The sequence below is a fragment of the Halictus rubicundus genome, chromosome 5 (genome assembly GCF_050948215.1).
Source record: "Halictus rubicundus isolate RS-2024b chromosome 5, iyHalRubi1_principal, whole genome shotgun sequence".
Lineage (NCBI taxonomy): Eukaryota > Metazoa > Arthropoda > Insecta > Hymenoptera > Halictidae > Halictus > Halictus rubicundus.
The window spans coordinates 5,978,776-6,519,236 of NC_135153.1; the positions used below are offsets into that span (position 1 = coordinate 5,978,776).

At 40.1% G+C, this 540,461-nt stretch overlaps 26 protein-coding genes and 3 long non-coding RNA genes across 81 annotated transcripts; 18 read left to right on the forward strand and 11 right to left on the reverse strand.

The window, feature by feature from the left end:
• Nucleotides 1-9,645: 9,645 nt before the first annotated feature.
• On the forward strand, nucleotides 9,646-10,941 carry LOC143354680 (uncharacterized). The gene is made up of 3 exons (XM_076788943.1): nucleotides 9,646-9,693; nucleotides 9,761-9,887; nucleotides 10,627-10,941. The coding sequence occupies exons 1-3, from the start codon at nucleotides 9,646-9,648 to the stop codon at nucleotides 10,851-10,853; spliced, it is 402 nt and encodes a 133-aa protein (XP_076645058.1). The 3' UTR covers nucleotides 10,854-10,941.
• LOC143354681 (neutral phospholipase A2 3-like) lies at nucleotides 10,903-11,948 on the forward strand (the record flags this gene model as incomplete). The annotated part of the gene is made up of 3 exons (XM_076788944.1): nucleotides 10,903-11,087; nucleotides 11,591-11,700; nucleotides 11,775-11,948. Coding segments are annotated over 3 exons (462 nt in total), but the record flags the coding sequence as incomplete, so codon positions are not given.
• Nucleotides 11,352-14,773, reverse strand: LOC143354026 (CDK5 regulatory subunit-associated protein 3). 3 transcript variants are annotated; one of them, XR_013082263.1, is made up of 10 exons: nucleotides 14,667-14,773; nucleotides 14,421-14,595; nucleotides 14,087-14,325; nucleotides 13,753-14,023; nucleotides 13,435-13,562; nucleotides 12,953-13,219; nucleotides 12,662-12,873; nucleotides 12,327-12,498; nucleotides 12,093-12,252; nucleotides 11,352-11,961 (listed from the first exon to the last, which is right to left on the reverse strand). XR_013082263.1 is itself a non-coding variant. In XM_076787699.1 (9 exons), exons 1-9 carry the CDS (start codon nucleotides 14,670-14,672, stop codon nucleotides 12,181-12,183), a joined length of 1,542 nt encoding a protein of 513 aa, XP_076643814.1. In that variant the 5' UTR covers nucleotides 14,673-14,773; the 3' UTR covers nucleotides 12,085-12,180. The 3 variants fall into 3 exon arrangements, 1 of the variants encoding a protein (XP_076643814.1); XR_013082262.1 differs by having other exon boundaries at nucleotides 11,352-11,980; XM_076787699.1 differs by lacking the exon at nucleotides 11,352-11,961 and having other exon boundaries at nucleotides 12,085-12,252.
• Nucleotides 14,774-15,375: 602 nt separating this feature from the next.
• LOC143354027 (transmembrane emp24 domain-containing protein 7) lies at nucleotides 15,376-16,933 on the reverse strand. Its single transcript, XM_076787701.1, has 3 exons — nucleotides 16,608-16,933; nucleotides 16,131-16,376; nucleotides 15,376-16,057 (listed from the first exon to the last, which is right to left on the reverse strand). The coding sequence occupies exons 1-3, from the start codon at nucleotides 16,761-16,763 to the stop codon at nucleotides 15,842-15,844; spliced, it is 618 nt and encodes a 205-aa protein (XP_076643816.1). The 5' UTR covers nucleotides 16,764-16,933; the 3' UTR covers nucleotides 15,376-15,841.
• Nucleotides 16,934-19,583: 2,650 nt separating this feature from the next.
• LOC143354028 (uncharacterized) lies at nucleotides 19,584-85,117 on the forward strand. Of its 7 annotated transcripts, none has more exons than XM_076787707.1 (12): nucleotides 19,584-19,721; nucleotides 40,519-40,754; nucleotides 48,595-48,679; nucleotides 49,187-49,310; nucleotides 73,834-74,268; nucleotides 76,150-76,341; nucleotides 77,029-79,658; nucleotides 79,875-79,966; nucleotides 80,045-80,318; nucleotides 80,417-80,657; nucleotides 80,727-84,255; nucleotides 84,334-85,117. In XM_076787707.1, exons 2-12 carry the CDS (start codon nucleotides 40,589-40,591, stop codon nucleotides 85,068-85,070), a joined length of 8,505 nt encoding a protein of 2,834 aa, XP_076643822.1. In that variant the 5' UTR covers nucleotides 19,584-19,721; nucleotides 40,519-40,588; the 3' UTR covers nucleotides 85,071-85,117. The 7 variants fall into 7 exon arrangements, with proteins under 7 accessions (XP_076643822.1, XP_076643821.1, XP_076643817.1 ...); XM_076787706.1 differs by having other exon boundaries at nucleotides 80,045-80,164; nucleotides 80,243-80,318; nucleotides 80,727-85,117; XM_076787702.1 differs by having other exon boundaries at nucleotides 80,727-85,117.
• Nucleotides 47,092-48,575, reverse strand: LOC143354044 (uncharacterized). Its single transcript, XR_013082267.1, has 3 exons — nucleotides 48,117-48,575; nucleotides 47,904-48,043; nucleotides 47,092-47,769 (listed from the first exon to the last, which is right to left on the reverse strand). It is a non-coding gene; the product is annotated as an uncharacterized LOC143354044 (long non-coding RNA).
• Nucleotides 85,118-86,813: 1,696 nt separating the features above from the next.
• Nucleotides 86,814-88,817, reverse strand: LOC143354042 (WD repeat-containing protein SL1-17). The gene is made up of 8 exons (XM_076787735.1): nucleotides 88,365-88,817; nucleotides 88,156-88,265; nucleotides 87,909-88,084; nucleotides 87,587-87,825; nucleotides 87,424-87,517; nucleotides 87,262-87,355; nucleotides 87,013-87,184; nucleotides 86,814-86,941 (listed from the first exon to the last, which is right to left on the reverse strand). The coding sequence occupies exons 1-8, from the start codon at nucleotides 88,365-88,367 to the stop codon at nucleotides 86,840-86,842; spliced, it is 990 nt and encodes a 329-aa protein (XP_076643850.1). The 5' UTR covers nucleotides 88,368-88,817; the 3' UTR covers nucleotides 86,814-86,839.
• A 151-nt stretch (nucleotides 88,818-88,968) lies between these two features.
• Nucleotides 88,969-90,805, forward strand: LOC143354034 (uncharacterized). The gene is made up of 2 exons (XM_076787721.1): nucleotides 88,969-90,276; nucleotides 90,430-90,805. The coding sequence occupies exons 1-2, from the start codon at nucleotides 89,233-89,235 to the stop codon at nucleotides 90,712-90,714; spliced, it is 1,329 nt and encodes a 442-aa protein (XP_076643836.1). The 5' UTR covers nucleotides 88,969-89,232; the 3' UTR covers nucleotides 90,715-90,805.
• Nucleotides 90,806-90,846: 41 nt separating this feature from the next.
• On the reverse strand, nucleotides 90,847-98,422 carry LOC143354032 (coiled-coil domain-containing protein 22 homolog). Of its 3 annotated transcripts, XM_076787719.1 has the most exons (9): nucleotides 93,864-94,067; nucleotides 93,582-93,694; nucleotides 93,340-93,511; nucleotides 92,958-93,258; nucleotides 92,635-92,879; nucleotides 92,122-92,538; nucleotides 91,610-92,050; nucleotides 91,344-91,514; nucleotides 90,847-91,264 (listed from the first exon to the last, which is right to left on the reverse strand). In XM_076787719.1, the coding sequence occupies exons 3-8, from the start codon at nucleotides 93,391-93,393 to the stop codon at nucleotides 91,395-91,397; spliced, it is 1,578 nt and encodes a 525-aa protein (XP_076643834.1). In that variant the 5' UTR covers nucleotides 93,394-93,511; nucleotides 93,582-93,694; nucleotides 93,864-94,067; the 3' UTR covers nucleotides 90,847-91,264; nucleotides 91,344-91,394. The 3 variants fall into 3 exon arrangements, with proteins under 3 accessions (XP_076643834.1, XP_076643831.1, XP_076643832.1); XM_076787716.1 differs by lacking the exons at nucleotides 93,582-93,694; nucleotides 93,864-94,067 and adding an exon at nucleotides 98,041-98,422; XM_076787717.1 differs by lacking the exon at nucleotides 93,582-93,694 and having other exon boundaries at nucleotides 93,864-94,074.
• Nucleotides 94,398-129,501, forward strand: Pns (DENN domain containing pinstripe). Of its 5 annotated transcripts, none has more exons than XR_013082264.1 (21): nucleotides 94,398-94,823; nucleotides 116,568-116,677; nucleotides 118,317-118,537; nucleotides 120,138-120,332; nucleotides 121,189-121,660; nucleotides 122,363-122,499; nucleotides 122,573-122,760; nucleotides 122,871-123,046; nucleotides 123,240-123,451; nucleotides 123,520-123,726; nucleotides 124,045-124,219; nucleotides 124,292-124,556; nucleotides 125,187-125,294; nucleotides 125,832-126,093; nucleotides 126,280-126,547; nucleotides 126,901-127,213; nucleotides 127,515-127,691; nucleotides 127,781-127,994; nucleotides 128,185-128,404; nucleotides 128,478-128,683; nucleotides 128,768-129,501. XR_013082264.1 is itself a non-coding variant. In XM_076787710.1 (20 exons), exons 1-19 carry the CDS (start codon nucleotides 94,706-94,708, stop codon nucleotides 128,372-128,374), a joined length of 4,008 nt encoding a protein of 1,335 aa, XP_076643825.1. In that variant the 5' UTR covers nucleotides 94,398-94,705; the 3' UTR covers nucleotides 128,375-128,404; nucleotides 128,478-129,501. The 5 variants fall into 5 exon arrangements, 3 of the variants coding, with proteins under 3 accessions (XP_076643825.1, XP_076643826.1, XP_076643827.1); XR_013082265.1 differs by having other exon boundaries at nucleotides 128,818-129,501; XM_076787710.1 differs by having other exon boundaries at nucleotides 128,478-129,501.
• A 2,876-nt stretch (nucleotides 129,502-132,377) lies between these two features.
• On the reverse strand, nucleotides 132,378-173,726 carry Pur-alpha (Purine-rich binding protein-alpha). 8 transcript variants are annotated; one of them, XM_076787745.1, is made up of 8 exons: nucleotides 173,199-173,726; nucleotides 170,862-170,912; nucleotides 155,893-156,011; nucleotides 155,667-155,769; nucleotides 155,087-155,220; nucleotides 153,994-154,221; nucleotides 152,510-152,689; nucleotides 140,826-142,652 (listed from the first exon to the last, which is right to left on the reverse strand). In XM_076787745.1, the coding sequence occupies exons 1-8, from the start codon at nucleotides 173,233-173,235 to the stop codon at nucleotides 142,344-142,346; spliced, it is 1,161 nt and encodes a 386-aa protein (XP_076643860.1). In that variant the 5' UTR covers nucleotides 173,236-173,726; the 3' UTR covers nucleotides 140,826-142,343. The 8 variants fall into 8 exon arrangements, with proteins under 8 accessions (XP_076643862.1, XP_076643864.1, XP_076643863.1 ...); XM_076787746.1 differs by lacking the exon at nucleotides 173,199-173,726 and adding an exon at nucleotides 171,250-171,268; XM_076787747.1 differs by lacking the exons at nucleotides 140,826-142,652; nucleotides 170,862-170,912; nucleotides 173,199-173,726 and adding exons at nucleotides 132,378-132,513; nucleotides 158,935-159,084.
• L(3)07882 (Nucleolar protein 14 homolog l(3)07882) lies at nucleotides 132,535-136,663 on the forward strand. 3 transcript variants are annotated; one of them, XM_076787739.1, is made up of 6 exons: nucleotides 132,535-132,984; nucleotides 133,141-135,015; nucleotides 135,084-135,213; nucleotides 135,297-135,461; nucleotides 135,533-136,041; nucleotides 136,119-136,663. In XM_076787739.1, exons 2-6 carry the CDS (start codon nucleotides 133,187-133,189, stop codon nucleotides 136,363-136,365), a joined length of 2,880 nt encoding a protein of 959 aa, XP_076643854.1. In that variant the 5' UTR covers nucleotides 132,535-132,984; nucleotides 133,141-133,186; the 3' UTR covers nucleotides 136,366-136,663. The 3 variants fall into 3 exon arrangements, with proteins under 3 accessions (XP_076643854.1, XP_076643853.1, XP_076643855.1); XM_076787738.1 differs by having other exon boundaries at nucleotides 132,535-132,960; XM_076787740.1 differs by having other exon boundaries at nucleotides 132,535-132,755.
• Nucleotides 136,657-138,867, reverse strand: LOC143354049 (uncharacterized). Its single transcript, XM_076787751.1, has 3 exons — nucleotides 138,179-138,867; nucleotides 137,922-138,114; nucleotides 136,657-137,791 (listed from the first exon to the last, which is right to left on the reverse strand). Exons 1-3 carry the CDS (start codon nucleotides 138,581-138,583, stop codon nucleotides 136,665-136,667), a joined length of 1,725 nt encoding a protein of 574 aa, XP_076643866.1. The 5' UTR covers nucleotides 138,584-138,867; the 3' UTR covers nucleotides 136,657-136,664.
• LOC143354048 (uncharacterized) lies at nucleotides 139,305-140,949 on the forward strand. Its single transcript, XM_076787750.1, has 3 exons — nucleotides 139,305-139,426; nucleotides 139,541-139,779; nucleotides 139,851-140,949. The coding sequence occupies exons 2-3, from the start codon at nucleotides 139,561-139,563 to the stop codon at nucleotides 140,691-140,693; spliced, it is 1,062 nt and encodes a 353-aa protein (XP_076643865.1). The 5' UTR covers nucleotides 139,305-139,426; nucleotides 139,541-139,560; the 3' UTR covers nucleotides 140,694-140,949.
• An 817-nt stretch (nucleotides 173,727-174,543) lies between the features above and the next one.
• Nucleotides 174,544-244,375, reverse strand: LOC143354050 (uncharacterized). Of its 3 annotated transcripts, none has more exons than XM_076787755.1 (6): nucleotides 244,037-244,375; nucleotides 187,791-188,168; nucleotides 186,467-186,768; nucleotides 185,100-185,505; nucleotides 181,387-181,499; nucleotides 174,544-179,774 (listed from the first exon to the last, which is right to left on the reverse strand). In XM_076787755.1, the coding sequence occupies exons 1-6, from the start codon at nucleotides 244,089-244,091 to the stop codon at nucleotides 177,354-177,356; spliced, it is 3,675 nt and encodes a 1,224-aa protein (XP_076643870.1). In that variant the 5' UTR covers nucleotides 244,092-244,375; the 3' UTR covers nucleotides 174,544-177,353. The 3 variants fall into 3 exon arrangements, with proteins under 3 accessions (XP_076643870.1, XP_076643869.1, XP_076643868.1); XM_076787754.1 differs by lacking the exon at nucleotides 244,037-244,375 and adding an exon at nucleotides 193,324-193,464 and having other exon boundaries at nucleotides 187,797-188,168; XM_076787753.1 differs by lacking the exon at nucleotides 244,037-244,375 and adding an exon at nucleotides 193,324-193,464.
• Nucleotides 244,376-244,494: 119 nt separating this feature from the next.
• On the forward strand, nucleotides 244,495-249,682 carry LOC143354051 (aladin). Its single transcript, XM_076787756.1, has 5 exons — nucleotides 244,495-245,508; nucleotides 245,582-245,699; nucleotides 245,771-246,240; nucleotides 246,306-246,627; nucleotides 246,701-249,682. The coding sequence occupies exons 1-5, from the start codon at nucleotides 245,150-245,152 to the stop codon at nucleotides 247,010-247,012; spliced, it is 1,581 nt and encodes a 526-aa protein (XP_076643871.1). The 5' UTR covers nucleotides 244,495-245,149; the 3' UTR covers nucleotides 247,013-249,682.
• A 1,304-nt stretch (nucleotides 249,683-250,986) lies between these two features.
• On the forward strand, nucleotides 250,987-258,992 carry LOC143354056 (uncharacterized). The gene is made up of 6 exons (XM_076787775.1): nucleotides 250,987-251,792; nucleotides 252,681-253,576; nucleotides 254,527-254,870; nucleotides 255,048-255,209; nucleotides 255,504-255,927; nucleotides 258,651-258,992. The coding sequence occupies exons 2-6, from the start codon at nucleotides 252,703-252,705 to the stop codon at nucleotides 258,755-258,757; spliced, it is 1,911 nt and encodes a 636-aa protein (XP_076643890.1). The 5' UTR covers nucleotides 250,987-251,792; nucleotides 252,681-252,702; the 3' UTR covers nucleotides 258,758-258,992.
• Nucleotides 258,993-259,267: 275 nt separating this feature from the next.
• LOC143354682 (uncharacterized) lies at nucleotides 259,268-267,586 on the reverse strand. The gene is made up of 13 exons (XM_076788945.1): nucleotides 267,380-267,586; nucleotides 267,184-267,318; nucleotides 266,624-267,082; nucleotides 265,913-266,052; nucleotides 265,832-265,849; nucleotides 265,471-265,665; nucleotides 264,984-265,110; nucleotides 264,806-264,810; nucleotides 263,990-264,181; nucleotides 261,474-261,638; nucleotides 260,745-260,942; nucleotides 260,184-260,339; nucleotides 259,268-260,101 (listed from the first exon to the last, which is right to left on the reverse strand). The coding sequence occupies exons 1-13, from the start codon at nucleotides 267,483-267,485 to the stop codon at nucleotides 259,997-259,999; spliced, it is 2,001 nt and encodes a 666-aa protein (XP_076645060.1). The 5' UTR covers nucleotides 267,486-267,586; the 3' UTR covers nucleotides 259,268-259,996.
• A 1,882-nt stretch (nucleotides 267,587-269,468) lies between these two features.
• Nucleotides 269,469-282,051, forward strand: LOC143354052 (osmotic avoidance abnormal protein 3). 2 transcript variants are annotated; one of them, XM_076787757.1, is made up of 7 exons: nucleotides 269,469-269,625; nucleotides 272,302-272,373; nucleotides 278,220-278,980; nucleotides 279,065-279,763; nucleotides 279,845-280,347; nucleotides 280,497-280,972; nucleotides 281,635-282,051. In XM_076787757.1, the coding sequence occupies exons 2-6, from the start codon at nucleotides 272,302-272,304 to the stop codon at nucleotides 280,895-280,897; spliced, it is 2,436 nt and encodes an 811-aa protein (XP_076643872.1). In that variant the 5' UTR covers nucleotides 269,469-269,625; the 3' UTR covers nucleotides 280,898-280,972; nucleotides 281,635-282,051. The 2 variants fall into 2 exon arrangements, with proteins under 2 accessions (XP_076643872.1, XP_076643873.1); XM_076787758.1 differs by lacking the exons at nucleotides 269,469-269,625; nucleotides 272,302-272,373 and having other exon boundaries at nucleotides 278,366-278,503; nucleotides 278,566-278,980.
• Nucleotides 282,052-299,966: 17,915 nt separating this feature from the next.
• Nucleotides 299,967-301,377, forward strand: LOC143354064 (uncharacterized). Its single transcript, XM_076787795.1, has 2 exons — nucleotides 299,967-300,170; nucleotides 300,918-301,377. Exons 1-2 carry the CDS (start codon nucleotides 300,154-300,156, stop codon nucleotides 301,375-301,377), a joined length of 477 nt encoding a protein of 158 aa, XP_076643910.1. The 5' UTR covers nucleotides 299,967-300,153.
• Abcd (ATP binding cassette subfamily D) lies at nucleotides 301,278-307,030 on the forward strand. The gene is made up of 8 exons (XM_076787759.1): nucleotides 301,278-302,184; nucleotides 303,121-303,359; nucleotides 303,524-303,901; nucleotides 303,970-304,064; nucleotides 304,856-305,039; nucleotides 305,107-305,204; nucleotides 305,268-305,930; nucleotides 306,010-307,030. Exons 1-8 carry the CDS (start codon nucleotides 301,595-301,597, stop codon nucleotides 306,055-306,057), a joined length of 2,295 nt encoding a protein of 764 aa, XP_076643874.1. The 5' UTR covers nucleotides 301,278-301,594; the 3' UTR covers nucleotides 306,058-307,030.
• Nucleotides 307,031-307,474: 444 nt separating this feature from the next.
• On the reverse strand, nucleotides 307,475-373,277 carry Ctbp (C-terminal binding protein). 9 transcript variants are annotated; one of them, XM_076787782.1, is made up of 9 exons: nucleotides 344,376-344,486; nucleotides 342,303-342,444; nucleotides 341,291-341,734; nucleotides 340,893-341,180; nucleotides 340,617-340,805; nucleotides 340,435-340,524; nucleotides 339,928-340,084; nucleotides 338,951-339,128; nucleotides 337,090-337,911 (listed from the first exon to the last, which is right to left on the reverse strand). In XM_076787782.1, the coding sequence occupies exons 3-9, from the start codon at nucleotides 341,486-341,488 to the stop codon at nucleotides 337,578-337,580; spliced, it is 1,434 nt and encodes a 477-aa protein (XP_076643897.1). In that variant the 5' UTR covers nucleotides 341,489-341,734; nucleotides 342,303-342,444; nucleotides 344,376-344,486; the 3' UTR covers nucleotides 337,090-337,577. The 9 variants fall into 9 exon arrangements, with proteins under 9 accessions (XP_076643903.1, XP_076643897.1, XP_076643900.1 ...); XM_076787788.1 differs by lacking the exons at nucleotides 337,090-337,911; nucleotides 342,303-342,444; nucleotides 344,376-344,486 and adding exons at nucleotides 307,475-307,889; nucleotides 372,876-373,277; XM_076787785.1 differs by lacking the exons at nucleotides 342,303-342,444; nucleotides 344,376-344,486 and adding an exon at nucleotides 372,876-373,277 and having other exon boundaries at nucleotides 337,090-337,908.
• LOC143354059 (uncharacterized) lies at nucleotides 321,892-335,183 on the forward strand. Its single transcript, XM_076787790.1, has 6 exons — nucleotides 321,892-322,072; nucleotides 322,734-323,064; nucleotides 325,879-326,151; nucleotides 327,039-327,374; nucleotides 328,965-329,132; nucleotides 331,110-335,183. The coding sequence occupies exons 1-6, from the start codon at nucleotides 322,009-322,011 to the stop codon at nucleotides 331,273-331,275; spliced, it is 1,338 nt and encodes a 445-aa protein (XP_076643905.1). The 5' UTR covers nucleotides 321,892-322,008; the 3' UTR covers nucleotides 331,276-335,183.
• On the forward strand, nucleotides 369,919-371,860 carry LOC143354629 (uncharacterized). 3 transcript variants are annotated; one of them, XR_013082350.1, is made up of 2 exons: nucleotides 369,919-371,291; nucleotides 371,373-371,860. It is a non-coding gene; the product is annotated as an uncharacterized LOC143354629 (long non-coding RNA). The 3 variants fall into 3 exon arrangements; XR_013082352.1 differs by having other exon boundaries at nucleotides 369,919-370,922; nucleotides 371,037-371,860; XR_013082351.1 differs by having other exon boundaries at nucleotides 369,919-370,911; nucleotides 371,037-371,860.
• An 856-nt stretch (nucleotides 373,278-374,133) lies between the features above and the next one.
• On the forward strand, nucleotides 374,134-376,240 carry Kaz (E3 ubiquitin-protein transferase Katazuke). 2 transcript variants are annotated; one of them, XM_076787793.1, is made up of 5 exons: nucleotides 374,134-374,504; nucleotides 374,685-375,087; nucleotides 375,148-375,460; nucleotides 375,699-375,999; nucleotides 376,080-376,240. In XM_076787793.1, exons 1-5 carry the CDS (start codon nucleotides 374,466-374,468, stop codon nucleotides 376,179-376,181), a joined length of 1,158 nt encoding a protein of 385 aa, XP_076643908.1. In that variant the 5' UTR covers nucleotides 374,134-374,465; the 3' UTR covers nucleotides 376,182-376,240. The 2 variants fall into 2 exon arrangements, with proteins under 2 accessions (XP_076643908.1, XP_076643907.1); XM_076787792.1 differs by having other exon boundaries at nucleotides 374,140-374,504; nucleotides 375,690-375,999.
• Nucleotides 376,241-378,719: 2,479 nt separating this feature from the next.
• On the reverse strand, nucleotides 378,720-387,206 carry LOC143354057 (NADPH-dependent diflavin oxidoreductase 1). Of its 3 annotated transcripts, XM_076787779.1 has the most exons (13): nucleotides 387,071-387,206; nucleotides 386,354-386,576; nucleotides 384,778-386,241; nucleotides 384,599-384,678; nucleotides 381,003-381,123; nucleotides 380,823-380,904; nucleotides 380,607-380,746; nucleotides 380,314-380,459; nucleotides 380,089-380,174; nucleotides 379,856-380,002; nucleotides 379,480-379,788; nucleotides 379,185-379,387; nucleotides 378,720-379,099 (listed from the first exon to the last, which is right to left on the reverse strand). In XM_076787779.1, the coding sequence occupies exons 2-13, from the start codon at nucleotides 386,440-386,442 to the stop codon at nucleotides 378,973-378,975; spliced, it is 2,994 nt and encodes a 997-aa protein (XP_076643894.1). In that variant the 5' UTR covers nucleotides 386,443-386,576; nucleotides 387,071-387,206; the 3' UTR covers nucleotides 378,720-378,972. The 3 variants fall into 3 exon arrangements, with proteins under 3 accessions (XP_076643894.1, XP_076643892.1, XP_076643893.1); XM_076787777.1 differs by lacking the exons at nucleotides 384,599-384,678; nucleotides 384,778-386,241; nucleotides 386,354-386,576; nucleotides 387,071-387,206 and adding exons at nucleotides 381,432-381,479; nucleotides 383,126-383,668; XM_076787778.1 differs by lacking the exons at nucleotides 384,599-384,678; nucleotides 384,778-386,241; nucleotides 386,354-386,576; nucleotides 387,071-387,206 and adding an exon at nucleotides 383,126-383,665.
• Nucleotides 383,622-384,320, forward strand: LOC143354066 (uncharacterized). Its single transcript, XR_013082269.1, has 2 exons — nucleotides 383,622-383,720; nucleotides 383,799-384,320. It is a non-coding gene; the product is annotated as an uncharacterized LOC143354066 (long non-coding RNA).
• Trbd (ubiquitin thioesterase trabid) lies at nucleotides 386,587-395,779 on the forward strand. 14 transcript variants are annotated; one of them, XM_076787768.1, is made up of 10 exons: nucleotides 386,617-386,943; nucleotides 388,603-388,661; nucleotides 388,936-389,133; nucleotides 389,763-390,821; nucleotides 390,896-391,177; nucleotides 391,611-391,812; nucleotides 391,929-392,206; nucleotides 392,293-392,522; nucleotides 392,777-393,212; nucleotides 393,628-395,779. In XM_076787768.1, the coding sequence occupies exons 4-10, from the start codon at nucleotides 390,097-390,099 to the stop codon at nucleotides 393,704-393,706; spliced, it is 2,232 nt and encodes a 743-aa protein (XP_076643883.1). In that variant the 5' UTR covers nucleotides 386,617-386,943; nucleotides 388,603-388,661; nucleotides 388,936-389,133; nucleotides 389,763-390,096; the 3' UTR covers nucleotides 393,707-395,779. The 14 variants fall into 14 exon arrangements, with proteins under 14 accessions (XP_076643884.1, XP_076643883.1, XP_076643879.1 ...); XM_076787764.1 differs by lacking the exon at nucleotides 386,617-386,943 and adding an exon at nucleotides 387,078-387,188 and having other exon boundaries at nucleotides 388,875-389,133; XM_076787767.1 differs by lacking the exon at nucleotides 386,617-386,943 and adding an exon at nucleotides 387,078-387,188.
• Nucleotides 395,780-406,466: 10,687 nt separating this feature from the next.
• On the forward strand, nucleotides 406,467-510,213 carry LOC143354060 (octopamine receptor beta-1R). The gene is made up of 4 exons (XM_076787791.1): nucleotides 406,467-407,748; nucleotides 422,305-423,590; nucleotides 493,071-493,292; nucleotides 509,792-510,213. The coding sequence occupies exons 2-4, from the start codon at nucleotides 422,842-422,844 to the stop codon at nucleotides 510,096-510,098; spliced, it is 1,278 nt and encodes a 425-aa protein (XP_076643906.1). The 5' UTR covers nucleotides 406,467-407,748; nucleotides 422,305-422,841; the 3' UTR covers nucleotides 510,099-510,213.
• The last annotated feature ends 30,248 nt before the right edge of the window (nucleotides 510,214-540,461 follow it).

Here is a 540,461-nt window from a genome sequence, read left to right on the forward strand (position 1 = left end):
AACGAATTTTAAGAAGACTTCACAGTATTTATAAGTTCGTATTAGTTCTCGAGCAATTATTGTGTTAGCATCACTTTGTGATTTGTTAGACTTAGTTCTTTTTTTTTTGCTCACAATAATTGCTCGACTTAAGTTCATGCGTTAGTTATTAAGCTTGTTTGTTAGTATTGTATATATGTCGAGTAATTATTGCCCTAACTTGACTTTGCTCGACTCGATTGTCAACTCCGACACAGTTTCGTGCTGTGTCGGACCTTGCTTGCAAGTGTTGAACCGGTCCAGTTGCGATATTCGGCGTGGATGCATAGAGAATTGATGGTCAGGGAGCAGTACTCGCCAGGTAGAACCCTTCCTTCGTAAAATGTCTGCCTAAGTCATGTCAACGCTGGCGTGGCTCGCGCCGGGAGCAGGGGATCCTTCGTCCGTAAGTCTCTTTGTCGCCTTGTTGCGCCAGCGTTGCTCGTGGCGGGTAGTTGGGGAAGGTAGTTCTACCGTACGGTGGAGGCGTCCCTGGCCGTCGTTCTCTGTGAGGAAGCGTCGGATACCGTACTGGTCGGCAGATAGCTTGCAAGCATTGTACGCGTCGCGTCACCCTCGATCCAGAGCCTTCTGCTCTGGTTCGGTTTTGTTTCTCTCTTTGAAAGAATCAGAGCCTTCTGCCTGATTCGTTTTTCATGTCCCGTGAATCGGAGACTTCTTCTCCGACTCGCACCTTTTTCTCCGCAATAATTACTCGACATACGCTGCGAAATTTAGTTTGTAAGACTCGAAAGCGTCGTTGTAAGAAAGGGAGTCAGAAGGAAGCGTATTGAATTCCTTCTGGCTTCCTTTCGGGTCTCTTGTGCAGCAACCTCCTCGTGGTGAGACCCGGGCAATCGATAATATTCTCTATTTGTTAGATCTTCTATTATCTTACAAATAATGAATAAAATCGAGCTAATAGCTGCTCATTTGTAATTTGCGATAACATTGTGAAATAAAATTTAAGACGTACTGATAATAAAAACTTGTGTATTTAATTGAATTGTGTCTGAATTTATTTTAAACTTGCATGGGATAGGCCAAGGGTCCTTCCTGCCTTCCTTCTCGCTTTCCTTGTTTACCCTTGGCCCACCTACGCCTTCTTGGCAGCTCCTTTTAATTATTAACCGAAACACACACTTCTTGTTTCGGAATACTTTTTTATTCAATATACATCGTACATTTTTTCTGGATTTCTAATTGAAATTTGCTTCTGAACTTTTTAAAAGTTCCGTTTCTTAAAATTGCTATGACTCTAGCCTTTATGTCGTTGCGTCCCAATTTCGTTTGATTTATATTCGATTGGAATTGTTCATCTTTCCAATTGAAATTTATTTCTGAACTTTCAAAAGTTCTTATTCTAAAATTTATATATCTGGTTTTAAATTGGTATTCCTCCGAACGGAGGTCCCTCAGGGACTCACTGCTGTGGGTGAGTACGGGTATTGGCGAACCCGGGGCGACCCGAAGCGCCACCTCAGTAGATTGAAGTTCTGACTTCATCTACTCTTAGTTTGTTCTCGGTTAGGCCGTACTTGTGTACGGGGTTAGTTTGGCTCTCGTGAGCCGTTAGATTTGCACTCTTGTGCATGTTAGGTAGGCCGTACTCGTGTACGGGGTTAATTTGGCTCTCGTGAGCCGGTTAGATTTGCACTCTTGTGCATGTTAGGTAGGCCGTACTCGTGTACGGGGTTAGCTTGGCTCTCGTGAGCTGGTGTTAGGTTGGCTCTCGTGAGCTGGTTAGATTCGCACTCTTGTGCATATTAGGTAGGCCGTACTCGTGTACGGGGTTAGTTTGGCTCTCGTGAGCCGGTCAAATTCGCACTCTTGTGCATATTAGGTAGGCCGTACTCGTGTACGGGGTTAGCTTGGCTCTCGTGAGCTGGTGTTAGGTTGGCTCTCGTGAGCTGGTGTTAGGTTGGCTCTCGTGAGCTGGTTAGATTCGCACTCTTGTGCATATTAGGTAGGCCGTACTCGTGTACGGGGTTAGCTTGGCTCTCGTGAGCTGGTGTTAGGTTGGCTCTCGTGAGCCGGTTAGATTCGCACTCTTGTGCGTGGTAGGTAGGCCGTACTCGTGTACGGGGTCATCGTTTCTTCATTGATTACTTCGGTGTTCCTTTATTTTGTGTCTAATTATTATTAGACTGTTTCAGTTAAATCACAACAGTTCAGCAAGATCATCGTCGCACGAAGACAACTAATAGTAAGAAGACATCTCATTATGTATAAGTTCGTATTAGTTCTCGAGCAATTATTGTGTTAGAATCACTTTGTGATTTGTTAGACTTAGTTCTTTTTTTTGCTCACAATAATTGCTCGACTTAAGTTCATGCGTTAGTTATTAAGCTTGTTTGTTAGTATTGTATATATGTCGAGTAATTATTGCCCTAACTTGACTTTGCTCGACTCGATTGTCAACTCCGACACAGTTTCCTGCTGTGTCGGACCTTGCTTGCAAGTGTTGAACCGGTCCAGTTGCGATATTCGGCGTGGATGCATAGAGAATTGATGGTCAGGGAGCAGTACTCGCCAGGTAGAACCCTTCCTTCGTAAAATGTCTGCCTAAGTCATGTCAACGCTGGCGTGGCTCGCGCCGGGAGCAGGGGATCCTTCGTCCGTAAGTCTCTTTGTCGCCTTGTTGCGCCAGCGTTGCTCGTGGCGGGTAGTTGGGGAAGGTAGTTCTACCGTACGGTGGAGGCGTCCCTGGCCGTCGTTCTCTGTGAGGAAGCGTCGGATACCGTACTGGTCGGCAGATAGCTTGCAAGCATTGTACGCGTCGCGTCACCCTCGATCCAGAGCCTTCTGCTCTGGTTCGGTTTTGTTTCTCTCTTTGAAAGAATCAGAGCCTTCTGCCTGATTCGTTTCTCATCTCCCGTGAATCGGAGACTTCTTCTCCGACTCGCACCTTTTTCTCCGCAATAATTACTCGACATACGCTGCGAAATTTAGTTTGTAAGACTCGAAAGCGTCGTTGTAAGAAAGGGAGTCAGAAGGAAGCGTATTGAATTCCTTCTGGCTTCCTTTCGGGTCTCTTGTGCAGCAACCTCCTCGTGGTGAGACCCGGGCAATCGGTATTATTCTCTATTCGTAAGAACTTTTAGTATCTTACAAATAGAGAATAATATCGAGCTAATAGCTGCTTATTTATAATTTCCGATAATAGAAATTAAAACTTACTAATTATAAAAACTTGTGTATTCAATTGAATTGTGTCAGAATTTACTTTAGGCTAGCTCGGGATGAGCCAAGGTGGGCCTTCAATGCTTTTCTTGTTTTCCCCTATTCCACCTTCAGCTTCTTGGTAAGCTCCTTTGAATTACTAACCGAAAAACACAGTTTTTCATCGTCATCTTTTTTCCTGGATTTCTAATTGAAATTTGATTCGGAACTTTTCAAAAGTTCCTTTTCTTAAAATTGATATTTTTTGCCTAAAATTGGTATTCCTTCGATCGGGGGTCCTTCCATTTATTATAGGTATATGGTCTAAGCTTCTCGTGGATCTAGTTGCAACATTTGTCGTTCGTCAGCGTAGAGGGCGTAAGAAATCTAGTTGTTGTTAACGATGTCGGTATTTCAGATCGTGAGACACGAAACCCCATATGGCGATTGGTCTACTCCTATACCTCGTCTGTGCTCTAGGTGCCCCGCTGACGTGAGACAAAAAATTACATTGGGTGATTGGTCTACTCCTGTACCTCGTCTGTGCTCCTGTCCTTTCTGACTCGAAGTGCCTATGAAGACGTTTGAGACATTTTTGTTTAGATGGCGTGACGGGAGTCTTCAACTACAGTAACTTACTTTTTCCAACGTCGGTATCTCGGTGGTCAGAGAGGAACAAGAGATGTTAATCCGGTATCTTCCTCTCCGGTATCAGACGCATCTCCAACACTGATCTGCAAAGATACTTGCATTTTGAGTATTTCTTTTCATTAAATACTACAAAATGGAAATGAACAATAAATATCATTGTCGGACATATCCCTCGCCCTTCATTAAAGTCTCCAGCTCATTATGACTCTGTGTTAGACCCAAGCATAAACTTTACTGCGCACGGAACAATGTGCATCTCCCGATAAAAAGATCCCACGGATTTCCTGTGGATCATTGTTCATGCTCGGGAAATTTCGCGCTCAATAATGCGCGCACATCTTGTTTCCGCAAGAAAGTCGGATCGAACATAAAACGCGCCACTTAGAAACACCGTGACGTTATCAAGAATTTACAGACTCGAACGATTTTCAAAAATGTAGAATGTAGAATGACAAAATATTAGAAGTAGAATAAAAGAAGTAGAATGACGAAGTAGAATGTTTGTCTTTCACGCGGTTAGCTCTCCAGCTACCGATTCATGTGCTTCTAACTTGTTTTGTTTTTGTTTCACTTATTTATTTGTCAATAATAATTTCAAGAGGGTTCATCTGATTCAGCAACGTTTAATCAGCATCGTTTCAGGTCCACTGTGGCTTTCTCCCAATGTCTCTTTTTTTCATAAAAAAAGAGGAAACGGTTTAATGCTTTTCTGGGGTCTTGAATGAATTGTTTCTTTGAAAGTCCTGCGTCAATTAACCGTAATCTTTCAATTGCTCCATAAAGAGATGGAATGGAGGGAAATTGTTCTCGGACTACCAGAGGATACCGCGATTTCCAGCGATTTTCCACGACCGCAGATGGTTTGCAAATCCGACGGTTTTCTGCGGCGCTTTCCCACGAAATTACCGCCGATCTTGGGTTTCGTGTCGGCTAACCCTTCTTTCCGTTGTTTCCCGTTTAACGCACGCCCGGGCAACCGGCCGTTTTACCTGACTGGAAACATTTTCTACGAACGGCCATAACAGCCGAGGTGAAAAGAACCTCTCCTCGGCAGATCGGGGGAACAAGAAAGCGTTAAAAAAGAATGAAAGTTAATGCGACGGCGGTCTTTGTGGCGGCCCGACATTGAAAGTAAATGCACAAAAATTGCATAATTTCGTTCGGAACGTGTAATCGATCGGTCGTAACCATCTTCCGCAGGAACTCGATCGATAGATCTTCGTCTTGATTCTTTCGGGCATGCTGGTTTCGTCCAGCTTTCGAATTACGAACGCGTATCTGAAAAGTGAAGGAAAGTTTTTAGTAGAATTTTTCAATTAAAAATCTAAATTTTAGTTTCAAAGACGCTGATCGCAATGTCTTCGTCCATCAGATCAATCGTTATTTTGTTTGAAGGATTTCGGTTACACTGAATTAAGAAATCATTTGAAGTTCCGTAGAAAATAATGCTATTCTCAAGCTAAAAGTAGTTCATTTCGTACAGAATTCCAAAATGAGATGTGCCTAAGCCTGGGCGCTACTGGCGAAAGTGCGCAATCGATTTCACGATAACGTTGCTCTGGAATCTTACGTCCTATTACGCTCGCCTTGAAATCAGGGTAAAACGAGCTAAGCCTTGATACGCCTCGCGAAATTACGTTGCGATACACTCCGCTTCACAGACGGTCTACTTCTGAGAGCGGCCACTAATGTCCGATTTACATATCTAAACAGACTGAAAATCCTCTTTCCAGGAAAGTGTTCGCGATCCGACGAAATTTTTCGCGACCATTATTATTATTTTTGACATTCGAATTTTTTTTACAGCACCACCCAGAATTGTCCCAATTAATAAAAAGAAATCTGCGCCAAGTTACAGTTCGATCAGATAAAACGTGCCCCCTTTGGCCCTTAAACATTAAAATAATTAATTCATAAAATCGTTTCGAATATCCTCGAAATTGTTCATTGTATGGAAAAATATGTTCAACAAAATCTGTAGATCTGGACAGACTGCGTCTTTTACGTTCTATTACTTTCTTTCGTTAAACAAACGGTTTTCGAAAAAATTGAGAAAAATGTCGGAACAATTGGTAAGGAAATTCGCCATTGCTGGAGTAGCAGCTAATTTCCTTAATTATTTTTCCCTTCGAATTAAAATTGCTCTTTTTAATGTTCTGCTAAACCTTTTTGGAAATAGTCACTGAGAATGAAAAATATTCATTAAGTATTCTAAAAATATGAAAAATATGGCCAATTCAGAGTTTAGTTGTATAGATACGATCATCTGACTGTTTCAATTTTTATTGATTCTTTGTACAATCTCGAATAGCCTACGGGCACACACAGCCGCCGTGAGAAAGTATCCTCAGAGGAATGCAAATCTCAAGGGGAGACGGGACCGATTAGTTAACAACGCGATCTATCCATTTAAAATTGCACAATCCGGCGGATTCGTTGTTTGTCGAAGAACAAAGTGCAAACCACTTTTGTTGTAACGACAAAGGCGTGTCGTGTTTAGACATTGTCTAATTTCCAGGAGGAATTGCGTGCTGTAAATTGCCGGTCTTCCCCGATGAAAAATATCCCGTCGAGAAATCGCAGTCCGTTTGCAGTTAAACAACACGAGAAAGCGGGTTGTTTTGGGATTCGACGAAAAATAAGACCTTCTTTGACTTCCTGGCGGCCATCTTGGAATCTCTCGCGCACTAGATAATCATGTAAAATATAAAACTGTACTAAACCTTCCTATGTACCAGGCCTCCCTACTTTAAAAAAATTATATTTCCATAATTATGTAGTCATCAGAGCTGGTTATGTCCACCGGAAGTACTTTTGAGACATGAATTTCAGTTCTTCAATATTTAAAGTGAAAATTTCGTATTTTTGCAAAGCGTAATACTAATAGGAATTTTTTTTTCAAAAAGAGTTTTGGTGCTGTACTACTTAATTGATAGTTGAGCTCAATGCTACAATTCCAGAACGTTTTTAGCACCAAGAATTCCGCGCTGGACAAACAAATCGAAACTCAACGTAATTGGCCCGGCAACCTTTTTCCCTCGGTTCTTCTTGCCCGGTTTGCGAATCTATTGTTGCGGAATAACGTTCGAGGAAACATTGGGCAATCCGGTTCAATATCGATCGTCACGGTCCGGCAAATAATTGCAGATCGTTCCGCGGGTCCATCGATTCCGGGAGACGACTGTCGCAACTCCAGGGAAAAGATATTTAACGCGGGCCGAAGCCATTTTCCGCGTTCATTCGGCGACAGGCCATTGTTCGGTTTGGTGTGAACATCAATTGTGCACAGCCGCGCGAACGTTGACTTGGGGAAAGTGAATCCTTCGTTACAGGCCGGCTACTCCCTTATCTCCGTGACGATTCAAGGTCGGATTGCACTTCCGGTTTACCGGTTTTTGCACGGAACGATTTCACGGTAATTATTGCACCCAGTTACTCGCGCCAATTTGAAATTGACAGACTGACAAATGGGGAAAAAGTATTTAGACACGATAGACGCTGTATCTGATGTGATATTTAGCTAAAACCTCTTTACCACTTCGCGCTAGTGTATAACTTTTTGCGAGATGATCGGGCTGAAGTAAATAATGGTAACAGGATAATAAACTGCGGCTGAATTGCGCATTTATGGCAAAGCTGAGTAGGTGAAATTAAAAACAGAGATACTGTGAACTTCAAAATCGTAATTTACAATTTCAAGAAAATTCCAAATATGTTAAAAGTGAAATTACTGGCATCGCCAAAAAATGAGAAAATGGCGACGCAGATAAGCGGGTGCAACATAATTCTTTTACACTCGATTTCACTGTGTAAAGTGAAATGTGTATATAACTGCGTCCTCAAAAAAGTGATTTAGTTAGTTTTTATTAAGTAATACTACAGTGAAAACGCTCTTATATCGATTTTTTTGAAATGGCATCGATCAAACTCGCCGATTATTAATTCGATTGGCTTTAATGAAATTTTATATCGCATTGTTAACAAATGAAAGCAGAAGTCGATGGTGCGTGAACACTTCTTTTCCATTTGATTGATCATTATCTCGAAATCGGTTCGATTAATTAAGAGTCCTGCGTACGAGGCGATAGTATTGCGTTGAACGTTTAACGTGCACATGGCAAATACCGCTAGATGCAACCCGTCAGAACCATTCACTATTTTCCCGTTGCAAGTTGCAACGGACAGTCGGTCAGTCGGTGAATTTGTTCCTGATACACGACCCGTGGGACATGTTCCGTATCTGGGAACCTAAACAGGAATTATGCCAACAACGTTGCTGCAACTTCAGCCTAAGTCGCGCACAGCTTCGAACAGGATTTATTGTATATTCGAACAATCATCGGATAATTGAACCGTTAACACTGAACATTTATTTTTTTTTTAATGAAATACCCAGATTTAAAAATTGAAAATATTGACAATATTTTAGGCAACGTTATCACATTGAAAATTATATATTTTCCACACAGTGGTTTCAATAATTTTAGCACCCGCTGTAAACAATAGCAAATTGATTATGGCGCCACAAGCATTATTATAAGATTTTAGTTTTCGAAAAAAACATTGAACTTGTTATAATGTTCTTATGAGTTTTTCCTATGAGTTTATGAAAATATTTTCAATTATAATTTCTGCAATTTTTTGAATTGAAATTTTCAAAAGCATTAATTTACAGTTTAATTGTCCTCATATCGGACTCACAATCTTCCAGAACGAATTCAAGAGAAATTTTAACACGGTCACTTACGTTGTCCTTTGCCCCTTGAGTTTTATCTGAGATACGCTTGGACTACTTCAAATTGAGATAGTATCTGTGGCCGAATTAATTCCGGAGCAATTAAAAACTCGCGTATTCTCCCATGCAGCGTTTCTTTCGCGTACCAGGAAATTAGTACCTATTGTAATTAGCTTCTGGCTATAGTATTATATTAGGTTGTATTGGATTTTTTATAACTTCTCCCTAAATAATTGACGTTGAAATAAAATATATTTAAAATTGACATTAAATGTCTAAATAAAAAATGAAGATACGACCGAAAAGATCAACTGCGTGTACCTCAAAATGGTGTATAATAAACCGTATTTCCTGATCAAAACACTTCATAACGTTTCGTGTGCTGCAGCCTAATAAATTACCATTCTAGGCAACAACGCGGTGGCTTTAACAAAACTCGATCGCTGTAGTTTACGTACATACGAAAAAAAACGGTACTTTTGGCCCCACCCTATCGAACCCGATCCCCCATAAGCCAAAAGAGGTCGAAGGACCCGGATAGCCGGACCATGAAGATAGAGCATCAGCAACGTAGTCACGGTGTTTGAAGAGGTAGAATAAGGTGAACACGCCGCCGGTCCTCTTTTCTTCAAGATGATCGTTGAAAGTGTAACAGTAGGTTTCTCGTAGCGAGGCTGCCCGGACGCCAGGGGATCAGTCGCGGTAGCATTCCTCTTCGAGTGGTTCAAACTCGATAAGACTCCGGGTCACCTGGGTTCAACAGAGCAAGGAATTAGAGGTCGTGAAACCTGCAGGCACACGGTGGAAGGAGTAAAATAATAAAGGGAACCATTCAGCCAGCCACGCTCGATAGGACATGTCAGTGCTCGGTCCTCCGGCTCTGGAGAACAAGAGAGACCCTGCGCAACGAAGCTAGTGACACCCATCATCCAAGACACCCGTCATCAACCCAGGCCCATCATCGTCGGTGATGACCTGAACGATCGGGTGTAAAGAACATTTGAGAGTGTTGGAAAGAAAGGTGTTCAAATATTACGAAGTGTCTTTTCCTGCGTTGGATCGATTATGTGCACCGAACGATGAGCTTTCCTGCGAAACGCGTCGATCCTGTGAAACCAGGATTGTCGGTTAGTATTATGTGGGGCGAATTGGGAATGGCTCGTAGCTGATATGAGGACGCGTGAATCAATGAAGCGTAAGAGGATCAACGTCGCGCTGATTCTTCATGGACCAGGGACATCGCAGCCGATGGTTCAGTGGAGGTTCCTCTTCATCTTGTCGTTTGTGATACTTGTGTCATCGCCTTGTAGTGATAGTCGTGGTACGTAATATTACAAATTGTACAGAACCGTTTAACACTAAACCTATCATGCTCATACGACCGGTTTTATATTTCGCAATGATTAAAATTACGAAAATTCATTTTGGAAAATAATGGAACAGGTAAATTTCCTTGTCCAGGCATCTAGGGTAAGGGGCCCGATTATTGTGGGGTGCCTATATTAATTATGCTTATTTTGGCTGAACTTCACTTTCTGGGACCAAAAATTTTTAACTTTTTTTTTATACAGTCCTGTAGATCTTGACGAGAAAATGCCAACAATCGAAGTTTTAATGCGAGGAATTCACTGGTTCAAAAGTGATTATGGAAAAAAATGTTTCGCTCCTTGAAAATTTTTTTGTCACCTTTTGTTTCACAATTTCATCGGTTTCGTCGCTCGATAGTTTGCACGAGGAAAATTCTGTCTTTCAAATGGTCGATCGTGAAAGATCAGGATCGTTCGATCATCAGACCTTTCCAGTGTCATAACTGCACCGAGTGGCACACTGGAAACGGAAGTGTGGCTCACTTTGCAAGATCACGGTGCAACCAGCGTGAAGCGAAAGAATCCACGGGCGAGAAAACTCGGAAAAACGTGAGCTTTCGTGTACACGCGATCTCCTAAAAATGCATAACTTGAAATGCATAGATGCCGACGATGAAAATGATTATATATTTTATGAGAATTCATTCGGTAGTTGCATGCGAAATTTATGTTGGTGTAACTTTGAATGCGCAGCCAGGAACCCGTCGAGCATCCAAAAGATTGCGAAAACGCTTAAATCAAACAAAGACGAGATCTCCGCTAATTACATTGACGATGGATGGCAAGGAGGAAATCTTCTCGGTAGTCAGGATCAAGAGTCATGGGGCTCGGTATCCATGCAAAAGAAAAATATTCATACGCAGGAGCTTCCTTTTGTGAACATTACCCACAATGGTACGGAGGATTATCAATTAGTGTGAGTCTACCTTTTAGTTTTAATGTGAAACACTTTTTCAACTCGATTTAATAGGAAATATTGGTTCTTTTAGGGTACATAATGAAGAGACTTTGTCGCACAAAAGGATTAAGAGGGGAGTGATACATCTTTATAATATGCTAGTTTGTGCTACCGGCTGCAATCCTTTATCTTACAAAGGATATGGGTGTTATTGCGGTTTTCTGGGTTCGGGATACGTCATAGATGGAATAGATAGGTGATTTTTTTCATTTAAATCTTACAGCTCTTGTGCACCGTTCAGAAAAATGGATCTGTGCAGTCTAAAGATCATTGATCCCTTCGCAATATGCTGCACTTTTTCGTTTTAATTAAATAGGAACGCAAAGCTGTCTTCTGATGCGAATCTTACTCGCTTTCATAATTGTAAGTACGTTTACACGCTTGTAAATAATTCATTTTCACATGCAATACGTTCCTGAGATATTCAAGGAAGTTTCAACTATAAGACTCGCATGAAAAGTCTCGGAGTAGAAACATTTATATTTTGAGATTTAAATTAGAACACAGTTCACGTTCTATTTTAGCATAAATCTGCTTCTTAATTCGCGTGCAGTGTACACGAACTGTTGATGATAATTAGACAGCGTATCAGCAAGAAACATTTCAACTAAAAGAGCCATGCGCGAGGGTTGAAGATAATTCGGTAAATAATCGATAAGTTTATGAATCTATTTGCAACTGAAAATCGGTTTTCCCTAGGTGTTGCAAAATGCATGACTGGTGCTACGACGCAACGGATTGCCCGATGTTTTCGGAGTACTTTGTACCATATTATTGGAGGTGTTATCACGGCTACAAGCCGGTGTGCGGTTCGTCTCGTCAAATTGATTTAGCTTGCGAACTGTTTTCGATTTCGTATTTATTCGGCTGGTTCGTTTTACAGCTGTCGAACACGGGAACTGGGGCGGATCTGGGTCATGTGCTCAACGGTTATGCGAATGCGATCGTTCGTTCGCCGAATGTCTGAAACGTTACCCCTGCCCAACGACCAAAGCTGTGTGCACTTCGTCACCTTGGAGATTGGTGCAGAATCTTTTCATGACTATGTGATTGCCAACGGAATACCGAACCTTAGAAAGAACAGAAACACTGAAAATTAATTTATCAATTGCGTTAATATACCAAAGATAATACGATTCTTTTGTAATACTTCGTAAGTGAAGGATTTATTTATAATGAAGTATATATAAAAATAATATACCGTTAGAATTTATTTTTAAGTATAAAAATTTGTGTAATAAACTATACACAAGAATTATTAACAACGTTCGCTTTACAATATTTATTATTTACAAGTTGCTAATGCCCCCGGTTAAATGTACTACTCTGTTTTTGTACTTCTTCGAAATCTCTTGTTCTATCTGTAAATAAATGGAGAAAAAATTACTGAGAAAATATTTACGGGACAACTTTATAAATAAATATTTACAAATACCTGTGTTTGTAACTCCTTTGTCCTTTGTATAATACACTGTAAAAGGGGTTGAAGGGACTCTACTTCTTTCGCAGCATCTTTCTTCTTTTGTTTCATAGCGTTTTGCGAAGCTATCATCTTATCCACTAAACTTAATTTCTGTTTCAAGGTCGTTGCTAAAACGTCCATGTACCTGCCCACAAGGATGATATGTTAGCGTCGTTTGAGTATTATATAAAAATATTAGTGTCCCTTTCATTTACGAAATTATAGATTGAAGAATGAATGTTTGGTTTTTTGAGAAATGCTAAAATTTGACAATCCTCCTTTATCCCGTAGAACCTTCGTGTATTTACCTCGCAGAATGTTTAATGTTATGTAGGTGTTGAACCTTCGTATCCAACATTTGGGATAGAACAACTTGTACATTGTCCAACATATTCTGAGTGTTTTCCAAATTGGAATATTGCAGAACAGAAGATGAGTCATGGACCTGACTGAAGCTTAGGAAATTTACTGTATCATCGACTTTTAATTCGTACAGTCGTAATTTGAGGAACGCTTCCAGCTGCATAGAAGGAAACAGTTCAGACAAAATTTTGAATTCTAGCAATATCAATCGAATTGGAAGAAGAAGAGGTGTATACCTCAAATAATTGGTTCATAAAATCACTTCTGGTCGACGTATTGTCAAGAACTGTGTACGCTTCGGTACCACTGGCTACTCCACCTTCGTGACCAGCTGCTTCAACAACTATACCAGACTCTTCCAAGGAAACATTGAAATCTATATCCTCGTGTGCAACTTCTTCCACATTCCCTTCACCCCAATCGATTTCACCTCCACCTTCCAAATTAACATCGTCGCCCAAATCCACATCTCCGTTTAAGTCGATGTCCCCAAAATCAATTTCCTATCATTTCAAAAATGGTAAAACAGATCTGTTAAAATACACTTCCAAAGACCTTCGAGGGTGAACCTGCAGAAGACTGCGGATTTTATGCATTTACGATAAAAGTGAATAGTTGGAATTTGAAACAGTAAAAACAGTAAAAAAAATCATCGAGATTGGAGTGTAGCCGTGTTGGTTGCTGTTCTGCAGGTTCACCACTTCAGGGATCTACATACAGCATGTTCTGTGTCTTCAGTTTTCTTATTTTCCAAATCTTCGTCAGTTTTTACGTTTAAAGGTGGTTCACTAATTGATAGTGGGGGTTCTCCGTAAATCCATTCGTACGTAGTAGTATTCCCCTTCTCTATTAAATGTATGCATACGATATAATATGATATATTTCTAATAGACTACGGATGTTAATGTAACTGCATATTTTATAGAAAGTAGGAAAACGAATCAATTTTGCTTATTGCTTGCACACTATGACATAAAATTCGCATTAACATCAGCAGTTTAATTATTACATTCTTTCTAAATAACTTTCAGCATACCAATCACATATTTCAGCATGGGGACGCAACCACCATCATGCAATCTACCTAGAGTATAATTAACAAAACCTGAGTAGAACTCTATAGCCTTTTGTAATGATTTGGATTTTTTGGCAATGTTCTCATAAATTTCTGGCAGTTCTTTCACTTTCTCTGCTAGCTCTTGTTTAATATGCTGACCAGATATGCCTAATTGTTTGCAAAGTAAATTGAACTCTGACCGAGCTGTATTCTCTGACTTTTTGTACTCCGCTTCCTTCTTGTCAAAGTCCTAAACACATACTGCTTTTAACACAATGAAAATACATTTAATACATTCAATATATTTACTTACAATCTGAGTTTGTTCTAATTTTTGAATTTGTTTCTTTGTGCTAGGTACTTCGTAATTCACATTTCTAATAAGAATTTGCGCCACTTCTGCCAAATACACATTGTCCTTCTCATACGCCTTCACTATCTCTTGCCAGTCTTTCATTCTTTGCGAACCATACCTTCCGAAAACATTTTTTGTGTCCGCCTCGGTCTCCTTTAATATTTCTACTATTTTCAAACAGTGGAAGTAATTTATATCTGAAAAAAATGTAAACGAATACGAAGGTAATATGGGACGTCGGGATTCTAATGACATGCAAATTGATCAATCAAACGTTAAAAAAGTAACTCACATGTTCCTGACAATAATTTAACGATATCATCATGTTCAGGCATATCTTGAATCGCATTGTTAATTTTTCCTCTGATAACCAAAACCTTCGTGTGCCAGTCCTTATTACAATGTCGCCTGCTGATTAACCATTCTAATAATTTTCCAGTGTTGATGTCGATGGAAAAGTTTTGCTCCTAATTGATTCGGTGTTGAAAATAATTCTTATTAGAACGTATCGTAATCAATTTAAAAATTCGATATTTACCTCCATGATTCGAAATGTTTCCGGACAATTAATTAAATTTTCTCTTGTAGGTTATGTTATAACAGCTGTTGCTTCGAGGTTATATTATTATAACGTTACGAAGTGATTACAACGACCAGGATACGACACCGGCTGTCTTCGTGACACGTGCATTACGTATTTCCGGGAAGACGGGATTTAAATCTGCCATCGAACGTCATAAAATTGAACAGATATATGTGCCACGTATTCGAATTTTGATCAATGCACTTTAGCAGCAATTGCATCGGTAAGATGCACGCACAGACCTCCCAGAAATTTGAGATTTGTTATACTATATTTTAAAGATACGGAAACAAGGCGCGGTTCCCCGATGGATCAATAAGTACAATGCTCTCATATGGAAAAAAGTTTGCAATTTATTTCGTTAGTATATTTCCGTGTACAAATTTTTCATATGCGCTGAAGTACAATTTACTGATTGAAAAAACTACGATAATAGTTGTAACAGTACATCCACGAATGTACTTTTTATTTAACAATTAAACTGTTAAATACATATATAAAATATTCCTTATTTGTGAAAAACACTTATACAATTTCCAATGCTTCAAACGGAGAAATGTTTGTATCAAATAGGTTGGTCGACTTCAGCTAATTAATTTAGGAACATATTGATCGTAGAATGATTGAAAACAAGGAAAATGAATGGTCATGCAGGTAAACACAGTTATTCGCGCAGATACTTTAATTTATTATATTACAGTTTCACAGTAAGAAAAAATGTGTTTTCCCGCGACAATGTCCTTTACACTGCCAGTAGCAAAGTATAATTACAACTTGAGAATTTTGTGTAAGAGATGTAACAGTTCCCATTCTAAAACGGTCTATCCTTCCTATAACTTAATATTCAAATGATACACACATGAACGCGCATACACAACATTTTCATACACGAGGAAACAGAATTTATCTTCTTAGAATGTTCCGCCTGTTTGATACAGAGTTGTTCCGTGACGTACGATGGAAAGTCTACGTGTCAGAAACAACCGGCCAATGTTAACATGGCACCGTGACTGGTAGTTAGAGCTCGTGGTACGTTATTTATGACGCAATTATCACGTCGCTCAGACGGAGACGGTATTTTATTGTGAGCAAAGAAAATACTGTCATTTGCAAGTACACTATTGAATGCGCTAGGGCTTTCTCTCCGTGAAGAAAGTCTTTAAAATATAGACCTGCAACACGCATATAGTTACAATGGTAATTGTTTCTACGATGGACCATTTTAGCACATGGTCGTTCAGATCCTCCGCGTTTTTACGTCCCTGCGCTTCTCTCAGTCGATGATGCGTTTGATAGTCTAGAATGTTGTTTAAATGTTTATGTACTTCTTCCACGGAAGACTCCATCTAAACAAAACCATTTATTTTATCAATTGTTTTAATCATAGACATTCAATTTCGAGAATAACTTTTCTATTACCTGTGTCATGACTGTTACATGTTCTCCAAGACCAACTAGAGGCATCTGATTGCCCACACGGAAGTCCATGTAAACAAGCTTATGTGAAAATGTTGAGAACTCGTTACTAAAACAAGCCTTGTAAGGTCCTGTCATAGCAGCTGAAAATTGATGCGAATCGAACTGCGTCTTAATCTGCTTGTAGATGATTTCTTTATTCGGTGCTTCTAAGGTTACGTCTACATCATACTGTCCCCCTGTCACAACCTGTAAAACAATATTCGTACGAAATTATAAGCTAGATCATAAAACACACAAACCGTGTAACACACATTTCAGTGTCAACGGAACCACTAACAACTCGTGTCAGGTTCATAGTCAAAGTGCGAACGTGGCCAATACTATTGCGTTGCGATGAATGAAACTGGTTATACGGATTGTCTCGTAGCTGCGCGTTACTAAGAAAAGTATTTCGTTCGATCGTGTGCAAGAACGTACCTGAAATTCCAGCATTGCCGTCTCATTCTTCACGATTTCTTGATAGAAACACTGTTTCTCATTATCGGGAAGTTCGAAGGTTAACTCAACACCACCAGTGCGTAATATCGTGCCACACAACGAAACTAACAGCAAGCAGGTCGACCAATAGTCCATTTTGTTAATATTTTTGTTTTGCCGTTTGTGTACTATTCTACATACATTAAAGCTTAAATTGGTTTGCGAACCGCGATATTTTATTCGTCGATCAAGGCCCCGGCCAAAATTTTATCCAAACAAGCTATTTTAACGTGGCCGGATATTACTTGCGCAAAAACGACTGGTGCGACGTACGAACGGAACTGGCTACGCTGACGTCCGATTTTTAAATGTCTAGCAAACGCGTTTTATTTTTTATTGAATTTTTATTAGCTAACTTGGTCTCGTGTCATAAAACAGCAAGGAAATGATTTGAGTATATTCTATCGAGTATGTTACCACATTTGTTTCAAGGCTAACGCAATCCGAAGAAATTATACGGTACATTTGCTCATTACACTTACAAAATCAATATTACCATAATTAAAATGAACTTTGCATTTCGTGACAGAAAAAATCCAAATAATTAAAATAAACATCTGAAACTCAGCTTATAATTAACGCATGCTCATGGAGATATCGAAAGTTTTATGCGAACATTCTGAAAGAATTGTTTCATCCAGTATCGAAAACATATATTTTTTTTATATACATAGTGATACTGCAAGGATCAATAAGTCGCATGCGATTCCGGTATAGATATATATATATATATATATATATATATATATATATATATGTCCATAGATAAGCTTGCAAGTTTTGTCACGTTTTTGATTGTGTATTATTAAGTACATGTGTACGAGTTCGTGGAATATTTAATAGTTTCCTGTACGTGTTTCCTTTAGATTGCACGAACAAGAAAACCGGAAGTTTGTTAGAAGACTATCGGTTATTTAATGCTTGGCGTGCAATGAATGAACTAATTCGACTGGTAAGATGCACTTTCATTAATTTTTCAAATGATCAATCTTTAGAAAGATGTGCTCGGCAAAAAATAATGTTCACAATTTGAACGAACGAATAATATCTATATTGACAACTACAAATTTTGTAGAATTACAAGCGAATGCCTTAATTGAACGCGTTGTTTGTGTTCAATGAACGTTGTCAATACAAAATAATAGGGGTCATCTGTTTTTTCTAAAATTTTTGTTATATAGATTGTGGTGTATCTATACAGAAAAGTATACTACCTGACATTACGTTTCAGGCTATGAAAGCTGGTGTGTGTATATGCACATCGCAGTGTTTGCGTGAGGCGCCCTAAGGTCCCGCCCACTATTCTAATAGAGTCTCCTCGTCTGTCATGTTACTTATTCATGGAAGTGTGTTGTAGAACAAGTCGTGTGTATCGAGGGGCGAAGGGGGTAACCGAAAGAGAGGGAAACCAGTATAAAGGTCCTTTTCATAGTAAAAGAACACGGAGTGCGATAGGGCGTGCAAAAAATTATACACAGTCCCGAAAATCATTCACTAAGGACACGAGTGATATACGAGAAACAGCATAACTTTTTCTTAATGTATACAATAAATTCGTATTCGTAATACGAAAAATTTATATATATTCTTCAATTATATTATTATTATTTTATTATTGTTATCTTACTTATTCTATAATTATTATATATGTATATATAAATTTTTCGTAAAAAATTCAAGTTTTCAATGGAAAAATGAATCCTGAATGGACCCTGAATGAACCCTCTAAAGGTTAAGTAAAACATTTCTTATGATTATGGTTCGGTTGAGATAAAGGAAATAAAGTTACTATCGCATAAAGAACTAATGCAATTGCAATGCAGTATATGTATATACAGTCGGGTAACCACATATACCTTACGCCCGCCATCTGTATATATCTTATCACATAATCTTGGCTCTTTGCTGGCGCAGCAATAACCTCCGCGAATTTTTTGATAACCCCGCATAGCGTGCTTGAACGAACCTTAACGGTATCGAGAAATCATTCTAAATTTAGCGTTGCTATGTATATCAAGAACGAAATCGATACAGGCTGGTTTGATCGAAACCGAACTGCGCCCCTGCCGTTTTCCCGCGCAAAATTTTTGTGATATTTACGTCACGAAAACAAACTATATACTCTGCTAGCGATTGTAACTAGTTTCTCGCACCCTTGCAGAAATAATATAGTTATTGTAAAATGCGTGAAAGAAGTATTATGTAGTATATAAGGAAATGTAAACCGGAAGTCATCCGAAGCCCTAAGGCATTAAGTCAAATAGATAACAAAATAAAATTTCAGAAAATTAAAACGGTACAAATTCGTGGATCTCGCGGACCGTGCACTGAAGGGAAGACATTCGGAAAGTTAGTCAAGATTACAAAGAGATTCACACGTAAAATCGTGCAAAACTGCTCGATTGGTCGAACGTGACGAGAACGTTCCGAGTGAAAGTAAAAGTCGGGACCGAAAGAGCATCTCGGGTGCGTTTTAATTATCACATTTTTTCCACGCTTGGCGCACGTGTGAATTAAACAAACAAAAAGGAAAAGAGACGTCCGTGAACGGAGAAGTATCGATCCCATCCTACGGGCGTGAAATTTAAGAACGTCTTTTCCCACTGCACGTGCAGAACCAAGTTTCGGCGGGTCGGTGTGCGTCGGTTCTGCAGGTGTGTGCGTGCACGGTACACGTGTCCATGTGTACACGAGGAGTCAGGTTCGAAATACGAACAACACGAGAGGTTTCTACACCACGATTAACTCCACGGGAGTGGGGAGGAGGAGCACACGACCGCGTCAAGCTGCTGGGTACCGTGCACCATGAGTTTTCGAACGACAACGGTAGGAGGCACATCTCTTTCTCTCTGTCTTGAACCGGTGTTATTTTTACCCAGGAAATTTCCCTTTCGCGTACATCAAGAAAATTCATGCTGGGAATTGTGTGTTCTGTCCAGTGGGGCCCATAAGTCGTGCGAAAGGAGAAACGCGTTCTTACGGATCGGGACCGAAGATGATCCAGTGTAACGTAGGTCGGTGACTCGAAAAATCCTCGTGGCGGATGTTCGTAAGGTAAGCGTGCGATTTATAGTCGCATGAAAATTTTATTTGTACATCCGCCTTGTTTTCGAAACTTCCTGTAAATGAGCAGTGTATTTTAGCGTTTCGTTGTACGCGGAAAGAATACGCTCGGTTAGAAACGTTAGTAATTCCTCGTTTGAATTTCGTGACCCAAACAGTGTTTTGTACTTTGGTGTTTATAGTAGACGCACGTTTATGAGCGTCGTCTTATAAGAAAAGCATGAAAAAGTCTATTTGTAAGCTGTAGAATTAACCCCCTTTCACTATAATATCAGACTCGTGACTAAGACTTCAAATGGTATCTGCTGAATATGTATTAAATTGAAATGAAATTCTATTTTATTGAAGTCAATATTTAGTTAAGAATACGTAGGCATACAATAAATATAAATTTTCGGTTTTAGAAATTTCAAGTATTGTAATCGTAAAGTAAATCGCAGTGCAAGGAAATTTGATGTAGATCATGACCATGAATAATGAGAGTAGAAAGACACTGTTACGGTTTGTAGTATCGGACCTACATAAATCGATAGATCGATGGGAAAACGTACGTGTGACGTAAAACGTGATGGTGTGTAAAAACCATCAGGGTACAAATACTTCTTCGTAGTGTTTTCGAACAGTAAATTTCGAACTTAACTAAGCATAACAAATTCAGGAACAATTAATCTGACAAAATGGACGAATACTTTTTTTAAATCACAGTACATAGGGCAAAGCGTAGGTTGAATAGCTGTCAGATAAGCATACAACAATGAAAGGACGAGCGGTAGTAAAATGGGAATATAGTTCGAATGTTTGGCGGATGACAGATCGAGCTGTTTAGGATAATTAGCGAAACGTGACAGTTATTAATCGAATTTATCCAGTATAGAGCCTCGACTGGGTTAGATCGAACGCGATATTTTAATTATTACTGTAACGTGTAATTATCACGTAGTTACTCGCAATTCTCAAAACGTTAGCATCATAAAAGAGAGATTAGTAGTTCTTAATTGTACGTCTGGATCTAATTAACGGTTGGACTAGTGTAGGAGTGTTTCTAAAGAATTTTAATTTTATGCACTCGATGTTCTCGTTTATCGTAAAAATAGGACTGCGAATCTTTATGCAAAATAAAAATGTTCAAGTAAAGTAAAAATTTCTTTCTTGCTTTACTAAGTTTGGTACGTTGAAAATTGATGTCTCTAAATTCTATCTACTCATTCTTGTCATAAATACATAAAATTCACAGTCTGATCATAAATAATTTTCTTCAAAAGTTTCTACGAAATTTTCGGAACGCTGGAAGTATAACAAAAAGGTAGGGGAGGGGGGTTACCTGTCGGTTGTTTTGAAAATGGAGCAATAAACGGAGAATTCATAATAACAATAACCGTAGAAAAAGTGGTCTTGTGATGAGCTACCTGTTCAGAGTACAATAACCTTTAATTGACTGCAGTGGTAACGTAAGTTTTCAAAATGGTCAGTTACAAATTATTCGATTATATTTTATTTCCCTGATTATTTGAAATTGTAAAGGGCATTTACCTCGAATACTATTTAGATATAAGGTAAAAGATCCAATTACTGTTTTTATATTAATTATGGTTAAACTTCACGTTCTGGGACCAAAAATTTCAAGATTTGTTTATATAATCCTGTAAATCTTGACGAGAAAATGCCAAAAATCGAAGTTTTAATGCGAGGAATTGACTGGTTCAAAAGTTATACATGTTTAAAGATGAGCGGTTTTAAAGTTTTATTTTAGTCAGAAAAAGTGAAGTTCAGCCTTAACTATACTTATTTTTAAAGTATAATGAATATGAAAAAAGAGATGTATAACTGATTTTAATGAAAAAATTCAATATCTCTTTTTCAATATTCATTGTGCTTTAAAAATGAGTATAATTGATATAGGCGCAGTAATTGGGTGTCCCACCCTATATAATATAATTTAGAACCGTTAGTGGTAAATAATACATTGTGTACGCAAAATAATGATCAATTTGTAGATGTTGAATCGAATGAATCCTTACGATTATGATTAATAATCGGTATGATTAATAATTATTACGTGTAATAATTTGGTGCATTCTAGTAAAATATTGTCGACAGGAATTATTGGGTGGTAGTTTATTGTGTTTCGTTGATCGTGATTGTTTTAACAAGTGTCCGTAATTAGTTTGCTGGTATAGTTTGCTGCCCACTCGCCTCGTTTTCGGTTTCCCTCGAAATTTTCACGATCAACGAAGGAAAGCGGCGTTAGGTTATATGTATACGAGCGGAGGGTTGCCGTAACGAAAGTTAAAAATAGTCGAATATAGCAAACAAACGAAACAAGGTTGACGGACGCGATGCTGAAATACCTGGCTATATTAATAAATTTCCCCGTTGATCCTCTTGCACTCTAGTAAAAATAACGGTGACATAATATCCCCGTGCTCGATACAAAATAAATGTTAATATTAATTTCATCTCTCTCGTGCAACGTGTCAAATGTTTGATAGCAATTTCAAATTGGTGTTGGAGGTCACAGAAAGACAATCGCAATTGAATGGTTCGGGAAGTTCGAACGTACGACAATCACCTTATACAATGGAAATATCAACACTCGAATCAATGAAAAAAAAAGAGTTGTTCGCAAGCGAAATTCGCTTGGTCCTCTTTATATAATTCCCCACGGATCATACCCAAGACAACATTGCCAATACAGTAGGACGATAACAATGATAACCAATCGTGATAACGATAAACACATAAATACGGTCGCTAATTCTGTAGCAACATAAACCACTATTATCTGAATGATAATAATAATAAAGAATTCCGACGGCATGGACATCAGTTGCAGAAAATTTAACGAAAAATAATGACAGGAATAGATATGAAGTGGTATCATCGCGATAACACGAATAGTACAATAACAACTTCGATTTACCTAAAGATCATCCCCCTTCAAATTTCTGAATTTTGTGTTCAGAGTAATCTCCCCGCACACGTAACTATCTAAAATGGTGAATACGTTGGATTTCGAATCTTTGAAGTGTCATCTATTGTATACGAATATTTTGTCGAAGCATAAAACTAAAGAACTTCAATTTTCGTCACGAAAAAAACAGGTTTCCAAGCCAATGTGCACCACGCGACACGGGGGCGGTTGCAGCGAAATAAATTCCTCGCGAGGATCATAAAGGGTGCAGTACAGTTTCCGAGGACCCGGCCCGGCCCGGCCCGGCCCGGTTATATTCTCGGGAAACGATTTTGGCGTGAGAATGCCATAAAACGGCGCGCTGCCGACTGTCTAGACTCGAGTTCCACATAAATAGTGCAATACGCGGCTTCGATCGATCTTACTGTCCGGCCGATAAACCGTAGTTTTCACCGCGGCGACATCCGCCGAGCGGACAGGTCAACGGCCTGCGACGGATAATTGAGAAACGCTCGGTTAATAATTAGCAGGCGATCTGCCAATGCCGGATTGGAAGAAACGTGGCATTTGTAACGCACCGCTGATGCTGCCAGCTTTTATTCTAGGCAGACCAATTTAGCGAGGCGCACACGATACACGTGCGCTGCGCAACACCATGTAGAACCGTGAGCCCGAGATTTTTTTCTAGCCGGTTTCTAATTACCGGGATTATGCACTCGCAGCGATAGAACAACGTCGAATATAACGATTCACTTTTGAACAGAACGCCGCACAATGGACAAGAATTGGTCCTCGAAAGTCTGTACAGTGATTTCTCTATATATGTCGCCAAGGCCTGGATGATAAACGTCGCGGTATTATCCCCACCATCGTGGTGTACACCCCGTGACGGCCCTCGAACGCCGAGGAGTGTAAACATAACACGGCTCGTATGTATGTCGTGTTGTTGACATATATCGAGAATTCACTGTATTTGCATAACGATCTGCAATCTGATCGGCGTATTGTAAAAGTAAAACCATGAATGGCCTCTTGAATTCGTTTGAAGAGAGAAAGTAGTAATGGTTATTAATCTTTTCTGGAATCTAATTGGCGATGTTAGGAGAGGAAAAGTTTTGTCGTGTCCCGGGAGTTTTTTTTTAACATAGAACGAACACTATAGTACTACAGTTTCAACGAACTTCGCGTGCGCTTGTAGATCAACTCGGACTATGCTAATAATTTTTCAAAAGTTTCGAGAAAATTACACGTATTCGTAAAAATAAATTTTTACGCGAGATTCTTTTACGTGTTGTCGAAGTACTTTCATGTACCATCATAATGACAAGTATAGTAACGTCGACTACGTGCAGCAACATCGAGCAAGAACGTGTTCAGAATTTCGCTCGTGGATACGTTGTTAACGTTGAGCAACAAGCGACGGATCACGCGAAAAGAAGTTGTTCGCCCGAATAAAATGTCGTTTTTACGCGCGCGCGTCAATAAAAATATACTATTCCATATAAGGTGAAGCGGATGACCTTGAAACCTCGGGCCGAACGAAGAAGAAACCACGAGTAAATTCTTGACCGTGTATCGTTAACCCGTTCGTATCGGGTGTGCGCTTTCCTTGTAAATTTTTATTGCGCCATTAAAAACAATGCCGAGACGTTTAATCCCAGGTGAGTCACCCCTTTAGACTTTCTTTCCGCGTGATACCTTGTTAATCAACGGTGGCGGGAAAGAAAGGAAACCGTTCGAAGAACAGAAGAAGAGATGTATCCCCGGTGTTCGGTAATTGCTCTCGAAACCCCGGCCGCGCGAAATTAAGTAATTATTAGAACAATAGTCGGTAACTACCGCCGGCCGTGGTCTTTGGTAATTAGACGAGCGTACCGGATTGCATTGGAGCGCGGATTAATGAAGACAAACGGATTCACGGCGAAGGCCGTTGTACCGATCTAAGCAAAAACTGTGAAAGCGACACGGGCACAATTAGGCGAACAACCGGAAATCTAACGCATTATCTTCCCGCGGGGGAGAACTTTCTCCTGCCTCGTGCACGCGCGAAATCCTCGAGTTCCAATGCGAGCGAGAAAATTGTAATGAAATCGCTGATACACGCCGCATGGTGGTCGAATTTTTATTTACATAAACACATGCGGGCTACTGCGGACGATTTCAACGTAGGGATATTTTAAAAAATCATTATTGGTGCATTTGATCTTTTAGAGTTACTCACTATGGACTGTAGTTTCCCAAAAATGTACGTTCTTGAAATAGGCGATTCCCGAGGTTATTTCAAGTAACTTTTTCCTTTACGAAAATGTTCCCCGTGGCTTCGTTAAGGAATTATTAACGAAAAACCCGGACCAATCAGGGCGCGACAACAGCGGGCCGATTCCGGCTCGGCCAATGCCAACGTCGCGCTCAGCGGAACCTGCCCCCGAGGCGGTGTCCGTTCGCTGTAGCCGCGCTCCGATTGGTCCGCGTTTTCCGTTAATAACTCCTCAACGAAGCCACGGAGAATATTTTCGAAAAGGAAAAAGTTACTTCAAATGACTTCAGGAATCACCCGTTTCAAGAATCCACATTTTTGGGGCACCCTATGGCCTCTGTCTCTCAGAATAGATCAGGACAATTTTCATTTTGCACAAAGATCGGCAGTTTAATTATTATAATGGAGGACACTTGATTCGCCTGATCGAGTAACATTTGGATCGGATTTTATAATGATCGCTGAAAATGACTTTGGCATTACGTTGGATCCGAACGATCTCACCGAGCACGGCGTTTCGTTTTGTCCGAGTGCGTGGCAGCTTCCTGCTTCCGTGGCACTTGCACTTTTAACAGTCCTCCCCTGTCCCATACTTTAACTCTTTTTCCCAGACACGCCTAACTCGCGCGCCTCGAATAACTAGTTAAATGATGCGTTGCGTGCTGAAGTTGTTGTACAGGGTGATTCGCGCGACCGGGACACGTCAGGGAACTTTCCTGGTCGATGTGCACAGAAAACGTGTTCGGGAGGAAAGGTGAACGATTCTTCTACGTCAGTACTATTATTTTATTTTTATTATTATTTATTACCGCCTTGCCTAGGCGGGGACACGCCCCACGTTGTTCTTATACAATTTTATGTGCCACGAAACGAATAAAATGACGCATACAGTGAATTCTCGATATATGTCAACAACACGGTCATGCCATCGACATATATCGTCCAGGAGACATAACCGAGCCGTGTTACGTTTACACTCCTCGACGCCCGAGGCCTCTCGAGGTATAGCCCGCGGTAGTGGGGGATAATTCCGCGACGTTTATCGTCTAGACCTTGGCGACGTATATAGAGAAATCACTGTAATAAGTATGAAAAATTGGGGGGGAGTGTAAAGTTCAGCCCAAATGAATTTTGCAAATGGGAACGTAAGTCCCACAAATTTTGCAGGTAGATGTATTCTGAAACGCGGCTCAACAAGAAAGTCCGATTTATTTTCGACTATTTAGTTTACAGGCGAGATCGTTCCTTTGTTGGTTGCGCTGCGCAGCAATTAGCGAGGAACATGAACATCTCGTTACCGAGTTAGCCGAAGCAAAGAGGATGTTCTCGATCGGACGATGCGTTTTCTGTTTCGGAGAACGTTCCTGCACGGGATAACGAGATTCCGAAGGAAACGTCCAGTCCCATCTAATCCTGCGTGGACGGCTCATTTCCGTCGAACTTTTGCGCACTCGTCGAGATATCCCGCGTCGTTCTCGTAATTTCCCTCTTGGGGAAGAAACGAGGGGAAAGAGAGAGAGAGAGAGAGAGAGAGAGAGAGAGAGAGAGAGAGAGAGAGCCATGAGTGCGCACTTCATGTGCGTGCGTTCTCCTGTGTATACAGGAAATAGAAATCCAATACGTTCACGGCAGTCTAGACCGAGAGCAACAGCCCAGTGTTTCACCTTGCCCTGGGAATTAAAAGACGCTCGCCTCATTTTTATTAGATAGCAGACAAAGTTCGAATTCCAGGCTCGAGACGTCAGAAAATTTTTTAAACAATTTTTATTCAACGTAGAAATCACCGAATGTTTATAGATTTTTTTAGTAACGGTCTACGAAGCTTGTACGATTCGTTAGTATCGAGATACAACGATGTCTCGATATTTTGTGAACGTTTCTGGACCGAAATGTTGCTTGTAACGTGCACGGGCTCGTGTGAGGCAATACTAATTCTCCGGCAAAACTGCCGTGTTTTTAATCATTTTTTAATGAAACTTTTACCAACGTATTCGTGACAATCCTCTGATTAAAACGATACCAAACACGACGCATTTTGGATCATATTTACTTGTTTAATTCGCGATAATGTGGAACCTCGATTATCCGAACTAATCAATACAGAATTCTCCACTGGAGATACGAACCTGAAATTTCTTACTTTGCGCATCTACAAAAAAGAGCATATTATTCCTGTTCTATTTTTATGAAATGTTCTGTATCAAGAAATGAACATATTGTTTATTATAAAACTTATTATATAATTATTCGCATCAGCTTAACTGAAGAAATAAATTGTCTGACATATCGTTGGCCTGTAGTTTTCAATAAGGCACTGTTAACATTATATATGACAGCCCAGTTATTACTTAACCCGTTAATTCGCATAATTAGCGACGTGTTTAATGAGGATAGTATTGATCATCGTCGCGTCTCCGTAAGGAAAGTTGATCGAGATGCCTTTGATCATTTTAATATGCTCGTCCGCGATCGAGAGAGTCAGCCGCGCGATCATCTGGGTCACGTATTGGTTTCACACCTTTCGTGTGATACGGCCAACATAATTAATTGTTTATCAACGTCGGACCCATGGAGCTGTGTCTGCAAGAGGTTGTCTTGTCCGTTTCGGCTCGCTCGAAGCCGTAATTAAGCCTCGAACGATAACGAACCGCGCTTGAATCCTCCAATTTGCAAATTGCGCGCTCTCTTCACTTTCAATGGCCGGTTAAGTACAGTGTTTTCTCGATATATGTCAACAACGCGGGTCTTGCTAGCGACATATATCGTCCAGGAGATACTATTCTTTGATCCACGCTGAACGTCGTATACCCCTCACGGGGTACACCCCGCGGTAGTGGGGATAGTTCTGCGACTTTTATCAGCCAGGTATTTGCGACATATATCGAGAAAAGACTTCAGCCCCATAACTGCATGCAGATGGACTACATATAGACAAACACAATCGAGCACACGTCAAACCGTCCAATTTTTCCAAAAAATTGACCTAAAATTTAGTTTTAAAGATTGACCTACATTCATCGGGACGCGAAGACATATTTTTTTTGGCAAAGAACAATTCGGCAAAATTGATCGGTGGCGCACGAAGATCGACGAGACGACCCACTAAACTGGAAGGCGAAGAATTCCCCAAAGTTGTTCGAGTATGTAGGTGGTATGCGCCATAGTAATCGCATTCGGCACGTGTTCGCGAACGCGACAAGGTCTCGTAAACGTGCGCAGCTTTTCTTCATGACTAACCAGATACAGGTCAGACAACGAGCTTTGTACTTTTATGGTATTACTTGAAAACCGGTAGACATTCCCGCCAAGGCATCTTCTGTTTTTGCACCGAGCCTTGTGACTATAATTAACTGCAGGAGAATCCGTCGGTGTTTATGGTTTTTGCCGTCGCGATTATGCATTCCGTTCGTATTTATGAAAATCGATCTACGCGTGATTCAATTAATCCGATTTCTTTCTCTGGAAGATGCATTCGATTAATGCATTCGTCAATTTTCTTGTATCGATCTTCTTCGGCCTTGATGTTGACCTCAGCGTTACCTTCTCTCGTTATCCTTGCTGGTTTTGCAATTTCTGCAATTTTAGGCTGACAGTTTGGGAATGCAACCTTGTCACCAACTGCTAGGAAATTATATTCCCGACTCGGTCATTTTCGCTTTTGGATTTGTCCATTTTCGAAACACAAAGCTGGCTTTCAATTCTCAAATATTTTTGTCAAGTCGAAAATGGTATATTAAGTCTAACGAATATGAGTAGCCAGATAGAAATTACATTCTTCTTTCAGTGATTTTAATAAGATGGAAAGAATACATTAATATTGTTAAACTCGGCTGTTAAATTCGCTTTCTAGGACCAAAAATGTTTAACTTTTTCAAATATAATCCTGTAAATCTTGACGAGAAAATGCCAAAAATCGAAGTTTCAGTGCGAGCAATTCACTGGTTCAAAAGTTATGCGTGTGTAGAGATGAGCGATTAAATTCTTTTGATATTTTCAGTTTTCAAATGCATGAAATCTGCAGTCAAAATTCAAGAAAAATGTAAACGATAGAAAAGGGCGGGTAAAATTGAATTACAAGATTTTCGTAATTTAACTGTGATCTTTTTCTTGCAAAATTTTCGTCGAATCTAATTTACTAGAGCAAAAATGATTTTTTTTTAAGAATGGCAGGAAAATTCACCGAGTTCCGCAGACGGTATTCAGCTCTCCGAGATTTCTCGAGTATAATTGGTTATCCTAATGTTTGCTCATCTCGGAGTATCACCGTGTCTCCTTCTCGCAGGCTCGGCAAGGGGAGCAATTATGGGGTAGGAGATAATTATCCGCAGCTTATGACAACCTTCCGGAACAGCGTACGCTCGTGTACCTCTGTTACATGCGACGATATTCGCTGGTTGAAACGAGGAATGTGGGTAGCGATGGCCATTTTGCACACTCCCTCGCAAGTTTCCGAGCAATTTATCCGTGTAAAGATTTTATCGCGTCCAGATCCTAATCTAGGCGAGTTTATGCGAAAACGCCTCGGAAGTGGCAGTTAACTTAACGTTTACGCGAGATACAATGTGCATCAACTGGTAGCATTTTTACGTGTTTAGAACAGAATAGAATGTATTGGGTTGTCCGGAAAGTTCGTGCCGTTTTTCTGTAGGTGGCATTAGGATAGGTCTGAATACGTCAGAATGATTGAATACAAATGGTATGTGCACACAGTCTAAAAAAGGCGAACTTTCAAGCATCTTTAGAAAAAAGTTTGATTAGCATACATTAATTTTTGATAGTTTTATACACTCTTAAATATGGAAGGAGACAGAGTGAATTATAGGCATGGAGCTTGGTTGGGATGTGCTACCCCATTCACCCTATTAACCAGACATTACACACTCAGATTTTCATCTCTTTAGGTCAATGCAAAATTCCCATAATGACAAAAACTTTAACTCTTTGGTCGACATAAAAAATCATATTTAAAAGTTTTTCGCCGGAAAACGCAAGTTGCGCGAAAGATGGAGAAAGATTATGGACAAAATGGTACTTATAATAATTCAATAAATGTATATCGAAATTCGAATGTATTGCGTTTGAGTTTTCCTTAAAAATCGGCACGAACTTTCCGGGCAACTCGATAAATGCTTACACAACGAACAACGTTTTTCAATTGTTTCCATTAAGGTGGTCTCCAGTTATTGTTGCACATTGCAGTTGTATCCGTTCTTTTAGATCCTCCACACAATAAATAGGCCCGATATAGGCCCTTCTCCAATGAAGATATTTTTTCAAAAGTCCTCGATAATTAATAATTTGTTTGCCATTCTACCCCAATACTTTTTCACGTGGAATAACGAGAAGAATCTATCTATGTACAAAAAAGTATGCATTCCCATTAAAAACTGTTGGAATTTATTTCATAAATGTAGAACAAAATCAATCTATTATTTCTTTAAAAGGTAGTTGTCCCCGGCATGGGACCCTCGATCTTCAGTTGTTAATATTGGACTGTTGCTCCTCTGTTTCGATCTCTTGTGTTTCATTCGTAACGTTTCTTTCGTTGGATAAAGACGTGTCTCACAAAGTGCTTCTAGAGTTACTATTCTGTTATAAATCTTATTTCGTATTTTATAATAGTGTGGTTTTCTTTAATACCCATACTCCCAATAAAAACAATAACGCAATTATCGATTGCACACTAGGGAAATGAAATTGTTAACAAACACTGATAGCCAACTGTAGTAAGACAAGTTTAGACTGGTGTTTACACAGTTCTTCTCCTATTTGAAAGTTAGTTGACACGCGTAAGTCAAGATGAAACCACTTAGTGCAGATAAAAGAAACAGTATCATTTCATTGTGCGATAAAGGTTTTTCACTACGGCGAATTGTAGTAAAATCTGGTGTAAGTCATACGATGGTGGCAAGAATAAAGAAAACCTATGGAAATGTGTCAACTTCTTAAAGAAACGGTAGACCGCAATTTGTTTCTGACAGAGCTGCACGTGAATTGCCCATCGTCTTCGGTCTGAAAGTCATAAAACTCCAAAAATCTCGACTCAAGACATTGGAATAAATGCAAGTGAATGGATCATTCGCCGCTCCTTAAAGAGAATCGTGTTAAAAGCGAAAGAAAAGAAACGCAAACCAGCTCTTTCAGACAAAAATATTAAACTACGAAAAAAATTTGCTCATACATACAAAGAGTGGACAACAGAAGATTGGAAAAGAGTTATATGGTCTGGCGAAACACTAATTAATAGATTTGAATCTGATGGAAGGTCTCGGTACTGGACTCCATCCGAAAATAGTAATCAAGCAAGTAGCACAAAACAAACTATGAAGTTCGGTGGTGGCTCAATTATGTGATGGGGTTGTTTTACTCATAAGGGTGTTGGTCCCTTAGTTCGGATAGAAGGTATCACGTGGAAAGAGCATTATTTAAATATTTTGCAAAATAATTTACCTTCTGTAGCTAATTCTTTTGAATTTGCTGAAAATGAAGTAGTATTTCAACAAGACGAGGACCCTAAGCATACTGCAAAGATAGTAAAATCCTGGCGAGGGAATCAAAAGTTTTCTGTGATGACGTGGCCAGCACAAAGTCCAGATATGAACCCAATCGAAAATTTGTGGTCAATGGTGAAAAGAAGGCAAGCAAAATATGACAATCCACCTTCAGGTGTTCATGAATTGTGGAAAAGGACAGAACAAGAATGGTACAACGTTGAGCCGGAAATTATTAAAAATTTAATAGATAGTATACCACGCCAGACTATAAGCAATACAAAAAAGTAAACGAAAATGGACAAAATATTAATTTAAAGCTTTATTTCGACGAGCACAATTAAAGTGCAAAACTGTAAAAATTGTTTTCGATGAATATTCCGTATATTGTTAATATTAACGAAAATAAACTGCTGTGTTTTGTTTATCCTATTCACTTTGCAATTATTAGTACCTAATCTTTCTCATTCGATTGAAAAATAGGTTGTATTATCACGTTTTATGTAAAACTAGGGAAGTGTGTTTACACTTTTGCTCGTCACTGTATGTAAGAAATATGTTTGTTGGTCGGCGAAAATTCCGGTTTTCTCGGCGTGGAAGCTTTCTCACCCTGCTTTCGATTGCGATGGGAGTCCCTCCTCGCCCTGTACAGCCAGAAACGACACGAGGGGTAGTTTCTCCGGCACGATTAACTTCTATAGCGAGGAGTGGGGGTTCGGCAGCGTCGTGGTGGCGGCGTCGAGCGTGCACCATGAGTTTTCGAACGGCAGCGGATGGAGAAGGTTCTCCTTGTGTCTGGCCTTTCACTGTCGCGTTAATAACCGTCGCCTTTGTTGTCAAAAAACCCTCTACCCCGATCGCGAGCCAAAAGTGTGTAGTTTTTGTTGCCGGTACGTGGACTGTCCCCCAAAAAGAATTTGGAATACTCTTCAGGGAACGGTGAAAGAAATCATCGGTGAGTGAAATCATTCGAGCAGGTGTCTTGATCATAGCGATTCTCTCTTTCTTTCTCTCTCTCTCACTCGATTCGTTGCCATTCTCTTCTGAATGAGTTTTTTTTTTTTCTTCAATGGAACGAGAAAGTTTTCCGTTGATTCTAATGATTCCTTGCTGCGCGAGATTCGATGCGGTGCACGGCGAGATTCGTTCTCGCGGATCGAGAAGTATGTAAGTAAGTTGCATGTGTAGGAGAGACTCGTTTATGTTCGTTTTGCGAGATATAGCGCCACGGAATCGTGCGAGCCTTTCGTAACACCGCTTTGTTGTTAATCGCTCGCTATGTGTATGGTCGAATCGATAGAGGAGTATTATTGTTTAATCTTCCGGAGAACGTGACGAAAGTGTAAGCTGCTGAGAGACGAAATTTGTTCAGCGTTTTGTGCGGGGAATTTTTAGAAATTATGTAGAACAGATTGTGAATTTATTGTGATTTTTTCTTGTTGAGATTCTTGCCTTTTTTCCCTTGAACTTTAGAAATGGTATAGAACAGATTATTAATTTATCGTGATTTTTTGCTTTTTTCCTAGGAATTTTTAGAAATTATGTACCACAAATTATGAATTTATTGTGATTTTTTCTGGTTGAGATATTTGCTTTTTCTGGGAATCTTTAGAAATTATATAGAACAAATCATGAATTTATTGTGATTTTTGCTGGTTGAGATATTTGCTTTTTTCTGGGAATCTTTAGAAATTATATAGAACAGATGATTAAAAATGATTAGATTAAATGCATACAGTGGGGATATTTAGAAAAATTAAAAATATTAAAAAAATAATAAATTCTATATCTTCAAAAAGAAATGAATGTTTATATAGATCTTGCAAATATGCAGACAATATTTATTTTCCATAAAGATCCATGAAGTAATTGTTATACTTTCGTTGTTCACGAATGGCAAAGTCATCGTAAAATTGGAAAAATATCGCAGAAAGGTTAAACAATCGGGATAGGACTTCGCAGACCATTGTTTCAACCGCCATCGAATATCCACCTCACAATACCGTTTTACCTGCCCCACAATCTTGTAAATCATTAACAGCACGGGAACAAGGGGGGGGGGGAGGGGCTTGCAGACATTTACGAGGCGACGAACGAAAATGAACTCGTGGGATCGTCACCGCCGAACTTACCTGCAACTTTGCGATATTTGGAACGAGGTTGACAAAACAGTGCCATTACGAACTTTTCATAATTGTTTGGCACTATTTCTCAACCCTTTAGTCATCGAGGATAAGGGCGTCACTGACGAAAATACGATTTGACACGGATCTCGTCAGTCCATAGAAAAATTCACAATTTCAACAATTTTTTTAACAATCTTACCAATCCCGTTCATTCAGTGATATCAATTTAACATTTGAATTGAATTTTTAATATTTTCATTGAATTTATAAAAAGCCACTTTCACGAGAAACGGTTGAATAAATTTCTTGGTTATATAAAACGAGAATCACACGAGATCTAAATAAATTTAATCTCATCTTTGCGAGACAACAAATTACTTTAAAGGCTCGGTAGGTTTAGCGTTAAAGCCGCACAGATGCATAAGTTGTCGCGAGCAAAATGATGCGGCAATCTGTCGCACAGTTTTGTCGGAAGAAAAATTGCGAGGCTTTGTACTACTGGAAACGTGTTAATCAAAATTAGCTTAGCGCATCTAAGTCGTTCCGGGGCTTATTTACACGGTGGCGTTTGAGGGAACAAATGCAGGGGACACGGTTATTTGTGACGGAGTTGTCGACCGCATTAATAAATTCCACGTAATACGGCAAAGGGGACAACCGCTGTCGCGGCTATATTTTTGGAACACGGTTTTGGCATTAAGCGTCTGTAAAATGGAGTCTTCGACGGTGTAGTCCCTCTCCGGTCGCACACATTGCATAGATGACCTGGTCAGGCTTAGTGTTCGAGGAACTTCAGTGATTTTAGGGGCGTGATGCGTTGTCAGGCGGCCAAGCCGCTCGGTGAAATATGTATTTTGTCATCGGACAACCTGTTAACATCAATTCCGGGCCGACTTCGCCCAGGTAAATATTTATCATCCTGACTCTCGGCTTCCATCCCCTAAATCCCATTATTTCTGATCCTGCTTTAAATAATCAATGATGCGCCGGCTCAAAAATAATTAAGAGGCTCTAAGCGGCTGTAAAGAGCAATGGGATATTCAATATTCACGTAATTAACAGGTTCACTACCGAATATCAACCCTAAAAATCCAGAGAAGTCAAAATAATTTAATTAATTAGCGTTTACTCGAGATACTATTCTCCTCGTTGACCGAGGTCTCTCACGGGGTATACCCCCGTGGTAGTGGGGATAATACCGCGACATTTATCAGCCATGCCTCGGCGACATATATAGAGAATTTACTGTACATCGAAATTAGAAATCCTAACAAAATTTATTTTATTCTACCGTGTTGCTGTACAGATTAATTTCTAAACGTTGATCAGAGTTACCAATTGTTAATGTCTCACATATGCAACGAAATGAGTGTTAACCCTTTGCACTCGGCGCTATTTTCATTCTAAAACTAAATTTTTCATCCGTCTTAGAACGTTTTCATTTTATTCATAGGAAACTGATCCGATTACCACATATAATATTTAAATGTTTAGTAATCTGTTAAATACAAATTTTGTAATGTGACAAATATTGTGTAATATTTTATGTAATTTCTTCGAAATAATGCCACAACAATTTTTAGTGGTGCTTCAGAGTCACCACTCGAGTGCAAAGGGTTAGAAATTAATTGGAAATTGCAACAATATTTATTTCTACAACTAACCTTTTTTTTAAATTTTCGCTTTATGGAAAATGTAGGTCAATTAAATTTAGAATCGCAGTTAGAATAATACAGGGAGGATACAGTTTGTTCCATAAGGTTCTAAGTAATGCTCCAGGCTACCATAACAGAAGCATGGGATTCCTTTTGTAAGAAGCAAACGATAATTTTTCATTTATGGTAGACTGCATTTGCGTGTATTTTCTTATGAAATCCAGTATTGTAAAGAGATACGTTCCTGCTATCGTTGCGACAATGTATAATAAAAGTGATTAGCAATTGCACGTGATTATGTAAGGTTTGCATAATCCCATTACAAACACTGAAATGGTTTCCCGGTAAGAATCTGATTATTGCACTTGCCTATCGAGGCGTCTTCAACCGCGTTATCAAGGCACGGAGATACTGATTGATATTATCGAAGCATCCGTTGATAAAACAAACAATCTGTCAGATAATTAATTAATTAGCTATGCCAGATTATTTAGGATATTCATAATTAGACTGCGGATATTATGCATTTACGTGATTAGATAAAACACAAGACGGAAGAAACATTGGCAAAAATATAAGGTTATAAATACAATTAAACAAATTAAATTAAAACTATAAGGTATTGTTGTTTACTGTTTAAGATGATTGAAAAAGAAAGTACATTTCTACTTAGACTCGGATAATTTTTATTTTTACATAAAGATCTGCAGTTAGAATTAATACTGTGTATTTGTGTTGAGGTCTACAGTTCGTGTAACATATTTCGGTGTAAAAATGTGAAGAGGTGTGAGAAATATGAGGGATTATGTTACACCGGAGCAGCCTTTTCGGACGAGATACTTTATGGTCTAGTTTCTCGAGTCGTCACCATGGAAAGGGGTCGAAATCCTCTCCGGGGTTTTTTTTTCGAGTGAGAGACGCATTCAGCCAAAGTTTCTACCTGTTTCTTGTTGCGATCTAGACTGGTTCCAGTCATGGACCACGAAGCGAGACAGACGCGCTCTGGCAGACCCGCTACGCCTCCATTCCGCGATATTATTTTCTATGAAGTGTGCCTCTCCGCGTACAAAAGTTCGCCTAGGACTCGCAATTTCCACATTAAACGCGAACTACTTGTTTGTTACGGTTAGGTTTAATAACAGGAGAGCTTGCTCCTTAAATTACAATAGCCCCGGCATGTCATCCTCGTAATTACCGGAGTACGGATCTTTTTACATGGCGGCACTATCTCCTGGCAGCTGATGCCAGTGTCCCCCATGAGGTACAAAATGCAACGAACATGCATACAGCAGCAAACTGAATTTTAGGTCATTTACGCGTTTTTTCCATCATGTTGTATTTGGTTGTCCCCAAAAGTTTCTTCCGCAATGCGTTAAATAACCCTATCTAAACCAGTCTAAACGTGTCTTACTACAGTTGGCTATCAGCGTTTGTTAACAATTTCATTTCCCTAGCATTTGTGTACTATCAACCGTTCCCGATGAAACGTGCAAAACTGTAAACATTGCTTCAAATCCTTATTTGTGTAAAATATATATGTTCTTAATATTATCTAACATAAACTGTTACGTTTTGTTTATCACATTCACCATATAATTATTATTACCTAAGCTTTATCATTCAATTGAAAAATAGGTTGTATTATCACGTTCTATGTGAAACTAGCAAAGTGTGTTTACACTTTTGCTCGTCACTGTATGAAATGCCATAACGGTAACTTGTTCAAGTGTTTCTTCCTTTAATAATTTTAATACATTGAATGAAATTTAAATTTTAACCTCACTCATTTTCGTTACAAAAATCTACAATCTTCTCTGTTCATGGGACCTTATTTTTGAAAAAAGTGCAATGGTGCGTGTGCAATCGATAATTGAATTATTGTTTTTAATGGAAATGCATACTTTTTTGTACATAGACAGATTCCTCTCGTTATTCCACGTGAAAAAGTATTGGGGTAGAATGGCAAACAAATTATTGTGTGGAGGATCTAAAAGAACGGATACAACTGCAATGTGCAACAATAACTAGAGACCACCTTAATGGAAACAATTGAAAAACGTTGTTCGTTGTATAAGCATTTATTGGGTTGTCCGGAAAGTTCTTGCTGATTGTTAAGGGAAACTCAAACGCAGTACATTTAAATTTCGATATCCATTTATTGAATTATTATAAGTGCCATTTTGTCCATAATCTTTCTCCATCTTTCGCGCAACTTGCGTTTTTCGGCGAAAATCTTTTAAATATGATTTTTTACGTCGACCAAAGAGTTAAAGTTTTTGTCATTATGGGAATTTTGTATTGACCTAAAGAGATGAAAACCTGAGGGTGTAATGTGTGTTTAATAGGGTAGCACATCCCAAACAAACTCCAACAGCTTTTCGAAGAAAAAGGCATCAAATGCACTTTGTTTCCTTCCATATTTAAGAGCGTGTAATACTAACAAATATTAATGTATCCTAATCAAATTTTTTTCTAAAAAGGCCTGAAATATCACCTTTTAGACTATGTACACATACCATTTGTTTGAAAAACGGCACGAACTTTCCGGACAACCCAATACATAGCAATTGTTTTTATGAAAAACTAGGTTGCATCGCGTTGTCGAAAATAAAATGAATTTTGGGACACCCTAATATATGGATCGCTTTAGATATTTGAACGCGCACGGATAATGGAGGATCCAGATATCATCGGTTCGGATAATCGAGGTTCCAACGAATCGCGGATTTAACGAGCAAATACGATCCAAACTGTGCCGTGTTTGGTCTCGTTTTAATCGGAAAAATGTCACGGATATAAAAGTTTTGTAACGGAATAATTATAAACGTTCGTATCGGAGGTCAATTTTTCATTAATATTGCTCTCACATAGAGACTACCGAACTAATTTAGACCAGAATCCCGTTCTTCTGTGCGACGATGGCGACTGGGGGGGGGGGGCTGCGTGAGGATAGGTGGACGGAAATGGAAAATCGTGGGAGTAGATAGGAAAATGTTGGCCAAAAAAGATGGCGAGCGATGTGTATCGACTACGGTTACCATGCCTCGGAGCACGCACAAACAAACCGGTCGACGGTGGAGAGTGCAACTTTAGGGTTCCCTCTTCTGGTTCGCGTGCACGCTTTTCACGTGGTGTGCAAGTGCCGGCGGGGGTTGGAAAGAGCGGGGGGGGGGGGTGGGTGGTAGAAAGGGGAGGTTGCTGCATTTCCTCCCCCGTCGACAAAGGCTCTTTTAAGCACGAACGAGTGCTGCACTTAGCCGCACAGAAGCGTGCACACCCGCTGGAACAGAAAAGTCTTGCGATTCCAGCGACACCGTTGATTCGGAGTTTCTTGGCCGGTGAGAGGGTGTCGCCGCCCACACTGTCACCGGGTTTTTTTACTTTCGAGTGGTTTATTGTTCGAATTCGAAACGAGAGCCGCCGATTGTTCGCGACACCTCCGCGCAACGCGCGTGCGCTGGAACGCAAAAATACGCGCTCGACTGCTCTGACAACGTTTTACAGTGAATTCCCGATATTTGTCAACAACACGGGTCTTGCCAGCGTCGTGTATCGTCCAGGAGACATACTTCGTGGCCCCCCAAGGAGTATGCCTCGCGGCAGTGGGGATAATTCCGCGACGTTTATCATCCAGGCTTTGGCGACATATATAGAGAAATCACTGTATTCGGTTGCTTCCGACAAATTTTTTCCCTCAATTTTCGTTAAAAATTTTCTTGGCAATTATTCCTTAAAAAAAAAATCCCCGAGAACACAGTGTATTTTTAGACAGTCGAGGTAAAACCGACGCGATGCAACGCGACGCCAGCAAAAACGGAAAAAATGTTGGTGCATCGATATTGATTTTTCACCGGTAACAAAGTGGACAATATTTGCTTTTTCCTTTTGTTGCGTCGGCGAGAAGAGGATTTGATATTTTTCTTTGCACCGTTTACATTCGATGGTATTTACCGTTTGAAATTTTCGAAGTCGCCGTGGTGTGACCCGGTCCAAGAGAATTGCTGCTTTAAAATTGATTACTTTTTTACGACATTTGGAATCACTTCTGCGGAAATTGAGGCTCCAGATTGGATGAACAGTATTATGCTCTTGCTGGTAGTCCAATAGGCTACGTTGATGCGTCCGGAGAGAGGTCACAAAGCGTTTTTTAATTTAAAATTCATTACCGCATAATGAGGAAGAATTGTAGATGAGCTGTTGGCATAGGTCGATGATGTTTTCATTAGATTATTATACTTGGAAGGCTTCCCGCCCAAGAAATTAAGTTTACCTTTCAGCTTTCTTGCAGAATAATGTGGAACCTGAAAGCTTCATAAAAAGATTCACAATCTAATTAATACAGTATTTTAGAGGCCATCAGCGTTCTGATTGTATAAAAATGTTAACCCCTTTATCCGTTCAACGGACGATAATATTGGCACAGCATCGTTTACAAAATATTCGAAGAAAAGCTGCAATATTTTATTGTGTCTATTAAATCCATGGTTTTTGATACATACATTGGTGCAGAATTGTTTACCGATTTACTAGGTGTAAAAATTAATACGCGGCCTTCAAAATTGACAAAAGTTGTAGCTTTAAATCCAAATCTTGCATCCTTCGCATTAAAGATTCATTAATTATTTGTAAGGTGGAGTAAATGCACAAAATATGATGGACAAGGTTTTTAACAATCTACTGTGCGTGCCTCGTAAGAAGTCCCGTGAAAGGAACGCGGAGCTAATTGGTCAAAGGGGCACGCCTCTGGCTGTTCTATTGGCTAAAGCGGTCACATACTATACATAGCGTGTGACGTCAAAGCGTAAGCATTGGACTATTGTAGCGTCAGCGGTGGGGATATAGGCGAAGCGAGCGAGTGCCCTCTTTGCCCTTTAATCTTTAATCTTTTGTAAATAGTCAGTTCATAAAAAAAAAACTACAACGAATTTGATAACTACAAGAAATAAAAACCACTTGTACCCAATGATTTTACAATCGATTGATATAATTTTTTCGATTTCAATTGCGAAGAGAAAATCGCAAAAATCGTAATTTTAACCTTTTGCACTCGAGTGGTGACTCCGAAGCGCCACTAAAAATTGTTGTGGCACTATTTCAAAGAAATTACAAAAAATATTACAAAATATTTGTTACATTACAAAATTTGTATTTAATAGATTACTAAACGTTTAAATATTATATGTGGAAATCGGATCAGTTTCGTATGAATAAAATGAAAGTATTTTAAGACGGAAGAAAAATTTTGTTTTGGAATTAAAATAGCGCCGAGTGCAAAGGGTTAATTGTACAATGTTTTCAATGGATCGCAGTGGTATGACGAAGGTTTGTTTTCCCATTCTTTGTTGCAGAATTCGAATCGGATGGCTGTTCATGTAAAAGCTGGGCCCAAGGGCGCGGTGAAGGCGACAGAGCACAGCAATGACGCTTCCGGTATCGAACTATCAGGAACTTCTTATTCAAGTTCGCGAGCTGACCCATGAAACGATTCGTCTGCAAAGACAACTGTCCTCGGACTTGTTCGACAATGTCGACCCGCCGGACGTGAATCATAATTTCTGCCTTGGCCAGAAGAACTATGAGAAAGGTGAGCGCGATCGATCGTCGAACCCGGTGAATGAATGAAACGAACGCTTCGGCGCTGCACGTCTGTTGAAATTAGTATTCGCAAATCATTGTTTAACGCTAGGTTCACGGAGCACCGACTATTTTACGTTGCTTTATAAAAATTTTTTGTAATTCTCAGGGTGAGGCACCTACAGTCAGTCCCATAAGTATTCGTACGCTCTTAAAAATCGGATAACTTTATCAATATTGGATTATACTACTTGATTTTTTTTGGAGAAGTTACAACAATTGGATCACTACATAACGCGAGAAAAATGTTTGATTAAAATTGCAATTGGTCGAAATTACAGAGAAAGTACTAAAAGTTGGATTTTGCAACTTTTTTATGCGGGCTTATATTAAAAATTTAAAAAGTACGTTTTGTAGATCTGTATCGATTATACATATGGCACAAAAATTCAAGTAGTATAGTCCAATATTGACAAAGTTATGCGATTTTTAAGAGCGTACAAATACTTATGGGACTGAGTGTAAATTGATCACCTCGAGTAACTTATAAATTATGCGTTGTAGAAAAAAATTATTTCCACAATTATTACGTGGTGTCAGATGGAGGCATGATGTGGTGTGCATGACTTCTTTGCAAGTTGAGGCGTTTAGGAGATTTATAGGTCAACTTTGGTTTTTTAAAGAGAACCGTATTTTTTATTCTCCATAAAAAAGTATTAACCCATCCATGTTGAAAATTTGTTACTTTAGCAGATATTTGAATTTGAATATTGAAGTGCCAATATTTTGATCAATATTTACACAATATTTTTATTTTTTTTTTTATTTAACAGTATTTTCGTAATTTTGACGAATGGAAGAGGCGATACTTTTGCTCCTATTAATATACATTGCATATTTTTGTGGTGTATACACGTGATAGGAATGTACGCGCTTCTTTACTGTCCCGTGAACGCGACATTACCGCAAGTGCATTGAACTTGAGATAAACCTTAACGCTATACCGCTAGCCTGTCAGTGGAACACGTAAAGTAGGGAAAAAATTCATTCCTGGTGAAATTCACTTAGCGACTTAAACGTACAAACCATGCAGCAATCGCATAGCTCGCATGATTCGTTCGAACGTAGTAATCCTTATATCGATACCCAAAATTTTATACGACGTTCAAGGTCATCCTAGAAATTCAAAATCGATAAATATGATACTGTAATGGGGAAAGAATTTTTGAACTCGTTTTCTCCGTGGAAAGTAGCATTGTGAATGTAGATATTAAAAAATTATCATACAACGTACATATAAATGCTTATATAACGAACAACATTTTTCAATTGTTTCCATTAAGTTGGTCTCCAGTTATTGTTCCACATTGCAGTTGTATCCGTTCTTTTAGACCCTCCACACAATAAATAGGCCTGATTAGGCCCGATTAGACCCGATATGGGCCCGATATAGGCCCGACATAGGCCCGACATAGGCCCTTCTCCAATGACGATATTTTTTAAAAAAGTTCTCGATAACTAATGATTTGTTTGCCATTCTACCCCAATACTTTTTCACGTGGAATAAAGAGAGGAATCTATCTATAAAAAAAAATGTGCATACCTATTAAAAAGAATAGTGCAATTATTGGTTGCACACGCACCATTGCACTTTTTAAAAAAATAAGGTCCTACGTATGTAGTGCTGTTAGAACTAATCATTTATTCTCTTTTATATTTTTCTGTAACTGTACTTGCAACAAAGTTGGAACAATTTCCGAAACCACCCTGTGTTGCCCAATTAGGGGTTCAACGCGTCAACTGACAGTGATTTCTCTATATATGTCGCCAAGTCCTGGATGACAAACGTCGCGGAATTATTCCAAATGCGGCGGGGTATACCCCGCGAGGGGACGCCGAGGACTGTAAACATAACACGGCTCGGTTTCCTGGACGATACATGACGCTGGCAAGACCCGTGTTGATGACATATATCGAGAATTCACTTATCACCCATTCAAGCAGAAATTCTTGCATTTCTTGTTGAAATTTTCAGTTCTTTACCTTCAAGGTCATCCGAAGGTCATGGTATACTGGGTCGAGTGAATTCGTCGTGATACAGGCTACAATACTGTTAAGTCAAAAATACAAAGCGCCATTTAAAAAAAATGAAGGTGACCTTGACAATACTAAAAAAAAATTTTTCCGAACTTCTTTTCATTGCAATGTATAGCCAATCGAAAACTGATCAACTTTTGTTTACAATATTTGTTTGTCAGATTATTGCAAGTACTTGAAAAATCGTGAAAAGTGTTATGTGGGACACCCTGTATATCTCTTGGACGATATATGTCGCTGGCAAGACCCGTATTGTTGACATATCTCGAGAATTCACTGTACCTCTAGAATATACATCTCTTGGACGATATATGTCGCTGGCGAGGCCCGTGTTGTTGACATATCTCGAGAATTCACTGTACCTCTAGAATATACATCTCTTGGACGATATATGTCGCTGGCGAGGCCCGTGTTGTTGACATATATCGAGAATTCACTGTACCTCTAGTATATACATCTCTTGGACGATATATGTCGCTGGCGAGACCCGTGTTGTTGACATATATCGAGAATTCACTGTACCTCTAGAATATACATCTCTTGGACGATATATGTCGCTGGCGAGACCCGTGTTGTTGACTTATATCGAGAATTCACTGTACCTCTAGAATATACATCTCTTGGACGATATATGTCGCTGGCGAGGCCCGTGTTGTTGACATATATCGAGAATTCACTGTACCTCTAGTATATACATCTCTTGGACGATATATGTCGCTGGCGAGACCCGTGTTGTTGACTTATATCGAGAATTCACTGCATTCTGTGGCGCGTCAACGGAAACGGGGAAAAAACCTCGTCGAAATTTCCCGTACGTTGTCGCGCTTGATCTCATGGAGAAGTTCCGTCGCGAAGCCGGCGCGGCGTGTGCGCGCAAGATCCGCAGTCTTGTCGCAAAGCTTGTATTTCATTGCGGGCTCCTAAATCTCCCAGCGTCCGCAGCGAGCCGACGACATCGTTCCCAGTTGGGGTTAGGTGGCAAAAAACAAAGGAATCCGGGACACAACGGGCGCAAAGAGATTCGCGACGGACACGCAAAAGAAACTCCCGTTCCAGGTGTCGTCTAGCTTTTACTTTTGCCTGGTGACGGATCCGACGAGAGCGGGTTTTTCTCGTTCCCGGAGACCGCGCGAGTGCGCTTTCGGTGCCCGTCGTCGTGTGGCATCGGTCCAACTGCCTTGCATCTACCAGACACCACTTGCCAGACATAGCACACGCTTCTCCCATCCGTCTAACGCTGATAATACCGGTGAACTATGCCAGAGAAATGGGAAACGATCGCCTCTCGTCAAACGCACGCGGAAATGGTCTCCCGACACGGGAAGCCCCTTTGGCTTCGAGACCGATTCAAACCAGCCGCCAATTTCAATGGAAATTTTCATCCTTTCTCTATTCGGATTTATTTTGCGTTTCAGCAACGCATTGTAACGTTCCAATGATAACTGGGACCGATATATGAATTAATGTTGGAAAGTAATGTGAAACAGTGAAAAAACTTTGTTCATAATTAATTGTTTTCCAATGAATCGTTTACCATCACATTCGCGAGACTTTCCCGATTAATACGATACCAAACACGGCAGAATTCGGAACGCATTTGCGCGTTTAATCCACGATTCTTCGGAACCTCGATTATCCGAACTACTCTAGCGGAACACGGACATTACGTTAGAACAGTGCTCCGCAACCGCTGTGCCGCGAGGTGATCTTGGGTCTGGATCTTTCTTGGTTGGATCTTTCTCGAGAATAATTATAGAGCTATTTTATTGCGTTTTTTATCTAATAAAAACATATACGTAATATAATATTGTAATTTATGTGTTTGCAAGCTTTTATTTGTCGGGTGCTGCGGAATTGTCGAAAAACGTTGGTCTGCCGTGGAAGATGAAAGGTTTCGGAGCACTGCGCTAGAAGACCCGTTTAACCACTTGAGGGCTCGGGATAGTCACGTGACTTTTTAATTAATAATTTCCATTCACTGCCTTCAGACACAGACTTAAGATCCGTCTTGGTCTTGATCCGACGGGTCTTAAGTCTGCGACTAAACTTGTCACATTTTTTGCTCCGTATTATCGATATTATGAATTCTGACGCCAGAAACGTGCTTCAAGTTTTTCGCTTTACTTCGCAGAGAATCAAGACAAAATATAGCTCAATTTGTAGCTGGAGATATTTTCTAGTGCCCGCTGCTCTCGATTTCATCCAGAAAACTCATCCAATGGCATAACAATGCTTGGATTCCACGGCATGCACATCGTCAATTCTTGGCCTACTTCTAACGCTTATATTACCAAATATCTGCATAATCTCGGCAGCTCCTGACCAGTGCGCACTAGACTGAACCTTCCTCTTTCGAATGAGCCCTTTACCAGCGACAAAATATTCTTATATAAGGACGAAAACTTGAGGCACGTGAAACCATTTTTTGACGGTAATGTAGTCACTCTACCTTATCGCGAATCTACGAAGACTGGGCCCTTAATTACTGTACGCCACTATAGTGGTTTCCGTTGAAATCATCAGTTTGAACTGCACGAACCACTATAGTGGTTTCCGTGGAAATCATCAGTTTGAACTGCACGAACCACTATAGTGGCTTTTGTGCCGTTTGCGGCCAGGCGCGCCGTACCTGGGAGGCGAAGTTGCGGACGAGCGCGCCGTATTGGGAGAGAGAGTCGCGGACGAGCGGGCCGTACTTGAGTTAAATTCTTCGTAGCCGCAAAAACGTAGATCAGCTGCCCTAATCGCGACCAGCCCCGACCGCCAGTCGCGCAGCAATCCCGGCACTGTGGCAACTGAACGCTACACTTTTCCAGTTTACATAACGATGTTCAGTGCGGTTGCATAATTGTGTTCGCCGGTTGGTTCGCGAAACAGTTGCGTGTCACGATGCCGCCGCCGCCGTCAAAGCATCGAAATTAGAGAAGAAAGATATCCGGGAGCCGGTGTGTGCTGCGCGTCGTGTGCCTGGTCGCGGACGATTTTTCGGGGGTATATTTAGGCGACCATAATCGGCGGTAGGAAGGAAGCGTTCGGGCGTCGCGATAAATCTTGTCCGAGAGGATGAGCGGTCGACAGAGCGGATTCGCGGTCGTATGCGAGGCTTGTTAACGGAGGTTATCGCGTTTTCCTGGGAAACACGAGAGATGTGAAAAAAGGAGGAGTGTGTATCGCGTGCGACACGCACTTGGACATGATCGTATCTTCTCTGATGGATTACATAAGTGAGCGTGACGAATTTCTTCGAGAATCCATTTTTAATCAAACGTTTACTCCCCCCCCCCCCAATCGCGAACGATTCACAGCGGTGGACAAAATTAGTGGAACAAAAGGAGGAACAAATTTTTTAAAACTGGACGGTCATTGTCTAGCAAACTAGTCGGTCTAATACCTAAAAAACATTCAAGTCATTTGAATCAATCTTAAAAAACTTCTGTGATTTTTAAGAGTGTCCACTTAATATCGTCCCCGACTGTGTATCGAGAATTCGCTGTATTTTATTAGTTTTGATTGAACGTCTGTGCCCGATGCGTTCCGATAAGAAAGGGATCAATTGCCCAACACGTTTACTCTGACGAGACAGCGATGAAGACGGATATCGCGAAAGCTGATCGATCGTAATTGTTCTATTTAAAGATCACCCTGTGCATCGTTTCGTCTGGCGTGTAAGTCCATTCAATTACAGGAACGTGCGAATGCACTGCATATTTATGCGCTTTCGTCATCGATGCCGCGCGCGAAGATCCTAACGAGTATTAACATACAATGCGGCCCGGTAAAGGCTGCGATCAACGCATATTAAAGCAGGAAATCGGTCGTCGATCTATAAAACGAACGTTTAACTCGTACACATACCGCGTGCCCGTAAAAACTGGGATGATTGGTGTTGACTCCGTTAGAAAATTTTCGTGGAACATTCGTTTCAAACATTTCGAAGATTGTTACCCACTTCCTACTTTATATTTTTGAAAATAATACATAGTTGTGCGTGTTAATACCTTGACCGTTAATCTCCAAAATTCTTGCAATCAGCCTTAAGCTATGTCCACACTGAAGCAACATGTTGCCTCTTCTTTTCTTCGATTAATTTATTAATTTATTACCGAATAAAAGAAGAAGGCAACCAGGTTGCTCGCATGAATATAAAACCGTGAGGACGTTGGAAGAATTTAAGAGCACTATACTATTTTCAACTTATTGAAATTATTAAAAGAAGAAGTCCAGTTTTGTGTAATTTCTATGCCACAGAATGACCTCGAAAATTTTTATTTTGCGTAAATATCCGCAGAATAATAATCACCAATTTCTACACCTGGCTTGAATAACTAGATCACTAATTGTATTTATGATTGAGACACAGTATAAGCAATAATATAAAATCTTCTACTACATTTTTTAATAATTTTAAGTAGCGAAAGGTTCAAATTTTTGCTCGCATGAAGTTTTCCTCCACGGTTTCATTTTGCAGTGTCTCCATTTTTCGAGGACAGCCCACGCATTTCATGTTAGGCTCTTTTATCATAAACGCACGTCCACGTCTGATCCCATCATGCGCCTGCAGTGGCCTGCACCCTGTTTTTCGGTTCTCATCACTCGCGTCACTGCGCTTTTCTGCTCATCATCTTTCGACGGTTTATCTCTCTTTTTTCTCCCTCCCCCTCTCTCTTCCGCTTCCCCCACTCCAATTTGATTATTTTTGTGAAGCGTGCTGATAGGCGAAAAGGGAAGATGCAACGCTGGTCCGTGAAGTGCACTTTCGAGAGCCTCGAGGGGCCCCGGAAATGCTCGGCGCGTTGCAAAATACTGAACGATGAGAGGGAAAAACGCATTTTATTTTTTTTATTTGATTACGCTCTCGAGAGGACTGCGAAACGGACGAGCGATTTTTTCGGGGGGAAATTTCGCCGGACATCTGGAGGACCGTGTACCTGAAAATAAAAAAAAAATGAATCACAGAGTAATGTTTTCCCCCTGCAGTTTCCGAAAGTGCTCTCGTGAACGTGAAAGTCTCCTAGTCGAAGCAATTGTAATTTCATTTTGTGTGATTTTAGAATGACCTTACCTTGAATAATTTCTACAACGAGAGCCTCGTGGAGTTTCATTGTGCTCGTTAAATGGTTATTGTTAGAATGAAGTGGGGAGTGCATTTTGTAAATGCATCGATGCACTTTTTAAAACAACTGTGTTGTAGAGTTGCAATTTCTGCAAAAAAATGTTTTTAACGTTCAAAGTCAAAGTAATTATGATTTTGTTATAAATTAAACGCATTTTAAACCTTCGGTGATTTTATCTTGAATATTTACGAGGACCTCGTTCATTGTGTTCGTTAAAGAGTTCAGTACTGTTGGGATGTGAGCGAACGCATTTTGTAAATGCATCGATGCACTCTCGGAAACAACTGTGTTACAGAACGTTCAAACTAGTTTAGCATAAAATTTTCCTGGTAGGCTCCTTGTGCAGCTTTACGCGGAACGGTGCTGTAGCCTGACCCAATTATTGGAATTACCTTATATAATCGTCGCGTATAATTAGACCAGCTAATAGTAATCGAATTAGCTCCAGTGTTGCCGTGCAAACAGAACATTCGGCCCCTTGCTTCGTCTAATTGGTAGCCGAGCAAAACAATAAAGCGGACAGAAAGCACATTTTCTGAAAAATTGATTTTGTGCATTAAAGCAAGTGCACAAATAACTAGTAGACGCCTCTGCGCAATTTGTTGGGTTCTAATCAGAAATGAAATGATTGTGTTCCAGGGAAACACCTAACAGACACCGTGACAAGGCAACACGACAAAACCAAGAACAACGAGCCAGCGCAAAACCCCCTGGCCGAATACAAGTAAGTGCTGCATTAAACGCCGCCTTTGAAGAAATTCCCGCCCGTTTCCTCAACGTTCCATTCGCCACACCATAAGAGTGTCTCCTAACGCGAGCAATTATTGCCGGCACGACGTTCTGCTCCGTTTCATAGCGCTGCACGCCGAGATTCGTTAACGAGACTCATTCGGGACACGTAACGATTGCCTTCGTATTCGCGGAAACTTCAGGAAAAAATGAGCTTTGCAATTTTTCCTCCTCTCCCCCCAAGACTTTGGTACCCATTATACAGTGATTTCTCTGTATATGTCGCCAAGGACTCGATGATAAATGTCGCGGAATTATCCCCACTGCCGCGGGGCATACCCCGTGAGGGATCAAGACTAATAACACGGTAACATGTCTCCTGGACGATACACGTCGCTGGCAAGACCAGTGTTGTTGACATATACCGAGAATTCACTGTATTTACGGAACAGGTGCTCGGGAAAGTTCGAAAGTCGATTCAAAAAAATGGTTTTTGTTGCAGCAATTATCGATTTCAACCACGCTTCTGTCAGAACCTGGACACCAGCGAGGGCATATGCGCTGGAGAGTTGACCAGCCGTCTTTTAACTTGGAGAAACCGAAGTCACAGGCCGGTGGTTCTACAGGTGAGCTCGTCTCTCGATTTCCTCTTAATTCGGATCTGCATCGAAAGCGCACTGTCGCTGGGGGATCTTTAACCAATTATAATATTCCAATTACTGCAAGCCCAGTACGGTAAGGTCTTGATCTAAGCCGAGCGGAGCTACACGATGTTAGTCAGTTCGCGTATCCCCTCCATTGGGGGCAAATACCTCGCGAGGGGTTAAGAAACTCGAGGAGTGTAAACATAACACGGCTCGGATATGTCTCCTGGACGATACATGACGCTGGCAGGACCCGCGTTGTTGACATATATCGAGAATTCACTGAATCTCTAGAATATATATCTCCTGGACGATATATGTCGCTGGCAAGGCTTGTGTTGTTGGCATATATTGAGAATTCACTGTATATTTTTGCTCACTGGACTGCGGATCTTCATGCAAAATAATAATTGCATCAATTATAACAAGCCAAGTAGAAATCTTCTTTATCGACTTGAATAATTTAGAAATAATACATCCATATTTTGAAATTCTTTTGTTTCTCATTAATGTCACTATTTTAGCAAATTATTGCTCGCGAATAACAGAGTACTGCCAGCCTTTCGCCGTTCGTTTCCTAAATATCCAAGCTGCTTGTCAACTTGCGTATTAATGCACTTACGCTATAAGCAACGCACATGCCGTGCGGTGCATTAATGACCATGATACGCTGAAGTGGCGAACAAGGTAATACGCAGCATCCGCGTGCTGAAATATCCCGACTGGAATCTGAGACTTGTTCATACTTTCTGCTGATCAGAAGCAGAAATAACGTCTGTTGTCGATTGCAAAATTTATACAATCAATTAAAAACCGCTCCTCGTTATCGTAAACTTAATCAAAGTTAAACCGAAGAGAAGTTAACCCTCCGTATGCTATGCCGGGGTCATTCGTGACCCGTAATTTTATTCCGATATAAGGCGACGCTTTTTGTTTCGAAAAAAGAAAATCACTGTCTCCTCCTCTTCTTCTTCATCCGAAATAAGACGAAAGCAGGTCCCGAATCGTCGCCTTATATCGAAAGAAAAGTGCAGTGAAATGTCGGTGTGGGTCAGAAATGACTCCGGCATAGGCCTAGAACTCCCTGGAGTTCTAAAATTAAACTGCATGCATGAAAAATAAAAATGTTCTGCATGAATTGCAAAAACAAAAAACAAATAGAAATTTCCTCCTCTTTCCAATAATTTTAACACTAGGTTTACCGGGACCCGTTAAAATGACGGGTTCTAATATTTCTAATTTAAAATTATTAAGATCCTAAGGATGCATACATGAGAAATTATTTAGCAAATTTATTTCTTTGAGTACATATTATTTTAAAAATATTGCTAAAAATGTGGGTAGCGCGCTCTTGTTATTTTTATAAAGTAACGCAAAATAGTCACTTTTAGCGCTGCGTAAACCTAATGTTAATGACTTGTTCTTCTTGTATTCTTTCAGTTTTTCCACCATTTCAAATTGCATTTGATATTTTTTTTTTTAATGCAGAAAAATCCGCGGTCCAATCGCATATAGAAGCGGTTAGTAAATGATCCTCACTGATCAACCGGTTTATTTGCAAATCGCACGGTTCTTTGCCAATTAAGCGATCTATTTGCGCAGCTTCGGGGGTGCGTTCACGATCAAGGTCACCCCGTATCAATGAAGACCCGCGCGTACAGCGCAGTGCGTGCACTATTCGCCTGCACGCACTTCCGTGTATTTATTTCTCTTTTTTTCGCATGCCTCCCCTACGGCCGGGGAAACGGGGGCGAGTGTACGGCGAAATCGCGAGAAGGGGGTTGGCATTTAATTCGTGAGCATGCGCCACAACCATAGGGGAGTTATTGCAGAGGGGTTGCCACTCTTTGAGGTGGATGTTATTGATCAGAGCTTCTTCTGCCCTTCGAAATGGCTCAAGTGTATCACGCCATGGGGGCATCGAGCTCTTTGACTCCATGTTTGGCATTTTTCTTCCGTCGCTGAGCTTTTAATCTGCGCGCAAATAAAGAATAAATAATATCCTCCAAGCCCGCGAAAAGGCTCGACAAATTAACCCTGCACAGTGAATGGTACCCCCACAGTAATTGGGTCCCATACCCTACCAAAATTCGTAAAATATTGTCACCATTTTGTGTTCCAATTATTCATTTTTGTCACAAACGCACAAAGTCCGCAGTCCAATTGTTGTAAGTGATTTGTTGGCCGAGTACGAGTGAATTGTAAACGTAGGCTTTCTTGTACAATTATTTGCGTGCGAGGGTGAATGACACGTGTGCTTGCAAGCTGAACAAAGTGGAACTTTTGCGAAACTCTGGGCAAAAGTGTACGCTCCTTATTTATTTGTTAAATCCATGAATCGTCAAAGCTATTGTTGGCGGTTTATGGTTTGTCTGAAATGGTCTCTTGGAAAGGGCGTTTGCATAAGCAGCTGGGATTATGCTTGCTTGTACGATGACTTTATGCAATTATAGGGTACTTGAAGATGGGAAATGGAATACAGATGAACAACTCTGCAAAGGTTAATAATCTTTCCATGTTGATTCGATCGTAGGCAGTTTATCGTGGGGATACATGATACGTGGAACTGGGTTGTTTAATATTTGTCTAAAAATGTTGGTCTTTAACTTTTTTTATAGAACAGTATTTTTAATAATACAGAAATATTGTGTTCAACGCTTTCTAACAATTTTTATTTCATCAAATGAATTATTTTTGAGTTTATGGAATTTTTGAGGTTGCCAGAAATCGAAGCAATGAAATTTAAAGATACAAATTAAGAGTTCTGTTCAGATTAGAAGGAATTGAAATAGTTGAAAGATCGATCAATATGATAAATGTCAACTGCTCATTTTTTGTCTTATTAAATATATGTCACTGCAACGAAAAAGGAGTATTTCGTTTCGTTATTTTGATTAATTTTGCGACAAGTTTACTGCTGTTTCGGACACCCCGTTTCTACCATAAACGTCAAAGATATTTAGGAGGGTTCCCTCTTACGTGCCCCACCCAGTGTATCGATTTTTCATGCAACACGTAATTCAGGAACAATTTAGACTAACGGAGGTGTTTCGTGCACCCTGTGTATAGAAGTGACTCTGTGAGTACACTCTGTATTTGCACGAAAATTAATCATTCCAAAAATGATTCGCTCTAACGACTTTAAACTACGGATTTAATGATTTTCTAACAAAAATGAGTAGAAGCAACACAGAACAATAAAAACACCGCTGAATTTAATTTTTAATTCTGAATCCTTTACTGATATAAACAATAACACTTCGTAACAATGGTTAAAAATTAAAATTAAGAGTCAAATCTGAACTGCAGATCTTTATGCAAAGTAAGAACATCCTGACTCGCAGCAAACTGGAGTGAAATAGGTATTGGTTAAACTTCACCTCCAGGGACCAAAATTTTCTAACTTTTTTCTAATATAATCCTGCAGATCTTGACAAGTAAATGCCAGAAATCGAAGTTTTAGTGCGAGGAATTCACCGATTCAAAAGTTATGCGTGTTTAACCCTTAACGGACCAATGCCGCCATATAAGCGGCATGGCACTTTTACTTACTGGGTCCAATGCCGCGTATATGGCGGCAAAAATAAAAAAAGAATATAAATATTTTCCTTTCTACACTTCTGGCTATAAAGTTTCTCTTCGTATGAAAAATAGCTTGGTCCTGGTGGGAAGTAAACTTGAAATACTTCCGGTTCCGTTAACGGTTAAAGTTGAGTTTTTCTTCTAGTAAAATCTTACAAAATAATTCCCTCTCCCAAATGTGGGTAAAAAAGGCAACAGATACGTATTTCACTTCTTCGCGTTGCAAGTCAGGTAGGAAATGTTTGTTTCGCGCGAAAATCCACAGTCTAGACACAATGAATTATCGCGAAAGGAGTTCGTATTGCGCGTAAACACTTTTACGCGACCGCGGTGTTTATCACAGAGGAAAAACGGCTATCCGGGATAAGGAAGCGCTGGAAAGCCGCTGCCTTGATAAAAGGCAGATCTCGAGGAGGAAGACGAGAGAGAGAGAGAGAGAGAGAGAGAGAGAGAGAGAGAGAGAGAGCACACACCAGGAAAAGTGGTCAGAAAACGAAACGCGGTGATAAGGGACCGATATTGAATAAAGAGAGTCCGACTGCGCTTCGCTGCCGGGTGCCGGCCAGTTCGTAGTCTCCAGTCGACACGTAAAGGCCGGCAATCCGTTAGTTAATCAAGAAACTTCCGAGGAAAACTGGTCTTCCAACGAGTGGAAAAGAAAAAAGATGGTCTGATTGGATACGAGCGAGATAAGGAGGGTCAACGATCGCGAGATAAAAGAAATTTGAGAGAGGGAGAGAGAGAGAGAATCAATGGGAAAAAATTAGAAAGTGCCAGAAAAAGAAGATCGGAAGGCTCTTTTTTGTCGGGGAAAGGATACGATCGAATGATGTAGGCTGTTGTGTAAGAAACAGAATTTTTATCATTTAGTGCTCCCGTTCAATTCTTTTCCGATGGATATTAAGGGCCAGTGACTTTTCAATTAATAATTTCCATTCACAGACTTAAGATCCGTCTTGGTCTTGAACCGACGAGTCTTAAGTCTGCGACTGAACTTGTCACATTTTTTGCTCCGTATTATCGATATTATGAATTCTGACGCCAGAAACGTGCTTCAAGTTTTTCGCTTTACTTCGCAGAGAATCAAGACAAAATATAGCTCAATTTGTAGCTGGAGATATTTTCTAGTGCGCGCTGCTCTCAATTTCATCCAGAAAACTCGTCCAATGCCATAAAAATGCTTGGATTCCGCGGCATGCAAGTCGTCAATTTTTGACCTACTTCTAACGCTTATATTACCAAATATCTGCATAATCTCGGCAGCTCCTGACCAGCGCGTTCTAGATTGAACCTTCCTCTTTCGAATGAGCCCTTTGCCAGCGACAAAATATTCTTATATAGGGACGAAAACTTGAGGCACGTGAAACCATTTTTTGACGGTAATGTAGTCACTCTACCTTATCGCGAATCTACGAAGACCTTAAATCGTAAATTTTATGTGTTCATAGTGAACTCAGCTTTCAAAAAAAAAAAAAGAAAGAACAAAGATGCTGACATATCTTTGACATTATTATTTCAATTTGTATTTTCCTCCTGGACAGCGAACCAGTTTTATAGTTGCAGAAATTGATGCTTAATAATAATAATTGAAATTTCTGGGTTTATTTAGCAATTTTTTAAATATATTTTCGAAGGTACTGCTTCTAAACCCATTAGTCTGTTGTTTCTAATGTAACTCGTTTGATTTTACCGCTGGAAATTGTGTGACGATTTTTACACTGTGGGTCAAAATAGACCCGAGCATCGCTGACGGATGTCTTGCATAAAAATAATAGATTTCTGCTCGGAAAGTTGAAGATTATAAATAAAAATAAATCGATATTATATTTTCGGGAGCCAGAAGGGAAAATATAAGAACAATTCGCATAAGCTAATTTTTAAACGTAATGGTTGCATAAGGCTCGACGGAAGGAAACGTGTTGGAAGGAAATTCTAGCTTTCTAAAGAAGAATCGAGTGATCGAATGTAACATTGTTATTATTTCTTTTTTTTTTTGCGAAACGATTCATAATTATACGGTGCGTTAACATGTTTTCAAGGTATCGTTGACATATCGCTTGTAGTGTATCGCCCGGTGCATAGCTCGTTAACCACTAATTACTCTGAGTAGCGTCCATAGAGGGGACAATTCGAGGCGAATAATGGGGTAGGGAGGCGCGGTTTCATGCGAGAGAGGAGAAAAGCGAGCGTAATGTCGAATGACGTAAGAGTAATTCCGCACGAAAGATCAAGGTAAATCAATAATACGTTACGGTGCAACGCGGAAACCATGAAATTGCATCACGAACGAAAAGTGAAACAAAAACGGCTCGCCGTGCGCGCGAAGATTTTATTAATTCCGCGTTCAACGGAAAGAAAACACCTGGCGAAATCAGCGCGCGGATTTCGTTTTCGAACGGCACCGGAGACTATTCCGTCGGATTTTGTCGTAAAACGACGAGAGGGAGAGAGAGAGAGAGAGAGAGAGAGAGTTTATTATTGTTTTCCGATCAAAGGTCACCACTCATCCCTTTAAAACGAATACGACAAACAAAAAATAGCGCTCACACCGATCTCCATGGGATGACAACGAGTAATCCCGAACTCGACAGCGCAAGAGACTCCATTCGTTGAAAAACTGAAATATTGAAAACCTATACGCTCACCCAGGAAAAACAACAATGCGAGGATCGTCGATAACAAACCAAACCGAACGGGGAGTTCGGGAAATAAAACCGCAAATTCCGCGGCGAGGGACGATCGTTCCAGATGAACAAAACGTTAAACGCACCCTCTACAAAAAAATAATTCGCTCAATTATGCGCACGCGTGATCAAACGAACCGACCCGACGGAACGAATCGAAACAAATGCATCGAGAAATTCGCAGTGCAACAAAGGAATGAATTCATCTGCCCGGGGGAAAAAAATGAAAAATTTGTCGTCGAAGGGCCCACACAATACGCCTGGGAGGGAGTTGTTTTTTGGATGAAACTTTCATGAACGCGTTGGTGACGTTTCCCCGATTAAAATGAGTCCAAACACGGCGTCATTCGGAGCTTGTCTACTTGTTTAATACGTGGTTTAATGGAACCTCGATTATCCGAACCGATACAAATTTTGAATAAACTCCATTTACAGTTCGTTGTGGTACAAATTAGCAACGATTTAACAAAGCCAATTGCACCGTTGTGCAAGAAACTCTTTGTTTCCACGGTTCGGATAAGCGAGGTTCTACAAAATCGTGGATTAAACGAGTAAATATGATTGAAACTGCGTCGTGTTTGGTATCGTTCTATTCGGAAAAGCGTCGCGCATATAATTGTACAGGTTTCATAAAATAATAATCCGAAACAGAAGAGTTGTATCAATAAATCAGCATTGTTAAACTGCCGCTCTGGCGTAGATGCTCTGTTTTCTTGCTATTCTTTGACGCCAGCAGCAAGAGATTAAGGGTAGCGTCTAGGGTACCCTATTAGTGAACCTATTAAATCAACAATAAAAATTAACTAAAAAAATTGACTATTTTTTAAAAATTTAAATACTTTTTATTTTAGTTACAGTATTATGAAATGTGAACAATGTTATCTCAAACAAAATGCTCTAATGAGAAGAAGGAGTTCGAGAATCAATTGTAAATTTCGTACACAAATTAAAATCAAATCAATTACAAGTTAACGAGTTAACATAATGGCTCGGCGACTGGGACAAGTGGCCTAATGCAAATGACACTTCCATTTACTTGTTTAATACGTGATTTAATGGAACCTCGATTATCCGAACCGATGTTACTTGTGAATAAACTCCCTTTACAGTTCGTTGTAGCACAAATTAGCAACGATTTAACAAAGCCGATTGCACATTTTAAATTCTTTTTAATTTAGCTACAGTATTATGAAATGTGAACAATGTTATCTCGAACAAAATGCTCTAACGAGAAGGAGGAGTTCGAGAATCAATTGTAAATTTCGTACACAAATTAAAATCAGATAAATCATGAGTTAACGAGTTAGCATAATGGCCCGGCGACTGGGACAAGTGGCCTAATGTAAATGACACTTCGGACCCGATTTTTTCGTCGAAAAACAACGATCGGACGTGCCCGGTGGCGGACGAGTGGCGCCGATCCAGCGAAAGGGGCAGATCAAACACGGGAGACTTTCCACGGCGACCGAGAAAGACAGTGATCTAGAAAAAGAGGGGAACAATGTAGCTGAAAGAGAGAGCGAGCTGGATAGAACCAGCAGGAATCACTATCGAGGATGGCGGGGAGGGGGTGTGGAGGCAAAGGAGAGGCCTAATAGCGAGAGAGGGAGAGAGAGAGAGAGAGAGAGAGAGAGAGAAGTGGTCATGGTCTCTTGGATGAAAGGAGAGAGGTTGGATAGAGACCGTCGTGGGGGAACGAGAGAGGAGAGCGCACAAAGGAGGAAGTCGGAGAGAGAAGGAGAGAGACATTGAGTGAGTCAGTGATGGCGTACAGCAGCCAGGCCGAGCCCAGCTGTTCTTCGATCCCCTAACCTACGCCAGTTTATTTCAGCTACGAACACTACGTGGTCCCGTAGCGCGTCGTGCTCTCTCCGGGAGGCTCGTTATCAACCCGTTATCAGTCTCCAACCGCCGTGGTTTTTCGTGTTTTCCACCGGCTCGATCGTCCTCTGTACACCGGTGTAGCGAAACAGAGAAAAAGGAGGGAAAAAAGCACCGAACAGCTCCGCGAGAGAACAGCGGTCCGATTGTGCGAATTTTCGTGGTATCCACAGAGGGAGAACCTCCGTGGTGTTTCGACGTTTGAGATCGCTATGCTGCCTCGGAGTGCCGGTCCTCGGGGACTTTGAAGTCACCCTTTGCTCACTTGAGCCGCCAGCCGACCGAGAAAATAACGAATCGAACACGCCTGTGCCAGAGGATTGTTACGCGGGTTACCATACCGGAGAGAGCGTGTGACGATCTAGCGACGATCGAGGGTGGTTTAATGATCCGCGGGAGGGGAGAGAACCGCGGGTCTCGATGGGGGTTGAGGGGAGCGGGTTCGGTGCTCGGCTGTGTCGCGAATGATGGTTCCGAACCATGGTTCAACGTGTGAACGAGTTTTCGAGTGGACACCGTGAGTCATTCGATAGATCTCTTCTTTTTGTGTCGAATATTCGCTGGATCTCAGAAACTGTGCAGGATTTCGGTGGTCCAACATGTTCTTAAAACTGCTCTCGATATTTCGGTTTCATTATGTCTTTCAGTGAAACAATCAGTGGGGATCGATGAGAGAAAAGTGAACATTCGGAATCGAAGCTCGAAAAATATGACGTTAACTTGAAACGAGCAAGCTGATAATTTATTTTTTAAAAGAACCGAGTCACGGTGGAACGCGTTCGACGACGAAGGAAATTTGATCGAGTATCGTCGCTTGGTAAAGAGGGACCCAGCGCGAAGAAGAAAGATTTCCCTTCCTTATCACTCGCCGCAAAAGGTGCGTCCGGTCGATTTGCGAAACGAATGGAAAAACGTGGGCCGCCAACGAGCAACAGAGCGTACAGCTATAAATGGCACTCGCAGGCGCCGAGACATTGACGTCTGGTGTCGCAAGGAAAACTCAATTCGACCTCGAGGTCGGAGAAGAATCGACAGATTCCAACCACGGAACGACGATTACTGACGCGATCGTTCGGGGAAGCGATCTTTCGTAGAACACTATCCGCTCTGGTGATTAATTCGCCAAACATTGACTACCGCCAACGATTCTTGTAAAATCTCAACAAATACATAAAAATCCTCTTCGGGACAGGGGAGATCAAAGAGAAACAGCTACGAATTAAGGTTCTCAAAAAAGTGACTTTGCTTTTGATCTATCAAAATTGCACACCTCCAATGGTATTTCCGAATTAAGTTTCTCACAAAATTGACAAATTCGCGTCATTCAAAATCACAAAAAATCTTACGAAAACAGGAGAGACGCGCCTGAAAATTCCCCTGAGGACTGAAAAACCCCTGAATTAACACTAGGTTTACGGTTTTAATATTTTCAATTTAAAATTATTAAGATAATAAGGACGCATACATGAGAAATTATTTAACAAATTCATTTCTTTGGGTATATATTATTTTTAAAATATTGCTCAATTGACAAAATAGTCACTTGTAGTGTCCCGCAAACCTAGTGTAAAGATTCTCAAGCATTGTCAATCTGGGAGGTCCGTCACCCTCAAAATTACAAACCCACAGAAATCTGACCGAACACGGACCAGAAAAAACTTGTGAAAATACCTCCTCGGGATTAAAAATTTGAGAAAGGCCTCGCGAAAGAGAGTGCCCAAAAATTGAAGAGAATCACGCCGCAAGAAACACCCGTAAAAGAGAAAGTCCTGGAGTCAGCTGGTCGGGGGTAAAAGAGCCGGCGTGCAGATTAAAAAGCTGTCGCAAGGTAGACAATACGCGTGCGAAGAAGAAACGAAGAGAGTCGGCGAACTCCCCGAGGAGCCTCGTTCGCGCATCGCCGAGTCCTCGTAGGTAGCTCGCAAGGAGGACCGACTTGGGGAAAAGCCTGAAAGCAGGGAGGGAGAGAGAAAGGAAGAGGGTGAGAGACAGCTATAGAACGATAGAGATAGAGGGAGGAAGAGAGGGAGATCGCGGCAGAGCAGGGAAGGCAGAAATGCCAGAGGGACATTTTGAAAATCTTTGGTTCGACGCATGCGTGGGGACGCACTCGACGCCTGATGGAGCTGAAGCGATGAAGCTGCCCCTCGGTGGATGAGGAAGGGTCGAAACCCGGAGAAGAGTGGCTGTGTCTGATGGTGCGCCGACGTGGCTCGTGCCAGGACACCGGGCGTCGCGACGCGTGAATACCGAACCGATCGTGCATCGAGTTATTCCCACCGGACAGAATCGTTTTGTCCGAGCGGTGAGGATCGATTTCGGGCTCTTCGATTTCCCGAGGAACAATGCCAGGAGAGAAACAGCCTCTGCAGACAGCTTCCGGTGGCAGGCAGGACGCCTCTCCGTCGAAGACCAGCGACCCAGAGAGAACTCCTCGTGGCAGTTCCATGATTCCTTTGCCGAGAGCCGTGCAACATAACCCGAAGACTGTGAAGACCGAGAAGAACCGTCTCAGGCTTATCATGGAGAGCAGGGGGTTCACCGACGTTCTCGAGAAGGAGAGGAAGATCAGCGCCGAGGACAGGGCCGAGGACTATCGTTTAGGCTGCGGGGAACCGGCCACGAGACGATGCAATGTGTCCTGTGAGGAGTTTAAAAGTTCTGCCAGAAAGGTGATTGTTTCTTTGATCGTTTCGAGGGGAGACGGGTGTCTTCGATGGACATGGTTTATTCGCTGTGTCCTGCGACGTGTCCTGTGACATGTCCTGCTACGTATCTGATGACATGCCTGCTACGTGCCTCGTGACATGTCCTGTTACGTATCTTTGCCCTGTTCTGCTATGTATTTTGTGACACGCCCTGCTACATATCTGTGGACATGTCCTGCCACGTATCTGATGACATGTCCTGCTACGTATTTTGTGACATGACCTGCTGCGTATCTGGTGACATGGCCTGCTACGTATCTGGTGACATGGCCTGCTACGTATCTGGTGACATGTGCTGCTATGTATCTTTGCAATGTCCTAGTACGTATCTTTGCAATGTCCTGCTACGTATCTTTGCTATGTCCTGCTACGTATTTTGTGACATGCCCTGTTACGTGTCTGGTGACATGTCCTGCTATGTATCTTTGCAAAGTCCTAGTACGTATCTTTGCAATGTCCTGCTACGTATTTTGTGACATGCCCTGCTACGTATCTGGTGACATGGCCTGCTATCTATCTGGTGACATGTTCTGCTACGTATCTTAACAATGCCCTGCTACGTATCTGTTGACATGTCCTGCTACGTATTTTGTGACATGCCCTGACACGTATTTTGTAACATGGCCTGTTATGTATCTTTGCAATGTCCCTTACGTATCTTTGCAATGTCCTGCTACGTATCTGTTGACATGTCCTGCTGCGTATCTGATGACATGTCCTGCTACGTATCTGATGACATGTCCTGCTAGGTATCTGATGACATGTCCTGCTACGTATCTGGTGACATGTTCTGCGCAGTGTCCTAGAATACGTTCTGTCCAGTCACGTGACCGACAACGTGTCCTGCTGCAAGTATAGGTGTCTCTTGGTACAAAGTTGGTCTGTTGGCTCCTCGTAAGAGGTGCCACGCAGCTCTTCCAGCCACTCTTGCCTTGCTGGCCGGAGTTCTGATCGATCATCGATGAAAATAGAGTCTCCACCACCCTCCACAGGGGTGAGACCACGTCGACTCGAGTCGATGCTACGCAGACAAGTTTAATTGGTGGATCGACATCGCCGCGAGCCTCGTGTAGTGTTTGTTTCTTGACGGAGCCAGGCCTCGAGACGACCGGTACTGTCGGGGGGCTCGTTTTCTCGTGATATTTTTACGTTGACAGCGAATCAGAACCCTTTTACACGTCCTGGGACTTCTTTGCATTGGTGCGACTGGTTTGTTATTTTATTTTGGACTGAGCTCTCTCCGTTCCCTCGAATTTTAATGCCGTTGAACTGGAACGACGTGCGAATTGGAACTTAACAGGATGCAACGTCGTTTTAGTTGGACGAGAAATTAGTTTGCATATGAATTGAATGGAATTAGTTTAAGTTCATCTTTCTGTTCTTTCTTTTTTTATATTTTTTAATTATTTATGATTTTTAAGATTTGAAGATTAACATTAGTCGGTCGTTGGTAATTTACGGTGGAGTGGCTAATTTTAGTCACGAGGTCAGGTTTTAAGGGCAAATGGTCCTCGGTATGTAACTGGTATTTATTCATATGAGAAAAAATAAAATATCAGTTTTACTGTGTTTATGAAATGAACGGGTGAAATCTGAAACGGCAGAAAGATTAAAAGAATTTGATATTGTAATTTGGGCCACCAGTGTGCCAAGCCGTCCTCTATTTCATCGTCCTTCAATCTCGGACGATAAAATTTCAATTCGTCCCCTAAATTAGATCTTCTTTCATCATCCCGTGTGTCGCAAGACGACCAATTTCCCCGAGGAAAATTTGTGCAGCCTTCATTTGCCTTTGTGGCGCTGGGCATTGTATTTTCGGTTGTCTCCGAGAGAGTCGAGTAGTCGAGTTTCTTTCTCTTTCCTCAGGATTGCCTTTGTTCCCGTCGAATAATAGACCACGTGAAAGTCCACTCGACGCATGCGATTTCGTAAAAAAAAAAAAATACAGGGGCCTCCGTCCTTGATTTCTTCAATTCCCCTGCATCGTCTCTAATTCAGTTCGTTTGAACGGAGTACCTCGTCTATAGGCCGGCGTTCCTCTCGAAAAATATTCTCAACAAGTTCTCCTTCCTGCTGCAGATGAATTAGTCCTCTCCCTCGACTCGCACTTCGCACGTGCGCCTTTTTAAAAAGCAATTTACAATCGATCCGTAGAACCGGCGAACGTGAATCGCAAAGAGGAAACTCGAGCGAAATTGAAATTAATAATACACGCGTTAATTGATCGAGCGCAAATTACCTCGGCGAACCGTTCCTTCTCTTGCCTCTCGTGAACAGGTTTCGTTCCCTTTTGTTCTCGTCTTTTTGTTCTTTTTATTTTGTTGTCCTTAGATTGCGAATCTCTGTGCACAATTTTCTCCGGATTTTTTGCACACTGTTAGCTTTCGCTCCATTGACTGCATAGAAAATTTTGAAAAAAATCTGATATATTGCTGCGAATGAGTTGTATGTTCGGGATTTTTTCCGGATTTTTTTGTTCAGAATTTCTGACGAAATCAGTCAAATAAAATCAATTCTACTTTTACCAAGCAACACAATTGCAGATAAAAATTACACTGTTAGCTTTCACTCCATTTTTCCGCTGCGGTTGCGTAGAAAATTTTGAAAAAAATCTGACATATTGCAGCCAGTGAGTTGTATGTTAAAGATTTTTTTCAGATTTTTTAGTTGAGAATTTCTGTTAAAATTAATCAAATAAGTTAAGCTAAAAGACAATTGTGGCAAAAATAGCTCCGTTAGCTTTTGCTCTATTTTCCCACTGCGGTTGCGTAGAAAGTTTTGAAAAAAATCTGACGCATAAGTAGCCTCGAGATGTACGTTCAGTATTTTTTTCAGATTTTTGCACTGAGAATTGCAGCTAGAAAAATTATGTTTCCTGAGAAGTTCTTGAGAGAAGTTTCTGAGAAGTTTCTGAGAAGTCTCGGACGAAACGACTTCTCCGGCACGCAATTCGCGCGTGCGTCTTTTGAAAAGGCGATTAAGAATCGTCCCATCGGATACCTGCGTTTGATAATGAGTCATTCATCGGACACACCTTCTCGCGAACGTCGACCGGAAGATCGCACTCGTCTTTTTCGCACCACTGATTAGCGTGCTCTGTTTTCTAGCCGGCATTTCGGCGTCAAATCTTCGCGTACTCGCGGAAGATTTGATCTGGTTACTTCTCTGATTCACAAATGAACACGGGTGACCTGGTTTTCATTATTTGCTTCCTCAAAACGGCAGTTTTACGAGCGTCAAGCCGATACACTTGCTGCACCGCAGAAGTTATCCAACAGTATTAGCGACGCGTTTAGAGCGCTAAAAATAAGCTGCCGTTTGCGATTCTTTTTGAGAAACTACGAAGCGATTCTTTCGGAAACTTTCAGGACAGCTTATCGCATTCTCTAGGAGCATATGATCATTTTTTCGGTGGAAGATGCGAGGTAGGAATTAACTTATGCAGAAATCTGCGAAAAGAAATTAATTTTTCAACGTTCTAACACGTTACTGTTTCAACAACAGTCTTTACAGTTGCAATTGGTCTGCAAAAGAAAAAAAATGTATGCAAAATTTGAATTTGGAACTTGGAATTTTTATGCAAAAGCAAAATTTTCTGCACTGATTTCGAGAAATAGGAGTCATATAGAAAATTGATTCTTCTTTTAGTAATTTTAATAACAATGGAACTAATACATCGATATTCTTGAATTTTTTTAATCTTAATTTGTACTGTTTTATAGCACGCCGACTGAGTTTTGTCACAACTCATAAACAACGCAAAATATAGTCACAGAAAAGTTTTGAGTTTCCCTATGAATAGTTTTCACTGACGACGTGTACGTAATTAATTTGATTCTTTTCATACAAAATATGAAATTGTGACGCTAGCGAATGTGGCAAAAATGTGTTATATAATTTAATATTTCGTGTCTCGCTATTTTCACGAATGATAAACAACGACCCGGGGAGTGTTTCAGTTGTGCAATTCCGACCATAAATTTTCTAGTGGCGTGTAAAATTGAACGTGGACCGAGAGGGATCGGAATAGAAGCTCTTCATTAAGAAACCGTCCGCTGAAACGGTTGAACACGCTGCTGTGTCGCGTAGGCTCTTGATTGCTTCTCACGATGCCACCAGTTTCGTCACAATGCGCTCGCTTTTGTCGCTTTATTTCTTACAATTGGGTCGAAATAGGCCAAAGGAGAACATTCGTCGGATATACAATTCCGTCTTGACGACGTCGCGCTCGAGATCACTTCGACGAACTCGTCGAACCATTGATTCCTTTGTGAATCTCACATTTACTTTCCAATTTTCCCTGTGATTTTCCCCTTTTGGTGGACATTAAGGGCCCGGTCTTCGTAGATTCGCGATAACGTAGAGTGACTACATTACCGTCAAAAAATGGTTTTACGTGCCTCAAGTTTTCGTCCTTATATAAGAATATTTTGTCGCTGGTAAAGGGCTCATTCGAAAGAGGAAGGTTCAGTCTAGTGCGCACTGGTCAGAAGCTGCCGAGAATATGCAGATATTTGGTAATATATTTTTATGGCATTGGACGAGTTTTCTGGATGAAATCGAGAGCAGCGCGCACTAGAAAATATCTCCAGCTACAAATTGAGCTATATTTTGTCTTGATTCTCTGCGAAATAAAGCGTAAAACTTGAAGCACGTTTCTGGCGTCAGAATTCATAATATCGATAATACAGAACAAAAAATTTGAAGTATGTGTCTGAAGTCTGTGAATGGAAATTATCAATTAAAAAGTCACGTGACTATCCCTTAAACCATTTCAGATGGAGGTAGAATGGTCATTCAACGACACAATTGAATCTAGACCTAACCAAAATTCGTCGGTAAGGTAGAAATCCATACTAATATGATAAAAAAATTTTCGAATCGGCAAAAATCCTTTCGGGAAACATGTTTTTAACGGAAAATGAGGCTACGTGCAAAATTTGAGATCAATTCGATTTGACCGGTTTTCGAAAGTTGCACGTTCTTGTTATTCTTATAAAGTAATGCAAAATAGTCCGTAAGCCTAGTGTTCAAGTTACTGTTAAAAATCCGACGCTCCGTATGCGTCCCACGTAAATTTGATTAAACGCGTCACGCTCGTCGTCGCTCGCAGTCCGCGAAAAATTAGCATAATCGTCCGCAGTGCACTCGCAACGCGACCAATAATTTCGCGGGCTCGTTGGCAGCAGCGCGGTCGCGCCGTTTCCACTCGATGCCATCGAAATCGGGCTGTATCTTTATTTTTGACACGACCGAGCAAGGAAGCGTATTTCAGTCACGCGCCGCACGTATGCCGGCCAGAACACCGCACGTTCGTACCCGTCGAACGTTCCCCGGCTCCCGACCAGGCGAATCTTCTCCTATTATCGGAGCCATCCAGACAGAAAAAATCGAGGGTTTCCCGGGAAAAAGCTGTCCCCGACAATTGTGCCGCGAAAGATAACGGCCGCAGTTTCGTAATCTCGGAACTTGCACGGGGATCGGAACCACCGCGACGAGATAGCCGCGCGAGTTAATAGAATGTGATAAACGCGATTACGACACCGCAGCATCAGACGTTACGATTTCTTGGAGATCTCGAGATAAAGATATTTACCCAGCGCAAACATTTTTCGTAATCTTCGAATTTTTCCCTGAATGCGCGATCACTGCAGCTCGAATAGATGACTCGGCGCGATAACGCGATGAGACTGCGGATCTGTATGCAAATTCCAACTTTCACGGATTGTTTGGTGAACGTAAAGAATTTTTACTTTTTTTATTTTTTTTAAATTTTATTTTATAAAAATGTGAAAGGCCCGAGGCAGTAATTATCACCGTGAATGCGGATTTTTATGCAAAATAAAAATTGTCTGTGTTATTTTACAGCTATAGGAGCTACGTGGACAATAATTTCTTTTCTTAATAATTATAAAGATAATGCAACAAAATATTCAAATTCTTTAACACGAGGTTTAAGGAGCACTAAAAGTGACAATCTTGCATGACTTTATGAAAATAACAAGAACGTGCTACCCATATTTTTAGAAATACTGTGAATTCTCGATATATGTCAACAACACTGGTCCTGCCACCGTCATGTATCGTCCAGAAGACATACCCGTGTCACGTTTACACTCTTCGGCATCCGCGGCCTCTCGGTAGTGGGGATAATTCCGCGACGTTTATCATCCAGGCCTTGGCGACATATATAGAGAAATCGCTGTACTTTTAAAATAATATATACCCAAAGAAATAAATTTGGTAAATAATTTCTCACGTATGCATCCTTAGAATCTTAACAATTTTAAATTAAAGATATCAGATCCCGTCAGTTCTATTATTTTTCATTTGATCTTTTTATTATAAATGCATAAATTCCGCAGTGTTACTCTCAATTTCTAATTTTCGTTTTATAAAATGTTCGTCTCGTCAACGATGATTTCACCCAATTTTTTTGAGATCACCTGCCTCATGTATCACGGACAGCACATGAAAATTTTCTTTCGCGAACGTCTTCGTCCCCAGCTAGTTGAAACGATGCTCCACGATGTTCGAAGCGCAAAGACAGCAAATGTAAATTTCGATCGTAACGAGCCCGTCGTTAAGGCGTCACAACCGACGATTCAATTAGCATTTTCGCGTTCGCCGAGCATTTCCCGTTGCTCCTTAACACAATTCCCTTATCTTGATTCCCTATTCATACAGATGGACGTTCCCGGGCTATACGGAGGAGATACACTTGAAATCCGGATTTACGGCTGTGTACACGCGGCTTACGTGCGTGTTTTTACCGATGCGTCGGAGTCGTAAGAACAGCTGTCTATCCGCGATAAACGGTTTACCTGATCGCTCATTCCTCCCCGTCACAGACATGCTTCGTGACGAAACAACCTCTCTTCTCTGTAGCTAGGCGAGCACGTTTCCATAGAGCCGCCGCGCTGGCGGTTATCTTTCCAATGGCGGCGCTAGATCGCCGCGGATAACGAGCTGGAGAAAGGAAACGAAGCTCTCCGGTGAAAGCTAAATAAATAATGCCCGCCGCTGCTCGCCCGGCTATCATTTGCTTTTAACTCGGACGATTTCCTAAACAAGGCCCCCGATTCGCGATCCTGACGCTGAACCGTGACATTGAAAGCACATTTTTTTTTCACACGATTTTCAAGTAACCCCTTAAAACGGTATAGCTTTCTTAAAATCGGGCCGTACGACCCGACTTTTTTCTCAGTCATTAGGAGCATTGGTTTACTAAACGACGTGCAAAAAAGATTTTGAGAACATTGCAATTGGTAGGAATTACGTGAGAAAATAGAAAGGGCACTGTGTAGAACTTTTTTCGTTGAGCTGATCATGAAAATTTAAAATATGCATTTTGTAGATTTATGTTAGTCATATACACGTTGAGCAGGAAAAGACGAATTCAACGAGTACAATGACCGTACCGTTGCGATCATTCGATCTCGAGATATTCGTGTCTGAAAGAATTAAATGTCTTTCCTTTCAGACACGAATATCTCGAGATCGAATGATCGAAACGGTACGGTTATTGTAGTCGTTGGACTCGATTTTTCACGTTATTGAAGAATATCCAAGAGAAAATGTTTGATTTGAAAAACTATATGGATGACCTTGAAATTTCCTTTAAAAAAAAATGTATATTTAACTTAGCTCGGTCATTTTTTATCATAATCTGATCCATTTTGTGCCAGAATTCGACAAAAATGTATTCATATTTTTAGCGATTTTTATGATAATTATATGTCCACAATCATTTGCTAATAATTTGCAAAAGGGCGAAGAAGAAATCAAATTGCAAATGCAGGGATTTGTGTCACATTCAAACGATTTGAAATCCCTCGACAAGACTTTCGTGGGCCGCTCAAAAACACCGAGCTCAGCGGAGAAATTTAAATAAATAATAAAAGGGCAATAAGAGACCGAGTGGAAACCATCCGAGCGTAGGGTGAATCACGAGCCAGTTAAGGATGATTCAGTCTGCCGGTAGTGAATTAGCGCGTCGCTTAATATGCAACTACGAATTGAATAATACACTGCGTAACTAGAGATTACGCTCGATCATGAATTACGGCGTTCCCGTTTCGTTCATTTCACCGATACATTTATTGCGAAACGAATTTCTCGGTTCGGGACGATCCTGTTATGGAAATCTTTTACGAGAAACTTGTATTTGCTCGGCCACGGTTTGGCGCATTTTAAATTTCCCGCCTCGCAGAAGCGCGCCGAACGAAACGGAGGACGAATTTCAAATAGGACACTGTGTCGCCAGATCGAGACTTGTTTTCCCCCACTCTAATTTCCCTTTCCACCGCGGTATTCCCCACGCTTCCGTCGCGGCCCGGTCACGTGACGCGTTCCTATGACGCGTGGTACTGGCGGAGAGAGGGTAACTCTTTCCCCTCAATCCGTGCTCCCCTCCCCTCACCTGGCGACACTGGTAAAACATTGTTCAACACCCTTAAACGCAGTATCCATGAAATATTAGAAATGACTGACGTGTCTATTGCCTTTTAAACTCGATGTATTTCTTTATTGTTCATTTACGTTATCCGAGCGATAATCCAAAGTGGGATGAAAATTCACGAAGAGGTTTCCAAGTTGTAGTCTTCCATGCATTTTCATAAAAATGACGTCATAACCAAGCTCCTGTGAGAAGAGCATTCAGCGTAATTCAACGCATAATCTCGCGTCTTGTTACTCGTACAAATATATATGCGGAATAATGCAGCTCGTTAATAGCCGGCTGCGAATGTTTATGCAAATTCCTATTCCCGTAACTAGACTGCGAATGTTTATGCAAACATCTATTCCTCTACATAAATTCGAAGAAAGGGAAGCTAAAGCCGGTTTCTCATCAACGCTCGTTACCGTTAACTCATTTTTTGTTCGATTTTGTGCCCCATATTTCCTAAGAATTTTAATCAATTATGAATGTGTAAAGCTCCATGATATCGAATGGAATTATACAATTTTTCTTGTACGTCCTTGTAGAGCACAAAAAGACGAATCCAACGACTATAATGACCATACAGTTATGTTCGTTTAATCTCGAGATATTTCAAATCGTGGAAAATCAAAATAAGTTCCGTAGAGAACAAATAAAATCAATACAATGAATTCTCGATTTTTTGTCAACAACACGGGTCTTGTCAGCGTCGTGTATCGTCCAGGAGACATACCCGAGCCGTGTTATGATCACTATGTACCCCGCGGTAGTGGGGATAATTCCGCGACATTTATCATCCAGGTCTTCGTGACATATATAGAGAAATCACTGTAACTTGTAGAAAAATTTGTCAAGAATTTGTCAGAAAACGAAAAATGATAAACACAGTTGCCAGCTGTAACAGGGCAATTTAGATGATAGAAATTTCATTAGAATTCGCTTAGGGTTATCCGTCGAATCTCGGCGATAGTATCTCTCTTTCTCTCTCGGTCGTAAAACGAGCGCTGCAGATGTTCCACTTATTCGATCAACCTTGGCCACGATTTTCGAACGCAGCCGCCTCGTTGCGAATTCAAATACATTCCAAGAAATTATTCCGAAAGCAACGCGGCGACGGTGACTGACTTGCATAGTCCTCGGCGTTTCGCGTTGTTCCCGCGTTGTTCGCGGATAGAGCAAGACCAGAGAAAACCGGGTGAAAGTGCCCCGGAGATAAGCAGCAACAATGCCTGCTCCGGTGATCCGCGGTTCCTTTAATTATGCATTCGAACAGAAAACGGAGTTTTCAACCGGGCCGCGTCTCGTTATAATGCCAGACCCCGGCATACACGAGTTTTCTCTTTTTCTGTTCGCCGCGATTCATGGTTATTCACTTAACAATACGATTAACACGTTTCTCGCGACTGCCCGACGTTTACCAGGTCTCGAGTGCTTGCCTCGGATCAGATATAACAGAGAATTGAATTGCAATGAATCATTTGAAATTCCATCTGGTGGGATTATATCATATTTGGTATCATTTTCATTAGAAAAACGCCACGAATGTGTTGGCGAAAGTTCCGTAAAAAAATAATGAAAAATAAAGAAGTTTTGTTATTCGATTAGTGGTGGTCTCACACCGATACACCCGCTCCGTATTATGTTTACACTCCTCGGCGACCAAGGCCACTCGTTGTTCTCTTCTACGTTCGGCAGTCTGTTAAAGAATAGTATCTCCTAGTCAATATATGTCTCTGGTGATACCTATGTTTTGGACATACATCGGGTAGACATGCATATTTACACTCTTCTGCGGCCGAGGCCTCTCGAGCTTCTTGGCTCCTCACGGGGTATACCCCGCGGTAGTGGGGATACTTCCGCGACGTTTATCATCCAGGCCTTGGCGACATATATAGAGAAACCACTGTACATAGTGTAGACATGTATGTTTACACTCCTTGGCAACCTTGGTGGTCCTTTTCCACTTTCGGCAGTGTATCAAAGAATAGTATCTTCTAGCCGATATATGTCCCTGGTCAGACCCGAGTTTTGGACATACATCGGGTAGACACTGTACTTGACACGGAATAGGCACAAACCAAGTAAACAAACGTACACGCGGTGTTCTGTACCGAACGAGATTCTCGTCGAAAACGCACTCTATAAAAAAATCTATAACTCGTGTAGTTTTGATTATTTTTGTTTCCAAAAAATCGCACGTGTACTTCAGATACCGAAAAATATGTGTCCAAAATCCCAATGCCAAAGGTTCAGTAGTTTTTCTGAAAAAAAACTCGTGCGAAAATAGATCCCACTTTGAGATGAAACGAAAGTGACGAACAACTTAAAAAAAAAAAAAAAAAAATCCCAATCAAATTGCGAACGATTTAAAGTCCAACATTTCATAGTACACGACCCAATTAGACAGGATTGAAGAAGCGGTTAGGTCTACGTCGCGGTAGAATTACCATTGGACTGTTCGCATGCGAATTCCGCAGTGAGCCGTGTCCGCAGGAATGTCTAGGACTTCGTCGCGAATCGATTCGAGTCTCGCAGGACCGGCGAGGACCGGGCAGGTTCCGCAAGGACGACCTTTCGTTTCGCGGCAGGTTAATTGGTTCTTGCACGCAGCGTGCGGCGCACAGTTTCGTCTTGTCCCGTGTCGCGCGGCGCCTAACTCTCGTTAGTATACCAGTATTAAAATCGCGATCGTGTTGTAACGCCGAAACCGGGAAGCGCGTTCGGCGAACAACGTCCGTGAACCTGTGATGGAGAAAGTGCAGAAAACCGATGGACTTCCACCGGGTTTTAGAACGAGCCGGTTCGAACGTTCTTCCTTTCTCCGGGCGATGTTTGCTTTGCTCTGCCGAAAAAGAGCCGCCGAGGCCTCCGCAAACGACAAAGTCACAAAAATGAGCGAACCGCTCTTCGATACTGCAATGGTACAGTCTCCAGGAACACTGAAAAAATTCTTCTGATTCTGTAACGACGTAAAAACATTGTAAACGTTCTTTTTATCCCTTTATTATTAGAGGGACCCATAAGTAATCAATTATTTTGGAATCTAAAACAAACTTTGTAGTAAATTCAAGTTTTTATTTCTTAATTTATTATATAATCTCCATCATTATCAAGGACAGTTTGCCATCTTTCCTGCAAATTTTCAATCCCCCTCTCATAGAAGTCCTGGGTTCGTGAAGCAAAATATGACTCGAGATGCCTCCTTACATCTTCTACAGAAGTGAATGTTTTATTTCTTAAATAATGCTTCAGATATCTGAAAAGATGATAGACAGAGGGAGCAATATCCGGTGAGTACGGGGGTGCGGTAAAACTTCCCATTGCAATTCTTGATTTTTTCCTCAGTGAGTTTCGCTGTATGGGACCGGGCATTGTCAATTTGCAGTATTACATCTTTTCTGTGGACTAAAGATGCCCTCTTTTTCAATAGTTTTGAATACAGCCGTTGTAATTGCTCTGACAATACAACTCAGCAGTAACTGTTTCTCCAGGTTTCAACAAGTCAAAGTGAATTATGCCACGGCAGTCCCACCAAATGCACAGTAACACCTTTCTAAATGATAACCTAGGTTTAGGGGTTAATATTGTGGTTTGATTTGCAGAAAGCCATTGCTTGGAACTCTTTATGTTATCATAAAGAATCCATTTTTCATCTCCGGTAACGATTCTGCTAAGAAATGGATCTCTACGAAATCTGGATAGCAACGAAGTGCAAATTGATCGACGAATATTCTTGTTGGTTTCAGATAATTGATGCGGTACCCATATTCCTTGCCTATATGCCTTTCCCATTTCGTGTAGGTGCTTTTGTATAGTTGACCATGTGAACCTAAGGCTTCTCGATAATTCTTGTATACTTAATTTTGGATCAGGTTCCACTAGAAATTTTAGGGTGTCATTATCAAATTCAACTGGTCGTCCACTTCGAGGCCTGTCAGAGAGATCATAATCGCCAGCAGCAAACCTTCTGAACCAACGTTGACACTTGTTGACCTTCAACACATCTCCATAAACATCGCAAATTTTCTTTGTTGTTACCGTTGCGTTCAATCCCGCATGAAAATGAAAAAGTATGCAATGACGAGTATGATCCTCGGAAGGTACGGACGCCGCCATTTTATTACAGGGTTGTAAAAAAAGTGATACTTTTTAGAATATTTTTAACACAGGCTGCTTTACCGAAAACTGTAAAAGAATACGTGTTTCCTCTTCAACGATCGGTACAGAACTAAAGGCAAAACAAATTCTTTGCAAATAATTGATTACTTATTGGTACCTCTAATATTTTCACTATACAGTGACTGGAAATTTTCGGTCCCCCATACAGGCGTCTGTTTCAAAATTCCGTCATTTTTAATTGAATAAAAATTTTCTTTTTGAATTCGCGCATTAATTGAATATTTTTAACATTCTTCAATTGTGTACATTGCTTCTCTGAATATTCAAGGCGGAAATTATAAAGCGTTACAGCCGAATATCTCCAAAAATATTAATTATACCCAAAAATGTTTCCGGTGAAAATTGTTCAGTACCGAGGGGGACATCATGTGGTGAGACTTTTATTTTTTCCCAAATAAAACGATCACACCTTTTCTGCATTTCCCTGGAAGTTTGACCTTGAATGACCTTGAGTCATAGGTCATTGAACTCATCTGAAAACGCACTGTTTGATGGTGGATAAAAAAACATATCATTCCATTTAAAAGAAGATAGTTGACCTTCACCTCAGCTTGGAGTGTCCACCGTGAAAAATAAAAGTCCCACCGCATGATGGTTCCCCTCGGTACTGAACAACTGTCATCTGAAACATTTTTGCGCGTAATCAATATTTTTGGAGATATTCGTCTGTAACGCTTTCTAATTTCAATATTATACAGTATACCTAGAGAAGGGTAGAGGAACATCGAGGGGAAATCGATTTTTTATTTCGATAACCACGACGCACTCAATAGAAAAAAAATTTGATTGCACTTAGGCTGCTTAGGTTACTTATATGTGTCCAAAATCATCGTATATACTCTGAATATACTTAACCGCAACTGTTGTTTATGACAGTTAACATGAAGTTGTACACTGCAACAAAAAATAATTGACAAATGGACTTAGGCCACTTTCAAAATAAACGGTTCAAATGTTAAACGAAATATGCATTTTCCGGATTTTCACCCCGTGAAACGCGCTTTAACCACCGATTCCCTTTGTTGCAGGAGGACCCGGAGCCCTATCACAAGAGAGCAGAAAGATTGCTCTCGGAAGAGTGTTGTCGCGTTCCCCACGGGCCGGTAGGCGTCGGCGTGGAAGGTGTCGGCTCCTGGAGGGGCCAACGGCGCCCCCACGGCGTCGAGATACCTACGCCCCTGGTCGGCGTCGCGGCGCACGAGCTGGAGTCGTCGTTGGACGGCGCAGCGTTCAACCCCGTCGTCGTCGCATCGGCGGCGACATCCGCGAGATGCTCTGCGTCGAAGAACGCTCTGCGTACGGCAACATCGTCCTCCCCCGCGTCGTCATCCACCGTCAATGCCGTCAACTCCAGGCCAAGGTTCTACCTAGGCACTGCGATCGCTGAGACGAGCAAGGAGGATGCCATGGAGCCGGAAGTCAAGGAAGAGGACGAGCGAAGGTCGTCCACGCCGAGCCCCGAGGTAAATCGTCATCCCCGAAAAAAACAAATCCCGCTCTTCGTCGTCCTCTTCGTCGTCATCCCTTAATTAATTCAACCTCGCTTCGGCTTGCCTGGCAAAATTGATCGTTGTGCGCTAGCACTGGGCGATAGCTATAACACATCCCCCCGAGTGTCCGTGCTTCCGCCAGAAAGACCTGTAATCGACAAATAGAACAGGCTTTCTACCCCCCTAAAGATATCAGACCTGGTCTACGGTGGTCTAGCTACACCCTCGGTGGTTTCTCAGTGATTCTGCCCCCGGATCCTCGAAGTGTCAACATAGAGGCATCCGTTCGGGGCTCCTTGCGCAACCAAGTACAATCTCGTGAAATCTGTGCGTCGTGATGCAACCCTCTCAACGTGAATTTCACACTCTGCGAGAAGCACCCCTCCGAGTCCCCGCGAGCATTTTCGTGACGAATCAGATCCTCGGGATCGATCAGCGACTGGATCCGATCCGGAGACTCGATGTTTACGGAAACGTCGAACCGTTCTTCTCGATTAGGGGCTTCAGGTTCTCGAAATAACGGCATCGTTATGTAACCGACCGCTATAAAACGCGCATTAATTTGGTCGTTTAGTCGATGCGGAATGGCTCGCGGTAGATCGACCCGCAATCAGTCGATGCTTCTTCCGAGTTCTCTTTTTCGCCCGGACGTGTTCTAGCTGAAGAACGGTTGGATACCGCTGGTATATTGCCTCGTGCTTGTGGGCACACGAGCCCCCGCTATATACACATCTCTCCGCCAACGTAGCCAGCGTATTGATTTTACTGAGAGAGAGAGAGAGTGAGAGAGAGCGAGAGCGAGAGCGGATTTCTGTCTCTCTCTCTCTCTCTCCGTTGTACAGGTTTACGCACACGTACCGTGCATTCCCTCTCTCGCTCTCCGTCTGTCTTCGTATCTCTGCCTTTCTCTTTCGCCGCCCTCTAACTCGGCCCTGCCACCGAAAACCATTCCGCAAAGAATTTATTGTACACTTCCCTTCGGCAGGATCGGCCCTCGCGAGGGCGTTTTTCTTCCTCGCGGTTGGAACAGCATTTATTTTCGGTCGAGGGTACTGGATGTAACCTTGGCTTGATTCTCTCTCTCTCTCTCACTCTCTCTCTCTTCATCCGCGTCCTCGGGAAATCTGAATTGGCTTTTTATTATCGGAGAATCTGAATCGAGAGGATCCCCGCCATTGTTTGGACCGACTGTCACCAACCGAATTCTCCTTTTGTTGCACCGCAAGCAACTTTTATCACTTTTCTTTTTAATATTTTTTGTGTGTTTCTATCGAGCGATCTAGCTGATTTCATATTGGATTGTCCCGAGGGTTTCGGGGACGTGATGACTTCCGGATGATTTCAACATTTTCGACATTCCCTGTGTCTAGTAAATCTTCAGGTCTGAACGTTTGCCAGCGTTATCACTATACCGCAGAGTGTGTGTGTTTGTGATAAAAATGATTAGACGAGATTTAAAACAGTGGAAGGATTCTGACAGGTTGAGAATGTCGACAGATTACTTTTCGTTTATTTAAATCATTAAAGGAATAAAGAAATTCTCGTCTGGCTTCTGTTACTTTGACACGGGGAATTTTTATTTTGCGTATAGATCCGCTATTTATAACGTGAAATCGATTGTGAATAGGTGAAAACGTTTAGGGCATCTAGAAATACTGTTACATTATCTCCAAGTCATTAAAAATTATTAAACTGGGGAACGTCTATGTAGGTCCTGAATTCTGCATAAAAATTTACCAAAATCGCGAAGAAAGTTGAAAATTGTGGACCTAATTTGTTGATCAAGGGATGTGGTTTATATTGGGGTGATTTGAGGATGGATGTTGAATGGTTCGTTGGACGTTTTTGTTGAAGATTTACACGAGGAGGAGTAAACACTACAATGAGGGCGGTAGCAGTGAAGAAGACAGCAAGCCCGACACGTCCCTGCAAGGTCACAGGGTGCCGTCTTCTTATAGAGGAACTTGGCCAATCAGAAGAGACTTGTGGGCCAGTCAGCAGATGGGCTTCTCCACTCAGCAGAACGCGTCGACCACTGTACATAACGTGAGTCTTCTCATTTTGCAAATAACAAAGTACAATGAATTCTCGATATATGTCGCCAAGGCCAGGATGATAATCGTCGCGGAACTATCCCCACTATCGCGGAGTATACCCCGTGAGAGTAACGTATCACGGCTCGAGTTTGTCTCCTGGACGATACAAGACGCTGGCAAGACCTGTGTTGTTGACATATATCGAGAATTCACTGTAGTAGACACCTGACAACGATTAAAACGTCTTTGGCATTTGTAATTTCCTGGAAGAAAAAGAAAATTGTATTCCTACATTTTCACTAATGGTTAAATATTAACAACAGAGAAATAGATTTTTATCTCAGTTTATCAGAAATGAATAACGCACATATTTAAGTGATTTTTTAGTGATTTTTTAGTATCCACCACAAAATTATGCTTCAATCCTCGTGTCAATATTCTAAATTTTCATTGTAAAATATAAATTGTACAAAACCGGAATTAAATAGAAATTTCATTCTTGGCGTAATGATTTTAATCAGCTAAAATTGATATTTATAAATTCTTTTAATCTGTCCACGGCCTTAAATTAAACTCGCTCATTTTTATCATAAATGCATAAAATCCGCAGCTTAATGATGACATGCATGAAACAATTCCCAAATGGAAGACAGATAACCTCTAGCAGGATCTACAAGAGAGCTTCCTCTTCTTACAGCCTTTCGAGGAGCGTTTCGATAACGTTCAGCTTGTTCCTCAGGATGTAGCCAGCGTGATGAGCTTCTCATCGAATTCCGGCGGTACCCTGGGTTGTTCCTCGGAGGTCCAGGGCGATCGAAGGCTGGGGGCAAAGGTGGACGTGGTGTACAACCTGCTGGGGATGCTTGGCAGCACGGAGGGTGGCGAGGACATGAGCACCACTCTGCTCTCGATGAGCAACTCGACGGACAACTGTCTGATCATGAGGCAGTCGGGGTGTCTTCCGCTGCTGGTGCAGCTGATACACGCCCCGAGACAGGACCTGGAGACCAGGGGGAGAGCCTCGAGGGCTCTGCACAACATAGTTCACGCGAAGAGCGACGAGAGGGCTGGTCGTCGCGAGGCCAGGGTGCTCCGCTTCCTGGAGCAGCTGCGAGACTATTGCCAGGCTCTGCGATCATCTTTGGAGACGGGGCAGGTTCCCGACGACCTGGAGAGACACCCAGGACCGACCATAGCGGCGCTGATGAAGCTGTCCTTCGACGAGGCTCATCGCCACGCTATGTGCCAGCTGGGAGGACTTCACGCGGTAGCTGAGCTGATCGAGATGGATCACATGGCTCACGGCAGCGAGTGCGACGACCAGAACTGCATCACCCTGCGCAGGTACGCCGGCATGGCGTTGACGAACCTGACGTTCGGCGATGGGAACAACAAGGCGTTGCTCTGCTCCTTCCGCGAGTTCATGAAGGCGTTGGTCTCGCAGCTGCGGAGTCCCAGCGACGACCTGAGACAGGTGACCGCCAGCGTCTTAAGGAACCTATCGTGGCGAGCGGACACCAGTAGCAAACAGACCTTGAGGGAAGTGGGAGCGGTGACTGGCCTGATGAAGGCCGCGATGGAGGGCAGGAAGGAGTCGACGCTGAAGTCGATACTCTCCGCGCTGTGGAACCTCTCCGCGCACTGTAGTACAAATAAAATCGACATCTGCGCCGTGTATGGCGCCCTAGCCTTCCTGGTAGACATGCTGAGTTACAAGGCGCCGTCGAAGACCCTGGCGATAGTGGAGAACGCGGGTGGTATACTGAGGAACGTCTCCAGCCACATCGCTGTCAGGGAGGACTACCGAGCCATCGTCAGGGAAAGAGGATGTCTGCAGGTCCTGCTGCAGCAGCTACGATCACCCAGTCTGACCGTAGTCAGCAACGCCTGTGGAGCACTTTGGAACCTCTCGGCTAGGTGTCCGCAAGATCAGAGGCTGCTGTGGGACCTGGGCGCTGTGCCCATGCTCCGCAGTCTCATCCATTCCAAGCACAAAATGATCTCGATGGGTTCCAGCGCGGCATTGAAGAACTTACTGAGCGCCCGACCAGGCTGCAACAATCTTGTTCACCTGGACTCGACTGCTCGTGGCCTGGGCCTTCCAACGTTGCCCACGCTGGTCGCTAGAAGACAGAGAGCTCTGGAGCAGGAGATAGACCAGAACCTGGCCGAGACCTGCGACAACATCGAGCCGAGCACGTCTCCCACGAACAAGGACGACAAGTACCTCTTCAAGATGGACCACAGCTTCTTAGGGATCAACGCACGAGCGTTGCGCAACTATCATCTGCACAATCAACCGGGCACGTCCAGCGGGAAGTGCAACGGGGTCGCCAGGAGCGAAAGCAGGGACTCCATGCGCTCCATAACCAGCACCCACTCGGACACCATGTTCGAGCGGGTGAACCGCCATGTGCTGAACGGACTGTCCCCCACGGACATTCAAATTAAACAACAGTCATCTTCGCTTCATTCAGCGGTCGGCTTCGACACCGGCATAACCAGCGACAACCACGTGAAGACCTCATCCGAGAAGAAGTACACTTTGAGATACAAGAACGCGATCCCCGATCGATTGAAGTCCTCGGATGGCTATAATGATCTAGGCGACCTCAGGTGCACCAACTCCACCATCTCCTGGTCCTCCGCGCCTGATCAGGAGTCCGCCTGTTCGCAGAACTTGCTGCACTCCTCGGTCGAAGACAACCTGCCTCAGAGCGTGTCCTCGAAAGCTGGCAGTCAATCGAGCGTCTCCGAGGACACCGAGCTGATCGTCTGCCAGAAAACCGAGTACATCAGCAAGCCTGCGATCGACACGCCAGCCACCTTGTCGTTCAACAGCAACAACTCGCCCGGCAAAGACAATATCGGCAATATGTACGATAAAACGGTACTGCACCAGCATAATCCTCTGAACACCATACAGAAAGCCATCTCGCCGACTGTCAGCCATTGTACGGAGGGAAACTTGTTCAGCGACTACGCCGAGACCGATCTGGATCAACCAACAGACTATAGCTTGCGGTACGCCGAGCGTAGTCTGGACGAGGATAAACAGCATTCGCATTATTTCGCGAGCAGCGAACAAGAACTCATTCACGACGACACCTTGAAGACTTACTGCACCGAGGGAACGCCGCATGGCTCGTCGCTGAACTCTTCTAGAGCTGCTTCCGCGTCCGATCTGCAGGAGGATAATAGACTGAGGTGCACCATGAAGAAGATACAGGAGCAAAGGAAGCTGCTCGACAAACAGGAATTTAACTTGCAAGCGAACGCTAAGAACGGTGCTGAAGAGGGACGTTCTTCCGTCAAGGTCCCATCAAGGTTTGTATACTTGGATTTTAAATACTGTATCGACACGTTAACCCCTTGTCCTATAATTTATTTCACCGCTACTTTATTTCACTGAAGAGAATAACAACCTTGTTTAGTAGATTCGAAATTTTCGTCACGGGTCCGACTCGCTATTATAGTACAAAATATTATAGTATAAAAATTAATTCAGAAATGTAATCTCCTTTTCTGTGTTCCCTTTTCAAGGTTAAGAGCACCGCACACGGAAACGTCGCCAGACAACTTGCATTCCGACGAAAGTAATAACATGGCGTCCAGTTCGGGAAACGTGAAATCAGGTAACATAATGTTTGTATAAATTATAATGAAGTTCTACGTTGCATACTTATGATTGCTTGTGTGTGTTCGTTTCACAGACGTGGAAAAAAAGTACGAAACAGAGAACGAAATGTTCGGAAAAAACGGTAAAAGTTTCCCCACGAACGGAGTTAATTCATATGGGGCCAGTGCATTGAAAGCGTCTAACGATTCAGGATGTAAGGAATTTGAACTAAAAGGCGATACGCGTAACATGCCTTGTACATTAAATATAAACACCTCTTCCGAATGTTTAGATCAAGTCAGTGATGGGGATGAGGATGATGAAGATCTGCTTACAGCTTGCATTAATATTGGAATGCAAAATAATAGGTGAATTTTCAAAGAACCGACCGAAACCGGTTACTAATGGCGTGTGGTATAATAAACAGACTGTGTTTTTAACCGTCTTCTTCTGTTTTGTATTCCAGGCACAGACACTCCTTCATAGGAAACAATTTTGAAAAGCTTCCTCGGAGTGAAAGTAATCTAGCAAGGTATCAGACAAGCGTGGCGTTAGACCAAGTAGAATGCAACGTATTGACTGATTCCGCCATGAATAGTCTAGACACGAATCGAATAGAGTGCGAAGAGAGCAATGATACGATTAATCTGCCAAGCATGAATATTATCTGCAATTATAGCGAGAATACAGCAAACTTAGCTCGGAAGGTAAGATCATCTACAATCCCGTAACATCGTGTAATCTCTCGAAACTGAAAATACCGATTTCTTTTCCAGACGGTAGAAATTGTTTCAAATTCAAATATTTTACAAAATCAGCTCGAATACATAACTGAGAACGTCGAGCAGCACATTACTGGTGTGGGTGAAGATACTCTCTGCAAGTTCTCGCTGCCTTCAAACTTGAGGAACAGTCCTATTTTGCACGATACGGTAGTCTTCAATTCAGAGCCGAATCAGCAGCAGTATCTGTCTAGCATCGACATCGAGTCGAACGAGGACATGTCGTCCTTGGTTCACAATGATATTCTCGAAGACGAGAGGCTGGCGGAGGACAATGAGAACGACAAAACAGTGGAGACCTCGAAGGAGAAGATCGCGGAGAGCTCGATGCAGCAGTCGTACACGAAGGTAACAGACTCGGAGAGCAGCGAGTCCATTGATTCCGTCGAGCAGTCTGAACACGCCCTTCTGGAATTATGTATTCAGCCTGGGCTGACGAAACTTATCGACAAGACAAACAAAGCTGCGCTGAAATCGAAGGTCATGGATCGATTCGAAGAGAAAGAGGTTGACTATTCGAGCGGAAACAGTCGCATGGACGACACATGCGAGGTGGACGGTGTTCAGAAGGACGACGCTAGTGAGAAGCATAAACTGTCGCAGAGAAGCAACGACACGCCGAAACACGGGAAGAAGGAAGACATATACCGGCGGCAGAGAGACCCTGATGCCATGATCGCCTCGCTAGACCGGCTAACAGCCACGTTGGTGCAGCAGACAGAAGCGATTCGAGAACGCGACTCCGGTACCATGAAGCAGAGCATACTGAGCGACACTTGGAACGAGGATTCGCCCAACGAGGTTTCGTTCCCCAGCATCAGCATCAGCGCGCCGATTATCGCTTCGTTTAAAAGCGACGCCGCGGAAGACCCAGGCACCATCACCTCCGAGTACGCTACAGCCAGCAGCGAAAGCGGGCACATGACGAACTCGAAGATCATTCAAAGAGAAGCGATCAAACTGGCCGAGGCTGTGGACGCGGAGATGAACAAGCAGAACGATATGGACACGACAAGCATGACGTCCATGGACCTGGAGGCAATCAAGCCTCCGTCCTTGATGGGGAGCATGTTGTCTTTGATAGCGAGCTACGCTGGCTCGGGCGACTGCAGCGAGGCGTTGGTCAACAGAGACAGATGCAACTCCACTTCGCTTCCACCGATTCAGGTGAGGAACGCGTCCTTGACGGACTCGAGATGCTGCCGCAAGAAGTCCCTGCCACTCGGTGTGGTGGCTAAAAGAGCGTTAAATCAGAATCAAACGTACACCAGCAGCTTGGAGAACTTGTTGAACGAGTGCAGCGGCTCGCACTTGGAGAGCGTGAAGCCGCCGTCGATGATGGACGAACTGCCTGACGTAGGCGACATGGAGAACAGTATGCTCAGCGTGGCGAGCATCACGTCGGAGGTGGCGGACCCCAAGGAACAAGACCCGCAGAGTTTAACCAGCAGCGACGCTGTCTTCGACTTACTGAAGCCCGTGGCTAATGTCCTCTCGATGACGTGCATGCGATACGCGGAGAACATGCAGAGCAGCGCGAACAACAGCTTGAGCGAGTACCTGGAGAACATCAATCCACCGTCGTTGTTCAACGAGGTCTGCGAGATGGACGAGTCGACGGTGGAGCATGTCACCGAGACTGTCTGCAGCGACACGCTGTGCATCGACGCGGAATTACGCACGGAGGAAGCCCCGCATCCTATGGTTGTCGAGAAGATCGACGAGGTTGGCAACGATACCGACGAGGCGGTTACCCCGATCTCATCGGAGTACTGTGTCTCCAGCTCGGCCGAGTCGACGCCGAAGAAACGGCTGCACCGGAACCTCACGCCGAAGCAGAAGCGAAATTTGGCTAAGGAGAGGTACAAGACGTACACCATAGCCGCGGAGATGAGCAAGAAGGAGGCTGAAGCGGACAAGAAGGATAACGAGAACCGGGAGAACAAGATCCCGCGTGGCAAGTGCTCGCCGTTTTCCAAGCTAACGCCCAAGCAACGCAGGCAGGAGGACAGAGCCAGGTTTCGAACGCAGGTATTGGAGAATCCTTTCCCCGAGGTGAACCAGGAGCAACAAGAAACTGACAACAGCTGCGAGACGGAGAGCCCCGTGTCGTCGGAGCCGATGTCCCCTGTGAAATCTGCTATCCCCAAACCGGCGAAGTTGTCGGCTTGCAAGACGCTGATCAAGAAACGCATGGAGCAGAAGAAGAACAGAGAGAGGTACCGCACGAGAACGTTGAACGACTCGGAATGCATATTCAAGGATGCCGAAGGGAACGCCGTTGGAAACGGGACAGAGGAGAACTCGTCAGCCGTAACGCACACTATCCAGTCTGACGAGATTCAGAGTATGCTGGAGCAGAACGCCACCATCGTGTTGAACACGTTGAACGAGTCGAACAAGGTGAACCAGAACGTGGAGGAGCCGTTGCTGGACTGCGAGACCATCAGCTTGGTGTCGAACGAGTCGGAGTCTGAACGAAACTTGCGCATGCGATTTGTCAATGGCGTTTCCAAGAAACTGATAGGCGCTTGCAGCCAACAAATGGAGGAAGCGAACGAGGTCGAGGAGAACAAAGACAACGCCGAGATCGAGTGTAGGTCGCAGGAGGACGTCAGGTACGACACCGTGGAGAGTGACAGCGAGAATGAGTCGAACAATACCGAGGAGCAACCTCGAGAGACGAAAAGACCGCGGATAATCAAACCAGGCATGGTGAGAGATCCCAGCAATGATTCGAACACGACAGACAAGTCGGAGCCAGAGAGTCCAAAGGCCATCCGTGGCAGGAGGAAGGCTCTCTACTCGAATCCCATAACGAGGAAACCAACCCCTCAATCGTCTCCGTTGAAGCAAGTGAATCCTGTCAGCGGTATACCCATAGGCCGCAGCAACACGTCGCCTATCGTCAGAGCAACCAGAGCTACCACCCTTCGGCAGAACAACAACAGTTCGAACAATTTAACGAAAGAATCTCCAAAAGCTACCTTTCAGAAGACACCTCCATTAACGGACGCGGAGAAACGAGCAAAGAATGTCTCGTCAGCCGCGAAGAGGGCCTCGGTTCCTCAGAAGGGATCGTCACTGACCTTCACCAAGTCCGTGAAAAGACACAGCACGCCTCCAACGTGCTCCACGAATTTCCAGCAAGATGGTAAGACAGAGGTGGCTGTGAAACCCCTGGAGCGGCAGGGTACGTTTACCAAAGACGAGCCGGAAGTGGAGAACGCGCCTCTGGTGGTCTCTTCGTCCTCCTCCCCTATTAAAACAAAAATCGCGAAACCGATCAAGGGCGCCACCTCGAAGGTGCACCCGACGATAATGGTGAAGCCGAAAATCGCACCAAAGACCCTCCAAGCCCACCAAACGAAAGCCGCCAAGGTAAACGTCTCGGAGAAGATACAGTCGCCCCCTAAAGCGTTGCCGCTGTTAGTCGCACCGAAACGTTTGCCCACGGGAAAAGTAACGTCGGCCCCGAAAGCCCCGACCGGTGTACAGAGCAACAACGCGCAGGCGGAAAACGGTAAGGTTTTTCGCAAAGTAGGTCCCCTCGGTCAAAGATCCAATAGTAATTCCAGTATCGTGTCGAACTCGTCAACAGGGATGCAGACTAGAAAGCTAGCGAAGGAGGCGACTAGCAAGATCGCTAGTCTATGGAAAAAGGTCGAGGAGAGCAAGAACAAGCAACGGCTAGAGAAACCCGACACCAGACAATGGCTACAGCCGGGCAGTTGTGCCAATGTTGTGGACGCGCCCTCGCCCGTGGGTAACAATCCGCCGGCTTTTAGGCTATTCCGTAGCTCCACGTTCGAGGGTGTGCCCCAGGATAACGATAATCCCGAGTCCGCCTTGTACAAGAAATCGAAGAGACCTCTGGTAGTGGGCGTTCAACCCGGCAAAGTGAAATACAGGAACTCTTGTGATTTGAGCGGTATGAACGCGAACGACGCACCCTGCAAAATACCCGTGAAGGCCGGCGACACTTCTACGTATAGAAAGGACGGTGTCCAAGTAGCCGAAGGTTCGGTGATTTTACGGAAGCCACAGAACAATGAGTCTTCCCCGATGGAGGTAGACCCCACCAAACGAATATCACGCCTCGGTTCCTTCATAAGAGTGGACTCTGCGACCGCAGACGGTTCCGCACAAACGTACGTGAATGGCAACGGTGTACGCACGCCCGCGTCCGCCATTGTACCGCCCTTTAATTACAATCCGAAACAAGACATTCCTTCCCAGACAACCAAAGTTACACCGAACGATAGTGAAAGCAAATTCGGGGCGACGGATTGTCACAGCGACATCGTCACGGCTTCGACGAGAGTAACGACAGTATAGGAGACACGGTGCCCCGTTCTATTTAAAGAGTAACAACCCTTTTACGGTAGTATCGCTTTTTCGTTTTTCAGGCTAGTCATTGTACATTTGCTTCATGGTGTGCCGCGGCTACCGATGCCCGCACACGCTGTACGCATTGCAAGTACACAATAAGTAAGTTTAAAACTATTTTCATTTTACCTCATTGTTCCGACGGACACTGAAAACAAAACAAAAAATCTCCATCATGTTTCACTGGTTTTTACACTGATCGAATTACATAAGAATATGGTCATCGGACATGTTTGTTTGTTGCATCGTCTGGTGCAACGTTTTTTATGAGGTACGAATAAAGTGTGAAATAGCAGCTGGAAATTCTGAGATCATTCCTATTCACTTTGCGTGTTGTATATACATTAATATTGATGAAATTCCACGATTAGGGGGAAAAAAAGTTTGAAAATCTGTAGTATGTAGCAGTGATTATCCTTGATTATTTATTCAATTTTGTATATATATATTAAACGTGAATGAACAAACAAACAAACGAAAAAAAAAAATGAAGAAAAGAACAAAATAAAACTGTAGAAAGTTTAGTGATATGTATTACGACCCATGGATGTATGACGGCAAGAGATAAAGGGATTGCTGTGCATCTTCGTAATAGGTAAATTCGCAAGGAATGAGATCTGTATTTTGTTTCCATCGTAACTGATTTGTATTCTTTCGACGGATACAAAATCTGATTACTTTTTAAAGACTGATAGGAACACGACGAGGATTCGGACAGAAGCTTGGACACACCTTCAACACGACAGAATGTTATTGAGGAGAAGGTAGTAACATTTGTATCGATGTAGCGGTCTAAGTAACGCTAAAACCGACATTATATAAAAGAGACAAAATTTTGTAAACTTTTACTTTAAGTTTCTAGTCTACTTAAAAATTAACAAGTGAAGTAGCTTCTATTTTGGTCATAATGTACTACGTAAAAATCGAGATTTGCATGTAAGACCTGTCTACAGGATTCGACTGTTACCCTTTCTAAAATTCATATAGGTACGACTAGAAGTGTGTACGGATCAATTACGTATTTACCGATCTGAAAAATTGCGAAACTTTGGCATGGCGTTCACCATCTTTTAATTGACAATATATATTTTTCCTTCTCGATTTTCTTGAGGCAAAATTTTTCTGTATATCTGAGCAATTCAAGAGTATACATTTTTGTTTAGTTTTCTTCTATATCGCGTCATCTTTCCTTCTGCATGCGTCGAACAAGATTCGAGGGTTTCATCAGAAGGAAGATGTTTGACACAATATAGAATAGCTTTTACTATGGATTAATTTCAGAGATTTGTTATGCGTGATTCTTACCCTGTTCCAGTTCGAGTTAATTAGATTTAACCCTCCCAACTTGGAACCATACCAGGGTAGCTTTATGTTCTCCTTTTTCGCAAAGATTTGGTCTGTACACTGGATTCTGTTTTCTCCTACGGTTCATTTGTAATAATCATTGTCTTTTACTTAGATCTTAAGCGTAATTCATCTTTTGTTACATTGTACTTTAGATTTGGCAGACATCTTAATGATTTGTATATTAATAATTGCAGTACAATAAAATTTATAGCTACTAATATCTACTTTGATGTTTCTGTCACGGGGAGAATGATACAGCTCTGTGTCGCTAAAGCACATGTGTCAAAGAAGAGTAATACTAAGTAAATTGTAAAATACTTCAAGGAAAAACAATAAATATAAACATTTATTAATCTATCTTTATAAAACATTTATTTATCGTATTTCGGGCATTCATATAAATTAATGGACTTGTCGTCCGATACAGATACAAGCACATCATTCCTTTGAGGACTGTACTTGACGGCCCACACCTGAAATAACCAAATGAATTAAGTTAATAATAAGATAATAAATGAATTGATATTACATATAGTACCAATACCTGATCATTATGTTCACTGAAAGTATGTAGACATTGCCGTTGTGCTAATTCCCAGATTTTAACTGTATGATCAGAGCTACTAGATGCAAATTGTTTTCCACCTGGAGCAAAGGCAACACCGAGCACCCATGAAGCATGACCTGACATAGTTCCAGCTAAATTAGCATCTTTCCTGTACGAAAGGATAATTTCATTTGTCAATAGTAAATTTAATATGAACTTTATTTCGTTGCGAACAAAATTACTCACACATCATACAGCTTCATATGCCCGTCAGCCGATGCAGTAAGAAGCAGCTGAGAGTCTGGTGAAAAACACAGAGATCTGATAGGCATGGCATGACCTGAAATACATAAGTTTAAGTAATATCTTCAATGAACAAAAATTATCAAAAGAAATTTTTATATATACCTTCCAGTGTACGTAAAACTTTCCCATAAGTAACATCGAATATATTAATGATTCCATCTATAGCACCACTGGCAATGTATTTACCATCGGGACTCTGAAACAGGTAAAAGAGTAAAACAAACAATTGTTTAAAACCGAGTCAATTTAGCATAGATTAACATACATAGGCAACGCTCAATGTGAATTTTCCACCTCTGGTATCCAAAGTTTGTTCCCGTTTACCACTTTCTGTTCCATACAAATGTATTTTGCCAGAGTGACTGCCAGAAACGATGAACTTATCATCCGGAGAAAACACTACTGTCCAAATATCTACAGGACCCACATCGATACTTGATATTTTCTCTCCGGTTTCCAAATCCCACAACTTCAGGCTTGAGTCAAGCGAGCTTGATGCACATTCTACAAGTATTAATAACAATAATGAAACGTAAGTGATTCCATTTTAAAGTAATAATGTTTAATGATTTCAACTAACTACTTACTCGTGCCATCTGAACTTACTGCGACAGATAATACACCGAGGGAATGACCAGTTAGCTTATGTTTCTGTTTCAATTGTACAGACTTTTCTCTATACTCCCAAACTTTAACAGTATCATCGACAGACCCAGTTACTATGTATTCCACGATTTCCTCTTCATTAGATCGCATCGAATCACTATAACACCGTATAGAAAAATCAGATATTGAGGAGTACGAATAGCATATACATTATTGAAGGTTATGTACCGCGAATCTTCGTTGTCTGGTTGAGTTTCCTTTTTCTTCTTCGGGCAACCCCAAGCACAGGTCCAGATACTGTCTTCGTGAGCATTCTCTGTTTTACTAAGCAACGAGTACTAAAACAATTTCAAACTGTGCTTTGATACCGTCGCGAACAGTGGATAACCTAATCTCTACACATCTCGGTAATTAGCAAACTTATTTAGATTTCTCACCATTTTAAAAAGCGTCTATGATTTCCTAAACACTAGTTTCCTAACACTATAATCTTAATTAGGGATACGTTCACAAAAATAAATTTGTTTCAGCATTAAAAATCTTACATGGCGGTACAAACTGTACATACATGTATGTATGTAAATACAAACTTTTGTTTGCAACACCGGGCATTTCCCCTGATTTCCCCTTACCGTGCTGTGCTATAGGCGGAACACAAAGATCAGAAAAAAGACGAGAATTTCATTAGTTTATGACAAAAAGTTTTTTGCAGAATGATAAATTGTTTACGGGTCTCTCCGGCCACTGTTTCGATAAACAAATTTTCGGTGAACGAAGCGTAATTCAATATTCCATAAAATTAAAAAGCGCGAAAAGCGACTAGAAATGCCATCTTGTAAATTCGATGAAGTAAAATATTTAAAAAATGGAGATTTCTTAGCAATTAATGGTTCGAAATTAACAAATCATTCATTTTTTACGCCTGCTTATAAATCTGAGCGTTATTATAGAATACTAGAGGAATTATAGCGCTATTAGTATTTTTTTTTACATTATTGTGTATTTAGGTGGGAACACTGAATGTTATGTACATCAGGAAAGACTGGAGTGGGGTGCATAACAATTGTGTTTATAATTTGTACACTGTTGAACATATCATCACTTTATTGATGAATTGTTGAAAAATATACATAATATTTTGTGATTTCAGTAAAAACTACAATAAGCTGATATTGTACTGTAATATTAAACACACAGAGAGTGTATTTTAAATACACGTCGGTGTTAACCTAGTAGAAATAAAACGGCACTTCCATCCGCAAAGGTTATTTTCAAAAGTTATGTGTCACTGAATATACGGTAAAAATGTTGAGATCCCTAAAATACGGAAGGAAGAGTTACCGTGTGTTTCAAGAGACGGTGGTGTCAAAAAGATCATTTTTGTCTGAAGCATACCGGTGTACGGAAGCATGGCAAGCACGGCTTCAGACTCCATTATTGCAGAAGATTAAACCCAATGATTTTTTCATAGAGATAGATCACAAACAGACTACCACTGGTAAAGTCAGTGCGATCGACGTTGATATATTAGCAAATTCAGTACGGGATCAGTATCAGTTGGAAGAAGTATTGACCACAGTTTACAATTTGAGGTTATCTGAAGAAACATCAAATACATTGGACTCGACGCACCACGCTATCATTAGATATTTACTGGATAATGATTTTACGGAAGAGCTTATGACTGTCTTGCATGACAGACTTAATTACGGAATTTTCCCTGATTACATATGTTATAATATTCTTATGGATACGTATATAAAGAGGAAAGATTATGCTAGTGCTGCAAAAATTGCAGTGCTGCCTATGTTACAAGAAGACGATACCAACCCTATAACTAATGCATTATCCGTTTATTCTTGTCATAAATATTTAGAAAAACCAGACGACTGGGTAAAACCACAGCCACCGGAAGATACTGGTGAAGAGATTAAAATACGTGTACGTTTCATTAGAAATGATTACTTTGATGATCATTTTGATCTTACAGATCCACGTGATCTGGTTGGAAAAACTTTAGCTTTTTATGGTAAACTTATGAATAATACATTAGGAAGAACATGTCAGTTAAGGGGCTTAATATTATACAAAAAGTATGAAGAAATATCAAATATAATAGAACAGTGGCTGGAAGATGTCAAAGATGATATTGTATATGAAGAAGTTTTCGATTTGATAGAAAAGGATAATAAAAGCATAGCTGAGGAAGAAATAAAGAATGTAATGTCACAAGTGGACAGATTGAAAGCTCAGAAACTTTGTAAAAACAGTTTAATTGAAGCAATAGAAAATGATGTGAAATCTGCTGTTGATAAACAGGCGGATGTAGATATAGCTGAACAATTAAAGGTATGTATACCAACTTGAAAATGTTGGGATAACGTTGCCGAAAATCCTTCTTGCAATTATCATTTTAGTCGAATAAGAATATTCTCGAGATCCCGGTTCTCGCACACCTCTAATATAAACCAATAAATTAGTGTTTACTTTTTGATGTTACAGACATACATTGATTGGGGAGAGAAAAGGAAACTAATGTTGGAGAAACAAATAGAATCAAAGAAACGAAGCGATAGACTAGAAAATGTACAGAAAATAAAGAAATCTTTGCTTGAACAGGAAAGGGTATTGACATTCTTTAATGAAGAAGATAAGATTGACTTGAAAATAGATAGTTTGGAAACACAGGAAATAAAGGAAATGGAAGCTCTTCTTCGTAAACACAAAACTGAACGTAAACTAAGAAAATTGAAGGAAGAAGAAGTGTACAGACCACCCACACTTTGAAACTAAATCAATTAAGAGTCAGATGTTACTATAATTGATGGATAATAGTTTGTAGTTAAAACATTATTTAATAAATCGCGTTTAAACAAAATTTGTTTTTGAAAGGATAAACGTGGTAAGAGACAATAAAAATATATTACATATTATTTATCTTCCGTACTTTGTACATATTCACTTAGAACAGTTCTTTTCCTTTGTTAAATGTGTTTTACATAAGTTTATAGGAGGGTTTCTTCTCTCAAAGCCGCTTAACCTTAGGAATATGAAAGATAATTGTATAATTAAATTTTATGCTAAAAAATTATTAGGCTCTGTAACAAATAACGTTCCCTTTGAGCGTTAGTATCGAATCAGTGTATGTTCATATACTTGGCCCAATTTTAAGCACATTTAAAATTACATAACTTCAGACCAAGGTACACATTCAGCAATTAAGTCTCAACAGACTTGAAAAGACTGCATTATAGGCAGCTAGTGTATTCCAGAGACTTTACAGTACTAGAAAATTTGGTCTTCGTTTCCCAAATTGCATTTGTTTGCAAGGAATGTTCTGAAAACATAATTATATGACTTCATAGATTTTTTATGAAAGTTTGTTGATTTCTTTTTTAAATTCGTCGTATCCTTACCCGATCGTAATCATCACGACATGTACTATAGTACCATAAATTATATAACAATCACGATGATTTACTTTGCAATTGTACAGTTAATGCTGCTGTTTCTTGTTTCATTTGTTTCAGATCAGCAGTTATTCTCTCCAAGTTTGCTCCAACATTTTTCGTAGATTCAGAATCAATCTACGAAAAATAATGTATTTTATTTGGAACGATATGTGCGAATATTTTAGATTTTTAATGTTTAATATACACATATGCAACGAGTTATTATTTACCTGTTCTTCTAAGTCTCTAATTTCTCGTACAGTGGCGCCCGTTTCTTCGACTAAATTTACAAGTTCACTGCAATCAGAATGAAGCGTGGCCAACAATTTGTAAGCTTTCCTCGATGCTTCGTTTGTTCTTGCATCTCGAAATATTAATTCATCGACAACCGTGAACGATCTCTCTACTCTGCCCGTAAGCGTGTTAATCTCTTTCTGGATCTCCCGAGTGTCAGCTAGAACTTTGTTGATGTCGTCCTTCTGTTTCCTAACGTTATTAATTATTTCTAAAATTCGTTGAGTATACGCAGATCTATTCACTTCTTTCTGAAGTTTTTGAACTTCAGCGACCAATTGTGAGTATTGTTGATCTTTGTTGCAGCATTCTTCCCGAAGTTCTCTTTCCTTCTCTTTCAACAATTTAATTTCGTCAAGTTTTTTTTGGCTTGCACTCTGTATGTACAGAATTTGAATTTTAGGTATAGAATTCAATTTTCACGCTTGGCTATTCAGATAATACTTACAGCTTTCGTCGAGTGTTTCTCTCTTTCTTGTCTATACTTTTGAATCAACGGTACTCTGTGCTTTTCCCATTGATTGCCTAGACTAAGTAATTTGTTTGTAGTGGCTTCGATCGTCGCTTCCAATTTTTTAATATTCTCGTCACTGTCTTGCAGCAGATCGTAAATTCGAACTTTGATCTTTTTCTGTTCCTCGTTTATCGTTAACTCTTTCTCCTCGTTCTGATGATTGATTGTTACTTGTGTTAAGCTAGTATTCAATTTTTTAATTTCATCTTGCAACTCTTCCACATTGCTTCTAAGACTTTCGCACTCTACTTTGATTTTCTCGACTTCTAACTCCTGTTTTTTCACTTTGCTTGCAGTTTCTGGTTTTGATAATGTAGGTTTTGAACTGCTCACCTCCTTTGCTTGAGATTGCTAGAGATAAAATAAAAATCTGAATGGTGAAGTAAGATATTGTACTTGAAAGTAATGCGTGCTTACAGTTATCGATATTATTTAAAAAAAGCTTACTTTAGCCATTTGTGGCGTATCCTTCATCGAAATCCTACTGAGAACAGTAACTTCGCTTGGTGCACTAGCATCTGTAACTTTTTCAGCGTGTACTTTATTTAACCAATTTATTCGATCAAGAATATCCGTGGGTTGAGTAAGATGTGCTCTTGCGTTGTAGGATATCAAAGAAGGTAAAAAGGATTGTTGATTTTGCACTTGCTTAGGCACAGGTTGCAGATAGTGTATGCAATAGTCTTGATACTCTGCGACATTGAAATTTTTATCTATGTTGGTCAAGCATTCAAATTGTAGCATTAAATCACGTGAACATTACTTGTTACCTTCATCACTGTTTGTTGTTGGTACCTCTAAATTTACAGATACATAAGGGACACTTGCTCTGCCTTTATTTCTAAATCCCTTTGTGTGACAATAATGTGGCAACCATGGAGCTGAAAGGCCTTGTGATATTGCTGCCGCAATAGACTTCTCTAATAATGCAACATTGCTAATCGGTTCGTTTATAGTCTTATCATGTTCTTTTGGTAATTTATCAATGAGAAACATAAAAACTCTTCGCAGATCAGCTTCTGAACTATATAGAAACGTCTGGTAACCAATATCACCTTTGTATCCTAAGTCCTGAATTCATGAACTGATATTAATGAAAACTAAAAATATTGTTGCTCGAGTAATATTGATTATTATTCTTTCAAATCTTACTGAACACGCTTGAGCAAGTGTGGCACCCAATCGAAAACGGGCTGCCATATTCATAGGTAAAACTGTGGACACTCCAAGACCTGGCCTTATTATATCTATGCATCTTACTGTCGCTTCTATCACTAACTCTGTAGTGAAACCACCCAGGTTTGTTATACTGTCTTCTATGTTACTGAAATATAATTTTATTTTAATTATTAGGATACTAAAAGTTATTGGAAGTACACAAATGTAATACATACATTTTCTAAAATTTAGTCGTCGGTTATTAATTGTTATTCTTTCGTAAACATTATCAAAGTTAGCCGGTAAAATATAGACGAATTTAGCAGCATTCTACTGTTTCTGGTTCTTTCTATAAAGTATAGAGATTTCGAAGACAAAACAAGAAAACGCTAATCAAAGCTATCACGTTCTGCTCAAATAAACATTACCGCCCACTTTTGACCGTAACAAAACGAGGCCGACATCGAGTGTCAAACAAGATGAACCACTGTCTTGAAAATATGTAGAACGCTACTCACCAGTGTATTTGACGCAACGAATGAATAATTATATTGTCAACCTCCTCCATCATCCGTAAAAATGTGAAAATACTAAAATCTCCTACAGCGTGATCGTATTTTAACAAATTCGTGTCAAGTCACAGTAGCCTAACCTGTCCATGAGTGAACAAATATTTGTGCACTATGCAATTATGCAGATGGCGTAACAGACAGACCCTCCCAGTATTGCCAATGTCTTACACTGTGTTTCATCGTGAATCGACTTTGTGCAATAATTTTTAGCAAATATGGCCCCAAATATATATCGATATTCATTAGTAAAAATTCTTTCACGGATAAAACGTATTCTTTAAATTCGTATTATAGACTCATTTAAAAAAGGACTTTTATTATTCTCTTCGTGATTCTGATCAAAGCAATTTTTCTAAAGAATTGTTTATACTTGATTTATAAATGATATATTGATTGACTGATATATTGATCCTTCTAACTTCACAAAAAATTCAAATTGTTTAATCTAGAAGAACGTAATCTATTTCAAAGGGTATTTGATCAATTACGCCGAGGAGGTGTGAAAGGGTAGCGGCGCCGAGTTTGAATTTTCGCGCCGGCGGCGCCGACGGCTCGCGCGCATCGCCTCGCGGCCAAGTTCACGGTATAAAGTAAAGATCAATTATTCGCGGCGAGAGGCCCGCACTCCGCAGAGTCGTGCGTTGCGTTCGGTACGCGTCAACATCAGCTGTTGTTTCGCTCTCCCGTGAAATGACAGTTTCGTGGAGGTTCACGATGTGGAAATCGTTTTCGTGAGGGTGTTTCGTGTACCGTGCGGGTGAGCCAGATCCGATTCGCTTTCGTGAAAGATGAACGGGAGCCTGGGAATAATGCGCGGACCCGAGCAACATCCACAGAGGTTCGCGGATTATTTTGTCATATGCGGACTGGACAAAGATTCAGGCCTGGAGCCAGACAAATATTTCGGTGAGTCTATTCCGAATATTTCCAATATCCATTCTCTATGTCCCGTATTGCCAGGATGAATCTCGGCCCCGAGTGTTCAACCTTCGAACGAGTTCAATCTATGTATACCACGAGCGTTCGACAATCTTTTTTGTAGACAGCGTAGTGGTGGTGATGTTGCAATTTTCGGAATCGCCTATGCCTCGCAACGACGCGCTGATAACTGTTCTATGTGACCCGATCGGTGTTTACATCGATTAAATGTGATGTCGCGTTTGTCAGCGGATTTTAGGGACTCTTCTGAAGAGCGCACGTTTTATTCGACGTCGAGTACACTCCCGTACAACGCGACCAAAAAAATCGTATTAAAAATGCTGCGTACATGCATCTTTTGCTGTAGCGAGTGCACGGTGTTTTTAAACGACACGCACTCACCGTGTATTTTTCCTGCCACTTAGGACACATGTATACGGGCCTGTTAAAACAGTTTTTTTTTCGACCGCGTTGTACGGGAGTCCACTCCGTGTCCCTTTTGTCGCTCGTGGGACGTGATTTTCGTTTAATTTACACGCGATGAACACGTGAATTGTAATCGATGACAGTGCTGCTAGAAAATACGGTTCGATTGACAAACTCGTTGACAGCCTCGTCCGCACGCCTCATCGTCAGCCTCTTCCTGATACGCGGGATAATAATATTGAATATCGAACATCTGCGCGTCCCACGTTTGTAACACAGAACTGCTTACGCCAATGCATCGGGCTGGAAGCTCGACTCGCCCGTGCGTTTTCATACGTTAATTACTTACTGTCAACAAGCAATAACACAATGTTTTCGTTTACCAGAGGGGGATCGGTTGGTAACTGATTGGTTGATTAGTGTGCGTATTTTTAATTGCATAGTTTTTTTTTAATGTCAGTTCAATCGATATAGTCATTCGCTTATTTTTAATCCCCTTTTACTAAGTACCAACATCACAACAAAATGCTGCGGGCGCGGATGTTGTCCGATCTAACACGGCGTTATCCGACTATTTCACGTAATTGGGTAAGGGACCCAATTACTGTCAGGGTACCAATTTTTAATATTCATTATGCTTTAAAAATAAGTATAATTAATGTAGGCACAGTAATTGGTAGCCCCACAGTAATTGGGTCCTTACTCTATTTATTGTTTGTGATATGTATGTGGTACTCTTAAAATACTCAGATGTGGAGTGATGATATTTTATGAATGATAGTAGGAATGTCACGTAATTTTTAATCTTATCTATTTTGATACGCCTTAATTGTATTATTCGACCGAGAAATATTTAAAAAATTTGTGGAAAAATTCACTAGTTTTAATTTTTTTTTTTTTTTTTTTAGGAACAAAATTAGAAAAGGTCATAATCTAACAACAAGCACAAATTGTTAATAAATTTAGAGTTATCATAAGATGACACATTGATCGCTTGGAAATTCAGTATATATATTATTTGTCTTATCCCCCCCCCCCCCCCCCCACACACAGATTTTTATATAAATGGTGTCATTCATTGGCAAAGTTACTTTTCAATTGTGTAGATAAACATATTCGCAGCAACGTTTGTTTGTGTGGTATTGAATCTCGGTAAATATATTGTGCGCAATCTTTTTATCGGAAATGACTAATAGCACGCAATACAATAACGATCGATCAGTTTGCTATTGTATGCAGACAGTCACCTTTTTCACTCTGTGACATACATTCGATTATTTTGTGGTTGGCAACACTTGTCGCGTACGGGTCCCTTACACACATTTTTATTGTGTTAAGAATTCAGCGAACAACAGATAAATACAGACAACTCCTGTATCATGCAATTAACACAGTCAATTTTTATTTTGCATAAATATCCGCAGTCTACTAATCCTTCTAACTTTCAGAAGAAAATCAAACTCGTTCGGTCCACTTTCAAAGAATGTAGCAATGCTTATGCGACTCACGGTAAGTGCTGTAATGGGGTCACTTGCCATATTACAGTGTCATTAATATTTTAATGAATATTCGATTGGTGGGTGGGCGATGGTTGCCGTAGTAAAATATGGTTGCTTGTAAAACTGTGAACCTACTCGAAAAGTTTGAACAATGGGGGCGCAGGATGTCTTCCCAAAGAAGCCCTGTTCTTCTCCCGTTCGGTCCATTTTTCCGGGAACGGAGCTCGGATGGATCGTTTTACTGTCTTCGCCGGCTGTGCTCCTGGGAAAATTCCGCGGGCAAAAAGATACACGTGTCGCCTGATGGTTATGCTCGTTTGGTTAAACGGCCACTAGTAGTGGGAAAACTCCTACCGCTTGTTTATGTAATATTCGCGAGCTTCCTGCGACACTTGTTTCGAATTAACGTTGCGCCGCCATCTTGGCTTTCCGTCACGTATCGTTTATCCTTGCATCGAAAGTCTTTCATTTTCTGGCAACTGCCAGAACCAGCAAGTGATCTCTCTGTAAATAAACTAAAGCGGGACTTCGTTTGTTTGAAATGTTAACTGGATCGTTCGGATAATAGGAGTTCATTAATAACTGGATTTATAGTAACTTATTGGAATACATAAACCGTGGAGATTCTCAGACTTTTTATAAAATTAAAATTTTATGTAAAAGTACCATTTCCTATAAAAGTACCATTTCATACAAAAGTACCATTTTATATAAAAGTACCATTTGATACAAAAGTACCATTTTATATAAAAGTACCATTTTTTTATAAAAGTACCATTTTATACAAAAGTACCATTTCATGTAACAGTACTATTTCATACAAAAGTACCATTTTATGTAAAAGTACCATTTCATACAAAAGTACCATTTTATATAAAAGAAGAAGAGGGCGAGAAAAAGTTGTTCGATATTGCTTCAGTGTGGACGTAGCGTTGGACTCTAATAAAAGTTGCATTTGTTGCTCGAGAAAGCGAACATACTGTTACTCTTCGAATAGCGTGTGCGCGCAATTGTGTAAAAATGTTCCGGCAAATTATTTTGCAACTAACGGTATAAATTTCCAAAATTCGCATCGATGCCCAGGGAACGGTTCGGATAATTCATTGCGCGCGGCTGTTGACGCAGTTTCCCGAGCACGTGTGCTGTACTCAACGACCGTAGAATTTGTAGCGAAACAAGTGTGTCGTAACTCAATACCAGCGTATGTACTTTCATCGGCCACGATCGCCAGTTTTCAGGATTGAGTTACTCCGGGCACATCCTAGTGTAAGGACACTTACCCGATGGAAACGATACCGGCGGCGTGCTCAAGCGCCTGTGACATTACGAGTCCCTGCTTCCTTTTCCGGAACATAATATTCTTCGTTTAATCCGCAAAAGTAGCACACATTCCACATTCTTCGTTTCACAGTTTGTTCAGTTAATTTTTCGATGGATTTTTAAGCGGACCGTTCACGGCCCGAGTAATTCTACGTACTGCATTAATTATTGTGCCCCTGCCCCGGTCAGTATAAATTCTTGCGGTACACCCCGTACATTCCGCGCAGCGAACAAAGACTAATTGTGAACAATGGCAACAAGAAGGAGATAATTCCCTGCTTTCGTTGAATTGCGACCTTCGACCTCGTTCTCCCTCCATGTTTAGCCGTGTCGCGTAAACTGAATGCTATCGGCGGAGGCAAACTGCAAAGTGCATTTACGTATCCCCACTCGGAGCATTTGTTTTGTAAACCGGCTGCCATGCTCTAATTGGTATTTAAATCGGATTAACTGATTCAATAGTTAACCATAAACGTGCCTGATTTATCAATTCATACGCGTTCGCTGTAACATTATAATACAAGAAAAATCCCCAGAAGAAAATACGAGATTTATAATGTCGACATACAACAAAGCATTCCACCAAGAAAAATGTTCCCTAACATTTAACAAAAATACTCTAAAAATCATGGTCTTTCTCTACCCATCAATTCGCTTTGTCCATCGACAGGGATTGCCACAAAGGTAATTGATTGATGGATCGATCGGCTGGATAAACGCTCGATTAGGGCTCGTTCCCATGTAACCCAGCGTAAGGGAACTTCGTTTCCGAAAGTTCTGCCGATTAATTTCGTGTCTATGTTTCCGTCCTTCTCTCCTTCCGGGGGAGGGGAAGGTTTCACGGTTGCATTGCTGCATCTGTTGCAGCTGCTCTCACGGCACGAAGAAGTGTATCTTTAGAATCCTCCCTGGTTTCTTTGTCGCGGCCCCCGTCTATTCGGAGAGGGCCGCAGTTTTCAGAAAAACTGCGGGAAACTGCGACAGCCAGTACCGGGCAATCCGTCCGCATTGTGCTCCTTCTTTTCTCTTTTCGCTCGTGCTCCTTACACGCTTGATCCTGCGAGAAGGAAATCTATTCAACGAAACGAAATCATTTTCGACGGCTACAGCTGGTCCGTGTGGGTCCGGGAAATTCTTAGAACTTGACGGTGAACCAGAGAACATCGAGGCTTTCGACGAAAAAATTAGGATCGTTCATAGTTTTCAACGTCCTTCGTGTTTTCAGTCAAATCGAGCACAAAAAGTGACCCGCATTGTAAGAATGGCAAGGTTGAATTTATTTCGATGTTCCGCCATTTTTATCATACGTGCATCGAGAAATTTATTATTTCCTATGAAACGAGTCTTTAGAATTTGAACAATTTTAGCCCTCCCACGGCGGTGGCCGGGTCTATTTTGCCCCGGAGTATCGAGATAATTTGCGTATTCAATTTTTCGGCAATTGCACTGAACGAATAGCTATTGCATTAGGGTATGAAAATATATTTGAACAAATTAATGATTAAAGTTGTAAACATCGTCGATAATACAGTTCTGACAAAGGTCCGTAAAATGTGTTTGCTTCTCCAATAATTTTAGTCAGTCGAAAAAATATGACAATATTTCGAGGCTATAATTGAAAATAATTAATCGAGGTGACCCATTATATATCGTCGGTAAATGAGCTACTTCTTTTAGGAAAGTTATATGGAAGAAGCTGGGTGTACGAACACTTTTCTGGGCTGCTGTAAAAGAAAATGACAAATTCATCGGATTTCCATTTGCGCGAACAATTTCGCACGGGCCGGCCGTCTAAAATTGATCGAACTCGACGGACTTCGCCAATCGTACGTGTCTTCTGGCACACCGGGCTCGTACACTTTCCACACAAGAGCTTCCGCAATTTCAGGCTCGCCCATTCGTCAATATAATCTGTCGGTACAGTTGGACAACTGGATCGATTGAGTCCCGCGCGAACTTGAGCTATTAAGGGGGGAACGCGATGTAAATTGCCCAAAATGGACGAACACATTTCGGGAATTTACTGTCACTGGTGGATTGAACCGATCCTTTTCAAATTTCAGGGCTACTTTATTACGGTCTCGAAGTAACTAAAAATATTTTTTTTAGTCAAAACGCGTTATGCATATAAATAATTTTTGTGACTTGTTTGCAGCCCCTCAGCAAGAAAGGTGATTCGCGCAATGTAGTAACTTTCGGGAATTTATTGTGACTAGTGGATTGAACCGATATTTTTCAAATTTTAATGCTGTTTTACTACAGTATTAAAGTAACTAAAAATACTTTTTTCGATTAAACGAGCTACGCCAGTAAAAGTTATACTGGCTTATTTGTAGCCCATCGTCGAGAAAGGTGTCTCGGGCAGTGCAATCTAGTACCCTTTGGGAATTTATGGTAGCTAGTGGATCGAACCGATCTTTTTCAACTTTTAATGCTATTTTACTACAGTAACTAAAAATATTTTTTTTTTTCTAGTAAAAAGAGCTACGCCAATAAAAGTTATAATGGTTTATTTGTAGTCCATCTTTCAGGAAAGTGTCTCGAGCAGTGCAATCTAGTACCCTTTGGGAATTTATGGTAGCTAGTGGATCGAACCGATCTTTTTCAACTTTTATTGCTATTTTACTACAGTATTAAAGTAACTAAAAATATTTTTCCCTAGCCAAAAGAGCTGATCCCCTGAACCCGAGGAGAGACCATACCGAACCAGGTTTTCATAATTGAGTCCTGGCATCCATGTGTTTTCGGCAATTCTGCTCGATTAGGCTACCTCGGCACTGTTTCCCGAAAGTTTCTCGAAATTGGCACGAAGAGTCTCGGTCGATTCCAGGGGCTCGGGAGTTCGTCGAAGTTCGCCTAGCCTGAGTAATTTGGTTTCAAGGTTCGGTACCTCCGGACAGATCACTCGCCCTCGGTTGATAAACGGTAGTGACGTGTTATGCGATCTGCAACGTTGTTATTGCTATTGTGTGGCGCTTTCGAAAGCGAGTTGTGTTGCAGCGGTCTGTGATTTTCCGGTAAAAAGATTTTCCCTGTGGAAAATACTTCCAACCAGAAAAACATATAGTTCGTAGCAAAATAACTAGACCGCGGGTTTTTATGCAAAATAAAAATTGTCTGCACTCTTTGCAAAACATTCGGTCAGAAATACTTTTCAAAACATTGTACAATAATTTTATTGCGCGATTAAAGTTCGTTTTACCAGGTCGTCGTGAAAATAATAGCGATTTTGTCTTGTGTCAGCGTAAAATAGATTGTACATGCGTAAATATTTGCATTTAGACATTGTTGCAAGAAACAAATTCTTGATTGCACGTTGCACAAAACCGTGAAAAACATTTCTAGATGCTTCCTACATTTGAAAATGTTGGGAAAATTGTTACAATTTTGCATCCATGTCCGCGGTCAATAAAATCTCGCTCGATCTCGCGTTTTTCCATTTTTGCATCAACAGTGTCCGCAGTACGAAACGATGGAAGCAAAAACGATTCGCCCAGATCAATAGAGTGAACTGTGCGCTATTGGAGCAACACGTTCGACCAACAATTTATCTGAAAATCGTCGGGGAACGGTAAAAGCAAACTAGAGCTGCAATTATTTTTGCCACAAAATTTTAAAAAACGCAAGATGTGCTTTTTTCGTCGCACAATGTATTCGGTGGCATGACAATTTTTCAATTAATTCCACCAATTTTACAGAAACGACCCACCGTTCTCTGACCTGCGTATATCGAAATCGTGGTTTTATGGCTGGATTTCTGGGGGGGGGGGGGGGGGTATCGATTCCGCGGAAATCGGAGCAAAAAAACGTGGAAAAAAATACCCGATAGAAGAATCGTCGACGTTGATGCACATAATTCCGTACTTTCTCTTCCATTTCTTGTTTCGTTCGTTGCCGGCGGCCTTATCCTGCATGGAAACGAACGAAATAATTACCGTCGAGTATGCAATTAAACTTTCCAACGGTAATAACGGCCGAGGAAAAACGGGAAGAAAAAGAGTTTTAGGCGACTCGATCGGGCCCGATTTCTTTCGTTCGAGATCGTTCTAATTAGAAAACCGGGCAGGAAATGTAGTACGCTTTTGCCGATTCGCGAAAAAATTGTATAAGCGACCCCCCCACCCCCCGCTGGGCGTGTAAGAAAAATTGTGTGTTGAACACTACTCAAAAGATGTACATAATTCCCGGCGGAGATTTATGGTTAATTGTAGAAACACGCAGCTTGTAATCGTTGAAAAGATATCAATCATTCTTAATTTGTGCTGCACGCAGCGTGCACTGATAAGTCGGTGATCCATCAAAAATTAATGTTGTACGCATCTTCAATGTATAATTTTCCATTCGTATTAGTTTAATATTCTGTAGACGCAACATGTCCCCAAAAATGTTACGCTTTCTTGAGAGAAAGAGGTTCCGGAGGTGATTCGAAGTAACTTTTTCCTTTGCGGAAATGTTTTCCGCGGCATAGTTAAGAAGTTATTGCGGAAAAACGCGAGCCAATCAGAGCGCGGCTACGGCGGACGGATTCCGGCTCGGCCAATGCCAACGCTACGCTCGGCGGGACCTATCGCCGAGCCGGAGGTCCGCTGTAGCCGCGCTCTGATTGGCCCGCGTTTCCCGCGAATAACTTCTCAACTGTGCCGCGGAGAACATTTTCGAAAAGGAAGAAGTTACTCTAAATGACCTTGGGAATCGCCCATTGCGAGAAAATTTTTGGACATCCTGTATAGTTGTAACAATGGTCGGTCGTCTGATGGTTAATTGATAAAATATGGAACTATGAAGATATTGGACAAATTTATACAAATAAAATTTATTTTAAGATGGAACGTACATAAATTTTCGGACTAACCTAATAAAACGTATCTCAATCGTTCAATAATATTATTGTACAGTAGGCAACCTTTTTGAAAACATTTCGGACCGATCATCTAATTAAAAATATTAAAAATGTGTATAAACACGAGATGAATGGATCATACTGTACTTCGACGCCGTTAGATCATCAAATATTCATAACTCAATTACGCTCCGGTGCCTAATAAATGGATCCTTGCATTCCCTGACAAGATTATTAATTTCTCGGACAAGTTAATTATAAAATGTTATGCAAATTAGCCCATCTCGGACTTCTGAGCGAATTAGAATTCGATTTGCTCCGGTGTTACGCGCGTCGTCGGAGCAGAACTCGAACAGGAGGTGGAATAACAGGTGAGAAATTTGAGATGCATTAAAATGCAACAGGCCCCGATGCACTTTAATACCGCTCCCGGGGATCTCGAATGGAAACTGCTCGCGAACTTTCCAAAAATCGTTCGTTTACATGGATCGTTCACCAAAGTATCCGTTTTCTACTCGGCCGTTCGCGCTTTTTCTTTTTCTGCTGTTTTCTTTCGCGTTGAACGATGCGGCTCGACACGCTATTGTTCGTGTCTTCGTCGTTGACCATTCTGCGCCCTTTGCACTTTGAATCTTTTATCAATTTTGTTCCTCATCATTTTATTCAAAATGTACTTTAAATGCACCGTAAATATTAATTAGTACTAATCGAAGAATTCGATCAAAATCTGAATCCAGATTCAGAAATTGTTTCTATTCTTATTTTTATCCTGCGATATTCGTAAACTAACAGTATTAGAAACCAAACTAAAATTCAAAATTATCCAGATTTCCGTAACAATTGACTTAACGTAACATCATAAGTTTACATCGATTTATTCTTCACGATTAATTACGTTGAGATTCTTCAGGTCGTTATGCATTGCCGAGCCTGCGTTAGTGTAATGTTTGATAGCATCGATTTTGATTTTCTTGGCTTTCGAAATTCACCAGCGAAAGTTTTCTTCTCTCTGTTCGAATCGATCCACTTTTCCAGCACAAAGAAAGAGCTCGGTGATGCAACTTCCTTTCTTCAAACGGATCATCCTATCGGGGTCATCTGAAGGTCATCGCGCCACGCATGGTCGAATTCGTTTATCTACAAACACGATAACAAAAGCGTGTATGCGTAGACAAAAGCAGAAGCGTAAAAATCACAGAGAACATGGATTTTGAAGAAATTAGTTTTTTCTTTTCTAAATGTCTACTGTGCCAGAGTGAATTAAAATAAAATGTAGGTTACATGTAGAATTGGATGTGATTGATGGAATAAGGATCTTTGTGCAAAATAAATTTTAATTAATCTAATTTTAATTAATTTAATTTTAATTAATTTTCAACTGATAATTTTCGTCATATATTACACAAAATCTGCCAGCTATAGATCGCTGCTTTGTATTTGGCACACATGCGAACGCCATAAGTGTACGATATATTCGCAGCCCGCTGTTATTATAGGCCCTATAGTATAGGGGGTAAGTAATCGAGGTATTAGTGTCCAATATTTTCGGTGTAATTTGATAATGGATGGAAATTGGCCCACCATGCATAGAGCGCGCTGGGTCTACATTGATCGAACAAATATGCTGGAAAACTTCGTTATCCCTGCGAGATCCTGATCCAGGCGCAATAGGGGGCGTTGGGGGATTTTCTTACGGGGTGTTTTCGCTTTGAGGGTGTGGACAAAATCGAATTCCTCTGCTTCATTGTCTGAATCAACCTACACAATTTGTGATTCTCATATTCTTCAAATCCTCAAACTCATTTTTGTATACTACTCTTTCACCTACTAAGTAGACTGCGGGTCGTTAAGAGTAGAATTATTAAAAATTAATTTGTCAAGAAATATTTGTGAAATGCAATGCTGGACGTTCGATGAAATTTCCAGAATATGTAAAATTGATACAATTCCGATTATTTGAAATTTTCATACGATGTCAATTGTTTTAGCCTCTCAAAAAAAAATCCTAGTAGTACGGTCCAATATTACAAAAGTTTTTGTCTTTTTAAGAGTGTCCGAATATGAATAAAAGTCATTTGGAAATAAATTCAATGCTACACTGCGGGAAAAGAACAAAATGGGATGATTCGAGGTTGCTTTCCCCAATGTTTCTTTCTGCCTCCTTGTGAATACGGATGACGTCACCGTGCACGGGGTCATTTATGCGCGAAGGGGGTCCCCGTCACTTAAATGCCCGCTTAAAGGGCGGAAGTGTGGTTACAGAACGAAATCGTGCGGTGCTCGTGTGACCAGCACGAGCAATGATCGCCTTATGCTATACACGAAATGTTTCTATACTTAGTCTGTCGTGGTATAGTCTGCTCCAAGGAAAATACAGCTTGTTTAAAAAGTAATCTGCCGGGCACGAAAATGTACCTTCCATAAACAATTAAATACTAGATGCACTATATTGCACTAATGCTTGATGCACTTGATCAGTTATCGTTCGAGCCCATTTAATACAAAAGTGGTGTAAGTCAATATTTATCTGTTTGGTTTAACACGAAATCTAAAAAAAAATCATTGTAATATCATTGAATAGAATAATTGTAATATAATTTTAGCGGTGGCTTGCATAAAAGCAGAGTCGCCAGATCAAGACTTGTTCCCCCACTCTAATTTCCCCTCCTTCGCGCTATGCCCCCACGCTACCGCCATGGCCTGGTCACGTGACGCGCTCCGTCTCTGTCGCGCATGCTCCGGTACTGGCAGAGAGAGGGTAACTTTTTCCCCTCGATTCGTGCTCCCTCCCCTCATCTGGCGACGCTGTGCATAAAACAAACGTAACATCCTCCTATATTATTTATAGAACCTTTATTTAATACCTCGTTATCCAACTTTTTGGACTTATACCATTTTCGTTTTTGACCTATGTACAAAGTGCAAATTCAAAATGATATTATAATGAAATAAGTATCTACAGCGCGTTCAAATAAGTGCGCCGATAGAACGATAGCAAAAAGATAAAAACATTAAGCACGCATATTAATGGTTGAAATTCAAAATATTTTTGTTAAAAATCGTCTGGGCCGTTGGACAAAATCATCGATTTTGCTCGGAAAAATTCACTGAATTGGAAACTGAATTTTCCATAAAAATAGCCGTAATAAAAAAAAATTAAAAATTTACCATTTGTTACTCGGTGCTTGGACACTGCAATGGAATTGACTAATAAATTTTCGAAGTTGTACGTAACTACCGGCATCGTGTGTTTAGAACGCGTGTCCCTATGGTTGGAAATAGTGATTCTATTTTAACACATTCCGAATAGTAAATGAGCATCGGCGTGTCTATTCTTAAAAACGCGTGGTATAATATTGTTATGTCTGTGCCTCGTTATAGACACTGAGTCATGCCACGGTTGTTATCAATATGCGACTGCCGGTATGGATCCTTGAGTGGTCTTATTTTAAATATCATCGACCCCAATCAATAATAGATCAAATCCATACAGGAATACTTGCGCGAATAACAATTGTAAATACGAACTAGGATAAGGGACTCAATTACCGTGCCTATATTAATTATACCTAAAGCATAATGAATATTAAAAAAGAGATACATAACAGACTAACTGATTTTAATGAAAAAAATGTAATGCCTCTTTTTTAAAAATTAATACAGGTACAGTAGTTGGTACCCCCTCAGTAATTGGGTCCTTCACCCTACGTTCAATCGAGTTATATGACGCGGAGAAAAACAGCCCCGATACTTAATTTTATTCGCGAACTTAACAATTTTATATGCGTAGTACGCTCAATTTAATTATACGGTACAGAGGCGAACAGTACCTTTCAAATACTTCATAATTTTATTCTTTCATGCATGAACTATGTTCCATTTAATTTTACGATTCAGAGGAAAAACGGGGCTTGTTGAATGGCTCATAAAATACTATGTACAAACTGAGTGTATTCTATTCCATTTCAGAACACGGACAAAGACTGTGCCTTTTAGATACTTAATAAAATACTAACTTTATGCAGAATGTAATTGAATTTTTCCGCAGAGAAAAAGCGTTGCTTTAAAAAAAAAAATAAGTAATATGAAACGTGATACGGTTAGTGTCAAAACAAATTTACACGACTCGACGGATTCTAATGATAAAAATTGCCCGGTCAATTTTAATGAATCCGAAGTTGAAAAAGACGCCACGTGGCGCCGATGCGTCTAAAAATGGCGTCGCCGCGCAAAGGAGGATAATAGAGAAAATGGCTACAGTATTGGCCGAATTTGCGCTGGAAAGGTTAACCGGAGGTTTAAGATTAATTCGATTCATCGCTGTTCAATGACCCAATTCGATGATCGCGGCAGGGTGGCGTGGCGGGGGGGGGGGGGGGGGTGGCGGGGGGATGAATCCACAAAACTCGGCGTTCGACAAGGGGTGACCCTGAAATCGAGACGCCCGCTTGTGAAATAGCCCTCGAACGAGAATCGAATCATCGGTTCGTGCTCGCGGTGCTTTTCGCCTCTAAAAATAACGTACTCTCCTCGCGCGGTAATGCAACCCTTTCGAGCCAGCCGTTTTTTTTTTCTTTTTCGACGAAAGAGGGGCTGCGAAACAGGCCTTTGCGACAATTAGAGAATTTTCGCTGGCGCGCCATCGCCGGCAATTAACGCGATTTTACACGAACGCTAATGACATTCCGGGAAAAAACTGCGCTCGTTCCATTCGCCCGCGAAAAGTTAGGCGAAAATTCCCTGGAAAGCATTGATCGCGTTAAAACTCTGCCGAATTTTTGCTTCCCCCCTCATCAAATCATAAGTGACAGAACAGATTTTAAAACAATTTTTACTACAATTTTGAATTTTATGGATGTAGCATTTTGATCGCTGGACTGTGGATTTTTTATGCATTTACAATAAAAATTAATAGGTACTGTTTAAGATGGAAAGGATTATTTTATATGTGTGCAAAATTTGCAAAAGATTGACCAATTATTGAGATAGGAGCCACGAGAAGTGATACGCTGCTGGGATGGTACAATAATTTAAATGATAGTAAAGATCTCTGCAGAGACATTACTATAGTCCATGCACGTGTACAACATTTTGAAGCACTTGCTTTACAATAACCTAACTCTGAATGGGAAAAAAATTGAAATGGTTAGAGAATTATTTTATTTAATTGTGTGATTAATGGGGAGAATTGTTATTTTGCAAAATAAACATTTAGTTGCAACAGATTTGAAATACAAATTTATTTTCTTAATATGTTTAATGGGTTGAAAATAATATAATAGTATTTGGAAATTCGTCTAATGTTTTTATTATTTTAAATTATAACTCATTTCTTTCATAAATGCATAATTTCTTGATCACGCACTGTATAATAAATCCACGAAAGAAATTATTTGCGAACGGGAATTAGGTGGTTGTTTCTCTCGGGGCAAGAGTATAGATTTTCCTCGAGTTGCTGAAAGTTGGTTTGTTGGATTTCGCCGGTCACTATGATAACGACGCGCAAGGTTCGCATGAGTCATCGCGGATCCGAATGCCTCGGACCTATTGCATTCAGACAGTGAGTGGCCCTTTGCGTTCGTGAAAAATACTCGTTACACGGTGTCTCACGCGTGCAACATGTCCCCGAATCAATACTTTCCGCACTATACGGGTCTATCTACCGTTTAATGCTTCTTTTTCGTTACCCTCCACGAGCCTAATCTCCTCCGAGCGCCTTTTATCCCTCGTTTATCCGCCCTGCGCACGACATATTTCCACTGTACTGTCCACCGGCTCTCCATAAACTATTCTGCAAAATAAACAACACTTCCACCTTATAGAAAAATCTGGAAAAAATTAGGAACATTGCTTTCGACCACAGCTCACTGCTGAATCTATATCAAACTGCTGCACCAAATCTTCTGTGAGAAATAATTTTTTCGGGGATTTTCAATTTTTTTTTAAACATGTTTGCCCAATCCGAACAATCCCCCCAAAATAGACGTTAATAACCATAAGGGGACACAACTATCAAAATTATATAAGCGTGGTCATCCGATAACCGATATAAAATCGTAAATTTTAAGTTTCTGGGATTTTTAAAAAATCGGGTTTGCGGTCGAAAATTCGGAAAAAATGTTCATAAATCTTTCCGTATCTTTTTGTCAAGCAGATCGGTAGAAATAGAGCATAAACCCCCGTGCTCACCCTCTAACCAGCTTTGTGGTTGGGGTAGTTGTTGAGTTACAGTGCGAAATTAACCCCTGACTGATTTGTACAATAATTCAGATAATCGAGGTATTTTATTCGACTATGAAAATGTGAGTTTGTTGTAACAACGCGGTTTAGTTGTAACATTTAGATTGTTTCGCTGGAGGCGGACTGGGATTATGTAACAAGCGATACTTACTTAAGTGTTACATTTCATGCCCGTTTGAGGACACCGGTAGCACCCATCGTTTAACGAAGAAATCACCATACAATTTTCTCCGGTCGCTTAAGCGCGGTGACGACAGACGAGCATAACGTGCAACGCGCATAGAAAGTTCGCGTCCGAGGCTTTCTCCGTCGGCTGAAACTTTATTAACCACAATCTAAGCAATAATGTGGCACCTCTTCAGCGACCTCGATATTCCTCCAGAACTGCCATAACTTTCGGGGCTCGCGCCAAATTGCAGTTATTAGTTACTAGCGGACTTTTGCATTCGTAACTAAAGTGGGTAGAAAAAATACATGAATTTATAAATTTTGCATTATTTTCGATCCCTTAAAATCATTAACCCATTTGCATCATAAGGAAATACGAAAAAAAGGCCTTTATCACCAAACTTTTTTTTTTATTATATTTAAGTATAAAAATGACTACAAGTAAAAGAACTTCATATTTCAGTATTATAAGAAAAAATCAGAATTACTAATTTCTATTTTTTAGCTAACGGATAACGATAGTGACCAACAAAGTTGAGCGTATGAATACGGCTCCGGTGATAGTGACCAGGAAAATTGAGCGTATATACACGCTAATGATGCAAATGGGTTAAACGAATTTAATTTTTTTTTTGTTGTTCACCAAGATGCACAGTCTACTTAATTAAGAATGTGCGGATCTTTTTAATTCATACCTAAAATGTGTAGGAATTTAGAAATGTTCTTGTATTGCTATTACCGCCGCCGGATGCAAGGACTCTCCCATCAGGGGGTGAGTTGTCCTGGAGGGGTGAAAAAATGATGGAGAAGTGGAGGAAGAGGACGACGCTCGTCACGTAACATCGCCGACGGTCGATCCAGCCTAAAGGAAATAAAGGTTTTTACGGCGTTGCAACCGCGGCGATAACTGTCATGGCCGATGCAGCAACCCCTTGGTAATTTCGGCAGGGAACGATGCCAAAACTGTTCAGACGGACGTGCAATATTTCGGCTGGGAGCAGAACGCGATCAGAAGACGCATCTCCTTGGGAAAAAGCCGCCTCGACGGGAGAATTATGCAGATGCCTCGAGAGATTTCGCGGAAAATTCTTCGACGTGATTTGTTAACCTACTTCGCCTTTTTCTTCAACCTTCGAAATTCATTTTTCAACTCGTACTTCCCGATTTCGCCCAGCTTTGAGGCCCGCTGGACGTATGCGCCCAAGGAAATATTTCTCCATATGTTAGGGGTGCTCATAAGTAATCAATTATTTGCAAAGAATTTGTTTTGCCTTTAGTTCTGTACCGATCGTTGAAGAGGAAACACGTATTCTTTTACAGTTTTCGGTAAAGCAGCCTGTGTTCAAAATATTCTAAGAAGTATAACATTTTTTTACAACCCTGTAATAAAATGGCGGCGTCCGTACCTTCCGAGGATCATATTCGTCATTGCATACTTTTCCATTTTCATGCGGGATTTAATGCAACGGCAACAACAAAGAAAATTTGCGATGTTCATGGAGATGTATTGAAGGTCAACAAGTGTCAACGTTGGTTCAGAAGGTTTGCTGTTGGTGATTATGATCTCTCTGACAGGCCTCGAAGTGGACGACCAGTTGAATTTGATAATGACACCCTAAAATCTCTAGTGGAAGCTGATCCAAAATTAAGTGTACAAGAATTATCGAGAAGCCTTGGGTCCACATGGTCAACTATACAAAGGTACCTACACGAAATGGGAAAGGCATATAGGCAAGGAATATGGGTACCGCATCAATTATCTGAGACCAACAAGAATATTCGTCGATCAATTTGCACTTGATTGCTATCCAGATTTCGTAGAGATCCATTTCTTAGCAGCATCGTTACCGGAGATGAAAAATGGATTCTTTATGATAACATAAAGCGTTCGAAGCAATGGGTTTCTGCAAATTAAACCGCAATATCAACCCCTAAACCTAGCTTATCACTTAGAAAGGTATTACTGTGCATTTAGTAGGACTATCGTGGCATAATTCACTTTGAGTTGTTGAAACCTGGAGAAACAGTTACTGCTGAGTTGTATTGTCAGCAATTACAACGGCTGTATTCAGAACTGTTGCAAAAGAGGGCATCTTTAGTCCAGAGAAAAGGTGTAATACTGCAAATTGACAATGCCCGGCCCCATACAGCGGAACTCACTCAGGAAAAAATCAAAGAATTGCAATGGGAAGTTTTACCGCACCCCCTGTACTCAACGATACTTCTCCCTCTGACTATCATCTTTTCAGATCTCTGAAGCATTATTTAAGAAATAAAACATTCACTTCTGTAGAAGATGTAAGGAGGCATCTTGAGTCATATTTTGCTACACGAACCCTGGATTTCTGTAAGAGTGGGATTGAAAATTTCCAGGAAAGATGGCAAACTGTCCTTGATAATGATGAAGATTATATAATAAATTAAGGAATAAAAGCTTGAATTTACTACAAAGTTTCTTTTAGATTTGAAAATAGTTGATTACTTATGGGCCCCCTTAATATGTCGCATATAATATGTATACCTCGTGAGGGGCCACGAGGCTTGAGAGACCTCGGACGCCGAGAAGTGTATAAGACATAGTATCTCCTGAACGATATATGTCACTGGCAAGACCCGTGTTGTTGACATACATCGAGAATTCACTGTAAGTCTAAGAATAATATTAACTTTGTTTATCGAAGGGGACGAACGTGCTAACATTTCGCGACGAGTAGAAAGGAATTGGAGGGCTAATTGACACTATTTCGGTGGCTGTCGGCGATCGCCAAATTGCATGGCCCATTGGATTATCGTCGTTACTTCGTTCATGGAATTTCGAAGCGGAGATTAGTCCCGTGGAACGCTTGATGGTGGCAATTAAAGTCACCGAGTGGACTTAATCTTCCGCTGGGTTCCTTCGATCAATGCTGCGAATATCACCGACGCGGCTGATAACTTCTGGCTCGCGTGCGATATTGCTAATTCACGAGCACGAATGACTCGCCTGATTAGAGATTGGCCAATTTGCGCGGTGACGAGATACGAGAATCTAGAAAAAATCAAGAAATATTCATTTTTACGGGGATTTTCAATTTTTTTAAACATGTTCGCCCAATCCGAAAAATCCAAAAAAATACACGCTAATAACCATAATAAGACTCAACTACCACAATAATATAATCGCGGTCATCCGATAACTCCGATATAAAATTTCAAGTTACTGCAATTTTTGAAAAATCGAACTTACGGTGAAAAGTTCGGAAAAAATTCACGGTTGTCTGTGCCGTTAGATGGAACGTCCACTTTTTTCGTAATTTTTTGTTCAACAGAGTCGGAGCATTCGTTAAACATTATTCCGTTAATGTCATATTTTCGATTCGAAACGAATTCTGCTTCGCCGCTTTCCAGCGCGATATTATTTCCCGTTTGAAATATATAAATGTAAAAGCGGGGAGAATCGGCGGCGATAGAAAACGCGGTGCGTACGATGACGAGGCGAATGGCAGCATCGTGAGTAATGATGTTTGAGGAAGAGTCGCGGGATTGGCAAAACGGAGTAAAAGGCCGGGGCACACTTTTAAAATCCGGGGTGCCTACTTTCTGCAACCACTAGAAGTCACTCGGGCTGCAGAGCACTCGTACTACATCGGCTCTCCCGTGTTTTTTCTCCTCCATTTTTCTTGACCCCTGTCACCCTCCCTCCCGCCGCCCCAAGATAGAGAAGATCACTCGACGTGAAAATTTCTCGAATGAAAAAAGATACCTCCGTTAATCTCGCCCGGTTGTTTGCAAAAGGCCCGGCGATGGGCGGGTCAAGTATGACCAAGGACTATCTTGTCTCTCTCGCGATGGCAAATATTGATGCGTTTCGTTATGGCGACGCCATAACAGGGGATATTGTCGAAGCGTTCCGCGCGTTCGTTGTTTCGCTTTCAACCATGTTGTTCCGCATGGAAATTCAAGAGGCCCTCGCTTTGTCGGTTTTCCCGTCGCGTTTAATTTGCGAACGGTACACAATCTCTCCGAACCTTAAACGATTGCACCTGAAGTCTCGAGGACCTGACTACAGTAAAGTCTCGATCTAAGCCGAACGGAGCCACACGATCTTAGTTCGCCTATCCTTTCCACGGGGGGGGGGGGGCATACCGCGCGAGGGATATGCAAAGAGTGGACAGAAAATAAATTGGATTTTTTTGAAGCTTTTACTGCTATTGTTTTCACACGACATGCGAAACAAGCATTTTCCCTGTGTACGATAGCTTTTCCATTATGTATTTTTTTTTTGTCGACGGGCCGTATATAAACCACGCGAAACGAGGAACCAGTGTATTTGTTTTTAAAGGACGCTTTGCGAACGAAAGTACGAAACAGCCTCGAATAACGCACTGCTCGAATTGCGTGAAAAAATCCGGCGGAAAGCGTGGAGAATCGTAGAACTAGATCCATAGAATTTTGTGATACAGCAGTCTGGAATAACACGGTTTTTGCAATAATCCGTTTATTCGGATCAAAGAACGAGTCGGTGATCGATGTAACCTTTATGTCGATCTCGATGGGTAACATTGTAGAACAGCCAAAAGTACACAAGAAATAACATCTTTTTGAAAGAAAAATAATATAATTTAAATAAAGAATTTCACCTGAAACATCAAATAATTGTGACATCCGCGCGATTCGTTCTTGGAAATTCCGAAAGTTGATATTTAAACTTAAATTGCGGCGAAAGCATCTCGAAGTATCTCATGAAATTTTGCACAAAGCTAGATCCATGTTGTAACTTGCCAAAACGATTAGTTCCAGATCGAAGCTATTCAAAGGATTTTTTGTATTCCTCCACAAATAAAAAATAAGCGTAACGCAAAGGGGCTTCAGGTTAGTCCATACTACTTAATGTTAAACAACTTTTTTTTTTAAATTTTTTTGCCAGTTAATAGTTGAAGTCATTTGCAATAACCCATATGATTTGCAGACCCCCAAGTATTCAATTATAGGCGGAGTAAATACATAACTATCGCACTGAAAATTGATGAATTCCCAGGAGCGAAGAAATGGTTATTCACCATGCGTATATCTCCGTAAAAAAAATTTTTTTTCAAAAATCTGGCTTTGACACATCATGCGCGCACTATTAGGCTATACAAAAATAACTTTTTTTTGTTATAAAAATCGAAAATTTATAAAATGGAATTTTTGCCGCCTTGGCACCACTGTGCGTCGTTGTGTCTTTCCGTATAAATATTCCGGTCGCAATGAAATTTTCAAAGTCCGTGTCGTGTAGCATTTCCCGGCGTGTTCGATCATGAACGATTAACCCTGCACAAGGGTGCTCTTGTGTTCGCCGTGGACGAGGCAGCTGGAACATCGCCAAGACTTCAACAGTCTCATTCAGGTCGAGCTGCCTGGGGGATATGTACCACGTTCAATAACAAGTTGCCGACGTTGCCGTGGAGAGATTCTAATTTTTCCTAGCCGGGAAAGGCCAGAAGACGACGGACACCATCCCCTCGGCCGTTCCGCGTGTGTGCCGGTACACCAGCCTACCGCTTCGAGGCTCCAAGACGCACACGAGGATGCACTTAGGCCAGCCTCGCGCCGAGAACAATGCGGCCCACTGTGTTGCGAACACACGCGGCCCTGATGTAACTTCTTCCGAAACTACGGTTTTCTCCTTCTGACTAGCTCTGAAGTTGAAACTCCTGCACTCCGCTACGACGCGAGAAATCCTACGACATTTTAATTAGCCCTCCGCGGAGCTGGATCCAAGAGACAATCCTCGTTCTTGATGAGCTCTTCTATGGCCTTGCGTCACTGTTTACCGTGGACTACGCTAGCTCTAGATCTTAAAAATACACGTCGATTGTGGATAGCAGAAATTAATCATTTTCTCTTTAACTATTGTGGGACTTTGGGGGGGGGGGGGGGGCATAAATAGTCTTGAAATTCAAGAGGCGTCTTTTTTGGTTGAATTCTTATTTTTTTCAATTTTCTAATAATTCAGAAAAGTAAGACAGTGGGGGCTCTTTACAGAATGCAATATTTTTTCCCTTAAGGATAATTAAGTTTGAATATTTGTAAAAATTCAATAAATGGAGGTGAAAAAATTGTACGCTACTAACTTTTGGTACGCCAGATTGAGAATTGTGTCCCCACTCTAACATCCCCTTCCGCCGCGACCCGATCACGTGACGCGTTTCTCCGTCCTGCGTGAGTCACAATGTCACGTGACTAATCCGGTACCGGCAGAGAGGGGGCAACTTTTTCCCCTCGATTCGCGCTCCCTCCCCTCATCTGGCGACACTGTGACAGACAGTATCGTACAACGTGGCCATTTTGTAATTTTAAATATGAAAGTCAAGTTGTTGCTTAACAATTACGAGAGGAAAACATTTCTAGTTTTATTATTAATTTTAATGGTTTTTTTTTTATAAATTATCTAGTGTCACCGTACACCCCCCCCCCCCCCCAGTTTGGTATTCGGTAATAGCTACAACTGTCCGGAGAAAACTGTGCTCGAGAAATGGAAAATACGCGCGGCCGCGTATGCGAGGACGACTGCCTCAGATTCGACTTGAGTGCTCCCGTTAGTTGGGTAACGGAAAATGAATTATGAAATCATGAGAACTGTATATTTCATGAAAATTCGTTCGTGAAACTCCCGGAGTGCAATTTTAAATCGAACACATTTGCTCGGATCACGCATCCTTAAGCAGCTTGAAACATTTATGAGGCCTATCTTATTCGATCGTGAAAGAAATCACAGCGACCAATGGGAAAGACAAAGATTTACGTCAGAGGGACATACATACACATGCTTGAATATTTGATCGGAAAGTCATGGTCATGTTGCCCGTTGTTAACAATAAACTCGTCTGTTTAATAGTTAACAGTAAACTTATTTATTAGCAATAAGCCCATTGTTAACAGAAAACTCATTTTTATTTGGGTGCTTTATGCAAAATAAAAATTGTCTACATTAATTTCAAGCTAGAAGAGTTACGGAAACGTTTATTTCTTTTCTTAATTAACAAGCTGAAGATAATACGACAGTATATTTGAATTCTTTATACATATTTTTACTGTTTTGCATTCGATTAATTCATGCTTATCATACGCGTATAAAATCCTCAGTTATGACCGAAACGAGCCAGCAGAGAGTAAAAATGAATTTTAATCGCAGAACTTAATATCCGGAATTTAATCACAGCTAAATCTACTTCGGTTACCTCGAATTCTAACGAAGCGTCACTGTTTCTGTTTCAGGAGACTCATTGCAATGCACACCTCTGGACCGGGCGTACAAGAGTAAAGTGCTGGGACATCATCCGGACTCTGTACCATGGAACCATTTCGACGAACACGCTGTTTGCATGGTATTTTCTCATTTAAACCAATTTCCCATTCTTACTATTAAAAATCTCGATGCCATAAAATTACACTAAAAAATCAGCTAGATATTACTGAACATATTCGAGCAGAAAATGAAAATTTCAATTACCCTTTAGGGGTAGCTTTCCCTCTGAGAAATGATTTCTTTGCATTTTCTGGTATTTAATCCAATTTTCCATTCTTACTATTAAAAATCTCGATGTCATAAAATTACACTAAAAAATCAGCTAGACATTACACAACATATTCGAGCAGAAAATGAAAATTTCAATTACCCTTTAGGGGTAGCTTTCCCTCTGAGAAATGATTTCTTTGCATTTTTTGGTATCTAATCCAATTTTCAATTCTTACTATTAAAAATCTCGATGCCATAAAATTACACTAAAAAATCAGCTAGGAATTACTGAACATATTGGAGCAGAAAATGAAAAATTCTCAATTACCCTTTCGAGGTAGCTTTCCCTCTGAAAAATGATTTCTTTGCATTTTTTGGTATTTAACCCTTTGCACTCGGCGCTATTTGAATTCTAAAACAAAATTTTTCTTCCGCCTTAGAATATTAACATTTTACTCATACGAAACTGATTCGATTTCAATATATAATATTTAAATGTTTAGTAATCTATTAAATAAAAATTTTGTAATGCAACAAATATTTTGTGATATTTTTTCTAATTTCTTCGAAATAGTGCCACAACAATTTTTAGTGGCGCATCAGAATCGCCACTCGAGTGCAAAGGGTTAATCCAATTTTCCATTCTTACTATTAAAAATCTCGATGCCATAAAATTACACTAAAAAATCAGCTAGGTATTACTGAACATATTCGAGCAGAAAATGAAAAATTCAATTACCCTTTAGGGGTAGCTTTCCCTCTGAGAAATGATTTCTTTGCACTTTCTGGTATTTAATCGTTAAAGTTTTGGTAGAAATTTTCGATAAAATTTTTGAATAATCTTATTAACAATTAGCCAAGAAAATGCAAAAAGAAGAGAAATCAATTTTTTCAATGTTCTAGACTAGAAGACCCCGTTGAGGGGTAACCACAAACGTTCCTCTCGCACGAGGTAACGATTGAGGCCAAAGAAGTTGTAATAATTGCAGCGACGAGGATAACGCGAGAGCGGGGTTAATAAAGGTCCGAGGCTCTTCCCTTTGACAGTGGCCCGTTTGAATCACCGGTCAAAGGTCTGAAGTGAATCGATCGGTTCTGGAAAAAGCGATAGGCCAAGTCTTTCGGTATAATTCTCGCGAAGTGAGTCGGGCAAAGCGGGAGATTCTCCGCGATTCTGTGCGATCCTCGGGGGCGATTGTGCGGCATCGTCGCGGTCGCACCCCGTGCAACTAGGTCTTGGTGCTTTCTAGCTCTCTCCCCGTCGCCGCGCCGCGTCGAGGAAATAAAAGTAGACGCACAGAGGAATAGTAGGACGGTTGCGACGAACGGTTGCACAGTGGCGAAACGAGAGTTGTCCCAGTTGTGTGCCGCTGCAAGAAAAAAAAAAAAAAAAAAGAAAAACCGCGCGAACGCGCCCGGGAAATGAAAAGGCGCGTTCCGCGGAACGTATCCCGCCGGTGTGTGTATATATGTGTCATACATATCTCATCGGATATTCAATCTTTCAGCTTTGCCTGCCGAGCGGCCTCAGGTTCCGTACCCAGAAACACTCGGTGGAGCCTATGTTCCACTCGTTCGTGCTCACCAAGGAAGATGGCCACCGTACCTACGGGTTCAGCCTTGTTTTCTACGAGGAGTGCCGGAACCGGAAAATATGCGCCGCTATGCAAACCCTGCAGGCGATGCACATCACAGAACTCAGTAGCGGCCAAAACGGTACACCGCCAACGTGAGTTTCCCGAATCGACGTTTGCTCCCCTAAGTCCTCGTCGATGATCGTCCGCCGCTCTTCCATGCTCGCGGAAATCGAAGGAACTCTGTCCAAAATTCAAGATTCTACCGCTCCTGAAGAAAATTATTCGATCGAACATATCGAGCTTACACTAGTTTTCGGAAAAATATTTCACGCGTATTTCTTTTCCATGTCGAAAGGGCGAAACAGGGTGCTTCACCTAACTCGAGCATCTAAAATAAAACATTAGTTAGTTCAGAGGGTCAAATATTATGATAGCTAAAAAGATTTGTTCAAGGTTATATTTTTTGAGATTTCAAGGTCATCGAAGTTATTTTAAATGAAATGATATATTTTTATTATCGCTATATGGTAGCCAAGGTCAAGGCGAATCCAACGACTTGTAATATTATGACCTTCAATGTGACCTTGAGTTTGTTATCATCAACGATTTCGCACCATAAATTTACACTCTATGGAGACTGGTGTACAACTTGTCGAAGGCATTTCGGGTTTTCAGTGCACCAATAATGCATATTATGTGTATTCAGTTGTCCACGGTTAGCAAACAGTAGCTTGGTCGGTAAAGAGAACGTCATAAAAGAAATGTTCATTTCTTTGTATTTGCTGCAATGCCCATGTACAAAAAGCAACACGATTCTCAAAGTCGTTGCCATGAAACTCCTGATGTAAGGAAATATGGTATGGATGAAATTTATGACGTTGCAATATTCGGCAAACACTTGCTTCGGAAATGCCTAAAGAACGTCCAATTTTTCGACGACTTGTAGTAGGATCAGTATTGACTGCTGCCAAGACAAAAGTTTCGGCATCTTCTCCAGTAGCAGGCTTTGATCGTTTTCTTTTCAGTGATTTAATACTCCCCGTTTTATAAAACACTTGAACTATACGATGAAAACTTTGTCGAGAAGAATAATTTCTCTCAGGGTATCTTTCTCCGTACAGTTGAGATGCTTGTACTGAGTTACTTTTAGCCTCGCCATAAACTAAAATCATTTCTGTCTTTTCTGCATCACTGTACACCATCGTTTCAGAGAAGTAACGTTATCTTTCACAATCGGATAATAAATCCGATGAATTTCTTAAACGTACTGATTAGAGTCACCAAAGGAGAAGAATTTGTATCAGTGTTTACAATTTATTGTAAGCGTGTTTACAGTCATTAGTCAAGGTTCAAGAACATTTCTTGAAACCCTAGGGGGATCATGTCATCGTTATTTCACTATTTACATCAAGTGCCCTTTTCAAGTGCACTTTTATGAATTTTTCATACTCAAGGTCACGTGAAGGTCATAATATTACAGGTCGTTGGATTCGTCTTGACCTCGGCTGTCATATAACGATAATAAAAATATATCATTCCATTTAAAAAAACTTCGATGACCTAGAAATCTCAAAAAATATAACCTTGAACAAATTTGTTTTCCTGTGACATTTTTTTATCATAAAAAGCAAGCGAGATATTATAGATGCTCGAGTTAGGTGAAACACCCTGTATACGAATCAATCTTGTAAATAAAAATATAACTCCTAGAATTGCCGTGGAGATCTTGTTATAAAATTTTCCGTTTTGCAGGGTAAGGAAAGGACAAGACGGACACAACACGCGTTCGTTGCCGCGGCACTTCAAGCTATCGGCGCACTCGCCGAGCGCTGCGTTAGGCTACTATGACTCTACCAAAGACAAGTTGCTAGTGACTAAATCGATATCCTTGCTATGCCAGCAGCCTTACCTTCACGCGGCGAAAACGTTCCTCACTAATCTCTACAAGTAAGTAAGCTCCCTGGATCCTCATCATAACTCCGCGACGCCATCGTCGTGGTCGTCGGGTTTCAGAAAATAAAGGATCCTCTCCGAGAGGGTTTTGTCCTCCGGCTGGATTTTAAGATTAATCGGAGGGGCTAACTCGCCGTATTAAATTTCCTCTTTTCCTTTTTTTAAAGTCTCGGAGCCTCTCGGTTTATCTTCCACTACTTACCATGCCTCATAGTCACCTTAATATTTTCCAGCAAGAAAATTCAGATGGCCCTATGAAATTATTTTCCGCTCAGCCAGAATTTATTAACGTTTTACCTCGAGCATCGTGCTCTAATCATTTCACTCGGGATTGTTATGCAGAAGAAAATCATTAAGCTTCCTTTAGGTATAGCTTGCCCATTGAGAAACCTATAAATAGGCTCCTTGTAGGCAAAGTGTTAACAAGCTGAACCTTGGAGCCAAGCAAAATCTCTGCTGAGAAATAGTGTTTTCAACAAACTAGAAATAACTCTGCAAATTCAATTGCAAGTGATTCTTTGAAAATTCTTTTTTTAATACCGGTGCCGTACTGAAATTTTTATGCTAATATTTTCAAAGTATTTCAAACATCAGTTTGCGGTTATTTCGAGTTTTGCTTGGAAGCAAATTTTAATGAAATCAAAAATTATTTGAAAAATAATGTATTCGATTTAAAGACCAAATGAAAATTTTTCTGTTATTTATAAAATAGAGTAAAAAAAATGATGTGTCTAAATACTTTTGCTGTGTCCTTCAAAAGTTTCATCAAGGTCGCTTCGAGGTCTGAGTTTAGCTACCGTTCCAAAAAATTGAGAAAGCTGTTCTAACGCGACAACTGTACTCATTTCAGATGTGTTCCTAGACACCCAGGGCCCGGTCTTAGCTTAGAGTCCTACGTGTACAATCTCCTCTACAACGTGCCGGTACCATTGCCGGGGAAGTCGCTCAAGTTCTTCGTCCCGAACGACGAGCCGGCGAAACCGCCGTTGGAGCTGGTGATACATCAACCGACACCGCTGCAGGAGTTACCGATGCTAGATTACCCTTTGAAAGACGTTTTCACGTGGCTCGGCGCGGATTGCGTGATCCAGTTGTTCACCTGTGTCCTGTTGGAGAACCAAGTGTTGCTTAGGAGCTCGGATTTCCACAAACTGATGGTGGTGTCCGAGTGCATCACCGCGCTACTCTTCCCGTTTTCGTGGCAGCACGTCTACGTGCCCATATTGCCCGCCAGTTTGCATCATTTCTTGGACGCGCCGGTGCCGTTCATAATGGGCCTGCACGTTCAGAACGAGGGCGGTGTGCTGAAAATTGCCAGCGAAGTGAGTGCTTAGGCTTTCCAACCAATTCGTTTAATACCTCTAGCCCTGTGGACGTGGGAGTTTCGACACGCCAATTAGAATTCATCCCGTTCTACTCTTTATCGCGCTGTCCATGTCGCAGTGACTGGCGGTAATGTTCGGACACTGTTTAAAAGAGGCTAACTCTTTTAACACTCCAGCCGCGGGCAACTCACATTTCACTTATTTTATAATACAATATATTCTATCACCCCCTCCACGGTTGCACCATCAATACCGGGACACCCTGTATATGACACCGACACATGCCTACCAAACACAGTTTTCTAATTTTCAACACAGACCAGGATAAAAAAGTCGTGAACAACAATTTTTGAAATTTTCTTCAGGATTCCAACTAGTTGCAATTGTTTCAAATTTTTGTTCGCGTCAGCTAGTATATGTACTTCTTCTAACTTTTCAAAACGGTCAAAGTCGTTTGGTTCAATCTCAGAAACCTAATTGCATTCCCAAGGCAATTGTGACACATCTATGCCTTGCGAGAACAGTTTTCAAACTGTTCGGAAATTAAAAATGTAAGAGGAATAGAAATTACAAACCAAATTTACTTTTGACATTGTTGTGAACATTGCAATATATTAATTGTAAGATATTTGGCGGTTCTAGGCTCCCAAGGGCGTCCTATTTTTGAGATTGCTTTACACTCTTGTTTTCCGGTTGCAGGCAAACCTTTGTTATGTAGATATAGATAAACAGAGTACCCAATTTCCGGAGGAATTACCTGTGTTTCCTCACAAGATACAATTTATTGCCGAGATTAGAGCTCTCCTAAACAAGTACAAAGTACCATACTCAGGAAAGTAAGTCAAACGACGATTATTCCCCTCATAGAAAACCTATTTGATCGAGGTAAAATATCGAATTTACTTCTAGGACTGACAACATGGTCATCAATCATTACAATGGCGACATCATGACTAGTAGTTTGACGCTTCCTGGTTCTGGATTTCATCTTCCGCGTAGGAAACACTCGTTGCATGATGTCCTCGATTGGGATCGACCCGAATCAACACCGCCGTCTGATACTTTGCAGAGAATAGTCGATATCGTTAAACGAACAGGTAAACATATACAGTGGAAAGCAACTTTTACTATTTTCTTTGTAATTGACTGCAGCTAATTTGCAGCTGAATTAAACAATTGTATATATTTGTTTTCATTGTTCACATAGGAGTGAATGTGGACGACATTGAGTCAATAGAAGACAACGTGAAGGAGAGGGTACTAACGCCGCAGGAGGAGTATCAGGAGACGCTTATGTTTAATAATGCCATTAGGGAGATTTTTCTGAATCGTTTTGTACAGATTTTTTCTAGTTATGAACACTTTGTTATCCAACCAAGCCAGGTATGGACCAGAATTTTACACAGTGTCCTGTTTAAATCAGTCTGTCAAGCCTTCTTAACGTAATCACATTTTTTCGAATGTATTGAATGCATCATTCAACAGAGGGATTGATTTAAACAGGACACCCAGTATACTTAATTCGTCCACTGCAATTACATTGTAAGAGTAAAACGAACATACTTTCGGAACGCAGGACAAAGACGAATGGTTGAATAATAGGGACAGTATGCACGTTTTTGATAAGGCCACATTTTTATCTGACCAGCCCACGCAGCATTTACCATTCCTGTCTAGATTCCTAGAGACGCAAATGTTCGCGTCTCTGGTAGACAGTAAAGTTATGTCAACGTGGAGCGAACTTGACTTTAACATACGAGTTTTCGATCAAAGAATATCTAATCTGAGGTCGGTGTAATACAATCTCTTGAAAACAATGTAGAATAGTTTCTCCAACGTAATTGCGGTTATTGCAGGAAGAAAGTTGGCGAAGCCATAGTGAGATCAACGCGCTATGAGCCCTGCACAAGCATAGAAGAGTCGCAGAAGGTGTTGGAGCAGAGATTGACGAATGTGGACTTCGAAACAAATCCGCCCACTGAGATTCTTCCTCACAGAGCAGCGTATTTTCGAAGTTTCCCCTTGTTAGACTGCGTTGCGTTGAATAAAGAACCGGCTCAAAGGTATACGTCACACGCAAAAGTACTCTGACATACTATCGAAAACAACATACTAACATTTACTATCTTCTTTCCTGCTGCATGCGTAGCATACTTCGGTAAGAATTTGTCTAACATTGTGCACGTACACTTTGTGTTATAATACAAAATCGATTTTTTGACCCCGCTAGATGTAGCCCTTTAAGTCGACAATATTGTAGATTCAGTTACAAGAACCACCCTTCCCTTTTTCAGTTGTTCTCAAGACATTTTCTAAAGCCCGTTTGTGTTGCCTATTAATCTTTATTTTTAATTTTACTAATTTTCCCCTCGTTATAACAGCAGTCGGAGGGGACAGACTCAATGGAAGTATAAAATGAAATCCATGGAAGCAAACGGGAAACCACCTGCACCGCAAGAGACTCAGTCACCAAGGCCGCAAACTAAATTCTCAGCAGACATAAGTCCAGCGTTGATAGCGCAAGCGAATTGGACATTCGTTGAAAAATTGCTCAAGGTATCTAGAAAGCAAATCATTATGCTCTCAAATTTCGTAGAATGTTAAAGACCATTTTATGTCTTGCTGAAGGATTGTAAATCGAAGACAAAGAGGATGTTAGTTGAGAAAATTGGTTCCGAAGCTGTCGCATTGGGCCACGGAGGAGAGTCTTTGTCCGATGTAGAAGAGAATACTCTGGTTGCTAGTCTTTGCGATCTCTTGGAACGAGTTTGGAGCCATGGATTGCAAAATAAGCAAGGGAAAAGTGCTCTCTGGTCGCATCTCACCATGTACCAAGAACTGGAAGAGTGTAACGACACGACTAAAACCATAGATCCTAATTTCCTCTCTCCTGGTGAGTTGATATGTACCTGTGGACCCTTGTAAATGCTATACATATACATATATATATATGTATATATAAATATATACATAATTGTGCTTCATCTTCGAAATCACGAGACCTAATACATTTTATCACATTTGGTAATTCAGCGCTAGCGTGGTGCGTGCTACGGAAACGACTCGATTGTACGTGCCTTATTTTATTTCAAATAAAGTGTTAAAGTAGAGATTAGTTTCTCATACGTAGATACTCTGCACTGTATTTGTTGTAAGTGACCCAATATTGATAAACAATTTATCACTCTATATATACATGTTTTCCGCTGAGACTGCACAACATTGGCTGAAATACTTTTATACAGAGATTTATTTATTTGATTATGAAAGGTTTCGCTCAAGTCCGATGTAATTAGTATTGTTTCTTTAATTCTTATATTTTATTTTCGCTGAATAATTTGCCTTCTCTCTTGTATTATTTCGTTCTCTGTTTACAGTGATGCAAATATAACATATTTTGCAATTTAGAAATTGATCTGATTTCTAAAATGAAGCTTCGATACATTTATCACTGCATTAAACACAGAACAACGTTTCTTTTTCAGTTAATTTTTATTTGTTTCATTTCCTGTGTTGTAAATAGCCAAGAAACCTTCGAATAAATTTTTCGGATTACCGGACCGTTTAATTTCATCGTTTAAGAGCAAAAATATTTTTGAGATTGCTTCTTGTGTCAAGGAGAACTTCAATGGTAAGCCCCAGAGTGTCGGCTTGCCACAAAAGGCGTTGCTCAGTTAGCCTGACATTTAACAATACTTTTGCAATGCCTTTGATATCGTGATTGTCAGTAAGCTGCATGGACGCATTATTTTTATCGATTTTCTGAGAAATATGACACATTTTATTATTAATTCTAGTACTACTGTTTCTCATCATTTTTACTGTAAACCGTGTTAGTAGAAACAGCGTAAGAATTTATATGAACAACACTGTCCAACATATATCAATAAGGCATTTAACAAAATTTGCATACCAAAAATCTATAAAAATCACCTATTGTATGTCGAAACACAGAAAAGAAATAAAAATTTGTGGGACAGTGTAATCAGCATGCGATTCGTTGGAACAGATGGAAATGAAAAATTCGTTGTTGTTGTCCAAAGCATGAAACATCGTTTGCATGGATTGACAGAAATATTATTCAGGCGATGTGAAAAGGAGTAATTATTTTCCACGTCATCGGTCAACCTTTATCTAATTTAACTTCTTTATTGTTAAACGATAACAGATTTATCGAATCTGGCTTTGGAAACGGACGTTTCGCCAACGCGAGGGACGGACAAACACAAATCCCCTGGGGACAGAAAGATCGGTTCGGAGTACCTAAGACCTTTACCCGACTCGTTGCTCTTTGATATCAGAAATGTCCAAGCGATGACAGACATCAAGACACACATTGGATATGCTAGAGCATGGGTTCGATTAGCATTGGAGAAGAAACTGCTCTCTCGTCATTTGAAGACGTTATTATCCAACATTACATTGTTAAGGTAAATATTCCAAAATTAACACAAAAACATGTATCCTTACATTGTTTACAGAAAATAAGTCATAAAATCCATTATAGGTATCTGTTATATACTAACCAATTTTAAAACTTGGTAGATTTAGTGTTAAGAATCACTAATTTATTTAAAATGCAACAGTACAAACATTTCGCGTTTTTCCTTTCCTAGGAACCAATATAAGCGTTCAGCGTTCCTGCGTTGCGAAGAGGAAAAGGAACAATTCTTGTATCATCTCCTAACGTTGAATGCGGTCGACTATTTCTGCTTCACCAACAACTATCCAACCACCAAATTGCCATATAGGGTTGTTATATTTCCTAGTCGTAAAGCGAGTGCAGCTACCACATCTGCAAATAGCTGGATCGCAATCTCGGGCAGTCTTTGTGAAACGAATCCGGTTCCTATACCCAAGGGGGCTCTAGAATTTGTATTTCACGTATGCATCCGCTTCTTCTCAGATGTATCAAGTCGTTCTACAAGCAAAGTGTATTTTCCTTTCGTAATGCTTCCACTATTTGTGACGAATGAAGATGGTCTTCGATGTCTTGAACTTCTTCGACATCTCATACTGTGGTCTTACTGTCGATCCTAATGTAATAGTTATTCATTTAATTTAATTGCTAAAAACCGAGTAATTAAATGACGATGTCAAAGTTGGTCAAAATAGACCCAGACTGCGCCGTCTGAAGGTTAAAGAATATGAAAGGAACTGCATATTGCCCATAAGATGATCTGATGTTTACGCTAGCATATTCAGCAAAGTATGTTCATTGGTCCGACATGTTTCAGCATAAAAATTTGGGCGTACTATCAACGCTACGCATAGGCCACGATAACACCGGTCTCTCCCCTAAATGGATGGTAGAACATGTTGTGGTGAGGAACGAGGTCACAGGACATACGTTCAAATTTCCTTGCGGTAGGTGGCTTGGCAGAGGCATCGACGACGGCTCTACCGAGAGATTATTGGTAGGGGCTTTGGTACCGCACAGTATCGACAGCGAGGAATTAGTTGAATCATGTTCAACACCGCCGAGATGTAGGTCACCTAGTATTCCCAGGCGTCCGATATTATCTCAAGTTGAGTTGCAGCATATGTTAGGTAAGCGATTACCAACATCTATTTCCAATCCATAAATGTCTCTCCGTAGACCACAGATCATTGTACAAAACATTCTCTGTATCAATTGCAAGAAACAAAAGATATTTCTTTTCTTAACTCTGACACGCTCCTCAGAAATAGTTGCACAGATGATCCCAGGACAATATTTCATCCTCTTTTGCTTTACACGTTAAATCTACGATGGGGGATTAATAATTTAAAAATAAAATTTAAAGCAATGGCACAGTCTACCTATCAGTCCCTGTTGCATTGTAATTGCAGAATGTTTTCCTCTTTGTAGGAGAAGCTGTGAACGCAATCGTTAAATTCCACTTTAGAAGAGAGTGCCAAGATGGCTCCCTGACAGCCTTGCTCTGCGGCGAAGGCGGTCTTGTCCCATCGTTAGAACAGATATTTTTATTCGGTTTTAAAAACCAGAGGATATTCGGTAGAAACTTTTACGTTTGGGACTACCTTTGTAAGTCGTGCTTCTGTGGACATAGACTAAAACAGAATGCTGAAGTCTACTTACGTAAGTGATCTATGTTAACGTAATCTGTTTTTTAGTGCGCATAAAGGAGAACTTTGAGATTTCATTGTTGGAGGAGATGGACGAATATTCGCAACGGTTGAATAGAGATAGGCGAGGAGCACGCGTAGAGAGTAATCAGAGGTTTACAACGTTGAGATGCTACTGTCACCTCATCGATCAGATTAACATGTTTAGTCAGACCCTGGGCAAAGACGGGAAGTTTCAACTGTTTATCTGTTTGGCAGCGAGGTAAATTGCAATCTTGCTCAGGCTATAATATTAACATTTATGGTGATGCATATATCGTGAGCAAAATAATACATTTTAATGGGGTGGGGCGTGCGTGACCCAGGTGGTTTGAACGGAAAGTAATCGAAAATTTGTCCGGCACGGAACGTGTTAAATGGAGGAATGGAAGTTAATGAATATCAATTTGTAGGGAGCAACTTCTTCATGCGATGCTGCGGCCAATGAGCGAAGCACGTTCTACCGCGGACATGTACGAGGAGAACTCATTTCTGCGAAATCGTACGTTATTAAATTTTCTCATTCATATTCTCGAGCCACTGTGCGAGTTCCATATTGTCCTTGAGAAGAGTCTGACTCATGGGATTTCTAGTATATGTTAACTTGCAAGAGGACATTCCGCTTGATTAGGGGTAAGGTATATCTTCAAAGAACGAGCAGCGGCGCGAACGATTGAATCTTTCTAAACAATTTCATTTCTTGCAGGATGTGTTTCTTCGAAGCAGCACAATTTTACAAATTCTAAATAATAAAAAACGATGGAAGAATGAGAGTTATATTGAAGAAATGGGGAAGTTTCTAAACCTATTATTAAGGAACTAAAGAGGAATTTAATAACACAAATGAAGACTGTTGCAGAACTGTAAAATAGTCGTTTTTAGATGACAAATCATTTGACGAGAAGTTAATATGTGAGTGACAATGAAAATGAATAGATAATGAATCATAGATCTTGCTCTGTTTCCGAAAAATGATGACATTAATATATATATTAGGACAAGAGTCCACAGCAAAGATGAATTTAATTCGGCCCATCTTGCCGTAGGTATTCATATGAAGCAAATAGAGTTGAAACTGATGAATCGTGTACCAAAGATGTGATCCTATTAGTTATTAATATTAGTATTACTGATATCGTCATTATCATTAAGTCTTTAGATTTTTTTTACAGTCGTTTAGTAAGCAGACATTTAAGAGAAGCGCAAACAACGTATACCGCAATTGTCGTAAAAGTTGAACGAGAAAAAGAAACTATGGTTTGTACGCGTTCTATATCGTTGATTATTTTACTTGAACGATTTAGACAAAAATATAGGATCTTCTTCCAAAAGATATAGACTAGAGAAGAGCATTAAGTCACTCTCGAGCCCTGTTTCATGCATTACGATAACGTTCCCGAATTTCTATACGTTGTTTACTCACATGTATGAACAAATGCTTACAATGTTGCGTGATATACTCCTTTTTACGAATCTGTATATAAATATTCTGGAGATTTTTATTTTTGTTAGTCGGAAACTATTTAATCGTGTCTTTTTAAGTTGTAAGTGTATAACTAGAATCAGAGAATAGCAAACCGGTTCTCGTAGCCTCCCTTCGATTCAGTCATTCCCTGCATTTAATACTTTTTCTTCTTCGCGATATTGGATCACCGACCGGTGTTTTATAGTTCATAAAGAAAAAGAAAAACCCAAGAAACCAAAAACGATGTGATGCATCGCGAGAAACATTCGAATGCGTTTTACAAAAATGGACCAAATAACGTTAATCGTTTATTACAACTTCTGAAGCGCGGTCGTTCGTTTTTAACGTGCAGGGTACATGGCACTGGTCCCAAATGTCCTTCAAAGTTTTAAGGTACTTGATTGTCGCTGGAACCCGATGGTTCCACCGATATTTCTGCCGGAATAGTTATCAGAGTACAATTTTACCGTTGACATTTCACGTTCAATAACCCATCTCGTAGGTAGCAATCATTCTGTCGTCGTATTATTAACTCTTGTATTATTGCTCGCCTCTTGTACGACCCGGTGCGATGGGAATTTCGAGTTTTAAGATCTGGTCTCTGACTAACATCTCATTTTTCATATTTCATGAAATATTAAATATAGATCGCGAAAGAAATTCATTGCCTTCCAAATTTATTTTCTGCAAAAAATGATATTAATTACCTGCACGTTATTGCACGTATATTTCAATATCCATTCGCACAGGGCCAATGTATATATTCATTGTACTCATGTTGCTAACAAATACTCCTCCGCGAGTCGCATAATTTGTGAACGTAACAGTTAAGTCCTAATTTCTGTTAACACATTGCTTGTCGAGTAGAAGTGTTTTCCAGTTTCTTCTTTCGATATGGATAGCGTACCACGCGTATAAGTTATAGTACTTGTAGAAACGGTGCACGTATATGCTCCCTTATGCTAAAGTACATTTCACTGACTTCTGCAGGCGTATTTTACTTTCTGAGCCAACTTAAATTCTCTCTGACAACTCATAAATGGAAAGCAATGTGTTGACATGTGAAGAAAATGATAACGAGAAGAGGAAAAGGAGCGTAGATTCGTTTGGTTTACTATAAACTGTTTTGTAAGCGTTCGATTTACATTAAAAATGCAGTTGTTGAAGAATTACACTGCTACGTATCAGGTAGCAAAAGTAATAATACTCATGTAATGATCTGGTCGAGTTCCTTTTCCTGACTTTTAGGAGTAGAGGATAAAATCTGGTTTTCTTTCGTCGGAATTAATGTACGTTTAATCGTTGTAATGGCAATCGTCTTTTCGACTGAAAGAAAACAACGCGGAAAATGTTATGTTATTTGATCGTAAAACGTGTACTGTGATCGTTTTTAACTGGAGAGTCACGCATTGCATTTGTCATGTCAATGTTGTCACGTTTTCCATTTCTTTTATTGTTTTCTTATGCAACGGGACGAAGTAACTGTTATTATTTCTCTTTATACTTCCACAACAACAAAATCACTTTATTTGTGGATGAATAAATATTAGAGGCTATAAATTATAGTCGTTGTCTCGAATTGATATTTAAGAGCAATTAACAAACAAAATTAACATAGGAGATTGAAAGGAAAGCGTAACAGTTGAATCATGTCAACATCTCTGTACGACATCCACGTGCACTGGTTTATAATACTCAATTGGAAATAAGTTTATTTATAGATTCCGAGTTTCCAAAATCTAACTATTTGATCATCATCTATGTTCGATCGTTCCTCATTAAAAAAGAAACCGTTACTCTACGTAATTTGTATATAAGTGAGAAATTACAAAGCTTGATGTACCGTATAGAATCTTTTACAAAACGACCGTCATATAACAGAATTGTATATATACAAATGGCAAAACAAAATACAACATTGTACAGTAGAATAAAAGTTTAAAAACAGAATTGAAATGAGTCTTTATACCCCATTATCTCTTCAAAAGTTTCTTCAAAATTTATTTAAAAAGAAAGAGAGAGAAGAAAATGTGAGAGTTGTGAGAAAATGTCTTTAACTATACTAATATTATTCCCTTGAATAACTTTCACGAGTTAGAAGAAGAAGAAGAAGACTTAGAAGTTAGAAGAAGAAGTGGAATATTTAAATTACTGGATGGTAACATGTGCGATAACACAATCATTTTATGTGTCAATCATGATAATATGATAACACAATCATATTATGAATAAATAAAGACAATGTAATGAAAAGATATATTTAATTATTGAACCCTCAATTTTTCCCGAACGTCCTACTTGTCGTTGATTGTAAACTCGATTTTTCAAAAAATTTTGACAGTCTGACTTGTCGTTGACTTATACTACTGAATTTCGTGCCGCCTCCTTCGATATCATGTTCTAATACAAAGTTCGATTTTTCGGAATTTTCGGATTTCTAATAGGAGAACATGATAAAAAAAAAGAGGTGGCACGAAAATTTCTCTTAAAATTGGGAAGGAAGAACTTGTTGTAATTAATATTCTTTATTTCCCACCCAATAAATTACTATTGTAATTAACATTAATGTTACACGTGTACATATACAAAATATAACAAAGTAGAAGTAAAATGTAGCCCGTTTACGGGGCCGTTTCGCATGCAAGCCGAGTGGTAGTATACAGGTGATTATAGCTGCTACCATATGTATAGTGTTGACGAGTATTTCTTCTCTTTCTGAGAATTAATCTTCATACGTTCTACCTGAAGACTACTGGCAGCCTTCTTCCCTGGCCTGAGAGCTACTGAACGCGGGAGATGCTCGCAGGAATTTTAAAAGGAAGCCGCGCAAAGTAGAGTTGGGTAGAGCTTGAATTGTTGCTCTAATAATTTTTCTGGCTACACAACTCGTGAACTGTAACACGAAAACAGTGAAAAAATCCAACTGAAAACTATTTGTGAAAGTAGCTGAAAGTTCACTCTGTATTTTCTAATTGCAAATATCCCTGGATCGTTAATAATAAGCGAGTTATTAACATATTATCTCAAGAACTACGCAGGCGAGCGAGAAGGTCTATGTCCGTCCTTCTCTCTCTCCGTAAAGTACATATGTTAGTCTTCTGTCGGATACCACCTTTGTTATCATGATCGCCTAATACTTACCAGGGGATTAGAAGAGTCACAGAAATCTAGGTGGCACGAGCGAGATCTCTACTGTCCTTGTCTTATGCATGGGAAGGATAGGGAAAATTAGTTCAACAAATTGCCCTTGGCAGAGAGGATGATCGGTTGTTGTACCCTAGCTGAAACAAACTAATAATAGTTAAACACAATACAAAATAAAAGAAAATACAAATACAAAAATACAAAATGAAAGAATTCGATGAAAAGAAGATGAAATGATGTCAATAAAGATATGTTGAGATGTGACTCTAAAGCCCATACACGAGTACGACCTGCGACAGACTCTCTGGTAGGGTAGGGATAAAGTCACACACACGTGGACGACAGCATAGCACCTAACACTTAGCAAAAGTTCATGTAATAAAAATATTTATTTCTATGTTTTCGTCCAGGCTGTTTTATTAAAATTGTTGACGAGATACAGATGTTATGTTGTTTGCTGTAAAGTATTATTTTTCTGTGGAACTGAATCTTCGATACTTTTCCGTGAAGAGGTTATAAATTCCGAATACTTATTTCACATTTATTTTTGAATGACACATTCAAATTAATAGTAATACAGGTAAATACGGGTAACTTTAAACATGTAATTATATTATGTTGGTGAATAAAATGTTTTTTAAGAAATCCTTATATCTATATCTGTTAACTATATATATATATACTTAAAATTTTTATTTAATACTACTATATACCAATCATTTATGAATTACACTATGTATAATTAATGTTTCTATTTCAGAAGAAACATCTATATACGCTTCATGTAGATACAAAAGCAATTAACAATGGTTAAAGCAAAAAAGAAATGTTTGTCAGAGCTTTCTCAACAGAAACGGAATCAGCAGAATAAAAAACGATTGAATCCGTTTGAAGTGCACATAAACAGAGACAAGCAAAATGTTCTGGGGAAGAAAAGTAAAACTGATAAAGGACTTCCGGGTATATCCCGTGCGAAAGCAATCAAGAAACGCAAAGGAACGCTTCTTCATGAGTATAAATTAAAACATAAAGATAATATGTTTCTGGATAAACGTATAGGCGAGAAAAATGTTTCTATGAACGAAGAGGAGAAAGCTATTGCTAGATTTGCAGCAGAACGCATGAAAGCTCACAAAAAGAAAAATATTTATAGTTTAAATGACGAAGAAATATTGACACATAGAGGTCAAACTTTGGAAGAGATTGAGAAATTCGATGACCCAAAAAGTGACGATGAACTTAGCGACGATGACAACAGGACAGGAAAATTGGATGACAAATTTGTTGGCGGAGCCCACTTCGGTGGTGGTGTTCTATCGAAATCGGAGAAGTCTAGAAAGGATATTATTGATGAACTCATAGCTGAGTCAAAGAAACGTAAAGCTGAGAAACAAAAAATACGAGAACAGACAATAGACTTAACAGAGAAACTGGATACCGAGTGGAGAGATCTTCTTCCAATTGTAACTGCAGCCAATAAAGAACTGGAAGAAGTGCCTATCAAATCTAAAACTGACGATTATGACATTGCTGTGCGTGAACTGAAATTTGAAGCCAGAGGTATGCCAACTGATAAATTAAAATCCGAAGAAGAAATTGTAAAAGAGGAAAAAGAGAAGTTGGAGGCCCTCGAAGCTGATCGATTGGCAAGAATGAAAGGATTTGTAAATGATTCAAATAATGAAATCAGGCACAAGTCTGCAGATGATCTTGATGATGGCTTCACATTGGAAGCTGTGAACGATGAGGCTCAAGATGACGACAATGCTTCCAATAAAAATACAGAAGAGGCCTCTGACGATGAAGATGACGAGGATGATGAAGATGATGAGCATAATGATGATGATGATGATGTAGAGAACAATGGTGACTCTGATAATACACCTCCTGATGCTGAAGATGGGGAACCTATAGATGACCAAGAAAATAATGAATCAAATGCTGTTGTAACAAATGACATTCTTAAGAAAACAAAGGAAGCAACAGATAACTCTACTGAAAGTGCAACAAATGAGTATTGTGATGCAGAAACCAAGGACACTGTTGAAAAGAAAAAGAAAGTAAAAGATTCCACAAAAAATAAATCAGAAGAAACTTCCGATATAGAACACTCAGAAACTGAAAGCTCTGAAGAAGATAATTTATCAGACTTGAAAGAATCAGAATCTCCTAGTGAAGATGAAGCTGTGGAACGCAAGAAGAGCGTTTCATTTGCAAAAACTAATGACAGTGTCTTGAAACAAAAAGAGAATTCCGATCCTACAAAAATTAAATCGATACTAAAATCAAAAACTGATACAAGTGTCCCAGAGATGGAAAACAAAGATAGGCAAAAAGAAATCAGAGACGATTTATTGAAAAGGAAAGAAATTATGGAGAAAGCAAGGAGAGAATTGCCTTACATCTTTAAAGTACCAGAAAGTTATGAAGAATTGCAAAAACTGTTAGAGAATCGTAACGAGGAGTATCAGTCTGTAATTATCGATCGTGTTATAAAATGCAATCACTGGACATTGGACGGCAAGAACAAGGAAAAATTAGCAGACCTGTTTTTGTACTTACTGCAACACATTAATGATTGTGCTGCAGAAGATGATACTGAAAGTATAGTTAACTGCTTTAACATTTTCGATAGGTAACACATAATTCATAAATAACAAATTAAATTATTTAATTATGATTAATTGTATGTAACTTTTCCAGATTGTGCCCTTTCCTGTACGATTTAGCACACATGGATCCACTAAACGCTAAAACTTCTATACAAGAAATAATTAAAGAGAAACACGGAAACTTCGAGAAGAATAAAAAGAGATATCCTGATTTAGATATAGTATGCTCAACATATAATTATAATACGAGAAATGCTTTTGGTTGAGCCCGAATTTAATCTAATGTAAGCGTTTCTTGTTTCAGTTTGTTTTCTTCAAATTGGTTTCTTTGATATTTCCAACGTCTGATTTTAGACACCCAGTTGTTACACCTTGCTTGATATTTATGTCCCAGATCTTGCTCAGGTGTCGCGTGAAAAGTAAAGTAGATATCGCGAAAGGACTTTTCATATGTACACTTATTTTAGAGGTAAGAATGATTTTAAGTTTGCTTCGATCACATGTTTGGTTAAATCAATGCGCATGATTATAATTTTACAGTACACGGTATTAAGCAAGCGGTTCCCTCCGTCCGTAATCAATTTCCTGCGAGGAATAATTTATTTAGCCACGCCAAAGCATTTAATACAAGGGACGAAAATAATACCACCCTTCAAAAAGAACGGAGACTTAAGTAATTTGTTGGTACTTGACGGTGATCAAACTGATCTAGAAATCGAACCAAGCAACGCGCTTATGAAAGCGACGGATTTATCAGAAGGAGAACTGGATGATGAATTTAAAATAAGAGCCTTGTTAACAGCTATTAATATGGTGCGAGAGTTCAAGAACCATTTCGAAGAACTGGAAGCTGTATATTCGATTTTCGAACCAATTTTGAAGTTACTCAAAGCGAATGCCTTTGATAAATATCCACCAAACGTGAAAAAGCATGTTAAACAATTACGGAAAGAATTGAAGCAACTGAAGAAGAAGAAATTACAATATATGGTGGTTCAGAAAAAGAAACCAAAGCCACTAAGGCTGTATGAGCCGCGAATCGAGCCAGTGTATGTATTCATTTTTAAATTAAATTATTTCTATTGCTGTATTTTCAATAAATTATGTATATTAAACGGCTTTGCAGGTATGATGGCAAGAGACATAAAACGATGTCCAAAGAGAAAGCAGAACGAGAGAAACTGTTACACAAATATAAGAAGGAAATGAAGGGCGCTATGCGCGAGATACGTAGGGACAGAACATTCATAACGAAGTTACAAATTAAGCAACAAATTAAGAGCGACGAGGAACGCAAACGTAAAGTTAAAGAAATATTTGGCGAGGCCGCTGTGCAACAGAGTGAACTAAAGAAGCTGAAAAGAAAGAAGTAAAATTAACACAAAGTAATACTCGATACTCACAATTACTGTACTTGAAGACGCAAGGTAATGTGAAACCTTAGCTACAATGGTCGTAATACAAATAGTCGTAATCGCTATATTAGCGAATTTTATCATTTCAATATTTAACGAAATGTTTTTTGAATGAAAGATTTACGTATAAAGTATCTCGACTTTTTCACTTACTTCCAGTACAATACAACGATTGTATCAAACAGACTGATATCGTCTAAGACAATAAAGTGTACATAAATGTTGTAATTATAATAAAGCATTTTGTATAAGTGTACTTATTGAAAATCGAAGGACCAATTTTCAAGAGAATGCATGACGTCGGTAGCGGTTGAAATTGCATCTTTCTTCTTCATGTATGCTGGCACAACTAAACCTACATTTTTAAGACTACCATAAGCGTTACGTGGAGTTTCTGCATGTACAAAGCGAAAATTTTCGTTGTTCGCAACTTTGCGTAATGATTCCGAGTTGTTCTTTAAATAAATTAAAGATTGCCACTTGTCGAAGTATTCTTTTAAAATTTCAAAATTCTTGAAAGATCTCATCGCTGCATCTTCTAATTGCAAACAGTGTCGCCGATCAATGTTGTAAAGAGTGTTTTTCAAAATTTCTTTCAGTCCTTCTCGCAACAAGAATTTCTTATACACTTCTTTTGCTGCTTCGATGTCCTTCCTATTCGTTACCTTTCGGAAAACGTAATCTCTCCACAAGGACAAATGTCTTCCCAAAATTTTACGATTTATCACAGATTTTACAAAGATTTCTTTTTTATTCATTTCAAGTATATTTTGCAACTTGTCACGCCAATGTAAAACATATCTTTTTAATAAAAAATTGGAAGCAAGCTCGTTTAACTTTTTCTTACGAAGTTGTTTCGTTTTGTGTTGTTGAGAAAATTCTTTCCAGTACGAGAAGTATTTACGAGATAAATTTAGCTCCCAAAATTCAGTCGCTTGGCTTAATTTTTGTTTCTCTTGTACAACAACGCAAAGTGCTTTCCTCCATTTTTCGATATAAAATCTTTGCATGTTATTAATAATTGTTGCGCTTTTATTGTTTAAATAAGATAATTTCGCTCGCTTTTCTTTTCTATAAATAGTATAATTATAAAGACTTCTTATACCTTTAAACATCAATCTCCTTTTATGGAAATTTTCTGATAAAAACAGTTTTCTTCTGTTGCATTTTTTCTGGTACACATATAAACACCAATTCTGAAATGTTACACACTTTTTCCTATTATCAAATATCTCTTTAACTTCATTCATTTTTATTGCTCTTTCTACTTTTTCATGATACCAATTGTGCCATGCATAAAACATTTTTTGCAAGCATTTAGTACTGTAAAATACTTCAACTTCTTCCTGCGCCATTCTACTAGCAATAGATTCCTTTACACACTATTGTAAACATAAATCGAATTTAATAAAGACTAACTTCAATATTTATTAAAAATTAATTTCAGAAATACACTATTACCATGATAAAATGTACAAAATACTGCTTCAGTAGTTTTTTCTCACTATGTTTCTGAATTCGTTCATTCAGCAACAATTTTTTCATTTTTGAAGCATGAAACATTTTCCAATTAGCGAAATGTATTTTTAACAATTTATTTTCATAGTACAGAACTGCATTTTCTCTTTTTTTGAAAGCGAATTCAGAGATGCTCAACCAAGCTGTTATACACGCTTTTAGGATCTTAATTTTGTAAAACTCGCGTGCCTAAAGTGGGAATTATTTTGTAAACTATAAACAATAAAGATGAGTATTAATACCGTGTTAATACCTTATCTGTTCTATCTTGTATAAGTTTCTTTTCATGTTGATTGTTTATGTACATCTTCCAGTGTACTATGCACTTCTTTAAACAATATAAATTGTAAAATGCAATGGCCTTTTCTAATAACATGGTTTCATTAAATTTAATTGTAACAAATTGTTGTAATAAAGCTTTGTTAAGATGTGCCTCAGCTTTCTTACATTTCAGTTTCGAAATTCTTAATTTATTAGTACAGTCGTATGTAGAGGAGACAATGTTTTTCCATTTAAATAATACATTCTTGGATAATGCACTCAAAACTTTTTTTTGCAACTTCTTATAGTAAAAATAGTCTGCTTTGTATACATCTCTTCTTGCATGTAATTTATGTACGACATACATTTTCCAATGTTTGAAGACATTTCTTAACATTACTCTATTACGAGAGTTAACGTGTAGCCTTTAAATAAAAATATACATTAAATGGAATTAAGAAATGATTAACTAGGTAAGTAATTAACTTTTATGATTCTTACTTTGTAGACTGTTGAGTACTGATGTCTACAATATCGTCTTTGTAAATTGTATTTTGCATAATATGCATGACATTGTTATATTTAAATGATTGATTCTGGGATGGAGCACGTTTATACCAATAATGTAATGATTGCAATTCCAAATTGTACATGTAGTTTTTATTTGCTGTTCGTTCCATTATTTTATTGTTTTTATTAAATCCTAGATTAATTAGAAAACTAATTATTTACATACAATATATATATATATACAAACTAATTAACGCAAGTTGCATTGCATTGTTATATAAAATATTTAATTCTGAAATTTATTTATATGGTTGATGTAATTGAAGTTGTACGAATATTTAGGTATAATGGAATTATAAAACGATGTGTCTTTATTTCATTATAGTAATTAACGTTCGATTAATTACACACGAAGGAATAATTTATCAAACACATATTAAATGCGAAGAAAAATATCATAAAAATCAACGTAAATTAATATAAGATAAATAATTTTTCAAATCAAGGACACGAAAGTCATACAAAAATATGAGGAATTACTAACCAACACGATGCATAACAGTCTTCAAAGTCATATTTATATATTTATTGTAGATTGGTATTAGTGAAAACAATGTTCGTAATTAAATTATCTAATAACTATTCAACTGTAAAATAAACAAACTAATTTATATACGCAAACAAAGGGGAATGTAATAAAATAATTACGTCAAGTAAAAGTATAACCTTTGTAAGTATAAATTAGAATTTTGAATATTTTTAAATTATTTCAATGTTATTAATATGTTTCGATGAAATTAATTATATTGTAATTTTATTGAATTATCTGTTTTATCTCTAATAGATCGAAATCATTCAGAAATCATGGATGGCAGAATTTTGAAGGCAATATTATGCAGCTGTGAAAGTGCCACAGAAGATCTGAAGAATTCGCAGGACTATCAAGAATTAGTCAACGAAGACAAATTTTTACCAACATCTAGTAATATATTTAACGCATTATGTTTATCTTTGACAAATCTGTTGTCTTACAAAGTATCAAGGGAAGCTTATCAACGTTATACTGTGAGACTTAACGTAATTGTATGTTCTTTTGTGAGCAGAAATTTACACGCAATTTCATTACACTATTTTACAATATAAATTTCTTGTAGGATGTCTTGCGAGATTGTTGTAGGATTACTGAGGCCTTTAGAAACTTCAGTGTCTTTGTCGATGGAAAGCAAACCTCTACATTCCTCAGAAATCTGTTGGACAAATATTTAACAAACGATTTCTTCGACACTTGCGATTCAACCGAAAATCTGTTACCATTATCTAGTGCTTTAATGAGCTTGACGTCTATCGATTCGTATTACAAGTACCACGCAGAAAGACTGCTTCTGAAACTGGCAGAATTGTCTTGCAACGAGGAACAATCTTGCGATGAAACTAAGCGATTGTTATGCTATGCTGTGCAATCAAAGTCTAACTTGAATCTTGCACTCTCAACAATAGAGAACATATATGAGTCACAAAAATACAAATTAATAGAAGAACCATTGCTAGATCATTTTGTGTCATCTTGTACAGAGTTAAATAAAGATGATACGAGCATTTTAAATAGTGTTGATTTGTTGGATCAGTTGTTTGAATTTGTTGGCGAGTCTCCACATATTTTTCTCTTAGTCTGTGCTTTTTTGAAAGAACTGCTTCTACATTTAGATCATCATCCTACAGTGATAAGTTTCATACAATCGAGTTTACATCGCGTGAAAGTATCTTGTGAAAATCGAGGCAAAGATATTTTGGATCTATATCCAAGAAACTTGCAAGCTATTGTAATTCTGTTGCGAATAGAGCCAGTGTATCATACGGATGATTCTAAACATGCTACATTGAGAACATTGAGAGATATACATTCCGAGGATAAGAATACAGCAATAACTTTGTTGTCGCATTTCCCTCAGTGGTTGAAACTCTTTGGAGAACTACTTTCAAATTCAGATACCATTTAACAAACGAGATGTAATCCGAATTAATTAAAATTACTGCAGATTTCCGGTTTAGTATGTTCAAGAGCGAGAGATGTATTTTGTATAAGAATATAAAATAATAAAACGCAACGAATCGAAATGAAAAGTTGAATGTCGTTGTATCAAAAGAAAGTATCTTTATTAAATTACTATTTGGTTGCATAATATAAATTTAATATTTCTGAACAGAATGTAATAAGTAAATTAAGTTATTAATCGCGTACAGCAGGTGTTCTTATACCGTGTTTGTCTACCTAACTGTTTCTAACTTGGTGCTACGCGAAACACGGATCGAATCCAACCATTAACCAGATATGTTTATCACAAAACTTATCTATATGTTTCACACAAAAACAGGCAACGTTAATCTAACAATACCGGTCCATCTTTGCTAGAACAAACGAGAAAATAAGGAACAGAAACTCGTCTCTATATTTCGATCCTTTTATCTTGGGATTTAATTTATCTAATTGCTTCCTAAATTTAAATTTTCAAAAATACTTTTGAATTATACTCGAAATTTCTGTTGAAAAAAGTTACTTAAATAGATATTACGTGTATCATACAGAGACGTGCGACAATCCGAAAATGTCGGGTCGGAACGGGTCGAGAATTTTATTTGGGATTCCAAAGCGTATTCGAGAAACCCGAAATTTTCGAAAACCCGACCCCGTCCCGATCGTTGGGTACTCGTCATTTTCGGGTTCTCGCACACCTCTAGTGTCGTCATTTAAAATAGCGTTCCAATTGCGTTTTTTTGTTAAACATTCGAATCGAAAGATTGCTGACGCTATCAAAATGGCGGTTCAAATTCAAATTCGCCGCGTAACGTCGAGTCGATGGTACATGAATTTCCTCGGATGATTATTTCTATTCAATGGTATGCCCAAAAGAACGTTTGGTGGAACATGATTGCAGTGTCGACGAAACAGAAATGAAAAAAGTGAAATTTGAGAAAAGTTCGACCGAATCGAGTTCTGAGAATCCGTTGAGCACGCACGCGCGCCGTTCGCCGCGCTGACTCGAAACCTCCGCCATGTTTAAAACTAATCAAAACTCGTCGTTCATCAATAAGCAACTACTTTCGGAAAATCGGACGACGCACGACGAAACATTCGCTCCGCAAACTGTGGAACGTAAAAGAACAAATTGGAACGACAGACTTCGATCCCGCGCACGGTGTTTCGCTCGTTGAACAAAAAATTGAAACTTCGAAGTGCAACGCAGTTACAGAATCTTGGAACTTAGCTTGTAATATTACTTGGAGATTTGATGCGATCATACAAAATATTTATCAAGATCGAAATGACATAAACAAATAATAAATTCAGAGACAAAACAAATTACAAAAAGTCATCAATGCATTTATAACAAAAATGAAAAGAGATTTAAGAGAATTCAGGAATTTCGATACACTTATTTCAACATAGTTCGTGCAACTTGAAATTTCGGAGTGTAGTCATCAAACACAAATTATGATGTCATTAATTATAAAAAAAGAACAAAGGGTATGATTTGTAGGATTGAGAAGTAATGATTTTTGTCCCGAATGATCATACGAGAGAAACACCGTGCCGCGTTGCAATCGTACGCGCATGTAGGCGGCGCAGCTGGGACGGAGCATGCGCAGTTTTACACCTGAACCGTTTCTAAGCGCGGGACCGTTTGAATCTCCTGCGACGGGGAAGAACCGTTAGTAATGTGTTCTTCGGACACCGAGCTTTTGTTGGACGTTGTCACGCCGGTACCGGACGACATCGGTTTATCGTTGGACATCGGGGCTTGAGAGGCAGGAGCGGACAAGGATTTTTCAGGATTGACAGACGATGGTTCGGCCTGACGTGGCAAGGATTTGCGTCTTTTCAAAGATTCGCGTTGCCGCTGATCGGCCTGCCGTTTTTCCGTTTTGTTCTTTATGCCACCCAGCGGCTTCTGCGTTACCTGTTGAAGCCAAGAGTATAGTGTAGGGTCTCCTGTTGACGACTTAGGTAAACATACCTTAAAGAACCATTAAAAAATAATAACAAAAGCAACAGAGTGCGCCGGGAAGAACGCATTGATAATGCTCTTCTTCCCGGGAACTCCGTTGTACAGGATGATGCATACAATAATTTTATTACTTGTTTAAAATTAAAAAAAAAGTAATAAATTAAAGAAACACATGTTTTGCTTTGTACGAATCACCCTGTACGAAAGTAACGTGATCGAAGAATGGGCATTTATCGTTAAAGTCCAAGTAGTGTTACTCTTTTGATTTAATCAGAATCTTCACCAAGTTCGATTTCGAATTTCTCATTATTTCTCTCTCTCTCTCTCACTCTCTCCCTTTTTTTTTTCTTTTAACAGAAGCAATTAAAATCGTTAAAGTCCAACATTTAATTCCTACATTTTCCGTGGTACACCTTGGAGATATAAAATGTCCTTTTCCTAAAACTCGCGCGGACGTAAAGGGGCGAGTCGTGAGTATCGTTTTAACACCACTAAATGATAATTTCCATTTTTAGAATATCGAAGGCGAACGTTGAAAGAAGCCACTGCTCTCATTTTTTCGCGCCCTTTTGGGCGAGGAGAACGGAAAAGAACTACGGCTCGTGTTCGGGACCCGTTATCGCAGTAAGCGCAAGCGTTCCTCTATTTCGGTGCTGGAAACGAACATGTTCAACCAGGAATATTTATTTACCTTTTTATACTTTGTACAGATTTTGCGAGTCGAAACGATACGAAAGAAAATATCGTAGTTGGACCAAAATCGACCGTTCGACGTTTCTCTGACCGAATCGCACCGCACGTGATTGGCTCTCCGCCGAGCAGGAGTTGGGGGGAGCACGTGGCTGCGAAGCATGCGCAGAAGCGAGAGTCGGAGAAGAGGTGGAACCAGAGCGGAGCGTGGTGGGGAGGCGATCGTCTCGAGCATGATTGATTTCGTTCTAACAATACACCACCGTGCCGCGAGATTTGAATTGTCGGCGCGGGAAATTTGAATCCCCCGATCGTCGAAGGAAGCGCTTGCGGCTAGAACGCGTGCCAAACACGTGATCGCTCGTAGCACGCTTGCTTACGACAGAAAAAGAGGAGGTGTTTCGGGTCGTGGGGGCGGGGCGGGTAATTGGAGCAAATGGACCGCCTACTTCTTCCTTCTACTTTGTGAGAATGTCCGGGTGAAAGTATAGACAGTAGAAATGTTATAAAATGAAATGCTCTGTTACCTTGTAAAACGTGTTACATTTAACATCGAGGCGATGAATCTTATTTTTTTTTTGTTTGTTTAATGTTTTGTTTTTAAACGCGTGAGCCGTAGTAGTACTGTTTCTATTTTTTTTTACCGTTTGTTTTTTTCATTTTCTTTGTCTTCGTTCCTTTTTTTTTCGTCGAACACACAAGTCGAATAGACGGACAACTGTCATGCTTAAAATGAGTGTCGATTTCTGTTATCGGTTATTTCTGTTTTCTCTCTCACTCTCTCTCGCTCGCACACAAACACAAACACACACACACACACTCTCTCTCTCTACGATGGTTTCGTTTCTCTCTCTCTCTCTCTCGCGCGCTGCGAATTGCTTTTTCTTGTTAACTATACAATCAACTCAACAAATACGCGTGTACACGTGTGTAAGTGGTTCGTCTCGTTTCTTTTCGTCCTTCCGAATCGTAATTTTTTCGTCGACACTCTCCTTTTTGTTTCATCGATTTTTGTTTGTTTACTCTTTTTGTTCTGCATCGCGGGCGAAAGATCTGCACGGTGGATGGATCTCTACCGATCACAATATAGCGACTGCAATTTTCCTGCTTGTGCAACACACGCGGTCCGATCTTTCGCCCCGTCCGACATTGCTCCCACGTCTCCTCCCTCTCTCTCCGTTTCTTTAGCAGTTAATATATTAAAATATTACAAACTATAGCGAGAAAACGTCGATCCGAAGAAATCGTCGTTCATGAACCGTATCCGACAGATCATCCTCGTGCTCGTAACATCTCGAAAACCTTGACTTGATTAGTTTATAATAACAATTAATATTATGCTGTTATCGATCCTCGAAATAAATAACGTCGAAGAGCTGTGAACGATTTGAACGTTCGTATTGTGTGTTTCTGTTTATTTTTTTTTGTTTTTTTTTTTTTAATTTTTTTAACGTTCCACCGACGTCGGAAACAATGCATCGCGTAGTTCAATATCATTTTTCGAAGAGAACTTTGCCGCCACCACCCCAAAAAAGAAATCGTATTTGTCGCGAATGTTGCTTGGGAGCCAATCCGGTTGGAAGTCAATTAATTGGAAAACATTGTTCAAAGTCGATCGTGTTCGCCAGCTGACTTACTGCTGACTGATTTCCCTCGTAATCCGAATGCAGAGTGACAAAGTGTGTCGATTGGCGCTCATCGTAATCCCTTAGAGCTATTTACAAAATTCATTCACCGAAAAGCCTGTGTCGAAACGAAAGAGAAGAATGAAATGCAACGACTGATGAAAGGCACAATTTGCTGCACACGCGAACTCATTTGACCGCGTTTCAATAAAAGAAATGCTTTGCGCCCCGACACCAAACAATAATATTATTCTCCGCGGATCAAGGCCACGGAGAATATACATACATGTGTATATATATATCTCGGGCAGTGATACGGTAATCAGCAACCCTATTGAAATCGAACCGAGCAATACAGTGATTTCTCTATATATGTCGCCAAGGCCTGGATGATAAACGTCGCGGAATTATTATCCCCACCACCGTGGGGTACACCCCGTGAGGGGCCACGGACGCCGAGAAGTGTAAGCATAACACGGCTCGGTTATGTCTCCTGGACGATACACGACGCTGGCAGGACCCGTGTTGTTGACATATATCGAGAATTCGCTGTACACGGTATAGTATATCCTCTAAAAGTAAAACTCTACATTAACCTCTTGCACTTGGAACTTTTCCGCGCGAGTCGACCAGCAACTTCAGAAAAGCTTCAGAACTAAAGGCGACGGAACAATGATAGTGATCGTTTCAAAAATAATATTGTATTGAAAAAAAAAAAAGAAAAAATAAAACCGTCAGCGAAGAATGCGATCGATCAGATTAGCCAGATTTCTTTCAGGAATGTGTCGCTCTATAGCTTTCTAAGCGTGAGGTGTTCGAAGGTGACATTTGGAGGATGTCATGTTAAAAGCGCGTCTACTCCCCCGTAAGTGGGGTCAACCTGCACTCTGCATTCTGTGCGACAGTAAAAGCTTGGCCAGGTGATCGAGTAAAGAGTGTATTTTTCATATATAAAAAAAAAAAAAATAGGAAAGTCCGTAAATGCCTTCGACGGTGCATCATTCCCGTAATCGGTTCCCGTGATTGGTTCGTGATTCTCTCACTCTTTCTCTCTTCCGTTCACGAAGAAATAGCACGCTCCGTCGATTATTTCTATACACGCACGCATGCACACACACGAGAGCACGCTAAAGAGGAAGAAAAGAAAACGCCACGCTTGAGGGTGATTCCCTTTTTGTTTCTTTTTTTTTTTTGTTTCGGTTTCGAAAAAACGGGGTGTTGCTTGTTGGGGGTTGGAGATTGTGTGTTTGGCGATGTTCGGTTTATTCTACTTTGTCCGAAAATTTCAATCCTGCCCTGTCTCCCTCTCTCTCTCTCTCTCTCTCTCTCTCTCTCTCTCTCTCTCTCTCTCCGTTCGTCTTTTTTCCTGCCGTTCGGTTTTTCTTGCCGCGTTTTTCTCCCCCCCCCCTCCTCGCGCATAATAGCGTTTGCTTCGCGCGTATTATATACACGTGTTCTATACACCGAGCGTACGCCAGACCTGAGTGGGCCGATAGATAACAGTGAGAACTGAGATGGTCGAGAAAGGAACATATGGGGGCGTTTACAGTGTTTACTCGATATATGTCCAAAACGCGGGTCTAGCCGCGGACATATATCGGCCAGGAGGTATTATTCTTTGATCCACGCGACCTTGCACTCCTCGGCGACCGAGGTCTCTCGAGTTTCTTGGACCCTCACGGGGTAACCCCGCGGTAGTGGGGATAATTCCGCGACATTTATCGGCCATGCCTCGGCGACATATATAGAGAATTCACTGTATACGGTGGTGAACGGTGTGGGGAAGTGGGGAGGATATAGAGTGGGAGGTGAGCGAAAAACACGATCAGAAAGGAGAGAAAAAATGCGTCTATCGTTTCTATCTCTTACGTTAGAAAAAACCTCCCCCGGGGGAAAGAGTCGATCGTTGCAAGAAGCGTGTTCGAAGATTAACAAATAGATGTTTAAACAAAAAAGAAAGAAAACTAAAACAAAGTGGAAAAAGAAAAGAACGAGAAAACAGAAAAAAAAAAATAAACAAAATAAAAATCAGCCCGCTCGAGGCCGGTCCTGTTGATCCAACGATTCAGGACACACCTGCCGGGTGTTTTTTTTTCCTGGTAATAAATGGTACTAATAGTAATAATAGTAATTAATAAGGAGAATAATCGTAATGATAAGTATAATGACAATATAATCGTAATAATAATAATGATAATAATAATCGCAGCGAGCGCAGGGTTTGCATGCGGCGGCTCTTCTCCGTTCAATCTCATCGTCGCAAGCCGCGGCTGAACAGCTTAATCGCTAATTAGGGTTAAGCTTTCTGTCTCTTTTCCTTTAAGTCTAACACCGTTCCGCCGCAGACGGGCAGCTAAAACTAGCGTGAAGTTTATAGAATTCAATGAAAGGTATATCCATGCGCGCACGCACACACACACACTTTCTCTCCCATTCTCTCGGTTTGTTCCCTTTCTCGCTCTCCTTCTCAAATCGATTATTTTGTTATTAATTAGTAACGGGACACAGTATTTGGTTTTTCCTTTCTAACGCGAAACACGGGGGCACAGCTTGCGAAACCCCGAGACCCCGGCATGGAAACCCTGCGTGATAATAGCAAGTGATAATGATAACAGTAGTGGTCAAGCCCCACCAAATATAAACGTAGGCGTGGACTTCGGCTACCCTTTCTCTCTCTCTCTCTCTCTCTCTCTCTCTCTCTCTCTCTCTCTCTGTTTCTCTTTGACACCGTCGACGCATACCAGCAAAAAGAGGCTCGCCGATTTGCCAACCGTTACAATGTTTGTAAAAACAGCAAACGAAACACCAAGCTATTCTCTAACAATCACCTTCTCCGCTATATGAAAAAAAAAAAAAAAAAGAAAAGAACATTCGATAGACAACTAATGGTTCGATATAAACTGCGTGTTAATCCATGTGTGGCGATAGTAAATTTGTTCAATTTTTTTTTTGTCGTTTTACTTCAATAGTACTTTTCTCTCACTAGACACGATTCAACATATAGAAAGTTTATCGTTATTATTTAATAATAATAATTATCATTTATCATTTATAATTATTATCTTAAAGCTGTCTAAGGACTCGCTGCGTGGCAGGAGCGTCGTGTTTTCATCGTTTTCTCTCGTCATCATCTTCTTCTTCTTCTTCTTTTTTTTTTGTTTCTTTATATTACTTTGCTTACATCTTACGTGTCAGACGATTTTTTTTCCTTTTCATTTGTTTCCTTTTATATCTGTCTCTCTGTGTTTCTTTGTTTTTTTTTCTTCTTCCGTTTTCCGTATTATTTCCATCTATTCAGTTAGGTACGCTGTAGTCGTCCTCACTTGCAATAACGTGTATTTGTGTCTCTGAATTTTTCGTTTGTTTGTTTACCGTTTGTAATGTGTTATACACGCCGGTCGCGTACATAGGTGGACAATGGGTGTCCTGGTCACCGTGGGTGTACCCGTGTGTGTGTTGTTTTTTTTTATTATCTTACATATCTACTACTTGTTCATGTTTTGTAATTTTTTATTTTGTATAGATCACAATGTCATACCATCTGCGTTACTGAACGATTTTTCCTCTTTCCCTCTCTCTCTCTCTCTCTCTCTCTTTCCGTCCATCTCTTTGCCTCTCTATTTTTTCTCTCCGTCTTATGCCTTTTCATTTTGCCGTTTCCATCAAGAACGCTCGGTTCAGACAATTAATGCTTGTGCCACAGATCCGGGTTCACCGACCCCCTTGAACTCAACGAAAGTTTGATGATTCGCGTAGAGGTATACAAGCGGTCGACAAAAACATCGTCACGAGCGTGCAAAGTAAATCGATTCGACGGGACACAGTTAGCGTTTTGTTTTTTTTCTCTCTTTTTCTCGTCCTAGATTTTTTTCTCTCTCGACGTTTCTCGGTTGCTTCGTCAACGTGCGGTGCGTCGAAACAAAACAAAAAAAAAAAAAAAAGAAAAAAGGAAAAAAAAAGGAAACAGAATCACAATACAAGCGAAGAGTTAACAACAAGAGAAGAAAAAAAAGTTCGTACATATATGTATAATAAGACAATATTATGTAAATATATATATATGTGTGTGTATACATACATATATGTATATATGTATAAAGTTCAAACTACATACATTTCAAAATTGAAGAGGATCGGGGAATCTTCCGTATGTCTAGATAGTTCGCCCACTCGTGCGTATTCGAAAATTTGTTATTGTGATTTATATTTCATTTCTATTCATCAAAAATCCTACGTGCTAAGTAAATTCAGACCAGCCGAAATTGTCGATTTAGAAGGAAATGCAATCAAAGAAGTTGTCTTATCGAAATAGATAATAGGTTCATCGCTAAAAAATAAATAAAATTTTTACTCATCTCTCCGAACGAGTTTAAAGGGCGCGCGCGCGAGCCCGACAACGCACGGAACCACCGCGCGCGCGACCCCCCATTTCATTTCGTCTTCTTTTTTTACTTTATTATTATTATTTTTTTTTTTCATTCTTTCTTTCTTTCTTTCTTCATTTAATTAAATAGCACTTTATGCGTTCATTGCATCTATGCCGCGCGCTCACTGCTCGATTAATATTTTCATTCCGCACCAGCGCGAAATTATAACCTCTCACAATTTATTCGGTTCGGGTCCGACGTGCTCCAGCCCTCCCGCCATATGTTTTTCTTTTTGGTGGTTGGGGAGAGACACGCGCGCGCGCGCGAAGAACGGATAGATATCTCATCATCATCTTCTCTCCCTCTCTCTTTTTTACTTTTTTTTTTCTTCATCTTTATTATTACTTTTTCTTTTTTAATCATTGTTGATATTAGCACAGCGTTGCAGAATCAAAGCGTATTAAGATTTTCCTTATCCATTGAGAAATCAACGCCACACAAGAGGACTTGCGGCTTAAATTCTCCTCCGACTCGGTCGTTCGTTTTGAAATATTATCATTTACTTCCTTTTCGTTTCCCCCGTTTCGTTTTGTCTCGTAATTCATCTTTCTTTCTGCGTCCAGGGAGCTGGACCTAAGCGACTGTCGTTTCACCCCCGGCAACGCCGGTTTCAATTCGATTGATCGGCGCGCGTTGCGACGGGACGATGTCACAGTTGCTTGGGTCCACGGACATTGGCATTTCGTTACAATTATACAGTTATATAGATTCTATATAAATACCTAATATGCATTCGTATAATACATACCTAATATGTAAGTGTGTTAGAACTCGGTCGTCACTCAAACGTAACGCAATTACGTACGCGTGCACACCGTCTCTTGTACCGTTCATCTGTCATAATGATGGAATATTTCGTGTGTTCGCCCTTGTGTGCTGCGCACGTGTGTACGTGTGTATGTATACATGTCAGCTAATAATCCTTTTCGTCTTCAGCATGTCTTTCTCGGTTCGTGTCCGCACGCATATCCACGTCTAAGTACGTATATGCGCGTATATGTACTTGTTGTGTACGTATATGCACATGCATGTACGTATCCGTACCTGATGCGTACGTATTGTATCTGTATGTGTGTGCATGTATGTGTGTAGATTGGTCTAAAGTTTGCACGAGTACGTGTATGTTTGTGTGTATCTATGTACGTGTCGGTTTGCATTTATACATATTTATATGACTCGCGTATTGCATTCCGTGAATGGCGTCTCTGTAAATCCCGGACACCATACGCATCCGCGTCTGCATGCGCGCACGTTATTTTTTTCCCGCGCGAATCGATGAAACAAAAAATAACATAATTAACTTTGTATAATATACATATTATAGGGATTCGTATTCGCCTAGCATTTCTTTTTTTTTTCTTCTTCTTCTTCTTCACCTATGTTATATATTATTTCATAATTACTTTAATAGAGACATCGTCGTTCAGTTTTGTAAACGAGTGTGTGCGGTGTCGCGCGGTCGAGAGATTCTGCGCGTGTTCTTTGTCGAACGTTCTCACACTTGGCCGAGCGAGTGAACACCGTTCTATTCTCTCTCTCTCTCTCTCTTTCTCTCTCTCTCGGTTTGCGCAAACTTAAACCCCGAAGCTTGGGACAACGCGGGGCGCGGGCGCGTTCCGTGCTTGAATGAGAACACCGAGAACGCAAAAACAGGATGACGATTGTCGCGCGCGCGCGCGTCGAAAAGTAAAACGATATTGGAATCTTGGAACGTTTTTTTCAAGCAGCCGGCAGCATGGTTACTCCCGCGCGTTATTCTAGGGCAAAGTTGGCGCGCACATTGAAATGATACCGCTTTTCCACGATCAACGGGCCTTTGTCTAACGCGACCATCCACACCACGCTCTCTCCATTCTCCCCGCGATATAGTCGCTAATATAACAATTCATTTATTCATAAATTCTGAACGATCAAATTCAATTGTAACGTGATATCCACTACAGTCCATTTCCCCACTAAAGAACTCGCTTTTTTCCAACATTAGTTTTTTTCGGTATCATTTTTGAACATGACGCGTGCGCGAATAGGCTCTCGCGTGCATAGACAAATTTTCTGTGTCTCTCTCTCTCTCTCTCGCTCTCCAAAAAGAGAGTTGTATATTTTTCATGAAAAAGCGTACGGAAAACGTTGAATACAGAATGGACCAAACTGAATCTCGACGCGCAGCCACACGGAAATGCATTATACAGCCAGGAAATGAACGGTAGTACCCATAACGTTAATCGATGGCAACTTGTATTCATCTAAGGACATCGCGCGATTAGAGCTCTATATCCTCGATCCCCGTCGTTGCGTATTTTCTCTATTTTTTTTCCTCTCCCTCTCTCTCTTTTTCTCTCTGTGTAATCGCACGAGCGGCAGACTCGAAACTTTTTTTCGCGCACTCACATACAGACATACACACGCATGCACGCACGCACGCAGGCGCGCGTGAACGCGCATCATCATCTATCCTCCTCCTTCCACTATCCTTCATCGTTTTTTTTTGTTAACACCTCGACGTGCGTGGCCGATATATAGATCATTCGACAGACACGGTGATCAAGGTCGCGCACCCCCCCTCAGCGAATCTGCGTGATTACGATGATCTCTCTATCATAAGCATCGACGAATTGGCTGACGGTGGTTGTGTGATCCTTCGCGATACATGTATCTATATATATATACATATATAGATATATATGTATTTTTATAATAGATATATATTATATATATATAACCATTCCAAGACGAGATTTGGTGTTACCATTTTTTTTTTGTTTGTTTGTTTAGTTGACGACGAGTGACGGTGATAGTGACGGTGGCGATAACGATGACGGGTGACGGTGACGGTGATGGTGACGGTGAGAATGACGATGACGATGATGTCGATGTCGATGTCGATGAAAATGGCGATGACGATGGCATAGACTCTGACAAGTTCCTTTAGTTCGCTTAATGACTTGAAAACGAGTTACGGTTATAATTCCAAATGTTCGAGTTTAAATTAAAGCCTTTTTCACTTCATTAAGGGAGAGTCTAAATTTGGATTGGGGTTAGGCTGTTGTGAGGTCGATGGTGATGGTACCTGTGTCACCACCGAGCCCCTCCCCTCGGGCAAGGCGTTCCCTCCGCCGCCGCTGTTCATACCAACATTGTTGCCGACACCTCGTTCCCTCATTCTTTCACAATAATCTGCAAATATATCACGGAAATTCGCCCAGGATTTCTCCGGCACGGTGATTGCTGTTCTAAAGTGCGTCTTCACCTGCAAAAACACCGATCTCGATATTATTCAGCCTCCTGCAACCCCTACCGTTTCAAAAACTAAAATAAACTATGTGGAACCGACAAGGGAACCTTCGGTAACTCCATTCCGAACTTTCGAACCTCCGAGAACAACGATTTCTTTTTTTTTTATTATTATTTTAACGAAAATGACAATTTTCGAGTTACCAAAGTTCCCTATCAATGTTCATTGATAATGCATCGATGCATATGAAATTGTCCTTCGTGTGCACAAACTAAATACAGAAATAATGTTAGAGGATTTCAGACTTCTTGTAATAGTACTAATAATACGTACAATAATCAATTAATAGTACACTTGAGGGTCAAAAGAGAGAAAAAGTTATAATTCTCTACAGAAACACCGATAATGTATGAAAAGTTAAAAATATACACTCGGCTTTAGTAAAGGATAAGGGTGCGTTTTTAACTCACGACAATGCTCTTTTTTTCTACCCCATTCTCCATAGTCACCAGACCTGTTTTCAATAGGCTGCTGGTATTCTATATTAAAAACGATGAAAGCACAAAGGGCGCGATTTTCAGGAATTCGTTTGTTCCATCAAAGGACGTTAATTATTAAAATTCCTCATTAAAGACTGCACAGGCGTTGACGGAGATTACTCCAATCGAATACAATATTTCAGAAATATCTCATATGCAGAGTCGAGTAATTTCATATGCATTGACCTAACGGGTACCATTTTGCAGGCAAACAATTTAAATGTAAATTGCATAGCATAGACAGAATTATGGAAATATTCGTTCTAGTCGTAATAGATGTTATTCTTGCTATGCTAAGCAATGTATGGAGTCCTAAAAAGATTTGGAAGATTTTGAATGTGTGTCAGTCATTTTCTAATTGAGCAATAAACGTAAAGTTACTTCACAAGAGGAGTCAGAACAATATATCAGTTTCCAACTTTTGGAAAATATTTCAGAGCAGAAGCGTTACAATAAATTTCAAATTTAACAGTTGGAATCGTACACCGGTTTGTATAATTCGAAACATCAGTGACCATATTCATCCGCACTGATTTCGAGGGACGTATATCATGTATGACATTAACAACTACTTCTAAAGTGGTATCAGTTTCATGATGCAGCATCAATCACTAAAATTCTTATGGCCGGCAAAGATTACGCGTAGGCGTACACTTTATGCTCTAGACGAATGGCGGCTGTAACTCGAAAATGGGGCATTGCTCTGAATCCACCCTTGAAGCGTTGCTCGGGTGTCACACCTGTGAGTGTATCTTTAGTCCGATATGTATGCATAGATACCTCGGAAATTCTCATGTAGATACCACGGTTATTCTGGCCGATATCAAAATAGAAATTTTTACTATCCACGCGCATATATCGTCCATCTGGTAAGTCAATCTTGAAACCACCATCATCCGTACCATACTCTTCGAGGAGGTCCGTCAACGAGTCACGGAATTCGATCATACCCTGTGCTGGTATCGCGATCTGCGTCCTTTGTCCTCCTCGTGTGATCGTCTGCGATACCTGTGGAACAACCAATTACCCTGTACTAACGATTCATATGGTTTACTAACAGTGACTCTGTGATAGCCCGTGCAAGGATGATGCTGACTTTCCCATGTAAATGCTTCATACTAATCGATTTACAAATTCTCTTCTTTACCCCTAGAGAACTAAACTAACCCTGCATACAAATGACGAATTATTATACCACGATTTATTTTACGATTGCAGCGACTAAAGCTTCTTTGTTATTCATAATTTCTTGGAAGAAGAAGTCAGAAGATGTGTACTTCTTAATGCTGATATTTTTGTATAAATAACGGAACCCCCACAGATTCACTTATGTAAAATAGCATACTCAATCTCAACTCTACGTCAGACCATTCAAATTTTTATAGCACTGTTATTATTAACAGTATAGGTGCGTACTATTCGAATTAACATCTTACGTATGCGTTGGTGATTATAAAAGCACAAGTTAAAATTCCAAGCAGATCTTTTTGATTATTATGTGTTACGTATATTGATTTATCTAATACTTATATAATAAAGTGAAAAATTATAGCTATCATGGTGAAATATTTTGTTACCAAGTCAGACACACAAAAGTTTAAATATCTCGAAGAAAGAAGTCTTACTTTCACAATTACCAGCACATACGTGTCTCTCAGAATCAAATTTTTAAGAACATAAGATAATGATCAAATTCCGCTGACGAATTTAAACGGAGCATCTCATATGCGTTACAAAACTTGGTGTCTACAAATTTATTAATATCCTCTGTTTCCTGCGGTTGGAATGTCACTGGAATTTTTGTCTTCGTAGAATTGAGATCGAGCAACAATATTCTAAGTATTAAAAAGATAGTAAAAAAGGAAACACCTACTGTGAAGCAACTCACCCGCAAGAAACGGCCACGAGCATTTTCTTTAAGGTCCAAGTAATACCGCCTGTTATCCTTTGTCATCACTTCCGACTTTAACTTCCCATCATCTGGTACGTTCTCCGTGTTCTGTGGACCTGAACGTACAACGTTTTAAATCCCGAATGGAATATCTTAGCGTCTGAATATTTGCTGCATATTTCTACGGTCATACGATCAGGTTGTTGCATACGAAATGTGCGATTTTAAAACGCAAATGTTATAAAGCGTTTTGATCAAGAAATACTATCACAGTCTACAGGTTTGTTATATCGCTTTGAGTTACAATACTGATCATTAAGATCCTACTTCCCTTCTTCTTTCAGATACCTAATTTTATTTCAACCTCCATCGATGCAATTGTGCATTCTTTCTGTACGTGGAGAAACAACATATTGAAGATAGCATTGCGTGAATTTTCGTTTACAGTAAAACATAAATGACAAAGAAATTTAATTTCTATTATCAAGCAATAATCAATGACCGAGTAGTCGGCTATGCCAGCAAAATTCAAGCGCAACGTGGACTGATAATTGAAGTTTACCTAGGGAGGCATAAAAGTCACTAAACGACGAAAGATAGTTCCGAAATTCGGACGCTGTACTGAGCGCCAGGTAAATTTGGCTTCTCCTTCCGTCCACAGCAATCTGAAAGAGATACAAAAATATTAGTCCTCCTCCACAATTCACTCGAACGAATACTACACTCTGGCGACATAATATAGCGCTCTTCGAGAACCCTTGAAAGAAAAAAGAAACGTTCAAAAATACCTCGGCTACTTTGATAAACCTCCCACGTCTGTTCTGCTTTACATCGATATAGAATCTTTTGCTCTGAATGTGCAGCATTTTCGACGCCAATTCCTGTTCACCCTGCTGACCCTGCTGGCCTGTAACATTTCACAAACGAAATTAGTACAATCCCTCGAGCATACCACACTGAAGTCAAATAATTAACATATACAAATATCACATAAATTATAAATAACACAACATTTCGTGGGAAAGGTTCGTTAAGACACGACACAATGTGTTATAATTAAATAAGACATAATGATCCGCGGGTACAGTCGCTTTACATAAATTAAACGTGAGAACATTTTACAACCTCCACTTTGCAATTTTTAAATTAGGAACCTAGCGGCTCGAATTCAACAATTTTCTCTCGCAACAAAACTCGTCACTTGAAAACCCTCTGAACCAATCAACGATCAATTAATTCCCAAAGCATGTTTATTCGTGTGTAAAATTCTCAATCTCCAAAATTCAGCAATTTTCTCACACTAAAATTCTCTTGGTCACTCAATACCCTCAAATTAAAAACCTCGCAGATTAATACAAAATTTTCAATTTCCAAAATTCAATAATTTTCTCTGAAACTAAAATTCTCCAGGTACTCAACCCCCCGCCCCCTTCCCCAGAATTAAGAAGCCTCCAGATTAATCAACGATCCCGCAATAAGTTCCAGAAGGTCTATTAATATCTAGACAAAAATCTGAAACTCCAATATTGATGGCGGCATGAATAGCCAGGCTTCGAGGAATTCGGGTCATTTGATAAATCCGGGGGATCGAGGAGAGCGCATAAATCACGGTGGGACAAGAAAAAAAGAAGAATAAAGTTGTACGAGTTGTCCGGACGGTTATAGCAATCGTCATGGTAGTTTCATGGCGGCGATAGAGGGAGTGGCGAGGGTTGCGGGGGTGGAGGAGTCCCGGAAAGAGGTCACCCAGTCTTTATTGGGTCATCCTGCGCTCGGCGCTCTTTACCGGATTCCCCGAGGCTGCCGTTTCTGGGTCGAAGCTGGGGCGAAATTCAATGATTAGGCCAGGGCAAGGTGAATGCGACGGTAGGGGGGAGGGAAAGGGGTAGGAGGGTGGTGGGAATCATCGGACTCGACGAGATTCTTTTTTTGTTCGCGCAGGAGAGAACCGTTCGATCCTTGAAGGGACAGGACAAGGGCCGGCGTTCGGTAAAACGGCGGAGTGATGTTGCTAGTCCTCCCACCGATCAATAACAGCTGCACCGGGGGTCGATGACCTGTTTGGTACCCCACTACCCGGTAGATACACCACCACCTACTTCGCCGCGTTATCGGACACCCGTCTTATCCTTCCCGAACATCTTCATCTTTTTGTCTACACCCGGACACACGTTCGATCAAGTCGGCGCGATTAGGGGAATTTTCGCGGATCGAAGTTGAAGATGGGATGATGCGCCCTCCGGGGATGGCCGCTGTCACGTTCGCGCGACTGTTTCTTTGGGCGATACGTACACTTCGGAGTTTTTAAGACAATTTTGAGAAACAGAAACTGAAGGAAAATGTAATCCATCTTTTGCTTATTTAATTAACCAGTTAGCTGTGTGGCTCGATTTTATATGGTACTGCGAATTTTTACATAATTTATTGATCACCTTTACTTCGTCTGTGACCAATGGAAAATTAAAATTTTTTAAGACAATTTTGAGAAACAGAAACGGAAGGAAAATGCATTCCCCCTTTTGCTTATTTAATTAACCAGTTAGCTGCGTGGCTCGATTTTATATGGTACTACGAATTTTTACATAATTTATTGATCACCTTGACTTCGTCTGTGACCAATGGAAAATTAAAATTTTTTAAGACAATTTTGAGAAACAGAAACTGAAGGAAAATGCATTCCCCCTTTTGCTTATTTAATTAACCAGTTAGCTGCGTGGCTCGATTTTATATGGTACTACGAATTTTTACATAATTTGTTGATCACCTTTACTTCGTCTGTGACTAGTTTTCACACTAATTTTAACACAAACAGCAAGTCATCAATTTTATTCTATTATTCTAGTATCTTTACAGTCTCATTTCTCACCTATTCATTTTTGTCCTAATAATAAGTATAATAAATTATAATATTGTGATTCATAAAGGAATTTTTTATAAATAGGTTAGTGGTTATTCACTATTGTGAGATTAATGTTTTTGGCAATTTTTGAGGTAGCCATGTTCGCATCTATTCAAATTCCATGGTACGTAAAATTTTTCATATAATACATGCCAATTTGATTTTACATGTTTTTCTCTCGTTAGACCCAATATGCATAATTAATAATTTCAGTTTGTTGTTAGAAAATTGGAAATTAGGTAGCTTGCAGTCCCGGGTCAGAATGGACCCAACACTCGAAGATTAAATCAGAATAGACTGCAGATTTTTAAGTAAAATACATATTCTCTATGCTTGTATTTTTGACTCCTCTTATCCGGCTACGTCTCTTCAAAAAATTAACACCATTTCCAAGGAGACGAAAGAAACCCTTCAAAATTTTTAATAAAAATTTCTCGAGACTGCAAAGATGCAATTATTCGATAAAACCATTTCTTTGAATGCACAGGATGATCGGTAACTGGTGGTACAACCGAAAAGGGGATGATTCTACATTTAAAAAGAAACAAATAAAAATAGGTATAAATAAAACCGCGGTGGAAATAGTGTTAAGGATAATTTAGAATTTATTATAATAATTCTGTAGTCGTGGTTCATTCGTTCAACAGAAGAACCGGCAACCCTCCGTGCACCCTTGAAAAGCATCCTAACCCCCCACCGAGAACTGACTTCCCGGTCTGACACATGAAAGAATCTACTCGAGGACTCGGTAAAAGGAAAATCGCCCGATCCCTTCGATTAGTCAAAAGGGCGGGGTGTAGGGTGCCCGAAAGCTCGTCCCGGTTCGCTCGTAAGTCAGAGAACCTGAAGGATCGATCCCCTGCGCGAGCGGCGCGTCGAACGATCGATCTAACCGCGACGCAAAGGGGGTTTTTCTCCGATTGTTACGTACTGGACTGTTGCAGGCTGCCTGGGATCGCGACAGGGCTCAGGTCGCCCTGGAAGATCCTGCTCTTGAACATTCTGTCTATGCTACGAAAGTTCATGCACCTGTACATTCTTCGAGCACCCCTGCTCTCCACCCCCGGGTCCCATTTACAATCTATTTGTCTCCGGATATCAACCGACTATTTCCCAACTATGCCCTTTCCGAGAACACGTCCGGCTCTCGCGGGGGTTGTTGTCGTTCCGTGGCAGAGTCGTCGTTGCATCGTCGCCCTGTTTCAAGCAGCCATCAGCTGGAAATTGGGACAGGGTCGAGAACACTCCATGAAGAAAGGTCCTCCGCTTCGCGTCCCGTCAATACCTCGCGGCACACACCTCCCCTCCCCTCGCCCTTTCGACGTGCTCCTCTCCTCCGGCCACCTCGCCTACCCCTTTCCTCGTAACAGTCTCTTTAATCTCCCGGCACCAGGCACCGGCGCAAACGATATTCGATTCCTCGAGCTCGGTCGAACGACTTCGCATGGTTGTTCGTCACCCTTTCCTCGCCATCCCGGTCCTCGTCGGGCCTCGTCTAACTACTCCCAATACCGATTTTCCCCCGATCTCCAGCGTCCCCGGACACCTAACCATCGTCCTCTTTAGCCTTCAGCCTCTCTATTTCTCCCGGTGCAACCTGGCTCACTGTCCTGCATTCTCTCTGATCTCCCCCCTCCCTCTCTCTCTCTCTCTCTCTCTCTCTCCTAGCTCTTCTAGGTCACCATTTATACAGAAGAACATGACGGCAGCGACGACCACGGGTCGTGGATTAAGTTAAGAGGTTTCAACATGGCTTATCGGAGTGATTCAGTCCCGTATGTCCGCGCGTCCAGGCCCCTTACGTCACACCACGAGGTCCAGTCGCTCTTTCCGCGACCAATGAACTAGATTCTGGACTTTACGGTGCTTCTATCGCGCTCCCGTTTCGCCGATCCACCGGCGACGATTCCCGACGTTCTCGCGCAGCGGTTCTTCCAGTCCCACTTCCGAAGTCACCCGGCCGCCAACGTCACGAACACCACACGGCGTCCTACGTGGCCTCCACAGCATCCCCAGGCGTCCCTCGTATCACTTCCCAGGACTCTCTTCTTATGGAACCGGGCCGTGTCTCGCCCATCGTCGACCCGCGGGCCGAGCCTAACAGAGCCCGGGCATCGTACAGGCCGATTCCTGCCGGCGCGTACTCCTCGAGGTCCTGGTCCTGGTCCTGATCCCTGGACACATACCGGTGCTCGCGGATTTACGAGACGGACTCGACGTGGACGTCGACGAGCCACGAAGGGGGCGGCGGGTGCATCGATCTCTGCGCCTAGAGCGCGACTCGTGGCGCTGCACCGACCTGCCTCAATGCGAACTGCATATTTCCGCTTTTACCCGTCTGCCGAACCGCCCCCACGAGACGGAGAACGTTTCCATGAACGGCCGCGTCCGAGCACGGCTCTGCTTCTGCCTCCGCCTTCGACGAGACTCCGCTGCGTCGACGCGCCCCGGCACCCCCCTCGACCGCCCCTCGGTCAAAGGGAGCAACCGATTCTCTCCATTGGATCGGCCGAACAGCTCCTGCCCTCCTGCGCCGACGATACACCCGCGGAATCGGCGAGGCTCGAGGGCGTCAGCGCCGGGAAACTGGTTAACACAACGGGCAGATCCTTAGTCCCTTGGTCAACCCTTTGATCGATGCGTTTTGCCGTTCAGGAATTGGTACGGTAGGGTGTCCGACGGGAAACCTGGAACTTGGGCTCGAGGTTTATGTAGGTCGACCCTTCGATTGAGAAAAGTATACACGTCTCCATAGGTCTACTGATGCTACCAACCCTTCGGGGAATGGTTGACGAGGAATTCGAAAATTCTCGAGCGATCTTCTCGGTTTATGCAGGTTTGCCCTTCGATTGCGAAAAGTGCTCAATACACGTCTCCATAGGGCTACTAATGCTACCGACCCTTCGGGGAATGGTTGACGAGGAATTCGAAAATTCTCGGGCGATCTTCTCGGTTTATGCAGGTTGGCCCTCCGATTGCGAAAAGCGTGTTTAACACTAGATTTACGGACCACTAGAAATGACTACAGTGAATTCTCGTTACGAGTCAGTTGCACCGTTCTGGTGACTGACTCTTAGAGGAAATCTGAGGTTGTCGCCGAGCGTCGCATTTGAAATACACAGGGCACGCCGGAAACCTAAGAGTCATATCCGTCTACAGGTCATAAAAGCCTATGACTACTAAGCGATAGTGACAAGAAGACTGAGAAATGTCTTGCTCCGACACAATGTTGCACGTAGCTTGAGAAACGGCTCTCGAGCTTCGGCTCCTCACAGCCGGTGTGAGTAGTTCCACTGACTCCAAATTGTAAGGTTGGCACTGACTCGCAATGAGAATTCACTGTATATGTCAACAACACGGGCCTTGCCAGCGACATATATCGTCCAGGAGATGTATATTCTAGAGATACAGCGAATTCTCGATATATGTCAACAGCACAGATCTTGCCAGCGCCGTGTATCGTCCAGGAGGCCTCTATACCCCGCGGTACTGGGGATAATTCCGCGACGTTTATCATCCAGGTCTTGGCGACATATATAGAGAGATCACTGTATTCTACATTATTTTATAAAAATAACGAGAATTTATCTATCGAAATTTTTAGCTATTCCTTTTTATAGTATACACCCAAAGAAATAAATTTGTTGAAGAATTTCTCATGGATGCATCTTTACAATCTCGGTAATTGTAAATTAAACATATTACAACTCGTCATTTAAAGTAGGTTGACCCTTTGACAGCGAAAACTGTATGTAACCCACGTCTTCATAGGGTTACTATTGCTTCACCCTTTAAGGAATTGTTGACGAGTTGTTTTCGGTTTACGTAAATTTAATATAATTCATTTTATATTTATCAATTTACGGTATCGGAACATGTACCAGAATAATGAAATTTATGCAGGCCTTTCCTTCGTGCGTCTTTGTAATTTCAACAATTGTAAAATAAAAAAGTCCGACATTTAACGTAGATCATGAATGAATTGTATTCTCAATCTTCCTTCTTGAAGAATTTATGGACACGTTCTTGTAGAACTTCTCCACCTTCGGAGTTTCCCTACTTTGACATACTCTTGAACTGAATACGCTTGATTTTCTATTCGAAGGAAAACTTTATTGGGTGCGTGAATCGATGCAGTGTCATACTTGTTCTATGAAAATGTTTTATCGTACATTCTCAATGCATCTTCTAACCAGAAGCAAATCGTTGATTTCAAGGTTAGGACCCAAGGGTAATGGACTCAATTACTGTGGGGGTACCAATTACTGTGCCCATATTGATTATATCTATTTTTATAGCATAATGAATACTAAAAAAAAAGAGATATATATAACATACGTACTAACTAATTTGAATGAAAAATTTAATATCTGTTTTTTAGTATTCATTATGCTTTAAAAAGAAGTATAATATAGGCACAGAAATTGGTACGCCCACAGTTCTGGGTCCCTTGTCATAGCTCTTCTTCCAGAATTAAATACTAATTGTGGTCTAATACAATTCTCAGAATACAAACGTCCAAATTTCTTCAACAATGCACAAGAGTTAAAAATTCATCCCCTCTTGGTTACATAACAAATTGCACTCTTCAGTTCAGCAGTTTTTTCTTTAGAAATTACATTATCAAAATGAAAAACAGGACAGTTATCTTACACAAGCCAGAAGATTGCTTTCACCAACAATAAAATAAAAATCTCACTAATACCCTTTATACTCATTTCCCTGTATTTTAAAATTTTATAATGCGAAGCTGCATGACTATAAATAAACACGAATATATTAAAGGATGTTAAATCAATTCTATAATGATCAGAGTAATGAACTTATTAATTAAACGCTCTTATTCGCTCGTTGCGAGTTTTGATTTTTAATTGATTTCGATACCCAGCTCTCTTCCTGCCAATTGGCCACGGTTGCGCATCGCCGATGATCGAACACCGACACAAGTCGTGCGCTACGAACGCGCATCCCCGCTTATGCATGATTCATGATCGACACGGGCTCGTTGAGTTTTTTGTACCGTTAGAGGAGGAGGCAGACACGTTTTCTAACAATGCCGGCCAATCTGGATGCCTCCTCGCACTCCTGCGCAGCCTGTTCACAGCCTACTTATCACGCCCCGCTTCATCATACCGAATGATTCATCCAACCTGATCACCTCAAATTATTCGCAAATTGCACGTTGCAAGGAGGCACGCATGATTTCCACCGACGGGCAAGCTGCAACGACGACCCGGTTGCTTTTCTGCCTCGTGCGATCGCCGCGTCGTAATCGACAAGCTCCTTTATTTTCTATTCTTCGAAAGCTGTCTGTGCAATAGAATCTCCAGGAAATATGTCCAATTATATTTTTCACCAATGGACTACAATTCGAGCAAATTAGTAATATTAGGGGGACCCATAAGTAATCAATTATTTTGAAATCTAAAACAAACTTTGTAGTAAATTCAGGTTTTTATTTCTTAATTTATTGTATAATTTCCATCATTATCAAGGACAGTTTGCCATCTTTCCTGCAAATTTTCAATCCCCCTCTTATAGAAATCCAGGGTTCCTGAAGCAAAATATGACTCAAGGTGCCTCCTTACATGTTCTACAGAAGTGAATGTTTTATTTCTTAAATAATGCTCCAGAGATCTAAAAGATGATAGTCAGAGGTGCGGTAAAACTTCCCATTGCAATTCTTTGATTTTTTCCTGAGTGAGTTTCGCTGTATGGGGCCGGCCATTGTCAATTTGCAGTATTACACCTTTTCTGTGGACTAAAGATGCCCTCTTTTTCAATAGTTTTGAATACAGCCGTTATAATTACTGACAATACAACTCAGCAGTGACTGTTTCTCCAGGTTTCAACAACTCAAAGTTAATTATGCCACGACAGTCCCACCAAATGCACAGTAACACCTTTCTAAGTGATAAGCTAGGTTTAGGGGTTGATATTGCGGTTTGATTTGCAGGAAGCCATTGCTTGGAACGCTTTGTGTTATCATAAAGAATCCATTTTTCATCTCCGGTAACGATTCTGCTAAGAAATGGATCTCTACGAAATCTGGATAGCAATGAAGTGCAAATGGATCGACGAATATTCTTGTTGGTCTCGGATAATTGATGCGGTACCCATATTCCTTGCCTATATGCCTTTCCCATTTCGTGTAGGTACCTTTGTATAGTTGACCATGTGGACTCAAGGCTTCTCGATAATTCTTGTACACTTAATTTTGGATCAGCTTCCACTAGAGATTTTAGGGTGTCATTATCAAATTCAACTGGTCGTCCACTTGGAGGCCTGTCAGAGAGATCATAATCTCCAGCAGCAAACCTTCTGAACCAACGTTGACACTTGTTGACCTTCAATACATCTCCATGAACATCGCAAATTTTCTTGGTTGTTACCGTTGCATTAAATCCCGCATGAAAATGAAAAAGTATGCAATGTTGTTACAGGTTTGTAATAAAAAATTATACTTTTTAGAATATTTTGAACACAGGCTGCTTTACCGAAAACTGTAAATGAATACGTGTTTCCTCTTCAACGATCGGTACAGAACTAAAGGCAAAACAAATTCTTTGCAAATAATTGATTACTTATGGGTGCCCTTAATATATAGACTGTTGATTTTCACGCAAAACAACAATTTTCTGCATAAATCGCAAGAGAAAGGAGGCAGCTATACATTTATTTCTTTCATCATTTCAACATCATTGAAAATGATTATTGTTAAAATTATCTTAATTTTGTTTTACCTGAATTGGGAAAAACCATGTCTGCTATAAAATCCGCGGTCCCGTAATGTGTGAACCTTTTTGTCTACGATTGGTCGTTGGTATGGGTCACGCGAGACCAGGCTACCGGCAATCACGACCCTTTACACGAGGGTTGCACATTGTGCAGAGGCTACATCAGGTACATTTCAATTATATTGTTCGCGAAAGCAATGACAGATGGAGTACCGTTTACAGGTCCTTTCTAGAGGGAACAATACGGAACAATAAATTTATTCCGCTAACAATAAATGTAACACGGTGTGATTCATCGAAATTTGAGAAGCACTGCAGGTGGTGGATACGATTATAGCGTATAATTTGTACTATTTACCCCCCAAGGACTGGTAGTATTGATGTGGCAGGACCTGAGACCTCATGCTGAGCTCATGCAGGGTTCAGGCTTGTCCATAGTGCTAGATTTAACAATTCTCCTAATGGCAGCCTAGTACTAACATCTCCAATATCTGTATTACATTGAAAGGGACCTCCATAATTTTCGTAAGCAGTGATTCCAAAAGAAATGATTACGTTACCGATACTTTTATCGGTAATTTTATCTTATAATTTAATTTTAATTGCTACATCGCTGGTGGAAATTCTAATCAATAAATTGTTTGAAATCTGGAAATTCTAATAGGTAATTTTAAAAAATTTGAAATTCTACTCGGCAATTTTAAAAAATCTCGAAATCCTAATCGATAATTTTTAAAAATCTAGAAATTCTAGTCGGCAATTTTAAAAAATCTGGGAATACTAATCGGTAATTTTCGAAACTCTTCCAGAGATTAATTATCAGCTAATAAATTAAGCAGAAAAATTAAAACCCAGTGAAAGATTGAGATACAGGAAGTTCAACGTTACTACTTGATGAAATTGTGCAGATACAAGTTCGAAAAAAAGAAATTTCTCAATTGTGTAGACGAACAAATTACAGAGGCCCGATATCCAATTATTTTCCCATAATTTAAAACGTACCAGACGCGGAAAATAATTTAGGTCTGAGCGGAACCATGTACATTGAAGCCCCGAGTGTTACTTCTTACTGAAATAAGCTTATTATTCCCGCCATTAGTCTTGATTGTAAGTAAGACTGTATTTAACAATGTATACATACATTGGCTAGAATCGAGGCAATTCAAGGTCGTTACCCTGGTCCTACGTATATCGCAAGGAGACCCCGACTCTTTGTATTATGCTGTGTACATCATAAATACAAACAGCTGTAAACAATTGATATACAATAAGGGGAAAATGTTTCACGATGTTAAGTACAGAAGAATTTGTTTGTTTATTTATCTGTGGATCTCGTCTCGTTATTTATATTTTACTTATATAATTGTATGGCTAAGTATGACGTTCTATTGTATTTAAAAGTTAAAATTTTTAAATTATTCTTAAAGTTCAAAGAGCCAATAATACTTAATTGAAAAAAATAAGAGAAAATTTGTATAACAATCATTTTAATGTAATATAATACACGGATAAAAATGTAATATAAAATGGCCCGATGTAAATCATTTGCAACGACTAGTGTCGGTAGCGCAGATTGCCTGGTGACTCATATTGTTACTAAAATAACGTTCCTAGAAGGCTAATCTATTCAATTGAGAAATACTAGAAACATGACCTTAGTAACAATTTGTTGTAAAGGAATATAAGTAAAGAATTTCAAATAAATATTAGTGAAAAAAAAAGAACATTTATCACGATTGAAGTGTATGATTCATCACTAGCTTCGTCAGCGACGAGAGAAGTTATGTTCACACCAAATTTTTCGTTCTAGCTGAGCGAACGCGTAATTAGAAACGCGATTTCGTTATCGGGGTGACACTGGATAGCTAACAGGAAGTTAATATCTCAAAACGAGAAAAAAAAATATTGCCGACGATCTGCATTCTCCTCGTATTAATTTTATACAATATTACTGTACTGAAACATAAACATTCAGTCTGTGTCCATGAACAACGTCAAGAACTGCTCGGAGGATCTAGTTACAAATTTCTGACCAATGAAATTCCCCATACAAAAGCGCGCGCTCAAATTCGCTAGAAATCTCGAAATTAAATGAAAGCTTATTATTTCCATTTTAACTATCCAAACATTCGTCTAAAATATCGTTCTGTCACTCGATTGTATAAAAACATACGTCATTGACGTAACAAGCATAAATTGAGGAACATCGAAAAAAGTGAGGTTATATTCGATCGAACTCCCGTTTCGCTGTAAGTTTACGTCCAAAAGATAAACTACAACAATTTAAGGTACGCAACAGATGGAGATCACGTTCGACGTGAGACGCAATAACACATAACACTTCAATTTTGTCATGACATATCCGAGACACAAAAGCGCCAATGGACTTCCTCGAATTCCGCGTACGTTCCTTTTTCACGGTCGGTAAATTATCCTCGGGAAAGTTGAAAAAACTCGACAGGAAATCGCGAAGACTTTCTAATCGCTTGGAATTCATTATTGCACACTTGTCAGTGTTCTATATTTTATTGCGCGAGAGTTTTTAATTGTTTCTGTATCGTTGCCGAGAATCGAGGACGAAAGCGTTGTCTTCTCTCGCTCGATTTCGCCGTAATTTTATTTTTGACATTTATCGCCATAAATGAATCATCGGAGAAACATTTCCAGCGATGCGTTCTCGCTCGGCGCGTTCTAGAGTTCCTAGAACCTTTCTTTCCTATCTCGAAATGCCAACGTTTAAGAAATCGAAACAGCGGCTTATTTCAGTCTTTGCGTCACGCGACCTAACCTAGACCGTCCGCGCAAAATTCCTAGGGATGTTTTCAGATTGGCCGTTACGATGAATCGCGAATTAGAGCGTGCGCACTATTTCTCATATTCGGAATGCGTCCTTAACCTTACATTTTCCGAGCAGTTTCGAATTTCCATCTAACGACTCGACGTTGCTCGAAATGCTTGCAAAACGAATGATTCCTGTTATTTCCTCTATTCGAATTATTAATTGACCATACATGCGAACAATTAAGCCACTGAAATTTGTCTGTCACAGTGCAGCTGTTAAGCTTCGCTCATAGTTCAAATATATTTGTTACAGCTGAATATGCAGTTACGTGTGTGATTATGGGGATATCGGTTCACACCTATCAAATGTCACGTTACCAGAATTATTCAGCAGTAGCTACCTTCAGGGCACCAGTGCTGTATTTTTCCCATAGTGTCGCCCCATGCGTTCGTCGGCGCTTGTTGCGTGTCCCCTTGCGAAATTTCGATTATTTCACCCATCGTGTCACTTCGACGTAAACGCTACCGGTGCGAGCCACTTCAAAAACAAAAAACAAACAAACCCAAAAAAAAAAATTCGTCCCTCACTGCGAGAACAGACGGTCACACATCAAGCGTGTTTCTCGCGAGATTCTTCAGCGCACCATAGGTTCAATGTACTCCCGTAACCGAGAGATCCGACATGTCACTCCGTTATCCGAATAAATCCCATCGAGATTCGTCGGGAGATCCGTTCGAACGGTGTGTCACGATCGGACACGAAACGGGACACTCCCGGGCGGCCGTTTCTGGAGAAAATTGAGTCACAGATTTCACTCGCGTCGCCGTGAACCCGATTGATCGGCGAGTGCAACGAGTGAGTCAGTCGAGCTCGCGCTATCTTCACGGTGCAACGGACTTCAAGCCGGCGGCTGCGACTTCGGCTACGGATTCCAGCAGAATTTGTAGAGTAAATCCGCTCGGGAACTTTCACTCCGGTCCACGGTCGATCGCGAGGAGAGAGAACACTGTACGGAGAAATCGGCGGCGGCGATGATGTGTCGCGAAAACTGGGTGAACCCGTCCGGCGCAACAGCGGAATCATCGGCGGCCGATGACGCGTCCGTTAGTGGTGCAGGTCTGGGTCGTCCGAGGTTCTCTCGACGATGCACGTCCCGGGAATGCGAGTACGGGACATGTTGTCGGCAGAAGAAGAAACCGAGAACGATACACCGAGGTCGACGTCGATGTGTCGTCGAACGCGAAATCGTACACGAATGACGTGCCGGTCATTCATGGAGCCCGCCGTCATGCCGATGGAATGCGTACATCATGGTGGTGAAACCGTCCCGGCCAATCAGCGGCCGTCTAGCACCGGCTTCTGCGTCCGCGGGCCACAAGCGCCACGTGACTTCGCAGCCCGACCACGTGACACCGTTGCGCTCCCCCACCACTGTCGACCCAGGCTCCACGACATGATCGCGTGACGTCACACGACCAGCTGACTGCGCTAGTACGGTTCCCTACTCCTCTTCTTCCTCGACCGTTCTCTTTCTCTCTCTCTCTCTCGCTCTCTCCCTCTCCCTGCCTCTCCGCCACATATCCAACTCCTGCTCTGACGACGACTTCCATTTTTCGATGAATCCGCACCGAAATTGATGCGCGACGAAACGCGTACCCGGAGCCGCACCGAGAATAGGCTCGGGACGCGGTTCAAGTCCGAACGGCGGATACTCTCTGCTTTCAACCGAAATAAAATCCTCCTCGCCGTTCGAAAGAAACCCGGCCTTTTTCACGAGGAAGATGGATACCGGATTATTTCTGACCACCGACACGATCTTTCCTAGATTCGTTTTAGAATACGTTATACGGCCGTGTAACGCGATTAAACATTTTTTTTTAGAAGGACTATGTACGAGCTGTTTTATGCGAGACTGGTGCAAGTCATTTTGCCTACATTGACTTTTTGTTTTGTTTAGTCAACTTTTTTTTACTTACACCGTTTTTGCATCGAACGACTCATATGTATTTTACGCGGCGGTAAATGTGTGAGGAATAATTTAAGAGGACTTACTCACACTCACCACCGCAGAGGATACATTTATCAAACCAATTTCAAGTTTTTCATCGCGTTGTAGGCGAGCCACTCTACGTTCAGATAACGCAGCTTTATCCTAATCTCTAAGAAATTCAATTCTGAGAAAGACTTTTAGGTTTCTAAACTTGTACATTACAAGTAATATTACAAATATTTCAATATGTTTCAAGGTACCTTTAAACTAACAAGATACACAATTTTTGAACTTCGAAAAGAAGAATATCTATGACTTCGAATATATTTAATTTGTTATTTAGTGAGTAAAAAAAGTATCCTTAACCATTGGAGCATATCTGTTAATAAATAAACATTTTCTTTTATTTGGAGTTAAATATCTCGAAAACTTAAGCTGATGACGAAAAAGGTTTTCAGCTTCGTATTCAGCACATGAATATGCAAGAATCATCGATTAAATGTTAAAAGACGTAAATAGGGTTAAAATTTGGTGGGCGATATAATTTATGATATTCCGACAGTCAGAGATTCAGTGTTAGCGAGAAAGTTTGTTGAAAGAAGACAAAATAAAAATTTTATAGATATCCACATCGATTAAATAACTTATGGTATTCATTTCTTTTTCTTCATTCTAACCTACCAAACGTAGTTGAGTAAAAAGATGCACTTTACAATACTTAGATACGAAATTTAAAAGAAAATTTAACAAGTATGGCGGTTTCCACGGTTGAAGGACTCATTCCTACCTCCTAGTTTCCACTCTAAAGTTATTTCAATCTCTGGTTCCAAGAATTAAGGCGAATTTCCGTGAAATTTAGTAGAGACTACGAGTAAATTCTGAAATGGAGTTCATTTCATATTGTATCCAAATAATTAGTCGAATTCGTCGTATTATGTTTACACGGTGGTGTTTCGGTCGGGCTACGCGAGGAAAATTTTCATTCAAAATTAATGTCTCGCATACCGATATTTTGCCGTGCAGATCAGCCTTTATCTCCGCATTACAATCTATATTGAGATTTATGACCCTGGTCCTTTCGTATCGCTCGATAAATCCGGGGTCAATATTGTTGAGTGAAATACTGACCAAACTGATTATGTAATTTTGCGAAATATTGTCCAATTCGAGTTAAAATTACGCGAACCTAAACTGAATATAAATTTCCAGCTAGACATTACGATGTACATACACGAATTTGTAATTAGAAGGGAGGATGCAAAATGTCTCCAAAATTACGTCATACATTTTTCCTCACCCCGTGACTAATTAAGTCTAGTTCACAGAATGTCTTCCTTTTATTTACTCACCAGGGTCGAATTCAGTCCCTCCAGCATCCATGCCGCTTGGGTTTCCATATCCTAAAAAAAAGAATAGGTTCATCGTTAATAATAGCACAAATTGTACAAATTGTAAAATCAAGCGTCGCAAAGACTACATCGCAAACCGTTCACATCACGATAACCTAACCGCTAATAATCCTAACCTAAAATTTCGCCTTCAAATTCATTCGAAATCAAAAGAACGCTTCTTACGTGTGTATTATAGCTCCAAAAATCACGGGCTAACCAATTTTCGTGTTCCGAAAACAAATGGGACTATCATGTAAATCCGTGTAGGAGTACGACATTTTGAAATCCTATGGCCGCGATTAGACATCCAAAAGCGAGCCCCACTCGGAGATTAATCGTGACTTACCGACGAATTTTAATCGAATACAAGCTCTAACGATATTGTTACTAACTTTCGACAGAATAGTTCATCCAATTTCTCAACATACAAAATAATGTATTACGGTAATATTACGTGCTTCGTTAAGTGTCGTACCAGCGTTTCACGAAAAGCATTACATAATGTTTAACGTTATCACCGCGATAACATTAATCGAATACATTTTTCTGCGTTAATCTCGGCGAGGCATATCTCCGATCTCAACAAGTATACATGTGCATCCGTACGTCTGCGAATACCAATCAGCCATCGCGGTGAATCTACAGTTAGGAACAAAAGTATTGGTACAGATGGCTTATAATTACACAAACGCGCATAGTACATTAAAGAAACAATATTAGGTTAACTTTTTGTATTAGTCACAACTACTGGATCTGGAATTTTAGAATATTACCAAGAATGTTATATGGATTAATTACAAAACGAAAAAGAATAAAATAAGCCCAGAAGCTACAAAAAAAAAATAGTGCATTCGATGCCAGGCAGTTTGAAAGCGGTTATAAACAATAAGGGATTACACACGAAATACTAGAAAAATAAATATTAACAATAAACTTATAAGTAAACGTATAAATGTGCCAATATTTTTGTTTCAGTTAAAACTGCTTTCAATGTATAGGTTATCGTCCTTTTTTGTTTTGTAATTAACCAATATAAAATTTATTATATTGTTCATTTATATACGTTTGTATAATTAAATTCCAGGTTTAATCGTTGATCATTTGGGCTTAGTTTTTAGTAACAATTTCTAGTGGACACCGAGGGGGGGATCGGTGATCAAGCGGCGTCGTATCGATCGAGCATTTTTAAATGATAAATTGAATTACTCCCATCGCCAGTGGATACATGTCGTGACCGTTTTGTTTCGAGGCCAAGATCCACCAGCTCCTGGGGTGGGGATCGCCTATGGCACGTGTGAAATTTACGCGCATCGCGTAGCCAGACGGTTCCTTCGGTTTTGTATAATACATGCGACTATCTATCGGCGTATTGGTGCGGATTTTCCGTAGCTGTGTACGCCGTGCGTGTGCGCTAGATAGGTGGATCGGCAGGTTACATCACGCGCGTTTCATTCGGGACTTATTCCGGTTGTCTCTCGGCGAGCACGGTCAGGGTGCCTGTCAGACGGAACTGACAACGGCTCACGATTCCCAGAGGCCGCGACTTTCAAAAGGAACACCTGGGACAGAACCGGCATCGTGAGAACAGCTCTCGGTCGAGCATCGGCGAGTACCGAATGTTCCGGGGCCGAAGAGAGATGAGAAAAAAAATACCAGGGGACGAGACAGAGAGGAGACGAACAGGGGATTGGGGGAGGGGGGGGAGAAAAACTTAAAAAGCACGAAGCAGAGGAAAAAAGCGAACAAACGTGCACGGTGGAGAAGGAGAGAGAAAACAAGCGAAAAAACCGAGTACGAAGCGCGAGGTAAAGAGGGAGCCAGAGGGAAGAAGCGAGAAAGAGAGAGAGAGTGTGCGTGCGAGCGAAAGAGACGAGGCGAGCGGGAGGGAGAAAGAGATAGAGTAAGACGAAGGAGGAAAGAGGACAGGGTTTGTCTCTCGACCGATACGCGGCCGGCCATCTTGGATCCTGGGTATCGTTGAAAAATAGCAATTCTTTTCGGCGGTTGACAGAACGCCACGAGGGCCGAAAGGAACGATCGGGCGTGTGCGAGCAGCTCGCGATGCTCGCGGGCTGTGCGCGCGGAACAACGGCGCGTTCCGACCGCGACCGTGGGTCGTCGTGTTCGGGAAAGACGGTCTTGGTAACCGGAGAGGCGCAACACACGGGTTCCACGGCTACGGAAAGATGTCGGGCCGCGCTCGGAATCGCAACCACATATCGACGATCCCGCACCGGAATAGGGAACGAGTCGGTGCGTGTGTACGCGTAGAGCACGGGGCCCCGCGATCCTTACTTTGCGGTTGATCGTCCAGACTTTCCCGGTCAGACATTGCTCTTAACGCGGTCTCTTTCTTCGGTTCCACGCGTCGTCCCTCGACGTCTCGGCAACAGGCCCCCGCGACGACCAAAAATCCCCGGCACTGTCCGTGGCGCGACCCCGATATATCACCACTAAAACCAGCCCAGCTCTCTCACCAACCCAGCACACCACTTGCGAATTTTTCACTTCTTCACACACCACGGTCCGACCGCCGACCGACCGTCCGTCCACGGCACCAGTCGTCACCACCACCACCACACGCTCGCTCGCTCTACACCGTTCCACGCTCGCTGGCCCGACTCGCGCTCGCCCTCGCTCTCACTCGCTCGCTCGCTCGCTCGTTCGCTTCTCCTCGTCTCACGCTCCCGCTCCGCCACCCAATCCCTGCTTCGCGATACGAGAAAGCAAGATACCGCTATACTTACTCTACGCGAACTCACACACGCATCACGTACCGTCGTGTGCGATGCCCGTAGCCATCTATATAAGACTGCCTCATAGCCACGACACGATCTTCTAGCTCTCTCTCTCTCTCCGTTACACCAACGTTCGCCGTCCTTCTCCCACTCTACCGACACGTTCGCTCATTTTAGCGGTTCCTATGGTTTCGTCTCTTTCTCACCGATTGGTAAAGCTCGTTTTCCAGTCGGTTGGCGGCGCCACTGAGCGCCCGGTTTGTATATCGCTTTTGTATCGTATCGTATCGTATCGAATCGAATCGAGTCGAGACTAATCGAATTGTACCAGCCATTTTGCGCTCGAGAGGATTCGAGAGATCGAAACCGTTTTCACCGGCGATCTAAAGTGGCGCGAAATTTGAAACGGAATTGTAAAACGATGATTTGAATTGTAAATCCCGACGGCGAATATACTTGGAATAGCAAATGAATGATAGAGATATTGATTTGTACCGCCTGAATAGCGGGGAAACCATGTGTAAACCTAATTGAGATGAAATACTGTATATACTTTGTACTAAATCGGGAAAATAAAGATATTAACCACGTTCTACCCTATTCTGTTGTCTATAATTTCTGGAAATCTTCAACATTTTAGTAACGCAAGAATCACCGAAAGTCTACAAAAATTTCTAATTTTTTCTTTCACAATTACTGAAATTATGAAAAATCCGCGTAACAAGAAGTTCATAAAAAATGATACTGTTTAAAAATGTAACGGAGTAGGTGCATTGGATGAGGTAATTATTTGTGAGACAGGATACTGGAGATTGTATATTTTCGAAGTATAATGTTATTCGTGGTTTATACTTGTTCTTCTTATAACGAATGTTTCGGCAGCGAATTAATAATACTGTAAATTAATTGAGACATTTTATTCATATTTTTTAAGCAAAAACACAACAAAATTCAAGTACACTTATTCCTTACACGTTTACTTTTTAATTCAACTAAAATATAATTATACGATAACATGACTTGTGTAAGATGCAATGTTAATGTCTATATGCTTATGAATGTATGCACGTCAGTTGTAAATACATGAACACCATGTTAGTTTGATGTATGAAAAAATCAATGTATCCACATTCTTTTTTGTATGCATGCCCAGACAAAACCATCATTGCCGTGGAGCACACCAGCTCCGCTTCATCACTATCATTTTCATAATTTAAAAAATTTTTGCAACTGCTCACAAATCACTCGATAGCCTTTGTTCTCTCATCAAGATGAATGCTTTAAAATGGTTACAAAAATGGCAGCCGCGGAATAAGGCACACAATTGATCCAACGCGCATTTAATATAGCGATATATATTTGTTTGTTTTATCTTTAATGTAGTTCGGATGTCAATGAGCCTCTAGAAGTATATGAATCGTCCTGTATTAATTGTGTTTACGTGTATGATGCCTAGGGAATTCTAAAGCTTCGCAGGAACGATTGTGCTTACACCGCTGTTGTGATAATAGTTGTTTTTTTGTTGTTTATAATTATCGTTATTATCATTAACATTATCATTATTAATTATTATACTTGATGTCACTAATGCCTGGATGATCAGTAGTTTTGTATATACAGGTATCTTTGAGGTATGTTTCGCACCTTATGATATGGGGTGTCTATACACAGGGTGTGTCGTTTATCTGAAAGCGGAAATATCTCGTGACGCACTGAAGCTACGAAAAAAATTTGTTTACAAAAATTGTGCGGTATGAAGGGAACAATCTTATGGTGTAATCTTTTTTCAGGACTCGAATGGTGGTGGGGGAAATTTCAGAAGATCGATCTTTGTTTACGGTGTGCAGCTAATAGTCGGAAACCAGATATGTACTACCATTGCCTACTTAAGAAGTTACAAATTTATAATATAATTTCTAATGTTCTGTGACATTAAATAACATAATGTGATATATTGTTAAATTCATCTCGGAAAATGCTATCGTGTTATGACAAACAAAATATATGGTTCCATTTAGGAAAATTAATTTGAATTTGAAATTTCCCCCACCATCTTTCGAGTCCTGAGCAAAATTATACCATTATATAATTATACCAATTTTTGTAAACAAATTTTTTTTCGCGACTTCAGTGCGTCACGAGATATTTCCGTTTTCAGATAAACGAAACACCCTGTATATATACATATATATATATATACACACATACATATATATATGTACACATAATGTCCCATGTATACATAGATATATGTATCCATATATGATTTTCACGAACCACGTCTATCGATCAACTTACGTAGTATGCATCCTGAGGTATTCAACCTACTTGATACAACCCAACTAAAGCTTGAACTATGTTGTAACAAGTGCAACTTGTACATTATAATGTGTATGCGTGAGATGTGTTTCCCTATTCCTGACTGCAACATCTATTACAAAACAACATGCTCGTCTTTTACTCGCTTAACAAAAAAACCAGTAATCATAATCGAAAAATTTTCATTGAAAGCTTCGTCTATATACAATCCTTACTTTAGCTCCTGTAACAGCTATAGTATTAGTTAAATAGATCACTGCATTACCAATTCATTTTCTGTTCAACAACTACTCTGTACCTAATCAAAGATTCTACTGCATCTGTGTATACGACCGTCATACTTTTATTGTGTCTTTAAACATAGCGTTGAATCATCATCACTGAATGTCTGCCGCCAGTGTCTGCATTTCATTATTTCATTCTCATTCAGAATTGCTACTCCTCCTTTTTTTCTTTTGTTTAAACGTACAGTGCACGCTATATCGCAGATTACAATCCCTTACATGCTTTTATAACTTGCTACGGAGCAGTCGAAACTTCCCTAAGTGAAAGGCCATCTAACGTGGTGCGTGGAAAAACGCTAGGTGTTCTCTTCGTGCTTGTTTTTTTTATTTTTTAAATTTACGTTCTAGATTAGGTTTTGTAAAAAATATTCCTTAACCACTTTGATGTAGGTTTATTTCGTGTGGTGCCTATAAAATACAGCGAGACCAACAGAATAGCAACAATGTATATGACGCGGTTTCGTGTATGGTTCGGTGAACGTCCCATTCGTAGAATTCAGACTTCACTCTTATCCATTGTACTCATGTATTCAAGAAACGATTGATTCCTTTGTTATCGTTTAAGCTCGATTGCTTTGAAGAAAAACCATACTCGTGCAATGAAACGAAGAAGAAGAAGAAGAAAAGAAAAGAAAAAGAAACAAGAATATGTGCACCAAGTGTTACATCTCGTTGACAATAACGTCAAAAAATATTGTGTATATATATATGTATATATGCCTCCAAGCATATAATAATTTACCAAAAAAAAAAAGTCTCCTTTGCAACACGATTCGCGAGCGACCCCTTAAAAGCTATTTACAAAAATGAATAGCAACACACGTAGGCTTCTGCTGTATCAACCGTTGTCCTTGAGCATGCCCCTAAATACCATCCAGAACATCTCTCTAACTACCCACAGGGTTGTTTTTCTCAGACATTCTTTTAATGCAATGAAGAACATAAAAAATGAACGTGTACGGCGTGTGTATGTCCATCGATATACCAGCAGCGAAAGGAGTACAACGTCAGAGGCATACGTTGCTTAGAAAAGGACGGCCTTGACATCAGTACTGTACCGGGGACCCGGTTGGTCTCCCCTGTGGCAAAGTATTCGGTGTGAACGAACCTCATTGAATGTTACAACAAACCGCTTTGCATGGTATAGGGCCATCGGCCTCCTGTCCATACAACGTTCGTGATTTAAAAATCTTAGAATCGATGGTCAAAAACGGAGTCCGCCCGGTGTAACAGCTCTCGTACGCCTCGAAAGCCTCGTCGATTGGTATGTTACTCCCGTCGTTCTTCTTCTGCTCTGTCTTAACGACCATCTCCGCTCTCGAGTCCTCCGAACGATTTGGCACTGAATCTACGGTTATTTTGGAGCTCAGATCCTCCTCTATGCTAGCACTCTCCCGTGCCAATCTGTAGTATTTCTGCACGTAGTCCACGTTGACTTTAAGATCGGTGTTGTCCTCCTCTCCAGCCTCGCCATCGCAAGATACACCTCGACATTGCAGCATCTTCTTTGGGGTTATCACAGGTTCAATCGTCTCAGCCTCCCAGCATTCTAGGACATCAAGCTCTTCTATACTATCCAGGGATAATATACCGCTAGCGTTCTCCTCCTCGACACTGCTGCTGCTCCCGTTTTCCACGATCCCAACAGACTCTTTGGTTGTATCGCTCTTGGTCGCGGCTACCATTATCGCGGAACCATTGTTGTTCCGCAGCGTTTCGTAGACGGAAGTCGTCAACAACTTACCGTCCTCGGACACCACGATCTCCCCCTTCTCGAACGTCTTCACGTTCACAGTGTCCTCGACAATCGTCCCCTTCTCATTATTGTCGTTCTCGTCCTCCCCCTGCTTCGTTTTCTCGTTATTATTGTTCACAGGATCCCTGTTCGACCTCCCCGCTCCCTGTCTTTTCGTTCGCCTTGCATTGACCCTCTTGGAGTCCATCCGAGAGTTTGTTGCAACCCTCATACCTGTAACGCTATCCTCCTCAGTCAATTCGCAAACATCGTCAACGTCCTTCGTCGGGTTTTTCATCCTGACCGAGTCGTCCCGTTGACCACAAGAATCCGACGAAGACACCACCTTGTCCAGCTTGCCTTCGACGTGTCTGACCCGTCTCCGTTCTCCCGACCTTCTCTTGCCGTCCTTCTTCTTCCTCGACCCGCCGTTGTTGCCATCCGGCTGGCACAAGCCCTTGACGTTTCCGTTGTTGACCCTTGCGAATTCACCGCAGCTAGTCGCGCGCGACAACACGAGATTGTCTGCGCAACTATTAACAGATAGTGCAGGCATGGGGTTGCCTTGCAAGTTTTTTGGCGGCTCTTCCACCTCGTCCTCGTCCTCCGTCTCGCTGTCCGTAATGGTCGACGTAATGAACACGTCCGGCGAGTTCACACGGCGTAGCCATTCCGTCACCGCTTCCGTGATCGGATAATCGGAGTGTCTCGTCTGGCTCTCGAAACCCGAGTCCTCGTTGCAAGCCTCGATCGGGTCCTCGTTGCTCAGGTGATTGCACACAGTCTCGGACATGCAATTGCTGCTCGACAACTCGTTCTCGGTTTTCTCGCGTTCGAACGTCGAATCCTCTTTCGTTAGATCGTTCGGGCCCACGTTATTCATCAGGCTCTGCGTCGCGTCGTTCGTCTTCTCCAGCTCCGCCTCCGCGGCGTTGTTCAGATCCGGTCCAGGGGTCGGCTCCCTGACGAACTTGGTACCCTTCGTACTGTATTTTCTCTTTGGTAACGATGACTTAGCGTTGGTCAGGGTCTCGTTCTCCCCATTCTCCGCGTTATTCTTCCCAGTCTTTGGCGTACCCGATCTGGAACGTGTCCGCTCATCGTTGCGCAACGTCTTCGATGTCACGGTCGCGTCCTCGTTGTTCAGGTCAAAGTCCAGGTTCCCGTTCGTCAACGCGACCTCCTCTTTCATCACGCCGTTCATCTCCTCCGTGGATCTTTCGTGTATCATCTCGTTGCCGTTCAACGAATCGCTCGGATCGTTGTTCCCGTTGCTCGATAATTCGCCGGTGACGTTGTCCACGTTGTTCACCGACGACGGCTCCTCTTTGTCAGCCACGCAGTTCGTCAGTCTCTTAGCTTGCCCGTTTTGATCCGGAACTGCCTCCTGCGGACGCGATTTCGGCGACCTGACCACCTGGTTAGAGTTCTCGTGAACGACCTCGTCGATGCCGTTCTGCGTTTCCTCGCCGATCCCGTTGCACGACTCGCTCGTCTTGTCCGTGGACGCTGTATCCGACGGCGGTGTGCTCGCTTGGTTCGTCACGGAATCCTCCTCGGAGATCATCGTTTCGGTGGATGTTGGAACACCGGAAACCGGTGTGCCGCTCGACTCGACGATCGACCGCAACTGGAACTCCTTGCACTCGGGGTTCAGCGTCCTGCTGGTCGTTGTTGTTGTCGTCGTTGCCGCCGTCGTCGATGTCGAGCAATCGCTCAAAGGCAGCCGGGAAGCCAGTAGGTCAGTATCACATTCCGAGCTGTACTCTCCCTCCTCCTCGTACTCCGTGTTACCCTGGGGGTATAGAAAATTATGTCAGTTATGTCGACGACCTCCGATTCGTCGAGTCTCCCTCCAATGAAGTTATACTGTGATTAAAATTACGGGAACCAGATCATTCTTATTTCGAGGCTGAAGCGTTCTTTCTCCGCAGTCTAATACAGTGAATTTTCGATATATGTCAACAACACGGATATTGCCAGCGTCGTGTATCGTCCAGAAGACATACCCGAGCCTCGGCGTCCGAGGCCTCTCGAGCTTCGTGGTGGGGATAATTTTGCGACGTTTATCATCCAGGCCTTGGCGACATATATAGAGAAATCACTGTAATACGTTCAGAAATGTTTAGATGTCTTCATGAGAGACAAGATCTGAATGAAGCCATACAATATCCATTACCAGCCAGATTGACTTAGAGTTTCCGGAATTGGACTTCTAGACTTTCTTATTGTCTTGGAGGCGGTGTGTGGGCTTGAAAAGAAGCCCAGTATTTTTAATAGTGTTTAAAGTTGAACAAAATTTTGCAGGTGCAAAGAAGGAAAAAAAAAGGATACATGGACCCTCGGTAATGTTTTGTACTGGGAAGTGGGTGCTTTTGGACGTAAACAATTCTTTTTAATATTTTTATAATTGTGCGAGCTCGGAAGAAGTATAATTTTAGACTTTAACGGTTAGATTAGCTTGAATCTTTCTAGCAATGTTTGAAAATGATAGGACACAATGAAAGCTGGGACACTATGAGATAGCCTGAGACTACTTTGAGTGTACCTGGAGTGTAGTGAGTTTGAAAGTATCTCTTAGAAGACCCAGAAAAACAATTTCACTAAATGTAAACTAGAATGTATGCAATATGCCAGACACCGTGTGTTACAATCTAGCGAGTGTAAGAAAGTAGAATACAGTGAGTGAAAAAGGAAACATAAACAATAAAGAAATACCATGTGTGTAAAGCTTGAAGAATCGCAAAGTATCTAGAAGATCTTCGCTGTCTGAGCAACTATTTCATCGGAATGCTGAATTAAGGATCCCTTAAAGGAGTACGCTGACCTCCGCGTTTTGAATCTGACAAAGACAAATCTGTTAGGTCCACTACGTCGCAAACGTTCACCCGGACGGTATCCAACATCACTGACCCCCTAGGCTCTCCTACATTCGAAACGTTAAACCGCTATTAGACTAAGCTACCAGTTGCGCCACCAACTGCGCCACCAGTATTGCGAAAAAATCAACAATTGACGTCAGACGACGACTTTGACATTCGAAAATACCGACAAAATTTCACTTCATCAGCACAAACTTCATGAAACAATGAATAATACAATTCTTTCTCTCCTCTTGAAACTAGCATTGGATGTATATGCATTTTCCGATTCCTTCTCCTATTCTTTTTCAATAAAAGAGCAAGGAGAAGCAAACTATCGTTTCAGGCCATTTTCCTTGTACAATAGCGCAGCACACCGTTGCATCAACAGCGGAAATAAACACGTTTCTCGTGACGGTGCTACCACCAGTGGCCGATTTATTAAAGCCCTTCAATTCAGTGGCGCCACCAGTTTGCGCCCGGTGTTGCGCCACCAGTGGTCTAGTCTAATAGCGGCCTTAGCGTTAACTGAACTCTGATATTTACCGCAGCAAGTCTCTGCTTCATTCTTTTTTTCTTCTTTCTTCTTTTGGCACTGGCCGGCGACATAAACGGCACGTTCGTGGTTCTGATCATGGGTCCACCCTGTATGGTAACACCTTGAACAGTAGAAACAATAGGCGTTACACGAGGAATTATACTGTACTGTATTTTTAGGTGAACGGAAGCGACGATGAAGAAAAGAATCTCCGGAGTGTTCGACCAGGTTTTCGTCGATTTCGGAAAACGACGATTACGCGTCGAAGGGCGCCGAGACTGAACTTGGCTTTTCTCCTCCCCCTCCCTCTCCCCCCACCCCTCAGCCTCGTTGGAGAACAGCTCGAGCTGTTATTTCGAACCGAATCTATTTGGAGACACGGCCGAGCTCTGCCAAAATTCATTCTCGACGCCCCTCGGCACCGGCCAGATCTCTAACATTAAAATGTCGATGGAAACAGGCGGCGTCCCTCGTGCGATCGTTATGAGTCAATGGACCCCCAGGTGATAAACGCCTCTTCCCCTTGTGCAACGTGCGAGCCGTGCCGGCTGTGGAGAGTTACGTCGATATACGAACTGTATGCACATAGATTGGAATTACGGTGACAAAATGGTTGAGAGTATTAGACGTATGCAGACACACACACATCAGCGTGTACAGATATCTTGACTTTAGCTACGATCGTCGGATCATCGGACCATAAATATCTATCTACCGTGGTCTGGGGTCCAGAAAGATTTCCCTCGAGTTGTCTCATTTTCATTAAACCAGCGGCTGGTGTACGCTGTTATTGGCATAAGAAGACATACGGGTAATTTGGTTTTGACATTATTAGTATGTATCTCGTTGGCTCGATCGCTATCGGAATTATGATGAATTACAGTAGTGTGCGAATGAATATGAATATACCAGTATTTTTAATGTCTTATTAGTTTTTCAAAGTTGGCAACATGACTATGTCAGTCTTAGACCATATATACTTATAGACCTGGCGTAGGTATAGTATGTGTATAGAAAAGCTGAGAATCCAGTGAAGCAAAGATCTCTGAATTTGTGACATCACAAGATAATTCCTAAGATAATTTCAAAATGGCTGACACGGCAAACCGACGCCGATACTACGCCGCCACGCCATTACACATTGTTGATCGCAAGAAATATAGAAACCAAGTTTGTCTGACGGTCATTTTGTAAATAATCAAGATTTTTAATTTCTCTCCATTCATTAATACACAAACGGAGTAATGGCCACCATCGACCCATGTTTTCCCAAAACATGCACTATGAAAAAAAATGTAACTCCCGTAATTTTGACTATTTTTACCTAAAAAAAAAATCACACATATACTTCAAGTATCGTTAAATATGCGTGCAAAATCCCAATGCAAGGGGTTTAATAGTTCTCCTGAAAAAAATTCCTAAACGCGTGCAAAGACGGCCTCAAAAACCAGAGTACCCCTTTAAGTCAGAAAACTGAAGAACACCGGGTATGTTAATATCACTTTTATCTAAATCCAGTGAAGCAAGAAACTTCATTAAGAAATATTAACAAACATAGCTTCACAAGGTTGAAAAATCGCTTTGCAAACACAACCGTGTACAATAAATCGGATCGTTCGGCGCTTAGGCACGTTGCCTGGTATCCCGGTGAATGAGCCAGCAAGAGGGATGTTTGGAAAGTGGATGTATCAATGGTCCCGGTCCTTCCGCGATCGTGTCTAAAGAGAGGCGCGTCTCTTTGAATTATTACCTTTTACCTTGAATGTGGTAGAGGCACGTCGGTAATAAAACAGCAATGATGCCGATGGACGGGACAGCAGTCGTGAATCTGGGTATATCCCTTTCCCCTCGCCGCGCATCCGACCGACACTGTTCTCGTTTAACATTAGAAACAGGTACAATCAAACGTACTAACTGCTAAACTCACGGCAGTGGAGCGGGGAAGGAGCATTAGACGCATCCAAGGCTCGCAATACATCATCCGCTACTTTGTGTATCTTTCGTCCTCCGATAAATATAACTTGTTGGTGGCCGGGCGTCGGTTCTCGCGTGGCCCGGTATATTAAATCATGTTACGTAACGACCGTTTCCGACGTCTCTCGGGCATCGGCGCTTATCAATTAAAATCTGACCGATTGTCTGGTTGTTTTTCAGGATTTGGTGCGCGGGGGCAGTCGATCAACTGGTTGGAGGACTCCCAGTGGCTCGCATGAGAACCAAGATCTTCTTGTATTTAGGATCTTTGTGCAAAGCCTCCTTCTTTTATCACGTGGTAATAATTATAGACTGCGGTTTTTATGGGCAAAAATTACTCGAATCAAATACTGGACGTTAGAAGAATTCCAGAATATTGTTACAACACTCTCGACTTATTTATTATATTAATAGTGTGGCAATGAACAAGTATCAGTTGTAATTTATCGCTTTGTAATGAATAAAAAAAGGGATGCTTCATTTGTTAGAAAAACGACTGAAATTTTCATGTAATTTCTGTGTTGCTCACAGTTGACATAGTCTTTCCATAACCGTTGCATCTATAGAATTTCGTGCGCTGATTCATAGATTGATTTTATGCATTCAACACAAAAATGGAGTAACATTTAAATCAGCAGAAAAAGATTTTCAGAGCATCCATACATCATCTTCAACTTGCCAAAATGAATGGACATAAATACATTTTTATTTGACCCCTGTTTATTGCAATTGATGATGAAGGTTTTTACTTTGCATAAAGATCCACAGTCTGGATATCAAGTTCTTCTATTGAACAACATTATGAACGTAAATGAGACTGTTATAGGAGACGATAGAGATGCGAGCCACCGGTCACCCTGAAAAGTTGGTAGCCTCTGCCACCACAGGAAAGACCACACCAACATTACTATAGCAGGTACTATAGTAGGTACGCGCTCGTTACACGAAAACGGGGCCGGAATTTCAGGCAAGAGGTTTCTGCAACGAACGAGGAGAAATATTATTACTAGAAATACTGCCATTTCATATTTCAACGAAATTTCGCAATAGCATTTCCAGGAGTTGAAAATATACATTTGAAATAGCTATTTCTTCACGTAATTCCAGTTTCAACTTTATTTTCCAAAATTTAGTCTCACTCGAAATAACAAAAATATTCATTTCCATTTGTTCTAAAAATCTACTTTCCCCCAGGACCCAAGAACGCAAGAAGCATTTGAAGTGCGACGAGCGAGAACCTACTGGTGGAAACTGTAGCTTTCACGGTGTGTAGCGTACCCTGAGCAGGTTAGGGGAGCTAACCCAGTGAACTACCGTGTAGAATGTGTCAAGCGTTGACGAGTCAAAAGGGCGCAGGTCATGGGAGAGCTCATCGATACAGCCGGGTACCTGCGATCCGAAATGGATCACAGATTCCAGCAAAGACCAGGTCACCGTGATCGACCGCAAAGAGAGGCGCGGATTGCGCAACGTTGCGATGCACGTTGCTCCCTCCCCGTGGTTCGCATTTGCGCAGATTCTCTTAGCCGCAAGAAAAAGAACCTTTGCTTTGTCCGTCCGTTGTTCCGTCCATCTGTCCGTAAACAGAACGAAAGCTACGGGAGAGCGAGGCATAGTCTACGTAGTAGGGCAGCCAAAGGGTCAAGATAGAGACAGATTGAGAGACAGAGAAAGAGGGAGAGAGATATAGTAAACTGTTGAGAATCGACCGACGCTCGGTGGTGCTTTACGGTTTCAATCAACTAACCATTCACGTTGACCAAAGGCGGTCCGAACATGTAGTGGCCCGGGTACATGTACGGTTGCGGTACAGCCGGTATCACGTCCGACACGTGGACTGGCTGCTGCATCAGCATCGGCTTCAGGTACGGGCCGTCGTTCATCCCTTTCACCATGCATTGATCGTCGATGTATTGCTCGTCGATGTAGAACTCCTCCACCTGCTCCTCCGTTTGAAGATCACCATCCGTCTGGTTCTCCATCGAGATGGTCGCCATCTCCGCAGGTTGCTCCTCGCCTTCCTCGCAGACCACGCTTCCGCTGCAACTGGCACTTCCGGCCCCGGTGCCGCTCTCGTTGAACGTGTCGTTCGTGTACTCGAACACGGAAACGTCCATCGTCTTCTCTACCACGTTCCTGCTCTTCGTGCCCGCCTGTAATTGGTCATTGTTTCATCGTTAGTAAATATTATTAGTACAGTGGTAACAGTAGCGCCTTCCATATCCGATCTAATAGAGTGGTGTCTGAGATGGGCGTTCAGTCTACCGAATTTAACAAAATTGAAGTTGAAATATCTCCTAAATTAATCATTTTTCGACGTACAGTGATTCCCACTAATATTCAGGCGCTCTTACAAATCGCATAACTTTGTCAATATTGTCAGGGAAATTCTCAAAATATGTATATTTCATACAGATCTACAAATCGTACTTCCTAAATTTTCAATGTAAGTCCACGTAAAATACAACTTTCAGTATTTTCTCTGCAATTTCGACCAATTGCAATTTTTGTAAAAAGTTTTTTTCACTTTATGTAGCAAACCAATCGAGTTAACTTAAAAAAAAAAAACCAAGTCGTATGGTCAATATTAACAAAGTTATACGATTCGTAAAAGCGTCCGAATATTAGTGGGAGTCACTGTATATATATTTTTCTACAGATACATTTTTATATAGACTTTTATATATACTTTTTTTCAGAGAGAATGACGAGCTGCATCGAATAGAAAAATATATGTTTCCATTTGAAGAAAATGGAGGTGACCTTGAAATCTCCGAAACTCTTACAAAAGAAACTCTGATTGCTATATCGTAGTCGTCTTTATAGCGGAAAATTTTGGTCAATGAAGTTTCTTCATATTTTCAAAAAACGGCGAAGATAATGACGTGCTAATGGACCATCCTTGTACAGTTTGGAATACAGTGTATATGTCAACAAAACGGGTCTTGACGGCGTCGTGTATCGTCCAGGAGACATACCCGAGCCATGTTTACACCCCTCGGCTTCCTCTCGATATACCCCGCGGTAGTGGGGATAATTTCGCGACATTTATCATCCAGGTCTTGGTGACATATATAGAGAAATCACTGCAAATGAAAACTCGTGGATGTTTACCTGGTAGTTGATGATGCAGCACGGTTGGTTAGCCAATTTGGGCATAAATGCAGGATTGATGCACTCGATCGACCTCAGAGGCACCGGCTCGCAGGGTACAGCCGCCAGGACGCTCGGTCCGACCGGCGCCGGTACTGGCGCAGGACCAAAGAACATCACCGGGTACCCGTAATAGTAACCGCTGGCATGATCGTAAAATGCACCGTAGCGTAATTGCGCCCTGGGCGACGCCACCGGCGGGTTGTTGCCGTTTCCGCAGTCCCTGTCCAATAGCTGTTGATCCTCGGTCGTTTCGCTGCCGTCTGTATTATCAGGACGAATAAAATGTACCAAGGTCTGGGCTGATTAGGCTCACGAATGTTATTTACGCGTTAACAGTGTACTCCAGACTTCGTCTTGTTACTCGAATGCTTAACAATTCGGGACAACTTGGGAACGGTCCTTAATGTTCACGTGGAAATTTTTGTTATTTAGATTGCGAGACGAGATTCGACACACGACGATGTTCTTCTCCATAGACCATAGTCCATAGAAAATTATTAAAGGAGGAACGATGACTAAAGTTTTGTTTAAAAAGTGACCTCAAATGTGCTTCATGAAATAGTGCACTTCTGCCCTGCAGAGTTTTTTCATTAACCCATTTGCATCATTAGCGTATATATACGCTCGATTTTCCTGGTCACTGTCACCGGAGCCGTACGCATACGCTCAACTTTGTCAACTTGGTCACTATCATTATTCGTTAGAGAAAAAATAGAAATAGGGGGTGTTGTTCGAGATGAAAGTAATAATTCTGATTTTTTCTTATAATGCTGAAATATGAAGTTCTTTTACTTCTAGTCATTTTTGTACTTAAATATAATTAAAAAAAAAAGTTTGGCGATAAAGGCCTACTTTTCATATTTCCTCATGATGCAAATGGGTTAACAGAGACACCCAGGTGTCCTTATTCAAGGGGACATAAAAGGGCCATAACGGGATGAAAATGGTACTCGCATGTTTCCTGATTTTATTCCTAAATGAATGGGCCCTTCACTGAAAAATTGAGTGCTTCCTCTCTTCCAGCTTTTAACTGAGAAAATCCGTAATATGGGAGTGAGTGACAAAAAGGACAAAAAAGAAAGGGCAAGTTGATGAAGAAGGAGTACGAGGTAGAGGTGTACCTCTACTTGAGCTAGAATGCGAGAAGGTAGTCACGCTTTTTCCATTTTAAAAGAATGCAAAAAGGGATTCCTGTCTCGAGGAGGGCGCTGAGAGGAAGAGGGTGACAAGAAGGACGAAGGGGCCAGAAACTCGATGAAATACGTTGCGCATCTACCTATACCTCTACCTGCGGTGGAATGCGAAGCAGATTGGCTCTCGGTGGTCGACGGTGTCGCGCTCGTGCTGGCGTTCCCTGCCCAGGGCTTTTTCTTCGAGAAGTAGTCCTTCTTGAACAGCATGTCCTGTCGGGGTGTGGCGACCCGCATGTACTCGTTCTCGTTGAAATTCGACTTCGGCTGGGACGGGGACCCGGCGGACTCGTCTCTGTGGGAACGCGACCCGCCACCATGATACCCGCTGCTACCGTCGCTAGCGCTTCTTCGTGGTTTGTAGCCATCTTGCCGGTGACGCTCGAAATTGTGAGTGCCCGAGTCCTTGTCACGGCTCTTCACGTACCTGTTTCTTAATCGTTCCTCCTCGTCCTCTTCGCCAGGCGGTTCTGTCGACAGAGGGTAACACACCGGGGTCAGATTTTTGCGAGACATAGCTTAGAGGTCAGTTGTGGAGACAGTTTTTTCGCGAGACGATCCGATCCTACTACATACAGTGAATTCTCGATATATACAGGGTGGTTGGTAACTGGTGGTACAAGCGGAAAGGGGGTGATTCTACGCGAAAAAAGAAGTCGAAAGTATAGAATAAAAATTTTTCGTTTGAGGCTTTGTTTTCGAGAAAATCGAATTTAAAGATCCGTCGGGTTCACGTGCTTTAGTATGCGTAGGAAGTAGAATTGGTAGGTCATGGTCAGACGCAGCAGACAATTCCTATCGAATAACACGCGCATTGGCTGCATTTTGAAACTCAATGTTCTCGAAAACAAAGCCTCAAACGAAAAATTTTTATTCTATATTTTCGACTTCTTTTTTCGCGTAGAATCACCCCCTTTCCGCTTGTACCACCAGTTACCAACCACCCTGTATATGTCAACAACACGGGTCTGGCAAGCGTCGCGTATCCTCCATAATTCCGTGACATTTATCGTCCAGGTCTTGCCGACATAAATCGAGAAATCACTGTATTTGCGATTAGGATACACGCGACGGTCGATTTTTCCGAAAATGTGAGTAATAAATCGTTCACAGTTGTACTTAAAAACTCATTTTCATCGGTTTGTTAGTTCTAGTCTTATAGTTTCATGAAAAAGGGGTGACAGCTTTTGTTTACACGTCTGTAAAATCAACAATTTTTAAGATATCGAGAAATCCTTTGAGATTCGGTCAAAAGTCACCAAAGACTACAGCATATTCAAATTTGAACGAAATCTAAACAGTGCAAAAGTCAAATGGACAAAATAGAATGGTTAAAGTGAATGGCCAGAGTAAATGGCCAAAGAAAATGGTCGAATTAAATGGATACAATGAAATGGTTAAAGAAAATGGCCCAATTAAATGGACACAACGAAATGGTTAAAGTGAATGATTAAAGTGAATGGCAAGAGTAAATGGTTAAAGAAAATGGTCCAATTAATTGGATAAAATGAAATGGTTAAAGTGAATGGCCAGAGTAAATGGTCAAAGAAAATGGTCGAATTAAATGGATACAATGAAATGGTTAAAGAAAATGGCGCAATTAAATGGACGCAACGAAATGGTTAAAGTGAATGGCAAGAGTAAATGGTTAAAGAAAATGGTCCAATTAATTGGATAAAATGAAATGGTTAAAGTGAATGGCTAGAGTAAATGGTTAAAGAAAACGGTCCAATTAAATGGACACAACGAAATGGTTGAAGTGAATGACTAGAGTGAATGGTCAGAGTAAATGGTTAATTTAAATGGTTAATTTAAATGGTTAAAGCGAATGATTAAAGGGAATGTTTGGACTAGATGGTTAAATTGAAGGGTCAAAGTAATTGGCTTGAGTAAACGGTTAAAGCGAATGGTTAAAATAATCCGGTTATTCTCGGAGTCTCAAAGTGTTCACGGCAGGAACGGGATAGCATATCGACGTTTCTATTGAATCAACACAAAAGCTCGTCGCAAAGCGCGACGCCCTTGTCGCGCACGGAAAAACAAACCGTTCCACGCGGATTCCGTCGTTCGTGTGCACGGCGTTCCAGAGTTTCAAGTTTACCGACATCCGAGTTTTGCAGTGCTGACGGCACGGGCATTCCCCGAGATAAGAGCATAATTCAAATACATGGGGGGGCTCCGAGAGTCTTGTTACGGATGGAATTCGTCACCCGAGTATCTGAACGCCGCCAGTAGCCGTTATCTGCGAATCCGACTGTTTGCATATCAGGGGGTTGTTAATACAAGCAGCGGGAACGGTAATGCGCGCGATATACTATATCTACCCGATACCGATAAGAGAGCAAAGCACTCTCAGAGATCCAGCTCGATATTTTTCCGATCGAATGGGGCTCCCCGTGGCCGGCAATCTCTAAGAAGCCGTGTCTCGGCGACGGTGGATTGGCTTTCAGCGGATCGACTCGAGAAAGGTGCGATGGGAAATACTTCCCGAAATTATGTGCTCGCAGTACTCCTCCCAACTGGAGAATTACCATCCGCGAGATACAGTCATTTCTCTCTATACAGGGTGTTTCACCTAACTCGAGCATTTAAAATATCTCGCTTGTTTTTTATGATACAAGAAAATTTCAGGGGAAAACATTAGGTTTAGATAGGCAAACAAATTTGTTCAAGGTTATATTTTTTGAGATTTCAAGGTCATCGAAGTTTTTTTAAATGGAATGATATATTTTTATTGTCGCTATATGATGGCCGAGGTTAAGACGAATCCAACGACCTGTAATATTATGACCTTCACGAGACCTTGAGTTTGTTATCACAAACGATTCCGCAACATACATTTACATTCCATGGATGCTGAAATATTTCAGTACAATATTACAGGTCGTTGGATTCGTCTTGACCTCGGCCGTCATATAGCGATAATAAAAATATATCGTTCCATTTAAAAAAAACTTCGATGACCTTGAAATCTCAAAAAATATAACCTTGAACAAATTTTTTTGTATATCATAATATTTGTCCCTTTGAACCAACTAATGTATTCCTCTGAAATTTTTATCTATTATAAAAAACAAGCGAGATATTATAGATGCTCGAGTTAGGTGAAACATCCTGTATATGTCGCCAAGGACTGGATGATAAATGTCGCGGTATTACCCACACTATCGCGGGGTATACCCCGTGAGGGGCCCCGAAGCTCAAACATAGCAAACATAGCACGGTAACATGTCTCCTCGACGATATACGACGCTTGCAAGACCCGTGTTGTTGACATATATCGAGAATTCACTGGATTGAATTTGTTTTACGATTCGCAATCGGAGAATTACTTGTTATTCCATATTGAATTTGCTTTTCACGTTCGGAAAGAATTTATTAGTGGCAAAGTATTGAATTTGTGTCGCCATTTTTTACTCGGGAGGATTCATTAATTTCAGAGTATTGCATTTGTGTCGTCATTTTTGATTCGCGAGGATTAATTAGTTGCTTAACTATAGTATTTAACACGTCCAATTTCACGCGTTTCGCACGAGTCTCGCATAACGTGTCCCAATTGTCTCCAAAATTGTTGAACGGTGCTCCCGATCAGGAAAATTGCTATAATTTGGCAATTCCACGGGCAAAACATCGGAAACCTAATTCTTCCGCTGTCAGGTTGTCCATTTTCCCGGTGAACGGGTTTTCCGATTATCGCTTCCCAGCAATTTCAAATACAAAACGGCTTCGAGCGTATACGAATCCAATTAGGTTAATCCCCGCGGTGAACAGACTTTCCGAATCGAATATCTTGAAACCAAATTCCGCATCAACGAATCGAACGCATCCGATTAATCGGTTAACTAACTTTTCGATCGCGAACAGTCGGGGGCTATTAACATTCTTGATACTCACAGAGATTATTTGATTATGGAAAATGTAAACAGAGGCGAAGTAGGAAAAGTTACAGTGGAACATAGAGGTTATGAGTTAATTTTTTTTTTCTGTCAACTAATTACAGGGTTTATTCGATATATGTCCAAAACACCGCTCTAGCCACGGACATATATCGGTTAGGAGATACTATTCTTTGACCCACGCGACCTTGCACTCCTTGCCGACCGAGGTGTATCCCGCGGAAGTGGGAATAATTCGGCGACGTTTATCATCCAGGCCTCGGCGACATATATCGAGAATCCACTGTATTTCTGTTAATAGTTTCAGTCGAGGGCGTAAATTGTGAATTTTTATGAGTTTGTAAATTTTTGAAACTCAAGAATATGTTGGCAGTAATATTAATGGTATTTCTATTTAATATTTATATCAATTTTTATTTTTCTGCGAGTTAATTATTTTAGAAGTGAACTGGATAGTTTCAAAAGTGAATGAATGAATTTCATCAATATTTTCAGTAGCTGGTATTAACAAATTTCGGCGTTCTACGTCAGTGCTGTCCACGGATGAAAAAGCTTGCAGGCTTTGTAAGATAAGATTCAGGCTTGTATCTTGCAAACAGCAAAGTAGATAGTTTAATAGAAGTGATAATCGACAAAGACAATGACAGAACAGTTAGTCCAAACTATTGTATTGACTATTGTATTAACATTCTTTGCTGAAGCATGTGCATAGATTTCAACAGAAAGTTTAAAAATTATAATTTTGTTCGTGACTGTGCAACGCGGTATGTCCGTCGTCAAACAACTGAAATCTGCACCGATAACAATCGTCGTTGTCAAGGCTTACATGTTAACACCAAAATGAAATCATTTGCAGATCTAAATCTCTCTCTCTGCCACCGCCGTCACGCGCTGCCAACGAACGACATCGGCATCAGTGAGAGACAAAGCGCTCGAAGATGCTCGCAGACGGCTCTAATGACGAGATCTAATGACGTTACGCTCGGTTCGTGAGCGCGCCGTTGATTGTCTCCGACTGTCACGCTTAGCGACAGAACTCTTAGATCACTATCTCATTTTTCTCCCCTCTGTCAACTGTCCGACGGTTCAGTGAGGGAACCAAAGGCAGATCTCCAACTTATAATTCACGGAGTTAGTTCGTCAATTAGAAATTATAATAGTCTATCAGATTACATACAAAAAATATTGTAAACTAATACTCCAAACACTTTTTCTATCAATCGTTGGACGACTGTTTAGTAGTCGATCAACAGAGAAATTTTCAACCTGCAAATGCGATGACTAACAGTACGTTGCGGCCATTTTTAAAGGGACGATAACTTTCTTAATGTGGAACCATACGATTTGGATTTTTTCAGAACAATTAGTTTACTATACGACGCGAACAAAATTTTGAAAAAATTGCAATTGGCCGGAATTACAGAGAAGACACTGAAAGTTGTTGTTTTCAACCTTTCTATGTGGTCTTATATTGAGAATTTACAAAATACGTGTGTTAGATCTGTGTCAATTATAAATATTCGGAACGTTTCGTCGAAATGACAACAATACCCAATCAGAAGCCGAACACCGCCTCTACCCTGGACAGCACTGCTCTGCACTATCCTCTAAGGAAGCATCAAACTCTACAGAACTGTTCTAAATCGCCTAAAAACGGGCAGAAAACAAAAATCAAAAAGAAAAGCCCGCTCTACAATCCAGGATCAGCCTCTTCTTCAAGGTTCCGTACCGTCTTGGTACCTAGCTAAAAGTAGAACGTGATTGGAGGAGCCGATCACGTGGGTGACCCGTCGCTGTCGGCGCCACTGCATCCTCCCGGTTAGGCCCTCGAAGACACCGTGCACTCGGAACCCTGTCTTCCTCGGGATAGCGGTCCTCTTTCACTCTGGACACTGCTTGTCCCTCCCGAGGACCAAGAAGATCGATCCACCGAACGCGAGGGGACTCGTCGAGAGTCCCAAGGTCGTTCCTCTAGGTCCCCAGGTGATTTGTACGATGTGTCCTCTTCGGGGTTGATGCGGGATCGGTTGGGTGCCCTTTTTAGGGCAGTTGTGCCAAGAAAATCGGTATACCGAACGCGAAGGGTCTCGTCAAGCGTTCTCAAGGTAGCTTATCTGGGTCCCCAGGTGATTTAGATGAGGTGTCCTCTTCGGGGTTGATCTAGGATGGTTGGGTATCCTTTTCGCGTGATTATCCTTGGTCTAAGGGTAAACGCACTGTCGTCGATCACGCGTCAGATAAAAGGAGGATGTAGCCGGATAATCTGGCGCACGCGATGCCTCGAGAACGACTGCGGTTGACACAAGGTAGGGGGTGCAGAGGGGTACGAGGGGAGAGGAGAGGAGAGAGAGAGAGAGATAGAGAACAGCTCAGTGGCGGACGTAGCCCATTGGCCACCGTTCGGGGACTAGAATAGTATCGGAATTAGAATAGAAAACGGACGAGGACCAGTGGCCGCCGGCGCTGCGATAACCGTGCCGCTGAAGATGGCCTCTGCTTCATTCAATGACTTGACGAAGGGGTCGGCTAATGGCTGAGATCTCGCCCATAGGGTTAGGGGGATCACAGAGCCTGAGGTCGATGGGACTCTTGCTTCAATGGTGGAGAATACCCTCTGTTCTGATCCACCTTCAGAATGGATCTTTCGGAAAAATCTTTCTGTTACACTGATTTTGTGTTCCCTTATACAAACATCTCTGTCATAAAGTGCCAGCTTCTAGCTTTAGTTTGAGCCCTCAAACGTTAGAAAATTCCTACGACAATGCATTCCAAAATCGACTCGAAGATCACCTTTCGAATTGAATCAATTTTGAAAAGGTATCTCCTCTAATTGATTATTCGGAACTATAATTCAGGATAATTTAATTGATCGTTAACAATACGTTAAAGATCCTACAGAATACTGGGACTCTTATTTTACAAAATTATAAAATTATGAAATTGCATCTGCCAGAAGATAACAACAATTTTTACAGATAATTAACCCTCAGGTTGGGATAAGCTCGATCGATCTTATATCGAAAGAGAACTGTAGTGAAATATCCTGCGTGGGTCAGACATGACCCGGGCGTAGGCCTGGAACTCGCAGGGTTAGTCCGAGGGTTAATACGTGGATCTTTATGCAAAATAAAAATTGCATCGATGACGAGGAGCCAAACACAGAAATTTTGTTTCTTCAATTATTAATTTTTACCACGGATGCATAAAATTTGCAGTCTATCCAGAATAATATTAATTTATTAAGCCGCCATGTCTCGAAGAGAAACTATGAAACGCTTTCGTTCGAATATGAAAGCGCACAGTCGAAGATTTCGGTGTCCGTAAAATGACACCCGTAAAAATACGAATTTGCATACAGGCGAGCACTCCGTTAATGACAACGATTAGCATAGTTATCTCCATTCTATTTTCCCACCGAGAGAAAAAGCTTTCGGTGCCGCTTTGCCGACCGATGTTGGAGTGCACGCAAAGCCGGCCGTTCTAGTTTTAATCAGATTTGAGGGTTCAACGTACCGCGGCCGTATTTTAAGTAACAAATAGAAAGCACTTTAAATACTTCGTCCAGTTGAACACATTGTGCTAAACGGCTTCTAGCAGACCCGCCGTGCGCCATACATTTCCTACGGAAAACGAAATTCCTCTCACGCTGACAGACACCACCGAATGGTATCGTTCGTTAATTGTCCTGAAAATATTTCTTATTCATCGACGCACCATTTCCGATCGAGATTAGATCAAGATCAAGATCGTTCGATTTACCAAAATTTTGAAAACGAAATTTTTCTGCTCAATTTCTACTTCATTCCTGCTTTTTGCAATTAACCCAGAAAACGTTCATTCGCAATTTTTGGTATGCGATAGTTTTTTCCGAAATTTTACCCAACTTGATATTATTTTTTTTTACGTAATCAAAATGCAAATTAATATTAAGAGATCAGAGGAATAGTCTGAAGCCAATTATTTTGTTTGCGAAATAAAATTAAAACAATTTTTTATTCAATTTCAATTTTTTGGGGGGTGGGGGTATATACCCCATAAATATTCTATAACACTAAGAACTTGAAGTTTTATTTATTATTATTATTCCAGTGTAACGTCGGATGGTTCATTGAATACAGAAGAGACGTTAATCATTGTACGACGGAGTCTGGGTCCATTCTGACCCAATCAAAATCCTTCTTTGACTACTCAATTTCTAACGATTAATTGGAATCATTGCCTGTTCCATGGGAAGAAATAGAAAGACTGGCGTGTCTAGAAGGAGCAGGTTCAAAAAACGAGTTGAAAAGAAAAAATGGATGAAAATGGCCGACGAGAATTCCGAGGACAAAACCGTCGTCGATGCACGCGCCCGAATGTGCTCGCCGAGGGTCGTTTAGAGAGTGGCGTCAACGCAAATGAGCTGTACCGGTGCCGCTTCGTATGACAACTTCGAGAACACGGTACAATTTGGCCGACTGTCACATAACAAATGTCGCGGGCAACAATTGAGCTGACTTGTTGCCTATGTAAATAACCGGGCCTCACGAAAACGCGAAAGAAAAACCCGCGAATTTACAGCTGAGTTGCGAGTCGCCTCGACTGCCAAGTAGGTTGTACGCCGCTTCATTGTCACGTTACATAAAACGCGCCGGTATTTACTGTTTCCGAGAGAGAGAGAGAGAGAGAGAGAGAGAGAGAGAGAGAGATTGTTAACCTGATAACACTTTCCGCAAAATCAACATAACGCTGAAGCATCTATTAAAAATTGAGCCATTTGATGGAAAATTGGTGTAAGTCAATATTTGTGTCTTCATGGAATTTTGAGTCTGATTTGGTAAAAAAGTATTTTACCATGACAGCATGTAAGGGTATTCCAAAAATGTACTTCCTTGAAGGGGGTGATTCCTGAGGCCATTTGGAGTAAATTTTTCCTTTACGAAAATGTTCTCCGCGGCTTCGTTAAGGAGGTATTAACGAAAAACACGGACCAATCAGGGCGCTGGTTACAGCGGTCGGATTCCGTGACGTCGACAGGTCCCGCTGAGCGTGGCGTTGTCATTGGCCGAGCCGGGGTCCGTCAGGCTCCGCTGAGCGCGGCGTTGCCACTAGCCGCGTCCTGATTAGTCCGCGTTTTTCGTTAATAACTCCTTAACGAAACCACGTAGAACATTTTCGCAAAGGAAAAAGTTACTTCAAATTACCTCAGGAACCACCCCTCTGAAGGAAGTACATTTTTGGGATACCCTGCATAATGTGTAGAGCAATTATCACTAAAATCAACCGACGCAATATATAAGAAGATCAATTTTGTTATGGACACTCGGTATGCATGGGTCTCGCTTTCAACTCCCCCAGGTTTCGCCCCGCCCACCGAAACCATGGTTATATTTCCATAGAACTTGTTGTTTGCATGTATCGGCTAAAAAGAAGACGAAACAAGCGGAGCCTGCAATTTCTCTCTATATGTGCGTCGATGATTAAAGATCGCGGCTAGCTCGAGCGGTGAGCAGAAATTAGTGTCATTTAGTGACGGTGCCATAATTGCAGCGCATCGAAGCGTTGCTTCTCGTTCGTGACCTTCCCGCGTTTCTCGTCACATACGGTGCAGAATAATTGGCCACCGTTCGCGTTCTTAATCACGCCCGACGCTATAAATTAATCCGCAATTTATCGCGCGCGTGGCCAGACAATTCATTGAGAAACGAGGCATTGTTCGAGCGACGTTTCGCAGTCGAGATTTCGAAGTGTCGAAGACACATCTGTAAGTTTAAATAATTGAGTAGTATCAAAACTCACTGCGTCATATTTTTGAAAAAAAAAAGAAATAAATATTGGGAAATTTATTGCAATCTGTTTCAGTAATTAGTGTCAGTATCAATTATTATTAGTATTACAAAATATGTTCAAATTTTCACTTCAAATATTTAGAAACTAAAATTCATAAATATTCCAGAGATGCTTCTACTATAATATATAAAATTTTTTAGGTGGATAAAAATTCAAGAATGGCAATAAAAATGTGTTAGCATGGAATGCAAGTTGTCGCAATTTTTAAAAATTTGAAAGTTATTGAATTTTCCGGGGAAGAAAAGACAAGAAGACATTAAAAAGGGATTGTTTCAAATATTGTCAATTTAAAATTGTTTTCTTGACAATGTACAAATCATTGTGCACTTTTCTCTGTAACAGAGTCAATGTGTCTGTCTATGGCTGACCACATCTACTTCCAAGAAACGCGCAATCATCTCTCTCCCCTGGATCTTCCTATCACAGCAAATTGCATCGAACGATTGTACAAATCACGCAATACAAAGACCCGAATAAACATTAGTTAGGTCAACACACGTAATAATTAGCGCAAGCAGAAGTAACCAATAAACGTTATCTAATCTTCGCTGATCTGCAAAGCAAGCAGAATTAAGCAGTAATCACACAGTGAATCAGTGAAGTATGAGATAGCATATTTCAAACGATCCCAATCGATTGTTACTTTTTACAGAAACAGAGATCCGAACGAAGAGGCTCAAATCGCAATTTTCATTAATTTCCTTAAAAGTGAAAGTGAGGTGCAACAAATGCAATTGCAGTAGATGCAGTTTAAAACAGCAAAAGGATTAAAGGAAATAAAAAATATTATTTTCATTTTGTTGAAATGTCACTTTAACAGTGACAATTATTATTTGGTCCTTGTCTTTTACAATTGATGCAGACAATTTTTATTTTGCATAAAGATATTTAATAATCGCGCAATGAATCACTGTAATATGGGAATCGTGCGTATTTTGAACGGCCCTAATCGATTCGATGAACAGCAATAATTTAAATAGAGATATATAATTCAGAATTTTTATTTCTCCGAAAATGTGCTTAAAATTATAATTATTCTAAAATAAAGCGAACGTGTTAGAAGTAAAGTGTATAAATGCCAAGATAATCTGTGACAAAGACTATAAAGCTTACAATTTCAAATGAACGCGAACGACCGTCTTAGAAGTAAACAATACAAATGCCAAAATAATCTGTGACAAATACTATAAAGCTTACAATTTCAAATGAACGCGAATGAACGTCTTAGAAGTAAACAATACAAATGCCAAAATAATCTGTGACAAATACTATAAAGTTTACAATTTCAAATGAACGCGAATGAACGTTTTCGAAGGGAAGAGTATAAATGCCTAAATTATTTGCGGCGAATGAATGTTGTCAGTGACTATTCGACTGGTGACGGTATTATTTGGAGATGCTACAGACAGCAACATGACTTTCAAATGCGCACGAGAGCCGCGCAAATAGGTCAATTATCGGATGGACAGACGGACCGATACCTGTGCAAACAAAATTGCAAAAGAGGACGAGTGATGGGGATCGATGAGCCAAGTGTCGAAAGCGCATAATGGCTGCCAGATGATGGCTCGCGCAAACATGATCTTCAGTTACCCTCGACTATTTCGCCGCTTAAAAATATACCGAACTGCTCTTGAGCTATAGCAACGCGATCAGGATCTTTAGACTTCATCTATGAAAACCCCTATGAACGAAAACGCTCCCTTTGCAGGTAGAATACAGAAAAATTTTGCATTGTTTAACAAACTCGGTCTGTGCTAGTTTTTGCAGGAATACGTCTTGTATTTCAAATGGAACCCAAAAATTTTGTTTACAATAATTTATTCCTCCATTCTGAAGCAAAAGGCGTTAGGGTACCATGTCAAAAAAATTAATATTTCAAATGTTATTCAATATTCACTAACGTTGGAATATCTCGCGAAATATTGTTTACGCTAATTGATTCCTCGTGGCATTCCAAACGTTGAAAAAGCGTTAGGATACTATATGTAAAAAAAATAAATATTTTTTGAGATATTTCAACGGTAGAGGATTTTGTGAATATGAATTTTATTGCCATAGTGCTCTAACATTTTTCTGTTGAGAATGGAAGGATAAAAAAAGATTAATCTCATAAAAAAATAAATTGTTTATTAATTTAAAAAATACTTGTGGAGTTTCATGTAAAGCACAGGTGGAATTGCACTTAGCAAGTGAACCGACGTGTTCCCGTATTGTTTAGAAGTGTCCCATGGGTAAACAAGCAAAGAAGAAACTATCCCTGCGGCGTGTCCGAACAGACGCGATAAAAGACGAAAATCCTCGACCTGTTTGCCGAGAGGAAGCAAGGAAAAGTATTGGGTTGTCCAGAAAGTTTGTGCCGTTTTTCTGTAGGTGGCATTAGGATAGGTCTGAATATGTCAGAATAATTGAAACAAGTGGTGTGTGTACATAGTCTAAAAGGTGATATTTCAGGCATTTTTAGAAAAAAGTTTGATTAGGATACATGAATTTTTGTTAGTTTTATACGCTCTTAAATATGGAAGGAAACAGAGTGCATTATAGGCATTTGATGCTTTTTTCTTCCAAAAGCTGTTGGAGCTTGGTTGGGATGTGCAAATCCATTCACCCTATCAACCAGACATTACACCCTCAGATTTTCATCTCTTTAGGTCAATACAAAATTCCCATAATGACAAAAACTTTAACTCTTTGGTCGACTTAAATATGATTTTTTATAAGCTTTTCGTCGAAAAATGCAAGTTGCGTGAAACATGGAGGAAGATTATGGAACAAAACGGCACTTATAATAATTCAATAAATGTATATCGAAATTCGAATGTATTGCGTTTGAGTTTTCCTTAAAAGGAAAGGAAGGCCCGGACAATCAATGAAAAGCACCGGCATACCGGTGTGTACCAGATATGATCAAACGGCGGCTGTCCGAGCAGTTCTGAGTTGGAACGTAGGCTGCATGGGAATCTAGAGCGTGTGCGGATTTCTGCGCGACAAGGCGGTTCGAAGCGGTTTCGTTCCGTTTCGGAACGAAAGCCACTCGTCGTTTCGGGTGTCGGCAGCTTCCTTTCCAATAGACATCTCGTCGACCATTCACCGATTTTATTATTCTACCATCCTGCGTGCGGCGCCTTTCAGTTAGACAACCCCAAGAAGGGGTGAATTTAGTTGCAAAAAATTGGGAGTCGATCAGAGATCAGATTGTCCCAAAAGCAGGCCTGGGCAAATTTTATTTGAAATCAAAATGAGAAATAATTTATTTCGCGCCGTCATACCCAATACTTGAAAATAAAAATAATATTAACTCTATCTAAATTTTAATTTTTTCTTTTGAGATTTATTTTATTGGATATAAAAATAATATTGATTCTATGGGAATTTTAATTTTTTCTTTTGAGATTTATTTTATTGAAAATAAAAATGATATTGATTCTATTGGAATTTTAATTTTTTCTTTTGAGATTTATTTTATTGAAAATAAAAATGATATTGATTCTATTGGAATTTTAATTTTTTCTTTTGAGATTTATTTTGTCGAAAATAAAAATAATATTGATTCTATTGAAATTTTAAGTTTTTCTTTTGAGATGTATTTTATTGGAAACAAAAATAATATTGAACAATCTAAGTTTAATTAATCGACCGAAAAAAGTAAACGTTGCTTTCGAATTCTAGAATTTTTCCAACTTCCCATTTTTTTTTTTCAAAATAGGTTCAATCCCAAAATTTCTCACTTTTTGTATATTTGTCACTGTGATAGATTCTATATTGCACGCCAACAATAACTGCCGGAGCTGTCAGTCTTGCACGTCATACAATAAATAATAAGAGTTTAACTAAAAAAAAAACACTTGTGCATCTATTTGTTTACATCCCAAAAATTCCTACTTGCATATATCCAAAGGTTACTTTAAAAAAATTCTAAACCCCCCCTCCCCAAGTAGCTCGTCGAAGATAGCCACGTTGCAGGAAGAGGACGCACTCGTTATCATCGGTTACGTAACCGGTCCGTTATCACGCCCACCTATCCCCGTTGATCGTCTTCGAGGAAACGAATGCCGTGCAACGGGTCTCGGAGAAATTTCAGCCGCGTAACTATCGATCGCGATAACAACATTTACAGAACCGCCGCGCCGTTCCTTCATAATGCAGCCCTCGGAATCCCTTTAGCAGTCATACAGGGTGCTTTCGTGTAACCGATTCGAAGTATACCGCCGACCATAAATGTCGGAACATCTGCTCGTTTGATCGAATAAAGCGACATCACTAAAATCGGCCGAAGTTGCTTCTCAATTCTTCAAGATGTTAAGAATGTGTGACATTGGCAGACGATGTAACTAGACTGCGTTACTAGAATTTTTAGGCGAATTTGAAATTTTAACACTAAGCCTACCATCGCCGGTCAAAATGACCGGATCCAGATGTTTCATTTTGCAATTAGAAACCATGGTAGTAAATTACTGGAAGAAATAATTAAATAGTCATTTTTACCACTCCGGTAGAACTAGGTACAGTGAATTCTCGATATATGTCAACAACACGGGTCTTGCCAGCGACATATATCGTCCAGGAGACATATTCGAGCCGTGTTATGTTTGCACTCATCAGCGTCTGAGGCCTCTCGAGCTTCGGGGTATGCCCCGCGGTAGTGGGGATAATTCCGCGACGTTTATCATCCAGGCCCAGGCGACATATATCGAGAAATCACTGTATACGGCAACCGTTCAAGTGTTAAACGGCCAACACCTGGGAACGAGTTCGGAACAGTTTCGACGTGTGCACGGGCAGTTTCCTCGAACGTCCTTTAACGGGTTTCCAAGCGGTTGCGTCACCCGACGCAATTGCGCGAAACACGTTTCGCTGTTTACTCGCACGAGAGGACGCACTATGAATGAGACCGTAGCCGGCTTCGTGGTTATCACGTGCCGCTCTCACGATACCCGATTAATTCCCTGACCCGTCCTGCACGACTTCGAGGGAAGATTCCGCTGACTATTTTAGCAGATGCTAAAATAGAAGATAGTCGTATACTCGAGGCTTCGCAAGACGCCGGAGGCAAAACCGTGTAGAATGGAACTTCTGGGGTTTCGAGGGTTCGGAATGGTTTCCGTTGGCAAGTAGAATCTGTGCTCTAACGAGCCTGTGATCTACGAGTCCGGATCGAGAGGATCTTGAACTGTCCTCAGAGATTTATTAGTAGACCGTGGATCATTATGCAACATAAAAATCGTTGGCATTTGTTTGCTTCTTTACAATCTTAACAAGTCGAAGATATTGATACTCTTAAATGTTTTTTTTTACTGTTTTAACCCCTTGCACTATTTTGCGGTAGTAGTGGTATAGGTATGTTCTTAGCAACATTTACATTAAAATGTTACGCTAAACTAATCATTTTTCGACATGGACGGGTCAATACTTTGTCACGGAGAATAAAAAACCGCATCGACTGATGGTTCCATTAAAAAAATCATCGTTGACCTTCAAATCTCCTAAACGCCTCCACTCATAACGAAGTCATGCACGTTCGCATAACGACGGCTGGGTCTGCAGTGACCCGTGCTTGCGGGTCCCGATCAGCTTCTCGATTGTTGCATACTCACGGGTCCGGGTCACGCGAGACCCAGCCGCCGGCAGCAACGATTCTACGTACTTGCAACTTGCTAGAACCGATAAAGAGAGCAACAAATTCCTGTTTGGTTCTCATAAATGCCAATTCTCAGAAACAATGTTTATTTCGCATAAAGATCCGCCCAGTCGATTCGCCATAAATCCGAAGGTCAAACGAAGCCTTGCTTACAATGCAATGTCCGAACAGAAAAATTCCGAAGCTCACATTGGTCAAGGCAACAAGGTCACAGAAGAGGATCCTTTGAACCTCGGATCCGGAGATTCAAGGTGTCCAGTAATTCGATTCAAAGCGTCCAAGTGTGCTTGGACCCGAGATGTCCACGTATCGATACACAACGCCTCTATCGATTACGTCTCCTCGTGGCATGGAGAAAGGTTCGCGAGACCGGAAGCCACCGAACGTAACCGGGGTTCACAGAGAAGGGCAGATGGATGCGACGCGATTCGAAGATGAAACGATCGAGCGCAATCACCCGCGGGCCGCGACACTTCCGGCCAGCGTCATGATCTCCGGTGATGATCTCCTGACGGCGACGAATGCGTGACCGCGCGGCGTCAGCCAGCGTCGAGCAGCATGGCTCTTCCCGTCTGCTCAGGGACAGTCGACGGAAACCGGAGGAACCGGAAGTGAATGCTGCGCCGGTGTAAGCCACACTGCCGGCCTCCGTTCGATCCTCCTGCGACTGTGCGGCCGCGAACGATTTTGCATCGCCCACACCCCCCGCTGGCCACCCCCTTTTTGCGCACGCTTCCTCCCCCCTTTTTGCGAACCCCTCCGCTATAGCTAACCCGCCGCTGTCAACCACCCTTCACCTGCCCTGTCCCGACGGTCTACGCAATCTTGTTAGGTTCGTCTTCTTCCGGGATTTTATACTGCCCCTCCTCGACCCCATTATTGGATTTTGCAAAATTTCCCGAATTTGCCCTGCAATGAAGATTCTGAACAGAGTCTAATAAACATGTGCTTTATCAATTTCCTTTAAACTGTAATCGAATTCTATTCTGCTGTAGTCGACATACAGGGTGTCCGTAAAATGTACTTCCTTGAAAGCAAGGCGATTCCTGAGATCATTTGAAGCAACTTTTTCCTTTGCGAAAATCTTCTCCGAGCCTTAATTGCAGAGTTATCAAAGAAAAATGCGGACCAATCAGAGCGCGACTATGGCGGACGTTTTTCGGCTTGGCCAATGGTAACGCTACGCTCGGCGCCACAGTAGTCGGAAATCGCCATAACGTGGCCAAAATAGGAAGAAGTATTCCAATTTAGTTCAAAATCGATACTCTGGGGTTTTTCGGGTCGCTGATTATAAATCTAATGTAAAAATTACAAAAAACAAAATGGCGGATGTGTAAAACAAAAAAATGATTGAACTCACTTAAAAATTAGTATTCCCATATTTCTCGTGCCGTTGAATATGAATCTGATGTTAAAATTACAAAAAACAAAATGGTGGATACAATATGACAGGCGTATGTGAAAAAATAATTTGATTTGCATAAATATTTGGTAATAGAATGTTTTCGGTAACTCTGATGACCGAAAACATTACTGAAAATTTTTCTTCCGTGGCTTTCCCATAGTCATTACCTGAGTACCCGGTAAGGCAAGGGTCATGCGCCTAACAGAAAATTCATTGTTGGCATTTTTGTCACGTTTCAGCGTTTTTCACTGTGTGGCGGACGGGTTCGGCTCGGCCAATGGCAACGCTACGCTCAGCTGTAGCCGCGCTCTGATTGGTCCGCGTTTTTCGTTAATAACTCGTTAACAAAGCCGCGTAGAACATTTTCGCAAAGGAAAAAGTTACTGCCAATCACCTCATGAATCACCCCTTTTAAGGAAGTACAACATTTTTGGTACACCCTGTGTAGTATAAACAATAATTTTTATTTACTTATCGGTTGTATTTGTCGGTGCATTTGTATCTATTTCTTCGGACATTACAATTCATAATTTATTATGAATACGAATGCAATCGCGTTGTTTCTTTAAAATAATATATAATAGTAATTTCTAGTGTTCCATACAAGGGTGCAGTTCTAATGTTTATGCACCACGAATCTGGCACGGTATTGTGATGCAAGGGGTCGGTAACAGCGTTTGCAACAAACCTAATCTGATATGCAAATGCGAGCAACCCTTGAATAACATAGTTAATTGGTTCAGTGTTGTTCGGGACACAGTGTTAGACTTTTTCCTTATCTCGAGAGAACTTGCCACTTTGACCAATAATAACGTTTGGCAAATCATTGCAGCGCGATTGTGTACAACCCCCGGCTGAAAAATCGTTCGATCTTATCGACCGAGCGCAAGAATAAATATCACTGACGTAATGCTAGTTATTACCATGATCGATGGATCCTGATACTTTTCGTTGGGAGCAAACGCGATAACAACTGTTACACGTTCGTGAAACATTAACCCTCGGACTCCTACGAGTTCTAGACCTATGCTGGGGTCATTTCTGACCCACGCCGGATATTTCACTGCAGTTTTCTTTCGATATAAGACGATTCCTCGGGACCGGCTTTCGTCGTATTTCGGATGAAGAAGAATCACCGCTACGGGTCACGAATGACCCCGGCATAGCGTACGGAGGGTTAATGTAAAATTTGATTACCCCCCCATTTAGTATTGAAATTTTTAATTTAGTGTTACATTTAGCATTCAATTTAATAGCCTCCTTCTAATATTTTTAATATTAAAAATTATTACTAATTATATTAAATATTATTCAATAATTTTCCATAACTTTTCATTTGACACAGGGGTATTTTATATTTGTCGAAAGCATAGGAGTATACAATATTATTTCGTCGAAGTTGTTTGTATTCTACTCTGGTAATATGAATAGAATTCTGCTTTTCCATTATTCCTACGCGATAATAATTCTTTCAGAGTCCACGTAAACAGTTACAGCCGCCAGGGTGTATTGAAGCGCACATTTTCAATTTCAATTTTTCAAGATAATGCACCCTCTGAAAGTTCCACTGAATAAAGTGCTTAAAACTTGCATTTGAAAGGTGTCCATATAATAAGGGAGCGAAAATAAAGGGGACCATATTTTCTGTTCTATTGTCACCCATTTTCCACTGTCGTTGCATGAATGCTGGCAAAAATTATTTTCCCCACGGCTACCGAGCAGTTTTCACGAGAACTGGATTGTCCTTAAAATCCATAATGCACACACATTTCCTATAAACAAAATTATTTCACTGGTTTTACAGTATCGCTTACATAATTAACATTAACATAGTTATAGTTACAGTATTATAGTTACTCCAATAATAATTTACAACGAAATTGTGAAATAATATAAAATAACAATAAGATTAGAAGAATAACATTAATTTATTAGTCTCAGCTTGTTAAAATCATCTAAAGAAGAAACAAATTTTGACTGGGTTCTAGTAGCTCGTAATCGATTTGGAAAATTTTTATTTTGCATAAAGATCCGCAGTTCGATGACTATTTTTATTAAAAAGAAGACCAAGATAATTACGAAGACCACGAATTAATTTACCAATTATTCATTTCGTTGAACAGAACGGCTGTTATCTTGAACTTCGGACTTCGTTCGAACTCGGTTAGGTTCATTATCGGCGCTCGTGGGGTGGAAAAGATCATTCCCATAACCAAGATGCTAATTCCTCCCTCGTCGGATTCCCAGCGCATTCCAGCGATTTTTCCCCTCGGCTTTCGGCCTGTCTCTTTAAACATTTTCCCTCGTCAGCTCATCCCCGGCGATGCTTGCATTTTTTCCCGTCCCGTTCGCATTATTTTCCCCTGTCTATCCGCCCCCCCCGCAACAACCCTGGCTGCTCGGCCGACACCCCCGCACTCGCATGCGTGATTCCAGGCCAGTTCTCTCACACCCTCGACGAGCCTGCGCAAGACACAAGCCTTGTCGTTAGGCGAACCGACCGGCTCGTGTCTACGACCGCCGGCGAATATCTACAGGGTGATTAAAATATCACCGTCACCCTCTACCGCCCACGCGGTGCAATTATTTGCACACCGGCCAAAGGGGCGACGCGCCGCGCGGTATAATTAATTACGAGCCCGTCGATGGGGTTCCCGACATAGGCTAACCGCGGAGACAGGCAAACTTTGATTTTGCACCGCTGTTAAACGTTTTAGGTAATTTTTTAATAATGTACGTATCCCCGAAAATTATTTTAGACAATTTTTTAATTTTGTGTACAAGACAATTTACCCTGCAAAAGGATTGGACTAATTTGTCAGTAATTTGTACGCCCCTGTAAACCATCCTAGACAATTTTATAATAATGTATACACTTCTTTTAAACGTTTTAGGTAATTTTTTAGTAATATATGCATGCCCGTTAGACAATTTTTAAATTTTGTTTAAACAACCCTTTCAAACACCTTTTATTGCACTGTGTGCTACGTGGAAAACAACCCCTACAGTGTTTTCATAAATTCAATAACCTCTAAACTCCAGGGTATTACTACTTCAGAACGTAGAGGATTAAAAAAGGAAATTTTCAGGATTATTAAATTCGTTTCAATAATATTAATGAATTTATTCAGATACCTTAGGGGTTGTTTCTCAATGAACTCGACACAATGAAACAAGTTATTCAATGTAGTAGGTTTTGAAATCTCATCAGAACATGTAGGATCAAAAGAGAAAATTTAATGTATTATTAAAATCCATAAAAATATTTGGGTAATGAATGAATTTATTAAAACATTTTAGGAGTAGTTTCTCAGGAAGCAGACACAGAAACGTGTTATTTAAAGTAGCTTCAGAGCACATAGAATGGAAAGAGAAGATTTCATAAATTGTTAAAATCAATTAAAATATTTTGGGAAACTAATGAATTTATTGAAACATTTTAGGGGTAGTTTCTCAGGAAGCAGACAGAGAAACGTGTTATTTAAAGTAGCTTCAGAGCACATAGAATGGAAAGAGAAGATTTCATAAATTGTTAAAATCAATTAAAATATTTTGGGAAACTAATGAATTTATTGAAACATTTTAGGGGTAGTTTCTCAGGAAGCAGACACAGAAACGTGTTATTTAAAGTAGCTTCGGAGCACATAGAACGGAAAGAGAAGATTTCATAAATTGTTAAAATGCATTAAAATATTTTGGGTAAATATTAATTTATTAAAATACGTTAGGGGTAGTTTCTTTCGCAGCACACAGTGCACACCGCATTTATCCGTGTTCGAACCCTATCCGCTGCACGTGCACGTGTGCATCTTGCCGCCGTCAAGATTTCACGAGGGGTAAAAGAACAATAATCCGTTTAACGTCATCCCCCGCAGACGGATGATTTGATTATAGTGTTACAGTGAAATACCGGTGTCAACGAGCTCGCCGTCGCGAATCCACAACCGACGATATTTTCAAACCATTCTTCGCAGAACTTTTTTGCCCCGGTCGCATCGTCGCGCTATGAAATCATCAAAGTTTAATGCTCGAGGAAACGTCGTCGATCCGACGCACGTGAAACTATTATAAGCGGAAACAATGTCTCTAGAAAAGTTTGAATGCTTCGGGTTCGCTGTCGTACGTTCCACCCCTATATTAATGTTATCTCTCACGAGTTGCAACCATGGAATGGAATTCCTTCGGCGCCTATAATTATTGTTATAGGCGCCTCGCGTCGCGATTCTTCTTCAACAATCTTATTCTTTTAGAAATGCACAAAATAAGAATCTAAAATAGTAAGATGTAAAATAATTCTTAATATAATAATAATTTAAGATTTTTGTTCCTTGTATGATTTAACGATATTTTAGACAATTTTTAAAAATGTATTCAACCCTTTAACATTTTTGTCTTTTGTACAGTTCATTGAGGTTTTACAGAATTTTTTAATAGTGCATACATTTATGTGAAACATTTTAAACAATTTTTAATAGTATCTATGTACACTCTTGTTCAAAGTCTCGAACAATTTTTTAATAATGTATACACATCTGGAGAAAGTATTGATAATTTTAAGAAGATGCTATTGCTCAAGAGAAATATCTTTAGCTATTTGATTATTGCTGTTATTACGAACTGTTGTGCAGAACTATTATTGTAGGTATAGACGTAAAATATTTTATTTAATTTCTAAAAATCATTATTTAGTTGTCTCGAAAATGTATTATACTGCTATAATTATTAATATGTATATGCACATATTTACATTTACTATATTATGTAAATCTATATATTTACCAAACTCGGGTGAATGCAACAACTTATAGCGATGGTGCTTCTCAATATTATCGATTATACAGGGTGGGCCGGAAATCGTAGTACAAACAATAAGAAAAAATAAGAAAAAATTTCGTTATAACATTTTTCCATCCGTTCTGGAGAAAATCGAGTTTGAAAATGCAGCGAATACGCGTGCTGTATGCGTGCTTTCGTCCGAGGTGTCTGATCATGGTCAACCTAATCTACTTCCTGCATATACGGAAGCACGCAGACCGCCGCGGTGTCCGCTTGAACTACGATTTCCGGCCCACCCTGTAGCATAACCGTGTGTTACGTACTTGCGAGATTGTGGGTCACCAGTGACTCACCGAGGATCCTTCATTCATAAATGACATTTTCCACGGCGAGCCGCAAGAATCAATAACAGTTACGAAATGCACGCAGATGTCATTAACCGAGGCGATAATTGCGTGCGCGACGACCGGCCTTATCGTATCGCGGGTCATCAATGAATCCAGTGCAACCGTTGTCCACGCCGTTTAGCATTTTCCCTGTTAAGTCGCACGGTACAATATCTGCATGACGAAACGGTTTCGTATCGCCGCTGCTAATGCATATTTATCGCGCGCGAGCGTGTATATCTGGGGACTTAAGTCACTGCTGACCCACAGAGAACACGTTTTCTTTCGCCGGGATTAGCATTTGCCTGACGAAACAGTTCGTGTTTGCCAGTGACCATTGTAAAATTCTGCGGCACGTGCGCTTCGCTGGCCGACGGATTTTCTGCGAGCCGATCGAGCCTCGAAAATCGAGCAAACGAAATGGATTTCCTTTCTACCACGATATACGGTGCATTCTGGAAATTGTCCTAAATAAAAATTGATAGATGAAATACGCGGGAAGAACGTCGTAAAAAGTGGATTTTATTTTTTTTTTTTGTCCACGACAGAGCTCGCCGAAAAATCTGAGAAAATTCATGTACAATACTTGCACCTATACCCCGATACTGTAAAAATATAAACGATCTCGCTCTTAAACTTCGACGCTAGATCTGCATTTTACCGATTTTTTGGGGGTTATTGATTTTTCACAACCAGGATCTTTAACGTGAAAATCCGAATTAATTGTGGGGTATGTACCTGGGTATTTGACATCTGTTTGGTTTTTTTCAGAATTCTCGCATGTGACTAAACTGGGGAAAATAGGCCAAAAACTGCTTGCTACCAGTTCTTCACAATTTTTATTTTCCGTAAAGACGTGCAGTCTAATTGTTAACAAAATTGTTAGAAGAACGAACACATCGTCGTTGAACTTTCGGCATTCGCAACCGGAATGATAAGCGTCGGAACATTACGGCCAACAGAGCATAGGTGTCCGAGTAGTTTCGCAAGAGGACGCATCCAAGGTTGAAAGCTTCGCAGCATGATAAGCGTGGTTGTTTGTCGGAACGACTGGTGGAATCGTCATTGATCCGCAGCAAAAGACATCGGCGACGAGTTCAGCCAACGGTTACAGTTGAAAGCGGAAGAAGGTGGACGCAGAAAATTTCCAGGCTGCCGGAAACGCGGCTGCGCGAAGCAACGATCGGCCAGAGAGTGCAAAGAACGCGTCGCCTCGTGCCTTACGCTGCACACGGTGTAATATCTATTAGGGGTACCCATAAGTAATCAATTATTTGCAAAGAATTTGTTTTACCTTTAGTTCTGTACTCTGTAAAATATTCCAAAAACTATAATTTTTGTTTACAACCCTGTAATAAAATGGCGGCGTCCGTACCTTCCGAGGATCACACTCGTCGTTGCATACTTTTTCATGTTCATGCGGGATTTAATGCAACGGTAACAACAAAGAAAATTTGCGATGTTTATGCAGATGTATTGAAGGTGAACAAGTGTCAACGTTGGTTCAGAAGGTTTGCTGCTGGTGATTATGATCTCTCTGACAGGCCCCGAAGTGGACGACCAGTTGAAATATGGCAAACTGTTCTTGATAACGATGGAGATTATATAATAAATTAGTTTGTTTTAGATTTCAAAATAATTGACTACTTATGGGTCCCCCTAATAAAATGCGATTCGGGCACACTGCGTGCGCGCGCGACGGGCGGACTGCATCGCGGCGCGGAGAACGAATGCAAACGCGATACAGAGATTTCTCTATATATGTCGCCACGGTCTGGATGGTAAACGTCGCGGAATTATCCCCACTGCCGCAGGCTATACCCCGTACGTCTCCTGGACGATACAGGACACTGGCAAGACTCATGTTGTTGACTTATATCGAAAATTCACTGGACAGCTATTTTCCCTAATTTAGTCACGTGCGAAAATTTTGAAAAAAATTGAACAGATATTAAACACCTCGGTATATATACTGCAATTAATTCGGATTTTTACGTTAAAAATCAGGGTTATGAAAATTGAAAAACCTCAAAAAATCGGTAAAATGCAGATCTATCTTGGCATTTTAAGAGCGAGATCATTTATATTTTTACAGTATAGGTGTATAGTTGTAAGCATTGTACATAAATGTCAGATTTTTTGGCGAGCTCTCTCGCGGACAAAAATAAAATCCACTGTTTGCGACGCTTTTATATTTCATGCTATTCATTTTTTTCAGTTCATAGCTTCAAAATTTAAGGACAGAACCCGCAATTATTTCTGCACCGACCAGATACGGTTAGCGAACTGTTCCAATTTCTGGGGGCCTCTCGAGCGCGATTGTTCGGCAATCGGCATGCTCAAAAGTGGGGAAAGCTGATGATCGGCGGGCAGGGAGACTGGCAAAATGATCGACCGATGGAACGTGGCAAATAGGGGAACGGGTTGGAATCTGTTACCGGGTGCAGCCTCGAATTCGGTCTATGACCCGGCACTGTATCATCGATGAAAACGGAAAAGCGTCTGCGCAGTGGAACCGGCTGCTGGGAAAGCGAACCTGCCCTCGATACGTTTCCCGACCCCCTACCCCATCCTCCCTTTATTTGCTCCTTTGTCCTCCCCGGTTTCCTTACCCCCGTTTTCTTCATATCGCTTTCTACTTTCCAGCGGACTTTGTCTCGGCCCGAGTAGGCCCGACCCGTCCCCACCGTCCCTCGTCGCGCTCGAATATCCGATTCCACGATTTCGGAAACAGTTTAAGCGATAGTCTGCACCGTCATCCCTCTAAATAAGGGCTAAAACTCCGATCCACTCGTCCTGCAGACGAATTCGCTTACCGTGTTGTATTGGTACGCAACCAACTATTGGTACACACTAAATACGTAGCACAAAACCGGGAAAATAAAACAAAATAAAATACCTGCAACAAAAGGATAAAGAAAACTGTATTATTTCCGAGATATAACTAGTCACTCGTAGAAATAATCCAGGCAATTTTGTAATATTTTTAGGGGAGCATATGAAAAATTTTTTTGAGAAGTCAGACCAAGTTTACTGCACGATCTGGAGAAGAAATTCTTTTAAAAAATTGTAATTCGTCGGGATTGCAGAGAAAATAGTAACAGTTGTTTTTTTACAACTTTTTATGTGAACCTGTATTGGAAATTAGATCTGCGTCAATTATACGACAAAGTGTGAAAATTTCAACAGTACTGGTCAACTAAAATAATTGGAATCTGAAATGTGGATGCTTCTCGGATTTGCTCGGCAGCCCCATCACGATTTAGAACGCTATGATTTATGCAGAACGTTGAAAGCCAGCATCACCAGCAAGACAATGATTCTTTGTCGAAGATTGCACGGCATTTAACAAATTGTTTCTCTGCTAACCGGACTGCCTATCGAGTCCGGCTCCTGTGCCAGGGTTTGCCTTTACGTAACACGCCCACGCACCTAAATGTTCCGCAAGGAACGCCGTTTATCTATATTTACCGGGCTTATCTTTCTCGCGAGGTATAGTAAAGTAGCCTAACACGAGATCCATTTTTCTTTTTAAATCGCAGTTCTCGACTAAGAACACTTTCGTGAAAAATGACATGTTCCAAGGATACCACATGTATTCTTTTGGAACCTATCGAAAAACAGTGAAAATAATTCTGTTTCTAATATTTTTAATTCACGACTATTGAACCTGTGGGGTCCCATATTGGGAAATATTACTTTGTCAAAAATGCATGACACGCATAATTTTCGGTTTGTAACCTCTGCAGGGATGAATTTTTCAAAGTGAGAACAAAATTGTTTAATCTTGTGAGATTCTGTGATGAACAGTTCCCACACAGATTTTAATTTTTTTTCCGCTTGGAGTAATTTTAATTCAGAAAACACTGACACACGCGTGTGCCGGTTACATAAAGTAAATAAACGACCCTGTCTCTGCAACAAAATAGCGCGTTGCATAAAGCAACCAGCAGCCGCATGGAAAATTTTGGAAGTCGTATTCGCGAGCACGTTCGAAACATAATGAATTATTCGACTAGGAAACATGTACTTCGAACGCGTACCTTTTATCAGAACCTTGGCGATGATTTATGATCCGCATTGTTCTAATCAACGTTTGGCAACGAATATGAATTCAATATCGCCGATATCTCTATATTCTTTATCTGCCTATTAAATTCGGCATACCTGATAACGAACAAATGTTATTTCGTCTAAGTCCGTTAAAAACTTTTTGTTTTTCACGAGGTTCTATGTTTTTCGTTGTTAAACATTATTGATCGCTGGCAGGCTTATCGTTACAAGGAATTCCAGATAAAATCGCGATAAAACGTTACGAAAATAACATTTTCACAACGTGCAGAAATAAAATGTGTATTGCAGACATTGTTCGGTTATGGAGCACATTTTTTTAACAGATTTCTGTGCAAATTAATTAAACTTGGACAAGTATATCGATGCCCTGAATTTGTAAGATGTTACATATTAACAGAAAAAATATATTGAAGAAAGCTCATGTTGTAAACCAATTTTGGCTGAACTTCACTTTCTGGGACCAAAAATTTCGCACTTTTTTTATACAATCCTGTAGATCTCGACGAGGAAATTCCAAACACGCAAGTTTTAATGTGAGGAATTCACTGGTTCAAAAGTTATGCGCGCTTAAAGTTGATTTTAAGATTTTTTGAGGGAAGGACGCCGTTATATTGATTGTGGCGCCCTTTCGCTATAAAAAGCTTGAAATCGCTCAACCTTGTTTGTTGTAATCAATGTAGAAAATTTTTATTTTGCATGTATACAAAATAAGAAAATTGGCAATCTTTATTTAATATTTAAATTTCTACAACCGTTGTTGCGTAATTATTACGTATTTATCGGAAGTAAGCATGTCAGTAGCGTATTTAGGAAACTCGTAATTTATTTCTCCTTGAAGATTATCTGTCATTTGACTAGCACAAAGTCTATTTTCAAAAACACATTTGTGCCGTTTCACTTACGACCGATTTAGTTTCGAACGACCGTAACTATCGCTTTGACTTCCACAATCAATGATTAGCAGCAGTCAATGAGTTTCCCTGATAAGAGGTCTCTGCAGTGTAGATTAAATTAGACCGTGTATCGTGCTAAATCATTATCACAATGTTATGCAAACGGATTAAATCGGAAGTTTTGCTGCCGGCAGAAAAATCGTTCGATCATTTGACCGGAAAGGTTACTCGGTTTAAACGATATCAACGTCGCTTTGAAATTCGAAATTCAATTTATCGTGCTTATTATTCCCTCTCGATGTTTTTTCATTTTTTTGTGTGTCTGTCGTTTACCAATGAATTAATCGACGCAACAGATCAAACTGAAATTTCCCTTTTTGGAAAATGATTTTGGAAACTGAGCTTCGCTTTGCAATCTTAATTTTCGAAAATGGACCTTGAACAACAATTTCAGATAATAATAATATATAATTATTTCATCGTGTTACTGGTATTTGAGCAGTTCAAGGGGCAGCGAAATTAATTCTTGAAATTTTATTTTATCTTTTTAGGTTTAGAATTAATTTGATCAACACTAATTCGACTCATACACATCACTAGACATATTCATATCCTAGTAAAAATCAGTAAGTGAAATTTAAAACAGTAGAGAGATTGAAATAATTTACGAATATATTATTTTCAACCTGTTGAAATTATTAGATAAATAATGAATGAAAATTTTGTCTACGTATCTCTTCATCATAATGATAGGACTGGATTTAAGCAGATTTCGTACAACTTTTAGTGAAAGTGGATTTTTATGCAAAATAAAAATTTTCTTTCTTCTTTTCCAAAAATTTCAATAAACTGAAGATAATATATTGAAACTTTTAAATTGGTTTAATTTTGCCCGCAGTTTAGACACACGATGTCTTTGCACGTCAAGGGGTGAATAACACATTTCATCTAAAAACAGATGAGCTTCGTATCCAGAGATTCAATATGATCTATTAAAAGATTCCGTTCTCTAATTTTAAGGGCGCACATAAAAATAAGAGTATCTAAAATTTGTGAAAGGAGACCCGTCACTATCGAATCGAAAATCGATAGAGGGTAACAGGCAAGCGCGAGACTCTGACGATCGGCGATCCTCGGGGTTAGATGATCTTATAAGGCGGCTCTCGCGAGGAGACATAAGTGATTTGGAACGTGGGACTATTATAGAACCGGCTAGCTACATTGTCGAAAACATAGGCTGAATATGTCCCCTCTCCACCGGGAGAGGTGACTAGATTCGAATCCGTGACACCTTCGGCACAATTGCCACACAATCACCTTGCCAAGTCAGCTTCTTCATCATCCCCTTTGCCTCTTTAACCCTTTCGTACGACAACGCGGCGCACATGCTCGTTCGATTAACACGACGAACACATCCGACACTCTTTCCACTCGATTTTGAAAAGGCACGATCCAAAAAATAAAATACGTACACAGTGGATCCAAAAAATATTCGAAAATTTCCCATTCCCGAGAAATTGCCCATATTTTGATGATTTTTGTTCTGAATGCGTGGGGAATGATTAAACCCTCCCTTAAATTAATATCCAGTTTGTGCATATTAGCGCATCATTATCTCCGCCATTTTTGAAAATATGAAAAAACTTCGTTAACCAAAGTTTTCCAGTATGAAGAGGACTACATTGTAGGAATAACAGATTTTTTGTAGGTGAAAGAGTTACGGCGATTTCAAGGTCACCTTCATTTTTTAAATTAGGAACATGTATTTTTCTAGGCGCTATTCGATGCAGCTCGTCATTCTCTATGAAAAAGCATTGATCTATGTGTGTCGAAAAATGATTAACTTAAGAGATATTTCAATTTTGATTTTGTCGAATTTTGTAAATCTTATTTACCATATTCCAGTGTTCATGAATAACGCAATATATTTTAAGAAGGGAAATCAATTTTTATTTCACTTTGATCTGTGACATTTGAGATAAAAACTTGTTATTTTGCGGAAGTTTAGACTATATCATAAATTGCATAGTCCATTTCCTACTGTTGCATCAACTATGAATTCAAATGTGCAAGATGCGTCATCGTTTATTTAGGTAGTTATTTACATTTTGAATATTTAATGGTTAATAATCGCAACTAAACATATTTTCAAAGTAAAGTATTTTATTTGAAAGGGTTATTTTATTTACTATATGAGATTAAATTAAAATAAATTTGTATAAATAAAGCGACAGTCGTATAATATTAGAAATAAATATATGAAACTTATACATTGCGTGTATCGCTAAGAATAAATTAAAAAACATTACTAAAAATAATATTCAAGTTCTTATTGTTAGGTTTGCAGTTTTAAGCGTGCGAAGTGAACAGTTCGCGAGGAATTGTCTCGAAATTGGATTTTCTGAATTTTTAACGAAAGGGCAGATGGTCCGAGCGGTTTCGCAGGATGTCGCTAATTACAGAGCATAAAGGGCTAATTAAAACAAGCCTGCCGTTGAATTTCCGGGCAGTGAGAATAATAGATAAGCGGGTCGATAATGTATCTCGGTGGGCACCGGTAGCGTTCGATCGATTCGTTTGCACATGAAAAATTGAAGAGGATGCATGGATTCTTTCTGTCGCGGAAACGAGAATACTTGCGGAAAGTCGATGCTCCGCTTCGAAGTCTTTTATAGAAATGTATCGTCCGGCCGTTCGCGGACGATATCACCGAGGAGAAAAAGAAAAACATAATCGGAGTTCATTTCACCGGGCGTCAATTCATTATAATATCTTCTCCCTCGAAATCCAATTAAATATTTCATGCAGAACAGCTTCGTATTTTGTATTGTTCTTTTTTCCCCGATTTAAAACACGACCATTCGTGTAAAATAATAATATTCCACCTTCGAGAATATGGAATCGACAGCCAATTAAATTGTTTTATCTTGCACATTTATTTTTATTCGATTAATTGATTCTTTCATTCCTTTTGTGCACGTCAATCGATCAATTTACATAATTAATTCGTCAATTTATTAATAAATCCTGGAATTTGCGCTTTATGTATATTACATTAAGAATGAAATAACAATTCCATTAAAGTACTATTCAAGCTGTTATCTTATTGCTTTGACAGTGTCAATTCAGTGGCAATTTGAAAATATTTGAAAGTGTATAAAATTGTCTTCAAATTTATTGATTATTCATTGATTATGTCTAGTGCAGCCTAATGTTATAAATATGTATATGATCACGTCTGAAAAAATAAATCCATCACGCATACCTGAGGACATAAACTGCATTCAAGGTGTTTGATAGGTTAAGCAGTAGCCATGAGCTGTACCTCGTGATAAAATGACTTTGCAGTGCAAAGTTTGCACGCATTGATATTCTTTACAAAGGGTAGATAGATAACCTTGCCCACCTAAAACATCTCCGTTACGATCAGAGTCGCGATGAAATATTTACAAAAATTGCACCGTGTACCAGAGGGAGCATCGAATGGTAACGGTAAATTCGTAATGAACTTTGACGCGCTAAAAATGACCAGCAAACTCCTTTGCAACAGCACGCACTATGCTAAATAACGCCAGTCTACCATAAATAAACTACAGATTTTATGATAAGAATACTTAAGAATAATTAAGCTTTCAGCTTGTCAACATTATTGGAAAAAAAATTTCCTACATCTTGCACCTAATGCAGAAAATTTGAAATGGACTTCTATCGTTTTTAACTCATCTTTAAACACGCATAACTTTTGAACCAGTGAATTTCTCGCATTGAAACTTAGATTTTTGGAATTTTCTCGCCAAGATCTACGGAATTATATATAAAAAAAGTTAAAATATTTTGGTCCCAGAAAGTGAAGTTTAACCATTTTAACAGAAAAGTAAATAATTTTGTTGATCGAAGCAGCACCATTGTAAGCGACATATTCAGGTTCTACATTCATAAAATTGTCATCTCAATTTTATAGTTATTTTGCCATCGATGAATAGTGTTCTGCTTAATCACCGCAATTTGACCGAACATCGCATAACCGTTGATGTGTTGTTTTTCCACCCATATAAAAACAAGGCGCTTCGTAACATTAGCATTCTAAAATCGGACATTTCATATGCAACAACCAAATAGTTTGTTTTGTTAGTGTAACATTGACTGTGTCTCGATGATGACGATCTAAGTCGATACAATGTTGCAATGGGCACATTGTTGAACCGCGAGGCAGACTTTGTTGTTCGCAGGCTAATAATTGCGCTGGCATGGTTTGTCTTCCGCTTAGGCGACTGTAATTCTATCGCTTTCTGAATCGTTAATTATCTGCAGATCTGCTTGCAAAATAGAAATTGCTTACGTTAATTTCAAAGCTGTACTTTTTCTATTAATAATTTTAATAAGATGTGCTCTTAAATATTTCTAATGTCCTCACTCAGTTTCGTATTTTACCGATTTCGTTTGATCGCGAATGAATAAAATCCGCAGTCTAGCGGTGATTGAAATCCATGATCGACTTTCGATCCGTTCCGTTCGAATTCGCATTCAGTTTTCAGGAACCGAAGGAAATTACCGGTTGGGAAAGTGTCAGTATACTGGTCACGATCAGTATGGCCTGCCCGTGCTGTTTGTCGTGCACGAGATACGATTGCTGGCTCAAGCGACACGTTCCCGTAAATCAATATCTACGTCTGGCGACTTCCTTCCGTTTCTACGCGCGATCATGAAAAGTGCATATCGCTCCGGTGACCTTGAATTACCATGCATATTCACCGCAATAAAAAGCACCGCTCACAGTTTCATGGACTCCCGATTATCCCGCTGGTAGGTGTTCGGACACTTCTTGTAAAGTCGACTCTCCTCTTATTTCGAATTATGATATCTTTTGAGAAACGTAATACTAGAGGGTATTGAACTAGTATGTAATGCTAGAGTCATTGAACAAAATACAATTTTATTTCTCCCACGCCCGACGGTGCACGAAGAATGTCGATTCCGGCGTTACATGAACGCGAAAGCGCCGTCGCGGAAGATTCGCAAAAACGCGTAACAACTGCATTTTTATCGTTGCACATGCACTTGTTCATTCGCTTGTACGCTCTTCCAACGCTTTCCCACGGTCGCGCGTGACCGAGGGGATTCCTCGTGTAGCAATGGCATGAATGTTGTAGTACGAACATTGTACAAACGGTATAGACATAGACCATTATCACACGGGTATCGATATGAATTGAAGTCTAGTGTAAGGGGGGGTATGTAACATTTTTAAATACAAAAATATTGTACTTCCTTGAAGGGAGTGATTCCTGAGGTGATTTCAAGTATCTTTTTCCTTCGCGAAAATGTTCTTCGTGGCTTCGTTAAGGAGTTATTAACGAAAAACGCGGACCAATCAGGGCGCGACAACTGCGGAGGGACCCCGGCTCGGCCAATGGCAACGCCACGCTCAGCGGGGCCTGTCGCCGTCACGGGGTCCGTCCGCTGTAGCCGCGCCCTGATTGGTCCGTGTTTTCCTCTAATAACTCCGTAACGAAGGCGCGGAGAAGATTTCCGCAAAGGAAAAAGTTCTTTTAAATGATCTCAGGAATCACACCATTCAAGGTAGTACATTTTTGGAACACCTTGAGCATAGCTGCTCAGTTCTGTTTCTTTTGTACATAAGTTCAGCTGTCTGGTATCGTTTCTATGTCAATAAATATATTATTAAAAACTTGTATGTTACGAAATGTATCCTTCTAAATATATTATTAACAATTTGTGTGTAATATATTAGGGGGACCCATAAGTAATCAATTATTTTGAAATCTAAAACAAACTTTGTAGTAAATTCAATTCGAAATCTGGATAGCAATCAAGTGCAAACGTCGACGAATATTCTTGTTGGTCTCAGATAATTGATGCGGTTTCATATTCCTTGCCTACATGCATTTCCCATTTCGCGTAGGTGCCTTTGTATAGTTGACCATGTGGACCCAAGGCTTCTCGATAATTCTTGTATACTTAATTTTGGATCAGCTTCCACCAGAGATTTTAGGGTGTCATTATCAGATTCAACTGGTTGTCCACTTCGAGGCCTGTCAGAGAGATCATAATCACCAGCAGCAAACCTTCTGAGCCAACGTTGACACTTGTTGACCTTGAATACATCTCCATAAACATCGCAAATTTTCTTTGTTGTTACCGTTGCATTAAATCCCGCATGAAAATGAAAAAGTATGCAATGACGAGTATGATCCTCGGAAGGTACGGACGCCGCCATTTTATTACAGGGTTTTAAAAACAAATTATACTTTTTAGAATATTTTGAACACAGGCTGCTTTACCGAAAACTGTGAAAGAATACGTATTTCCTCTTCAACAATCGGTACAGAACTGAAGGCAAAACAGATTCTTTGCAAATAATTGATTAGTTATGGGTACCCCTAATGTAGTATGTACGGTTTTGTCGATGATCGTCCACCGGTTTCTAATTGCCCCCGTCCGTTACGTCTAATTATTCAATGGTCTATTGGGTTCGAGAAGTCGTAACTCACGGTGAACGATTGCACGAGATCAGTTGGCAGTGCTCGGGCTACTGGTCCCCTGTACTATTGCCAACGGAAGGGTTGGTTCATTGAGTTCATTGAGCACGGTTTAGCAACACTTCTTCAAATATTTCGGCGATGCTTGCCGCCACCGAAATAGCTGCATGAATTTCTGGCCGCTGTAAACGCGCCCGGACCGTTCGAACTCGACTCCGTGAACGATGGAATCGTTCGGCATCGCTGTGAATGAGTTCATTAACGTCTTGATCAACGGGGGGAGGCAAGCATTGTCCCGGCGAGATATTAAAAATGTTTCTGAACCTGGAAACGTGTCAGACCTGTTCTCCGTGTGGGAGAAATCATAATTACAATCTATCTGGCATTCTTCATTCGAAAACATTATGTTTTTTATTTGTTTGCAAATTTAGCAACGTGATCAACCCGATCAAAAAATAGTATTACTATTCTTGATTATTTTTACGTTGTGGATTAAGACATTTAACAAATCATCCCCTGGTTCAGAGGTTGCATTAAAAAATTAAGGAACTAGGAAAACAATTCAGACTAAGATGTTTAGTATAACAGTTTCTCACCCCTATCTTAGAAAGCTGTATTAAAAAATTAAATACAGTGACTCCCATTAATATTCGGACGCTCTTAAAAATCGCATAACTTTCTCAATATTGGACCATACTACTTGAATTTTTTTGAGAGATTAGAACAATTCGATCGCTACATAACGTGAAACAAATATTTGATTAAAATTGCAGAGAAAGTACCAAAAGTTGTATTTTGCAACTTTTTTATGCGGGCTTATATTAACAATTTAAAAAGTACGTTTTCAACGTGCAATTTCGACCAATTGCAATTTTTGTAGAAAATTTTGTTCACTTTATATAGCCAACCAATTGTGCTAACTTCTTAAAAAAAATCCAAGTCGTACGGTCCAATATTAACAATGTTATACGATTTTTAAAAGCGTCCGAATATTAGTGGGAGTCACTGTAATTCGTAAAACATTTTCGTCTACCAAGCTAATTTCTCACCCCTATTTTAGAAGACAAAAAAATTAAAGAACTATTTTATAGTTTATAGGTTTATATTATAGTTTGAGATATTGTTGTACAATGTCAAAAATATCCACCAAAATTTCTCTCGTCTCTCACCGCAGTGGTAAAACGGGCTGTTTTCGCCCCGAAATTTGTTCACGTCAGTGTAAAGTTTCATTAAAACAATCAATAAGGGATCCATAGCAAATCCATCACCTCGGGCAACTGCACATGTTGCTACTGTGCTTCTCGACAGTATCGAATTCGAAAACAGCCTGTTCACACGGTGGCGACTGTCAGCAAAAAAAAAAGGTCCTGCGACCGTTAATAAGGGTATTAAACGTCATTATTGGCTTGTACCATTAAGCCGGGTAAAACGACACCGAGCAGCAATCCTGCCGAGTGTTGTCACAACACGTCTTTTTCTCGCCACATGTATCCGCAGGACCCGGAGGGTGTCGCGTTACAGGGGAAGGGTCCTCGGGGCCACCGGGGCATTTTCACGTTTTCCCGAAAATCCCCAAGTATCGAATATCTCCCGTGGTTATTTGTTATTTCAGTCGGATACCGGCCGCTCGCGAGGACACTTGTCTCCACGAAAACGAGATTCCTTCGTTTGTCTCGCTGGGAAACACTGCCAACCCGAACATTCTGATTGCTACCAAACCTGCCGAAGTTCTGGGCCTTGGAATGTGTGAGAAAATTTTTTTTTTGTGGTCGCCGGGAAAGCATAGAAGGATCGAAATCGAGTCTCGATGATCAGGGAACTACGTGCTGCTTCATGTGCAACTTCTTGTTACTGCGTTCTTCATTTCATGGGATGCTTCAGAAAGTGGTAAAGTAAATGTCGGACATTTTTAATTTGAACCCTTTGCACTCGAGTGGTGATTCTGAAGCGCCACTAGAAATTGTTGTGGCATTATTTCAAAGAAATTATAAAAAATTTGTATTTAATAGATTACACATTTAAATATTATATGTGGAAATCGGATCAGTTTCGTATGAATAAAATGAAAATATTCTAAGACGGAAGAAAAATTTCGTTTTAGAATGAAAATAGCGCCGAGTGCAAAGGGTTAATATCGAAATACCTCCGAGATTAATCATTTTCAAGTCTAAACTATTACGATAGGTAATAGGATAGGATACGATAGTAAAAAGGACGTTTAAAATTATTGTTTTCATGGATCTTTCAAGGTTTTGTATCATTATGGCTATTTTCTACTGTTGAAGTCTTCAGTTTCGAATGAACTTGAAATTAATTATTTTCTAGCTTAAAATACCGCAATAATGTTTTACGATTACTAAATTTTTAACTATTATTTTTCATAAAACTGAAATCTAGACTTAATAGAAACTTTGCAGAATGTCAAAAATTGAAAAATATTTAACAGAAGTTTTCGTGTAGCCATTTTAATTGTATGGTAAAATAACTGTGGTAAAAGGACTGTTGCCATTTCTTCAATGTGTGTAAAATTGGTAAAATGTGTATACATAAAAGATTTTTTTTAAGTAGTATCTTTTGCCTAAATCGATCAAAATTAGAGTGCACGGCTCGAATAAGTCCCCCGAGAGATCAGATGTTTCTGTATCTAATTTGATTAGCCTGGAAAGAGACAGTTTGATCGAAGATATCGAAGGTTCAGCTAACTCGATTTTCTACAACCATCTATATCAATTCATTGATCAGTTTATTCGATTATGGGGTTATGTACGGCTCAGAACGATAACAGTACAGTTAGATTTGAGAATTTTCTTCTGGTCGTGTACAGAGCTGTATCTCGTTGATTAATTACCGCAACCGTTTGAACGTGTACAATTCTAAAATTAATTACTGGAAAACTTGGAGCAAGTATAGACTTTTCCAAAGAAAAGGAAAAAAAAGAAATTCTACGACAAATGACGGAGGGTTGCGCCCAAAATAAATGTCCAAAGTTTCCTAGGAGTCAGGTCATTAGTCTTCGAGACATTCTTGGTACCATTTTCGAAAACGCTGTCACCAGCTAATATATAATTGTAAATCGTTCACCATCTTTCGATTCTTTTGATCTAGATGATTTTTCTATCACCTACTCATTTATTTTGCAAATTGATAAAATTTGCACACAGTAATTTCTAGCAGGCTTAAAATATTTTTCATTTATTTTACCATCTATTATATTAGCATAACTCATTCGACAGCATTAGATTAATGCTATTTAGTTAATTTTTCTATCATGTACTATTTCTACTCGTTTGTTTTACAAACTACTAAATTTCGCAATCCGACTCACTTAAATTATTTCTCATTTAATTCAGCGTCTACATTAGCATAAATTATTTGACACAAAGTAACCATTTATCTCCCTCATTACAGTGTGTTTCCTAACAAAATATCGACATTCCTGAATTCTTTTAACCGGTTTTCAATTGCACCTACTAATTTTTGTGATGGGTGTCTAAAATCCTAGGTGTCAGTATTCGGAGAATTAACAAATAAGTTACACGATCACTCGAACGTTTACGAACGATTCGGAATGATTCTAAGCGCGTTCAGGAACTCGAGTTATTACAAGGAAAAACGTAACGCGTCGTGTGCATATAATATAACGCGCTGTCCGACGTAGAAAATGCGAGCCTCCAATTGGCAATGGAAGAGCCGTTTCTGAATTGAAATTAGACGTCGGCAGCTATGCAAACAGAAAAGCACAAAAGAAGACCGTTGAGGGCGACGGCAAGAGAGGGAGCGAGCGGACCGTGGCTGCTAGATTTGGCAAATAGTCAAAAGTTCTTCAACCTTTCAGGACAAGGTGGAGCGGAGCTGCGAGAGCTAGTCAGCATCCTCTAGTCTCCGTCCCGACGAGAACTGCCAAACTGCGTAATGAGAGAGAAATTTGCGATTCTTGTAAAAACACAAACATTTCGATAGAGGAGAATTGGCTGCGCAAATTGCAAAACTTTCGCTTTCCATTCCCGGCAAACAAATTTACCCTCTCCACGCTATGCCGGGGTCATTCGTGACCCGTAGCGGTGGGGATCCCCTCTTCTTCCTCTTTATCCGAAATACGACCGAAAGCCGGTTCAGAGCAATCGACTTACATCGAAGGAAAACTGTAGCGAAATATCGGCGTGGGTCAGTAATGACCCCGGCACAGGTCTAGAAATCGCAGGAGTCCTGCTGCAGGAGTTCATTGTTTACGCAGGTTTTCTGTATCGGGGTTAAACCGACCTTCCACTATCCTGTTTCTTCGAGATGTAATTATTTGAAAAAAGTGGTTTGTGATTCGATAACAAGCTGAGGAATATTTCTGTATGATTTGCCATTCTGTCTGATTGCTATTTTTGTTACGAAACATTCTGCAATGTAAATTTTTAAAAGAACTTATGGCTAGAGTAGGGATTTTTGTGCGGAATCGAAATTCTGTACAGTAATTGCGAAAAAACGTTAAATAGTAACTTTTTCCCTTTCTAATAACTTGAAATTTTAATAATTTAATAACCTTTTTAACCTTTTAATAACCTTAATAAACCTCTTAAATTTTAATAACCTTTTTAATAATTTGAAAATAATGTATTAATAAATAAATATAAATTATTTTAAATCGCACTTGCTCATTTTCTATTATAATTGTTTGTTTTTATATCTGAAAATATGGCTGTTTGTTATGGACACAACCAGTTGGAGTTTTCTAACGTCAGTTTGTTAAGGTTTAAATTATATTCGGACGCACTTCCTCAATATATTCATAGGCTTTCCACGTATTTGTTACTGATAAATGGAACAGTTAATTACGTAAACGTGTGAACACGTGAACGCGCTCTCTTACGTACGTTTACCCGCGTTGCATCGACTTGTGAAATAAATTGCAGTTATGTGGTCGTTGTCTATGCCCAAGGCTTTGCATAACTTAGATTCGAGATTAGATGGCTTATACATATACGTGAAATATGAATCAAGAGGAGCAGTTAATAATGAAATCAAACCCATTACTATTATTATTTCCTAGTCAAACAATAAACAAGAATGAGTAATGAGTACAGCATAAAATGTACAGTGACCTTCCTCAATATCTTTTTAAAAATTTAACAAATGTCTACATTTCAAATGGAAATAAATAAACACATTGAAAATAATAAATAAATGATAAAAAAAAAATAAATAAATAATGATAACAAAGAAATAATAATAATAAATTTGAAAATAATATGTATCTGCAAAATAAATTATTACTGAGATAATATGAAACACCACATTGTAAATATTAACCGTAACCTTCTCTTCTATATTCTATTCTAAACCATGTGGTCGCTAATGACCTAGCTGTTAATGCGACCACTTTAAAATACACGACATATATAATAATAATAAGTTTGTGAAATAGAAAAGAAACGGAATTTTAGTTTTACAGTCGTTGGAATAATGGTAAAAGATTATTTGATCATTGCGCAAACCTGAAACGCAGTTGCCAACTACGTTTTCCCCAAGTTCCATTGAAATCTGTACATTATACGATCCCATTATGAAATCAATCCTTCCGTTTCCTGCACCAAGTATGTCAGTAATAGGGCACTCAATTCCGATTTGCATTCGAAGTGCGCTAAACGTTGCTATTTTTAATTATTTTATAAAAATAATGTATGGTAATCATACATTTTTTCTTATTTTATGAGAATATATTCAGTCTGATTTGCGACTTTTATCATAATACATGTTCCAAGAAATACATTTTTTACAAATGCAACTTTACAATCCCAATAATTGTAAATAAAAAAATTTAGAACCGGTCAGTTTGATGGGTGCCGTTAACGCTTGTTAAAAGATATGAATTATGTCCCTAACGTCCCATACAGTTTTCTTTCGATACAAGACAATAGTTCGGGTCGCCTGTCGACGTATTACGAATGAGGGTGCCTGTTCACATTGTTCCTGAGTGAGCCGAGAGTTCATAGGTCCCATAAGGTTGTCATTATGCGCTAAACGTGGCTGTTTTAAATTATTTTACGAAAATAATGTATGGTAATCATAAATTTTTTCTTATTTTATAAGAATATATTTAGTCTGACTTCCAGCTTTTGTCATAATACATGTTCCAAGAAATACATTTTTTACAAATGCACCTTTACAATCCCAATAATCGTAAATAAACAAGGTCGGTAGTCGACGTATTACGAATGAGGGTACCTGTTCACATCGTTTCTGAGTGAGCCGAGAGTTTATGGGTCCCATTAGGTTGTCATTACTAATTGTAAGCGGTGTCGAGCGGACAGCAACAAAAGAAGGAGAGGGGATATTTCTTGTTGCGAAAAAGACGTCGTAGTCTTATATCGAAAGAAATGCAAAAACTCGTCACATCATGTGATTAAAAAGCGGAAAAGTTTACGCTTGAAAAATCAAATTTTGGCCAGGTTTTCGCGGCTCCTGATGAAGACGTCGGACGGTTTCGCAAACCGGTGCGGTAACCGTTCGCGAATGTTGGCCGCGGAAACCGCGGAACCGCGTGCGCGCACGTTCGTCCACCCTGCGCGCGGGATTCCCTCGTGTTCGGCGTGTCAAACGCGGCTCGGAGTTAAGTATAAAACACGTCTCGTGACGGCCGAATGATTCGAAAGCCGAATGGTACCGAGCATGTGACGGGGACCTCGTGGCCACTCACGTGCTATTCATAACCTGAACCCGAGGACGCTCGTTCCGCACGCAGTTTTCAGACGTATTAGAAACCAGACGCGTCTGTGCGCCTCGGCGCGTGCACATCGCCGGCCGTGCATCCGCGCTGCGTCGCGCACACCGGCACGCACCGTGCATTCCCACGTGCGCCGATTTTATCGCGACCAACGACCAAGGGTAACCAAATCGACGCTCTATCAGGAAACGATAAAAAATTATTTATTTATTATTTATAGTTATTTATTTCTTTAAATCTATAGCTTAATTTCTTTTTTTTTCCGTACTTCAGTTTGTCTGTTCGTGCGAAATGCACGATTTTAAATCGGAAATTTTATGAAGCGTTTTCGATTAAGAAACACAGTGAACTCTCGATATACAGTAACGAGCAAAACTGAGTCTACACTATTTGAAACAACATAACCTTTTAAAAATTAGATCAAATGACTTGGATGTTATTGAGAAGTTAGAAGGATTAGTTTATTAGACGAGGTGTAAAAAATTTTTGAAAAAAGTTTGTATTGGTCGGAATCGCAAAAGAAATAGTAAAAGTTGGTGTTTTTAGCTTTTTTATCTGAGCCCGTATTGAAAATTTAAAAGATGTGTTTGATTCGCTTGAATAAATTATATCCATGCTGAAAGTTTCACCGATATTGGTTAATTCGTTTACGAGTTATAAACGCTTAAAAGTGGAAAAATTGCCATTTTTCACGATTTTCGACTTAAAATCGCACTTTTAATCGTGCCGTGTTATGGTTACACTCCTCGGCGTCCGAGGCCTCTCATGGTGTATACCCCGCGGTAGGGGTGACAATGCCGCGACATTTATAATCCAGGTCTTGGCGACATATATAGAGAAATCAGTGTACTGTGTTTATTATACAGGATGATCCCGTGTACTTATCAGCGCAGCATTATCTCCGCTGTTTTTGAAAATATGAAAAAACTTTGTGAACCAAAGTTTTTCTTAAATTAATAATTTTTCTATTGTTATGTTTGTTGCGTGTAACGTATGTATAGAAATTACTCCGAAGAGATTTATACGTGCAAGAATGTTTATACTTCCTTCGAGGTGTCTGTACTCGAACTATACCTCGAACTAATGGAGAAGCTAGTTAAAATTGATGAAGCCTTCGCGCCAAAATTATAATTAATGATACACGTTGTATAATAGCACGAAATTCGTGATGTGCTTATGAACGTTACTTTATATCTCCTATTTCCTTAAACCTGTGACAGGTCTCTCAGTCGACTCATCTACCGTAACATGATTCATCGAAACTGTCCTGTACACATAACTTTATCAAACACTCTGTTCAAGACCGACTGCCAAAAGGATGACAGCTGGATCTCGCCAAGATCTCTCGAATCCGAATTTTCAAATTTAGATCTCATCCATTATGCTTCATTCCTATGGTACTCTGTTCTTTGAAACGGGAGATTGAATGAGCAAAAAAAAATTTTTTTTCTATTCTCTTAAAATTCTAGAAAATTTTTTTTCCATAAAAATTGTTTATTTCACCGTGACTACTAGTAGACTAATTTATAGACAGCAAAGTTGGGATAGTTTGGAGTTTTTGTTGAGTAGTCAAACAAACAATTTACCATTAATATTTCAAAAACTATAAATACAGTCAAACCTGTTTTTGTGCGGTTGATAGGGACCGCACAAAACAATATTCAGAAACTTCATAAATAGCTGTAACAAATATTTTTTTACGACATATTAAAGAAAATTTGTTTAAGCAGTAGAGAGGGACCGCATAAAAAATGTCTCACTTAGAAAATATGTCAAAGATTTTCGAAATAGCGAGAAAGTGCTTTCCAAACAAAATAAATAATTAAATTACACATGGAAACGTTTAAAAAAAAGTTTAATTTCTCATTTTAACACGTTCATATACCGCATAAAAAAATCGCACAAAAACAGGTTTGACTGTATATCTTCCAACTTTTAAGTATGTTGTTACCACTAAATTTTCATTTAAAAAATTCAAAACTGAGGTCCATTAAATATTTATGTTTAGACTGTTTCGATATACCTCTCATTTGTTGCGACAACTACGTGCTTCAAGGGCGTCCAGAGGTCATAACCCCGGGCGCAACGACTCCGAATATTGTAAATAGGACACTGATAACTCTGGTGCACCGGACGTTATCTCCTATCACAGATTTATATGACCCTTGCCCGCTGTGTTTGCGATAATCGGACCCAAAATTTAACCTTCTAACTTACATCTTCCGGGTACGACAATTAATTTAACTCCGACTAACTCTCTCGGGTAAATGTGGTTTCATATTTTTTATTTTTCATTTGTTTATCATTTCACGAATATTTTCCTAAAATACCATATGTGACTAACATTATTGGAAAATTTAGTGTTCAAATATTTTTTGGATCCGGTGTACTATGCTCATACAGTGAATTCTCGATATATGTCAGCAACACGGGTCCAGCCAGCGTCGTGTATCGTGCAGGAGGCATACCCGGGGGCGTGTCATGTTTACACCTCTCGGCGTCCCAGGTCTCTCGAGCTTCGGGGTATACCCCGCGGTAGTGGGGATAATTCCGCGACGTTTATCGTCCAGGCCTCGGCGACATATATAGAGAAATTACTGTATATCGAAGCGTTAACCCTTAACGGTCCGGAAGTATTTCAAGTTTACTTGCCAGTAGGTCCAAGCTATTTTTCATACGAAGAGAAACTGTGGACTCAACATTTTTATATCAAGTACAGAAAGGAAAATATTTGTATTTCATTTTTTTTTATTTTTGCCGCCATATACGCGGCATTGGACCCAGTAAGTAAAAGTGCCATGCTGCTTATATGGCGGCCCGGTCTTCGTAGATTCGCGATAAGGTAGAGTGACTACATTACCGTCGAAAAATGATTTTACGTGCCTCAAGTTTTCGTCCTTATATAAGAATGTTTTGTCGCTGGTAGAGGGCTCATTCGAAAGAGGAAGGTTCAATCTAGTGCGCGCTGGTCAGGAGCTGCCGAGATTATGTAGATATTTGGTAGTATAAGCGTTAGAAGTAGGTCAAAAATTGACGATGTGCTTGCCGTGGAATTCAACCATTTTTATGCCATTGGATGAGTTTTCTGGATGAAATCGAGAGCTATATTTTGTCTTGATTCTCTGCGAAATAAAACCAAAAACTTGAAGCACGTTTCTGGCGTCAGAATTCATAATATCGATAATACAGAACAAAAAATGTGACAAGTTTAGTCACAGACTTATGCCCCGTCGAATCAAAACCAAGGCGGATTTTAAGTCTGTGTCTGAAGGCTGTAAATGGAAATTATTAATTAAAAAGTCACGTGACTATCCTGGGCCCTTAAGGGTTAATATCCACCAAAAATCGTCTCCAGGCAATTAAATTGAGAAAGAAGCAACTAGTTGCGATTATGAGTGCGTTGATGCACTGTGTACTACATTGGAGAGCGTGAAACGAGCTTTGGGGTCGAAAAGAGACCCAGCTGCGGATTCGTGGCCGCTAAATCTTCCCTAGCCGATGGCACACCGTGAAACTCGGTTGCACACCGTGAAATCCGGTTGCACGCGAGAATACACGCGCCGCGGCTTGACGAGCTGCACGTAACCCGCGTAAAACTGCGCTTTATTACCGCCGGCCTACGAACTCGTTATGCAATCCGCCGGGGACAGCGTGCATAGACGGTCTACGATACAACGGGACACGTGCAACGTACAGAAAACGCTGTCGCCATGCACACCACAGAAAAACCAGCTTCCGGTTCTTCTTATCGGCCACCGGATCGGTCTCGCACTTGAGAAACGCATCTTTCTCCACGGAGTTTCTTCTCTACCCGAGAACACAGTCTATAATTTCGTTCATTCACAAGAAACGTGACATAACTCAAAATATATTTATAAAAAATATTATAAATATATAAACTCTGGTGCACTTTATATCTAATGTACACGAAGATTAACCCAGTATCTAAATAACAACAAATTATTTTACATTCCTAAGGTGGTTATATACGATACAAAAATTTGGCAATTTAAAAAATTTGACAATAAAATTTCCTTTTCTTTTTGGACTTATGTAATTTTTCTTATGAAGGAACGAATTTATCTACAATCAAATCTGTTTTTGTGCGGTCCTTTTCTATGCGAATTTTATTTTGTGCGATTTTCTTTTATGCGGTATATGAATGCCAACGGTGTTCGCATTATAACACCCTTGTAATGTTCTCATCACAAGAAGATGCGGGTTTTGGACTAGGACGAGTAGTATTGAATTATGAGCATTTTGATCATTTCTCCATGTTTAAAATGAGAAATTGAATTTTTTTTAAATGTTTCCATGTGTAATTTAATTATTTATTTTGTTTGGAAAGCAGTTTCTCGCTATTTCGTAAATCTTTGACATATTTTCTAAGTGAGACAATTTTTTATGCGGTCCCTCTCCACCGCATAAAGAAAATTTTCTTTAACATGTTGTAAAAAATTATTTGTTATAGCTATTTATGAAGTTTCTGAATATTTTCCTTTTTGTGCGATTTCTTTTATGCGGTCTCTATCTACCGCACAAAAACAGGTTTGATTGTACTTGTACCCGATCTTTATATACGTGCATGTTTCACGCGCGTTACATAAATAATTTAATACGACATTGTACGTTACGTAAATATTTGATCAAACCTTGGACCGAACAGGACTTTTCTTACATGGTTGACGGCCCCTCACGGGGTACACTCCGCGACGATTATCGTCCAGGCCTCGGCGACATATATAGAGAAATCACTGCATTTAAAAAATCCTTGTCCCCAAAGGGCTAACCCGAGGCCTCTCTCCGGTTCATTTCGACTGTTCCAGAAAAAAAGAAAAAATAGCCGATGAAACCGCGGATCGTTTCGGTAATTTATGCACGGCGAAGAGGGCATTGTCTGCGAAGATCATCGACGATTTTTTGTTTCGCGTCGAGCGTCGATGCCGTCGGCGCGCACCGTTGCATCCAACGTCGGGCCGAGCTATTCGAGAATCGATAGCGAGGCGCGAACCTAGACTCGGCCGGTTACGTAACGAGAAATGTGGCCCAACGTTCGGTCGCACACGTGCGTCTACCGCGTATTCATCCTCATATTCCTGCTGCTGCTGCTGCTTTGTCAATGTTATACTTAGCACCTCCTCTATCCACGCTGGCGACCATACTCCGAGACGAAAGTTCATGACTGACTGTCAGCCTGACCCGCGTTCCAGTTTTGGAGACAGAGAGAGAGACAGAGAGAGAGAGAGAGAGAGAGAGAGAGAGAGAGAGAGAAAGAGAGAAGCCTATTCGGATCTACCGGCGCGCTGGCAGACGCGTTACGTATGCCGAGTCGATGCACTCGCGAAAATGAAACGCAATCGGATCGATCATTTCCGAGGATTTCGATTATGAACCTTCTTTGGCGAATCCATACCCCGACACCTCGATCATGATACGATTTTCGATCAAGAAAGAGCGATTCTTTTTCATACGATTTTGAAATAGTCTTTGGCGAATCGATACCGCGACACCTCGATCATGATACGATCTTTAATAGAGAGGGAGAGGGATTTTGTGTTGTCAAAAAATCCTCGGGATTTTAAAAATTCCTACACAATAAAATATTCCTCACTAAACTTAATTACGGTTTTTTCTTTGTATATGTCGCCAAGGCCTGGATGATAAACGTCGCGGAATGATCCTCACTACCGGTTAACCCCGTGAGGGTATAAAAAAAGCTCGAGAAACCTCGGACGCCGAGGAGTGTAAACATAACATGGCTCCTGGACGATAAACGACGCTGGCAAGACCCCCATTGTTGACATATATCGAGAATTCACTGTATTTGCGTTTGCTCTGAATGAGAGCTGGAAAATAATGTATTGTACCGGCAAATTGGATAACTGAATTAGACTGCGGATTTCGTGCTAGTATTGAACGCCAAAAACTGCAATTTTTTTCGGATACATCTCGAAGTTCTGAAGGAAATTTCCATCCGCAAAAAGTCTGTGTAATGTTCCAGTTGGAATGCGATTGCGTGCTCGGACTGTGTTAAGAGGATTCTACCTCGCGCGAAAGTGAAACGCGAGTAGAATAGTAGACCGCACACCGGTAGATTCAGTAGTACAAGTCAGCCATTCGAGATGCTCATGGGTTCGGCGACAACCACCGCCATGGGATCGAGTCTAAAGAGGATTACGGGGCTCCATAATATTCCACGAAATTATCTGCTTATCGAACACGCTCATGAACTTGATTAATTACCCACGCTGCCTCGAAACATCAGTCACATGATTGCACACGCTTTACATTAGAATAATTTTTGTATGTATCCAGTTTTTCTGCCAAGCTGCAAGGACACTACATAACACATAACGTAAGCTTCGTAGAAAAACTGAAGTCGTTTCAGTCCACTTATAGAAAAGTTATTCTCGTTTGAGCGCGCTATGAATTATGTGACTGACACGGTCAAGCAATTATGTAATTGTGACTCTATCGATTCGTAATCATAAGAATATTCGAGGGCACACCCTTGAAATATTAATTCCCCAAAACGGAGGTAAATTGACTAGCACTTGTGCGATTCTCAGAGGATCACTTCATTAAACTTCGAGGTAACTTCTGCTGTATACTCGACTGCTAAGATCATTTCGCGAACTTAGGCCACTTAAGACGCAAAGTGAAACAGACCAGAGCGTAAAAAGTTCCGCCATTAATTCTACAACGGAGGCTGGGAATAAACCATAGAAATTACCAGGAATTCCATGGAAATTGGAAATTTCCGTTGTGGAATTGCGAAACTTGCGACTATGTTTTATCTGAATAAATTATCAGCAATTCCATGGAAATTTTCATTATAGAATGACCTGCGACAATACCTTCGTTTATGGCCAGTCTGAGAAAATCACATTGATTCTTAACAATGTCATGAACATTTTTAGTGTATAATTAAATTCTAAAGCTCCAGTCTGAATAAATAAATGTTATGGAAATTTTCCTTACAGAATCAATCGCCAAACTTTCAAGTCTTCAGTCTGTAGGGCTTGTCCGAACAGATCGCGTTAATTGTCAACAATTCGATAAATGTCATGCTAGAATTAACTGGAAAGCTTTGCACACTTTTATCCGTCTATAAGTTATAAAATTGTCACAGAAACGTTCTCACGCTTGTCTACGTTTCGTCTGACCGGCCCATTAAATTATCAACAATTACTAAATAATAATTCACAAAGTTGAAGCTCGACGTCCGCTTCGAACGATCGTCAACAGTCTCCAAGCTCGCTCTGCAAAAGACAGTAGATAATTGGCCGATACGTGTGTCAGCCGCATTCCCATAGGGATCAATGCGAACGCCATAAACTTCCACGGGGACCGTGCAACTCTCCTGGTCCGATAACAAAGGAGAGAATCCCGGCGTTCAGCTCCGAATCACTTTCGCTCTTTGCTCGATTTGGCACATCAATATTATCATACACTGTCACTCGGTAATAAGTTTCAATTCTGCTGGGAATCCCTGCGCTATTATCCCCACTTTCCCCCTACCCCCACCACCCATATACATTTGTAGGGGATCGAGTCGATGGCATAATATTCTTGTTACTGGTACCTGCACTTTCATGGTAGCATTCATTCCAAAGTTCGAGCACGACGACGATCGAGGCGCGACGGTCTCTCCTATTGATTTGCTTCCTCGACCACCCCCTGTTCTCTTCGACCATCCCTCTCCTCTCCTCTCCTCTCCTCTCCTCTCACTCTCTCTCTCTTGTTCTCCTTCTCTCACTCTCTCTCCTCTCTGGCAGTGCGCGAGGATTTTTGACCCCTCGGCAAGAGTGTGTTCGCGTAAAAAGGTTGTGAATGTCAAGGGTTTCAGATCCGAGATTGCTGGAGAACGCGTATTTCGGGGGGTGTGAGCAACCGTATGACGTCTCTGACGATCAAAATTGATCGGGACGACCGCCTAACTGGAATACAGTGATTGGAAAATCTGACAGATCAGATGACTATGCCCGGGACATGCGTGAGACGGTTTTGGGAATGAGGTACGATTTTGATTTGGGGTGAAGGTTGATGTTCTTTATGGTTGAGAGTGGTTATTTGAAAAATTGTTGAGAGCCTTATTCGGGGGTTGGAAAGAACGGTTTGATACCCCTAGCAATTGAAATTAATTAAGGGTGCAGACCATGCCGGAAGAATTCATTTAAATAACTGAGAAATTAGATAGGGAAAACATTGTGGTGTTTTAAAAAGAAGCTAATATAGAAGATGAAAAATATGTGCTTTTCCTCGAAATGATTGAAATGGACTAGAAGAGCTAGACAACTGAGATAAACTGGCACAGTGATTTCTCTGTATATGTCGCCAAGGCCTGGATGATAAACGTCGCGGAATTATCCCCACTACCGGTATAGCCCTGGGGGGCCTCGAAGCTTGAGAAACCTCCATAACATGGCTCCTGGACGATACATGACGCTGGCAAGATCCGTGTTGTTGACATATATCGAGAATTCACTGTATAGTTGAAAAATCAACTAAGAGAAGAGCATAGGGTGAAATTCAAAATTTTATTTGGGGGTTGGAAAAAACAGTTCTACACCCCTAGAAATGAAAATGAACGAAAGGGGCAACCCGTGCAGGACGAATTGGAGATAACGATTGGAGATAATTGGGAAATTAGGTAGGTGAGAAATAAATGGTGCAGAGTGTTCTAAAACGAAGTTAAGATTTTTACCATGGGGTGGAAAGCACGGACCAACCCCCTACAACGACCGAAATAGACTAGAAGTAATTGATAAATCGGATAAGTGAAAAATTAACTGCGCAGGGTGCCCCAGAAGAGAGTTCGAATTTTCATTTCGAGCATGAACAGGGTGGATGCTCTTGATGACCAGAATGGACTATAAAACCATCCGACTGGAATAAGCTAACTGAAAAGATTGGGTAATCAGAATAGGGGAGAACAGAGCTGAACAGGATAGTTAAATCTTTTCTGTTAAGATTTTTATTCGGGGTTGACGGTGGTGAACTGATATTTTTAATTACTGCAAGAACCAGCCAGTTGGAATAAATTGGCCAAAATAATTTAGGAATCGTAAGATCAGCCAATTATGATAAGCGAACTGAAATAATTGAAAAATCGAATGTGACAAATTAGCATTGTACAAGATACTTGTGAAAAAAAGCTTCACAATTTTTATTTGGGAGTGAAAAAATTAGGCTAACGATCCTGCTTGTTAAAAAAGGCTAAAACAGCTAACCACCTAGGGTAAATTGTAAAAAATATTTGGAAAAATATGAAAAATTCTTAAATTAAGAAAGTAAAAGTTAAGTTAAGTTAGGTTAGTTAGTTAATTATTGATTATTAAATTATTATTTTTTTATTGAAAAATTATGTGTACAGAACGCTCCAAAAGAGAATTCCAATTTGTATCAGTGTTTATATCAAGAATAAGAAAACGCTCCAGTTAGTTCCAGATAAGATAGGAGGCGTGTTGTGCAATTAAATTGGATCAGAATAGTCAAGAAACCGAAAGACATTATCATCGAGCAGTCGAGAAGGAATCAAAATCCAATAATACATATTTTATACATTGTTTGTTCAACACAAGAATTCCAATTTGTGTTTCGGGACGACAGGGACCATAGTGCCATAGTGCACCGGTCAGAAACTTGCCCCTTCACGAAGTTCGAAAATAGCCATTTATTAAATTCTGAACCAAATTTTAACTCATTCCAACTAAATTAATTTCAATAATAGTAATCTAGAAATAGAAATTTAACTGGGCAATTGCGTCACAACTGTGTCACACAGGATGTTCGAAAGCGGAGTTCATGTTTATGAAAAATGAATAAGTGCAATCTGAAAAAAAAATAGAAATATTAAAAAAATTTAGATGTATTGATGTATCGTTCCCAGCTTTATTGGAGTAATTAAAGAACGAAGGAAATTTTTAATTTGTATAAGTATCCGCGGTCTAGTTACCATATAAATGGAGACTAAATTATGCATATGCGTCAATAAATACCGTTCGATCTAAGCCGAATGACTATAATTACTGGAGGAACAGACAAAACGGAAGTTAATTACGCGGCTACTTCGAAGACAGACGACGAACATAATAAAAGACGCGTGAAAGAGAGAATGTTACACGTATTTGCAACATTCGCGGAATGTTATTAAAGGAAAGCGCATCGAAAATCGATTTCTAATTATGTGCCGCGGTATAATTCAACCGGAATTGTTCCCGATTCCAATACCGAATTAACTTATTCGACTGACTATTAATTTATCGAACAATATCTACGATCTTTTCGTCAAATAGCACAGGTTCTCTTCGAGCACAGGAAATATTATTAAAATGTACCAAAAATACTCTTTAATATTCTGCGGATGCTTAAGGCTATAATAATTACAGTATTCCCTCGCAAACAAATTAATTACTCTCGACGATGGAAAATTCCTATATAACCTCGCTTTTGATAATTAGAACGTCCGTTACTCGTTGGAAGTCGACTGTTACCAAATATTCGTCTCCCGAGACACAATTTAAAACCTAATGAGCACAAAGCGCGTCAGGAAAGTTGCGCGATCGTGAAACGTGTCGCGAACAGAGTCGCCAGATCAAGACTCGTTCCCCCACTCTAATTTCCCCCTCTACCGCGCTACTCCCCCACGCTTCAGCCACGGCCCTGTCACGTGACGCCGTTTCCTCTCTGTCGTGTGTGCTCCGGTGCTGGCAGAGAGAGGGTAACAGTTTCCCCTCGATTCTTGTTCCCTCCCCTCATCTGGCGAGCTCCAGCGACGCATGGAAACTTCTGGAAAGCTTTTAGACCTTTCTCTCCTCTCGAAATCCTCTTTCGTAAAACGTCGGCTTTTCTATGCATCGCTGAACTGTGGCGGTTCCAAGAGTATTTAAACAATGAATTTCCGATTTTCGGATAGCTGTGCAATTTGAAGTATCGCAGTGTGTACCAATTACATAAATTTATGTTTGAAGCATAACGAATATTGAAAAAGAGATATTAAATTTTTTCCATTAAAATCAGTTAATGTTAAATATTCATATCTCCTCTTTTTAAATATTCATTATGCTTTAAAAATAAGTATGATTACGGCACAGTAATGGGTACCCTCACAGTAATTGGGTCCCTTGCCTTAATTTGAAGTTGCCTACTCGCATGTCAAACAGTTTTATTCCGATAATATAAATAGATTTTGCGAAAAAAAAATCGCAAAAATTAGTTATCTTTGTGGTATTATCATAGTGGTATCTCTTGGTTATTAACTGAAATTTTTAGGCTGAAAGGATATCGGGACCATGGCCGAGGAAACCAAGGGAAACAGAAAGTGCAGTTCGTAACGTCACGACCCGCGGGTCAAATATGATAACGATCACAATGCCGCCATGTTGAAACGCGTACGATAGAGAAAGAAAAACGGCCATTAAACCTGTCACACATCGCCGAGTTTTCAAGATCATTCGAAACGACGATGTACGCAACATTGACTGCAGTTCGACACGCGATACACACACATACAACGCGGGGACCGCTGCTCTCTCCGTCCGTCGTTTATGTTTGTGTTTTCGTTAACACCCGTGACCCATCCTGTTTACCCGACACGAAACTCTTTGCGTTGCCACAGTGTTTCGTTTAATGCTAATTAGCCGGACATAAAACACGCGACTTTTTTACTTTACATTACATCATATTACGACCATTTATTTCTTATGAAATTACGTCTGGACTTCCAGCCGATAAAAATATCCGGCGTGGGTCAGAAATGACTCCGGCATAGGAGTCCGGAGGGGTTAAAATCAATATCAAGTTATTAAAATGAGTTTTCTATTTACCTTTTTGTATCTCGAAATTGTTACGATGGAAACTAACGGCGAAGGTACGTTTGAGTGTTTTAATCGATCCCGTCGATTATTTTTATTGTTTAGGTTACGTTTACAATATACAAAAAGCTGCAAGTAGACGATACACGTGTTAATAAATAAAATATTCGAGCTTTCTTTTATGGGACTATTATGGTAGTTTTTGTTTTACATACTTCAATGAGACACTACATTTTAATCTGTTTGTAGAAGAGTTTTTAGGTTATGTATTCGAAAAATATTTTTCTTGACGCCTTTGACAGCCACGACAATTTGTGTTGGGAAATTGTTGTTTCGCTACAATGAGACACTAAATTTTAAATTGTGTTTACAGGAATGTTTAAACGATGATCTATTATTAGATCACTAGGTGTCAATTGCTTAAGGAAATAGTAAAATTTCTTGAGAGATCGTTTCGCATACATCGTGTGTCGTAACTCTCAAGGATACGCACGGTAAGAACACTTTTATGACACTTTGCGGCGAAGAACTTGGCGGGATCGAGATCAGCTTTAACTTTTAGAGTAGTCTGTCGGGCATTTTCTGTTATACAGGGTGAGTAAAGAACGAATTCTTGCGAGATGCTACTGTAGACAGCGGATTTCGAATCAATACAATTTTTTTGTACCACATTGTACAAGGAGTGCATTAATTGTGAGGAATAAAATAGACCAACGTTTCAAATAAATTAACTTTCTAATAGGAAGACAGAAATCTTTGTTTCTGATAAGACGATCTAAAAAAGGACACATTATTCACTTTCCAAAATTATACAAAAAAAGATTTTTATAAGGAAGTGAAAAATCTGTGACGGATAATTAGACTATGCATTTATTGCAAAAATAAATGAGATATAGAACTTTGAAAACATTAGAAGAATATTGTTATGTTGTTAATTATTGAGATTATTACAAGACCAAATGCATTGTCGTTCAGATCCGCAGTCTACTGATATAATGAATCACTTTAACCTTTCGGTGGTTCGAGAATTAATAAATTGCAGTCACTCGACACCGACGCTGCGATCATTCGTTCCGGTATCATTACTTCCATCTACAGTATTTAATCAACGTAACACATCCCCTTAACGGAGTATTAAAAGAATGTGACAAAACGATCCATTTTAATTAAACATTAAGCGTGCTCAGCAAGAGAAGCTTCTGAATACTTGGAGTAAAATTGTCCTAGTTGAAATTTTACAAGTCATTCATTTCTGATTGTTTGAAGTAAGAGCTAAACAATTTTCAAAATCTGAGCTAGCCTAGTTCCAGCAAGCTTTTCAATTACAGAATAAAGAGCCGGAAATCCGTAAATGTGGCGAATCCGACATTTTCACCGTGGAAACCAATAAAAATTGATATCGTTCGCGGGATTAAAAATTCATAGGAATTGTTAGACATCTCGGTGCAAAGCCCTAGAGAATTATCGGGTTCAGATAACGCGAACTCGCACGATAAACGCGAGAAAGAGTATCTTCGTGAAAATAGGAGATAAAAAGTGCGAGCGATGCGCAAAGCCTCCGCGATAACGTTAGAGAACAAAGGAGTTTCCTGGCAGTTCGGCGGTGACTGTGAAAACCGAATCCGCGTGCAAATAAACAAATTCTACTTCTGGGAACGAATTAAAAACTAAACGGGATTAACCGATCGTTCAATGTTGCAATCTCCAAGCCGGAGATCAATAAAGGGCACGTTCCTGTTTCAGACGCATGTGTGCTCCGACTTACATGAACGCGGAAACGTGGGTCGAATCATGATAGCGGGTGGACATATTTTCTTCTTTATTTAAGCCGAGTTGTTCATACGGTTCCTTGACTGTCCGACTACGGTTCGACTATCTGTTAAAATCATCTTTAAACACGCACAACTGTTGAACCAGTGAATTCCTCACATTAAATCCTCGATCTTTGGCATATTCTCGTCAAGATCTATAGGACTACATTTAAAAAAGTTGAAAATTTTTGGTCCCAGAAGGTGAAGTTTATCCAAACGTGATTGAGATTTTCTGCGTAAATCCCAAAGAACAAAAACCAAATACCTTTTTTCTGTTTTTAATCATTTTACTAAGTCCATGTAAGTCCTTCGACTGCTCATTTTTGTTGTTACTAACTTAATATCAAGGTGATTATTTATAGCCAATATTAGCGCAGTATGTAATTCCACATATAACTATTTATAAGCACTGCAAGAATTGTTTGCACATTTTTTGTTAGCAGTGTTATGAAAATAGAAGCGCATAAACAAAGTGGAGCCCGCATCTCGTGCCTGGATAAAAAATTTTGGCACGCGCTCGAAAGTCTGTATTTAAACATTCTGCTTCGCGAGGACGCCGCTCGCCGGTTATTAGAAAACTATTAAATTATCTATAGAAAAATACTGAACTAACAATCTCACTACCTAGGTAAATATGCGAAGGGTGGAATGACCAAAAGATATTGTTGTTCGGTTCTATTTATACTAATTCTCTGTTCTAATTATAATTTTGCAGGCAATGCAAGCGAAAATCTAAGAGGAAGAAAGCGACACAAACGATTCTTCTAGAAGAATTTTGGTAGAAAATGTTTTCCTTCGACGCCAATATTTTTGGGCAACATTCCGAGCACTGTATCTTTCATTTTCCATAGCTCTCGTTCCATCTCATTTCTCAGACTGGAAGCCACGGCTTTTACCGAGTCGAACTTCAGTCATCCTAGAACGCGACCTTTGCCAGTTGGACCCTCCAAAGATAGCAGCAACCTACCTCGAGTCAGGGTTGCGTCGCGCTGAGCATGATTTAAGCAATCTAACTCCGCTGAATTAATAAAACGTCGTGGCTTTCGAGAAATTCAATTTAATGGTACTTGCGGACCAGAGTGCGAATCTTCACGCATTTACATAAAATATTAACATAATCGATTTTATAGAGCTCGACATTATTCCGCTCCAAACAATTGAAATAAAAATTGAAATTGTTTCTGAGTACTTGTACTCAATTATTTCAGTGATCAGCTGAGCCTTGATAATATAAAAGTACTACGCAAAGGATGAAATAAATACGTGCTAAAAAAAAATCAACTATACTTAAACAAATTTTCCGTTCCCAATGAACGGGCAAAAGTCATCGAATACAAGAACTATGGTCAAAACAACAAGCTTCACTTTACTTTCCAATTACTAAGACTGCAAAGAAGCTACTGAAGGGAACTACCGAAATTAACTCTTGAGAGAACCTTCGAAATGTATTTCAAAAATGCAATGATTCAATTAAATTATATTGAATATTATCTATATTTAGATTTAATCTCTATGGAAATTGTAAATTTCATCTAAATCCCCAAAAAGTTCTATTATTAATAGCAGAAAATATTTATTGGCATAAATTCGAGAGGGACCGCATCGGCTCCGATAGTTCGCTTAAGGGTTGATGATAATAAAATTCGAGGAAATGCGATTTCATCGGTTTCACAACGTGGTACGGATCAGTCAGATTCGAATTTTAGCGTTCCAGTGTTGGCATCGTCCTTTGCTCTCGAATTTACACTAGACATGTCACGATGTTGTGCATATAGATGGAAGCAGCGTATGTTGGAAGGGGTCATCAACGATGGAGATACACCTTCAACGAGCGATAAAGGGGGGCGGGAGACGAGAGGACCGGAGAACGTTCTTTCTCTTTCTGTCATGATAGAGAGAGAGAGAGCGAGGGAGACCGAGAATATGACTTTCTGTGAGAATCAGCTTGACGGTACGTAAGGTCGCGTGTAGAGCACTTGCTCTGGGTAGATAGGCACGTTGCAACTCAGAAGTAGACATGGAGGGTGCACGGATCGATGGTTGTCTGGGAAACAGCTCGGTCCTAGACAGAGTGGCCAATTTTATTTGTAATATTCGTACTGTCGTCAGATGAGGAACTGTCAGACCGTGTTCGGTGTGCTCAGTTCATTTGTACAACAATCGGTCCGGTTGCCCTTGTTTATCAGCGATCGGGGACACGCGTTTTTTAGCTGATCGTCTCTCTCTCTCGTTTCCGGAGAGCGACACACGGTGTAACATCTATACCCTAGACTCTATACCCAGGTGTTAGGCGCACACGCGCGTACATACACACGCTCGCGCGCGATCGGTTTCTTCGCGATTACGGAGGTTACGAATCTATACGGTTGATATTACGCGAACGGCGAAATGGCAATGCCTGAGAAAACAGCTGCGCTACCTGAGACAGTCTTGGGGAGACGTGTCACCGTCGACACGCGCGATTACCTTTACGATCATAATCGACGAACAGTTCTGGAACGTGGGTCCCCGCGAGACACGGGACACGCGCACGGGACGCCATGGTCCGGTTACGATGGCACAGGACACCGTGCGATCGTACGGTTTGACAAGCAGTACTCACCACCGATACTGAGAGTTCTCCATCGGGTTTTCCGCTTGGAACCCTTCTTGCCCATCTCTCGCGAAGATCGAGCTGGTCCGCCTCCCCTGTGTCTCTCTCGCCTTCCCAGCGATCTCGGCCGACTTTCTAGGACGAAAGCTCCGCCGAAATCATGTTGACCGCGACAGATATCTCGTCACTACCTCGGCGGTAGCATCTTATCGACTGTTCGCCGACAAATGAGTCCCGCCCGTCGCCCGTCTTACCCGAGAGAGAAAAAGCTTTGGGAACAAAACCACCGACGAAACGAGGCCTGACCGTAGCAGAAGACAACTCTAATACGTAATCCGCGCCGCACGAATAGCGACCGCACACTGCTGTCCCCACCTCACCCCTCCCTTACGGTCCCCACCCTGCACCTGATGTATCCCCACCATCATTCGCTGTCATCTTCGACGTGCCTGGCCGAGGTCCTCGACCTTCTTCCCGCATTTCTACAAATCCAAAATAAATCTCCCGTTAACAACATACACCGGTCGATTCCCCAAGCTCCGCCAAATGCCACGAAACCGTGAATGTCGAATGTCATTCGCGAATTTGCGTATGCGAGATCGATTTGAACTTTTTCTTCGCGATTCAAACGCTTCGAACGGCGGTTGTTCGGCGCCGGCGCCGGCGCGCTACGCACGCGATCGCCGCGCCGCCATTGGCTGTTACCATGGCGACCGGCGTAAACTGAACCGCGCCATTTTATCCGGCTGCGAGACCGTAGCCAGGCACACGCGACAGTGTTTTTTTCCGTTTTGACGTGCAAGAATTTTGGAACGCTTTTCCGGCGCGCAGATTCGACTTCGGTTTCTCTGCTTCATTCGCAACGATCATTTCATGATTCCGCTGGTCGATGACCGATTTCAGAGAGAAACATTTACGGTCTCTTGTGCGTTGATAGGTTATAAATAGACTGCGGAACTTTATTAGCGATTTTTATGTATTTTGGATCTACAAAGGCTATTCCCACTAAAAATAAAATTCCATGTGATTCCACTTTCTTAAAGTTTGTCTACTAAAATTGAAAATTGCCAAAACATCCGCAGTCCGGTTATAAAAATAGAGCGTATGCGAAATTAGTGAAGAATGTTGAAAATACTGTCGCTGCATGACTTTGACTCTCCTTCGTTCGATGATCTCGCGGCTGTCGGGTTCATTGCAAGGACTGTGCACTACTGCAGTCATGAGAACCTGCAGGACGAGCTGCAACCTTTCTCCAGGTTCGTGAGAGAGTATCCGGAAGCTTCCATTGCTCCAGATAGTCTGACGACACGGGAGACAGCTCGCACTATCTGTGCCGATGACTTGTTCCTGCCTGTTCACGATAGTATCTTCAAAAAGATTGCTAGCGTTTGGAGGGAGAAGGGAATGGCAGAAGCTATTTGCCTTGCTGCGTCCACGGATCCTGAAGAGGTCACCAAAATTGTACATTGGATTGCTACAAGGTTTTAGCATTGCATTTATGTTTTTACAACCTCGTACCTTTCTAAGACATCTATATTGCTTTTTTCATTTCAGGCTTAAATGGGCATTGGATTTGATGGACAAGGGCTTGTATCAAATAGAAACTTTGCCCACCAGTGGATCAGGGTCAGTCGCAGATGTTGTTCACACAAGAGACTGGGATGGAGCTCTCGTAAGGATTTATTGCATCTGAACTACCGAGTTATGTAGAATTTATGACCTACTTTTGTTGATATATTACAGATCAGATATCTTTCTTGGCATCCGCATTGCTCCCGTCTAGCAGTAGTCACAAGAGACGATCGTATACGTATCTTCTCCCAAGGAGTACCGGTAGTTCCAGTCCTAAGGCACAGTGCTCAAAAATCGGTCTGCTGCATAAGTTGGAGACCACTGGCTGGCAGGGAACTGGCAGTAGCGTGTCAATCAGGTGTCCTAGTCTGGACTATAGAATTAAGCGCAGCCAGTAATTCGCTTAGTCATGCGGTGTTACTGAAACAAAGAAATCATGTACCTGTTACAAGCGTTACATGGCATCCACAGGGTGATTTTCTGGTGTCGTGCTCGCCAACAGACACAAACATAATTATCTGGGATACTTCTAAGAAAGAAGGTGTTCCCCTGAAGCGAGTCGGAGGCGGTGGATTGTGCTTCACCCGCTGGTCATCTTCTGGATCTCAATTGTTTACTGCTTCGTGTAGAAATATATTCAGGTACGTTGTTTTACTTTTATCATTACAGTACAACAATTTAATATTCCGATTGATAATTATTAAAGGGTTTGGAATACGGGAACGGCAACAATGTGGCACGCAGATAAGTGGACAGTGCCGAACGGTCGTGTGGCGGCTGCTTGTTTTGGACCGAACTTAACTCTACTGTTTGCAACGACCGAGGACTCCGCGACAATCTTTGCTCTGCCCTTGCAAGACAACATCTTCGACGTAAAGAAACCGTCTCTCGACAATACGGTGGCCGTGCCGCTCATAGATCTAACGAAAGTCAATTTTTCGTCGGACGATGATTACGTTACCGTTGGTGGAAGGGTTGTTGCGATGGAGTGGGACCCTACCGGAAAATATCTCGCCATTCTCTTCCAGGTACGATCCTCACCGATGCATTCATTGAAAATTAAGCTGATCAGTTTTACTAATGCGCCTGATACTAATTTAGGACAGTCCTTTGATCGCACTGATTCAAACCAAGGTGGGCAACATGTCGCGAGTGGTCGACATCAAACCCTGCTGCCTCATCAAAGGATTCCCCGGCGAAGTACCCAGTTGCATGAATTTCTACCAGAAGCACAACAACCAATCGCCTGTCGTTTGTCTAACAATCGCGTGGAACAGCGGCCGCATACAACACTTCCCCATAGTCGAGAAAGATTGCATTCCAAACATGAACCTAACCGGCTCGTTGTTGTCGCACTCGTTCTCAATGAGACACGATATGTACAATTTCAACTTGAACACCACATACGCCTAACTTTAACGAACTCGTTATAGTTACTTATACTATAACTCGTTATAGTTATACTTAATATTTGTATATACGAATTCTAGGCGCAAAAGTATTTTTGTCAGCGTAAAGAAGCAATCGCGATACGAAAGCTGCGATCCGAAAGGAATTATGTAACGTTTCATAACCGACTCGTCGACGTGCTAGAACGGGGGGGAAGAAAGAAAAAAAAAGAAGAGGAATCATTGGTCCCGTGTTAGGCTTTCTAATGCTCTGGCCTCCTAACGTATGGGATATACAACGAAGACGGCTCGGGTTCGGTACCTAATTATACGAAGTCACATGCAGAGCGCACGTCTTTCTATTTTTACGTCGCTTGACCGAATGCTGAACGCCGACACGAACCGTGCGTGATGCGTCCCGCACTATTTCCAATACGTTCTGTCTACTATACCCGTACCGTTGCAACTCCAAACACAAATTAACCGCTCCATCGTTCTAGAAACCCCTCGTCCTAAATATATATTTCTCGGGCGTAGTCAATCATCTCCGACCGACACTTTATTTATGATTACGGGCAAAACGCACTCCGCGAGCGGAGAAATACAGAGGGAAATTCTATAATTGCGACTAACACTTTGGATTTATAGCGATGGAGTGTTAGAGGTCGTGCGCTAATGATGTCGGTCAGTCCTTTTGTCCTTTTAGGCGGGGAAAGCACTGTAACAACTTGAAAATTAGGTTTCCCCGAATTATTTTTAGACGAGCACTGCAAGTAATTCGATTCGTTGTTTAGTGTAATAGCCGACTATTGTTGAGTGTAAACAACATTTTCCAGATAACTTCAACCAGTAATTTCCTGTATACATCTTGTTAAAGTGAGCGTTGTATTGATTTGATAGTACCATGAAAGAAAGGGGAATATTTAGAAAATAGAAGTCGTAGAGATATAGCATGTCGAGATTTATAATTACTTTAATTGTTTCTTTTATATTTAGAGATGTCAATTTTTCTGTATAGACTGTAATAGACATAAGCTACTAGTTGCTAAATATTCTTCTTATTTTCCCTCTTTTCGATTAATGCTTTTGTTTTCTTTCTGATTAAGTGTTTGGTAAACACTGTCAACGCCAGGCCAAGGGTGTATACGTTTCGAGTAGGGGTGTAGACGAAACGGATGGTTGAATTTGGCTGAAAATTTTTGTGTACACTCCTCAACGAGACAGACATCAGCTGTGATAAACAATCAGTTTGTTTGCTTGCGATTCTCGACTGAAACAAATTCCCGAAGATACGTATTAGCGTTTTACCCCCTCATTGATCATACGTTCGTTGAGATACCTATCTGGCCTGGCCCACGCCTGCCGATTCTCTGTTATTGCATCCGTATGGGGTGTACGATCGAAATCCTTTTTCCAGTATATTTATTTTAATGTCAGTCGTACACATGCGGTGGCTATGGTACGGAACGGAGTTGACAGGTGCCTGGGCAAAAAAGCGTGGCCGAGAGCGGGCATAGTATGTATAATGTAAGCATAGAGGGCTGGCAGGCCACATGTGCCACTCTATTACTTATCTACCCGTAATATGACGTATAACCCGGCCATAAGATGCAACTGTGCGGGCATCTGTGCGCGCGTGTGCGTGCGTGCAGGAGTCAAGATGCACACGCGTGTGTACACAGGGGATGAGTAGGAGGATGCGTGCTCGCATGAAAGGAGCTGGCTGCAACAGCTTGCGAGATAACGCTCGCGCGAGAATCATTCTGAAATCATAACAATGCGTTTTCAATTAGCCGGTTGATGAATGGAAGGATAATTAATTCATGGGTCGTTTGTCTTCCTGGTGCGGGCGTAATGAGAGGTTGTTTCTGTTGAATTGTTAACGCTTCACCTACCGGATGGTGCTTAAGAGATTTTAAGAAGAAATTGTTGTAACAACTTTGTTATTGTCGCTTCAAAGAAGATTATTAAGTTTCGTATTATATGATTATTACTGTTAATACTAGGACTACATAACAAGACTGTATTTATTTTTCACAGTTTACAATATGTGAATACACTAATAAGTAGATTGCCGATTCTCATGCAAAATAAAAATTGTCTGCATTCATTTCAAGCTACAGGACATAGTGTTCTTTCCTCAATCATTTTACTAAGCTGGGACTAATGTAATAATGTTTGAATATTTTAAATATGTCTACCCGTTCGCATTCGGTCTAACCATTTTTGTTATGAATGCAGACAATCCGCAGTCTACTAGTAAGTTGATTTACCCAATAATTTTCCACGAAAGTATCTTCATAATTTCAGTGATCCGAAAATCTTAAATCAGTAATGTCCAGTCCGATGGTTCCAGTCCTAGTGTTAATAGGTTTTCGGTAGGTAAAGTGTTCACACTAAAATTTACAATGGGTTACGAAAGGAAAGGGTGGTAGCAACTTAACACGTATATACATATATACATTTGGGAAAAGGAATTTAATATTTAAGTTTTATATGTTCGATACCGAAATCTCGTAAAAAAAAAAAGAAAATTAGTTAGCACACTTGTGAAAATCACAATTTCAACTACCTCAACTGCCCTGTTCTCGCCTAAGCAGTTTGCCAATGATAAAACGATTAATTTTTGATAAATCTTTTGCCCCGCTGGTTTTGTACAAATTTCGGAGGATAATAAAAGTTGAATTAACTGTAACCCGATGTCCAGCCATAAACACCACCTACATATTTGAGGGTGAAGAGCAAAGGGGTCGAGGAGGTATCGGCGGTCACCTTGGTGTCCTTTTGGGAGATTGCAGGAATATTCCGAGGTGCGGGAGCCGCTACAGTTTTTGAAAAAGAGGAGGGGGTAGGGGGGCAGGAGAGGGTGCATAGGCCGATCTTTCGTCGGTCGAACCCCGAGAATCGGGTGCAGGGCAAAAAACGTAAAACCAGCTGCCGCACACGCGTCACTTATTAACAACAGCTTCTTCGCGCGCACACATGAGGGGCAAAGTCGTTCACTCCTTCCTCCTATTACAGCCTACTATTATTTCACCGACCTCCCCGCCTCTCCCTTCTCTTTTCTCCTTCGGCCTTTTACGCTTTCACGCGAATACAACTTCGCTGTATCTCTATAATACCCCGAGGGAGGGGGGGGGGTTACCCCTTCTTGTTTTGAACGATTCGCTTCGAGCGGTCCTTGACTCGCGCTGACGAGCGGATTTCGGGTTTCCGATGCTGACACGCAGTCAAGTGGTGCATTAGACGGGTACACATAAGTTAGAATGTTAATGTCTTCCAGACAAAACATGCCTCTTCGCTCGTTCGGCTTTTTTTTTCCCCCCCGACGGATTTTTGCTCCTATGCGCGAGCGGCAACCCTTTGGGGACGCTTCTGCGTGCACCGTCCATTAATCATTACGAGTTACGTGCGTGAGGGAGAAATTAATGTTTTACCTACTGGTCAGGAGTTGGTCCTTCTGCGCGTCTCTTAGGCTGGAAATTCGGCTGCCTAAAAAGATAGCCTGGAATTTTTAATTTCCTTCTGTTCGGGTTGTATTCCTTTCTCCCTTGTGCCGGTGCTAAAAAGGCCTAGCCGGTTAAGGGAGGGTACGTTCGATAGCTTAAAAAAAGAACCCTTTCTACCAAGTTTCAGCCCTATACCTCGTCCGTGGGGGTAGTTACGTGGAAAAAACGAAAAAAACAGTTTTTGCCCAATTTTTCCTGTTTAATCGTATCTAAAATTCCTAAAAAAATCTGACACATTTAGCATGTCGAACCACATATTCGAGAATTTTTTCCGATTTTTCGGTTGCGATCTCTGGTTGTGATAAATGAAAAACGTGAAAATACCCTCTGACTTGGAAAGTTAGGCGAAAACCAAAAGCTTGATCCGAGTCCGTTATTACTTAGAGAAATAAATTTGTTGAATACATAGATGAATCTTTACACTGTGAATAATCGTAAGTTGAAGATATTAGAACCCGTAAACCTAGCGTTAAAAAAAGGCGCCGAACTTATGCCCCCACCTAACGGTTCGAAAGGGCTGCGATCTAAGATTTCTGGAGGCCCGGCCACCCCCGGTGACGCAATCCCAATAATCAACAGACGAAACGATCAAAGAAGTTCCAGGAATCTATGCCCGAGGGAAAAAACCGGGGGACGAATATCGAGAGGAGGAGCACGGAAAAAGGGAGACGACAGACGTGCGCGCAGATGTGTGCCCCGCCACCCTGATGCGGCCCTAAACGGGGGCCGGCTAAAGAAGGAACGGCGGGCCGTGCACGGAGGCACAAGTGCACCGATGCACAAGTGCCCGGGATATGCAGAAGCGCATCCTCTCCTTCTTGGTTCCGAGGGGGAACGAAAGCGGCCACGCGAGTGGGCGGCGCGTACCCTTCTTGCTGGCTTCTTCCCTTGAAGGGTGGTGGGGATCTTCTCGGGCTCTCGTCGTGTCGCGTTGTCTGCTGGAAAAACGCGGTTCATGTCTTCTCCCGGCTGATAGTCTTTCTGGAGACGCGGGAACGGGTGTACTGGGACCTGGGACTCTCTCTCTCTCCTCGGGGTCAGTTACGTGCTCTCAGTTCAGCTACCTCAGCGTACCCTAGGATTGGCACCCTTCTGCCTAGTTGTGATTGTGCGGACTTGGACCTTGTGATTACGTTGTCGAACTTCATTCAAAATAATTCGACGATCTGTTCTTTCAACGCTCGACGATTTCTTCCTTGATGGATCATCCAGGGGAGTTGGATCTCTTGCAAATGGAATGAAGCCCTGGACCGTTTGACGTGTTTTGGTGGTTGAACTGCGCGGAACACATCATAGGTACGTACCCTAGTTGGCTTTTGTTGATTATCAGTAGACTGCAGGTCTTTATGCGGAAAAAAATGTTCTGTGTTTATTATAATATGTAGCTTCCACTTGAGAACGTTTTTTTTTTTTCTTTAATAATTTTACTAGGCCGAAAGTAGTATATCGATGCCATTGAATTCTTTCAATCTTTACACTGTGTCGAATTGCACTCATTTTTGTCATAAATGCACAAAATCCGAAGTCTATCAAATTCAGGTCTTGAGATGATTATTTAGTTGGTTTTATTAGCTTCTTCGTTGCACAGACTAGAAGAAATTAAAAATTTTGTGGCATAATTTTTCAATAAAAATGAAATTCTGCTTTTCACTTCAAACCAACGACTTGTGTAATCATAATTCCTTAATTTTATCAATATTTTCAAATACATACAAGCAGAAGTGAAAAATTTTATGGTTTCATTTTTCATAAAAAAATAAATAATAGTAATGTCTCCAGCAAGAGATGTTTTATATTAGCATTGTATTCATATTATTTGTTAATTTTTATAATTTTCTCCTGCGACTCTTTTACCATTTATTTTATTCATTATTGTCTTAATTCCTTATTGTACTACTAATCTATTATTGGACAATTTTTAAAATCTTGTTTTAAGACCTCTTTGCCACGCCTATGTTACTACAATCCCTTATTTCTATTCATTGTCGATTTTGAGAATCTTGTTTTAAGACCTCTTTACCACGCCTATGCTACTCAAACCCTGTGCACTGCATTATTGTCTTAATTCCTTACTATATTACTAATAATTGACAATTTTTAGAATCTTGCCCTCAGACTCCTGCGCAACGCATCACCACCCAACTTCCCTATGTCATTTCACTAACGTTCACTATCAATTTCCAGAACCCGGTCTGGAATCCCGAAAATGCATCTCGAGGACTATCACGAGGACAGAAACGAGGAGGATGTGCAACGGGCAGTGTCCAGGACCATCAAGCAAGAGAACTTCGGCAACTTACACTTCGCTCCGATCACCACAATGGCGACCAACCCCCAACAAGCCTGCTGGGCGACGTCCCACGCGGACACCGGACTGTCATCCCCTATCCTACCAAATAATTCGAGTTTCCACGAGTACACGGACTGGGAGCAGCTCAGTGCCGCGTTCCAGTACCCCTATCAACAATACTCGGTGACAGATCGGTCGCCCGGAAGCACAGGTAGCGAGGCAACAACGCCAACGTGGACGAACGTGGTCTACAGCGACGCGACAGACTGTTCGAACGGTCAACGACTGCCATCGGTGGGCTCTGCGTTCTCGTTCTCGCGAAGCTTCTCCAACACAGTGTACCCGGAGTATCAAAATTATCAAGAGTACCCAGAGTACCAAGATGACGTCACAGTGTCCTTGCCGTTGATACTCCATACTCAGCCCGAGAGCCAAAGCTTCACGGGGCCGATGCAGAACGCCACAGACGAGTTCGATCTCAGTTTAATCAGAGGAGATCCGACGTCTTTATTAAACAACGTGGAGTCTCCTTCTTCGCCCTCGTCCACCTACCTTGAAGAGCTTCAGGACCCTTTCTCCAATTTGAACGGATCGTGCTATGCTGTTGGACATTTGGTCTCCGGACAGCAGTCTTCCATGTCGAACATGACGTTCGTCAATGATGCTAGTCTCGCTGATGGCTTCGGCAATCAGGTCGTTCTTCCTAGGAACGAAGGCTTGCTACTCGCTGATCGACGTGTTCCTGTGGCGAAGAATGACTCAGAGACTGATAAACGAAGCAAGTCTTATGGTGAGTTCGAGGGTTTTAGAGGTTCCGTTGAGTGTTCAGTTTTTGGCTAGTGTAACCAAGGAAGGGTCCAAGGAAAAGAGGAAACCTCCCAAATTGTTAATTTTCTGTTAATACGAAACCAGGCTCAAAAGTGAATCAAATCTAGCCCACCAAGTTGCAATTTTCATTGTTCCAAAATTAAGACATTTTCTAGACAAAACTCGTCACTTCCCCAAGGGAACAAGTGATTCCAAAGTCTCAAGCCTTGCGCCCTTAGCATCTCTTGCAATCCAAAATCAGCTGTGGCTCAAAAATGACCCAAATCTAGCTTACCATGTTACAATTTTCATTGTTCCAAGATTGAAACACCTTCTAGAGCCAAAACTCATAACTTCTGCAAGGGAACGAGTGATTCCAAAGTCTCAAGCCTTGCGCCGTTAGCATCTCTTGCAATCCAAAATCAGCTGTGGCTCAAAAATGACCCAAATCTAGCTTACCAAGTTACAATTTTCATTGTTCCAAGATTAAAACATCTTCTACAGCCAAAACTCGCCCTTCTCCAAGGGAACAAATACTTTCAAAGTCTCAAGCCTTGCACCCCAGATATCCCTTGCAATTAAAAATCAGCTGTGGGTCAATACTGACCCAAATCTAGCCCATCAAGCTGCAATTTTCATTCTTCCAAAATGAAAACATCTTCCAGAGCCAAAACTTACCCTTCTGCAAAAGAACAAATGCTTCCAAAGTTTCTGAACCCTTGCACGCCTTGCATCCCTAGGACCCTGGCAAGCTTGGCAGCCGTTTAGGCATGACTGATGTTGTTTGGGAGAACCAGCTAGAAAAGCTAAACACAGACAAACCAGCACAAACTGTTTCTCGAGTGGTGCTCTCGAGCGCCACTTATTATAAAAGTAGCGTCCCCTTGTTTACACGCCTCTCGGACACTCGATGACACGTTTACCTTTCCGCAGACTGTTCGACGACGGAAGACAGCCTGACGTCGACGTATCAATGTCGGTGGATAGATTGCGGCTGCGCGTTCGCGGAACAGGAGGGCCTGGTTCGTCACATCGAGCGAAGACACGTCGAATCCTCGTCGTCGAACGCGCATGGGCATGGTAGGCGAATCCAGAGGGACAGGGATAAGGACAAGGACAAGGACAAAGACGGCGAGGGATACACTGGGACCGGAAGCGGGCAGGACGAGTTCGCTTGTCTGTGGCAGGGATGTCCTCGCGCGAGACCGTTCAATGCTAGATACAAATTGTTGATTCACATGCGTGTTCATAGCGGGGAAAAGCCGAATAAGTGTCCGGTGAGTAGCTATTTTGTTGAAAAATAGAACTTGGAGTTGACTGTTTAAACCTCGGTGTACAATTGAATTTTTCGAGGGAAATATTGTTAGTAATTTTTAGAAAATCACAAACATTCTACACAATATGCATAGATGAAAAGTCGATTATTTATTGACTGATTTTTATCATTTTTACAGTTCAGTGGATGCAAAAAGGCATTTTCGCGGCTGGAGAACCTGAAGATCCATCAGAGATCTCACACGGGTGAAAGGCCATATGCGTGTCAGCATCGTGGCTGTTCGAAAGCTTTCAGCAACAGCAGCGATCGCGCGAAACATCAGAGAACTCACTATGATACGGTAATTTCTTTCGAAATTTATGAAAAAGTAATTCACTCAATCAAGACATACTCATGGTCATTGGTAGAAAATACCGATTGGTTTAGTTCACAGTTTATGGCAATAAAGGAAATAAATTCCCATTTTTCACCCGAGTTTGTTGCTTAAAAAATTGCTCAATGTCTACCGTAATAAACAGTCTTCTAATTCCCTGACAAAATATATCGATTACAATAATGCTTGATTAGTAAGTTCTACTTGGAAAAAAATTCTTGTTCAACTTGATATTAACAAACTACTCCAAAAAATTTGCAGAAACCATACGCCTGCCAAGTGTCCGGTTGCGGAAAGCGTTACACGGATCCATCAAGCTTGAGGAAACACGTGAAGAACCATTCGGAGCCAACCACGCCGGTCCACCATCCCTCGGCAACGTCCGATCCGAAGAATCCTGCGAGCATAACCAGCAACGGGATCAATGGATCGCGACACGATCCGATTTCTACGACTTCGAGACAACCGGCGCAAACGGTCGTCGCTTATGCCGCGGAATCGAATTATCGGTCGTATAAGACTTCGGAGTCTTACGCGGACGAGGACGCGGACCTGTTCCAGACGAATCTGTGTCAGGTCGATAGGATTTCCATGAGCCTTGAGAGCAATCCGGAGTACGTTCCCATTGAGTCCGTGAAGCGTTATCTCATCGACGACGTCAGCAATTCCCACGTGGACGCCGCAGGTAAGACAATGATTTCGTATGAATTGTCTAGGGCGTTGGTAGACTGGGGATTTTATGCATTTGTGGGAAAAATTGATTAAGAGGAAATGGGAAATAGATTGGATGAACTGGGGGAGAATTTCGTGTAATTTTTAATATTTAAAAATTATTAGTAGACTGGGAATTTTATGCATTTGTGGGAAAAATTGGTTAAGAGGAAATGGGGAATAGATTGGATGACCTGGGGGAGAATTCTGTGTAATTTGTCATATTTTAAAATTATAGACTATTTTAGAATTAGTAGACTAAGTATTTTATGCACTTATGAGAAAAATTAGTTAGGAGGAAACAGGAAATAGGTTGGATGAACTAGGGGAAAACTCTGTGTAATTTTTTCAATATTTTTAAATAATTGACTGAGGATTTTATGCGTTTATGTGAAAAATCAGTAGACGGAATAGAAAACAGTACAAACAGATAAATTCCAGATCACTGTTCTATTGTTGTCTATGTACCACGATTGTTAAGGGTGGAAATGTATTTATTTCTTATTTCTCACCATTGACGCAGGCAATTTTTATTTTGCATAAAAATCCGTAGTCTAATGGCTACAGAGGGAAATTTCTATTTGGTTCCAATATCTTGCAATTGATGGAGACAATTTTTATTTCGCATGAAGATCCGCAATTTAATCATTGATGCCGCTGATTGTGACTGTCTTGTTAATTATAGCATGTTTTTGCTGATTTATAAAAATTTCTTGATTTGGACGATTATTTTTGCAACTTTTTTACAATGTGTCCTTCAGTAAGGACCTGCTGAATTTACTTAGACATTTTTGCAATTTTTATTGCAATGTGTGCTCGAATAAAGACCTACTGAATTTATTTAGATTATTTGCAATTTTTATCAATATGCTCATCTAAAGATATCTATGTAATAATTTCGTATGAACAGCTAATTTCAATAAGTGTTGCATTAAAAATCAGCAACTGATCATTAGTAGTTGTGTATTTCAGTCTGATCAGTTATAAGTTACTAATTGGGACGATCGGATTGGATGGATAACTATTATTCGTTATTAGACTGTGTGTTTTATGCGTTTATGACAAAAATGTGTGGACAAAACATAAAGCAGTAAAAACATCAATCGACTTCATCCCTCTGACGGCGGAGTCTGGGTCTATTTTGACCCAGACTATCAAAATCGTAATTTAATTACTCAGTTTCTAGCGATTAAATTAAATGAACGTCCGTTATATTAAGATCAACAAAAAATCTAATGTGTCCAGAAGAAGTACCACCAAAAATATGTTTAAAAAAATCGATAAACAAGGCAGCGAATAGTCCTAGAGATCGATTACAGAATTCTAAAAACGGTCCGCCAGAATTCCCAAAAATGATTTAATTACAAAACATCAAGATTTTTGCTGGATTGTTAATTGTCATCTGTTCTTAAGAATGGCTGAATTATATCCCCGAAAAAGATGTGTATCAAGAGATCAAGAAGACAATGCTGTTCTCACAGGAGATTTCGTTTCGAAGCGTCCATCAGGACTCGATGTTGAAGGGGTTAAATCTTGAAGTTGCTCGTTTCGCGCAAAGACTGTGTTGGTGTCCGCGGGGTTCGAGGGGAAATTCGAGCGGCGCCAAGAAGCGAATTTACAAAAACGGTACGGTTGTTCATGGTCGAAACGCCGTTGTTGTATCGCGGCCCCGCGCGTGCTGCCTTTTTCTGGGTTGGTGAACGGCCGATGATAGCGAGCGCGCTGGGCTCTCGGGGTCCTCGGGTGCTTAATCTCAGAGGAGGTTCGCCGCTTTATGCCTTTACCCCACACCGAGTCTTAAAATAATATTCCCGTGTTTTTTGGCCGGAGCACACGCACGTACGCACGCGCCAAAACATACGACAACGCTGCCACGTGCGACACACGCGTGCGCCCCTTTAAATTCCAGCCCGTCGCGGCCGCGATTCTTATCGGAATAAAAATGCGATTAAGGTCTTCGTAGATTCGCGATAAGGTAGAGTGACTACATTACCGTCAAAAAATGGTTTTACGTGCCTCAAGTTTTCGCCCTTACATAAGAATATTTTGTCGCTGGTAAAGGGCTCGTTCGAAAGGGGAAGGTTCAATCTAGTGCGCGCTGGTCAGGAGCTGCCAAGATTATGCAGATATTTGGTAATACAAGCGATAGAAGTAGGCCAAAAATTGACGATGCGCATGCCGTGGAATCCAAGCATTTCTATGCCATTGGATGAGTGTTCTGGATGAAATCGAGAGTAGCGCGCGCTAGAAAATGTCTCCAGCTACAAATTGAGCTATATTTTGTCTTGATTCTCTGCGAAATAAAGTCAAAAACTTGAAGCATGTTTCCTTTCAGAATTCATAATATCGAGAATACAGAGCAAAAAATGTGACAAGTTTAGTCACCAGTCGGATCAAGACCAAAACGGATCTTAAGTCTGTGTCTGAAGGCTTTGAATAGAAATTATTAATTAAAAAGTCACGTGACTATCCCGAGCCCTTAACCAGCAGTCTACTGTACACAACGCACTGAGGTGCATGCCCACAAGATGTCGGGTTGCTCTAGAAGCGGTTTTGTCAAATAAGGAAACGAAACCGTTCCTTTTTTAACACGCAATAATTTTTATCCGACGTATTTCCAAGTGATGCATGCTTCATGTATCGCTTTCCAAGCTTCGCGGGAGCTATATCACCCTAAGGATAACGTTTATGTTGCAGGATACTGCGAGGACGACGTACCCGATTTCCAAGAGCTCGGTTCCGACATAGAGCAACAGTTCCTCGAGCTGAGCAATCTGGATGACGCGGTGTTCATCGACGGTTGAAAACGATCACGTTCGCCATCGTCGTCTTCCACATTTCCAAAGGCCCGTTTCCCTTTTTTATACTCGATTTTCTTATACCATTGTTAAGCCTGATGCATTATATTTTTGTACATAGCCGTTTGTATATATCACGAAAGAAAAAATCCTATGATCTTGATTACCATACATGCTTCTCTCTCCCCTCCCCTACACCCGACGCACATGTGTCCGCGACACTTCGAGGGGCTGAAAGGAATACGAGAGATTTACTGCCTCGGTTTTTTGCTTTTGAAGAATGCAGCTCTATGTTTAAAGTCGCTCGATCGACCCATGCGAGTATTGTTCGGACAATGTTGCAGAGCGAATTCACGGTCGACGAAATTTCTGCGAGAACATTATGGTTTACAAAAATTGGTATGTCTTCGTTTCTTATAAAATTTAGTAGCATTTTACCCCATCCACCCCCTGTTAACATTTATCATGCATCTTAAAAATACGTTCCGAAAAATCTGGGAAATCTTGTAAAAAGAATTTTCATTTGTACGAAGGAGTTTTTTATTTTAGAACTTTTATTCCTGTATCGTGGGTTCTAAAAACGTACAGAAGTGTTGCTCCAATTTCCAAACACTCGACAATGATTCACTAGCTACAGTGGGATTTTTTAATTCAAGCTCTCTCGTACCCTTAATACTTTACCGACCGGTAGCCTATTAATCGGCTTTTGTCCCCGACACTTACCGACCGGTAGCTTAGTAATCGGTTGCCACGGGAACCAAAACAGAGCCGGTATCAGAGAAGTGTGCAGGATGTTCAACCGCTAGCGGTCGGTAAAAGAGGTACAGCTGTACATTGTTGAATTATACAATCGGTGCATTATTTTACAAGGTGCTCGTTACACCTGGATCTCATAGTCATAGGCGCTCATTGCTAGACAGCGGATCTTTATGCAAAATAAAAATTTCCTACCTAAATTGCAACAAACTGGAACGAGATAGAAATTTATTTTCTTCCCCAATGTGTTTAATAGGTTGAAAGTAATGTAACAGTATTTTGAAATTTTTTCTAATGTCATAAATGCATAAAATCCGCTGTCTATTACAATTCTGCCGCGACTCTTTCTATTTTCTTCGGATGAAGATTGTAAATGGCCTGCGATAGTGACCTCTCGAATGGACAGCTCCGGTGACAAGCTTTGTATAAAAAGCAGTGACCCACTGTAGAGAGCTTTCAGTGGCGACGGGGTTAAGCAATCGTTTATTTTCAAGCGGCACTGCACTCGGCCGGCTTCGCCTCCACTTGCAGATTGTCGCAAATTAGTTTCAGGAAGTTATTGTACGCCTTGTTTTGATTTTCCTTGGAGTACACCTGCGAACATTACGAGGAAAAGGTGATTAGCATTTGAAACGACATGGGCGCGTGCGCGGCCAGTAGATTGTTAACGACTCACTCCGTTGATCACTATCGTCGGCACGAAGGAAATCGGCAGTTTCAATGCTGCAGTTTTCTTCCCATGTTCCGCGAGCAATTCGCTCGATAACGGGCCTGCGATGCAGTCCCTGATGATGTCCTGCGTCTTCTGACTTGCCCATAATTTTTCTGCGCACTAGAACATGGTAACAGCGTTGTTAGATAATACGTAAACGTTCTGTTTCTACCGAAATGGAATCTGCGATTTTATGTTTTCTTAGAGGTAAAACCAAGCTATTTTACTGGTAATATAATATATGTACAAGTGATACAGGGTGGCCCAAAGGCACTGGACCATTTTAAAATGGTACTTAAAAATTCACATTTATTCTTTTATAGACAATCTCGAAATGTACACAGTGGCCCAAAGGCACCAGACCATTGAAGAATGGAATAATGGTCCTTTTACTTTGAAAAATTCACATTTATGCGTTTGCAGACAATCTCAACATCTACAGGATGGTCCAAAGATACCGGGCCATTTTAAAATTGATTGAAGAGGGGTGTACAGGCTTACAAGAAAATTTAATGAAATCGCTACCTTCTCGACCTCCGTCGGTGGGAACCTGGTTGACATTGCGCAAACCACGACAGACTCGGTGAGTTGTTGAACTCTGTCGGCGGGCTCCTCGTTCTTGATCGCATGGATCGCGCAAGCTTGGGCCTTGTTGCCGTCGCATTCGTCAGGGCCATGTTGGCAAGAGAAGGCCCACTGGCCGGTCGAGCTATCGATCAATTGCTGCGAAGGACGATTAAAATCATGTTCAAAAATTGGCGCCGAAAGCGCGTAAATTGATGATCCTTGCTGTTAACTTTTAAGTGAACTATTGGAGCCAGCGGCGGACCTAGGCATGGGCTTTATGGCCTGCAGGTCAGGGCACCCTTCGCGGTAAAAAATAAATAAAAACAAATTAAAAACTTAAGAACAAATAAATTGGGTAGACCCCCAAACAGTGTTAGCCCAGGGCCTGAAAATGAACGGTCCGCCGCTGATTGGAGCCGTCGCGACCCCACTAATTAAATTTGACTAACAGATGAATATTAAATATAAATGTAATTTAATTATTGCATTTTTAAAGTTCACTTAAACGTTAAAAAGTCGCACAATTTTTCTGTCCTTTAAATGAAATTGAATTATCTCGCTACGTTTCTACTATTTCGATAGAGATGAATATTAAATATAATTTCATTGAATCATTGCATTTTTACAAATACGGTTCGAAAGTCCATTATGGCTATTATGGCTATGTCACAGTAACAGAGTACTCACCGTTGCTTTTCCATATGGAATCAGATTGAGACGAATGTAATCCTTGATTACATGGTATGACTCGGCTAGTTGTACTCGTATCCATCGCTTGCTATCGGGACATAGTGACTCATAGTACACGTCCACATCAATCTTGTTCGACACTTCATCGGCGGTCACGGCGGGCTAAGTACCAGAGAAACGTTTAAACACTTCTACGCTTCTTGAGATAACAACGAGCAATCTGTTCAATCAGATGGTCTTTGATTAAATTTCCATAAAATATTTAATCAGACTCCCCCACCCCCCACCCCTTCACTTATATGATTATCAAACACTCTTCCTATCAAGAGCTCCTGATTTATTGATATCTAAAATTGAAACAGTTCAGGTACCATCTTTGTAAACAATTATATAATCTTCTGTAGATACATATATCCGTCTTCCATAAATAGAAAATATTTTACATACTGGAAATGAGAAAATGGAGTTCTGGTACCACTACGAAGTGAAATTATGGCAATTGAAACTGATTTTTTGAAGATCTAAAAAGTGAAAAACAAAATGTTAGGTTGGCCCAAAAAGTAGTGTTGCAATTTTACAAGACCTACTTAAATTTATTTGGAAAACCAAATTGATAAATCAAATAATGTAAAAATGAAAAAAATAGTAATAATTCTTTTTTTTTCATTTTTTTATTGATGCTGACATTGCAATAATTTCTCATGTAATGCCACGCGAATGATTTTTCAATTAGATTACAGATTTAATCGTTATCGATCTCGATGGGTTTATTGTTGATACGTTTATCTTGCATATGATAAAATCTTGATGATCAATTTTTTAAATTATCCTTCCACCAGTTTTTCACATCAGACACGTTTTTCGCTTATGTGACACACTTTTGCCTTTGTAAATATAAAGAAAATTGCTAAAAAATAGTGAGCTATGGCTTGCTATATCCGTTATGTTGATCAATGATTAATAATCACTAATAATCACTATTGGGTAGCAGTGAAAATATTTAAAAATATGCTGCCCTGTTATTTGCGATGTACTAAAATTATTGAGAAAAAGAATTAAATATATTATCAAAAGAAATAAATGTATTATTAAAATAAATAAATGGCTCCTGCATTTTGAAATGGATGCCGGCCATGTTTATTTAGCGTAACAATCCACAGTCCAATAATCGCCGTCCGGATAACAAAACGAAAAGTAGCGTGCATCAGTTCAGGCTACCAGGGACTCGCTCTCAGGATTATGAAAAATTATGGAAAGGCGACTTCCAAAGGAAGAAGGATATTAAAGCGATCGTTCAAGGACAATTGTCCTACTGTAAATCCTGTCAGACCCGATTGCGCCTTTAAAAGGCATTTATGCACAATACACGACGGAACATCCAAGGACGTCTCTCGCATCATGATCGTAATGAATGATGCCAGACGTGATGTCGACTCTCCTCCGAAGGACAAAGAAAATTTGTTTTCAAATCAGAATTGGGTACATTTAAAAATTGATTTTATCTGGCGATTTTACATTTGAGAATATCTGACAATATTTATACAATACATGCAAATTCGAAATATTTGAATAATAAATGTAAATGAGAATTTACATGAAGTTCAGTTATTATCAATGAGATAGAGCGTTGGCATAATGGTGGACTGTAACGACATTATCAGAAATGTGGACATTTTATGAACATTCAATAATTTCTAAATTTAATAAATGTTTGCTAAATTTCAATAAAAACGAATAAGTGAAATGAGCCGCTTACAGAGCGATTAATTTCACCTTTTAAACTTTTTAAATTTAATTACCGAAGCTTTTACATTTTATATTTAAAATAAATGTCTCTAATGTATCACTTATGATTATTTGTTGCACAAATAAATTGGCTTAAAATGTAGTACGACGCGTGAAAACGTGTTGGGGAAACCGGATTCGCCGACGTTCTAATGCAATGCGTCTTTGCAGTAGTATAATAAATATGAATGGCTCGTGGCAATAAATCTGATAACAGCTCAGTTGCGTTAGAAAGAAAAAATTGTTTAAAAATGTGTAGCAAATATGGCTGTAAAAAATATATGAAATAAGACAATTATTTTTAATTCTAATTCTATTCTGTATTTCTATGAATTTCTATGAATTAAGTGGTATTATCTTTTCAAGCTAAGTTTCAATAATCAGGGGAAGAATCAGAGACGGGTCAGATTTTTCTTTAACTCCTACAATTTTGGACGAAACGTGTTTAAAAAATGTGTACTGTTGCTCCAAACACGTCGAAATACACGTGTAAAATTTCAGCCTATTAGATTCGACCGATTCCCCGAAATTAATTCTGAAATATCGCGCTTACCCCCTCGAGCGAAAACCAATTTTACTATGCGAAGACAGACACGCGTAACTCGGCGTTATTTTCCGCCTACTTTCGAATTGAATTCGAGACGCAAAACTTGAAGGGAAAAACAAAGACGGTACCGCGGATGTGGAAAAATTTTTTGGCAGAATTTTTTTTCGAAGAGTTGACTAACCTTTTGGCCGATAAATGTGAGGACAACCAGGAGCGCCCAGCAGAACGCGAACAAGTGGCACCGCATGATTGCTGTGGTTGAATGATGAAGCGAACGCCGCTTTAAATTCACTGCCATACGACCAGTGTTGCCACCTCTACCAACTTCCCCGTAGATCCGCGGATTTCTCACCTTATCCGCGGATCTATAGATCTCAAATCAAAACCTGCGGATTTCTATTTTTTATCTTTTTTTCTTCCTGGACCTCCCTGCTTTCTGTTTGTTTTCAATTTTATCGTTCGCGTAATCGGCAATTTAATCGTCTTCGTTGAGCGACATCTTTCGCCGCTAATCGCATTCGTATATAACTAACAATATAGGCGCCCCTGCTTCTCTCACCATTTTATTTTTCTCTTTCTTTCACGCGGCCTGCATTCGCCGTCGAAGAACCGCGCGAATGCTGCCGGAAGGCGATTATGACAAATTTAAGGTTCCAATGTGTAGGAACCTCGGGACAGGGGGCTTTAAAAATGTTGAAGGGGCCATGCAATTGGGAGAAGGTCCAGGCCACGAGGACAGAAAGAAGAGTCAAGTTTGACCACACATTTGCACGCAGAATACATTTAAGTATCTACTTCGTTGTTATTCTTTTTAGCCACAATCTTTGTAGTACACAGAAGAAAAACCCGAATAAAGTTTACTCATTTTCTTTTGCTCAATATACTGATTTGATATTTCCAAAAAGAAGCATATATTTTCCCCAAGAAAATATGGTCACCATAAGTATAAGTGTTCTTGAACATGTTTTACGCAAAAATGGTGTAATGCAATTTTTACCATCTCTAAATAATAATAATAATTATTATTAAAAAAATAATAATAATTAAAAATGTATCAAAAAATTTCAATTTATAATAATAATTTCTTTATTGCAGTATTTATAATAATAATAATTTGTTCGCACACTGTACAGCTAAACAACTTATCCGAATATGTAAACGTTTTTATTCAGTACCAGCCTTGGGGAGCAGACGGGCGACAAAAATAATCATTTGCAAATAGATGAGATCGTTAATATTTGAATATCTTGGGACCCGTGGACCCGAGTCCAGCCTTCCTAGAGTTTTTGAGAACTGGTCAATCTGGTCGACAGCAAAAACAATTATAAAACATCCTTGACTGCGTTCAATGCTCTTGGCCGTTCAATCAACGCGAGATCATAGGACCGTAATCTCCCGGTCGAATCGAAACGTGCATGTATTTGCTTTGGAATATGTTCGCGACATCATTAATCAGGACCAGATATCTTTATTGACATTTCGAACAAGAAGTAGAGGAGAATCGCGCGCGGCTGTGCGTGCACGTGCAATCGTCTATAGAGAGTGAGACGTAATTAACGCATTTCTCTAGCCGCAACGTGAACGTACCACTGTTGTAATATCACCGTCGCGGTGGTTTTAAGTAACCTAACGACATAAGCGAAGAACGCGAAAGGTTTCTACACGACTTTCTCGCTGGGAGAGAATGTGTCGTGTCGCCAGTCGCCAGACTGCTTGCAGCATAATTGGGGACACCGCTAACCTAATCATTTGTTCCCAGGATTTCCAGAATCGATGACACTGGCCGATATCGTCTTTGTCACAAAGGACGCTCAAATTAATTCCTTTGCACTTTCTAAATACAAATTCTCCATCATCCTTGAATTTCCGAAATAAATATAGTTAAACTTTAAACATTTTTCCTGTTTTAACTATAAAAGGTTTTCGTTTAAGTTCATGGATACTTGAAATGTTTAAACAATACTCAATAAGATAATGTGTCTTCACACGTGGGATGAATCAGAGTTGGTGGAAAGTTAAAAACCTGAGAGGCAAAGTCTAACTATACATATCACGCGATAGAATAGATAACCTTTTTCCATTAGAAAACAACAGAAAAGTATACATTGTTTTGGATTGATAGCGTAAAATAATTCTGCGAGTCAAAGCATCGCCAGTGAACCTCGACCTGAATGATAACGTTGCGTTCGCTGTAGTAAATATTAATTGTTGTGCATCGTTGCACTATCGAAATTTTTATAAAGGCTGTACATTTAGTGAAATTATAGAACTTAGAAATTTTTAATTATGTCAATGGACGAATCTTTTTATGACCAACAATGTACGTGTACATTCATACTCACTTCACTTCATCCTCGATTTCACTTTCACTGGAAGAAAATCGACGGCAATGCTATGCTAATGGTTTTTATCACTTTTACACCATTAGCGACAGTCATTAGTACATTGCGTTAAAATGAGTGTACCAATTAGTCAATGATGAATGTTTTGGATCTGATTACAGTTCCAGACAAAAAGATACATTTCAAAATTTTTAATTGGTTTAAGATATTTATAGAAATGTAATAATAATAAATCAAGTAAAGTACTGACAAAGTATAAATTTTAACTCTATTAAAATCGTTAGTAAACAGAATAACTGCTTTAACTCTAACTGTTTTAATACAATTACCGCAAGACGGTAATGATTCAATATTTACTTAATAAATAACAGTATATTTAATGTCTTTGGTTAAAGGAAAGCCTGATATGTAAACATCTACAGCAATATTTATTTACAATGTTCAACAGTCTGTAATAATAAATTATGCTCATTATTCTATGCCTTGATGGAATTTCAGTTGTCTCTTGTTAGTCTGCAACTCGTGCAATAACTTCATGGCTTTATTTTTGAAGGTCTCTGCCATCACATCGCTTTTTTCGACGCCATCACCGTTTCTGTGCATTACAGACAAATTTGCACAAGCATAAGGATTTCCAGAGTCACAGCTCTTCATGGCCAGTTTATATGATCGTGGGAAGTCCTTTTCAACGAACCCTTTAATGCCTGCTATAAAAATGCCTGACAAATGGAAGCATGCTTTCTCATCGTTAGCATCGCAAGCTTTCTGAAGCATTCTAATTCCTTCTGCAACCTGGACAGCTCTGTCCTTTTCTAATTCATCATTAGTTGCGGCAAGAACACCTGCGTGATAACAACCCCTTGCATCGTTCTGATCACATCCCTTCTTCATATACTTGTAAGCCTCCATAGCATTTTTATCACATCCTCTGCCTGTATAAAAGTATTTTCACAATGTCATTTTGAATTTTGTAGTTCAGTGAACGCAAACGCTATAGCATAGCGCTACAGTCGGTCATCACAAGCTTACTTACCGACCAAGCTAAAATCACCATACTTCGTGCAACTTTTACCGTAATTCAATGTATCGCAATTCATTTTGTATACTTTGGCAGCCTCTTTATAGTCCTGTTTAATGCTCTCCTCATAGTCGCCTAACAGATGACATGCTGCGGCAAACATACAAAATTTGAATCGGGAGGTTAGGATCATTAGCGGCAGTGTGCTTACCTTCAGCATTTTTCTCGCTGTAACAACCGAATTTGTATTCAATGTGGAGGTTTTTCAAATACTCCTTCACCTCCTCGGGGTCTTTTAAGTTATACGGGTTCGCCATGACAAGCGGGTATAATTAATATTTAAATGGGTGGAAATTTCAAGCCGACACTCCAGAATCAGAACACCATGATACCCCACATCGATTACTGAAAATCAACAGTGAAAATGCAACTCCTTTCTTGTGATGTGATAGTCAATGGCTAAATTGCAGCACCAGAAGAAATACCATCAACAGAGAGGATACGAGAGTGCTCACGCTCGGGGTTTTAGTGTCCCCACTTTTCCTGCATCATCTTTTTAGTCTGGAACAGAATCTGCGTCATCTATTTAGCCTGAAACAGAACCTGCATCAACTTTTTAGCCTGGACCAGAACCTGCATCATCTTTTTAGCCTGTATTAGAACCTGCATCATCTTTTAGGCTGGATCAGATCCTACATAGAAGAGCCTCTTTTAACATAAAAGTAGCATCCACTCTAGCATTATTTGGAATCCGCTGCTAATGATGCAGGTAAGATGATGCAGGTTCTGGTCCAGGCTACAAATTAGACTAGGGGGCAGCACTATACCGGGGACACTAAAATCCCGGGCGTGAGCTCTCTCATTTCCTCTTTGGCCTGCATCAGATCCCAGAACCACGGTAGAGAGGATCCACTTGGCATCCAACAGAAATCACATAATCTTTTAGCATAAAACAGAACCACAATCATTTTATGTAAAAATCAAGAATGAATAAATAAAGACAATGTTAATGAAAAGACGTATCTGCGTATGTAATTATTGAACCCTCAATTTTTCCCGAACGTCCTACTTGTCGTTGAGTTATACTACTGAATTTCGAAATTTTTCTAATTTTATTAACTGTTGTACTATATTCTTTATTTCTCACTACATAAATTACATTGTTACACGTGTACATATAAAAAATGGAACAAAGTAGAACTAAAATGTATCATGGTGTGTGCCGTTTCTCGTGCAGAACGAGTGGTAATGTACAGGTGATTGTAGCTGATACCATATGTAATGTTGAGGACTATTTCTTTTGTTTCCGAAGATCGATCTTGATACACTCTATCCGAAGATACGTGCATGTATTGAGAAATCTACAAGTAAAAAATTTCGAAACATTTAACAATTTTACATTTGCATAAAAAATGTTAAAAGTTAAAAAGATTTGTGAAGAAGTCAATGAATATTCAGACGATTGTACAATATAATAAAATTATTTACGGTCGAAAATTCTATACTTAAAATTAAGAAGCAATATGCTTCCGAATTTCGACAGCTTCGGAAAGCAGGAAAGGAACCGGTCGAACGCTTTCGATGCGAACATTGACGGTTTTGTGCGAATATGAAGCGGCAACATTAAACAACATTAAACAACAACGCTGTAAAACCTAACTTCCTCGAACACACACATTTTCTGTTGCAACCTTATGTAGTTCATTAGCTGACTGTTCAATTTCAATAGAGTCCGCTGTCGTAATACTGAATTTTCTGCAGAGCCAGTAATTCAGATCTGTGTTGGATCTGATCGTTTCATAAAATTTCAAAACATAAATGAGGAAGCATTAAATTGTATAAACAATCACTTAGCACAATGATATTTTACCAGATAATAAAAAGGCAACATGCAGCTACATCATTGAAGTATTTTTCTTTTCTCCTTTCTTTATAGTTTAAGGATGTGATAAAGTCACTGTATATTGTATTGAAATAAATAAAATTATACATATTAGACATATCAAATATTTTATTAAAAAGGCGTGTGTGTATATATTATGGAAATCTAATGCCGTCGGAATTCAAACTTGGCGCAACGAACGATCCATCGAATACGACGATGCAAGAGGGGATTCTCGCTTGCGTAATCGAATCTTTTCACTCGGAGGGGGTTGCAAAACCATTTTGATCGGCGGCGTATTAAATTCGATAACGCAGAGCACATGCTTTCGATCCTATCCGACCAATCCTGTACCAGACAATTGTGCGCGAGCGCAATCCTGATTTTTCGAATAGGCGCGAGTCGACGAAGGTGTCAGTAATTCATAACATTGAAACTTGTGTGTCAGTTCAGCTGTGCCCGTCATTCGGTGCACTGTGAGTTTTCAATTAATTTATCGAGACACATGACAACGTATACCCGCGTGATTATAGAACAACTCGTATGTCGAGAAAGAAACTACGTGCTTCGTTGAAGTAAGTAGTGAAAAAGATAGACTACGGTTCGCCATTTCATTTATATAGTATCCGCTTTGCATTTACCGAGTAACGTGCACGTAGTGTTTGTACATAATTTCGATAATGTATTAACATTTTGAAATTGTATCGGAAACTAAGAATGAGCTTATTTGAAATTCACAATCGGTTACATTTCGAGTTGGTCAGGGTCCAATCGATTTGCAGCGTCGCAGTTATCGCGCCTAATAAATATTCTACAATGAAGATAATATTCTATGAAGAACAACAATGTTCTATAAATTTGTATTCATTTGTTTTGCGTAATAATAATCTACTTACGCGAAGAAATATATTTTTATGGTCGAGGAGAATTGGATATACTTTAAATCGTTATTTCACCGAATAGGTTAGAAAGTAGATAACGAAAATTTGATGGCGGGAAATGGCAAATGTGTTTCGTGCGAGTACGTGTGTTTACACGAGAAATACTAAATAAAGATTTTGTTTGGAAGGTTTGAAAATTGAAGAAAGATAAATATGCAAGATTCGCGTAAAAGTTTTAGTACCTACGATTCGAGTGATTGCTATAGGCACAGCTATAGAAGACACAGTATATCTTTTATTGGGTCAACCTTCAGGGTTTACTCGGTTAGGGGGTCGCCTTCTTATCTACCCTCCATGATCAGGATTCGTCTATATGCTCAAGTGGAAACACGTTGTGCGACGGAATGAACATAACAAGCGCACAACTTATACTCGAAAAACATCGTTCTTGACATTCCATTACTCGTCCATATTCAAATTGATAATTTCATAACTGTTCTGCAATTTGCCACGAGCGTATTACCGACATCGACATGATTAATATTTTCCCATTAATGCTCTACACTTGACCTATACTTACGCTAACTGGACTTCCTGCTGGCATACCTAAGTGCTATGAAAATTCGTGAAATATTCAGAAGGAAATTGTCTGGTTGTGTTTGTGTGCAAATGTATTAACTTTATTAAGTGGACAAAAATACGTGAGGACGCGATGTTTTCATGAAGTTTTGTATGATTTTATTGTAAGGTGTATGTATATTTTTTGTGTATTTTAGTTACAAAATTCTTTGTTTGTTGTACTTATATTTGAAAATTAATGTATATCAATACTTTCAAGGATATAAATAGAGCCAGCCTTGTAACTTGCTTATTATTCAGATTGTATGCTCTGTGTTTACTCATTTATATATACTTTACGTTGTACTATTCATGAACGTATGCTTAATTCATTATTATTATTATTTCAATTCTTATGTAAGCATCACGTTGTCAACTGATATTTCGAGAAAAGAAGATAAAAATAGAATGAACATAGAAAATCTACATAAACGTTTCTTTTATCAATAATTCATCCTTTGTCTTCAGATTTCCATTATGCAAAAGCATTTTAAAAATTTTAAAATGACTTCAGATTGATTGTCGTATAATTTCTTTTTACGAAATTATAATTTGAATATCGACGATTTTTTGAAAATTTCGTGTTCAAATGTTTCTCGAAGCGTTGCGAATTCGAAGAATATCGAACACAATTCGAAGTATACACGTGTTTCATCGTGATTGTAGACGTCATAATTCGGGGTGATTCAACGCGTAACTGGGTTCAAGGGCAACCCATACATTCCACCGCCACACGAATGGAATACTTAAGAGGCAAAAAAGAGAAGGCGCTCTTGAAAAGTGCTGTACTCATTGGCATAAACGGCAAGGGCGTCGAAAATTGCCCGTTGAGAACGAGACCCTTGATTAACTGAAATCGTGATAAGAATTAATCGGGGGGGGGGCGGGGTTCTATGGCGGCCACTGATTTTTTGATTCTATCTTCGCGGCAACAAAAGTAATAGGTACACATATATACACAACTAAAAAATTAAATTAAATTAAAATTAAAATAAATTAAAATTTAAATAAAATTTAAATTAATATTAAATTAAGTATTATTAATATTATCTGTAATATTAATATTAAATCTAATTTAACATTTGTTTGAAAAGAAAAGGCTCAATCCATTAAGAGTCAAATGAACAAACATGAATACAAGACCATTTATGTTCAGCCTCTGGTTCTTGCGAATCGATGCAGAAGATTTCGATTTTCCATAAAGATCCGCAATCTAGTAATCAGTATTGATTACATTTCTCATGGTCACCGAAACATCAGTTTCAGCCTCGCTACGTCACAACTTCTTGGTACTTTGTCATGTTTATTACTAGAATGCGGATTTTATGCACGTACGACAAAAATCAGTAGGTCAAGTGTAGAACAATAAAAACGTTGAAAGAATTCTAGCGTAGTGTTGCATTATGTTCAGCACACCAGCAGATTTTGTTTCGAAAATTTATGAATACGATTATGCAGTATTAAAAACGGCATAAAAACGGTTACGCAAGATCCGCGTAAAAAAATAGTTAGGTCTACGTGAGTCGGTATATTTGCAACCTATTTATGTAACGACCTAACACTTCGGGCCGCTATTCTCCCATCGATAATCGCCGTGACGATGCACGAGGAGCGCGGCTCGGTGCATTCATTCGGCAACCCCTCGAACGCGACCCGTGTCCGGTCTTTCCGTCAGGATTCCAGTTTTCAAGGCTGAATCCTGCGCGGGACCACGGTCCAGGAGCGAGTAACCGATCCTCTTTTTCTCTGTAGATGAGCGAGTCCGTGAAAGTGGCCGTGAGATGTCGGCCAATGAACGCGCGGGAACTGCAACAGGGATGCAGGGTACGTCAGCCGAGAGGAGAACGCGGAGAGTGCGTGTTGCATGATGCACGGCGCACGCTTCGCCCGAATCGTTAGTACCACGCTCGCACCTCGGCCGGCCCAAGTGCGACCGAATTGTTGTATGCACTTTCGCTTCTTCACCCGTTTCCCTTATCTCCTGGCTAAGTACACGGAAAACTGGTCATCGTCATATCGAGCGTGTTGTAGCCTAGCGACCATATCAAAACACACGCGCGGAACAAACAGCGTGCACATCGCAAACTGCACGGCGCGGTTGCGGTTTTCGCGGGGCACCCTTTCCTGCAGACGCCATTTCCTCCTCCGTGGTGAACGCTACCATTCGCGGTCCACAATGACGTCTTAGGGGTTCGAGAGTTCAAACAAAGAAATTTTTATACAGGGTGTCTCCCCCGATTTTGAAATCTTGATTTCTTCGCTGCTGTTCGTCCTACCGAAAAATGTTTCAAATAAGAATTGAACGGTGCCGAGTGAGGCATAATTTGGTGTTACTAGTTTATTCGTGGGTGAACGCGTTAAGGTCATATGAAGGTCAACTTCGCTTTTTTTAATGGAATTATATACTTTTTAATGCACCAATCGGTGCAGTTGGTCATTCTTTATAAAAAAAGTGTTAACCTATCTATATTGAAAAATTAGTAGTTTAGGAGCGAGCAAAAGGCGGCCATTTTGGTGCCAAGACCATGCTTGGAGCAGATTTTGGCCCCTATTTGCTATGAATCTGCCGTCAAAACTGGTCGACAAATTCCGAGCCTTACTTGCGGAAGCAGATGGTTCGGGATTTGAGTGCAAAGTTTGCAGGCACAAATCCATGCCAAATCCAAACCAAATTCGTGTCAAACCTTGCCCTCGTGAAGAGAGTAGGTCGGTCGCACTAAGGCCTTGCTCTAAGGGCAAAATCGGAGTAAACCTTGCTGCAGGAGGGAAAACGGAATTTTATTAAAACTTTTAAATGATCGAATTTTAAGTTTCATGTATTTTCAATCATTTAATTCCGTTTTCCCTCCTACAACAAGGTTCACTCCGATTTTGCCCGAGCAGGCCTTGCTCTCAGAACAAGGTTAGGTCCGCTCTTAGTGCGACCGGCCTGCCCTCTTCACAAGTGCAAGGTTTGGCATGGTTTTGCCATGGATCTGTCATGGATTTTCGAGCCTAATGCGGAAATGAATGTGCCGGAATTTGTCAACAAGTTTTGGTGGCACATTCATAGCAAATTGCTTACTGGGTAGCTCCGATTTACTCAGAATAAATCACCAGTTCGGATAATCGAGGTTCCAGAATATCGTGAATTGAACAAGCAAATGTGACCCAAATTGCGTCATGTTTGGACTCATTTCACTCAGGAAAGTATCACGAATATACCAGTAAAAGTTGCATAAGACAAATCGTTATTAACGAAAAAGTTTTATCATTAAACTAATATTTTCTCGCCGCTGTTCCGTTTACATTTGTTTACTTTGTAAGAGATTAACTCTGCACGATATAACTGACATTTCGGTCCCGAAGTTTTTGTGCAATGGAGACACTGCCGTATAAAGATCATGTCGTGTAAAACTGGACTTCCGGTCGCAGGGGGATTTGTACTAGAGCAACTTACTGGGTTAAAAACAGAGTTAGGCTTGGCCATCGACGGCCTCGTTCCATACTCCAATGCATCAGCACGCTTTTATCGGACGTCCATCAACGTTTCCCCTGCTATCATGGAACAGGCCATCGTTGGATTTACCATTTCATAATATATTCAATGAACTGCAAGTTGGCACGCTAGCAGGCGAATCGGTGATCGGCAAACACACGGCGCACTGGCGGCAGCCGTCGAATCGACTCGGAGTGAAACAGATTTTCGAAAACATTACTGAAGCTAATTATACTCTTCACTGATTGGGTGGTTTATTTTGTCGCTTGATTCTACGTTTTCAAAGTTAGATGCCCAAATCGTTGGGCCACAATACCATTATTCAGAAGTGCAACGAAAATTGCAATTGTTACATGTTGCCAATTACAGTGTATTAAAATGTAGTAAATATTTTGCAAAATCCTTTGAAAAACACTCAGAACATTTCTTAAGGGTAAAAACTACGGTATATAATTTTTTATCTGTGTCTGACTTTTATCGTTTATTATTTCTGTGATTATGATGGCCAGAAGCTCAACGAAAATTGCAATTGTTATAAAATTGTGAGTAACTTACAGATATCTGTGTGCAGATTTGTAGTTTCATAGAAGATTTTTAGGAAACGACTACCTTGTTTACAACTGCAACTGCAGATATCATGAATGTGTAGACACCATAATTCATAGATGAGAATCACTGCCATACTCTACACATTATGGTCAATTGGTTAGTGCTATTTGGTTCAAAGTATAGCAAAGCGTCAGCAATTATTATTGACACTGTCCATCCACGTGCTTATAGATGGAACGGAATATATGCCAAATCAATAAGAGTAGTTCGTTTCACCTTTCATACCTGTGTGCATGACAACTACATACTCGGCGCATGTGTGTCCCGCAAGCATTGAGGCGTACAACTAAGTAGACAATTTCATTCTTGGTATGTACATACATGTACCATATAGCAGTAGGTGTCAAATTGTTGCGCCATTAGCGAATGTAGCTGATACTAACTTCCTCGATTCATTGAATAATAGTTGTACCAATATACCAATATCAAACTGAACAACTAACTAATTTATTGGATTCAACTAGAAATAGCGATACGTAAATTGCAATAGATTGAACGAAATTAAATGAGATCAAGGTAGAATAAAATATTAGCAAGATAAAAATTTAGTAATTCAATGAAATCGAGGTGAAACTTAATCTTAATAAAATAACAGTGTAGAAATTTAATGAATCATGAATAGGGCCAGGATCCCAATAGCATAAACATTTAGAAATTAAATGAGATCAAAGAGAATAAATTATTAGTAAGACAAATATTTGTCACTTCAATGAAATCGAAGTGAAACAACATTTTAATAGAATAACAATGTAGAAATTTAATGAATTATAAGTGGACCAAGATTTCAATAGCATAAACATCCGGAAATTAAACAGAACCGAAGTACATAAAAATCCGATTTGAATGTAAACTTTAAAAGTCCATCGAGAAAATAATTCAGCGAAGTAACATCTTCGCATAAATCTTGCAAGCAGAGATAGCAGAGGGGGTAAGGTCTCGTCTATCTTTGGTTGGCAAAAGCAAATCAAAATCGATCGGTTTCTTGTTAAATTGCAATGTCCGACCGAATCAATTTCCGCGCAGCGCAGAAAAACCGTGCAACTATGTTTCCGGTGAGTTTAGTATTTCCGTGAAACCTAATCGATAACGTGCACGAGCCTATCGGCAAGTCGACGGTGACGCTCGTAATGAGTAACAGACACGTTCTGCTAATGCGCTCGATGTTGTTTTGCAAACCTGTGAAACCAGCTCTGCGATCCACCGAACGTAAATAGGGTAACCCGTATAGTGAATGACCATCTCCTAGCAAATTAACCTAATTCGCATTAAACGAATCGATGCGAAACGTCTAAAAGAAAAATGTTTTTATTTTTTTTTGTCACGGCGTAGCTCACCAAAAAATCTGAAAAAATTCACGAACAATAGTTATAACTATACCCTGACACTGTGATAAACGACGTCGCTCTGAAACTTCAATGCAAAATCTGTATTTTTCCGATTTTTTTTTTAAGTTTTTGAGTTTTTGATAAACAGGATTTTAAACTTAAAAATCCGAATTAATTGCAGTATGTGTACCTAGGTATTTGTCATCTCTTCGATTTTTTTCAGAATCTTCGCATATGAGTGAGTAGAGAAAATGGGCCAAACATTAATTTTTTCCATTTTGCCCTGTATAATTTACGACTAAATAATCCCAACCTCTTCAGTGTTCTGAAGAGATTAAAAAAATTTCTTATTTGCAATGTTACAAATAGTTAGTGTTCAGAAATTTTATTGGGGTCATAAGAGACCCCAGTATACCAGTTAAATATTGTTAGAATCGTGTTCTGGTGTGCAAGATCTTAACAATGGTCTTTTTATAGAAATAGCATAATTAAATAGCGACTTACGAATGCCAATTTTAATAGTTACCCAACCGAGGTGTTCGTTCACTGAACAGGTCACCCTATATAAAAATTAGTCATCGGTGGTTGTAATTTTAACGCTCGAGTGAATGATTTTACACGACCACCGAAATGATTTATTCGCGGCTGTTACGAGCATGTGCACGTCGTTTGCATCCATCAGAGCATGAAACTGTTAAACAAAAAAGAAGATAAATGTCCAAGAACGTGGTACGTTGGGAGATTAGATTGTAGATTACTAATCGCGTTTTCAGTGCTGGAATATTTCTAGAATAACTATTGACTGGTCCGTTAAACAACTTTTGTACCGTATGCGTATCTTTAGTGCGATTCGTTTAAATTTACCGCCAAATTTTTTTATTATTTTATCGCCGTAAGACACCGGAATATTGTAAGTGAAATTCTGAAAATATTGTGATTTATAGTTTAAATATGCAAGACAATTTTTTGAGGAATATGCAAACTACTGAAACTTGTATCACGGGTTGACTAGATTGACGTTGTTGACTTTTAAAACATTAGTCGGTAACTATAACGCTAATGGACAGGTGTATGAATGTTATTCGACCTACATTCCAACAGTTAGTTTAATTTAATTTATTCTGGTTACAGTCTGGCAGTTTTAATTTATTCTAACTGCGTAATTTTTATACACGTTTAATAAGTCCTTGCGACATAGCTTAAGTTTTGGCGCACTCTTTTTGTTGATAATACGTAAATATGTTGCGCCGCTTTATATTTGTGTAACAAAAGTAATGACATACTTAAAAATAGTCAATTAAATTTTTTAATGTTATTGCTATTGCGGTGGAGGAAATTGATTAATGTAGCAAATTACACGTGTCGTTGAAGCTTTCTCAATCATGTTTTATTTCTTCGTTTAATTGTGCATTGTTGAAATCACCTTTTCTTCGCTTCTACCATATCGTAATACATTGCACAAGCTTGCTGAACTTTCGAATTTTAACTAATTTTAATCTTGTCTCGCCTTTCAGTTTTTTGTACGAAAATTATAGAACGATTGAATAAATGGTTTACAAATTTTTATAAACAAAGATTCATTTTCTGAGATTTAACACAATTTCTATTTTACATAAATTAATTCAATGATTTCCTACGATTCAATCGTATCATTTTGAAAAATTATAGAGCAATTAAATAAATGGTTTGCAATCTTTTATGGGCAAGAATGCATTTTGTGAGATTTCACACTACTCCTATTGGAATATATGAATAAATTAATTAATTCAATTATTTCCAACAAAGCAATTTCTTTTTAAATTACATCTAATGAGTAATTTTTATAGTACTTTAATGGCATAGTCAAGCTCATAACATTCGTAGTATAATATAAGCAAACATTCCACAGACACTCTACCCTGCTGTACACAGTATTCTCTCTATAAATGTCGCAATGTCATCTCACCTCTGTTGGAACTGTCGTCCAGCAGACCCGGCGGCACGACAGTTACGGAAAGATCAGTCTTACCAGATTAAGACTTGCCTCCCACTCCAGCCTTCCCCTTCCACGACGCTATTCCCCTACGCATCCGCCATAGTCGGGTCACGTGACGCGTTTCGTCTCTGTCATGCATGTATCACAATGTCACGTGACTGATCCGGTACTGGCAAACAGGGGACAACTGTTTCCCCTCATTTCGAGTCAATCCCCCTGATCTGGCGGCGCTGCTGTAGACCCTTATACGTACATAACCTCTAATCTGCTTCGATTTTCGCAGAGCGTGGTGACGACCGACTCGATCACAAAATGTTGCACCCTGGAGTCCGGCGGGAGCGGCAAGGTGTACCAGTTCGACGCAGCTTTTGCCCCGGAATCCACCACCGAGTCCGTCTACGAGAACGTAGGCTCGGTGATCGTGGAGGCTGTCCTGGACGGGTACAACGGCACAGTGTTCGCCTACGGGCAAACCGGCTGCGGGAAGTCGCACACTATGCGAGGATTCATCGAGCGGGCCCTGGACCACATCTTCGAGGCGACGTCGACCGCCAGCAAGGACATGAGGTACCTGGCTCTGCTTAGCTACCTGGAGATCTACAACGAAAAGTTACGGGATTTGTTGCAAGATGGGAACAGCGATCTACTGATGCTGAAGGAAGATCCGAACCGTGGGACCTATGTGGCCGGCGGGCTGAGAGAGGTCACAGTCAAGGACGCCCAGGAATGCACGCGATTGGTCGAGCAAGGTGACAGGAGAAGAGCTCTCGCGGCTACCAAGATGAACGCCGCTAGCTCCAGAAGTCACGCGGTGCTGACGCTTTCCTTGGAAACGCTAGCTATCAACGACGATAGCCAATCGGAGAACAGTGTTAAAAGGGGCAGGCTGCATTTGGTGGACCTGGCTGGCTCTGAGAGGCAGACTAGGACCGGCGCCACCGGGGACAGGCTGAAGGAAGCAGCAAGCATTAATTTGAGCCTGTCCGCGCTGGGGAATGTGATCAGCGCTCTGGCAGCTGGACATGGACGTCATGTGCCTTACAGGTACCTTGAAGAACTTGTTTGCGTTACGTGGTTAGGGTAAATGGCTTGCCTGTGTCTTAAACTTCGTTTGAACTTCGTTTCCAGAGACAGCAAGCTGACGAGATTGCTGCGAGACAGCCTCGGCGGCAACGCGAGAACGTTGATGATCGCCTGCGTGAGTCCCAGCGACGCAGACGCCGAGGAAACTCTGAGCACCCTGCGGTACGCGGCTAGAGCTCGATGCATCAAGAACAAGCCTGTGATCAACGAAGACCCCAAGGACGCTCTACTGAGACAATACCAATTGGAATTACAGCGTCTTCGCAGCCTGTTAGAATCCAGCGATCAGTCTACACTGAAAGAGATACCTATGTCCAAGCTGGACAGGGAAGACGAAGAGGATAGAAACCAGGCGGAGTACCTGGAGGAAGTCGAGAGATTGAAGAAGGAATGCGAGAATTCGAACCTGTCGGCTCAGAAGCTACGGGAGGAGTTGGAGGTTTTGAAGTCTCGCTACGAGGGAATCGGACTGAACGGTATACCTTCCAAACCTGTCTCCCAGAAGCCGATGGATGAGCAGGACCGGGAAAAAGAGGAGAGGCGGAAGAAGAAGCGAGAAGCGGCTATGCAGGAGGTGCTGAAGAGATTGGAGAAGCTAACGATCGGAGGAGAAGCGCAAGGGAACGAGGAACTGAGGAGGAGGCGCGAGAAGAGGAGGAAGAAATTGGAAACTCTTGCTTCTGTCTTGGAGTCCAGCGCCCAGGAGGGCAATGGGAGTGTCTTCCAAGTCTACGGCCAACTTAGGTTAGAGGGACAAGTACACGCGAGTGTTACAGCATCTGGAACAGAACGTAGTACTGTATTAATAAACATTTTCCGCAACAGGTCCACAGAGGACGCCTTGAAGAGGATGGCGAAGAGGGTAAAGCAGCTGGAGGCAGAGGCAGCAGATCTCCAAGCTTCGTGGGACGCGGAACGACGGGATCTTCTTCGCAGGGAGCTGCTCACGTCCCAGATATGCGACGTCATGGTCCCTCATCTTCGACCCGGATGTCCCTTTCGAGATGTCGCCGCTGTACGAGCAATGGCGACCTGGTGCGACGAGTTGGGTCGCTGGAGGCTACCCGACACCTCGCCGCACATTTCTCTTCCTCCACCGTCGTTGATCCACAAGGACAACGCACAGTACTCCACCATTCTGCCTTCCAAACCTGATCTTAACAACAACAGCAACGGCAAAGACACCGAGGACGAGATCGGCAACGAAGCTGACAACGAAGAGAGCAGCGAGCACGAGGAGACCAAGAAGATGGACATAGCTGACGCGTACTTCCGCAGAAATAGGATCGATAAGTTACTGGCGCACGTTAGGGAAGCCAAGACATTCGGTGAGTTTAGGGTTCAGGTGAGCCGCCCTATATGTACATAAGTAAATTGTATATTTGCAACTTCAAAGTTGTAAGAATGGACGAGGCAATAATGGCCCCAGGAATTTTTGGGAGTGAGAACGGAGATTAAAAGTAGGATACTTTTGCAGATTCCAGCAGTCGAATCAGCAGGTCCGGTGGCTCCGAGGATTCGATCCCAATGGGAGGCAATTTCCTGCAGCTTAACGCCCTGAATCTGCAAACCAGCGCACCTGTGATCGGCGACATGGACACCTACAAGCCAACACCGCGTCTACCAATGAGTCGCTTCGGACGACCAGGTTGGATGTTGGAGGACACCTCAGCCACCAAGGGTATCTATCCTACAGCGATAAAGAGGAATCCTCCTAGGATACTGGAGGCCTTACCTTCGTACCCGCAAGGCACAAACGGGAGCATCAAGTTTGGGAACAAGGCTGTAGCGGAGAGGATATCGTCGAGGTTGATCCAGAATGAAACTAATGAAAACCGACCTGCTTTGGTCGGCCATGCTCGATCTCCTACCTACTGATGATTATGAGATTCGGGGAGGAGTCCAGGACTGAGAACAATAATGGAGAATGACTGTGATATTGGTGCTCAAATGGTACTTTCAATATTTTTTGGGGAATCGTAGTTACAGTGATCTCTCTATATATGTCGCCAAGGCCTGGATGATAAACGTCGTGGAATTTCCCCACTACCGCGGGGTATACTCCGTGAAGGGCTACGAAGGTCGAGAGGCCTCGGTTATGTCTCCTGGACGATACACGACGCTCGCAAGACCTGTAATGTTGACATATATCGAGAACTCACTGTATTAGGATTTTATGAAAAAATTGGTAGACAAAGTATAAAACAGTGGAAAGGTTGCAAGAATTTGGGGATACTGACGGAACCATTTGAAGTCAAATAGCATTATAGAAACACTGCCAGTATGTTTATGTCAACTTACCGCTAAAATTGTCATGCTACGGTTGCTGTAATTGGTTCTCCTTTGGTTTCCTTTTCTTTTGCGTTCATGTCCTTTTGTTTTTATGTTTTTTAATGGTGTTGCGTAAAAGACAATGTAACCGGGAGTCATCCGGAAGGTTCGGATAATGAATGAATAATAATAATAAAATTATACGGCAACCACCTTCGCATAAATTACACCGAACTTTTGCTATTTGAATCAAATCGTTCGCTGAATTCCATCGAGCAACTTTTTTTCGTCGACCTTGCCATTGAAATGGTCTGATAAATTAATACTAATCGCGGTTTTTTCAGGAAGCAACGTATGAGAACACGCTCGACGAGCAGGGAAGCCTGACCGAGATTCTATTCAAGAATGCAAAAGACTGGAACCTTGGACAACGACCAAACATTCCTAAAAAAATTAATCGCGTATGGCAGATGTAGGAAAAATTAGTATTTTCTTGTAATCGATGAGAGCATTGGCTCTTAGTAATGTATTTTTATCAATTTTTTATAAGCGATCGATTTCGTCTGCTCGCGCAGTTTCGTTCCGTCTCGAGTCTGTTGTGGGAGAATTCAAGGTGGTTCAAGGTCATGTCAGTTTTCTCAATTCGGCATCTGTAGTGAACCATTCAATATTGCAATTTGAAATCGTGCTGTTTTAATCTGTACGAATATACCAAATTGTTTAATATTAAAACTCTAACCTTTATTAAAAGATAAACGAAATACATATCTCTATTTTTGGCAACCTTTTGAAATCAATATGTGTACCATATTGTACAGCTTTCCATTTCATGCAATCGAAACCTGCAATAAAGTCGTGCAACTCATTGTCCGAGCACAACGACACTCTCGACAGCCGACATGTTACGAGTCTATAGTAATTAGAGTGTAATGGACAACTATGACGATCGCCTGTACACCTCGGGTGTCTTCTTTCGGAAAACAGACTACGGCCAGATCGTAACACCTCAAATGCTTGTTTTATCGACCGGTCCGCTCGATCGAACTTTTACCGTAATTATTCATTAAGTTTTCAAATTCCGACGCCTCTCTTGCACTCGTACGTTCGATTCTAATTTTGCTGTAGCACCGAACTATACTGGTCATCATAACTAAATTCTGGACTATCCGAATTTTTCATTGTTTTTCGACCAAATTTTTTCATTGATTATACTTCAACATCTAAGCATTCACGGAGCCATTTTTGTTACTTCAGAATTCACTGGACAGCAGCGTTTCAAAGAAAAAATGTCCAACTTCCACAAAGAATTGATTAAAAATTTGTTTATAAATTCTATAAAAAATGTTCGTTCACAAAATTATTTGTTAATACTTAGAAAATGCATCAATGAAGATATCCGTAAATTTTCATTGCAATCGCATCAATAAAAATTAAGACATCGTGCACGCCATTTTGAAAAGTGTCTTTTCAAGATGAACACGTTTCATTCTGCAATTTCGAAACTAACCAATATTTGAATTTTAAACTTACCGCATTTAATTCATGACACTTCAAATTATCACTTAGACCAAACGTAATCTTTTAATTGTTGCTAATTTTATGGCAATCCTACCCATTCAAAATGGCTCCGAGAATGTTCTGTAATAACTTGATGAAAGTCTGCGGAGACATTTACGCACATAGTTGCACAAGGAAACGATTTTGTAGCGGAAGTGCAAATAGTATGTTGCAAACTACGCGAACCTTTTAAATCAGCAGCATTTGTGGACACTTGTAATCAGAGAATCTGTAAAATTGCTTCATCCGCTATCTCCGGATTCGAAAGTATCCTTCGTTGACATTAAAACTACTCTGCAGATCAAAGTGATCGATAATATCCTATTCTCCAATTCAATTGAATTCCGTTGAAAATCTTGGTTACAAAAAATCAAAGATGTCGAAAGAATCGAATTATAAAAGCAACATTGCTCTCGAATTTTTTATTTTTTTTTTTTGTTCCATTATTTAACAATTATCTCATTATTATTTCAAATGATATTTCAAAAGTGTTCACAGGCATGGATGCAATTAAAAAGTAAAAGATAAAGAAATGAAATATTATGATTTTTTTCTATTATTATTTATTTGGAATACTATTTCAAATAAATAAATATTACAAATAATGTAATTTCTGAAGTGCCCAGGTCTGTTCTGGAGTTAATTGATTTGGTAAATGAGTGGCTTGAACGCAACCCAGGTCAGTGTGTCCAGCGTTGATGACGGATTTATTCATTTATTAGGTTTCGCTCGAAGCGTTGATTAGGGCAATGAGAAACTCCGCGACGGTGTTGCAAGCCGTAGTTTGACTCGACCGCGAAAAAAAGACCGTCGAAATTGGCCGCAACGGCCGATGCAATCGCAGGCGTAAAAAGAGAAACCGCGAGCAGGCGGGTCACGCGGCGTAGAAATCGTACAAACATTTTCGATACATTAGATCGGTCTCGTATGGTCCGATTAATCGGTCCGCGGTACAGCTTCTTGCGAAATCCCAGTTGCCGGGAGATTTAAAGTTTGCGAGCGACGGTTTTCACTCGGCGTGCAACACGCGCGTCGCTAAAAAGTGCCAGAGAAAAGAGTGGAGCCGTGAAACCGCGCTGACGGTTCTCTATGTACACATAGACACCGGTCAATCTTTATATACATACAGCATATAAGTAAATAGAGAAATGTGAATCCGTCGATTTATTTTAATGTAATAAATTTCAACCAACTTTTAAACACGCATCACTTTCGAACCAGTGAATTCCTAACATTTAATCCTAGATTTCTGGCATTCCTCGCCAAGATCTACAGAATTACATAAAAAAAAGTTAAAAATGTTTGGTCCCAGAAAGCGAAGTTCAGTCAAAATAAGTATAATTAATATGGGCACAACAATCGGGTTCCAATATTTTTGCAATAGTGAAGCGAGAACAGTGTTGCGGAGATCTGATCAATGATCATCGTAAACGGTGTGTCCTTTAAGCACGAGATAAATGCGACAAGTAGATAAAAAGGATAATTAATTTGTTTGTGAAGAACATGAACCATTGAGACGGTTATACACAACGAAATGTTTATGTGATCAACTTCATTTCCGAGAAAACGATGGTGACTTTGAACTTTGCGTAATTAATTCCGAAAAAAAGTTCTCATCTCTGAAATTGAACAACTTTCTTATCTGCTTGACGTAAGAAATAACTCAGTCTCGTGCAGCAACAATTTTTTCATTGAAGCGAGAAACGTTCATCTCGTCGACAGCATCTCCGCATAAGAACAGTTGAGGATCTAACATTAATAATAATCATTTCGTTGAAATCCGGATGGAAAAATTGTAAAGCCGGAAAAATGACAGCTCTTGCATACGAAAACTTATATATTCATTCTTCTGAGCCATCACACATTTATTTCCCATTATTCTCATGATAATTGTTATCTGCGTCGAGCAATTAACAAAGGCAATAAACGCTTACCTCGGTTCCACGTTAGTAGTATGACGTCGTTTTGACGCAGGAACAAACAACAATATTGGAAACGTTGAATATTGAATGATGACAATGGTCATTTAATTTCACGCCACAGCTAAAAAATGTCAACAGAAGGTCGTTTTCCTTTGAACAATTTTTAATGATTTCTTCACCGATTATATTATTAATATAATCGATAGCGATTATATTATTAATTTTCCAGTTATTGTGATCATTGAGTCGACGATTAACCGTTAAATGTTCAAATAAATGTAGGATACATTAGGTTGCTGCATAGGAAATTTTTGTTTTACTGTTAAATATTGTCACAGTCTACAGCAGAGCTGCTCAACATTGGCGTGCAAGGGCTCCCGTCGATACCAACACACACCTAACTTTTGAACTAGTGGCCTCCTATGACTGAAACTTGGATTTTCCGTATTTACTCGCCAAAATCTACAGGATTACATTTAACAAAGTTAAAAATGTCTGGTTTCCAGAGGCGAAGTTTAACGTATATGCGGAATATACAGCAATATACCCAATAGAATAAATACCAATTTTCCTTTTCCTCGAGGAACGGATAAGTTCCAATTAGTGTGGCCACGGGGAAAGAAATCGGAAGAACAAAGGATTAGACAAAGAGATTAAGCGGAATCCGCTGACTCGAGTTTTCCGTTCACGCAAATGGCCGAGAGACGCAGAGCGGTCCCGCGAGCCTCCAAAGAAATTGCTCGCGTCCGAAGTTCCCGGGAACAATAAAGTAGTTCTCCAGCGAAATAATGCGTTCACTTTCTAGCTATTCTACGGCGGGGAAAAAGGAAACCGTGAACCGCAACGAAACTACATAACCGATGCGCGGTCGTTCGGCCTGATAATTGGACTGTGCGATTACGTTGCCGTTGTGCGTTTTGACTCCTAGCTGAGTCATCCGATGATTTTCTAGTCGCGGGACTTTCATCCGCTGTAGCAGGATCGTTGTACTCTCGTCTCGAGTGCCGGGAGAAAAAGAGATTGGCCGAAGAAAGAGCCGATACACGACCCGAAACGAATCGAGCGTTCGTCGACGCTGCGAAAATGTTAAGCTCCGTTCACACCGCAGCATTGTCTGACCACTTTTCGTTGCCGCCTTCTTTTATTCGATAACAGGTGTCACTCCCATGACGCAACCTGTACTCCACGTGTAATTGCATGTCCCGCAATGTCAACTAACAGTTACTCGTTGCTGCTTCGGTGTGGACGCAGCTTTACGTTCCTGCGCGGAGAATTTGAATGCCGCTTTGTAATTATTGCTAACTAGCCGGCAATTTATGCAGCATTTCGTTAGATTGCTGAATACTAAATGTACGATTTTTAACGGTGACGTTACACTTTTTATGTGCAATTTATTATTGATCGAGTTCATCGTTTACACGTAGACTTTGAGTTTTGCGCGTTTATGGTAAAATTGGGTCGAACGCAAACCAAAGGAAATATTTAAAGCGTATTATTGTTCTATCTCCAACCCGTTAATATTGTTAAGGAAAAAGATGGATGTGAAAATTTTATTTTATATTTATCTAAAGGAGTTTTCCCACAAGCAATTGCGAACACTGCAGTTTAATTTACGTATCGGTCTTTCTACGTCAGCCTGGTGTGACGAATGCGAATTTATCAATATAATTATCTGCAATGACCCGACCTGCAACGTTACCGAAAATCTATCGACCTCTGATTTGCATACTTCGTTGCTGACTTTGCGAGATCGTATCGCGAATTACGAAAGTCTCTTTCCGAGCCGTTTGTTCGATTAATTAGCTCATGTTCATTAAAGGGGTATTCTGATATTCGAGACCATTTTTGCATGAATCTTTAGGAATTTTTTTAGAGAAACTATTGAACCTTCTGCATTGGGATTTTGCACACATGTTTACTGGTATTTGGAGTACACGTGTGGTTTTTTTTTAGTAAAAATTATCAAAATTACGCGAGTTACGTATTTTTTTATACGGTATGTTTCGAAAGAAAACAAAAGTTTTCGAAAGAAAGAAAATATGTGTATGTGTTTTTGAAAGAAAATATTCTATATGCAAATATCTAGAATTAAAATATTTTTATATGTAGATTTTGATATGTAAAAATATTTTTATATGTAAATTTTGATTTGTAAAAAATTTTTTGAATAATTGATCACGCGGATGTTGATCGGCAATAGCGAGCTCTAAAAATAGGCTCGGGTTACGATAAAGATATCACGATCGATTGCATTGCTCTTCTAAATTGAAAGATAATCTGAGTCTCGACTGTCGTGAATATTAAATTCTCTATCGATGAGTCGATCTTGTTAACTATTCGATAAATGTCGCCAATGAATATTATCGTTGGGACTATCGATCAGTTAAAAAACTTTTGCAGAAATCACTATACTGGCTCACTATATTGACTCTTAAATCATAGTACTCATTTAAAGTGTATCAATGTTCATCGAAACCGTACTTTTTAAACTAATTCTCCACTAGACAGCTAATTTTATAGTGTTAAAAATGAGTAGGACAAATACAGAACAGTAAAGACAACCAACGAATTTTTCAAAATTTTCACACTATTTTCAATCTGCTAAATCTATGAAGAGAAATCCGTTTTTATGCCGCTCTAGTTTGTTGCAACTTTTTCTCATAGACATTTCTTCTTCATAACAAAAATGTGAGAGAGAAATTGTCACTCGCCACATCAAATGACAAATATAAAATTTATTATTCCACAATTACCGAAGTTGTAGAAAATGCCAAATAAACCCATGTACCACGTGTACAATAAACATTTCCCAAAATAAAAGTAAACACAGACCCGTAATGGGTGTAGCGTTAACGTAATTTTATAAATTACAAATATAAATAATTTTATAAATTGTATAAATCGCGACGTGTAAAATACATTGAACGCTTAATATTAACGAATATGCGTTCACACGGTCCAAGAATTCGCGCATGCCATAATCGCGCGAAACTCCGCAGTTTATTAACAGTAATACATTTAAATGACAGTTATCAGACCATACCTGTCATTCCAACTATAACGAAGGCTATTAAATATTTTGATTCGCCATATCGGCAATTATGACCGCGTAAAGCATACCATTTGGCGAAATAGGTCGTATCGCAGTCGACGATCTCTAGTGTTGATTTCTCAATAGTGTGGCAAGGGAAGAACGAAAAAAAAATGAAAGAACTTCGTTCTACCGAAGTACTCTGCAATTTGCGTGGTCGCAAACATGTCGGAATTGCCGGGTTACCCAAGTCACCTCGTATGTTACCATCTGACCTATCTTTTCCTCATTATCATGGATACATACATCGTCATCATCATTACCGACTGGATGCGCGTGCGTGCAACACGCTCGCGATAGTTTTCCGCAGTCCTATCCCAGTTTTCCGCTTTTACGTGTCCGACGGATAAACGACAAAAAGACGACGGGAGTCAGTCATTGCAAAAAAAAAAAATGTCCAACCGTTTGCAATGCTGGCATAATTGCTGTTGTAAATTTTTAAATTGTCAACCGTGAGCTTAGAGCGGCACGCACAATGCCCGCTGTTCAATTGATTTATTCCGTGGACGCGTTATGCAAATATTGTAAAATTGATTTCTTCATTTATTCGACGCTCGGAGGAAACGTCGAGCACGAATGTAAAACAGCAAAAGAAAAAAAGGCTCGTACAGTCTGCAACAATTGTGTTGCCCAACAGACTGACAATCAACTTTTTCCAAAAAGAAATTCACAATTTTTCCAGATAAAATGCAATGAGCCAGTGACAATAAAAATTTGCAGATCGACTTTTGAGATGGCATTGGACAGGGGACAAAATGTTGTTCGATGGTACAGAATTTTTTCAATTCATACGAATTTCAAATCGGAAAGGAGGAATGAGTCGACTGCGGATTTTATGCGGTAGATTAAAAGAATTTAAGAGTTTCAATGTATTAATCTCAATAATATAATATATTATAATTAGACTGCGGATGTTTATGCATTTATGGGAAAAAGTAGTGGGTGCAGTTTATTTAAAGCGGTAGATTAAAAGAATGTAAGAGCCTCAATGTATTAATCTCAACAATAGAATATATTATAATTAGACTGCGGATGTTCATGCAATTTTTAATTTTTCTAATCAAATTTTAGGGAAGTGGAAAGAAATAAAATCTATGTTTCAGTGGTAGTAACCGTTGTAGATCTGGAATAAATAAAAATCGTGCTAAATTCCGTGGAATTTTATATTATAGAATTTTTTGAAAATTTTCAGAAGCCATAAATGTATTAATCTCAATAACAATCTGTAGACTGCGGATTTTATGCATTTATGACAAAAATGGGTAACCACAATTCAAAGCAGTGAACGTATTAAAAAGATTTAAGGACGTCAGCGTATTGGTTTCAACGTAACAAAATAATTAAAAGAAGAAATAAATTTTTATTTCGCCCCTGCGTCTTGCAATCGATGCAAACATTTTTTATTTTGCATAATAATCCGCCGTGCAGATACGAGTTTTGTCCGTGTGTTTGAGCGAGTTGATCGAGCTGTTGGGAAAATCGTTCGCGGATTGGAATGAAGCAGCTCGTCCGCTCATTAGGCGCAAATATTCGGCGAGAACGAAAGCGAACGATGGAAGAAACCAGCCTCCAGCCGATAGGTTTTACTTTTACTTTCTCTGTTTCGCACGCAAAGCAAAACGCCAGCGAAGCTGGTAGAGAACGAAAGGAGTCCGCTTTCCCTGTCGTCCTGGCTAGCAGCGGCCAGCGTCCGCTCTCAAAATCCTTCACGGACCGCGCGAATGTCACGACTAACACTTTCGACCGTGCCGGTGGCAACACGCGTAATGGCTGGACCGGTATTCTACCGAGCATTTCAACCCAAAGCCTACAAATCAATGTTAATGGGTTCACTGTCGTCTCTTTCTTTTTGATTCTCGACGCAGGGTCCACGCGCTCATTCATCAGATCCTGTTGTCACGTTGATTGCCACCTTTCGCAATAGTCCATGCGATCCTTCTAGCCGACAAAAATTCAAATTAGAAGGTACTTGAAAAAATTTATTTTTGATGCTTGTCACTGTCTGCTCTCGGAGACTAAGAGTCAATGTTAATGGGTTCACTGTCGTCCATTTCTTTTTGATCCTCGACGCAGGGTCCACGCGCTCATTCTTCAGATCCTGTTGTCACGTTGATTGCCACCTTTCGCAATAGACCATGCGATCCTTCTAGCCGACAAAAATTCAAATTAGAAGGTACTTGAAAAAATTTATTTTTGATGCTTGTCACTGTCTGCTCTCGGAGACTAAGAGTCAATGTTAATGGGTTCACTGTCGTCCATTTCTTTTTGATCCTCTACCAAACCCTGGAAATGCGGCCCGCGAATTAATTGTTTAAGTGTGTTAATGAAAAGTAATTATTGTCATAAATAAAGAACATTATAAAATTAGTATAGATCTTCCCCCTATGTTTAACTTTTTAATTTTTGTTTTTGGACCCCCAAATATTTTGGAATTTACAATTTGGCCCGCCAAGTATTTTGGAATTTACAATTTGGTCCAGGGAAAACTTTGGGAATCTCTATGCGTAGAGGGGGGGGGGCATCTTTTAGATCCTGACTTCGCGTTAATTGTCGCGTTCCATAATGGTCAATGTGATCTTTCTAGCTGGCAACAATTTCAAATTTGAAAGTGTTTTCAAAGATTTTGTAATACACAAGATTTTGTGTTTACTCTTTCAAAAGGAAAAATTGAGATAAAAATAATATTACCAATAATTTCAACGAGGCAAACTAGCGTCATGTTTGCATTCGCGACAGTCGCATAAAGGAAAGCATTGTTACAGGAGATTATACTAAACATATTCTCATGCAATGATTTATGTGTGCACGCGTATGATAAACGGTGTTTCCACTTGCGATGATTCAGAGAGACAGTTTTAAGTGTATCAACAATTCTGGCAAGTTATTCGAGGCTGTGGTAATTAGTTTGAAAAAGTTAAAATATTTTGAATTTTTAAACATGTTAATATTAGACTACGGAGCACTGGAAGTATTTTATATTTTGTTATTAATCTTTATTTTAGCCTCGCTAAAGTAGTTTATATTACTTTATAAAAATAACAAAAATATGTCGATCCAGGCCTTTACGTAGATTTTTGTAATATATAACCAAAGAAATAAATTTATTGAAAAATCCCTGATGGATGAATCTTTATAATCGTAAGTAAAAAATATTAAAACCCGTCATTTTGACGAGTCCCGTTAATCTAGCATTAAACATCTTTTTGCTTTAAGGCTGATGTGCTTATTAGCAATATGGTCGACAAACTCGGCCGAGGCTGTCGAAAAAGGTGGGATTAAACAAGCTTATTAATGCTGGAGACCTGTTCCGGACCGCGATCCTAACATGTTTTTTTCCATCTCAAGGAAATAAATGATAATTAATTTTTTTGGACATCGTGATATTGCAAAATACGCGATTAGAATGTTTCCTTATGCCGTGTCCGTGGCGTCATACCGCGGAATGCTATCTCGTTTTGAAACGGTGACATTATACAGTAATTTTCGTGCCGAAACGATCTGTCACTGGTACTTAAACCCATTGCAATTTAATTTCAATTAAACCCATTGTCCTGTTCACCATTTAATTTTGTATATTCTTTAAAACGATCGGGAAAATCGAATTTCACGATTAAATAATTAACAAATTCTAAACAATAGCCGACTTAGGAAAATATATTTTTCATTGAACATAAAATAAAAAAATTTTGAACAATTTCCTCAAATTGATATGGTAATACTAAATAGCTGTTCGTTGCATTAGCTTCTTTAATATTTATTGTAAAGTTATCCACTGAAATTGAAAAACTGGACGTCTATTCCAATTTGCCATAATTTTTCTACTTTTCACAATGTGCAAGAGTGATTTTCATATTCGTTCTAACAAAATGCACTATGTTGCGATTTAAACGTTTTGCAGCACGATGTCGCAATTAAATATGTCTTTTACATAAACTGACTATAAATAAACATTGCATATGACCGTTATACCCTTCACACCGGATGAGTTCGTAATTAAACCTCACGGTTAATGTCACGGCCCAAAGAACACTTCTTCTTCGAAAAATTAAAGAAACATTTTATTTACATGTTATGAAGACGTAAACAACTGGCAAATTGTTTTGATAATTTGTACGTCTCTTTACGATCCATATAAAAATGAAAAATATACTTACTATGTTTCGAAATTGCGAAGATATGCATGATTTTGTTCGCCGTTGCCACTTATCTGTTTCACGCACTGATAATTTTAAATGTTTCATTTCTAATCACTGAAGGCTTATTATAATAAGCAAAAACAACCGTGCAGATTTTCTGAAGTATACATTTTTTATATAATTTTTTACCGTTTTGTACTCTGACAATTTTAATTATAATTTAATTTAATTATTTCCAATATTATCTTGCCAGTTTAGCTACCAAAATGAAACTACAGTAAAGTCTTGATCTAAGCTGAACGGAGCTGCACGATCTTAGTCAGTTCGCCTATTCCCTCCACTGGAGGACGTTCCCCGCGCAGGGACATGAAGCTCTAGCCTTTTACGGTAAAATCATTTTTAAAAAATCACAAATAATTGAGGAAGGTAAAGAGTTGAATAGAAATTGCTTAAAAAATAATTAAACAGTGTCATCAAAGACAACTTGTAAGTTCGCGGCTAAAAATGCAATCGTCATTCAACAATCTATTAGAAAATCCTAAACTACTTACTTCATTTTTGAAACGCCATTAAGTCGTCCCCGTCGTTAAATAGAAATTACACAAAAAAGATTATTAAGCGACGTCACCGAAGACAATTTGTAATTTCGCGGCTGAACATGCAATCGTCATTCAATAATCTGTCAGAAAACCGTCAATTATTCTATTTATGAAAGACCATCAAGTCATCGCCGCCGGTAGGTAAACTGTTAATTCAGTGCTGCCCTCTTCAGTGTATCATTCAATCGCGAAGAGAAGCATGAGCTGCATTAGGCCACGAGCAGAAAGACGCTCTCGGCCGCCTAATGCGAATCAGAGCAGAGCACTGACCTTGTTGCGGTTCGCATTTCGCGATATGCTCGCCACGAGAAACGTGTATTGGAAAACGTTCGGACTTTAGGTTACTGCGACCGCAGTATCAAACTGTGTTTTCATTTCGGACGACCGTTTCCGTCGACAAGGTCGCCGTCATCTTGAAATTCAATGTTACGGTCACCTATGCCGTTACAGATAAACATTCTCCTTCAGGAAACTAAGAGCAAAGATTATTTTTTACAGTCCATTTGTCATTTTTACGACGGGACACGTTTCCGCTTGGCACGATTTCTAAAATCGCGTTTTTCTTTTTATTTTAAATACAGGGTGTTTCACCTAACTCGAGCATCTAAAATATCTCGCTTGTTTTTTACGATAGAAGAAAATTTCAGAGGAAAACATTAGTTGGTTCAGAGGGGCAAATATAATGATAGGCAAAAACATTTGTTCAAGGTTATATTGTTTTAGATTTCAAGGTCATCGAAGTTTTTTTAAATGGAATGATATATTTTTATTATCGCTATATGATAGCCAAGGTCAAGACGAATCCAACAACCTGTAATATTATGATATGGACCTTGAAATCTCAAAAAATATAAGCTGGACAAATTTTTTGCCTCTGAACCAACTAACGTTTAAAAAACAAGCGAAATATTATAGATGCTCGAGTTAGGTGAAACACCCTGTATATGTAAAAGGGTCTGGGTATTGTAGCAAACGGAATTGTTAGAGCGCTTTATTTTGAACAATATCGAACCCTTGATCTCCCGAAAAATAAACCAACAACGATTTCGAATTTCCAGCGAATGCCACCGAAAAATAAACAGACGACGACATATTTCTGTCGAGTTTTTTTGCCCGCGCTCATGTCACTGTTTACATATACTCTACTATCGACCATACTGCCGAAAATAGCCGCGCAGTGTACGAACGTAAACGTATCCGCGGGGCCGGTTAAATGTCGAGACCTACCGCTTAGCTACAAGATATATGTCTTTCAGCATCTGGACTACTCGCACACCTAGAAGAAGATCGAGCCAGCTAGATAAGTAGCTGCCTGAATTCTCGGAAAAAGTGTTCAGAAGACGCGAAGACAATTCACGGAACGGGGGTCAGTGCACGCTGGCCGGCGTCAGTAAAAGTCTGCATCCTCGCGCCGCACAGTGGGCAATTTGGACAAAATCGGATTCAAAATTAAGGAACTTTCGATAGGAATGAGGTAGAGCGATGAAATTTTTTTTAAATGAAAGCTGCAACTTTGTAGAATATAGGAAAAATAGAGGAATTGTGGTACGAACGTTTTTTAACCTCGAGAAAATTCGTTAAACGCGCACAAATTTCTCATAGATTTTTTCACGCTGATTTCAAATCTGGTCTCAAAATTTGTCTACGACCTCAGGATTTTGAAAAAAATAGATTTTTGTGACAAAAACTAATGAAGTCATTTTTTCGTTGAAATGATTGGATGGTAATAATCTCTCTATTTTTCCCATATTTTACAAAGTTTCAGCTTTCATTTAAAAAAAATTTCATAGCTCTACCTCATTTCTATCGAAAGTTCTTTGATTTTGAATACGATTTCGTCCAAATTGCCCACTGTGCGCCGTGGACGGTTAACGTTTCCATCGCACGGTGGTCTGGAAAACAACTTTTTCTGGTCATAACTCGAGATTTTATTGCGCTTCTTTCCTCCTTTTGTCGATTCTCAGTCGACAGTTTTTCGTGGCGGTTAATAACTGGGTACTATGGACAATTGTGCGGAAAAAATTTGTTGTTTGTTTCGTAAAATCGGAGCAGATTTGTATAATACAACATGCTCAGTTAGTTAATTAAAAGTTAGTTTAGAACTCTTGAGCGTTCTCTTAAGAACAAGTAACATGTAATTAACATGTAAGAAAATCTGCAACATCGAAGCTTTAAAATTAATTGTACATTTTGATTGCTCATGCAAATTTAAGTGCCGTGCTCATTAAAATGCTGTTACAAAGAAAATATATTTTAAAAGCTTTGTTCAACACGTTAAACACGGAGCTAATTTTGTCTTGCTTTCCACTTCAATTTCATGTAAATTTCGATGCAAAAAATAAGCGAAATACTTGCTTACCTTATTTCTGTTTAATCTGTCCCAAACGAATTTATTAAGACAGTGGACATGTTCGTCCACAAGAACTGACACAGCGTTTAACGTATTAAAGAGCCTCGTTGCTGAACTTTGACTGCGATTTAAGTATTGTTGTCACTATCGTTCCGCGAAAGTAAGAGTACTTACTCCACAGGACATGTCTGGGCAACTGGTGGCTCGCGAGCCACAAGGGTGTCATCTTCCCACTCCTGAGACTCCCCACCATGCTCCTATGGAGTGTGGAAAAAAGGGACACGGGGCAAAGAACCTATAGGGGGTTGTCTCCAAGAGAAATAAAAGCGCAGTAGGGTAATATGAAGTGGCTAGTGGTGGGGGGACCTATACACCGGTGGTGGGGGTCGTGAAGCGACGGCGGGGAAGAAGTTGGCCTGCTCTACGCAGTGTCGCCAGATCGAGACTCGCTCTCCCATTCTAATTTCCCTTTCTACAGCGCTATTCCCCACTAAATAAATATTAACCCTTAACGGACCAACGTCGCCATATAAGCGGTATGGCACTTTTACTTACTGGGTCCAATGCCGCGTATATGGCGGCAAAAATAACAAAAAAATATAAATATATACAAAATAAAATATAAATATTTTTCTTTCTATACTTGATATAAAAATGTTGAGTCCACAGTTTCTCTTCGTATGAAAAATAGCTTGGACCTGGTGGGAAGTAAACTTGAAATACTTCCGGACCGTTAAGGGTTAAATTATTTAATGTTTTATTTAATTTTTATTTGTGTATTGAATGAATAAAATATTGAATATCTATGAGTGCGTTGGTATTTTTAATTAACATTATTCTAGTTCCTTCTTTGCATTATCACTCGCTAAAAATTAGTTGACAGGCGAGTATTCTAATTGAGCAAGACGTGAGACGATTGTTTCTAATTTTCTTTTTTCAGGTGTCCATTACACGCAATTGTCCATTCTTCTTTTATTTTTTCCACGTTACAGGGCTGACTTCAACACTAAAATATGAAGATACTTTCATGTAAACGGAATGGCAATGACAATTGTATTTAAATCGTCGTCAAAGTCCGCAGACATACCGTGTCAGTGTGACACATCGTAAAATACCAGTCGCTGATTGCGTTTCCTGCGAGTGTTCTCTCAATGTTTTTATTCCTCGTTCATTAAACAATTAATAAGTTGTAGGGCGTGAAATCTTCAAATCTTGAAAGATCTTCAAATCTATGATAGATAATGTCACACTATCCTATTATAAATAATAGTAATTGGACTTTGGAATTATATCTTGTTAAAATAAAAATGTTCTGCATTAATTTCATGCAACACGAGGCACAGGGAAATGTGTTTCTTCTTTCAAGAATGCGGATGAGAGAATTTAAGACCCGTCGGGTCAAGACCAAGACGAATCTTAAGTCTGTGTCTGAAGACTGTGAATGGAAATTATTAATTAAAAAGTCACGTGGCTATCCCGGGCCCTTAAGTTCACTTTTTATTGTTTTATACTTGACCCCTCTAATAACGATATCTGCTAGCTAGAGCAGTCTGTTAGGATGGGGCAAAAGTCGTGTGCAACGTCTGCGCCTAAAATAAGAATTCACTGGATGCCATCGGAGCAGCGGCCGAAAGCCCCGAGGATCGCCGGACTCGGTTGTGTGACAGTGACATTTCGCCCTTAACCGTGTACGCTTCTGGTGAAAGGGGAAACAGACTGTGCGAGATATGGCGTGGAGAGGGGGGAGGGTTGCGCGCGCGCGAAGGAGACAAGGGAAAACGGAAAGAAAAAGGAGAGAAGACAAAGAAACTCGAGCCTGCACACACGCGGGAAGACGCATCCGCGAGACGCTTAATAACATGCTCAATCCACATGCAAGCGTAATCTTATCTCCGGAGCGAGGAGTGGAAGGTTGCGGATACAGTTAAGTAGCGGCACTTTGATCCGCAAATGCGCCATGTGTTCCCAGTTTCGAGCAAGCTGCCGATTCCAGCTGCGATACAACTTATCAATCGACTCGGAAATACGAACTTGCACTCCGTCGCGTTCGAAGCCATCAAAATTTCGCGAACTCGAAACGAATTATTGAATCCTCCACCGTCCTATCGATTTAACACACTTTTCCGATTTTTTAAATAAATATCGGCTCAATCGGTGTACGGAAATCTCTTATGCTAAGAAACTTTTCCTACTGTATATGTCGCCAAGGCCTGGATGATAAACGTCGCGGAATTATCCCCACTACCGCGGGGTATACCCCGTGAGGGGCCAAGATGCTCGAGAGACCTCGGACGCCGAGGAGTGTAAACATAACACGGCTCGGATATGTCCCCTGGACGATACATGACACTGACAAGACCCGTGTTGCTGACATATATCGAGAATTCACTGTATTCTACGATCACTGGAAATTTCAAGTTTCTGTAACTTCTTTGGAACATTTGAATTATTTAGTCTCATGGTACACGATAAAAGGGAGTAAATGAAAATAATTTCTGAGAAGTATTTAGTAACCAACGTGTGCATATTTTGCAAACTTGCAAAATATTTTGCAAAAATTGCATATTTATTATAGCGACGCCTCTCTCCTAAATCTTATTCAAATTTATTACACGCAATGTACCAAGGAAAAAAATTAATTAATTTGGAAATCTGGAGAGTTAATTGCGTCATCCATATATAGGTGACAGCGATCACGTTAGTCCTTCCACGCTGGTGACAAAATACACTGCGGTATCTAAAATTATAATGACGGTATTAAAAAAATTACATTTTCGAGTGATTTAACGTCATTTTTTAACGAGTAGTTCTTGGTTAAGCATAGTCGGAAAAAATCTAACGAAACACGACAATAGTGTTGTTGAAACTCCTATTTTTTGCTACTGAATATTATGCAATTGAAATTTTGTACCACGTATCGTTAACTATTCGAATATCATTCTTACTAATGAAGGAAAATTTCCAATCCGGAAACACAGAACAGAATAAATTACGTATGTAGAGCGTAACTATTACGCAATTTTTTGCTGGCAAATTCACTCCACGCAGTTAAAATTACCCACTGAAAATTTGGCTGTTGTTCGATTTTACTTTCTAATTTTCTAATTTGACAGATTTAATTGCAAGGAGTAACTTTGGTCTTGAAATATTTTGTACATTTTTTCCCACTGGATGGCAATGGCGCCACGAAAAATTTCGTTAATTTTCACCGCAGTGCCACCGCGTCCGTGCCAAGAAAATTGAAAGCCGTTTTAGAGCCAAAACTAGACCAACTGATCAATAAACACGACTACTGTCTGTTCAAACATTTCTATAGTTAACCTAGTACTTTATCATAGTCATCTACTTGTGTACAGTTGCCAATAACTGTACCACATATCAGAAAATATACTTTAATCACTATTGTCACTCCTCAAAATAATTGAAAGATTGGCTAACAATTACTTCCACAAGAGTATTAAACAATCTGGAGATAACGGCGTCAATATCGCATGTCAATAAACAAACACGGTATTGCACGATCATGTTTCTACTTTAACCCTAGATAACCAATCTCATAAAAATGGCGACCGAAGCAACCGTCTCTTCTGACATTGAATTATTCATTTGCAATAAAATACAACTTGTTCAATTCATCTATCCCATGGGCATTTTTGTTTGAATTCAGGCAAGACTGCCCCCACCATAGGACCCACTTTCCCCTTCCAGCGCCGTTACCGTGGGGCAACGAAGACGCCACAACAGAGGCTGGTGGGAGAAGCAGGCGTTTCAGGGGCCCCTACCGCGCCCATCACTGATCCATCCCGTTCCCATATACGGTAAAATACTTTTGGTGTAACTAAAATTCATTCAAATTGTTTTACTTGACATGCTCATATAAATTATTTTGATTAGAGTAGATTGTTAAAAAATAAAAGACATACAAACTCGCTGTCAGGGACACTAAGGGAATCCCAATTACTTTGGTAGAATAATTTAAAAAACATAAAAGTTGTTCGCCCCGGCTTGTGTACGGCTACTGGGACAATAGCCCTGAAGTTGATTGAAAAAAAAACTATTTTTGCGCTAACGTGCTAGAAACGGTCTCGGCGACTTTTCGAATCGACTGTACTCCGTTCGACCGTCGTCGTTGTCGTCGTCGTCGTCTATAGCTCGAACGATTCACAACCCTAGTGTAAAGCAATCCGTACCCTACAGTTTGGTTCCACTGGCGCGACCATCTCGATCGACGAATCGCGCGATCTTCCGGTTAGGCGTCCGAAGAGAGCGATACGAACGGTCGAGTGCGATTACGTTACCGCGTGATGCGTGCTATGAGTCACGCGGGCAGTCAACGTGTTCGGCTAAACGACACGAGCGAAGAAGAATTTGTTTTCGGCAACGAATAACCTGTGCACACCTACACACCATCAGACCCCGATAAAACGAGAGTTCGTCGAGGAATTACGGAAGATTGAAAGAGTACTTCAATTCAGAAATCTCACCGACCCGTGTTTAAACAGTGGGTTCACGGGCCCCGGTCAAAATGGCGGGTTCTAATCTTCATTTACAATTATTGAGATTGTAAAGCTCCGTGAGGAATTGTTCAAGAAAGTTCTTTGGGTGTATATTGTGAACAAGATGGCTACGAATTTTGGATAGGTGCATTCTTGTTGTTTTGATAAAATAATAATAGTCGGTTTTGGGGCTCCGTAAACCCCGAAACTTTCTTGTGCTCTAAGTGCTGTTCTAGTGCGCGTATATAGGAACACTCGGCTCCATTACGATGCGATCAAAAAATTATTTACACAGAAATTATTTACTATGTACAGTGCTGGATTAACCAACAAGCAAAGTAAGCACGTGGTTAGGACGTCAGGAGAAGGGGGACGCCATAGAAATTTTCTGAATTTTGCATCTTTTCCATAGTAATAATCCATAGTTAATATTAGTTTGCATAGTAATAATATTATAATATTAATCTTTCGCATAGTAATAATAATATTATAATATTAGTCTTTTGCATAGACAATCAATAATAACAATCGAAAGATCGAAAGAATAGAGAAAATTGTACATTTACACATTAATAAAAACCCTTCTTAATCAAATTATCGAAAATGCCTAAGAAATCGTGTAGGTCCACCCTGTATAAAGGGGCCTCAAAATCTCTCAAGTGCTTAGGGGGCCTTTAAAGGTCTTAATCCGGCACTGACTATACATATATTCATGGATCTCCCGTGGCAGTAAGAGTACAGTCTTTTTAAACAATTTTTCACCGTACTGTCACGTGGAATACACGTATTCAGTCCGTTTAAACAGTTTCTTTGATCGCGTTGTACGAGAGTCTACTGTACTCGATCCAAACGAGACCAGTCGAAACGTAAGCAGAGGTGGGTCGTCTTCGATTTTAATGTACAGGGTGTAAAGAAATGCTTGCTCTTGGCTGCCGTAGACGTACTCTACATCCTCGGATCGATGATGATCTGCAAAAACGGTTGCCGCAAAATTGTCCTTGACCTTGAATTTCACGGTAAAGTTTATGTCTAATTGCATTGTATTCTACGCGTCGTGTCGAAGTTTGATCATTTATAGGTCACTTATATTCACTTATGATACGGCTTATTATACTTTATTATTATTATATGCGATTTATTATAAATGTTATAGTTAACCCGTTGAATTACTATTCATTTTGTGGTTACAGTTCTCAAGCTCCGCATCGTTCAGAATTTCACAGAAAAAAAGAAAGTTTATAGTTATTTTATGCCTACGTTTTCTGCAAAGGCTAACATCGACTACAACAAAGTAGAATTTTATTTGATTTCGTTTTATTCGACTCTGTTCAGAATCTTCAACACGAGTCTGACTCGACATTGTCGGGCGACAGGTTGGCGTGTATATAAATGAAAAACCCTTCGCGTATATTACATTTTGAGAACACGGTAAAATGAAGTGTCAAGTGTTAAAAATAGTATTTGTACGTACTGCAGGCAACGTGTAACACCGATATTTTTCCTACCGTGGGCATTCGTTCCGCCGCGCAGAAGAGGTGCGTTAAAATCGGGGACTGGTCTCGCTGCGTGCATCTGTTTACCTTTCGTGACTTCGACTGCTCGTCGGAGCGAAGTGTATAGGTACGATAGAGATTCGCACGAAACGGATGACGCGCGGCGCGAGCACGGGCTCTCGGGTCCAAGTCCAGCGGCAGACAAGCGAACCGCTCTAACCGAGCAACCAGTCACCGCTGCCTGTTGCCTGCCGCGGCGAGGAGAGGGCCCAAAAGAGAACGGAGCGGAGCGGAGCGAAGCGGCGAACCACGGGAGACGTAACGCACGACGAACAACGGACGAGCAGTCGCCAGCTGGTGGCCGGTCTACGTGGATCGCCTCGCCTCGCCGGAGTTGTGCGGTTCTTTTCTTGGTTCGGTGCGTACCATCGTGTTCCGCGTGATCCAACGACAGACACAGAGAGAGAGAGCGAGGTGAGAACGAAAGAGAGAGGGACCCGTGTTAGCAACATGACGAGCCGCTTCCGTTGACAAAACTCGCAGTCGAACACGGTTCTCGCGGGAGCCTGTGATCTGCGCATCAGAAAACGGGAACGCGGCTGCAGCGGCGACGGCTGCTAGTGCGGCACTCCGGATGAGAGTGCGGCCCCCGGCGGCAGGATGTCGTCCGTGTTCTCGAAGCTGATCGACAAGACCTCCACCAAATACGGCATCAGACAAGAGAAGCTGACGCGCGGCGTCGTCGGTCTGGTGACGACGCTCTATCTCCTGAAGATAGGCTACCCGTTGGTCGCTTCCGGGATCGCGAAGTACCAGCAGAGCAGGAAGAAGCGGGACGAGGAGAGCAAGCGGCAGGGGCAAGCGAACAGCAAGAATTCGACCCGCCGCAGTAAGAATAATGCCGTTAACGGAAGAACTACCGTTAGACCCGCCGGCGGCGGCGGCAAGTCCAGCCTCGGCCTGGACCGCCAGTTCGTCAAACAGCTGATCGCCCTGCTGAAGATCATGGTGCCGGGATGGAGAACGCGCGAGGCCGGTCTTCTAACGTGCGCCACTCTGACGCTGCTCGCGAGGACCTTCCTATCGGTCTACGTGGCCACCCTCGAGGGACAGATCGTCAAGAGGATCGTTCTCAGAGACGTCCAGGGATTCTTCTGGATGCTCGCGAGATGGTTCGCCATCGCTCTGCCCGCGACCTTCGTCAACTCGGCCATTCGATATCTCGAGGGTCGCCTGGCTCTTAGCTTTAGGTACGTCCCCGTGGACACGCCGTGCGCACCACGCTACTTCTAGCAGGTGGCTCCGGGAACCTGATTCCATTGTGTAACGCGCGAGCGAGCGAGCGAGCGCGCGCGCACGCGGAATAACGTGTGTCACGTTTCCTGCTCGACGCTGCACGACAGAGCATGTTTTTATGCTCGCACGGTTTAGAATAAACTGACATCTACGTTCCCATAACCCAGCTCGCGAGTTCTTCTGGTCTGCTCGAGAGACGCTCGTATTTCATTTTTCTGTTCCGATTGTGTAATGTTTATTTGACCCCGTGATCTGTTTTCTTTGTCAACGGTTGTTGGGAATCGACTCTTCGTTGCGAGGGCATTGCTGCTGTATTTTGAACGTACAGATCGAGTGGGGTACGCAGAACAGGGTCCGAAAAATTCTGGAAGTCGTTCTTATCTTTTGCACGCCGTTGCGCGTATGATCTTCGATGAGTCAGATCTTTGTTAGACCCATTCGGTTGCAACAACGGGAACCGAGAACTTCGTTTCGGAAAGAGAAAATTTTTATGTAAATAATAGTAGCACTGCAAAGTAGAATGATTTCCTTTCATAAAAGGTTTACCATGTTGAAAACAACAGATCTCGCGTTCCTCTTATCTAGTTCTGTCGTAAACGCGTAAGAGTCTAATCAATATCAACAGATTTTAAATCCTGCGGTGACGCCAGTATGCAAAGGGTTAGGGGCCAAGTCTCCGTAGATTCGCGGTAAGGTAGAGTGACCATGTTACCGACAAAAATAGGCGAAAACGGTTTCACGTGCTCCAACTTTTCGTCTTTATACGAGAATATTTTTATGATTTTGAGCCCTTCAAGTTTTGAGAACTCCAAGGTTGAAAGCCTTTCTTTGAAAATTATCCAATTCGGTGTACAAACACTTGAACTAAACAATCCTTTCTGTTCTTGAAGGGGACGCCTGGTGGAGCATGCTTACAAAATGTATCTGAGTCAGCAAACCTACTATAGAGTATCCGCATTAGACAATAGACTCGGAGGTGCCGAGCAAAGACTGACAGACGATTTGTCTGAACTGGCGGGTTCTGTGGCGCACTTGTACTCCAGTTTGACCAAGCCGTTGCTGGATTGTGCCCTGGTGGGCATTGCGCTTATGTCTTTCGCGTCCAAAATGGGCGCCAAAAGAATGCAAGGTAAGGCAACCGCTTGGAAACAAGGAATCTATAGTAGTACTTTATTTTGTTCCCCTCGGGGTTACAATTCAACTATCCTCACCCTTCCTTCCTCGCGCCGCTCTTACCCTAACCTAAACCTATCTTAAAATTATCTTACTTTCTAACATCTGTCGACTTTGCAGGCCCCTTACTGGCATCCGCGGTGATAGCTGTGACCGGTCAAATTCTGCGTCTCACTTCTCCAAAGTTCGGCCAACTGGTCGCAGAGGAGGCTTCCAGACGCGGAAGGTTGAGAGAGGCTCACGCTCGCATTAGCGCCCACGCGGAGGAAATTGCGTTTTACGGTGGACACTGTACGGAACATCGGTATCTGACTACCGCGTACAAGTCCCTTGTCTCGCATCTGAGAAGAGTGTTGACGCTCAAGCTGTGGTACGTGATGCTGGAGCAATTGCTGATGAAGTACGTGTGGTCTGGCACCGGACTTCTAGTTATCGCCATGCCTGTTCTTTACACCGCGGTCACTTCGAGACCTTCGTCTATCACCGATGACGGCGACGGTACGTATTCGCGACTCGAAAACGATTGGGGAACGGCGATATTTCATGAAACTGCATTTTTTAAATAGGCGGGGTAAGCGAGAGGACCAGATATCTGACCACTTCGAAAAATCTGTTAAGCTCTGGCGCGGACGCCGTCGAAAGGCTCATGTCGTCGTATAAGGTAAGAAAATGAAGTCGAATTGACCCCTTGCCCTACGATATCAGTGACGAAGATTCTGAACACAGGGTCTAATGTGTGTTACTAATTTCCTTTAACACTAGGTTTACGGGTTTAGTCAACAAATTTATTTCTTTGGGTATATATTGTAAAAGGAATGGCTAAATATTTGGATAGATACGTTTTCGTTATTTTTATAAAGTAATGTTAGGCATATTTAGTGCCCCGTAAACCTAGTGTTAAATAATTTTGTTGTAGTTGATATACCGGGTGCCCCAAAAATACACTTCCTTAAACGAGGTGAATCCTGAAATCATTTAAAAGAACTTTTTCTTTGGCGAAAATGTTCTTCGCGGCTTTATTAGGGAGTTATTAATGAAAAACACGGGCCAATCAGAGCGCGACTATAGCAGAAGGATTCCGGCTCGGTGACAGGTCCGGCTGAGCGTAGCGTTGGCATTGGCTGAGCCGGCATCCGTCCGCTGCAGCCGCGCTCTGATTGGTCCGCGTTTTTCGATAATAACTTCTTAACGAAGCCGCGGGGAATATTTTCGTAAAGGAAAAAGTTATTTCAAATGCCCTTGGGAATCATCCTTTCCAAGGAAATACATTTTTAGGACACCCTGCACAGCCTTTAGAGAAAACATGGGCGTCAATATAAACTTTCTTTTTTCCGATGAAATTCTGAACGATGAAGAATTTCTAATCGCTATAACCACAAAATAAGGGCAAGAGGTTAATGCTAAAACTATGTATACGTTGTATGGAAATGTATGGTGTTTAATTCATTGCAGGAATTAGTAGCACTGGCAGGGTACGCGGCACGAGTCAGCGAGATGTTAGACGTATTTAAAGACGCGGCATTGTGTAAATATAGAAGAAATATTGTTAATAGTCCTATAAAACTTTCGAACGGTAATGCAACTAACGCGTCGGAGAGAGTAATCGAGCTGAAGGATGGCGCACCGGTGATCAAAGGTAAGCTTTCATGAACAGCTCGTAAAATATTCCATTATACAATTTCTAATAAAACGTATCATCATAGGAATCGTGCAAGAAAGTACAGACGGCAGTATAAGCTTAATCGACGTGCCAATAGTGACGCCGAATTGCGAAGTGATCGTGCCTAGGTTATCAATTCACGTGAGTAGTCGACACCTTTACAAAATTTCCGATAATCGAAGCATCAAAATGTTCTTTTCACAGATAAAACCAGGTGATCACATATTGATCACTGGACCGAACGGATGCGGAAAGAGCTCCCTGTTTCGCATAATCTCCGGCCTGTGGCCAGTTTACGGTGGCACCTTGATCAGGCCACCTGAGAACTACTGTGGAAGGCCGGCGTTGTTCTATATCCCGCAGAAACCTTACATGACGGTGGGTTGTCTGCGGGATCAAATCATCTACCCGGCGGAGTCGCAGACGGAGGAATGCTCGGACGAAGTGCTGCTCAAGTTGTTGGAGGAAGTTGATCTACGGGGATTGGCGGAACGGGAACCGGAAGGACTGGACGCCATGGGCGACTGGGACTCGACTCTATCTGGCGGCGAGAAACAGAGGCTAGCCATGACCAGGTTGTTCTATCATGCGCCGCAATATGCCCTGCTGGACGAGTGCACCAGCGCGGTCAGCCTCGAGGCCGAAGGAGTCATCTACGAGACCGCCAAGAGGAAAGGCATCACGCTGCTGACGATCACCCATCGCGTGGCATCGCTCGCGAAATACCATAAACTTTTGTTACGCTTCGACGGAGAAGGAGGCTGGGCGTTCGGTCCGCTCGACACGGAAAATCCGACGCTCCTAATCAATCAGGCCCCCGAGCAGAACCAGGACGATGTGAAAGCAGGCCACTATAAAATATTACAGGTAACCACCGCCCATCATTCGACGCCCGATTCGAAGGCGAATCACAGACTGTTTTTAACGCGTTTCGTTGCGTTTGCAGGAACTTCACGTTATACACCCGGAGGAATCAAGAGTGGGAATTAGTTAGACGCTCGGAGAGATGTTTTTAGTGAATTCATGTAGAAAACCGACACGGAAATTTTGTAAATAATTTTCTGAAAATGTATTTTGTACAGAGGTTTACAGCAATGTCTAGTTGAATACTCTATTTTTATATATATATATATATATATATATATATATATATGTGGGACACATGCTATTTAATGATACGTAGTAAAATAAATGTTGTGTGAACACGCACTAAATGTTATTTTTATATTGTAGTAGGCGGAGACGTTCGAACCAAACGAAATGCCTAGGTCGAGAGAATTCATTGTGATATGTACAATCGTGCTGCTTTAACCCTCGGACTCCTGCGAGTTCTAAGCCTATGGGTCATTCCTGACCCACGCCGATATTTCACTAATACAGTTGTATTCCTTTATAAGACGATTTATTAGCCCTCGGACTACTGCGAGTTCCAGGCCTGTGGGTCACTTCTGACCCACGCCGATATTTCATTACAGTTCTCTCTCGATATAAGACCATTGCTTGGGGCCGGCCTTCGTCGTATTTCGTATGAAGAAGAAGAGGGGATAGCGATTTTCTTATATCGAAATGAAAAGCGTCGTCTTATATCGGAATATAATTGTCCATATTGACGGGTCACGAATGACCCCGGCGTAGCATACGGAGGATTGACAAAACTATTTTTATATATTCGCGGACGATTATCGAAAGATTCTCAATAAAGGATGTTGTAACAAATTGACGAACCAGTTTTCCTCTAATTCATTCAAGGTACAACCAAAAATTTATATTCAGACTAAAATGTCCCGCAATCGGAAGAGTTGATTACAATGTTGGTCAATTTAGACAAATCGATAATGTACATATAACAATATGTTGTTGACGCTCGATTATGTAATAGTATCCTTATAATTTATGTTAGTATAGTTTCCGCACTATATAATTTCTTGTTCGCTATCTACATTCAATAAACGAACTTCTTAAAAGAATATGGTTACTTATATACAATATTACCTCTTATCTAATGCTACGTTGTGGTAAGATAACGTACGTAGGCGTGAGATTCGGTCGATAACAATGTATAAAAACAAAAGATACGGCGCCTCGCGAGAATTTTGTCGCCTGTATCGAATTCTGCGCCGAGGAAACAAGATTAAATGTTGCAAATCTGATTGAAATTTCAGATCAACAATTCGAAATGGAGAATTCGAGCAAAACAATTGGATTAAAAAAATTCTTCCCGTATCGATCCGTGGAAAAGAACTTTGAGAGCAAAACAATGATCAATTATCGACGACGATAGCTCTCGATGAATTTTGAAATTTTCTCGCGATGTTCGCGTTTCCTGGTCGATGATTCGAATAAAAATCGTTCGACGAGGGCTGTCGTGGATAGGGGAAGGGAGGGAGAGATTTTGATTTTTGAAGTAGGTAAAAATGGGAGGGGGGAAATGTAGGGAAGAAAGGGGCGGGGGGGGGGAAGCTCGATCGAAAGACGGAATGTGGATTACACTTTCTCTGTCGGTGGTGCAGCTGCGACGACCGGTGTGCCCGCCACGACGCGCGCACATTAATTTGTGCCGGACAAAAATTTAATTACGTGTGTTTCTTTGTTTTGAAGGGCCGGCAAAAGCGGCGGGGGCGATGCCAGGGGAGGGAAGACCCACAATTTCCGATGAGCTTACCTCTGGGAAACCCTGCAAACGCCAAACGTCGATACGCCCGGGAGCAGCCATCTTGGGGGGTTGTATACCTCTGTGCAACGTTCGAGCTAATGCTTTAAAGCAATTCCAGAATGCTGGCGCAATTGCCTGTTTCTCCGATACTGGCCTCATCATTTACCCCGATTCTATTCAACAATATAAATAAAAAGAAACGTTAATCAAAACTTCGGTCACATCGTCCGCAGCTCGATACGCCTAACCCCTTAATACGGGGTTTGCGATAAAACAAAAGAACATTTGGGAAAAGTTGTTTTTGTTTCTCCGACACTCTTACTCTCATTTTTCTGTGACAATATAACGTGCATGAAAGAAACGTTAATCGAACTTCAACCTTGTGTTTCTGCTAACCCGATGGGGTTGCTAAGGGTTAAGGGGTAAAGCAAGAGAACGTTCTACTCAACGATGTGAATAAGACGTTAAGAAAACTTTAATTACATTTTCTACTGTTCAAATTAACTACCCCCTTTACATTTTCTACTATACAAAATAACTACCCCTTAACACTAGAACTACCGGACGAGTCAAAATGACTTACTCCTAATTTTTTCTTTTAGAAATATTGAAATTATAAATATGTTTCCATGAGACAATCTTTTAATATACTTCTCTATCGAAGTAGATATTTAAACAAAACTGGTACGAAATGTAAACAAATGCTATTTTGTTGTTATTATAAAGCAACGTATGCCAGTTGCATTTAGTGCTTGGTTGTTCTAGTGTTAACACTGTTAATGGCTGAGTTATTTATTTATGTTTTTGAAGATATATTTGTATAATAAATTTTATTTTAGAAACGTTAGCTCGATTTAATTGCATCACGTTAAGAATCTCTTTTATTTATATAAGCATCTTTTTAAGGAAATATATTTTTAGGGACACATCTTTGGTCTATCGGAAAAAAAATTGATGAAAAAAATTGTTCTTAACAGTTCCGAACGAAGATGAAATTTATTTATCGTTTCGGAGTTGACGTTGTCTTTATGATAATTTGTGTATCTATTAGTTCCATGGCTGCACAGTCGTTAAATAATTATTCCAACGTATGGAGGAATTTGGCTTACAACTGATAAACTCGCTTGTTGCAAACTTTGCAATTCACCGTTATTTTTTGTTTCTTATCGTGCTGTTTAGCATAGATAAAATGTGTACGAGGCTTAAGATACGAAACCGAATGCGATGACAGAAAATTGAACGGTCTAAATATTGCAAAGTCGTGGATTTTCTAATACTGGTGTGTTCAGTGTCAATTACTATCGTTTAAAACGAAAAGTTAAAAATCTGGAAAATAATACAATAATTATTAAATTAGTGATAAAACTGTTAAATTTTTTTGTATAAAATAATTGAAACCATCGAAAAGATATTAAAAATAGTTTCATTCACTTTTATACTGAAACACATAAATGCTTCGACGCATGTCATTTGTATACATTTACTTCTCGAATGTCGTCCACAGTTTTTTTTAAGTGAATTCATGCTCGAAGTCACGCCATGAGTTTCCATCATTGCCAACCTAAATTACAACACGATCAGTTATTATTCTTTAAAAAATACTATTCGTATGCTAATAACGACAGACATGTAAGAAAATCTCCAGCGTCCCGCGACGTTTATTATATGCAACAAGAAATATTTTCAATCGTTAGAACGTTTTTCATTGCCACTTGAATTTATTTACGAGTCCACGGTCTGACATTTATACTATAAAAAGAGCGTATGCCTCAGGGGCTTCGAATAATTGAAAACGACTCTAACGTTCAAATACTTAGTATAATAGGAATTAAAAAGTGTTAGCTGATAGTTTATAATAAGCGTTGTTAAGACGCTCAATATAAATTCATTGACTGCTCAACATGCCAAATGCCTTAAGAATAATTCTGTGTCGTTTTAAAAAAACAATGGCAGGAAATGAGGTGATTAGTTATTCAAATGAGGTATCGAGACATAAGGTATAGAAGAATAGTTATTCAATGGTAATCGATGAAACTTGAGAATATTACATTGAATGTGCAAATGTTTCTGAAAACTCGAATTTAATACTGAATATTAGTATAATTTATTGAATAAAATAAAAATGATAAAAGTCACTATTGAACGAGATCTTGAATCATTTGTCATCCATTTTGCTTAGGCGAAAAAACATTGTACGCAATTAACGCTGATTCATTCACTGAATCATCTTTCCATTAACATCCGGAACAGTTTCGGTTGCACATTCAAATAACAAATTGCCTTCCGTGGAAGTGGATTATTACGCTGATTCATTTTTTCCTTTCCTGCTAACACTATAAACCACATTCCAGATTCATTTTTTTACCAGTGGCTGACAATTGAAAATAACAAACGTTATTTTTCCTACAACAAAATATTCGGAAACTAATTTGTTATGCCAAAAATTCGTTTCGTTTGCGATTAATGCGCATAACGCAAATTCAATCTGGTTTTTCAAGATAGCAATTTTGTGTGTCTATGTAAAAGGAAGCTTAGCTTTTATTTAACAATATTAAACGTTGCGAACGAAATTATTGGCAAAACCTGCTAAAAGGTAGAAGAGCAGAATAATTGAGTCTAGTACGTAGCAACGTCTAATAGTAGAAACCTAATCTTAGGATGCCGCAATGTGGCAACAAAACAATTGACGTCAGTGTGGCCACTAACCGCTGAAATTCACATGACGCCATTGTGGCGTCAGCGGTCGTGACAACGTTAATTGCCCGAGGACCTTCGTACATCCACACACCGAGTATTTTTGTACAAAAATTTTTACCTTGAACTTACGTTGTATTATATTAAAAATGTTTCAATCAAAATGAAAAATTTAAAAAAATCTATAATATGCAAAAGGATTAAGGAAACATAAAATAAAATATTTATGCCTTATTTGCAATAAAAGGAAACAGGAATTCGTATCTCTGGTTAATAATCTTAATTATTTGAAAGTAACGTGCCCATGCATTCTTCTAATATTTTTCATATTTCACATTTCACCTACAAATTTTCGTGAGTGCATAAAATCCGCAGAAACGAATGGCCGAAAATATTAGAATGTTATTTTAAACTGCCGCACCGTGTAAACCAAAGGTCTTTGTCACTTGAAACCGAGATACCATGAACTTTCTGTTGCCAAGTGTGCCACAGGATAAAGGGACCGACAAAATGGCGGCTGGAGGCGCGTGTCTCCGGGATCGGCTCGCAGGGCGTTTGCAGATTTGCAAATGCGGATACGGGGCCCGCTCGTCGCAAATCCCATCGGATGACAAGATAGCGATCGGAGACGCCGAGTTATTACGTTCTTTATTCCGGAGAGATGGCGGCCGTGTGCGGTGACGGTGGCCGGCCGGCTGGCACGCGCCGCGTGTAATTCAATCGGCTATTTCGTACGAACAGGACAGGGGCCGAGGGGATGCTAGGTGGACGAGGTTTTAATCCCCGAGAAACTGTTACGAACCTGGGGGCGCGAGGCTATCCTCTCGCTAATCATCCCGACGACTCTTGGCGGACTGTGTTTTCTTAGCCGGGCAGATGCTGGGCCCGACGCCGGACGGCTCCTTCAACCCCTTCTTCGAAACAACGAAACCGGATACGTCCTCGATGACGCGCCCGGTGCCTGCGAAAGCACTCCGCGGAAGAATAACAACGATCGTTGCTTGCTTTTGAACAAACAATCCGGTAGAAGACAAGCTGCTCGGACGAGCCTCTTCAAAACGTAATTTAGTGTTCAAATCATTTTCGGATTCACTGTATACAGTGATTTCTCTATATATGTCGCCAAGGTCTGGATGATAAACGTCGCGGAATTATCCCCACTACCGCGGGGTACACCCCGTGAGGATATATCGAGAATTCACTGTACAGGGTGATTCTGGGAACTACTCCTTTTCAAAGTAAAAATAGAACAAAATGATAGAGGACAAAATCACAATACGTCCTAACTGCCTATGACCTTAATTCTTACGCGGATGCACCGATGCACCCGGCAGTTGCAATTGCACTTTATTCTTTAGTCCACCCCATTTTTTTGTTGAATCAATCTTTTATTATCCTGCGTATGAAAGTACTAACCCAAGGTCATCGAAAGGTCGTCAATACTTCAGGAGAAACCTGACATTTTCACTAGACTGCGGATTTTATGACAAAAGTGAGTAGACAAAACACAAAGTAGTAAAAAAATTGCAGAATTTAAAATTATTAAAACAAGAAAGCTGACTTAAGGGTTTGCTCTAATTAATGTAAAACATTTTTATTTAAATTCCGCAGTCTAGTCATAAATTGTTGATTGGAGGGGGGAAGGGAGGAGCAGTGATCTTTTTGGCGGCTTTTCAAATGGAAAACCGCAAGACACCGTCCCCGTGTTACAATTACACGGATTCTGGCATGGCGACCTTGCCCCTGCCGCAAGAAGTGGTACGCCGCAAACGTAATTAAGCGGCCGTGACGTATTTGGTAACATCTCCATCGTTCAAAGAGGGGATTTTATCTAACCGCCGAAGATTATCCGATGGGCAATCACTTTTAGCGCAGGGAGATGGAAGATGGGACCCCGGTGCGGGACGATCGTTTGATCGCGAACAATACCGTCACTGTCATCTCGTCGCGATGGCTAATCACTCAACCCGGCGACGATCATCTGTTCCCCTGCGCGTGACTTCATGCCTGAAATCTCCCCGTGGTTGAGCCTAAGTTTATGGTTACCCGTTTCATCGATTTCATTTACGAGATCCGCGATACAATTTTTGATAATCGTCGGTTTGAAAATTTTACAATTAGGGATTTTTGGGCGAACTCAGACTTTATAATGTTAATGTTTTTTAAAAAACATTCTTCTGCTAAATGTTAATTCGAAAAGACATTTCTCCAAACAACTTGTTGGATTACGAATAAAATTGTTATTCCTATTACAAAATTAATCAAGAAATTCTTAAGTAAAACGTTGTTGTAGACAAAATAGTCATACTTATATTCTTTTAGTATTGTTTTCCTTTATGCTTGGGAAAAGAAAGCGCAAGATTAAAAGTGAAAAATTAGTGCAGACAATTTTCATTTTGCATAAAAATCCGTCAACCCAATTTTCTTGATTGTGGAGCAACGAATGTATTGAGAACAATAGGCAGTAATCAAAAGATTCATGTTACTCAATAACATCGATTTACTGCACCTTATGGTTGCAACTTTCTCACAGAACGTTCAAATAAAAAAGGATTTGAATAGAGGGGGAAAAAATTGTTGATTGGTGGATTTAATGTAATTACACACGGGTCTTAAAAATGTCGAACCAGTGTCCTCTTTCCAGGTCGACCCCGATGTTTGCCGAAAGTATTTAAGGAAGAGGTATTTGCCGGTCATCCGACGGTGCAACGTGCACACGTGATCGAAGCGGATGCGCGTACGATGCGCGTTCGCAACGATGTAATCGCCTCTTTGATTTCAGGTGCGAGCAAACACAGGTGTGGCTTCGAGAGGGTAAGGCTGGTTGCCATAGACGCTATCTGGATTTCCGAACGAAACGATTTCGGACCCGCAAATTGGATGCAAACAGACATTAGCGCAACACGTGCATCGACCACGCGCGACTTCACCGGTGCATCGACGATTCGGCACCCCGGTGCTTGCTGGTTCCATCGCTCTCGATAATTCTGACAACTTTGATACGTAGACAAATTTAAACTTCATATAAAATAAATTTTTTTAGTTTGATGTAAAATAAATTTTTTTAACTTTGTATAAAATACATTTTTTAAATTTAATATAAAATAAAGTAATAATAATATTGTGATAACATTTCTGAGGCACTCGAAAATATTGTTAGGAATTTACACAATATTGTCATAATATTTTTGAGGCGTTTGAAAATATTGTTAGGAACGGTGAAAATAATAATAATATTAAATCAAAAATTAGAGCAAAATAAAAATTAAAAATAAAAAATAAGATAAGAACTAAAAACTATTAGAAGAGACAAGTAATTTCTAATAATAAACTGTCGTTTGTAACGTCATTTGTCATGTGATACCGTGACATATAACATTCAGAAAATATTTTACTCCAAAGGAAGCATCAAAATTAATTGAATAGGGGTCGAAAAAGCTCCAAAAGGGTAAGGGAAAGTTTCTAACCTAACCGATCCCGTCCAAAACTTCGAGATCAAAATTGTGGGATGCAGTAAAATGGCTGCAAACGTTTTAAGGATTGCACAGAAGCACGCTTCCGGAACGCGGGATGGAGACAAGGTGGAATGGCGATTGAATTTTTTTTTGTTTTCCAGCGCACAGTTCCTCTCACGACCCAGGGCCGTATCCGACTATCGAATGTCGGCGTAATCGCGGCCGTCAGGCCGGACACCTGACTACGTAGTTCCGATGTGGACACAGGAAGAGGAAGTCAACCGCACGCGGCAGCGCTCTGGCGTCGACCGTGTGTCACCTATGTCCCGTACACCGCCGAAATACCTGGGATCGTGTTCTCGTCCCTTTTTCCCTCGATATCTCCCCGATACGGAAAAGCACAGAAATCAATCGAAATTACCGTTTTGTAAAAAACAAAGAAAAATACACAATTATTCCTTAAGACTTGTATAAGAGAGATCCGACTAAAAATTTTACTCGAATTTTATTCCTCTACAGGAAAAATATTTTTATCGCAAGACGCCCTTAAACAATCAAGTTTGGGCAAACATTTAAGATATTTTTTATAATTTCAATAATCGTAACGGAAAAAGTCAAGTACAAGTCGCGTTCTCTTGTAATTCTAGAGTTAATATTTGAATAAATTGTGCCTTGGTTATTTATTTATTATTAATGTTGATTGTACCTTAGAATTGCGAATTCCTTAGACTTGCAAATTAGGGGGACGAGAGAAAGAGTGAGAGGGCAGAGAGCGCAAGGATGAAGGGAGAGGGTGGAAAGGGCGACGAACAGAGAGGGGAAATAGTGAAGGGAGAGGGTGTAAAGATGAGAAGGGGAAGGGGAGGGGGTCGCGTAGAAGAGAGCCGAGCTCTCGCAGCACGCCGAGTGTACACCCTGGGTATTGGCTTACACTTCCAGCCGATTGGGCCCGTGGTATTTACGCAGGACCCCGTAGAAAACCGGACCCCGCCCTCTCCTGCCCTTCGTTCGTAACGTGCAATTCCACGGAACTGTAACGTTTCCAGGGACCCGGAGGAGTTCCTCGCATCGCGACATTCCTCGCCGAGGAAGGGGGCCTGAGACCGCTTATGGCAAACTATGATGTCGGTTGGGACTGATGATGGGTGCTCCAAAACTGGGCCTTACGAAACTAGGTCCTAATTCAATTTCTAAATGGAAAAAATCTGAATTCTTATCATTGTATGAATATGTTGGCACATTACACGTTTAAAATCAGTTAATATATAAACTTCACCTTGGCAAACCAGAAATTTTTAACTTTTTACTATATAATTTTGCACATCTCGACGAGGAAATGCCAAAAATCGAGGATTCAATGTGAGGAATTCACTGGTTCGAAAGTTATGCTACAAGTTATGTTATATATCCCTTTTCTAATATTCATTATGCTTCAAAAATAAGTTTAGTTAATCCTACGGGCAATATTATCCATCGCAACTCTGTAACTCTTTTTTTTTCGTGACTAAACTGTAGATTTTATGCATTTATGACAAAAATGAATAAGTGCAATTTAAACCACCCACCCACCATCCACCGACCATCCTTTTTTTGGGTTATTGAAATTGTGAAAGGAAGAAGAAATTTTCAATTTTGCTCCAGGTTGCCAGAAATATGGCAGAAGGAAATAGAACAAAATGGCCACCATCCAATAAAACTTCTAAATAGTGAAAAATCGTCCCTAGAAAAAGCAGAATTACTTTCAGAGCAACCGGATAGCAAGAAAAATTGCGTGGTGCTGCAATGAAATTAGGCTTGACCCAGGCGGAAAAGGAAACTGCGAGTACCGGAGGGAACGGTGCCACGGGGCGAGGAAGAGACGCGGGCGAGGCGGTTCCGAGCGATATCCATGTCGACGAGCGTGTAAAACGTAAGACGTTCTTCGTACACGGGTCGCCCGACGTCGATGCCGACGACACGGGATACTAATCGTTCATTCGGCGATCGCTGATCGGTGATCGGGGGCCTCCATTCGAGCCTGGTTCTCTGCTACACCGATATCCCCGGGTTCGTGAGCGCGGGACGGGGAAGTAGGATATTATTTTCTTCAGATACCATTACCACGCCGATCACGGTGGTCCTGCCTCGCAGACGAGTGGCCCCGATACCCTCGAGATCACTGGCTTGTAATGCCTTCCCTTTCGTGGATTATTGACCAGTGAACGGTGAGCCCGGCTGCGAAAGACCCTGACGCTACCTATTCCACTTGCCGGCACTCTACCAACCCCCTCCGACCTGTCCTCACCTTGCGAAATCTTCCCCCGTCACGGGCGAACCTTGAACCCTTATCCCCAGAACCCCTTCCGAGAGATACCAGCCGAAGCAGCAGATCTTCCGTCGCTTGGCATGGCACCGAAACGTAAAAAGAAACTGTTTAATTGATAATTGATTGAACTGATAATTTACCCTTTCACTTCAAACGGGTGATTCCCGAGGTGATTTCAAGCAACTTTTTCCTTTGCGAAAATGTTCTCCGCCGCTCCGTTAACGAGTTATCGAAGAAAAACACGGGCCAATCGCAGCGCGGCTACAATGGCTCGCGCTGAGCCCGGCGTTGCCATTGGCCGAGCTAGAGTCCGTCCGCGGTAGCCGCGCTCCGATTGGACCGCGTTTTCAGTCGATAGCTCCGTAACGAAGCCGCGGAGAACATTTTTGCAAAGGAAACAGTTACTTCAAATCACCTCCGGAATCGTCTTCGAGAAGGTGTAACATTTTCGGGACACTCTGTACAATCCAAGGAATAAAATTAAATAAATTGTTCTACATTTCACCCAGCCAATTTCTTCATAAAATAATCAGTATTAAACAAAAAAAAAAAAAACAAAAAAATAGCATACTCTTCCCTAACCCTACAGTCTAGTTGAAACTGAAAGTGCTGACTCGTTGCACTACGATATATTTTACAGTGATTATTTGTCGTTCATAATTTCCCAGAAGAAAGAGAAAATATTTATCAGAGGCCCGTGTATTCCCCAACGGCTGTAACAACAGTAAAGCGGAATTTCGTTTTGGTTTACGGCCCAAAACTTCGTAGATTGGCGATAAGGTAGAGTGACCAAGTTACCGATAAAAATAGGCGAAAAATGGTTTCACTGGAGGAAAGTCATCGTCTTTATTTTTCGCTGGACCACATTTTGTTTTGATCCTCTGAGAAATAAAACCAAAAACTTTCCTCCCGTTTCTGGCGTCAGAATTCATAATATCGATAATATAGAGCAAAAATTGTGACAAGTTTAGTCACAGATTTAAGGGCTCGGTTTTCGTAGATTCGCGATAAGGTTGAGTGACTACATTACCGTCAAAAAATGGTTTCACGTGCCTTAAGTTTTCGTCCTTATATGAGAATATTTTTCGCTGGCAAATGGCTCATTCGAAAGGGGAATCTAGTGCGCGCTGATCAGGAGGTGCCGAGATTATGCAGATATTTGGTAATATAAGCGTTCGAAGTAGGCCAAAAATGGACTTGAATCCAAGCATTTCTATGCCATTGGATGAGTTTTCTGGATGAAATCGAGAGCAGCGCGCACTAGAAAATTGAGCTGTATTTTGTCTTGATTCTCTGCGAAATAAACCGAAAAACTTTCCTCCCGTTTCTGGCGTCAGAATTCATAATATCGATAATACAGAGGAAAAAATGTGACAAGTTTAGTCACAGAGTTAAGACCAAGACGGATCTTAAGTCTATGTCTGAAGGCTGTGAATGGAAATTATTAATTAAAAAGTCACGTGGCTATGCCGGGCCCTCAAGGGAAACGCGTAACACGAGTGATTAGTGGAAAGGGTTGATCTGGCCGGAAACGCGCCCTTACGGGAGGAAGGAAAATGAAAAAGGTTCGCGAATCTGTGCGGCGGGACACCTTGCCGAGGAGGCTCGCACAGAAGGTTAACACGCGTCGGGGTAGGGGTACGCACGTGGAAGAAGAGGACGGTACACACGTGGAACGAGGGCGACCGAGGGAGAGGAGAGAAAAGAGAACGAAGAAGAGGCCGGCCCTATGGTGGAGTGGGGTCGGATGGCACGTAGTCAGTGTGTAAGGGGTGAGAGTGGGTGATAGTAGGTGGTAGATCTCTAGTTAGCCAAGACACATTGACAGGGCATCTTGCCAGCATGGCAGCACGCGGCACGCTGTCCCTTCGAGACCTCCTGTTGTCACCTCGGAATTAACGCGTCCCGCGAAAGACTCGCCCGAAAACTCGTCATTTTACCATAACGGATTCGACCTAACACCATCGTCCCGCCATAAAGGATTGATTCGACCGTCAGTGCCGCCAAAGTTCCCGTTACTGTGATCAGTGTTGTGTCTTCGTTAATACGGTGGTGTAATCGACGAAGATGTGAGGGAAAAAATGTGCGCAGACAGAAGTTCTCTTCGAGGTTCGAACATGTCCGCGAAGAAGATACGGAACTTGTACAAGAACAGGAAGAAGAGCTCCGGGGATCTCTGAAGACTATGTGACGACGATGTTTCTCGCAGTGTAGACTAAAACGAGACAGTGAGGAGTTCGAAGGACTTCTAGAGTCTACTAGCGGAGCCTTTGTTATATGTCGGGGATATCCAGGAATTTTGTTCTCTAGTATCGCGACAGTGATCGAGAATTATATTCGAATCCCCCGGATGACTCTCGACGGACAGCCGAATCACGTGGAAGATGCGCGTGGTTTTCAGGCTATGAATGAAAATATCTGGCAGATTTTCTGCAGAAGCCTTTAGAGGAAACCGGCAGGTCTTCCAAGCCATAAAGGTACTTCCATACGCTCGGTCCATATGCACGTGCATTTTCCTTTCAGTCATTCATAAGAGTCATTCATGAGACTCGCTGATTTTTTGTCATCTCGACCGGGTACGAATTTCATCAATTTTCCAGGAACACTTTCAATCGATTTAGAACGTTTATCGATCCTATCTCAAAGAAATTGTAACGGCGAGCAGTGTTTCGGAGATTTCGAACATTTTTCGGACTAGAATCAAAAATATTTTGTCGCTTTTGGGGATTAGTCGTAGGGAAATATAAAATAGTTGAAAAGAATTTTACGATGCAATGTCGGAGGAATAGTAACGGCGAGTAGAGTGTCTTAGGCAATATTTGTGACCAGTAGAATACAACATATGTTTGGGTGGATTACTCATAGAGGTATATGAAATAGTTAACAAGAATTTTACAAATCTATATCGGAGGAATAGTAACGGCGAGTAGAGTGTTTGGGAAATTTAGGTAATTTTTGTGGCCAGTAGAATAAAAATTTGGGAGATTTGGAAAATTTTTGGGACTAGTCCAATAAAAAATATTTTGTTGCTTTTGGGGATTAGTCGTAGGGAAATATAAAATAGTTAAAAAGAATTTTACAATGCAATATTGGAGGAATAGTAACGGCGAGTAGAGTGTTTTAGGCAATATTTGTGGCTAGTAGAATAAAAAATATTTTTTTGGGGTTTACTCATAGAGAAATATGAAATAGTTAACAAGAATTTTACAATTTAATATTGAAGGAATAGTAACGGCGAGTGTTTGGGAGATTTAGGCAATTTTTGTCACCAGTGAAGTCTAAAATATTTTGTTGCTTTTGGGGATTACTTGTAGAAAAATATAAAATACTTAACAAGAATTTTACCGTCCTTTTTAATTAAATTTTGAGGGAGGGGCTTGAGAATAAAGTTGATAGAATTGCGAGAGCCGTTAGAAGTTTCTGTATCAATTTGTATAAACAATACAGTGCCTAGTAGCTTGAGAATGATAATGGTTCAGTGAGATCGTTGATTATTGTAGAATACAATTTGCAGCTTGACAAAAGTTTTCAAGTGTTTCTGGAAATGTTCATGTTACACTTCGTTTCGGTGAATACAGTGTGTGACCAGCTTCTGAAATGTTGATGACAGAAACTTATGTCATCGAATCCTAATTTCATTATTGTTAAGCTGTTTACTTTCTTGGTAAACCTAATCTATAGAACGCGAATTGGACTTTACGAGTACTTAATGATACAAGCTTCTCAGTGAACTAAACCATTGATTTCTAATTCTTTCGGTTAAAAGCAATTTTTTTAAGTAAATCTAAATAATTTTGCTTGCATTGAACTTTATACTCGGATTACGAAATATTTTGCAGGTTCATGTTTTTAGAAATTAATTTACAGATTTGGAAATCAAAAATCTAGAATGCGAGACTCGTTGAATGATTCTAAAATTGTTAGAGTATTTTTCAGTGCATTTTGAGTATTCACGCATGCTTCGAATTCGTAGAATTTGTTCTTTTGGCTTTTTAGATATTTCTTGATCCAATAGCGATTTCGCCTTTTCATCTCTACCACGATCCGTGTATTCTGCAACCTAATTTTGGTCTTGAAAATACCCTTAAAAATCGATAGTGATTGTAACTTATTACTTAGAGTTTATCAGATTTTATAGTCTAAAGTAAAAATTATGCATCGTATTAAAAAAACTATACGTGGAACAATACTGATCATAGTAATCATAGTATTCATATTTTACTGGTTAGCCTGCTTCAAAAAAAGAATACACGATAATCATACATTAACAATAATGAACAAATTATATTTATTCTCTGTAGTATATGACCAAGTTAAAAAATAAGATCTGAATAATTTTTAAAAATTGTTTTGCATTCTGAGATCGCAGAAAATGTTGAACTCTTGCTACTCTATATACAGAAAATTCTTTGAAATTGTTTACGATTCACTAAATATTGTTAATGACTTTTTCATGTCAAACCTCGATTTGTTAAGAAATTCTTGAAAAAAAAACACTCTCGTCTCACGCTGCATTCAACAAAATTACTAATTTCGACGAGAGATCAATCTCAATCAATTACGAAAAGAAAAGAGTCGTTCAAAAATGAATATTACTCACGGAAAATGGTGAACCAGGAAGATAACAGTCTATTGTTTCACGGTTTCAGTATCACAATTTTCCTTCAGTTATGTAGTAACTCCAAGCATGTACATTGATTTGCACTTTCCCCGGTTACAAAATTAAGCCAACAAACAATCAACAGACTGCCAAGCTTGGTGCATTTATACTTGTCACGATGCACAAAGTTAAATCATTTCTCGTTGTATAGTTTCACATTACTTTTATCGTAGTTGCAACCGTTCTTGTATTTAGAAAATTAACATTTACTCGCGTCAATTTTCTTGGATTTTTCACTTGAAAATTTGGGACATTAAACATCTTTGCAATGAGGAGAACAACCAATTTTATTAACACTAAACCTACCAAGCACTAACAGGTATCTAGTAAATATTGCCTTGTAAAAATGGCAACCTTAAATTTACCGAGATTGTCCGTAATTTTCAATGTAATAACTGCTTAGACAAGGAAATTTGTTTCACTATTTTTCATAAATGAATTTTTATGGTTTCAATAATTGTAAAATATAAAACCGGTCATTTTGACCGAGGTAGGTTTAGTGTCATTTAAAGTAGATTCGAAAATATCCCAAAGTCACCCATCTCCATTGCAAGTCGCGGTTAAAAGGTTAACTAAAATAATTTAGAAAATTATTTCAATTTTATTAACACTAAACCTACCAAGTATTAGCAGTATCTAGTAAGTATATTGCCTTATAAAAATGGCAACCCTAAATTTACCGAGATTGTCCGTAATTTTCAATACAATAACTGCTTGGACAAGGAAATTTGTTTCACTATTTTTCATAAATGAATTTTTATGGTTTCAATGATTGTAAAATATAAAACCGGTCATTTTGACCGTGGTAGGTTTAGTGTCATTTAAAGTAGATTCGAAAATATCCCAAATTTGTCACCCGCCTGCATTGCATGTCGCGTGTGCACCTCGGAGACCATTCTAACGCAAGTCGCGGCTGAAGGGTTAATTAAATTTCGTGTTGCACATCGGTTGTCCTCGGCACGGTGCCCGCGTATCGGCGAATGGTTGATTCGAAAATATTGCACGATATATCGACGAAAAAGTTGGCGATACTCACGGAGCAATGTGCGGTTGCTAGGGCGACCGGAGGGGCTGGACCGTATCTCCGACGAGAGGAGGAAATCCGTCCGCGTATTTTCCAGGGAGGCGGGGTGAAGGGGGTGTTTCTAAGGGCGGCTGCGAGCAGAAATTTCGCAGAGATGGAGTTCCTGCAGAATCATCACACGGTGAACACCAACGAGTCGCCGTACACCCTCGGCACAGGTGAGCCACGAATCGCGTGTCACTGGAACAAACTACGCTAACTCTTACGCGGACCACGGAACTCGAGACGTTACGCGAAAGAAACGTTTTAATATTCCTCCTATAGTAGTCCTCGAAACGTTTTATTGTTCGCTATTCCGCGACGGTGCTCGGCCGCCATGTGTTCGCGGCTGCTCGATTCCTCAAAGGTTTCCTTTTTGAGACGAGCGAATTTCGATTCCGTGCCGAATCGGACCCTCCGATTGGGGGTGGTGAGCTGAGTTGTCGTTCGTGCAATTTTTTTATCCAAAGTGTAAAACGTTAATGATCCATCGCATAATTTATTTAACCCGCGAGTTCTACGCCGAAGTCACTTCTCACCGATACTACAGTTTTCATTCGATATAAGACGATTCCCCGGGACCGGCTTTCGTCTTATTTCGGACGAAGAAGGAAACAAAGGGGGAAGCGATTTTCTTATTTCGAAATAAGATTGTATATACCGACGGTCGCTCGAGCTTTGATAAAAAAGTAATCGATAAATGAAAATACTATTGCCACCACCTTTTGCGGAAATAATCGGAAAGAAATGGGATAAAATTCTGACAAAATTGGAGGCGCTTCTAGCCAATAGAGTGGCAACGTTAACGTCGTTTAATGTTTGTTTTTTGAAATGGTACAGGTTCGGTAGGAAGTATCGAGGCCACGATACCCTCCGGCCTTTGCACAGGACCTCTCGGGGTGTTGTCCAGCGAGGACGGTCTAACGGACAATCAGAACGAGGAAACCCTAGGCGCTTTGCAGGGCACTCTTCGTCTCCAAGACCTGCAAAGCTCCCCGGACGACATAGGTGCCGATCAGAGTCAACAGATCCAGAATTCTGGACAGAACCAGGTCGTCAGCGAGTTCGGGGCGAGCTTCTGGGTCGACGACATGGCCGGCTTCCCATTGCCACCTCTCGATTTGGACCCTCTGCCGCCTGGTCTGTTCAGCCCCTGTTCCGGGACTTATAAGTAAGTGGGAACGTCTCACAATTAAATTTCAATCAGAGATTTCAGGCTCCCGACAATTTCTCTTTTGTGGAACGAGGCTTTCTGGAATTGTTTTCAGAAGATTTTGCAAGCAGGTTCTTCAGATGTCGAAAGACACTTTGCCTTGCAATGCCTACATTAATATGCACTCAATTCTTTTTTTACGCGGTGAATATGTCCCTCAGAAACCGTGCAAAAAGATTAATGAGAACTTAACTGTTCTCAGATAAAAAAAGGATTTGATTGGGTTGTCCAGAGAGTTCGTGTCGATTTTTAAGGGAAACTCAAACGCAGTACATTTAAATTTCGATATACATTTATTGAATTATTATAAATGCCATTTTGTTCCATAATCTTTCTCCATCTTCCACGCAACTTGCGTTTTTCGGCAAAAAACTTTTAAATATGATTTCTTATTTCGACCAAACAGTTAAAGTTTTTGTCATTATGGGAATTTTGTATTGACCTAAAGAGATGAAAATCTGAGGGTGGAATGTCTGGTTAATAGGGATGAATGGAGTAGCACATCTGCTCTCTGGTAGCACTCTGTTTCCTTCCATATTTAAGAGCGTATAAAACTAACAAAAATTGATGTATCCTAATCAAACTTTTTTCTAAAAATTCCTGAAAGATCACCTTTTTAGCCTATGTACACGTACCCTTTGTTTTCAATCATTCTGACATATTCAGACCTATCCTAATGCCACCTACAGAAAAATGACACAAACTTTCCAGGCAACCCAATAACATAAAATTTCTGATTTTCGAGAAATTCACGATATTTAACCTGTTGTCATTTCGTAAAAAACAATCGTATAACAATAAACTACGACTCATTTTAAAGCTTGAAGATTATACTTTCACAAGGCAATGTTCATTTTCCTCTAAGATATTTTTACATGATGTGACAGATGAGAAACTGACGACCCATTTTTCCTAAAACATGCTATAAATTGAAACTGGTGTGAAAACGTTGAAACAATTTTTTCGCGGATGAATCTTCCACAGATTTGAAGATTGAAGCCTTCTCATTACAACGACGCCTTAAAAATTGATGTACGATTTTTTTTCACTGTTTTATGGAACAAAAAGGAGGACCATGTTCGGAGGTGTAAGGCCCTCGTGGCGTACCTTATGTTACTATAAAGTTAGCTGAACACTGTTCGTTTAAACCTTAATAAAACGAATAAAAAAAATAGAAGTTTTTGTGGCGTTGTAAAGAGGAGACTTCAATCTTCAAATCTACGGAAGATTCATCCACGAAAAAAATTTTTCTAAGTTTTTAGAGGTGCCGCAGTTGGTGACATTTTTTTGGGAGAAAGTATGCCTTCAGTTTTCCACCTGTCGCGTCGTGCGAAATTGTCTTAGGCGAAAATTAATTATGGGCAGCAAAAGTAGAAGTTTGAAGCTTTAAAATGAGACCAGAACTATTATTGTACTATTTTTTTTAACGAAATGGTCGCTGTTTGAACATCCACAATTTCTCGGGACTTGGAAGTTTAGTGATCAAATACTTTTTGGATCCACTATGATCCAGTATGATGCTGGATGATTAAAAAATTTTGATTCAGTATGATCAGACCTGCGTGCGGAAAGAAATTTTTCGTATTAAGTAATAAATAATTTGAGTAGAAATTCAGGCGTCTCAGAATACGAGTGTCAATAGAAAGAATTTAAGTTCATTTTTTCAATTAATGAACAAACTATTAAAATGAAAAAATATTCTCAATATTAATTATTAGCTCAAGATATTCCCCAAAGACGATGTCTCGCGTAATTTAAGTTCCGTCTGACTAAGACTCGGACTTTCTACTTGACTCCCAGTGCTACCGCGACGGGTTTATGCGAACGCTCATGCACCTAACTGAATTCTTGGTTTAATAAAAATTTCGAAGGAGCAAGGAACCTTTCTCGACAGAAAGTATGAATAAACAATTTCCATTTGGATGTAAGAAATAAACTAAGTACCAGAATTTGCGAATATTGTTGTTATACTTTCGACATTTCAAGACGATTAAAAATGAAAGTATATTTTCATTTAGCTCCAGTTTCTTACAATTGCCCTGGACAATTTTTATTTTGCATAAAAATCCGCAGTCGAATAGTGTCACCAAAAAAGAGAATCTCTTTGCTCGACCCTTACGTTGATAACCAAAATTTTCTACGATATTCAATAATGTTTCACTTTGTACTTTTAACGCATATTTTGAATAATCTTGCCATTTGTCAACAAAAATAATAAAGAAGTTTTGAAAAGAAATTGACAGTGGTTGTAGACACAAGGGTTACATAATTCGGTAACCGAATGAGGTGTGAAAAACAGAGGTGCGAGGGTGCCCGAAATTAGGATACTATTAAAAAAGAGATATAAGAGATATACTTATAGCATAACTTTTGAACCAGTGAATTCCTCACATTAAATCCTCGATTTTTGGCATTTCCTCGTCAAGATGTACAAAATTATATAGTAAAAAGTTAAAAATTTCTGGATTCCCAAGTTGAAGTTTATATATTAACTGATTTTAATGAAAAAATTCTCTGTTTTAATATTCATTATGCTTTAAAAATAAGAATAACTAATATAGGCACAGTAACTGGTACCTCCACAGTAATTGGGTCCCTTACCCTATTTGTATGGACAAACTTTCGTGATCCCGACCCGACCCGACCCGTCGCTCGGGTAGCCGCCCAGCCCTATCGAAAAATCTAAAAAGACGAGCGGTTTAGCATGTCCAATGACGGATGCTGACAGTCGCCATATTCGATGCACCGTGTAATTTTCAAGCGTCCTTGCAGTTGGAGCTGCACCAGAGGCGAATGCGCGCCAAGAACGACCAACGCGAACGGCGAAGGTGTCGCGGACGTCCTGCTATCTCTAAAACATGCGGTGGTCCATCCCGGAAGTCCCACGGGAGGTTACTACTCGACGGGAGGATCGAGTCATCATTATTCGCAAGATTACACGCAAAATCTCGGTCCACCGGTGCCGCCCACGCATTACGCGTCCACGCCAGCCATGTCGGTGAACGTTTCCATGAATATGACCATGAACATGAACATGCACTCCGGGTGAGTACGATTTTCGTGTAACCAATCACTCCGGTGTTCCTCGGCCATTCGAAATTCATGTTTAATTGCATTCCGGTAGCTTTGTCACAGTTACCCACAGCACACAGTAAACTACAACAACGTTTCTCTTTTTGTTCATCGTTTGTCATCTTTTCTCTCGTGTTAAAATCATTTTGTAGCGTCACGGTAGACCGATTAAACGAATTTCAGAGTGCCAATACAATATCGACTATTCAAATTAACAAACTTTTATTTGTTCCCAGTATTAAAATTTCTATTTTGGATAAAGCTCCACAGTTTAGTATGTCCACGTATTATTATTCATTTATTGCTGTGAAGTAATTTAATCAGTGCAGTAACAAGATATCAGTTGTGACGTTGATATATTTTTAACCCTTCGCACTCGAAGCTATTTTAACTCCAGAACGAAACATTTCATCCCACCTAAAATATTGCCCTTCTACATATTGTTTTTTCATGTTACACATACGAAAATGGTGCAACTTACTCATACAATACCGAAATGTTTAGTAATTTATTAAATACTAACAAATCTAATAATGTAAAAAATATTTTGAATAATGATACAGCAAATTTTAGTGGTGCCTTACAGTCACCATCCGAGTGCCAAGGGTTAATTTCGCCGTGATCGAGGATACAACTTCTTGAAATTATTTTGGAAAAAATTAAATGATCGCTATTGTTCTAAAAGTGAATTTGACGTGCAGCAAGGCGCAGCGTTCGCCGGTGTATTAATCAGAAACAAAGCAGATTGCGCAGAATATAGGAGACAATGGTTCGCCATTTTCTCTGCGGAGGGTTGCGCACCCCTTTTCGCGGGGGGTTGCGAGAGCAGAGTTATTCAGTGGTTCGTTGTCTGTGTGCAGGTACGAGCAGAGCTATTCGTCGGCTTGGGGCGTGGAACCCCTGTTAAGTCCCGCCCAGCAGTATAATCCGGTGGAGCAACAGACGAGGGTGAATCAACCCCCGGCCAATAGCCTGATCGGCACCGGCACCCATCCTCATTCTCATCCCCCGGCGCACGGCCATTCGAGGCTGCAATTGTCTAGCGAGCATGCGCTCTGCATAGGCGCCTCCGGGAACCCGGTCACCACCGACGACAATGGCAGACCTAACCTATGCAGAATCTGCGGGAAATCGTATGCGCGGCCCAGCACCCTCAAGACGCATCTCAGAACGCACTCCGGGGAGAAACCGTTTAGGTCAGTGACGGCCGGTAATCTAATTTACGCTGGCCGACAACGATTTCTTTTTTCCTGGCCTTCTCAACGATTCCTCGCGATCAATACACTGCGGATCTTTATGCAAAACACAAATTTTCACGAGCTCGCTGTGAAACAACAAAAATTAAAACTCAACTTTCTCGTCTAACCATTTTAATTAATTGAAAACGGAATACTCGTTTTCGAATGTCTTCGCAGTTTTGTATTTCGTCTAGTTATTTTTGTTATAAAGAATGCATGAATACATGAATTTTTTCATATTTTTTGAGTAATGAAAACTAATAAGTAGGCTGCGAATTATATGCATTTATGTTGAAAATGAGTACACCAAATGCGGAACGGTGACGATATTTAAATAATATAAAAATACTGTTGTATTATTTCAAGCTCAGTGAAATTATTGAGAAAAAAATTGATGTCTCTATAGCTTCTGCATCGTGCAATTAATGCAGACAATTTGTACTTTGCATACAAATCAGCAGTCTATTAATGAGCTTTCTTCGTTAAATGACTTTTAAGTTGGCAAATAGAATGAAACATTTTGTATACAGGGTGTAGACGGGTGGTACACGCATGAGGTGATTTTGGGTGCAAAAATGAGTGTAAAAAATCGAATAACATTTTTTCGGTTCACGCTTCGTTTCCGAAAAAATTGAGTATAACAGTTCAGCGGTTACGCGTGCTGTTGAATAGGAATCTACTGCCGTGATCATGGTCAACCAATTCTACTTCTCGTGACCGCCGAACGCGGGAATCCGTCGAACATTCAAACTCAATTATCTCGAAAACGAAGCGTGAAAAAATTTTATTCCTTTTTTCCCCTTATTTTTGTACGTAAAATCATCCCATGCTTGTACCACCTGCCCTGAGACACCCTGTATATAGAAATATTGAAAAGTAACTTACCTTCGACTTATAAACCGACATTCGAAATTTTCTTCTTCCTTTTCAACAATCCGTGTTAAAAAATGTTTTCACACAAAACTCACGCAGGTGTACACACGCACACACACAACAATGCCACAGAAATAAGAAAATATTAAAAGATTCAAACGAGAGGAGACAGAATATTCCAAAAGCATAATATTGAGTTTTTAAAATATTTTTTAATATCGAATTAAGACGAACTGCTTGAATTGTATCACTGAATCTCTTACAGTTTTTATAGTTATTTCGTGCAAAGTATACTTGTAATTCAGCAGAATTAATTACAATAATCATTAGACTGCGGGTTTCATTCATTTATGCATAAAATTATGAATTTATGACAAAAATGTGTCACAAAATAGTAGTATGCAAAATAGAAAAGAACATTTAAAGGATTTAAAAATACTGTGCTATTATTTTTAGTTTATTAAAATTGATAGAAAATAAATGTCTACCTAGCTTCTGTATATTACAATATTGAAAATTTTTATTTTGCATAGAAATTCGCAGACTAATAATTTGCGACCAGGGGCCAATAATAAGTCTTTCAATCCCCAATTTGTAAAACTGAAATTCGATTATTCTCGTTAACCCAGCTTCCATACGTTCGTAAAAAGAAAAATTGAAAATATTTTATTCAAGGTGTCACGCGTGTTCGAAAGCGTTTAGTCAAGCGGCGAACCTAACAGCCCATGCGAGAACTCATTCCGGAGAAAAACCGTTCCGTTGTCCGGTGTGCGATCGAAGATTTTCGCAGAGCAGTTCCGTGACTACGCATATGAGGACGCATTCTGGAGAGCGTCCGTACAGGTAATTATTGATTCGATGTATTGTCAAGCTTAAACCGTCTTAATAATTCTCAATTTTCTCAGAATTTATAGCCCCGTGCAGTTAGAATCGTTACAGCAATAATTCTTGCCGTTTGGTTAATCAGCGTTCGAACTATGAGCGGCAAGAATCTTTTGAGCCTGCGTGTTAGCGCCTACTCGCATGCAACCGGCAATACAAGCGTGCCGTGCGGTTCTGTGTACAGTCACTCGAAAAATCTCTGCCCAAGTGTAAATGTTATCTTCGGAATAAATTCAGCAAATTTATTTCTACAAATATATATTTAAACTGCAATATACGATCTTTGTTATATCGTTACAGAAATAATTCAATAGAACAAACTCTGTCTTGAAAATAATCCCTTACTTCGCTGGTCAGACACTTTTCTGAGAGACTGTACTTGGAAGTACAGTTGCAAAAACCTACGTTAGAGTGCGCCATAACACGATGTTATCTTATGGGGATTCCCTTCGGTACGAAAGCATCTTTGGAGCGAATTTTTAAATTTAACTCCCCAGAGAATTGAACAACGCACGGTCTTGAATTTTTATATGTTTTTACGTACCTTTAACAGTACAGAGATGTTTTTTTTTAAACGCTGTATCAATAATCACGTGCTGTAAGAACCACGGAGATCTCCGCAATCAGAATCTTGTTGAAAACTTTTGTTCATTTCTAATATAGAAAACGCTATCTTTTAATACTTATATACATCTGAATTTTAACCAGAATCAATTTTGCAAATCGCTTTTGTCAAGTTAAAAGCAATCAAGGATAAATAGTTAGAAGTAATTAATACTTTGCCGTCCAGAACTCAGTTAATAAGATTTTAAATGACCATATTACTATATCTTTAACTATTATATCAATCAATTATATCGAAAGAAATTTTAAAAATATTCTTTGTAATAATAATCCCCGAAAAAAATGATTAGACTGTGTTAATGGAAGTGGCTTCTTAATACACGATGAACCTCGCCATTACTATTGAAAAATTGATTAAGAAATCTTTCGCAGCGAACCATAAACTTTTAAAAATTATTTAAGTACTTACCGGTAGGTAATGTATTAAAAGCACGAATGAAATTGTTACGAGTATTAGAAAACTTAGTTGCCGTGTACTCGATTATTTATTTCTGACTTTTAAAAACTATCAACTGTCAGTAGATGAAGTGTCAAGCTCGATTTTTATAAATTTCGAAAATCAATTTCTGAAGAACTTACCACGTCGAACAATATCACCCCCTAAAGATCCCACAGAATCATCGTCATTTAGAACTCTGTGTCACTGACATACAACTCGCTAGTCAACGTGTCAAAAGAAATAAAATTGCTATGCTACGAGTATTGCACAATTTAGTAAGAAGTCCTCGATTGTTTATCTTCGAAATGATCAAGTAACCGCCAGTAGATGAACTGTACTCTCGTTGTTGAACCCTCGCATGACGGATCGTAGTTGTCGGTGACTGGGTCTCGCGTGACCCACGCTAGCCAAACTAGTACTGACATTAAAAATACTGGCTCATACAGTCAGGAACAAAAAGGTAGTCGAGATTCACGCGCTTGTGGGTCACCGCAGACCCAGCCATCGTCCTGCGAGGATCCCCACTACCGCGACGTATACCGAGAGGTAAACATAACTCGGGTACGTCTCCTGCACAATAAACGACACTGGCAAGACCCGCGTTGTTGACATATATCGAGAATTCACTGTACCAAAAGGGAGCTCAAAAATCATTTACCGAATAATCCCAAACAAAATGCTCAGATTACGTTACGGGGGGTGAGTTAATGCTGTTGAGGTATCTACTAAAAAAATTCCCTAGCCATGGGGCACGCTCTAAAAAATTATGGAATAATCGCCTTATGGATAATTAATTATGGAGTAATAGATTTGTTAAGCGCACCGTTCTCCTGTCTAGACATCGACCCTGAATCGAAACTTCTTCTCGCTTCCAGATGCCGGTTCTGCAAGAAGGCGTTCTCGGACAGCTCAACGTTAACGAAGCACCTGCGCATTCACTCCGGCGAGAAACCATACCAGTGCAAGCTGTGCCTGCTTAGGTTCAGCCAGAGCGGCAACCTGAACAGGCACATGAGAGTCCACGGGGGCTCCCTGACGTGACACAGCTCGCTCTCGATCATCGACGACAATCGAATATTGCCACGGTGTTGTCGAATACCTGTGATTCAACTTGGCCCGAGCTTACCGGAACGGATGTGAAATAAACAAAAACAAAACAAAAAAAGAAACGAGAACCAAGTAAACGAACTTGCGACACACAGTCGATGATGCTCGGTACGGAGTGGGGGGGAGGAGACTATTGTCCGTCGTCGCCTGACTGATATCTTCGAGAAACACGAAAAAAAAAAAACAAAACAAAACAAAAAAGCGGACGTTCGGGCGCCGAAGCGCTTCTCTGTTATTTAAGGGCTTACATTTGAATATTTTTTTAAACCGATATATAAGACCATCGACGATGATGATGATGATGATAATAATAATAATAATAATGCTAATGCTAATGATAATAACGATAATAATAATAATAATAATAATAATAATAATAGTAATCGCAGTACGTGCTGTATTCGTAGTGGAACCCACGCTCGTTGTACTCGTCTCCTCTCGATCGTGGTCAGAGCGAAAATGTATCGATGGGCAAACCAAAAAAAGAAAGAGAAATAAACAATGCGAAAAACGTGTCGAACGTTCCTCTACTCCTGAAGGATCGTCGTGTGAACATTCTTGTGTTTTCTTCCGGACTGGTTTTTTTGGCTCTCGTTTGTTCGCTACGAAAACGACTCCGGACACGGGTCAGGATAGGTGAGAAAACAGGGGATCGCAGTTTCAGACCTACAGCATCTACCACAGCACCGTTGATTATTGTACAAATATTGTATTTATTATAATTATTAATTATAATATTAATGTTGCTGTTTTTACCACCTTCAATTTTTTCATTATGTGGCATTTTCTTTGTCAGGTTGCTTCTTTTCTTTTTTTTTTCATTTTTTTTTCGTAATTGTAAAATGAAGGTGTTTTGGCGCCATTTTCATTAAAAAAAACGATTCTCTCTCTCTCGCTCTCTCTCTCTCTTTCTCTCTCTCTCTCTATATATATAAATATATATAGAATATACACTATATATTCTATATATATGTAATATATAATATATATAATATTCGTATGAGAACAACTGATTAAAAAACAGATGAATGAATATGTGTGTGAGTTTTCTTTTCTTTTCTTTTCTATCTTTCTTTCTTTCTTTCATTATATATTTTTTTTGTTTGTTGGTTGTTGTGTTGTTGTAGCAGTTGTAAATCCCACAGCATCAGGACCCACGTGTGTAGTTAAATTGGTTTCTTTTTTCTTTTTCTCTTGTGGGAGGAGGGGGTGAGGAAAAGGAGGCATTATGCTCGCCGGCTAGGTGGTAATTAAGTGGATAAGATATTGGTTCATCACGAATCCTCACATTAATTTTGCCTCTTTTTCACAATTAAAACTATATAAGAACAACTCTCTCTCTGTCTTCTTCTCCGTCTTTAGAGTGGCGTATCTCTCTTCTTCGCACGTCAAAATGATTCTCTCACTCTCGCTCTCTTTCTCTCTCTCTCTTTCGCTCTCGTTTTTTCCGTTTTTTTTCTCTTTAATATATAATGATGTATTTATAAGTAATAATATTCTTGAGAAAAGAAAAAAAAAAGAAGTATGTATAATGTTCCTACGTTATGTACTGGTACGACTGTGCAAGGACGAGCTGGTCCAGCCAACACCTCTACACACAACGCGAAGAGAGTGTCCTTGAAAAAAAACGCAAAGAAAAGCGCGCAGCTTCCGCGGACCATCTCGTCGAGCGACAGACGTTCCTCTAGTATTTCGTGTACGTAGCGTATTTCTATTTAAAAATGTATAATGTCATCTCTCTGTCATGCTGTATGTGTCTGTGATGCTTTATGTATGTATTTTTTTCTCCATTTTCTTCGTTCTCTCTCCTCTCTCTCTCTCTCTCTCTCTCTCTCTCTCTCTCTCTCTCTCTCTCGTTCACGCGTTTGCTCGCATTCTCTTCCTTTCTGTTTCCCGTTTTCTCTCGCATTCATTCTCACTCTCCCTCTCTCTCTCTCTCTCTCTCGTCGCTATGCATCGCCTCGTATTTTATCGATCAACTGTTGGGTTGGTAATCTGATCTCTACATCAGTTGGAATGGTTTCTTTTGTTTTCTCATTCTCTCTCTCTCTCTCTCTCTCTCTCTCTCTCTCTCTCTCTCTCTCTCTCTCTCTCTCTCTCTCTCTCTCTTCTCTCCTCCTTTCGCGATTTGAAAGCTTCGGAAGCGAAAAAAGCTCGTGTAAGGTGTACATCCCAGAGGCATCGATGAATACCAAACGATTCAGTCTATTATTCGCTATTTTTAGATTTTTCTTCCATTCTTTTCGAACAATTTCGAGTAACAAAGAAACAATTTTTTTTCTCTCGTAATTTTTGTTTTTTCTTTTTGCTCCCGCTCTCGTTTTAGCTTTATCCGGCATATCGACCACTGAGAATAGAAAATTAATTGTCTATACATATATCACTCCTCTCTCTTTCTCTCTCTCTCTCACTCTCTCGCTTTCTCTCTCTAGCGCAAATCGTGTTCCTGCGACCAAAACAACGCGAGTATACAGAGATTACGTTGTTTCGGTTCGTCAAGACCGCCGATTAATTTCGGAATAATTATACAATTCGATCGATTAAAGGAAAACGAAAGATCAACGACATAGTAATCTGTGACTATCTCCAAAATGAAATGACATCAAACCAAAGAGAACTGAATGGATGTGTGTATATGTGTGTATGTGTGTGTCTTTCGCACTCTCTTTCTCTCTCTCTCTCCCTAAAATAGATCTTTCATACTCTCTTCTCTCTCATTCGCTTTCTCTCTCACTCTCCCATTTTCTTTATTTACTTATTATCATCGTCGTCGCTTTTTCAATAATTTCTTCTCAAAAAAGTTTCCATTTTTCTTTACTTTTTCTTTTTTTAATGATTTATCTTTCGATAATATATTCAAGTGTTCGTAACATCGCATTATTTTACTTAATACAATAATTAATCATATTATAATTATCAATTAATAAAACTTGTTTCTGTTCGTTCTACCTTACGCGCGTGTATCTTACTTTTTTCTCTCTCTCTCTCTCTCACACACACACTCTCCCTCTCGCTCTTTCTTTCTTTCTCTCCCTCTCTCGCTCTCCTTCTCTCTCACTCCTTCGTTCGTTCGTTCACAATCTCACTCGCTTAAAGACTGCTATAACCGATAGGTATATATATATACGTGTATATATATATATATTTTTTTTTCCATTGAAAAACAATAAGCGGCTTTCGATTTCTGTCCCCGGATCGGAAACACAAAGAAAATACCTATTACATTAGGTTACCTACTAAATTTACGACGAATTCGAATCACTGATGAAGATGCTGCATTCAAGATGCTCGGTTCAAACGTCCACGTCAAGGCATTCGCGAAATGTTCCGCTCGAAAGAAGTACAAAAATAGATGCCACAAAATCGAAGATGATGCACATTCCTCCAGTTTTATTTCAAAAGCAACCTCCGACTTGCCGTACAGTCGCGCGACAGATCCGATCGATACCAACACATCTTTTGTTTTTCTTTTTTTTTTTCCGAAAACGAGCACAAGTATTCCACAAGAGAAAGAAGGAAGGAAAATATTGATCCCGGCACGGAAACAGCGTTCGCATCAAAACTCGTCCGTGTCAGAAATATATCTTTTATCCATTATCACTCTTGACACATATAAAAAAATAGCATTTAATGTAAAAGACTATATTTCTGTAACTGAAACCACGTCTCGTCTAAAAATACACACACAAAGATTCGGAACAGGCCTTTCTCTCTCGCGACAATAAAAATCGTTTTTCGTTTTTGTAAATCACACGTTCGCCAGGAACACCGTTTCCCTTCCTTCTCGAGGATACCGACGGCTCCCTTCGACATTTGCTAGTACAGTGATTTCTCGATATATGTCGCCAAGGCCTGGATGATAAACGTCGCGAAATTATCCCCACTACCGTGGGGTATACCCCGTGAAGGGTCGCGAAGCTCGAGGGGCTTCGGACGCCAAGGAGCGTAAACATAACACTGCTCGGGCATGTCTCCTGGACGATACACGACGCTGGCAAGACCCGTGTTGTTGACATATATCGAAAATTCACTGTACACGTTACATCGGCTAATTTAGACCCGAATACAAACGAGTTTTGAACAGGAGTTGCACGCGAGGCGGGAAGAAAACGCGTCTGTCTGCGTTGATATCGATATCGTGCCGAAAAATTCACCGCGAAAGAACGAAATTCGAACACATGCATTTTGTGATGATCTACTCAGTACTGCCAACGATTTCTCTCGGCGAGACAACGCGCACGAGAATGCCCCAACGATCACTCGCACGTTCTCCTCCATCGCAATTGCTCCGGTCATCATTGTCCATTTCTCTCTTTCTCTCTCTCTCCCTCTCTCTCGCTCGCTCTCGCTCTCTCACCGCAATAATTCTAATTCTCTCCCGACAATTTTTCTCATTTTTCTTGCTTCTCTATTCTCCACCGTGACGGTTCCCCCGTCACGGTGTACACGCAGCATTTCCATGATCTCGAGTGAAACATAAAAATGTATCTGTAAGCAACTACATTCCAGTTTGTTCGTCTGTTTGTTTGTTTGTTTGTTTGTTTTCCATTTTTCTGTGTTTTCCTCTTCTTCTTCTTCAATGCAATATACTAAACACTGAGAGGTTACAACGTCCACGAAAAGAAACAAAGTTTGTCAACGTTTACTGAAGAGTTGCCAAATCATTTTATATATATATATATATGCTCTCGGGAGTATGGTTCTTTTTTAGAAACGAAAACTAAAATAGCGTACGCGAACCCAAATACAGTGTGGCAAAATAATGCATGACCTCGCTATAAAACAGAAAAAGAAAACATGTTCGAACTCCATGTTTCGACAAAATGAAAAGGTACACGAATTAAAAGGCGTGATGTACATATATACATATATATGCTCGTATCGGACAAAAGAAACGTATGTTGTTTTTTCTCCTTGTTTTCGGTCGCGCTTATGTATATGGAGTACTAAAACCTATCGAGTACAGCAAGGTTTGTGGAAGTGAGGGGGGGGAGAGAAGAAGGTCGAGTACAAAATTCGGAAATCTACTCCCCGGTATACAATTCCCAAGAAAAAAGAAAAGAGATGTACAGTGATTTCTCTATATATGTCGGCAAGGCCTGGACAATAAACGTCGCGGAATTATCCCCACTCCCGCGGGGCCGCGAAGCTTCAGAGGCCTCAGACACCGAGGAGTGTAAACATAACACCGCTCGGGTATGTCTCCTCGACGATACACGACGCTGGCAAGGTCCGTGTTGTTGACATATATCGAGAGAATTCACTGTACATCCTGAATTTACGATTGACATGTTTTTGCTCTCCGGCTGGTGTCTGCCCAGACGTTCCGATGCGTCCATGTTCGATTTGTACTCTATGACTAGCCAATATTCATCGTGCTGTGAGTGTGTTCGATGGAAGAACTGATACATGGGGGTGGGAGGGGTGTGTGAGTGTGTGTGTGTGTTTCGAGGAACTGATACCAATTCGTTAGAAATTGCAAAAAAAAAAAAGAGACAAAAAAGCGACGACTGGTGTCTTCCGGTTTGGTCTAGAGTCGCGTGTGCTTCGGTCGGTCGGTTAAATACTACGTAATTTATACAAAATTACGACACAGAGAAAAAGTTCTTACCCACCGTTTTTGTTATTTCCTCCATAGCCATGGCATTGTATACAATATAAAGCCGTCATCATTACTGCCCAACTGTATTTGGTTTGGTCACAATGTTACATCAAATGCACTATTCCAGGAGCCCACCAAACGCAGACTCAAGCTCAACTTCCATTCGCGCGGCACACATACACACGGGGCATGCACGCAACGCACTGTGACGTACGCAGATGCGCGAGTACACGCAGCACGCACGCAAGCAAAGTATAACTCTTTCTCTCCCTCACAATCTCTCGGCTTTTGATCCTCGCGCACAAGCATTCTCATCATACTCTCCCTCTCTGTCGCTCGGTATCTCTTTCGCTCGATTTCTTACACACACACACTCTCTCTCTTTCTCTCTCTCTCTCTCTCTTAACTCTCGCTTGCTCTCTCTCCCCGCCTACCCCCCGTTTATCTCTTTCACTCGATCTCAAAGGATGGATCCCTTCGAGAGTTCCTTCGGAAGCAGCGGACATATTTTTTGGGGCACATCGTGCACGACACACGTTAGTCAATCGGCCATTTGTCGTCGGAGGTCGTGTGTGAATGGCTAAGGGAAATTAGATCGGAGGGTGGTGCTGGAGTGGACGTCGGGGGTTCAAGGTCAACGAGGGCTCGGTGCAGGTGGGCTTGGCCGGGGGTCAGGCTCGCTCACTATGCTGTGTGGTATACCGGTTAATCCAGCAGTAGGAGGAGCTGAAGCAGGGCCTCCAGCCCCACCGCCACCTACCGTTGGACCCGTAGGGCCTGTCGGACCCCCGGCGCCTGCACCGCCTGCAGAGGAGTTCGGTCCGCCACCACCCCCACCACCACCGCCGCCGACGACGGAATGCCCACCAGGAGGTGGGGGTGCAGAATCGTGAGGAGTCGTTGAATGCGCCTGTTGAACGGGCAGCCCCCCGGAATAGTATCCGCCGTTGATCCCCTCAGGGTAGCTGCTGGAGAAAGCGAAAAGAAATTGGCCACTTCGATAAATGCCTTTTACAAAGTGCCCAATCGATTCTTAGGAAATCCAAAGGTTCGAACGCTTCTAACCACGTTACTTTTACACACTCGATTCTCTTTCCATGTAATACGAGTTAACATCTGCTTGAAAATCTGTTTCTGTAAAAATTACGATATCTTTTTCCCCGGTGTAAGAGAAACAAATGCAACGATACTCAAAAAAGTTATACCCTACGTTTGTTTGTTTAATCAAGCTCAACAATATGTATATATACAATATATATGTTGTCCATGTATATCGTTATCCGTACACATTCATTCGCACACCTCACCCTAGCCTCCTCTATTCGTCAACCACCACGACCCAACAAAGCGAAAGAATTATTCTGAGATCTGAGATTGCTTCGCTTGATTCTGAGACTTGCATATTTTTATGTCATCGGCTACTCCTACTTTCAAAACGAAAATCTTGGAGAATGTTCTTGAATCTCTTGACTTCGATTCCTTTTGTTGGTCCGCTTTATTCATTTGTACATTTACGAACAGTAGATTGAGTGCAAAAGATTATACAGTTGTTCCGTTACAATTACCAAACTATATTCTGCTCTTGAAACTGATCTCACTTCCTGTACACTCGTTCCCAACTACTCATGGTACTCCGACAACGAGATAGAGATTTTGATGTAACAGGATTATTCTCTTCTACCTTTCGAGGTGTTTTCAAATGTGTATCAACCGAAAGACATTAAAGAGAGTAAAATAGACAATTTTCTTCTCAATTTCTCAAATAATTCTTTCATTTTCTGTAATTACATCAAGCATAGTGCTCTTTTCATTGTAGGGTCTGCCAGCCCCCAGAATGAAATTACAATCGAATTGTAAGGGTCACGAATGAATTTGTACGGCTAACATATACAGTATATGCATATATAGTCAATATATATATATACATATATGCTGCTGTGTATATATATATACATACATATACATATATACATGTACATAGCATTTGTTAGAATGAATGATGCTTACCCGGTTGAGGAAAGGAAGTATTCCTTGTTCACACAGTTTCGCAAGCAGTCAGGTATGCGACCGATGATAGCTCTTCGTATCTCACTGGCTGCCATCTCACGAAGTTCGGTGCAACTTGCATCACTGTAGAATGCTGCGTGTGGCGTGCACAACAGATTGGGTGCATCTTTCAAAGGACCTGCGGTGCAAACAAATTTGTACGGTTACTTTCGAGTATTAATACATTATAGATTTAAAATCGTTTCTGAGGTGTTTCACGCATACTGAACGAGTTCGTGCTATAAACAATCAAGTTAGTATGCATTATTTTGCATGGTAATGCGATTGATTCATGAATTCATTAATAAACTCATTAATATTGGATAGCATGCTTCGTTAGTGGATCATACAAAAAGTGTGACAGTGTTTTAATTGAATCGTGTGCACGAGTTACGAGATGCAACAAATTGTTGTTCGCTGCAGCTGTTAACCCTGCTGTGTCTTCGATTAAGCTGTACAGTCGAGGTGGTGTTGAGAAAGGAGGAGTGTGTATGTTAGTAACAGGTTTCTTGTACTTCTGTGAAGTACGCAGCTGTCTTTGAAAAAACGATACAATCGTAAAGATATTTTCAGAAATAAAATACGATTGGGGTAAGAAAGCCCAAGAACGCAACAGGTTTAAGTAGAACGTTACGTTTGCTGGTACTTTTACAGTTAATGATAAAATTTTGAGAAATTCAAATCACACTAGGAATACCGAATATTAAACATGGCTGGCTTGTATTATCTTTTAAAAATATCGATTATTGTAACTTAACATTTTCTTGTATTAGATTGCAATGTTTTTTAACGTCAGTTGCAATCGTTCCTCTAAAAGCCAAGCCACAATACCTTTAATGCGTGTACTCGATATATTACCCGACAGCAAAGGACAGGGATGGAGATGGGGGATATTAGTTAACTCGAGAGGGGGTTAGGTATGGACAGATAAAACTCACACTGCGAAGACTGACCCTGAAAGACGTTGTATGGCTCATTTTCGTGTACATCAAGTGCTGCTGCACGAATTCTGCCCTGTTTCAGCGCTGCGGCTAGTGCGTCATCATCTACCAGACCACCCCTTGCTGTATTGACTAAAAAGGCGCCAGGTCTCATCTACAAAAGATAACAGCAGAAGTTAATTACAACCAAATCAAGTGGATCAGTGTAAAACAACGTCCATTAACACTAGGTTTACGGGACCCATCAAAAAGACGGATTCTAATATTTTTAATTTGCGAATATTGAGATTTTCGACGCATCCAAGAAGAATTATTCAACAAATTCATTTCTTTAAGTATACATTACAAAAAAAGGGGCTAAAAATTTGGATAAACACACTCTTCTTATTTTTATAATGTAGAATAGTTACATTTAATGCTCCGTAAACCTAGTGTCAATAACGAAAAACATATGGGTTTTAACAAAAGAATGATAAGGTTTTATCCATAATTAGTTTGTAATACCTGTTTGATAGTGAATTCATTAATTAAATGATGGTTGTGCTCATTCAAGGTACAATGCAAGGATACACAGTCTGACTGAAATAGCAAATCCTGCAACAAATCACAACAACTTATTAGGTAAATCTGCGTACAGCAAGCAGAACATTCATTGCCATTGTTTGAACAAGTAATTAAAATCGAACCTGTAATGTGTAGACCCTGTTAAGACCAAGAGATTTTTCAATTCCATCTGGTAGATAGGGATCGTAAAAGATGACAGTGAAGCCAAATGCTTTGGCACGCAGTGCAACTGCAGAGCCAATCCTACCTAACCCAACTATTCCAAGTGTGTCACCCCGTATCCTTGCACACCCTGTCGCAGCTTCCCTGACCTGAAACAAAGACACGAGATTGAATTAGCTAAAGATAGAATAATATAAAGAAAGGTTTAAGGCAAGAGGCCGTCTTGAAATTCTTACCTGTTCTGGACCTGTGAATTTTTTTCCTTCGCGTACCATGTTTGCCAACCAATACGTACGTCGATATAAATTTAGAATAAGACAAAGGGTGGTGTCGGCTACTTCTTCAACGCCATAGCCAGGCACATTGCACACAGCGATGCCAAGTTCTCCTGCTGCTTTGACATCTATGTTATCTACCCCAGATCCAATTCTTACAATGATCCGTAATGTTTTGAATTTTTCAAGATCTTCTTTTGTCAAAATTATGGTGTGCCACATTAATGCTCCTACTGCTTCGTTTAGTACCTACAAATGCAATAGTATCTTTCTTTAACAGACATTACGAGCAAGTTTTCACTACTTTTCGAACGAAAACAAAGATTCGTACGACGGAAATGAAAAATTATGTTCCGTACCTTTTCATGAATTTCAGATGTAGACTGTGCGTCACAAAAGGCCACAGTTGCGACATCTTTGAGGATAGGCATTTCGATAGAGCAGTCTCGGCCATCTAACAAAGCCACCAACGGTCGTGTCTGAATGGGTCCATTTGCAATAGGACCCCTCAGGTTATCCATTCGAGGGCGTTTGGGCATCATCTTCCGTTTGTCCATCGGTCAAACAGCCCCCCCAATTTTTAAATTTTTCACTTGTACTCTCAGTGTCACTAAAAATATTTCTTTTCTTCCAAGGAAGTCCTATTGTCCACTAGTAAGGAAGCCTCTTCGTATGTCTTGATGTATAATTTTGCACTTTTATGTTTTGTCACACAAATTGCCTTTGTAACACAGACTTCTGGTCGGTTTTTGAGTAAGGACCGCCGAACCTCCAACGCATCACGACTTGTTGAACACCGTCTCCTGAAACCATTTAGAAAAAAAAAACAATATTTAGTACACACATTGATAAACCTGATTGCATAAAATTCATGTTAAATTATTAAACTCGCTATAAAATTACAATAAATAATAATAATAATCGTCTCATTATCAGAATTAAGCGTGTATGAAAATCGTAAACAAAACGTATTTTGTTACTCCAAACAAGCTTAACTGAAACGCCGTGATAGTGCTTAATTAACAATTGGAACATCGATAAAAAGGAAAAGATTGGAAGGTTCATAAAAGTTTCACGTGGATTTTCACTGTTGCTAAATACTTTCTAACACAAAGAAAGCAAAATGCGAAAACTACGGGGACTCCGGTTAATAAACATACATTTCGACGCCTTCATGAATTTCTTCATGTTAGAGAATCGCACGGGATACGAGGCATCGTCGCGATTATTTCGCACGTGAGCATAATACTCTGTATCGGATAATTCAACGGGTCCCGAGAAAAGGCCGATGTTCGATCAAACCGAACATTTTGCGACACGAAAGAAGCGAAACACCTAACAGCGTGTACAGAACAGAACGTTTTAGGTTACCTTGAAACGCGCCGGCTTAACCTGCGCACTGCGTTGTGTTCAGTACAGTGAGAGAAACGCACGGAAATCGCAGGAAAACCGAGAAACACAATCTCTGTGTTCCCCCGGACGAAAATACGAACGAACTTCCAGCACTTCGATGCTAAACAGAGTAAAAACGAATCGCACAGATCACACCGTACATTGAGAATGGAATTACTAGCTGGGGCAAATGTTTTCGGAACTGTTAATAGAGTGCCTGGCGTTGGTTAGTGGGTCGACATTTTCAGCCCATTTTCGGCAGCAATTGTAAACCAATCATAGTGCGTTCGTACGACAAATATCCCCGACTAACTGCCCGACAAATCCATGAATACGCGTCTATCGTGATTTCGTCTACGCCGAGGCGTCTACCGCACAGGCGACTATACGAAAACAGAAAAATATGCTGGATCGGAGTCGATTTAGTGCCCGGTGCTTTTATATGGCGGAACGGAAAAATGCTGAACCAGCGAAGTTCCATAAGAAAGTAGAGAAACTGACACGTGGCGCCCTCGTCAGACGCCGTCACCGCGCAATACTTAACCAAGATCGTAAAAAATAAATCAAATTTGCAAGGAAACTAGTCAACAGATCGTTCCGGCGATCGGAACGATTACAATTAACACGCTCGCTCGTTTATAATGTAGAATATTTATCCACTCGACATAACCACAAAAACTATTTCTCCGGATCATAACAAACCGAAATTCCGGATTCTTTCTACAAGTACTTTTGACAGATAAATTTAGGGGTTCCGTGCAAGAGGGGAGCTATGACATAAAATATTTAAAAATGAGATTATTGTTCATTCTGCTGCCTCCTACTGTCTAGTTATTATCACGCGATTTATACCTATACGGTAAAATTCCTGTCTCCACTATGATTGTGTATATGAATCATTGTCCCCCCTGTGTTATAACTTGTGTGCAAGAGCTATGTCACACTGAATGCCTAATGTTCGTGCGGCTATTTAAAAGTTATTCGTTGAGCGGTGATGACTTTAAATAATTTTTACAAGACGTATTTTTGTGACATGAATTATTTATTATTTTTTTTTAATTTATATATATATATATATAATTATTAACTTTATCGTTGTAAATTTATTTAAAAATTTTTTTATATTCTCTTAATAATATGTTGGGTTGGAACTGAAGTTCGTGACGTTTTTAAATTAATATTCAAAGATAAAATTAAGATACTTATTATATATATTTTTTCCATTCTGCTGTATTAATTTTTGCCATTTTTCAGGTAACTTACCATGCTATTCTAAATAAAATAATATAAGGACGATATTTGTAAAACTTTCAGACAAGCATACAGAAAAGTATTGAAATAAATTGAAAATAAAAGATTTTCCCAGAAACGCTACTTAATAAGTTTGAAAACGAAAATCTCACGAGATTCATATTGGAAATATGAAATGTGCTTTCCATAAAAAATTTTCCCACAATAGTACCCCTGAATTGTGCCCGCTGGGAAGCCCGCGTGTCTTTTAGCGCGAATCGGAAACGATTGTTAGCGCGTGTGTTAAAAATTGTTTGCCGAGAGAGCGGTCTCGGTGATTTGGTGGACGGGCACCGTGCGTCGAGCATGGCCCACCGAAGCAGGAGCATTCCACGTGATCGGGTTAACACGGGATAAATGATACACATTAAGATTCGTTTACGCACGGCCGTGACGGGAAAGAAGGGCACAGAGGAATGTTTGATCTGCCGGTCAATAGACACAAGTAATCGGAAACAGAGAGAGGCCCCCGGCCGCGGAGAAGGCTACAAAATGAGATCGGTGCTGGTCTCAGCGAAAGCGAGGATGCGATACTAACGCGGAGTGCAAACCCAAGCACTTTGACTTGGGCACATGTTGTGCCAACTCAGCGAAAATGTAAGCTCATATCATCAAAAGGAGGAGAGGCAAGGAGGCGAGATTAAGCCCTTGTTCGACAGCTGGCAGCGTATATCATACGTAATACACGGTTAGTAGCAGGGAGAGAGCAACGTGTCGAGGAAGTGCACTCAGAAAGAGACTCGTAACACTGTATGTATTTACCGTACGGTCGTGCATAGTTAACTATATCTCCGACGGGGGGTATACTTCCATATCAATTAGAATCCTTCCCCGATGTGTAGAAATTTCGTACCCGTAGTCTAGTTTCCCGGGGGCGGGGGGCTGTAAAGAAAGTTTGAATTATATTCGAACGGTTCCGGGCCAGCTCGAATCGGAACTTATTGTTCGAGCTGTTCGACAAGTTCGAACTACGGTAGTCCCTCGTTTAACGGAGGGGACGAGTTCCAAGAAACTGCTCGTTATGAGTAACTTTGCTGTCAGAGGCAAAAATAGCGTTAGTTCACAGCCGAGATTTATTGACAGCGTTAGATACAGTTACGTATACAGAATTAAGTCACCGAGATAAATTATTCGGAAGATTCGTTGCTCGGACTTTTATTGCTTTTCATTTAGTCATTCCGTATACGGGTTAATATCATTTACTGCTTCTACGGAAATCTGGGTCATTTCCACTCCTAACGTCTAGATCATGTGTCACTTGATCTACCAATTGGAAGTCGTGCACCAAGTAGAAGAACTATGAAGTCAGTTTTTGACTTCTAAAATCTTTTTCTTTTTACCTCGTTACGGACTCTCAACGAACTTATCGAATCAGTTAGCGAAAATTTAAGATAAAATTGTGGAAACGGAATTTTTTTTTTCTTTTTGAAGAAACGTGTGCTTCGAGGGAAAGCAAACACAATCGATCTTTTTCTTCGTTTCAAGGTTAAGAGACAGTCCCGCTTAAAAATTCATCGGGCTTTTAGAGCGGACGTTCGGGCTAAGCGGTCGAATTCAACCCCTTCGGCTTAATCTCGGTGTGCAACAGAGTTTTTCGAGTTACAGATACAGCTACGTTGTTGGCAGAATGGAGGGGCGGGGAGGGGGAGGGGGAAGAAGAAGGGCGACAGAGTTGAGGGTGGGGCTGCCGTTGGGATGGGGAGCTATGAGGGCGAAGTTATCCAATTATTGTCTAACCTGGGAGCAACTTTACTTGGCGGAGAACCGTCGGTGGGAGGGCAGCTCGTCCTGCTCTCGGCTCTCTCTCTCTCTCTCTCTCTCTCTCTCCCCCTCTCTCCCTCTCCCTTCCTACAATCGAGCCACGATAAAGTAAAGTTTGTTTCAAAACTTGCAGAGAGGTGACTAGGTTTTTGTTAGTGACACGTGAAATTCAAACGACTTCGCTTGCGATAATAATCGCGGCGGGCCTCTCCCCCTTCTTTCTTCTTCTTCTTTTATCGAGTGACCGAGCGGGGGGAAGGGGGGGAAGAGAGTCGATAGGGTGGGGAGGTATTCAGTCTCAAGAAAGACGGCACTGATTAAGTTAGAGGTTCGTTAATAAAACGCTTCTGGAAGTTTTTCAATGCGAACGTTTCGAGGAAACTGTAACCATTCTCTTGCTACGTGATGGACTGGAGAAATGCTATTAAAAGTTCCACACGCGTCGATTTGTTTGACAACTCTCGAATTATCCGGCCGCGCCGCCGGAATTTTTCGAACTGTCATTTTTGTTTCCCGGCGCGCCGTGCAATTATAAATATAAATTGTCAAATTGTACGCTATTTAGAATATTCTGGTTCCAACGACGGCACTCGTTGAACTTGTTATTATTCCTGTTGCACTGGCGGAATTTTCGAACCGCCATTTTTGCTCTCTTGTACCCGTACAATTATAAATATTAATTGTGAAATTATGTACTATTTAGAATATTCTGGTTCCAACGACGGCACTCGTCGAACTTGTTATTATTCCTGTTGCACTGGCGGAATTTTCAAACTGCCATTTGTGTTCTCTCGTGTACGATAATTGTGCACTGCTTACAATATTTTGGTTCAAACCAATGGTATTTATCGACTTTAAAAAATAGCACAGTATGATTCCTCAAAACTGTAGGATTGGAAAAATAATTTTACAGAACCGTGACCAGTTTTGTTAATTTTATTTTAACGCCGGACGGGTCAAAAAGACTTGTTTTTTAATTTTTTCCTTCACTTTCAGTATTCTAATAGAAATCGTAGGAAATCCAAATGAATTCAATCTTATCAGTCGCATTTAACGCTCTGTAGAGTTCTCGTGTCAACTAGTTCCTGCAGTCGCAAATAATTAATTATTTACATAACAAGGAAATTAGTACATATTCTCCTTCGTTCTCAGAACTGATGACGTTGACACGTAATCTGGCTCACTGAAGAAAATATATTCGATATTTACAGAAATCCTAATCTCCGAACAAGAGAAACGGGAGACGGCTCTGTATCTTATTCTTACTGTATCTAATTTCGCTCGTATGAATATTCATACGTAAATAGAACTATTATCATTCAATTAGACTCGGCATTACATTCGGAACGAGGACATTATCGCCGTATAAAAACCAGTTGATATCTCAAACGGAAAAACACGCAGTTTCTTGTAAATATAACTGAACCAAGACGCAAACAGAAGCAAGAGAAAATTGTCTTTTATCGGCGAAGAAGCGGAGATTCTTGAAAGGAAGGCGGCTACGAGGTTAAACGAATTTTCTACGGCCATTTGTTTTTTGTGTCCACGGAAGGACGGCGCTTAGAATGTTAAGTTTAGGCTCACGTGCGTATGCCGAGTGCGATGACGAGGAAGAAACTCTGCTTGTCTTTGCGAAACCGTGCGAATTCTGCAACGTATCATTCCGATATCAAAAATAATCGTTTTGTACGTTTTATTTTTAACCTGACGACCAGATTTTAGCGTCTTTTAATAGGTGGGTGCTAACAGATCTACTATTTATGATTGCATCAACATTTATAATATTTCAAGACACATTTCATTTTACGTATGATCTTTTTAAAGATTGCAACTTTTAACAATTTATTAACCCTCGATCTCCCGCGGGTCTAGGTCTATAGGTCATTTCTGACGCACGCCGATATTTCACTACAGTTTTCTCTCGATATAAGACGACGACACGGGACCGGCTTTCGTCGTATTTCAGATGAAGAAATAATTTTGAAATAAAAAGCGTCCTCTTATATCGGAATAAAACTGTACATATTCCCGTATCCCCCCGCGAGGGGTCACAAATGACTCGCGCATAGCAAACCGGAGGGTGAAATACAAAGACATTTAGTAATTCAGGAATAGTTTCGAATTATAATAATTTTCAGTGCCCCAGAGGGCAATGCAAAGTAGATTCCTAATATAAACTCTCAATTTCTAGTTTATTTATGTTACTTCTAGTTTAGCTTTTTAAGATAACATCGATAGTTTACCCAAAGCGATCGCCAAGCGTAAAACAAGATTGCGAGCCCATGTTAACACGACACACGAGTAACGTTAACAGGTTACAGTATCACGTTTCAAAAATAGCGCCACGAATGAAACAGCGATACACCGGCCGGTATCTGCCATCGCAAATCCGTTTAAAGCTAGAAAGCGATCAATTGACTTACTAATTTTTTAAAAACTTCTCAACGGTAAAAATCTACTGAATAGGGACTATTGTTTATTAAAGTACCTGTAGACAGAGAAAGTGTTAAGAACAATGGAATCCATTTAACACTGCAATGAGTCTCCCGTGACCCCGGTGAAATTGTACTGTGCACTGATTGCGCGTCGGCATTGCAAAAAAATAGTAAGTACAGTTGCAAATGATATATTCTTAAATTTTCATAAATCTCTTCTTCCGACAATCCATAAAATCCGCAGTCTATAAACAAGTTATGCCGGTTAACACGTTAAGTGCCGCGCGGCACAGTGTCGCGAATGGCCATTCTAGGAGGAAAAAAATCATAGATCGTTTCATGCTTCTTCAAACCGATTGAAATTTTCTGTCAGGTCATGAAATGAGGTTCAACATATGTAGATCCTTTAAAAATAATATTTATATTGAAAAATATTATATAAATTATAGAAACCAATATCAAAACAAATAAAAAATGTAATATTAAATGAGTATAACAATAATATCTAAATGTGACAATATAAAAATAATTAACTAAGTTACTTATGGGATTAGACGGAAGTTCTTGTTAAAAGTAGATCTAACACACCTTTCGGTGGCGAATTTGTATTTTTTTCCGGTGTCACCCTATAATAGTTTATGCATATAATTACAGCATTGCTGTTAAGTCGTAGTTTGTAGATACACGCGAATTCTTCCTTGTGTGAACAATCCTAACCTTCTTATGTCTTTGTTGCGAGTTTCTTGAGCCTCTTCAGACATCATGCCAATTGGTAATAGGCATGATTTACTTATTTCTACATTATGAAATAATAATTTGTGCACTGTACCGGGCATATAAAATCAAGAATATAAATTTAAATATATATCTTTTGTTTCGCGAACGAATTTCTCGAAATTTAGAAAATTAATGTTGTGACCCGAATGTAAAAAAATCGTTCAAGAAGTTCCTTATTAAGGCCTGTTATTTTCGAGGTTTTTGTAAAGTTTTTGAAGAAACGTCTAGCCGCGTTACCATCATTTGTGGAGCCACTTCATCCTGCTTTCCTAGAATGCCCATTCGAACCACCGTACGGCGTTACAAAGATTTAAAAAAATTGTAACAGGCAGGTTAGCAGATATTTGCAGCTGATTTTTGTCAGAATCCCTTCTATCTAGTTTGAACTTAATGCAATAAAAATTTCAAGATGGGATCTTTTGAAACTTTTTAGTTCTGCTATATTAAAGTCAACTAACCGGCATAGAAAACTGGTAGTTGAAAAATCTCTAGAAATTATTGTAAAGGACTTTATTAACGAACTTTGTGAACATCACTGTACATATTTACTTATGTTAATATGGAATATCGTGCATAGAAGCTTAAACATTCATATTTATTGCTCTCACATAATTTTCTTTGGAACAAATATAAACGTACGATTTCGCCGTATTACTGTTCGGAGTTTTCACGTATTGATTTCGATCCTTATATTAAATGAATTATTATGGGTATAATTAGGCTCAGTAAACATTCCGTAAGAAGAATATATGAATGTTATATCTGACATGACTCTTTTCCATCTGAAATGGCCATTCGCGACACAGTGGCGTTAGACTTTCCGGATCGGGCCCAGCCGGTCCTCAAGGACCCCCGAAAATATTTCAATAAATTTTCCCTCAATTTTCAGGAAGACCCCAGAGTGCGGTACTTGTTAGTCCGAGGGAACATCTCTTCCGTGTGGAAGCTGGATATCGCTCGACTTCCTAGTAACGATCAGCGGACAGAAATCGCGACGCCGAAGGGTTAAAAAGGATGCACAATAATCTGCTAAAGAGTGCGCTAAAACAGAACGGCCGAGCGAAGAGTTTGTTCTAAGTTGTTGAAAAACGGGACGGGAAAGAAAAAGGGAAAACGAATGAGGTAAGAGGAGAAGAAACTCGTCCAATTATGATGACGAGTATCGGTGTCGGCGTTCGGGCATTCTCATCCTTGGCCACGATAGAATGGTCGGAAAAGGGGTATAGAGAGAGAGAGAGAGAGAGAGAGAGAGGGAGAGAGAGAGAGAAAGGGAGGAGGGGGCAGAGGGGCTGTTGCTCTCCGGGTACCTTCCGCCTCCGCGTTCGTCTCTCCAGCGGGCAGCGAGCAAACGGCCATGGGTGCAAGAAGGGAGACGGTGAAGAGGGAGAGGAAAGGCGACTACTTAAAGTTGGCGGAAAGTTTGGTTCGGCAGCAAAGTTAACTCAGTTAAGTTCTCCGCTCCTAAAGCGAAACTTCGGTTCTCCAACGCCTGTGCCTGCCTCTGCCTCTGCCTCTGCCTCTGCCTCTGCCTCTGCCCTGCCTCTCTGCCTGCCTGTGCTTGCTTGCTTGCCCTCCGTCCTCTTCTCCCTTTACCTTCCCTTTCTCTTTCTCCGTTCGTCCAACACGGTCTTGGCTACCCGACCGATTCCGCCCGGTGCTACAGGAATAAGTAATGTGTTTTGGAATTAGCACTGTTCCGGCGGAGTCTTCGCGCGGGAAATCGATCGGCATCGATCGCCACCAGTATCACTCTCGTTTGATTATACCGCTGGCCCCGAGTTTCCGCATTCAGCAGCCGCGAGTGAAAGGAATCGAAGACTATTCCCGGCGAACCTGGGGTTATAATAGAGCACGTAGAATTTGTCAGTGTCGATAGAGGGTAGTTTAGACCTAATACCCAAGCTGCTCAGCATCCACGAACTCGATGGCACCGGGGGGCTAAGGGTCTATGGCTGCTGCTAGTTCCGTTTAATCCTCCTCAAAGAATCTACCGGATATGACATCGTCAACTACATAATGATACTTTGACACAGTGAATTCTCGATACATGTCGACAACACGGGTCTCGCCAGTGACATACAGTGAATTCTCATTACGAGTCAGTGTCAACCTTACAATTTAGAGTCAGTGGAACTACCCACACCACCACGGTGAGGGGCCGAAGCTCGAGAGCCGTCTCTCGAGCTGCGTGCAACATTTTCTCAGTCTTCTTGTCACTATCGCTTAGTAGTCATAGGCTTTTATGGCTTGTAGACGGATATGATTCTTAGGTTTCCAGCGTGCCCTGTGTATTTCAAATGCGACGCTCGGCGACAACCTCAGATTTCCTCTAAGAGTCAGTCACCAGAACGGCGCAAATGACTCGTAACGAGAATTCGCTGTATATCGTCCAGGAGATCCCAGGCCTCTCGAGCTCGGTAGTGGGGATAGTTCCGCGACGTTTATCGTCCAGGCCTTGGCGACATATATAGAGACATCACTGTACCGTTCCAGTTTTCACGCAGAAAATCGATCGCCACCAGTATCACTCTCGTTTGATTATACCGCTGGCCCCAAGTTTAGTAACCGCGAGTGAAAGAAGACATCTTGTTTCCGGTAAACGTGAAGTTATAACGAAGAGTGGGAAAACAGTACAGAGGTCCTAAGCTGCATAGCACAGGGGGCAAGGGTGACTCTTCGAGGAGTCTTCCAGATTGCTTGGAACAGTTCAGTCGTCAGCTACTAGATTGCAGTACATTAATAAAATTCCAGCAGAGTTTTCACGCGGAAAATCGATCGCCACCGGCATCACTCTTGTTCGATCACCCCGCTAACTGACGCTTCCGCATTGAGCAGCCGCGAGAGTGAACGGAATCGAGGACTATCTATTTGACTTCCGGTAAACGTGGGGTTACCACGAAGGGCGTAAGATTTGTCAATGTCGATCGTGCGGGTGCTCCAAATTGCTAAGTATAGTCAATTCTCGATATATGTCAACGCCACGGCTCTTGCCAGCGTCGCGTATCGTCCAGGAGACATACCCGAACCGTGTTTACACTCCTCGGCGTCCGAGGCCTCTCGCGGAGTATACCCCGCGGTAGTGGGGATAGCTCCGCGACGTTAATCATCCAGGCTTTGGCGACATGTATAGAGAAATCACCGTACCTGCGAACTGAACGACTCAGGAGCAAATCTAGCAGATCTAAGTTGCTGCTAGCTATGCCTAGTCCTCTCATTGTCGCAGTCTAAAGGTGGAATAAAGGTCGAATGGTCTAGACTGCTGGTAGTTCTATCTAGTTCTCTCCATGGAGTATCGTCTGACAGATTGTTTATGAGAGTACAATCTACACCGTCGTATACTAAATTGATCATAATGATGCATTGATGCGGTACCCGGCGGTCTTGCGATCGCAGTAGCACTCCCTGCAGGAATGAAAATTGAAACTTCAGGGGCGAAGAATTACGCGTGAAACCGCAAAAAGTAAAAGTGACTCGGAAACGGCTAGGTAAAACCCGTAAAGTTCGACGAAACGCTCCACCAGGAAGAAGGATGTGTCCCCACCCCCCCCCCCCCTCTCTCTCTTTGCAGAACTCCTTCAGCCACTCCGGCACCGATCGAAATTCCGAGACAAAGTTTGCGAAATTCCGAGGAAAGCGCGTGGTCGTTTAACGTCTCGCGTTACCCTCCTTCGCGCATGCACGCGTGGAAGCTTGTAAGCATCGTTTTGTAACAGATACCAGTCAGCGTGGTCGAGTACTGTCCCTCCTTTGATGGCACGGCCGAGCAAAAAAAAAAAAAAAAGAAACCGGTCCAGTCGGTGCTCCCTGCAAGGAGGTTTATCTTTCGAGATTCGCGTGCACCCGTTTGCTCGAAAAGAAGTTACGGGGGCGTTCCTCTCACTCCGGTGGGGGAAGAAACGGTTTCTAGTTTTTCGAGAAATGCAAAAACGAACTGCGCGTTCGGAGCAAATGCGCTTCCTGCAACGAGAAGAAACAGCGGAATAATATGAACAGAAATTTCCCGGTACCTGATTATTAATTGATCGATGAATTTTTGTGCAAAATAAAAATGGTCGATTGCAAATAAAAGGTGCACTCCTCGAGGCCTCTCGGTACACCCAGCGGTAGTGGGGATAATTCCGCGACGTTTATCGTCCAGGCCTTGGCGACATATATAGAGAGAAATCACTGTACGTACAAATTGATTTCGTATATCCGCAGTCTACCGATTAGGGATAATCCCTGTCCATAATTTTCAGGAAGAGTATCAAGCACCTACAAATAAAGAAAGGGCGAACAATGGCTTGCCGCAACAATTCTCTAAAAATACATTTTGCGCAACGCATGATCTGCAATGTTGCAGAAAGATACGAACAGGGAAACGAGGAGCGAAGAAAATGGGGGAGAAAGTATGGGGTCGAACAAGGTATTACTCGAACTCCGTGAATTCACACGGCCTTGAGAATGCAACCCGGTACACTACGAATGTCGATGCACATGCAACGCGCGCCTGTAACGTGGACTCCGACCGTATCCCTTCCTTCTCTGTTACGCACTGATCGATATAGGTGCACGCATTAATACCTCAGCGCTTTTACAGGGTGACACTTGATCAATTTGGCTCGCCTAGTGACTCATCACCGCCGCTAGGCACATAGAGTGCTTGACTTTGCAAGCTAATTTCAACAATATTTGCGTAATCGTTTCGCACGGTACAACGTATACTTATCAATGATTCGCGTTAGCCGAGAGTAAAATAATTCACTGCGCCGATATACAACAAAGCTGAAGAGAGGACGAGAATAAATAAAAATATACGTTGATCTCTTGGCACCATAATAATTAACACTAGAACGACCGGAGCAGTCAAAATGACTGCTTCCTAATTTTTTCTTTCACAATTACTGAAATTGTAAAAATGTTTTCATCCGAAATTTTTTAATGAACCTCTTCATTGAAGCACATATTACAATAAAAGTTGTATGAAGTCAGAATGGGCACAGTCTTGTCACTGTTACAAAGCAATATACCTCAGTCGCATTTATTGCTCGGTCGTTCTAGTGTTAAATTTGTCTGTAACTCTAAGAATTAACAATTCGCCCTCGGTACAGTGATTTCTCTGTATATGTCGTGCAGGCCTGGACGATAAACGTCGTGGAATTATCTCCCGAGGCCTCGGACACCGGGGAGTGTAAACACATAGTGTCTCCTTGACGATATATGTCGCTGGCAAGACCCGTGTTTTTGACATATATCGAGAATTTTAGGGGATTATTATCTCAAGGATAATTTTCATGAAGCACCTTGGTAAGCGTTAAGCAGGTGAGTATCTGAGACGAAGATGGTAAATTAGTGTTGTTCCCGTTCCCAGCGGAGTGTTACGAAATTTAAAACCCTCGCGATTCGGTCTGCTCAAGACACGGCAGTCGGTGCTGGCAAACACAAAAGAAGAAAGGTGCTCCTGTTTGGTCGAGTGTTCTTTTTCGGCATTCTATCTCCGCGCACGTGCTCGCTTAATTTACGATTTCACTATCTCTCACAGCGGTGGACGTACGTATGTACCCGAGGAGATCGTCCATACGCATGACTTCACCGTTAGGTCAAGAAGGGCTCGATCGAGCACCATACAAAAAAAGAACAATACCAGTACGCCCAAGACATGTGCCAGCTCATGTCCCCTATTCATGGTAGGGAACGCGATGAATATACCCTTGTTAAGTTTCAAAGTTACACACACTCCGCCGACTTTGCCAACCCCTCCTCTTTACGGTTCCCTATATCCTCTTCCGCTCTGAATCAGAATTTTCCACATAAACCGCCGACTAACTTTTCTTATTGTTTCCGCACCCGTTCTGTACGTGCTTCATAGATTAAATCGCGTCTAACGGAACGGGGATTGTTGCCAGTTCTACCTGCGACACACACAGCACGGTGCTCGCGAAAATATTTTCGGCATTTTCCTAAATTATTGCTCCCCTAAGCTCGATTCCAGTTGAGAAGAAACGTGTCTTATTAGTAGACTGCGGATCTTTATGCAAAATGAGAAATGTTTTCGTCGATTCGGAAGCTAAATAAAAATTTCTTTCTTGTTTTCATTATTTTGTTAAGCTTGGCAAAAGGATCAACTAAAATTCGAGGATGTAGCCTCAAAAATGTGTCAAAAATTCTTACAGTGACTTCCACTAATATTCGGACGCTTTTAAAAATCGCATATCTTTGTTAATATTGAATCATACTACTTGAATTTTTTTAAGAAGTTAGCACAATTGGGTTGTTACATAATGTGAACAAAAATTTTTACAAAAATTGCAATTGGTCGAAACTGCGGAGAAAATACTAAAAGTTGTATTTTGCAACTTTTTTATGTGGACTTACATTGAAAACGTAGAAAGTACGATTTGTAGATCTGTATGAATTATACATATTCTGAGAATTTCATCAAAATAGGTCAATGTTGCAATGAGCTACAGATGTTTCAAAATGATCACATAAGGGCGAAATTTTCTGATAAGGGCAAAATTCTGCGACTTTCACCCTTAAGCTTTCATCGTTAAACGTTTGTAGCTCATTGCAACCTTGACTTTATAATTTATACAGATCTACAAAATGTACTTTTTGAATTTTTATTATAGGCTCGCATAAAAAAGTTGCAAAACACAACTTTTAGTACTTTCTCTGCAATTTCGACCAATTGCAATTTTAATCAAATATTTTTTTCACGTTATGTAGCGATCCAATTGTTCTAATTTTTCAAAAAAATTCAGCCAGTATAGTCCAATATCGACAAAGTTATGCGATTTTTAAGAGCGTCCGAATATTAGTGGGAGTCAATGTATGTTAGGATTTAAGGGAATATAGCAAAGATTTTTAAGCATATTCAGCCGCTAGAGTCGACTACTGCATAATGTTCTAATCAGTCCGGTAAGATGACCAACACGCTCATAAAAGTAACGTTAATCCATCACTAACACCTAATGAGCTATAACCCATTAGGCACGCTGGTTACAATGGGAACAAGTTCGTCCGTGTGTCAGAGCACCAATTTGTTACTTCACGCACGCCTTGGTTCGCAGGAACGTCAAATGACCCGAGAGTTTGTTCTAAAAATTCAAACATTCAATTTCCATAACAACACTTTGGTTTTCGACAACAATTTAACGAAGTTGGCGAGAATTCGTAATACTGGATAATACGGTGAATTCTCGATATTTGTCAACAACACGGGTCTTGCTAGCGACATATATCGTCAAGGAGATACTATGTGTGACATATATAGAGAAATCACTGTATTATGTTTACACTTCTCGGCGTACGAGGCTTCTCGAGCTTCGGGGCCCCTCACGGGGTATACCCCGCGGTAGTGGAGATACTTCCGCGACGTTTATCATCCAAGCCTTGGCGACATATACAGAGAAATCACTGTACACCCTCAGACAGTTAAAATTGATTTTCAAAAACCAGACAAATGTCTTGAACCGATGATCCCTGATCAGATTCAGACCTCGGATTGTTCAAATTAGCCTGAAGCTATGTCCACACTGACGCAACGTCGAGCAACTTTTTGTCGCCTTGTTGCACCAGTTGCTTCAATGTGGACTTTGGATTAAACTGTACGTTCGGATAATGGAGAACTTAGAGCTCAGAGTTTCGGATAAGTCCTGCTGTAACTGATTCGAACAGTCGGTGGACCCGAAAATTGGCCAGGACTTAGGCGAGCACCCAGTATAGCGAGGTTCGCGGGACCGCAAAGTGTATACAAACGATTTTCTCTCTTCTGGGCGCGCGCGATTCTCTCGTGGAAACAGCGATGAGCGAACCCCGTACACTTGTTTCTCCTCGTGCTCGTACACCTACGCTCTTGGTTGCTCGTTCGCTACGTAATACGTACGCGGACACAAAAAAAAAGAAGAGTCGCGTCTTCTCGGTCTGGCCTCTTTCTCCTCTATCTGTCCTCTCTGTCTCTGTCTCTCACTCTCTCCCTCGTTCCCTCACAACGGTCGCGTACGCTCGTCGGCTCCGACCTATGCGCGCGCGGCGCGCACACCTATACAGAGTTACACAGCGGGTTAGGACAAGTGCGTAGAGAGCGGCAGAGAGTAGTTTCATGGAGTTTAGTTCCTCGTAGTGGATATGGCATCTTGACTCCTAGTAGTGGAGTGTGGCAAGCAATGGTCGGCTCGATCGATGTCTCGGCAACTTCCCACCCTCGACAGTCTGCCCCACTCTTCACGACACGTCCCCCCAGCTCCCAATCCTCCTCCTCCCTCCCGCCCGCCACCCAATCCTTCTCCTCCCCCTTGCTGAAACCCCCGCCATCGCACCCCACTCCAACTATCCTCATCCCAACCGTCAGATTCCCCGTCTCGCTCAACCACCTCCCGCTGTCCTCATCCTCCGACACATCGAACTAAATCCCGGAGCTGCTTACTGCTTCCAAGTCTGTTTACAATGGCGATGCGCTACCCCCATTATCCCGAGGTCGTACTTCACGTTTGAACTAAATCGCGTCGCTCGCTCCGGACGAACCTATTTTTTTTCTTCTCCTTCCTCTTCTTCTCTTCCTTCCCCCTCTACCCGCCAGACCCCGGAAGTCGCGTCTCTTCGTTTGTTTCACTTCGTTCCCCGTGTCCCGCGAATCCGTCGTTTCGGACGCAGGGTACGCGACTTGCTATCGAGGAATCTCGACGCCGTTGACGTGTCCACCGATTCGAAACTATCCAGCGCGTTGTCAAGATATCCGGCGAATATCGACTCGGCCGTTTATCGTAACGGGATGTAGCTCCGAATGGGGCGTGTTTTATGTGCTTTAATGCTGCGTTCACGCGTCGCATCGACGGGTTCCAATATTTTCAATTTACGAATATTAACCCATTTGCATCATTAGCGTATATATACGCGGCCAATTTTCCCGGTCACTATCACCGGAGCGTATATATATACGCTCAATTTATTTTTTCTTATAATGCTGAAATACTACGTTCTTTTTTACTTGTAGTCATTTTTGTACTTAAATATAATTTCAAAAAAAGGTGTGGTGATAAAGGCCTTCTTTTCATAATTCCTTATGGTGCAAATGGGTTAAAGAAGCATGAGGAAATATTCAATAAATTCATTTCCTCGGGTGCATATCATTTTCAAGATGACTATAAATTTCGTGTACACACATTCTTGTTATTTTTATAAAACTAGTGTTGGGAAAATGCGAAAAAAAAAGAGAAATCGATTCTTTCAAGGTTCTAGACCCCCTTAACAGGCTTCCGGTGTGTAGTGTTCGGTATCGATAACTTATCGATAATCGGTAGCAACCACTCATCTATACAGGGTGTCTCGGAATACTCGGACAAGCACCAGGCGATTATATGTGCAAAAGTATATTTAAAAAAAAAAAAGACATTTTTTCGGTCAGCGCTTCGAGAAAATTGACTTTGAGTGTTCCGCGTGTCCTACCCGTTTGCAAGAAGCAGAATTGGATGATCGGACGCGTCCGCTGATTACTATTCAACGGCACGCGTAACCGCCCAGTTTCCGAGCTCGATTTTCTCGGAAAACAGACCCGTCAACTGAACAAATTTTATTCGGTTTTCTTTTTGCAAACTTATTTTTACACGTGCAATCAGCAGATCGTCTTGATGCACACTGTACAGCAGAGCTGTCCAACATGTCCATTAGCGGGCAAGGACGCCCGCGGGCACAGCTACGGGCAACTGAGCCAGCGGAGTGGGGATAGGCCGAAGCCACGTAGCTGTGACAATACGTGTGACATATACAGTGTTTACTCGATATATGTCCACAACACGGGTCTACTCAGGGACATATGTATATCGGTTAGAAGACACTATTCTTTGATACACTGGCGAACGCAGAAAAGGACAGAGAAGCTTTTTGGCCCCTCACGGGGTATACCCCCCAGGGGTGAGAATAGTTTTGGGACATTTATAGGCTAGATAATTGCGACATATATAGAGTAAAGTCTGTACAATGCAGCCATGTCCGCCGTTCTGTGCATGCCCAGGGCAAGAAAATTGCTGCCCACACGGGCAGACGCCGAACAGCTCTGCTGTATAGCGCTGCAGCCCTTCTACGACCCGGCAGTAAACACAGGATTCGTGGCCATACTTCAAGATTACGTTTCCGGTCGTGTGTATTTGAGCAAACGTAAATTTCTGGACATTAAACGATTTCCGTTAGCGAGACACGGTCTCTCCCTCTCTCTCTCTCTTTCTCTTTGGCTGATGCTTCGTTGCGCAAAAGTTCGAGGAACTGAAATCTCCGCATGAAGGAATGCCATTCCGTCACGATCAAGTCAGCGTTAAATATGCGTGATCACAGGTGGCCGAGTTTCTAAGTGTAATAAATGACGGTACTGCTTTTGCGTGCCTCGGACGCATTGTTTCCAGTTATTTACGTAATACATGCGCGTTTATCTGTTATTATAGCCCATCCGTGTCCGTTTTCCGCAAGACCGACAGAGACGAACAGAGATGTATCTATACGTACCGAGTCCATTGTGCGCGGGGACATCGCAGGGAATCGATCAAGCTTGTAGCCTGGATAGCGTACACCCGGTAATTACGCTTTTCCTTATTCTCGAAAACAAAAATCAGTTATGCGTGCCCATAACACGGTTCAATCGTTCCGCAGACTGGTTACCCAGAATTGGCATGTATCGATATGCTAATCTACGTGACACGCTTTCTCGTTTATCGGAGACTACAATTTTCGGACGATAGCGCCGGGGAGCAATTAGATTTAATTGCTCGACGAATACTAATGCAGTCACTTGTGTACCCATTTACGGTTTTTTTTTTTTGGCAATACACAATCCTAATCTCTGTGTTCTAGCATATACAGGGTGTCCCAAAAATGTTATTCCTCGAATAGGGTGATTCCCAAGGTAATTTGAAATAACTTTTTCCTCTGCGAAAATGTCCTCCGCGGCTTCGTTCGGGAGTTATTAACGAAAAACACGGACCAATCGGAGTGTGGCGTCGCTGAGCGTGGCGTCGGCATTGGCCGAGCCGGAATCCGTCCGCTGTAGCCGCGCTATGATTGGTCTGCGCTTTTCATTAATAACTCGTTAACAAAGCTGCGGAAAATATTTTCGCAAAGGAAAAAGTTACTTCAAATCACCTCAGGAATCGCTCCTTTCAAGGAAGTACAACATTTTTAGGACACCGTGTATACGCTCCGGGACACGGTTTCTGCCTTCAAGGAAAGTTCGAGTTCACGAACGAAAACTGGAAACCGATCTACGGACTCTCCAGCAATTCAATTGAACTTTAATACTTGTGCTAAATAAAAATGATTTTACGACCAGGAGCCAAACGGTGCTTCTGTGTCTCGTTAATAATTTTCGTACCCTGAAACCGATATACTTTTCATTATTTTAATCCGTCTACTGGCTTAAATTGTACCTACTCATTTGTACCATAAATGCGCAATTTATGTTTATTTAAATTTTTTTAGAGAACGTGCACAATCCCAACTCCGAAGTCCGAGCATCTAGAAATCCCGGGACACGGTTTCCGGCTCCGAAGAAAGTTTGAATTTACGAAGGAAAACTGGAAAGGGATCTACGGATCCTCTGGCCCCGAGATAGACGCACCGGTAGATCGTAGCGTGCCCGATAGTTGAGTCAGGTCAGTTTGCTAGCCTTACACAAAAGCGGCTAAGTAGCGACCAAAGTGAAAGAGGATAGGGAAACGCTGTAAGATATACGCAGGACGAACGAAACGAATTTCAAGAGAACAGTGAAGGAAGAGGCATCGAAGCGAGGAGAGGGGACAGACCGAGTGGGGGCACCTGTTACAACGTCCAGATCGTTCTTTCGCTCTCTCTCTCTCTCTCTCTCTCTCTCTCTCGCTCTTTCCCTCTTTGCCGAGCACCCATCCACAACCAGATTCAACGTACACAGTGATTCTATAATAGCTGATAAAAACGCGTACAACTTTTTCGCTGCAACGCACAGTCGAGCCGCAAGGAAACTTCCTATGTCTTCGAATTGTACAAGAGGCCTTGTTTTGACCAAAAGAGACTTCACAAACTTGTCTACACCTTCTACGATTATTAATATTTTCAAACTCGAATTGTACAAGAGGCCTTGTTTTGACCAAAAGAGACTTGACAAACTTGTCTACACCTTCTACCATGATTAATATTTTCAAACTCCTGCGAGGTCTAAGCCTATGGGTCATTTCTGACCCGCGCCGACATTTCCCTACAGTTTTCTTTCTACAGGGTGTTTCACCTAACTCGAGCATCTAAAATATCTCACTTGTTTTTTATGATAGAAGAAAATTTCAGAGGAAAACATTAGTTGGTTCAGAAAGGCAGATATTATGATACCAAAAAAATTTGTTCAGGGTTATATTTTGACGACTGCTAGGGACCGGCTTTCGCCATATTTAGGATGAAGAAGAGGGGATAGCGATTGTCTTATTTCGAAATAAACAGCGTCGTCTTATATCGGAATAAAATTGTACATATTGACGGTCGCGCTCGAGCTTATCCCCACAGGTCACAAATGACTCCGGTATAGCATACGGAGGATTAATACTGGCTGCTGGGCTACTATTTTTATAAAGACTTAACAAACTTGTGCGCACCTCGTACGATGGTTAATATTTTTAATAGTGGCTCTCGTAGATTATTATCTTTATCTGCACACTGTTTCAGTAAACAATCCTCAATGCAAGGATAATGGACATATCTTTCTAGACTAGGCTTCTTCGGATTAATTCTTCATTGAAATTTAAATGAAAAAAATTAAAATAAATTTTAATAAACTCGGATTAATTTTAATCCGATGAAATTGGAAAAGCCTTTTTCTCTCAGTAATAAACTGTTCCTCGTGATTTCTTTTTACTTATCATTCAAATTTTGCTGTTTCACTTACTTTCACCTTAGTATCGTGAGCTTTCACTCCGTGATTCCATTCAATTTTGACAAAGAAGCTTGCCAGGAAAAATACTCGAGCGAAGAACAAGGTTCTGTGGATTCCTTCGAGCAAAAAACTGTGGGCATAATAGTATCAGTGAAAGTCTACGTTTGCCGAATAACGTTAACTGGTTTTTCGAGGCCCGCGGCGTCGGTGCAGACGGTGTTCCTCATTTGGGACAATCACCAACAATCCTCACCTTGAGAGTACGAAGAACGGTTCCACGGATAAATCTATGGAACGGTTCTCTCTGAGTTATAGCCTAGCTTTTGTTTGCGGCAGAGGTTTACAGACCTGGCGAGGGCTAATACTGGAAACGAGGAACTCCTCATAAACTGTTAAGAATGACTTTCTTCTCGGGGAGGAGGAGAGACACGGCCTCGCGCGCATTCCCCCTGGGGCATTTTCCATTTCGTTACGGAAAATCATGTATAGAATCTCAGGTAACTCGCACACCGACGGCGACCTATAGCCGGAAACTATGCAACAATGCTTTGCTTAGCGAAGGGAGGATGTGTTCCAAGAAACTGCTTCGTTAAGGGTAACTTTCTTGTCGGGATAAAGACACCCACTCGTAAAGAAAATTAGACACGCACGAAATTAAGGAACTTATTTCTTGAAACAGTTAGACTCTCTTTTTAATTGCTATTTATACTGGATCATATAATTTGTTATTTGAAAATTTCTACAAATTTCCTACTTTAAATACTTCCGTTCCTCGAAATGGCTAATCAGGCTTTTCTTCCATTTATTAACCCTGTATACTGGTCGACATAATTTTATTTTAAAACTTCTAGAATTTCACTAAGCACCTTAGTCTGCGGGGAATGCGAGACTCTGAGAAATTATGGCAGGAGGAACGATCAGAGTGGGGAGGATGTACGGTTTCTGTAATTGCTCCTGTCTGTAAAGTCCTAATAAAACCTTTGAGTGGCCGTTTATTATGGCTGTTTCGCGGCAGTAAAAAAAAAGTAGCGTCATTTTGCACCGGTAAAGAAGCTTTACATAACAAACAGGAATTCCTCCGAGAAGAAATTTTTCTGCCGACGGGATACTACACGGTTCTCCCGGGTGTTGACGGACTACTGTACCCGAAAAAAGTCTGGTTACTTATTTTAGAAACAGCATGTAGAACGACGTCGCGTCGCCTCTGTGTAGCCCGTGGACAATCGATGTAACCACTCTCTCGTGCCTTTTACCGCACTTGTACGGATCCCGGACGAAGTGTAACGATGCCGAGAGATCGATAATAACCGCCGCGGTTTGGTTCCACCCGAGCCTCGTACGAGACAGGGACACTTTTTCCCCTTTACCGCCCGTTCCTCCATCTCTCTCGTTCTCTTTCTCTCTCTCTCTCTCCTTCTCTCACATACACACAGACACACACACACATTCTCCTCATCCGGCCCAGCTGTCTCTTTTCTCCTCGCGACGATTTCACGCTTTAATTACGCGACGAAAATTGACGGAAGACAAGGGCCGACCAAGCCCACGAAAACTGCTCTCTGATCGTGTTGTGTTTTCACCCCATTCCTCCACTGTACTACAGATTTCGAGTTCGGGGCAACCTGATCTGACGGACAATTTTTCCGAGCAATTAATACGTATCCTTACCTGGGAACATTCGGACTGTTCGTCAATTTTTCCAGATGTATTTTCGAAAAACTTCATTCAACCATCGGGAGTTGAGAAAATAGAGTTTTGATAGGCTGGGTCAAAATAGACCCGGACACCGTTCTTCCAACAGTAGAGATAAAGATAAACAGATTATATTAGTCTTTGTTCGGATGATTTGTTAACAATTTTTCTGGATATATTTTCGAATATACTTCTCCAGATGCATTAATCACCTTGTTAGGTTTAATGTAATTAGCTAAAAGTGTAATTTAACTATCAAGAGTTGAGAAAATAGAGTTTTGATAGGCTGGGTCAGGATAGACCCGAGCACCGTTCCTCCAACAGTAAGATCCAGTATTAAGATAAACAGATTATGATCACATATAGCGTCCATACTCGGGACACTGCACCGTCGTTGTTCGGATGATTTGTTAACAATTTTTATGGACATATTTTCGAATATACTTCTCCAGATGCATTAATCACCTTCTTAGATTTAATATAATTAGCTAGAAATGTAATTTAACTATCAAGAGTTGAGAAAATAGAGTTTTGATAGCCTGGGTCAGAATAGACCCGAGCACCGTTCCTCCAACAGTAAGATCCAGTACTAAGATAAACAGATTATGATCACATATAGCGTTCATACTCGGGACACTGCACTGACACCGACGTGTGTATTTTCGTTTCATACAGTGATTGTTCAAACATCGAGTTACTTATATTACAACAATATCATTCATTAATTACAGTCCGCGAGAAGATGTACTTTGAACGAAAGTATGTCGGAAATGAAAAAGGATGACACACGTTTGAGTCATAAAAATATCCGAACTTATCAATGTCGTGATCCATCAATTCTAAGAAGCCAGTTGACTGGCTGAATACTCGCATTACAGACGCATAATGATTGAATACAAGTCTTAAAACGTACACCTTCAAATACTAACAGCAGAATGATTCGTAATCGGTACAAGCATTATGGAAGACATTATTGCTGTGCCGGAGTCATTCGTCAGCTGTTCACTCGAGCGACGCGTCAATATGTACGATTTTATTCCGATACAAGACGACGCATTTTATTTTGAAACAAGAAAATCGCTATCCCCTGAAAACTGTAGTGAAGTATCGGAGTGGGTCAGAAATGACCCCGACGTAGGGCTTGAACTCGCGGTAGTCCGCGGGGTTAAGAGAGCCATATAACAGCAGGCTTGTATCGAATATGAAAATAAATTGGCTATTCCCCGATGATATTTTAAACAAGATCAAATATTTGGATTTCCCAAAAAGATTTCATTGGAAATGTACATAAGATAGGAATACGAAACACGTTTAAGTTTCAACGAGATAACGGCACCGAAAATGGAGCTCAAATAGTGCTATAACATCTACTATACAACGAGCTACAATATTCAAATGAAATTATCATACATCTTCGACAATGTTTAAATAGAGTCATTTATCAAAATGAGATTCCACGAAGAATTGAAATCATTAATCATTTGAAGGACACCGCGGACCTTTATGCAAATTCCAAAACCATGGAACAAATTCGATTAATCAATTAGAAAAATTCTTACGGCAATAATACAGCAGTAATAGAAATACCACTAACATTTGTTACTGTACACGTTCCCTTGTAGTTGAAAAATGCACGAATACTATAAAGCATAAATGTGTTCAGTCTGATAATATCATGTCGTAGACATTATTCATTTTTATATTAATTATTTAAATAAATACCATGTGGAACGTTTCATTTTCAGTCTTACTGCTATCTCGAGCGTTAAAAGTTGCTCGAACAATAATGCGCGCATAACAAGAATATATTAAAAAAAAAATAAATATGTATACACTGAAAAAAAAGAAACTGAGCTACGATTAGCTCGCAATCGATCGTTTCTCGCAGGAAAATCAGAGACAGCGCGGTATCCGAATATTAATGCGAGTAGCTGCGCGCGATTCTATAAATATCGAAGAAATGTAAGATCGTCGAGCGAGATAGCCGCAGATTTTTCGCATTATCGTTCCATTATCAGTGCAGGCAGATAACATTTCCAAATAGGCAGTTACGTGTGTGCTACCCGGCACATCTGTATCCCATATATCGAAGACTTATGCAAGTTGTATAACGAATCAATTTCGCTCGGCGCATTACGTCCGGTAAAGGGAAAATATAATCAAGCGAGTTCTGCAAACGCTCCAAGCCGTGCTCTTATCTCGATCGTCGAGTTTGCTGTGATTAATAGGTATACGCCGAGTACGTACTTTCGCGATGAAGCCGCTCCGCCGATGCGGCCGCCATCGCTCTCCGCGTTACATTTTTAAACCGGACATCGCCGTCGAGTTTAGGCGGGCGACGCGCGCCGCCGTAACGCGATAAACAATCATTCGCCCGGGACAAGTATCTTTCCGTGCGAACACCACCGACCCGACAAACAATAACAGATCCTTCTTGGCGACCTCGTCGCTCCCCGTGAACCATGAATCATTGATAAGACCCCGGACCGAATCCGTTGCCCACGAAAAATTCTAGTTGAAACGCCTATCGGACTGTGCCGCGATTATTGAACACGATTACCAGCAGTGCCGAGACTCGATCGGCCCCTGGCAGACAACGCGACGCGGTAAAATTGAATGCCAGCGGTTTAGCATGCTTGCCAATGACGCACAGCAGTCAGAAATCGCCAAAACATGGCCAAAAAAAGGAAGGAGCATTCCAATCTAGTTCAGAATTGACACTCTGGGGTTCTTTCGGTCGCTGATTATGAATCTGATGTCAAAATTACAAAAAACAAAATGGCGGATGCGCAACAGATAAAATTATTGGACTCTCTTGAAAATTAGTATTCCCATATTTCCTATACCGTTGAACACGAATCTGATGTCAAAATTACAAAAAACAATGTGGCGGGTGCGTAACACATAAAATTATTGGACTCTCTTGAAAATTAGTATTCCCATCTTTTTTGTGCCGTTGAATACGAATCTCATGTCAAAATTACAGAAAACAAAATGGCGGATGCATAACAGATAAAATTATTGGACTCTCTTGAAAATTAGTATTTCCATATTTCTTATGCCGTTGAATACGAATCTCATGTCAAAATTACAGAAAACAAAATGGCGGATGCATAACAGATAAAATTATTGGACTCTCTTGAAAATTAGTATTTCCATATTTCTTATGCCGTTGAATATGAATCTGATGTCAAAATTACAAAAAACAAAATGGCGGATGCGCAACAGATAAAATTATTGAACTCTTTCAAAAATTAGTATTCCCATATTTCTTGTGCCGTTGAATATGAATCTGATGTCAAAATTACAAAAAACAAAATGGCGGATGCGTAACACAAAAAATTATTAAAACTGATCGCATCACCAAAGTGGTACCTAGCGGCAGTTACTTTTTCAAAATAATATAAAAGTATCAACTACAAATCTAAACAAGAATTTTTGGAGAAATATTGTGGAAAATACAACTTTTAGTATACATCTTTAAAATCTGTGCATCAAACTTTTTCTTTGCCTTTGTGCATTATAAACACTAATTAATGTAAATCCAATATTATTATTCTGTATAGTACTTACTTACAGGAATGGAATCGATCGTACACGGAAAACAAAAATTCAATTTTCTTGAAATTAATAGCGTCACACTTTCTTTTTGACACCGTAGTTCACGGCACGAAAACTGCGTGACGAAAGAACGCGATATTTGTACTCTCACCATTTTGCAGGTGTACATGGTAAAACCTTTTTACCGTGGTTTTTCCATAGAGTCGTTACCTGAGTACCCAGCAAAACAAGGGCATTTTGGCCACGTCTTAGCGCTTTCCGACCATTGTGTGAGGCTTGGCCCGTTATAGTGTTTACATAGTAAAAGGATAACGCTCCGTGTATTCTTGTGTACTTTTTTTCAAATTGACGAGGTGAATGTTTTCGTTACGTCTATTTTTATATAAATACTTTTTTAGAATACACATAACATTCTTATACAGCGATTTCGACATAACACGCTTTCCGAAAATCGGAAATAAATTAGGAAATAATATCCTAAGAATGCTAGCTCGGTGCGCATCGTAATAAGCTTTTTAATTTATTCGGTGTACAAACTTCATAGAAAAGTTAGGGACGAATTGAGGTGAAGCTACTCTCTATTATATCTTGCGAAGAAAACTTTGTTTACGTTGATATCGAGGGCAATAATAATAATGCTAACAGAACGGTTACATTGATTTTTGTTAAAACCCTTTAGTAAACAATATCGTACACCTATTATAACAACAATTTTTTTTTTGTAGATTGAATTCGATGATATTCATTTGTTCTATATCGAATATTACACATACTGCTTTATTTATGAACTTTTTGAAACATATTTTTGGAGGCACTTTTATCTAAATCAATATATTTAATTTAATAGCCAGCAACTGAGCAATTAAACAACGACTTGGACGCTTCGGGTCAAAACAGACCCAGGCTCTAGAGGGTAGAAAAGAATTTTAAAAAATAATGCATATCGGATTTCGCGTGCCGCCCCCCAAAAAGGGGGAGCAGATGCTGGTTTTGGAACGAGACTCGTCAATTTCCGGCGACTCATTTGAGAGTTTTGGCTTCTTTCGAGAGAACGTTTTCTCCTGTTTTTTCCCCCACGGAGGATATGCAAAGTGCGCAATCTTTTTGCAGCGACCAGTAAACGGCGACGTGACGTTTGTGTTTCACGGTGATCAATCAGCGGACGGGTTAATACGGGGGAGGCTGGTGGTCGGCAACGAAGATATTCGTTTGGCAAGCGAGAGACGGGTCTCGGCTGTGGAAAGAGAAGGACGAGAAACAAAGAGGACCGACTCTGTCGGTCAGTGACGGTGGCTCCGAGAGAGACGACCTCCTTCGTCAAGCCGAACGACTTAACTTTCTCGAAGGATAACACGTCTGCCCGTTTCCTTTCTCCGGGGCACGGCCGCGGGAGATGGATTTACGCGGCGCCAATGAGGAAAACGTAAATATACAGGACGCCCCGCGCATACACACCGGCGCGCCGCGACGGCCGTGAGTGGGTTTCCAGTTAAAAAGAAACAGCAAAGTGTCGCGACGTGAATACAGGTCACAACATCGCTGAATAAGCAACCGAGCGTACACCGTTGCTCTCCGCGCGTTCAGCAAATTACGTAAGGCCAGAACGGGAGCTCGTTTAAATACCGACACAATCAACGATGAATAAGTAAGTTACGTGCATGTGCCGCGAGCGTGCGAGCGAGCGAGCAAGCAAGCGCGAGCGCACACGAACACGCAAACACCGCGGTCGCCGGAACAAAATAAGGGAAACGTGCGCGACGTTCGTTCCATATTCGCGTTAAATTCGGCGAAAGTTGCGCAACCGACCATCACCGACGTCCTTTAGGACCTATCCGCAGCCTTCGAACTGCGATCGACGCCGAATATCCGCGAAACGACGCCGCGATCTTGCAAAACAGCGGCACGGCCGTGATTCCGGTGGGGGGAACTTTTGCGAAAATATTTCATATGCGTTTCTTCCGTTTGGCAATATTTATATCAACCCTCGGACTCGGATTCTCAGCGTTTATAACCAAAATGAGTAGATCAAATTAAAGAATAATACCCCGGGGATTTTTTCAATATTGTTGTGCTACTTTTGACTTGTTGCGATGGTTAATGCGGATAATTTTTAATTTGTATAAAAATCAGCAATATATATAATTGCTTTATGTATCAATTTTTTGTTGCAACAGAACGCACCAATTTGATTGCTTTTTGCAAAAATATTCGACACGCATTTCTTTTATTTACTTTTATTAGTGACTTTTGGACCACCCTGTGATCGCAACAAAGCTAGCTGTATCAATATATTTATAACACTGAAACAAATTTTTATATTTGGACGTATACTTTTTATATGCACAAAAATCAAGAAAAATACTGGTGGAATTTTATAAATAGTATAATTTTGCTGATTAGAGGTCCTTCTAGTTCAAGCAGATTAGAAATGAGTGCATGAGACACAAAACGGTAAAACCATTTAAAAAATACAAGAGTATCGTCATTTTCAAGTAGTTAAAATTATTTAAAGAAATAAATTATTATGTTCGCTCGCTTGCAATCGATGAAAAAAATTGTTTTTAGGGTCTATCACCCTCGACCTTGAGGGCCCTTCAACACGAGTTGTTGAACAGGTGTTCAACATGTTAAATCTATTTGCAATAACTGCATTCTGCTAATATTGTATCAAATTGATATGCTTCTTTCTCAATGGTACCTTTTGTATATCCCCCTCCCCCCGCTCCTCCTTCCCGCCCGATTGAAAGTCATTGAGAAACGTGTTCGGTCTCCAATATTTTACAGTCATTCGAACCGTGTAGTTCAGATTAGTAGGTCGTTAGCATGCTTTATCGCTTCCAACGGAAGCTTGTTAACCGAGTCCGGCGAGAAACATGGAACTCGTGGAAAACAGGGCCTACACGTCAATTTAGGTGTCGGCAGCGACAAACTTATTCTAGGATGCAATCACCGGCGATTTGTCATTTTATTAGAAAACTCGTTTCGCGTCGGTGCTCTTTTTCAAGAGCTCTCGTACACGGAATATGTGCAGGAGCAAATCGTACTTGTTGCTCCGAAACTACAGCTACCGTTATCGACACGGTAAAAGATTCGTTATCGAGAAGATGTCCCCCCCCCCCCAAATATATATACACACGCTTTAACAGCCGATAAATAACTCAATTGTTACCCCTTTCAACCGAGTCTGTTAACTCCAAAAAATAAACCATGTCCCCTTTTTTGGGACACCCTGTATTTCCGCTCGCATTGCTAAAAACAGCTGTTTTAATATTCACAATTAAAACCGGTTGGTAAATGGCGAGATGAATCATGTAAACGTGACATTGGCCGTCAACATTGTTAACGGAATGATTGGCAAATCATTATTGCAAACAGACAATTAGAGCTTGTACACTTCATCGATGATTCATAATGCTCGTATCGACTAGAGCGAATCGTACGCAACAATTTGTAAAACGAAATAAAATATGCCTGTAACGCTGTTACGAGGCAATTCAAATTATGTGAATAAATTTCAAGGTAAAAAATACAAGCATTATCGCGTGAAATTTTTGACAGTAATAAAAGAAGCTGTGGGCACCGAGACGGAGCCATCACCGACGACGCAAGAGGGGGGAAACATGTGTTGTATCGAATTAAAGGATGCGGGCCGTATGAAGATTTATTAAGGGTTCGCACGGCGGGACGGTAGGGGTTGATGGATGAGGTTGAGAACCGCGGGGCGCGACAGTGTCACCCAAAGCCACGAAGACTAATTCTCCCGAAGTTTACGTTCACGAAAAATAATACGCTCCGAAACAACCGGGCGGCGTAATATCACGCGTTCCCCAAATTACCGGCATTGTTTAAAAAAATTTCCCGACAATCGAGATCGCAGGAAAACCCGCGTCACACCGCGACAAGTCGGGGCTGTCGACAGAAGAGAGGCCAGATACGAATGACTGACATTCTAGAAGCGTCTATCCAAATGGCGGTCAGCCACATGACACGTACACTTAGCAGGATAATATGTGATTTACATCGGAGCCCGTACTGTATCAGGGGCGCGCCGATGTGGCCGAGCGAAGTTCGATAAATCAAACATTTTTGCTAACATGACTCACAAAATATCGAACTGGGATTCGTGCGAGCGGTACGCATCACAAATACGTGGATCTGTGAACGTACAGCACGAGAAACGATTGAAAATTCGGAAAAGTCATTTCTACCGGTATAAACAATGTAATTTCGATTCAACGGTGCGAAGTGCTGCCATCTAACAATATTTCACAACAATCTTCTATACTCGAGGGATAATATGTCAGAAAATTTCTCCCCCCCCCCACCATTTTACAGGTGCGCGGCCGCCACAGCGAAACGGAACTAGAGGATTACTTCCACACTCGATTGTTTAACGAAGAAATTCTATTTCGAGCGAACAATTATAATCTCCGCGCGCAGAGAAACAGAGGCCTCCAATTGTCCGTTGCAATACCGCCGCGACATCAACACGTTGACTGCCGCGGTCACCAGTGGCCCTATTTAACGATTGTCGTAATATTAGTCAAATGAACTAGAGCTTATAGCGTAGGGTGCACGCTTCTCGATCCGGTAATTAATAGCAATTGTTAATAATTCTGGATTGTTCGTAACAATTCGCCGAAGCTCAAAATCAGCTTGTATATCGTACAGAGGACCCCGTGCACGCAGGCGGCCACACGTTGGGCGAGATGCGAGGAGGATCGCGCGTGCACGCGAGCATTTCCATCGGAAATGGTCAACCGAAGGTCAACGTCAAGATACACCGTGCGACAAAAAGATTTACAGGATTTTAATTTATTTTCGCATTGCAACTGAAATTTATATTAATCATTACGCCACCATCTTCCATTTGGCGATCGTGCGGAATTTGTTGCTCCAGTCTCAAAACATGATGACAACAATTGAGAGTGTCAGGTGCGTCTAACAAACCTCTCGTTCGTAAATATAAACTATTTTCTTTTCACAAATTTTTTTTATTGATTTTACGTTGTTCATTCGAATAAGAATTCTTCTGAAATGGTCCCCTTACCAAGAGCATTAGTGTCTATGCCACTGTGTGCAATTTGCCCCGCAGTTACATTCGAAGTTGATGTATTTATTAATATCTTTTGCGAACAGACAGGATCTGCGAACGTCCAAAACTCTGTCTTTCCATAATTTTTGGAATCTTTCAATAAAATCCATTACAACTTTAACAGTTTCGATATATATTTCACGAGCACTTAGTTGCTTGTCACGAAATATTATTATACATTTTATCAACCACGCTCCATGTTCGATACTTGTCGTTCAGCGGCATGTGTACATTTTGTCCCATTTGCGTGCCAGAAAATTGTTACATTTGCATTCATAGAATGTTATTCAAGTGAGCATTACGGACAATATTTAGCCTGTTATACATACAGGCTTGACAAAACCTAATTACATGGAATTTGTATTTTTATCAGTTTGTATTACAAAACTTTAAAAAATGCACGATACGCTATCTTTTTTGTCACACAGTGTATGATTTCACACAGTTCACTGCGAGGGAGATCTCGTTCGAACAGCCGGCAGCGATCGGGTCTCGTGGAGTAGCGTGGACTCGGGATTTCGTGGAAGCTCGTCGAAGAGTTGAAAACTGGTGTTAAGGGTGTCAGAGAGGATACGATAATCGGGCCAGCGTCGAGCGAGCGAGCGGAGGGCCGAATAAAAAGAAAGGCGCGTGGCTCGGTGCTGGCGCGGCGTCTCCCGCCATATCACACTAGTTAGCATACTCGTACAGCCGCCGAGTGTCATATACACTCTCTCGCAAACACACGCACAGAGAGAGAGAGAGAGAGAGAGAGAGAGAGAGAGAGAAGGAGCGAGAGGGGGGAGGGGAGGGGAGGGGAGGGAGCGAGGGAGAGAGATACAGAGTGAGAGAGAGACGTGGAACGGTTAAACGAAGAACTAACGTATGCACCGTACACTGGTACAAGCACGGACGGAAGACAGAAACGTATACACAAACGCACACGCACGAACCCGCGGAATTTTCTCCGGTGCGTGTGTATGCACGCATGCACCGTGCACACCAGGGGCCGCGCGAGCGACGCACACGGCGTACACTGAGCTCTCTCGGCGGCGCGATCTACGCGAGAGAGAAAAACTGGAGAGCCGCTGCTCACTAACCTGTCGGAGGCGATTCTCCCTGTATTCCTCGGTGTCCACAGTACTCCCGGGGGGTGCCCGTGTATTTTCACCGGCTACACTGCGATCACCAAACTGTATTCACTCTCTCTCACACGGCGTTCGTACGGTGTGTCTCTTTCGGGAGTATACGCGCGGTGTCTCGGCCTCTGTATTCCGGATTTGCACGGACGGCTCTCCCGGCGTCCACGGGTGACTTCGAGCCTCCCGTGGAACGATACTCGCTCGGATACGGGCACTGGGGTCACGCGCGCCCGCCCGACGCCCCAGTTATTCGCGAAAATCCCTCGATTCGACGAAAAACTTGGTCGACAATGCGCGGAACTACGCTCGCGACTGTCTCCCTCACTGGAGGAAAATGGCGGCCCCCGGCCATCCGAGTGACTCGCGCGCGCCACCGATACTCTCCGTCACCGGCCGAGCACGGCCGAGCATCGCCGATCCCTTCCGATCCGGCGCTGCCGAACAGTTAAATATCGGCTGAATTTTTGTTAGATTTTCGAGAAATACTAAATTGAAGACCCTTCCCTCTTCGCCGATTTCGTCTCGTCGAATCGTACGATAAATCGAGCGATTTCTTTCAAAAGTTTTCGAGACGCTTTTAAATATTTTCCGCGAAGCTAACAGTTCTTTGCACCCCGCTGTCGTGCGTTCAATGTGTTCGGCGTTTGCAATAAATTTGCATATTTTTGTACCGGCGAGAACACATAAAAATCTCGCATTTAATTACTGTTTCGTATCGACCTGCGTAGAAATTACATTTAACCGTCGACGGGTTATTGAATTGAAATTTTTCTTTTTTCTTTTCGTTTTTTTTTTGTGTCAGGACGACTTTGCACGTGCGATTCCCGACGATTTCCCATTGTTTACCGGAAACTCGTGATCGCGACGAAGAGAAAAAAAAAAGGAAATCGGAGATAACTCACCCTTCGTGAAAATTTCCGGGATGTTTGCGAGGGAAACGTGCACATTACAATTCCAAAATATTCGACCACGCGATACGTTATTAGCGTTTTCTATTCGGTTGCGTTGCACTTGAGTTACACGCTCAAATTTCGCGATTGGTCGAACCTAAAAATTAATGCATTTCAGTGACCAATGAAAACCACCAAAAGGCCATTGGCAGGAATAAGGTGGAACGCATATATCCGATATGAAATCACTGCTCTAAAATCAAGTACCGTAACAACGTTATATATTTTTCAGCTTTTTTAAAAATATCATTCGGCATCGTGAATGACGTTTCACTTTGCGACAACAATTTTTGGTTGGTAACGAGTCATTGGATCACATGATTCAACCTGAGGATCATCCCTTATTTCTTTCGTTAATGGAGCCATCTAGATTTACATTATAATACTAACGTTTTCATCATGCGTAAACAAACTGCTGATTATCTTTGTTAAAAGAAGTCAACAGCTTTTGCTATTCTTGAAGACGGTTATGTGTCAGATTCGAGATGGACGACTATAACACGTAATTGTCAAGTACATTAGTTACTGTATCATAGACGTGATTTTGCTCCGATTTTTGAGCACGGCATTACACGTATTTAGTTTCAATATAACCAATATGTCAGACGTTAAAAGCCTTGAGCACCCAACGTTAAAGGTACCTATTGTCCTTTTATCGCATCGTGCTTAAAACGTCGCGTTTCTTATTCGAAAATAAACGACACGCGATCGTTGGTCATTTCCAACGAAATGTTACGATTAATACACCAAATCATTTTTTTACATAATCTCAAAATTTAATATTATGGTATAGTTTACCAAACCTTTCTATTTGTAGGTTCCTTACGAACTGCTTAATAAAAAATTTCGTTCAGCTCAGAAAACCTTAGACAGAGAAGGTTCGCATGTGCTAGCAGCGGCCAATGAACTATTAAAAAATGACGGAACTGGCGTTCCTGCAGGAGAAATAAGTAGATTATTAGGAGGAGTTGTAGCGAAACTTCAGGTTCTTAAAAGAAAAGCTGAAGAGTCTATTGCGGAGGAGTTACAAGCTGGAATGGTTTGCAAAAGACGATTGGACCATTTGAAGGAGCATGCTAATACAACTCCGAGCGTAGTAAACCAGTGGCGACGACAGAGACTCGATAGGATGTTGATAGAATATTTTCTTCGTAAGGGTTACTATAAAACTGCGACGAAACTAGCAGACAGCAGTGAACTTAGAGATCTAACGAATATAGGTATGCAAATCAATTATTGTACTTATGGCATGCAAATATTTTTTTCTTTCATATTTTTAGATGTTTTTATGGTATCAAGAGAAGTTGAAAAATCTTTAGCAAACCATGAGACTGCAAGATGCGTTGGATGGTGCCATGACAATCGGTCTAAACTAAGAAAATTAGGAAGTACCATGGAATTTAATTTACGTGTACAAGAGTTTATACAGTTAGTGAGAGCAGATAGAAGACTCGATGCTGTTAAGCATGCCAGAAAATGTTTTGCTAATTACGATGATTATCAGTTGCAAGAGATTCAGTGTTGCATGGGTCAGCTGGCATTTCCAGCTAATACATCCCTTAGTCCATATAAAGATCTATTAGATGAGAAAAGGTACGTGGATCTATCTTTACATAGAATGTACATAGACTCAGGATATTAATTAACAGGATCCGGATAAACAGAGGTCTACTGTATATTTATTTTTGTCACTCACCTTTATTTTTAACCAACTCCTAATTTTTTTTATTTATTTTTAAAGTACAGTCACAACCAGTGTGGGAGAGGTCACTATAGGTACTGCTAACATGATGTTGTTTGAATAATACTACAATATTTACAGATGGGACAGATTGATCGAACAATTCAGACACGAAAATTATAGACTCTTCCAATTGGCAAGCCAGAGTGTCTTTACAGTAGCTCTGCAAGCTGGTTTGTCAGCATTGAAAACACATCAGTGTTACAGCGCGAATAAAGAAGGCAGAAATCCGAATTGCCCAGTGTGCAATGAACCTCTTAATGAATTAGCTGCTCCATTGCCTTTTGCTCATTGTTCACAGTCTAAACTTGTTTGTAGTATTAGTGGCAAGCCACTAAATGAGTATAACCACCCAATGATGATGCCAAATGGCTACGTATACGGAGAACAAGTAAGTTAAAACATTCACTTTCACGGAGGAAAGAAAACAATTGGTTGTTTGTACCTTTAATGAACACTTTACTTTTCCAGGCATTGGAAAAAATGGCTCAAGAAAACAATGGTACTGTGATTTGCCCTAAAACCAAAGAAGTGTTTCCATACAAAAAAATAGAAAAAATTTATGTTATGTAAAGTTTACTGAATCAGAAACAACTTGTACCATACGCAATATATCATTCTTCTATTCTAATTCTGAATGTTTATTGTTTAATACTGTATACCATTATTAACAAAGGGAATAACATCTATTTTTAAGGAAATACTTTATTGCGAATTTTATTTTGTGATTACCTACTAGAATATAATGAGAATTGATATGAACAAATGATGTGTTATGAAATATGTTATACTTTTTCAATATTAAACGGTGTGCAGACTATTATAATAGAATTGGTTATTAAGTATGAAATCAAACTTGTCCTTATGCATTTATTTAACATCATTTTCTACAATATATTGAACGGTCAAAACAATTCCATAAATCTACGCTTTAAGACTTATCTGTAACCGTGAACTTTGTAAGTATTTTACAATACTTTATATTTGTATTTATCTTATGCATGCCCAAATATTTCAACATAATAATGGTAAAATCTGTATCAACGATACTGTAACTCGTTTGCTACGTTGTCGAGTCATTTATTGTAATACCATTTTTATGTAGAAACAGATGTACCATTTGCATTTCTTTCTTATAATCCATAACTTCGGTGTATTTTAATGAAAAAATGCCTATTCTATATAATACGATATGCATTAAGCAATTTTTGACAAAACATGTCCACGACTGAATCAATATAAAAATATCCCTTCTATGAGCTTTAACTTCAATGATGTTTCATTCAAGGGCTCTCATTGAATTTAATTTATAATTTATTGTCTGAATTGCTTTATGCAGAGGATTGTCCTTCTAGGAATTCGGATTCTATGTTTTAGAATAAAATTCGTGGTCAACTTGGGATACAACACTTGAGGTAATTTAAGTCTTTTTTCTTTTCTTTCACCAGCAAGATGCGTCGAAGTTCATGAGTAATATGATCGTGATAACAAATTTGAATCGTGCATAATTTGAAAGAGTGTAAGAGCATTGGTTATAAGTGTATATAAGTTGATAGAATTAGATGACAAACAGTATTATAAATGGTGAAACATTATAGCTTATAAGTTACGATATATAATAAAAATGCAAATTTGTAATCATCACATGTTACGAACATGTGGAAGCACTTAGACAATATGTACAAATTCTGATAATTATTCTTCAACGAAGGTTTACGTTCAATGATGTATACTTTTACTTGATCCTCTTTCACGCATAGGAAAATTTATTGTAAAACACTTCAGACTTGAGCCAATTTTGAGCAATGTGTTATTCAAATAAATATTCATTTCTGCTAATCATAATCACAGAAATGAAATAATCAAAGAGTATACATCATTCACAAATTATTCGAACAAAGACACAGTATTCCACATAAAGTATACAGTGTTTCACATTTCTGAGTCATGCATTCAGTAAACGTGTGTCAACAAATACAATATATCATATAAATGTACAGAAAGTTTTGTAGCGCAGTTTCATTGAGCTTGTAACATACTATAGAGAGTAAGTTGTTATGTCATTGTTCACTCACACATACTGTCTTGATCAGCTTGTTAATGCACAGATTAAAGAGAAGTACTTAGTAAGCATATAGTATTACATACTATTTTTATATACTGTTTTTAAATGTAAAAACAAATATGAGATTATGGAAATGTGTAAAACAATATCTCTATCAAATAGAAAAGAAATTTTATTGTCATGATCTATACTGAGTCTAGTAACAGTCAGATCGTTCCTTCATGGTTTGTTAGTTATAAGTTGCTTCAAAAGATAAGCATTTAATTCTTCGGTGTTCTACAATTATAAATATAAATTGTGAACACTGCGAAAAAAAACTGTATAAAATTAACATGAGAACTTACTTAAGAAAATACTTAAAAACTATACAATAACTTGTTAAAAAGTAGTACACTTATTATTCACTAAAAAAGAATGAGAACACATCTAAATAAATTATTATTAAAGTAGTCGTCAAACCTTGAAAGTTGTTCTGTGCAAGATTTGCGTAAATATTAGTGAACATAGACTGATGCACTTGTTAAATGCATGCGTGAGAATTTCACAATATTCTTTCGAGAATAAAAAAAGAAAATGATGCATTACTCATCATTTTGCGATATAAGTGATATACAAGCTCAGTTCTGAATTAATCGTATTATTAGTACAAAAAAGGTAACAAAGCACAGTCTTATCTTAAATTTGGTCTGTGTAAGTAACAAATATTAAATATACAGATTTTTGATGTGCTTATTTTAGCGGCTTTGAATCAACTTATATATGTGAAAAACCTAGCAATACGTGGTTAGTAAGGCTTATTGGTCCAATTCTAGATAGTAGTAGTTTCATTGGGGTGATTAAACATTAAGATCATTTACATGATGTAACGATTTCCGTTTCTTCATTTTAAATTAAAAAAAATTTTCATAATTCGAGCTCGATGGAATCAGGCAACTTCTACATCTTTTATTAGACATTGATACTTTCGTGCTCCTTTTTCTTTTCCGTTCATAAACAAAACAACTTTATATTAAGTCAGGTATGAATCAATAAATTAAAATCATGCGTATACCATTTAACTAAATGGTTTCACAATTAATTAAAACATTTATTCTCACTCTTATCTACCCTGATAATAAAAGATCTATAGAAATGAGTTTCTTTTTCCCTCAAAAATATAAATAGTATAATACAAAAATTAGATTGCATTGTGTTAATAAATTCTGATTTCCTTTTTTTATGTTGTTTCCATTTTGATTTATCTATTTCAGAAACATCTTCAAAAATCAATTAATGTTCCATAATCGAATAATGCACAGATTAAAACGATAAATTTTCTACAATACTGGGCATTACCGTGCCGAACAATATTCCAGTAAAAATTCCTGTTATTAACGATGCCCCGCCAAACATGCCAGCTGTTGAAGCATAATCTGAATCTACCATTCTGAAATTAAAATGTACAATTACATATCTTTGATTGCATTGACAAAAACATTAGTCATCTCGTTATTAAAATTTAAGAGGTTCACCTGGGACAGTACATCATGGCCAGCGACGAATAGTAACCGCTACTTACACCCATTGTTACAGCAATTACGAAATAAACCCAGTCGTTATTAATGTACACTGGTAGTAGTCTTGTAAGACCTTTTGGTCTATAATTGCACATTAAAAACAATGGTATAAATAGAACACGTAAAACAACTGGGATTATCAAATATTTTTTACTAGGCTGCAGAGAAAGAGAGAAAATAGAAATTAGGAAATAACTGTGTGCATTTAAAATTATGAAATTCACGAATAGGAAAGGAAAAGAAAACTTACCCACTGTGCCATTGATGCAATACAACTTCCAATCAGAGCGGTAATATTAAACGTAAGAAAACACATAATAGATGTGTAGTAATTTGTTGAGACTATAAAATTTGGATCTGAACGTTGTATGTCAGACTGTACAGAAGGGAACAACGAAAGAGTCACGAAAAACACAAAAAAAACGTTAAAACATTGAGGAAAACACTGTTTGAATATTTTCCAATATGGTAATCCATCAGGTTTCGCTTTTCCTTTATTTTCCAACTGCCTTTTATTTAATCCTTTTTGATGTAATAATTCACTATATCGATAAAACCTCTACAAACAGAAAGAGTTAATAAATGTTGCAGATCAGATGAAATGTTTAAAAGATTATGAATCTTACATTTATTGGAAGTGCAAAGTAAGTGTCGAAGCATGCCAAAAGAACGAAGAGAGCCGTTATGAAATAGTATATTGCAGCAGTTCGAGCATTTGGTGACATGTAATCAGCGATAAAATTAATTACGGCTGTAAACGTTCCGCTTAAATTCTGAAAATAACAGGAAAATAATATAGCTGTGTAAAAACACGCCACGTGATCTTCTTTATCATGAAATTTGAGGAGTTAGCGTTTACCGAGCCTAAAATAACAGCTCCTGTGTACTTTGTGGGTAACTTTGCAACCATACCATATACAGAGTTTTGATAAATTCCATTAGCAGCTGCAAAAAATTTATAACATACAATGATAGAGTACAAAAGACGAGATGATAAGAAAGAGATTGTAACTTCCATTAATCAAGGAAACTTAAAAACATTTTTCCTACACCATTTTAAAAAATAAAATGTTTCACATCTTACTGTTTAATATAATAACAGAAACCATGGTTATCCAGAAAAAGACACCAGGCCAACCAGAACTATCAGTCATTGCCAAAATAACAGTACATACAAATACCAAAACTTGTATGAAGATGCCCCATACTATACGTGTTGTCAAATTGCCACTAAAACAATCAGACACATTTCAAAGTTCTGAAGAAATTACGCTAATCGATAGAACAACACAAACATTAGACTCCAAAGTTGTTAGAAATACCAGAAAATATAGTGGAACACATACATCAAATCGGTATTATTCAAAATGTACATACCCAAATTGTATAAATATATTTAACCAATTAAATAGTAGATTTGGTATTTGCGCTGCGAATGCTAGATAAGAAAGAAAATTTTTGTCAAAGTCTGTCTCAATCCCTGTGTAATCCTTAGATAACTTGTAGTCAACAAAATACTAAAAGAATAATTAATGTAACTGTAAACATGTGATCATTATTATGCTGGAAACTAATCTTAATTGAATTTCTTACTTTTTTTGCTGTTATGAACATATTCCATGGCATCAAGGCACCAATTCCATGAAGTACCATTATAAGGAATACAATATTTAATCTGAATATATAAACATACGAATATAACAATCTTGCTAGAAATAGAATGTTAATAGACACCTAGTAGCTAAAGTGTTAAAAACATAGACTTGGGCTTACCTATCTCTCGGAGGATTCAATTCAAGATCTGCTTGATCCATTGTGATTCCTTTAAAATTCAATTCATCATCAGGCCTGCCAGTACCTTCCCATCCGGGGGAAAGACGTACAGGTTCAGTACCTATAATAAAAGATCCAGCTCTTTAGTAAGATTCGTAAAAACACGTACGCACACATACACACATACACAGTAATTTAATATGGTAGGAGTTAAAGCTATCTTGACAACACTTTCATGATGCTCCAATTTAAAGCAATTATCAATTCAAAGAAGACCCTAATGCGTAACGCAACATGTACAGTATACATACATCATCTCAGAATTGCATCCTGCACTTATGCGACGTAAAGATAAGAAATATTTTTAGACATTCAGATTGGACAACACAAACATTGTTTACACAATAAAAGAAATGAAACATTAATTACCAGTTGAAATGTGAACTCTAAATGTTTTATAGGAAGGTTTAATGCAACCTGTGGACAAGACATTTATACAAGTTTATTCTAGTTGTTTTCCATTTGGCTCTAAATTATATTCCTGTATAACATACATAATATTATGCTGTAAGCATGTAACATATTATGATGGTACTAAATAAAATGGCAAATAACATAAATTAATATAAAATCTGTGTATAATTGTAATTTTTAATAATCAATAATGATGATGAAGGTCATGATGATACAAAATATTCGACGCAGACATATGCATACAACTTTATCTAGCTCTTCTTGTTTACACTTGTGTCGGCAGAAAAGTTAGCTTCCTGACTGAAATAGGATTCTCGGATGATCACAGAATATTTTCCTTAATAATGCATTTTAATAGTGACTTGTATAAGCCCACTTCTATTCAAACATATTTCAAAGATATCTGAATTTTATCAAAGGAAATTGCTTTCTCAATTACTGCTTTTCATATACATGTACAGTGAATCACAGTATTATTTAGACACTCTTAAAAGTACGATAACTTTTTAAATATTGGATCATATGACTTGGATTTTTTTTTTAAAGTTAGAATAATTAGTTTACCACATGACAAAAAATTCTAGGTAAGAATCCTTAGATTTAATAAAGTTATAGACCAAAAATCGTGAAAAACTCCAATTTTCTACATTGACCAATTTTGATGAAATTTTCAGAATGTATAAAATTGATATGGATCTGCAAAACGTATTTTTTAAATTTTCTATATAGGTCCACATAAAAAAATGGTAAAATACAACTTTTAACATTTTCTCTGCAATTCCAACCACTTACAATTTTTCCAAAATATTTTTTCACATCATACAGCAAACTAATTGTTCTAGCTTCTGAAAAAAATTCCAAAAAAATCCTATATCCATTGGATATAGTCCAATATTAAAAAAGTTATCATACTTTTAAAAGTGTCAGAATATTACTGCGATCCAGTGTATATAAAATACTTTGTCTTATGTCAATGTATACGTATAAAAGAAGATATATTTTCAACGTTTCCATAATTTTCCTATTCCATTTAAAATATTCCTAACTATTAGACTCTTATGTCAAGATTCACATATCTATAGATAGGTAGGGCTATTTGAACATGATATGCTTCAGATAAATAGAACCTGAAGATTTGGTTCTTCAAATGTAACTTGAGTATGATTACAGAAATCAATTATCTTTATCGCGATTTCTTGTCAAATGATGCGATACCGGTTCAAGGATGAAAAGCAATTACTTAAATTCAGAAACACACAAATATGCATAAAGCTATGAAGTTCCAACATTTATTACACCTGAATATTTTTATTTTTGCAAATGATACTTAACATTTCATAATAAACATGAACTTAACACAGCTTTTTGAAAAATTCAAGCCTGGTTGAAGCACAAATCAATGTTACACACTAAAATTCTTGAGGGACTATCATATACAAAGCTGGCCTGTGTGAATACTCTCCATGGAGGGACCGGTTTGCCAAGTATTTGTGGTGAAAATAAAGAAAAAAAGAAACAAAAACAGTTCCGAGAAGGGTAGAGTCTCCGATATTTGAAATGTAGAAGCGGGGCAGAAACGATTAAGGTTGTGGAAGCCAGAAGGGAGAAAAAAAAAAGAAAAGGCGACAAAGAGGGGCAATATCGTATACCTTTCGCGGGCACGATGCGGGTCCCATTTGAATCTTTTAACAATGTCTGTTCCTCGCTGCCTACGCCGAATTCTTTCTTCGTGTAACTGCCCGCCATTTTTCCGTGTAGTTTTTTAAACTTGAATTCAATTAGAAGCTGTGCAGTACCGTAGGTTAATACATTTCACGTGTCGGTAAAGCTCTGGTGAAAATGATCCGTAGTTGTTTCGGCTGAATGCAACCACTTTTTTGTCTGGTGGACGGACGTTGCTAAAGCTTGGAATTATCGTTGGAAAATTTGGTTGCGAGTTTACGTTATTTAATCGTCATTTGTGGTGCGCCTTCCAGCAACGGACTCCACGATTTCTTTTTCGGAAAGGAAGGTCTCGATAGAACCCCTTATGGTATCACTGCATGATCCACTGGTTAAGGCGTGGAGTTATGAATAGAACTGTTCCCCAACGTGCACGACGTACCATGTTTCTGCTTTATTTTTGTAGGTTAAGATAAGACAGGGTTAGAGTTCGACAAGTTAGCTCCACGCTGCGCGGAGATCCACGAACTAGTCCGAGGCATTACGACGCGCGCGCGCGTCTGTGCAGATATTCAAATCAGCGTAAGAAAAAAAATCTTGCATCACGAATGCAGCTGACGTAACTTATCTACAACAGTCATTACTTTTCGCTCGAACCAGTTGAGCGGGTGTCATTTTGGGCAATGATATGTAAATAACATTCTCCAGACAGCGACACTTGCGATCTCGCTATAGTACGACGCAGACAGTCTGAAGATGCGACATAATTATTTTTATAATACACATATACGTATATCTAATACTTTAAGGACGTCGATCAAGAGAAACACTTGAAAACTTTACGAAGGGCGGCGCATAGTCAAAGAAAGTTTTACTTTTATAATTATTAATTTTTATTAAATTCTGTTAATTGATAAAAATATACAGGGTATTCGAGACCACCCATCTACCTCTATTATATTTTTTACTCCCGGTTCTGAAGCAATAGGACATTTTTATTGTAGATTTACGAGATTATTCTATCGACCTTGATACGACTGACGGAAGAAAGATGGAAATCTTATGGCGTCGTGCTGATCTAATTACTCTATGTTACGCTCGCATAACATGGCGGTCACGGTTGTACTCCCCACCCTTTTCCCCACTTTGGAATTTAAAAAATTTTGGCTAATTGTCTGTATTTTTCAGATTTCTCTTTATACTGCTTCCCTCCATTGTAATAATGGTGAACGGGCGATCTGGTACACCATATTGTATAATATTTGAGACATCATATTATTTACAAATTTTTAACAATAATTATTTTGGTGTTTATTAACCCCATGTTTCAACTTGATACCGATTTGTATTTTCTAGCTGTTTAATAAAATTCTCTGCTTCTTCCTTGGTGTGCCCTGCTTTCTCTTTCACTAGATCAACAAATTCTTCACGAACACAGTTTGGCATATTCTTAGAATTACCTGCTAAATAAATGCTACCATTTCTGTTAAGGAAGTCCCAACACAGCTGTTTTTGACCTCGTATAACATGCTGCACATATCTGTAATATTTGCAAGTAATAAAGTATAATTATTAGAAGTTCTCGCACATCTCTAATAATTAAACTGTAGCAAAATATAAAGTTCTATAAGTTGCTTACATTTTATGTTCTTGGTCCCTAGAAAATGCACAGAATAAGTTTAAATGCAGTTTCTGTGACATGTGTTCAAAATCATCTTTACAGTGATAATCTTTTTCTTTGTTTCTGCATCCGAAGAAAAGAACACAGTTGCTTAAATCATTCTCTAGTGCCGATTTATCTAACAGTACGGACCGAAATGGAGCAACACCTGTTCCAGGACCAATCAGTATCATTGGTCTATCGTATGTGAACTTAAAAGTTCCTTTTTGTATCCAAAATATTACTTTCTCTTCCTTCTGTAAACTAGCTAACCAGTTGGAGCACAAACCGTATCGTGGTTCAAACAATTTAGTTTTATACTTCACCACAGCAACTAGTAAATGAATTTCATTTTTAGTAACTCTCAAACTCGATGCTATGCTAAAAGCACGAGGCTTTATAGGAGCCATGATTTCAAATAAAAGCTTTACATTTAATTTAGTAGTTGTGTGGGGAAAATCGGCGAATAATTCTACAATATTTCTCCTTGGCCTATTGATGTAATTGTACAATTCTTCTTGGCCGCTTACTGTTGTAAACTCGTGGAACTTCTCTTTCTCCAATTCATTGTCGCTAATTTGATACAGTACTTGCATTGTACATCTTCTTGGCTTAAAATTTAAATCCCAATATTGTTCCACAATTTGTCTTAAAGTTAAAGGTTGCCTTAAGACTGTTGGCACTTTAACTTCTTTTTCTGATACTTGGATTTTCGTATCCGGATCTAATTGTACATTGTTACTACTTAATACTTTAAAAAATTTGTCAACTTGTTGCTTAGAATTCTTTGGTCTAACATACACCACATCCCCAGGTTGATAGTCAATATTGTCTGATCTTATCTGAATCAGTCTGACGTCCTGAAAATGGTCTTCGGCAGTGGTTTTCATATTTTTAATTACTGTACCCACTTTTCTTTCATTATTTGTAAGCACTTCTCTCATATAAATATTATTCTCTGAAGAACAGTCATTATTTACAGAATCTGTATGTATTTCAGAAATGCTAAATCTTTCAATTACTGTATCTTGATCGTTAATCAAATCTGTAGTATTTATATGGAACGTATCAGCAATTTTTATCCATAATTCTTGTAGCCAAGGATCAATAACTGCATCAATCCCTAAATCATGTTGATCATCAGCTAGTCCAATAGGCAGTATTTCTTTAGCACCCAATTGTGTCAACCTTTTGTTCAACTTTTTCGCTGCGAAATTAAATTTTGCATAGGAACTATCGCCCAAACCTAACACACCGTACTTTACATTGCTCAGCAATGTCGTTGGCAGACTCTTCCTTAACAGAAGTCTCCAAAATTGCCTCATGTTATTAGGAGGATCCCCCTGACCCGTTGTAGCGACGACAAAGACAATCATTTTCTCCGAATTAAGATTTTGAATATCATAGTCGTTCAGTGCAGAGACAGAGCTCTGTAAACCTTTCCTGAAACAATTAAAATAAGTGCACTGTCCAATGCATTGAATATGAAATCATATCAAGCTGTCTTTCACGGTATTGTTCTGTATGCAAAGTAGAAAGAGGACAATAACAAAACCTTTTGGCACTTTTCCAAATTTGTTCAGCTACGTCTTCAGCAGTGCCGGTTTCACTGCCGTATAATATTGTGACATTCGTATTAATCATTTTGACGTATGTCGACGTAGAAAAATTTCGAGTGCAGATTCACTGGAAGAAAATCGGATCGCGTTACGGAGAATCGGTGCAGCATTGGTTTCCAGCTGATCGGCGTGACGTCATCGGTCTTCGGTCAACGATATCTATAAAAACACGAGATTTCGTGGCCAGGTGAGTAAACTATAAAAACGAAAAATAATTGTCCACCCTAGTTGGATGTGTTTTACGTATGATAACAATCTCACTCAATCAAATGTCAAGGATAAGTGTCTAGGCTAAGTCCCATTTGGCCCGTGGCCCAAGATATTTATAAATAAAAAATAGCTTCCCGCGTATGTAGCGCGAACATGTTAGCTCTTAACTGAACATTTTGCATCTCTTAATCAACGCTGTCGGACACACGTACGAGATCGTTACTTTTCGAGAAAGCACGTATTCTCGGATGTCGAGTTGCCGAATATTTTCGAAATTGGCATCAAAGTGTCAAGGGTGACAGAAAGAAAGTGCGTGGTACGTCTCAAAAACCGGAAACGGACACGAGATTAATGTGTAACCATAGTATGAAAGCATCCAAGAAAGTTTGATCGTCTTCGTTCGTTTCTACGACGAAGATGATTTGTATGAGGATTCTAGCTACTTTCAAGGACGAATTCATTTAAAACAATGAATGAGTTAAGGTTCGGAGGAGATTGTGTGATGTAACTGCACACTTTTCACAAACTCGGTGACTATAGATCGCAGCGACTGAAATTAAGGTTAGAGGTAGGAAAGAGTGCAATTGCATTTTGTAATTTTTCCCCGGAATTTGTCGTATAGTAAAATGTTCAATAATTAAAGTATAGTAGAGTACTCGAACATTATGGACTGTCCCGCTAAAGGAATCCGACTCTATTAAAAACATTCATGAATCGAATGTTCTTTGTAGTCCTCTAGCGGTAAGTTCAGGAGGTACTGTTTACAAAATTCTTACTGTTCTATTGGTAATGTTAGCATGATGCAATTTTTTAAAATATTTTTCGATACCGGAATATTGAATATTTTCGATGCCTGGTTCGATACCAGATATTGATTTAAAAATAAATCAATGGAGAAGACACTTCATTGACGGTGGCCTTGAATAGTTTGTTGATTTCGATCGACTGTAGTAGACTTACGTGTACAGCAAAGTCTATATCTTATAGGAGATAGGCGCACTTGAATTAGCGTGCTTGATATAACTGGATTTATCATCTACTAGGATATCCCATTAAATGGCTAGTAACCGATTTCTCGGTTATTATTCCAGGGCAGGGATAATTCGGTTATTGTTAACCGGATAATATCAATTAACTGTAGGCCAGAATTGAGTAATATCTAATGGAATTAACAACTAACGATTACAATTAAAATACTTGTTTGTAAATTGCATTATTACTAGATTGCGGATCTTCATGTAAAATAAAAATGTGTTCTGCATCAAATTTAAAGGAATTAACTAAAAATGTATTTCTTCTACTAATTTTAATCAATTGCAAATAAGGTAACAATATCCACAAATACTTTTGATACTTTCTCTGCTCTGTATTTCACTTTACGCACTTTTGCTATAAATGCATAAAATCCGCAGTCTAATTATCGCTCTCTTTATCGCGCGATGAATATTTGAGTACGGTGATTTTAATCAACGATTGACAATTATGATTGATTTTCATAATCAGTAATTGACAATTAATCCCATCAATCGATTAAATCAATCATGATTTTTAACGATTAATTTTTTTTTAATCCATCGATACTTAATTGTGAACTAGGTCATTCAAAATTTGCATCGTATGGAAAATGAACTAAAAAATGTAGTACTCGAACATTAAGATATATTATATGCTTGTAGATCTCTATGGATTGAGCTCAGTTTCTAAGGATCGGTTAAGAATAGAACAGATAATTAGTTGGTATTGAATTCGAAAGTATGAAATTCGAATACAGACGTTTGAATAATTAAATCGAGAACCAGCGAGAATAGGTTATCGTTCGCGGCCCTCTAGCGGCGAGTTCGGGAGGCATTGTTACACGATGTTGGTAGCCCTGATATCTGTTTGCGGATGATTGTCAAAACCTACTTTCTCAGCGAAGTCTTCAGCTTTGCATGGCAGTTCGAAGGATAACATCATGACTGTATTTGACTTGTAGAAGAGAAAAGAGGAGCGAAGTGCAGCCAGAAGGGATACCGTGCGTCTATTTATCAAGGAGTGAGTGTGCATTGGGAGAAGTTCTCTTGTCTCGTTATGTTCGTCGCATTTCACCCGTTCGACGAGTGACGTGCCTCGGGTCTTCGTCGGTGGGGAAAGAAGATTACTTCGATTCGAACGCGAGGAGAGAAGGCGGGCTTTCGTTCTCGCGGATGTGAAATTGTTTTTCGCAGCTGTGCCTTAACCTTCTCTCTTATTTAAATGCGATTACAGTGGGCTGCTGGCCGTAGTGCGTGATCCTACAACTGATTCCACGTATCTGTCTTCACGTCAGGTTCACCACGGTCAGCCGATACATTGTACTTCGATGGAGCTTATTCGCGCGTGACAACAACTTTCGGGACACCAGGCTCAACTTTTGCCAGGTAGCCCCTCTTCTGATCTATCAGCCGTACGACACTTGCTTTGGCCCGTAAAATCCTGTCCACATTTCTCCTTGACGTGACGCTTGTGCGACATAAAAGCGCTAGAGGTCAGTCACATTTCAAACCTCTATTACAGTTTACCGCGTTTTAGTTTTGAAATGCTTAGTCTCGCCAAGGAATTTTGTATCATGTTACTATAGATTTTGATCGCCTCGCGTACTCTCATGTTTTTATGTATATGTTATTTTAAATGTATACAGTGAATTCTCGATATATGTCAACAACACGGGTCTTGCCAGTGTCATGTATCGTCCAGGAGACATACCCGAGCCGTGTTATGTTTATACTCTTCGGCGTCCTAGGCTTCTCGAGATTCGTGGCCCCTTAGGGGGTATATCCGGCAGTGGTGGGGATAATTTCGCGACGTTTATCGTCCAGGTCTTAGCGACGTATATAAAGGAATCACTGTATATATGTATACATACATGTAGATCTGATTGGAATCCAATTGTAAATATATTAGTTCCTGTTTTAGTGAGTTACCTTGTCTTATGTTATTTGTCAATGTAAATCTTGTTGTTAAGGTTATACAATTATATATATATATATATGTTAATAAAGCTAACACTTGTTTTTTTATTTAATCGATATACGTACTTACTTATTTACTTACTTACTCGTAAATAATAATCACTATTCCCACTGAATTCATACCTTTACGTTTTTTTCTTTGCAGATTTCGATAGCTGTCTGTATTCACGTTACTGTGGCAGCTTTTATTTTCTTATATCGAATCGACATGTTTACCACATGACATGAACTTCGTTGTATGACTAACGAATACTCTCACCAATGTTTATGGGAATCACCTTTTCGCCCTATCTTGTGACATGAAAATATGCAAAATTCAATTACCATAACCAACAATAAGAACAACTTGTCACGATATTCGATGTAACTTTCGATTTACATTTATGCTTTATAAATATATTTCATTTGAGCCTCGATATTAAAGTGTCTATGCATTAGAGACAATAGGATTTACACGATAAAAGGGTGATACAGAGAAAATGAGTAACAGGCTTGAAGAACGAGAGTCGAAATGGACCTGTGAATATTGTACATATGAAAACTGGCCTTCTTCTTTGAAATGCACAATGTGCAGAAGCGCCAAGCCTTTATTAGGGGAGGATATTTACCGTCTAAGGGATCCGAGTCCACAAAGATCTGGATCGAACGTCGCGTCTGGTCCAGTAACACATTTAAGTCCTACGGATTCTTATAATCTTAGTCCTCAGAATTATAGTCAGAATGTACCATCGGGTGGAAAGTGGTCTTGTGCAATGTGTACCTATCTTAACTATCAAAATACCACACGTTGTGTTCAGTGTGGAAATAAAAAACCCATGGGTCTCAATCAGTCTATACACTCCATAGCTTCAAATTTGCATGAACATCTAGCACCCCTTAGGCTAGGAGATCCGCCACCAAATTCAGGATCTATACCTCCTCCAATAAATTTACACCCGGAAAAATTTTACAACTTACAAACTAATTTGCATCCTGGAAAGTGGTCTTGTCTCGTGTGTACTTATGAAAATTGGCCAAAAGCTACGAAGTGCGTGATGTGTGGTAATCCTAAAGAAAAAGACAGAAGAGATAAAAGTACCAATAATGTGGGTGTTATTTTGCCAAGTCCAGAAAGAGATCATGGTCAACGCAACTTACCTTCTCCGCCGCACGTACCGTATATTCATCAAACTCAAAGGGATGAGAATATGGCTGTAGGACGAAGGTAAATGCATTTTATTGATTATTTTGATACTACAGACAACAATTTTAGGTATTGCAAGTCTTCTCATGTTGTAGGAGCTCGCATAGATATCCTGATAGCAGGAATGACAATTTATCGACTCCTCAATCTCCTAATAATTGTGACTATGAACGTAGATTAAAGCAGCTAAAGCGTCATACTGATTGGTGCTGGTTAAACGCATGTCTTGGCATTGTGGAAGGCGACAATGCTCCTGTCGAGGCTTATTTGGCAAGCGGAGGTGATCCTGCTCGTCAGTTGACGCACTCAGAAGTTCTGCTTCTAAATAGAAGTAGCGCTTTCGATGTCGGGCATACTCTAGTACATTTAGCAATTAGGTCAGTGAGAAACAATTTTAAACAAAGGATTTTATCAAATTTATTTCTGTTCATATATTCTTGTATATGTATATAGGGTGTCCCAGAAATGTTGTACTTCCTTCAAAGGTCCTGAGGTCGCTCCTGAGGTCATTTGAGTAACATGGACCAATTAGAATGTGGTTACAACGGCTTCTAATGGTTATAACTCCTTAACAAAGCCATGAAGGAAATTTTTTCAAAGTTACTTCAAATGACCTCTGGAATCATCCCCTTCGAGGAGGTACAACAATTTCTGGGACACCCTGTATATTTCTTTTGGCAATGTTTCAACTTCTTTGTGACATGTGTGATAAAATAAATATCATAGTATGTTATATAATGTATAATATTATTGTGTTAAACAGAATATTTTGCCGAGTATTGCTCATTCAGTTTATCATACCCTTAACAGATTTCAAAGAGAAGATATTCTAGCAACATTATTATCACAAATTGAAGGTTCAGGTTCTGGAGTAAAAAGGGTACCAAGTTATGTTGCACCAGATTTGGCTGCTCAAATACGCCGACACGTCACCAATAGTATCCGGTTATGCAAGGGTTCCTTTCCATGTTATTTTGTCACTGATATAGCTACATTCGCTTTGCCTGCTGAGGTTACTATAACATTATAATACTTTTCTTTTGGGGTATAATAGTTTGTTCAAGACATAAAATAATGTTAAGTTATATAAAGTCTACTTGAATACAAATCGAAAATTTTCGTTATCAGGTAGAAGATTTACCAAGTATTGTACAGGAGCAACTATTGGAGGAGTTATTAGATAAGGAAGCTCAACAGCAATTAGAAGGTGGTTGCGGAGAACCACCAGCACTAAATTGGTCTTTAGAAATTACCGAGCGTTTAGGAAGTCGTCTGCACGCGCTTTGGAATAGATCTGCTGGAGACTGTTTATTAGATTCTGCAATGCAAGCTACTTGGGGAGTTTTTGACCGAGACAATGCTTTAAGGAGAGCTCTGGCTGATTCCTTGCAACAAGCTGGTCAATTGTAAGTTCCCTGTGTCTTACATGAACAACTTGAAGTCATGATTTGAAGATGGATTCCATTAATTTGTTATCTCTTTACTATTTCAGCTTTTATCCCCGATGGAGGGAGTATGAGGCATCTCAAGCGTCTCGAATGTTAGATTTTACATTAGAAGAGACCCAATGGCAAGAAGATTGGGAAAGTTTATTGGCAACTGCTGCGCAGCCAGGAAGCGCGTTGGAACAATTACATGTATTCGCTCTCGCCCACATTTTAAGACGACCTATTATTGTTTATGGGGTTAAATATGTTAAAAGTTTCCGGGGTGAAGACATAGGTAATTTATCACAAAATCAAATAGAGGTGTGCGAGGAACCGAATATGTTGCCCGCCCTGGCTAATAAAAGAGGACTAATTTTGCTAAAAAAATTGAAGTTTTTTTATTGCAATTTATTATCGTACAATTACTAACACTCAAACACTGTGCATCGGGTACTCAACATTTTTGATTTCTCGCACACCTCTAAAACTAATCCTTCAATAGCTGTAGTATAAAGCTGACACTATATATTGAAACGATTCTTTTTACAGGATACGCAAGATTCGAAGGTGTTTACCTTCCACTTTTATGGGAACCATCGTTTTGTATTCGATCGCCTATTGCTTTGGGTTATACGCGGGGTCACTTTACAGCTCTCGTACCTATCGAACCATACGCGTCGTCTAGGATACCACCAATCTCATCGCACGGTGGCGTAGGATTAGTCGGCGGCAATAGTCCACTTCAGCAGTTGCAAATCGAGATGCAGACAACGTTTATGCCGTTGATGGACCGTGAACACAAACTGTTGCCAATCCATTTCTTGAGTTCGGAGGAAGTAGGTCGGGAGGAGACCATTTTGAAGGAGTGGCTCGACGTATGCAGAACTGAGGGTGGTGTACTTGTTGCGCAACAAAAACTTCATAAAAGACCTTTACTCGTAGCACAAATGTTAGAGGAATGGTTGAATCATTATCGAAGACTCGCGTAAGTAGAACACAGTCTTTCATTCGATCTTATTTTGCCAGTAGGAATGGGATCAAGTTCAAGTAAAACTGTTGAAAATCATTAGACAACGGATTCTATGCATTTGTGATAAAAGTGACTAACTGAAATATCACATTGCGAAGACAGTAGAAGAATTTAACACTAGGTTTACGGGACTCGTCAAAATGACGGGTTCTAGTATTCTTAATTCACAATTATCGAAATTGTAAAGATGCACGAATGAGAAACTGTTTAACAAATTTATTTCTTTTGGTATATATTGTAAAAGAAATGTCGAAAACGCTGCTTAAAAATCACAGTACATGATTTAGTACATGCTTTATCCCATCTCTATTTATAATTGTACAATGTTTGACTTTCCGGAGCATAATTGTAAGATTGTTAAACATTATAGTCAAACGAACAATGCACCCTTTCTGAGACCGCCCGTTCTACAAGATTACAGCAGCGACGGGGACACGGAGGACGAATAACGGGGTGCGATCGGTTAAGTTAACTAAATTCACACGAGAAGACTTTTTTCCATAATTTCGCTGGAGTGGCAATCACAAAACGCAAGATCTCTAAGGTCCGTAGTTTCCAGAACGTGTGGGCGAGCAAAGTGCGTGGACTTTGCGACACATTCGTATTTATTGGCGCTGTATTACTACTGCGTAATTTTTGTACATCATTATTGGTCGACGAACCAATCCGAATTCTTTTTGATTCGTACTATTAATTATACGGAATATTTATGAGTTAATTTGAGTATTTTGTAATAATATATTGATCTTCAGAGGCATCTATGATTGCGAGACAAAGTGATCATTGTTTCACCAAATTAGAATCCCGAGAGGTACGAGCAGTAAGTTAAGGGATGAAATTTCGTTGTGGTCAAAAGCGTTTTTTTTTTTGACTTTTCGATGGGTTCCTGTTCGACAAAGCGGGCACGTTAAACGAAACAACAACAACAACAAAAATTGAACTATGGTTCTGTACTATGTAGGAACTGTTTAATATTAATTTTCATAACGTGTTTATAACGAGAACGTTATAAACCACTAATCCACCGTAGATTTTCGGTTTGCTATCCGGTGGCGGCGGTGCGGGTATCGAGTGAAAACGAAAAAGATTTACACATTGGATTAGTGTAAAGTCATTAGTGATGCTTTCGGAGATGACTTGTTTCTCTCCGGAAACAGGGCATAAAGTTTATCCGCTGGGAGAAAGCGCGACGCACTGTAACTCTCGCGTCCAATGAAATTAAGGATAAAAGAATTCTCGGGTGTTAGTTGCGAAAAAGATGTTTGTTCGTGGATGAGCATAATTATAAGAAACGTGTAAAAATAGAGAGAGAGAGAGAGAGAGAGAGAGAGAGAGAGAGAGAGAGTGAGAGAGAAAAAAATTACAAGAGACCGTCGGTCGCCACTTATTGTCTGATCAAGCGTGAAAGTACTTGGTGACTCTGGTACAGACCATGTGATTTTTAAAGATTGTAAATAACGACCGAAGAAAAAAAACAAAAATATTCTGTAATCGTCTTTGAATCACTTGTTATCTTTGAGCTGTGTTAATTAGCGTAAATTGCGAAATAACAACGACACTTTGACTCTGACCACGTGACAGAGGGGGAGCGTTGTGTTTTCTTTGTGGCCGCTTCTGGGTGTATTAACGGAATAATGACGAAGTACCAGTTAAACTGTACTTTCTTCTTTGCGCGCAGGCGAAGAAAAAAAGTAAACGAGAAGAAAGAAAGATACGGGAAGTACGAAAGATCTAATTCTGCGAGGTGATCGTTCTCGCGAGGTGTGCTTAGTCATCGCGAACGTAGGTGTACTAGAACTTTTATAAAAGGGTGAAGAGAAAGTGCATGTGAGGGCAGAGAAACAAGTAATACTATTTAAGCACCAAGATTTGCCCTCGATACGTGCTTGTGTATTCCGCGAACGGACAAAGATTTATGGTAACTGGCTCGGCCAAATATAATGAACCGTAATCAAAAAAGTACAAAAAATCGTCAGAGGGAAAATGATGTTTCTTTTACGAATGCGCGTTACGTAGTTCGCTTAATATTTAGTCCTCGTTTTTACTAATTCTAATTGTAGCTTCTAGTCCTTTTTAGCACCGTCATTTTTTTTTGTTTTTTTTCTATTCACACGCGGCATGTGATTTAATTATGTAATTAATTAACTGATGGTCTCGGTGATGTTCGCGTAGGGAAGATATTCAAGTCAATTCCATGTTTTAAACGGTTGAACACAAGGCGCCGTGTTGAGAGAGCCCGGGAGGATCGAGAGACGATACGTCACCGTTACCGTGCTGTCTCATTAATTTCGATTTTCCCCACTTTCGTTTTAATTATCTTTTCTCTTTGTTTTCGTTCTCTCCCCCACCCCCATAATCTCGGTATGATTTTTATACGAACTTCGAACGGTAACGTGTGGATGTCAAACAGTTCTCTAATCGAAAGAAACTCTCTAGTGATATTCTCGGGCACGGCGTGCGTGGAATTACAGAAAAAGAAAAACGAGAAAAAGAAAATCCGAAGGAGGAAAAAAAAAAGAAAACAGAACAGAAATAATGTAAAAGTGACGACGCTCCGGTGGTGTATTTTATTTCCCCAATTTCATAAGTGTTTCTCGCTCGAGTCGCCAGAATTTACTCGGCAGGTGATACAAAACAAGAATATAAAGATTTAAGAATTTAATTGAATCAGATAGAAGTCTATATTAATATAGAATATATAAAATAGATTATATTAAATAATATATCGATGTACAATAATTCTAAATGATGATTTATTATTATTATAATTACTTATATTATTATTATTATTATTATATTATATTATATTATTATTCGTATCATTATTAAATCCGTAATAAGAAAATACCGACGTGAATCAATGAAATGCAAGTTACTTCATGACCTTCGAATTACCGATCCCGACGGCCACTCGTCAAGATATACATACATATACCGACCGAGTTGAAATCTGTAATTAAATCAGTCGATCTCTCGACACTGGATTAATTAACGCCTCGCTGCTGCTATTCGATTGACGCAAGTCCTTATTCTGTTTGCAAGACAAACTTTTGTTATCTGTGCTTTTAATCTTAAATAAGAAATCTTTCCCATCAAAACGGAATAGCTAATTTAAAATTGGACTAGGGTAAGGGATCCAATGTGGGGGTGCCAACTACTATATATTAATTATTCTTATTTTTTAAGCATAATGAGTATTTAAAAAGAGATACATAACATTAACTGATTTTAATAAAATTGAATATCTCTTTTTTAATGTTCCTTACATTTTATAAATATGTATAATTAATATGTAGTAATTCCCCACCCCCACATTGGGTCCCTTGCCGTATTTTGAAGTATTTTTTAAATTTTCATCACGGGTTCATATAGAAAACTTGTAAAATGCAACATTTTTTTCAAATAAACTACTGCTTGTGATGTCTCGAAAAACTGAAGTTGCTCGGTCCAATCGTAAAAAGTTATTTTATCTTAACTGTACACAACAAATGTTTATTTTCGAGATAAAACAAGCGACTTATGCAAGACGACCATTATCTAACGAGCTCTCAGAATTTGTTTGCGGATCGAAGCGTCGAGGGATCAAGGATCAGCAGCGAGATTTCGTTGAAAGATGTTTGTGTTTCGTTCCTCTAATTTCACACACATGGTATCACAGAAGTTCCATCGGAGTAGGATAAGGGACCCAATTATTGTGGGGCTACCAATTGCCTATACCAATTATACTTATTCAGGCCTATGTCAGAGTCATTTATGACCCACTACAGTTTTCTCTCGATATAAGGCGATGGCTACGGACCGGGTATCGTCCTATTTCGAATGAAGAGGAACAAGAGGAATAGCAAGTTTCTTATTTCGAATTAAAAAGCGTCGTCTTATATCGGAATAAAATTGTACATATTAACCTCGGCATAGCATACGGATTTTAAAGCAGAAAATTGAATATCTCTTTTTTTAATATTCATTATGCTTTAAAAATAAGTATAATTGATGTAGGCACAGTAATTGATACTCCCACAGTAATTGGGTCCCTTACTGCCTGTTTGTTGAACTGGTTCTGAAACGGTTCCTATTGTTACTCTGTGTGCATTGTTTTCGGGAAAATCGCTCGGACAGGTGCGGATCGTTGGTCGTACCGTAATCAGAAGTAAGAAAGACAATCCACGATGTAACGCTCGGTGTAATCTAATTGGTGTACTTTACGTAAGCGTGATCGGGAACTTACGTAAATCGAGGAACAAGTCCAGCCAAACGTTTTGTTCAATTTCCTTTGGTACACTATTTTTTTTTATTGCCCTATCGTGCGAAATCCTTTCGGGACATTTAAGTTTCTCCTATTGTTGTCCTCGGTTCGTCTCGAATTCGTCGCTTAGGTCGAGCTTGCTTCCTTCTTTCGACGTGACGTAGCTAAACACTATTGTAAATAGTTCGCGATACTCTCGATAGTAGAATTGTTCTCTTTAAACGGAAATGTACACTGTTTACTCGATATATGTCCAAAACACGGGTCTAGGCGCGGACATATATCGGTCAGGAGATGCTATTCTTTGACCTCGGCGACCGAGGTCTCTCGGCAGTGGGGATAGTTCTGGGACTTTTATCGGCCAGGCATTTGGGACATATATAGAGTAAACACTGTATCGACAAACAAGAGATGTAATTATACTGATTTTAGACTTCGTTTATTACTCACGATGTTTCCTGAACAAAATTCTAGTATTATTTTTCGAGTACGTCTCTTTGAGGAATTATGTGTGCCCGCGTGAGTGTGCGTGTGTGTGTGTGCGCGGTTTTTTGTTATTGTACATACATTCCTCGATCAAAAAAAAAAAGGTTATTTTGATATTTACTATCGTTCCAGACGAAGTTCAAAGTTCTGTTTTTCCTAGGCCATTGAAGTTTCCGGGGATTAAGCGTAAAATACCAATGAAAAATTTTATAAGAGAAATGTATATAAATTCTGATTGATGAGAGTAACACCGTGATTTTATTTTGTATGTATGGTACTTTATTAGATTTACGATTGGCAACGTATATTTGATCACTGTTACCGATTAGCTGAGCAAGCTTCTTCGAGTATCGTGCTCTTCATTACCGATCATATATTTAGTATGAGTGTACTCAAATGGAATCTAGGCATGTTACAAATTAAAATTGAATTACGCTAGGGTATTTGGAATTTTTCATTGTTCTCTTTTATGCGAACGGAGCTACTGTGATTCCTTTGTGTTATTTTACCATGTAAGGTTTCCTGTAAATAGAGTTTATTCTATGGAATTAATGGATTTCAGGAACAACTAATAAACTGCATAACAAAACAAAGGGTAGCATGTAATACCTTATTAATCTTTAACTTTCCATGTTAACACCAATTTACATTTGTATACGTGTTGTTGCTAAATGAATTACCGATGTATACATGTACCTGTAAAACCGTATTCTTTCTGTCACTTGAACGAGAGCCCCTAGTGTTCCATTAGGCACGGAGATGGTTCCATTTTATTGTATACTGTTAGTGAATTTCATTAGCTTCCCGTCGTGCAATCCACGGTGGTGTAGGGGCAACGTGTTTGATCGAATGTATTCATTTTTTTAAGATTTGTAATAAAGTTTTCATGTGACGAGATGATTTTATTTAGAGCTTACGTTCTCCAGCATAAGGTTGTTAATATTGATGACACTAGTACACTGTTATAGCAGCCATGAATAAACATTTATATTAATACACCGTGACTACTCATTTTTCATTCTAATAATCATTTTCAAAAGAATATTCTAGAAAAATTATTTTTAAAACAACACAGTGACAATTATTTTTATAAGATTATGCATAAAAAATAATTTTGAAAAGAACACTAAAAATAATTTTTAAAAGAACATCAAAAATCATTTTTAAAATAATATATCAAAAATAATTTTTAGAGAACATTACAAATCATTTTTAAAATAATATCCTAAAAATAATTTTTAAAAGAATATACTAAAAATAATTTTTAAAAGAACATACTAAAAATCAATCATTTCTTTATGCAAAGATATTTCTTTAGCTGTTTGCAAAAATACATTTAACAACATACCGTGGCTCTAATAATTTGATTACCAACTGCAAACGCATAAACACACTTACGATGGCCGAAGGATGTGATATAGACTGTGGATTAGGAAAATAGTTTGTGTCCTATAGATTCATCGATTGGCGATCGCTTAGTTACTGAGACGTTCGAATAATAATCAATTAACGCGGCACCCTGTAATGAAGCAGTCAATGTTTCCGCGCTCGCCAATCAGCCGTCCACTTCTTGAATGCTGTTTCCTAATTCGGAGTGGCACTGGAGGTTCTCGTAATTACTGTCGTTTTAATGATGGCCCCATCGTTCACACCGGCGACCCAATTTCTGAGTGGTTTTCGGTTCACCCTTCGCCGTCCTTCCCTCTTCTTCCTGTCCAATGGAATATAATCCACTTAGTTCTTTTCGCGAGAGATTCGCGAGACTCGTCCGGTTCCCGCAAACACGGAGATCCCTTAGTCGGTGGGTGCTCTGTCGATCGAGAATGCGTGGGATTGTTCAATTAGCGAGATAGTTAATGCTTTGCCCTCGGCCCACTTTATGCCTCGGTGACAGTCAACTTGACTGTTCCATGGGCATCGATAATCCCCGCTTTGTGCTGCGATTTTCTGTCTTCCGCGAATCCTCCGCAATGACTTTCTCTAAATGTTTCTAAATCGTACCTCGTGAATTAATTCCTAGCTATAGTACTCAATTTATTACTAGGTTCTAACGAAAATTAATTCGGTTGTACGTGGAATTTTATCCTTGTTTTAATTTCAAGAATTATATTGAAATTAATGTCTTTTTCTAAATTTTTCTGATTTACAGAATACCTCGTTTACAGTAAAGAAAAGTTGTCAAAGTCGTGTTAGCCTAAATCGTACCCTTTGAATTAATTCGTAGCTATAGTACTCAATTTATTACTATGTTGTAACGAAAATTAATTCGGTTGTACGTGGAATTTTATCCGTGTTCTAATTTCAAGAATTATACCCATTACTAGATCTTCATGTAAAGTAAATTTTCTGCAACCCCATGCCTTTTTCTAAATTTTTCTGATTTACAGAATACCTAGTTTACAGTAGAGAAAAGTTGTCAAAGTCTTATTAGCCTAAAATGTACCCCGTGAGTTAATTCCTAGCTACAGTACACAGTTTATTACTAGGTTGTAACGCAAATTAATTCGGTTGTGGGTGTTACGTGTATTTATTTCCTGAACAATTGTAACAAGTTGAAAGTAAGTAAGAAAACATTTTGAGAAAATGCGATGAAAATAAATGTTCAGAAAGCACAATAAATAAAATTTAACTTTTTGACTCTTCTGATTACGACGCTGGCAACTTTTCCCCTGGCAGATGACATTCTCAATTTATTAGTTGCCAAGGGTGAAAACTAATTTCTGCACGTATAAAGAATTGTAAGGGAATAAAGAAAGGCGATTATTTAAAAATATTGAACAATTTCGCAGGGCTGTGTCACAGAACCTAAAGTGCCATTAAAGCTTCATTTTCACATCGCGACGGCAGGAAGCGCGACAGCTAACGCGTTTAAATGGCAATTTGCATCAACATCCGCAGTCTAATGATTACAACTGATGGCCATATTGATTATCTGCTATGAATTAGTGGTTTACACTATGAATTTCAGCAACTGGATTTAATAGAAACTAATACTCAAATATCCGTCTCATAAATTCCGTCATGTTTATTCGTTCTTAAAAAGTCTCCTCCAACTAATTCACCTTTTAAAAATGTATTGTTCATTTCCTTATATTAATGACTCGATCAAATTACCGTGAAAGTCGAGCGAAAGTTCTGAACGTTTTAATTTTGGATGGTGATTACTATCAGACTGCGGATCTTTATGCAAAATAAAAATGTTCAACATTAATTGTAAAAGAACCATATATATATTTGTTTTTTTTTTACAATTTTAATAAGTTGGTGATAATGTACTGATATTAAATTCTTTTGATCTCCCCTTTTATATACTTCACCTAATTTTGTCAAAAATTATTCAAATCCGAAGTCCAATTATTATAATTTTAGTTTTGTGATATTACTGAATAAATGTTAATTCCAGTTGTAACGTATAAATATGTGTACAAATATTGTAATAGTCATCATCAGCATTTTCAATTAATCTTTCCAAAATTGATTGCTCTTCAAAAGTCTACTGCAAAAGTCGATAATTCAAACTAATTCTCCCAGATTCAATATAAAGGGATCTATAAAACCGCGAATTTGCGTAAACATGTATAAATAAACCGCGCGGCCGGTGGATGCTGCATTAAACCCCCAGTGAGAAAAATGGAGATTGCTATCATCGCTATTAATACCTTCGCCGACCATTAATAACGTCCTTTCCGTTTCCCGATGGCGTCCGCCATCAAGATTTCGATCGGGCTCGAGCGAATCCTCGCGATTCCCCGCTGTTAGATGGTTTCTTTGTCCTGCGAGGATTGGCGCGGCAGCGTGTCGATTGAAACATCAGCTCGATGGTCGAAGGAAATCGATATCCAGGCTCCGATAAATTCGCCTGACTCTGTCCAAACTCTGGCAAGCCGTTTCGAATTGATAAATGACTCGTGGTACGACTGCGTCCTCGCGCGCGCTCGCTTCCATTTTGCATGGAGCTTTTCCTGAGCCTTCGTTCAATCCGTCGATGTAGAAATCACCACGGATACGACGAATTAGAAGCTGTAAGCCGTGCCTCGATTATGCGAGCTGAGAGCAGGATCCTCTTGCTTTTTGCTGAACCTTCGAATATCCAGCGATCTGTTATCTGCGCTTTTTAACGTTCTGCTTTCAAATTGAATTCATTGCTCTGCTAAACTCTACATGGCCTTTATTGGTAGGCTCCAGATTTGTAGCATCCCGAGTCTTTAATTTACTGCTCCAAAAATACTGCTTTCTTTTTGTTTGGATTTAATAAATTACTAAAAATTTCAGTATTGTACGAGTCAATTCCACCATTTTCGTAGGTACAACACGAAAAAAAAATATATAGAAGGAAAATGTTTTAGGTCGGAAGAAATGTTTCGTTTTAGGGTTAAAATAACTTCGAGTGCAAAGGGTTAATTTATTGCTGTGGTGAGTGCTAAATTTCCTCTTTTGGTAGACTCCCTTTAACGTCCCGCTTTCAAATTTAATTTATTGCTGTGCTAAATGCCACATTTCCTTTACTGTATCTTTTAACTGAGTTACTGTTCAACCACAAATGCTTTAGGACAAAATTTTTGCCTCAATCAACGTAAACAGGATATAGCTTATAACAATGTGGAATTTAGTTTAGCAATAAATTGCTTTATTTTAAACGCCATTAAAGTTTGATGTTGCACTTGAAAATACCAAGCAACGTGTCAATGTTCTATAACTTTGGAAATATTATTAATTAACGTTAATAATAATGTACATACCTAATACATTATTAATATCATTATTTCTTACAGAGACGTTTCTAAAAAACCTAAATTACGAGATTCTGCGAAGGATCGATGATTTTTACGAAAAAAAATTCCTTAACGACTGTGCATTAGATCCTCTGTGGCGACGGATCAAAAACTGTAAAACATTTTCCGCGGTACAGAGAGGTTTACAAATTTTACGTTAACTTCGTAGAATTGCTTGCTGAAAAATGTCTCAGGTATTGCGGGACTGGAGATACGCGTTACTACGTAGCGCCGATCTATTTCGCGCCGTTTTGTATCGAACCATTTCGAAAATTTATGGAAACTTGCCCGGCGAACTTATTTCCCCGGAAAACGGATCGAGTACACAGGAGCCGCGTAATATTCACTTCCGAAAGGTGAAACCCCCGTGAATTTGTCTTCCTCCCTTGCGAATTCAACATCATTTTCATAATACCGGGACGCGTCTTGAGTTTCTTGTAAATCGGATTATTTACGCGACGGGGCCGCAGAATGTTCCAACAATTCCGAAATTTTAATGTCAAATGTAACATTTAATAATTGAAAATGACATAACTGTACTAACATCCCTGTAACATTAAATCGTCATTTCAAGTGTAATATCCATCATGCTACTCGACATTAAATTTTAACGTCAAATCTTTTGGTAATGTCTTCGTAACATAAATGGAGAACGATGAGGAATGTGGGAATTTAATAGTAACATTATTGCACATTAAATTATATTTGCTTCAGCTTCGTCGCCTTTATGGATTAATTCAGGGAAGCAGTATTTCAATAAAAATTTATTTTTCTTCCTATTTAACTGCAATTTAATTGAGAAAATTGTATAACTCATTGTCAGTTTTATTTAGTGGTTGTGATTGATATTTATATTTTTAAACAATTTATAATTTCAATTTCAACTGCACATTACTCAGTTTTATTCAGTTGTTGTGACCAGCGTTCAAATGATTAATAATTTCAATTTTTGTTAAGTGTACTGTTATTTCCCTGATAATCTTATGTTTTAGATTGCCCCATTCTTTAGTCACATTTATGGGAAAATTGAAAAATAAATTTTAAGCAGTACGTATAAAAGCAAAACATTTCACAAAGAAATTGTAATAATCCACATAATAAATATTTCATATAAGTATTATATTTCTTAATAAAGGTCTCCCTGTTAACAATCATCCTGCGTGAATAAATTCCTTTGATCTATACTTTCTGATCTTAGACCATTGTTCCTCGCGGTACAACAAAATAAATTGAAATATAAAGGAGCGTTTCGCCGTCAATCAGCCCAGAAGAGGAAACCCGTGTATTTCTTCAGGAATAAACTGGGACGGACCGTTGAAGACGGGCCAGAAGACATAAGTAACATCAGCGTGTCACAAATTACAGCATCATCCGTAAGATTTCCCCTTTTATCTCACTGAAATCAGAGAGAAAAAGTTGCTCGCTTACGGGGGTTGCTCGTCGAAAAAAATACTGACCGAAGCAGACGAAGATTTGAGTAATCCCCGTACAATCCCCGGAGTCCTGGAGGTCCACCATAAAAAGAAACGCAACACGCACTCAATACCAATAAAAATCCGTCGCACGGACAGACCCTCCTGCAAGAATGGTTGCCCGGAGCCATAAGTGGCAACCCCAGACGTTATTCTATTCCAGCTGTTTTCTGGAATGAAGTACAAATTGGTTAATTAACCCCGAAGCTCCTGCGTTAATGTTCCGTTGGCGTCGTTCAGTTGGATCATCTGTCTGATTAAACGCTTGCAGTACTACTTCTTTTTGCGCAGTGATTAGTACCTATTTGTATTTTGCCCTCCTAGTAGAAAAGGACGTTAAACTTTACTTCGGGAAACCAGCAATTTTTAACTAATTTTTATGCGATTCTGTAGTTTTTGCCGAGGAAATGCCGAAAATCCAAGTTTTAATTCTAGGGGGACGGTAGTTCAACAGTTATGCGCGTGTAAAGATATTAGATTCAATGATTAAAGATTGATCGAAGCTGGAACATTTGTTATAAGCAATTCGGATGAGGTATCACTATCGAAAACATGTGTACAAAATTTGAAGTAAATCGGAAATTTACTATATGGCAGTTCTAAAAATATAGTCTCGAGGAGAACGGAAAAGAAGGTTAAACTTCACTTCGGGAAACCAGCAATTTTTAACTATTTTTTATGCGATCCTGTAGTTTTTGCCGAGGAAATACCGAAAATCCAAGTTTTAATTCTAGGGGGGCGGTAGTTCAAGAGTTATGCGTGTGTAAAGATACTAGATTCAATGATTAAAGATTGATCGAAGCTGGAACATTTCTTATAAGCAATTCGGATGAGGTATCACTACCGAAAACATGTGTACAAAATTTGAAGTAAATCGGAAATTTGTTATACATCAGTAAAAATGTAGTCTCGAGAAGAACGGAAAAGAAAATTGTGACTTTAATCTCCCAGATACGGCGCGCTCGTCCGCAACTCTGCCTCCCAGGACGGCGCACAGTGGGCAATTTGGACGAAATCGGATTCAAAATCAAAGAACTTTCGATAGAAATGAGGTACAGCGATGAAATTTTTTTTAAATGAAGGCTAGAATTTTGTAGAATATGGGAAAAATAGGGAGATTATGGTACGAACGCTTTTTAACCTTGAGAAAATTCGTTAAACTTGCACAATTTCAAGAAAATTGTGGTTTTCCCAATACCACGCGCGGAAGAAATTTTTATTTAACATGCTACACATCATTTCCCATAGATTTTTTCACGCTGATTTCAAATCTGGTCCCAAAATTTGGCTACGACCTCAGGATTTTGCAAAAAATAGATTTTTGTGACAAAAACTAATGAAGTAATTTGTTCGTTGAAATGATTGGATGGTAATAATCTCCCTATTTTTCCCATATTCTACAAAGTTTCAGCTTTAATTTAAAAAAAGTTTCATCGCTCTACCTCATTTCTATCGAAAGTTCTTTGATTTTGAATCCGATTTCGTCCAAATTGCCCACTGTGCGGCGCTCCTGGCCGCGGATGGCACAAAAGCCGCTATAGTGGCGTTACCGTTCAAACTGTTGCTTTCCACGGAAGCCACTATGGTGGCGTTACCGTTCAATCTGACGCTTTCCACGGAAGCCACTATAGTGGTTCCAACATTTCCGTTTTCATTCAATCGTTTTTATTCATTTCAACCGTTTTCATTCATTCAATCGTTTCCGATTCAACCGTTCAATCTTTTGCTTTCCACGGAAGCCACTATAGTGGCGTACAGTGTTTCAGTGGTTATCGAGCGACTGAGAAAAAGTTTTCAGTGTTACCTTCGATCAGCAATCGCTGGCCTATATAGCGCCGATTCCGCGGCAGCAGCAAGGAAGATCTGTGCTGAAAGATCTCGAGGTAACCCCGGTTAATTGCAAATTTTCCGAAATCTGTGAGTAAAAGTTGAATTTCGGCCAGGTTTTCGCGGTTCCCGGAGAGCTGTGCGCCGAAAGCTAGGCCAGTCACCACCGTCTTCTTCGGGTGGGCGTCGATGGGTGGCGTCCGCGCAGGGGACGCCAAGGTGCAGACGCCCCCGGTGCTGCCGCCAGGGCGGTCGAGGGTGGCGGAAAGCGGGAAAGCTGCGAGTTCTGACCACAGTTCACTGCGGCCTCGCAAGCGGTTCGCACGACGACAGGGGAGGCCCGTGTCAGCCCCCGTGCGATCACGATCTCGCGTTTCCGTTCGCGATGTAAACAGAAGACAAACGAAAAAAAAAAAAGAAAAAATCCCTGGTTGATCGCAAAATCATTCGAAACTCGTTTCTGCTCGGTTCTCTCGACGGTTCGCGGGCTCTTTCGGACAACCCCGGGGGGCGGGCTTCTGTTCGCAACGAATCGATCCGTAACACAAGTCTCTACACACTTAGTCGTCGTGCGGCACGTGGCTCCTGGCGGCGATCATCCTGAAGTCCGCTGATCGTTGCCCTCCATCCTCCCTCCCCCACGTGTCCACCCCCTCGATTCATCCAGCCAGCTGATTGATAGTCGTGCTCCGATGACTCCTGATCCCCCGACCAATCGACTCTGACTTCCCGAAGATTTCGGCGAAGTGCTCTCCCCGAGGGGGTGGCGCGAGGTGGTCCCCGGGATACGTGGCACAGTTTAGCTGTCCGCAGAGAATAGGCGAATTTCCGAGTGCCTGTCGGGCTACGCTTCGGGCTGATGGACTTTAATCGCGGTTGCTGCCGTACCTGAATCGCCGCGACGCGTCGTCTTCGCCGGACTCCCAAGATCCTCCGTGGCCTCCGATCGGCTGGGTCCTCTTCAGTCGAACCTCCGAGGACGTCGCCACACTACCCTGTGCACGCTTCAAAGATTCCCCGCTGAAAATCGAGGAAACGGATTTGTTTTTCCCACGGTGGATGCTACTCTCCAACTCGGTTGGACCTAGATCGAGGACCTCGACGAAACCTAGTCTTCCGCTGGACGTTGAACGCGTGTCGAGTGCTTGACGGATTGGGAATAGTGTAACTGCGGATGTTACGGGTGCAGATACGTCCGCCGTGTCCTCGTGGACGAGCTACCCTCGCGCGGAGGATTTTATCGGAACTGCTTCGTGTTAAGTGAGGTTCGATGTTTTTCGGTGACGAAGGAACGAGGGGATGGGGTGAGCGATGAGCTCCCCGCAGGAAATTCGAAGGCAAAAACCGCGGATGAACGGATACCCACGGTCAAGTTGGTATCTATCGGCAGTCCGCGGAATTAATTATCGACAATAAGAGTCGGCGAAGTTGAAACGGTTTTATCGGGAATCTCGTTCGATCGACTGCTTCCTCGAACAGATAGTTTCTCTTTTTTCTTTTTTTTGTCTTTTTGAGTTTGGTATCGATTGAAATTTATGGAGGATGTACCGTTTTGAGTGCCGGGGATAACTGTGGTGTCGAATCTCGCGGAAATCGTGCAAGACGGTAAAGATTTTCGTGACGCGGATGACAGTCCGACGGCGCAAACCGTGCAACCATACCCGGAACCACCACACCTGTGGAACCCTCAGGTAAACATTCATTACGTTTAATTGGATTCGGTGGCTGGGTTATCAATTGCCTTTCAGATTGACCGTTCGATGTAGCTTGCGATGTTTGCAGTTTTCTCGTGAATAATACATTACCCTAAGTTAGCAGTTTCTGCGAAATTATTTTCTGCGTTAATTGAAACGTACAGGAGTTCAATGGAAAGTTCTCTCCATTAAACCCTTGCCCTGCAATATTGGGTCATACTTGTGATGAAGATTCTGAACAGACTCTAATAAATATGAGAGAGTCTAATTAGTACGTGATTAATTTCCTTTCAACTGGAACAAGATCCTATTTTGGCGTTGTTAATGTACAGCTATTGAAGAACATATAGGCATACAGTAGATATAAATTTTTTCCGTTTTTTAGGAAATTACGAATTACAAAAAAGTTCTGATCACTGAAACCGTAAAATAAATCGCAGTGGAGGGGGTTAATTCGCTCAAACCCCTTGCATTCGAAGTTATTTTAACTCCAAAACGAAATATTTCTTCCGATCTAAAATATTTCCCTTCTATATATTTTTTTCTGTTGAAAATGAAAATTAAAGATTTTCTATTGAAATGTTTAGTAATTTATTAACCCTTTGCACTCGAAGCTATTTTAACTCCAAAACGAAACATTTCTTCCGACCTAGAATAATTTCCCTTCTATGTATTTTTTTTTTCATGTCATATATACGAAAATGGTGCAATTTACTCGTACAATACTGAAATGTTTAGTAATTTATTAAATACAAACAAATTTAATAATGTAAAAAATATTTTGAATAATGATACAGAAATTTTTAGTGGCGCCTTACAGTCACCATTCGAGTGCTAAGGGTTAAATAAAAACAAATTTAATAATGTCAAAAATATTTTGAATAATGATATAGCAATTTTTAGTGACGCCTTATAGTCGCTGTACGAGTGCTAAAAGTTAATATGCTGGAAATAATGTATTACTCCCTCTGTGCCATAGTAATAGCAGCAGTTGATGAATTTAATTTGTCCCATAATAATAGTAGCAAAGGAAAATATAGAACGCAAAATTTATTATCAAGAAACTAGATTAAATTAAAAATATTACTCCTAATTTTGGTTTTAAATGTTCAGATAGTTTCTGGATTTTTCAATAATTTCGTTACTGTCTAGTGATAATATAGATGTCGTGTCCTATTGTTTTATAATTGATGGTTCAGCGTTTCTTATTCATGTTACAGTCGATAACACAAGTGCTTGGACGCCAGAGGCTTTCAATGTATTAAAAACTTTATAAATATTGCAATAAATTTCAGTGTTAAATATACTGGAAAATTAAAAAAGCTGTCGATTATAAATATTTGATTTTCAAAGCTTCTTATCAATGTGGTAATTCATCAGTCTGCTCATAGGTTTTCGATAAACAAAATATTAAAGCAGTGACAATGAAAATAGTGTGTACAGTAGAACCGCTCATTTGTTACAAATGGCAAAAATGGTAATAAGAGGAAACTTGGGAGAAAATAAAACAATATTCTTGTCACGTGCGCGTTGCGATAATACAGAAAAAAATGATAAAGAACTGGAGCATTTAATCGGAGCCGCAGAATTAATTGCTCGGCGCGGAACGATCTAATAAAAATAATAATAAAGATCGGTATAAATAGTCGCCATTCGTCATCGATTATTCAGAGAAAATTACACCCGTCGCCCGGGCATCACCTTCGGTTTCATTTTTCATCCACCGGTAGCATCATTCGCGATACAAACGCTGATATCATTCCTCTTCATTAATCACGGATCATTTACCGGACGACGACGGCGGCGAGCTTTCGATTACTTCTCTTCTTCTCTCTGGACTTTCTTGCGCGTTTCCGCCCGAAATTTCCGTCTATTCTTCTTCACGAAGAGGTCCACGAAAGCGGACGGCTACGCCGCACAATGGTCTAAAACGTGAAATTCAGTGACATTTTGGTATAACTTCTAAACTATTAAAGATATCGAAGTTTTATTTTATTAACAAGTAATATTTTTTAATGGCGCATAATGTACCATACTTTTTATTTATTTAATAGCTTTTAAACTATTTTTTAAGTATATTTACAAATTTAACAACTTTTAGAAACACATTCAGCTTAGTAAATATATTATTCCTCTAAATTTTTGAAAAATCGCTCTTTAAATAAAATTTAGTTTAGTGCCTAAAGCATTTTTTAGTCGTCAAAGAGTTCCGACCAAGAACTCGAGAACCTATGCGCATAGCCGCACGGACGCGGGCGACTTTAAACAATAATAACTTGTGATATGGGACGAGATGGGAAATAATTCTTACATGATTGTGTGGAGGAAAGTATGCTGAAAATACTCCATTTTGTAAAATTCTATGATCTCCTATGATACAGAAGATATTCCTTGCGAAGTCTGAAGAATTTTGAAAATTTTCTACATTGTATCTGGCATAACATGTTTAATACATTATGAATAGTAATTTTTAATCGACAATGGTAATGTACAGCTTAAAGAGAAATCTTTCATTTAAAACAAAATTGGAAGAAAAATATTAAAAAGGATCGTCAGGGCATCTCAAGTAAGAAAAGCAAGCAAAAGTTTAACCGTTATTACAGTAACAGTACTTATTAAATTTTATTAATTTTTTCATTTTCAAGGTTGATGGATATTTCGAAAGCAATAAACATTCAACATAAGTTAATATGAGACAGTTGATTTTTTGGCAAAATGTCACTAAATTTCGCGTTTTAGACCACTGTGCGCCGGTCCGACAGGCCGAACGAAGACGAAAAATTGTCGGGCGTCTATCTCGGCCGAGGAATCGTCGATACTCGGCGCGCGGAAGCGCAGGTGTCCGGGGATCCTGTGGAAATAGGATGAAACACGCCCCAGTTTGATCCTGCGTTCGCATAATAATGCCAGCACAATGCGAGCAACGCCATTATTAGTCTTCCGTGGAAAGTTTCTGGAGCGTTGCCGCGCTGATTTTGAACGCCAGTTAGCCTCTTCATCGAATCAATTAGCCTCTGCCGAAACGAATTTTCTAACGTGAAAAAGAATTACAGTGATTTTTCTATATATGTCGCCAAGGCCTGGACGATAAACGTCGCAAAATTATTCCCACACCACCGCCGGGTATACCCCGTGAGGGGCCACGAATCTCGAGAGACCTTACACGCCGTGGAGTGTAAACATAATATGGCTCGGGTGTGTCTCCTAGACGATATATGTCCCTGGCAAGACCCGTGTTGTTGACATATATCGAGAATTCACTGTATTTCTTTGTTTCATCGAAATGTCATCACTGCTTTCATACGTCGTTTGTTTTCGTCGCGGGAAGATTCCGGAACGAACAGAGTTCTCCAACAAATTTTATTTTTATAATAAAATAAATAAAAAATAAGTAAAGAAATTTGTTATAATTATGATTATAAATAATAGGTAGATACTTTACTTGTTCCCATCAGGGTTACAATTCTTATAACATCACCCACCCCTTTTTTCATTTTTTTATAAATAATAAAATAAATGAAAAATAAATAAATTTATGTTTTATAATTATGATTACAAATAATTGACTAAATGAAAAATAGATAAATTTATTTTTTATGATTATGATTGTAAATAATAAAATAAATGAGAAATAAATAAATTTATTTTTTATAATTATGTTTACAGGAAATTAAATAAATGAATAATAAAGTGAAAGAGAAATTGGAGAAATTTGGAGTGAATAGGCCATCGGCTATAGGCCATCTCACTAACTCACTTTGGCACCGTCCACCTCGCAACTTGTCAGTCGAACAAACAGCAGTGACGTAACGGGACCATTTTGTTCCGCCGCTGCTGCTCGAAACCTTTTGCTGCAGTGCTTCACAGTCGGACACTTAATTTCGGCCAATAGCTATTTTTTTCATCCAATTGTTGCTTAAATAAAGTCTTTACAACCAAGGCAAAACAATTTCTTGTTTATTTTCTAGAAAATTTGGATATCTGGACTGTCGGTCTTTATGCAAAATAAAAATTGATTTCTTCTCTTAACAATTTGAATTGATTGTACATAACAACAACATTAATTTCAACCGAATCTCTTCCATTTCCAATTTCTTCCATTTTATGTTTTACTCATTTTTGGTTCCATTTTGGTACTACTTTTGCTCTTAAATCTGGCGCAAATGTAATAACTATACTTATAAAGAGCATTATAACTAGAGATCCAAAATATTTGCAGGTACCCTCATCCGAAATACAACGAAAGCCGGTCCCGAGTCGTCGTCTTATATCGGTATAAAACTGTATCAGTGAAATGTCGGGGTGGGTCAGAAATGACTCTGACATAGTATTTGCAGGAGTCCGAGTGTTAATAAGGGTTAAATTCATCTGATGTTTTCGCAGTTCGTATTGCACTCATCTATGTTTATCATAATTTTTTATTATTAAATGCATGAAATGTCCACGGACGATCCACGAAAATCTTGCATTAGTTGCGACTGATTTGCAAGAATGTCGTCAACAAGATGGCACTCTCCATGCGTCTGGCTATTTTCTTCTGCACGTACTGTTAAAGTCGTTTCGCATTTCACGCGAGGAGAATTCAATTAATTTTACACGCGTCTGTGTTCAACGCTGCGACGCGTAGTGCAACATCCAGGAAGTTAATGGAGACTTCTTTTTTATGGTTTTTTAATGTTCCAAAGTGAGGATGCGCCGCGCTCACCGAAATATTGTAACTGCGCGAAGACTGTTGCGGAAAGAATGCTCTGTCGGCGGACGTGTTAATGATCCCTGAGCGGACTGCAGTAAACTTGTCAAGTCGGGAACGTGTTTAAATGTTTCAGCTGAGTTTATGGTTCCGGCGATTGCAAACAGTTGTCTTTTAACATCTTTTCTGCCGTGTTATGGTGTAAGGGACCCGATTACTGTGGGGGTTCCAATCACTGTGCTTTTATTAATTATACTGATTTTTAAAGCATAACGAATAATACAAAAGAGATATATAACATAACTTTTGAATTCCTCGCGTTAGAACTTCGATTTTTGGAATTTCCTCGTCAAAATCTACAGGATTATATTAAAAAATGTTATAAATTTTTGGTCCCACAAAGTAAAGTTCAGCCTAAATAAGTAGTTGGGTCCCTTACTCTAGTTTTTAGCTAGGTAACTATGGATTGGAGAAGTTATTTTATTATTGAATGAAACAATGTGTTTTTGTGTTTAATTAGTACTTGAACAAATGTGTAATTATTAGACTGCGGATGTTGAGAATTTATGATAAAAATTAATAAGTGGAACACAAAATAGTGACAATATCGGATTTTAAGAACTATAGTACATTATTCGTAACTTGTGAAAATAGAAGAAATTAATTGTAGCTCCTGCTACTTGCAGTCTGATTTAATTAAGTCTGGACTCCTTGAACTTGATTAGTCTACAGTCGATGTTTCTATGGTGAACTTTTACTTAACTGTTTCCATCTTTATGTACACCATACCAGTACCCTGCAAAATTACTGTTCGCGAAGAGAGTCATAAAAATGATTCGCTTGCTACGATACTACTTTCTCCTAGTACTTTAATATTTAAGAGAAGGGGCTGGTTTATGTGTGAGGACGTAAAACTGTACGTTGGACACGAGACCTGATTGGACAAGATGGTATAAAATCGTCTGAATTATTCTAGCCTTTATATTTGCACTCAGTTCTTCATTAGTTGATACCATCGTACACCCAGTTGCAGTTTTCAGAAACAACCAACTCGAAATGATTAATATTCTTTTTTAAACGCCTGTACCTTGTTCAAGTGGAGCACAATAACATTTTATAAAATAGCAACTCTGAATGAAAGTAGATTGCACTATTTCCAGATCGATTAAGTATAGTCGATTAATCTGAAATTCAGAGATCTTTATTATACATATTCTTCAAAATGGCAACTCCAAAAGAAACAGTTAGATTGCACCATTCCCGGATTGATTAATTACAGTAGGTTAATATAAAACGAAGGAATCGTCCATCTTTCTCAGATCGATTAAATATAGCGGGGTTAATAAATCGTTCATCTTGAAGTAGATAATATTCTTTTTTAAGACACTCTGCTTCATTAAAATGGCGCACAATAATATTCTTCAAAATGGCAACTCCAAAAGAAACAGTTAGATTGCACCATTCCCGGATTGATTAATTACAGTAGGTTAATATAAAACGAAGGAATCGTCCATCTTTCTCAGATCGATTAAATATAGCGGGGTTAATAAATCGTTCATCTTGAAGTAGATAATATTCTTTTTTAAGACACTCTGCTTCATTAAAATGGCGCACAATAATATTCTTCAAAATGGCAACTCCAAAAGAAACAGTTAGATTGCACCATTCCCGGATTGATTAATTACAGTAGGTTAATATAAAACGAAGGAATCGTCCATCTTTCTCAGATCGATTAAATATAGCGGGGTTAATAAATCGTTCACCTTGAAGTAGATAATATTCTTTTTTAAGACACTCTGCTTCATTAAAATGGCGCACAATAATATTCTTCAAAATGGCAACTCCAAAAGAAACAGTTAGATTGCACCATTCTCAGATTGATTAATTACAGTAGGTTAATATAAAACGAAGAAATCGTCCATCTTTCTCAGATCGATTAAATATAGCGGGGTTAATAAATCGTCCATCTTGAAATAGTTAATATTCTCTCCTAAGTCACAGCGCTTTATTAAAATGGAGCACTCTATCCTCTATAATAACAACTCGGTAAGGAACAATCGGATTGTGTCTGTGTTACTGGTGAATCGATTAAATAAATAGCCGTCGGTATCGAAAGTGGATTAAGAAGTCCTCAGCTTTTAACCTTAATTCGTGAAACCATTGCAACCGCCTGGCGGGTAAAACGTTAAGAAATGTACGAGGTGTGTTTGTCACCGCGAAGCACACGGGCTCGAGGAATACGGCCGATGCGCCAGGTGGTGTAACACGGAATCAGCTGTTGCAGAACACCAAACGACGAGAGGACACGACATCCTCTGCTCTACAACGAAGCAAAAGTCGTAACCGAACGGGAAGTGTACTTCGCCGGAAAATACAGAGAAGTGCTCCGGGCCATGAAGCACCGTAGCAATATCAATACACGCTAACGACCGAACCCAATTCGAAGCTCTTCCAGTCCATTTTTTTATTTTTCCGACTGACCAATCGGACTCGCCGGCGCGGCGTGGCGACCAGTGATCTGGAATAAAATATTAGGTCGTTCAGAAAATTTTAGAGATTACTCGTAGGAAGGATATTCAACGAAAGCATGAATATTAATATTAAAGTAATTGAAAATAATAATACATAGGAAGCCAACCGACTTTCATTTTCGTTTTCAGGAACTGCAACTGATTTAGCAATGGCTGCCATGGAATGTTAAAAATGTCTGTCTTAAAATATGAAATAAGACGAATATAAAAATATATTATATATACTTAAAAATATTTACTTAAAATAAACTATACATACCATTAAGTAACAACATGACCAAAATTAATATAACCTCCTTTACCTTTACTGGAAAAATGATAGGAGGGAATGTAGATAAAAAGGTAATAAAGAGTTGAGAAGAGGTAATGAATTGAGGTTAAGTTGGAGGCATTTTTGCCACGTTTCAGGTGCAACGGCGTATGCGATATTAACTTCTTCGAACATCTTGGGAATCATTGGCACCCGAAAAACGGGAGTACTAGAGTTCTCAACATGGCGAGCACTGCAATCTGCCAACGTCTCATTAAAAATCGGCGTAACACTTGGGCAGCTCTCCTCGTTAGCCTGCACGGCGGTTCGGGAACGAAACTTCTAGTTCATACATTACGTGCCAGTAGTGCGGCTCGACCATTTGTCTGGCTTTATAGGTTCCCAGTAGTAAAGGAAGTAGTTTCGCATACGCCAAGATACTGTTATTGAATCCCCCCCCCCCTGGGATTTGCGTTGCCTGCAAAGTATTTTCTCCATTCGGAACACATTAGTTTTCAATCCCACACATATACACTGTATTTTATAGTGTTGCATAGACATTTGTGAGAAAGCTGTCCTCCGCTTTGCAAACTTTTAGCATAACACTCCCATGCTCTCTTTCGATTTCGAAGAATGTGTGATCTGCATTTTATAGAATTTTATTATTGAATATAATTGCTATAATTGTGTAGCACGTGCACTTTGCTCTATGCTTTTGCGTTAAGTTTTTCTTAAGTTGTAAGAATTATAGTCTTCGCATTTTAGAATTTTATTACTTTGTTGCAAGCACAAAAGCTTTTATTATTTTTAATTTGGGTTGAGTTTACTTTTAAGTCAACTTTTCCATATTTTTCTGAAATTAAAAAACTTAAGGTGTGCAATTTTATGGAATTGTATTAATTTGTAGCAAGTACAAAAATTTGATTTTATATTCCTCATTCAATCTAAATTTTTTAATTTGTTTCACATTTCAGAAATTTTTAGCTTACAATCCGAATATATCGTCTCTATTTTATAGTGGATTTACAGCAAACACAAATATGCTCTTCTCTATTTTATATGTCGTCTATTTAAAATTAACTACAGCCTCGTTAAATTTTATCAATTGTCTCGATAAAATGGTTTGACAAGGAGTTTAGAGGCAATAGAATTCTCGATGTATTGAAACATTGAAACATGAAATCCGTCCAGCTTTAATAGAATATTTTTACGATCCCTGAGAATAATACAGTGAAGAACGACCGAGAGTTCGATATGGAAACGTAAAATATAAATCCTCTAATCAGAGACGAGAGCAATTTAATTGGAACAGAAAGTGAGGAATAAAGAATTCAGCAGGGTCGATCGATTTTTCTCAATAAATCGCGAAATGTTACATATTCATGCTATTTTTTGTTCATTCAGATTTCTCCGGCATCGTTTCGGTTTTGTGTGGAGGCTCGTTTACACAGAATCTCCATTGTAAATTATCACTTTCCTAAACATTTCACGAACAACCATCGAAAGCTTTTTCTTTCGCCCCACTTCAACGCATGACATAACATACTTTGTCAATGAAATACGTCGAATAAAATATCAATGAAAAAGAAGACCACTAACTATGTCAAGATGTTTTGGAATTTTTTCTGGAAATAAATATTGAAAGAAAAATATACAAAGGGGTAGCAATATAAAATATTGCAAAAGGGATAGCAAATAATTTCAAAATCAAAAAATGCACTTTATACAAAAATGCTGTTGCTCTTGACTCGTTAAAATTATTACGAGAAGAACTGAATATCTACGTAGTTCCTGTACCTCGGGGACAATTTTTGCATAAAAATCCGCAGTCTAATTATTAATATCCACGTAAAAAATAAGCAAAAAGTTCCCAGTTAAAATTTCGAGATTTATGAAGTGTTTCGTTGCAGGAAAAGTTTGAGCGTTTGCATTCATCAAAATTTCGCATTGGGCGGCGTGAGTATTGCCATAATTGTGTTCAGGCGTTCCCATTGGGGCGTTCGCAGCCCGTGCAAGCTCTTGACGCGTGTTCGAAATAAATTTCCATCGCAGTCGTTATCTTTCGGCTGTGCGGAATCCGCGCGCGTACGCGAAACAACGCGGATTCCGCTCTAGAAAGCCTCGCGGCTCCCGTCACGACACGATTTCTTTTTTTTTTTAATTGCTGCACCAGGTGCGCCGACTCCGCTCCAATATCCTCGGAAAATACACGGAGGATACGATCTTAATGAAAATTTAGCTCGCGCGCGACATTTTTCCCTTTAACGAGCAGCCGCGCATTTAACGGGTCGAGCCGCCATTTCTGCCCGACGCCGCACCGGTATACACTATTAATTAACGAACGGAACAATTTTAGAGTTTTTTTGGGGGTCGCGAAACCTGATTCTGCTATTGATTATTTGCTGGAATGAGAAACTACCCTCATAGGGGATGCTTCAATCATAAAGCTACCGTCATAGGGGATGTTTCAATCTGAGGAAATTAAACTTTGCTGAAATTGTCTGTTAAGGATATAGGACACTTGTTCCAGTTACTGTGCCGTTAAGTTAACTTGTTAATTCATGTATTAATTTATTATTTCATTTTAATTAACATTGCTGCAATTAGTGTCTCTTAAGGATATAGGATACTTGTCCCAGTTACTGTGCCATTAAGCTAACTTGTTAATTCATGTATTAATTTATTATTTGATTTTAATTCAATTTCTTGAAAATTTCTATCTAAGGAATTGAAACTTTTATGCAATTAATGTCTCTCAAGGACATCGGATACTTGTCGCAATTACTGTGCCATTAAGCTAACCTGTTAATTCACGAATTAATTTATTATTTCATTCTAATTCAATTTCTTCAAAATGGTTTTGAATTAATTCCACCTATTTTATAGAAACGACTCACTGTTCGCTAGAAGTATTGCACGGACCATCGAGCATTCCACACGGGAACGAAAGGAAGGAAGGAAGGCCCCAAGGTCGCCATTTTTCTGTCGCGTTACATTTTTCAATGAATTTAAATTGAATCGTCTCGGTCCGCTCCCGGGAACCGATTCGCCAACCGAATGGGAATCGAGCGGTTTCGATCTCGCAGAACCTGATCACCCGATTGCACAGCTTTCGCAATTATACTCCGCGGTAGTGGGGATAATTCTGCGACGTTTATCATCCAGGCCTTGGCGACATATATTGAGAAATCACTGTACAGTTATCTTTCGATATAAGGCGATGGCTCGGGACCGGCTTTCGTCGTATTTCGGATGAAGAGGCGATTTTCTTATATCGAAATAAAAGAGCATCGTCTTATATCGGAATAAAAGTGTACGTATCGACGGTCGCGCTCAAGCTTATCCTCACGGGTCACGAATGACTCCGGGATAGCATACGAAGGGTTAGGTTCGTTTGCTGTACGTCACGTTATCCTGATCTATTCGTTTTATTTAGTTTAAAGCAGAATCTGCGTGTTTTGATGTACGATCCGGGATAATTAACGAACCTTTGTTATCGAATTATACCTCTCTTAATTACGATCCTCGTTTGCCGGCGAAGAACCTGTGAATCGGGTCACGGTTCGCTTGGAATTTCTGATTTCGGCTGGTTTCATGCACAGGACGCGTATGTATACGCGGATTAGGTTCGTTGCATAGTGGATCCATCGAACTGCTTCGTTGGTTTCATAGTTTTCCCGGTTTTTCGCAGTTCCTACGGTTTTGTCAATTTTACCTGTCGCTTTCGCGTGTTTGTTATTTCGGTGATACTTTACAGGGTTTTTTCATTGTTTCCCGGTCGGTGGAATTTTGGAAATGTTTCATAGTGATCTTTGCGATTGTTGTGCAATCTCCGTAATTGTATTTGTTGAGGAACATAATAATCTATTCATTTTTCTCAATTTTTCTTGGTCTTTAACAAATTTGGAATCACTTATTTACCCTTAATTTGATACTTCTGATTAGAAGAACAATTTTTCCATTGCATGTTTTATAGTTATTTAGGTACAGGGGTTATGTACAAACAATGCAATTTTTATATAATCCATTAATTGTACACTTGTGTAAAGTAAACTATATATTCATATTCTGCATTTATTTCTTTTTAATATCTACCACCAAAAATAAATGTTAAACGTTTTGGTTTTTTTCACATTTACTACAAAAAATAAATATTGACATTTTTCTATTTGCTTCAATATTTACTGCTAAATGTGAATGTTTATATTCACTTTTTCGAGTTTATCCTCTGAAAAGTTATGCCTACAGAATACAAATACTTTTCAAAAGAAATGCATGCTGGATTCAATTTGTCTCAATGTGAAATCTTTAATTTTCTTTTTTTGCATTTATTCTTTTTATATTTACTACCGACAGTAAAAATTTGTATTTAATTCTCTAATATTTCGTATATCTATGGAGCGAAAATAGTATTGAAAATAAATCGACGATATCGTGGATTCAATTTCTATCGGTTTGAAATATGGAGTTTTGAATTTTTTCTCTTGCATTCGATCTTCTAGCAGTTAGCGCGTCTACAGCAGAAAAATAGTTTTAAAAATAAATTGTAGATCCAGTTTTTGTCGATTTGAAATATGAAATCGACAATTTCTTCTTTCGCACTCATTCTTTTAGCACTTACCACGTCCACCGCAGAAAAATAGTTTTAAATCGACGAAACCGCGGAGCACAATTTATTTCAATCCGAGCTTTCTTATCCGTCCTTTCGGTATCCGCAGCATCTGCCCAACAAATATTTTCAGAATAAATGGTCGAGATTGTGGTAACACGTCCGATAATTTGAATAAATGGACGCGACGATCCGTGGGAAAGTAAAGTTCGCTCGAAGCGAAAACCCGTCGCAAGATATCTCTGAAAATGAGCGAAATTTGATGGTAAACGTTTTCATAAACGACGCAGCGTCGCCTAAACGAGAAGACATTTCCATTTACTGTACCCTGATAAAAATGAAAGCCGCACCAGCACGGTCTAAGCATGGCAACAATGATCTCTGTACAGGGTAAGGGACACAATTACTCTGGAGGTACCAATTACTATGCCTATATTAATTGTATTCATTTTGGCTGATCTTCACTTTCTGGGACCAAAAAATGTATACCTTTTTGAAATATAATCCTGTAGATCTTGGCGAGAAAATGCCAAAAATCGAAGTTTTAATGCGAGGAATTCAAAAAGTTACGTTATTTATCTCTTTTTTAATATTCATTATGCTTTAAAAATAAGCATAATTAATATAGGCGCAGTAATTGGTACCCTCACAGTGATTGGGTCCCTTACCATATAAACTGTTCGTTCATCGCTGATCAACAGCCGGCGATTTAATTTTCCATTGTAATTGGGTTCCTTAATGAGATTCAAGACCGAAATGGAATTTATGAATAAATTTTCCGAGTTGAATATCTAGCCGGATCAGCATAATAGGTGTCACGAATGGCTGACAGAGGCGATTTTCGAAGCTTCCATTCGAAAAGCCGAACAGGCTAGGGGAAATCATGATTAAAAATACAGTCGGACAGTTCGATAGCAATCGCGGAGTAGGGCTTTTAATTTTGCATAATACGGCCGAGCATTATTTAATTTTGTTCCGCTGAATATATATCGGGATTAAATTATGACTCATCGACAACCGAAGAGAAAAATAATTTCATATTATTAACGCAGATTCTTGTTCGATATCCATGCAATGGAAAGGGAGAATACATTATTACGAGGCAATGAAGCGTGGTTTGTTAAATGTGCTGTCATAATTTTATTTGAATAATGTCGAGTGTAATGTCGCAACTGTATTTGAAATAACAGTTTAATTACATAGAATTTAATTTATCGATTGTATAATTTTTCAGTGCGATAATTAGACTGCAGACACTCTGTGGACACTCTGTAGAGACCCTGTATAGCACAATACCATTTCCCATGGTATCGTCTAGACGCAGCAATTTATAATTAAGAATTAATCTGTAGAAAAGGGTTCATTTAATTTTATTTAATCTTGTACATTCGGTATTAAATCGTTTTAATTAGTACGACTAGTTTAAATCGCCGGTACATAATTCAGTTCTCCGCTGCGTTGTAATATTCATCCTACAGATTTCTCTTGGATGTTAAATGAACAGATGTACCCCTCTTCAAAGTCTCATTACCCTCGCGATTAAATTTCGCGAATTTTCGTCTTATCCTCTAATTAAGAATCGCTGAACGCGAAACGATCTATCGAAACTACGGAAACTGGAAATGTTTCTTGTTGGATTCGCACCGATAAAATATATCTTCTGATCAGTAATTGACTAATGAGTATTGAATGAAGTTTAAGTCATGGTTGTGTTAACCCTCGCACTCCATATTTACCTTCAACTGTGGAATTCATATCATTATGAATATGAAAGTACTTATAATGCCAGCTAATCAGAACACACGTTTTCATATACACTATTTCGCGACAAAGCGATCGAGTAACGTAAAACAATTATGCGTTGCGACGCGTTATTTGCGTTCGTCATTTGTTTCATTGTTAATGAAACTAATACCAGAGGTTACTTTGCGTCTCTGTGGAATGTGTTGTACATGAAATATTATCTGATACGTGTTTCTTGTTACCTTTAATTTTGAACTTTTTCCCTCCTAATTTATCGATTGGGACCACTGTGCGTCCTGTATCGTCCAGGAGACATACTCGAGCCGTGTTATGTTTACCGAGGCCTCTCGAGTTTCGTGGCCCCGCGGTAGTGGGGATCATTCCGCGACGTTTATCGTCCAGGCCTTGGCGACACATATAGAGAAATCACTGTACAGTTGTCTTTCGATATAAGACGATGGTTCGGGACCGGCTTTCGTCGTATTTCGGATGAAGAAGAAGAAGAGGTGATTTTCTTATTTCGGAATAAAAATGGTCGTGTTACATCGGAATAAAATTGTACCCATCCTACTATAATTTCCAATAACAATTCCTATACTATAATTTCCTCACTACCGGAGACTTTAGCCAATCCGATCCCGTCACCTTCGCCACCCTTCGTCCCAAAAGCCGTCCGCGAGTATCGATGCATAACACAGTAGCATAACCGTAGTGCTCATTCAAATTTCAGGCTGGCACGATGCTGAAAAAGCGCCGGGGACCGCAGAGCCGTTCGTCCCGACATTGTGCCCAGATGAAAATCGAACTGGCGAGAGCACCGCCTGGAATTCAGCCAAAGGGAGCTACCCGGGGCCGCCATTTTGCTCAGAACCAGCATAGATCAACGTCGGCAACCATACGCTAGGCGTTCTTCGATAAACAGTGGACGCAGCTCGGCGAAGCTCGCCCTCCGAAAATGTCTACACGATTCTATCGAGCCGGGACGCTTTCGCCGGGATCCGGGTCGCTTATCTTCCGACGAGGTGCCGAGAGGTCAGAGGTCGCTGGTCCAACGGCGACGAATTGACTTAGCATCCGCCCCGAACCTGAATTTTCGATGGCCCGTCGGGACACGTTGGTGAGTCGCGTGGTCGTCGGGGGCGCTGGTCGCGATGAACAGGGCAAGGAAGATCTCGTTCGATCACGGTATCGAAATCAACGGAGCAGGTAGATAGCGTAGAGGAGGAGTCTCGGAAGCGAGGAAGATTCGGTGATCCCAGATAATAAGATGGAGCTGAATGGAACAATGGAAGGGGATCCTAGAAACGCGACGGAGCTCTCGAACATATCGAACGTCCTGATCGACACCGGCCAGAGTAATCGGTCCGGCTTCTACGAGAACGGCTCCCACGAGTTCGAGCACGTCCTCCTGTTGATACTCAAGGCCACCGTGATGGGCTTCATCATCCTTAGCGCCCTGTTCGGCAATCTCCTGGTGATTGTGTCCGTGATGAGGCACCGGAAGCTACGCGTCATCACAAACTACTTCGTGGTCTCGCTGGCCCTCGCCGACATGCTGGTCGCCATCTTCGCGATGACCTTCAACGCCTCGGTCGAACTGTCCGGCCGTTGGCTGTTCGGCTACTTCATGTGCGACGTGTGGAACTCGTTGGACGTGTACTTCAGCACCGTCTCCATTCTGCATCTGTGCTGCATCAGCGTCGATCGTTACTACGCGATCGTACAGCCGCTGGACTATCCGCTGATCATGACCAACTTTCGGCTGAGCACGATGCTCAGCGTGGTGTGGTGTTCCCCGACCGTGATGAGCTTCCTGCCGATCTTCATCGGATGGTACACCACCGAGGAGCACCTCGAGTTCCGCAGGAACTACCCGGACGTGTGCGTGTTCCAAGTGAACAAACTGTACGCCGTGATCAGCTCCAGTGTCAGTTTCTGGGTGCCCGGCATCATCATGATCGCCATGTACTACAAAATATACAGGGAGGCCGACCGACAGGAGCGGATGCTTTACCGGTGAGTGGATCCTTCAGGTTTTCCTATTATCGCACCGTGGGCTGTTTTATGAAAAAAAAAGAATAGGTGGGGTTAATTCACAAATTTTCATGTCATGAAATAGGTTAAACGGTTGACGGGGGCGATTCCTAAGGTAATTTGATGAAACTTTTTCCTTTACGAAAATATCCTCCGCCGCTTACAAGGGAACATATTCAGATGCGAAAATCCGATTTTGATGAAACTTATGGGAGCTTCTAGTTCTTTGAAAAATATTTGACACGTATTTTTTTTTTATCGGCAGACATCCACTTTGAAGGGGTGAAAACAGCCCTCAAAGTTGGGGTTCAAAACCACATTTTTTGAGATATCTCGGAAACTAGAGATCGAAAAAATTTGAATTTTTTTTTAAATTGTGTGTTTTTCAATGGGAAATGTAGTCGCGCAAGAAAATTTTAACAAAAGTTTTTTGTTTAAACAATATATTAAAATTTTGATTTTTTTTGCAGTTTCTTTTATTTATTGTTAGTTCATTTTAATGTAAACTTGGGTGTGTGATCTTTGATCCAAAATAGGGGATACATGTTTCAGGATTTTCTTTTTTTTTGCCATTTAACAATAATTATGCATAATGGAAGATAGTCTTGCACCTGGCGTGCGTAGGAAGGAATTCTGGCTTGTTTCATCGAAATATAAACATTTAGTATAAACGTGTATAGTATTTTAAAAAATACCATTGGGTTATGTGTCGTTTATTGTTTTATTAGCAAAGGTTTCATTAAAAAATCATTAGAAATGAAAATGTTGTAACCATCGGTAAGCTAATACTTTCTCGTACCATCAAAATCATGTTCTGTTTGACCAGCTTACCGCGTGGTCTACGTAAAAATCGATCTTTGTCGAGATATTATCTGTCTCATCGCGTAGGATAATCCGTCGCATCGCGGCGCAATATTTTTGACGCGATCGCAGAGATGGAACAATGTCGGCGATGCTTGATAACACAAAGCGTCGATGTAAAGCCTCTGATACATCAGAAAATCGCTTTTTTACCTCCCACTATTTACTTCATGCTTTATCGTAATAAATACGTGGAACAGAATCACCATGCATTTTGAGAAAGAAACATTGTTGCAGAATAGCTGGCAATATCGATTGATTAATTGCACTTCGTGTCTCGGTTAGTTGTACACGGCGAGTCATTTCTATATGTGATTTGAACACGTACGTTCACTTGATAACGTGTAAAAATGTCGTAAACAAAAATTGCGTAAAATATTCTTCTGTACAACAAATAGTTAACGAGTAAATTTAGGTGACACAGTTGAACATCCTGTATAAAGATGGGCGCAAATTTAGGGGGTGGTTCTCCATGACAATATAAGACGAAAATGAAGAATAAAAAATTTGCGATTTCGGCTTCGTCTTTTAGTTATTAACCATTAAAAATCCGCCTAAAATGCGGCAACCCGACGAACAGAGGTGTCCGTTGTGTACGTCACAGAGGCGCGCGACAGTCACGGATCAAGTGATTCAAAGTTGGTCGGGTTGCTGCATTTTAGGCGGATTTGGAATTGTTAATAACCGAAAAATAAAGCCGAAATTGAAATATTTTTATTCTTTATTTTCGTGTCATATTGTCGCGGAGCCGAATGTCCTGTATATCTTGAAGAAGAGAAATACAGTGTTACTAGCGGTACCAATTAACTATGATTGAAAGATTAGTTGCAACCTAGTGCCAATTTCTCTTGCAAAATTTAATTTACATCCCCTCGATCCGTGCCGTTCTAAGTCCAATTACTTAAAACTCTGCATCCACGTTTAACTAGCTTCGGCTCTACTTAGAATGGAGATTATCAAACAGTATAAGAGTTCCCTTAATCACGCCATAAATCTGTGTTACCGGACAAACGTTAATTAACTTTAATCCCGATTGCTTCGCATTTGGCATAAATAGGCGGCGGCGCACCGCGCAGGCCGTTGTCTATCCACGAGAGAATTTTGTTCGTAAGCAAAGCGTTCGGCCGTGCCCTGGAATCGGCGCCATTACATTTCATGAATAACCCACTAATTACTGTGTTCCGGTTCGCCATCCCATCAATTATTTAGCCGCGCAATTATGTGGGTGGCTCGTAGCTGCATCGAGATTTCGAGTGCGTTCGGACGTCTCTCGACGAATCGTTTCGCGTTCCCGATCGAAATCGAATGCTCCTCGAGAATATTGGATCGACTATGAACTTCTGCATTAGGTTCTCCCCGTTTTGCACGTGCAATTCTTATTACCTGCTCCTCGAGAGGGGAATCATCCCATTCGGCGTGCACGAGCTTTCTTTGAGATGCAAGGTCAGCCCTTTTTAGGTATTTGACAAGGAAGTTTTTAGCAATATTTCTTGTGCACAGACTATTTACACAAAAAGAAAAAAAAAACATTTTGTTTTACTCAGAATAATCACAAAAGTTCACTTTCTTAGCCATTTTTAAAGTTCGATTTATCTGTGTGTTCCGCCATTTTGTCGTTCTTGAAGTGTTCTCAATTGTACTCTATTGTTACTATTCATTTGAAAGGGCTATTTAAAATTTGGAGCTTCCCCGCAGGTTTATGTAAATTTGTATAAATAATTTTTGTTTCGAATTATATAAGACTCGCTATTTAAGAATAAATATTTTTAGCAAACATTTTTATTAGCCGTTTCAGGGCCCCGTTTGGCCGAACGTTAGGCTTCCCCTCCTTTGATCTGAGGTATCACAATTGGAAAATATCGTTTCCGGTCTGAGCAAGTAATTTCCACCGGTAACATCGGAAACATCATGGCTTCCCTTTTTTTTCGGCCATCCGGCAACCCCCGGAAATTGCATACGTCGACGGTGCACGGAAATTGTCGACGCGAAGACAGCTCTTGCCGAACACACGTTCCTCGCCATCGCGGAAGATTAATGTCTTTGCATCTGCGGGGGAACGCTTATGCAGCCCCTCGCAAGTACTTCGATTCGGGGAAAAATGGCGGAACGAAGTTCGAGGAGTGATCGACTTAATCGTAAAGATAACGAGCGCTGAAAATGTCTGTGTAAACTTGTGCCTTAAAACACAAATGTGACTTATATCGTGTAGAGATGGCTAATCCACTGACCAAGCATTGTTGTTTTTAATGAATTTTTAATGGAACCTTTGCCAACATATCGGCGACACTCTTCTGATTACAACGAGACCAAACACGACATATTTCGGATCGTGTTTACTTGTTTAATCCACGATTCAGTGGAACCTCCATTATCCGAACCGACTATGAACAGTTCAATCTAAAGCAACCCATGTGCAACACGATTCATTGTACACGTTAGTATAGACTTAATGTAACACTGCAGTCAGGCAAGGTTCTACCGCTTAGTTCGGATAATCGAGGTTCCACGGTATCGTGGATTAAACAAGCAAATACGATCCGAAATATGTCGTGTTTGGTCTCGTTTTAATCAGAAAAGTGTCGCGAATATGCTGGTAATCATTTAAGAAATAAATTATTATAAACAGCACAGTTTTACCAATGAATTAGTGCTGGTGTTTTGTTGTAGAGATGGCGGAACAGTGTTTGTACACGATATAAGTCACATTTCTGAAATTTTCGCACATATCGGGACATTGTTACATTGGAACAATATCGTTTTGGGTCTAGTAACGAGAAGAAAAAGTTCGACTTAACTACGAACCAATTAAGCAGAGGCGAACCGCCACTTCTGTAATCTTTTTTCAGCGTGACACACCATAGTTTCCAGCGAACGCAACAAACAATAAATTACCTTGCCACCGCGGCGTATCTAGATGAACGAAACTTTTAATCGAGACGTTGTAATTCGTTTTGACGAGTGCACGATTCAGCGGAAAATGGAATTGCATCGGCAACGACAACGATCAATTTCTTCTATTTTTTTTTTCTTTTTTTCGTTTCCTGTACAACGAAGGGTGCTGCAACGAACTGTACCACGGACGTGAAACACGTAAAAAGTAAAAAATCGTAATTAATCGAGGGAGCTGAACAACTGCCGTGACGTTCGCTTCGCGGAACGTTTACCGCATTCGCTCGACGTCGCGGTAACAATTCGCAGTTCCATTTACCAACTCCGGATGGTGCGGAATAAGATACGAAAGAGGAAAAAGTACTCGTGCATTGTTCCGCGATCGTCGGCTTTTCTTCTTTCTTTTTTTTTTCTTCTATGTCCCTCGAAAATTAGGGAGCAATTAAAAAGCAGTTGCTCGCTCCACATAAAAATTCTTGCGACGGACAGTCGTATTTTATTGCACTCGCGGATTAATTCTTGTAACATCTGTCCAATTTTTTGACAGCACAACGCTTCTCTATTTTTAACGAAACTCCAAATATTTATAAAATTTCAATTTCTATGCTTTTCTAAAGAACAAAATTTAAAAAGTCTCTGCGGAAAAAGCGAAGTGAAATGAAAGAATATTTTTGGAATTTTTATTTTATACTGAATCCTAATTTTTATGGAAAGGTTCGAGTAGGTGCACGTGCAGCAATCTGTTATTGCAGCGATATGCAAGCGAGCATTTTCGTGTAATCAGATGACTTTCGTGGCCAGAAAACAAGTTTTTTTTCTGCAATTCATCATTCCAGGATTTAATAGTCTTTTTCTTTGCAATTCATCACGCGAGCGTCCAACTTCATGACTGCGGTATTGCATAGTCATCGGTGCGCCAGGTTGCAATTTATAATAGATCATACTTTTGTGATTCCATCAGAGATATAATTACTGTTACAATTACTAGAGATAAAATTACGAAGTAATTATCTTTCATGAACTTTCGTTGCAATTGTATAGTGCATGACTTAATCATGAGGGGTTCAACTATTGGCGTTTACTATTGAAAGTACCGAGTTTAAGCAAGCAATAGAATACACACGCTTTTCACGTTGCTCCATATTGCTTTCGGAAAGTTTGTTTAGGAACTAGTTTCCAAATTCCTGGATATTCTTCGTTGTGTGTAGACGAATACTATCCATTACGCTTGAAATAAACCGGTGTGTTGAACATAAATTGAAATTCACAATTTCAAATTTCCTAATAAATTGCTTCGTTTACTTGTACTCACTAAAAGTTGAGAAACGAAATAATATTTTAATGGAAATAATATTGGATATTCGTAAAATTGTTGTAAATTATCCTTGAAAATAAGCACATTTTTTGTAAGATAATTATTCTAATATGAATTGAACAATAGTTCGCTATAATTTTCAACACACGAAAGTGGAGAAGCGATCTTCGCACTCCGCCATTTTGAATTTCAACCATTGGAGCTATCTGGTGGTATACTTGTCATAAGTGCTTCTCCAAAAGGACTATTTTAATAATAATAAAAGTTAGCAGCATCTTTCATGTCTTTCATTTCAGTTGAAGAACTTCCGGTAAGAATGATTAAAGTAAATAAATAAATTATATCGGTGGGACACGTGCCTACACAGGAAACGCCAATAACTAGTTTCAGTCCATTTATCCTCCCCGAGGATAATTTATACTGTCGATGAATATATGTCCGAATTTATTCAAGCCTCCCTGTACAATATACGATAAGATTTATGAAATAGTCCGGTGAAATTATAGCCAGTGCAAGGAGAGACTTGACCCAGTTCTTTTATCTCGACTAAAATATTTCATTACAAAAATTTCATTCCGGTAGTAAAACCACCAAAATCCATTTTATCGCAACTATCACTTCGGTTTATGTAACGGCTACACTGGCGCACGGTCATATATGTATGTAAATAGAATGTTTATAAATAAGGTACTGTGATGAAACGGAAACTTATTTACAGTGCCCGAGGAGTATATTACACTCTGGGAGAGGAGAATATCGTGACCAGATTGATTGAACGCTTCACGTAACAATAACAATAAGATAGTAGGAAATAATAAACTAGATGGGCACTTTGATTCCGGTAGTGATGGATTGTTTGTACTTTGTATGATACTTAGAAAGCTTAGTTCTACTCTTTATGATACTAGAGAAGCTTAGTTCTACTCTTTATGATACTTTAGAAGCTTATTTCTACTCTCTGTAATTCTTTGGGACCATACTTCTGCTTTGCATCATACTGTGGAAATTTAAATCTACTTTTGATGATACTTTGGAAGCTTATTTCTACATTGTATGATACTTGGAGAGCTTAATTTTAGTTTGCATGATACTCAAGAAGCACAATTTTTCTTTGCAAGCTTGATTTTTCTTTGCATGATACTCGGGCAGCTTAATTCTACTTTTTATGATACTTAGTAAGCTTTTTTTTTTAATTCTACGATAGTTTCAAGTTTCATTTCTACTTTGTATGATACTTGGGAGCCTTAATTATACTTTGTATGATACTAGAGGAGTTTAAGTTTACTTTGTATGATACTAGGGGAGCTTAAGTTTACTTTGTAGGATACTTAGAGAGCTTAATTGTACTTTGCATATTTTGGAAGCACATTTCTACTTAACAAGCTCGCTTCTTCTATGTATGATACTCAGGGAGCTTAATTTTAGTTTGTATGCTACTTAGGAAGCTTTATTCTAAATTCTATGATAGTTTCAAGTTTCATTTCTACTTTGTATGATACTAGGGGAGCTTAAGTTTACTTTGTGTGATACTTAGGGAGCTTAGTTTTACTTTGTATGATACTAGGGGAGCTTAAGTTTACTTTGTGTGATACTTAGGGAGCTTAATTTTACTTTGCATGATATTTTGGAAGAACATTGCTGCTTAACAAGCTCGTTTCTTCTTTCTATGATACTTTGGAAGCTTAATTCTGCCTTGTATGATACTTAGGGAGCTTCATTCGTCTTTGCAAGCTCGCTTCTTCTTGGTATAATGTTTGGCGAGCTTAATTCTACTTTGGATACTACTTTGGTAGCTTATTTTTAGATGGTACGATATTTTAGAGGCTTTTGCTACTTTGTATGGTACTCCGGGAGCTTAATTCTATTTTGTATGGTAGTTTTGAAGTTTACTTTTACTTTCTAGGATACTTTGGCAGCTATTTTCTGCTTTCTATGATACTCGAAGCTTATTTCTGCTTTTGAACAATCTCAACGATAAAATTAAGTCCAAAATCAGAAAGTACTTGGAATATTGCCGTCACGAGCCCGAGGTGTTTATTTCCTCTCAAACGAAGCTCTTCCGCTACCCCCGTCATCTTTATGTCAATCTTTTCGACGCTTGTGGAAAATTTTAATTGCATCCCCGTCCGACTCTGATTCGGGAACGTTGAAATTATGCTTTCCCGCATCGGCTTATTTATATTTAACGACTCAGGCAAACAATCTGTCGCCGAATCCTTGTTGCGTCATAGATCAGTGTGCACTCGGAGTTGCACCGAGGTGCATCCCAGCGGTTTCCAGAAATTTGTCTCGCGATCGTTACCGCGGCCGCCCTATTAGCACGGTAAACGACGGAATAAATGTAAGAAAGCTCCGGGAAACGACGGGATCTTTCGATTTCACGTTATTAAAGCGCGCCACCGGGAGGGGAACGTTTCCATGAATCACCGGGAGTGCAGCCATAAAGCCCGATACCCGAGACATCGATAAACCGGCAATTAACCGGCAATTTATCGAGCCAGTCTTCCTCGAAGCTTCCTTCTTTCCCGGTTTCCGAGATGTCGGCGAGTGTGTTCAACGAGCATACGAGACGTGTTTACGCGGTTTCCGGCCGTGGGAATTATTTAATTGGCCCTTGGCTGCAGACCCAGCCACCGTGCTCGACTGTAATTTATTTGCACGAGCTGTATGTGCTTTATTAATCGTCGCCTGGACGCCCGCAACTGATTTTCGTCTACATTAGAAATTTGGGGAAGGTTAGGTGCACGAATTAATTCGCGGAGGCAATTAATTGCAACTTGATTTTAAACTATGGACGAGACGGTCTCTGTGACAATTGTAGAGTTCCTCGGGACCATGCGCGGATTTATTTACGAATTTTTTTGACGCGTTTTCGAAGACTTGTAGACTTTCTTTGTGGTTTTTCTGATGTTTTAAATAGTGATAAAATAAATTTGCGAGCCAAATCCATACTTAAAAAATGAAACATATTAAAAAATTATTCGAAATGGTTTAACTTCGTTTTAATGTAATACGGAATAGTTTTCGTTCTCTCTAAATATATTTTCAGTGGAGGAGAAATTAACAATGGACTCTAAACGTGTTACAAGGCTGGAATATTAATGACACGAATATGAGTACGCGAGCATGGAGTTTATCCATGTTTGATAAAGCGAGAGAGCAACCTCGTCGCAGGTATGGACACTGTGTGAACACGATAGCCATTGAAAAATGTTAGTATATTAAATATAATCCCGTGCTATTCTCGTGCAGCATAATATCGGCACGGCGGCCGCGGAATCGATCGGTGTTAGTGTAAAATGGCTGAACGGGAGGTGTACCACAGACACACGATCATGATCGCCACCAGGCTGTCGATAAAATTCGAAGCTGACTCCTCGAAATACGTATCGATTTTCCGAATTTTAGGGCGTTCGTAACACTGATCGCCGATTTATCTCGCCCGGCGACACACGGGATCTTTTGTCAGCGGAAAATTGGCCCGGGGGAACGAAAATGTAGCTGGATTGGGAAAATAGGAACCGGAAATTCGTTGGAAAACTTGAAACCTCCTTTTTAGTGCTTCGACAAATTTTACTGTTGCGGACGGGCCAGATAATTTCATTTCGAAAAAGTATTTCGGAATTTGGTCAATTTTATGAAAAAATCACGGCATATTTGTTTAACCCCGACCACATTTCTCGCGATTCCGTTCATTGGACTATGCCTGAGCACATACCAATATGGCGGCGCCCTTATCTGTCAAAAACGCTGAAAATCGCACAATTTCACACACGCATAACTTTTGAGCTACTGATCTCCCAAGATTAAAACTTGGATTTGCAGTATGTTCTCGCCAAAATCTACTGGATTACATAAAAAAACAGTTAAAAATTTCTGGTTTCTCGAAGTAAAGTTTGGCCGGTATATCTGTTCTGCATCATATCTCTTGAAGATAATCCGTGCTGCGTGCATTAACACGAGACTGGATTACAGTAGACGTATTTCGAAAACGGGAGAACAGGTTACGGGCCTTCGAAAATTTCAGCCAGCGCTCGGAGCACGAAATTAACGGGGAAAGTCACACGGAAATTCTGGTTTTAATGAAACTCTGTGTGTACGCGGCGCGTAATGAAGCGTGCGGGGACGATTTTTTTCGGCGACAATGCGCTTTGTAGAGGCGAATTTGAACTTTTGTTAACTCTCCGACAATAATGATTTAACCTGTCGTTGTAACTAAATATTAACGGTGTGATAATCGTTGATGAAAGAGAAGCTGGAGAATGCGATTTAAAACGAATTTTCGGTATCAAAATTTTAGTCAATAATACAATCTACTCATTTGCATATTAATTTCATAATTTCGTGTAAATTTATTTCAAGAATATTAAATGTACCATGAAATTTTACTTTCAGTTTTTTTATATCCAAAATTGTTTATCTAGGATTTTTAATAATTATGCTGTACTGAGAGGAAGCTTGCAAATCATCTTTAATGTTATAGTCAGAAACCGAAATTATTAGGTTACGTTTTGAGGGCCGAGTTCTTCACAGCTGAATACTTCCTATTGTTCAAGGATCAACTAAAAAAGCCGTGGGTTTGAAAGAATTAAGCGTTAAGTAAACTTGCAATGAGATACGCTTTCTTTATAAAATTGTGGGGAAAGTTGTGGGTGAACACGATAAATTCTTGCGTGATTCGAGAAGAAAATATATTTAAGAAGACAATAGCAACCTAGAATGACCTTCACACGTCTAAATAAACATCGACAGACTGATGCCTCATTCTCATCACGCTTCGTACCTAAAATCAAGTCCGCAAAAGTGAAACGGAAGAATGAAAACAAATCGCAGGTAATCGCGGGTCTCATTCGACGGTAGTCAGATAAAAAAAAAAAGTGGAGACGGTCCCTTTAGCCGGCGAGTTAAAATGCAAAATAGAAAGTTACTCGTCGAAGGAAGAGGGGGCAGGCATGGCGCAGTAATCTTGAACTTCTCCGTCGAAATAACAATCGATTCCGCTACACAAAGTCCGTCGTGCTCGAAAAGACCGCGGGCCGAAGTTGAATCGCGTCCAGAAACTCCGAACACGGGATTTGCATTAACAATATCAAGACTCCGGGGCCAAAAAATAGAAGAAACAGTTCGACACTTTATTTCCCACGTTCGCGAAGCTCATCTCTGCGGATCCTGACAGCGAAAGTTTCGGACGAAGCTGCCGGGGGATAGGCGAACGGAAAGGAATTGGGAGTATCTGAAAATCGACGGAGTTTTCCGGTCAGTTTTCCTCATGGATTCATCTTCTTAACGCGAGACGTTCGGTACGAGCAACTTTTGGAACGTTGCTTCGGAAAATGCGCGAAATTTCGAGTGTCTACAATAAATTATTATAATTAGTGGAACGCCGGGCTCGTCGACGAGTTTCAAGAAGCTGGAATTATTTGGATTTCAATCGCACAGGTATTTAGCACGACTTTATTTTATGCAATTCGCTGTCAAGCGATATTACTTGTTTACTGCGTTTCGAACATTTTAAACGTTTCAGTATTGTCACAATTTTTGAAAAGTAAAGGTATTAGTTTACTAAATTTAGTTTTCATTTGATTTTGAACTCGATACCATTCCTAATTCAGTAAATACATGACACTAGTTTTTTTGCGTTGGTTTATTTTTTTTTTTCTAAAATCAATTTTTGATTTACAATTTTTATTTTATTTTAAACCTAACGAAGTCCTTAACGCAACAAATATTTTGCATCGATTCTTACTTGATTTATTGATTTATACAAATTTTCTAGAATTAGGAGTAACAAATACTTAAATTTGTGAAAATTTTTATTCTATTTTAAAAATTTGCTTATGTTATTTTATAACAGACAACTTTACAAGCAAAGGTAATTGAAAATGCATTCAAATAAAATTGTTTGGTAAGCGATTTCGCTTTTAATCGAGGTTCAGAAGTCATTTTCAGATAATTAATTTCAAAAATTTGTCTTTTATTGATAATTTCATAATTTCAATAAATATAAATGCAATAGATACTTGCAAATATTTGTAGCTTCTCGAAAGCCTTTCAAATTCTACGACCTCAAAGTATATCTTCATATTTTCATTTTCTCAATTTCCACATCATGCTTCGCAATAATATTTCGTAAAAGAATATTTCATAGCCGGAGTAAGAGCCGAATGATAGTAACCCAGCACGAAAGAGTATAAAATGTATAAAATGCTTTTACAGTCTCCCTTTCCAAGAAAATTGACTTAACATATTTTACTTGAAACGAGTTATTAACTCACTCTGTTTCTAAATAGACATAAAATTAAAATAGTCTAATTTACAATACAGTCAAACCCGTTTTTGTTCGGTAGATAGGGACCGCAGAAAAGAAACCGCAAAAAAAAAAATATTCAGGAACTTCATACATAGCTATAACAAATAATTTTTTATAACATATTAAAGAAAATTTTTTTTATGCGGTGGAGAGGGACCGCATAAAAAAGTCTCACCTAGAAAATATGTCAAAGATTTACTATATAGCGAGAAAGTGCTTTCCAAACAAAATAAAGAATTTTACACATGGAAACATTTAAAAAAAAGTTTAATTTCTCATTTTAAACATGGAGAAATGTTCAAAATGCACATAATTCAATACTACTCGTCGTAGTCCAAAACGCGCATCTTCTTGTGACGAGAACATTACAAGGGTGTTATAATGTCAACACCGTTGGCATTCATATACCGCATAAAAGAAAATCGCACAAAATAAAATTCGCATAGAAAAGGACCGCACAAAAACAAGTTTGGCTGTACGAATCATGTATATTAACAGTTATGAGGTAGCTTACGCGCGTACCCGCAGAAATGCAGCTCGCTTCTTCAATCTCGCGCTGCACGCTGTAGTCGCGAATAAAATTTTTATTCGGCCCTGTACGAATGTGTGCATCAGAATAATTTCCAAGGACCTACAAGGGGCTTGGCGCACTATGGAAATTCCGAGCTAGTCCCGTTTGCACGCTCTCGCGTCCGAGGAATTTCCTAATCCGATTTCCCCCGAAAACGAACTCCCGTATGAGAAATTTCCTTTTATATTTACGACAAATTTTTGCATTAAGAATCACCTCTCTTTTCGTTCCGCCGTACCTTACGTCACTTCCAGCATAGTTCCCGCGCCACAACAGGCAGAGGAACGTTGTCAGCGTAAAAAGCTAATGCATTCTTACATCTCGTGAAACTGGACCATAAAAATACTTGGAAAGTTCAGGATGTTTTGCACAATCTCTTATGGAAGTGTCAATTACATCGAATAATTCGTAAAATGATTTTTGACGGCGCTCTTGTCTGTCAAAAATGCTGAAAATCGCACATCATTGCATAACTTTCGAACTACCGATCTCCTAGGATTAATACTTGGATTTTGAGAATTTGCTGGCCAAAATCTACCGGATTACGTAAAAAGAAATTAAGAATTTCTGGTTTCCTAAAGTAAAGTTTAGCCTAGATTTTATTTATTTTAATTCCTGAGAATAATTTTCTGATGTTTTTTTTACCTTATTTGGTTCTTGCACATTTCTATTTATTGTTGTACCGGAAGAACCTCGCGTTTCCGTTATTTTACACCAAATCGATCGCGCAATTTCAAGGAGACGGTCCCGCATCGTCATTGTGCGCGAAACACCATGATATCCTCGCGTTTTTGCGAGTTTCTCGGAACAAAACTGCATTGTTCTCGCGACGGGTAGCATCCATGGGGAATTTGCCTAAAGATTCCATCGCGGCATTCACCGGGGAGGATAGAAAAAAAAAACGATGACACACAGCGAGATTCGATCTTGCGTAGCGTACTTGGAAAGAATTCAACCGAACTGGTCATGCTGCGACACAAAAGCCCTCACCTGTGTTTTCGATTTTTACGCTTTGTTCGAACGGGTCGTATCTGTAAACGCGATCGCAGCTGCACCGGTGGGTGACACAAGGTGAGAATTCCGAAAACAAAAGAAACAGAAAGCTGGTTTTTGCATTTATTCGCGTTTGCTTTCTGCTCCTTTTTCCTTCGACGGGCTGGCACGCGTTGATCTTGCTTTTGCGATTCAAATTTCCGCTTTTGAGAATGGGAAATTCTTCCGCGGTGCGTCTCGAGCCTGACGCCACAGTGCACACCCACGACCATAAGCTACCGGGCATTGATTCCGACGGGAAATAGAACGCCATCGATCTTCTGGAAGTTCACAAATTGAGAAGACAGCTCTTAATTCTCTGCAAAATTAATTTCTATACCGCAAGTTTCTTCAATGATTGGACCGTTTATCTTGAAAGTGATGCAAGTCCATTTTTTATCGATAAAAAAGAATACAAATGTACAAATTGTGCGATATCTCATTTTTTAAAAGAAATGGACTTACACCACTTTTACAATAAACAGTTCAATTATTCTCTAAACTTCCCTGCAGAAATTTTGTCTTGTCATTGCATTTAGTAATACCAACAAATTTCTGAATAATATAAAACGCGAAATCGAATAAAGAAAAATGTATATATTCCATATAAATTAAAAGACAATTGGCAGTATTTTGTTCGACGTATAACGCAAAAATTCTGAACAAATAGACAGGTTTATTAATATCGACAGGCTCCGGAATACTGCAAAACGCAAAAGCAAGGCGAAAAGTGTACGTTTCATTGAATTCCGCGCACTCGCACAATTCAATCAATTTGTAACAGTCACGGAGCCAGCGGAAGCCGCAGAAAAGTTGGGCGTGCAAGAAGAAGACGCTGTTTTACTTTCATATTTGAGACGGAACTGTTCGATTCCGATCGCTGTACCGTGAAGCAGGTATCGACGGCTCCACTCGATATCTGAGCTATTGAATCAACTGTTTTATTGAAGGAAAACCTCGGCCCGGAATGGCAAAGGTAGGTTCACAGTTCACAGCGGGCGAACGCAATATCGCACTGGGTAATCAAACTGACCGTCGCCGGCTAATGAAGCTTTTGATCGCGTTTGTCCGCAGACCCGAGGCCGCTTTTTCGGTTTCGCAAAATTCGATAACAGAATATATTACTGATTGTCAGCCGTGTTTGAAAACGTTGAAAACTCGGGCCAGAATTGTAGCATTAAAACCTGGAATATCGCTTCGTTTACTGTGCCCACTAAAGTTTTACTTCGCCGTTGACGATGATGAAACGGGCAAGGAAGAGTTCAAGCATTCATAAAATTTGCTTGGAGCATGCTGTTTTCAGCCGTGGAGAGCTTCGGGTCTAATCTGCAAGTCTGACAAATTGTTTGACCAAGATGCGAGTAAATTGTAGGATTTCAGTTCTCGAGACGAAGATCTCGCCATTTTTGAACATATTTAGACGCTTGGATCGATGATCTGGCCGCCATTTTGCAAGAATTTTGGCAAAGCATTTTGCCGCCTTCTTCAGAAAATCGTTTCTAATAATTTATATTAAAGACATTAATACTTCAAGAAAAATATGCTCCTTCAATTTCGTATTAGAAATTTCTAAAAATTCCTTGCAGTCTCATTTAGTACGATTTTTAAATATTCTATCTAGAACTTTGAAAAATTTTTTAATGCACAGCAATGAGTAATAAAAATGAATATTGTGATCTCTTTCTTCTTATCAAGAGAAATCTTTTCTTTAATAAAAAGTAGCTCACATGCTGTCCCTTATAAAATATGCAATTTCATGAATATGTAAATAGAAAGTTAATTAATTTGGTGGATTTAGGGTCGAATAAATTTTCAAGAATATTTCCGAGAAACGTAGAAGTAATTGGAGGATGAAATGCGCGAAACGTTCGAATTTAATTGGCCTGGTCAATAGGTTTACGAGATTGTTGAAACGAGAAGTAAAGCCAATTAACAGTCTATCTGCGATCGATAGGACAATTTCTTTCGCCGGGGGGAACATTGAGTCGAAAAATTGAAGTTCTAAGTTCCAACATTGTTACGAGACAGCGTTACGTCTTATTCAGTGCATTCAATCAAGCATTGTCTCGTTCGAGTTGCCCGATCAAGCATTGTCCTATTCTACTTGCCCATTCGAGTGTTCTCCTACTCTACTTGTCTCGTTATACCCAATGGAGATGCTCTATGTATGTTGAGAATATACCGAGGGAAGATCGCATAACTGTTGCGAGAAATATAAAATTTTGACACAGTTGAATATACCCTATGACAAATTATTAAACAATTTTAATATATAGCAAAAATGTTGGGGCGAGTTCAAACAATGACACAAAAGTCGCGCGTCTAAATTCGAGAACCGATCTTTAGATACTAATATTATTTTCAAATTTTAAGTCAAACGTGCACATTTTATTTATTCAATAACAATCATTGTGCAGTTAATATCGATGTTTACACCTTAAACTATAATCTAGTTGATTTCGGTGGCAACAGTCTATTTACCGGAAGTCCATTTTTAATAAAAAAATACCGTACAAAGAAAAAAAGGTTAAAAATCTCCTTTTACATAACAATACTAAACTTAATTATTAGATTACGTTCGTATGTTTACACTCCTCGGCGTCCGAGGCCCCTTACGGGGTATACCCCGCAGTAGAGAGGATAATTCTGCGACATTTATCATTCCGGACTTGGCGACATATATAGAGAAATCACTGTACTCTACTAAATATATTTACTTATTCCTCACGAAAGCATCTTTATATTTTCAGTAATTGTAAAGTAAAAAATCTGAAACCGATCATTTTCACCGGCGGTGGTAGGTTCAGTGTTAAAAGCGTGCGACGGGGAGTGAGGGGGTGGGGGGAAAGGTTGCGAATGCAACAATTTCGAAAATTATATTATGGGTTTTAAATCGACGATTTAGGGTTCCGGTTGGTCGATGTCGTTCGGATTGTCCCTCATTTATTCGGGCAAGAGTCGAATATCGGGACATCCATCTGTGACCTGGTTGCCGATGCGGAATGAGAAATGGGGTCGTTTCCGGCTCCTTCGGAAACGTAAGCCGATTCGTGGCACGGTAACGGAGGAATTTTAATATTCCACGGTCAAATAAATCGCTCTCTCTCTCTCTCTCCCTCTCTCTCGGTCCTCGAGATAGGTGGGTCGCCTCAAATAATAATCGCCCCGGATAATTGCACCGGCGCGTCTAAAGGAACTAGTGCCAAGGACGTTTCAGTGACCCAGTCACCCATAAACTCGCCCCGGAGGATCGAAGCGTGCTCGAAGCTTCTGGCATCGTTTCCAGAACGCAACAGGTACACAGAGGCGTTCATAATATGATTTACACCGTAATCCTTTCTTTTTTTTTCCATCCCCGATATAGCGGCGATGAAACCTTTCTAACCGTCGTGAAAATTTCGCGACGAAACTTTCAATCGTTAGCGAAAGTTCTTTCCCACGCCTCGGGACGAAGAGACAGCGCGTCTTAAGTTTTTCAAGGTTTTGTAATAAAAACTGGCAAAAATACATTTTTCACATGCTCAACATTGTCCAGAATGTCCAGCGAATGGACACTTATGCTGCGCGTCTGTTGAAATTAATAGTCTTTTCGAGTCAACTTCCTCCTACCATAATTTCCGGTATCAGCCAAAGGTAGGAGTGCTGTGTTACAAAATACATGGAACACCCCGTAGATTTTGCGGTTAAAATGGTCTTCGCTGATACTCAAAGGAGGATCCGAGATAGTAAACGCACGAGCACAAAGGGACGGCATCGATCTCTGACGTTTCATTGTTGACACACCGTCAACGTTGACGTACGGGGATCTTCAAGATTTAATATTTACTGTAATATTCAATTAACTTCGCCGTGCTCTTGTGACCTGTTCGACCCATTCACGATCTTAAATAGCGAAGCCATATTTGATGGGAGAAACTATTCCGAACTGTTTATTTTAGTTTGAAATAAAACATTTTAAGGACTTGTATTTCAATATTATACGAATCATGAAATATGATTTATGAGAGGGGTAATATAGATGCGCATTAATTCAAATTCATTGTTGAACATTCACAATTTGGTCCTCCTTCGTCACCTCTTGAGATAAACTTTAACTTAGGGGACCACAAATTTTGTACTTTTTAAAAATATAGTCTTGTAGATTTTGACGGGAATATGCCAAAAATCCAAGTTTTAACGTTAGGAATCGACTGGTTCAGAATTTATGCGTGTTTCAAATTGGCCGATTTCCTGCGTCTTCGACAGGTAAGGGCGCCGCCATGTTTCTAATAAGCGGAGCCGCTAGGTGGCACCAGAAACGCGCGGTGATTTTGCAAGCATAGTCCACACGAACCTAACGTTGTCCAACCTCCTCGCGGCTTCGCTCATTGGACGATGTGAGCATACCAATATGGCGGCGCCCTTACCTGAAACGCTTAAAATCGCTCAACTTTACGCACGCATAACGTTCGAACCAGTGAGTTCCTAACGTTAAAACTTGGATTTTCGTAATTTTCTCGTCAAAGTCTACTGGGTTATATAAAGAAGAATTCAAAATTTCTGGTCACCTAAGTTGAAGTTTCGTTGTCATTCGACGCCGGCAAACTGATCGCTCCGAAATGATCTACAAAATCCGGGTAAACCCGGGAGCAAGTCGGGCAATAAACTAAGAATGACCGACAGTAAGATTCTTAAAGACTTATCGTAATCGGATCACGTCGACCTTTTACTCGGAATAAAATCTAGCCGCCGGCGTTTCCGCGGCAGGCTTTTCAATAGAATCTGCGAATAGGAAGAAGCGAGTCTACCTGGAACCGTGGGCGCAAATATTGATCGTGTAAATAATCGGCAGCAGAATCCTCTCGTCGCAAATAGAAATTTTCCAGACATCAAACGACTCCCTTAACCGAGTCAAGTAGTCGTTTAACGATTCAAACCTGTTTAATGTTATTAACGGTTGTTTATCAACAACGGCGACGCGATGCAGCCTCTGTTACGGTTTCTCTTCGGATGAAGAATTAATAACGCGACGAACGAGCAAAGAAGTGGAAATGGAATTATGGGTTGGCACGCCATTAGGCGTAACCCCGTGGACCTTATGGGCTTTCTTGTTGGGTGGCCCGAGGGATCGAAAATATACTTTCCGGGTGTTCCGTTCCCGCGGCAAGGGAACGCAAAACGAAGAAAAATTACCGAACAAAATGGAACACGGAGGGCTATAAATTAAATGGGCAGAACTGGAAAAAGATTCCTTGTATTTTGCTACCTTGTGATTCCGGAAATAATCGAAGTTGTACCGCGGTACGTTGGCGCACGAATTCTGTCATGTTTCTTGCGTTTTTACCTCGAGGGACAATAAATATATCGGGTTTGCTTGGTTGCTACGTTGCTCGCGCACTTCTTCCAGCGCTTTCTGCAATTATTACGAGCTCCAGGAATTTTATACTGAATTTTTCTTTGGACTCTTAGCATTTCGTTGCGGGATCTTGAGCTGAGTATATAGGGGAGAGAAAATAGTAGTAGACACACTCTTATTTATGGAATAATTTATTGCTAAATTTATTCTACTTGAAAATCATTAGCTTAAATTTGATTTAACACATTTTTCCATTCATTTCTGCGAAGCGGTACTTTTTGCCCGGTGAAAAACCGAAATTTAAAAAATAAAATAAATTATTTATTATTTATTTTTCCTTAACCTTGACAATGTTACCAGCCAGGGCTGCGAGCAACGCGAGAGGTACGCGGACGAACCCAATGCGAAATTGGGTGAAAAACAAGGCCTCAGTTAGACTTTCGTTACAAGGGGTTAATGGAAGGTTATCCAGGCTACTTCCTATCAGAATATTAATTAACGGATGGTTTAGAAGTTATTATTTTAGAGCGTTAAAATGGCATTTTCGCCCACTGTGCGGTGCACTGAAACGCAAAATTTAGTGACATTTTGAGAATATTAAGAGGTAATCTTTTTTAATGGTGTATAATGTATCATACTTTTTGTTTATTTAATAGCTCTTTTACTATTTTTTAAATATATTTACAAATTTAACAACTTTTAGAAATACATTCAGCTAAGTAAATATGTTATTCCTCTAAATTTTTTAAAAATCGCTCTTTAAATAAAATTTGGTTTAGTGCCTAGTGTTTTTTAGTCGTCGAAGAGTCTGGACGAAGAACGGGCGACTTTAAACAATAATAACACGTGATATTGGACGAGATTGGAAATAATTCTTGCACGATTATATAGAAGAAAGTGTGCTGAACATATTCCATTTTGTAAAATTCCATGATCTCTTCTGTCTTAGAAGATATATTGAACTAATGGACAAAGTATAGTGAGGTATCCGAGAACCTATGCGCATAGCCGCACGGACACGGGCGACTTTAAACAATAATAACACGTGATAGTGGACGAGATGGGAAATAATTCTTACATGACTGTGTAGAAGAAAGTATGCTGAAAATACTCCATTTTGTAAAATTCTATGATCTCGTATTCCTAGCGAAGTCTTAAGAATTTTGAAAATTTTCTACATTGCATTTGGCATAACATGTTTAATACATTATGAATAGCAATTTTTAATCGAAAATGGTAATTTACAGCTTAAAGAGAAACCTTTCATTTAAAACAAAATTGGAAGGAAAATATTAAAAAGGATCGTCAGGGCATCTCAAAGAAGAAAAGCAAGCAAAAGTTTAACCGTTTATTACAGTAATAATATTTATTATATTTGATTAATTTTTTCATTTTCAAGCTTGATGGATATTTTGAAAGCAATAAGCATTCAACATAAGTCAATATGAGACAGTTGATGTTTCGTGCAAAATGTCACTAAAATTCGCGTTTTAGACCACCGTGCGGTAATTCTCGGTGATCCAGTTTCGAAATCACGTCTGAAGGAGCATCTGTGTATCGAGGTCCCTGGAAAAGGTACGATAACCGGGTGGTACGCGCGAGCATGTCGATCTAAAAACCACGACGGAATGATCCACGCGTCGTCGGCCCGGCATACGACGCGAAATCCTCGCGAATCCCCGCAGAAACGCTGGAATGAGTTACTCGAGTAGCGTCGGCGACGAGATACGCTTCGTTGGGCACGAGTTCCGTCGGTATATTTACAGTTGTTCTTCGGCGGACGAATGGAGCGTGAGATGACAAAGAAATCCTCCTAGGACTCCCCGCCTCTTTCCCTTTCCGTTTGTCCCTCACCATTTCTATCCCTCTCACTCTTTCCCTTCCTCCCAGCTGGTTTCATGCGAACTTCTCGATCCCCGAGAGTTCATTGCCAATTTATGGAGCAGTTCCGCCCAAAGTTACTGTACTTTGAGGATAGAAGAACCAATCGATCGAGAAGTGGAAAAAATGTTTTTCCATAAATCGCTTACCTTATTATTACTATCGGCTAAACTTTAGCTTAGGGGACCACAAATTTTCGACTTTTCTTTATACAACCCCGTCGATTTTTACGCGGACATGCCAAAAGTCGAAGTTTCAACGTCAGGAATTCACTGGTTCGAAAGTTATGCGTGTTTAAAGTTCAGGGATTTCAATCAGTGGTCCCTTAAGTTTTTTTCGATCCAAATTCAGACTAGTAGAAAGGCACGGGACAACAAGAAGCTTGGAGGAAAAATAACACGCGAATGATTGCCAAGAAAAATGGTCAAAAATAGAATAAATCTTGCACAATCGAAGAGAGGGAAGCTCAGAAAATAGTATGAACATTGAGGATATATCTCTGCAGAATTTTTCCAATGAAACAGTCACGTGACGTATGTTTTACGTTACGATTGTAAAAGCCATTGGTTTTCCCTCCGCAAATGCACGCTAAGAACGGTTGTTTGCCCGAGATCGCGGAACATGTTTTCTTCGGGAGAGGCGAGCTTTTCCACGCTCGCTGGGAAACGCGCGGCCCGCCCGGAAAACCGTTGAAAAAACAATAGTGTCGTGACAGCGTTAACCGGAAACCATCGAGGCGTGTTTTCGTTCGTCAACGAAAGAGCAATTTTCCAGGCCTGTTCCCCTACCCTGTCGAATTCCCCTTTGTAGCCGGAGAACTACCGAAGTTTGGCTTTCGCACGGTAATCGGCGGATATCTGGAAATTCGTGCGAAAATTCAATCACTGGAATCAAACGACGCAACTCCGAAACTGTAACGTTACACGACTTGAAATCACGTCTGTTTACGCGTTTATGACAAAAGTAAGTCGATCGGAATTTGGAAAAGAATATGGATACAGTGAATTCTCGATATACGTCAACAGCACGACATATACAGGGTCATCCGTTTTTAAACGGCCAAACGTCAACCAGCTATAGAGGACCCCAAATGAAACAACTTTCACCCGTAACACTTTTTTTGATTCGGTCTTGATTTTTAGATAATTGCAAAAACCCGTCACTTTTTGCGTTCACTTAAGATTAAATATATTAGGACTACAATTATAAATCTTGATGATTTTTCCTTTGTTTGGTTTAAAATAAATAGGGGCATCTTTTTTATTAAGTCAACTTTTTTGTATGACCTTTGGATCTTCGTTTTTTGACATGGTGCACGCCGTGGAGACTGAATGAAATAACTTCGAATCAAAAAAAGTGTTAGGGGTGAAAGTTGTTCCATTTGGGGTCCTCTATAGCTGGTTGACGTTTGGCCGTTTAAAAACGGATGACCCTGTATATAGCAATCACTGTACGCTGTTTTCAGCTTGTTCAAATGATTAAGGGAAAAATGATATTGCTATCCGGCTCCTGTTTCTTGCAATTAATGCAGAAACTTCTCATTTTGCATAATGAACTGCAGTCTAATTCTCATCAGCATGCACGTTTTTTTTAATTTTTACGATCTTGCACGTGTCATGCATAAAGAACAGCACTGTATTAATAAATGGAAATATATTCTTAAAAACAATAGGAATATATTATTTTCACTATTTTCACCGTCCAGTAAAACCCACGATGATATTCTTCAATTCTTTTAATCTGTGTACCGCTTCGAATTGCACTTAAATTAAATACATTCGCGTGACAAATGCATAAAATTCGCAATTTACTAATAACCAAACTGCGAATCTTTATGGAAAATAAAAATTTCCTGCGTTCATGACAACAAAGAGGAATCACATGAAAATTGATAATAATTTCTCCCAGCAATAATTTCAGGTAAATAATATACCAAATGTATTAAATTGGTGTTTCTTTCATTTTCACTAGTTCATTTTCACCAGAAACGAGCCACACAATTAACTATCTAACGAACTCCAAGGTACACTGAAGTAGAACAAAGGACTGGGAATCGATACGGAGGGAATTTTAATATAAATCTTCGCACGAAATTCCACGCCCGATTCGAAGCGAACGCGCAAATACCCGCATTTGCATAAACGTCGTCCGCAGTCCGATGACGAAGCAATAGAAACCGGAAATCCGTTCGCGGCGTTCAGGGGGGACTGCGCGTATTGTGGACCGTAAACGGCGGAAGAACCGGTGACAAACTTTTTCAACTACCATTTCGACGAAATTGAATGTGCGACACGCGACGACGCGACGACGGCTGAAATAGACCGGGTGGCTACAGTGGAATTCGATTTTTGCCGAGAACTTCCCTCGTGAACTGATTACCCACTTTCCATCCCCTTTTTCGCGACTACCCTTCCCCTCCCCTCCCCGCTTACATGTTTTATGAAAATTTCATCGCCACCCCTACGCACAGCCTCGTTCCCTTGAAACCGAGCACGAAATAGCTTAACAATCATCGTTTCCCATCATTTTGCAAAGCTACGTCTCGGGAACAATTTAACACCTTTCTGCAAAAATAGTCCGTTTTTCAAGGTTAAATAATTAACTAACAGAAAATTCCATTATTTTGTATGTAAGACTCTATCGATTGATACTGTCATCGATATGTTACCAATACTTTGATATATGAGCCGTTCATTGCACAAATCGATTAACTCCATAAAACAAAAAGTTCATCGCCTTTCTCATGAAATAATGTACATTGTTTTTTAAAATTCCCTTTATAATATAAATTCAAATAAATATTGTAGAATGCATAAATACAGATGTAGCTTTTATCTAACGGTGTATAAAATTAATAAGAAAGAATAGTCAAAAAATAATCGTCAGTAATGTTACAATTTTTATGTGACTGGTGGAGTTAATCGATTTGGCAAGTGAAAAAGTAATAAAGTTAAATTCAGTGCTTAAATTCGAACGACCTTGAAATTGTAGTGCTTACATTTTAATTCTTGAACTCGAATTTTGTAATTCGTAGGAAATATACATGTACGTTTTGCCAAGGGTAATTGTTTTAATTGTTACTGCGGTTATTGTACGTGGATATTTTCTCCTCCGCAGTATGCATTCCGTTTAATTGAATCGAGGGGTTTAGGGTAACTTGATTCGTAGATGATCGAATCATGAATTATGTCGAAAATGTCAGGGAATGATCGTTAATTGATATATTAACGATTTCATACATGACAAACATAGAACCGTGCATACGAAAATAATAGCATTATATGGTAAAGCGGGTAATTAGTTTGCCTGCAAATGAAATATAACGGGCATCCCGTTGCTGTGGATATGCAAATAGAATAACATCGCAGCGGTATGTAGTAACATAATTGCCGAAAAGGAGTGGTACAACTAAATGGCAACTCCGCCCGATTGTACGTGAACTCACTGTTTTAGAATACAAATTAGATACATCAATTCATCTACGAACACCAAGAAAATTATGTCAGGTCCGGAAATAACGTCTGAACGTTGTTAAATCGTGCCGCAGTTCAAAACTTGAGCAGATTTCAATTTCGACTAGGTGCAACACGATTTTACATTGGGAAATCTGCTACCGAATTAAATACACGTGAAATACAGTTGACAAATATTTTATGTTGTGGATAATAAATTTTATTCTGGTGAAGGAGAAACTGGAAACGTGTCGCAGCATTCAGAGATAAAATAAAATCAATATAATGACAATTATACCTGCAAAGAATATGTATCATTGGATATTTCACACGCGGTGGCAGAAGCATTGCGAATGTTCCTCAATTTTTATTGAACAATGTGGGGCACCAGGTATTACCGCCTGGATTTGCGTCATTATTATTAATAATCACAGCGAGAAATGTTTGGGAACTGGTGTTACTAGTGTTTCCGTAGGTGGACGCGACAAGGACATATGAAGGGCAATTTCTTCATTCGATTAAATTACGATGTAATTCGTAATTGCAATTGGAGTACAATTATAAAATACTTTGCAATTAAACTACATCAATTACGAGTTACGATGCAATTAAATTAAAATTAAAAATTAAAGAATAGAGCAGAAAAAGGAAACATGTGACTACTTTACCTAACAATAAGTTACGATATATATTAAAGGAAAAAATAACGACAATCATCTAATGAGACTCATTAAACAAATATTAATATTACATGTAAGTAAAATGAAATATATTATCTAATAACGAAAAACTGAAAAAAGGGACGTTTTTAGCTTACCTCTAACCAATAATAGGATCACTTCTGGGATATAGATAATTTGGAGAGCTGTATTTTAATTATGTTGTATTTCGATTACACATCTGATTAAAATAATTAGCAATTGAATTAATTGAAAGGTTTGAACTATGTAATTCAGTTACGACGTAGTTGAATTACTATATAATTGAAATACAATGTAATTCAATCGTGCAATTGAATTACAACGTAACTGAATTACCAGACCTCTGTTGTAGCTGACTTTAAAACGAATTCAACCATATATTATGACCTTGAGCGTACAAATAACGCTGTTATAGTTTTTGCGCGATTTCCCGGCCAAACACCCTATTGTGCGACGGCCAGCAAAATGCAATGGCGTACATGTCGCTTTTCGGGTTGCATTCTGGCTCGCAGTTATAAAACGATTTCCACTGAAATCCGCGGAACGCACAGCGGTTATTAATTCGAGAACAGCTGATTTGTAAAACAAAACAAATGCTAACGGTGACAGAATTGTGAACACGACATAGTAGCTTCCTGTGAGCAATCAACAGAATTTTCTGAACGACCTAATATCATGGTAAACGGGTATCGAGGATAAAGGGGTTCTGGGTGTACGGACGAGCCTTTTGATTTCTCGGGGCCGGGGACAACAATAGTCGAATTTCAGCTGTGTTTCGCGGACGTTATCGATGTCAGGGGATCCCGATCCGAGTTCCGATGTCTAAAAGCCTCGCAAATAGACCGGGGGAGACGGAAAATGCGGGCTCGGATGCACGGGCGAAGGTATAAAATCCAACGTGTTAAGCGCATAGATGCGTCCCGATATCTGAAAGCATCCCGACGTAGAACACCGAGAGGAACCGTGTTCCTCAAATATGGATAGGATCGGGAACGCGGAACCAGTTTGAGAAATGAAAGAAACCTGCCCGGTGTCGGTCCTCCGTTTCACTCACGATAAGTGCTTTTCCATTGTGTTCCATCTGTCTCCCTCTCTCTATCTTTCTCTCTCTCTCTCTCTCTCTCTTGGTCCAAGGTGCACATTTATTTCTTTCCTCCCATCCGCGGTTCATTTTTATTGCCTTCGCGCACGCGGTCGCTCGTTTGTGCGAGTTGCGTGTCGCCGCCGCGATATTATCTAGGGGAGAATAGGGTAATCGTGGTCAGCGAGCTACAATGGTATATTATTACGAAATGACACGTCTAGAGTTTTCAATTTTTCTTGTTTACGTCTCACTGCACGGTCTCCACTCAACCGTTGCCTAACAGCGAAGATAAACAAGCTGCATTCGATATAAGTCGACCGCTCGGGGCGGCTTTTGACGTATTGCGAACGAGGGTACCTATTGGGACACTGGAATGGGCTGAGAGTTTATGGGTCCCATAAAATGTATATCCCCGCCATCATAAAGTGATCGGCGGCGATATACAGTGATTCCTGTATATATGTCGCCAAGGCCTAGATGATAAACGTCGCGGAAGTATCCTCACTACCGCGGAGTATACCCCGTTAGGAGCCACGAAGCTCGAGAGGCCTTGGACGCCGAGGAGTGTAAACATAATACAGTGATTTCTCTATATATGTCGCCAAGGCCTGCATGATAAATGTCGTAGAATCATCCTCACTACCGCGGAGTATACCCCGTTAGGAGCCACGATGCTCGAAAGGCCTTGGATGCCGAGGAGTGTAAACATAATACAGTGATTTCTCTATATATGTCGCCAAGGCCTGCATGATAAATGTCGTAGAATCATCCTCACTACCGCGGAGTATACCCCGTTAGGAGCCACGATGCTCGAAAGGCCTTGGATGCCGAGGAGTGTAAACATAATACAGTGATTTCTCTATATATGTCGCCAAGGCCTGCATGATAAATGTCGTAGAATCATCCTCACTACCGCGGGGTATACCCCGTGAGGGGCCGTGAAGCTCGAGAGGCCTTGGATGCCGAGCAGTGTAAACACAATACAGTGATTTCTCTATATATGTCGCCAAGGTCTGGATGATAATTGTCGCGGCATTATTCCCACAACCTGGGGTATTTCTTGTGAGAGGCCACGAACCTCGAGAGACCTCGTACTGCGAGATTGTATTATAATTGAAGTCAGTACTAAAAGGAATTTATTTTTAACAAATTTCATCGATGAAGTTTCGTCTTTGAAAGCCATGATAATTAACTTTTCTGCACCCTGTGCACTGAAGAGCACAGGGGTTTCCCACGAAGCGTTTAGTTTTCATTAACGAAGGTTCACCGACGGCACTAAAATTTCGCTGGAACGTTCGAGTAGTAATAACATCAATTCGCAAAATGGCTGACGCAAATTTCCGGCCGAGTATAATGTGTAGTAACTAGACTGCGGACCTTTATGCAAAATTAAAAATATTTGCATTGATTGCAAGACACAGGAACGAAATAAAAATTTCTTTCTTCCTTTAATTATTTTATTAAGCTAAAACCAATAAGCTGGTGTCCTTAAATCTTTTTAATATGTCCATTGGTTTAAATTGTACTTACCCATTTTTGTCATAAACGCATCAAATCCGCAGTCTAATAAGGATAAAAATCAATTTTACAATATTGTCATCTGTCTACCGATCAATTCAGAAGTTGTGACATAACTTTTCTAAATATTTTGCAGTGATGAGACATACAGAGACATTAACAAAGGTTTACCGACGTCATTGAAATGTGATTGGAACCGTTTCTCGCGATAATAATATTTTACTAATAATTTTTTAAATAAATTTATGAAGTTGCAATTACTTGTGGGCAGTGTCAAGGTGTAGGGTTTCAAGGTGAAAAACAATGTTCCAACACATTTTCACCAAATGTTCATCGATCAAATGGCGTGGTTCCGCCTTTGAAAGCCGCGATAGGTAACTTTCCTCCATACTGTGCAACAAGAGGAGTTGGGGGTCTCCTTCGAAGCGGTTAATGATCATTAATCGAGGTTCACCGAGGCCGCTAAAAATTCATTGCAACAGCTCATTCCGTCGGAACTTTTTCTTTTGAAGCCGATGCAGCTTTTACACGACGGAGTATGTAATCGGCGACAGCCTCAGGTGTTTCGCGAATAGCGCGTGTCACGTGTGTTGACGAATGGTCAGCGTCCGAGCAAACGTGGAAAAACCCCCCGCGGTAGTGGGAATAATTCCGCGACATGTATCATCCAGATCTTGGCGACATATATGGAGAAATGACTGTATACCCGACCTGGTGTCGGATTACGCGGCATGTTTACATTTTACACTACTCGGCGGTTGAGGCAGTGGAGGGGATAGGCGAACTGACTAAGATCGTGTAGCTTCGTTCGGCTTAGATCAAGACTTTACCGTACTCGATAAAACTTTTCTGTTGTCAAATCATTCTCTGTGGATGTGTAAATGCAAAAATCACCGGGCAAGCGGCGCGCCGAGTGTCAGGAAGGTGTGACACGTAGGCCAAAGCCGATTCTCGGTGGAAAGTCGCACGTCGTTGGTGCTTATCGGTGCTCGAGCAGGTTCGAGTTTCAAGCAGGCCGAAGTTCCCGCCAAGTTCGAGTCCAAATTACTCGAAGAGCCATCATTATTAACGAACCGCCGTTGAATAATGGATGCACAAGCAGACCCGTTCCATCCCCGTTTATTATTCAGCGACAGTGTCGCTCGATAAAATTCGCGCTGACCCAAAAATGCTGCGAGACCGACGGCGACGCGCTCTCGAGCGGAATTTAAACCGCATCTTGTTAACTGCTCGCGACTTTCTCAACTTCGGGGATGCTCGAGCGTTATCGATAAGGTCACGGGCAAAGTCGGGCCCGGAAGATAGTTTGAAAAACGATATCCGTCACTTGACTACTTACCCACCCCGTGGCTCTCCCTCGAAAATCGAGAACTCCCGTGACCGGCATCCGGGTTAGCTTCAGTTTCCAACGAAGTATGCCGGAACTTCGATTGGCCCCACTTAAGTGACGCGATGCGATATACAGTGAGTTCTCGATATATGTCAACAACACGGGTCGTGCCAGCGTCGTGTATCGTCCAGAAGATATACCCGAGCCGTGTTATGTTTACACTCCTCAGCGTCCGAGGCCTCTCGAGCTTCGTGGCCCCTCACGGGGTATGCGGGGTGGGGATAATGCCGCGACGTTTATCATCCAGGCCTTAGCGACAAGTATAGAGAAATCACTGTACCGTGTTACAGTGTCAGTGTAAAAAGTATTTAAAATTCGACAAAACGGGTTCAGTTCTTTATTTGAGATATTAGGTAGATCAATTTTCTAGGTAACGTGTAAATAATTTGTTTTAAACATTGGTCGCAAATTCGAAAAAAGTGAAGGTCACAATTTTCAAGTTTTTTTATATGAGTTTCTAATGAAAATTTAGAAGGTGTCTTTGGTAGATCTAAGTAAGTTACGTACACGCACAAAGTTTCGTCGAAATCGATCAAGATTGTTATAAAGTATAATTTATTGAAAATAGAAAAGAATGTGTAAGTTATTGAAACGAACAATTTATTTATCTATTTAAAAATTTATTATCTGGCTGTTAAATTCAACTCTGAATCATTATGGTCCACCCTGTAGAACGCTCGAAGACAGCATATATTGTAAACGGGCTTCACAATTTACAAGAGGAGAATCCCCCAGCGTCGATATTCAGAAAATTATGAAACATTGAGGATATGTAGAGCATAGTGCTATATACCGTGACGGTATCAGATAAAGTTTAATGGCTTTGCGGCTCGCTTCTCTATGCCCTCGTGTATCAGTGTGCCAAATTTCATCGAGCTCTGAATATTCCAACATGTGCCATGAACAATTTAATAGAAGTAAGATCGTGGCTCTGCAATATTACTCTGCATCGGACCATTGAACCATCTCGAAAAACAAATTGCTAATCGATTACGATTGGACGATAGATTTTATTAATCGACTGGGGAATAGGGCCGTGGAAGGGGAAGTGTGGGGGAACAGCGCCGTGGAAGAGGAAGTGTGGGGGAATAGCATCGTCGAAGGGGAAGCGTGAGGGAATACCACCGAGGGGGAATTGCGCCGTGGAAGGGGAAGTATGGGGGAATAGCACCGTCGAAGGGGAAGCGTGGGGGAACACCACCATGGGGGAATAGCGCCGTGGAAGGGGAAGTATGGGGGAATAGCACCGTCGAAGGAGAATTGTGGGGGAAGAGCGCTGTGGAAGGGAAAGCGTGGGGGAATAGGGCCGTGGAAGGGGAAGTGTGGGGGAACAGCGCCGTGGAAGAGGAAGTGTGGGGGAATAGCATCGTCGAAGGGGAAGCGTGAGGGAATACCACCGAGGGGGAATTGCGCCGTGGAAGGGGAAGTATGGGGGAATAGCACCGTCGAAGGGGAAGCGTGGGGGAACACCACCATGGGGGAATAGCGCCGTGGAAGGGGAAGTATGGGGGAATAGCACCGTCGAAGGAGAATTGTGGGGGAAGAGCGCTGTGGAAGGGAAAGCGTGGGAGAATAGGGCCGTGGAAGGGGAAGTGTGGGGGAACAGCGCCGTGGAAGAGGAAGTGTGGGGGAATAGCATCGTCGAAGGGGAAGCGTGAGGGAATACCACCGAGGGGGAATTGCGCCGTGGAAGGGGAAGTATGGGGGAATAGCACCGTCGAAGGGGAAGCGTGGGGGAACACCACCATGGGGGAATAGCGCCGTGGAAGGGGAAGTATGGGGGAATAGCACCGTCGAAGGAGAATTGTGGGGGAAGAGCGCTGTGGAAGGGAAAGCGTGGGGGAATAGGGCCGTGGAAGGGGAAGTTTGGGGGAACAGCGCCGTGGAAGGGGAAGCGTAGAGTGGGAGACGCGTCTTAATCTGGCAACACTGGTTCGAGTAGCTTCTCCTTAAGTATTCCTGGGTTTAATCGCGACGCTAACAGGCACGTAGAAAAAGTGCTGACAACCGGTAACTCGAGCCGTCTCCGTCAGCATCGTATTTCTGCGTTCACAAAGGAATCTCTTCAGCAAGGGGCAGCCGCGTCGACTGTCACAAAATAATATTTAACGGACGGGAACTTTCGTCGAGCTTTAACAAGGGGATCGGGCTCGTCGCTTTGATGCCCGGTGACGAAGGGAGGGGGGGTGAGAACGTTTTCCGAGCGGACAACATAATTTCACTTCCCGTCGCGCTAATGGGAAAAAAGAAACAGAAAAGAAAGAAACAGAAAGCGAGAACACGCTTTTGATCGTCTCGGCAATATCCGCGTGCACGTCGCGGCGCCGACGACGCTCGCAGAACCGTTTTTATCGCTCGACTTCCTTTGGGAAACATTCGAGACTGGCGCTCTGACATTTGAAACATTGGGAATCGGAATATTGCATGTTTTAACAGTCTCGCGACGCGAGGGGACTCCTCTTAAAGTATCCTCGTTTCGAACCCGCCAGCCGACCAGGCTATATTTGAATTATCTATTTGTAATACCAGCGTGCATCAATCTTTCAACGAGCTGAATTCGAGACCGTAATAACCTACCTGTTAACCCTTAGTCTCCCACGATTTCTTTCCGAACTTCGCACGTCAGAGTTTTCGCGAACTTTTGCAATTTGTAACGAGCGTATGGAATATTCTGATCATTTCTTACTGCAGACCTTTGCAAAAGATCGGAGCCAGACATACATTTATTTGTTTCTCTAATAATTTTTACACAGTGGAGATGGTATATCGTTGGAAAAGTTAAAATATTCGAGGAATAACATTTTCTGCACCAATTGCAAAAGGTAGGAGCCTGATACAGTGATTTCTCCACATATGTCTCCAAGACCTGGATGATAAGCGTCGCGGAATTACCCCCACTACCGCGGAGTATACCCCGCGAGAAGCCACGGATGAGCCTATTTTGGATGAAGAAGAAGAAAAATTTTCCAAGTCGACTGTGAGCAACGGGAACAAAATGGAAACGAATTTTTCCTTTTAATAAATTCAATAGGTCAACAAAACTCTTCAATTTTTTTGTTTTTAAAAACGTGCAAACGGTGCATTGAAGAGAAATGTTAGGTGTTTTCAGTTAGTAGAATTTACGAAGAGTACGAATTTACTATTGGCGCGTCCATCTTTGATCGTTCAACGAACGTCTAACGAGCGTTAATCAATTATACGCAGAACGAACTAAATAGTCCGCCGTCACTTTGTTGTTCGCGAACGACTACCGGATCAATCACCGTCACTGCGACGGAAAATTTCACTCTGCACACGACAAGCGACCCCCACAGAAACCACCCCTGGCGGTCTTCCTTTTCGTGGATCGTCGCGATTCGGCTGGCAACGAGTGTCGTTTGAATTTTTGGCGAAAGGCCAGCCAGCATTATCCGGCTGGCCGTTATGCAAATCGATAGCAAACTGTTGCTCCGCTCCGTTGAAACGCATCCCGGATAAAGCTCCGTCGAAACGAAGGTCCCCTACAGACGACCTCTGCCGCCATGTTGCCTTTTCTTGTCTCCCTCCGAAGTTTCCTCGGCAGGAAAATCGTTTCCATCGGAATTGCGCGGAAGTCACGGGCCAAGATGGCCGTTCCTATGTATCCTTATCCTCGAGCAGCTTTTGAATAAGAACATGCAAAAACGGCCTTCTTCCTCCCACCCACCCGCGACGAAGAAGAAGTCACTTACGCGAACAATGGGAACGAGAACCGATGAGTCTGGCGATTACTCCGGACGAAGTTTATTATGCTGACCCACATATTTTCGAACGACGGAAACGAAGTCAATACTCTGAAGTAACTTTTTGACGGTTTTATGGCGGCCTTTCGTAAAAGACATGAATGTATCTATCGAAATTTGTAGCCATTTTTTAAATAATATATACCCAAAGAAATCAAGGCGTGAAATCATTTACAATCTCAATATTCGTAAATTAAAAATATTAGTTACACAGTTTCTTCTTCAGTTTACTTTTTCGAGACTAAAATTGTGAATAAAGCTCTTCGGGAGTAACATTTCTTAATCATTTTTACTGATTACTGGGAAATTAGAGTTTAGATGGTACAATTTAAGCGGAAAGACTATAAGGGTAGGAACATACAGGGTGTCCCAAAAATGTATTTCCTTGGAAGGGGCGATTGCTGACACAATTTGAAGTAACTTTTTCCTTTGCGAAAATGTTCTCCGTGGCTTCGTTAAGGAGTTATTAGCGTTATTATTAGGCGGACTCTGACTCAGCCAATGACAACGCCACGCTCAGCGGGGGCTGTCGCCGGGGCGGGATCCTTCTGCTATAGCCGCGCTCTGATTGGTCCGTGTTTTTCGCCAATAACTCCTTAACGAAGCCGCGGAGAACATTTCCGCAAAGGAAAAAGTTGCTTTAAACGACCTTGGGAATCACCCTTTTCAAGGAAGTATAACATTCTGGGACACTCTGTATTTTTTTCGTTATGTTAAAGTTATCAGAGGATGATATCAAATTGTATAGAAAACTAATTGAATTTCTAGCTCCCGCGGCTTGTAACAGATGCACAAACTTGTTATTTCGCACGAAGATCCGGAGTTTATTGATAACTGAAATTGATGACTGAAACTACGAGTACTCAGAAGTTAAATTGGACGCCCGTTTCAGCCTTGCGAAAATGGCCTCGGTTGTTGCGGAGCAATGAGAACTGATTCGTTAATGGACCCGTCGGCTTTGGTTTTTCTTGACTATTAAGATTAAATCTGTACGTTAACGGATTATCGATTTCACGCGCAAGGTCACGACTAGCAGATAGCATGATAAAAACAAAGGGGTTAGAACCCTCTATGCAGGATTATGTAAGGTATCCCTACAATGTCGGCGTAGTAAGCCTCGTTAAGCGTTCTTCCACCGACGCGTTGTCCCTGTGTTTCACCTTTTACGTGGCTTCTTTGCGGCAGTCTCGGTTATTTTTATTCCGAACGTGTCTGCGAACTCACGTTGCCATTGAAACGGAAAGTTTTCTTCGCTCGCCCTCGGTGCTCGGGCTCCCTTTCCATCCGGCGTTTCGAGTTGCTGCATTTTTCTCCGTTCAATTTTGAATCGTTACCGGTGACCTCACTATACAATAAACAGAAGATAATGTGACCCACCAGTTACACATTCTTTGCCAAAATCTGATTCATAACTCAAAGTCATTTGAATTTTTGCTTGAAACGTAGGTAAGCTGAAAAGGTTACACGTGCTAAAAGGCGAAAGTAACAGAAAAATAATGTCATTAAATTTAACGCGATAGAGGTTATGTCTCTCCATTCAAAGAAATCAAGGTGACCTTGAAATCTCCGCAACACCTCCGCGCACATAAAAAATGTTTACATCACAATATTTCCCCCTCCACACCATGCAACTTTCCTATGTATCATTTTTTCATACGTTTACAAGTAACGGAAATATTCGAGGCGCGATAATTATTTATTCGCATTCAAGTAAAATTTAATTCGAACAACACTGCACCCAATTTCAGTAGACACAACAAATTATACCGGTTCTCTGCTTACTGTGTTTGCTGTGTTATCAAAAATTAAAAAATAAATAAGAGTAACGAATCATTCTTTGTTATTCGCCATTCAAACGATCAATTATTCGTTACTCTTATCCAACTAAAATTTATCTCGAACAACACCGCACTGGATTTTATACGAGAAACAACTTCCGACATTTCCTCGACGTGGACCGAACAAGATGGCGGTCGTCGAGCGTCAATTTCTCGGGTGCAGCATTCGCCCGGTCGAGTCTTTTCCTCTGTGCAGGAACAAACGGCGACCCATAGACGTTCGTTTATACCTTCAGCCCGTGTATAGTCATCGAGAAATCCGGTTGTCGTATTTTTCTTTGGTCTCTACGTTGCGGTGTCCCGACGGTTCGACGTCGGACGTGTCAACGGTCTAGCCGACCGACCAGATGACTAGCTCGGCTCGTCGGCTGGCTCTCTCCTCGTGTCTCCGACCTTTATAGAAGGCTTGTTCCCTGCAAACAATGGGGGATCGGGCCCGATGTTGATCGAGTACTCATTACGTGCAACACAGGTAGCCACACACAAAGGGTGGCCGCGTTCCGAGCACAGACTGTCACGTGACACGGGGTTGCGTGAACCTGGACATATTGTCGTACAATGCAACGGACACGCGAGTTCCGCAAATAAGCCCCCTCTGCTAAATCGCCCCGGCGAAGGACGAACTGTTCGACGATGGCCAACGCTAACGTCGACCTCCATTTTCCTTCTTCCCTTACCCTTTCAAACCGTTGCACAGTGCGACGATCAATGGGCAAAAGTAGAAAGAGTCGTGGTATTGTAAAATACAGTGTTTACTCTATATATGTCCCAAATGCCTAGCCGATAATTGTCACAGAACTATCCCCACTGCTGCTGGGTATACCCCGTGAGGGGCCAAGAAGCTCGAGAGACCTCGGTCGCCGAGGAGTGTAATGTCGCGTGGATTAAAGAATAGCATCTCCTGGCCGATATATGTCCATGGCTAGACCCGTGTTTTGGACGTGTATCGAGTGAACACTGTACTAGTAAAGAAACGTGAATGCTACAGTACAATTGAATTATTCGTTGTATGAATTAATCGGGAGACGAGAGTGATCGTATACTTTTATCATAAACGCGTAACATCTACTGATAATAAATTATGTTGGACTATTCGGTTCCTCGAGTATACTCGGATTAAAAAATATTCCGAAGCAACGTGTAGCTCGCGGTAAATGTCAGCATAAACGGCGGCGGTATTTAAGAGGACAACGCGAAAATATTTGCGCTGAACGGGACCGGTGCACGGCGGGAAGATCGAGGTGGCTCGGTATTTTTTAATCTCGCCGTTTTAACGAGCCAAACGGTGGCCTGCTACCGTTCAGCTCGTAAATTTCAAGTTAATTGGTCGAGTTAAACCAGACACTTGCAGAGATCAGCCGGAAAATAACCGTTCGTCCGTGCGCTATGTAAACGCGGCCATTATGTGCAATCGCATGACAGGAAAGTAAAGCTAATGGAGAGTATATGTATACCCCGTAACGTCGCGTTAAGCTTTAATCAATATACAAATAGGGGGTAGGGGATAGGAGCGAGTAGAGGCCAGGTAAACTAGATAAGCAATTACCTTTCACCTGCCATCGTATGGGACAGATTAATCGAGGGCCTCTGGGCGGTGGGAATTCTCGCGGAAAATTCGGGGGACGTTGGAGGGGGTGGGGGTGGGGGGGATAGGACCGTCGACGTTATTAATTTTATTAATAGAGACGAATTCGAAAGTACGCCGTCGCAGGACTTTAACTCTTGAGTTGCGAAATTTCAAATGCTTTAAAAAATGTTGTAGATTGAAACCTCTGTAAAAACATTAAAAAAATTTTCTCGTGAACGAATTTTGCATAGATGTGAAGATCGAAGCCTCCCTTTCACAAAGACACCTCGAGAACTGATCGACGATCTTTTTTCGTCATCTAGCGATCCTAAATTTTGAACGGCGCTAAATGACCTTGAATGACCTTGGAAGACGAAAGTGTTGTAGGTCAGCGAATTTGCCTCGGGATAGGCAACACGCTTACCTGAATCGAAACATACATGGTTCCGTATAAGAGTGCAGAGGGCACCTTGAGATACCGGTGTGGAAATTCCCGATTGATTTCATACGATGACTGCGAGTATTAAAAAGACGAAACAATAACAATTCAACACTATATTTGCCTCTATTAAATGATCAATTCTTTATTTTACAATTACTGAATTTATAAAAACGTTTTTTAAACCTTTTATTTGTTTCTATAAGATTATTTTATTTAAATCATCGGAGTTTGATTCAGAGTTCGGGGCTTACAATTTCGATTTGGGTAGCAACGATAAACGAATTCGCGAGATAAATCGCGCGCGATCAAACGTGCCTCAGCAAAAAATAAACTCTACTGTTTGCTTTGATCACGCGAGATACACAATAGGGCTCGTCATTTTTTTTTTTAACTAAAAAATTCTGTCCGAGAAAACGACGTTCCCCGAACGCTGTTTCCATTTAACGGTAAAACATAGATGATTCCAGTGATATTTATGTGTGTGTGTTTTTTTTTAAGGATCTCGTGATTTATATTTCCGGCGGTCGACACTGATTCGTGTTTTCCGTTTTATACCGACACGTATAAAAATTCAACGGACGCCGCTAGCATTTCTATACCGCTTTTATTCATTTCTGAAGCTATGATTTGTTTCCATTCCGTGAATGGAAAAATCATTTAACTTGCGGACAAGTCTCGTTCCCTCCCTCTGTTCTTTTTTTTTTAAATTAAATGCTAAAGCTCGGTAGTTAACAAATTCGAAACACGACCTCCTATAATTAATAAAACATAAAGCATGCAAAATGAATACATATTTTAGTATTTTCATTGAATTTTTCCTGCATGGAATATACATAGTCGACAATAGGAAGTTGATCACTCTAACCTCTAAGAATAGAAGGTCGAATAGAGTGTCGCAGTCTGGTAATAACGTTAAGATTCTTGAATTTTTATTAGATTTACATTAAGTTTACATTAAGGTAAACATAAAAATCGGTAAAATTAAAATAATTTATAGCGAATAGTATATTGATCAACATGTGCCAAAACCATGTCGAATTATGACTCGACTGCGGATGTTAATGCAGCATTCGTTCTTTGAAAGCTTTCCAACGAGTCGAAACGCGAGTTTATTCTGGCGAGGATGTTTCCAGTCGAAAAATTGAAAATAATGATTTATTAGTTCACGCGCGAGTCGCTCTTTCCGTTTTGGTTTACACTGTAAACCGGATTCGGCGAATTTGTTACCCCGCAAACCTGATCGTTTCAATGCGATTCGGAATTATTGATAATGAGGGGCCAACGCGTGCCTTTATCGAAGAATAATTGTGGCCAGATAACAATTCACATCTCGTACCGTATTCTCGATTAACCCCGCAGGGATTGCTTTGATTAATTCACAAAATGCGCTGCTATCGAACGACCGGTCCGGATTTCAGCTTGTTGTCTAAAGAAATAAATGGACGGTCGTCCCATCGGCATTGCTAATTTCAGTTTTCGAAGCCCGACGGAACCAGTCCCGAATCAATCTCTGCTTCCGCGAGAGAATAATCGCCGTACAACGCTATGCAACAATTTGCCGACTCGCGAATCTCCCATAGCGACACCGTTCGTTTCCCATGGCCGACTCGTGGACGTGCTAAATTCAATTCGCAATGCTACATGCCGCGACAAAACTGTGAATAAGAAAATTCTTACGAATCCTACTAAAACGAAAATTGCTGGTCTTTTTACGTACAATAAAAACCCATAATAAAAAATATAGGTTTCCATTTGAAAAAGCAAAGTTAACCTTCAAATGACCTTGAAGACGCCACCCAAATAAAAAACTGATACTGCCCCCCTCCTTCCCCCTCGAAATCCTTGGACACGTGTTTCACACTTTTCTAATATCTTCCATACGTTTTGAAATATTCGGCTGGAAAGTTTTCAAATGAACACCCTGTGTATGTCGCCAAGACCTGGATGATAAACGTCGCGGAATTGTCCCCACTACCGCGGGGTGAAAGTGGACCACGTGAACCGAGATTTTTCAAGAATTTAGAAGAATTAGAATAATTATGATTAAGAATTTCAAGGAAATTGTAATTGTCAGGAATTGCGGTCTTGGGGTCTCTCATGACCCCGACGAAATTTCTGTACACTTTCCGCTACCGCGTCGCACGATAATTGCAAATATAAAGTTTCTTTAACCTCTTTAGAACGTTCAAATTATTTCAGTCTTTACACTGAAAAGTGTCAGGACATTTTAACAGAATTTTAGAAAAGCTCCACCATGGGACTCCGTAGTTTGAGTAAACATACGGTTGAGGGTTGAACTTGAGCTATTAATTTTTACCAGAAACGCAAAAAACTTGAAGTCCACTAGCAACGGTTTAATTCCCAAAGCGCCTTTCAGACGACCATCGTGCATTTGGCAAGCTTCCCCGGCCCATAATACCGAATTTTCCTATTCGATGGGGCGCGACAAATGCAGCTCGAAAAACGAGCATACGCGAACAATTTTAATTGTCAGTTTCGGGCGACCGGCCCTCGTTCGGAATCATCGGGCCGCTAGCGTGCCTCGACCGGAAATAAAAATTGTGCTCGGCCGAAGGGGACAATAACCGGTCACATGATTCGCGGTGAAATCAATTCGCCCTTCCGGTCGGTTCGGCGTAATTGCGTTTTCCGGCGGCAAGGAAATGGAAAACTCGGCCGAAAAACAAAGTTCCCTCCCTCTCTCCTCCTCTCGCCCTCCTAACCGGCCGAAAACACGTCCAGGAAACACTGTTAAAACCGGCGCGAATTAGTGTTATAAAGTTAATCAGAATCTATTCGGCGGGCAACTGCTCGGCTCCCTCCGACGTAAAAGCGAAACGGCGCGACGGAAGTTTCGAAGTTCGTTAGCGCACTTCTCGCCGGGACCGGTAATTAGTTTCTATTAATGCTCGGGGGGGTTCGTGGGAAGAATCGTGCCGGAGCCCTTCGCGTTAAGGGCGCTTCTCGAGATTTTCTCTTTTTCCTGTTACCGCAATTTCTTGATCGACGAAGCTTAATAGACGCGCTCTAATTCACCGATGTTGTCGATGTCTCTCGAGAAAAGCTGATCTTCGATTTAATACTCTCCGGAGAAGACTCTTTCGAAGAAGCACAGTGAATTCTCGATATATGTCAACAACGCGGGTCTTGATGTCGTTTATCCTCCATCCTTCAGTACACATGTATCATCGGAATTGTATCACTATTGGTATCATTTTCGTTAGAACACCGCCACGAATATGTTCGTGAGAGTCCCATAAAAAAATGATGAAAAATAAAGAAGTTTTGTTATTGCATTAGTAGTGGTACCTTGGTCTCACACCGATATACCCGACCCGTGTTATGTTACACTCCTCGGCGACCGAGGTCTCTCGAGCTTCTTCGCCCCGCGGTAGTGGGGATAATTCCGCGACATTTATCATCGAGGGCTTGGCGACATATATCGAGAATTCACTGTATCGACTTTAGCGAAATGTCAGTGAATCCAAAAAATTAAGAATTTGATATTTGATGATTTGAAAAATACAAAGAACGTAATGAACATTTTTAGCTTGATATATTACAAATAAGTAGCTGCGATTTAAAACAATAAAAGCATTAAAACTAGTTAAAAAATGATATTGCACTGTTATCAACCTATTAAGAAAGAAAATAAATGTTTAATTCACTCGAGCTCGCTGCGATTCAGATGGCAAATGTTCATTTCGCAATAAAAGTCAGCAGTCTACAAATCATACAAGGTACATATAAAACGATATGCTGCTTCTCACTCGACACTCTTTCCAGCATAAATCATATATCCGCAAAGGACGTTCGTTTCGCGGTACAAACTTGATTGTACAACACGCGTGTCCATCACCCGGGAGGATAAAATGAAAAATTACTCGTCCGTATGTTTGAACTGAATTAATTTCACGTTAGCCATTTTTTCGATTGCAATTTGCTACTTCGAACCAATGCAACGCGGTGTAATCTGATCGAAACTCGGCGCCGGTGGCAAATAAATGAACGGGGACGGGCGGGGCAGGTAAATATTATACGAATATACATTTCCCGGATCACGTTCGTTCGAAAATGTATCGGATTAAGGACGAGCCGGTGTATACCTCAGCTTTTCCCGTGCAGAAATCCGTGGAGTTGCGTGCGTACCGCGGAACGTTGCAGTTGTTAAATCACAAACGACAAATGTTGCGGTTGCCGGACGTTAAGGAACAGATCTGAAACCCGGGCCAAACGGAAACTAACTCGTTCGTCAGCTGCCATAACTTTCGAGCCCGTGTTCCGGAGCCTAGATGTTCCATTATTTCCTCGTTTACCGAGTTGCAGAACGAACGGCCCGCTAAACCGTCAGAGCAACTCGATTTCTCACGACGAATCGTGCCGATCCAATCGAATAAAATGCGGTTGTCCGAAAATGGCCTTTTTTCAAAATTGTCTAGACGGTGTACAGGGTGTGCAGAAATTATATGTCACGACTATCACAGCATGATTCTACACCTCCGGTTTGGGGGAAATTGGTGCAAGAAAGATGCCGCAAAATTGACCTTGAATGTCAAGGTCAAAAGGTCAAAACAAATTTTTTCACTGCATCGTATTCTACTCGCCACGGAGATAAAAGGTGCAAAAGGAACCGTGGGTTAAAACTCTATCGTTCTCTTAAAGTATTATTTTTTATGTACATTGTATTTTCATTCCTCAGTCCGATGGAGTTTATATGTATAGCGTGCTATTGTCGAAGCCGTTGGAAATTGGGTGAAATATGTCGGAAATGTCATATGAGCACAGTTTGTATAATGAAAAAAAAACTTTATTACAATTTTTTAAGAGAACGATTGAGTTTTGCACTTTTCATCCGTGTGACGAGTAGCATACAATGCAATAAGGAAAAATTGTTGACCTTTTGATCTTGAAATTCAAGGATCTTTGTAAACTGTTGTGTAATGCAATTTCTTAACAAATTCTTGACATCAGATGGTCCATCGAATGCCTCGATTAGAACTACTGAGCATAAAAAATGCTTCATAATGCATTTTATTTGACAGACCCGTCACCATTATAACGATGCTAACAATAGGCCTAAATGCTGGCCTCATCCACGTGCGTACACGGTTGGCCTATTCTACTTGCTTTATTTAACGCTCTCCCATTCTGCCATCCTCAATTCACAATCATTTTGTTCTCGTCTAAACAACAAGCATTGACCTGTTCTACTTTTCCAGTCATTGTCGATACAGCGACGCATTCTTTCCAGTAAAAATGTTATCCTTTGGAAAAGTTAATTAAACACGAGATCGATTTCACGATGTGTTCTGGCATCGTTAGAGGCTATTGTCGACGTGACTGTACAAAGGTTGTTCCATAAAAGTTTATGTCTTGACATAATTTAGTTGACATACAGTTTCATGGAAATTCTAAAAAAAAAAGAAAAGAAATGTACAGAAGACATTGTGCTTAGTATTTATTGTAATAAATTAATGAAGGTGACAGTAGTAGTCATTTGCAAAGCAGAATATGTTATAATAATTTTTACCGATGTTCCGGCATTGCGTTGCGTCGCTTTCGTGGGAAATATTTTTGCGGAGCACCCTGTACAGTCTGGAACGAAGCAGTTTGTTTAAACAAGTCCGACAGCACCGGGTTTCGCTCGATGATAATACTACGTTTCTGGAACGAGCGAAGTTTGGAACATTGTTGTCATTCTTGCTCACGTAGTTCGATCCTCTTACACAGTTTACATCACCAGCACACCACCATCTTGACACAGAAGGGCGTGAGCGGATTAAGCAACTAATCGTTGAAACAGAACATTAATTTATCTGACATAGTGGTTCCTAAAGTTGGCGGTGCAACATTGACTGTCATTCAAAAGTATTTCCATCTCTGTTCACAATTAAATTACAGTTTTACTGCACTGTAAATATACATTTGCGACAAAAATAAACAGATGCAACGGAAAACTAAGAACGTCGTTATCGTCGGACTTGAAAACTGTTAAAAGAAGAAATTTACTTTCGGTGCCTGTTTGATTAGGTTCGGGGGTGCAGGGGTAGATGTCACCTAAATCTAAACGAGACCAAACCCAGACAGAAATGAAAATAAATTAACGATATCAAATATCGTTTCGATGGAATATTTTTACCAATAGAATTTTTATAAAATTTTTATTTCTCTTAGAATAGAATATTCTTAGAATTATTATTTTTATTTTTATCTGCGTATTTACAGAAGTCGTGTATAATTGCATAATTCCTGACAGGAAGAGGCTTCTTTTAAATCACAATCGAAACACAAACTATTCATAAAAATTGTTAAACTTTGCAACTAGCCCGTTCGACCGCACCTCTCTTAACGGAACCGTTTGATCCGACTCGTTCCGCATTGTGCCGTCAGGTGCCGTCTCCGCGGAAGGAAATCGGCATTATGTAAACGACGCAATAATTCCAAAATAATAGACTTATTGCAGTTCGTGGGCTGCAGCTGCCGCAGTAAAGCGCGCGGGGATTAACAAAGCGTTTCGCGGTAAATCCTTGCAGAGGCTTTTCTTCTGGCTCCCGAGCCGAAGGAGCCCTCCTGGCTTTCGCGGAGCTGGAAACCTCGGACGAAGAGCCCTTTTGTGTACCCGGATGATCGATCGAGCACCGCGATTTCCGGTTCCGCCAATCTACTTTCGCGACGTTATCCATAATGAACTTGTTACGCAATCCCCCTCTGACAAGCGGCCATTAATTGCCTGAACCCCGATTACCGTGTCCGCAGATCCCAGGCGCTGACTAAGGCTGCAGTTTCATTGGATTTCTTCCCTGGCAATTTACTCCCAACCTCTTTTTTTTTATACGGTACGTCCCTCAAAAAACCGTGCCGAAAAGATACTGAAAACTTAACTGTATAATACAGAGCGGCGATGACATAGGGAAAAGTTGTTGATGACCTTGACAACATATTTCAAGACGAAACTTTTCACGGTTCCAGTGTAAACATTCAATTTAATTTAATCGTCATCGCAAGAGGCTGTTCTTCTTAAATAATTTATCATTTTATACGCGAATGTCATTTCTTAATGCAAAAATATTATTAACACTGAACCTAACAGGGCCGGTCAAATTGACTTTTTCAAACTTCTGCGTACAATTTCGTACGTACATTATCACATCGCTATTTATCTTTAAAGTATGTATACAATGTATTTTTCAGTATTTATTTCTCGTTTTATATTTTTTTCCCCCAAGAAATATATCTTGACCTACCTACCGCGGCCGGTCAATTTGACCACACGAGATAATATGGTATTCGCTCTTCTAAACCTAAAAAATCAGTATAAAAGAAAGGCTATTCTCAATGTGGCATGACCAACTCAAGATGAGCCGCCTTATTGAATCAGACGCTATCAAGTTACGCGTGTGTCTGGTTGATAATACTGTTTCAAGCCAAATGCATCCAAACTGCAAATGTGGACGACACAGTACAATTTTATACAATTGCAATTATATAAAAATAAACTTGCATCGTCATATTATGGAAGTTGTTCATCTACTAATTCATTCAACAACAAATTTAGTATTATCTACGTTTAATGTATTAACAATAACTTTTTTTAAGGATCGGTCATTTTGACCACGCACGGTAGGAACAGGTATGCATGAAGGTTTAGTGTTAATCGTATTATGGCAAGTAAACAAACTACGAGATAACTCGTAGTTGGCGAGGTTAAAATCGGCGAGGAATCGGTGAAGTGTAGAGGGTGTCCCAAAAATGTTGCACTTCCTTTAAACGAGTGATTCCAGAGACAAGCAGACAACTTTCCATAAAAATCCGCAGTCTACTAACAACGTTGTACGGTCACTTAACCGATGGTGGTTGCTGTTAACCCCTTATTTACTGAATTTCTTAAAAGTTTTTAAAATTTGTGCTAACTTTTGTACATACTTAATTTAGGTGCAAGTAAACACCCTGTAGCACAATTTTTATTATAAGTCATCACCAAGGTCATTAATTACATGGAAAATAATTTGGAACTTCGAAGTCCCAGCCATGAAATAGTATATAATTTTATAAAATAGGCTCATAAAGAGTTCATAACACATCAAATTTGACATTATATGTAATTAATAATGACAACTAAAAATTATAACTTACCAAAATGCAAAGCAAATAAGTATTTTATATATGCAAACACATGGAAGATTCACCATCTTGACCTCGCATCATCTTACATACTTGTCTCTAGAAAGCTTCCAAAGAGAAATAAGCTTGTACTGCCATCCAAAAATTGAGGAACAAACTTCATAGAAGTGGACTTCAAAGTTCCAGTGGGTCATGCGACTTATAAGTCCCGTAAGTAAATAAAGGGTTAAAATTATGGGGACACGGAGTTCACAGGGAGTTTGTCAGGTTCGTCCGATGAGGGGCCCGACACATATATACAATATAGGAGGTTGGCTCGTCAGGAAACGCGTCCGCCGTGACCGTAGCCTAAGACCGTTCCTCAAGGTGATCCACGTGCTCACGAATGAAAATTCGTCGGGTCTCTCTCTCTCTCTCTCTCTCTCTCCTCGATTTCGTAAACGAGGGACCCTGTCAGCCGCCGAACCGCGCGACCTTCGTCCACGAAATTGGCTCTCTTTTCATCGGGATGACGTTCCATGAAGAAATCCTTAATAGCGGATTTCTGTTCGAGGAAAATGAGCGAGGCTTCTCGGGCCATTGAGGAACATTTCGCTACGGCCGAGGCGTCTTGGAATTGTTGCGAATCGGGTGCTAGATCATTCATGAAACTGGAACAAGACTTAATGTATCTTTTCTTGTTGAAGTTGCGGGAAAAGGTTACTTCGTTGCGTAACTTCAGCGCTCTTGGTCCCTCTTGATATTTTCATCGGTTCAATGTGTCATTCTTTTTCGTTTAATTGAAGTTAGTTCAGATGCTTTCTCTCTTTCGTGCCCCTCGGTATTCTTTACGGTTTGTCTATGTAGACGTTGATATTAATAGATTGCGGATTTTATGCATTCATAACGAAAATTAATTGGTCTAGTCTTCCCTAACCTTCAAAACTGGAAGGCATCAAAAAATGTCTAAACTTTGTTACAATATTTTCGACTTGTTAAAATTATTGAAATGGAAAAGCACATTTTCAGGAAGTTTCTGATAATTGACTTGATATTTTTATTTTGTAATTGTAATTGTTCTGTTATTTTAGTATTTTTTTACGTCTTGTTTACGAGTACAATAGATGTTGGGTCGATGGGATTTAATGTCGAGAAAAAGACATTTATTGTGCACGCGACATTTTGCAGTTCGTCCTCCAAGGACGGCCATTTTGAATTACAGTAGACGTGTATTTGGCAGTCTCCGTTGCTTTAACTGCTCGATTAAAGTCAAACAAAAGGACATGTCGCTGAAAGAGAGCCCCGAAAGAAAAAGAACACTGCGCAGCTTTTAACTGGAAATAAAGGACACTTTTAGCCAAATTAAAAAATTTATGATGCGTTTCACAGTGGAAAAGTGGAATTTTCTAATGATGTAAACTGTCATGGATAATGCAAGTTTGTTTTTGAAATAAAATAGCGCCCGAAGCAAGCGACACAGTTGAATAAAAAATATTTCATCTAAGGACCATTAAGATTGTATGTAAATATAAATGTAGTTAATACCTTGAACAAATAGTAAATACAAGTATGAACACAACTTGTATTTGCATTATATAAGGTCGAAAATTTCATGCTCTATATATACGACCAACAGCAATAATATTATTTCTATAATTATTTACAATCCCCCGGTCATGTTTATTAATGGTTCCCGACAGTCCACTTTCATCGATCAGCTTTGAGGTTTTGAGGTATAATGAAATCCCCTGTGACAGGTTGAGATCAATAATATAGTGGAAATTACGGTCTTGATTGACTCTTCAGCATGGTCAATTGAATTGCGCCGAATTTTCCATCGCGCGAACCGGGGAATGAAATTAAATATTTATAAATTGAAAAAATATGTAACGTGAATAAAATTAGATATATTACAGTCTAAAATATTTATCTGTAACTCTAATGATCTTAACTCTAAATTAACCCTCGCTTAATAAATATTTTCTACTTATTAAAATGAGTATGATATTCCAGAATTGCGTTTTTATCGTTCCTTTTCATATACATTTATGCAACAAACATTTCGTGAGTTTAACGACAGTATTCCTTCATCATTGGTGCGAATAATGGAGTATCAATTAGCAGGTGCTTTCCTGTTCACCCTTCATTTATTTGCCGCCAGTGATCTGTGACACTATGAATGTTAATTACGATTGCAGCGCGTAACGAAATGATAGGGTCTTTGACGATTGTCGCATGAACGAGAATTTCATTGTATCCCCAGCAACGATAATTGAAACACAACTCATTTTCCGCTGCGACTTTTTATTAGCTGTCTGTTTTTAACAACATCAATAACTTGTTAACAGAATATTCCATAAATATTATGCAACATACTACCCGTGTCGAATAATTATACCATTCGATTTGATTCCTTGACCGGTAACGCAATTATGACCGTCACTGCATTTCTTATAGTTCTTAAGCAATGTGTCGTAATGTTTAGTACAATGAAATAAATTAAATTGTGAGAAGTTAAAATATTTTATTATTTTCAATAAGTATGTCTTTTTAGTGCTCGCCCTAGTAAAAAAGTTAATTGACTATTAATGATCCCCTAGGGAGAGCAGATACATTGTAATTTCGCGTTTATTGCAAAAGTTAAATTTTTATAATCACGGAAATAGCGCGGCACTCAAAACGGAATATTCCCTTTATTAAATTCCGTTTAGGGTGGTTGTAAAGCGTGGGTGGGGGGAGGGGGAGGGTCGAACCAGTAAAAATTCTGTGTATTTCACGAGCCCCGTTACGGTTATTGAATAATCCGCTTTTCTATCGCCCCTTAACAATATATTAAACCGTGAAAACGGCGCGGTGCGACGCGGCGCAGCGACAACCGTTTAATATCCTGTTTCGCAACACAGAAGTCCCGGGCTCCAGTAGAATTATCAACATAATCGTTCTTGAGTTTCAGCCGGCAGCTGCTCAGGTTTCAGTAACGCAAACTTCTTCGTTATTGCACGAACAATATTGCCGGAGAAGATTAACGTTACCCTTGAAAGGGTTCCGTTTCCCCGACTGCGACTGGTCTGGAGTTCCCATAATCGACGCACAGGCTCTCCCGATGTACTCGCGAACGCGACGCCGAGCCATACCTCGCTCGTTTTTAATAAGGTCAAGAGGCCCTGTCTACTAAAATGCGACTCGCTTTATACAACAAGTATCGGCTTTGCACCAATTTATTGCGAACTCCTATTTATTGCAGCGATTTCTTTGAACCGGTTATTCGGGTTTAAATGGCACGGAGTCCGTGCGTGTGGACCCCGATTCAGGAACACGATGCTAAAGTACATTTCTGAACTACTGAAGTGTTCTTAAAATACTTTTAGGGCTTGAATATATTTTAAAAATGATCTAAACACAATTATATTTATCATTTTAGTGTTGTACTTGATTTTTATTCTATTCGTGAGAATTTAATTCATCGCGTGCGAGGTTCAAGATCGACTAACTATTGAAGCGTGATTTTTAAAATACGTTCTAGTTGATTTGTATTTATTGCAGCGAATTCTTTGAACCGGTCATTTAGGTCTAAATGGCGCGGAGTCCGTGCGTGTGGACCCCGATTAAAGAGCACGTTGCTAAAGTACATTTCTGAACTACTGAAGTATATTTAAAATATTTTTAGGACTCGAATTGTACCTTCAAAATTATCTAAACACAATTGTATTTATCATTTAGTGTTGTATGTGATTTTTATTGTATTCGCGAGAATTTAATGCATCGTGTGCAAGGTTGAAGATCGACTAACTATTGAAGCGTGATTTTTAAAATACGTTTTAGTTGATTCGTGTTTATTTCAGCAATTTTCTTAACCGGTTGTTTGGAATTAAATGGGGTGGAGTCCGTGCGTGTGGACCCCAATTAAAGAGCGCGTTGCTTTACAAAGCTTTAATACAGCTTTGGGCTTTAATTATAATCGATTTAAAATATTATTATTGTGTATGCCTGTTGTTTCGACGGTATGCGTCGCGTGCAGTATTTTTCTAAATTGAAAACTGAACAATTACTTGTTCTGCAGCTAGCGTGTTAAACTGTTAAAAGAGTGTTTTTTGGAGTCGATGGAACTCTGTTCCAGATTTCTCGATATTCCTCCAGTCTTTCGGGGAGGATCCTGTGGTCACTGTCAGTTACACATTGCACGTGACAAGTTTGGGAAACAGACAAGACCAGTTTACCGTCAGCCTCGAGACGATTTGTGGTAATCCCGGATTAATCTTGACTGTCTTTCACAGCTCGAGAGCGAAACAAATTCGAACAGCTCATTTGCGAATAAAAGTAATCTTATTTCGTCTGCTTGCCTTACAATTCAACTATATTATAATTATTTTATACAGAGACGATAATAGTCTTAAATTACAATCACTGTTTCAAACAAATTTCTGCTCGCTATCATGATTCATAAGATACAGTGGAGGCCTGCATAATGCGGTAAAAAAAACTGTTTAAAAAGATATATTTTACAAAAATATATTTTTATAATATGTTTTATTATATTTTAGTATTTAGTATTTTAGTATATTTTATTATATTTTAGTATTTCTATATATATTATTTTTATATATTTTTATAATATATTTTTATATTTATATTTTAATTTTATCAAAATTATATATTTAATTTCTAATTTACATTTCATAAAATCTATAAACGTCGTTTTAAAAAACCGTATACTAGCTACCACAAAAGACACATATACAAAATGTTTTTTAAACAAATTTTTGATGGCGTTGTACGAGGACCCACTGAACAGATCTAACGTCTAAATAACTTGGAAGTGTTCAGTTGCGTGAGATGGGATAAAATAGTCTAAAATTACCTGGCACACCGAAATACAATTCCGATATTAAAGTTATAACATTAAAGAGCGATAGCATCTTATCGACGTGACACCTTAATTGAATTATAAATTGCAAATCGCTTTATAAATGCTCGAGTCTCTATGCGCAAGCGACCGCTTGCCGTTGCGTTATTCATAGTATAGTCATAAAAAGTTCACTGATACGTGTTTTTTGTTACCTTTAATTTGGACCTTTTTTCCTCCTAATTAATCGATTGGGACCACTGTGGCGGCGTATTGGCAAATTGATTGAAACCGGCGGATTGGTTCGTTTCAAAACTAAAAGGAAAACAGATTTTATGGGAAGCGAGACGCGAGACAGTGATATTACAGATCGACGGTTCATCGATCGCGCGGACGTAATCTATAGGACCATCGGGAACGTAATTACTCGCGTGTAAAACCGTTGATAGCAAGGGCACCGGATTGACGCAATAGTTTGTCGATACGTTTATCCATCGTGGGATATTTTTACACGCCTCGTTCACCGAAATCTGACGTTCACTGAAATCGAGCCGGTCCCTTCGAATCAATATCGCATTATCTCTTACCACTGGTCGCGTGTATGTCGACACATTACGAAATGGTGAACTAAAAAATGAAGATTCAACCGGGCTGAAAACATCGAGATCAAGATTTCGAAAATAGCGAGATTTTTGTTCGAACAAAAATTGCATCTAAACACATAAAATATTAATTCTTAAAATTTGTTTCTTAGAATTCGTTGAGAAATAATTTCATAATAATTAGATATTGATATAGCACATAAGAGAGTAATAATTAACAATGACGTATCAAATGGAGAGTTCGTTCAGATATAATGCCGGAATAATTAACATTGCTATAGCAGACAGAAAATTCGCTCGGTAATATGTCATAATGATTACAGTTATACAGCAGATCGAAAATTCGTTCAGCAATAATGTCAGAACACTTACCTCGGTATAGCGGATGGAAAATTCGTTCAGTAATAATGTCAGAATAATTACATTGATATAGCAAACAGCGAATTCGTTCAGAAATAATGCCACAATAATCACGCTCGTATTGCCGGTGAAAAATTCGTTCGGTCATAGTAAAAGCGAAATACGACGATAACGATTGCCCGCGTATAAATAGAACGGTAATAGAAAAATAACCATGTACGTTTCGCTACAAAATACAGAATTAGAAAATCGAAGACCGTTTCGAGGAAGCGTTCAATCATCTCCTGGCGTCGAGCAAATTATGCGACATCCTTTACTGTCATCTCTCTGTTCGTGGTCATGGTTCGCACGAACAGTAACTTCTTAAAAAAAACCTCTTTCCCGACTTCAGTATTTTCAAAAAGTACACAAAATATATTTTCTACCAGGAAATTATTCAGTACAAACAAGACCTACGGATTGTGAAGAAAATGACAATTACGAAATCAAAGTATTTTTTCCGTGGCGTCTCAAAGGGGACAGTCGAATGGAATACAGTGAATTCTCGATATATGTCAACAACACGGGTCTTGCCAGTGATATACAGGGTCATCCGTTTTTAAACGGCCAAACGTCAACCAGCTATAGAGGACCCCAAATGAAACAACTTTCACCCCTAACACTTTTTTTGATTCGGTCTTGATTTTTAGATAATTGCAAAAACCCGTCATTTTTTGCGTTCACTTAAGATTAAATATATTAGGACTGCAATTACGTATCTTGATGATTTTTCCTTTGTTTGGTTTAAAATAAATAGGGGCATCTTTTTTATTCAGTCAACTTTTTTGTATGACCTTTGGATCTTAGCTTTTTTGACATGGGGCACGCCGTGGAGACTGAATGAAATAACTTCGAATCAAAAAAAGTGTTAGGGGTGAAAGTTGTTCCATTTGGGGTCCTCTATAGCTGGTTGACGTTTGGCCGTTTAAAAACGGATGACCCTGTATATCGTCCAGGAAATAATATGTGTTTACACTCCTTGGCGTCCGAGGCTTTCTCGAGCTTCGTGGCTCACGGGGTATATATATCCCCCGGTAGTGGGGATAGTTCCGCGACATTTATCATCCAGGTCTTGGCGACATATACAGAGAAATCACTGTAGCATTTTCCACATCTGTGCCACGTTAACGAACCGGTAATCGCAGAAATGCAAAAATCTGCGCGAGCCCATTAGAAGAATCGCTTCGGCGGCGCGTAATTACGAAGATCTCTGGAATTATCCGATTCTGTATCGCAACAGAATCCGCGAGAATGATTCGGCGTGTAAGCCTGTAGCCGGACAGAGAGAGAGAGAGAGAGAGAGAGAGAGAGAGAGAGAGAGAGAGAAAGAGAGAGAGAGAGAGAGAGAGAGAGAGAGAAAAGAAAACGAACCTTTTTCAGCCCGGGACAATAATGAGCGGCTCTGAAGTCCACGCAACGTGCCTACCGTCGATATGTAGGTTAATTAGGCTCAGCCATCGCGAGGGTGCCGATTGAGCTAGCGGAGGCCGCCTGAAACAAAGAGGGATGCCTGTCAAATACTTCCAAGGAGCACCTTAATTTCTCTCGGCTCTCTAATACTCGCCTTATCGCCGTTTGTATCGTTGTCGGCCCGGCAGCTGTTGTTTAGCCGACGCGACGGCGCGACGTCGTTGCTCGTTTTTGTTTTCACTCGACAACTTGTTACGGTAATGCCTCGATATATGTGACGGTGACGCGCACGATACTTGTGAAAAATTCCCCACTCGTCCCGCAACAAGCGAAACACGAGATGGAATTAGATACACCGGCGAGACAATGTTACTCCGGTGACGAAACTTTCTTAACTATTTCCTCACGAGAAAAATAAATTTGTTTAACCAATAAGGTTATTTCCCTTTCAAACTTTTACCAACACATTTGTGACGCTTTTCTGATTAAAATGAGTCCAAACATGGTACAATTCGGACCACGTTTGCTTGTTTAATTCGCGATTTAGCAGAACCTCGATTATCCGAACTGATTGCGGAATTTTCCATTTTCACATCTAAATTATTCAATCTAGGGCAATCGATATACAACAGTACTTGTTATACAAACCTGTAAATGTTTAATCCGATACACTGTACATATTTCTATTATCCAGTGTGCCACTGATCAGTTCGGATAATCGAGGTTCCGCTATATCGAGGATTAAACAAGAACGAATGATCCAAATCGTGTCGTGTTTGGACTCATTTTAATCAGCAAAATGTGACGAATATGTTGATAAGAGTTTCATGAAAAAATAATTAAAAACAAAAATGTTATCACTGGATCTGTGTTGTCTGAACGGTGCTCTGGCGTCGATGTTTTGTTTTCTAGAGCCTCTACGAGATATAGGCGACATTTCAGTCCTGGAATTTTCGCATACGTCGGGACACATTACTGTACATCAAAATGGAAACACGATGAACAGCATCTGGATGCGTACTGGTGCGCGAATCAACGTTTCCCATTCCAAATAACGCGTGCCGAGCAGAACGTTCCGTCGCGAGATGACCTATTTAACTTTTCGTCGTTCAACGAATATATTCGAACACCCACTCGAAAACTTAAAGAAAAGCCCGTACATTTGCATATTTCGAACTGAATATTTTAACATAATACGCGTGGCAAACAAGCGTTTATTCGATCGAATGAATCGAGAGTCTTCCGTCATTCCGAATTGCCGCACACGGTTTTCGTTCGACTGCGAATTTTGTGCAATTTGCGACACAATTAGACGTAGAGACAATCACAATAAGACTTGGAAGTAATTATCATTAGACTGTGGATCTCCATGCGGAATACAAATTTTCTTCAATAATTTTAGAACGCTTGGGTTGAGCTCTGCTAAATGCAAGAAGGTCGGAAGAGTACTCTCGGCATAGTAAATCTAAACATTAAAATTTTTACTTCGTTCGGTACATTGTTTTTATTTTTTGGAATTTTTGAGGCGGCTAGGTTGGCACTCAAGAAGATTGGCACTCATGTATGACGAATAAAAAATTGCTTTTTGGGTCCAGTGATAGTAATTGAGATAGTCCGTGTACCTGTACGTTGGCCTAATTCTTATATTCTAGGTCCCGGTCTGAAGTTGTTATCCGATTAAATCCGATACAATTACAGTCCGTCGGGACGTTTACGGACGAGCCATAAATTTTTAAATGCATGCGGTTCGTTCGAATTGTTCGCATTAGTGCGGTCCGCCCAACGATTTATCGAGCCTGCGTGGAACGGCTGTAACGACGTGACGTCGACAGCATGATTTAATCGGCAATAAAAACGCTGGAATGAACGTGCAAACGTGTCCGCGACTGCCTACTATACTCTTCTCAATAACCATGCTACGACGATAATAAACACCGCGCGGAACCATACTCGCGTCTCCCTTCTACACCGACTATCAAAATCTCCTTTACAAACTTAAAAAACAGTCGAATCGCCTACAAAACTAATATTCTTACATTACTTCTAATTTTTCGAATATATCCAATGTATTATTATTCCATGTTAAATTTTTCTCGCGTGGCGACGGCTGGGTCTGCGGTGACCCAGAACATTCCTGTCGATCTCAACTACTTTTTTAACTCTGCAGTAGCTGCATTGCTGGTTCGATACGAAGAATATACGGTTCCAATTGACAAATCAAAGTTGACCTTCAGAAGTCCTTGACGCCTCCACTCAAAAAGAAAACAAAAAACACCGGTATATATATATATATATAAATCAAAATGGTAATATTTGGTGAGGCAACCTGTATGTTTTTCGTATATATTAATAGTACCGTGAGGGTTCATAAAATTGTTCAAAATGGCGATTTTTTATCAGAATTCTGTTAACTAAAATGGAAACAATCATCGTTAACCCCTTGCCGTACACTGTCGAGTCAGACCCGTGATGAAGATTCTGAACTGGGTCTATTAAATATGCATGTCATTAATTTAATTATGTTTATACAGTTATTAACCGAAGTAAAATTTTATTTTGTTGTATTCGATATGTAGCTTTCGGAGAAAACATAAAATAAATATAAATTTACGGGTTTTTTTCTATGAAATTCTGAACGATTGAGGATAGTCATTGTGACCACAAAATAAATAGTGCAAGGAGTTAACGAAGGGAATAAAATAAACAACGCGAACACCGCGAGAAACACGATAAGCTGTCGTGTAAAGCTGCAGCGATATCGACAGCGTTTTAACAGCGTCGTTATTCGATTTTGACAGTAGTCGGGTAAATCGATTAAAACGGGCCACTCGAAGCATCCACACAATTGAAACTGTAATGCTAGCACAAGCTCGAAGAACCTCGCCGAGAAGGGGAGAGAGAGAGAGAGAGAGAGAGAGAGAGAGAGAGAGAGGGAGAGAGAGAGAGAGAGATTGGAAAATCGAAATCCAGTTCATAATTTCCCATTAAGCCAGGCTAAAGAAGACAATTATCCCGGCCATGTTGCCAGCTATACACCGGCGAAACAATAATTCCACGACGCTCGTGACATTTCTGTCGATACTGGTAACTTATCCCGGCCGTTACCAAACGATCCTCACGATGTATAATGTAAGACCCATTCTGCATACACCCCGAATCTGTCGAGCATGCACGAAACCCGCCGATCCGGCGTACGTTAATGCACCGGGCTGAATTTTTCATTTTCACCGGCGACAGGAGGTAAGTTCCTCTACGAGTACAGTACTACTATGTACAGGTGCATTAGAGAAGTTTTACTTAATCTCTCGATATCGTGTTTAACGTGTTATATCGGTAACCGATCATCGAAGCGAAATAATCAACACTGGGAAGATTTCTTCTTTTGCAATTAGTGAAATTATAGAAATTTGTTGGTACACTTCTTTGCTCGAGCACATGTTACCCATAAAAATCGAATGAAATCTGTATAAACTCAATGCAGTTATTTCTCTATATATGTCGCCAAATCCTGGATGATAAACGTCGCGAAATTATCCCCACTACCAGGGGGTGCACCCCGTGAGGAGCCTCGAGGCTTGAAGACGATTTTATTTTATCATATAAATTGTAATAATTGTTTCACTGAGATCTTGGGTGCCTAGAAAAGTTCTATTAAAGCTTTGTTAATTGAATCAATTAATACTCGAAGCACCGAGCGGCCAAGTCGGTTTCATTTTATCACATAAATTGTAATGATTGTTTCACTGAGATCTCGGTTGCCTAGAAAAGTTCTATTATAGCTTTGTTAGTTGAATCAATTAATACTCGAAGCACCGAGCGACCAAGTCGGTTTGATTTTATCATATAAATATTAATAATTGTTTCGCCGAGATCTCGGTTGCCTAGAAAAGTTCTATTATAGCTTTGTTAGTTGAATCAATTAATACTGGAAGCACCGAGCGGCCAAATCGGTTTCATTTTATCACATAAATTGTAATAATTGTTTCGCTGAGATCTCGGTTGCATAGAAAAGTTCTATTATAGCTTTGTTAGTTGAATCAATTAATACTGGAAGCACCGAGCGGCCAAATCGGTTTCATTTTATCACATAAATTGTAATAATTGTTTCGCTGAGATCTCGGTTGCCTAGAAAAGATCTATTATAGCTTTGTTAGTTGAATCAATTAATACTCGAAGCACCGAGAGGCCAAGTCGGTTTCATTTTATTTTATAAATTGCAAGAATACCTGGTGTACTTCCTGCTTCGAGAAATGTTCTGGAAATGTGGAATTATAATTTATGCCAAAGGAAATATGGGAATTTCGTTGTGCAAAGAAGGAAGGTCGGGATATGTCAGAATCCATGACGGAAGTTAATCCTTGGACTACGGTGTCTGAGTCAGTTTCGGCACTGGCTTTCAAGATTCCCATCTAACTCCTTAGCTCTTGATAACTTAGCGGAGTCAGTAATTAATTTCTGCTGGGTTCACATTTCAGAAGTGCTGCAACACGCCATTCTAAGAACCGTAGTCTATATGTAAAAGAACGATAAAGGATCTACGTATTTTCAACCGTGGACGCAGAAATTAGAACAATCATGATAATAAAATGGAAAAACAATCTAAAAGGAGAACTAAAATTTCTATTCAAATCTCATGTAGTTTATAAACTTTTCAGAGTCAACACACAACAGACAAGTTGTCCGAAAAATGTACTTCCTTGAAAGGGGTGGTTCCCGAGGTCATTTGAAGTAACTTTTCCCTTTACGAAAATATTCACCGCCGTTTGGTTCAGGAGTTATTAACCAAAAACATGGACCAATCGTATCGCGGCTACGACTGAGCCTAGCGTTGGCATTGGCCAAAATACTGAACAGAGCCTGACACAATTTTCAATTACTTTTAATTTTCTCGAAATAACAATTGGAGAAATACAATCCATTTGATTCGAATATCTTTAAAATTGTAAATTTGTGTAAACGTCTACAGTTGAACAGTAAGCTGAACTAACATTTATATTATTTGTTGGAACGAGGATTCCAGAGAATTTTTTTGTGGCAAACGAGTTAAGAACTAAATGCAACGCTGCCTTGTATTTTTAGACGACAGTGTACACGGCAACGCAAGCTATGAAAAATGAATGGACAAAGATCGAACAAAATGCACTTGTCAGTAAGACATCAAATCGTACATACATATGTACGTAGTACGTAGGCGGAATTAAATCACTCAGTTCCATTGTTCGAGCTGAAAGCGTTTCCCTGTTTCCTGTTGCAGATTCCAGACATGCTCGCCAATTGTCAATTACCGTTCCGTTGGCTGGAAGGTGTAGCAATAAAAACTGTCGGCCAGTAGTCAATCGTGTACCCTGTGTACCAATTAGCCATAATTAATGTGCAACAGAAACATGCAACTCATGAAATTTTGATTATATTTATTCGAAAAAAAATCACACATATACGTCACACACCAATATGCAGGATGTTTAAAAAAAAACCGTTCAATATTTATATGGTACATAGAACACACTGTGGTGAGTAAAAAAGCCTTCGTAAACATAGGTCGAAAGGTCAACCGTTTTTGAGAGGTAAACATTTTTGTTTGCTCAAATATTGAATGGTTTTTTTTTTAACACGCTGTATATGTATGGAATACAAAAGATTCCATAGTTCTTCCGAAAAGAAAATTCTTAAAAATTCGTGCAAACATATAGTAAATATAGTAATAAAATATAGCATAGTAAAAAACAGTTACCAGTTACTGGGTCTCGCGTGACCCACCCTAGCGACTACACAGTCAAAGACAAACAAGTCGACCCAGCCATCGCCATGCATACTTGAAACAATCTACATACAGTGTTTTCTCTATATATGTCGCCAAGGCTTGAATGATAAACGTCGCGGAATTATCCACATTTCCGCGGGGTACACCCCGTGAGACGCCGAGGAGTGTGAACATAACACGACTCCTGGAGGATACACGACGCTGGCAAGACCCGTGTTGTTGACACATATCGAGAATTCACTGTATCGATACAATTTTTACTGTGCAAAATATAACTTATTTCTCTTGAGAAAATTGTACCGACGCAGGCCCTTTGCGAGCTTAGCATACTCGTTTCATCAGGCTAATGTACGAAGTAAATCCTACATTCGCAGCTAAGTCGAAACGAGGACGATTTGTACAAAGATCCCAGGTTCCGCCAACAAGAATTCCGCTCGTTTGCAAAACCGTATGGCCCGATTTAAATTTGTTAATTAGCAACGGTGGGTTCGTTCCGCTGTCGTCGTGGAGTTTGCCAGCCCCGCGGCTAGCGAAAAGGTAATCATCCCAGCCTCTCAGGAGTGGCTCGATTACTCAACCCCCGGTCTTTCTTTACCGGTGGATCTGCGGGGGCTCTTCGCAGCTTAGACTCGCCTAGCCAGGTATTCAACGCAATTACCGACGGCGCTTGCCGTCTTCGTGAATTTTATTCCCCGGGATCCGCGCTCGTGAAAATCCTCGGGACCTGCCTCTTAGCCGTCGGAACCGGTTCCTTTCAGCGGTTGAAATTGAACTCGTGTTATCCAGCTCTGGCCTTAATCTAAAGGATTATTGCTTGCTTCGTCCCTCCCGGGCTAGCGACGCCTTCGTCCCCGGCTCTCATTAATCTGCCCCCCCCCCCCCCGGTTTCTATCCGCCGAGAAAGAGAAAAACTAGCTGAAACGTCTCGAGAGATCCGATCGGAGTCCTCCGGATCGGTGACCACTTATTACCGCGGGCTGGGGAAAAATAAATTTTTTTAATCAGATAAATAGACATGAATATTTTTTTTTGTTAAATATTTCTTAATCCTAACTAATACAAATGCTAGTAATTTTTAGTAATACTACTAATTTCGATTTTTAAGCAGAGCATCCTGGTTACAAAAAGTACAAAAAGTCGTAACAATGTAGATTCCGCATTGCAGTTTAAGAGCGACACCATTTATATTTTCACTGTAGGTCTCAGTACTGTTCGTGAATTTTTTCAGATTAATTGCCCAGATGCGCCGCGGTAAAAAATAATAAAAATCTCATTTTTCGACATTTTTCCCGGGAGAAACGAATGCAAAAATAACAGTTCTAACATGTTATGTATGTGTATTAGTACTGACTATACTATATAATCCTGAAATCTACAAGGTATTGATGGTACAACAATGGAGGAGGTGATTCTACTTAAGAAAATAAGTCGAAAATATAGAATTGAGTTTGTTCTTCCGAAGCTTCGCTTCCGAGAAAGTCGAATACGCGTGCGACATGAATCGTCCCCTACGTGTCTGATCACGACGAACCAATTCTACTTCCTGCATATACTATAGCAGGCTTGGACGACTTGAGGCTACTGCTGGGTCCCCCCACCAGTATATTGTACACACGTGTATTCGCAGTCACGCGAGGCAAAGCATGTAATAGTTGATAGTGTGGGGGGGGGGGGTACACGAGTAGTGGGGGTCGTGAAGCGACAGCGGGGAAGTTGCCCGGGCCTGTACTATAGTACGTGCACCGGACGGATCTTTAAACTCGATTTTCTCGAAAACAAAGCGTCAAACGAGAAAAATTTATTCCGTAATTTCGACTTATTTTCTCCTGTAGAATCACTTAGTAACGCTTCTTTCAAAAGTTCGTTTGGCGCAGCGCTCAGATCCCCCGAATTCCGTGGGATCGCCTGAAGCCGGAGCTCCGACGGCCCGAGTCCAAGCCCGTAAACTTGTTTAAGGTCGATCCACACGACATGACGAGTGCCTTTGAATCGCCGGAACCCGGGGCCGCTTCGGAAGTCAAATCTGCCAACAGGTCGAGGATGAGGCAGCGGTAAACTTGAAAAAGAAACTTATTCGGGAAACTTTCGAGGTAGCTGAGCAATTAGTGCTCCGGGGGAAGACTTCGAATAGGATAGAGGGAGCCTCGTGCAGTTAGAATCGCAATTCGAATCGATTGTCTTCGAGGCCGAGTGCCATTTCAATCGACGCGCGGCGCAAGTAGAAACTCATCAGCGTTCCTCGGGATCGACTGGTTCTGGCAAGTCTGGCAAAGCCGGCTCTCTGATTGGAACGTCTAAATACTTAAAGGGAACTCAATTAGCATGTCGATTGCGAAGGATCAAAGCGCGTCGAACGATCCGCCCCGAAGCAAAATGGCAACGAATATCGGCGCGTACACGTGACGCCCGTGGAAAAACGAAAATCGACTCCGTAGGTAGCGAAATAAAATCGTTTCACCTCCAATAACGGACGATTGATACTCAATCGCTTTCGCAGTTTGCCGCCTCTTTATGGAGATTTGACGATGATCGCGTGTCGCGCGATTTGCCTCGAAATAAAATGCAACGTTTCATAAAATCAAAATCGTTCATGTCGAACGAATTACAGGGAATTCTTGATATATGTCAGCGACGCGTGTCTTAATGTCGTTTATCGTCCAGGAGTCGATCCGCGCCGAGCGTAGAAAAGGACAGCCATGCTCGGCGACCGAGGTCTCTCGAGCTTCTTGTGGTGGGGATAATTCCGCGACATTTATCGGCCATGCCTCGAAGACACATATAGAGAATTCACAAATAAAAACTTTTTTTTTTTAAATTAGCAACATTGGTTTACCAAATTGGTCTTTGTACAAATTGCAATTGCTAGGACCTACATGAAAAAGAAATATTTTATGTGTTTTGTAAAATTGGTGTTGTAAAATTATTTTGAAATATTCATCGTAAAAGAGTGAATGTATTCCGGCGAAGACATATGGATTAGGTGAATTTTCATGTATCATAGTTGCCGCACGGCTGGCGTGTATCGACCGCTGCACCAGCGCAATGCATTTTTAACCGAACTATTGCCGATTATCCTATAAATGGACGATCCTAGCTTTATATAGCCGAACCTTGACTGCAACGGTCGCAGCGTTATCGAGCTTATAGTCATTACGGAATTCGAAATAAGACAATGAAACTCCGGCCGTTCATCTCGGAAGACGAATAGAATGTCAGGAATGTTTACAAGTTCGTAACACATCGAAGTTTCGGAAAGTTTGCCGAGCCTCGGCCGAAACGAGAGGAATTCGAAACGAAGAAGAGTGGAGTCGTGTTTGAACGTTCTTCGCTGCAGTAAATGAGCCGCGGCGCTTCGTAAATTATTACCTCTCGGCGTATTTTTATATCTCGCATTATTTAGCGACGAAGAGGTTCCACTGGAAATTGTCTGCCGCGACCTACTTTACAAGAGACATTCTTGTTATCGTCGGAGCTATTGTTTTCAATAGTTTCATTACAGTTAATGCGCGCGTTGACATTTTTTGCCGAGAAGAATATCCCCCCCCCCCTTAACACTAGGTAATACTTTTAATTTTAAATTATTAAGATTCGAAGGATGCATACGCGAGAAATTATTTAGCAAATTTATTTCCCCGGGGTATATTTAAAAAATATTGCTAACAATATGGGCAGCACGTTCTTGTTATTTTTATTAAGTAGTGCAAAATAGTCACTTTTACTGCTACGTAAACCTAGTGTTAAGGAGGTATTGTGTTTTCTCGATGTACAGTGACTCCCATTAATATTCGGACGCTTTTAAAAATCGCATAACTTTGTTAATATTAGACTTCATGAGCTGGATTTTCTTAAGAAGTTAGCACAATTGGTTTGCTATATGAAGAGAAAAAAATTTTTACAAAAATTGCAATTGGTCGAAATTACAGAGAAAATACTAAAAGTTGTATTTTGCAACTTTTTTACGTGGACTTACATTGAAAATTTAGAAAGTACGATTTGTATATCTGTACGAATTATACATGTTCTGAGAATTTCATCAAAATCGATCAACGTTGCAATGAGCTGCACATGTTCCAAAATGATCACATAAGGGCGAAATTCCCTGACAAGGCCAAAATTCTGCGAATTTCGCCCCTATGTTTTCATCGTTAAACCTTTGTAGCTCATTGCAACGTCGATTTAGATGAAATATTCAGAATACGTATAATTGATACAGAAACAAATATTTTTAATACAAAAAATTTTGATACAAAATTTTTAATATACGCCCACATAAAAAAATTGCAAACTACAACTTTCAGTATACATCTTCTCGCGTTATGTAGCGTTCCAATTGTTCCAACTTCTCAAACAAATTCAAGTAGCATAGTCCAATATTGACAAAGTTATGCGATTTTTAATATCGGCTAGAAGAAACATCATCAGGCACCATCAGAACTATATCATATTTGGTATCATTTCCATTGGACAAAATGCCACAAATATGTTGGCGAAAGTCCGGTAAAAAAATAATGAAAAATAAGGAAGTTTTTTTATTGGATTAGTAGTGGTCTCACACCCATACACTCGATCCGCATTCTCTCGAATTTTGTTGCCCCTCACGGGGTATACCCCGCGGTAATGGGATAGTTCTGGGACTTTTATCGGCTAGATATTTGAGACATATATCGAGAAAACACCGTAAAGACTATCTAAAAACGTGCTGTTTCTCAAAATTTCCTCAGAAATAATAACTATATTTTCGATAATATCTTCTAAATATCTAAACTGGACTTTTTATGTCCATTTTGATGATTTTTAGTGCACAGAAAGACCTCTGCTACAACCTCGGGTAAATTCAAATTTTAGGCAAATAGGAGGCGCCGCTGGCTCGCGAGTAATTAAACACTGCTTCCGAGGCGACACCTGCAACCGGAGGTGACCCGATAACATTAAGGACACTTAACGCTGCGTTGCACGAGCCTTTACACCGTTCTTTTTTTCCTTTTTTTCTTCTTTTGCGAACCGCACAGGTTACGGGCGACGTTAACGCTGTGTAGCGTAGTTGTTCGTTCGGGTTTTTCCCGTCGAAAAACAGATTGCGCTCGGGCTCGGATCGTAAAAATGAGAAATTCTTTCAGTTCCCCGTGGCGTGGATAAAATCAGACCTCTTTTTCAAGAAATCAATTCCTCCAGTCACTGTCCGGGGGGGGGGGGGAGCAGCGCATTAGGGATCGATCTGCGATACCTGAGCGGCCCAGCAGGAGGAAGCGGCTCGCGGTCAGACGGAATTACGTTGGTGAATCATTGAACACTCGTTTATTGATTTATGCGCTGTGTATTGTGAGAAAATTATGAATTTTTCCGTCGTCGATCGCCCCGCTGGAACGGGAACCGGCGAATATTAACTCCGGTATTTTTATTATGCCGATGGAACAAATAATTGAGAATAAAGCCCCGAGTCGCGGGATTCTATCGAGCCGAAACGTGTCGTTACATAATGTCGCATTCATAATTCGTAATTTATTTATGGCCACGTAATTATTCCGTTTTTCGAAGGAATTCAATGTAGAAATTGTTAAGCGATTCGGATTTTGTTCCATTTTGTCGTCTTCATTTTTGAAAACGTTTTGTGCCGCAGATTTTCCAATTTTAAATGAGAAATAACAATTTCTATATTTATGGAGTGTTTATGTGTCAGAGGATTTGACAATTCAATTATATTTGTAATTAATTATATTTATAATCAACCGGTATAATTATTTGGTGCATCTGAAAGCAGTTTTTTATTTCAATTTTGTGACCAATTACCTTTTTTAGTATAAATCCAACACATTTTCATATAAATCTTTTTCATATATGTTTTAATATGAATCTTTCTAATATATTTTAATATAAGACATTTTTATGTATGTTGTAATATGATTCTCTCTGATACATTTTAATATAAATGTTCTGAAGGAATAATTTGTAAATTCATGACTGTAATAATGCTTTCTGAGGCTCGGTAAATTTTCAGAGATAATCGAATACTCTATTTCATTCATATAATTTCCGATAAAAAAGGGAAATAATATTTTTTATAGAGAGATTGGTAGAAAATATTCTCTGCTTTATATTCTCTGCTGTAAATAAAATATTTTCTGCTGTAAATAATGATATTTTGATTTTGCAGTTCTGCGACTAATATTTGGATTTAATGACTGAAAATATTGACGCGCATTTTGCATTTGCTCGAGCTACTGACTCGAGTCGAGCGAAATTCGTCCAAATTCTATTTCAACGAAGCACTCTGTGTTTTGATTCTATTATGTCAGGCCGCGGATAGGGAATACTGTAGACTATCTTGAAGGGAAATGTAAGATAATACGATTAGATATAAAATTACTTTCTTCTGAGGCGAGTCTGCCAGAGTGTTGGTGTTATAGGTGTAACGAACTTTCCGACAGTAGAAGAAAAGAAGAAGCTCTCGAAGGGAATTGAATTTTTCTGTCGAAACGAAAGTTCTTCGGCTGATAGTGGAAATAACGCGATTATTAACTATTGAAAGATAAGGGTGATAAGATGTCCTAAATCGAAAGGGTGCGGATCTGTATGCAAAATAAAAGTTTTCCGACTTTATTTCCTCCTTTGATATTTTTATTAAATTGAAAATAATATGTTTATTTTTATATCGAGTAGCAAAGAACATTTTATGTTAGAATGAAAATATTGAAAAATTAAGTATTTGTACAAGATTGTCCAATATTAAATTTGATTTGTTAAATAGCGTATGAAACTGTGAGGATACATCCTTTCTACATAAAAATGTGGTGATAAGTGTAATATAATTGATACGTTGAAACGTGAAAAGGTTTATATCGGACATGAAAATTTTATTTAAAATTTTAAGTGACTATAAACCAGATGAAAAATGGTTTAGAACTTCATCTTGGCTTTTAACAATTAACGTGTAGATGGATAAAACTGGTAAATGCATAAAATCCGGGCTCTAATAACAAGTTGAAAGCTGTAATTATTTAATCGTTCATTATTCTTCTATTCAATATACTCATTCTCTTCAGTCACTCATCATTGTCTGACTTGTGGTCGACGTTTACTACTGGAAATATTACATCTCAACGTGCACTTTCTATCAAACGTTTTCAAGGCCTAAAAAGTAAAATCGTAGATAGAGCTAAAACGATTAATAACATTTTACACGTCACTTTAATAATAATGAAACAATTATTATTATTATTATTAAAAAATCTATTTCAATCTCTTAAATCCAATTAGTACCGAAAATTTCACAATCTCTTTTGAAACGTACATAAATTGTTCGTCAAAGAAAATACTCATAATCTAGTGTTTGCATAATTGATGGATATGTTCGTTTCGCCGCGACGGTCTGATTAATAATTGAGCAAACCACTGAAGTCTACGTATAACACTAGCATTACGAATTCAAATAAATCCTCCGTTAATGTCACTTCTAATCTCATAGAATTACGTACAAAATTATGCATAATGTACACAATTACTTACTTCATAATTCTCGAAATAAAATAATAAAGAACGTACAGTGGCTGATGGAATTCTTAGAGCCTCACTGTGCTAAAAATATACTTATGTTCACTGTGAAAAATAATATTACCTACACTATTCTTAAACGTATATTTTCGATTTATCAACGTAAATATATCATTAAAAAATAGAGTTTTAGAAATTAATTTTTCAACCTGCAAAGTGCTAGAGATTTGAAACAATATTTCATACGGTAAATCTGAACGTACAAATTCTTTGGAGGTGGGCGCAATTTAATACAATTGATAATACTTTATGCGATTGGAGAATTTTAAACGGGCAAACAATTTGCGAATCTGTCGAATCGAAGAAACCACGGAGCCAGCATGGTTAAGCGATTCCTCCGAATCCCGAATCAGCCGGGATCGAAGGGGATCAAGGCAGAGTCGCCTTCTTCTCACGTTATACGGCGACTTTAATCTGTGCCCGTCGGACTCTCGAGGCATTCGCAAATCAACGAGAGGGGTCTCGAAACCCCCGAGTGGAGCGATCAGATCAGGCGGACGCGATAAAACAATCCTCTCGCTTTGGGAACGAAAGACGTCCTTGTACCCGAGATTCCCGATTCTCACTCGGTGGAGTATATCCGTCGCGTCGGGGAGGGGGGGGGGGGAGAAGGAGACCGGATTCCTTTGAAGCAGGGTTTGAAAGCAGGCCCGTCGAGAACCTCGCCCGCAGATTTAATTTTTCCTTTGAAGATGCTCCTCCGGATCGACGCTGTTCCGAAGATCGACCCGGTCTGCTGCTTTCGGGGAAATTTACCGAGTCGAACACCGATCGCCACCGGGCAAGCCTAAATCCTTATCAGAATCCTTCATCCGTTGCCATATTACAATGAATTAAAAAGAAAGTCTACGCTCCGATCCTGAAGTGGACGCACGCATTGTACAATCTAATTGATAAAGTGTGTGCGTCGTTTATTTGTGCTTATTTGATAAAAAGAGCATAGTACAGTGTTAGAAATGGGTCGTGGGAAAAGATTAAATGAATGTGAAATACATACGATATTGAAGTTAAAGGAAGAACAATATTCAGTTACGAAAATGTCAAAAGTTGTAAATAGAAGCCGAGAAGTAATTATAAACTTATTAAAAAGTCCTGAAAGTTACGGGAAAAAGAAGAGTTCTGGGCGTCCACAAAGTTTAACTGCTCGTGAAAAACGTGCAATATTAAGAGCAGCATCAAATTCGAGCATGACTGCGATACAAAGTGTTGGTGTAGACACTAACGTAAAACATGTACGTCGCGGGTTTTACAAAAATGCAAGCATTTAATGCGAAGGAAGTTGCAGAAGAAACCTTGGTTAAAGAAGGAGCGTATGTGCTCCGCTTACAATTTGCCGAAAAGCTTATAAATGTGGGAACAAAATGGCGAAGAATCATATTTACTGACGAAGAAAGATTTCATTTGGATGCACCAGACGGCCTAGGTTATTACTATCACGATTTGAGGAAGGAACAGCAATTTTTAAGCCGTTTTTTAAGCCTATCCACCGATTTTTGGATGTTATCCTAGTGCAGCAGGACTAAAAAATAGATTTTTTTTGTTATACGTATCGAAAATATTTCACAACTATGCATCTTTAATTTTATAATTGCATTCGACAAAATAACGACACAAATAATGCAAGTATACTTTGTACACATACTTTGTACTTTAAACAAATATTTGGTTTTGACTGCCATAGGCGTATTCTACATCTTCGGTTCCCTTGACCTTGAATGTCAAGGTCAAATTTTTTTTTAATTGACAAAACGCGTAGAATACAATGCAATAAAAAGGATCGTGAAATTTAAGGTCAAGGACAATTTTGCGGCAACTCTTTTTTTTATGGATTTTCATCGATCCGTAGATGTAGAATGCGCTTATGGCAGCCAAGACCAAACATTTCTTTACACCCTGTACAGATTGTTTTTATATTGCAATAATAGCATAAAATGCTTGATAGTCTTCGTAGACAGTTCTAAACATTTAAATTACCAGATCCTCGCCGTAAAAAAATTAACTTTTTGTTCCCCAAGGAGAGGTCTCTCCTTGTTTAGTGTCCGCCGTCATCTTCGGAAAGTCGATGACATATTTTCCGAGCATGTTCTGGAGCTCGCGCAGACCCCGGTCGAGGGATCGGCATCGTCGGTTGTTAATTTTTTCGCAAACTTTTCGCGTCCTCGCGATTTTATTAGACGTACCAGTTATGCTTCCGTTGTTTTTCTTTCGCCTTTGTTCGCCGTTCGGATAAACGTTGCCTCGCATTTTCCCGAAATAATTGGGTCACCGTTGACATCCAGTTAGCTAAGGGTTGTTGTTCGGGCGGACGATTTTTCCGTCAATTTCGTGACTTTCTCATTCGCGTCGCGAGCAAAATTTTAAATTGAATCTCTGAAATGTCCGTTAGCAAATAAATAAGTAATAAAGTAATCTTTTCAGGTGAATCGAAAGTTACCGGTTTTGGATCGGACGCACGCAGTTTTGTTTGGGGACAAGCAAATACTGAAATGGAAGTGAAAAACTTGCGTGCCACGTTAAAACGTGGGGGTGGTTTAATTATGATCTGGGGGTGCATGTCAGCAGGCGGTACCGGGAATTTGGTCTTCATAGAAGGAATAATGGATAAATACAAATATCTGAACATTTTACAAGAAAATTTAAAAGAAAGTGCAAGAAAATTGGATATGTAAGAGAACTTTTACTTTCAGCAGGATAATGATCCTAAACACACCGCAGGAATCGTTAAGGAATGGATCATATACAATACCCCCCACATGTTGATCACACCACCACAAAGCCCCGATATTAACCCGATTGAACATCGATGGGCAATAATAGGAAAAAGATTAAAAAAATTTAATATATCATCCAAGGCAAGTTTAAGAGAAAAAATACTCGAAGTGTGGAATTCTATATCTCCGAATGTTCCAGAAAAGTTAGTAAACAGTGTGCATACTCGCTTACAACATGTTATTCGTGTCAAAGGTGAACCTACTAAATATTAAAGCTTTAAAAGTTACCTGTTCAAATATTTTTGTGGCATCAGCACAGTTTATGTTTGTAAGAAATAATTCATAACTATTGTATACATATTTCGATTCACTTGAAACTTGAACTGTATAATCTAGAAAGTCATACCTATTTACAATGTTAATAATATTTCTGTAAGTATTGTATAATATACTTATTATAGTAAATAAAGTATTTCGTGGTAAATGTTCAAATACTTTCGTGAGTCACTGTACCTTCAGTTTTCTATTCTGTAAAAATTTCTCTCTTGTTTTTATTGCATTGTATTGGTTATCATGTTGGAATAAATCTCGTATGTTATTTTCTTAAAAAAAAAAAAATCGAAAGGGGTGTGTCGGCGGAGAGATGCAGCTCGCGATCGGGATGTAAAAGCAATTTTCCGAGGAGCTAATAAAAGTTGGCCCGATTGCGTTCGCGGTAGACGCTCGCGTTAAGCCCGCGTCCCTTTGACGCGTATAACGCCGAAAGTAACGTGTCGCGAACAGTTCCGACACCCCCTCGCCCTCCTCGTTCTTGTCCTGTTTCAAACAGAAAAGTCTCGCGTTAATCAAAGGAAACGCGAAGATCTTGCATCATTCATCCCACGGAGACTCTAATTCCCGTCTACTTCGCGACGAGTTATAATTATGAACTTCGTGGCAGGAAAATGTGTTCGTGGGAATGGGGAACTTCGTCGACGTTTCAACATCTACTCGTCTTTCCACGGACGTCTGATTAATAATTGACCAAACCACTGAAATCCAGAATACTATTCAAATAAATTCTCCATCAATGTCACTGCAAATTTTTATTCAAGGAAAAACTGTTGCTACATTGGAAATAAAAACAAGGAAATGTCGCAATTTGTATGCTACATTGAATAAATAAAAATGGCTAAGAAATTGTAAACTTTATAACGGTAGGAGTAATAATTCTGTTGCCAAGCAGAAGCGATACGACATGGAATACATTGTAATAATTTCGAATATTATTCGAATGTTATATAGAATTATAATTATTATCCTGATTGGCGCTCGGTGAGACAACGTTATTAAGCTTTCCAAATATGCGTCAGGTTTATTCCGCTTTAATGTCTCGCGTTTTCTATGTCGATCAACGATCCAGTTTCAATTTAATATGCGTTAGTGTTTCCATCGCATTTGATTAAAATGCAAGGCGGAAATTCCAACGCAAAAAGCAGCGTCGTTTCTTTGTTGCGCTTCACTATACAATGTATCAGCGCTTTCGCCTAATTGGAAACAGTGCTCGCTAAAATATAAGCGTCCCAAGCTGCAAATAGCAAGTAAGCTATTCTACTATTAATACCCAGTCGAAATAATCAACACTGCAACGTATTTTATAATTGGACCAACAATCATTTGCTTTTTCAAGCAAACGTGTCAAGTGTATTCACTTGAAATACAAACTTAATTTTGCGAACAAATTTCGCTGGCCAAACATTCTAAAACACTATTTTATCTGAGCTGCTCGATGCCTGAAATTTTAAATAATATTTTCACGCATTCCAAATCATTACTTCTAAACAAGTACTATTTGCAATGAATCCTCGATATGTGTCAACGACACGGTAGTGTGGATAATTCCGCGATGTTTATCATCCAGGCCTTGGCGACATATGTATATAGAGAATATTCACTGTATTTAGGCCTTTGACAGTCACAAAGATAATTCTGCAAATAAATTTCGCTGACAAAAAATTCGAAAACACTGAAACGAAATAACACTGAATGAAAAGTTTGCGATGACGGGGTCAGGACCGTCGTAGACGGCGATGGGAAGGGTAAAGGTATAGTTCTCGCTGACCGAGCCGAGCTTCACCGGAAAATTGGACGCTTTGTTGCAGGAGCAAGGTGGCGGCGGCGCTTCTGAACAAACATCTGCAGATCAACGGCATTTCCGCCGGTCTGACGTCGCTCCCGACCGTGGATCAATCCTCGCCGGATCCACAGCCGGAGGATCCACCGATCGCGAGCAGCAGTAAAATGAGGAGGGAACGAAAGGCTGCCAGGACTCTGGGAATCATCATGTCGGCGTTTCTGGCTTGTTGGCTCCCCTTCTTTCTTTGGTAAGCACTGTTCTCTTCTATGATCCGATCCGGTTCTCAATGTATACATACTCTTGATTCCATTTTCCCTGAATCAGGATTTCTTCGAGATCCCACTTTCTCTCTTCCTATTCAAAAGCCCGTATACACTTGCCTACGGAGATTGATCGAATTATTATGAACGCTTCGAAACTAGGTTGAAGTTTGCAAACAAATAGAATCAAAATTGTACTTAATAATTAGACTGCGGATTTTGTGCATTTATGACAAAAATGGATAGGCGTGTTTCAAAACAGTGAAAACTTTAGAGAAATTTTTTAATGCTGTTACATTATTTTCAACCTGTTAAACATATTAACACGTTAAGTGGTAAATATCATTCCCAGAGATTCTTACAGAATCGAAGTAATTTAATTAATGAAAGCGAAACTATAAATTTTAAATGTATTATAGGGGATGCTGTTTTAACCCTTTTGAATTCTAAAGATCTTAATAAAATTCGGTTTATCTGGATACGTCACAATAAAAATGAATGTCTAAACCTAGTCAAAAATCACTGTCAGTGACTGACATGACATTTAACGTTTTAAGAAAGAAGATAAATTTCTATTTCACTCCAGTCTGTCGCAATTCAGGTAGAAAATTATTATTTTATTTAACGATCCCGCAGTGTATTAATAATACCTCTTCAATTACGATTTTATGTATTTATACATTTTATATATTTTATATAACGATTTTATATTGTTTCATATTATTTTATTTTTTATACTATTTGCGAGTGAAAAAACCGACCAGAATCAATTCGATAGCAATTTACAGCATACCTCTTACACCAAGAACAAAGCATAAGCCTGTATTACAACGAAAGCATCCAAATAAACGGAATCCAATTAGACTATTACCGTGCCACTCCGACAGTATCCAATAACTGTCCACCTTTCCACACCCACTCCAACTTCCAAAGCAACCATTGTCCTCGCAAACTTTTCAATCGTATCACGAAATGATCTAAATTCTGTCATCGAATGCTCCGCGACGATGAACCGTCCGCCCCGTTCATCATTCTCGTCGAGGAATCGCTACAGTGGAAGAAACAGACGCGACTCGATTGAAACGCGAAAAACTTTGACAAAATTATTTTTTAGTTTAACACTAGGTCTATGGGGTACTAAGAGTGACCGTTTTACATTATAAAAATAACAAAAATGTGTTGCCTAAATTTTTAGCCATTCTTTTTAATAACATATGCCCAAAGAAATAAATTTGTTGAATAATTCCTCATGTATCTTTAGGATCTCAATAATCGTAAATTAAAAATAGTAGAATCCGTAATTTTCACTGGTCCCGTAAAACTATTGTTAAATTAATAAAAATGGTGCAATTTTGTAGCGGAATTCGAATTAATAATCACTAGACAGCGGATCTTTATGCAAAATAAAATTTGTCTACCTCACTTGCAACAAACCGTAGTGAAATAGAAATTTATTCTCTTTCTTAATATGTTTAGTAGATTGAAATTATGTAACAGTATTTTTAACTCATTTTTGTTATAAATGCATAAAATCCGCTGTCTAATAATCACATTTCGTTCAATTCGAAACCGAAAAAATGACAAGGTACACCGATATGCTTGCCAATAAAGATTAATAATGAAATTTTACATTTTCCTTTTGGTCGGAACAATATTTGCTTCGGTCGGAACAAAAAAAAAAACAACTCACAATGGCGACGCGACGCCTCAGACGTTCTTTATTTTCGTTTGAAAAAAAAAAACGGAAGCCGAAGGCTCCTATACGTTCCCCAGTCGACGCCCTTTGTCTGTCATCTTTCTTCGCCGAGCTTTTGTCTTTTAAATGTTCTCCCTCTCCCTCTCCCTCTCTCTCTCTCTTTCTCGATGAAAAAAAAAATCGAATACCAAGAGGGCGGGAAAGTAGGTCCTCCGTCTTGAATGGAATTTCGATGGGCCAGCCTCGAGTACTCGAGCACTTTCGATATTGCGGTTGCATCCCGAAATTTCTAAGGGTTTGAAGACGCGAAAAGGGGAAGAGACGATGCGAGGCGTGGGTGGCTCGCAGGGCCCGATCGATAGCCCGTCTCATGGAGAAAGAAGCCACTGTGCCGCTACGATCTCAAGTGGTTTGTACAGGACTCGACTCGCACGGGCACACGCTCTCTCTCGTGCACGGCACGGTCGAGGCTGGTTTCGAAATATTGCAACTGCAATCGTCGATCGGGCGACACCATTTTCTCGCGGTTCGGGTTCACGGCTGGTCGACCATTTTGATCGATCGTTTGATTATTTCGCTGTTTGCCACCGCGGGCCATTCTCACTCCTTTCCGTCCTCTAGATCTCTAAAATACAGTGAATTCTCGTTATATGTCAACAACGGGGGTCTTGCCAGCGACATATATGGTCCAGGAGATACAGTCTGTTTTTGTGCGGTAGATAGGGACAAAAAGAAACCACACGAAAAAAAATATTGAGAAACTTGATAAATAGCTATTACAAATAACTTTTTACAACATATTAAAGAAAATTTTTTTATGCGGTGGAGAGGGACCGCATAAAAATAGTCTCACTTGGAAAATATGTCAGTTTTTCGAGATAGCGAGAAAGTGCTTTCCAAACAAAATAAATAATTAAATTACACATGGAAACATATAAAAAAAATTTATTTTCTCATTTTAAACATGGAGAAACTTTCAAAATACAGATAATTCTATACTACTCGTCGTAGCCCAAAACGCGCATCTTCTTGTGATGAGAACATTACAAGGGTGTTATAATGCCAACACCGTTGGCATTCATATACCGCATAAAAGAAAATGGCGCACAAAAAAAATCGCACAAAATAAAATTTGCATAGAAAAGAACCGTACAAAAACAGGTTTGACTGTATTATTCTTTGAAAGTCGTACCCTCCATGTTTACACTCCTCGGCGCCCGAGGCCTCACGGGGTATACGCCGAGGTAGCGGGGATAATTCCGCGACGTTTATCATGCAGGCCTCGGTGGCATATATAAAGAAATCACTGTATCTTCGTTACGTAAAAGCGTGTCACAGTTTTCTCTCGATATAAGATGATGGCACGAGACCGGCCATCGGACCTTGACGATGCCTGTAAGGTAAAGTCCGTTCGTACCAGTCACACGACCCGCTACCTCGTTACTGGTCGTCGATGGGATTAACCCCGTGACCCGGAAAGCTTCTGGATTCTAAGATAACCTGTTACGAGTACACCAATGTCCGCGTTTCACGGAGCCGATCGGAATCGATGCTCGGGCTGCATCGACTGCCCTATCGCAACATTCGTCGGGACTGCACCTAGCAGGAGGAAATTGATTCAGGGTTAATTTCACATTAGCCAGACGACTAGTTAAAATTGCAGTCACAAGCCTCGATTAACCCTTGTACATTATCCAGGCAACTTGGACATTTATATTTTTGACGATTAAGTAGGGACATCGTTAACGATTAATTAAATGAAACCACTAATCGAACGAGAAATTGAAATAAGAATTTCAAGCTCTGATTAATTTTTGCTACTACTGTGATTTCTCTATATATGTCGTCGAGGCCTGGATGATAAACGTCGCGGAATTATCCCCACTATCGCGCGGTATACACCGTGAGGGGCCCCGAAGCTCGAGACGCCTTGGACGCCGAGGAGGGTAAACATGATACAGTGATTTCTCTATATATGTCGCCAAGGCCTGGATGATAAACGTCGCGGAGTTATCCCCACTATCGCGCAGTATACACCGTGAGGGGCCCCGAAGCTCGAGACGCCTTGGACGCCGAGGAGGGTAAACATGATACAGTGATTTCTCTATATATGTCGCCAAGGCCTGGATGATAAACGTCGCGGAGTTATCCCCACTATCGCGCAGTATACACCGTGAGGGGCCCCGAAGCTCGAGACGCCTTGGACGCCGAGGAGGGTAAACATGATACAGTGATTTCTCTATATATGTCGCCAAGGCCTGGATGATAAACGTCGCGGAGCTATTTCCACTACCGCGAGGTATACCCTGTGAGTGGCCCCGAAGCTCGGAGGAGTGTAAACATAACACGGCTCCTGGACGCTACATGACGCTGGCAAGACCCGTGTTGTTGACATATATCGAGAATTCTCTGTATTCGTGAAATTTGGAGATTTATATATTTGACCATTAAATGGGAACATCATTAACATTTAATTTTGTAAGAAATCTATGATGATTAACTCGCGTGCACTGTAAACAAAATGTTGACATTAATTTATATATTTCTGACGGAAATATTACGATTAAATAGAACAGTTTGTGTTTGCATCATCGACTCGAACGGAACACGGAGCTTCAAAAGGAAGTTAAATATTTACCTGCTCAGTATTTTATGAATATCTCCGACAAGTTTAAACGGGTTCGTTAACTGCCGTCAGAGCGTGGAACGATCCCAGGATTTGATTAATTTAATTGAATCAAATAAAACATGTTGCCTGGAAATCGCGATGGTACCCGGGACCTTTGCGTTGGCATTTCAATTTGTCGATGTAACTTGTTGAGCGAAACATATTTTATGGTTTCTGTACGCTGCTGCCAGTAACAGACCGCAAATGATGTTTGCAAAATGCAGAAATTCGTGGGGAACGTTCGAATTTATTTCTTCTTCTCAGAGTTCCATTTTATATTCTACAAATGGAATATTCCGTATACATTTATTTTTTACATTTTAAAGTTTTAATAAAACTTGGACATTACTTCATTTCTCTCAAAGGAAGAAAGGAGGAAACGCTCAATGAAAAGGCAATAGAGAAAAGGAGAATATGTAAATAGTAACAGGCAAACAGAAGTATTTAAAACAAATATTTTCTTTTAATGTAGGGTTTAACAAAAGATAGTGGGAGAGAGAGATTGATAAGAATGTGTGAGATAAGAAAAATATGCACAAGGTAGCGGTAAAGCAAATCAAAATTTCATGGCTGCAAGGCAGAAATATATTTTAATAATAACAATGCAGTGCATTCTCGATATATGTCGACAACACGGGTCTTGTCATGATTACACTCCTCGGCATGCCAGGCCTCTTGAGCTTCCTGGCCCCTCCGGGGTATAGCCCGCGGTAGTGGGGATAATTCCGCGACGTTTAGGCCCTAGGCCTTGGCGACATATATAGAGAAATCACTGTACTTAATTTCTCTTTATTCAAATTTGCCTATAAAAATATACAGGATGTTTCACCTATCTCGAGCATCTAAAATATCTCGCTTGTTTTTTATGATAGAAGAAAATTCCAGAGAAAAACATTAGTTGGTTCAGAGGGGTAAATATTATGATAGGCAAAAAAATTTGATCAACGTTGTATTTTTTGAGATTTCAAGGTCATCGAAGTTTTTTTAAATGGAATGATATATTTTTATTATCGCTATATGATAGCCGATGTCAAGACGAATCCAACGACCTGTAATATTATGACCTTCACGTGACCTTAAGTTTGTTATCACCAACGATTCCACACCATACATTTATACTCCATGGATGCTGGTGTTCAACTTGTCGAAGTCATTTCGGGTTTTCAGTGTACCAATAATGCATATTATGTGTATTCAGTTGTCCATAGTTAGAAAAAGTAGCTCCGTCCGTAAAGAGAACGTCATAAAAGAAATGTTCATTTCTTTGTATTTGCTGCAATGCCCATGTACAGGGTGTATAAAAATTATATGTCACGACCACCATAGTGGTGGAAATCTGTTAAAAAATGCACCGCAAACTTCACCTTGACCTTGGAAATCAAGGTCAAAGTGTCGAAAAATTTTCTTTTATCGCATCGTATGTGACATATAATTTTTATACACACTGTACAAAAAGCAACACGAAATTTATAACGTTGCAATATTCGACACACACTTGCTTCGGAAATGCCTAAAGAACGTCCAATTTTTCTACAACTTGTAGCATTATCAATATTGACTGTAGCCAATACAAAAGTTTCGGCATCTTCTCCAGTAGCAGGCTTTGATCGTTTTCTTTTCAGTGATTTAATACTCCCTGTTTTATAAAACACTTGAACTATACGATGAAAACTTTGTCGAGAAGAATAATTTCTCTCAGGGTATCTTTCTGCGTACAGTTGAGATGCTTGTACCGAGTTACTTTTAGCCTCACCATAAACTAAAATCATTTCTATCTTTTCTGCATCACTGTACACCATCGTTTCAGAGAAGTAACGTTATCTTTCACAATCGAATAAATCCCGATGAGTTTCTTAAACGTACTGATTAGAGTCACCGAAAGGAGAAGAATTTGTATCAGTGTTGACAATTTATTGTAAGCGTGTTTACAGCCATTAGTCAAGGTTCAAGAACATTTCTTGAAACTCTAGGGGGATCATGTCATCGTTATTTCACTATTTACATCAAGTGCCCTACTTTTATGAATTTTTCATACTCAATGTCACGTCAAGGTCATAATATTAGAGGTCCTTGGATTCGTCTTGACCTCGGCTATCATATAGCGATAATAAAAATATATCATTCCATTTAAAAAAACTTCGATGACTTCGAAATCTCAAAAAATACAACCTTGAACAAATTTTTGTTGCCTATCATAATATTTGCCCCTCTGAACCAACTAATGTTTTCCTCTGAAATTTTCCTCTATCATAAAAAACAAGCGAGATATTTGAGATGCTCGAGATAGGTGAAACACTCTGTATAATGTATTTGTAAACTATACTGTATGTACGAACGCGCGCTTGATTACGTTGGACGACTATGTAGTCAACAATACTTTTTGTAAATAACAATGACTGTTATTTAAAGCGCGTTTGCGGTAGCCTGAAATTACCGGATGAAAATCGATGAACCGCATGTCTGTTGGTTTCTCGGTTGTTTCTCGTATGGTTGTCAGCTATAAAAAAAAACCATCATTGGAACGATCTTTACGCGATCGCCTGCATAACTGCGCGGACTTTAATTGCCCGGCAATAATAATCCCGCTTCAGCCGTGCACGCACTTCCACATTATCGCCGCGATATTTTCTATAATAATTGTCAACGATCGCGGGGCGGAAGTTGTCCGTAATCCGGGGAAATGCACGGTGCAAATTGAAACGGACATTTCCATCAGGAAGCGAGAAGTAATCTACAACCGGTATCCCCAATTCGCAAACGGGCCTGCCTTTCCTAGCATATGGAAAACGGCCCGTGCCGTCTCGTTTCATTTCAATAACCCGCGCCGGGCCATTACCCGAAAACCTGGGAATGGTCCATAATTTCCCCGGATAGTCAAAAACGGTTTTCCCGACGGTTATTCGAGGTGGAAAAATTCAGCGGCCGGCTGAATCGCGAATCAAGAACGAAGCCGTTTTCATCCCTCGCGAAACCACCCCGATGGGACTATTAAAAAGACATCGCGAAACATTTTATCGGACCAATATCCATTCGTCGACGGCGCGCGATGATGAATCGGGATTTGAACGATACCTTTCCGCCATTGGCGAATCGTCGTGTGCCCGCCAAACCGGAAGGAAATCATTTACTCGTACAATTCGAGAAGCGCTCGAAGGAATTAAATAAAATTATTTTCACGTACACAATTATCTACCAGACTGTGGATTCTATACACTAGTTTAGTAGGTAATGTATAATAAAAATCAATTAATACTGTCGCCAGATCAAGACTTGTTCCCCTTCACACTCCGATTCTGGCAGAGATGTCAGTTCGTGCTCCCTCCCCTCATCTAGCGACCCTGCTCTAGTATACTAATTTTTCTGACATCTCAAAAAAGAAGAAACTCAAATCGTTTGGTCCCATTCTCAAAAGTTTATTAGTTCTTGAATGGTGTCCATTTCAATTTGGTTCTTGACTGTACGTAAAACTTTATCGAAACAGGGGAAGAGTTTTCACTTCCAATTGGTCACTTACAATTTAAACAGACAATTGTCCGGCAGTAGTTTACTAAAATTCCACAAATTCGCAGATACCATAAATGCGAGGAACCATTCTGGCACAGGAGGCAGACGGGTGGTATTCTACTCGGGAAGAGACGATTGTCGAGCACCAGACTAATTTCTATTGATGGCCGTCCAGTCCGAAGTTAAATGGAAATTTTCCATGCGCACGCAACGCGCGTCACGTCAGTTCCCCATGTGTCACGAATGATTTCTGCTGCGCGCATACCGGTGACGGTTTAAGCACAATTTACTGATGCTGGTATGCAGACGATCCACGGGAAATGTCCTACCAATTCTGACAAATGTATTCTGCCCGCTTATCATGGAACACGGACGCCGCCGCATACCAGATCTGGTTGGATCCCTCTGTTTATCGAATTTTCATTTCAAAGCATCGCCATTGTTCTACGCTCAAGCGGTCTGGATGTCTATGCTCGAAACCACGCTATGATACGGTTGTTAGGTTGACGGGCAAAAATCATTCGCTTTCGAACAGTACAAATCGAACTATTACACAATGGAATAACATGTTTGCTGATCTACATTGTGCACATCTCGACGTAGCTACTGCTGTGCGGATTGTTAAACGTGTTATTATTAAAATGATCGTTAGCAATCAGACTGTGTAAGATTTTATGGAATTTAATATTTTAAAGAGACATACTTTTACAATGACGCTTTATGTAAATTATTAAACGAAGAGACATCGAAGTGATCGTCAATAACCAGATCTTGAACGAAAGTCCAGTCATATTTAAATACATTTTAAAACCTAATAAAATATACGGGGTATCTCAAAAATGTATTTCCCTGAAGACGGTGATTCCCAAGGTCATTTCAAACAACTTTTTCCTTTACGAAAATGTTCTCCGCGGCTCCGTTAAGGAGCTATTAACGAGAAACACGGACCAATCAGAGCGCGGCTGCAATAGACGGACCCCGGCTGAGCCAATGCCGCGACGCCGCGCTCAGCGGGACCTGCCCCCGAGGCGGTGTCCGTCCGCTGTAGGCGCGCTCTGATTGGTCCGCGTTTTTCGTCGATAACTCGTGAACGAAGCGACGGAGAAGATTTTCGTAAAGGAAAAAGTTTTTCCAAATGATCTTAGGGATCGCCCTGTTCAACGAAATACATTTTTCGGAATGTGTATTAAAATAAATTCATAATCACCGGCACACATATCTTCCTCAACGGAACGTAGAAGCGGGAACGTAATTTATTAGAAACGAATGATAATTGATTATTTCGATTCCTGGTTCACGTTTCCACCACAGCGCGGAGCCGTAAAGTATTTTTAGGATATCTCGCCGCGCGAACCAGAAATGTGTTCCGCGGGTTTTACGAACAAGATAGTACGGCTCCGCGTTATCCGATAAAGACCGTAAACGATATTGTTCGCGTGAATCGCGACTTTCGAGCGCAAACATTCATTTCCCAAGCGTTTACAGCCGTCCCATCGAATCAGGCGAGGTCATCGCGGCTGAGGCAACGGTTTCTCGTTTATTTCGTTCCATCGTCTCTTCTTGAACCATCCGACTCCGGGGTTCTCTCCTGTGGGAGTTCCTCCTGTGCTCGCGTGACTTTGTTTTGTGTTTTCCGGACACGTACCGGCAGAACCGGATGAAACGTCAAGAAAACCTACATCCTTTTACGAGGAGCGTCCCCGCGTCCGAATGGAATTCAACTGAACGTTCAAGGACGTTCGTCTCGCTCCGAAGGACGCTCCCATTTATCTTCATCATCTTCCTATTTTTATTGTTTTCGGGGGACTATTCGAAAGTGTTGCGACCGCAGTGTTATTCGATTTAGGAGGACGAACCTTTTGATTAATGACCTCGCGCCCCTCCGGAGTCTTTTCTCTCGCCGTTTTCTCCGACGGCGGGAAGACTTTTTTTTTTAAACTCTGATGGCCCCGTTTTTGGTCGTCGGGCTGGTCCTGCCGAGAAGGATTACAGCTTAAACGAATTTATTTGGTCATTAGTTTCATAATATTGCGGGCGAGTTTACGCGCTGTCACTTAAAACTAGCACTAAGATCGACTATTTTACAGTTCTTTAGGAAAACAACAAGAATGTGTCCATTCAAATTTTAAGCCATTTTTTAAATAATATATTTTGTTGAATAATTCCTCACGGATGGGACTTTACAATCTCAATAGTTGTAAATTAAAAATATTAGAACTCGTAAATTTATCGTCTAGTGTTAAACATGTCAATGGTTTAATCGATTCTGCACAAAGAATTATTTTAACATACTTTCTTTTTCAGCTGAGAAACGCATTATATCTTATACGAATTTATTTTTTAAAAATGAATTACGGTCGAATCGTAGCACTAACTGAATACAAAACAGTCGAGCAAGAGTATTTTATACAGTGATAAAAGCAGTAATAAAGAATTCAATTTTCGTTACAATTTCTCCAATCCACTGCAAATGGTTTCCGGATACAAGCGAATCTAAACATGGTATACGTTCGATAATAAAACGAAGACTAGGTCGGCATTGAAAAATTTTACGCGATCCTCATTCCCAGCGAACGACCTGTTTCTTCGAGACTTTGGAAAATCTTCCGACACAGGGCAAACAAAAATAAATTTCAAAATTTCGTCTACCCTTCATTACGAAATTATCGAAAATAATATTTTCGATTTTGAAGCTTCGAGGGATCGTTACTAGGGGTGTGCGAGAACCCGATGTTCGGAGCGAGTCGGGAGAGGTCGGGTCAGGTCGAGTCGGATTCCCGAAAATTTCGAGATTCCCGAAAGAATCGGGTATCTCGAAAATGTCGATTTCCCTTTAATCCCGACTTTTTCGGGAATCTCGAAATTTTCGGGTACCCGTCCCGAGCCCGACAAAATTTCGAGTTCTCGCACACCCCTAGTTGTCACGTTATAGGACAAGAATTGTCACGAAATGTGAAACTCGAAAGTTGTCTTTGAAACGCGGGTTTCCGGGTCGCTGTGTGTGCCGAAATTTTTCTTCGGTTGTCGCACCGTGGCTGCGAGGAACGTTCACGGGACGAAGGGCGCGCAAACGGGCTCCTCCAGCTGAGAAATTCGTCTGCCTTTTCGTGCTCCGGAAACAAAAGCTTAGGACAGAATTATTTCTTCGAGCTGCGGGCAACGCGCGGGAGAAAGATGGGGAGGGGCGGGGGGATGGGCGTGGATAAAGGAAGCCGTGGAAGAAGGATGAGAACGCTCAAAGAATGTTCGCCGTTGGAACGGGGTCGACAGGAAAATGCCGCGATTCCGCACTCGCCGAGGTGTCAGACCGTGTACGTTTCGCTTTATTAACTCGTCCGTTCCGCCATTTCCCCCCTTTTACCGTCGCTCCCTCCCGACACTTCCAACGAATCGAGCGCACCAAGTCGAACGTCCGCAGTCGGGACCATTGTTTTATAGTTTTCCACCGTGCCGGAGTGTCTGATAACCCGGGGATTTCGCGCGGAGATTAACTAGTAATTAAGGTTTATACGACCCGCGACAAAACCGAGATAAGGAAATAGATAAAAATTAGAACGGACCCAAACAAAACTCAAATAAATTCTTACTAGAATACATTTTCCATTTATTTCCTTGTAAGTCACACAGTTTCGTCGCGCGGTGTATTGGTTCGGTGCGATGTATTGCTTCAGAAAAGCTGAACGAGCTGATTGGTTTTTAACCAATCCAATGTACTAGTTTTAAGACTGACTACTGGAAAAACAGCTTTCTGAATTGTTTCCAAATAATTTTCTATTTTGTAGAAAAATGCGAAAAAATAATTTGCAACACAAATTCTTAAATCTCCGAGGCTACTTGACAAGATGAACGTCAGATAATTCTGCATATAAAACATCCAACAAGTCCTTTCGCACGCAAAGGAGTAATTAAAACTGATATATTGCAAACTCCTCGAATACATAATTGAGCAAACTTTTCCTGACACGAGAGCCCGCCGTCAAAACAATTACAATAACTGGCTATACACTTTAATTAAAACATTAATCAGTTACGCATATATCGAGACTATTAGCTCGGGAATAATTACTTGAAAATTATCTCTGCCGTGTTATTATGAAAATTATCGAGGCCGGGGCCGAGTACACGTTACCTGAAACTGTTCATTCGAGCCTGCACGGTTAAATATTCTCCCTCTCTCTTGAACGCGAGCTAATCTAGTTTGAAATTTTAGCACCGTTCTGCCCCCAAAAACTCCGCTCACTCGATTAACAATTTGCCCGGAAAGTTTAGTTGGTTATTGTTGCAAGGTTCGACTCGAAACTGGTAAGCTATACAGAGAGATCCGTTAAAATTTTCGCGAGACAAGACCCTCGAAAATCTGCCCTTTTATTTGCGACGAGGGCTCTTCCGGGAACAGAATCGATGGGAGAAGGGGACGAAAGTCCGACAATTCTGAGGGATTGGGAAAGTTCTCGAGAGCACTTTCGTGGAGCCTCATTGGGTGTCACGGAGAAGTCGTTTAATGAGCAAGCCTCCTCCTTCGAGGCTTCCAGAGGAGCTCAGAAAGAGAACGGCGTTGGTCGAAGAAGAATTTCGAATGAAAATTTTTAATCACTCTTCAGAGTCGCGCGCCTCCGTGCCCCACGGCCACGGGACCGCCACAATGATTTATTATTCACATTCTCCTTTCACCGTTCGAAATATTCGAAATCTGCCTAGGCGAACGAATCGCTAAAATTTCCGCGTTATTAACACTAGGTTTACGGAGCACTAAAAGTACTAACTATTTTACATTATTTCGTAAAATTGACAATTTTACATTATTTTTGAGAAAATATTAGGAACGTCTTTGTGGTTAGAACTTGCGTGGTTTCGAGGGTGGCATAATTCCATGTTAATAGTTTATTTCTGCAGGTGGACGCGTAGATGACATACGAAGGTCAACTCGGTTTTTCAAATCGGAATGATATACTTTTCTGTGTACTATCTGACGGGGCGTTTTAAAACGCGTAGGGCGACCTACGACTCAAGGTCATTCGAGATCGTCGAAGGTCAACTGCGATGGAAAATATTTTACTTTGATGAACTTTGAGGCTTATATTTAACACTAGGCTTACGGAGCACTGAAAGTGACTATTTTACTTTGTAAAAAGTTATTCAACTTTGTTAAAGTATAGATAAAAAAAATTTTTATTTCTTTTTTAACACTAAACCTGCCACGGCCGGTCAAATTGACCCTTTCAAACTTCTGCGTACAATTGCGTACATACGCAACATTATCACATCGCTATTTATCTATACCACTTTTCTTAAAGTATGTATACAATGTATTTTTCAGTATTTATTTCTCGTTTTATTTTTTTTTCCAAGAAATATCTTGTCCTACCTACCGCGGCCGGTCAATTTGACCACACGAGATAATATGGCATTCACTCTTCTAAACCTAAACAATCAGTATAAAAGAAAGGCTATTCTCTATGAGGCATGGCCAACTCAAAACAAATGAGCCGCCTTATTCAATGAGACGCTATCAAGTTACGCACGTGCCTGGTTGATGATACTGTTTCATGGCAAATGCATCCAAACTGCAAAGGTGAACGGCACGGTACAATTTTGTAAATCGAGGAGAGAGCATCGCAGTATTTTTTATATAATTGCAAATATATAAAAATATCTGCATAATCTCGGCAGCTCCTGACCAGCGCGCTCTAGATTGAACCTTCCTCTTTCGAATGAGCCCTTTACCAGCGACAAAATATTCTTATTTAAGGACGAAAACTTGAAGCAGGTAAAACCATTTTTGACGGTAATGTAGTTACTCTACCTTATCGCGAATCTCCGGAGACCGGCTCCTTAATGATTGTAAATTAAAAATATAAGAACCCGTCATTTTGACGTAAACCTAGTGTTAAATGAATTTTCTCACTGACACAATTTCGGAAATAACGAAATCCAATAAAACTCGAAAACAATAAAGTCTCGCGTGTATGCAGATGTTGATTATTTTTATTTTATTGAGTCACTTCCCTTCAAGCATAATATAATTTTATTTTCCAGATTAATGTGTTATTTATAACTGTACGATCTGAATTAAACACATTCTAGGACCCAATGTGATAAAAAATCACTTGAAATTGTTACTGGAAGTCAGGATTGTTATTCTGGAACGTTAACTGAAACTGGAATGGACGATTACGACATTTCGTTCGTTCATAAGAAAAGTGACACAACTAAAAGATTTTTTAAATTATTTCTATAGGTTCACTAATTTTGAAGTCACTCTAACTTTTCATAGTAAGAACGTCACAACTCTAAGTCAACCTTTCAATGATTATTTGCAGGAGAAACGACATAATTCAAAGTATATTTATTAAAAAAATTATAATAATAAATATATAAGCTGTGGTGAACTTTGTAACTAATGTGCATGACAATGAACTCAGTACCTAAATAACAACAAATTATTTTACAATTCTAAGTTGATTATATAGAATAAAAAAAATTGGCAATTTTAGGTAATTTTCAAATGGCTCTGCTGTAAAACTCCCGTTTTTTAACTCATATTGCTTCTCTTACGAATGAACGATTTGAAAAACGTTTGAGCCATCATAAAATGGCGAATTTTAAGCATTTATGGAAAAAAGTAGGTGAACTAAAAAAGTGGAAGAAACAAAAAAGGAATTTAGTGTTACTGGTACATTGTTTACAACATTGAAGCATTAAATTTTTACGTAGGTCTCCTTTTTTAATAATTGCTGCAGACAACTTTTATTTTACAAAAGATCCATATATAAGCCACCATGCAATCCTCAAGTCGTTTTGTTTAAAATAGAACATACAACCATTTTACAGATCAACAAAGACAAAAGAAAATTTACAAAAGAGCAGTCGTAATTAAATACACTGTACAACGCAATACAATAAAACGTACTTGAAATCATATTATTAGAATAATGACCAAAGACATGTCAAATTGAATAGAAATAGAGACGGAAACCGTGCATCTCGAAGTCATTTCCGACCGAAATCCATCTTTGCCTAAAGTCCGACCGTAAACCGGAACTTCCGGCGACCGGATTCTAAAACACAGTCGAAGAAAAGCGACAACGAGTTAGTACCTTGCGGCGAGAAAATTTCGCGAACACGCGTGGAGGGGCGGGTAGGGGAGGGGAGGAGAGGGGGAAATTTCCTGCACTTATCCGGGGACGATATTTCAATCTCCGCGGACGTCTCGGGAGTTCGCGAGCGGAGTCGAAGCACCGCGAGCGAGATTCGCGAGAGTTTGAAACTGCGTTTCGAGGCTTTCGTCTGGGCGACCTATTTATTCGAATCACGTTGCAGGTAACGCGCCCCCGGGAAACGACGCCTGGGGAAAAGGGTGATACACACGTTGCCCCGTTATTGACGAGCGAAATCTCCGGGATAGCTACTGTCAGCAACTGCGGATCCGATAGATCTTCGAACCTCCTTACTCGATTGCCGCTGAAAGAACACCGATAGACCTATTCGGCCACTGGAACGGAAACAATTCCGGCGTCAAACACTGGTTTCGCTCGAAATTGTCCGTTCGTCCGATACAAGAAATGATTGGAAGGTTTTAGGCGAGGCTTAAACTTGCAACGAGCCGTGAAATGTTAGCTGCTAGCTTGTGTCAGGGCAAAGTAATTCACTACGATTTATTTTATGGTCGCAGCGAGCAGAAATTTTGCATCGTTCAGAATTTTTGAGAAGAACAAGAAAACTTATTTTTATTATGTGCCTGTGTATTCTCCAAAGGCTATATATCGACAATAAGAAAGTAGAGTTTTATTCCAGTTTAAAGGAAATTGAGAATTTCTTAATTAATTAAATATAAAAAATATTTTAAAATGCCTTAAATATTTTCACTGTTCTGTACTTGATCTACCCATTTTTATAATAAAACTTATGTATAGTATATGCCCGTACATTCTCCAAAGGCTATATGTCGACAATAACAAAATAGAATTTTATTCCAGGTTAAAGGAAATTGAGAATTTCCTAATTAATTAAATATCAAAAATATTTTAAAATGCCTTAAATATTTTCACTGTTCTGTACTTGATCTACCCATTTTTATCATAAAAGCATAAAATCCGCAGTCTAGTGATTTATTTGTGAGAAAAGTGGTGAAACATTATTTTAGACTCTATTGGATTCATTTTGGTTTAAACCATATGCACGCAACAGGTTTTAGCAAATATGCAGGGTGTAGTATTTCCACGCGATTCTGTATGTAAAAACATGCTGAAAAAAAGGAATAACGTTTTTTCGCTCGACGCTTCGTTTTCGAGAAAATCGAGTTTAAAGATCCATAGGGTTGGCGTGCTCCAGTATACGCAGGAAGTAGAATTGGTTAGCCATGGTCAGACGCGCCAAACGATTCCTATACTATAGCACCTGTATTCGCTGAATTTTCACTTTTGAAGAGTTCTGTAATATCACAGTAAAAACCGCACAGTTATTCACTCATTAATTATTTAAAGAATTTATTTATTTAAAAAATTCCAGAAAAGTTGGTTTAAAATTAAATTACGTGCAGCGGGTAATACAATAAGTCTAACCTTGATGTCACAAGTGTCCGTCAGCGTCTCAGAGTACCCCTAATTTTCTGCCTCCAGGTACATCATCACGTCTCTTTGCGACACCTGCGAGAGCAGCGACGCGGTGGTAGCGGTGGTCTTCTGGGTCGGCTACTTCAACAGTGCGCTGAACCCGTTGATCTACGCGTACTTCAACCGGGACTTCCGGGCGGCCTTCAAGAAGACCTTGGAGAGCTGTTGCGTGGCGATAGGGCCTGTTCGGGACCTTCACCAGGTCCACAGGAAACAGGACCTGGTGCACAGCAACGCGTCCTCGGAGCTGCACGTGAACAACCAGCTGAGAGCCAGCGAGATGACCAACGTGCACATCGAGGCCTGCATCTGAACCTTGTGGCTGGCCTTCCATTCGAACGGACCCTCTAACGTAGACGCTGGCGTCTTCTATCAACCGGGACAATCGTTGAACTGAAGGCGAATTTGCGCCTCTTCGCTTTGGATGTACAGGGTGGAAAGAAATGTTTGGTCTTGGTTTGGCCATAGGCGTATTCTAAATCTTCCGATCGATGAAGATCGGTGAAAAACCAAATTGCCGCAAAATTGTCCTTGACCTTCAGCTTCAAGGTCAAATTTTATCCTCGTTGCACTGTATTCTACGCGTCAATTAAATTATCGGATGTTTGACCTTGAAGTTCAAGGACAAGGAAAATTTTGCGGCAACTATTTTTTTACCGATCTTCGTCGATTCGACGGTGAAGAATACGCCTATGACAGTCAGGATAAAAAAATTCTTTACACCCTGCGGATATTCACAATGAATATGAAAGATGGAGAGCGTGGTATCTACATGTACTACTTCTTCAGTGATCGAGCTCAGTTCCCTAGTGCTCAAAATGAACCTAAACGATGAAAACGAACACCGTTCGTAAGCAATTGATGTTTCTTGGACAGGTTTAGACTTGTCACTGCCGTTCCACTGTTTCACTGTGGATGAAAACAATCTGTATATCTTTCATTGTGGACGAATCCTCTGAGATGTACATCCAAAGGGAAAAGTCGCAATTCGCCCTAAACCGCTGTTCTGTTTTCGTTCGTGTATAGCAGTGTTCTGGTCACGCGTCGACGCTAATCCGTGTCCGAGAATTCGAGAACGTGTCCGACGACGCAAGGTCGCAACATCTTCTACCGCTAATTGGAATCAAACGCTTCACTCGCCGATTCGCAGCGTCCTCCGATTTCCCTCTGAACTGCCATGATTTTTCAGTTCTCTTGGTGATTGGTGATCTTCCACAAAATGTACGGGGCGAGCTTGGTGAAACGGTTAGGGCAGGGCAAGGGCGCCCACCGTGGGCACAGCTGCGGGCAAATGTGACTGTGCCAATGCGTGTGACAATTGCATGCAACCTTGTCCGCGGAGTCGTGGCTTCGTGACCGCGGGGCGTGGTTTCGTGACCGCGGGGCGTGACTTTGTGACCGCGGGGCGTGGTTTCGTTACCGTAGGGGCGTGGCTTCGCGCTCGCCGTTCCGTGCATGCCCACAGCAAAACAGCTGAACAGCTGTGGCTTAGAGTTGGGATATATCAGGTTTTAAGATTCCGTTGCAACGAGTGGAGTCTTTGAATGTGTGGTGGTTTCAGTCACGGCAAAAAATTTTCACAGACAAATTTTCTTTTATTTAGGAAAAGTGGGTGTTCAGTTTCTCGCTCGAATTTCCCCGCGAAACTGTCAGCGTTCGAGCGAACAAATTAACGTCCCGACAGCGAGGACTTTCCAACTTTATAATTCGTTTCGTTGGAACAATCGCGAATAGAATTTCGGCGAATTCGGGACATGGGAACGGGAATTTGCAACAATATCTGGGTCGTTAGTCCTCTTTATCTTCGTCGGTAAGGCGAGAGCCAGTATGCCAGTCAGCGAAATAATCGCGTAATAGCGTCGATCGATCCCCGTAATCGTCTTACATGAGCCAAGCGGCTTGATTATAGACGGGGAATACTGTAATTACATGATTAGCTCGAATGAGACTGCGCAAGGAAAGCTGGGAAACGGTTTTGCGGTTGCATACGACTGTTCGTCATTCTCTTGTTCCTTAATCTACGGTGGAAAGTGTGTCAACATACTCTTTTCGCCGACGAACGAACCCTTGATTGATTCCTTAATCTACGTTACCGGCGAGAAAGTATGTCAACGTACTCTCCGCTGGAACAAATTTTCTTTCACCGAAACGTTCTTCACGTTCACGGATCCAACACTGTAAAATTGAATTTTCCAAGAGATTGTTTATTAATTTTTTATCAATCTTCTTAACCCTCAATTCTTCGTTCAACCGTGTAAATTTCGTATTGGGATTTAAAATTAATTATAATTAATTGTATCAGGTGATAATGCTCGATGGACGTTTCGTTACAGAACATTGAGAGATTTAGAAAAATTGTTCTGTGCTTCCACCAGTTTGTTTAAAAATTTGTTTCACGTACTTAACATTCTCATAAATAGAATGAATTTCTATTGAAATTTTCTAACTCGCATACAAAAAATAGAAATCAAATACGAGGTTCCCTTTTTCTAGGCAATAATTTTAATTTATTGGCAATAATATATATGGATTTAAATTCTTTTCCGAGTTGCAAACTATTTTTTCTATGGAAACGAGCGTTCTATTGTTCGTTTGTGACGTTCGAACAAGACAGACAAACAAAAGATTATCTATCATATTTCATAACATAGGATAACTATAATGATCAATGACGCGCACGAGTTACGTCAGGAGATACAAGAAACCCTTTGAAACAGAGGATAGCTAAAACAAAGATAAATGGTAAAGAAATAATAATTAGTGACGAAACGTGAAATTATTTGTGATTTTGAAAATATTAATTTTTTATTATATATTTATTTATTTACTTTTTATTATTCTGAAAACTTAGTAGCTGTTTGCCATTCAAATTTTTTATTCTCTTTCATTGACACACTGTATATTGATCATGTAACGAAAGCATTAATCAATTTCGGCATAACTGGTGACGTTTTCTCAAAAATGGCGATGCCACGAAGCTAAGCAAAAATCATAATAATAACATTATACTTAACAGTAATACTTAAAAACTACCGTGAGGTATAATCACCCTTTTCCTAAAACCAGAATAGTCCTAACACTCGTGAAGGTACACTATTCGTTAGGCGTGTCATTAATCCCCGTTTTCAGTGTACTTCGATTTTCGCTATGATGACTTGCATAACTTCGCAAAGTTTCGCAACCTTACTCATTTTCTCGGTAATTAATTTTCGTTACAAATTGTTCGGACTTGTATAAAATTTGCGCCAACCTGTAAGGAATCAATAACCCGGCAGGAAAGCTCATTGCGAGTGATTAATTAGGTTTCTTATGTCGAAAATAACGCAAGAAAAATGAAGAAATGCAACATGTGGAATTGATTAACTTCTGATGCATCTGCGATCAATTCGATCGCGTGCTTTAAACGACCCAGATGCACCGTTTATCCGATCGTCTTATCAGATAACGTTCTGTCGTGTAACGTTTAATCAAACCCTGTAACATACTTGATCGAGTTACAGAATATTTTTCAACCATTCGATTCTCGTTTTTCCAATCTCTTTAAGGATCGAGTACTATTCAATAGCACACGCAACTCTTTTCTTACACGATTTTTAAATAACACGGTTTCAAAAAAAAAATGTATACAGTGGATTTAAAAAGTATTCGAACACTTCTCTCCTATTTAGATTATATTTTGGATATATATCACGCGCAAAGAAATAATTGCAAGAGAAATGAAAATATAATATTAAATAAAATCAGTTTTATAATGAAAGAAAACTTCAGCATAACTTTTTGAGAGAACGATTGAGTTTAGGCCGGTGGTTGCTTTAGCTTTAGTAACAGAATACTATACAATTAAAAAGAAGTTGTTCACCTTTTGATCTTGAAATTCCTATAATTTCTACACACCCTGTACATGTCTCAGAAGTTATACAGTTGAGTTTTCATTACTTTTTTGCATGATTTTGTTGCGCAGATTTTTGGGGGACATATCCACCGCGTGAAAAAAGGATATATTTAATATGCAATACCTCTTCTGGTGAACGTTCAGGATGGAGTTAGGGTATCCTAAACATATCACGTCAAGTATTTGTAGCAATGAGAATCCTTATCGAGTTACTGTGTTTCGGTTAACAAGGAGAGCCTCAGGTTTGGTCCAAATCCCATTTCAATGGTATCTAGCTGGTCTGATAGCTTTGTGCGTGCACGCGCGACTGCAACTGCAGCTGCAGGTGGTCAGTCAGGTGTGAGACACCACCTTGTCAAATTCAGGTAATTTTTTCGTGAATTCTGTCGGAAAATAACGATGCCATTTAAAAGAGCGAATATTTGACGCTTGTTTAAATGAGTAATCGCCGACATAAACGCACGAATGTTTCTCAGTCTCCATTTTAATGAAAAATCAGATGCAAAAGCTAGAGAAATATTTTTCAACATTTAGATAAAGAATTGCTTAAATAAATAAAAGAATGTCTTTCAGTCTTCGTTTTAACGGGGAATTAAATTGAAAATAGTACGGAAATGTTTTTCAATTTCCATTATAATAAAAGATTGAACAAAAGAGCTACGGAAATGTTTTTCTGCCGTCACCTAAATAAAGAATTGTTGAGATAAATGCAATCTTCACTTTAACGAAACGTCAGATAAACAAAAATATGGAAACATGCTTGTTACATAAAAAATATATAAAATATACAAGAATGTTGTTGATCCCTTATTTAAAGAAAGAGAACGATAAAAAATCTTTCACTTAGAAACCAAAATTTACCAAAAATTCAGGAGAATTAGTTGTCAGAAAGATTCTTACCTACCCTTAAGTGAACCTTCAAATAAATAAAACTGCAATGATTCAGTTAAATTATATTTAATATCATGTTTACATGTAATATCGATCGAAATGGATGGATAACATCGAAATTTCGATATTATCTCCATCGGAATGGTAAATAGAAAGGCAGTGGCATAGCTACGAGTGGTTACATTATTAATAATTACACTTTAAATGATTGCTAGTATAACGAAGCAAGAATTCACTTAAGGGTTAAACTCGCGTCCCACGTATGAAGCCAATATCGGATATCTTGCAAATTTGACGAAATTCAATTCCAAAGTAATCACTGGGGATCAGACCCGAGTCTCCATTTGTAAACAAAGTCTGAACCTATAATTTCAATAATGAACACTGTTTATCCGTTCGTGAAACGATGTGAGATAGAGAGTAAACCGTCTCACGTCTAAAGTCGAGTGAAAAATTTTCTGTGAGGGACACTTTAGTATTCACGATAGACGTGTCGAGACAGCTTATCGCCGGAAACGACGTCTGCACACGTGCGGATGGCATCGGTGTCGGCCTGGCCAGATTATTAACACGTTGCCTGCCAAGACAGCATTCTCCGTAAAATCAAAGTACACTATTTGGCAAAATAAATATTTCAAAAATAAAATATATGTCGCTGAGTACAGTGATTTCTCTATATATGTCGCTAAGACCTGAATGATAAACGTCGCAGAATTATTCCCACTACCGCGGGGTATACCCCGTGAAGGGCCACGAGGAGTACGTCTCCTGAACGATACTTGACGCTGGGAACACCCGTGTTGTTGACATATATCGAGAATTCACTGTAGTCGCTCAAAATTCTTGCATCATCTAGATCTCGACCAAACGACCATTCGATAAGGCATCGAGAAAAAACATGTGTAAAATTTTAACCCCGTATCTCGACCGGGAGGGTAGTTAAGGGTTAAAATGGAAAAATTAGTTTTTGGCCTGTTTTCCCTAGTTAGTCGTATGCAAAAATTCTGAAAAAAATCGGACAGACGTCAAATACCCAGATACACATACTGCAATTAATTCGGATTTTTAAGTTAAAAATCCTGGTTATAAAAAATCAAAACCCGCAAGAAAAATCGGAAAAATGCAGATTTCGCATTGAAGTTGAAGAGCGATGTTATCCGTATTTTTACAGTATCAGTGTGTAGGTATATGTATTGTTTGTGAATTTTTCAGAACTTTTGGTGAGCTGCTCTGCGGTAAAAAAAAATAATAGTCCGTAACTAGGCCGCATCCTTTGGTGCGACTAGCCTAAAAATTGATTTTCCAGTCTAAACAAATAATTCCGTTGGCCGTGTAGGGGTGGCGTGTCAGTCAATGTGTTAAAGGAGGGGTTTAATGCCCGCAGGAGCGTCTTGAAAGGAGAAAATCTCGGCGGTCGACCTATTTTAAGGGTGGAAAGCCTGGCTGCTGCAGGCTTCGCGTCTATTTCTGCCGCGACGTTTTATCAACCCTGCAAATGAGGCGGCCGCCCCCGGCCAGATTGATCATCTGATTTCAGTAAAATTTTAAGATTGGCTTGATAACGTCGCCGCCCTCGGTGCCCTCTGTCCCTCGCTACTGTCCTCTTCTTTTTCGCTACCTTCGGGACCGACGAATTCCAGCCTGAATAGCGAGAACCTTTCAACGATTGGCCCAGCTGCTTGCATAAAACCCGCAGTGAATGTTTAAACTTTGTAAATTGGCTACCTCGAATGCTTCCCGATCCTTTGGCATTCTGCAGAATACTCGAGATGTGTACGGTCGCGGCATGATTGATGGGTAAGGAAAAGCGACCATTTTAAATAACTTTGTAAAAATAAGAAAACCCCCACTTTGAAAAATCTGAACAAATTATATGTTAACAACCACAACGAGATGCTAAAAGTGTAAAAATATAAACTTAGTATGCTTAGTGTTTTATAACTTGTACAAAAAATTGGTATTTCAACACTTTATCTATTTTTTAAAATTTGGTTTTCAGGCGAAAAATTCTGAAAAAATTCATAGATGTGCATTCTAGTAGCTAAAATATGCCTGATATTTTTCAAAATTTTCAATTGAAGAGGATAAAAGAAACGACGGAAAAATCTGATTTGCTCAGCCACCCCCCTTACTACCCCCCATGGCGATATATGGGGTTGAAAATTGGCACAAAGTATTTTCTTTGGATAAGCTATCGAATGGCCTATTGCAAATTCAATTTTGACCTCCTTATCCGGCTACATCCTTTGTTGAATAGATCCTCATGGACGGGTCTTCACAATCTCAATGTTCGTAAATTAAAAATATCGGAGCCCGTCATTTTGTCGGGTCCCGTGAACCTAGCGTTAACAAAACTACAAAGAATATTGAGAATTGCCCTAATTCAATGGCGAAGAGTAGGTAGAACCAAGTGCGGCCGGGTCGGAACATGAAAATTCCACCTCAAGTGTGAAAGTACAGAGTCCAGGTCGGTGTTGATAGGAGGAATTAAAGGATAAACGTGTCCGGCACGAAGAGAGCATGGATTAGTTCGAATCTATGAGGACACCTGTGCAGTTTGACTAATGGTGGAACGATAAAGCGTAGATTTGCAACGGGAAACGGTGCGGCGGCCGTTCGATAAATGCAGCCATTGCAGAGGCGGCGGCGGCGGCAGAGATTGCCCGCCATTTGAACTACTGCACTCGTTGACTTCGTTGAACGATGACCCGTGACGCAATTACTTTCGGAGCAAAGTAAAATTCTTGTTATCTTCCGCTTCCTAAGATTGGAATGCGATTAGAACGAGATTGCTAAGTGGATATCGCGCGGCCATCTTTGATATGGCGCACTGACTTGTTGACATTTTTGGATGATAGTTGGCTAGTTCTTTGGAGATCTAGTATTCATCTTTGCCGTTAAATTGTTTCAGACCTCATGGAAAGCATTTGGTTGTAAAATGTTGCAATTTATATCGTATTTTGTTGTCGCACTTGATCGAACATTGATCTTTTGCGTTAAAAGAACGTATCATTCGTTGTTGATTTGTTGATGTGTTTAAGTATTTGTTTGAGAGTTGAATTCATTGTTGCACTTGATCGAGCATTCTTTTATGTTAAAAGGGTGTATCATACGTTGTTGATTTTTTGTTGACTATTTATTTGAGAGTTTAATTCACTGTTATGGCATTTGAAAGCAATAGAGAGATTGTTGGAGAGTGTTAACGAATTTGTAGAAACGAGAGTCAATTCTGTTAAAAATCGTGACAGGAAATTGATAATGTTAAAAATTCATTCCTCACTTGTGTCAATTACACGAATTATCAGAGTACAAACTATTCCAACTTGTTATCCTCAAAAAACAATTAAACAATTTCAAAACCATAAAATTTAAAAAATTTCCGAGTACAAAAATCATCGAGTTACACAAGGATTAAATCCCAATCATTTCCTAATAATCAAACACTAAGAAAGGTGTTTTTAAAATATGTTTTGAATAACAATAAAAATAGTTTAAACTTCACAGATGTTTGAGATAAAATTACAACTCGGAGATGATCGGGTTTAACAAAATTTATAATCAAAATTAATAGATCGAATACAAAAATGAAAAGACATTATTTTCGTCTTCTTAAGAGTCAAGACTCCGTAGATTCGCGATAAGGTAGAGTGACCAGGTTACCGACAAAAATAGGCGAAAAATGGTTCTACGTGCCTCAACTTTTCGTCCTTATATGAGAATATTTTTCGCTGGGAAAGGGCTCATTCGAAAGAGAAAGGTTCAATCTAGCGCACGATGGTCATCAGTTGACGAGATTATGCAGATATTTGTTAATATAAGCGTGAGAAGTAGGCCAAAAATTGACGATGTGCATGCCGTGGAATCTAAGAATTTTTATGCCATTGGATGAGTTTTCTGGATGAAATCGAGAGTAGCACGTGTTAGAAAATATGTCCAGCTAATAAGTCTCTGCGAAATAAAGCCAAAAACTTGAAGCACGTTTTTGGTGTTAGAATTCATAATATCGATAATGCAGAGCAAAAAATGTGACAAGTTTAGTCACAGACTTAAGACACGTCGGATCAAGACAAAGACGGATCTTAAGTCAATGGCTGAAGGCTGTGAACGGAAATTATACAGCAGTTACCGACCTGCTGACTCTGCAAAAGTCAACTACCCTCAGCAACTACCCTTGGCTCTTAAGACGATTATAAAAGAAAATACGTTTTTGTTTAACTTCGGTTAAATTAAACTTGATTTTGTCAATTTTTATTTTCTATACAAAATTTACAATCTGATCGTGAGCGTTTAATTAAATTTTTTATTTGGTCGACGTTCACTGTCGCCCAGCTTCAATTAAAAAAATCTAAGGAAAAATTGCCATCGGAGGAAGACAAGACACTTCCATTCGTTGCACCAGAAAGCTTTTAGGAGGCTACGTTCATGACGACTTCCCTCGGCAAAAATGCAGCAGCCGCGCTCAGGAATATCTTACATTTTCCCAATAATGTTCGAGAGAGAACCGCGAGGAGACGCTTGTTTCCCGACGAACGAGGAAAACTATTTTTACCGCATACGAAAATTTAGATCGAGTCACGGAAGACGAATAGCGCGATAAACTTCTCACGAGCTGTTCTCAACAATATGGCTGATCCTCGGCGAACTCGTGCAAAGACTCGCGCACCACAGATGATAAACCTCTGTGCGAAAGTTCTCGAGATTTTCTTGAAAAAGATTCTCCCGAGAAGAATTGTGTTCGGGGAACCTCTCGTTTGACGATGCTTTTGTCGCTGGTTTCTTTGCATATGCTTCTTGTTATAACAAAATACGTGTCTCTTTTTGGTTTATGAAATTTTAAGAGAGGTTCGAGCACTAATAGATTTATAATTTTAAAATAATGGAGCTTATAGTTTAAATAATTTTATTTACTTTGTTTACAAATTGTGTATAATAAATTGGGATAACATTTTATATAAATCCAATCAAAAGCATAATTTTTTGTACTTATTTAAAATTTAATATGAATAACAAATTGGGATGAAATTTTATATGAATCCAAGAATGAGCAACGCTTTTCATGTTTATTTCACATTAAATGTGAATAACAAATTGGCGTAAAATTTTGTATAAATCCAAGCAGAAGCATAATTTTTTATACTTATTTAAAATTTAATATGATTAACAAATTGGGATGAAATTTTATATGAATCCAAGAATGAGCAACATTTTTGATATTTATTTCACATTAAGTATGCATAACAAATTGGGATAAAATTTTGTATAAATCCAGGGAGAAGCATAATTTTTTACATTTATTTCAAACTGAACGTAATATGAATAACAAATTGTAATAAAATTTAGTTATAGTTGTTGTTGAAACCTTGACTCTAAATTTTCGGAAAACACGTGGTTTTAAACCGAGTGACAGATATTTATTTTTATCAATATTTATGATATTATTGCGGCTGTGACAAATGCAATAAAGATTTTGCACGCTGAAGCTGTGTATACGCCATGGGTGGAACAAAAAATCAATATAGAGAGGCTATTTTATTTTCACCTCGACAATTATTCAAAGGATATCACGAAATGTCAATTAAACCCAGTCAATTTATTTATTTCATTGCACTCATCGCGTATGAGTATACTGAAATGAATAAAACCCGCAACGGACATGCAAAAATCATTTCCGATACTGTTAGCAGTACCGTTATGTTCAATAGCGCTGTGCATGATGCATTCGGTGGACGAGAACCAATGCTGAAAGTAATTAAAGATGAACGTAATTCGGTTTTACGTTTCGTATTTCGTAAATTTTCCGAAAGATGATTATATTACACGTTGTGAACTATGTCACGAATTGTTTCAGTAACAATGAACCTTCTTTAAACGTTATTGTTAAAAGTCAGATACTTCTGTATAGTTATTCTTTTCACCTTCCTTTTTATGTAATACTTCTATCATGGCAAAATTTTAAATATTTAAAGAATTTATTAAATAATATTTTCAATTATTATAAAAAGAAATAAATGTCTCCGTAATTAAAAAAAGTCCGTACTAACTAAAAACATATTAAATTGCACATATCACGGGAGATAAAAATAAAAATAAATAAATAAAAACCTCCCTATAATTTATTCGAAATCAAATTAAAAGAGGGTTGTGATGAACATACTGAACAACCACTGAAATAAATGTGTACATAAAATTGTACATAAACGTGTATATAAAAAATAAATACAAATGTTCTGTTTCTGGTAGAAAATGTTTGCCACCAAAGAAAAATTCGAGCACAGGGGACACGGCAAGCGACAGAATTATTTTCGCGATCAAACGATATCCCATTGTTCGACTGCTCCGGACACGATCGATATGGTTGTCGGTGCGTAGTGCCACGAGTCGTTCCGAATGTAAATATCAACAGCTGCTCGTAAACAATTATCGCGGGCCCGTTCGATTCGATTCGATTCGAATCGGACGCTCGGCGCGAGCCAAATGGAAAATTAGATTGCTCGGGCGCACCTGGACGAGATTTCACCGGGAAAATCCGGGGAAGCCTTTGCCGGGCAAACAGCCGGTACTTTCGAGAATTCGCTGATTTACGACGAGAAGCTGCCCGAGCGTGGATTAAACCGAGCTGGCCGATTCATCACAATCAACGGCGTTAGGGTGCGGTTATATTGAACTTTATAGCATGCGACACTTGCTTGTACCAATGCATTTTTAAGGTGACCAGAACCCCCCCCCCCCCCCCCATACATGTTTAGAAAATACTGCTGGAGACGCGCTGATCCACAACAGAATTTAGTGGCTCGGGAAACAGAGCAGGAAACAAGCCTAATTCTTCAAGAACAACAAAAATGTTGGCGAAAATGTTTCATAATAACAGTGAGTAGGTGAAACATAAAATACATAAAGGACTAAAAGTGTTGAGTAGAAATTTTCTGTATCAATTACGAGCTAATGGGAGCCAAATAAAAAATTTGTTTCTTCCATTAATAATTTTAGTAAGTTGAGGAGATTTGCAGTAACTTTTTCCTTTGCGAAAATGTTCTCCAAGGCTTCGTTTAGGAGTTATTACCGAAAAACGCGGACCAATCGGAGCGCCGCTACGGCGAACGGGCACCGCCTTCGGGGCAGGTCTCGCTGAGCGCGGCGGTGGCATTGGCTGTACCGGAATCGGTCCGCTGTAGGCGCGCTCCGATTGGTCCGCGTTTTTCGTTAATAACTCCTAAACGAAGACTTGGAGAACATTTTCGCAAAGGAAGAAGTTTCTTCAAATTCACCTCAGGAATCGTCCCTTTCAAGTAAGTAGAACATTTTTAGAACACCTTGTATATTTTGTGCTCGGATCTGGTCCAAGAGCCATTTCACTGATAGTCTAGCCCATATCATTGTCTCTAGACTTTAGAGTGGTACGAACGCATTAAAAACGCATTAGCGACGCATTGGAACGAGCAAGGCGATCAGTATGTGTCGCATGCGACTGAATATTTCGTCCAGTGTAATCGCAGCTTTGCCGTGGCTCCTGTTTGTCGGTGAGGATCCTAACTCTGTCCAAGTTTGTCGCTTGTTTCACGGAGAGGCGATTTTCGAAAGCGATGAAAGTGCGACGAGAGCTCCTTCGGAAGCGGATGAGCTTGAACGGCGACCTTTTCCTCTAATTAGTCCACGCTCCGGTTAACTGGTCTTTTTTATCCGCCTCATTGACGCCCCGAAAGTGTCTAATATCGAGATTCGTTCGCCGGGCCCCCGCGCGCGCGTTCATTCATAAAATTAACCCTTACAAATTGATCGGCTTCGTTTCCCAAAAACGTTAGGTTTAAAAGGTTAAAACTGGGACAGGTTGAAGACTTTTGAAAAAAAACGACTTTCGAATTTTAATACGAAGAAAAGATACTAAAATAGTATCATAGTCATCGTATTCGATCGCATTAAGTAACGGGTTCCAAAAATGATTAGAAGTTAATTGGAATTGCTATTAATTAATTATTACTAATTATTATTTGGATTAATCAGCCCTTTCAACCTGTTCAAATAATCGGCGCTTCAGATACTCCTAATTTTTGTTGGCATTAAAATTGAATTTTAAAAATTGCAGTATTTCATAAATATTTATCGACACGTACAAACGTAACATTCATTCGTTAGTCCATAGACTATGTAAAATAGTTGAAAGTACAAAGCTTCGAGTTAACCTCTTGCCTTGGAATATCAAATTAGGCACGTCGCGGCCATAATTAATTGATTCGAATGAACGTGAACATTCCCGGGTCGGTATCAATGAAAGGAAAAAATTTCTAAAGTAAAAAGGAACCTCCACGTTCAAAAGGAAGTACTACGGTAAATGTACACTCGCGAAAACTGCATAATTTATTCGCCTGCAGGGGAGCCATTTACGATGAAGTAACTCATGCGAGTCAAGTCACGAAGTGCATCGGAGAAGTAGACTGCGGCTGTTCGTGCATTCGCGGCGTATACGGCATTGCAAAATACAAGAAATCATTCGCATTGACGTTATTAACTAGCTAGGCTTACGGATCGCCAAAAGCAACGATTTTACTACCTTTGTAAAAAATAACAAGAATATAATCCAATTGTTTAGCCATCTTTTCAATACATGTACTCAAAGAAATAAACTTTTGCATACTCGTGGAAGAATATTTGCAACCTCAATCATCGTAAATTAAAAATATCAGTCGTAAACAACGTAACATTTCTACTCGATTAAAGAATTTTTCAAAACATATACAGTGATTTCTCTATATATGTCGCCAAGACCTGGATGATAAATGTCGCGGGATTATCCCCACTACCGCAAAGTATACCGAGGAGTGTAAATATAACATAGCTCCGAGATGTCTCCTCGACGATATACGACGCTGGCAAGGCCCGTGTTGTTGACATATATCGAGAATTCTCTGTATTTAAAAAATTGGAGTCTGCACAAAGATCTGCAGTTTTTGAGTTTATTTATCAAAATCGAAATAGAACAACAAAGAATGACTAATCACAGAATTAAAATTTTATTTTATCTTTATATTATGGCGTTTCCTACATCAAAAAATAGGATCACGTCAGGGTGAAATAAATTGCTCCAATTTCGCGAGATCGGCGGTGAAAGCGTTGACTCGCATCGTTTGACAAACGGAAACATACAAAATGTTTCAGCCGTGCGAGCCGATTTCCACGAGATTCCACGATGTTTTTTACCCTTTTTGGCAAAAGCGGGGACGCGTGCACGGATTCGCGGAACAGTCGGTGCAGTTCGCGACGCAGCAGCCTCGAATGCGGAACAATCATTATGGTGTAAGTCCCACGTAACGATCTCGTCGTCGTTCGAAACCGTTCCTCGGCAAACAACCGGAAGCCTCTGTACAGAAACACTTTTGCCTGAGGAACGAGCAGCGGCGGATCTAGGCATGGGGATCTAGGAACTGCAAAATAAAAACAAATATAGAAACAATTTAAAGTGAAAGCTTAAGAAAGAATAAATTATACAAAAATTTTTGGTACTCGAGTTAACCCTTTCCACTCGAAGTTATTTTAACTCCAAAACGAAAGATTTCTTCCGACCTAGAATATTTCCCTTCTATACAATTTTTTCCATGTAATACTTACGAAAAGTGGTACAATTTTACTCGTACAATACTGAAGTGTTTATTAATTACAAACAACATTATTACATTATTAACATTATTAAATACAAACAACTTTAATAACGGAAAATATATTTTCAATAATGATACAGCAATTTTTAGTGGCGCCTTACAGTCGCCGTTCGAGTGCTAAGGGTTAATTTGGATTAATCGGGTACAGTGTTGGCCCAGGGCCCCAAAGATGAACGGTCCGCCGCTGGGAACAAGGCAGTCGATGTTGTCGATATACATTTATCTCGACCCTTCGACGTCCCGGAGCAACTTCTTTTGTTCCGCGATAAATATTTATACAACAAACTTCGAGTTTTTGCTGTACGACATGCCTCGCCGAAGATTGTTTACCGGTTCTGCTCGTTTCGCTTCGTTCGAACACCGTTGTCGGGAAATCGAGAGCGGAGAAAAGTTTCTGGCCGAGCTACAGTGTGCTACAGTGACCCAAAATCAATATTGAATAGCTCGAAATCAATTTAAGCAACTCCGAAATGTTCCGAAGAAATATCATTGGGGATGTTTAAATTTTAACCCCTTGCAATTTAATTCCAGGGTTTCAGAACGAAACATATTTTTTATTTCATCTGACCCTCTAAGTACACATCGATGGATAATAAAATAATTTATATTAAAATCAATGTGAAATTGTTAGTTAGTTTATAATGGATAAATAATCAAATTTAATATCTGGAACCCCATGACGTCACTGAGATGTCATTTTAAAGCAAGGGGTTAATAACATACGCTGTCGTGGTTCTACGTGACGTAGGACGTAATGTATACAGTAAAGCCTCGATCTAAGCCGCACGGAGCTACACGATCTTAGTCGGTTCGCCTATCCTTCCCACTGGGGATTGGACCCGAGAATTGGGCTTAGGTCAAGCCTTTACTGTACTCCTATTTTTAATTGTATCGAGGTACATTATCACTGGACTGCGGATTTTATATATTTACAACAAAAAAGTGTACGCGAAGATAATTGAAATGGTCGAAGGATTCAAAGAACGATATTTTAAGATTTATCTATAATTACATTATCGATAACGATTACAATTAATAGACTGCGGATTTTGCAAACTAAAAATTGTCTGCGTTAATGTGCAAGATAACTGGAAATAATGCAGCGGTATTTTTTAATTCTTTAAACGTTTTTAGTGTTTTGTGTTCGATCAGTTTCGTCATAAATGCATAAACGCCGCAGTCTAATGATTACAAACGCGTTACTGTGGGAAAGGAACAATGCAATTATTTCTTCGCTTTGCCATTCCGAATGCAATGAGGTTTCGCAACTGAGAAGTAGACTGCTCAACTTTGCACGTTCGCGGCGTGGAAAAATCTTCTTCGAAGAATTGCGAAATGAGAAGCTCAATTGACTCGCGAATGCTGTTTCATTTTGTTCGTAATTTAAAAAAAGCCGGCAGTCGCTGCGCCATATAAAATATCATCCAAATCACTCTCAGATTTGTTAATGAAATTCTGAATTTTCGTCCTACTGTTTTTCATTTATTAAAGCTCTACAGTACACAGAATTTTATCAGGTTGCTGCACATGAAATGTTCGAATTTATAATGCAAATATTATGAAGCGTTTCGATCGAAAAATTATTATTGTAGCCTGCAGGTTTGTTATTAGACTGCAGATTTGGTTCATTTATGACACAAGTGAAATACAAAAAAGACATTAAACATTTTTTATGACTTCGTTATGTTCTTTCCGACTTATTAAAATTATTAAAAGAAATATATTTTCATTCGCTTTCTATTTGTCATAAGTATCGTAGACAATTTTTATTTTGCATAGTGATCCACAAGCTGTTTGTTATTCACCATTTTAATGATACGAAGCTAAGATAACAAAAAATATATACACTACCGGTCGAAAGTTTGGGTACACCTACTACACTTAGGCATCTTTTGTGTGGTTTTATTGTTATAAAAATACAATTATAAAAATTAATCCGATAGAGCGATGGATTAGATCGAGAAATTAGAAAGCATTGTCGAAAATTATTAAAAAAATGTAAAAGACCTCCTACGGAACAGCATATCAAAAGAAAAATTAGAAAAACTAGTTTCAAGAATGACAAAATTATGACAAATATTAATCAACAGAAGAGGTGGTTATACTTTGACGAGCGAAACGTTTAGCACTACATCTCTTAATTAATATTTTATAGATGATGTTTCAACTGTTATAAGTTATTTTGATCATTTTTGTATCTATGTATATAAATAAACAGAAATGAAGCATTCACAAAATCAACATTTCTTCCGACCTAGAATATTTCCATATGATTTCAAGCAAAGCAAAAGATTACAATTTTTCTAATTTTCCATTTTTTTAATGAAACCATTACCATCGTATTCGCCTAGTTTTGCCAATTCAAACGACACCAAACACGGTATGATTACGATTATAATTACCCGTGTAACGAACGAAGTTAAGAATTCGTGTACACCTCTACCGTAAATGACGAAACTTCAATCGCCTGTTACACAAGTAATTATGATCGCAATTATATCGTGTTTGGTGTCATTTTAATCAGAAAAACGAGCGGAATACGATGGTAAAAGTTTCGTAAAAGACCGTTTCGGCAAAGAAAATATTCCGGTAAAGAAAAAATTAATAATATTTCACACGTTAGCGCACGTACTCAAACTTTTGGTCGGCGGTGTAGCTTCAAGATTCAAGAAGAAAAACCGCGATTATTTTTGCTCGAACCTACTAATTTAGCAGAGCACACACGCCGAGTTAATGAAATTTTCAGTTTGCCCGTTCGTTTCCCATCAACGGTGCGCAGAACACGAAAGGGCGAAGACGCTTCCGGAACACGCGCGATGTGTCTCTCGTCGGAGATTTAAGGGACTGCTGACCTAAAGAACACGGTGTACAACGTGCGAAGATCGGTGTACACGATAAATTACCGATGTTATCGGGATCCCCCGGTAATCGTTCGATCGCCAATTAAACCCGATAATTAAAGCCGCGGCACGATTTTATCGTTGTCCTCGCGGCGCGCGCGGTCGCTCGACAAGAAGTGAGTGATGTATAGGGGATGGGGGCGAGAGCGTGTATAGTATTCAAATACGACAATAGCGGTCGAGCGGACAATTATTTTAACAGTATGTGTCGAATCAACAGACAATTTGACTAATTAGAGCATCGTTCCGAACGTAACTGACTGTCGTGTGCGCCTAAAACAGGCTAGAAGTATGCGAGAGTTTTCCTGAGCGACGAGCGAGTGAGGATCGACAGAGTGATCGAAATGTGTGATCCTGTTCTCCTGTAGCGACAGATGATGTTATGTACACAAGAAACAAAAACCTATGTATACACATATGTATAAATATATCGATTGGTCGTTTGAAAATGTGCCGAGCTAGTCGCGTAGAGTATTAATAATAAAATTTACAAAAAAGAAAACGTCCTTTCGTTTCGCGTTGTTCGGATCCTCGACGGTACCCGTTCCCGAATCTATACTCGCGTGAACCCTTCAATTGTGGCAGTTTGTCAATAGGTATAGAGTAAATTGCTCGTTTTTTGTTTTGGATCAGCAAAAAGATTTATGGCAATAGTCAACGCTTTCTGAAAACATATACTTTGTAAACAAATGTATAGCTCACGTAATTTTGATAGTTTTCACTTAAAAAAAATGTATCAACTTGAAATACCCATCAATGTGTGTGCAAAATCCTAACGCAAAAAGTTTAAAAGTTCTTCTATTTTTCTCTTCTCCTATTTCCTCAATAATAAATAAACTTTTTTTAAAATTAAAGTCGGATACGTAAATAGAGACCGGAGATAGGACTTGAAAGATTAGTTTTGTAGCTTCGAATGACATACAAGGTGTCCCAAAAATATAGCTCCTTGAAAGGGGTGATTCCTGAGGTCATTTGAAGTAACTTTTTCCTTTGCGAAAATTTTCTCCGCGGCTTTGTTAACGAGTTATTAACGAAAAACGAGGACTAATCGGAGCGCGGCTACAGCGAACGAACACCGCCTTGGGGGCAGGTCCCGCTGAGCGTGGCGATGGCATTGGCTGAGCCGGAACCCGTCCGCTGCTCCGATTGGTCCGCGTTTTTCGTTAATAACTCTTGAACCAAGCCGCGGAGAACATTTTCGTAAAGGAAAAAGTTACTTCAAATGACCTGAGGAATCTATCAAGGGAAATGCAACATTTTGAGACCTATTTTCTCTTTACAATGTTTCAAAATTTTATTTTCCGTGTCGTGAGTTAATTGTTTTAACTTCTCAAAAAGATCCGGGTCCTATCGTGCAATAATTTAAGAAGCTGTCGTCTTTTTAACAGGGTCCGAAAATACTATTGCGCGTGACTGTATGTGGTCACTGCGAATTGATTTAATTCCGTGGAAGTGTCGGTCCAGTGTCCGTTCGACGGAGTGGCCGCATTTGCATGAGGATCTACAGCCTGCTTAATCACTTTTGCAGCCAGTTAGCCAGTTAACAAGCGTCCGCCTAATTCCTCGGCCGGCAATTTGTCGTGCCCCGCAGACTTGGAGACTCCGTCAGTTCAAGGTAAGCCCGAAGGTAGAGTTGATTGAGATTCAGGGCGTGGGAACGATTGAAAGCGACGGGTAGAACAAACGAATGGCCGTCGGGACGCGTAATCAGGTAACAAACAACGGGATCAGAGCGCGAGACCAACTCGCCTAACTCGATTTATGCGAGAGAAGGCACCGTCCGCGGAACGGACACACGGGTGTCCCACTCGGTCGAGTTAACACGCCGGATTAAAGCGTATTAACGTTTGCCAGCGCAGCGCCGTTCTGCACGGTTCCGTGGAAATCCAACGAAACCGAAAAAAAAAACGACTAACACAAGCATTATCGTCGGGGTAAAAATGCCCGGTACTGCCCGCCTAACCGAGCACCGCCGAATTAACGAACCTAAGTGCGCGAGGCTTTGTTTCCTATTCGTACGAACGAGCCGGCTGCTGGAAATTGCTACCCCGCAATGCTCCTTAACACTAACCGTACCGAGCACGAAGTGGTATACGTTATTTTATAAAAATTACAAGACTGATGTGATTTAAAAATTAATAAATTAATGAGAATTAATACAAAATTTATTTGATAATTTCTAATGGAAGCATGTTAGTAATTTCAGTAATTATGCAATAAGAAAGAGTTGTTAAAAATGTTCTTAGATTGTTATAATGAATTCTCGATATATGTCAACAACGCGGGTCTTGCCAGCGTCGTGTATCGTCCAGGAGACATACCCCGTGTTATGTTTACACTCCTCGGCGTTCGAGGCCCCTCACGGGGTATATGGAAGTGGGGATAATTCCGCGACGTTTATCATCCGGGCCTCGGCGACATGTATAGAAAAATCACTGTACTAATAATTCATTGAAATTGTTACAAAAATATTTAGAAAAATTGTCTTCATGTATTCCATTTTTCAGAAATGGATTTAGCGAGTTTTGATATTACACAACTTTTGAGTAGAGACGTTCCCCCAAATTTTATATTTTAGGATTCTACTGAAATTATGGACAATCTCTTATGGCAATTGATTTTCTTTATAGAGATACATAGAGAGCGAACGAAATGTAAGTGAGTTCAATTTTGGGCATTTTCATGAGACAACGCAATTTGTTTTAGTGGTCGGTGTGTTTCGCGTTAAGTGGCGTAATAAGCTAATAAAAAAGCTTTAATCTTTATTTATAAGGTTAAAAGATTAAAGCGGATGCTCGTCCGAAGACGCTCTTTGCATCCGAGACCCTTCACGAGGTATACGGGGTAGTGGGGATAATTCCGCGACGTTTATCATCCAGGCCTTGGCGACATATATAGAAAAATCACTGTACACGATTCTAGAGAAAGGTGACAATTATAGAGAAGTTGCTTTACAAACTTAGATTATCAGACAATGCGATTGCTGGTATTTTATTTTCAAATCGTACACGATTATCTAATATCTTCCACACAGTGGCTTTGTTAATTAGGCCAGCCATTATGATTTTCCCCGAAATCGACTCGAGTAACTGGAACGCGTTCCCCCGCGCAAAAATCGTCGCGTCCGATTAACAGATTCCGCAGAGTAGCTTCGTTTCTCGGTATCGCGATCAATAATTACGATAGTAGGTTCTAGTTATTGTCCGCACTTTAATCCGGATGAGTCAAATAAGTCCGAGCAAATTCCCGGTATCGTTGTCATCGTCCGGCTTTAATATTAATGTAACGTCCGAGGGTGGTAGCAAACAATTTCGCTGAACGGTCGCGTCCACGTGATTGCAGTTCCGCGAAAGTCCGACGCTACTTTTCGACTGCATCGGCCGTTGCACCTCGGCGCAACCCCTTTTCCAGCAAGCCGTGACCCCCGGTTTTTTGCCAGGCGAAAATCTGGGTCACGCAGCCGGCGTGCCGTTTCTCGTTTCTACGAGGGCGTTTATTAAAAACAAAAAATGTACACAGCCGACGAGATCTCATAGTTCCATGAGTTCGTTCAAGCGAGATTTATTTAGGCGTGGACGCCTCACGGAAATACGCTGTTTGCTTTGCGAGCATACCCGTAGGTGGATTCTCTAAAGGTTACTCGATGGAAAGTCGATTCGAAGTTCAACAATGCTTCCTACGTATTCACGCATTGGGGCAAAAGGTTTGGTAATTAAAACTGGTGAGAATATATTTTCCATGTTATTAAATAACAAACACAGGAATACAAACGAAGAAGAATACAAACACAATAGTAAAATAACAATTAAAAAAATATAATATAAATTACATTTTATAACATAATGAAATATAATATAAAAACTAGACTGCGGATTTCATGCATCTATGACAAAAATGGGTAAGCACAATTTCAAGCAGTGGACATATTAAAAAGATTTGAGGGCACCGGTGTATTGGTTTCAGCTTAATAAAATAATTAAAAGAAGAATGAAATTTTTATCTCGCTCCTGTGTCTTGCAATCAATGGAAATATTTTTTATTTTGCATAAAGATCCGCCGTCTAATAATAACAATGAAAATAACAACCAAATTCTTTATAAATGGACCAAACATCACTTCAGTTTTTTCTCTCAAGACAGACAGATTAGTTTACTAGACATAATGAAAAGTTGCATCTGAATTTCCGGAAAAAATAGTAAAATTTCCTTTCTACATTTTTATTTGGGCTTATAACGAAAATTTACAAAATTTGTTTCGTAGGTTTATATCAGTTACATACATGCTGAAAATTTCATAATTATATTTACAAAATTTCATACACAACGACTCCCACTAATATTCAGACGCTTTTTAAAAATCGTACAACTTTGTTAATATTGGACCGTGCGACTTGAATTTTTTTAAGTAGTTAGAACAGTTTTTACAAAAATTTTTTACAAAAATTGCAATTGGTCGAAATTGCAGAGAAAATACTACAAGTTGTGTTTTCTAACTTTTGTGTGTGCACTTACATTGAAAATTTATAAAATACGATTTGTAGATCTGTATGAATTATACATATTCAGAGAATTACGTCAAAATCGGTCAACGTTGTAATGAACTGCAGATGTTGCAAAATGACCACATAAGGGCAAAATTCTGCGTAGCTCATTGCAACGTTGACTGATTTAGATGAAATATTCAGAATATGTACTTTTTAAATTTTTAATATAAGCCCGCATAAAAAAAGTTGCAATATACAACTTTTAGTACTTTCTCTGCAATTTCGACCAATTGCAATTTTAATCAAATATTTTTTTCGCGTTATGTAGCGAACCAATTGTGGAAGTTAGTGGAGGTCAGTTTATTAGTGGAAGTCACTATATATATATTTCATATAAGAAATCGATTTACGAGTTTATAAACAATTGCCCATGAAATTCGCCGCAAATTTAATATCCCCATAATAAATTTATAAATTGCGAAGCAAGATTCATAAAAATTGAAAGCTTATACAGTGAGAACATGAATACGAACGGAAGCTCCGTCGCAAAGATAAAAGAAAAATATGTTCCACATATTCATAGATACGACCGAGACCAACGGCAGACTATCTATTAATAATGCTACATTCGATATCTCGCTTTACAGTTTCCAATAACTCATTCCCTTGCTTTGAAATATCAGGTCATTCCACAAGTAACATTACCGTTGAATTTAATCTCAAGAGTGCAAGGTATCGTAAATCAAAGCTGCACACCAGGACAGACTTTTTATAACCATGATCCTGCTCTCGGATGATTTCTAATTTCTTCTTTCATATTATACGTATAACACAAAATTGGATGAATATTAATCGAGAACCTGCAACTATTTTTGCGCAGTTTTCCCTTTAAATTATACACGAGTCCCAAATTAAATTACTCCTACAATTATACAGGGTGTCCCAAATATGAACTTTCTTGAAGGGGATGTGATTCCTCAGGTCATCTGAAACAACTTTTTCCTTTGCAAAATTTTTCTCCGAGGCTTCGTTAAGGAGTTATTAACGAAAAACACGGAACAATCAGAGCGCGGCTGCAGTAGACGGACCTCGGCTCAGCCAATGCCGTCCGCTGTAATCGCGCTCTGATTGGTTCGTGTTTTTCGTTAATAGCTCGTTAACGAAGCCGCAGAGAAAATTTTCGCAAAGGAAAAAGTTGCTTCGAATGACCTCAAGAATCACCCCTTTCCAGAAAACGCAATATTTTCGGGACACTCTGTATTTTGTTAATTAGACCGCTTTATGCAAAATAAAAGTCATAATGAGTCGAGGACGACATATTGAGATTTTTAAATTCGTTTTGGCCATGAACTAATCAAATCCGCAGTTTGTTTATAAGTGTGTCGATGAAATAAAGTTTATTGACACATTGTTTCCTATACATTTAACTGCATCTGCAACCAAACATTTTAGGGTTTCCCTAAAATTTTGTAAAATTCGTCTTTTCGGGTCAAATATTCCACTGTGCGTTGGAGGGTTAATCCTGTCGGATCCTCTGACAAAATTCGGTTTACAAAATCATATAACAACACCAACCCGAAGCGGCAGTAAATTGACAAAATAAATGGACCATGAGGAGGAGGGTACTGCCAAAATAAATGGCAGCAGTGTGCGTTAATTTCGCCTGGAAATGTTTCGAAATGGCGGTCGGTTTATCCACGCGAAATTCGCGGTGAAGATGGCGGATGTACACGCGTCAAAAACGAAATACGGTCGCGCGCATATCCTATTTGGTTGTCTCTCCCCCCCCCCCCCCCTCTCACGCTTGCTCTCGTTCACTCTCTCTCGCTTTATCTCGACTGCAAATTCCGCGATAATGCCAAAGCAACTTAACATGCGGCGCGGTGTCGACTGTTGCTGTGTATGGCGTGTAACAATGGCCCGGGTGCGAGCCGTTCATTGTTCCCATGCAAAGGGAAGGCCTCCAGGGGCTGACTAGACGCGAAATTGCACTACTTTCTCGAGCAATGTGTCACGTCGACGCGTACCTACAAAGCGAGAATATACGGGAGCCGGCTTGGCTATCCAGTTACAAGTCAATAGCCACGACAACGGCTGAACAAGGTGTTGCGAAAGTTCATGCTCTTGCCTGTGCTGCTCTCGGTAACACGGCTTTCGGGTCGAACATGCGTCGAATTCGACCGCTGCACAGTGACAAGATTCGCCGGAAGTGAGCAAACATTTTCTCTTTAATGTAAAGATTTGTGTATACCATTTCATTTATGAACGATCATGAGTTTACACACTCGGATGAATCCGAGTGTGTACTCAATATATGTCCAAAAGACGGGTCTAGCCACGCATATACAGTGACTCACGAAAGTATTTGAACAGTTACCATAAAATACTTTATTTATTATAGTAAGTATATTATACAATACTTACCGAAATATTATTAACATTGTAAATTGGTAGGACTCTCTAGATTATACAGGTCAAGTTTCAAGTGAATCGAAATATGTATACAATAGTTTATGAATTATTTCTTACAAACATAAACTGTGCTGATGTGACAAAAGTATTTGAACAGGTAACTTTTAAAGCTTTAATATTTAGTAGGTCCACCTTTGGCACGAATAACATGTTGTAAGCGAGTATGCACACTGTTTACTAACTTTTCTGGAACATTCGGAGATATAGAATTCCACACTTCGAGTATTTTTTCTTTTAAACTTGCCTTGGATGATATATTAAATTTTTTTAATCCTTTTCCTATTATTGCCCATAGATGTTCAATCGGGTTAATATCGAGACTTTGTGGTGGTGTGATCAACATGTGGGGAGTATTGTATGTGATTCATTCCTTAACGATTCCTGCGGTGTGTTTAGGATCATTATCCTGCTGAAAGTAAAAGTTCTCTTACATATCCAATTTTCTTGCACTTTCTTTTAAATTTTCTTGTAAAATGTTCAGATATTTGTATTTATCCATCATTCCTTCTATGAAGACCAAACTCCCGGTACCGTCTGCTGACATGCACCCCCAGATCATAATTAAACCACCCCCATGTTTTACCGTAGCATGCAACCTTTTCACTTCTATTTCAATATTTGCTTGTCTCCAAACAAAACTGCGTGCGTCCGATCCAAAAACGTTAAATTTCGATTCATCTGAAAAGATTACTTTATTCCAGAATGCATTATTTTTACTAATAAATTCCTTGGCGAATTTTAATCTGTTTTTCTTATTAATATCACCAATGTACGGCTTCTTTCTAGGAACCCTGGCATGATAATCATTTTCACGTAGCACACTTCTACATAATTCTGGATCTACATCTTTCTTGAAGTAATCTCTAATTATCGTTGCAAGTTGTGTAGCAGAAATGTTAGGATTTTTTTTTATTTCACCGAACAAAGCTCATTCTTCTCTTTCCGTTAGTTTTTTTGGACGGCCTGGACGGTAATTGTTTTTTACAGTTCCTTCAGATTTCGATCGTTTAAGAATATAATGTATTGCAGATCTATTTATACTTAATAATTTACTTATTTCACCATACGTCTTTCCTTCGTTACGCCACTTCACAATTAATTTTCTCTCGTTTTCAGGAATTTCAGATGTTTTGGGACACATGTTCAATAGAATATTTCACCACGAACTACCAACAGTGAATGTTTATATTCAGTGCCTGAAAAACTTTGTTTTCGTTCATTCTTGGAGCTCATTTCTGTGTGTTCAGATACTTTTGTGGCATCAGCAATGTTTATGTTTGTGAGAAATAATTCATAACTATTGTATACATATTCCGATTCACTTGAAACCTGACTTCTATAATCTAGAGAGTCATACCTATTCACAACGTTAATAATATTTCTGTAAGTATTGTATAATATACTGATTATAATAAATAAAGTGTTTCGTGGTAAGTGTTCAAATACTTTCGTGAGTCACTGTATATCGGCCTGGACATACTATTCATACTATATGCGACCTTACACTCCTCGGCGACCAAGGTCTCTCGAGGTTCTTACGGGGTATACCCCGCGGCAGTGGGGATAGTTCTGGGACTTATATCGGCTAGGCATTTGTGACAAATATAGAGTGAACACATATTGTTCACCGATTGAATTCAATTCACCGTGGCACAAAGTGGCGGCAAATGGTGAGTTTTTTCTTTTGGTTTGTACCCTACTTTCTCAACTATAGATCGTCCCATTTCTACTTGACTGACTACACAACGTCTCTATTCCATCCGTCTGGCTACAGACCATTCCTACTCCGTCGGTCCGACCACAAACCATTCACAGATTCCTTACCTAACCACAGACCATTCCCATACTCTTTGTGCAACCACAGACCATCTCTGTGCCCCTACGTTCCTGCCCCAACTTAATACACAACATTTGAATGCAATAATTTCCTGGAACAGTGGAAACGGACTAAACGTCGAACGCTTGCATCTCCACGCGTGTTACAGACAAAATTATAATCTAATCGATTCATTTGATCTCAATTAGCAGCCATTTCACGCGCAAATTACTGTGCACTGTAACACGAAACGCGTTCTGTTCATGCAAACGTGACGAAATTGAACCTGCAATTTAGTCGCAAATATTCTTTTTTTTTATGGACAAAAACGTTTTGCACGTTTGAAGCTCGCTTTCGACCCGTATGGAACGTGCACGAAACTTACGTGACAGGTGTTCTTCTGAAACTGAAATCTTGTGAATTCCCTGTGAAATGGAACTTCATTGCTTTGTTAGCGGTAACACGTGTAACACGTAACCGTAGTTTAAAAATATACGTATCTAACAATTTCAAAGAATCGCTAACATAACAAGAAAGCAATTATATTAATACTTTATCAACCAGAAGGTTATTATCGATAGACTTCAAAGCACTGTACCAGATCGAAAAGGGACGTTGAAATTATTTTTCATACAATAAAAAAAAATTGATAAATACATTGCCAAAAAAAAAATATGTAAGTATTAGCCACCATCGCCGATAAACGAAGTGACCTAAATAAAACGCTACTTCTCAAAGCAAGTGGTTTGCCGTCCCACAGCGAAGGGACATTTTTAATCATAAAATTTCGTTTCGGAAAAATACTACAAACATCGTATAGTATACACGAATAAAAACACTTCGCTCGATAAATTTCCACAGTCAACCGAAAAAGCTCGAGCGAACAGAAAAACCCACAGCCTGGAGCTTTATAAATAAATCGCCCAAGTCGATTGACCGACAGTTGTTTTCGTAAAATAACACTGTACGATACCAAATTGGATTTGTCGTTTGGGTAAACGTTGCCAATAAATTCTCGCGAAACGAATTTGACTCGGTAAATGTTATTAATTCTCACGTACAGCTATCAAGAGAATCGATTTTCGAACAAGAAACATGAATTTTCAACTTTAAAAACCACTTGAAAATTAGTAATAATGTGATTGCAACTTGCACAGTTGTGTTCTGTGGTCTTACATTAGCTGATACAGTCTGATACGCAAAACATGTTTAAATAATTACTGAGACGAAGTGCCAGCTGAGAATGTGCCATTTCTTGTGAATATTTCACGACTTTATAAGTGTCCTGTGCTGTAACAGTAATGATAACACCGTTGTAAATTGATTAGCAGTATTCTGTGGACCCTCTTGAATAAGCTGACGGTCTAACATAACAATATTACCACGATAACATGTTTAAATAGCTCCCGAAGTGAAAAAGTACAAGCTTGTGAATATTTTTCGACCTTAAAAATGACCTGTGCTTCAACAGTAATAATAACATAGTCGTAAATTGCATGGCAATATTTGGACTACCTTGAATAAGTTGACACAGTTTAGCGTAACATTGTTACCACAAGACCCCTAAACTCCCAGAAAAAGACCCCTAAACGTGACATGTGGTAAAGACACCTATGCCGAAGTATTTTACGGATACTTTTCAATTTATCTCAAGAACTAAACATGCCAGAAAAAAACTAATTGCTTCGCGTGGACGAGTGATTCTCCAAGTTAGGAATAGGGTTGATAAAAATGAGAAGCCACGTTCCATTTTAAGAATACGAACGAGATAGTTGTGCAAGAGGCGCCAAAGTGTTACCGTATCCGAAAAAATGATCGCCGAACAGCGTAATGAAACTAACTTTCCGAAAGGTTGCTTGCAAAAGCGTTTTACTTGGTCCTTCGTCGAGCCAGCGGCAATGCTTTTTTCTTTATCGAAAATCGATCGGAAAGAGGGCGAGGACGAGGAAGAAATCGTAATCGTCCGAGGCACGCGGGCTGCGAAGGTGTTGCCGATCGATTTCGAAAGATCTCGCGCGGCTCTCTCGGGCCGGGTTAACTGAATCTCTATCTCAGCGAACAGGTTAACGAGGTTGTAACCTACATTCCGCATCTGATGCACCAGTAAATTAAAGCAATTATTGTAATATCACATTGAACTACATTTTACAGACTCGAATCGACTGGTGGGAGCGTGACGAGAGGAAGCGGCGACGTATTGTTCCGACGAAAATCCGCGCGAGAAAGTTTTTCGCGCGCCCTCGCGATTCCATCGGGCTCGCGAAGTCCAAGGTTACAAGGTTTGCACGCTCTTTCAGGGGACTGATCAAGTGGAATCCACTTGACCCATTCGAAGAACGAGAGCCGTTAGTAGCCTCGAAATCTTGGAAAATGTACCGCCGCCGTCGAAAAAGTATTTGTGGAACGAAAACCGGTACAGTTTATTCGCGTTCCTTTTGTTTAGAACGAGTATGTATGTATTGTACGTATGTTGTATGTCCTTTTGTATAAAACGAATCGTTTAAATAGTCTGCATTTTTTATTTTATACACGTAACACAAGAAAAGGTGAAACTTTATCCTAGGACCATTTACGAGGAGGCAAGTATTTCCGCGAAGAGTACCCGGGTTAACAAGGAGGGTAAAAATGTGGAGATGTTTCGAACACATTCGCGGAACAGGGTAGAGATCTATCTTTACTACCCTTGCGGACCGTTTCAAGGGTAAGAATAGACGAAAGTTTGATAAAGAGGGTTCGAACAGATTTCGCCACGTGGCATATGGGTTACCGGGGTCATGATCTAAATTGTATTTTGACGCTGAAGTGTAGTTTGACGGAATTTTTCAAAGCTTGATCAATTCTTCGGAATTTCAACCCCCTCAGAGACGCGAAACACCTTTCAATATCCCTTTTAATTGTGCATCTACCCGAGAAGGAACAAATTCTGAATAGTTGTTTTACAGTTTTGCAGAAGCTGCAGCAAGTTTTCCTGTAAACGTAAACTCGTGTGACACGACATTTTTCAGATTCTCACAATTTCATTAGAAAAACATTGACTCTAAGAATCTAACTTTGAGAGAAAATTGTGTCTGTTAATACAAATTGGATAAAGTTGGAACATATACAATATATGCATACGAACATATACATAATACATTATATTATATATAGTATGTTTTTAAATAAAACATTTACAATGTAAGTAAAAATGATTTTTGCCGTTTCGATCATAAAATGCAATGCAAATTCCGGCAAGCACCATTTGCTCCGTAAAAACTCAACAGCGCCATTCCACGTAGCGGCAAAACGCTCAAACCGGTAGACAAATGCTATCGACAGACGATCATTGTGTGAGTGTGGGGAATATTACCACAGACGAGGTATAGGATAGACCTAACATCACAGACGAGGTATAGAAGTAGACCAATCACCCAATGTATTTTTTTGTCTCACGTCCGCGGGGTTCTAAAGCCCCCTTACCATTTTCGTGTCACATCCTACCGTATCAGTCGGAACTAATATTGTGGAACTAATATTACAGACGAGATGTAGGAATAGGCCAGTTCAGTCATTTCATCTTATGCTGTTTCGTGTCGCACGAAATAAAATACCGTGAGAATTGTTCATGGTTTAAAAGTTATTCTGTACTTTGAATTCTATTACCTACCTTTTCTAAGAAATTAGGTGGCAACATGGTCAAAGGAGTGCTTGTCGACATCATTGGAAAAAGAAGTTGTTGTAAACATTACACAGCCAGAAATAAGAAATTTATCAGTCTATTGTGTTAGATAATTTAATGCGTGCAAATATTCATGGTTCGAAAGTTATTCTGTAGCATGAGTTCTATCAATTACTTTTGCTAAAAAATTAGGTGGCAAGATGGTCAAGGGAGTGCTTGTCTACATAGTTGGCAAAAAGAATTGTTATAAACATTGACCAGCTAGAAATAATCAATTTACCTGTTAATTGTGATCGATAAATTAATGCGTGCGAATATTCATGGCTTAAAAGTCACTCTACATCTCGAGTTCTATAATTTATTTTTACTAAATAATTAGATGGCAAGATGGTCAAGGGAGTGCTTATTAATATCATTACCAAAAGAAATTGTTATAAACATTAAACAGCCAGAAATAACAAATTTATCAACAATTACTATCACGGCGATCGAGTGAAATTAATTGGGGTGGGAGAGTTGCGCACCGCGCACCGCGCATCGCGCAACTGATCTCGGCGGCCGCGCTCGGTCAGTCAGTCGTGGTGCGCACTCAGAAGGGAGTGGAAGTGCTGCGGGACCAGAAGGCCGAAGGACCTTGGAGCTGCCCTGGCCCACTCTTGCCTACCTTCCAGTTGACCAGGGATCCTCCAGAGCTGCACTAGACATCACTGATCGACTGATCCACCTAAAGGTGGACCAACGGTCATTTAAAACTTCCCTGGTCCACCTTAAAATTGATTATTTCCGACCGGAGGTCCCTTCCTTTATTATAGGCACATATATGGTCCAAGCTTCTCGTGGATCTAGTTGCAACATTTATCGTTTGTCAGCGTAGAGGGCGTAAGAAATCTAGTTGTTGTTAACGATGTCGGTAT

Excerpts from the sequence above, each read along its gene's own strand:
- LOC143354680 (XM_076788943.1), top strand. The coding sequence starts at position 9,646 with ATGAGCTTTCCTGCGAAACGCGTCGATCCTGTGAAACCAGGATTGTCG. Across the intron at positions 9,694-9,760 it reads CTGTGAAACCAGGATTGTCG|CGTAAGAGGATCAACGTCGC; the intron begins GTTAGTATTATG and ends GAATCAATGAAG. Across the intron at positions 9,888-10,626 it reads GCCTTGTAGTGATAGTCGTG|CCAGGAACCCGTCGAGCATC; the intron begins GTACGTAATATT and ends TTGAATGCGCAG.
- LOC143354026 (XM_076787699.1), bottom strand. Across the intron at positions 13,563-13,752 it reads CATGCTGAAATATGTGATTG|AGAAGGGGAATACTACTACG; the intron begins GTATGCTGAAAG and ends TACATTTAATAG. Across the intron at positions 12,499-12,661 it reads AACATTAAACATTCTGCGAG|GTACATGGACGTTTTAGCAA; the intron begins GTAAATACACGA and ends CCTTGTGGGCAG.
- LOC143354027 (XM_076787701.1), bottom strand. The coding sequence starts at position 16,763 with ATGGACTATTGGTCGACCTGCTTGCTGTTAGTTTCGTTGTGTGGCACG. Across the intron at positions 16,377-16,607 it reads CGGCAATGCTGGAATTTCAG|GTTGTGACAGGGGGACAGTA; the intron begins GTACGTTCTTGC and ends ATTGTTTTACAG. Across the intron at positions 16,058-16,130 it reads ATGTAACAGTCATGACACAG|ATGGAGTCTTCCGTGGAAGA; the intron begins GTAATAGAAAAG and ends GGTTTTGTTTAG.
- LOC143354028 (XM_076787702.1), top strand. The coding sequence starts at position 40,589 with ATGACGCTTCCGGTATCGAACTATCAGGAACTTCTTATTCAAGTTCGC. Across the intron at positions 48,680-49,186 it reads AACCCCCTGGCCGAATACAA|CAATTATCGATTTCAACCAC; the intron begins GTAAGTGCTGCA and ends TTTTTGTTGCAG. Across the intron at positions 79,967-80,044 it reads TTCGGGAAACGTGAAATCAG|ACGTGGAAAAAAAGTACGAA; the intron begins GTAACATAATGT and ends TTCGTTTCACAG.
- LOC143354042 (XM_076787735.1), bottom strand. Across the intron at positions 87,518-87,586 it reads TCACATTGAGCGTTGCCTAT|AGTCCCGATGGTAAATACAT; the intron begins GTATGTTAATCT and ends TACCTGTTTCAG. Across the intron at positions 87,356-87,423 it reads AGTTTTACGTACACTGGAAG|GTCATGCCATGCCTATCAGA; the intron begins GTATATATAAAA and ends TATGTATTTCAG.
- LOC143354034 (XM_076787721.1), top strand. The coding sequence starts at position 89,233 with ATGTTGAGATCCCTAAAATACGGAAGGAAGAGTTACCGTGTGTTTCAA. Across the intron at positions 90,277-90,429 it reads ATATAGCTGAACAATTAAAG|ACATACATTGATTGGGGAGA; the intron begins GTATGTATACCA and ends TTGATGTTACAG.
- Pns (XM_076787710.1), top strand. The coding sequence starts at position 94,706 with ATGAACGGGAGCCTGGGAATAATGCGCGGACCCGAGCAACATCCACAG. Across the intron at positions 123,047-123,239 it reads TTGTTATCCAACCAAGCCAG|GACAAAGACGAATGGTTGAA; the intron begins GTATGGACCAGA and ends TTCGGAACGCAG. Across the intron at positions 125,295-125,831 it reads TGTCAAGGAGAACTTCAATG|ATTTATCGAATCTGGCTTTG; the intron begins GTAAGCCCCAGA and ends AAACGATAACAG.
- LOC143354032 (XM_076787716.1), bottom strand. The coding sequence starts at position 98,114 with ATGTTCCGGAAAAGGAAGCAGGGACTCGTAATGTCACAGGCGCTTGAG. Across the intron at positions 93,259-93,339 it reads CACTTGCTCAAGCGTGTTCA|GACTTAGGATACAAAGGTGA; the intron begins GTAAGATTTGAA and ends TCATGAATTCAG. Across the intron at positions 92,051-92,121 it reads AGAAACACTCGACGAAAGCT|AGTGCAAGCCAAAAAAAACT; the intron begins GTAAGTATTATC and ends CTGTACATACAG.
- LOC143354049 (XM_076787751.1), bottom strand. The coding sequence starts at position 138,583 with ATGTTAAGAAATGTCTTCAAACATTGGAAAATGTATGTCGTACATAAA. Across the intron at positions 138,115-138,178 it reads TACAAGATAGAACAGATAAG|GCACGCGAGTTTTACAAAAT; the intron begins GTATTAACACGG and ends TTCCCACTTTAG. Across the intron at positions 137,792-137,921 it reads GTTGCTGAATGAACGAATTC|AGTGTGTAAAGGAATCTATT; the intron begins AGAAACATAGTG and ends TATGTTTACAAT.
- LOC143354048 (XM_076787750.1), top strand. The coding sequence starts at position 139,561 with ATGGATGGCAGAATTTTGAAGGCAATATTATGCAGCTGTGAAAGTGCC. Across the intron at positions 139,780-139,850 it reads CTGTGAGACTTAACGTAATT|GATGTCTTGCGAGATTGTTG; the intron begins GTATGTTCTTTT and ends AATTTCTTGTAG.
- Pur-alpha (XM_076787741.1), bottom strand. The coding sequence starts at position 159,040 with ATGTACAGGTGCATGAACTTTCGTAGCATAGACAGAATGTTCAAGAGC. Across the intron at positions 156,012-158,934 it reads AGGCAGCCTGCAACAGTCCA|GCCAGCAGGGTCAGCAGGGT; the intron begins GTACGTAACAAT and ends GAAATGTTACAG. Across the intron at positions 155,770-155,892 it reads GGTTTATCAAAGTAGCCGAG|ATTGCTGTGGACGGAAGGAG; the intron begins GTATTTTTGAAC and ends TATCTCTTTCAG.
- LOC143354050 (XM_076787753.1), bottom strand. The coding sequence starts at position 193,405 with ATGCAGTGGCGCCGACAGCGACGGGTCACCCACGTGATCGGCTCCTCC. Across the intron at positions 186,769-187,790 it reads GCATTCCACCGCAGGTAGAG|ACGGCAGCGAAACGACCGAG; the intron begins GTATAGGTAGAT and ends CTGATAATACAG. Across the intron at positions 181,500-185,099 it reads GCCTTTGGTCAACGTGAATG|GTGTTACCATACAGGGTGGA; the intron begins GTTAGTTGATTG and ends CTACTGTTCAAG.
- LOC143354051 (XM_076787756.1), top strand. The coding sequence starts at position 245,150 with ATGTTGAAAATACTGTCGCTGCATGACTTTGACTCTCCTTCGTTCGAT. Across the intron at positions 246,241-246,305 it reads TCGTGTAGAAATATATTCAG|GGTTTGGAATACGGGAACGG; the intron begins GTACGTTGTTTT and ends TAATTATTAAAG. Across the intron at positions 246,628-246,700 it reads ATCTCGCCATTCTCTTCCAG|GACAGTCCTTTGATCGCACT; the intron begins GTACGATCCTCA and ends ATACTAATTTAG.
- LOC143354056 (XM_076787775.1), top strand. The coding sequence starts at position 252,703 with ATGCATCTCGAGGACTATCACGAGGACAGAAACGAGGAGGATGTGCAA. Across the intron at positions 253,577-254,526 it reads TAAACGAAGCAAGTCTTATG|ACTGTTCGACGACGGAAGAC; the intron begins GTGAGTTCGAGG and ends ACCTTTCCGCAG. Across the intron at positions 254,871-255,047 it reads AAAAGCCGAATAAGTGTCCG|TTCAGTGGATGCAAAAAGGC; the intron begins GTGAGTAGCTAT and ends TCATTTTTACAG.
- LOC143354682 (XM_076788945.1), bottom strand. The coding sequence starts at position 267,485 with ATGGCGAACCCGTATAACTTAAAAGACCCCGAGGAGGTGAAGGAGTAT. Across the intron at positions 261,639-263,989 it reads TCACATTTATCGGCCAAAAG|CCCGCCGTGACCGCCGATGA; the intron begins GTTAGTCAACTC and ends TCTGGTACTTAG. Across the intron at positions 260,102-260,183 it reads CGACGATAGTGATCAACGGA|GTGTACTCCAAGGAAAATCA; the intron begins GTGAGTCGTTAA and ends TAATGTTCGCAG.
- LOC143354052 (XM_076787757.1), top strand. The coding sequence starts at position 272,302 with ATGAGCGAGTCCGTGAAAGTGGCCGTGAGATGTCGGCCAATGAACGCG. Across the intron at positions 279,764-279,844 it reads CAAGTCTACGGCCAACTTAG|GTCCACAGAGGACGCCTTGA; the intron begins GTTAGAGGGACA and ends TTTCCGCAACAG. Across the intron at positions 280,348-280,496 it reads TAGGGAAGCCAAGACATTCG|ATTCCAGCAGTCGAATCAGC; the intron begins GTGAGTTTAGGG and ends ATACTTTTGCAG.
- Abcd (XM_076787759.1), top strand. The coding sequence starts at position 301,595 with ATGTCGTCCGTGTTCTCGAAGCTGATCGACAAGACCTCCACCAAATAC. Across the intron at positions 303,902-303,969 it reads TATCACCGATGACGGCGACG|GCGGGGTAAGCGAGAGGACC; the intron begins GTACGTATTCGC and ends TTTTTTAAATAG. Across the intron at positions 305,040-305,106 it reads TGGCGCACCGGTGATCAAAG|GAATCGTGCAAGAAAGTACA; the intron begins GTAAGCTTTCAT and ends GTATCATCATAG.
- LOC143354059 (XM_076787790.1), top strand. The coding sequence starts at position 322,009 with ATGGAGTTCCTGCAGAATCATCACACGGTGAACACCAACGAGTCGCCG. Across the intron at positions 323,065-325,878 it reads CCCTGTTCCGGGACTTATAA|TTGGAGCTGCACCAGAGGCG; the intron begins GTAAGTGGGAAC and ends GCGTCCTTGCAG. Across the intron at positions 326,152-327,038 it reads AACATGAACATGCACTCCGG|GTACGAGCAGAGCTATTCGT; the intron begins GTGAGTACGATT and ends GTCTGTGTGCAG.
- Ctbp (XM_076787780.1), bottom strand. The coding sequence starts at position 341,488 with ATGGACAAACGGAAGATGATGCCCAAACGCCCTCGAATGGATAACCTG. Across the intron at positions 340,525-340,616 it reads ACAGGGTCTACACATTACAG|GATTTGCTATTTCAGTCAGA; the intron begins GTTCGATTTTAA and ends GATTTGTTGCAG. Across the intron at positions 337,912-338,950 it reads TACTTCCTTTCCTCAACCGG|CAGCTACCCTGAGGGGATCA; the intron begins GTAAGCATCATT and ends CGCTTTCTCCAG.
- Kaz (XM_076787792.1), top strand. The coding sequence starts at position 374,466 with ATGTCAGACGTTAAAAGCCTTGAGCACCCAACGTTAAAG. Across the intron at positions 374,505-374,684 it reads TTGAGCACCCAACGTTAAAG|GTTCCTTACGAACTGCTTAA; the intron begins GTACCTATTGTC and ends TTCTATTTGTAG. Across the intron at positions 375,088-375,147 it reads TAGAGATCTAACGAATATAG|ATGTTTTTATGGTATCAAGA; the intron begins GTATGCAAATCA and ends TCATATTTTTAG.
- LOC143354057 (XM_076787779.1), bottom strand. The coding sequence starts at position 386,442 with ATGATTAATACGAATGTCACAATATTATACGGCAGTGAAACCGGCACT. Across the intron at positions 380,003-380,088 it reads GAGCTGTTATTTTAGGCTCG|AATTTAAGCGGAACGTTTAC; the intron begins GTAAACGCTAAC and ends TGTTATTTTCAG. Across the intron at positions 379,388-379,479 it reads TTGCATCAATGGCACAGTGG|CCTAGTAAAAAATATTTGAT; the intron begins GTAAGTTTTCTT and ends CTTTCTCTGCAG.
- Trbd (XM_076787769.1), top strand. The coding sequence starts at position 390,097 with ATGAGTAACAGGCTTGAAGAACGAGAGTCGAAATGGACCTGTGAATAT. Across the intron at positions 392,523-392,776 it reads TTTCCGGGGTGAAGACATAG|GATACGCAAGATTCGAAGGT; the intron begins GTAATTTATCAC and ends TTCTTTTTACAG. Across the intron at positions 393,213-393,627 it reads AATCATTATCGAAGACTCGC|TCAAACGAACAATGCACCCT; the intron begins GTAAGTAGAACA and ends TAAACATTATAG.
- LOC143354060 (XM_076787791.1), top strand. The coding sequence starts at position 422,842 with ATGGAGCTGAATGGAACAATGGAAGGGGATCCTAGAAACGCGACGGAG. Across the intron at positions 423,591-493,070 it reads CAGGAGCGGATGCTTTACCG|GAGCAAGGTGGCGGCGGCGC; the intron begins GTGAGTGGATCC and ends GCTTTGTTGCAG. Across the intron at positions 493,293-509,791 it reads TGGCTCCCCTTCTTTCTTTG|GTACATCATCACGTCTCTTT; the intron begins GTAAGCACTGTT and ends TTCTGCCTCCAG.